This window comes from Pagrus pagrus, assembly GCF_965226575.1.
Source record: "Pagrus pagrus genome assembly, chromosome: 12".
Lineage (NCBI taxonomy): Eukaryota > Metazoa > Chordata > Actinopteri > Spariformes > Sparidae > Pagrus > Pagrus pagrus.
The window spans coordinates 6,269,645-6,823,469 of NC_140196.1; the positions used below are offsets into that span (position 1 = coordinate 6,269,645).

Here is a 553,825-nt window from a genome sequence, read left to right on the forward strand (position 1 = left end):
ATCGCATTCACGCTTATAGTTACACTTTTTTTCATCACAGCCTAAGTTGTAATTCACTTTTGCATTCATGCGTACACCAGCTCAGTCACACAACCGGCAACAATGGTGGGCCACCAGCATAGGGGCGGGGAAAACCCATTGCACTGCGGTTCAAGCGAACGTTGCAACGACCTCAAACACTCTCCACTCTCAGCCCCTCAAACCTCCTCCAGCTGTCGCGCTCTGAGACCAAGCTGTACTTTCTCTTTCCACCCACGCCTAGTAAACAACAGTTTGTTTCATAACCTTTTTTTTTTTTTAATCACACATCATGTATTAGCTCCACCAAATGATGGAAACACACTAACTGAAAGCCTCCAAGGCTTTCCCCCCCCTGGCCAGCATGAAGCCCACCATGTCACACCTTCACAGAGAAGGGAGATGGAACATGGCGGCCACTAGAAAAGGGGGAATTAGTGAACTCTGTGAGTCAACGGTGGTCTGGAGAGCAAGCTTATATTGTAGACTTATGATATAAGTCAATTTGTGTTGGTGTTTGCATTTCATTTAGTGGTTTTATGTCTCATGAGAATGCCATTTAAAGGTTGTTTGTGGTTAGAGAGCAGCTCTGACTGAATTTGACCTAATAACTGTTATATAAAGAGTTTAAATATGTTTTTGAATCTTCAATTTTTCCTAGATATTTATCCAGCATCATTTAATATACCATATACATCACTGTTATATACTGGCTTAGACAAAGTAACTAAGTGGGTCCTCAGAGTTACTGCAGGGGGGCCGCAAACTAACCTAACCAGACACCAATCATAACAGCTAACTATAATTGAAACATATTGGCCAGTTATCTGTATCATTACTGCAAGTGTACAGATACTCTTGTTTGCTGCATTGGACCGTTTAGTAATTTACAGAGACAGACTCTGAAATGCTCACAAACCACGGGAGCAATTGCAGGGGGTGAGGCTAACGTGGCTAACATTATCCATGCTACAAGTCCTGCGGACATTACATTATTGTAGGCCTGTGCAGTTTAATATGCAACAATGTCTTTTACTATATATATATATGTATATATATATATATATATATACATATAGTAGGATGTCCCTGCTTGTTCTCTCTACCAGCTAAGGGGTCCTTGGACTGAAACATGTTTAAGTTTCCTGGTTTAACCTATATTTAGTATTTAACAGTTACGGTGTAAAATGGGATTACAGTGTTTACAAAGATACTTTCTGACTTGAAATTATCAGATGCAGAGCAACTTACTTCACATGTATCTATTTCAAGGATAACTTCAAGAATATTGCTCTGGGCAGTGGTGGAATACAACATTTATATAGTAAAGAAGTACTGTACTTGAAAACAAATGTTAGGTAAGCTATACTTGAGTTTATCCATTTCCTGCTTCACTAGATTTTGGGGAAAATGTTGCCCTTTTCATTCCACTGCCTTTATTTGACAGCGACTTTATGAATACACATTTTATGTAGAAATCATATGATGGACTTTTTAAAATAAACTTCCCAATAGTATCTAAAATAGTTAAAAGTAGCCCCACATCAATAACAGTAAACTATAAGATGTAATAGGAGACATTATTCTATTTTTAGATATTTTAAGTGCATATTGCTGATAATACTCACATACTTTTGGTAATATTCTCTCCAACTTTTACTTTAGTGAAGGCTCTGAATTCTTCCTCCACCACTGGCTTTGTGCTCACCTTCTTATAATCCTCCTAAAAAATTTTGGACGCTCTTCAAATAAAAAAAATCTCTTCCATCTTTCACTCTACTAAGAATAGACTCAGTTTTGTTACCATGGTGAATATCTGTGTTTCGCAGTCTTTTATGTGGACATGAAACACATAAAGAGATGAGATAAGAAGAGGGTACTTCTACATGCTGAGACACAGACTGTAGTTTCTCTCCGCACACGGACTCCGGCAGTATTCTGCTCTGCAACTCATAATCATTCAAACTTAGCCGTAATATGTGATTATTTTTTTTATTAATATCACCAAATATCATTGTGACATGAAAGCAACATATTATTAAAATCTCGACATTCATACAAAATAGCAAATAGCAAATTATATTTCATATAATGAAAAAATATACATAAAAAATGTGATAGATATCATGTAACTTCACTAGAACGAGGTAAGACATTTGCAGAAAATGTGTATAATACAAAAAAAAAACATTCAAAGTCTGTGGAGCTCAGAGAAAGTGAGCACTTAATTTGAGTATCCATAGTGCTGTCTTTTTGCATGCAGATGGATACTGTCTCAGCGACGGTGTAAGATACGCTGGAGATGCCACTTCTTTCCGTCCAGGAAGGCCATGCTGGTCTTTGTCCACAAATTGTTGGGGTCAGCGCAGATTCTCTTGTCTTTCAGCGTGGTAAATCTGTTGAAAAACATCGACAGATTCAGTAACATGTTGTGACAGTTTTGAAGGGAAGATGATTAATCAAAACTCAAAAAAGATCATGGTATCATAGTCTGCACTTACTGAAGTGTTACTATCAAAAGATCTATCTATTAAAACGTCATCAGAAACAAGAAGAGACACAAGAGAGAGACAAAAAAAAGAGACAATGAACAGATTGAATGACTTACACCACTGCGTGTATCGGGCATTGTGGTCGACGTTGTTCGTAGTAATCCTTCAGACTGTCACGGTGGATTTGAGTATTTGAGACGGCTCGACAACAACTGCCTATCCCACCTTTGAACAAAGACACAAGGGTCCGTTACTATCATCATTTTCTCCACAATCCAACATGCAATAATCCATACTATAGGTAAAGTATTACATAAATGACCAAACCACACACACATAAAAAAAATGACCTCTTACCATAAGATGAGACTGTTGACACCATGATGGCTACAAGGAGGAGGGAGACAAAGGCGAGACTCGTCATTGTGTGTCTGTGGCTCAAACAGATATGTGTTAGTCTGCACTGCAACACCTTTATAGCCCCGCCACATCAGTAGGCACATTCATTTAGGCCACCTGCAGAGCAATGCTGCACCCACAGATACGCACACGGCTGGAAACATAGTACATATTTCCTTCCTACATAGTTCAGCAGTGCAGTCCGGGCCCCTCCACTCACTCATCAGCGGTGGTCTGAGGGTGTCAGAACATGTTCCACTGCAGGCGGATGTGGTCTTTGCATGTAGTATGATAGTTTTTACAATTGAAATTATGGAAAATACCCGTAATAGCCGTACGTGTGATACCAGGGTGTCAAACATGTGACCTTGATCATCATAGTCAGTAAAATATTGTTATCAGTCAGTGAAACATTATTTCAAAACGGCACTTTTCTACCAGTTTTCCAGGCAGCTCTTATTATTTGGATGACTAAAGAGCCAGGTTCTTCATTTGTTAGGTTTCATACAAATAAAAAGAGATAACTGACTGATGACAGACTCAACAGAACCTGGAAACCTTGTGAATCTCAAAAGAAGATGCACATACGCTGCAAAGTTCACGGTTCATTCCTGCACTATGTGTATTCTCACTTTCTAAAACAGTAGCTTTCTACTGTTAGGGTTTTTGAGGTGAGTTGAGGCGCACGTATTACTGCAACCACAGTGCATGCAGGGGGAAAGGAGATACCCTTCTATCGTTCTCAGGCAAAGGTTACACAGACAACGAGATGCATACATACACCAAAACATGTTGCTCTGCTACACTACGAGGCACATGGTTTGTTCTCACGTGTTCTTTCATGCAAGAGGGGAAGCATGGCAGCACAGACGCTTGTTTTGAAAGTTTTGACTTGTCCCCAGTTGTTCGTTCATGGCTGCCTTCAGTTGTTCAAGTAGGCTAATTGAGAGATACAGTAACGGTTAAATACTGTAAGAGTTGTCTTGATACTTGTGTGCTCATGTGGTCTACAGTTATGGCTAAGCAACTAGGTCACACAAATCCCCATCCCCAAAGTAACGCCCCCTTCGGTTTTCCTTCATGGGACATTATATCAGAAAAACTTTACAATAATTTTCCATGTCAATGAAGTGGCAGTTGATCATAAAACTGCTGAACAGTCACCAAAACCCATAATTTAAACCTTGTAAAGACAGTCCTGCAGCTCACAAAACTGATGAACTCTCCTTTTTAAATAACTGCAGTCGTCAATACACCAGATTTATTGTGATTTTCATCTTTTTACTACCTTTTCTGTGCCAAGTTGGCGGCCGTGTTAAGCGAGACAATGTAGTTTGCTGTAACTGAGCGGTTTAACACAAAGCTAGATGGTATTTTACTTTATTTATGACAAACTGTGACTTTCTGGACTTGATAATTAGATTAGATTAGATTAGATAGACTTTATTTATCCCACAACGGGGAAATTCACTTGTTACAACAGCTCAAGATGCAACAAGAACAGGAAAAAGAGTCAGACAAATACGCATGAAGTTAAATAAATAAATAAAAAAAAAGATATTTACAAAAAAGTGAGTGGAAAGTGATTGGTCATGTAGTGTCTGATGGCTCCTTCTTAGACAGTGGGTGTAAGAGTCTGCGGCTGAAAGAGCCACTCAAAGCTTCCACAGTCTGGTGCAGGGGGTGAGACTGGAATATAATGTATGTATGTAACGTATTGTTTAAACTGACAAACATCATACGTGTAGTTCACGGCACAATTCAAGCGGGTTCAAAAAAATATTTGTCTCTCTCCATTCACTAATATAAAGTTTTCCGAAATAAGGTCCCATGAGGTCCCCACCTGAAGGAGTCTCTCCATAGCTCTCAGGTATTGGAAAGATACAGTAACAGTTAAATAAGAGACGTATGGGGCTTTGTCCTCCCTGCAGCGGTCCAGGATTCAGGTCTGACCTGTGGACATTCGCTGCAATCACCTCGAACTGACCAATCAGGAGGCCCAACCTGTTTCCACCTACTTAACCACACACACAGTACACACACACACAAACATAAGAACCATTAAATTAACCAATTAACTCCATATTTATCAGTAAACTAATGTCTGTAACTATTAATATTACATTGAATGGGTGCAGTTGTCCTCAAAGTCCGACAGAGGGCGCTGCCACGTTCAAGGACGTCCGTCAGCAGCGAGGAAGGAAGCATTCAAGATGGCCGCAAGCCAGCTAGCTGGCTAGCTAAAAGAAAGGTAAAAGTTGATATTTTATTTGACATTTGACGTCAGAATTAACCAGGACCAACTTTATTTTGTGTCAGGATACTGTGGCTCATCGTGTGTTTTCTAAACCAAAACCAAATGTATCGTGTTGTATTGATAAATGATTATCTGGTGAGTATTAGTTCAATGCTAATGTTAGCTAGCTAGGTGGTAAAGTTTTACTTCCAGAGCAACGTTGTAATTTCATCATAGCCATATTTTATAGTAGTTCCTGCTGCTTTAATTTTGTTATTAAACCTAATGTTCAGCCTAGCCTACATTAAAAATAGACAAAGGCTGTACTGACTGTATATTCTGCCTTGATATGTACTCCAGGTTGTTGTTGTGGTCAGACTGTGAGAGCCTGGGAGATGTTGACCACCACTACATGATGGAGGACCACACGGACACAACACCATGGAGTCTTCACTTGATGTCAGGCAAGTTTTAAGGGAATTAAATTACCCTGAATTATCTACACTTAGGCTGTGAAATATGTTAAAGCACAACAGGATTTAAACTACCTGGTTTCTTCTAGTTTGGAGCTCTGAAGACTTTGACTAAAGGGAGCGCTTTGTGTAATTGTAATGCCTCAATGTTTTTATTTTATTGAAGAAAATGTATAGTGAGGCTATGAGGGGTTATTTCAGTTGAGGTACTTTCCTGTGACTGTCACAAGAGACATAGGGATACTATTTTTTTCCAGTACCAGCTGTGTTTTTTTGTGCTCCCACATAGTACCACAGTCTCCAGAAATAAATTAATAGATGTTGTTGTTGTAAACATACAGTACACAAGCCTTGTTTTATTTTTATTTTCGTAGAAATCTGAAATTTTATGTCCCCAAGGTTGTGTCAATGTTTCCCTGCATTATTGATGATGGCATTGAATATTGACATTTTTCAAGGTATTATATCAAGTTAGAAATTCCTGTATCCTGACAACACTACCACACCGACATGTGTTCATTGTTTCCTGACAAGTACGTCTAGTGGCCGTGAGAGTTGTTGAGTCTTGTCTGCCATGAACAAACTGAAAGTATGTGGCTCCATCGCCACAAAATCTACGAGAACATTGTCATCTCCTGACCATCAGAGCAATAATTTCCTTTTCTTAAAAAGGCTACAATTCATAATTTTCTAAATCATATGTATCAGCTGACAATGTGAAAACAATTTGACAATGTGAAAGAAGGTGTTTGTTGTGAAAAAACCTTAAAAACAGCAAACAGAGAAAGTTAGTGACCATTTGGTGAAAGCTTTAGTGGAGCATTAAGCGGCTAAAGAGCCTGATACTTCCTTCAGGAGTCTGTGAAGAGACTCCAACTGAATGTTAATGTTGTTCTGTAACTGCTGGATGTGGAAATAAACAAAAGTTTGAAGGCACTTACACAAGAACAGAAAAGACTCATAGGTGATGACAAACATTGTGTCATTTAATTTTGAGTAGTTGCTGACTTCTTTTTGTACATAAGTTTGTGTATTTGTATTTTTACAAAGTAGTTTGTTTGTTTTACTCACATTTGTTTCCTTAATAAGTAGTACGTCACCAGTTTGTACTTTGACAGCACAGAGGGGCTCACTTTCACTTTTGTGAATGAGTCTCTATTTCTAATTCAAATGAGACAAAGGGATAGAAATGACTAATATAGTATAATATTAATATCTTAGGTGGATTATCAGTCAAGAGAGCTACTTCTGCGGCAAAATAAGATGAACACAAAACTAAAATGAGGAATTCAACTCTGCTGCAGCCACCATGTCTTTGAAGAAGTTATCTTACACTCGATAAAGACTGATGGAGCTGCTCTGTTGAGTTTGAAATAACAACGTGAGTGGTATTTTTAATGGATCCATTATGTTTAGTTGACTCTATCCTGTCCCTCTGCGACGACAGTTTGTTATTATGACTTACTGATATATGCTTCAGTTGTGCCGCAGAGTGCTGAGGTCTGCAGGCCGATGATTCACTTTAAGATTGTTCTACCGAGTGTTGTACTATATTGTTTTATCATTTGGCAGTCGGCTGAAGCCCATAAAGATAATGACATGAGAGAAGTCGTGACCCGGCACAGCAAGCTGCCAGTATTGTTGAATCTGATCTTTACACATTGACAGACATTACAGTACTAATCTGACTTAATCTGTTAGATTAAAAGCCTTGAGGCAAAATAACAATTTGTGAATGAGGTCCCTAAAAAAGGAGAACTTTCTTTTTCATTCACCACGCAGTGGTGTGCATACCCTGTTGTGCAATTTTATCATCATTTTAGTGAAGCTAATCACACTGTTCATGCTTCCTTCCTCATTTTGAGGATCACTTCTGCTTCTCACTGACAAGGAATTTTAATCAAGAACACCAAATCCGGTAAATGCCCGATATCAGCTGACACTGCCAACAGTCTACTGTATGAAGCTGTATGTTTTGAGATGCATCAGTGCAAATGTTTTCTATATATGCAACTTTATAGGCACCCATCTCGTATACTTGCTCAACTGCAAACTTGTAAAGTTTTGGGGCTGCATCTTGCAAAAGTTTTGACACTGGCGCTAAACCAATCTGTCCACAGACAGACGGACATATAAACTCCTGACAAAATACTCAAAATGGCACACGCAGACTCAAAAACTGAAACGTTACCAGCCCGAAACTGTCACGGCTGATTAAAAGAATCAACTTTTGTAAGTGCAACTTTTGAAATGGTGAGAAATAAACGGAGACTACACAGGTGAGGAAGGTGAAGAACTGCAGAGGAGAGGTCAAAGTCAATATTCTGAAGCCTTCTTGTTTGTAGATCGTTGATAAGGATTGTTGATTGATGGCAATAAGATTTCCTCACCAGGTGCTGAGATTTATGGATGAAGACTACTTTTCAGCAGACTAAACGATATCTAAACATAACTAACCTGCTCGCCTTTATTCTAACTTGCTCAAAATCTAAATTATTAGTCCCTTTGGACTAAACCATGCAGTGAGTCATCAGCAGATCTTACCCTTTGACATGGCAGACAAGCCCTTCCACCCCTGCAACTCCTTCTGCATGGTTTTTCTCATGAATATTATTTTGGCATCAGCAGAGCATATTGAGAAAAGTCTGAGATCACAAGTTCTGCTTTTTGGAAGGCCTGTTTTTTGATGTATTGCAATAAGACTTGAGGGTGGGAAATGAGCTAATTCAATCCACAGGTTCTCAGCCTTTGGCTGTCATTTATCACTGTGCATTAACTTCAGAAAATATGTTTTATATCATTCATTGAAAACACAGAAATGATCAGGAGTGGTTCTGCTAACCCTGGCTAGTTAACTATACACTGTTTGGCTACATACCATTGAGGTGAATACTGTGCCAGAAACTTGTAGGTCCAATAATGCAATTCCTACTGGTCATGAAAAGAGATCTACAACAGTCAGAGATGACTTACTGATGCTTTAAGAAAATTAGTTTAAATAAAATAAAATTAATATATTAATATGAAACATTCAAAATGGATGAATGATTATTTAAAGCAAGTTAAAGCCTGACAGAGCAAATTCATTTGCTTTTTGAATCACCTCATGTCCTGTGGGACTAACTAGATAACTTTTTTTTAAAGCTAAAGTAAGTAAGTTAAAGTAAACTGATGTTAAGAAAAAAACAACCTCCCCATGCAGTTTGTATTAAATCAGATACTCAGTATATCAAGACATACATTTCTACTTGCAAAGTAATTTTCGATTTCTTATATTTTCTGAATAGTCTGAATCATAAAGGTCCCCTCAAACAAGTTGAGACTTGTAACTGCAGTGAAGGAGCATGCAAGGCCATATGACCAAATTTGGGTGGAGGATGCTTGGAAATTTGCGGTGGAAACCCTCAGAGTCTCTTTCCTTCCCCTTTTCTTGGCCCTGCAGTGACCGTTGAGAGCCAGCACCAGAGAAAGAGGAGGGATGAAGGAGAAAGATGACACATTGGGTAGAGTGACCGGCACATGATGCTGCTATTGCATTATTGCTGAAATCAGCAGGATTTATACCAAAATGCCAGTCTACCACAGAGCTAACGCTTGTGGTGGCTGTGGCTAAGGATGTGGAGCAGTTGTCCAGTAATCAGAGGGTCAGTGTTTCGATCCCTGGCTCCGGCTGCTAGGGTGGGGCCGATGGACGATGGCATCTTCAATCGCCTATGGCCGCCAGTCATTGACTTCTGAGCCCTTACATCGTAACACTGTGATTTAAAAGGCCCCCCACCAGAGAGCAGAAAACAGTAGTGTGTCCCCGAGCTGTTGTTTGTTGCTGCTCAATGCGCTAAAGTTATGTCTCCATGTCCTATTTATTATCTTCTTAATAAACCAGCTCAGTTTGGCAAACCCAAAACAGTTACATTGTTGGCAGCTGTGTTTCTTTCCTGCGGGCTGTTGTTAGTGTGTTTCTCTCAATCATACTATTATTATTTGCATTTCTTAGCATAGCTTCCTCAGTATAGCTAGCCAGCTAACTTTGTTTCACTCTCTTGAGGCTGAACACAACTTAATTACATACATATGGTGCGGGGACAAAGACACTTTTAAACCCAGCAAGAGGGTGTATGTTTGGGGTGACCGGAGACAGTTTTCTCTGCTGGGTTCTGTGTGTCAGAGCAGCATTGGGACACAGCAGTGACTACAGTGGTGTGCTGATGAGCAACTACTTCGCTATCTAAAATTCAGAAACACTCAAGCAATGCGATGTTTCACTGAGGATATCGTCAAATGCCAACTCTGTAGACTTCGCTGAACCCTACCGGCTGCATGTCGTGTGTCCTTCAGCAAGATACTGAACCCAAATCGCAGCCAATGGCTGTTCCATTGATGTGGGAGTGGATAATGTTGATCGCTAAGTTGAGCTTAGTTTGTTAAGTTAAACAGCTGGTGCTCTATTTTCCAGTCAGATGCCATTAAAACCCTTGCAGAAGAACAAGATGATGTGATCAAACTAGTGCCAGTCGTACCTCAGACGTTGTATTGATCTGAGTCCACACAAATCTGAGGTTTCTCTTCAGTTGAGCAGAAGCTTCAATGGATGTTTGTCTCATGCCTCATGTACTTAATGATTTATTTATATTTTTAAGAATTTAAGAATAGTAAACATAGAATAAATCTGCTGAAAATCTTTTATATTATTTGTCGATTTTTGTCGATTTGTCGGATTTATTAGTTTGCTGTTTGTGAATTAGTGTATTTAACTGTTCGTCACTTGTTACTAACTGATAAAGTCATTGAAAAAGTTCTAAAAGTGAATCCCTATGATGCAACCTCTGCAAATGTCTTAGTCAGCTAAGTCAATGTAATGATGAAATCACAAAAAAAGGAAATGGAAGATTTACAGTCTCGCCCAACTGCGTCCTTCACCCCACCTCGATACACTCACACACTCGTTAGAAAGCCCGGAGACGATTCATCCGGTCGGTTTTTCTCGGTTCCTCTTTTATTTGTATAAAATCAAGAGGTCTGGTCAGAAGAGATCATTCGTCTCCATCTGCCAGATCAAACTATCATCTTCTGCAAAGACCCTCTGGAACATCTCACGCAGTAACCATGCAGCTGTGCATCAGAAGACTGGCATGCCTGGCTCTCCTCGTCGGGGTTCTCGCAATGGCCGCAACGGCTACTGGTAAGATCCCGCAGCATAGGAACTTATAGCTTGCCACGCACATTTGAAAGGTTAATTCTGTTTATTTAGATTTGATGTAAGAAACGAAAAAGATCTATGCTTATAACAGCCAATTCTTGTTTCCCTGCAAAACAGATATTAAGGTCGCCAGTTGCTGCACTGAGGTCAGCATCGTGAACGTCACGGCTCCCATCTTGGGCTACAGGATCCAGAGGAGGAACCTCCCATGTGTCCGCGCTGTCATGTAAGAATCACCTCCTTGTTTTGTTAAACACACAGCAATTGTCCAAAATTTTGTACAGTTGAAAAAATAGGTTCTTGATGAAAATTTTGTTTGAGTTTGTGACTGATCTTTTCTGTTTTTCCACACAGTTTTGAGACCACAGAGGGAGAGATCTGCAGCCACTGGAGACAGGACTGGGTGTTTGAAAAGATCAAGGAGCTAGAGTGAGTAGGCCTTTGTCATATCACTTGGTCTCTAGTATTGACAGTTTGACGCATGATGTATCACAGATTCTCTGGGAGAGCACAAACTGTTTTTCTAACGGTCATGTCTTCTTTGTGTGTTTTACAGGCAGGCCCGCAAAGCAAAGAAGAGCTCTACTGCTGCTCCCTCCACTCAAACCTCACGCTCTTAGAAAGCACTCCTCACCACCATGAAGATCTATAGCTGACTGTCTTGTAGTAATTTAAACTATTTAAAATGCTTTAAAGTGCTTTCAAATGTAAATCTGTGATATTTATTATTTATTGGCAGCGATATTTATTTCTCTTTCTATTTTGCTGATAACTTCCTGTCTGTGTTAAGTTAAAATAAGGCTTAATGGAGATAAAGGACACAGAAAGTGTCCTTCATGTCTGTTGTTTGCTTGAAACAAAATAAATGTTCTTGTCCTCTATGCACATGTGTTGTTGTTGTTATTGGAAATCAAAGGTAGCTGTGCTTATCAAGTGTCCATCAGGACCACATGATGTAGCTGACAGAGGCCCAGTTTTTACAGATCGATTCTGCCATCTAGTGGGGCCGTGAAATCACTTCAGGACAGTTTGGGTGAGAGGAGCATGTCACCCTGTGTGACTGGAGCACGAAACCCCTTGTGGTGCTAATATGAAATAGAACGAGAGACTGCCTCCCTGTCAACCCTGTCATGCATTTGCATGAGCTGAGGGGAGCAGGACAGCTCATTGAAAAGTTTTCAGACACCTTCCAGCAGATGTGTTGACAGCATCCTTGTCTAAGTATACGTCACGCCACTAAAACATACACCATGCAGAGCCACAGTCTACTCAGTTTGCACACACTGTGGACCCTGTGCATTTTAATAATGTTAACATGTAGTTTTGGAGAAGAAATTCAAACTCAGAATTTTAATCTTTACAATATTAATGAGGTAATAATACAAACTCAAGAAATATTTTTTTTTTTCCCAGAAATGAATAAACAAGCTGTTCTCAGAGGAAAGGTGGCAGGGTCCGCCACATATAAACAAAGTAACTGTATGAAACTGTGTTGTCCTTTAAGGTCAGTTTGTTTATTCAGTCATGAAACAAATTTGTCTATTTAGTTTGTTTAGGCATAAACAACAATTCAATGAAGATTTTCTCTTCTGATTAAAATTTCTTCCCAAAACTACCAACGAGTATCCCACGATGAGGAACAGGGTCAAGAGCAGAAACACAGGTTATTCCACTTTATTTAACTCAAGCAAAAATGTATCCATGTGCAACATGGATTATTATTGTTACATGTTAGATGAAAATATGTGATGAGTTAGTATGGTTCAAGGACAAATCACTTTTTATTCACTGTTAAAAATGTATTTTAACTGTAAGTTGCTGTGGCTACATCGACTATCACATGACTCTTAAATAAGACAGTGTTGTAGTTTGATATAAAAAACTTGGACAACAATATTGGAGTTTGTAAGCCATTTATTGGTTTATGAGAAATGCTATTGGCACATATAAGCACATAAACTTGATTAAACGGAAGATTATTACCAGTGAATAAAACATCATAGACTGAATATGTTCGCATAAACATTTGCTAAGTGGCTAAGCACATAATCTACATCAATTTTCTCAAAGCTGTTCCTCTAAAGTTCCCCCTAAGTCATGATTAAATGGAGTATCAGGGCCAAAACTGCATATTTTTAAGCAAGTCAAAGTAATTAGCATTTTCTTGCCTTCTCAGAGATAATATCCCCAACATGACTGGATTATAGTAGGTTCAATTTCTCTCAAACATTTGCTCAAATTAGCATTTTTTTTCAGAAATGATTTAGTTTTAAATCTCTGAGGCCGCAGCCTGTTTTTTTTCACTAATAGAAACTCTCGGTGCTGTTTGGGAAGGTCTCTGTGGTGGTGAAGAAAGATCCACTTCCATCACTGAACGGTGGGTTCACGGTTTTCTTCATCTGAGCTTCACCTGCTGCAGGGCCGGCCTTGGACATTTTCTTCAGTTTTGAACTACAAAGACGAGAGATGTTTTTTTTACTCACAATGCCCCCAAAACAAACTACAAACCTGTTCACACACAGAGCTTGGCCTGATTTTAAGCTCCACGTTGAAACCGAAACTGGTTGGTATTTAAAAAAGTGAGTGGGAGTCTCGTACCTGAGTAAGTCCAGGATATTTCTCACCCACTCATCCTTGCGAGTCGCACATATCTGAGTCTTCGCGACCGTGTAGAAACTGCAGTAGTAAGACAAGTTATCATTATCATCACACACACACACAGAGAATATTATATTGTAGGTCAGCGAATGATGTGTAGCAGTACAACCCTGATTACAATAATGTGGGATGCTGCGTAAATACAATAAAATGTGATAATTAGGTTATCTTTTTTGACTTATTGGTCAACAGTACAAAGACTATATATTTAATGTTTTACGTCATCAGCTACACATGTCAATCAAGTTGGGAAAGGGGCAACACAAGACTGGGAAAGTTGTGAAATAATAAAAAAACACCTGTTTCAAATATTCCACAGGTAAACAGATCCACTAGGTGATAGTATCATGATTGGGTACACGTGATTCATTTGTGAAACACGTGATTGTATAAAGGATAATACTACATGGGCTCCTGAACACTTGTAAAAGTGATTGAATTCTCATTTTTTATTTTTATTTTTCGTTACACCAGTAGAAACATTGTAAAAAGTTAGTCTGGAGCCCTGCGTTTGATACCAAGCCCTATTGCGTAATCGGATATTGCCAATCTTAAACACGAGACAGCTTGCATACAAATAATTTATTAACATAATTCATGGAGATGTGGAGAAGACCAATCAGCTGCCTGTTTAGAGTCATGAAAATCAGAAAGTCCTGACAGCAAAGTGTCGTGGTGGACCGGATCGAACGGCTTGTTTTTAATTATGGCAAGAAATTCAGCAGCAACAAACATGTTTTCCACTAAACAATGCAGTGACTTTTGAATTTTGGAATAAATTAAATTAATGAAATCACTTCTTGAACCATTCATGAACCCTCTCATAAAGGTTTTACGTGCTCTGACAGTGATTCAGATATCATAGTGTGATCGGGGCTGGCAGGGTTGAAGTCGGAGAGAGTCTTACATGATCGCGTCGATGCGGCAGTGTTCTCTGCTGGATTGTTCTCTGTAGCCTTTGATGCGCTGGAAGGGTATTGGCTTCCTATTGTATGTCGTACAACAGGCTCTGCCATAGCTGGAACCTGCCGTGTGCTCACACAAACACACAAAATGAATTAACTCATCCTCATGTAGTATCTAATGTATAATAATGTTCTTAACGAGCAGTCAGATGTGATGAAATACACTTACGGGCAGTTGAAGCTGGACTGAGCAGAGCCAGTATGAAGCAGAGGAGAACGGCCACACTCATCACTCTGATGGGAGTCATGTTGACAGCGCGACGATCCAGCGGCGAACTTTCTTTATACATCACCTCTGCACATATATATACCTTTGGTTCAACTCGTGTTTTTTGTAACCTGTGGCTCGTAAATTGAGGACAGGAAGCCCAATATTGCATCATGGCAGCCAGTAGTTGCAGACGTTTGCACTTTGAAATTAACCCTCCTCTGTGCCAACACCTACAGTACATATCTTTATGTGGGTTTGTTTGAGTGTCACTGTGGAACTGATGCATCAGGTTCATATTGTCTCCTTGGACTCTCATCTATATTTATGCTCTCTGGGTTAATAATCATGCTGTGAAGCTCTTCGTATACAGCCCAGCCGATTCTAATCATCACACATTCTTCGCTTCGCTTAGATTTCTCCAAAGCTTCACTAAATTGCTTCATATTTAGCTCTCAGTGCATATGCATGCATAATTACAATTACATTGAATTTGTTACACTAAACATTGCCCTCATAGGTTTTCCAGTGTTGACAGAGGTGACTGTAATATCCATTGTCATAATTTGACATTATAGCTTAAAGCTGGGGTCGGGGTGTTTTACATAATCAGCAATCTTGAGATTGTTTTGTGGTGAGAACTGATGGAGTCTGAGAGGCTTGTCAAAACCCCCCCACCTCGTTAGTATGACCTATTTAAAGTCTGCAGAAAGCTGACAACTCCGAATCTAGCTCAGCTGACCTAGATAGGCGCAACATCTTCAAGTTGTAAACGCACGATAGCGTAGTGAACATCTAAAAAAAATACGTGTACGAGCTGTAAATGACTCAAAATCGGCACCTTGTGCGCCGTTAAATACAGCGAAAGCAACGTTCATGAATGAATTCATGGCTGCTGTACGGTCGCCATGGGGTTTCTGTTACACTGCATACAGTGTGTGATTGCATCTTGCCAGGCAACACGCAAAACTAAACTGATTTTTCTCGCAAGCTGTTCAGAGTGACTGATTCCTGAAGGAGACGTCTATTTTTGTTGCCCTTTCTACAAGCAAATCAAGCGTGCGAAGGTCGGTAACAGAGTAGGGCCGCTATAGCTGACGGGGGAGTCGGCGTGTGTTGCTCAAGGGCACTTCAGGAACGCAGATGAACGCTGTCAGAGCATGGAGGCCGTGCTGCCAGTGGAGTGAGTCTCCACCACATGAGCTGTAGCTGTGATTAATTGTCGTGTACACTGTAAGTCAGTAATTAGTTGAATTGTCATCTCCAGCGCCCTCAGACATAAACTGAAATGACTCAACCTCGTAGTAACTTTTCTCCCTTCAACTGAATGCAATGTTTGAGTACACAGTCGCCCATTAGAAGTAATTAGACAGCAAATATTTGAGCTGAATTGACAATTTACTCCTACTATTGTGTCTATAATGAGTAGACTGTACGTCTTTCTGTGAGAATAGCTCATAATGAAACACACCCTGGTGCCTTTAATACGTTCTTGTGCTGTTAGGATACTTGTCTCAAGTCTATTAAGCTCAGTAGTTTCTCTTCTGTATTGTTTGTGTCTGTTATCTCCTTGTCTGGTCGAGGAAGCCTGAATTAGTTTTGACTGTCTTGAGCTTTGTCATTTCGTGGGAGCTTCAAAGATCATGACTCATTATGCTCTCGTGATGACTTGCCCAACTTACGCCCTCCTTGAAACCTCCTCAGTCCTCCCACTGCGCAGTCAGGCCCACTCACATCTTAATTTAGCACATCACACAAACTCATGCCACGTTTGATGATGTCCAAGAGCAGTTTTTGCTGCCTTCGCCCATTGGGGGGCAGTGTTGCTATGGGCCGCTGATGGATGTCAAGCACAGACATGATAAATGGATGTGAAGTGAGTGTCCCACACAACCCGATTGTCCGTTATGACAACAAAAGGGGGTTGCTTGTCATATGTGAAAAGCAAATCAGCCTTTTTCTTCCCTCTGTAGAGTAAGATGGTTTTAGCACTGATGTAGTAACAATAACTATAACAGTACAAAAGGGATACTTTGGGAGAAACCTAAACATCCTCCCCCAGAGGGAAATCTATTCAAGATAAATCACATCATAAACACAGCGTGTGATAAAGTTTTCACATGTTCAGTAGTCAGTTTATCTCCTGGCTTCTAATTCATCCTCGTTTTATGTGTTTGTGTGGCCAGACTGCTGATAAAGGGAAAGGTAACAGGATAAACTGGACAACTGTCCGTTTGACAGCCTAATCCCTGCTAATCCTCCATAAAACACAGACTCTTATCATCAGTCTGTCTTCCTCAGTGAAACACACACAAACACACTCTCCTGTGAGACTACAGCGCTACTTCAAATGGTTATTCTTACTTTTTATTTCCTGTGTGTTTGTTTTTATCGCACAGTAAATCATTCTAGAGCTGAAACGATCAGTCAATTAATCGTTTTGATAATCTGTAATCGTTTAAGTAATCTTTTCATGTAAGGGTTCACCGATATATCAGCAGAGGTGGGGAAAGTACACACATTAGTAGTACAGATACAAGACTCCGGTAAAAGTAGGAGTACTTATTCAACTTCTTTACTCAAGTTAAAAAAAGAAACTGCAGGCTCTGAAATTAAAGTAAGTATTAAAGTAAAAAGTGCTGAGGGACATTTCTACCGGCCACTTCTGTGCAAAGTTAACTGGACCTCACATCATATTAATAAAATTCAAAGAGGGAATGTCTTGCTGCTCAGGATCTGTCTGTAGGCTACGTTATATGCACTGATCGGTTGAAATCAGTCTTGTGATGTTTGGAAATTACCCATAATTTCCCTCAGATGCATTAAAACTAAAGCAATGAGCCTGTTGTTAGGAGTAGAAAAGTACAGATGGTTGTGTTTAAATGTAGGGAGGAAGGGTAAAAAGTTGTAGTACAGATACCTAAGAAATGAGTATTTGTACTTTGTTACTCCTCGCTTCTCTATATCGGCCAAAATCCACCATGTGAAAGAAGATAGAGCTCTTTTAAAGACGATGTAATAATGGGCTGAAGAAGACTTGCTGCTTTTTTTGTTTAATGTCACTGTTAAATAAATAATTCTTGGACTGTTGGTCCAAACAAGCAATTTGAAAATGTCATCTCAGAAAATAATTGGCAGATTAATGGTGAAAATAGTCATTAGTTTCATCCCTGAATCATTAATTCCAAAAAATGTCCGACAATAATGAATACCTAAAAAATACATTTTCACAAGTTACCAAAGAGGCAGATCGGGTTGATTATGCGGAGATATTTAGTCGACAATGCTTTGAAAAAAAGAGAAAAGCATCAAATCCTCAGCTCTGAGAAGCCAGACAATGACTTAGCAAGTGATGTTTTTTTTTCTTTTTTGGCCACTTTGGGCAGTCTAACAAGCTGTAAACACAACACTGACAAATTATCACCTTATCAACTGGATTGGGTAATGCGTTAGCAAACACTGGCCTATTACACATCTAGCAGACACGAAGCCTCATTAGCATTCCTCCTAAAACGCTCCCCAGAGCTGAGGGGAAACAGAATCGGTGATGATTCTCTGTTGGTTCGCCACTACGAGCGACTCCTTTCACATCACTGTCATTTGACCTATTGTTAATATAAACATTTGTGCGAATCCCTTATTAAAAAAGTCATAGTTTAATGTTCTGTTTAGTGATTAATCAGCTAATTGTCTAAGCATTACTTCACGAGAAACTCCTTACAGCCTCTCCGGCTTTGTCTCTGATCTTTACTGAAGCTGCTGCTTCATGATCAAAGACAAACATGCATTTTGATCACACTTCCTTATTATGCTGTTATTTTGCCGATTGCAACGTTTTGGCCAGTGCGTTTGCTCGAGGGTGAGTGTGAAGCAGACTTTTCCTCCTCCTGGGCCCCCCTCTCCTCCCTCTTTTTGGACTCATACTGGTGGACGGAGGGCAAGAAAAAAGAGGGAAGGGGAGGGGAGAGGAGGGTGAGGGTATAGAGAGGGGGTCACCATTGAGATGTCCACCCACACAAGACCCCCTCTGGTCACCTGCGTGGGTTTGGGCCAAAAGAAAGGCGAGGATGCGCGCACAAACACACACACACACATAACCGCACACACACAAAGAACAAAAAACGACAGCTTTCTAACCCCAAATGTCAAATGTGGCAAAGGAGCTCGGAGTAAAAGTGGTTCAAATTAGCAAGAAACTTCCTCAAAACTACAGGAAAGGGTCATTGTCAGTATCCTTAAAAGCTCTGCACAACAGAGGAGAGTTTAGGCAGCGAGGGAGGCAGCAGAGAGAGGAAAAAGCTCTCAGAGCACTTGGCTGTGGCGTGATCTTCAAAAAAAAAAAAGAAAAAGCCTAGTTTATCATAATTAGCATTGTTCCAGACTGTCAAACCCGTGAGGCATGGAAAACAATGCTCTCTTCAATATTTTATTGGGGAGTTATGCTAAATTACTTGATGTATAATTATGTGAGCCGGGCAGATTCTGTCCTCACCGTCTCCTCCTACATCCCATCTGCCCTGTGTGTCCAGAGTGTGGGTGACTGAAGTAGCTGCGGGGGGGATGAGGAATTATTGTGGAAAAATTATAAGAAAACTTGTGATGTAACAGTCTGAGTTGCACTTCTGCCGTTCAGGCCGACACCGTAACATCCACGGCCTCGGAGAGAAACGAGCGGTAGAAGAAGAAAAGAGGGGAAAATATAGAATTAAAGGACCTCTGTGACATTAGGAAGCGCCCCGAGGCATTTCAGTCTGGCAGAGCTTAGTCCTGGCTACAGAGACTCCCGAGGATACAGTGAGCCAGAGGAGGTGTGGAGAACAGAGGGGAAGAGCGCCGGAGTGGTAGAAAAGAGGAGTATTTTTAGGGTGGTCTGTTATCTGCAGAGACGAGGGCGTGTGGTATCACAGCCGGGTCACATCGCTGAGGGGGGAAACAGCACGGGCTCTCCGCCGAGACGGCAGATAAGGAGGAACAGAACAATGAGAGTTCTCTCTGTCTCTCAGACACACAACCGAGCGAGTCCACGAGAAAGACACACTAACCACATCCACAGGAAGACGTGCTGCAGCTTCACTCTCACACATCCTCTCACAGATACTCAGGGACCCGCAGACATGTTGATAGATCAAATCAGGACGGAGCCTCCACAGGTGACCTGAGAGAAACTTACTGCACTTTTGACTGACAGAAAACGTTATCGTCGGATCTCTTTAATCAGCTGTTTATCTCTGTTCCCCGTCCCTCGCCGTCTCTTTCTATCTCTCCTCTATTGTCGCCCTCTGACGATGTAAATGCCAGCAGAACAGATGGATGGAGAGAACATCTCATCACTCTGACACCGTGTTTATGCAATCGCACACAAACACGCCACACAAACACACACACATATACGCTCTGAAAGCAAGATGCTGATGGAGATTTCCTCAATCATCAAAGTGAGCACATGATGCACAAACACACAAGGACACGGACACACACACACACACTTTTGGTGTTTTGGTGTTTTTGATGAAACCTTCTGTTCGCTTCTTCCTTTGTTTATACTGAACGCATAAACACACGAACATCCACACACAGGCACACATGAGTTGTAGTAATTCGTCAGACTAGCAGCTGTTACGAAGAGAACCGGGTACTAACGAAAACGCCTTGGACATGCTAATGACGCTTTGTCGACCCGTGGAGCTAAACGAAACACACTCACACTCACGCGGTACAGATTTAGAAAATCTGACTATTATCTGTCGTATAACCCAGAGAATATCAGTCTCGTCACATGAATATTAAATGGTTTTAGCTCCCAGTGCGATATAAGCACTCTGTGTAGGACTGCAAGCCAAATGAAACCCTAACTCGCTCCAGGAATATCTTAGCCAGGCTTTGAGGGAAGATCCTTTTTCAACACCCAACACCGCCAACCTCCCCCCCCCATTTCACCACCGCCACCCACCCACCCAATCAAATCCTCACTGGCAGTGCGCTGCTCCTCATCTCTCTTCTCTGCTTCTTTTGTTCATCTCTCTCAGCCGCCCACGCACCTACCGTCCCTCGGGCTTTTCTCTTTGCACTCCCGCACACATGCAGGCATTTACATTTGGCTACTTCGTATGTACTTTGCTTCATTTCTTCCCGTCCGTTCCATTTTCTTCACCGTTATTAGACACTTGGAGATGCTGTATGTGTAATGAAGGCAGGTTCACGTGTGCGCACATACAAATTAAAACAGACCCAGGGCCTATTTTTGGTGCTTTACAATACAGATGTGTGGGCAGCGGCCATCTGGAGCCCCAAAGGGAACAAAAAGTAAGTGTGTGTGTGTGTGTAGATGTGTGTTTGTGTTGTGTAGGGCTGTGGGCCAAACTTAAAGTAGGGTTTGAAGCTGGGGGCCCGTTGTGGAAACCCCCCTCCGGAGAGCTGGGACTCTCAGGGGAGAGTGGGAAAAACATCCCGACGGTCATCAATCAAAACTTCTGTGACACAAATGACCAGAAACAACGGAGCGTTCTCCATCCGTGTCACCGTGTCACCTCCGCCCCACAGCCATGTCCCACCCACCTGCCCTATAGGCCCTCGCCGTACGCCGCCCGACGCGATTGGCCCGCCGGTCCCAGGGCGAAATCGTGATCCCATCTCGGCTAATTGGGTCTTTGTGATTGCGCAGTCTGTCGTGGCGCTGTGGGAGAATGAAACGTGAAAACGGTATTATGGTGGATGGGGGAAGAGTGGCAGGTCGAAGCGGGGAGATCGTTTTTTGGCGTCTCAAAGCGCCAGATGCTCTTCCTGGGCCCATTATGATGCCTTACAGGGGATCGAGATGGTTTCGACGTAGCAACTGTGAAGACACAAAGCGAGATGGAGACCGGCCGAGAGTGGAGGCTCACATGAGCACATACATGCAAATGCAGGCGCAGAACATACAGTTCCCTACTTAAAGCCTTGAAATCAGCCAAACACTTGCTATGCGGTGCACCGTGTTGGTCAGTTTTCAACAAAGGTTATGAGACCTCATCTTTGTCCATGTTAAATAAGCACTCAAGAAAGTGGAGCACATCTCTGTTTCACCCTTTGTGCAATATATGTGCAACATATCAGGGAAAACCCCTCCGGATCAATGTAAATGAAAGTATTTATGTCTTCAAGCTGCGCCTCCATCCAGAGTGATTGTTCACAGAGTCTTTGAGAGACGGGAGAGTGTAGGAGGACGGGTCATGAGCCTGCTCTTTGTTTGCTCCAACACGCTTCTGCACGAGGCCTTTTTCTGTATAACCGCCTCACTAATAAAGAATAAATCTGTTCCCAATTTCTTTATTGCATCCAGCTTATCGATGAAAAACGATAAAAGTGTCGTGGACAGATGGCGGGGGAGTGATTGAAGCTCCTTATGCTCATCTTATCATCCTTAAAAATATCCAACAGCCTCTTTTACAAAGATCCCTGAGCATTCATTGGGTTTCTCCTCCTTCCTCCAGCATCCATCGACAGGTGGCGCTGTAGTCACACTCTTCGGTGTTGTGCTCCTCAGGACAAAGAGCCTCCAACAAACCTCAGATACCAAACAAATCCGAGCAGTTCAGCCCCGTTATCAGGAATATTGTGACACATTGATGTTTTGGTATTCATGTGACAGGCTGTGGCCATTGATGATGTGACGTTTAATGACCACCATGCCTGCTGGCAGCCTTCAGGGTTATCGCTGCTAAATGTCACCTCTGACGTGCAGCAGCGGCTATCTGGAGGAGTTGTGCATGTGTTAACTTTATCTTCTGTCATTTATTTGGATTATGGTTTCTTAGTGAGGTTGTGGACTCAAAAAAAAGCAGAAACGTCATCATTATTTTATTCATTTAAAGTTATTGCAGTCAGAGTGCTGTTACTTATCCGCCTCCCGTGTTTTAATCCCTTGAGCCCACAGATACATCTACCAAATTACATCCACTGTTCTTAAATCCACGTCAGTGTCGCGCTTTTTCACTTTTTCGGGATAAACGCACCGTGGAGATGAAACGCTGACGCTCGGTGTGGACCACAGTACTGTCATGTCATTTGGCTCATGTCATTTGAATTACCATTAAGGGAAGCGTCTGAGTGTGAGAGACCGCCCCAGCATCCGCTGCTGCATCCAACTCGCTTTCACACTTGGGTTCATTCACACACACTTTTCCCACCGGGATGGAGCGGCTTCAGCCAGCGCGCAGAGCCAACGGGGAGCACACACGCTTTCACGCGGCACACATGGCTGCAAATCTGAGGCGAATATTTTCCACGTTCGTCTGGATACTAACACTCGTCTCAAGTTCCAGGACCAGGATTTATCCTCCAAACGAAGGTGAGTGCGGAGGGTTGAATCGTCCGAGCTGCGAGACGCGTTCAGGGTTTTTCTTTTTTTTTTTTCCCCTCCGCTCCGGCGCGGCTGGGAGACACCGCTGCGTGCGCTCCGTGCGCGTCCTAGGATGGTTTAAGAGAGCAGGGCGAATGTGCATGAAACTGACAGAAAAGTTGGATTTTTCTGTGAGTGGGGAAATTTCACAGTTGGTATTTCTGGTGGAGTTGTGCATCCGCCACCATCAGAGGAGTTCACCTGCATGTTCCACCTGTCCAGTGCTGTCACGGAAATCTTGAAATTCTTGGATATTTCCTCATGATGTGTCGAGCAAACAGACTTACCTTTGTATTTTAAGTTAAACCTGCAGACGCGTACTTTTCCTGTTGTTTTTGTACGCATACATGAGGTTTAATGCCATTAAATCAATGCTAGAATTTCGGTTTTTGTATAAACTCTCTATTAGATGTGATATTATTCAAGTAATTATTGTACTGCAGCAGATCATGTGAGAAAAAACATCCTCCTGATTTCATATTCGTCCAAAGCTCAGTGGGCATTTATTTAGTGGTGAATTTGTGCTGTTAAGTCTTCCAAGTAGGAAAAATGTAACTCATTTCTCTGTGCAAGATGATTTATATCATGAGGCACTGTAGGCTGTTTGCCCTTAAAACCACCTGCGTGTGTGCGTGTGTTTATGTGTGCATTTTAGTGACCCTGCTGGATACCAGGACAGTGCCAGGAGAGCTGAAATGGGCAGCCAGTCCTTCAGAGGGAGGGGTGAGTGGGAGCTCTTCTTCTTCTTCTTCCTCGTCTTCCTCTTTACAGACACACTGTTTACAACCTGTTCTCTCTCTTGCTCTTTTCGAAAACACACACACTCTACAGTACCTCTCACTTAAACACACACGCTTGCTCACTCTCGGTCTGGAAACTGTAAAGAAAATCATCCCACAGATTTTTGAAATGTGCTGTTGTTTCGCCGATGCCTAAGAAGTGCTAATATGAGATTGCTGGCGCCGCGTTTGGCACACGGGAAGGCATAAACCAGCTTGGTGGTGGGTGTCATTTTTAAGGGATTCTTACTACCATGCAGTTGCCAGAATGAATCCTGAAAATATATATTTTATATCATCGTTTTGTACTTTTTGTTGCTGGTACATCGCGATCTGCCATCTATGTGCCCTTCCTCTTCCTCTCTCTCTCTCTCTCTTTCTCCCTCCTGCTCAGTCTCTTTCTCCCTCTTCTTTGTTGGTTTAAGAGTTATTGGTGAACTTGACTCTTATTTCTTTAGTCACCATGCTCTCATTCTCTCACATGCTGCCCTGATTGACGGGGTCCTGGTCTGCACGCACTGAGCTTTTGATTACAGGCAACCCCCCCCCCACCTTCCGCATCAGCTACACACACACACACACACACACACACACACACACACACACACACACACACACACAAAAAGCACCATCTCTGTATGGTTGGGGCAAGTGTAAAGCTTTTTTTCCTCTGACAGCTGTGATTTCTGTATGCTGACAAAGACTCTAAAAGAGACCAGACAGGCAGGCATCATACCCCATGACAGCCTTTTTTGTTGTTGTTTTTTTTTACACATCCTGCAAAGACACACACGTATGTAACATGCAACAACACACAAACGCACACACAAAGACGTGACCGTGTGCTCATGCGCTCCGCTCATGCGTACAAGCTCTTCTACTCACATACATGAACATAAAGGAGAGTCGGATGGATGATGGATTTTTAAGGCCGATACCGCTGTTGATATTTGCGAATAATAATTTTTTTTTTAAAAACTTCACTGCCAAAACATTTAAAATAGACAAATCAATATAACAAAAATAACAATTAAGAGAAATTAAGAAAAGTTTAGATCAAACGCACATGAAAATGAAGCCGATGTCACATTTAGTTCACTGCAGTTTCTTTTTCCCACATTTGCCAACAGATACACCAGTAATCATTCATCAATACGTCTGTGATAAGCCAGCGTCGGCCAATAAGATCAGCTCTGATGACATATCGATCAGGCTCAATTAGACACACACAGACCCCCCTCCACCCCCAACACACACACACACACACTCTCAGTCTCTCCCTTTCTTTTTCTCTCTTTCGACACGCCGCGTTTAGTGTGTATACGGCTCTCACCAGAGCAGATTATTATTCAGTGGCAATAAAAAGCCAATTTGGAGTTGGGAGGCTCAGCGGTCATTTGAAGGGGTCACAGTACAAGGCAAATAGTCGGCTCTATTGAGATGGATGGTGCAGTGAAGGTTGAGCCCGCTCCGCTTGTATGGAAATGCGCCTGTAAAAACCTTGGAGTCGCAACAAATCTGAACCACTGTCCACGGCAGAATATTGATGCGAGAATGAATGTTTGCCGTTGTGGCTTTCAAACGACAGGCGTGAATTAGAGGAGAGGCGCCCAAGCATCTGAAATGTATTTGATCTTGATTTTTCTGTATTTATGAGGGGGCAAAGATTTCCTCAAGTGGATAGAAGATCTAGATAATTCTCCACGGTGAGCACATCCTGCTGAAGCTTGTGTCTATGAGGCCTAAAGATTGGAGTTTACTGAAGTTTAGAGTTAAACTTTATGTTATGCCATCGGTTTGAGTCCATGCCAGTAAAGTGAGCAACTTTCAGAGACTTTAACCTCCCTGTATCATCATCACACAAAAAGTTTTGGATTACATTATCGCTTGCAGCTGCCAACAGGGACTGTTTTTAAACCCTTGAGTGTTGGTGCGTTTAAGTACTCGTCAGAAACTCTTGAGATCTGAAACTTGAGAGTCAACAACCTTTATATAAAAGACGCCTCCACGTTCACATTTTCCTTTTCACAACATCTGTGTGTATTTGTTTGTCTCTCAGGTTCATTTTTTCTGACATCTCTTAAAAACACTGCTACTTGGCAGCGACTTTCAGATTTCAAAGTTTGCTGTATTAGAAAAAGTTTTGACCCGACAATTTAGTGAGCAAAAAGTTAACATATAATGTTCACTGATTAATGATAATCTTAATGGGGCGACTTTTTCTACAAATTGATTTACATACTGTTGGCATAGAGCCAGTGTTTGCTTTGTCCGCTCTGGGCTACTGTAGCGAAATGGTGGTTGTTAGTTTATATTTGCGGACTCCGTTCCAACTAAAGTTAGCTGCTGTTACTCCCTGTTAGAAGAGATAAGAAACTCGAGGACGTGCATAAAGTCACATCCTTTGGACTGTCGCTGAAAATCTGACCCAAGTCCTTCATAAAAAAAAAAAAAACACAGTCCAGCTGCATTAAACAACTTTAAAAAAACAAATCATCCACAGACTTGTATGGACAACAGAGAGAGACGGGGAAGGTCTCATTTTTCTTGTCACGGTACAATCCACTCAAATGTGACCAAGAAAAAAGTGATCAATACATGTAATTGTCACATAGAGCCCCTTTAAGATTATACACTTGTATTATATTCCATTTATCCCAAGAGATCCAATTAAATCCTGCACACTGGACCATTAAATATGCAGAGTTTGTTAAGAAGTTGTGTGTTTGTTCGCAGTGGGAGGAGGTGAGTATTATGGATGAGAAGAACATCCCCATCAGAACATACCAGGTGTGCAACGTCTTAGAGCCCAATCAAAACAACTGGCTGAGGACGGACTGGATCCCTCGGTCCGGCGCTCAGCGGGTCTACGTTGAAGTCAAGTTCACCCTGAGAGACTGTAACAGCCTGCCAGGGGTCACCGGCACCTGCAAGGTACAAGGAACATCCTCATAATGTCACGACAGAACATAATGCTCATTGTTTTGTTTAAATTAGACGACAACAAGGATTTTTCGACAAAGGCATAATTTCTTTAACGTGTTAACTTTGAGGATAATTACTTAATGGACAGACTGCTGCTAATGGAGCTTTATTATATATTACAGCTGCTGGTTATTCAAGCACAAACCCCCCTTTGACTCATTATCATATTAAGAGAAAAGATGAGCGCCGATGATGATAAATAGACGCCTCAGTCTGACTTTTTTTTTTTTCCCCCATCCCTTTTGTCTTGCAGGAGACATTCAATCTGTACTACCACGAATCAAACGAAGACAGAGAGAGCTACATCAAAGAGAGCAGCTTCATTAAGGTGGACACTGTGGCAGCAGACGAGAGCTTCACCCAGGTAACACTAAACAACTGAGTCAGGCTTTGAGTTCTTTATCCTTCCTCCTCCGCTCCCTTTAATTTGCTCTTGTCTTGAAAATAAAACCCCCTGCGGCACTTAGCTGTGATTTTTTCCTTTTTTGTTTTTTTTACAAGCACTTTTATCTCAGATGTCCATTCTGCCGTCCCAGGAATGTTGCCAGCGTGCTGCTGCTTAGTCTTTACGAAAATTACTTGTGATTTTAGCGTTGTAGGCATTACAGCTTATTTTACCTTTGCAATCGATAGAAGTCGATCTGGGTGAGAGCCAAGTGCTGAAAATGTGAAGATCAGCCATGGTTCAGTAGCAACTCCCACTTTAAGTTGAACAGGCAAATTGAATTAATAAGGGCTGACGCAGTCAACTGCACGTTTTCTTTAATGTAGCTTATTTGTCTTTCCAACCAGGTGGACGTAGGCGACCGCATCATGAAACTGAACACCGAGGTGCGAGATGTAAAAGTCACGACCCGGAAAGGTTTCTACCTGGCTTTCCAGGACGTCGGCGCCTGCATCGCTTTGGTTTCCGTCAGAGTTTTCTACAAAACCTGCCCGCTCACCGTCCGCAACCTGGCAACTTTTCCCGACACTGTCACCGGAGCTGATACGTCTTCCTTAGTGGAGGTCAGGGGCTCTTGTGTCAACCAATCAGAAGAGAGAGAGGAGCCTAAAATGTACTGCGGTGCCGATGGAGAGTGGTTGGTTCCTATTGGTGGATGTCTGTGTAGCCCAGGATATCAAGAGAAGAGTGGCACGTGTAAAGGTAAGCGACGCGGGGTGCACCAGAGATACTGTATCTTAATTAGTTGTTGTTTTGTTTTTGTGGCAGTCTGACTCATCTGTATTGGACTCACACTGTAAGCTCTGTGTTCCCCTTGTGTTGCCACTTCTGAGTCCCATGTCTCTGTGAGTAACAATCACCAGTGCTCTTGTTAACACTAATTCACTTCACTGTTTTCCATCATATTCGCTAATGATGGAACGCGACGAGAGATATTTGGTTTGTGTGTAGTAATTAACACCTGTTTGGTTGTTCTGTGGGTTGTTGTAATTATTTTTAAGGATTTTGTTTGGAGTTGTCACGATCTTAAAGGGGAGAGTGCATTATGATCCACAGCGCCTCAACTAATTAATGTCTGTGAATGTTTGCAGAATTATAATGAGTTGTATCAGAAGTCTCTTATGGGTTTGAAATAAGTTGGCAGTACAAGACTATGTTTCAGATTACAATGAAAACAATCCCCCTTTTTTAATGGTTAAAATTAGCTACATATTTTTAAGTTTTTCTGCTTTTAATAGTCAAACATTTTTGAAGGGGATCAGTATTTCGATTTTTGGTTGCGTAACGCCAAAATCTCAACATTCACAGCCGAATAAAAATCGCAAAATATACGTGGGCGGCCTGCCCAAGCAAACTATATGTGTGGGAAACACTGCGGTTATCGGCCAATAATGAAATTATAGCCGATAAACTTATACTTATTACAGCTATGGACTGTTAAATCATCCACCTCTGCCTTTCTTACCCTGAGGTTTTAAAACACAAAATGTTGAATTATTCGTTATCGTATTAGTATCCAGCATAAAAAGTAGTTCATTATCAGTTATCTTGTGCCTCTAGATCAATTCAAGATGTTAGGGAATCCATTTTGCTTTACTGCAAAGACTTAGATGATAAGATTGACACCACATCTGTCCGTTCAGTATGAATATGGAACCAGGAGATAGATTCCTTAGCACAGAGACTGGAAACAGTTCACTGACCAGCATCTCTGAAGCTCATTAATAAACCTGCTCTGTCTTATTGATGCTGCACATGTTGCCTGGCAACCTTACAGTGAAGACAAGACTCCCGAGAGTTATTGCACTCGGTCAAGAGTCCGACACACTTCACAAAACCATAATGTGTAATTTTTACACTGTGTCTCTGTATTGATTGAACACAAAAAAGATGTAACGTGTTTATGAGAGAGCTTTAGAGATGACGGGGGGTGGACGAGCTAGCTGTTAGCCCCTGCGTCCAGTCTTTGTGCTTAGCAACACTAGCTGTAGTCTCATTTTTAACAGACAGTCATGAGAATGGTATCGATCGTCTCATCTAACTCTCTCGCAAGGCAGCAAATAGGCTTGTTTCCCAAGATGCCAAACTATTCCTGTAAAATATTCATCTGTGCCGGTTGTAGGAGATTGCAGGAACAATCATTAAATTTTTAGTAGAAGAACTGGAAGGCATCTTGCTCGGGAGTCTGTATTTTCCACTTTTGAAAAGTAATCCCCAATAACGGCGTTCACATTATATCACTGAGTGCGGATGTACTGTTATGTCGTGAAACTTTAATAACCTCGATCAGTTTATACTGTATCTTTAAATAAATCCAAGATGTAAACAGTTTTTTATAAGTCGTGCAGTATCAGTAGAAGCTCACAGGTCTCAGTGTGAGGTGTGCTGACATAACAACAGCCATCTGGACAAAAATGTCTTCCTATCACTTACAAATCTGGTCTGAACTTTACAGTAACGAATGTGCAAGCTGTTCACACCTCTCCCCAACATACATGTGGCGTGGATGACGTGTCATGTTTGACTGTTGTGATAGTGAAGGCTACTAAATGTGCGCGCTTGTGTGAGAAAAGTGGGGTGAGAGGGGGACAACAGACTTGGTGGAGACATTTTTACAACATGGCCTCACTCCCCCTATTCAGTCACATATGCAACAGACACACAACATGTTCGCTCACACACACACACACACACACACACACGCACTCACGCAGATGGACAGAGACCAAAAGAGAAAAGGGGAGAGCGATTCACTGATCTGCTCCCTCAGTTTTATTTATGAAGCCTATCCCAGCAGGCTAATTGTATAACAAACAGACTCATAATTCAAAGAGAAAAGAAGACAGGCTGAGAGAGAAAGACAGAGAGACAGACATAAAGAGAGCGATGCAGTCGGTGCCAGTTGGCGATAAAGAGTGAAAAAAAACTTGACTTTTTTTTTTATTCTCTTGCAATAAGAAGAGCAGCGGCCAAATATCTCCGTGTGACAAATGTTCTCTCAAACCTCCACCCTGCTTGCCCCGTTTGTTCTCGGTGAAAAGAGGAGGAGGTGTGCGGGGTGGTCCCTGAGGCCTGAAAGATGTTTCTCCTCAACTAGATTTAGGAGGGGACCCTTGACTCTGTTGAACCTTTAGCAGATGTGAAGTGCCATCTATCTATCTGCTGCTCTCTTCTCTGTCTCCCTCGCTCTCGCTGCCTGTCAGCGCCGTTGGCCGGGCTCAGCTGCCTCAGTGGAAATCTATCAAAGTCCGGGTGAATACCGAACGCCGCTCTGCGAAAAAACTCTGACCCTGCAGTATTGGATAGACGCCTTAACGCTTCTCCCATCTTAAGTTTGAAATTCGCAAGGAGAAAGGGAGGGGGGAGGGGCCGAGCGGGATGGAGATAGATAGACTTGAGAGGAGATTTAGATGACCTGGCTCTCCTCTCGTCAGTGGACCTTCTCGACTCGCGTGCCTTCACTCAGTCAGTGTAAGAGACAAAGACAGACAGACAGAAACTGAGTGATTATATACAGTAGATTGAGCAGAGACACCTGTCATTACAACTCGGTTCATATTGAACAATGTAGAAAACAACAACAACTTATATCCGTACTTTACGCACCAATACTGTTGTAGCTTAAAGGAATTGTTCAACATTTTGGGTAATGAGCTTCTTCGCTCTCTTCCCAAGATTTAGATTAAAACGAGGAAGTCAGTGCTTCCGGGCTAAGAAGTAGTCGCACACATAACCCTCCGCATAACAGCAACTTGTTGTTCCTTCACTTGGTTTTGGTATGTGTTAAACAAATGACATATAACATGTTTAGTTTTGAGTTTTTGAGGTGCTGGTTGGCAGATTGTTTTTCCCCCTGGACAGAGCCAGGCTAGCTGTTTCCCCCCATCTCCATGTAACTCTTGGCTAGAAAGCGAGTACGAGTATTTCCCAAAATGTCAAACTGTTCCTTTATGTTCATCTTTGAAATACTTAAAATTATAACAAAATAAGTCCGAAGCTTCTTGGTGAAAAACCCAAAAATTGTGTAGTCGCACAACCATGCAAGTAATTAATAAGAAAATGACTTGCCAGATTAATTGTTGCTGTCATTTTTCCAGGAGAAATGTCAAAAATGTGCTGGTTCCATCTTCTTAAATGTGAACATTTGCTGCTTCTCTTCATCATTTATGACAAAGTAGAGGAAACAAAGAGTCTTTGGGTTTTGGACAGCTGGTTTAGCAAAGGAAGCAATTTGAAGACAACAGATTAGGCTCAGGTTAACTGTGATGAGTAGACCGAATGATTAAGTGATTAATCAGGAAAATAAAAAGCAAAAAGCTGCATATCATATATCTGAGTTACACAGATGGTTTAATTGAGAATGTCGTCTTTTTTTAATTAAATAAGGTTTAATAGTTTTACATTTCGAAAGGGGAAAAGCCCTCTCGACACGCACAGTTTGCTTCTGTGTTAATATTTTTTACTGTCTGCCTCACACTTTGGCTTTTCTAATGCACTTTAGCATTCCCAAAAGCTTCTGTTGAATTGAACTTAAACAAGAGTAGACTTAGCTAAAGCGGGGAAATGTGAAAAGTTCATTCTCAGTCTTGACACAGAGTAATGAGCATGGAGAGGATGAGAGGAGAAGCTCTGGAGAGGAAGAAGGGATTAGATGTTGAATGGGCCGAGAGGGGGATTGAAAGAAGGCCACTGACAGCAGAAGGCATCAATACAGAGCCGCCCCTCCCCCCGCTGGGGGTCCGTCATCGGGTGCAAAGGGGACGAGTAGAGAAACACAAGAGAGAGGGAACTCCCCCTCTTTTCTAAACCCCTGGTTAAGACCGAGGTCATGACTGAGCCCGATGAAGACGTCAAAAACTCTGACTGACAGCCGCACACACGCACACACACCGATACAGAGAGTAGCTGCAGAGTGCAGGGTCATGACCGAGGTAGATGGAGACGTCAAAAGTTTGACAGCTGCGATCCGTCTGGGAGGATCGGAAGCGAGGGAAGAGAGACAACAGAGAGAATTCGAAATGCGAACGGACAGAGAGGCGTAATGAAAGCGGAGCCTTCTGCTTTTTGTTTCGCTCTTCTCTCCGCTGGCCTCCTTTTTCTCTGTCGTCTGATTCTGCCTCAATCCTGCTCACTGCCTGGGAGGGTTGGAATGTTTCTGTGTGTGTGTGTGTGTGTGTGTGTGTGTGTGTGTGTGTGTGTGTGTGTGTTTCTGTGCGTCCAGAGAGATTTCATGCCTGTGCTTCTCTCCAGCGCACCTGCAGTGTCTCGTCAACAGCAGAAAGCGTTTTGGACGAGAGTGATGAAAAGACTGAGAAGAGAGAGAAAGACAGCCAGAGTGAAAGAGAGATGACAGAAAGAAAGAGTGAGCGGATGATAGAAAGAGTGCGTAATCGCTGTATTCAGTCCCTCTAATTATTGCATCGCGTTTTCTGGACTCTGGACATGTTGGACTGCTGATGTAGTGTGTGTGTGTGTGTCTGCATATATGTGTGTGTGTGTGTGTGCGCTGTATCTCTGATTTTCTGCCTGACAAAGCCCTCCCTCCCATATACTCGCAGTTTGGAGGACTGCCCGGGAATGCCTAGAGAAGAGTGTGGTGGGGCAAACAGAGAGGGAGGAGAAGTGTGTGTGTTTGTGTGTGTGTGTGTGTGTGTGCGTGTGTTGTGTGTGTGCATGTATATGGCAGGTGACAAAGCCTGTAAAGGAATGGCAGGAGTGATTGTGTGAAGCAAGCCAAACTCAGGTGGGGGGAATGGTTTGCATTCCACCATCACAATCAAAGAGTGTGTTATTTTCTGATTGTGTGTGTGTGTGTGTGTGTGTGTGTGTGTGTGTTTGTGTGTGTGTGTGTGTGCTATTGTCTCCGTCTCCCAGGTTGTTCTTAATGTAGAGGAGGTTTGCCAGCTCCACCAGTCCGTCTGTAGCTCCCTGGCACTGGAACAAGCTCCCGCTCTCCCTCTCCGTCTCTCCGTCTTGCTCTCATTATCCCTCCTTTCTCTTCCCTAACTCTTCTCCCTGATCCACGGTCAGGGGTGTGTGTGTGGGGGGGGTGTTGCTGCTGCTGCTGCTGCTGCTGGTGGCAGGGGGTTCGGGTGGGGAGGGGGGTTGATCTGAGTGCGATGGGGAGGAGGGTTATTGTTGTAGAGCCCCTTTCACATGCTAATGTTCGGGCAGGCGCGCACACAAACACGAATCCACACACATTTTCTCTTTAAAGCACCACTTTTTTGTGAGTATTTAAATTTAGACAAACGTAAAGCTGCGGCTTCCACTGAGCACATTCCTACAGTTTCTAAATGCAAAGTGATGTGAGGAGCTAGTGCCGGCGTAAGAAAAGAGATGAATTAGATAGCAAGCTCTGCAGGAATGTGAGTTTTCCCTGTCCTTTCAATGAAGACATACAGTAGGGAAACAGATAAGAATCGCATCTTATCTCCTGCCGGTCTGTGGGTTTTAATTAACAGGGCACGACCCCTGTGATTAATAGTGTCCCGCCCTCTCGCGTGACAGTCTATCAATCCGTCCATCCATCCGTCAATCCGTCCCTCCCTCCCCTCCATCCATCACCGAGACAGGTGTCAGACTGGAGCGGTCGGGGGTACTTCCTCCGTCCACACCCCTCTGCTGGGCAGGAACAAGGGATGATGACAGATAACACGGGGTCAAGGAGAACACACACACACACCCACACACATACAGTGCGCCGACGAGGCTCTTAGTTGGATTTGCGCTGAGCTGCATTTGCATATTAGGTAGCAGAAGAATGCGTATGCAAATGCCGACAATGCTGATAGTAATCAAAGGGCACCTTCCCCTCCGCTTCTTCTTCTCCCTCCTCTTCCCTCGCTCCCTTTTTTGTCTCTCTTCACCTCTTTATCTCTCTTTATCGCTGCTTGTCTGTTTTTTTTTTCTCTCTCTCACTTTTCTGCCCCAGCCTCCCCGTCCTTTACAATCTCGTCACTTTCTCCCACTTGTCTCAAACAGCTGATTGCAGTCTATTCACTTCCGCTGCTAACAAGCTAAACGCGAACATGCTCATAAGAGACGTATCTAAACGAGCATTCGTCTTATCTTATCAGCGTTGTGTGTACGTTAGCGTCCCCTTTCAGGTTACTGGTCGAGCTCAGGCTCTGCGCGGGCCCTCGGTAGCGCAGGGTTAATGTCGGGTTAATGACACCCTCATGAGCTCTTATTCCAGGTCAGCAGCGCTCACCCCCTCCTGTCGAGTCCGCCGCTAAAAAAGACACAAAAGACTGCAGACAACAGAGAGAATAGAGACATGAGAGGGTACTGAAGGAAGTTTATGGCTTCAGATACTGGCTCCTTTTCTTTCTCTTCCTCCTCTGTGTTGGAGACAGGGATAGAGGATTTGGTGGGACAGAGACAAAGGCCTGTGTTACCCCCTGGCAGAGCCTTGTTCAGCCCTATAATCAAGTCCTTAGCAGGTCAAATACTTTCTATCTTCCTCCCTGTAATTCCCTCTCTTTCCCATCCATGGCTTACATCGATGATTAAAAACAAAGGAATGCGCATCACAGCAGGCGAGATAATACTTTTATTTTATCTCGGATTTGATGATATCAGCTGACACATTACGATGACTCATTCACTAGATGAAAGCCAACCTCATCGGCTGTAAATGTGTTTATGGATTTACAGATTTCGAAATGCACAGTTTTCAGCTTTGTTTGCGTGCCACTCGGTATCGATATCGAGCCATAAACGCGGCTTCAAAGCTCGCCCGGCAGGTTGACACTTGGAGAGGAGAGGGATATACGGAGATACAGCAGGAGCGAGAGAGCTATCAGAGACACAGAGCCAGATAAGTAGAGGTCGAGGAGGAAGTGAGCAGGGAGCGAATGAGGGAGGTTGTGAAAAATGTGAAAGGGAGGGCAAATGAGTGTGTGAAAGAGCAACTCTACGGAGGCTCACGCAGATGGGGCAGGATGGTCGGTGTGAGTAGATTACAGAGGAGACTTCCTCCCTCTCATCTACTGATGAGAGTGTCATAAAGCACCCTGACACACTCGAGCACACACACACACATACGCACACACATCATTCCCACATTCCTATCCACTCCCACTGGGATGTCTTCATCTCCCTTGGAAATGTGAAGGGGTTGGAAAAAGGGGGGAGAACCGGGAAGAGATGGTGGGATTGAGGAAGGAGAATGAATAGGGTGTGATGATGAAAAAGAAGGTGTTGAAAAAATGATTGCCACTAGAAACAAACGGAGGGTTTCCTCCTGAAATTAAAGGGAGAAAAAAAATGGCAGTAACCAGCCACGCTTTGCCATCTCTTTTGCTTCACCAGTGGATGTCAAGCAGTATAATTATGCACTCATTTATTGTATTGTTACTCTGTCAATGCATGAATTCCTTGGTATACAGAGAGAAGATTTCTCTCCCTTCACTCCCCCTCTGTCTCTCTCTCAGCCTCACTCGTTCTCTGTTTCTCCTCTTTCATATATTTAAATGTCAATTATATTTGTGTGGGCTGCCGGCACTGTGGAGTTTTGATGTATTCAGTTCTGGTGTTTCTGGTTTCTGTGTGTGTGTGTGTTTGTGAGTGGGAGCTCATCACTTAGTGTTCTGTTAGGTGTTTCTTTTCTTTGCTCATCAAAATCAAAGATAAAAGAAGTCAGAGTGCCCCTCCCCTTCACGCTATATCTATTTCTCCCCGGAGATGTGTCTTTACAGTTGTTTATCTTTGGGTTGAAACGCAGCCCATGTGTTGATTAACTTGTTGTCTGGGCCGTCTGAGCTGTCAATACGGAGGACAACAAAGAGTGTATCAAGGGTCGGGGGTCAGCTGGCCTCGAGTCGATGCTGATTGCACTGCTCGCAACCTACTTAAACTGCTTTAAACTCACTAATAACATGGTTCTTTTAAAGTTATCTTGTGTTTGTTCAATTTTGTGAGTATTTTGAACCAGCGTTTTATCTGTAGGATAACCTGACACTGGAAACCTGCACCGTCACCTGTGTGATCGTGCACTTTAGGGCTGCAACTAACAATTTACTTTTTATTCTTGATGAATCCGCGGATTATTATCTTGCTTCATGGATTATCACAATTTCCCTGAGCCCATGTTGATGTATTCAAATTGCTTATTCTGTGCAACCAACAGAAAACTACTAAAGTTAACTTCTTCATTATATCAGTACAGGCCCCAAAAATTGAGTATCGGTGGGGCTCTATTTACTACTGCAGAAGAAAAAGAAAACCAGAAAATATTTACATTTTATGAGCTGAAACTAAAGATTTTTGGCAATTTTTACTGTAAAAATTAATCAAACAATGGATCAATTAGCTCAATAGTTTCTCACTGATTTTCTCTCAGTTAAGCGAACATAATGCGCATGAAATACAAGTATAACCTTCACCTGTGCATCAAAACATTGCTATCTAGCACCAGTAGTGGTAAAAAAAAACCTCACAGAACACCTTTAAACAAGCACGGTGTGAAGAAGTGCTTTTTAGTTTCTAGCGTAAGCTTTGTGTCAGTGTGACCGTTTTTTATTGACATTTTCTGACGCTGGCGTACCTGACTGAGCATTGTTCTTTATTGGCATTTTATTTATTGGACCTTGTCTTCCTTCTTTTTGTCCCTGTTCCTCCGCAGCCTGCTCTGCTGGTTTTTACAAGGCCAAGTCCTCAGATGCAGGATGCTCCAAGTGTCCTCCGCACAGCCACTCGCTCAGAGACGGGGCGACTGTCTGCGACTGCCACTCCGGATTCTTCCACGCTGACAGCGACCCTCCCTCCATGGCCTGTACCCGTAAGACCGCACACACGCATACACACACACGTACTAGTAAGACAATACATAAGTGAACGCAGACGATATTTGTGTGCATTGCTTGCAAATAAAAGCAAAAAAGACACTTATTGTCTCCCTACCTCTCTATCTCTACCAAACAGAGGGAGACACAAACTTGTCTGAATGCCACCCCTGTTTCATGATCCCATTACTTATGACTAAGCCACCATCTACATCCTGTCTGGGAGTGATAACTAAAGACATTGAGAAGTGAATAAATGTCCTCTCTCTCTCTCTCCCTCTCTCGCTCTCTCTCGCTCCCTCCCTCTCTGAGTTGGTTCTGTGTGACAGACTTCGAGACCTCGGTCTGTGTGTCATAAACTTAATTATGCCTATATACGGCACATGGTTTCCTTGGCCTGGGAAAAATGAAAACACGCACGCACACACACATACGCACACACACATACATACTCTGTCTGTCAGACACGCGCACACAAAAAAGAAATACCGCAGAAGAAAACATCCAGCCCATCAAAAACATCTCTGAACAGTATGGTTTTCAGTCTGGTGCCAGATGTCTACATTTCAGCTCGTGCCAGCCGCTCAAAGCGACCCCCTCCCCCATAAACCCCGTATGCTTCCACTTCCATTATGTGCTGTATATAATGTAAGCTTGGTTATCCCTGTCTCTTCCCCAGAGCCGCCGTCAGCTCCACAGCAGCTCATCTCTGTGGTGAACGAGACCTCGGTGGTCTTGGAGTGGTCCCCCCCTCGTCGCCTCGGAGGACGAAGCGACACCAGCTACAGTCTGGAGTGTCTCATTTGTCAATCGGGGAGCCACAGTCAGACAGGAGGCAAAGCCCCCCCGAGGAATCGCAGCATCTCCCAGCCTGAGGCTCAGCACAGTGGTCTTGGGATGCAGTCAGACCAGGGGATTGTGGGATCTGAAGTCCAATCAGGGAGAGGTGTCTTCCAGAGCAGGCCAGCGCCGGGAGATTACCCGAGACTCAGCTCAAGCTCCAGCTCTCAGCTCTGCCTGCCCTGTGGCTCTGATGTGCTCTTCTCTCCGGGCCAGACGGGCCTGAAGACCACCAGGGTGGTGGTGAGCGAGCTGCGGGCCCACACACACTACACCTTCATCGTGCACGCGCGCAACGGGGTCTCCCAGGCCAGCGGTGCAGCAGGGGCGGCCCAGAGTGTGTCTGTCACCGTCACCACCAACCAAGCCGGTGAGAAGACGTGTCTGAGTGTGATGAATGTGCTTCACTGTTGCAGCAACACAAAATGTGCTTATGGATGTTGTCAGTAAGTGGGTCAGCACAATGCAAACTGCTGTTCACTGCACGTGGGCCCACAGGGGAGCAAGGCCTCATGGGTAATGTTCAAAACCATGGAAGCATGATACTGTATGAACAAGCTCTGCATGAAGCTCCATACTTGCACGCTGAGGCTTGTTCCCACCCTAAACACTTCAGGGCTGAAAAACGGCGATCTGTGATGTGGTTTTTCTTCCAGAATCAGCGAGTAATACATATTCTTCACCACAATACTCTCTGTATATATTTTTGATGCACCTTAAAGGGGCACTACGTATACAATATTAATGAGGTAATGATACAAACTCAGAAATATGTATTTTTTTCCATAAGTGAATAAACAAGCTGTTCTCAGAGGAAAATAAGGTCCAGAACACTGTTTGAAGCCAGAAAGGTGGCAGGGTCCACCACATATAAACAAAGTAAAACAGTAGGAAACCGTGTTGTCCTTTAAGGTCAGTTTGTTTATTCAGGCGTGAAAACGAAAAGAGTTTGTTTAGGCATCTTTCTCTTCTGATTAAAATTTCTCTCCCCAAAACTACAGCGTGCACCTTTAAGATGCTTTCAGATAATCCACATGAGCCATGTGTTGGTTTTTGAAAGATATTTCAGAGAATCGTTAAAATTTGATGAAGAAAAATGGACTAAATTAGATTTGAAAACCAGCTCTGCATTAAAGAGATCTGTGATACATTTGCATTACATCTGACGTGCAGTTGAAATTGATTAGCGCAGCTTTTCCGGAGCATAAAAGAGATGACCACATTATGGTATAATACTGTGTAACAAGACTGTATATTGGAAACACGCTCCAGATGCGACGTTTACATGAAGGTACAACAGAGTTTAATAGAAGAAAACTGAAGTTGATCAGTTATGCAAGGGCTCATCCATCATCGAACAGGCAGAGACAACAGTCCCTCCGCTAACAACGGCGTCAACACAATGAAACGCAGCTACACGACATTTTTCTTGCTTTCTCTCAACTACTATCACTGTCATAGCTGCCATAGTTATTACTCTGTCCTCCTACACCTAACGACAGCTGAATTAATTATAGGGGTGTGTTCAAGAGGATGTCAGAAAGCATTGTGGGAAAATGTAAATCACTTTCTTAAATACAAATGGACCGAGCTGGCTGAGGGGAAAGCAGCAAGCGACGTAGTAAATTACAACACTACATGGAGAAATTGTTGACACATAACAGCGCGAGTGTATCTAAGGGTGGGATTTTCCTCGTGTCAGCTTTTTGACCACGGAAGTGTTCGAAAAATCACCCAGATTTTATGGCGTGTTTCATTTTAGTTGTGAAGGTGTCAGCTGGTGTGTGGCGCTCCTCACACATGCTCCCCATTAGTTTTTCGGCGCTCGCTTTTCTTTTTTTTTTTTCCTTTTCCGCACGCTGTTACATCTCGACTGTCGTTGCTTTAAGTCTTTGCTGTGGCATTTAGGAAACGGCACACCTGCTTAGTTCCGGGTGCCCCGGGGAAATAAGTTAGCCGTGTGTGCACAGCATGAGAGCTGTCTGGAATGTGTCAGGTCCAGCCTGCACCACCATATGGCCCTATATCATATTATGAACAGCCACAAAGGAGGACAAACACCATAAAGGGCTGGGAAAAGTAAGGATGTAAGAGGAGAGAGAGCGGAGAATGAGGCGTGTCTCTGTGGAGTGGGAAGGAATGAGATGTAGGTCGGTTCTCAGGTGCACTGGGTCAATGGGATTGTTGACAAACACGCATCATAGATACCGTTCAAGTTGTGTGCAGGGCTGGAAAACTAATATACTGTAGATGTTATCTCAGTGGCAGCATCAGAGAATACACAAAGTTATACTATTGTCACTGAATTATCTCTCCCCATCTCTCCTCTCAGCTCCCTCTCCGGTGTCGTACATCCAAGCCACCGATGTCACCAGGCACAGTCTGTCGTTGGCGTGGCAACAGCCGGATCGACCCAACGGGGTCATCCTGGAATACGAGGTCAAGTTCTATGAAAAGGTGAGCCGCCCGCAGGTTAATGCAGCTCAGGCTGCTGTCTGGAATGTCAATAAATTGGCACGCTGTTTGTGTTTCACTGATGGCGGAGATGGATTTGCAGTCAGGCGCTGAAACGCGGCCCCTCTTTTTGTCCCGTCTAATCAGGATCAGCGAGAGAGGTCCTACCGCATAATGAGGACCTTCTCTCGGAGCGTCGATGTCACGGGCCTCAACCCCCTCACTGTGTACGTGTTCCATGTGCGTGCTCGCACGGCGGCCGGGTACGGAGAGTTCAGCACCCCGTTCGAATTCTCCACCAATTCAGGTATTGTGGCGATAACCTTCAGTGGTTTTTCGACGATGTGTTGAAGTTTTGTGACGCAGCTCACAACTTTTGTGGTCGGTGACATTTGTGTCCTTCTCTGTTAGATCCCTTCCCTCTGATTGGAGAAGGAGTAAACTCAGCCTTCCTGCTGCTGTCTGTCAGCGGGGTTGGAGTTTTACTGCTGATATCTGCAGCTGTTTTCATCATTAGCCGCAGGTAAACACACACACAGACACACACACAGACACACACACAAGCATCCATACAGGCAGGCACATCTATAGGCTTGTTAGGTTGGCCAGAAGTTTCCCGTCAGCACATCACTGACGTCAGTGTGTGTGTGCCGCCTCTACCTTAACTACTGCTTTTTTGAGCTTCCCCAGTCCACACAAACAACACACACACACCTCCCCTGCTATTGTGTGGATAAATAATGTGTGTGTGTTACCTGGAGCTTTTAAAGGGGATTAGAGTGGAGACAGTGATAATCCCTTTGTCCCTGACTTGTCATTACTGTCTCTTCAGCGGCACAGCTTGTGTGTCAGCTTCCGCCGGCGCGTGCACTCACACGCGCACACACGCACACACAGAAACACAAGCACGCGCGAGTGCCCACACTCACACACACCTGCTCACACACAAAAGGTGTTTTTGACAGTTTCTTTGTTTAATGGAAAACACCTTTTATCTTTCACTACCTGAGGCATCGCCCCTCCTCCCTCTCTCCCTTAAACGCTTTCATCTGCTCGCTCTGTCTTCCCTGCAGCCTCTCTGTTCTCATTGTCATCGCCTTCCATTGCGGCAAAATCCTGAAAAACCCGATGAATGCGCGGCGCTACTGGGAGGAAAATAAACAAATTTAAAAACAATATGACGCGTATACCCCTTTGTCTGTCCTCTCAACTGTAGAAAAAAGATCTCGACAAAAAACACGCGAGAAGTGAAAAGAAACGGTTACAGACGCGCTCTGACAGGCCGCCATGTCTCTGTCTTAAATGTCCATCATCTCTTTTGTGTCATCAGGAGGAGTAAATACAGTAAAACAAAGCAGGACTCAGAGGAGGAGAAACATCTTAACCCAGGTACTGCACACACACAAACACAAACACACACAAGCACACACACACACACACACACACACACACACACACACAGTTTTACTGTACTGTTCCAAAAAAGGCAGAGAGACAGATGGATGCTCAGTTCTCTTCTCTTCAGTCCACCTGCACACATCATACACACATACTGCCAAAGACATTTACATAACATATGCAGCAGTTACACAACTCATACTTCTCACCCTCCTCTGCATCCCTCCCTCTCCTCCCTCGTTTCCTGTCCTCTCCTCCTCCTCCTCCTCCTCCTCCTCCTCCATTTGCAGGAGTCAAAATCTACGTGGACCCGTTCACCTACGAAGACCCCGATCAGGCCATCCACGAGTTTGCCAAGGAGATTGATGTTAGCAGTATTCACATTGAGAGAGTTATTGGCATGGGTAGGCTTGGCATTAATGCTCTCACACACACACACACACACACACTTACCCACACACACATGCTTACTTGGCGCTGACGCTGCTGTTTGCTCGATGTGTGTAGGAGAGTTTGGGGAGGTGTGCAGTGGTCGGCTGCGCGCTCAGGGAAAGAGGGAGATCTACGTGGCCATCAAGAGTCTGAAGGCGGGTTACTCTGACAAGCAGAGGCGGGACTTCCTGTCCGAGGCGTCCATCATGGGACAGTTCGACCATCCGAACATCATCAGGCTGGAGGGCGTCGTCACAAGATGTGAGTTGTGGACAGAATCTGAAAGCTCTCAGTCGTAGTGTTCGGGTTGTTTGCATGCTCAGAGTGAACCTCATATCTCTGCCTGTGTAGGTAAGCCACTGATGATCATCACAGAATACATGGAAAACGGATCCCTGGATGCTTTTCTTCGGGTACATGTGTTTCATTTTCTTATTCATAATGAAAAAAAACGTAAATCTAGTTTTGATTAGCAGTAAATCACATATAAAATGCTCTGACTCCACGTTAACCTGCTCCTCTTCAACATCTCAGAAACATGACGGCCAGTTCACAGTGATCCAGCTGGTTGGCATGCTGCGCGGCGTCGCCTCAGGCATGAAGTACCTGTCGGACATGAGCTACGTCCACAGAGACCTGGCAGCTCGAAACATCCTGGTCAACAGCAACCTGGTCTGCAAGGTGTCCGACTTTGGCCTGAGTCGGGTCCTGGAGGACGACCCAGAGGCTGCCTACACTACGAGGGTAAGACACACTCCCACAGAAGTCATTTATAAACACAAGCACATGATGTGAAAACACAATCTGCTGTTTGCTTCTCTCCTGATTCCAAATTCATTATTGCTCATTACTTTAATTAAACATCCGCAGCCTGTTCGAAAAATACATTTATAGACTTTTCACAGGCTTCAATCAAAGAATAAACATTTTGAAAAACGCAAAACAATTTCTCCCTTCGGATAAAGCAATCAAACATCTTTCACTTCCCCCAAAATGACTGTTTTAGGAGGCCACTGGGACTTATCTTTCCCCCGGAGGGAAGATCCCCATCAGATGGACGGCTCCAGAGGCCATATCCTACAGGAAGTTCACCACGGCCAGTGACGTGTGGAGTTACGGAATCGTCATGTGGGAGGTGGTTTCATACGGAGAGAGACCCTACTGGGACATGAACAACCAGGACGTGAGTCATTTTTATTTCATCTCACCTGTGAGTTGAGTTGCCTCAGAGACAAAAGCTCATTTCTGAAACCCTTTGCATATTTAAAGTAAATGTCAAATCAAAATACTGGATCACCTTCATTATCATTATGTAATGCAGTCAAGGTATGAATGATTTAGATCCAGAATATGGATGACTCTAGCACTGACTACCAAGAGTTCCTCATGGGCTGTTTTTTGTAAACCTCCAGTTTAACCATATTATCTTAAAGTAAACACAAAGGTGACCCACATTGTTTTCCATTGCTGTGTGTTTACAGGAGGTCAAAGAAGAAAGTAGCTCTTTAAGATCTAATGAATGTTTACGGTTTGAGTAATAACTTGAAGATTCGCCTTCACTTTCTTTTCCAAATAAGGTGTTTAAATGATAAAGTCAAAGCGGGGATTTTCTTAAAAGCTGTGATTACTCAAGTCGACGCCCCAAAGCACCAACATACATTCAAAACAGATTCTTATTCTCCACCTATCAGGTTTTAGCCATGTTAGTAACTAAAATGTTATCGTAACTGTCAGAGAAGATGCTAAAAAATATTTCCACTCGAGCTTCTTCTCTCTAAACGACTGTTCATCCACCGATCACCGACATCAACATCTGTGCGCTGTGAGAAATTCAAGTTAAACTTTAGCTTCCAGCTTAAATTGACGCCATTTCAGCAGACGGATGAAAGAAAAAGGCAACACTTCTTCGGGGTAATTTAAGACGGGACTTTTGGATGGAAAATAAACCATCCTCTGTGTGACGTACTGAATCCTGACCTGCTGCATTTGGCCTCTGTGCCAGTCAAAAAAAATGTAAATTTTGCCTTTAAATCATCTGCAGAAAGGGCGCTAAGCCAAGACTTTGTTCAGCAGTCAGAGGAGGTTTTATTGAAGTAAATATTTAGACTTCATTAAAAAAAGACAAGGAATTGCAGCTTAGTGTTATCCCTCCGCCAAGCACACACTATATATAAATTAAGGGCCACTTTAGTTGTTCTGAACCGTTTTCGAGATCTGAGACAAAAATCCTATTTCAGAGCAAATTTGCAATCACTTTGCTATCAAAGCTCGTTAAGTTTGAGTGGGTCAAGGAGCCGTGCTGGCATATGGATATTTTCAAACATGATTGATTTCATCTGCAGCTCTGATGTAGTCTGAGAAAACTTTCCCGAGGAGCCGCTCTCCGGGCACTTTATCCATCTTATTTACTTTCTCTTCTTTTTCAGAGGAAATTAGGACACGCTGAGCAGTTTTTTTAGAAACACTGTGATCAACCTGACCATTCTCACAACCAAATATAATCAAAGCATCTTTAAAACTCATATTTCAGTGTAACTCCTGAACCATGACCCAATTCCATAGTACATACTAAGGCAGGTTTTGAGTACACAGTATTTTCATGTCAGAAAAAAGTTGACTGATTTGTCCAGATCTTGCAGCAGAGGCTGTGACGCATAGCTCACGAAGAAGCCTCTTGGATGAGAGGTGAAACGTCTTCAAGATATTGAAACAAGTCCAGTTGCCTACGATACAGACGACTGAATCTCCACCAACACGTCAATAAATTAATGTTTTCTTCAGTGTCAAAGTATTCCAGTGATAATTTTCTGTACATCCATGAGTGAACAACATGAAAACATAAACTGCTAATAGCTAACTTAGCATGCTTTAATGGTGCTTATTTCCCAAACTGTCAACAAATACAGGTTAAAAATGGGACTTAAGCTGTAGCCAATAGTGAGTTTATGACTTACTGACTGTGAGGATATTATATTTCTTCTTTACACCCAAAGAACCTATAAAAGCTTCCTAGTTTACAACCTACAAATTATGGCAACTGTAGTTTCAAGACTGGGAATGTGATTATTCCTCAAACACAGGTGAGACAAAGAATAATAACAGCAGTTTCAAAATCCATGAATATTAACTATTTTCATGTTGTAATATAATATTCCTGTCTGACAGGACTATGGCTCTGTTGTGTCTGAGTGGGGGGGCGCGCAGTGTCAGACTTTGAAAGCCCCTGACGAACAGTATTGTCCCACAGTATAATGCACAAAGGAAATAGAGGAGCTGCTCACAGCTGCAAAAAATTGAAATAAATTGCAGATGGTGGCGAGACAGCTCTGGAAAGATCTTGGAAAACAACAAAAAAGTAATAAATCTTCGGCAGAAAAGGTTTTTCTTCCTTTTTGTGAAATTTAATTGGCAGTGGCGCTTCAAAGCGGCAGTTTGATTGATGTCCGCTGGCACACACATTTCATCATTTCCTGTACAGAACTGTAATGGACATTGATTTATTTTATTCTAGCTGCAGACAGGATATACTGTGGCATTAAGTATACTAGAATACTATTAGTATACAGTATGGAAATGGGGCAAACACTGATATCGCTGTGTAATTGTCTACTTCTTCTTGTGTTATATTGTTTAGTGCGTTATTAGTGGCACAGTGAGTGCTAAACAAAGGAGGCTGGACTTGCTTGAGGTTCTTGCAGACGTTTTACCTTTCATCTTAAAGGCGTCTTCAGTTCTTACGGACTGGTGGGGAGTCCTTGGCAATTTATTCTTTGCTAACGACCCCACAGAGTCGTTAATGACCCCACAGAGAATAAATTGCCTGGGACTCCCGACCAGTCTGTAAGAACTGATATGGCTTTTTCACAGGCATCACTGAAGCATTTCTGCCTGGATCCAGGTTTTTGGATCAAGACTGTTAAAAAAATAAAATCCTCCACCTCTGTCCTTCCTTCAGGTGATTAAAGCCATCGAAGAGGGCTACCGTCTACCTGCTCCAATGGACTGTCCTGTGGTGCTGCACCAGTTAATGTTGGATTGCTGGGAGAGAGACCGAGCAGAGAGACCCACCTTCAGCCAGATACTCAACATGCTGGATAAACTCATTCGTAACCCAGGGACTCTGCGCCGCACAGGAGGGGAGAGGTACATGCAAATACAGGAACAGTGCTTCACAATCGCAGACTAATGCATGAATATCATTTTAATAAAGCCAAACACGTGCATTCATGCTGTACTCACACCCACACCTACATTCTCCCAGCCAGATTATTAAGCCTCCATTGCACAGTTTCCCTTTAATTATGATTTCACACTCCAATTTCACCACCAACCTGCCTCCTCTCACCGTCTCTCATGTTTTTTTACAGACCCACAGCCACCATGCTGGAGTCAGGGGTGGCGTCAGAGGTGTGCGTGTCGGTCGTACCGGAGGTGTGTGTGCCCGAGTGGTCGGTGTGTGTGTGGCTGCAGTCCATCGGGCTGGAGAGGTACAGAGACACTCTGGCGGCGGCAGGATACACCAGCCTCGACAGCCTCCTGGCTCTCACACACCAGTAAGTGCACCTACGTGTGAAAATGGATGAAAGTGAGAGTCACTTTCACTCATCACGTTTATTAGTGCAAAAAAACACGAGCTGCACAAACAGAACATGTCTCTGCTTCGGTGGAAATCTGACACATGAGAAAGGATCCAAACACCGACTGTATTTTGTGGTGTTATAGTAGCAAAAACATAATTATTTGCACACATAAAAGAGAGCTGGATAAGCTGTGTTTCCATAAAACGTTTGTATCTGGCACCCTGAAGGGTTTAGTATGCTTAAGGTATTGCCAGAAGGTTTTAACTTGTTATAAAACAGCCTCAGTTTAATACTAATGCCTCTGTATGACTCTATATAAGCAAATGGAGCAATGACAGATGACTATAGTAGAATCTGCGGGCCAGGCATCATCTTCCAAGCTTGACTTATACGGCTCAGGAGATGTTACAGTATGATCATGAATAAACTCTGCGGCTACTCAACGCTCGAGGAGAACGTCTGTTTGAGTGACAGCTATCCCTACATGCTAGTGGTGCTGATCTTGCTAGTACGGCAGTCTGGTTGCGATAGTAGTGAGTTACCTACGACTACAAACCACAACCCCGTTCTCATGTTGAGAGAGAACGTTGACAGTTAGACAGGAAGAAACACTGACTGGAGTGGAGCTTTAAGTACAGTGTCAAGAGTAAATCATACATATATTTACATGTATTCAGCATTTGTCTGATTAAAGGAATAACTGTTGTTTTATTTTATCCACTTGATGATAAAATAAACAGATTTAAAATTGCACTACTTTGTCTCTGATGCAGAATGCAAAGTAAAATATTCTCCTCCAAAATGAAGTAGAGTGGAAGTTTAAAGTAGCTGAAAAAAGAAATAGTCATGTGTACAAGTACCTTAAAATTGTACTTAAGTGTAGTACTTGAGAAAATGTTCTTCATTACATCTCATCACTGGATCTAGGTGTGTAACGGTAACTAAAAATTTACTTTGCTTCACCATCGTTGTATCAGTTATAAATCTTACATTATCTCAACATCATGTATCCTGCAAACAGCTGTTCAAAAAGTAAAACAGCATTAGAAATTTCTTCCAAAACAAAAGCACGTGCTGCCCAGATGAAGATCTTGGCGGTGGTATACTGCTTTTGTCCACAGGGGGCGCCAGAATCAACAGAAGATAAAAGTTCCCTGTAGCAGCTTTAAACAAACTAGTTCATGTGAAGAACAAGTGAATGAAGAACAGCGCTGTGAAAACAACGTCTGCTTACCTTCTCACCTCTGCATACCTGACTGATTGCCGCGTGTGAAAGGAGGAGGATTAAGACTCTGATCCGATAAGCACACTGAAACTCTTACAAGATGTCAGTCTATGCCTTAAAGCACTTGTACTATGTAATTACACAAACATGTTGGTGTACTCTAATCGCCCCATTTAGTGAGTAATGTCAGCTGGTTTCTATTTTGTCAAACAGTGAAATACTCCTTTAATTACAGGACAACTCTAGTGTTGTTTCATCTTTTTATTTTCTTTGTACAATTCTTCTTAAGACCCCAAAACCAGCGACGAGTTTATCAAACTAAATGGTTTTGTCTGATGTAGTCACAGAGCTCTTTTGTCTTCCGCAATCTGTTAAAGACAGTAAAGAATCGCACCAGCGCATGAGTGGCATATCACTTAATTGCAATGAATGCGGTCCCTGCTGCATTTTGGTGTCACTGAGCATGCTCGGGGATGTGGTTTCTTGTTGCTTTGCTTTTGCTCTTTTAAGTGTTTTTAATAGTTCTGAATGACAGTGGAGCTCTGTGGCACAAAGACACAAACTATAACAGGCTTTGGCTGCACAGACAGCTTGATAACAATGGTTATAGCTCCACTGGTAGACACAGTTGGCTATTAATTGTCAGGTTGGTGGTTAAATGTGGCCCTGAGCCCTAAAATAGCTATTTGTCTTGGGGATTAGAGTCTCTTTGGATGAAAATGTCTGCCATTTTTTTCCTGAAATCGGTGCTGATAAAAAGGATAATCCCCTCCAGATTCATGCTTTGAATACATGTTGTTTCTCTCCGTGTGTGAACATACATGTTTGTGTCTGCGCCCACAGGGAGATGGACAGACTCGGAGTAATCACACCATCACACCAGGACATACTAATTGCCAGTGCGCAGCAAGAAATGCTGTCTCAAATGCAGCACATGCAACACACAATGGTTCCAGTCTGAGCCGGAGGACGGATACAAACCCAGAAGAATTTTCATTTACCTCATCCATGCACTTTAGAGGGACTCTTCACCGGTGGGAATACGACGAGTGGAGCGAAAGTGAAAGTACGGAGTGAAAAGAGGAGAAAAGCAGCACTTTTTGTGAACTTCCACACTGTGGAGTTTTCTGAAAAACCACGATGCGGACGTGGTTGCAGATAGCATTAAGCTACGGCGAGCTCAGACTGAAGCCTCATCCTCTTACCCCCCGTTCTACTTTTCATTATTTTATTATCTGTTTCGTGAAGGCTGACATGTTAAGGCTGTGCATAAGCAGAATGGCTTTCAACTTTTTTCCTTTTTTTCGCTGCTTCGGGCTTGACTTGAACAAAAATGTGTTTTGCGTTTTGCTCGTGTGTATGCGTGCGTGTTTGCCCGCGGGCGCGTGTATGTATGTGTGTGTGTGTGTGTGTGTGTGTGTGTGTGTGTGTGTGTGTGTGGCGAGTGCGTTGACTGAACGTGAAATCTGTCAAGACGTCAGCTATCTCTGAATATTCTGAATATGCAACGTTACCCGAGTGAGTGAGTGAGCGAGTGAAAGAGACGAGCCGGACAGAATGTATCACTACGAGCTCTTACCTGTTTCACACTAACAAACTGTATGATTTGCTGTTTTTTTTTTATTATTATTGTTCTTTTTTTATTTTGTAATTGTACAAATTATTGTTTTTGTCGATTTTAGACATGTAGAGTAGAATGTCATCCATCTGTGTCAGTCGTTTGTGTCCCTCGTTTGTTGCTGAGAATTAGCTACACGAAGCATTTTGTTTATTTATGGTCTTTTTTTTTTTTTTAAATCTAGTTTGTACATTGTAAAATAGAAACACTGAGGAAATATTGTAATGATTGCCATATTGCATTGCAATAAATCCCAAAACTCGTCCCATCTCTGTAGGTTTTAATCTCGTTTAACTCAAACTTTTGCAGTCGCAGTGTGTTTAATGTAAAGTTTATGTTGTAATGTAGACAGAGAGTCCAGTGTGGCCTCGAGCATTTTCATATTTATGATGTCTGAGTCTGGCAGAAGAAGAAAGTGTCCTCTGAGAGTTGAGACTTAGTCAGAGGTGCCTGTAACAAGGAAAACAAGTCCAGAAGAACACCAAGCTGAAATGCTGCTGGTGTCATCACACTGTGTTGAGAAAGAGAGGACAGAAACACAGAGAGAGAAGAAGAAGAAGAAGAAGAAGAAGAAGAAGAAGAGAAGAACTGAGAGCTTGAATTAAAAGGAGAGAAAATTAAGAGTGGGCTGTCACCATGAGCGTCTGTGTGGCATCATGTTTTTTGCCAGCTAAATTGGGCTGAGTTTGCAGCGCATACTTGCCGAATCAGCAAACATCTGTCTCCCACTACACTACCACACACCCATACATACACACACACACACACACACACACACACACACTCACCAGGGAGTTGATTGGAGAAACCTTTTGATACATAAAGGAAGAGAAGATGTGATCTGGATCCTGGCAAAAAAATGTCAATGTTTTTCCAGCCTAATGAGAGCTGCCTGCACACACACACACACGCACACACACACACACACACACACACCACCCCCTGCCTCACTCCTAATACATCCAAATCACACACAGCAAACAAAATGCTGATGGTGGTTAATGAGGCAGATGCCTCTGAGTAAGAGACAGAGAGAGGAGGAGAGACGGAGGGGGAGTCGGTTCGGCTCGGCTCGGGGCGATGAAACGGGCCGCTTCTGCCAAATAATGAGACACTGACGACACGTTGAGCAGGTAGCGTTTTGTGATGATGCATCACACGCTGAGCCTGAAAGTAAGAGAAAGCATCTGTTTGTGTGGAAAAACAACTGTGAGCAAGAGGTGGATAAACTCACTATGAACTGTCTCAGACCGCAGAACAGACGACAGTCGGTCTGTCCGCTACTTCTTATTTTTTGTCAGGTGAAACTGCTCCTTTTATTTTTCATAATCTGAGATATCGGAGGAAAGAAACACTTTGCACAAGAAGTCAATCAATTATCAAGTCCACAATGGAAATGAGTTATTTTTCATTTACAGCATTTAAAGATGAGCGAAGCACAAATCCACTGAAAGTCCTCAAATTGGTGTGAGGCAGGAGTGCAAGTTTTTCTGCCATTTTTTGTCAACAATCAAATGGATTTTTTTTTTTTAAAGATAATCAATTATCTCTTTGAATGGAGACCGATAAATATGTGACATCAAAACATTTTATTTTGTCAGGTGTAGCCACGTGTTGACAGTTCCCACAGCAGAGTTTGTATTTCCACCTCTAACAGAAAAAACATCTGTAGGCCTTTTCTTACCACTATATAGTTGTTAGTTATTAAGGGGTTAATGATACTAAAACCCAGACTTTTTTTTTTTTTTTTTTTTTTTTGGCTAAATGTTTCGAAAAGTTCTGATGTTAACACAAGCTTAAGATATTTTCACGTCTTGTGCTACAACACGAAACATTTCAGTAAATACCCCACGTTTGAATTAAAAAGTGTTTAGGTGTCTTGGAAACGGCGGTTGCTAACAAGTGGCTAAATGAGATTAGCACACAGAAGCGAAGGCGAATGCAAAGATTCATCTCCTCACTCGTCGTCTTTAGTTGCAAACTATTCTTACTCTAATTTGCGACTTATAGATCGATTGATTGATGGTAGTTCGTTCATGGCCTAATGTTAGCTGATGTAGTTGGTCACCAGGATGGCCGAGTGAATAAGGTGTTGGACTTAGGATCCAATGGGCAAATACCTGCATGGGTTCAATCCCTAGTCCTGCTAAACTAGTTCCTTTATGTGTCAAGAGCTGTTGTGTTACCAGGACTATAAAGTTATTGGTCCCAAAACCAAAAGCAATCCATACAGTAGGTGTTTGCTTTTGGCCGGTATGTGGCCCGCTATTATATTTCAGTTTTGGGCCTCCAAGGGGAAAAGTTAAGGCACCGCTGCTCCAGCGTTTCCATCAAGTCGCAAACCAAGTTCACGTTGACTTTGGTTCATGATCGATTCTCTTCAAACCTGCTGTTAATACCCTCAGCCTCACCTCGTCTGTGCTTGTGATGCTAATTAGCAAAAGTTAGCATGCTAAAACACTAAAAATAAGATGGTGACCTGTGCATGTCAGCGTTTTCATTGTGACGGGTTAGCATGCCTACGTTAGCGTTTAGCTCAGCACAGCCTCACAGAGCTGCTAGCATGGCTTCACACTCCTGAAAAGCTTTTCCATTTTGCTGCCGCAGTGTTCCAAACTGTGCTGAAAGGGATCGATCGGAGGGACATAAAGGACACCGTTTAGGGGCTGAATCCGCATCGCACCGATGGTAGAGTGAGCAGTAGTAATTTTAACCTTAAAAGACACTCTTGTTGTCTGGAGGAGGGCAGATCAAATTGAATCTTTCTGTCTCCGCGTCTCAGTGGGAGGCGACTGTGGGTTTTTGTCCCCAGATTAGGGCGGGTATGGAGCTTGCTAATCCTGCCCCGCTCCTCCATGTGGGAGTGGCAGTGGGGTGTCTTTGCTGCGCGGCCAGCCGTAATGTAATGGGTGTGAGATTGGGCTTTACACACGGGCACGCTCGCTCACGCACAGCCGGAGACGCACAACACAAAGTCTAGATTTGTTTCAGGATTAAAGGCATCACCTCAATGACTGACATAATGCCACAGGCATTCCCACGGTAACCCTGATGAGGTCGTCTGTGCGTGTGTGTGTGTGTGTGTGTGGCTGTGTGGGTGTGGGTGTGTGTGTGTGAGCTGTATTTCTGGATGCTGCTGATGAGAAATACATTGAGAGAAGAAGCAGAAAGAGCACAGGGAAATGTGAGGACACACACACACACACACGCTCGGTCCCACTAGAGAAGCAGCTGCCCAAGTTGGCAGGCCATGTCCCTCTCATTATGCTGGCCAGTCACTCGTGTCCTGGATCTCTCTCCCCTGCTGCTGCTGCTGCTGCTGGACAGGTACCATCTGACACACATTAGCCTGCTATTAATGACTTCTGCCGCAGCCATTATCACACACTTAGGGAGAAACATCCCCAGGGTGCCGTTTTTGCTTCGACATGCGTTCTGTATCCAAAATCATCCAATTTTCTCTGCAAGCAAAGCAAAGCAAAGCAAAGCAGTGTGTGTCTGGTGAAAAACCAAGACTCTCCAGGATCGCCCCTTTTTCTTGTTTTGTCACGACCTCCAGTTAAGTCCAGGATGTCCGTGAGTTTCTCTCAGAGGTGACGCTGAAGGAATGTGGGGTGTGGCTAGCGGACCTCCCACATCAGACTCATTGTTTACCCGTGATCCTAAAGGGAATACCACCGCGATTAACATTAATCCTACAAGTCTGTGCACAAATAACACAAACACCGCCTCGGGATCTCCCATCACATCAACAGCAGGTGTTCCACGCCTTTCCTCTCGCAGTGCGGTTCAGTGTTCGGCCCAGGTGGATCGACCGGGTACATAGATAATATTACTTCTAACCGTCGTGGTGCACAGGAATATGTGCTCTGTCTTAAAGGTGCACTCTGTAGTTTTGGGAAGACATTTTATAATTAAAGGACAACACAGTTTCATGCTGTTTTACTTGTTTTACCACCTTTCTAGCTTCAAACAGTGTTCTGGGACCTTATTTTCCTCTGAGAACAGCTTGTTTAATTATTAATGTTTTACTTCCTCATTAATATTGTAAATACTAAAATTCTGACTTTGAATTTCTCCTTCCAAAACTACATAATGCCCCTTTAACAGGTTATTCCAGTCAGTAACTCACGTACAGTTTGAAGGTTGGAGTGAGAATCCTGTCATCCGAGGGGAAATTTATGAATACGACATCTCAAATCACATATTTCCACTTCAAACTTAAAAACTAAAAAGAGATGCCACAGATTTAAGTACAAAAAAATCAAAGTCGTACTTGGCTTACTGTGGTGGTCTGAAAGACGCAGATCTCTGTGCCAGAAAGTGTGCGCAGCCAAGGTGTCCTTCATGAGGACAGTGAATCCCAAACTGCTAATTAAGAGCTGAAAATTTGGGTTTTTATAAATGCCATATGGAGAGCAAAGAACATACAGTACAATGATAACAGAATAATGGCTCTCAGCAGGAACAAGTGCAACAGAAACTACTTGAACAGAGATTTAACATCTCTTCAAGAAGGCGCTCAGTAGATTGTAACTTTTGGCTAACTTGCATGTAACAAAATTAACTTTTTATTATGTGAAGATTTGTATTTCTGGTAATGTTCTGATTTTAATCGGTAATAGGATCCTTATAAGTCCTCAAAACATGTGTATTAAGACTTTATATAAGTGTTAAAGGTGCGATATGTAGGAATGCACTTTAAAACTGTTTTTTTCTTATGTAAAAGTTTGATTTTAGTGGCTTTTGCCTTTAAGACAGGAGCAGAAGGCTGCAGTCAGACCCGGGCCACCGCAGTCAGCACCTGATGAATGTCTCTTTCTTTTCCTCTGTCCACTCTAACTCCTCAGAGGAAAATCTGCCTCTTTAGCTGCTAAAAGCTCCACCATGTTCACCTTGAACTGTTACTGTATACTGTTTGGTGATGAGCAGGTAGCACAGAGTGGGTAGATACAGCTTTCATGAAGGAAACAGACGCCTGCGGTGGCTGGAAACACCAGAAACACAGCTAAGTTGTGGGTCGTACAACCAAAACAGCTAAAGACGCTAAAATGCTTCATGTAACTGAGGGGAACTGCACAGTTGGGTCATTAATCTCTGTAGGTTCATCACTATGGGCGACACCTTTTATATTAGGTAGTCATTCGACAGGTTGTTAATAGCATAAGGCTTGAACCTAACGGCGTCCCTTCGTCACGGGGAAGATACAATATGTATACAGAGATCTTCCCTGGAGCACCTCTGGGATGAGAGGGAATTTTTTTATGTACGAGTACGCTCAGCAAATGACAAACTGAACCAAGTGCTGGCTACAACGGAGCACGTATTCGCATGCTATTACTATAGCGATAGTCAAGATAGCCAAGTACCACTGGCAGCCACTCAGCGTGAGACCTACATAAAATATTTAACATTAAAATCTAAATTGATCCAGTAAACTCACCATCGATGGAGGACGTGCCCTATTTTATCTTTGATAAAGCTACACAGTGAACTAACCCGCCTTAAAATCTGCAGGAGGAGAGCTAGTTAGCTGTTGGTAGCAGAGTCCTAGGGAACAAACAGCTACAGCGCTAATATCTTACGGCTAACGGAGATAAGAGAGTTAAGTGCACAGCAGGACTGAGAGTGTCTGGTCAGAGTAACATGAAGCCTTAAAGCCTTGGTTGCATTTTTGACACAACAAAACGTGCCGCGTTCATACATCCAGCACTCGATATCTTCTAGTCACCTTAAGGATTGTGGTGTTGACAACCTCCTGACCTGTTTTTGGATGTAAAGATCACATGTTGACCTACAGTAGGAGTCATTTTTATAGAAATCGAATGTATCCCTGTGCTGTGTGGTTGGTTCGGTCATTATCAGAGAGCATCACTGACTCAGAGTCAGTGTACTACGCAGGCAGAAATACCATTACTGGTGTTTGGACCGAAACTCAATCCCCTCCCACTGTGTGTGCATGCATGTGCTGCTGTGTGTTTTGTGCATTCATCCATGTCATCCAATTTCAATATTTAGTTGAACCTGCATCGCTCCGCAGGCCTCCAGGTTTGATAAACCTCCACAAAATCACCAGGCTGCATTTATTTTCCAGCCCACCATAAAGAAGTTAATGAAAGCCCCCCCCCCCCCCCCCCCCCACGAGCCGGAGAGAGACAGATTGAAAAGAGATGGGTGGAGGGGAAAGACGGCAGCGAGCGGGCAGGGAAAGTTTTGTCCTTCATCAGCCCTCCATCCCTCTATCCCTCCATCTCATTAAGGATGGATAGATGATCAATAGGAGAGAGGCAGTAGAAGGGGATTAGGATTAGAAATCGATGGCTTTGTTTTCTTCAGCCTGCCAAAGATAAACACTGCCTTAAGACACTGACGAACGCAACACAGAGACTTTCGTGGCTTTTCATCCGTGTGTGAGAGGGCACCACATTCCCTGTGTGTGGACGGACATACATCTGTTAGCAGCTTCTCACGCTGAGTTAAAAGAGACACTTCGATCTCCTCACGAGATTGAGGGAAGGGGGGGATGGGCTCCGGTCCAAGTAATCTTCTCCTGCGAAACCAGATCTGGTTCATATTCTGCAGATTTTTCACTCTTTACATTGCAACGGTTGAAACACACACGTCGAGCTGAGCGTGGGCGAATCCAACTTGTGCCGCAGATCAGAGGTCAGCTGCCGGCTCACACCGCGTCACCGCTTCAAGACTCTCGGAGAATATCTGCAGATGACTGATGAGGAGGTAGTATCATAACACACCCGCTGCGAAGAGAAGTGATGCTCCTTAAAACCTGAGTGGGCTGCAAGGAGTGAGGCAAGGCATTCTGGGTAGGTGAGGCTTCAACTCCCACACAAGGATTCAAAAACGTACCCCCTCCCCGCCACCCCCCGCTTTGATCTCTCTTTCTCTTCTTTTGACGCGCACACACACACACACACACACACACACACACACACACACACACACACGCTGGCCCTGTTTGTTGTGCCTTTCGCCCCTCTCTCCTTTGAAGGAACAAAGACATTTGTTTATGTTTCCTGCAGATGAAAGCTCGGCGTTGCCACGGCTGATTTCACCTCAGGTGCACATGCCGCCGCTCCATAATTCATCTGTAAGTTCATGAAATCTTTTTATAAACAAGAACTAAGAACCGCGTCTTTATGGTCATTTGTGTACACAGCTTCCTCACTTCATGCTAAGCTGTGTGTTTTTTGTGTTTTTCAATGATAATCAGGATGATACTGTTCAAAGTCACAGGTGTCTGAAGCCTCTCCCAGCGTGCACTTGGGCGGGAAGCCGCGGGAGGAGCAGAAGCAAACTGACATGAAAAAGACATTCACATCCATTATAGTCTTCAATCACTGTGACATGCATGAGTTTGGACCGTCGGAGCAAACCAGAACAGCCAAAAGTGGACGCTGGGAGAACAACCAGCTCGATGCCACCATGATCACTGCAAGAACGATCACTACAACGACAACTACGACAATAAACGTGAGCGTTAAAACACTGACGATTGATAGAGTTCTACAAATTGTGTTGCAAAGCACGAGCTGTGTACTTGCATAGGAAAATGGATTTCGGTGACCTGTTGCTGCCGTACGTTGATGCATCAAAACAAACTTAAAAGGATATGGTTTTATGAAATTCTTCAGAGATCAGAGGAGTGAGGAAAATCCAGCACTCTATGAGTTATTGTCTTTTGAATACAGATGTTATCCTTTGTATGAGTCAACATCAGATATCTGGGGGATCGTCAAAGAGGACAACATTAAAGACAAAACGCACGTCAGAGACCCATCAGCGGCAGAGATGGTTTGGTAGCATGTCTCAGGTGAAAAGATGTTGTTTTATGTGTAATTTGCAGCCTGATGTAAATTATATAAGAGTTTAATGAGATGTTTAAATAACCAAGAAAGAATTACTAGAGTCGACCGTCTAAAATGTGCCAGCAATTAGCATAAAAGAGTAGTAGGCTAGTCTAGTCAGAAACCAATATCATAAGTCTCCCAAATCAATCTAATTGATGGCCCTCAGATGGATTTTGATTGGCTGTCAGCTTTTCTATCGTTCATCAGATCAATCTGAAATTGATCATATAGCCATCGTTTGCCACTGTCATCGTTGTAGCTGTGGTGAGGACACAATTTTTGAAAACTATATCTTTTTAGTTATTACCTCTGACGAGGAGGTTATGTTTTCACCTTTGTTGGTTTGTCAGCAGGATTACATAAAAACTACTGAACAGATTTCTACAAAACTTGGGCGGAGGATTGGTCTCGTCTCAAAATAGACCCCATAAACTTTTGGTCAGGAACAGATCCCACAAGTTTCTTCACTTTCTTTAACATTGTTGATGCGGATCCAAATAAAACAACATCATCGTAATGAAGTAACACGTCAACTAGAAAAGCTACGGAAGCCCTGAGGGGCTCCTTTCTAAAATATTTCATATTTCATGTGTGAAACAGAGTGAAAAAGAAAATTTTTCATGGGTGAAAATTTTTTTCATGTGTCGAGCTGAGTAGAAAAACTTTTTTTTTCTCAAGTGAATTTCTTTTTTCCAGTGAAACAATTTAAAAAATAAATAAATATAAAATAAAACATTTTTTTTTAAAAACAATTTTTTTCGGGGAAAACATTTCTTTGAAAAAAAAAAAAATCCGGGAAAAAAAATTTTCTTTGAAAAATTTTTTTTTGGAAAACATTTTAAAAACAAAATTGAATTTCTTTTTCACGGGTGAAAACATTTATTTTTTTATGGGTGAATTTCCCTTTAACATGTGTCGAGCCCAATGAAATTTTTTTCTTTTTACGGGTGAATTTCTTTTTTTCATTTGTTGAGCCCAGTGAAAACGGGTGAAATTTTTTTTTTTTCACAGGTGAATTTTTTCTCCGGTGAGCTGAAGCTGAAATTTTTTTCATGTGTCCAGCCGAGTGAAAAAAATGTTTTTCAACGGTGAAAATGTTCCTTTTTCATCTGTTGAGAGGAGTAAAAGAAAACATTCACTCATGAACATTTTTTTTCCCATGTGTGTGAAACCCACTGAAAAATATATTTTTCTAGAGGAGCTAAGGCTCAATTTTTCACGGGTGAAAAAGGGCCGGATTCTTTGGTAACTAACTGATTCAGTAATCATAATTGATGGTAGAAATCCAAGATTAAATCAAAAAGCATTAAAGAATGAATAGCCTACTGTTCATGTTTCACCAAATACGATTTTAGTTTTCATGTAGTTTGTGTGTGAAATCCCTGCAGTGGACACAACTGTGCTGTCAGGCGCAGACCGCGCACTGGAGACAGCGCACATACACTGTCTTCTCCAGTCAGCTCATCTGTATCATCCTCACTACCTGCGTATATAGATTGAAAGAAAAAAAAAAATTTAACTTGGCTCGACTCATGAAGAAAAAAAATTTCATCCGTAAAAAAAAAAAAAATTCACTCAGCCCGACACATGAAAAAAAAAATTTCATCCGTGGAAAAAAAAAAAAATCACTCGGCGCGACACATGAAAAAATGAAATAAAATTTCACATGAAAAAAAAAATTCACTGTTTCAAACATTGGGAAAAAATTTCTCCCTTGCCCCTCAGGGCTTCCATATAAAGCAGAGTGGGTTATAGACGTCTGTGGCACAGTGGAATATGCTACTGTACATCAAAATTTTCATGTGATTAGTTAACATGAAATGTCAGGAAACATTTTAGACTATATACTAATATACTTTACCATATTGTTTAATATTTCTTCGCCTTAATTAATCAGTTGCACGACTGGACTGCTGAAGGAAAATCCTCCTGACCGAATGTCAGGGAGAAAGAAGTGAAGAGGCAGGAAAGGAGCAAAGGGATTAGGTGTGTGTGTGTGTGTGTGTGTGTGTGTGTGTGTGTGTGTGTGTGTGTGTGTGATCAGAGGTAGGAGAAAGGACAAAAAGAGAGGGGAAACCAAGAGAGAGGGACAATTTCATTCCAGGACAATGTGGAAGGTTGGCTGTTGATCCTTGTCCATCACACATTCCATCATGGCCGACATGGCTGACTTGTCACCCTGAGTGACATTCGTAACTCGGAGCTTACACATAAAACACACACACACTAACACACACACAGACACACACACACACACCAATACATGTGCATGGACTCCAGGAATGCAGTGGACACAGTCAGCGCATGTTTTCTCTCACTTGATTGCACAAATTTGACTTTTCCTGTTTCCATGTGTGTATGCAGTCGTATATATATATATAGAGGCAGTGTGTGTTACTGCACATAGCGAGCCAAGATCTCAATGGGCTGTTTTGATTGAAGCCATATTGATCCCTGTCTGTTTTATTCCAGTGTATTTTTAGCAGCAAAGCCTGTGCAGATAAATAAAACAGCCCTCCCTGGTGAAGCGGTCGACACTTCATACCATTATGATTGTGTGCGTTAAAAAAGCCAGTGTGAGTCTCCTCCTTTTACGGTCCATCAACAACACAATAAAATGAATTATGGCCCGTGGACTGCTCGTTTACTGGAATGCGTCTTTGTGCAATTTAATTTTGCAAACAACTACGAGCGATGAATTTTACACTGCATGAGAAACTGCACAAGATGTGGCAGGACTGAGGACTATACTTTCTGAGACTGTGCTGCCATCTAGTGGGCTGATTATGCAAATAACATTTTTACAACCAACAGATTCACTCCTTTTCAGCTGGTTTGTCATTTAAAGGGGCTCTATGTAACAATGTTGTAGCAATTAACATGGATCAAAGGAGCCATATGCACGAATTTCAGTTTAAAAACATTCAAAAATTGCGTGAAATTACAGACAGAATGTGAAGAAATAAGACATCATGTTGAACACCTCTGAAGTGTTAACTCTGGTGATATGCTGCCCCCTATTTGTTTGGATTATTAGTTCAGAAGGTGGCCAATTCTTACATGTTGCATCTTTAATCACTTTTTTATGAGTCTTATGTGATCAGATTATGATATGACAGGCAAAAATGAGACCTTCCCCGTCTCTCTAGGTTGATTTGTTTAAGTTGTATAACCCTGCAGGACTGTGGATTTCTTTGTAAAGGACTCTGGTCAGATTTCGGGCAACAGTCTGGACTTCATCTCAGAGCAACAGCAGCTAACGAGTCTAATAAACAAACGACCGGCTTCCAGCACAACACAGAAGTTCCAGCCTCCTTAACAAAACTATTAAAAATCCACCAAAATCATTTTTTTTTTACACAATATAATCTTTATTTTCTTTTACACAGTGATCAGCTACAAACACTGTTGCCTACAAACAGGCAGGTTAGCTTCAGCAGACTCAAATAATACAGTAATATGTTACAGCAGTGCTTATCGACACATAATGGAAGAAGGATTTCTTTTCTCACTAAACTGTATAGAAAATTGAGGTTATTTAAGTTGAGCTCTGTTTTGCTTGATTGGGTAATTTATGCAGTGTCGTCGAAGACTTGGGTTCCTATGTTTCATTTTTCTCACACAGCCAACATGCTCATAGCTGGTTCAGGCTTTCACCGCCCACAACAACAAATGGAAGTTTCACCTTTGGACAATTTGACGGACAGGCGGGAGAGAAACATCGTACACTTACATGTCTCCCAGTCACACACCGATACGCATGCAAACACGTGCACAGACAGAGACATAAGGGCACGTACTGACTTACATGCATGTGTTTAAGCACAAACACACACAATTTATCTACAATTTACAAAAGATATATGTTTTTCATTCGTTTCTCTTCATCTCTCGGTTCTAAATCCTGAAAAGGTGTAAATACATGGTTGCTATATTGTTTTAATTCTGCTTTTGTTTTGTTTTTCACTCAATAAAATGCTCTGTATGTTTATATCTATGTTTATAGTTGTTTTTTTCAAATATTACACGTGACCGAAATATCAAAAACAGTTATGAAAATGAGTTTGTCGATAAGGCATTTTGAACACAACCATTCACTGTCTGATCAAAGTTTCTTAAGTGGACCACCACACAGAACATAACAAAACGAGACCCGATGACAAAATAACAAAAACACGTACGATTTCATAAGACTGCAGCCACGTGTACGTCGGTAAAGTGCTAAAAATAAACGTATGTACAGCTTTGACATGACCCTAGTGAAAAATAAACGCGTGAATAATCTCTGAGGAGGTTGTAGAAGCATTAGTCAAAAAGAGAAATCAATAATCAGGATGTCGGTATTGCATAGGCGGAGCTGGCACACTGCAGCGTGACTCATGAACGCCAAAACCCTAAAAACAGCAGGGAGGAGCACTGCAATGATACCAGCCACCAGGATCCTTCACAGTGCTGATCAGCTGATTGTGATTTAAGTTTATTTCACAGATTGTCCAGGAATTGATCCTTTAAGAGTTTTTTTTTTTTCTTGCATAATATTTTGACAGTTGCATGTCTGTAGGTTTGTTTTGAATGTATGCACGATTGTATTGTTCTACATTTGAATGCTTCTTTTATTTTCATTCCTCTAGTCTCCGTTGGCAAAGCAAGCTCCCACATGCAGTTTGGGCGACCAGCGTTAACTCTCGGTGTCCTGTTGGCTTTGTTATCAAAACCTCACAGCTTCTGTATGTGGAGACAGCATCTGGCTCCACTCGTCACAGCTGTCTCCACTGTGAGTTACTGAAAGAGCAGAGAGAAAGGAGAGAATGGTGAAAAAATACTGTATATGCTCATCTCTGTTCTGTGAGTTCATGATCAGTAATGAATGAACTGTACACTCACTGTCTCACTCTCCCCGTCGGAGCCCCTTCTGGACCCTGAGCTGCAGTGCAGAGGAGAGTACACCCAGCTCCGGTCGTCCTGATTCTGCTGTAATCGCACACGGCCAGCAGAGGGCAGCAGCGGGAGAGAGGAGACGAGGAGAAGATTAGAGAGGAGTTGGGGAAAGACACATTTATAAATATGTTCCTCTGACGCTGGAGAGTTTAAAGCGGTGCAATTTTGCATGTTGGGAACAAGATGAACCTCTCAACTGCACACCCTGTGCTCACGGTCTGGTCAGAGCACCATCTGCTTTTTGCATGTTTTAAAGCATCACTTGTTCTGTGTGGAGATGTGTCTGAATCTGAAGTTTCATTTGGTGAAAAAAATACATTTTAAAGGGTCTCAGTTAAAACGTTCTCGATGTTCTGACTAAGGTTGGTGGCATTTCACTTTAAAACTTAATGCATGATATTAAATATTTGTGACAAGTGAAAAATCGTGTTGATAACTTTTTTTCCCCAATATATCTTATTTTTAAAGGTGTTGCAGCGGACACATGCATCAACAGTCAACATCAACAGTATAAAAATCTAAGTATTTTAAAGGGACTATATGTAAGAATTTTGGTTTAAAACATTACACAATTAATCTTCACAGAATATTAACAGAATATGAAGAAATAACAGCTTTAACATTTGTGTTTCAGTGGCACATTCTTACATAGAGCACCTTTAAATCTCAGGAAAAGTAAAAACACTAACATTTTCAACTACATCAGATGTAGATCAGAAATACTTTTATCCAGATTTTAATTATATTTTTCTTTTACATATTAACGCTGACACAAAAAGATACTAACATATGTAATTTTGACCAAGGCTTTGGCGGGACACCACCTAGTGTTTGGGACATTGTGCTCTACTAAATAGATAAAAATGGCTTCCAAATATCTGTCCAGTGTCGCCAACATCATGCATGAAATGGTTAAAGACCCTGAAAGAATACTTTCTGTACCAGCTTCTTATTATGACAGATGGGAACCTCATTAACACACAATTTCCTGTCACAGCCTGAAGAGTTTTGATTGTTTCACCTCACAGATTTCTGTGTGGTTTGAAGTGGGCGGGACAAAATCGAAAACAGGTGATGTCACAAACTTCTGCACTTATCCGAGTTTATTCAAATCTGAACCGAACTCTGACGAGAGCTGTAGATTGTGTGCTGTCAAACCCATTTGATCAAACCACATTTAGGAGCTTTAAAATGTCCCGTGTGCAGCTTTAATGGACAGGTGGTTTCCAACATCAGAGAGGGTATTTCAGTCTAGTCGAGCCCCGACAACACTAATCAGCCCGTCAGCTCCGCTGTGCTACCTGAGTGCTACAGGGCAGAGTGACACTTAAGGGATCACTAGAAGCGCAAATATAAGCTACAATCAACTAACTGCAGGATCCTTCAACATCAATTAGTGTATGCTTGTAACATGTTATATAAAGATGCATGCTCCATTTAAATGCACATGGCCCTTCAGAAGCTGCAGTTATGAATATGCAAAGCCTTTTTCTGCAGACTTTAACACTAAATAAGTCATGTGAAGAAAACACTGTGGCTTCATTTGTAAGAACTTCTGAAGATCCATAAGCAGCTGTGTTTGTTACCAGCACTGCGATGGAACAAATGACTCTAACTACTGTGGTGGTGACTTACATTGTAACTCGAGCTAGAGTTTAGCTTACGGCGGCCAAGAACTGGAGAGTACACCCAATATCTGCCATCTGCATACTGATGGATGGACACACACACACACACGCAGATGAACACACAGATGTATAAAACGTGGACTGAATGAATTATTATACAACGGAGGAGGAAGATGAGGTGATATGAGAGAAAGGAAAGGAAAGTGGAAAATGGAGAATGAACTCTACAACATAAACTGTGCATGACATTAACAGAATGCATGAATGCAGATTGACAGATATGAATACATCATGCTGTGCAAGAAAGACTACCCCGTACTAGCGTTGTGCTGATGCATTCGAAAGCATGAACTATGACCAGTGGCAGCCTCGTGCTTTGGAAAAAAAGCAGTTCGGACAGCGAGAGCAACCCCAGAGTACGTGCATACTGCAACAGACACACCCTCCCCCTCACCATCATAACTCTATCACGCTGTCCTGACTGGGCCACTGCAAGAGACCCAGCAGATTAAAGAAAAAACAGATAAAGAAAAATGATCATTAAAATCATTTCTAACAAAACAAAGCACCGACACGTGATAAAGGTGACTTACAAAGTAGATGTCAGACACCGGCACCTCCCCGTCCAGTGAGTTGTGGCTGCTGGACACTGACAGCTGATTGCATGATGCACGTGGCGCCTGCCGAGGCACCTGAGGGCTCGGAGGCTGGGAGGAGGGAGGGGTCGTGGGGAGATGGTGAGTGGAGGAGGCGCGAGGAGATGCAGGGCAGATGGGAGTGAATGCTGACGCAGGAGGGAGGGTGGAGGTGTTTCGAGCTGAAGTGAGAAGTGTGGACGGTGCAGCCGAACGTGGGACAGGAGAAGAAAGAGTGGAAGACTGAGCAGGTGCAGGAGAGGTGAGAGGTTTGGTGGAAGGACGGATGGATGAAGAGAGTGTGGAGGATGAGTGGCCGGGTGATTGAGCAGCGGAGGAGGGAGATGCAAATGAAGAAGGAAGAGTGGAGGAGGACGGATATGGAGAGGATGGACTAACAGAGGGAAGGGTGGATGGAGGGATGACATGGGGCTGATGATCAGGTGACAGGTGGCTCGGGGAGGTCATCTCTGTCATCTGTGTGAGCTCCGTGCTCTTTGGGATTTTACTGTATGGAAACACAGAACACTGTTAAAATACTGTCACACAGGCGGCTGTGGACATCGTGCTGTCCAGGTGTGTACCTGAGCTCCACCTCCACTGTTATTGTGTCCTGCTTTTCCCCATGAACCTCAACTTTCTGTGACCTGAAAGTACACAAGACGATTAGGGGAATATTGTCTTAACAGATACATAATCGCATGTTCAGACAACCATTCTCACCTGGCCACACTCGGGGAAAGCATTTGTCTCCTGTAGCGCGGGTGCTCGGGTGTATCGAAAGGCGTGGTGGGTAAGGAGTTGTTGGAGGAGAGCGTGGTCGCGATAGAGGCTGTGGTAGCATCTTCAAAGGAAGGAGGAGTGCAGGGTGGCTCTCTCCCTAAATGCATAATTAACCGAGAAAGAAGACAAAGAAAGACACAATGAAATATATGCAAGAGATAAAAATAGACTACAAAAACAAGAATTAATTGGTTTAAATTAGGCATAATCAAATTAAATATGAGGATGTCCTTCAAAGCGGCTGTTCGAGCAAACTGCCTTACAACATTATACACCAGCCAATTAGACGAGGCCTGTACTCAGTAAACAGTAAACAACCTTATGCTTTTCTGAAGTATTTTGCACATGAATATTAGGACTGCAACTAATGATTATCTTTATTATCGATCTTTAAATCGCATCTTTTGTCTAACAAACAGTCTGAAACCCCAAAACTCTTCATTTACTGCCAGAAAGGACAAAGAAAAGTAGCTAATCTTTACGTTTAAGTTTGACAAGACATGACTGAAATGATTAATATTAATATTCTCTCGATCAACTAATCAATTAATTTACTTGTCATTGCAGCTTTAATATATATCTAGTCATGATGTGTTTTACTTTTACTTTACTTCTTTTGCTTTTGCTCCTAAACTGCTGCTCCGCTTCCATTCCTCCACAGGGATCAATAAAGGCTAACTTCATTTCAATTAGAGAGAAAATGGAGCTCTTAGCTGCAAACAGTTGAAGCTAATAGTGCGCAAAATTCAGAGACACAATGTAACAAGGGAGAACCAGAACTCAGCAGCTCACCCTTTGTTTTTCTTCTATTCTATTCAAGCAGAATTAGTATATTTCATGGTCACTTTCTCACTAATTGACAAGGACAGCTTGCTTTCATAAACACTAACAGAGGCTACGGGTCAAACAATCCTACACTGCTGTGTTTAGGTGTTTGGTCTTGACCGTCCCATTTCACTTGGGATGTAAAACGACCTTTGTGACCTGGGTGTAACATGTCATGACTCTATATAACTGTATATAACTACCGTTGTCCTCCAGCATGGGGAAACTGCGAGCTCCTCGCAGATTCTCCAGGTTGTCCTGGTTCTCCTGCCTCTCATCACTCACTGAGGGACGATGCCCAACTGAACCAGTTCCAGCACTGGACTTGGACAGGAGAGGCCCTCGTCCTCTCTTAGACGGAGATGATCGCAATGCTGTGAACGCAGGGGATAGTAGACATGCACTCTCCTTCTGTGACTGCATTACTGGCATTGTGTCGTTAAACATAATTAACTAAAGGAGCACGTGGCTCATGCACAGTTGTAAACTCACAGCAGCTCTTCTTGAAGACGATGGTGCTACAGAATTTGTAGAACCTGTCAGCATAGAAATTAGGTCTGTGAACTGACACAGTGTCCTGCAGGGAGAGGACAGAGACAGAGACAAGGCAGTTTTAATGATCTTGCCCTTGTCATGCACAATGGAAATCGTAAATGACGGACCAGATAAAAATGAAAATGACCAGAAATAAAAATGTGATATGGTTTAGTGAGATCTGTTTTAAGATACAGACTGTTACATCATAGTTATGTAAAAGCCACTCACCCCGTCATGGATGAGGGACTTCCAAGAGTGCTCCAGTTTCTTGATCATTCTGTCCGACAACACAATTAAATTATTTAGTTAAACCCATTCGCCGACTTACTGTTGTTACCTGGCAACTCATGCCTGAACCAGTGGCTACTGTCCCACTTGCAATGTAGATTTCATGTTATGCACCACACACATTGGCAGACAACAGCTGTTATGTGTCTCCTGCATTTGTATTTATTTATAGACAGTATGACATGTCTGGGATTGCTTTTTCTTCATGATCTCTCTCCATCTTTTAATATTCCTCGCAGACACATAATGCCGGGATTACTGTGAGACTAAAAGTAATCATTTCCTGTCTTTGAAAGCAGAGAAATGTCCGGTGAAAGGCAGACTGAAATGACAAGTGCAACCTTTACATAGCTCAGACTAAGAAGGGAGTAGAGGTTTGAGGTTTAACTATCAAGTTTACTTCTAGTGATCAGTACCTCACTACAACAATACTTTTCTATGTTATCTTTTAAAATTAAAAGCACACTAGTGATGATTAGAGCTGAAGGAGGATGTTTGAACTTGTGCACCTCCACAAAAAGATTGCTATGAGAGAGAACAGATGCTGTCATATTAACACATTTAACCTGGGATGTTTTTGTTGCCTACCTGTAGGACTGCAGGATGTCGATGATCCCGATGAACAGCAGGAGGCGCTCTCCTTTCCCACCCACAGCTGGGATACCACCCATACTACACACAGAGAGGAGAACACCACCATCATTTGTGAATATAATGTGATGGTAAGAGGAGACAGATAAAAATGGTGACTTACGTGTCGTCGTGGTCCAGCGTGTCCCTGCATGTGGAGCCTCCCTGTATAGACTCCATGGCAGTGGAGTACCAGGCTTTCTGAGCAGCACGCCTCTTTTCATCCCCGCCTCCACCTCCTCCTCCTCCTCCTCCTCCTCCTCCTCCACCTCCTGCAGGCGAGCCCTGAGACTGACGCTCTCGCTCTGCTTGGGTCTTGTTGTGGACCCCCAACAGCAGACTGTAGTCCATGATCTTGAAACTTTCCAGAACCTGACGTGAAACACATACATGCCTCGTCAAATCATTCACCAGCTCCTGAGAAACTATACAACATTTTTATGTATTATGTTGATGTTAAAGCCTGCCGAGGCATGGCGACAAATATTTTTCTGTTTCTGAGAAAACAGTTCAATAGTTCATGTGTGGTAAGTCTTTTCTCTCTTACCAGACAGTCTCTCTGTAGCGTTTTGACCAGAGCGCTGTATGTGTCCTGGTCCAGAGTGAGGCCCTCAGGAACATCGTTTAGAAAGTCCAGGTCTTTAAAGGTGGGTTTGGACTTCTCTCTTTCCTTCTTGGACGCTCGCCTCTTGTATGTGGAGCCCTTCAGATCGAACTTGAGGTGCATGCGTACAGAGCGTGGTAAAATATTGTTCATCACAACGACTCGGATGTTCTTGCCCCCACACTGGACGCAGTAGAGGCCGAAAAACTTTGGCAGCAGTGTCCGGGGGTTCTGGTTCAAGTTCTGGAAGGTGGTGTTCATTGAGCAGACAAAAGAAAGAGACAGGAAGAATGAAAGATTTAAGGTACATTATTGTGTCTATGTGTTTTGGCCTCAGTGCCATGCACCTGCCAGGTGGCGTGACCCATCCACAGGCCTCAGCCCATTCTTGTGTGTCTCTGCTTTGTTCATGCTTAGCCTGTTAAAAAGTACTTAGCCCGGGTCTCGCTCAGGTACAACCTCCCTGCTTAGATCGATTACAAAGCCGCCTGCTGGCGTCATTGCTGACCGAGGCCAACCCCGGGGGGCAGGACAAAGAGGATAAAGATGACTAGAAGTTTCAGCTGCTGTGATGCTCTTAAGCCAGCACTCATGTACACAAACAGCCAATGTCTGAATAAAATCACTATTAGACAAGATATGAAAAGGTCATTTAGTAGAAATTAAAAATTTGCTGTACCTGACCCACATTTTTCTTTTTCTATTTGTATTCTTCATATTAGTACACAAGTGTCAGTATGTAATATAATGGAAAATGGCTATAAAACGGATTCTAATGAGGGAGGAGCTCAGTTTAACTCACCATATAATATCCAGGAAGGAGTTTCTGTAGAAACTCAGCCTCTTTGTGTTGAACAGTTTTGACTATGAACTCGTCATCGCGGGTCACGTAGAATATGGAGCCACTCGCTCCTGGATTTGTCAACTCGATCATCGGCTCGTTACACAGTGAATACTAGACGGAGAGGAGACACAGAGGAACAAACTAAAGATTCAAATGTAACCTCGGGTCTGACAGTCTGACCCACGATCTCTCTACTGTTTCAATATACAGCCACAGAAGCAGACTTTATTTATTGTTGAACTCATGTTTTACGAGTGTGTAATTAACACTTTGTGGGTACTGCAGGGCTGCTGGATCCAAAAGAGCTTTCAAACAGTCAGCCAAAAGACTAATATATCTACCCACTCACACGGCAGTGCTCATCAGCAGCAAAAAAGGACATTTGTTATTAAGTGCAAGTGTGTATACTCTACTGAGTACAAAAAGGCAGGGAGTGAGTGGGAAGCATTCAGATGTAGAGGAGTTTAAATGGTGCATTATGACATTTTCTCTTTAATGTAGCATTAGTAAGTGCAGTGAAGTTACTAACTTAACTGTGACCTTCACCCACTTGTGCTAAATACTGTGTGCACTATGAGGAATTGTGTGAAACTGAGGTGAATCTTATTAAACATAAACACTCCAATAGCATCAACTGGATTAAATTTATACTGAATATCTAACAGTGAGGTGAAGGCATTGAGACTTTCTTAAAAAAAATGTAATCAGTTCGACTGTAGACTCAAATTGAAAAGTAAGAAAAAGTACCCATTGCTTTTAGTTAATTCGCCTGACAAAGTAATTGAATTTTCTGGTGCTCTGACCTCTACTCCTCCACCACCCACACAAACGCATGCAGACACAAACTACGCCCTGACTTTCTGCCACCACTACTTGAGTTTAAAAAAGAAAGCATTAGTCTGCTAATCTCCCTCTGGCACAGGTAGAATGTGAGCTTCAACGTGCAGCTGAGAGCACCCGTGTGTTCCCGCATGTGTGTGTGTGCATGAGTGCTCCTCACATGCAAATTACATGAGGCAATGTGCAATTTTTTTTGGTGTTTGTTTGTGATCACAGTGTATTTATTTATTTGTGTAGGCTTTTAATGTTCATCTTCAGAGCAGTAGAGGTCTGAAGGGACGGGGGGCACGCTTTCTTTGATAAATCCATCAAACATCAAACAAACCTATATTTAAAAAATGTTGGGTCGCGCAGTGTTACTACACTGGTATCAGTTATGGAATGTAACTAAATATGTTTACTCAAATTAGAGGCACTTGTACTTTATTTGAGCATTTCCATTTTCGGCTACTTGATACTTCCTCTCCACTACATTTCATTTGGAGTTACTTCGCAAATTGAATGCTGCAGAGCCAAAGCATTGCATTTTTTAAATAACATATTTGGCCAGCAAATGGTTTAAAAAAAATAAATAAATAAATAAAAACAGATTCTGATAATCAGAAAAATGATGATTATCAGATCTATTAAACAGCCAGGTCAATAATTGGTCGACCCAGTGTATACAGTGTATACATACATTCAAATATGTATATGTATAATTTATGTTTAATTGTGCTTTATTACAACTACATTACATTTATTGGCAGAAAATTACTTTTGATACTTAAGTTAAGAAAATTATGAACGAAATATACTTATAGTCCTAATAGTTATATAATATAATAAATAAATAAAACAAAATATATATATATATATATATATATATATATATATAAAATAAAACTAATATACATATACTGCCTCAGTATGGCTCTAGTCCAACTATATAATAGGTATTATGAACTGGCTGGTGTTGACCAGTTCAGTATTCAGTATACAACTTAAGAGTAGGGTCCTAACAGTTAGTTAGAAAGGACTTCTTAAGCAAGAAGTGATGTGTGATGTGTAACTGCTTGTTTTTCTGTTGATGCTGTATGCAACAGCAAACATGTCACTTTATAAGATATTTAAATATTGTCAGTGCATTACCGATCATCAGAGAACATCAGAGAACATCAGAGAACATCATCTCTCACCAGGTAGTCATCTGGTCGGATCCCAAACAGCTCTCGGAAGTAGCGAAAGGCCACAGGGGCGTAGGTTTTAAACCTAAAGTCTGGGTAGTGGTGGGCTGGTGTGAGGTTGCTGCCTTCGCTGTTTGGAGTGAGAGAGGACAAACAGGAAGAGCGGTGGAAATAAAGATTATATTAGGAAAGTGCGACACACATGTGCACATGAACAACAACAACAAACACTCATACAAACACACCTGGGGAAGAAGATGCTCTCCACCACATAGAAGTCCTGCATCAGCACATCTCTCTCAGGCTTGGAGCTGAGGTTGCCAACAGTATATCCAATACCCAGCTGGATGGCCCCTTGCAAGGCAGAGGAGGTGGTCTGGAGGCGGAGAACGGAGAGAAGAACAACAGAGTAAGGTGTGGGTGGGAAATAGTTGGTGAAATCGTGATGCAGAAAAACCTACAGACAGTGTTAAACACAAAAAACAAAGACAAACGGGGAGGCAGATAGAGAGGAAAAAGAGCTCACTTTCTTGTATGTTGTCTCTCCAGAGGCATCTACCCTCCTGTGGCCGATCTTTTTCTCGTGGGCAGGGCCCACTCCGAACGGAGACGGCATCTGTCACAAGGGGAAAAAAGGGAAATGCATATTTTATATAGGTACTGCTCTATTGTGTATTGTCCATCAGAGGTTTAATGAATTAAATTGTGCAGCAAACAAATACAGATGAGAGAAGGGAAGGAAAAGAAGATGGCAACATAGACAGGTGTATAGTGTGAAGTGGCCTCTCACCTCTGTTATCTGAGCCTTCCTGGCTGAATCTGTGGGCAGAGACAGGGAGAGAAGATGCAGGAGAGAACAGGTTAAGAAGTGTCCTCATCGGTACATTATTTAGTGTGATTTAGCATTTAATGATTTAGCAGTGAAGGCCATCTTTGGCATCACACTCACACTGGGGTTGATTATTGTTACCCAGGTAAATTTAAGCCATCGTAAGGGCTTCATTATTTCAGTTTTGATTTCTTTCATCGGGCGTACATTTTAATTATTTTTTAAAATGTACTTAACATTTATAAAGTGGAAAAAACAACTTTCCCACCCCAGTGTTACCAAGTACCAAGTTACCAAGTGGTATTACTGTTGGCGCCGCTGTTGCAAAAACAACAGGATCGCCTTCTGTTGTCCTCGGAGTAGCAACTACCAACAACAGAGGACGAAACACGAGTTTACTCGTTTACTAATTTGGTCTATAACGGACACGTAAAATTAGGTAGAAATGGAGCCAGGCTGCAAGTCTGATTGGATCTCCAGTCTTCTTGGGAGATTTCATGCCCGCTGGCAAAATTGCCGAGTGAAAGCGAGGTTACTAGGGAATCAATCTAAATCCTGATGGTGTCATTACTCTATGGCTATTACATTGTGCAATTGTGCAAAGTTAAAACTAAAAACTTAAAAGTAAAAATGTACGATCAAGCAAATATGTTAAAGAAATGTTAACATATGCAACTCCATGACAACTGGAAAGAACATAATCTGCGGAAAAAGCTTGTGTAATACGATTGAAAGCTCCAGAACAGCTACCATGGACCTGATTATTTTAAACTAACTCAGCTACTTTCATATTAATTCAGTCATCAGTCTTGTTCCAAATAAATTGGTGGTCAACTCACCAGCAGAAGCGTTCAGTGCCTACAGGTTACCAACTGTCTGATAATCCAGAAAACCTGACATTCAGCAGTCAGACCACTGCAGAGAGCAGCCACCGTTTTCTATTCCTGGATCAGTGAGATTTGCACCGAGAAGGTAAAAACTCTATTGGATTGACTTCCTCTCTAATCTCAGTGTCGCCATTGGCTGACGTCTCCAGATCACATCGCCAACCAATCACACACGAGGATTTAGGAAGAATCTTTCCCACTGACATGAAGGACGCTACTGGACTGTGTCCATATGTGTCTGTGGTTAAACAAGGAAAAAGAGCGTTGTGTAAAGAGACAGATCGTTGTACTTGACATTACTATGAACTACTTGGCTTGTCATCGAGCTAAATGTCATGCGAGGGTAAGGATTAAGGAAGTCCAGCTGACAGAGCGTGGATAATGAATCTTTAAGCCATATTAAAGAACAACATACACTGTAGCAGAGTTTGCCGTCACTAAGGCACAACCAAAGACAAAAACAGTTGAGCTACAACATAATGACTTCGTGCTGGTGGGTCAGTAGATACAAACAAAATGCAAGAATCTGAATTCAACCAAAATGCATTATTATATGATTACGTTTCATGACGAGAGTATGGTAGTTTGACACTACTCTGACTCTGTAGCTGCTTTACAGTGACAACTGCCTCAATGACAAGACTTAAGAGTCTACAGCTACACTAGCGGCACTGTGAGGCTGCAATGAGGCACAGCAACACTTCCAGATAATTCTACCATCAGCATGCAGAAGTGCTCATATGGTGACAATGTTTAACCATGTTCACCATCTTAGTTTAGCATGTTAGCAGGTTAACATTTAGTAACTAACACTAAACACAAAGTAAAGGTGAGGCTGATGGGAAATGTCATTAAAGCATTGGAACTAATGATGGCTCTGAATGAAAAGTAAGGGGAGGCAAAATATCAATACTCACATCGCTTCCTCTTGCGAAACGATTATCGATACACTGGCGCCAAATATTGATATCTTTAGTGAAACATGTAGGTGCTCTAAACAAATTCACCTCACTGCTTCAGAAGTTCTTGTGATGCAAACTTATGTAAACTTCACTTATACAGATTGATAATAGTTTTGCAAGCCATGGTTGTTTCTTTCCTTTTTTAACTGTCCAGCCGTTTGTCAGTTTATGGCTATTTTCATATAAATGAAATGATGTCAGTGTGTGTGTTGAAGAGGCACAAAGCTAAGACTTTATGCACTTTTTATACATTATTTCATCTCAGTTCATATCAAATTCTGCGATGGTGCACAGAAAAAATGCGTAATTCCTACACTTTGTGTTACTGTTGGCAATGTATCGTGATTCGTATATTCATTTGTAAGTAGACAATAATACAAAGCCAAATTGCTTTCATGGACGGTCTGCCCCTTCACAGTGCAGCACGTGATACATGCTCAGCAATGACTCTGAGAGGAGGGAAAATCTCTGGAGTTTTAACACGAGTCTTATTAAAGCTGTGGAATATTAAATCACAGATCTCTGCTCACTACAGCTTAGCCTTTCTCTTACCCTCAGGCGTGCATAAACTACAGGAAATTAACTTCTTTTTAAAATGCAAAAATGTGAAATTATCGGTTATCTTATCAGTATCGACCATGAGAAGTCGGTGGTTATACAGTTATTGGTATTTGGTCTGAACCAAAGTGGTGGACCGACTGACAGGACGGACAGAGCGATGTCAACATACATGGTGTACCTAACTTCATCATTTAGAAACACCCAATAATATGTTTACACTTAAATTCTTGACACATCAGTAAATGTGTAAGGCATGGAATAAAATATGTAAGGAAGAAAAATTAAATCACAGGATTAAAATCAAAACACATGCAACAAGACCAAACTAGTTGCACCATGGAGCCCTGGGTGGTGTATGGACGGTAATATAGCATGACTAACATATCAAAATGTGAAAGAGAATATTTTGAAGAATGTAAAGAATGTTTTTTTTTGGAACAAGCTGAACAAAAGGACGTGGACAAACTGGACTAGAAAACTTAAAAATAAAAATAATGTTTTTAAAAAAAGATAGCAACAATCGCCCCACAAGAAACACAACATCTTGCAGTGACAGGACACACACATGGCTGGCCACACCTGTAACCTGCAGATTAACGCCGCATCAAAGCCTGTCGGGCAGAACAATGAGAAGGAGTATCTGCACACACAAAGAGTCTCTGTGGGATTAGGGTCAGGCTAGAATAACACTGCTTGCCACTGAGCTGCAAGCAACAAACAAGTCAAAGTCATTGTTGCGTTTCTGATTGCCACTACCTATGTTAGAAACAGGCTTCCTGTGAGACGGTTTATTTTGTTTTTAAGGAAATGCACATTTACTGTAAACGTAGATATTCTTGCAATAAAACATTTTGTATCACTGTTAAGAGAGGCGTGCCTTAAGGCCTGTGTGTGTGTGTGAGTGTGTGTCATATTAAGAGGATTAGATCTCTCCCTTAGCTGACAAAGTGGCGGCCTGTTGCTGTGACATTAATGTGACACTCAACGCAGGAGTAGATTTTTATGCCCCAAGGCTCGCTGCCCACGAGTGTAATCTGCTGGACTTGATAATCATCAGCGCGCAAACATCCTGTGTACCAACTGCGTATAAATCATCATGCACATGCGAAAGACAACTTGTCCAACCTGCCACACTGATAGTGACCACATGTGCCTTCATTTTCTAACATTTGCACATAAATATCACAAAGACGTGTCATCCACGTGCGGTCGTACTGTATCTGCAGCTGTGACATACACAGCAATGCTTGGGATTGATAGCCACGGGGATTAGTGTGTGGTTTATGCTATAATTCCATATCAGATTATGTAAAGCACTCTTCGGATTTAGCCTGGAAGAGGAAGAGAGAGGTTGGTAAGAATGGTGAAGACTGTACTGACTGCTGCTGTGTGTGTATCATTCAGGTAAAGATGTGGCCAGCATTCATTCACAGCAGCTGGTCAGGTGACCAGGTCCAGTGGGAACACATCCCTGATGTGGACCTGGTGCTGGTGCCAGCCTGCAGTGAGTCACTGACACTATGAGCCATTAACAGAGCAGCAGTCACTTGAATCTTGACACTGTTATCTAACCGAGCAATGTATTATTCATTTCCACAGCTAAGGTTCCTCGAGCTACAATTTTTTTGTGGCTCAAGTGGAAAATCTCCTTTATTTTCTTAAGTCAGTGTGACTGCTAGCCACATTCACATATGACGGATGCTGCTGCCCACTTAATGTCCAACTTCTACCTCCAGTGCACCTGCTGCCGCCGGAAGATGAGTCTGAACGACCACAAAATGAAGATGCTAGCTGATAATTTGTCCAAAAAAAAAACAAAAAACTACCATTATCCTAACTGCAAGACATACGTACCGCTGTCATCCAGGTCCAGCTGTAGGCAGTGGCCAGCGGCGGCTTCCTCACTCGTCCTCCCGTCATCCCCGGTTTCCGCAGTCCCCCAGTCCATCTCCCGGACGGTTCCTGACGACGACGCGCAGCCGTGTCCTCACTGAGAACAAGATGAAACGCTCTCGAAACGGACTGAAAACCCTGTCATTTCACCTTCCTCGACGTTTACCTGTAGATTTACACACTACATGACTCCGTGGATGTGTATTTGTCGCTGTAAACAGGAGTAAACGTAGCGTCACGTCCAGAGCAACCGATGCTGATCATCTCCGCCGCTGCTGTGCGTCAACGTCCGCACGCAACTCAACGGCTGGTGCGCGTGCCGCTACAGCAGCTCACAGGCTGTTTAACCAAAAAATGAACAGATCATGTTCTGTAGTCTATATGTTATATATGATGACACTTTTATCTTATTATATTATTATATTAACATGTAGAGATCATATGTTCTGTAGTCTATATGTTATATATGATGACACTTTTATCTTATTATATTATTATATTAACATGTGGAGATCATATGTTCTGTAGTCTGTTATATATGATAACAACACTGTTATCTTATTTATCTTATATTAACATGTAGAGATCATATGTTCTGTAGTCTATATGTTATATATGATAACACTTTTATCTAATTATATTAGTATATTAACATGTAGAGATCATGTTCTGTAGTCTATATGTTATATATGATGACACTTTTATCTTATTATATTATATTAACATGTAGAGATCATATATACTGTAGTCTATATGTTATATATGATAACAACACTTTTATCTTATTATATTATTATATTAACATGTGGAGATCATATGTTCTGTAGTCTATATGTTATATATGATAACACTTTTATCTTATATTATTATATTAACATGTAGAGATCATATGTTCTGTAGTCTATATGTTATATATGATAACACTTTTATCTTATTATATTATATTAACATGTAGAGATCATATGTTCTGTAGTCTATATGTTATATATGATAACACTTTTATCTTATTATATCAACATGTAGAGATAATTTGTTCTGTAGTCTATATGTTATATATGATAACTTTTATCTTATTATATCAACATGTAGAGATCATATATACTGTAGTCTATGTTATATAAAACGACACTTTTATCTTATTTATCTTATTATATTAACATGTAGTCTGTTATATATGATAGCGACACTTTTATCTTATTATACATTATCTTATATATTAGAGGAGAAAAATCTTAAACATATAAACAAACTTTGCTCAAAGGAAAACACAATTTCGTACTGTTGTGCTGTGTTTATGTTGGCATGACCCTTTCTAGTGTCAAACAATTATCTGGGACTCTCAAAGACTATTGTCTATATGTAAATGTATCTATTACAGTTTGTATTTTTACCTTATTAATGTGGTAGATATTAACTTTGAATTGTTTTGTTTGTTTTTTCTTGCAAAAGCTACATATTGCACCTTTAAGTGTGTCTTATTTTCCATCCATTTTCTCTTTTCCTGGTGCATGTAGTTACATGAAGTAACTTTCCAAAGTGCAGCAGTAAGATGAAGTCATTTACAGCCTACATCTACATGGAAACACTTTTGTACATGGCATTTTCAAGTTCAGTTGGTACACTTTGCTGCTAGCACAACATTGTCTCTTTTGGTCGGTGCACACACCACAGCTGACCATAAAATATGAAATTTGTTTACAGGCAGGAATACCATTCAACATATGTGGGATGAGAGTCTCCAATAATACATACATTTATCATTTACTTTGGTTTGATTTAATAAAACCAGTTCTCTTGAGGAAATGTCTATATTCCCTGTTACTAGATAGTCATTTCCAGGAAAACTTCTGGGAAGTTGTTGGGATATTAAGGACCTGTGAACTTAAAGTTGAGTATTACCACCTTACCAATATTAACTCTGTGTTTAACAATTTGTAATTTAAATCCTTGCATTAGTTATAAAATAGATATAATTATGTTATTTAAACAAATGCATACAAAAAAAACAGACCCCTAACAAAGTGAAAAAAAAGATCACTCACATTAGATTTGAACAGGTGCATGTTAATTGACAACTGAATATCCAAGACAGCATTTATTTTCCAGGTTTATCACATGATAAGTCATGAGTTACAGACACAACAACGTGCCCTTCAACTAGTCAAGTGCAAATAATACAGTCAGTAGTTTAACAGAAATCTGTGAGTATATGGCATTATGTATGTCCGGACATAAAACTATCATTGACACATGAATAAATTTGTCACTTAACATTCAGAAGACGGTGTTTGTAGGAAAAGGAATGACTGTTTTCGGTCTGTACTACGATGTGAACGATGGCTGGTGAACGTCCTCTCATGTGGTCTCATGGGTTTGGTGTGTGGGGGTCTGGAGGTTAGCTGCACGCTGAGATCATCAGGCCTGTCCTCCCCAATGTTGAGTTTACAGACAGGCCGTCACTGGTCCAGACACACACACACACCAATACCCTGACAGTCCGTGTGAGAGGTCAGGAGTCAAACAAACACATATGATACTATTATTACAGGTAGTCGGGCAGGTCCTTCGCCACCACCTGCAAAAACAAAGAAGTAAATATTTAACTACGACAGAGACGGTGAATGGCTACATTTCAGCACCATGGACAGAGAAGAACTGTTCCCTACAAAGCTCAATGCAACATGGATAAAAAAAACAAACATCATATACACATTTTGCAACATGCACAGAAAAATTAAAAGCACAGCGAGAGCCACTTACCCTGGGATCGTCTGTTGGGGCATATCTCTTCACCACTTCTCCCTCTCTGTTAATCAGAAACTGTTGAGGAAGAACGCAATAACCTATTACAACATCGTGTCATTTTTAATTGTTGAGAAAAGAAAATTAACCACATTTTTACTGAAGATACGCATTTTGAAAAAGGGACAGAGTCAAGTATAGCAAATTACCTTTGTAAAGTTCCATTTGATTGCACTGTGGAAAGAGAGAGAGAGATTAAAACTATTACAACACAAGGCAAGGCAAACTAATTGGTCGTTACCAGAGCTTGAAAACGAGCTGATATTTTCTATCAGGTGTGTTGCAGCAGGGAACCATAAAAAAAAAATGCAGGGCAGGGGTCATTAGGACTGGAAAACACTGCTATAGAGTGTACAGGTGACAACATTGTCAATAGCATAGAATTAAGTATTTATAGCATATAGTTAAGAGATTATAGCTCCCAGACAAAACACACAGAAGGGCGAGACTGAGACAAAGGCATAATGACAATTACATCTGCTATGTCACGTGACATGGATTTATCAAAACGGCATAGCACAGTTAGACTGCTGATAATTCAGAGCCCTGGTCATAGATTCTAACATGCACAAACCTCAGAGCTTCCTGCTTTCCATTTGAATTCTCAGTACAAATTACTTTTGTTTACACAAAAACACCAGCTCGGTCTGCTGTTGTAATGACACAACCACGATAACATAATCCTGTTAAGCATTTGTGAAATGTGTCACAACCTCGTCCAAAGTGAAAAGCAGCGGAATTAAGTAATAGAAACTGAACAGGAAGTGTAAGAAACACAGCGTTCCCATTCCAAGGTTCATGTTCTTTTAGTTTTGGCTACCATTGCCTTCAGTTCTGGCTACATTTAAAAAAAAACAAATAAGTAGCTGAGACATGGGAGACATGGCAGCTCTCAGCTTTACAAAGTCACCACACAGAGGTAAAACTGGTGAGGAAGAGTTAACACTCACAGCCATAACTATTAATGAAAACAAGTCTGTAATCTTTGGAACTGTGTGGTGTCTCCTGCAGGATGACATGAAATAAATACACAGCCAACACAAACTTCTCACACATAACTGCATGTCACAATAAGGGAGCATGTTTCCTAAGAAATGGGACCTAACACATAGTGCTGATTAGTAACAATATTGTAACTAGCAACTCAAAGAAAAATCACATCTCCGTGTTAAATTCATGTTCCACTTTTGTTGCTCCTTCGCTGTGTACAGTGTCACGAGACTTTTTGCTGAGTAAACAGAAAGACAGGGAAAATGACTCACTTTCCCATGAACCCTTTGCCTTTCGGCTGTGCCTTCATCCACTTCCACAGAGGGTGAGCGTTGTCGCCATTCACATCAATCTTACTAAAGAGATCAAACTCGGCATTGAAACCTTTGGCGAACTCTTTAATCTGTTCATCTGTCCCCGGCTCCTAGATCAAACAAACAAAAAAGAAAAGTTAGAAATAGGAAGCAGATTGTATTCTCTGTGGTTGGTTGCTTAGTTACAGAAAATACTATGAATGAGGCAGAGATATGTGTCGTCTCTTCACAGAATCCTCCTATATGATGCGATTTTTATTAAATCATTGTCACCGCCCATTATTGTCTCTCTTTTCAATGACTGCATTTCAATGTCTGTCTCATCCATTAAAAAAACAAAACACTCACAATATTCATTACATATAAAAGTAAACGAAAACAAACAAAAGCTGTGCTGTCTTCAGTTTCTCCATTATTACCTGTCCTCCAAACTGGTTGCAGGGGAAGGCAATGATGCGTAAACCATTCTTAGCTTGGGAGGCGTGCATCTCCGCTAGCTGAGTGTAGTTTACGCTGGTCTTTCCTCATTTAGAGGCGACATTTACAATGATGCAAACGTACCCTCTGCAAGGACAGAAACAGAACAAAGGAGAGGTTAAACTGAGAAAACATTTCTACTAAATACTGATGATGTGTGTGGTCTAAACACGACAACTGCAAGACATATTTTTGTCTCTCAAACACTATAAAAGTCATGACTACTAGGGGTGTAAATCTGAAGTTTCGCCACAATACGATATTATATTGATTCTTTATAACCATACAATATTTGCTGATATCACAAAGTCTGCCACAATACGATTTTTATTCGATAAAGGGGCCTGCGATCGATATAAGACGATATCATATGCCCATTTAGCTCAATTCACAAAAAGCAACTAAAATATGCTTTGAAAATTTTACAAATTTGACAAAACTCTTTGGAAATATTATTTATCAATGGTTCCAGACATTTAAATGGAAAACAATCTGTTCTTTTTAATAAAAAGAAGCGTTGTTTAGAAAGGAGGTGCACATGGATGAAAACAGTGACACAGACATGCCATGGCAACTTCAAAATAAAGGCGTATCTTAAAGTTGCCGGGGATATGAATCGATGTTTTCACTTTGCGTAGATGCTATTGGACTGTTGGTCACTGAATCGATATATATCGATCCGGATCGATGTATCATTACACCCCTAATTACTACCAAGCTTTAATTAGAGCATAAGGATACATTATATCTTACCTGTATTTCTCAAAAGACGTCTCATTGCCATCAATGTCTTTGGCAGAAAACTCGTATATGGACTTGGCACTCTGCCAGTCTGCCACCTGAGCACACTGCATAGAGATGAAGAATGGAAACTGTATGAGTGTGTCTGTGATTGTGTAAGACAGCTGGAGTAAGAAGGTTGTCAGGGCTAAAGTCCATGAAAGAAGAGCAAAGGGCAAAAGTGAGCTCAAGACTAAGACAACAAGAAGATGAATCAGAGAGGGCGGAGCAAAGACCAGGAAGAGAAACTGTGATTTAATGCTCTTTGGCACGGTCATCATTCATATATGCACCTGAACGGGTTTAGGCTGAACACCATCATTAGTCACCTGGTTATATGTCTGTTACAGGAAGTAAATACACCTACAAGACCTGATTGAATCCTTGTAGTATCCCCGCACGCCATCAGAATGGGGAACTAAAGTGATGGCACACAAACCGCAGGGCCTCTTCCTGGTCTGATGTAAATTTTCCATCAGCTGGTTTGTACATTACCACCGCAGATGATTAGCAACTTTAACAGCATCTTCATCCATTTAACGACGCTAACGCTACAAGCACAGCAAGCTAGGAACACCAGTCTCGCGTTGATAACAGAGAAACCGAGACGTTTGAGTTAAATTGACGTGACTGAGTCTGGTCGGAGGGGTAAACCGTTAATTAAAATCGTTTCACTGATGTCTACATGCTAACATTACGCCTCGGACACCTCGATACACGAAGCTAGCGTTCGTGCTGCTCAAACGTCGGACCTATTTGTCGGTTACACCGCATTTAAAAATAGAGATCCTATATTTGACCTACATATCAGTTCAGCGTTCAGCTCAGCAGCGGGTACGGAAACGTTTGACCACGGCCCAACTTAAGAAACAGACAAACAGCACCGTGCTCCGGTACTTACCATACTTCTCGTGACTCCTCTGCTGCCGACCAGACCTAACAACAGTGCCGTCCGTCCGAGCCACATGTCGGCTGCGGTGACGATGTTTGCTGCCTCTGATTGGCTTACTATTTTATTGTACCCGAGCTCTAGCCAATCACACTCCTCATGCCTATACTTAACCAATCAGAGGCAGAGTAGGGCGGGTCATATCATTTGAGCCCTGTACTTTTCATTTACAGTTCTTTTAAATGTGTTTTTATTTCTTTAACCAAATACATTTGAGCGTTTGTAATTAAGCTTTAGATTTCAGCATTTAAGTCTGATTTTTTTGTACCACCAGGGGCAATGGAAACAAATTCATGGAGGCCCCTTTCAGCAAACAGTTGCTTATCTACACATCCAGAAGTCACAGAGCACCATTATCATTCATTTGTTATCTGTTTTTGGTTTCTAGCAACTCCTGGGTGTAAAGGTTTTGAAAGGCAGTCAACGGGTCTAGCTCTGTGTGACACTGATAGAGTAGTACCAGAGATATCAACTTTTTTATTCCACATGTTTTTCTTCACAATGCGACTTAGTTGCTGAGTGTCATCACTGGAGGCACTTTATCAGGTTGCATGCAGCTTCATCTGGAGCCACAAAAGGCTTTATACTGTTTTATTTAATTAGGAATGAATAGCGTTAACATCACGAAGGGCAATAAATTGATTTGTGGCACAATTTTAAATAACATACTTTTTTTTTTATCTTAGAGCTTGTAGGAAGATATCAAGTATTTTCAAGTTAAAAGGCTCCAGTCCAAGTGAAGTCACGAGTCATTGGTGTTAAATTTGTGACTTGACTTTGACTCGAGTCCAAGTCATGTCACTCGAGTCCACACCTCTGATACATATGCAGTAGTACCCCCCATGACTGTAAACACAATTTAATGTGTGACATTGGTGGAGTTACACTTTAAGGACTACTAGGCCTAATTAATTAAAAAACGTTCTGTACTGGGGGTGTGCCAAAGTGAAGAAACCATACTGTAGAGTTACTGTACTCCAAATCTGCCTCTCAGCAGTTACTGTGGCACAAATTGAATTGCTATCAAAGTGGCTTTTTGTTCATGAGCAGCTGAAATTAGTTATCAAAGCTGCAGTTGTGTCCCTCCTGCAACAGAGGGCACTATCTAACTGCAGGAAAGATTGATGAGCAGAGTTCCTAACGTTCATGTCTTTGGATGCAACATGATACTTATGAGTAAAAGGACGGATTTTAGACACATGTGGTTCCAGATTCTGTGACAACTGAAGGCAGTTTTATTGTCACAAAGTCAAATATGCAGTATACTGCACACCATAACTCCTTATCTGAAATATGACAAGTCTAAGAGGGATTAGCTGATCAATGCATCTTGTTTGGCTCGTAATTACCAAGTTCTGTGTGATGGTTCTGTTTGTTGTTGAGTTATTTGTGGAGCAATTTCTAAGAGAAGACAGATTTGATTTATTAATTTCGTTTATTTTCATGTCATGCACACAAATTGCCCAACCCTTGTGGGTTTAAGAGACACCAAAAGTACAGCGGACTATTGTTCCATTATATTTCATTTCATGACAAGATTACAGGTTAAAAAAGAGAGAAAAGATATTCTGCCTCCTTTTCTAAGATTGGCAAACCAAATCTGCTACAGAAAAGTTCCCTACCTGAAGCAAAACTCAAGTTTTTTATCCAGCCGAAAAGAAATCAGCATAAAGACTTTTTAATAAAAAGTAGACAGGACAGCAATACAAAAAATTAAACCTCAACAAACAAAGTCGGAGTAGCATTAAACCTGCTGGACTCTTGGGCTTATGGTAATGCTCCTGAACGTAGCTGAGCACATAGAGTGGGGATTTTTGTCTTTGGTTTACATTGTAATAAACACAAGGCTCTACACTGTAGTTATTCTTTATGAGACAATAATATCCATCCATAATTTCTGCTTATACCACATATCAACAGACCATTTTTCGTTATCCATGAGAAACTTTTAGCTCATAATCTCATGAATATCACAAAGTACCCTGTTCTGGATAATGAATGGCAGATCATTCAGACAGCATAACTGTAACCATGCACGATGTCCCAATTAACTATCTTTCAAGTGACTCTCTGATCAGACATCTTCACAAGTCTATTCTTGAACCGAAGCATTTGACATTAATGTGTGAGATAAGAGACATGTGCCTGTCGGAGGGCCATAAAATTAAACCAGTCTGGAGGATTTGGACAAATTTAATCAAAACTATATCATCTTTTGTCTTTTCACTGCAGTTAAATTAGGCCAAGGACATATTCCTTTTCACGTCCTTCTTCTGGGCCATTGCTTTGAAATAGACTCCAGAGATCTGACGTCAGACTGGTGCCACAATTAAAGTCCCCATGAAACAGCAGTTTGGTCTTTAATTGGATGTATTCCCTGCTGGAATTGGATAGTGGAGGGGATATAACACACAAAGGAGTCACTTAAACATATCAACCAACTGGTTATCAGCTGGAGAGAGAGGTTAATGCTTTATTAATGGTGTTTTTTTATTTGTCCTTTAAATTCTGCATTAAGGCAGGCTTATGTGTTCAAAGGATGATTACTGAAAATGTCAATTTTCATTTCAGGGGAAGCTGAATTATCCAAAGTTAAATACATAATGCATTCCGTAGCCGCTTATTGCTAATGGTTTATTAACAGCATTTTAATTTATTTCTCGAATTTGGCATCTCAGATTTAGTCAGTGATCTAACTATAAAGTCCTTGTGCATAGCTTGTCACAACTGGGATGGAAAATTAATCTATGATATTAAGAAACATTTTTAAAAAAGGAACCCAAAAAAAAGAATAATTTGCTCAATCAGGTCTTACGGTAAGCAGATTGGTTACATAATATCAGACCCTCATATCATGGAAGACTTTTGTGACATATCTTAAAGAGGTCATATTATGCCATTTTTCAGGTTCATACTTTTATTTGGGGGTCCTAGTAGAATAGATTTACATACTTTAATTTTCAAAAAACACATTATTTTTCTCATATGGTGCATTGCTGCAGCATCCCTTTTCACACTGTGTCTTGAACGCTCCATTTTAGCTACAGAGTGAGACATCTCGCCTCTGTTCAAGCTTTGGTGAGAGTTTTTCATGCAAATTACTTGACAGGCAGGATGTAGCCAATCAGAGGCAGATTAGGGCGGGTCATGCTGAGCAAGGTAGTGTGATCTAAAATAACGCCGCTACAGCAGTAGCAGTAGCAGCTGAATGTCTGCTGACTGACTGGAGTGTATATATTTTACAATAGATGTATAAAAATATATATTTATATAATGGCTGTTACAAAGTGACGCACATAAGTTACAGTAAAGGCTCAACTCGAAACCAGGTGTTCAGGCAGTGCAGGAGCAGTGTTTTCTGTGGGAGAGAGTCACTACTTTTGGCGTGGACTTTGGGCTTTTTCATTTTGCAGACCTTTAACATGCACAAAAATGCTACATAACACAATAAAGGAAAGGCAAAAACCCAAAAAGCATAATATGACTTCTTTAACCTGTTCTTGTCCCTGGAAATTGTATGTAAAATTATCCAAAAATGCCTATCCCAGTAGCCCAATGTAAATTCAAAGTTGTTGTTGAACCATCTGGAGTACAGGCATGGTTTTGGGCTTTTCTGAAAAGCTATGAGCTGATTTTTTTCCAAAGCTGCCAGAAGCTCTGTAAGTGCTTCTGGCATTAATGTGTAGGAGTTTGGACACACTGAATTATTTATTTTTCTCGCCTGAATTTTTTTTATGCAAAAATAAGCCTGCAGATGACCTGTAACTACGCCTATTATCTGGAAAACATAATGGGTTCACAGCAGATAGTCTTACATGGTCCAAGCTCAAATTTAATCACAATACCACAGAAAATGGACACTCAACACATGTTTTTCAAAGGAAATATTCAAGCGCTTATTAAAAAGCCAAAAAAAAGCCATTTGGTGACCTCAAAATACAAGTAACAGGGGTAAAAACTCGTTATAATTATTTTTTTCCTTGTTTAAACTAACTTTCTGCATATAAAATAGACAAAAACAAGTGCTTAGGTGGAAGAACAGCCTATTCAAAGAGCGAAACGCAGAACACTACACAAACTTTCATCACTTCCAAGTCTAGGGCTTTAAAAACTGCAATAAACTATATATTACTGGGTCTGAAATCTCATTGGTTACATGATGCATCAGTCATCCGGAGGCTGGCATGTAAGTGGAGAGAGAAGAAAGCTAGCTGTGTTTGTATTGTTCGGTGAACTAGCTGAAGAGCCCGTGAGTCCGGCTAGTTTCCCTTTCTGAAACAATATCATAATGTGGTATCTTTTAAATAGCTGTTGTCTTAACAAACTGTAAAGTTGTATGCTGATATGGCAGTGTGACGTCTCCTTTACACAAAAGGCACACGAGTGGAGTAACTCAAGCTACATTACTGATCAATTGTTCTCAGTGACCTATGTGCGATGAGATGATGACATGGACTAATAACGTTTTTCATGTCATGAGACCCCGTCGTTAGGTTAATAAGAAGTGATTCGACCACTCTGTCTTGCCGTTCTGCACTGTCTGTAACGAGGGCAAACGCCCGCCCGGGATAATTAAAGGGCTGCTGCCTGCAAACTCACTTTTAGTGGAAACAGTGGGACGTCTGGCCTAGAACACACACACACATGCAAACTGGCATGCACCAGTGAGCGTGTTTGCTTGACGTGGAGGTCATGTCTTCAGAGGAGGAGGATTTTAATTAGAGTTTTGACAAAACACAGAATCTGCCACAGGTTTCCACCTGAAACATCAGTTCAAAGCTCCTAATTAAACACCTCACATCCAGCCAATTAAAACTCGTATCAAAGGGCTTCTACTGTAAAATACATCAGTGCAACTGGTGTGTGTGTCTGTAGAGAGGTAGGGGGTAGACGATGTAATTAGTTGCTGCTCTGCCTGTACTGTCTGTGCATAGGAAATAATACAGGCTTTTTTTTTCCTACTTAGATCAACAGAAATAGTTTATTGTTTAATAACCTCGCATGAACCGCGCTGAACAACTGTTCACTCATCAATAATACATTATGGAGCTGAGAAGATGTGCATGTAATTCATCACGTGAGGCCGGAGAAATACCCTGGAAATATTCACACCTGTTGATCACGCACACGCACACAAATGCACACAGGCACAAATGCAGCTTTAATTAAAACGATGAGGATAATAAGGTCACACGATGACATTTCAAACTGCTGCAGGACGCATGTATGTCGTCCTAACAACTGGCTTCATATCGCTCGGAAACTTAGTGGGAAAAAAAAGAATCTGCAGCTTACTGGTTGTTATTTAATGAACTACTCTACTACATCCGAGCAGAGCAGTGCTGGGCAGCAGGCCAACCGCTGTTATAGGTCAGATATTCAAACATCGCTTTATGGATGCCGAATGTGAAACTGGAACAAAACTAGAACACGTTGTTGCTAAATAATGATCGAACACATTCAGCATAAGTTTAAAGACCACAGTTTTCCCGATGCTCACGTAATAAGCAAACACACACAAGATTGAGTGTATATTCTTATTCCATCCAAACACAGCTGGCTTAAATGAAAGTCTACATAACTGCATCTGATCTATATCACTGAAAAAATAACCACACATATAGCATCCGATAATGAATGTTAGACAGCAGATAGCAGCTTTATTGTCGTCTCCTCTTTCTTCATCAAAGAGTTTTGCTTGGTCATACACCAGACAGCCAGTTAACCACGTCTAAATGATGAGAAATGGTATTTGTGAAAAAGCGGGCTGTAATGAATAGAAAGAGATGGAAAACACAGAAAAACAAACATGTCTCATATTAAAAGAAGGAAAAAAAACAGTTGCCTAGAAACAACCTCTGCTGAACCTGACTCCCCCAACCAGCACCAGCACCAACCCCCACCACACACACACACACACACACATGCACACACATGCAGAGCTATGTGCACCATGGGAGATAAGATCAGATGCTTCAGGAAAAGTTAGGGTTATTTCTCACTGTTCCTAAGCAACAAGTTGCTGTTTTCCTTTCCTTCGCTGCATGTCTGTCGGCTCCGCTGGAGATTAATAGTCAGAGGCAGAAATTAAATCGGCCACAAAAGTTCAGCTGCTTCTTCAAAGTTTGTTTTATTGTTTCAAAGCAGAGTTAAAATTGGCACTTCACTTCAGCTGGACCACCGGCTGTTCACAAATATATGATTTTCCTTTATTTCAGGACAACTACGCTTTGTCCCGCATGTTATTATGTTTGAGTGGCACATGATTTGAGACGCCGATCACCTGCAGAGTGAGTAAATGTTCAGGTTTTTACGTTAGAGTTGTTGAAAGTGACTTAGGAACTAAGATTTCTAACTAAAGCAATCAATACTTTTAAGAAAAACTGTCAGTACATTTTTAAAATGATAAATGTCACCTGGAGTGATGGCAATAAGAGATGCAATGACGGGAGCCCACCTGATGTTTGCTATCGAAGGCACACAGCTGGTCTTGTAATTGCTCTCCAGGTATTCATATTGCTCTCAAAATCAAATTACACACTGATCTAAGCACCTTCACTACATTCTTGAATGTTTTGGACTATGTAACAAAAGGAGTGTAATGGAAACAGATGGCAACCTATATTTGCATTGGCAGAGACTCTTTTACATTTAACCCTCACACTCTGAGGGGCTTGGTTGGCAAGGCAACAGATTCTGCAGTCTGTTTCCCATGACTGCGTCTCAATAGTCCAGATCAGCCTCCTTATCCCTCCATCTTCCTCCAGTGAACACAGGTTTAAAGCTTCAGCGTTACGCTGACAGGGAGTGGGCAGCCCGACTCACTACATCCTACACCCACATCTCTCAAATGCATCCCAGAAATAAATTAGTTGCCACTGACTGACCTGTTGGTAACAATCTGAGCCTGAAATGTTTGGAGCTTAGTTAGAAACCTCAACGAGGTTCGAGTAAACATGATATTTCCAAATATGTTGTTTCATAACCACTTATTTGAAATACTCAGTGGGGTGAAAATGCACTGCAAGCTTTTCTTACACAAGATAAATTGTATGGTCAAAGAAATCCAGTGTCATAACATGGCTATTTTCCTCAGCTCATGAAAATGTGGTGTTTTTAGAGATATATCGTCAGTGTTGTGCATGAATGCTCTACAAAAAAAATAAAAAATGAAGCGTATTCATTGAACATGCTCATATTTTTGGCAAACGGTGAATCTTCTTACATCTAGTGAATGTGAGCTTCCTGCAAGAGTTAACCAAGTCCCAGCCCAGTAAACCTGCTCTGTTTTAAGGCTCTACACTGAGTCTTTGCCGTACTGAGCATTTATAGATGTGGTATCTGGTATGTTACCAGATACCACTGGTATCTGGTAACCAGATACCAGATACTGGTATCTGTGTTGCTGGTGGTGGTGATACAGCAGATTGCCAACTGTACTTTGTACTGTGCAGCGCGCTGGTATGAAGGGACTGCAACAGGTGAAGAGGGTGGTGTGTTTACTGGGGAAAGAACAGGTCACTATCCCCTAAATTAGCATAAGCCCCAGAGGGTAAGTTGGAAAATGCGATGCTACCAAGCGGACCAATAGCAGTCGCTGCGATGTGCAGTTACATTTCTGGGGGCACAGGCTGTGGCGTAAGGCATGCACCTAGGTAGAGGCTATGTCATACCTACAGTGTAGATTCAACGCAGAAGCACTCTTGAAAACGTTCTTGAAAAGACCTGCCTTATTCTTCCTATGATTAGTTGACACGTCATTCTGGGCAAAAAGCTTTCCAGCGATATTCAGTATGTTGGATATGACATATATTCAATTTATGATTGTATGATAAATAATATATCATGGTAATAAATACCAACTGCCAGGTACAAATAGAGGGAAGAATATAGTGCAGAATTCATTGATCTGGCATCAGGTGATATATCTACTATTTTAAAATTGCACACATCTCACGACAGATGATGCAAAAACTTCCTGTCAAGACCTTTTCTGAGATAACAATTGAACCAAACTGTGGAGTAAATGAAGAGAGATCAGCTTTATCAGGGTCAGAATGCAAAAAAAACAAAAAAAATCCATCGATTCACTTTGTTGTGATGTCAGATCTTTGTGCAAGAACAGTACAGAACTTAAAGAAGTAGAAGAAGTGAATCTGTGCTACGTGGCAGACGGGCACATAAAAAAGACACTCAGCAACAGCATGCCTGCAGTTGGCACAAAGAGTAAGAAACTCTCAAGTGTCAGACGAAAGATTTTGTGGTCTGATGAAACAAGAACTGAACTCTTCAGCTGTAATTGAAAGTGCCACAGTATGTCTGGAAGAAAGCCGGCACAGCTCATTAACCATTTAACATGATCCTGGGAAGACGCTGGTGTTGAGCAGCGGGGACTTGGACACTTGAATAAGAGGAAAAACATAAATGGAAATACATATGAGAAAAATATTGAGGAGAGAGCACTTTGTTGTCCAACAGGATCCTGAGCACAGCCAGCTCTACACAGAAATGTTGTTTCTTTAGTCCTTGCCAGCATTTAGAAACTCTGAGTGCTTAAGAACACACTTCAGCAGCCTTTAATCACTGCTGACCACTTTCCAAACCATGCAGTCGAGGTTCAGCTCTTTGAAAGCATGTTTCCTAAGTCTCAGGCATCGTATTTCCATTCATTTCCATACGATGTGAAAATCACAATCAGGTGTCAAGACTTAACAACCTGCTTCAGTGCTGTAGGCCATTGCAGTGAACATCGAGTCTGCATGAATGTGCTTCAAAGTGAATTTGTCACTGTGTTGTAGCTCCCGTGCCTATAATATATTGAAAAGCCTGCAGTGTGATTTCTTATAGCAATAATCTAACTTCCACAAAGGTTGATGCAGACTTGATTTTCTTGATGTTGTTGTACTGTGAGTGCTAAATCAGTGTTATGTACCTTTGTATGACAAAAATAACTTGTTTGCTTTCTTGTTGAGAGTTAAATGAGAAAATCAGTGCCGCCCTCACGTCAAGTGAGTGCAAGAGGAGACTTTTGGGCCATGGTGGAGGTATATTCTAGTTTATATTTAAATTTAAAGTAAAAAAAAAAACAGTCTAGCAGCTGGCGTACATTTGGTTGCACGTTACTTGCACCTGAGCGACAGGTGTGGCATTTCTGGCCACCGCGGTAACAGATAACATTTCGCAAAGTCTATAGCCTCTTATTAACTGTTACGTGATAATACAGAGCCATCTGACAGTACGGTGAAATGTCAAGTGCCTTTTTTAAGATCTTTAGCTGTGTGTAAAAGCCTCTCCGTGATCCTGCAGAGGTTTGTGACTACATTTAAGGCGGCAGTAGCTGCTCTGCTATGGGACAAGCCAAATGAGCTGGATTTGATGTCATCACCTTCTGCAACGTTTAAATCAGGCTGATCATTCTGAATCTCACCCGACTGGCAGATCCATGCACAGGCTCCGCTATTCGCATTCACAAAATGGCATCAATATTGGAGCAAGCTGCAGCAGAATAGTCGCTCTGCTACTGCTCGTTATAGGAAATTGACTTCAAGGAACGGAGGCTGCATCTATTTCCTAAACGTTAATGAACAGATGAATATAGCTCAAAGGTTTTGTCTTCTGAGGATATTCGGTATTTATGGTTGGAGGAGAGAAGAGGACATGAGTCATGCCAGATAAACAATGATGAAAGTGCCTCAGTTGGAAATGTACTTTTCATGTAATTTCTAGGTTATTTAGACGCGTGATGTGCTGCTGGCTATCGCAGCACTGCTCCTCTGCTCTAGACGTGCTTTCAAAAGGGAGGACGAGTGGATCGGCAATATCACAAAGGGCAGAGAAGGAGACCTGTGTTCACCTGCTGCCTCGCAGCGAGACCGGCCGCTGCAGCTGTCTTTAAAAAGACGCCTCTCTCTTTCGTGTCTAATATTTTGTCTTTTTATTGCCACTTGTCTTGACTGTTTTTTAAACTCTTCGTCTGAATCTGCCTTTTCTTCTTCCTCCCCTTCCCTACTTTCTCACTTTGCGGCCCACACCCTGCTGTATTTCCTGCCTGTCTGTCAAGCAAATTAGTTGACTTTCCTCAGTAGTGATTTCTCCTCGCCTGCCGAGAAGTCACACATACAAGTGCAAAAAACACACGCACAAAGAAGCGCTTAATTAGCCTTTGTGCGTGGAACTGCCGCCACAGCCCAGGTGTGTTTTTCATAATATACCACCCTGTGATAATGTGCTACAACACTGTGAGCTCCTCTTATGTTTCCTTCTCTTTTATGAATTATAAAAAGCTTGTGTACACAGCATGTATCTGTGGCAGTACTGTCTTTTCTCCATTGGCTGCTTCCATTCAACCTGCAGACAAACAACACAGTATTATGTAACGTGCTTAAGATTGTTTAAAATGATATTATAGATAGAGAAGAGGTGTTACTTACCTTTTGTTCTGAATATAGTCTGTTTCCTCCGTATAGACGTTGATGACATATTGGGAAAGTGGGGGAGAGTAATCTCAGTAAATTCCACCTCTAGTCACCCTCACAAGACCTTTCTAGATGTTTCTACAGGGATTAAATCGGTAAATATCAAAAAGACCCCTGATGCCTTTTCAGCATACAACCACCCACAGGGTTCAAGTTGTAGTTTGAGCTTTGTGTGTGTGTGTGTGTGTGTGTGTGTGTGTGTGTGTGTGTGTGTGTGTGTGTGTGTGTGTGTGTGTGTGTTGTGTGTGTGTGTGTTTGTGTTATGCTCGGGGCAGAGATAGATGAACGTATAATAGCCAAACAGGGGTCATTACTTCATTACGTGGTCCAAGGCCCAGAAAGCCGTTAATGAACATTGGGATCTCGCTGTCCTTCGTCGTCCTGATTTCAGCATACTTGGATCAGAAATCTACAGATTAACGGTAGCTGAAACTTTTTCTAAGTTTCTCAGACAGAATCTACCTGAACAAACTCGAGCTCATAGCGCGTTCAGTCCAGCGCCGAACACAATTGCCAGAAATTGATTTACCCTCAGTTCACTGGTTCACTGGCTCCCACATAACTTGAACCCTGACCAGCCGTGACTTTTATCATTTTGTGATTTAGAGGTCCAGAGTCAGATTTTTAATGTGCTCATTATAACAGGAAGATAAAGACAGAAAAAGCTTGAAAGGTAAAGATAGAAACAGTCCACGTGTTATAATGCAGAGGTAGATAACAGTAAGTAACAAAACCTGCATACTTATTAATACAACCAGGTGTTTTACTCTTCCTTTTAAGAGCACTGAGATCAGGGTTTCAAGGTCAAAGTTTCTTTCTGTTGTTTGGACAGTAGCCAGGCTGCTAGGGGTAGTCATGTTGCTAACACGAGGGGCTTTAAAGGGGCAGTATGTAGTTTTGTAGAAGAAATTCAAACTCAGAATTTTGATATTTACAACGCAATACAACTCATAAATATTTATTTTTTCCATAACAAGCTGTTATCAGAGGAAAATAAGGTCCCCAGAACACTGTTTGAAGCTAGAAAAGGTGGCAGGGTCCGCCACATATAAACAAAGTAAAACAGTATAAATTGTGCTGTCCTTTAAGGTCAGTTTGTTTACTCACTTTAGTCAGGCATGAAAACAAAGAGTTTGTTTACGTAGTTTGTTCAGGCATAAAGAAGAAACCATTCCCCAAAACTACATAGTGCACCTTTAAGCAGTGTTGGCAGAGGGACAGCTGCAGGTTGCCATGTGATGGAAAACGAATATCACAAAAAAAACTTTTAACTCTCACAGTGGCTACAAATCAAGATTATTGTTATATTAATATTATAATTGTTACGACTCTTGAGTTGCTCTCATGGCACTCGTATGTAGATGCATTTTCCTCTTGACACATTTAAAGGTGAAATAACCACCGTACACATACTCTACCTGTACTTGAGTAAAGATCTGTTCTCTAGCACTTTGCTGCGGCGGCATCATTATAATTAAGGACAAAGCAATCACAATAAACTCATGCCTTTATTATGATTTAATTAGAAAGACGTTTCTTTGACTTCAAGCAGCTCCAGGTTCGAATGAAATGAGGACAACGGCGGAAGCTGTGAGACCTGAGACGCAAGTAATCACTCACTCCTGTGGAAGCATAACCAAGTGGGGAGGCATGTGTTTGCTACGTGCTATAAATAAAAAGTTGATTGAAGGGATAATTGTTTGACGGAGAGTCTCGTCAGAGCGAACAAACAGAAGTACAAGTGGATACGTTAAAACAGGCCTTCTGCTGCGTCGTCAGACGTAGAAATGTTTTGATAAAATACATTTTCTTCATTTTTCTGTCAGTTGACTTGATATAAAAGACTCCTGTGGACGGATGGAGCACTTTGACAGGTGGAGATGACAGGTCTGAACAGACACAGTAGATACGGTGCATGGATGGAAATGTGATCTTCCTCTCTTTTCCCCTCAGTTTCAGTTCAGTAGGCTTTATATGGCCATGACATTTCCTTGTTGCTTTAGCAACAGAGAAAAAATTTGTCTCCCGCCCTTCTTCTTCTCCTTCTTCATCTCGGGGGTTAAATATCCCTATATATTTCCCTTTTTGATAGCGCTGCATATGCATGAAGGCATGTGTGAAAAGCAACACGTACTTCACTTAAAAGAACATATGTATTTGATGAAGCATCTTTTTTTGTAAATTGGCACCGAGGGAGCTACGTGGGTGGTTGTCAGCATTTAAGTCCACCCTTTATTGGCTCATAACACTGATCATTTGCATAACAACAAGAACGAGACAATAACAGGTCCTTTGAATCACGAACTGGAATTTCAAAGCTCTCAAACTGCAATAAATAGTTAATTATAATTCTACAGAACCTGTAAAATGACATACAATGTGTGGGTTTAAATGATAATCCATTCAAATCTTTTAATCATTATAATGACACCCAAGTTTGCTGGCACCTGTATCCAGAGAGCTCAGGGCTGGTGCATCTCCAACTGTAGTTTGTGGGAGTGTTAACAACATAAATAAACCCGGGCCATGTGGCGTTAAAGTGTGGCCTGTTATTGTCTCACCACCTTCCTCCATATCATTTCTAACACCACGCACCACTAGCCTGCCGCTGGGTGAGCCAAGAAGTATAGCGGGCAAAGAAAGCAGCAAGGACTCTGAACTTTTATTTAACAAGATAGCAGGGGCCATGCTGATCACGTCCACCGAGCGTGTAGGCTTGTTTTCAAGTCACAAACAATGGCTCTGCCACTGTGATTCATGTGCGACCGAGAACACATTTTATGTGAATGAGTCAGTGCATGTAACAAGGCAGCGAGCCATAAATACAACCTAACAATCAAAGCCAGACACTTGGTTTAAGATTTGTCAAGTATGTGCAGCTTTTTTCTTGACATTACCGTCCTCCGAAGCGTTTCATCTCTGTTGACACGTCAAGCTCATCTTCAAAAAAGACAGGTGTCACATTTCCAGCCGTTGCATCACACAAGCTGCACCGAGACGTCCGCTCTGTGCTTTGGCAGGGGCACGTCAAGTAAGTCGGTTCAGAGGGTTTTTCACTTCAGACAAAAGCGAATCTTTCAATACGACGACTCCCAAAGGTGAGAGGATGAAATAATGTTCGAACTTCAACAACTAACCGAGTCCACTCTCTCAACTGCTGCTATTTCTGCCCGTCAAGCTTTCTGTTCTCGCTCCGCACGTAACATGTTGCGCAGTTAATGGTGAGCTACCGCTCCAGAGTCATAGTTATCTAAATACAAAATGAGACAAAAGCTGGCTTCACATTTTAATTATAGTTATGGTGACAAAAATGTGAGTAGTTACTGAGGTGCGAGTAAGGAACAAATCAGGAACGACTCGGCAGTTAATGAATCGTTAATGAGTAATGAACTGTGATCTGATGACTATATAGTAGATAATGATGAATTACTGAAGAACATTAATGAATGATTAGATAATGATTAGTTCATAAATATCTGTGAATCAACACACTAGCCACTTTCTTCACGAGTTGTTCCTGATTAATTATCTACTACCCGCTGATTGGCTCGAACTAGTGATGACTCATCAGTTACTGATTCATTAGTCACTGTTTTTTGTGTACCTTCAAGTAAAGTGAAACATAATACTGAGTTATTACCCAACAGACTCATTAAATACTAATTACTGAATCATTTGTTACTATATTTACGCCTCTTCAAGTAGGTTTGACTCCATTGTTGAATAAACGACTTAACTGTTTATTAAGTAGATAGTAGTTAAACTTGTAACATGTAATGGGTAGATGGGTTCCCTATCAAAACAAACACACAAGACTGCTGCAGAGAGCGTATGGTCTGTAATTTGTGCGGCACGAAGGTGTTTACAAATCTCATTTTGTTATGCAACCCTGTGTTGTACGATGACGAATAAACTACCTCGTACCTTGTGTAGGATTTTGAATGCAGGAGAACACTGTTGTGTTTGCAGGCAACCTTTACTTAAGAAAACACACCACACCACCTCTTCAACATGTGGAGACAGTTTGAGAGGACTGCCGTCACACGCCTTGTTATGACTGCTAAGGTATTATTAGACGACGGCTGTTTGGGGGAGGTGTTTGGTGAATAGGCAGCAATTAGCGTTTCTCTATAGAGTACAGTGAAATTTGTGTGTGTTTTATGATTTGCAATATTTTGTACCATAAAGATGGATATAATAATGATATTTCTTATCAACTAAATCAAATCTGACCAGAATTAACTTCTAAAACTCAGAACACAAAGACAGGCACAGTGCACATGATCTATTATTCAGCAAAACGTTGCTTTGCATCTCACCAGATTATCTTTTCAAACTGTTTTGATCATTGTTCTTGCTGTGAAACCTCTAAATTTTCACTGAGGCATTTGTTAAATGGTCTGCAGGTGATGACAATGTCTGTCTACATAAAAAAAAGAGGACATTTAATTTGCTGCTGGAAAGTAATCTCAGGCTTTAAATAACAGCATGCCATGGTAAAGTCATTTTAACCGGACAGCGTCTGTGGTCATGACTCTTTTCTGTCCCGCCACCAATTATGGATTTTGAGCGCTCTGGAGAGCAGTGCTGCGTGTCTGCTGCCCTGCTGTTACCTTTTTCCTTCTACAATAAATACCAGCAATCATTCACATTTTCATGGTGAAGCAGGGCAATGAGTCATCCACATGTTGCCCTTATGAAAGGCCGGTGGAAGCGTTGCTCAGGACGAACTGAGAGACTATATAAAGGAGCCTGAAGGGTCGTCGTTTCATTTAACTCCTCCTATTAGCAGGGTACTTCAGTCCCCACCATTTCCTTCATATCCCCTTGGGCTCTGTGTTGACATTGAGAAACCAATTCAGAAGCAGCAGGATGTTTTTTTTTGCTACAAAGAAGGAATTAAAAATAGACTACATACCCAATAAAATATCTATTTTTTTGTCCCTTTGACGTCGTCTGTGTCTGCTAAACTCTGTGTGATCACAAACATATTTTTTTACTTCATGTTATTTTCTCTGCAGATAGAAGTGGAGGTCAAACTGTCCTCGTCCTTTCAGAGATGATATGACAAGAAGAGACGTTCAGTAGTTTCAAGAAGTATTGACATTTGTTGATTGTGGAACTAATCACGCTCCACTTGTCCCTGATCCAATCAGCGTCTGCCATGATTCACCCATCGATTTGTTTGATTTGGCGATGAACCCGGGCTGTTTTGTTTATCTTCCTGTCAGAAATATACAGCGCGCCATTTGGTCGTCCCATCTTTTCTCTCTGTCTGTTGGAGAGACGCTGTTCATGGCCGGCATATTGTGTGAGGATCCATCATGCTGCCGTTGTTGACAGATCTGACTGTCACACACTTGTCAAAATGCCAAGCAGTCACAAGGGACGGCGGGAACACGCTCGCAGAGTGCATACGCGCGAATGCAGGCGGGGGAGATCTGAAGTGATTTTGTCTCGTCTGTCAAACACAACTTGTTGATGGAAAAAGAAGCTCCAATCAAATAAAAATCATATTTTTCTTTTTAAGATAACTGAGTGACAGAGGAGGGAAACCTGTAAGAAAACAGTAACTTATTCCCAAATGATGTTAGTGTGGCTGTTTTTTTGAACTGCCTGATTTGATTTGTACAGTCTTGTAATATTTCTCAAGCTGAGGCACTCTGGTTGCCAAGGGGTTAAGGTGCCAACCACAGACCACAACATCCTCCATTCGCTCTCGCTCTCTCTACCTTGACTTCCATCTACTTCTAACTGTCCAATAAAGGCACACACAAAAAAAGCCTCCCACAACCTCATCTCTCCAACCTTTTTGGGACATTCGGTCTGATAAACCAAAATAAACACCATCTGCTTTCTTTTGCCCAGAGACAACAGATGTACATGAGCTGTTAGCGAACTCTGGGGCAATTATTTTTAATTGTGGGCTGTCCCTGTGAAAATAAACAATAAGAATAAAAAAATATATAAAGGCAGAGGGCTCAGTTTCTGGAGGCCAGTAAGTTGATACAATGATCTTTCAGGGAGGAAAGTGAATAAACGAGTACCGCTGTTACAAAACTGGAATTTATTTTAATGATGAGACGTTACAGCCAGAAGCTAAAATCAAATCCACAATATCCAAAATGTTTGTGTGTTCACGGACGATCTATTGCAGAAAAAGAATAATGGATCATGCTTATTTATTATAAGATATTATTTCTAAGATGTTTTCAAGTTTTATAAAAAAAAGTTATTTCACATTACAACAGGATATTTTCATGAAATACAAACTTACAAATGTGTAAAGTTACTGACAACAATATCAGGAAAGTACAAGATATATTTACGTTATTTAATCACATTATCGAATTCTCATGTGTGAAAATAAACAATAAAAATGAAAAATAAAATGCAGAGTGGTCAGTTGGTTGACACAATGATTTTTCTGTAGAGGTAATGAATGAACAGTTACTACTGATGTGAAGTTATAACAATATAAGTTACCATGTTATAACATAATACTGTACATTTCACACAGGATTGATAGTAAATTGATTCTTGTTATAACAATATACAATATGTTATAACATGAAATATTTTATGTTGACATTATAACAAGATATATACAATTGTGTCTTAACAAGAAAAGTTTCTTGTCCTGATAACATGAAAATATTTTTGTCATAATGTGAGAAAACAAACTTTATTTATCACTTTATTGCATCATACTGTTCCTTTTTTCCATTTTCTGGCATGGCAGCAGTTTGCCTCCACACATGTGCGATATGGCCCCTTCATAATTATAATTAAACAAATTAATATTAAGTTGCATATCAAACATTATAACACTTAACAGCTGTAAACATCCAAAACATTGTGAAAAGACGCTTGATAAATGTTCTCTGAATATAGTTTATTGACTAAACGTTGCTGCTGCTGATGATTGTGTTCGACGATGTGCATCTTACTTCGCCATTTGACAGACAGTCACATGAGAGCACGTTTGCTTGTGTGTCAGATAAAACATCACAGGTGTTTTACACATGACTCCTGAAATGTCACTCGGCGTGTGGCAGACTCGATACGAGTGATCTAATAAGATGCTATCGGCGTATGATATTGCATAAATAGAGAACAGGTGGTGGTGTGTTTGCTGGCGTGTTTGGTAAAAATGTTTATGGATATATGATCCGTGGAGGATTAATGCTGAGCTGTAAATGATGCATAATGTTCCTCAGTCAGCTCTGAATGATTTAGTTACCACATCATATGTGAAATTAATGAGAACTGAAGCCTTAAAGCAACTCTGGGTTAGTGTTTGTGTTTCTGTCAGTCAATGAAGGCATTTAAAACCTTTTTAAACTAATTTTGATTTCTTTAAAAGGGATTTTGTCTGCTATGAACGTGGGTTGGGAATTGTTTAGCGTTGTAATTGTTTGTATCAAATAACCTTTAAAGGGTCAGAATTTGCACCTCGCAGGTTTCCTTCAGTTCTTTTATTCGTTTTATGAGCAGCGAGCAATTGAATGGTAATGAGGGGAATAAGCTGCTGCTGGAAGCTGTGCCATCAGAGGCTTTTATTAACTGAGAACATCTGCTTTATGTGCTGACTGTGCTGTGAGCTCACAGTGAGACATAAAATCAAACGCTCCTGTTTGTGTTTATTTTCGTTGTTTCTTGTTGTCTTCTCCTGTAGGCTATTACTCCCAACTGTTTTACAGATGGTCCAGGTCCACTCCTCACTTTGTAAATACTCCATCTTGTGCCGTCTTCACCCCCTCGCCATCTGGTTCCCCTTTTTTTTCCTTCTGTTTACTTGAGCAATGAAGACTCACGGCTTCTGGTCTGTTGGTCTGTATGTTTGACGATCCACAAACAAATTTACCACCATAACTCCGAAGACCGACGATGAAGCCACACAGAATCCACTCTGTCGTTAGTGTTCTTAGTGTTTGTTTACCTCGGTGCCCGGTGGCCCCAAACCAGATGGGTCGGTTGTCTCCGAGCCATAAAGAGGATATCAGCACGGCAGCAGAATGAGCCTCGTGCCAAACAACACTGTGTATTCTCTGCTCACTCAGACACTTGCAAGGTTTACTGTTACATCCTTCACACGTGCAGCATCACCTTACCTGAGGCAGGAATAAAGCAGAGCACATTACACACCAGGGCTGCACAATTAATCAAAATATTATTAAAATCGCAATACGGCCGAGTCGCAAGAAGCTGCAATTTTACAAATCTGACTCTCCAGATGTAAGAAAACATGTTTGTTTGGTAAGGACCCTGTCAAATGTCACATCATTGTGACTTTTCTTCAGTGAGAATGAAAATATGTGACATGAAAACGATCATTCTCACTAATTGTGAATCATATCGCCATTGTGTCGTCTGTCAAAATAATCGCAATGGGATTTATTTCACTGTTTCCTCATTGTGCAGCCCTTTGACACATTAATATTCATTTACAAAAAACAACACATGTATGTGTTAAAGGTATCTGCTGGGCAGAGAGTATGGGAGCTCTTAGTTTAAAGCAACATTATGTAGAAATTCACATTTCATGCATCAATACGAATCTCAGGTTTCTGTAACAAGTTGTCAGATGTAACGTAACATTGTGCAACATGTACTAACTGTCTTGAAAACGTACGTGTTGAAGTAAACATGCATTTTTTAACGCCGACCCCGGTCATTTCTCACAAAACATCCCTAAAATCCTTTGAATATAATTGTTTTCTCCTGTGCAGAGCAGTGTGGATCCTCAGTGTAGCGTATTATTCATCAGGATGTTCTTAATTTTGTGCTGAATATTGAAGAGCAGGGATGTAAAGTGTTTGGACTGTTTCCAAAGTCAATCTGATCCCTGTGTCTCAACATGACTCAGCTCACTACCATCCTCTCATCTCCACCTTAGAGGACGCAGTGACTCACACACAGAGCTATTAACTTCATCACGGGCTGTTATCTGCAATTAATTCATACAGAAATAATTCACACTGTAGAATGGACTGAATGAGTTGTAGTCCAGAAATGAAACATTACTAGTTTCCGCTCAAACGAGAGAAAAAAGGAGGACTGTGTTTTGAATATCATATTTATATTTCTGAAACAGATTTACAGGATTAGCCAATGAATTTTGGTTGGGTGAGTACCAGCTGTTCAGAGATGAGCCAGATATGTTAAGTGTGTTTTAGTGGTTCATAAAAAAAATAAAAATCTGGAATGGAAATGTTCTATAATACACGACAGGAGCACGATAATATAATGGCAGTAATCCCCGTGACATTTCGTCTGACATTTAGTCCAAGTTTTCAGTTTCTCAGAGAAGAATTCAACCACCTACAGTGGCGATGCAAGTGATGAGTACAGAAATCAATAGTTTCTTTGGCTCCCATTATACTCCTGGCACATACTGTACCAAAAAAATAGATCTAAAATGAACAGATGGGACTGCTATTTTCTCTGTGATGCAGGATCAATTTTTACCTATAGCCCATGATAATGACAGCAGGGAACATTGGTGAATGAGCCCTAATGAAGGCGATGCTGCTGAAATGCGTAGGCAGACGTTTTCAGCCTATTGTGCCCGCTGTCCTGTTTATAGACAACCTCTGCTCTAATATGACAAAACCAAGAAAACAGCAGCACTTTGACTTCATAGACAATTTCTTTTATTTGTCATATTTCTGCCAGTAATCTCAGAGGATGATGAGTACAGTCATTCTAGACGAGTATATTGAAATTTGAAAAAAAAAAAAATATATCAAAAGGCAATATCACTCAGATAATAGATGGAGCCTCGCTGTTGTTTATTGAGGCAATGAGTATTTTTAGATGGAGATGTAGGTTCGGAAAATCATAGCAACACCGTTCAACCACTCAGTGTGTCTCTAAGTCAAATTTAATACCACAAAAAAAACAACAACATAGAGACAGATTTTTATTTGAGCCACCCACATGGAGGAAATATTAAGAGACATGACAAACTGGAAAGTACAAAAAATCAACCTTGCTGAGGAGCAAATGACCACACCCATGAGAATTAATATATTCTTATAATAATATACATTTTAACAATTTAATACGCTTTATCATGAAGCTGACACTAGTCTATAGATTAGAGAGAGAGTATTTAGCGCTATAATATTGTATAAAATTTAGATTTTATAGAAAACTGCATAAACTCTACTATTTAGTGTATTAGAGAATGTTACAGGGGACTGGACTGAGAGAAAAAGGCATGTGTGTGTGACGGCACCATGGATTGATCAATACCCAACACAGTTAGGCTACCGATATTTTAACAAACCTCAGTCAGATAAAGGATCAATAAGTCAATAACCCCGCTGCTTTCTCGCTGCTATTTGGGAATTGAGGGGGGGATGACAGGTCAACAAGGGTCATGGATTGTGGTCGTTTCGCTAACAAGATGGAGATGGATGGCAACCGCCCGTATACTCACTCAAATCACCTACTGACCAAAAGTCTACTAACAATGTGAAACCAACAGATATTAAATCACTAAACTCTATTGTCCCCCTATAATGGTTTTTCTTTCAGTGCATTGTTTTGGTTATTATTATTATATTAGGTGGTGATATATCAGTACTATTTAAGGCTTCATATATGTAATAGTTAAAGAGGTCATATCATGCTAATTTTCAGGTTCATACTTTTATTTGGCGGTCCTAGTAGAACAGGTTTACATAGTTTAATTTTCAAAAAACATATTATTTTTCTCATATGGTGCATTGCTGCAGCATCTCTTTTCACGCTGTGTCTTGAACACTACGTTTTAGCTACAGAGTGAGACGTCTCACCTCTGTTCAAGCTCAAGCGGGTCATGCTGAGCAAGGTAGTGTGATCTAAAATAGCGCTGCTACAGCAGTAGCAGCTGTATGTCTGACCAAGTGAATATATTTTATAATAAATATATATAAAAATATATATTTATATAACGCCTGTTACATAGTGACGCACATAAGTTACAGAAGGAAAGGCTCAACACACAAACCAGGTGTTTCCAGCTGTGCAGGAGCAGTGTTTTCTGTGGGAGAGAGTGACTCCCTTTGGCGTGGACCCAAAAAGCACAATAGGACCTCTTTAAAGCAGCATTATGCAGAAATCATTCACACCTACCCTCTCACTGAAGTTACATGGTGCAGAAACAAGTGATGGGCTGTTATTTTGAGGTTAGAAAGTTACATAATGTTAAATTAAAATAGATAAAAGAAGCAGCAAACTTAATTCAGTGTCATCATTGAACACAGTGTTATGACAAACTGTCAAATGACACAATGTTGTTCATTTTATCCAGACCTCACCCGTCACTCGTGCAGCCGGTAGCATGGCACAGTTTATTATTCCGCTTCATGACACAACGATCCTGCATTTCTACATTACATAATCCTTATTTCATGTTCGTCGTGTCAGCATTGTGTAAAAACTCAACACAAATAAACACAATAAACAGACAACCTATGAACGTGTCTGCACACACGCATGCACGCGCAAACACCGCACAGTTAGCCAGCATGGTTATGTGACTGTCAGCTTTAATTGGACCAAAGCTGATGTGTTCTGTGTATAATGAGGCAGTCCACACTTATCTGATTCTTCACACCCTCTCCAACACAACCTACGGGATCGAACTCACCATTTCTTGCTCCAATTAAGTCTCTGCTATATCGGCTATCTACAGTACCTACAGTAACTACAATCGACACTCAGCCATGCACATCACTTCATCTGACCGACAGCTCACTCTTTAATCACTGAGCTATTTCAGCTTCAAACGTTCGTCTCTGCAGTTCCTACCAGCCACATGTTGACTCGATTCTCAGCTCTACCTGCTCCAACTTGTTGCTCGCTGCTTCAGCCGTGGTTTAGATTGGCTTTCTGTGTAGGGAGTATAACAAATATTGGATATATAGCTGTGGGAATTGGTATAGACATAAATGGTGGCTAGAGGATGAGTCCTGATAACTTTGAAGATCCCCTGAGTAACATATCTCAACAGTTATTGGATGGATTCCCAGAAAATGAGGTACTCGCGCTCACGTCCCCCGCCTCAAGATTTGTAATCACTTCAGTGACTTTTCATCTGGATACATCATCACGTCAAAATTTAAATGTGTCTAATAAGCCCTAGCAAAACTAGTAGTGACAGTCTCAGCAGACTCGGCTGTACTTACAAATGTTAGCATGCTAACATGCTCAAATAAGATGCTGAACATGGTAAGTGCTGCACCTGCTAAACATTAACAAACAACGCACATTAATGCAATTAAATTGGCATGTTCATATGCTGATGTTAGCATTTAGTTTAAAGCACGGAGCTCTATTGTTTAAAGCCATTGTCAGAGTTTTCTGTAAGCCTACCTCAGCGTTTTGTCCAATATTTTACAGTTTTAACCCCACAGCCCTTTTCACTTGGAGGGTTCCTAACTGAGAAAATTGATCCGGAGAAGTCAAAGCCGTGATTTAAGCCAGTCGAGGGGAACTTTTCCTCCCTGTTCATACCTCAGAGAAGTGAATGTGGTGAAGGTTCGTGAAGAACGGCTGACTATCCGTCAACATTCAGCACATTTATCGCAGTGATCTGAGAGGAACTGAAGGATGTGAGTTTTACTTCAAGATATCATAAATATACGCTAATGCTTTATAAGTTTAAAAAAAAATAGAAATTAAAATGTAACACGCATGCAGTAAATGTATGAATAGACGCACACTTGTATATTATTTTTTAAACATGTACCTTTTCACTCTGCTTTTTTCCGCCCCAGCGGCCTCTACTTTTGCTGTATATAGACTTTTAGTGTCATTACAGTCAATGTACATAGAAGCAAAATAAAGCATTTCTCTAATAATCACTTAGTAATTGACTGGTCGAACGTCTAAATGGATGGTAGTCCAGTGGATGAATCATGCCGCTGATGTACAAATCTAATGGCTCATCACTAATCTATAATTGACTACAATCTATTTTAAGAAAAAAAAAGAATGAATAGATCTCATCTGCATAAGTACTTGTACTAAGTACTAGCATGCTTATTTAGGTCTGCAGAATCGTCACTGGCAGCAATTACAGCTGAAAGTCTATCGTACGTACGTGTCTTTCAGGTTCACACACCTCAAACTCGATGAGATGAGCTGTGGCACATCAGTCAATTGGTATTTTCCGGTTTCTCCAATATTAATGTGTATTTCTGTCTGTAATTAGTAAAGTAAGTGTTACTTTCCAGTGAAAGTAGTCAGCTTTGGATAAAGTTTCTTGCAGTTATTTTCGAAAACCACTCCCTGAGCAGCACTCTCAGTGAAACTCGCCTGATTAAGTAAGGTTAAAGGAAAATGCTTTAATTGGATTGCTTTTTATTCTCCTGAAAATGAGAGACAAACAACTCAACCAAAAGGGCAATAAAATGGAAATAAAAGTGAACAGTACTGTCAGATACATGGATTGCTTGTTAAAGACCGAGACAACGCGTGGCACGAAATCTCTGTTGGATATGTAGTTAGAGGCACCTGGGGACCGTGCACCTTCATACAGAGCTCGTGTGCATCCAGCCAAGCAGAGCAGACTCTAACCGCAAGTCAGAAAAAGCATGAAAATACCAAAATATCATAGAGTTTAGAGCCAGACAAAAAGTAGCTAATCCATGTGTGATAATAAACAAGTCTTAATGAACATATAAAGTTATGTGCAGACAAACAATTAGTGTGTTTCTCAGCAGTTCCTTTCATCCAATCACCAGCATCGCCACCGGTGTCTCGACTCCATCAGCTGGGTATCCTATTGAAAATTATACAGATGGGTCCTTTAATGAGTCTTTTATTTGACAGTAGTAGTGCAGCGCTAGTTCAAAACTGTTCAACACAGACTAGCCGACAATGTAAGTGTCATGGTTTTGGTTTTTGGTTTAGTTGTTGTGTGTATGTGTCCTGTTGTCCACTTCCTGTCTTTGTCTCTTTTCTGTGAGCACCTGTGTTTCATTTGTTAATCATCCCTATGTATTTAAGCCTGTTTTCCCCTCACACTCTCTTTATTTATAGTGTTTTTATACTCTTTTAAGTCTTGTCTGATTATTTCATCTTGTTAAGCACAATGTGACATTGTAAAGACAGGTGCTACATAAATAAAGTTATTATAATCTATTATTTCCAGCAACTGATCCTATAAAATGGCCTCAAATGTGTGGTCCGTTTTTTAAGAAGCCCTGCAGAATACTGATTGCTCCAAATGACTCCTACGAGATGGCTGCTCATAACATGACAGATCCACCTCCATGTTTAACACCTGGCAAAAGACACTGTGGGTTGAAGCATTCTTTGGCTTTCTCAGACGTTGTTATCACTTAACTTTGCTCAGGTTTCATGTCCTCACACGACATTGTGCTTTCTTTTTGAACTGGCATTGCATTAAAATGAATGGAAAGGCTGTTCTGTTAGGAAAGTGTTACGGATGTGTGCTGTGTCTTATCAGGATTTTTCTTCTTTTTTTTCTTTTTAGACTTCCCCCGTTACCACATTATGTAATTTGGCAGTTTTTGTGCTTAAATCTGCCATCCAGGCACATCATTATTTGGCTGCGTTGTGTTGTTTTAAAAACTTTTAAAAAATTGCGACTGTCAGGTCTTAGTGCAGCTCAAAGTGATGATCATCATAATATTTTCTCAAAATATTAGGTAACACTTTATCCCCCTATTAAGCATTTATTGGTAGTAAACCATGATTTAAAGAAGGCATATTCTGCTCATTTTCAGGTTACTACTAGAATAGGTTAACATGCTTTAATGCTCAAAAAACACATCAGTTTTCTCATACTGTCCATACTCCTCTGTTTTCGCTCCTGTCTCTTTAAGGCTCCTCCCCCTGAATTCCCAGCCTGCTCTGATTGGTCAGCTCACAAACGCCTGAGCCAGCATCGTAAACAACAGCAGAGCAGCTGTGCAAAATCAATTCTTACAAGCCAAACTAGTCACTAGGCATAAATTATGCAAATGTGTGACATTGTGACATAGAGTGATGTCACAAAGTCACGGGACTACTGACGAGGCGTTTCAGGAGCAGTGTTTTCTGTGGGAGAGAGGAGCTTCTGTTGGTGCGTACTTTGACCTTTAAGCATAATTCGACAAAAAGCATAAAAGGTCTCCTTTAATAATTTATAACGCACTACAATGTAGCTGGAAGCAGATATAAGCACAACAGTTTTAACTTCTATACAGACATATTTCATATTACAACAATCATGTCTTACTATATACAGCATCCTCCACTTATGGGAGCCCACAGGAGAAGTTATAGTTGCTGACAAGTACACCAGTGAACACATATACCTGCTCATAGTTACATTCCATCACTGACCGCACAACACCTCATTTGCTCTTGCTGCTCTGAGGTGGGCCGGGGGACGGTTCCAGTGACTGGGTCCAACACTACATCAGGCAGCATCACCGCAGGTCTTTGTCAGAGTTTTGGGTAAAGCAACCAGCGGAGAGTCTCTACGAGGGGCACATCCCAGCAATACATCAAAGTCAGCGACACAGCCAGGAGAGGATTAATGGATAAACGCCAGGATGTAAGAAACTATCAGAAAAAGTGCTGGAAGCAAGTGTGGGGACTTGACAACAGGCTCTTCTAAAAACTTCAAGCTGTGATGATTTATAGGCTGCTCTGATGCAGCACTAAAAAAGTTTGAAGGCAAAAATCAATGTGATAAAACTTCTGTTTCTCTGTCGTGGTGTGTTTACTTGATTTGACCACCGCATGTACACAATCATCTCAACTTTCTCACGGCTAAATGAGTGGAGCCTGAGGATGTCAACACCACATGTTGTCACTCCACATCATCACCAGATTCCCAACAGGAAGTCCAATTAAGGACGTCTGTATTAAAGGCAGAGAGGAACTGTGTGACAACAATGCATGAGAGGGTGGATCTCACGTGTACGCTCAGTGAAATCCCTGTGTCACTCTCTTTAAGAAAAATCAATGAGCTGTGAGATAATGTGCAACACTTTGTGGCTGATGAAGCAACAGCCTTTAAATTAGACTGCCCCCACCCGCAGGGAAGGGTTTTATGGTAAATATCATGGGAGGCTTCCACAACCTTCTCATTGGCTCAGAAGTCGGAGACCCCCGTCATATAAAGCGGGAGTACCTCATGTAGCTGCCTTTAAACCGCTGGCAGGCGTTTTGGAATCACGCTTGGACTTGAGCTGAACGGGAAAATACCTTTTTACGCACGGAGCGCTTGGAGAGGCTGCGGACGAGAGCGCGCCGGCGATCAATTTTGTCGAAGGAAAAAGGGAAAAGAGTTCCACGACCAACAGGTTTGTTTATGTTCTGGTGTTACATGTGCACTTAATGGGGCTTTGTTCGGGGCGGAAAAGTTATTTAGACTCGCCTTTCAACGTGTTTCAAGGATTGGAGTGCGTAATGACAACTCCAACGAGTTAAAGTGATTTTATTTTGAAGAAAAAACGCAGCAGTTTGATTTGTTAAAGACGCTGAGTTTGTGTGAGGTGATACGAATCTCAACAGCGCTCGTTTAGAGAGGAGAATTAGGCTATAAGGTTATTTATTTTATTTTTTGATGTCACTTTGTTTGCACAGTGATTTCACATTTAATTTGAAAATCTATTTCCGGACACTTCAGACACTCTTTTAATGTTGAATTGTGTGAGAATTGTGTCTTCTTGGCTTGTAGCCTTCATTGCTCTCCTTCACTAATTGGTTCAAGAGATCTGGTGGACGACAGTGACACACATGTAGTCTTATTATTTTATTATTCAGGGAAAATGTTTAGTAAACCTCAACAAAGAGATGTGATCCTGTTCACATGTCTGTTTGTTTGCTCTCTCCTCCTCACGCATCACTTTCCTGTTAACAGAGAAACTGTGAGCTGAGGCGTCTGAGTGGGCATGTGGCTCCTGGAGAAGCTCCGTAGCTCTGTGGAGAGCAGTGGGACAAAATCCCAGCCCCCGCAGACAACAGAGGCCATTCCCGTCTCTGTTTACGCCAACGTCCTCACTCCGGACAAGATCCCAGATTTCTTCATCCCCCCGAAACTGATCTGCTGCCCTCCAGAGGAGTCCCTCACCCCTGAGCCTCAGCACCTCTCTACGCTGCGACCCTCCTCCTCTGACCACGCCATCTGCAGCCAGAGCCCCAGAGCACGGAGCAGCAAGAACCCCTGCAGCCCTCGCCTCTTCTCACGCATGGTGGGAGACACCCGCAACCTCCAGAAGTCGGCCAACCGTCACATCATCCAGATAGAGAGCGCCGACGAGCCAGCATCTGCGGACAGGGTCAGCCCTGATGTCAACACCAACGCAGACCCACAGTCACAGACTGCAATGTCTCTGCCCTACGTCCCCAAGGCTCAGACCTCCTACGGGTTCTCCACCCTGGTGGAGTCTCCTCACACCCGACGCAAGGAGAGCCTCTTCCACAGCGACCCCAACAGCCCTTTCACCTCGCCCAACTCCCAGAGGCGCTCCCAAGGGGGGACTCTCCTGGCTCCAGCGGACCCCAACCCCTACCGCTACTTCAGCGGCGGAGAGAGCGACACCTGCTCCTCAGCGGACTCATCCCCATTTAACTCCCCTCTCCTCTCCCGCTCTGCTTCCCTCCTACGCTCCATCACACAGCAGACACAGGCCAAGGTGACAGCTGTTTCTTACTTTAACCGTCGACTACTTTGATAATCACTTAATCGTCACAAGAAAAAAGTCTCTGATTCCAGCCTCTCAGATGTGAATGTTTCCTGGTTTCTTTACTCTGTGACAGTAAACAGAATAACTGACCAAGCAACCAATCGATTAATCGAGAGAATGATCAACAGATGTTGTTGTTAATGAATTGTTCATGGGTTTTTCTTCTTCCTGTATGTTTACCCGGTGCTTTTTCTCTCCCCCTGAAGGTGTCTCGTGCCAAGCGCACCCTGGCACGCCACAGCTCTCTCTCCACCGATGACTGCAGCTCAGCAGACAACAGCCCCAACATGCAGCGCCGCCGCAACCGCTGCCCCCCGTCCCCTGCCTTCAGAGGGTGTAAAAGCAGCGGCTCGCGGGGAGCAGCTTCGGACGTCCTGCAGCGTGAGCACACCATCAACCTCCACAAGGGGGGGACACTGAGGCTGAGCACTCACTACGACCCGGAGGCGGCCCGGCTGAGGGTGCGCGTGCTGGCGGCCGAGGCCCTTTACGACAGGCAGACGGACCTTAAGAGCATCAACTGCTGCGTGGCGCTCTACCTGAAACCTGGCAAGCAGCAGAAACAGAGGAGCACCATCATCAAGAACAGCAGGAACCCAGTGTTCAACGAGGACTTCTTTTTCGACGCGCTGCCCAAGGCGCAGGTGAAGAGTCTGGCCATGAAGATAAAGGTAGTGAACAAAGGGACCAGTCTGAGGAGAGATGTGCTTCTAGGAGAGAGGGAGGTGCTGCTCAGTGAGCTGCTCGCGGGCCTCTAGGGAGCCGCTGTCAAGACCTCGGTGGAAACAAGCAGCTCCACGTCTCCAGGGGCCCTTTTTCTTCTCTGGCTACCTTTCTATCGCACTCCACAGATGTGACGAAGACTGGGCAGGTGAAAGCATGCCGATCACGTCGATAACGAGGGAGCTGTTTCTTGCAAAGAAAGAATATAAAACTGCTCCGTCCCGATCAAACAGATGGAAGTCCGCCGTTATGTACATGCTTACCAGTGTATTAGCAACGTGACCAGTGGAGCTGTTGTGCCTAAATATTGAGGTGTTTCCTTCGGATGTGGCTCAGTGTCATGTCAGCCGCAGTGATGACGCAGTAATAATAGTACATGTGGATTTTTTGCACGTTCCTGTGGTCCTCTGTGTACTAAAGAATTTATATATTTGGGGATTAGATTGTAATTGCTCCTGGATGTACTGTTTATATGACTGTTGTTACATGTGAACATGTGAATAAAAACGTTAAACTCACTGATGCTTTTTTTTTTTCACCCCGCAGCTTCGTCTCAGTGATTGCCTTCTAATATTTCCTTAGGATCAAGCACGAGCCTGAGGAAATGATTACACCCCCCTCACCACCCTCTAGCGTTCCAGTTTTTGTAAACATCTCGGAGGCTGGGCCCTGTGAGGCCGGCGCAGGCTGGGTGTCATTTGCGAGGCTTTTAATCCGGAATCTCTGCACATGATATTGTCTTTGTGTGCAACCAAACTCCCTGTTTAATTTTAGAGACATGTTTACGACACAGCCTCTCCTCCAGAGGGTTCCAAATTGATATTAGGGGCAGCAGGAGGGTTTAATCACGGCTCAATCACTCTCCTGAATCGAAAACTCTCCTACCCTCGTAGTTTATCTGTACAGTGAGGATACAGCTTAATTTTATGTGTTCAATATTTGGATTGAGGCATGAAAACACGTCTGTGCTGAGGGAGTCCAACACATCCCTATAGTCCACACTAATACATCTGTCATGCGTACAGGGGTCATCCTACTAAAGAGCATCATCCAAGTGTGGATATCATGCGCCCTCTACTGGTGAAACATTAGAATGACACTTCACAATCCTTTAGAAATACTGTATTATGTTTTAAGGAGTTAAAGCCAATTTAATTGACTTATGACCTGCTCTTATACACTGGGACTCCAATGAACCCCGATAGGAAAGAAAAACATTTCATTTTAAAAAATGTAAACACTCTGAGAACACTCTCAGGCTTATGGGTGATCTGCAGCCGGCTTCATTTACTGATAAAGGAAACATTCATCTGTGAGCTTAAAGAACTTTTAATTGCTGCAGACTTTGAGAGCAAAGAGATAAAACTGGCTAAGAAAGACCTTGGTAATTCAAATTGTGCAGAAGAGACAAAATAAGGTAATAATCTCTGAATGGAGTGAACCATTAAGTGTTTCTAAACCCCTTTTTTGTTTCCACTGATACAAAAGTCTTTTAAAAAATGTTTCTCAATCAGCGTCTTACTGTTAGTAATGGATTCCTATGTGAAAACACATTTTCTGCCCAAGTTAAAACAGTTTTGGTTATTTCACAACAAAAGTATAATCAAAACCTGATGATAGTTTGTGGATCATAGATATGAACGAGTTCAAAAGCCAAACAGCAGTAATTTTATCACGAGATACTTTGAGCTTGTTCCTGTGAGGTTTTATGTTTTTAGAAGAATTTCAGCCATCAGGGCAGCTGGCTTTGTGGCATTAAGGGAGGTGATGGAGAGACTTTGTTAAGGTCCATCTTGAAATGCTACCCAGGCACTTTAAATTGAATAATCATTCATTTTAAGTAACAGTTACTTGCTCTGTTTGACAAGAAACGCAAGCAGGGACTATCACACAGTCCATCACATTATAATTCTGGCACGGTAGTCTGACGTGTCCTGATTTTCCTTGTAAACTACTCAAAGTTTTAATTGTATTAAAAGTAACTATGGTACATTCTCGAAAAAAAAAAAAAAAGCAGAGACAATGTGTTGATGTGTTTGTTCAATTATGATTTTTGTGTCCTTTCCATCTTTCGGTTTAATAACAAAGAAGCGAAAATTCAGATCTTTGTGATTGTTGCCAAGCCGAGGTGTCATGTCATTACACAAATATTCAAATCCCCCAGAAGTCAACTAGTATTCATTTTTTATAACATATTCTGATCCTACTTCACAGCTCAACTCTCATCAACAGCTGCAGAGTCCTGCACGCCACACTGCATTTATAAATATGAAAGTAGGTAGATGATTTTTCAAAGAGTGGCGAGGATACACATGGAGAAATCTAAATAGCCTATGTTATAATGCAAGTTATAATATAAGTTCTTATCAATGTTAGGTTATGTACAACTTTACAGTGTGTACGTCGATATTCAAGTCACCTTTCTGGTCATCATTTCTGGAATGTGATGATATTAAGATTAGTGCACCTACAGTTTAATACCACATTGTTCTTACTGTGTAGATGTTTGTTTGATCTGTTTTAATCACAGAGAGATATGATATTTATCTGGTAGGTAATGTCTGCAAAGGAGCTACAAAGCGCCACAAGGACAACTTGTTATTTCTCTGTAAGGGAATCATCTATATCTAATTTTATTTTCATTTTATTTACAGAATTTGCAATCAAACTATACCTATACTAAATACGATACACCCCCTCCCTATAATAACACAAATATATTTAAAAAATTCAAATAAAAAATCTTTTACTGACTCAAAATGAAGTTGTGTTGCTGTCCCATAAACTCGTATTATTATTATATTCCTGGACAAACTGGGAAAGTGACGTGTATCTGCTTCTGACATGTTACTTGTTGGAAGTCTCCTGTTTCAGGGGGTGTGTTCGGTTTGTGAGCCGGGAATCAGCTGGCACTGCCCGTCCAAGTGAGCTGGTGGGAACAACCGTAACAAGCGAACCCATCAGCTGGTGGGACCTTTAAACTCGCACGCATCGTGGGAAATGTAGTTCTTTAACGCCAAAGAAACCCTCCCGCTCTCGCAACTGGGAATTCGGTCAGAACTACGTCACCCACAATGCCTCGCTGCCATCGTAAACACAGACCTGTCAAACAACACAAACGCCATCTTGACAGCACCCTCAAAATGGCAGAAAGATGTGAGCTAGAAACCGAGTCCGAACCGAGACTCCTGCCCGGTGCCGTTTAAAAACAGACCCGAGAGTTCGTCCAGAAACGAGTGGTAATGGGGTTGGCGTCCAGCGCGGCAGCTCAGAGCCTGTAAAATGGATATAACCACGGCGGTTTTCAACGCGGCCAGAGATGGTAAGCTGAAACTTATCCAGAAGTTGCTGAGCAACAAAACTCCAGAGGAGCTGGAGGCTTTAGCCGAGGAGAAGACGCAGGGAGGCACGCCTCTGCTCATAGCCTCCAGGTACGGACACTTAGAGGTAGTAGATTACCTCCTTGAACACTGTAAAGCGAATGTCGAACTCGGGGGGGCGGTTAACTTTGACGGCGAGACCATCGAGGGGGCTCCGCCGCTGTGGGCGGCGTCGGCGGCCGGTCACCTCCCCGTGGTGAAGACGCTTCTCAAACACGGTGCCTCAGTCAACAACGCAACGCTAACTAACTCAACGCCGCTCCGGGCTGCCTGCTTTGACGGCCACCTGGAGATCGTCCGCTACCTGGTGGAGCACAGCGCCGACATGGAGGTCGCCAACCGCCACGGCCACACCTGCCTCATGATCTCCTGTTACAAGGGCCACAAGGAGATCGCCAAGTTCCTCCTGGACCGCGGTGCTGATGTCAACCGCAAGAGCGTGAAAGGAAACACCGCCCTCCACGACTGCGCTGAGTCAGGCAGCCTGGACATCATGAAGATGCTGCTCAAGTGCAACGCTCGCATGGAGAGGGATGGGTACGGGATGACTCCGCTGCTCGCTGCGAGTGTAACAGGTCACACCAACATCGTGGAGTACCTCGCCCACCAGCCCCGCACCTCCAGAGAGGAGCGCATTGATGCGCTTGAACTCCTTGGGGCGACTTTTGTGGACAAAAAGCGGGATCTCCTTGGGGCGATGAGGTACTGGAGAAGGGCCATGGAGCTGAGGCAACCAGGGGACAAAACCGGATCTCTGGCCAAGCCTCCACCTGGTCCCCCCATCCCTGCCTACGGCTGTGCACAGGAGGTGAACACTGCAGAGGAGCTGGAGGCTTTGATCACAGACCCAGATGAAATGAGGATGCAGGCCTTGTTAGTTCGAGAGCGCATCCTGGGGCCGTCCCACCCAGACACCTCTTATTACATCCGCTACAGGGGAGCTGTGTACGCTGACTCGGGCAACTTTGAGCGCTGCATCAGCCTGTGGAAATATGCTTTAGACATGCAGCAGAGCAACCTGGACCCTCTCAGTCCCATGACAGCCTCCAGTTTCTTGTCTTTTGCAGAGCTCTTCTCTTTTGTTCTCCAAGACCGGGCCAAAGGCACCTTGTCGACGCGCATCACCTTCCACGACCTGATGACTGTGCTGGGGAAAAGTGTGAGGGAGGTGGAGAGAGCGGTGGCGCAGAGGGACAACCCACCGGAAGCACCTCAGTTCACCAAAGCCCTCTCCATCATCCTGCACCTCATCTTCCTGCTGGAGAAGCTGGAGTGCTGCCCCGAGCAGGAGCATCAGAAGAAGCACACAGTGTACCGCCTGCTGAAGCTCAACCCTCGAGGTCGCAGTGGCTTCACCCCTCTCCACATGGCCGTAGACAAGGAAACCACGTCTGTGGGCCGCTACCCTGTGGGCCGCTTCCCCTCCCAGGCGGTGGCAGCGCTGCTCCTTGAGTGCGGCGCTGACGTCGACTCACGTGACTGCGAGAACAACACGCCGCTGCACATCGCCGCCAACAACGGCTGTCCGGAGATTATGGCGCTACTTATGAAGGCCGGGGCTCACTTTGACGCTAAAAACGCACAGAGGAAGACGGCCTACGAGCTGCTGGACGAGCAGAGCAGCGGACACCCGGCCCTCTACCCGCTCAACTACGTCACCCTTCAGTGCCTGGCGGCGCGTGCAATAGAGAAGCACAGACTGCCCTACAGGGGACTGATCTCTGAGGAGATGGAGGCTTTCATTGAGCTGCACTGACTTCCACTTCTGTCCCCTGATGAGGCACCCCTGCACTACTCTTCCTGTTGTCCCCCATACCTTACTACGACCTGCCACTGACTTCCTCCTCCACGCCATTCTCCTTCATCATTGTCTCCTTTTTGACCTCCGCTTCGCTCCTGTCAGACCAAACCATAGCAATAAACATCCAGCCACGGGGCTTAAATCTCTGGCTGATATCTGGTCAGTTATCGCTCGACTTCTGACATGAAGTCACGTAGACTTTCAAAGTGATTGTTGGTTCCTATTGCTATTTAAAGCTGGGTGAAACATCCAACTTAATATAGGCTTTAATGCATTTTCCCCCTTTTTTGTCCCAGTAAAAAGGAGATTTATGACACGATGGCGTTTGTGTGTGTGTTTGGTGGCTGGACTGTACAGAAGATGGGTTTTAGCATTACTGATAGGAAGCTTCTGAACAAACTAGCCAGAAAACATGCATGGAAATGAAGAGTGAATATTGTAGCTCACTTGCAGATTCATTCAGAAAAGGATGTGTTTGAACAAACTTTGCTCGCTGGCAGTTTTCTTTGCCTGGTTCTGCCTGTTCACACATAACCATTCTCTGTATGGGAAGGTGTTGATTTTACTGTGCCAAATGTCAGCCATCGAGCCGTGTCCTGTTACAGACTGTAAACTGGTGGCAAAATGAAAAGCAACTAACTTAACTTTAATTATAAGGAGAGGTGAAAACCTAAAGGTGATACATGAAGCTTCCAGTTCCAGAAGATATTTGATGTGACTTGATTTGACAGCTTTATAACACTGAGGATGAGGATCCTCTTTAGGTATCCTCTGGTGAAAAGAGCAGGTGCCATTGTTTGGCTAACACTCCCCAGTTCTCCACACAGACGTTTCTAACCTATGCAGTTTATGATATTCCAATTAGAGGCCATCAATTCACTACATGAACATATTTTTCATGGGATTATTCTTCCATTTTACATGCTTATCCTAACAGGATATTGACCACAGACCAGAGACTGCTTCGCTGACAATGAATTGGCATCTCGAGAATGTTTTCTTAAGATATCTGCCTATGTCCAAATGAATAGTTTCAAACTGGAGCTTAAAGTGTGCCTACATACCTCTTCTTCTGTGTAATGTTAACAAAACCAGAGATATTTAATTCGCTGTCAGAGAAGCAGTATCAGAAACAGAACATTTAGTGACGATAACAGAGCTTAAGCCCTCCGGTTAGTCTCCATTAGAAAAGTCTGTTCAAGATCTTGTGTCAATTCTGTTTTCGGAGTGAATTTTCCCTTTAACCTCAGATGCAGCTCACAGAAATGGAAACGGACTGCTCCATTCCTGCATCTTAGTCTTATTTTTAATGGTCTCTCTTTTGTTCATCTTGTGTCATCATGAATGTTTTATTTGTTTGTCTGTGCGAAGCACCACCAAGTCGAATGCACACTGAGAGGCTCTAAATCAGAAATAGACAAACTTACATTCAGGCTATTTGAACAGTCGCTGCCTTTCTCTTTCTCAACTGATTCGTTTAACTGATGATAACTCGAGAACAAAAGTGTGTTGGAGATACTTGAATAAAATTCAGTGTCACAACATAACCTGTGTGGAAAAGCTTTCTTTGAAACTGTTTTTTAGATATGGAAACTGAACATTAAGCATCTAAAATTTGGAAATTGATTATCTCCCTTTCCCTGCTCTGATTCGTCGCTGGTTCTTTAGCTTAAGTGCTGTTTGCATTTGCATTAAGAGCATCATCATACATAATTAGATGGATTTTAATGCTCAGGATAGCAGCACATAAAAGCTCTGCAATCCCATCAAGGCAGCCAGATCCATAAAATTGTCTGATTTAGAAAGTGGAAGACAAAGTAATTTACATTGTGTGAGATAGAAGAATATTAAAAAACAATCAGTGCCCATTTATAATCAGCTCTTTATACTAAACATGTGCTCTCCACTGCTCCGCTCACATAAACCTGAGGACACTGAAATAATGCATAACAGAAACTTGATCTTTCTCAGTCCTGCTCTCTTAAAGTATAAATAGAGCGCAATTAACGTCACTGCTGCAGGGCAGCGGTAGAGACAGGGCACTTACCCTGCTAATTTTAGGGATCTTTTGCCCTAGCTTCAACTCTGAAAATGGGAATACTGTAATGCTATACAGTCAGGCAGGTCACAGTGTGACTGGCGGAGACAGTACACAGACAACAGAGACGGCATTATTCTGACAGGAAACAGAAACAGTATGAGCTCATTTATTTTAAAGATAAGTCAGCTCAGACTGAAATATAAATTATCTGCTGTTGATACTGTGAATGTGACAGGTGTCATGTTGGTACAGTCAGCAGAGAAACACCAGCTGGTGAAGAGGGGTTCAAATCCCCCGGGCAAAACGCTCCCCCCCCGTTAAATGAGATCATAGATCCAAGAGATCGCTTTAGCTGACCTGACCTCTGACCTTTCTGTAAAGGGTGTCTGGTGATGTGGTAACCATTATGTTTAGCCGCAATATATTGACAATGAAGGCTCGACCTATGATGTCAAGAGGTCAAAGACAGCTCCAGGGACAAAGAGAAAACGTCTCCTGCACTGCCTGTAGAGAAAGAGTAATAAGAAGTACATCCTCCTCATTATAAAGTTTTTCTTTGTGCTAAATTCATCTTGCTTTTTGTGTCATAAAGTTAAAATAATTTTCGGGAGCATATCTTCCTGCCAGAGACACAATGACATACCTGATCCTGTATTCAAAAAAACCCTTTTTGTGTTCATTTTAAGTGTATGCACCATCACATAATAGTGAGCTCCCACTAGATGTCACTAGCAACAAAGAAAATCAATCAGAGCGGCACCCTTTGTCCCCTCAAGACCACGCTAAAGACTCAGAAACTGTAGCTTCCAATTACCATCACAAGTGGTGGCAGTTGGTTAATTTTGCTGTCAAGCGGTCTTTTTGTCAGGGAGCGAGCGAGAGAGAATGAGTTGTTGAGAGTGACTTTTTACCAAGCCATTAGGCCAGGGCTGAGTATTCATTTGTAATGCATCTGGATGGACAAAATAATACAGGCCGGGCCAGAGTTGCTGACGCCGTTTGTAGAGCGCTGAGCGTGTGGTCAGCGGAAGACGCAAGACAGCACGAAGAAAGCCTCGTTCACACAGTCCTGAAGCGTCACGCCAACCTCCAGAGCCACAGCCTAACACCTCACACTCTGCCCTCGTGGCGCTTGTTTTTGTCACATTGTGTGACCTAAATAAGACCAAATCGTATAAAACAAAGGACTGTGTCGCCTCTGAATGTATTTTTTGGAATCAATGGGGCTTTTCTTATAATTTTTACAGTTTTTTTTTTCAATTTCATTTTTAATGATTGATTGATTATTGGCGTAATTAGTGGGTCGATGTGCGTATTAACAGTAATTGTACTGGAACAGGATCTTTCTGTGGTATACGATTCATAATAGGTGACATCTGCACATAAGAAAAGGTCAGTTTTCCCTGGTATTTTACACTTTGTTAGTATTGTACAGTAAAGGTCAGGTATGGATAATTGCTACCCAGTTGTCCTCGGTTGGAGAGTTTTCCATCAGCTATTTTCATGTCATTTTCTCTTGCTAACAGCCCAAATTTGTATCAAGGATTTGGCCATATAATGTGACAAATGAGTAATCTGTTAATTGTCTCTTTAATCACTTGTCAATATGCTTAAATTAGGGCTGCACAATTAATCAAAATGCAATATACAAATGTGTGACAAAACAGCCTTATTAAGAAGTTATCCAGATGTGACAAAACGTATTGGTTTGGTAGAGACCCCAACATAATCGTCATCATCACCAAATCATTATGATTTTTTCTTTTTTTTCACACATTCCATAGTTTAGTAAATAAACATCTCTGCACTCTTTTATATAACTCATATAGCAACATGTGCAATTCATGGATTATAGACATGTGAATACATAAAGAACATGAAACCCAGGGAAAAAACATCCAACCAAACAACAAGAAAATACAAATACTAAACATTTTTAGAAAATGAATTCTTAACTCATCGTTTTTGACATTGCTGATATCCATGGTCACCATCCATCCATCATCTTCCTCTTATCCAGGGTCAGATAACGTTTGCAGCAGACTTAGCAAAGTATTCTAGACGTCTTTCTCCCCAGCAACGCTTTCCAACTCTTGCTGGAGGATCTCAAGGTCCCATGGTGACCTTATATCCACAGAAGTATCCATTTTCAGCTTCATATCATTTATTTTTTCTGTGATGTCAAAATTATCATTAATTGTGAATAATGTCAAAATCAGATTATCTTGCAAAATAATCTCAATTAGATTTTTTTTAAAACTTCTATTATCATTAAAATTAATGGACATACATTAGAAAGATTAACTACGATGCTTAATATCAGAAAAACAATAACAGTTTTGATGTCTAGTATTGAGTTGCAGAGACATCTACTGAAGTTAGCATACTAACTAACAAGCTGCTGCTAATTCTCCTGAAAATAAGACCAACACTTCACCTTTGCTCCGAGCGCCCAGTCTGGACCACTAGCTGCACGGCTAACTGAACTAACGAGCTAACAGCAGCTACAGTTTAAAACATTTTTAAAAAAATCAGCAAATCAGTAATCAGAATAACAACGGCAGTTTTGACGTTGTTTCAAAAAAGACGTCTGTATTGAGTTGCATAAATATCCACTTCCCATCTGGACCGCTAGCTGCACGGCTAACTGAGCTAACTAGCCTACAGCAGCTACGGTTAACGGTTCTTTGTTCACATTCCACCTTTGACTCCTCACATCTATTGTCCTCAACTACAGCTACCTTATCTCTATTTTTGGGTCACCCACCTCCTGTCGTGTCATGAATATGCTCTAATAAAGTCCCACAGTGAGCCCGGTCTCCCTGCTCCAGAGAATTACAGAGGGTCCAGCTATAATTTAGTGAGGGAGTTCTGCTCTGTAGGAGCTGTCACGGAGCTCTGACCCTGTATCCCTGCCAGCAGCTATAATTAGACACTATATTAGGGGAATCTACGGGGTTTCAAGGTGCTTATCTTCATTTTAGCCCCTGAGGAGCACTGTGGAGAAAATCAGCCACCGCTACACAAGAGCAAACCTTTTCTCAGCAGCCACCTCTCTGCAGCAGTCAGCGATCCAGCCGGAGCAGCAGGAGGAGGTGTGTGTGTGTGTGTGTGTGTGGGTTGGTGATGGGGGTAATAGGGGGTGATGGGGGATACGGTTGCTATTGGAGACCTTGCCTGCATCACGTCATGTGTTAAGGAGGGGGAGGGGGGAGGGGGAGGGCTCCGGTGTGTGTTAGAGAGAGAGAGAGAGGGAGAGAGAGCTGGGAGGGGGAGGAGAGGAGAGGGAAGGAGGAGGGCATTAAGGAAGAAGGCAGGGAGTATCAATGACATCAACCAGCAGTATCTGAGGCCGCCCGACCAGCAATGCTCTCCCGACAAAAGGGCTGAGGAGCAGCCGTGACCCGCTGCGTTCCCGAGAGCTTCGGTCGACAGCCGGACAGGGCGGTGCGGTGCGGTGCGGTGCGTTGCGGTGGGTGGGGGAAGAAAACGCCGGCGATGCGTGCATGCGTCCCGCTCCACAAAGGCAGACCTTTCTCTGAGTGGAGCTCTGCTGCCACTGGATTACATTCATCCCCGCTGTTTCCGAGGAAGCTTCCAGCTGCAAATCCACCCACATGAATCAGGCAGACAGTACAGAAGACGGAGCACTTCCTACCAAGGTAACCAAGCGTCCTTTTATACAGTAATGTTTGCAGCCGTGCACCCCACCCAGACGCGTGCACTTGTCGAATAGCCTCCTTTTATTTTTTTTTTAATAGAGGGGAACTAATGAAATCTCACCTTCTGCTGCCGGAGGGTGAGATCTCACCGTTCACCCCTTCATCTCAACATCTCAAGGGCCGGGAGGCTCCTGTGCGCCTCTCTCATCTGAGCATCACTTGAGACTTTGTTCCGAGCGTTTGGGTGAGGATCAGACCGCGGGGCTGTGCAGAACCAGGCTGGTTGGCAACAGCGCTGCCAGTGAGTGAGTGCGCGTCCTCCTCCTCCCCCACCACCACCCACCATCCCCTCTTCATCCCTCCTCCCTGCTTTTTGTTGGCTGGGCAGCATGAGGGACCGGGGCAGACTGGCAGAGCCTTTGTTCCTCATCCACTCTCATTTAAAGTGGCTTTTTTGTGATGGCCCTTTACAGCAGCCCTCCAGGTGGAGAAGACTTGAAAAAAAAAAATAAGAGAGAGAGAAGAAAGATGAAAAAAGCACCTGCATCCTGTAGATTTGTGAAGGATGTTTAGGAAAAAAAAAAAAGAGGAAGTCCTTCAGTGATTTCAGTGATGCCACAGCAAAGTAGAAATCCATTTATGTTGTGTTTTGAGGAGGCTACCGGGCATGTCATACATTCATATGCACTGTTATGTTAGAGGGGTATTAGTTGGTGTGGAAGGCACCAGGTGCCAAAGCGGATGGACTTATTTATAACAAGACTGTTTTCTAGACAATAGACTGGCTGCTGCATCTGCTGCTCTCAGGCATTACTTAAAACAAGCCCATCTGCACATATAGGTTTTGTTGTCCACAGACCTCTCCTATGTCTATAATTATACGCAGCAGGATTTTGATGTTAACGCAGCCACTCAAGCGCGCAGCCAGAGTGTAATTTAACGATACATGGATTCATCCTGACACATTTTCCGAGGGGCTATTGCTTGTTTGGGATTTAATCATGTGCACTCCAAATGCCTGTTTAGGTTCTCTGTGTTTCCGCTGTGTGGCCCTGCGTAAAACTGGAAAATCAGCACTGTCGTGGTGAATCCGAGGGAGGTCTTCCTCCTCGCGCACAGATGGGGGAAAATTTTCCCTGGGGCACCGTGCGTTTGCTGGTTATTGTTCCAGACCATTTCCACATCCCTAATTATTTTAATCAGTCATTTTTACACATGGATTCCTCTCTTTAGAAGATTTTTTTTTTCCCCTTTTCCCTTCACTGGCTTTCAGCTCCACTGAAGGGGGTGGCAGAAATAACACAAGCCACATACTTTCATGGAAAGGGGCCAGAGATCTGGATATTTACATTATTGTGACAGGGAAAAGTCATTATGCCGGAGCAGAATAATTCAACTGGCAAATTTCGTCTGTCTGTCTCAGATCAAATACGACTGAGCCAAGAGACGCTCGGCCCCACAGGTATTCATCCAGGCACTGTCAGGAGCAGCAGCTTATGAAATCAGTGATGGCATGTTCTCCCTTAAATAGCATTTCACAAGGGTTCAACCATAGGCCTCAGTGGTTTCCTGCTCTTTCCAAGCAGATACCAGTGTAAGATCCATCCAGACTCGAATATGCCGGATGACATGCGCTCCCAGTGGAGCAGCTTTGGTTTCACGTCAAAGGCCTCATTGAAGTCTTATTCCCAGATTCTCGCTGCAGCTTTACCCTAACTGCTCCGCTTGTCTTCTTTCCTCCCCTGTGTTACATGTTACATGTCCATGGATTTTTGTCAGGACTCTCCATTAGCTTTTGTTGGCCCGTGTCAGGCTGGCAGGAAGGAGGAACATCAAGGCGCGCAACTTTGATGCCGGGGAGCGTAGCCACCTGTATTACAAGCAGACAGAAACTTTGTTGTTGTCTCGGCATTGATATTAATTGACCTTTTCAGAGCCTTTCCCGAACAGTAAGCTTTTGTCTGCTCCGCTTCTCTTGTTGTTTATTCAGGGAGCTGCTGGAAACAAAGCGTGCAGCATGCAGAATGAACCCATGAGGGGCTGGCCAACACTGTGGAAATTATAAGAACAATATACTAAGAAGGGTGGCTTTCTGATGTTAGAATATATATCTCCTTCATAACAAGAGAGCTTTAATCTAAACCTTGTGGGGAAATATTCAAACTGATGTCAAGTCAGTTTAACAAAGCAGAAGAGCCACAGAGGAGTCAGAAAATGAATAATGTTTATTTATTAACTGAACCTTAGTCTAAGCAGGGATCCTCCTCATATACATTATCTCCATTAGGGCAATAAATCCGCATTATTGTTTATGCTCTCATACAAAATATGATCAGGCACTTTTATTGTTTAACAAAATTCTGGTGGCTAAAATGAAGAATTGTGAGCCAATTCTGCTTAAAGATGTTAAAAAGGAGGCGTTTAAGTTCTTGTTTTTCACGTCTGATTGTTTTATGTGTGCTCTTACTGTGTTCACATCAGCCAAACAATCATGTATATTGATTTTTGAAAAAAAAAAAATACTCTTAATCTCTCAGATTGATCGTGAGTCAGATGGGCATGGGATGAAGATTTCATGTCACGATTATCCTGTCCTATCCTTATTGTGATTCACCATGTTATCCAAATATTATAAAACCTTTAAAATAAAATCAAAGATTACACTTTTTTTTGTTCGTCAAATACAATAAATCAAAGAATCTTTAATAAGTCATCATAAGTCATAAGCTCTTCCTGCACAAATAATGGATAAAGAAATCTCCCTGTTGTTTATTTAGTTTGGTATCTGTTGTATTTACACACATCCGATTTAACGTTTTCTTTCGTGGGTGATACAATGAGCAAGATGAGCCTTCAGCCATGGTGACAGGCTCAGGCAATTCAAAATAAATCAGGACAAACCAACAGAAGTGCACGTCAGCGAGCTACACGGCCTTTTCAAGTCATTCATGTGAGGAAATTCACGATTATACCAATAATAACATTCATGAGGATCAACTTATTGTGTTTTATTATCACCATCCAAGATAAAAAACAAGATTAAATCGTGCCATTCCTACAGGCAGTATACAACAATCACATATTGTGAGTTCATATTGTGCCACAAGTAATTTTCACATCAGATGATTAAAAAGTCAACTCAATTTAATGAACCTGTGCATCATCACATATCAGTTTAACACGTGCGATTCACAATTTTCCATTTCCACTCAGGCTTCTCAATGAATCAAATTATTATCCAAAACATGGCCAAGTGCAGTGTCCAACATTTTTTTTTGATAAAGGTAAAATGTGTGAAAAAAAACAGCTTCATGATGAAATGTTGTTGTGCTGTGGAGAAGCCCTGGCCTCCACATCCTGTTCTCCAGATGTAAGAGAACATGTTTGTTTGGTTCAGGCCTCAACACATTAACACCTTTTGTGATTTGGATGAAAACTGTGGACCGAAAGTAATCATTCCTCCAAACTTGAATCATATTGCAATCATAAATCAAAATAAAAGCATACCCTGCAGCCCCACTTACCACTGAATCGCAATCAGTGTTAAATACAGACCGCGGACGACAGAATATCTGTGCAAATATAATATATTATATCAACTGGATGCAACTGAACAAAAACAGTCTTTTCATTCCGAGATGCAGTAGCTGAATGCTCACTAATAATGATTAATTATAGTAAATAACCGTAAAAATGATTTAAAAAATACCACACTCCATTGTCATCCAGCTGTAGCACCCATGTTTGTTTAAGATTATAAATTTGAACTTGTTTGTCGTCCCCCCTGAGCTGCACGTGAGATAAGTAGACAGGTTTTTTTCTATTTATGTTGAAATAAACACACGCGCCATGTCCTTGCTGTGCAAAGATGCCTCTCAATCTGTTGTTGAGGGTCTCTAATGCGAGCCAGACCCGTAATTATCAACCGTTTGCGAGTCATGTGCGTCACGTGCGTGCGTGTGTGTCTCCACCGTGTGTCGGTGCTGCCCGTGTGTGCATATGAGTGAAGGCTAAGAGATGGGTTGTGACTTGACTGATGCCCTTCTCCAGATGAATCAGAGATTCTGATGTGTCAGCAGGGATGAATAATGCACACCCCTTCACAACCTCTCCTCTTCCTCCCTTCTCCACCTCTTGTCTTCGGTCGTTCGCCTCCCTTTTCATCACAGCTGCCACATCTGAAGACATCTTCACCTTCCTCTTCACCCCTCCCCCCCTCTTCCTCTCCTCCCCTTATGCAAAGGAGGGCATCATATCCCCCCGCCGCCGCTGCTGCTGCTGCTGCCGCCGCCGCTGCCTCGCTGTCCTCTGGTCAACCCTTCTCTCTGTTTCAACAGCTCACTCCTTCTTTCTTCTTCTCCTCCGCAATGAGATTTGGCAGTTATCTTTTCCAGCCCAAGTTCTTTCTTTTGCAAGAAGTTCCCGCACGCTGCATGACAACAGGCACGATTTTCTTTGTGTCCCGCTGACATTTTTGCGCTGAAAATGGCTAAATGTGTTGATGCACACAGCTCATTATCCAATCATGGGTGGAGGGGAGTGCAGCCATTGACTCGATTTGACAGTTACATCCCTGACTGACAGGAGTCATTAGGAGGGTAGGGCTGACTGACAAGATGGCTGACAAAGCAGGAGACAAACTGCCTAATCAGAACTTGGAGAAAGAGTGGGCACCGTCCGCTTTGAAGTGTACAGTAAGCCGCCAGTAAATGTTCAAACGGCAGAATATTCGATGCACCTTGCTTCAAGCGCTTGACAAGTCCTCAAGAGTATTTTCAAGTCATGGAGGGGAAAATCTCCTCTGAGCATGCAGAGAGGGGTGGATACGTTTATCTGGGCTGGATGAGGGCTAAAATATATCCTGCAAACATTAAATAATATGATTTTCGGTTGGGTTTTGATTCATGTGGTAGGATGAAGCCTCATGAAAGCCTAAACAGAAAAATTAAATCTGTGTTTGTCATGTAATAGCTTTTCTTACTCATCAGTTCAGAGCCATTATATCACTATTAAGTGAGATGTCTGCACAGACCCACCCCCCGACCACAGTCTGTTCAATCCGCTGCCATCCGGCAAAAGATACAGAAGTATCGCCGCCGTGCCATCATGCTTCCTCAATTCATCCATCGCACTCAACTGTTCTTTTGTAACGCACTGGGACTTAATAAACACAGTTTCCTTTTACAACCCTAGTGTTGTTGAGTGGTACATTAATTTTATTACTACTTTATTGTATTGTTAAGATGCAAAATGGTACAGAGATCCCAAGTTGTCTTAGTTTACTGACTTCCCAACGTAAAGTGTCACTCTACCTGCCGTGCTCAGATTCTGAAAAATAATTATTCATGTAATTGTTAATAAACAACATTTACAAAACATTTTATCTCACAAAACATAAAACGGCATCAACATGATTATAATTTTTACATTTTTTCTTTTTCTTCTGCTCAGAACATCTGGTGGGCCAAATTAAATCTGATGGCGGGCCAACTTTGGCCCACAGGCCCTATTTAGGGCAACCCTGCTGTAGCCTAAAGCCAGACTTTAAATAGCCCATGAATTTATCAATTTGTACCATTAAAACACAATATTGCATTGAAGACGAATCTGTTCTTCATCTGCTGTGTTTCCGATCATAGCTCATGTTTCATTGTTTACGTTATCCGAGGAAGATCCACGTAGAAGAGCCATCTAGCAGGATGAATCAGACGGTCCGCTGACTTTTCTTTTCGAACTTTTGAAAAGATTGACACTTGTGGGTTTGAGTGAAATGCCTCAGCAAACATTGGACAGAGTGCCATGAAATTTGGTACAGACGTTCATGTCCTCCTCGGGATGAGTTGTAACAACTTTGTTGATCTCTCGGCTTTTCTTCTGGCACCGCTAAGACTTGTGGTTTCGAGGAAAAATGTCTCAACTGTTGGATGAACTGCCATGAAGTTCGGTATCGACGTTTCTTGTCTGCATCAGGGTGAATTGTACTCACTGACTTTCTGGTGAACTGCCATCATCGGGTCAAAATGTCCGGGTTTTTGACCAAATACCTTCAAAACTATACCATTCTCATCAGTGCTTATTAGCAAATGTTAGCTTATATGTTAAACCACGATGTTGAACATTGTAAAGAGACATCAGCTCGTTAGCAGTCTCACAGAGCTGCTAGCTTTGCTTTATTCTCTTAGTCTAGTTTCAAAATGTCTTATCAGAGTACTTCTACATTACTATACAGTTAACATTTTGAAATTTCCTTGCGAAATAGCCCTGGCAGTCTGCAACCATCTATCCAAGTCAAGTGCGTCCTGTTGTAGTCAGCTCCACATATCCAAGAATAGAAAAAGATTTTGGCATGCCTCCATTTGCCAGTTAGTGAAAGAACATCTTTATTGCATCAGAGAGACAGCTCCGCTCCACTAAAAGACCTTTACAATGCAGGATGGGAAAGGGACAACGTCCAGGAAACTGTTCCTTCATCACAACTCACAGTCAGAAAACTTAAAAGCCAGAAAAGTCGACTCGCTCGAGGATCCGGAGGAACACTCTGCAGCCTGTGGTATGTGTTTGTGTGAGCGTGTGGAGGTGCAGGTTGTGGTAGCGGGGACTGGTTGACGTGGCCTTGCATTTGTTTGTGGCATTTCATGATTACTCCGTCTCCACATTGCTGAAGGATGCCAGGGTGGATAAAGTATTTGTTTGACGGAGGTGAAAATAATGGCTAGTCGTTGGTGGAAAGCATCCGTGCGCAAGTCTGTTACCCTTGACAAGCATTTCATCTCGTCACTTACGGAGACACAAACAGACACACACACACACACACAGCAATGAGACGGAGGACAAATGCAGTTTTTCTACACCATTACTCCGGTTTTCAATTCTATTCACAACTTTATCGTCCCTCAAGGAGAAATTCATTTGGCGTCACAAATCTCATCTCCATCAGGAAGTCATGCGATGGCTGGTTAGTGACAGAACTGCTGAGGCCGGTCGCCTGTGCAGCACGTAAATAGGATTTGTTCGCAAGCAGCCCCAGAAATGTATTTCCATTTAGTCGTAATTTCTTTAGGTTAATAGTCTTGTAAGTTGTCTGTAATCTGGCAACATGTGTGTGCTATGAATAGACCGTCGAAGACCAAAACAGTGAGGAGTGTGAAATGTACCGTTAACGTTCTCGAGATGATCTCAGTGTTGTTGCAGAACAGTTGTGAGATAATGAGCTCTCAGTGGACGACTTCGTCATGTGACCAATCCGTACAGGTGATACCATGGCAGCGCTAATACACAGGAGAGCGCTGCATCATGGGCAAACACAGTGTGTCTCCAGGAAATTAACAGGCGCCTCCCGAAGGCACCGGAGATATTTTGCATAAGAAAAGAATGAATTAAGGGGTTGCTTCAAGATTGCAGCACACGAGTGGAGGACAGAAAGCGCGCGGTGCACACCAGTGCTTGCGAAGCCTGTGTGATGGTATTTTAAGTGTCTGTTCTCTGCTTGCAAAATATTAATTCGATAAATCAATAGAAGGATGTATCCACTTGGAGGCCGTCCGCAGAGAGCACATTAATGACATCCCCGTTGCGTAATACCATAAGAATGATCAGTCAATATGAGGTTATTAAAACAGAGCGCTGTGTCTTCAAGGTTGCCGTTATCACTCTCAACAAGCCCTTAAAAATCTGCTTTACAGAGCCCCGACTTTTGTCTCCTGACTGATGTGGAGGTTTTGCTAAACAGCTGAAACAGGGGAGGGGAAAAATGGCTGGCATGTCTCATTAATGAAGGGGCCCATTTAAATACGATGATGGCCGGGGTGATGACAATGACGTCCAGGAAGATGAAGGTGTTCTCTGTTGTCAGGGAGCCTCAGTCCTGCTCCGGGAGAAGCTCATTAATTGGCTGCGGTGCGTCTTCGATGACACGGGTCTTTACTGCGAGCGTGTGCGTGTGTGTGTGGCGCTCGATGGACTTTTAATCATTCATTTTTATTGAGAAATGATGGTGAAGCTTTGAGGCATAGCAGCCATGAATGCTTGATAGACAGACAGACAGACAGACAGACACTGCATTAAGTGCTGCTTTAACAAACGATGGAAAAAAAGCTGATCACACCTTTTTTAATCCTCTTATCTCCACATACAGTGCCATGAGCGATGCATTATCATTACTGAATTATTAAGCGCTGCACTAAATTATGAATAAAGCAACTAATGACAAACTGAACCATTAATTAACCCAAAAATAACTAAACTTATCCCACTGATGATTCATTCAAAAGTGCATTTATCAACACTGATTTAGATGCCGCCGTGTGGCTCATATATGAGTTGAGGATTGCGCCCTGTGATTGGATAATTTACACAGAGCTTCTCCCCTCATATGTCGGAGCTGTTTAACAATTAGGGATGTACATGCAGGTGCATAACTATGTGGACATCAGTATGTATATACAGTTCTCTCTCCCGCTAGGATAAGAGTCTGTGCCAGCCTCAGATATGCTAATTGGACAGTGAGTTGACAAGGACTCAACCATCAGCCTGCGTAATGAGCCGCTGCACAGAGGATCGGCTGCCTCTGAAGAGCAAGAAAGAGAGAGAGAGGCAGAGAAATTATGAGACATGTTTGGGTCTTTGCGAGCTCCGTGTTGTCGTTTCAGTCGAGTGAACGTTGCGTAGGCGTCTGTGTGTGTGGACATCTTGTTGCTCGGCAAACTTTCACCTGTCGGGTGAGACGGTATCCGCAAAATGTCAATTTTTTGGCACCGGGAAAAGAGCAGCTGTGTTTCAGCTGGATGACATTGCATTTTTGGCATTACCCTAAGGGGCTTGAAAGAGGTTTATGAGCCTAAGGGGGTTGAAAAATTGAGTCAGCTCATGGAGGAGCAAGTAATCCTTCAACTTATTTGAAAGCATGAAAATTGTGGAAATTGAAGCTGTGAGGTTTTTTCACCCAACGGTGTGACGCATTGCTCCATTTTTAAACCCCGTATGGGATATGGCACATGTTAAGGCGTATAGATTGTGGGCACATTCACACCGACTCTTGACTTTCTCACCCATGTTCAAAAAAAATATAAATATAAAGCACTAAAGTCTGCTGTTGTCACAACTGAGAATCAGGGCTGTTTGGACCTATACTGGCAAAGCAATAACTTAAAAGATTTGATAGTATTTATAGTGTTCTAATGCTTTATTAAAAATCCTTTCAGAAAATTAGTTTTTACCTTTGAGACAGTCTTTTGTGAAAGCATAAGCAGTCGGTGGATGAAAGTAGCACCTCAGAAAACAGGTGGCGCTGCACTAGAGATTAATTAAAGAACCATTAGTTGTTGAAATAAAGGTGAGAGAACAATGTGCTGCAATTTGGCGCAGTTTAAAAAATATTGTATTACATGATATTTTGTTAATGTACTTATGTCATAATGATCCTTCTCACAGGAAATGTTCGATTTATTCCTCATCCCAGCAGCACTAACTGTAAGTTTCACTGATCCCCTCCGATAATCTGCCCTATATGTACTTTTATACCATTTGGTAATACGTTTCCTGCCTCGCAGCAGCCAGTCCATCTGTTGCCGGGCTCATCCGAGGCCGATGCATCCATTACTAGATGCCTCTTCGGAGCTGTTTTGGTTCGTCTGACCTTGGAGCCCCTTTAAGATGGGTGGGCGTGCATTTGCCGCTCTATTGTCGGGCTACGGCAGCTTTGCTATGTCCTAGACATGCAGAGATTGAGGTCACAGAGAAACTTTGTTTGGTTATTTTAGCACACAGGGATTGAGGAAGGAGAAGGCTTCAGTCACGCTTCTCTCTCCACTCCCCTCCTTTTGTTCTTCAATCACGAATCCATGTGTGGTGTCTCGGCTATGAAATGGGGTTGTGCTGAACAAAAAAAAACTGAAGTACACGCCAAAATCTTTTAATAGGGAACAGAATCTAACAGCTGAAATGGCCTGAAATAATGGTGTGTAATCCTGTCAGCGTGCTGCTGACGTCTATGGATGTTCTTCGCTCCTTGTTACTATTAAAGGTGCGCTGTGTAAGATTTTTAGTTGAAAACATTGAAAACATTTCAAACTAGAAGACGTCATGACATCCACGTATTGTATTGCAGAGTTAGCATGCGAGCCAGTGAGCCCCGACCTGTCCGGTCCAAAGCTCCTGTGCTGGCAGTGTAAACACCAACACTCCCCTGGAGCTCTGAGCTCAAAGTCCAGACTGCTAGATGCACGGCAAACCGAGCTAACTTTCTAACAGCAGCTGCAGTTAGCAGCACATAGCGGTTACTCTGGTGGCATGCTGCCCCCTTTTTGTATATGAATGTGAATTAGACAGCTGGCCGAATCTTACATATTGCACCTTTAAACGGTCAGAAGTTGCTGCAAATGTGACTAAAACGAAGAATGTTTAAGTGTAGAGTTGAGGTAATTGTACACAATTACGTTGGTTTAAGTTTTCCATTCTACCGTCTTTAAACGCTTAGCGCACGTGTCCTCTACCTCAGTTAGCTGCAGGTGATCAGTTAATTAAATTGTGGCCTCGAGCAAAGCTCACACTCCCTGCCAGAGAGGATGTGGGTGGATATCATTATTTTTTTTTTTTTTTAATTCATTTTTCTCACGATCCCAAGAAAGCTATTTTTATGATATCTTTATTTCATAATAATGAGAAAATCCTGCTGGTTTTTCTGAAGATCACGTACTGTATGAACGTATGAAAGGAAGAACTCCCACCGGACGAGTTGAAAGGACTCAAACAGAGAACGCAGCTGAATACCTACATATGTTCTCAACAAAGGGGGAGAAGGAACAGATGTGAACATAGATCGATATGGAAATCCTTCAATTGAAAGAAATTACCAAATTCAAGTTCTCACCTACCACCTGCTGTCCATTTAAGGGGAGACAGGACAGTTTTTAAAACTTCACCGGTTGATACTCATAGTTAGAAAACTGATGTTCGTACTACAAGTTTTCTGATATTTTATTTCTGAATATGCTAATTATGTTATTTGATTAAATATGCACTCGGTTGCATTGTATAGAGTAGAAATCTGGACCTGGGGCACCTGGGGGACCTGGGGGGCTTTTTAATTTTCTCCACCCCGGCCCCTAAAACATCCTGAGTCCGCCACTGTAACTAAACAAAGTAGACCAGTGCATTACTTATGGCGTTTTAACCTGTAGGTCCTCCCCTTAATCCAGAAAAGAAGAACAAATATTTCTTAAAAAAGGATTAATTAATAAGGTGTCATCAAACCATTATTCTATTTTCTCTTTTCTGTTCAACATGACTCCTTTATTGCAATGCAGAGCTGGCAAAGACTGCAGCATAGAGATTAATGCACAATGAGCCAACAGATGAAACAGTACAAAGAACAAATAATACCACTGAAAAAGCCTCAGAGGTTAAAAACAGACACATCAAAGAATGGAGACATGCATTATTTCTCAGGAAAATACACCTAATGTTTGCTTCAATCATTTGATTTTCGATTAAGCTACTTTTTTTTAGGTTAATTAATGATTTAGTGGATAATTAGTACATTCACCCTTAGCTTTGTTTTAGCAATAACCAATTAAAAATAAGAAATTAAAATCATAATTTACCACAGACCAGACTGATGTCTTTTTTTAGTCAAACCCCTTAAAAATACTGAATTTAAAATGACAAGAAGTGAAAAAAAATTAGTCAGATTCAACACGTAAAATAATCAGGATAAATAAACGATCGTAACGTTCAGACTCCACGTCAGTGACGGTGTTTTCTGATCCGATCGATTGAGTTTCAGCAGCACGCTGCCTGTTCATGAAGACACAACGCCTGATAGATAATTACAAATATGGGCTTTCCTTCCGTACCCACGGGTTTGGAGTGGGCTCGCTGTTTCCATGACTCATATTCCCTCTCGCCGCTGTGATTTTCAAACTCAAGCGCCAACATTGTTCGTAGCTTCAGACCGGCGACGGAGAATTGTTGCTCCTGGATGGGAATGTCGTCGCGATTTGTCAATACCACCCTTAATAACCCTGTTTTGTGTCGTGTGGGGCGACCGCATTCCCGACTCCAGCATCCTGCTGCATTAGGACAGACTGATAGAGACTTCAGCTGAGGCACCCGAGTCTCAGGATTCATTGATATTCAGGGCAAAGAATCTCCGTATTTGAGTGACAGGTGTGTTTTCTTGTTAGAGAGGAGCCTCAGATAGTTTATTTCCACAGCTAAAAATGTAACCAGGGTGGTGCAGCTCATGCCTGCAGTAAGCCGTGCTTCATCCTGTGCCTCTGATCCTCCTGAATGTGTGTGTGTGTGTGTGTGTGTGTGTGTGTGTGTGTGTGTGTGTGTGTGCTCATGCATGTGTGTCTGCATATTTGTGTGTCTGTGGGCTGTGTGTTTAAGAGAGAGAGAAGGGAAGTGTGAGAGAGTGAGTGCCAATCTCCCCCATGATGCTTTGCCATCTGCCATGTTTGTGTTTGTTTGTGTGTGTGTGTGTGTGTGTGTGTGTTCGTATGTGTGTGTGTGTGTAGCCCTGTGAGTGTTATGTGCCCACGGGGTCCGGGGGTCAGAGGAAACGTGAGGTAATATCAGTCCCAACCCCTCCTTCGTAAAAAAAAAAAAAAGTTTCCATGACAAAACTTTTCCTCGCCAAAGCCGGCGAACAAAGCCATGCATAATTCAAGATGAGGTTATTTTCACGCTGAAAAATATAAGTGTACCCTACAAATTCAGAGTCAATGGGAGAAAAAAAAAATGCGAAAGAGGACAAATGACGGTGGATGTAATATTGTTATTCACCCCTGAAAAGCGTTGTGGTGCATTGCGCAGGGATGGATTTCTTTTTTTTTCTTCCTCCCGTCGTGTTCCCCCCTTAAAATATAAATGAAAAAGAAAGTTTTATGATCTCTTTTTTTCTGCTGAACCAGGTTCCCCCAAGCGTCACAACACATACGCAGCATTTGCTCACAGCGCTGGATCCGAATTAAAGAAAGAGAGCGAGAGAGGGAGGGAGATAAAAAAAAAAAAAGAAAAGAAAAACACATAGCGTCCTATCAGGTGTGCCATCTCCCAGCTAGCAATGGGTGCCGCAGGAAACAGATCTGGTCTTTCTATGGAGCGCTCCTAGCTGGTTGTCATGGAGACAGGCCTTGTGAGACCATCTCAACCCACTTGTGGTGAAAGGCATCATGGGTAAGGGGTAAAAGGGGGAGGAGGTGAGAAAAACAAAACATGTCATCTTCCCGGGGCCCCGACGGAGCAGGGGCAGGTTGGATGCCACCTAAACAATGTTATTTCATCAGCCTGATGGAGCACAATAACCGGTGTACATTTCACCACCTGAGCTATGGTGTCATTATCTGCTCTCCCGCAATAAACAGCACATGTATCCCCATCAATCTATCTGCCTGGCTGACCATCTGTGTTGTCGCGCTGAAAAGGTAATCAGACCAACCTCCTGCTGTCTTCTCCGCGGATGCTGAGCCAGATGATCAGGGAGAGCAGGTTGTCTGTATCAGTGAGGGGGCTGTACAGACTGTAGGTAGGCCTGAGTCATGAGAATATTCACGCTCACAATGCTCACACCTTTTAATTCTGCCTCTGCGACAGGCCGCTATCTACCCGTCCAGAGAGGAAGGGTGTTTTTTTTCTTCGAAAACCCGTTTAAATACCATCATCACAAGCGCAGACATGCCCCGGTCCGCCGCTGCGTCCCCGTGTATCCGTTTTTGGCTCGCTCCCTCGACATTCACAGCTGTAGGATGCTCTAAGCCCCTTTGTTTGAACTGTGTCAATGGACCAACAACAGCTGGAGCAGCCGGTGCAGGGGCAGCTGCGGAGAGGAAGAGGATTTCGGATACGAGCGGGGTTAGAGTGCGTATAGAAAAGAGAAGCAGATGAATGATAGGGGCGCCGGGGAGGAGATGGCGCCAAGAGAGGAGAGGTTAACTAGGGAGGCGAGGAGGATGGAGGGTGTGGGGGGATGAAAGTAGAAGAAGAGATTTCAGGAATACGCCGACTAATACAGGAGTGAGACGAGGGTAAGATTAAGGATTAGGTGGAGGGTGAGCGACTGCGGCGGAGGTGGAGGAGAGAGGGCTTTGTCAGCAGGTGAGAGACAACAGGGAGGGGTGGATGAACTGAGAGTGATAGATAGGGTTAGACCGAGGTCAGGGAGAGATATGAAGGGCCCCGGCAAATCCTACCACACAGGACAGAGGAGGCCAGACGCTGCAACATACGAGGAGCACCTAATGTTGCAGCGGCCGCGTGGCTCCACGCAGAGCAGTATTCCTAGTTAGATTAACGGCAGCAAATTGAGTTTCCGTAAGAGGAGAATTTACTTAACATGCTGCCAATGGTGCCTGAATGAGCCCTGATCTGATTTCTCTTATCGCATTGTTCAATTGAAAAGGGGACGCTGAAAGCTTTTCTATTCGACGTCTATTACGCGGCGTCAGATAGGACGAGGGCAGAGCGGCGCGAAAAAAAAAAGCACACACAAAAAAAAAAAAAAAAGCGGGGCCCTGTATCAGATAGACAGCCATGTTTTCAGATGAGCTATTTATAGCGTAGGAACTGGCAGACAGTAATGTGTTTGAGCAGGTCATTAGCTCAATAAGTGGTTGGAGGAGTCTTTGAATATGTAACTCACCAGAAATGCCTCTTTCGTTTAGTAAAGGCGGTTAAGGGTCGGCCCTAATCTCTGCCTCTCCGTTTCTGCCCTTGTAATGGGTGGTGTCAGGGTGAAGGCTTGCTTATGGGGTGTGCATATTTAAGTGCCGATCACAATGTGGCCCTTCACCTGTGAGGAACATTTTACCTCTCCCCTGGAGCATATATGTTATCCCGCGCTGGTACTTGAAGCGTACGCGTGGTGATATATGTCAGGTTAACAAAGGCTCCTTTCTCATTTAGCCTCCCCACCTGCGTCCTGACACATCGGGGAGGGCCGGGAGCTCGATTGGACTGTAGGAGATATTGACTCTCAGGCCGAGGAGCTTCTGCTGCAGCTTGTCTAAATCTCTGTAAAGCAGACGGGGCCGAATTATGTCCAGACTTCCAGATGTGCGCGTGTGTTTGTGTGCGGAAAGAGAGCAAATAAAATACTCCCGGAGATCCCCCACCCCCCACCCCCAAGGCTACGGATTAACAAGAGGGGGGACATCTATTAAAGCAGCCGTTCCTGATACATTTGCTGTTATTGAATTTTCCTGCATTCCTACTGACCCTTCAATCCTCTTTGTTTAAGTGTTTTCCATTACTGTGGCACACTCCGGGTGTATTATTGCATTAACACTTTTATGTGCCACCAGAACAGTAAAATACTGAGCGCTAAGAAGGAATTAGGCCAGAGCTAAAGTGAAATGAAATTATTAGGGCGTCTGAGAGGGGGGAAAAAAAACTCCTAAAAATGTATCATTGCAGCTCATTTCACGGCTCACTAGAAAAGGAGACTTATTAATACAGAAGCAGTACGCCGAAAACTATTTTCGGTCTGTTTCTTGTCTTAGTTGTTGAGCAGTGGCTCTATTGTTCTGGTATTAGTTCAGTCAGCGCTGGCCTGCCTGAGCTGTTAATCCCAAGTCAGAAGTGCTCTGGCGAAATCAAAAGACCTAATCCTGCATTAGCATGAATTTGTCTTTAATTTTCTTCATGAGGATGTTCTCTCTACATCTGCATGAATTATTGTATGCTTTTCCCTCTCCCCTCATGGCGCGCTGACATTTCCGCCGTCGCTCTAAATGCAGAACGATGAATCACAGATTGAGGAAATATGGCTTTCGTTCGACTCAGCTGACCTTCATGTTTTCTTGGTGTGTGTCTGCAGAGTGCCTACCCCTGTTGAGTGAAGCCCGACTCGAATCTCCGTCGTCTCCGACCAAACCCACGGTGGTGCCATGCCTCTGCCCAGGACGGTTGGAGGTCTAGCCCAGCCCAGGAGGCCTATCCTGGGGCTCCGCCTTAGCTCCTCTCCCCTGTGTCTGCTGCTGCCCCTCGTTATCCTGCTAACCAGCCCTTTGAGCAGCGTGTGTGGACCGCCAGGTATGACTATCTGTCTGTCTGTCTGTCTGTCTATCTACCTAGATATCTAGCTAGCTAGCATTACTTAGCTGTCTGGCTAGCTGTTAAAAGTTTATTTTGAATCTATCTATCTGGCTGGAGGACTGCCTAGCTACCTAGCTCGCTAGCATTACCTAGCTATCTGGCTAGGTGTGAAAAGCTAATTTTCAACCACGTTTTCTACATTGATAATGTACTTTTCAATATATTCGAACCACAAATGCCGGAGTTTCTCTTCATCAATTAATTCAATTCAAATAAAATAAAACTTTATTGGCGTAGCTAGCTAGTTATCTATCTGGCTGCCTGCTATCTTTCTAGCAGTACCTAGCTGTCCGGCGTGGTGTTGAAAAGCTAATTTTCAACCACGTTTTGTACATTGATAATGTACTTTTCAATATATTTGAACCACAAATGTTAGAGTTTATTTCAATTTGTCTATATATCAATTCAATTCAAATCCAAATAAGCTTTATTGGTGTAGCTAACAGTTAGCTAGCGTTACCTAGCTGGATAGATAGCTTATTTTCAACCACACTTTGTACAGTGAGAGTATCTGTCTGTCTGTCAGTCATCTAGATATAGCTCCCTGGCTATACCTTTCTTTCTCCTTCTGTCTCTCACTTGAATGACAGCTGAGATATTGTCAGCAGTAAATGTGATATACAAAGGTGTGAATATATGTGTGTGTGTGTGTATGCTCGTCCTTGTGTGCATGTGCGTGTGCGCGCCTGTTAGTACATCATCTATGGACTGTGGCGTTGTTAATGTGTTTTGATAAGCCGGGAGGTCCCATCAGCATGTTCCTCATCATCTCCTTGATTACAACATTTCCACAGATTTTATGCCTCTGTGATCCACACACATACACCCACACACACACTCACACTCTCTCTCACACACACACAGACACGCTCAGACACACACACAGCTGTCACTGCTCTGAAAATATAACCAAGCTGATTTTTTGGAAAGCGAATACAGGCTAAAGATGCAGATAGATCTTCTCAGGAAATGGAAAATCTACTCAAAAGTATTTTCTATTTTCCATTTGTATAACCAGTATGAGGCCGCGATCCTTTGATAGGACCAACGTCACAACAGAAATATTTTTATATCCACTGAAGAGCGAGAATTACACAACACACAGCATTCGGTTGAAATGTTGTGGGATTGAAGCTCTCTGCCTTCGGACCACCTACAGCGCATCCACTGAGTTTTAACAGGATGTAGTGCACAGCTTGTAAATTAGACTGAAGAAGTGTATTTAAAGGTTTGAAATTGAACCGCCTCCAAACAATTAAACCAAAAATGTTCACTAATTGTAAACAGGGAAGTTTATTCTTAACTGTTGATTGATTTGTGCTCACAACAAATGGGAACGTCTCAGATTGCAGGTGTTTGGCTAAAGTTGGCTGCAAAGTCACACAGAACTCTTAATTACCCAAAGGTAATTACTTATTTGTGAACACAGCAGGGTCACCCTAACAAGGAAAACCACTTTTTCATAAAGACTCCTACGAACAAGAATTCAAATGTAGTTTAAAATCACTTAACTTGTGAAGGAAAATGATGAATTAATCAGATAAAAGGTAACATTCAGTCCTATCAGGGAGATTTGTTTATCTGCCCTGCATGTCTCAAATTGCATCCTCCTTTTTTTGCTAATGACACTTTTCCATTACTGTTTTGAATTTTTATGCAAAACACGTTTAACATCTCCCCTCACAGAACATGATCCACCTTTAACTTTCAAACAAAATAATGCAAATGAAGTCAGTAATAACATACAAATATTTCCCTCCTGCAACTGCACGGCACACTCTCTCATCGTCTTTGTATCGCAGAACCATTTTTTGCTGCACACATTTGTCTTTGAGAGGCAAACAGACTTGACAGCAAAGACACACAAACAGGAAGGGATGCATTATTAAAAGTGGCTCAAAGGCTTGTCAGACCACAGCTGGTTGCACTTAATACTGTTGAGAAATGTTTCTTTAAGGCAGTGGGCAGCGCAACATTTTACCAGGAGGAACAATATTTTCCCGAAAGGAACATTTTTAAAAGGCCAAATTTAACTTTCTTGGTAATAGTGCGACTTGAAGCGGACTCACCTCAGCATACCTTTTTTGTTCACATGACGTGCCGACTACATTATTAGGCTTTACCTGCCGGTCCCAGGCATATCTCGGCACAGCAGTAGTCAGTCAGTCAGTCAGTCAGTCAGATGATTGCAGGTTACAAAGGTGTTTCATTAAAATCCGACCAGTGGTAGATCAATGGCAGACCCGCCTGGGCCAGTGCAGCAGAGTGAAACCTGCGATTAAAGAGACAGAGCTCCTCATTAGTCTCTCATTTTCCAGACAGGTTTCTCGAACCATCCCATCATAACAAGTCTCTGTTGAGTGCAAATCCGTCCGGAGCCAGTGCCTTGCAGGGCTTTTCCCTGGCTTTCACAAGAGGCTTAAGTAGTAACATCGCCAGTGGGGTCGGTTTTGCACGAGGATTGGTGTTGAAGCGCATTTAAGAAAACACAGTTTTGGACTCAACATAAAGCCACTGAAACCCATGTAGAGGCCCCTAAGAAGCAAGAAGAAAATCATTTATAATCCCATAGCCAGGAGAAGATCGTTCCTCAGCCATGTCATTTTTTGGACTTCTGAACATCCACGTACTCATATTGTTGGCAGGGTAAAAGGGCAATTTGCTCAACGCTCTGTGTGTGCCTTTTTTGAGAGCCTAACAGGCAGGAAATATCCTGCTCTTCAGACTCAAAATGGTGGGCATAAATTTTGCTCTGATTGACTATACTGAACCAGCTTTTTGCTTCTTCCTGTTGAGGATTATGGCAAGCATAAAATGAAACCACTTTATTCCTGACATTCAGAGCGGTTCTTTCAGAGGCACAACACAGTGCGGCAGGCGCAGGAGCAGTCTTTTGACATGCCATTATTTCAGTTACTGTCAAGGCATTGTAGTGAAACTGGAAAGCGCCCTGTGTGGCTGTTAGCCAGCAAAGTTAGCAGAAGTGAGAAGTCGTGCAAACAGTTCTTCAGAAACTGGTAGCGATCTTTTGATATGCAGGTTTTCTTCTGTTCCTGCTCCATCACCTCAGTTTTATTCAGGCCTATATAGCCCAATATCACAGTTTACCTCAAGGGGCTTTACAATCTTTACATTATACATTATACCTTTGATTCAAATGAGAGAAAAAAACATGTTTTAACAGAAAAGAAATGAAAGAATCGTCAAGAGGAACAACATATGCTGCTAACTGTCTCCTCTCTGGACAGACACGCCGTAGATGTCGTTTTGTTCTGAGCAGATTCGCATCAGAACATCATGCTCTGTCTTCAGAGCAGAAGTGAATCAACACAGTAGGACCTCACCCACCCAGACTCAGGGGAAGTGGGAGGAGGGATCCAGGTTGCTATGGTAAGGGTCATCCTGACTTCACCCTGATGGATAGCACTGAGGAGGAGTTAAGCTGGGCGCCATGGCAACAGGCCACAGACAGATAGCACGGGGTGGGTGGGTGCATGAAGTTGTTTGATTGATCTGACTCAGCCACAGCGGAAAAATATAGGTTCAGTACTGTTGGCTCAATATCAGACTTGGGAAATTGCTATTTTCTTACAGAGGGCAGCCGCTGCATTTGCGAGTCGCACATCACACCAGCTCTGATTGTTCTCCCCTCCCCCCCCCCCCTCGAGGCCAACGCTGGAAAATTAACACAACTAATGTCGGTGGATTCATTGCGTTCGTTAACATCGACAGAATCTGCGAGTGCAAAGCCTTTATAGGAGAGTGCAGGCACAAAATGACACCTCTGGTATTAATACACTTAAACCAATTACATGCTGTGAATTTGCAGCCAACACTTCTCCTACCTGTGAAACACTCTTGTGTCATGACAGCCTGTGCTGCCTGCAGTACCAGGGTAGCCTGCCCTGGAGGAAGCAGGGAAAAAGACAGAGACAGACAGAGAGAGAGAGAGAGAGATGTTCCTCTGAAGCCCAACCCCATCTTTTATTTATGACCCACAGGAAGTCCTTCAGCACGTCCTCTAGATGATACCCAGGAAGTAAGCACAACACACAGCCGTCAGAGGCACAAGACGGCCCGACCAGTCGCTGACAGCCAAACGGGGCGTGGTCAGCGGGGGGTTGTTGCTGGTTGCGGAGTCACTTTGATGTCCTCTGGGTGAAACTATCAATTTTCATGTTTGTGCTCTTTATTTATGAACTCCCCTCCCTCCCCCCCCCCCCCCCTCTTTTTCCGTCTCTCAGCTCCCCCAAAGTTCACCAAGATTCCCACGGACCAGATCGGAGTGTCAGGGGGTGTTGCATCATTTGTTTGCCAGGCCAGTGGCAGTCCCAAGCCTGTCGTCTACTGGAACAAGAAGGGCAAGAAGGTCAACTCCCAGCGTATCGAGGTGGTTGTCACAGTGCTCAATGGTTACCTCCTACTGTAGCAGCATGAGAAGTACAAAGCCATAAAGATCTGTTAATATTTGAACGTATACGATATAATATACTTACTAGCTTATGCTGTTTATTGCAATATTTATTCTTGCTAAATTAGATATGGCTTTAGATATAAATTCTGTTTTGGATTTTAGATCTGCTATAACCTTGTTTCTTAAATGAGCAGTTCAGCTATTTGTGAAATTCACTTTTTTCTTTCTTGCTGAGAGTTGCTTAGCTTAGCTTAGAATAAAGAATAAAGACTGGTAGCAGGGAGAAACAGCTAGCCGGATTTTGTCCAAAGGTAACAATAAAATCCACCTACCTGCGTCTTTGGAGCTCAATTACAAGTTATAGTTAATTTGTTTATTCTGTAAGGTTGTTGAAACTGTTTCTTGGCAGTCAGATAAAAGCCAGATATTATGTGTAATTAATAAGTAAATAATAAATATTTTTAAAATTTCGGCCAAGTTAGCTGTTTCCCCCACGCTTTCAGTCTTTATGCTAAGCTAAGCTAATTAACTCCCCGCTTAACTTCAGCATTAAAGCACAGACATGAGGATGGAGTCATTCCTCTCAGCTAATTCTCATCAAGAGAGCTCAAAAGTGTGTTTGCCAAAATGAAAATACACATTGCAACAGGAATTCAGAGCAAACTCGCATGTAAAAAGAAAAATGCAGCACATTGCATAATGATTTATTTTCTATCGAATGCACATACTGCTGTCCCGAAGCTACATGCTGTTCAGCAGGCTTCTCCACAGTGCTCTTAATTCCTGCAGCTCAATCCCTTTAGAGGCCTGATTGTGTATCAGTGCGGTAATATGACCTCATAGTTAGAGATCTCAACCAGAGAACCCACATTCAACCCCCCCCCCCCCCCACATGATTGTAAGTATCTACCCTGCTGAAGTGTCTTTGTGCGAGACACTGAATCCCTCCCAGCTCCAGGAAGGCGAGCTGAGCCTGACCTCGTGGAAGCGAGGGCAAGTAAAACAAAGGAATTTCCTTCAGGAGATCGATAAAGTGTTAAACTCTTGTTATCACATTATTGCTCTAAAAGAAGCCAATGCTAAGTTAATGATAAACAAGACAATAATAATCCATGTGTTTGCTGGGCTGTGGCTGATTTGTCTCGTCCTGTGGCTGTTCAGACCGTAGAGTTTGATGAAGGTGCAGGTGCCGTGCTGAGGATCCAACCGCTCAGAGCACCCCGAGATGAGAACATCTACGAGTGTGTGGCACGCAACAGTGAAGGAGAGGTGTCCGTCACTGCAAAGCTGGCCATTATCAGAGGTGAGTCACACAAAAAACGCACACACACACACCTATCTCCATCCTTTTCCGCTTGAGTGGTGCTTTCCTCTCACGTGCATACACCTGATTTCAGCCGTCGTCCCCAGTTCCCTGTGCTGTCAGTAGTCGATGTGACAATAGAGCCATGCCACACCCTGCCTCCACAGCAGGCTGCAGTCAACTGTTCTTTTTATAGTCCCTCTCGAGTGCGACCGAGCGTGATCTGGCCGCAGACAGGGCCAGCTAGCGTGCAAGCTGAAGGGTGTTTTAGCATCCCAGTTTGCTGTAATCACTGCGCTTCCCAGCTACAGGGTGTTAATCTAATGTACCCTGCCTCCTTGGAGGGAAACGTATCTAATGTGCTGCTCCAACATGCGATGAAGTAAAGTTGCAGCATGTGGCTGCGAGCCTGGGATCTGGGAGCTGGCCGTTCGCCCAGCACAGCAGGAAAGGACGAAGGAATAGAGGGATGGCTGCACGGGCTGTTACTACATGAAGAAAAATCAGGGGATTAGGCCTCCGTTTGGCAGACAACCTATTTCTGCCAGGGGACATTGAGGAAGAGGAGGAACGAGGGAGGAAGAGGTGGAGGGGGGAGGTGAGAAGGAGTGCGATGGAGGGCGAGTAGGTGGGGATGACTTGATAACACAACAGGATGGCGTGAAACAATAGAGACGAAATGTCAGAGGAGTAGTGGAGGGGGTGTAGAAGTGGAGGAGATGGATGAGGATTGTGGAGTTGGCAGGGCTGTGTGGTAAGCAGAAGGCTGGTAGCCCAGGGAATAGACTCCTGTCCATCTGTTCCCCGGCCCATCATCTCTGCACACACAGCCCCAATCTAAAGCACATTACCACATAAAGTACACCTCGAGGGCGAGCCTCGCAGCGTGTGTGGCCGCCTGTGCCCGTCCCGGTTTGTGTAAACTTTTCTCTTACCGAGATCTGTGTGCTATGACGTCCCCTGTTCCCTCTGTGACAATAGAATCAGCTTTCTTTGATTCTTCCTAATCTGCTGATGTGCTCTGTGCCGTAAATAGAAAACAGGACCTTGATGAATGAAACAGCATTCGACCCAAAGCACCAACCAGACTCAGAGCTGTTAGTAGCATAATAATTTCATTTCTCAAACACTGGATAAGGATGCAGAGACGGGTTGCCACTGAGCATGATGGGTAATGTGATATATACTGGTTAGGCAGTATGGAAGATTTTCTTTATGGTGTTGGATGTCCCTTTAATATCGCTGGGTGTGTTACGTTACCACGGGCCATGTTGCAAATCAATGAGCGGGACGGTTTTATGGCAATTTTATGGATTTTCATTAGATTTTAAGATCAGTATCATTAAACTATCTCAATATTTTAGTCATTTAATTCACTGGCTTTGCCAAACAACATACATTACTTTCTGAGCAATTTCTATAGATTTTCCAGAAACATTACTTTATCACACTATATATATAATGATCCGTGATAGAGGATTTTGTCTATATTACCTATTGATTCCTATTTAAGCGTTTTCTAAGATATCCTCAGAGATACATGAGTGTCCTTGAAAATTTAACAAAGTTTATATTCTGGCTACAAATTTCAGTGATTTCAGCTTTTGTTTCTGAGAAGTCATGTTTCTTTCTTTCCACTTGGCATGACTAATGCTTCTAAATATTACAAAACCCATAAGCCTCAGCAGCAATCGCTCTGGAGGAGAAGCCAGTCAGAGGTGCGAATTTAAGCGTTGCCAATTCAGAAACACTTTATCATCACAATTGGGGAAAAAATAAACAAAATGCACTTATTGTCACACAATTTAATCGAAACTGGTCCAGAATTTAAAAGTTAACTGTAAAGTAAATAAACTCCTAAAACTTAAGCCTTAACTCTAGTTTAGTTTCTGTTTGCTTACCTTGCGAGGCAGCTGGATCTCGGCTCAGGCTCCAAGCTACGTGTTCGTGGCCGAACCACAGTGGTTTGGTTCCGACCAATCAGCATTGGTGAGATTTGGATGAGACGACAGCGAAGAGCCGACTGCTCATTCAGCGGCTTCCTAAGCGGTTAGCTAGATGCTGTTATAGCATCGGTCATATCAGAACTTGAAGGTATATTTCATTGAAAGAAGAGCAAAGGCCAGCACCAAAAGTTCATATCATATGGTTAGTTGATCTGATCGGTTGAAATGAGCCTGGGATAGATGGTTCTTCCAATCACCTGCTAAGTATTTTGAAGAAGTGCCGGCCATTTTCCAAACAGTTACCAAGGACGCCTTCTCAGACGGTTCTGTATGACAAACTAAACTAAATTCAATACTGAGATTTGGATGTTCATCACCAAGAAGCTTACAGTTGACTTCTCTCTACTTACATTATGATTTTTCTATAAAAAGACTGATGACTTTCTTTTTTTTCATCAAACAACCATCTGTCCCCATCTGCCCGCTGCGGGCCTTCAGACATGCAGCCATGCGGCCGTGGAGCGCCACGCCGCGGGGCGCTCTATCTGGACAGCCCAGTTGGGAACATAAGGGAAGCGGGCAGCGCTTCACGGCGCAAACGCCTCCCGGCGGTATGCCCCTTGGTGACGCAATAACTTTTTGTGCGGATTAATTTTTGAAAATTCATTGGCCAACGAAGCGATAAGACTCAACTGCCTTGACCAATGGTTAAACACTTACTCAGTCACGGACAAATGCATTTGTAGGGCCGGCTCTACTTTCCCAGTCCAGCCAAAAAGTATTACTCATTACTTCTGACTATTTAACAGTATGTCTTCAAAGCCACACACCCCTGCAGATGACTCTACAGTATGCTGAGTGATATTCTGTAAGATAGATCATGTCAGAAAGCACAAAAGTTGGCAAAAAATACGTTTGGGTCGGTCTTTTTCGCAACGCTTCGTTGGAGAAAACGTCCACCAGCCACTGGAGTAGAAAGGATGCTTTCCATTACTGACAGAACCACTGAAAAGTCTTTTCATCCCCTGATGTGTTTCATCTCATCATTTTGTCTAATGGTTGACCGACACTAATAGCAGTGTTGTACAGTGCGAGGGGCCTGTGGTTGGCCACAGGATATGGGCTGCAGCTCCAGCCTGCCTAATGGATGGAGACGTAGTAGGTTATGGTCGGGGGGAGATCATTCTTTTTGTGCCTTCAACATCATCATCACCGACAGCCTTCCCATCACATTACCTGCTCCTCTTCCTCCTCTGACTCTATCTTTATACACTTGACTCCGGCAGCCTTTTCTCTCCGGCCCACAGCGATGTCCGTTTCTAATTTCTTCTCTCTTGTTTTATTCATTCTTTCATTTTCTCTGCCATCTATTCTGCCTGACCCTCACTGTCTATCCGGACTCTGTCTCCTCTCCTCCCTTTGCATTTTTACAGGCTCTCTGCTTCTCACCCCCTCCTCACCCGCCCCATCCCTTTTCCAGCCCAACTGCTCTTTTCTATGGACACTGCAGTTGTGTTGTTCCGCCTTCAGGAGATGTGAATATCTGCAGCTCTGCATGTTTGAAAACCTCTGGTGGGCGAGATATTCTCATCACTGCAACTCTGTATATATGTGCGCGCTTGTACGTATGTGTGTGTGCATGCACAACCCATCATCACGATTGTGTATGTGGGTGAATACATGCACATGGATTTCTTTGTTTAGGGGTGTGTGCATGTGCATGTCTGTGTGTGTAGGGCTGGTTTGTGCAGAGTAATCCTGATTATACTCACCTGCCAGTGTCCCATTTTAGGAGAAAGGGAGGCAAGGGATGGGGGAGGAAGAGGGTGAGAGCGAGAGAGAGAGAGAGAGGAGGGGGAGGAGAGATGTTCTGCCACCACGGCAAACACCCTTCAAATGAACAACAGAGTCAGATCAGTGATTCCCCCCAGGCGTCTGCTGCATTGGCAGGCCGGCGGCTCAAGCAGCATTTCGGTCTGAAAACAACTGAGAGTATCAACTCACCCTGCAAGAGGATTACACTCCTTGAGTGGAGAACCGGCTCTTTCGTCATATATATACCACTGTCATCTTCACTGTCTCTATTCCCTTCTTCCTTTTTTCTTTTCCATGCAGTCTTTTCTTCATGCATGTTTGTACGTAACACACTGTTATGTGTCATCATCGTGTTTAGTCTCCGGCTGCTCGATCTGTGAGGGAAGTCAGGCCGGTGGGGACACATGTGGGTTTTTTTTGGCGGGATTGATCTACGATGCTAAGTCCGAGTCTGCATTGTATTGTGATCTATTATCATAAAGGTCCATTAGCATTTAAAGTGCTCCCCTTCAGCCCTCCTGCAGTCTATGGGAGTCAAAGCATTACAGCCTCTGAAGACTGCTGAGCGCTGGCAGATTAATCCTGAATCAGGCTCCCCGAGATCGGCTTTTATTCAGGCTTCTTTCATGCACATGGCCGTTCCCCGCTGAAATGAACTGAAAGATGAATAGGCAACCTGTTTCTTAACCGGGACAAATGATGATTTTCTGTCAGAGAGCGAGTGTTTGTGTGCGTGCATTGCTGTGTTTGGGTGGCTGACGGAAATACAAAGAGAGACAGGAAGAGAAAACCTGGATTCATGTTTGTTTGTTTGCATCATATGCATTGTGTGTTTGACTTTGTGTGTGTGCCTGTATCTCCTAGTATTAGTGTGTGTGTGTGTGTGTGTGTGTGTGTGTGTGTGTGTGTGTGTGTGTGTGTGTGTGTGTGTGTGTGTGTGTGTGTGTGTGTGTGTGTGTGTGTGTGTGTGTGTGTGCTTTCGCGCGGGTGCATGAATTGCATATTTGCCCAGATTCGTTTGGCTCCACCGACTAGTTTTGGGCACAGGGCCTGATTGCCCTTCTGCAAACATAACCAGGCCAAAATTTACGCTCTCAACCTCTTGATACACACAAATACACACAAACACAAAGCTCCAGGGAACAATGCTGGTCGGTCAGTGCCAATGTTCCCCCCAAACGCTGTTGACACACGCAGTGTTTATGCACACATGGCGCATTTTTCCATAGGCTGTCTTATCAATTTAACCAGGAGATGAAGAATAAGCGGTACTTTTGCGCAGCAGTGTTTGTGTTTGATAAATGATTCATTTGGTGAAAAGTGTGATCAAGGCCATGCCCGCAGTATCTATTTCAAGCAGCCGCTGACTCATCCAGGAGCCGGGCTGAATACCTGTAGCTCTCTATTCTCCTCTCCAGTGAACTGTACTTCGGTGTCCAGTACGGCTCTGAGTCTGCTGCTCTGTCTGTACCTGCAGAACAGAAGGTGTCTGTCTGCCTCTGTCTGTATATATCTGGAATATATTATCACCGGTTAGATGTTTGCATTCATTTACAGTAAAATAACGCCGCATGTAGAGGAGAGGACGAGAAAGGTGTGAGGATTTCAGATAACAACTAATAGATTAATCAAGGAAACGATCCGACAGATTAATCAACTATGAAACAAATGGTTAGTTACAGCCTCGGCCATGCTACTAAGAATAACAAGCAATTTGGGGACATCACCTTGGTCCCAGTGATTTTTCACTATTTTGTCTCTTTGTATTTACAAATTAAACAATTGACCGAATAGATTAAGACATTAATCTTATTAAGACTTATTTCCATGGTGGATGTTTATGTCCAGGTTCCTGTGTGCAACATGCTAAGAGCTGCAACAATTTAGCATTTAATCAATTAGTTGTCAACTATTCATTAATTTGCAGCTATTTTGATAATCGATTAATCAGTTTAAGCACATTTTTAAGAAAAAAAGTAATTTCTTTGATTCCAGATTCTTTAATGTGAATATTTTCTGGTGTGCTCCTCTATGATAGGAAACTGAATGTGTTTGGGTTGTTGACAAAAGATCAACCTTTTTCTCCATTTTCTGTCATTTTATAGACCAAATGATTAAAAGAGTAGTCAAAAAAATAATTGACAGATTAATCGACAATGAAAAATAATTGTAAGATTCAGCCTCAGCCACTACGAATAACAAACAAATGAACTAAGATGATGTCGAAGCACAAAAGCTAAAACATCTGCTGATTTTCAGCTGTACATGTGAGCTGACACTCTGGTCCCAGAGACTTTCACTGCTCACTGTTTTTGTTTCTATTTATAAACCGAACCATGAACAGAACAAAGGACATTCATCTTGATAACGATCAGTTATTTTTCAACTTCCATCCTCTCATATGTTGAAAATAGCCTCCTTATTAATTTGTTAATTAAACATCTTTGGGGTTTTTAACAGTTGGTCACTTGTCAGATACATCACCGCGGGCTCTTGGGATTCGTGACGGCCATTTTTTCCCCCCAATTATTAAGACATTTTATGGACTATTAGTTTCCGCCATGAACAACAAAAACATTAATTTTATATTTCTTTAGAATAAATTTGTTTTCCTACAGCGAGGCGATATCTAAATCAGCTCATGTCTCTGCCTGGTTCCCCCTCTCCTCTCCAGCTTCAGTCCAAGGTCCACCTACACTCTCTATCTGCAGCATTGATAAAGACCTGACTGGAATACAGAGTCCGACCCCCTACAAACACACACACACAGGATTAGACACACACACACGTACAAGCACACGCCCCGAGCCCGCTGCAGTGGCGTGCTCTAATTAACAGCCAGGGAGTCCATGTAGTTGCAGCCGGCGGGGTGATAAAAAGACCATCTGAACCCTCTCAGGAGAGGGGTGGGGTTGGGGGAGGGCAGAGGGGGAGCAGATGTAAGCCTACCATATTCCTCGCCTCGGGGGAGCTCGCCTCCTGACCTCCCCATCGATCCCCACCCCCTTCCGTTCTCTTCCTCCATTTTTCGTCAATGGCCGTACCAGTGGTCTCCATTCAGATGGATCATTAGCATTGATCAGTCGTGGACGGTGGAAGGGGAGGTAGTTGGAGGCAGGAGGGAGGGTGAGAGGGGGGGTAGTCAAAGTGGTCCCCTCCCTCCACTTTGGGGTCCCCGTTGGCTGATATCAGAAGGTTGATATGAGCCCTTAACGCCCACCTGCGCTCTAACCGCAGACTCAACGTCGCCGCCACCTCCGAGCTTTGATTCGCTCTCCTGTCTTTTGTGGCATTTTCTCGTCTCCTTCCTCATCTCAAACGCGCCATCAGCGGCGGCGGCTTGACATTCCAATCTGACGACTGTGGTAAAGAGGGGAAGAAGAGAGCGATAGATCCTATCTCCACTCAGCCTCTCATCCCCGGCGCAGAGCGCGTGGAAACAGATGGTACACGTCTGTCATGCGGTTAGGTAGCAGGGGGCCCGGAGGAGGAGAGCAGCGCAGGAAAAGACACACAGACAGTTGACGTGGCCACGCTCTGCGTCTCGGACTGTGTTTGGCTCCAGATTTTGTCAGCGCTGCCCGGTTTGAGCGAGCTAACTTTTAGGGGGGATTTGTTGTGCTTTGACAATCAAGAGTCTCCTGTGGGTTTGATTTATTAGCCGCGGAAATTGCCATCATGATAATTGCTTTGCTGCTGTAGGAAAAGGAGAATATATAATTATAGTCCCAGGTATGGAGGAGGTGTCGGTGTGTATGTGCGAGAGAGATGGAGTGGTTAAAAGGGTAAGGAGAGGAGGAAGCAGGAAGCCTGATGGATGCTTGATTACGTGTCTGGCCATCTGGACTGTTGTCACCGAGCTGCTTAATCCCATTCACCAGTGAAAGTGTGTGAAAGTGTTTGTGTGTGTGTGAAATGGAAAGCAACTGCTTTTCTGCGTGCACAGGCCCTCATTTTCCTGGATGTGTGTGTGTGTGTGTGTGTGTGCATTATTCCACATGTCGCACAAATCTGCGAAGATGCTAATAAGAACATCCCTATAGAAACAAATATGTACACGCGCACAAACAACACACACTTATCCACTGCCCCCCCCACCCCAGCGTAATCAGACATATCCAGACACATCCCAGATCGGCCTCTCTAATCGTTGGTACATTTTAACAATTACTGCTAACAAGTCCTTATTACCCCCAGTGCCCTGCCCCTCCTCTTGATCCCAGCTTCTAATTGCTGCTGCTGTTTCTGAGCAGCTCTCTGCATAGTTATTAGACAGGAATCATTACCACCACGGAGCCACACCACGGAAAACTCACAGTTCACTGCCACTGCCACCAAACACCTGTGTTTCGAGGTTAAGAGTGTACTGCATGTGTGTACGCGTGGCTGTGTTTATCGTGTGTGTGTGTGTCGGCACTTAAGTAACTCCTGCTGACTGGGCGGTATGTTTATACTCCTGTAGAAGCGACCTGTCACACGCACACACACACACGCACACACACACACGAAACCATAGATGTGTTTCTGCCCGCCTACCAGATCACCTGATGACAAGCTAGCTGTAGGAACGAACACATGGCTTTGATGAGGATGGGTATAGTGGCTCTGCTGTCCTCGCCAGTATCTCTACTCTCAAGCGTCTGCAGATGTTAAAGGCGGAGGAACAGTGGCTCTCACATCACTGTCTGTGTGTGAGCGAGAGGGAAAGTAAGGAATGAATGCATGGCAGGGCTGACTCTGCCTCTGTGCAGGCAGATAAACCAGTCGCTTGTGTTTAGAAAAACTGCAGATCAACTGCCCCGAAAAATAAGGAGTGCACACAATTGTTCATTATTGTCCCGATGGATTTGCTCCAGAATAAAGTATGAGCAAGCCTCACATCATCTAAACCACTCTGATCCCCAACCCCCAGCCCTCTGTCTCTCCTCATCGCTTTATCTTTATCTCTTTATAGCCGTGCTAGCAGCGTGGATGGCAGTGCGAGTCTGTCAGTCAGTTGGACGGTCAGCGGTCCACAGCTTTGGTCCAGAATAAATTTGAACAGAAAACCTTGTACGTACATTCATGTTTCCCTGGCGATGAATCCCGATGACGTTGAGGTTGACATTTGTGGCTTTGAGTGAAATATCTTGACAACTGTTTGATGTATTGCCATGAAATCCAGTCCAGATATTCATATTCCTTCTCTGGATCATTTGTTATAATGTAGGTGATCACTTAAAGATATAATGTGTCACATTTCAACATTAAAGTGTCTAAAATGACGACGCCTTTGGTAAACGTTTTGTTGAGTCGTGTATGGATGCTGCGTTCCACTTACCTGCTGGGAATGACATCATATCCAAGATGGCTGTTTTCCAGTACAACAAGTTGGGATGTTGCTATGGTGGTTGTTTAACAATGAAGACAACATCTCCCACGATCCCACACTACTTTACGACATCATCAAACTCCATCTCTGTTTTCATTGTTCTGATCGAGACCCTTACTGGTAGAAATTACATACTGTGCATACCTGCAAAGCTAACGGCATCCCATCAGTTTCAGCTGTTCCAGCATGCTACCTAGCAAATGTTAGCATGCTAGAACGCTAAATTAAGATGGTAAACATTACATCTGCTGAGCATATGCATCTTAGCGTTTTGTCGTGAGCATGTTAACACACGCTAATGTTAGCATTTAGCTCAAAGTATAGCTGTGCCTACAAGCCACACAGCCACCAGCATAGCTTTAGGCTCTTAGACTTGTCTCAAAGGGCCACTTTTGACTTTCGAATGCTGCTAGCATCTGTAAATCCTGAATCCTTTCTTTCTTTGTGTGTCTGCTTCCAGAGGACCTGTTGCCATTTGGTTTCCCCAGTATAGACATGGGTCCCCAGCTGAAGGTGGTGGAGCGGACAAGGACGGCCACCATGCTGTGTGCAGCCAGCGGCATCCCCGACCCAGAGATCTCCTGGTTCAAAGACTTCCTGCCCATTGACCCCAGCTCCAGCCAGGGTCGCATCAAACAGCTCCGATCAGGTGAGATGGCCGAGTTATTGTCAGATTATTTCATTTGAAAATGAGTAAACAAACAGGGCATCTAAAGCTTAGCATCGCTATCAGGTAAAATCCCTGTTGCTCTAAATTTGGTGATTATCATGTTTTAATTAGGATTGAGGGATTACATGCTCCTCTCTGAGTTTATCTGCATCCTTTGGGGGGGTAAAACCTTTTTAAAGCCAAATTCATAAAAGGCTAATTGTGCCATCCTTAAGCCAAGGCAGAAAAATGCTGCTTTTATTAACATTTGGGAGAAAAGATTATAAAAAGACAACACTTTAAGGGCACAAATGTCCTTCCATTGTGGAGCGTAAAGGTCAAAAACCATGTGCGCATGTGATTTGAAAAAAACAAAAGGTCTCGTATACTTATCACAAGTGGGCTGAAAAAGTTCACACAATTATAAAGTAAATCCACTTTGAAATATAAACTTAATCTAATAATCAATCTACCCCAAAACAACCATGAGTCTCTTTTTGTCAGATCTCAAAATCAATAGCAACAGAATATGGGAGTTTCTGCACATTACTGATGATCCTCTTATCATCTGACCCGCCCCGTCTAAAATTGTGTGAAATGAGCTCAGTGTCTTCAAATCTGAATGTAAGATCACTTTGCCAGAGTCATTAGCAAGGACGAGTAGGAGGGAAGTTTTCCACGCTGCTAGGAGAGAGGAATGTGTGTGTGTGTGTGTGTGTGTGTGTGTGTGTGTGTGCAGACAGATCGAGCGGTGAATGCAGAAGGATCACATCTTGCGCTTAAGACAGTTTGTTCAGCTTTGTTTATGCTCTTCTGTATAGATGATACAGTGTCTCCTGGAGTAGGCAGACGCGTATTTTTCTCAGCGCGTTCTCACTCGGTCGTCCTCAGGGGGAGTGAAAGTGATGGTGAGGCGAAACCATTTTGTTGTTGCTTCATCCATATTCTCTGTGCTCCTCCGTCCTGCCAGCGCGGATAGCTCCCCGCTGTCAGCCAATATCCTTCACTGATCGCTACTGCCCCCCCGTCAACCCTGTGTCTGTGTCTCCATTTGCAGCGTTTGCCTTGATGCTGTTTGAACTAATCAAACTTCAGGAGTCTCACACTTACACATTATCTTTAGTCACTTACTGTTGCTACTGAATTGACAATACCGTGTGGATTTGATCAGGAATAGCTGGCTAGATGCTTATTGCAGAAACACATGAAAGGCTCTTAAACATACCATAACATTATGCAAAGCTACATTCATCCCAGGCAAAGGAGGACAAATAAATGAAGAGGCAAAATTGAAATGTAAGATTTGGCTGATGCTTTCTGTATTGAAGCAACAGAGGTTAGATTTATTCTTTATTGTTTGTAATTTCACTTTTACAGAGGAAAAGCTTTCAGGATAACGACTTATTGTTTGGCAAATATAATGATATTACGGGTAAAGGGTTTGGCCCGGCTTCCTGGAATGTTCTCAAATCCAATAAAGAGCAGGACAGAGTCGCTAACGTTAGCCCAAACTCTGATACAGTAGCGTCAGTGTTTGGCTCTCACACAGCGGGGTAATACCATGCAGTCCTAAATGGGGCTTTTTTTTTCCTGACAAAATAAGATAACACATTAGCTAATGACGTGCTCCATGGTCTTGGAATTAACAGTGCATTAGTGTTACTCTTGGTAGTAAGCTGATGACTTGAGCCTGACAACCATGCTAATGTTAAGCACACTGTTTTAATCAGTTCTTTATGATTTTGCTCTGAAAACGAAGCCCTTAAAACTCTCACGTACAGTGTGCGGAGAAATCCGAAGCTTGTCAGGCCTGCAATGCGCCGGTGTGAAACAGTGGATGTTGTGATATACACGGTACCTGAAGTGTAATTGCCTCTGTGTAAAATACTCCGCAGTGGGTGTGGGAGGAATTTGGTGTAGGACCAGATTCACTGCTGCATGGAGGCAGGTGAGACAATAGATCTACTTAAAAACCAAAAAAAGCCTTTTGCAGTCCATTGGAAACATGAGAAGGATGCCAGAGGCGGCGGCGTAGTGATTGTTTATAGATCCCTAATTACGATAAACACTATGCAAATGTTTTTCTATTCACTGCTTATAATTTATGAAAAAGCGTTGGTGGCCTTGCAGCTACAAAATAACAAAGAAACTCCCTCACAACGCTCCATGCATCTCTAAAACAATAGTTTTTGTTTACTATTTTCCCTCTTAGTAGTTTCTCATTGGTGCGCAGAGCAACGAACACTTATTATGGTGGCCTTAAAATTGTAAATAATTTAAGTATCTATCATAACAAGTTGCACTTCATCGCTCCGAGGCTCGTTTTGTCCCCTGTACGCTGTCACGCGGAGACATGACACTGATTCACCGGTACAGAGCGTTAGGCCACATATCACATCAATGAAACAGTAGCAAGACAAATGGCTCTGTGAGATTCACCGCTGGGTTTAATAGGATTTCAAATCACCAGAAGCATCACAAAGCCGAACAACAAAATGCACTGTATAATGAACCGAACACTGCAGCGAAATGACTTGGAGGAAATCAATTACACCTGAGCTAGGCACAAAATAGCACGGAGATGTGTTATGGATGAAACACTCCTTTAAGATCTGTTTAATGGGGGCGCCTTCCAAGCAATGCCTCTGATTTAGTGGACGGCTGCCAGCTCTCGTTGGAGCGAAGCCAGGGATCTGTTTTGGGCCACAAACAGTGTTTTCTCTCCGTCTTTTCCTTTTCTTTCTCTGATGGGTGTTGGAAATATTTTTATGGCCCATATGGGTCAGGATGAAAAATGATATCGGGAATGACTTCACTCGAAATCCCACAAACGACGACTCTTAGCCGTTTCACAGCACACAATTATCCATCATCTGCAGGTAACTGTCCAAATGGTGGCCGTTGACAGTCATGAGCGCCACGCGTGCACACCTAAAGCCCGCATGCACGCGCCATCGGCTTCCTGAGGGGAGAAACATATGGCGCAGTATAGAGCTGAACTTCTCCTGACATCTTTATACCTCAACCAAGGCATCCATCTATTTTTCCACACCATCTGCTGCACCGGTTTAGATGTACGTGAGGAGAACGGTGACAAGCTATCTGCCCATCGCTGACATTTGGGACCGAGATCTGGAGAGTTTACTTGAGCACTTAAGAGCCTTCGTAGACCTACGCTCTAACAGATGGCATGCAATATGGACCCTGAGGTTGACTGCTGGGTAATGGATGGACCTGTCTTGGCCAAGAACTGTGATCTGATCAAAGGTTGTGCTTATGCTAACGGTCACATTTTGGGTCACTTTTACTTAAAGAGTAGAGGAAAACATAAAGACTCAGTTTAATTCTTTTAAATCCGCTGCACAGTACACCTGAAATACTGAGTTTTTTCACATGACAGGCATCCTTCAAAATCAGTTGTAACCATCTTTTATTAAAGGCAGCTTCTCTCATGAGAACTGACTCAAAATGTGGCCTGTGCATAATTAAATATCTTTGCCATGGAGGTTATTTTTGATCCTGTTTGTTTGCCTGTCTGTTAGTCGGCAGGATGTCTTGAAAAACAGATTTTTAATGAAATTTGGTGGGATATTAGGCCATTGGCCAAAAAAATTAATGATCTATTTTGGGTAAAAATCCAGATTTAAAAAAAAAATGCAATTTAGAAAAACCCCTTCACGGATCATGTTTCAGAAAATGTTGAGTTAGTTAGTTAGTTACTAAGCGACACAGTGCTTTACAATAAAAACATATAGTAAACACAATAAAACACAAAACTTAAGATGTGAACAAGATTAAAAAATGTAAAAATAACAATAAATATTGTAAGTTAGAAAAAGCCGTACAGTAAAAGTGACTTTTTAAGAAGAGGATGCTGAGATTGCCTACAAGAAATCAATATATAGCAGCAACTTATTACTATTATTTTAGCTTTTAAAACCAGGAGACAACACTTGACATGTCACCACTTAATATGACATCCAAACTCTCAGAAGGTTTACAGTCTGACATCACCATCACCTACTGGATCCCAACAGTTTATTATTAAAGCGGCTCTACGTAACAGTTTGTAGTAATTTACACGTATTAATCACTTATTTATCGGCCATATCTGAGACTCTTCCCTTCCTTCTCTCTCTGTTGCCTTCACAATCCTGTGGACTGTTTGTGAAAGTTGTTCGGTGCTGCTGGACTGTGGATTTCTTTGTGCGGGACTTGCATCACATTTTCCGTGACAGTCCAAAGGATGTGTTTTTACGCACATCCTGGAGTTCCTCATCTCGGTGCCTCTCTGAGGACAGAGAGCAGCAGTAGCTCACGTTGGCGTAGAAATGAAGTCTGCTGACATCAAACCACAAACACAACACAGAAAGCTCCACAGAGCCCCTTTAACCCGCGTTGAGTGATTGTGTAAAAATAGCGTCCGCCTGTGCTGATTGTTGTCCGGTCCAGTTAAAAGTTAATGTCTCACCTCGCGGGAGAGTCCAGGTGATCTGTTTGACCTACATGTTCTGGCAGAGCTATCAGGTTAGCGGTATCTGCTGTCATCTGATCGGCTCATTCTTCTGCCCGGCGGACGTAATACACCGTCCATGATTTCACAGCAGCTCAATTTACTGAAGTCACATCTCATCCCGGGTCCGTCAGCAGCTCACCAACAAACTGCTTCCCCCTTCCTCTTATCCGTTATGTTTCACTTTCTCTTTTTGTCCTGCCTTTCCATCCCGACTGTCATTAGGTTTGTCTGCTGCCAGCTATCCGTCCACACCATGTGTTTATGTATATACAGCATGTGGTAATCTTCTATGAGCATAAATACTGGACGTGTAACAGCACGTTTTGCATAAAAGAAGATTTCAATTGCCTATTTCAAAATTTGTGCTGATGGTTAGCCATATGAGCTGCTTCCAGCTGTCAGATGAGTTCTTGTTTGCAGAGCTCCACCTGTCCAGCTCCATCGCTCCTCCGCTCCGTCTTTTCTCTCGCTTCTCCTTCTGCCTCCGCCGCTTTCTGGAGACGAGGCTCGGCTCGTAGAGCAGATAATTTATTCCTGTTTATCTCCCAACTCTGCCCTGTACCGCAGGGAAATGAGAGATGGAAAAAACAGAGAGAAAGAGGAGGGCACGATGCTGTTTTTCTTTCATGTAATGCAGAAGACGGAAGCAAATGGATGACAGCTCCAGCTAGCAGGGCCTCAGCTCACTCAACATGCTCGAACACACAAAGCACACACTTGCGTCCCGGCCGTGTGAGTGTAACGAGTCAAAGTTTGCTTCCTCAGAGCCTCCGAAAACATGTTGTTTCAACTTCTGCATGTGTTGACCAGCTATTGTGTAGTTTGGAGACTCATACACAGTAATACACAAACTGTTGTGTTACACTCTGTGGACCTTTTAGTGCTTAACTGGCCGGGTTTTTAAGATTTAATTACTAAAAGCTTTCTTCACCATTAGAATAACACGGTGGAAAGGAACCAGCCAGTACATTAACTCAAGCAGAAGGTTTCATTTTTAAGTACTTTTGCTGTCCTTTAGAAAAGGGCGGGAATACATATTATATATATTATTTTCATTCGATCAGTCGATTTAATCAGATGGTCTGTGAAATGACAGAAAACTGATTTCTCCGGATTCCAGGGTGACATTTTCTTAAATTTGGTTTTGCCTGACGCACAAAAGCACAGATGTTGAGTTTACAGCGATATGACAAAGAGAAACAGAGACAACCTGAGATTGTTCGACGTGTTTTTCTTAAAAAAAATTACATAGGAAATTGGCTTTTTGTGCGTTTTGGCGCCCCCCACTGTCATACAAACCAATCCCAGGTCTGTAACAGCTTGTCAGACGTAATGTAGCTGCTAACTGCGAACAAACCTCATTACGTCATAACAATGATATGTGTTGAAAACTTGTATGTTGAAGTAAACGTGTGTAACGCTGTGATCCTGCCCTCTCACTGAGGTTACACAGTGCAGAAACAAGTGATGAGGGGCGGAGTGGCTGAGACAGAGACACCATTTGATGATCTGAAATGATTTTCAAGCTGCTATTTTAAGGTTTAAAGGTCACATAATGTTGATTTAAGTGGTTAATCGATTGTCAAAACGGTTTACTTTTGTAATATTGCAAATTTCCCCATTGTGGGACTAATAAAGGATTATCTTATCTTAATTTATCTTATATTATCTTAAATATCTCCATTTTGTGTCATTGTTCTTCTACTCTACTGGATGCTACTACTTTATAAACATTAATCACAGCTATAGTTTCTGCATAAATTCAGATTTTACTATAGATCATGAGACCATCTTATAAAACAGGATGCATCGTTATAGATTTAATTACCCAACAATATATTAAGTATCACCTAGTTATCCCTGCAAAACAAGTATGATTTAGGCAAAAAGAACTACCGCTGCTAGCTTATTTTGTTTTTATGTGTTTTCTGTTGTCTATTTGTTGTTGTTGTTTATTGCTTAGTAAGAAGCTCTCATGCAGATGGTTCAATGCGCTGAGGTTTTGAGGCATTCTTTCCTCAGACTTCTGCTGCCACCTTAAGTATATTTGTGCTCACATCAATAATGTTTTTTGTGTATAATTTGGGTGAAATGACGCCTCAGCCAGCAATAAATGCTCCAAGCATATTAATGTATGATGAATAATAATGCAGTTTGGGAATATTTGGAGGAACCATTCTGTCTCACTTTAACTTGTGATTTATTGAACATTTTTCTGATAATGCTTCTGCACTTTCTGTCATTTTAAAAGATATTTACCTGTAATTCAGCAATTTTATCCTGTGGTATTACCACTAATACTCAACTCGGCTTCCACTGCCGTGTGTGTGTATGTGTGTGTGAAAACATTAAGATTATCAGGCAGAGCACACTATATCTTCTGTTTCTCTATATATATCCATACATCTCCTACAAGCCGGATCCTTTTTATCAGCCTCCCAGAAGATCTGATACTAAATGTTGTGCTTTGTGTCTGTGTCTGTGTGTGTGAGCCCAATGCGTGCTTATCTACACACCTATGTGTGTGTGTGTGTGTGTGTGTGTGTGTGTCATGTGCGTTTTGAGTTGTGTCTTTTTCCTCTCCTCCTGCAGCAGAGAGTGTAATCCATGGTTTTGTGCATCCTCCTCAGGCTTCATGTCAAAGTCAGTTTCAGATGAGATGAATGTGACAGAGCAGGCTGAAAGAGCAAAAAAAAAAAAAAAAAATTCTGTGCTGGTAATTCAAAAGGCCGGTAGCAAAAAAAAAAAAAAGAAGAAAATGTAAAAAGCAGTAAGAATAGCACTGTGTGAAACAAAAGAAACAAAAGAATACCTGACGTGCTCTGTGTGTAATTATAGCACATTTAGGGGAGACACTGTTTACCACGTCGGGATCAGGGCAGGAGAATAAAAATTGAGGAGTAAAAGACACAAGTTGAGGAGTTAAAGAGCATCGTCGGCTTCTTGCCGTGGGGTAAGGCTGTGTAGCTGCTGCCAGTTAACTGCCAAGATAGAAACAGGCTTTCTTCACAGCAGCAGTGAGCCAGCTGTAGGAGAGGAATCACTCGCTAGACAACAAAAGCTCCTTTAACTGTCGTCTAAGTTTATAAAAAGTCATTTTGAGGCTTGTTTTTCAGCTCCAAACTTTATGGAAGAACTTTCAGATTTGAATTCGTCGCCGCTTCTGTTCGCTTCATAGGGAAAGAGGGAGGGGAATACAACTGCTGGTGTTTGAGAGCACGAGCCATTCAGATGGCGCCTCACAGAGATAATAGCAAAGCTGTTTTTATTGGATGGTGAAGCAATAGAGGAGAAGATACCTGAGGGTCAAAATACACCAGCAACAGACCATGGCAGGACAAACATCTCTGGAAGAAAAGTACAGAGGATGCAAAGCGAAGCAGACAGCAGCGGAAACATTTTCTGCAAACTCCACTAAACATCTTTGTTCCTTTCTCTTTGCGTCTCCGTCCGTCCTGCAGGAGCGCTGCAGATCGAGAACAGCGAGGAAACGGACCAAGGGAAGTACGAGTGTGTGGCCACCAACTCTCAAGGCGTGCGCTACTCCTCCCCTGCCAACCTATACGTGCGAGGTAGGACGTGAACACAGAACGCACGTGCACACGCACACAACAAACACAAAGACAAACACGCAGAAATCCCAACAGTTAAGGTGCTCTTGGTTTAAATACAGCTATTTATTTTCCATAACTGTTCTCTAAAACGAGTATTACTAACCCATCCATTGTCTACAATATATGTTGATCCTGTTGTTTGGTATTTCTCACAACCACCCTTAACAAGTCCACCTTAAACCTTGGTGCGAGCCCCCGCAGCAGAATACAAATGAAACGTGACGTTGGGGGACACACCTCGGTTTAACTGCATGGAAACATCACTGATCTGTCTACTAAAATGGTTTCTGTACAAGAGGCAGATTAAGAGGAAAATGTTGCACAAAAAGAAAAAAAAAATGCACAGATTTGATTTGAAGATTTGAATGAAATTGGAAGTGAAACAGTCGATTCTTAAATTTTGTTAACGGCATCATTTGGCACCCATGTATCACTGGCTTATGGCTGAAAGACCACGACCAATGTTCACATTTACAAGTTCTAGTTTCTGTGTTGAGTGCGATTTTTCGGAGAAGTGTGTGCGTGCGATGTGCGAGTGCTGGTGAGAGGTGTGTGTGTGTGCGTGTGTGTGTGTGTGTGTGTGTGTGTGTGTGTGTGTGTGTGTGTGTGTGTGTGTGTGTGTGCGTGTGATGCGGTGGGATGAGTGGCTTTGCGCTGGCCGTTTTTATTCTCTCTGTGTTTCCCCGTTCTCTCTCTCCCCCCCCCTCACGTCATTGTGTTCTGCATCAACCCCCTTCCATCCCTCAGAGCTGCGAGAAGGTTGGTGTGCTCTTTCTTTTCTTTTGTTACTCCTTTGTTTCAGAAAGCTTCACTTATTGAAACAGAGAGAAACAAAAAAGGAAAAAAAAAAAACAAAAAAAAAAACATTCAAAGGAACGGCGAGGTAGATTTGATGTGAAGTGATTTTCTTTTCCAAAATGAAGAGAGTTGATTTCTCTAAAGCTGCTACGATGATGAAGTGGTCTGCCTACGCAGCAGAGTGCATTGACTGCATTGTGAGGCCTTGTGTGCAGAACCCTTGGTATTGCCTTCACTCCCCGATCAATGTTTTCTGCATGGTATGATCTTGTTGTCATGGAGACCCAAGAATTGGAAGATTAAAAAAGAGGCGATGTTTGCATGGAAGGAGTGAGAGAGAAAGAGAAAGGAGCACCGCTTGCATGTGTGTTGACTGACGGACTGACACGAGAGCATGGCACAGTGTGTGTTCACGCCTATTGATATGCTCGGGTTGTGATATTATTGAACTTGCTGCCTTGTCATGTCCCGCTACTGCTGCCTCTTCTCCCTTTTGTTGTCATCATGTGTAACGTTTGTGTCTCAGCTCCCATGTCATCCTCTCCAGTCCTGCACTTGTTGCACCGAGTGGAAAATGTTGCACTGGCGGTCATGCTTGTACATGCCCTTCTGCGCTGAAGTCATACGTGTTGTGCAGGTTTGTCGGAGAGAAGCATCTTTAGTTTGCCTGATTCACGACATGAACTCAAAATGGCAGGAGATCCAAAATGTCACCGGGGGTGGAAAGAAATAAAGCACTGTGTACTGTGCTTCAAGGTCTAGTGTGTAGGGTTTAGTGGCGACTATTGGCAGAAATTAAATATAATATTGATGTTGATGTTCTTTTTAGTGTATAAATAATAAATGAGAACTATTGTGTCTTTGTTGCCTCACAATGGTCCATTTATATCTAAAGGTTGCAGGTCCTCTCCATGTTTCTACAGTAGCCCAGAGCGGACAAACCAAACACTGGCTCTAGAACTGGCCTTTCCCAGTTTTTGCGTTTTCAGCGACCACCGATCTGCAACTCGTTTTGAAGGCCAGTCTGAAGTGAGGGGTACTCAGTTGGTTGCAATCTACAGCCTCACCATTAGATGCCTTTAAATCCTGTACACTGGACCTTTTAGTACACATTTAAGGTATTTTTACTTTATTTGAGAATAATATTTAGAGGGAAATATTATATTTTTATTCCTTTATATTTATTTAACCCCTAAAGTTTACTAAAATTTCGATGTTAAATGCAAAGTATAAGATGATGCCTTGTTACATATATATAAAATAGTTAAAATTAGCTCCACCTCGACTGATTGCAACAGTGAAGACACTTTATAAATGCATCAGTAATAATTACACAATAATAAGATCAGTAACAGTAAACTGAAACACTCACAAGGTGCTACTTCTACTATTTATGTTCTGTCTCTTACAGATTAAAGTTTAAAATATCCACTGTAGCTCATTAGCTACCTTTAGCATATAAAAGCTAGATTTTGCTAGATCACTAAGCCAGTTCACTGATTTTATGACTCTTTTCTACTTTTGCTACTTGTATTCTGTACTTTAGCATTCAGCATTATCCTTTAATTTCCACTTGTAGCAGAAATTCATCATTTTTCTGATAATAATTACATCCTTTGACGTCAGTGCAGGGCCTTTACTCGTGATTGAGTATATTTAGTAAAAAGTCTGAACACTGAACCATCAATAGGCCTGGTATTTACAGGAATAGCAATATGCCCACTTGACAGTAGTAGCCCGTGCTGTATCTCTCTGGCTGTTGCTATCTTGGCCAAACACTCTGATACGCCTCTACTGACTGACATTTGAAATTAATCATATCCATTCACATTTTTAGATATCGAGGGGGATATTAATGATTCCCTCTTACTACAGTGCTTAATGAAAGCCGTGTCCTTGAGACAGACGGGATGGTGCTGCGTAAATGTCAGCTCGGTGACGGTGCTGAGCGGGCATATAGCAGCGCAGAGATACAGCGGTAATCCTTATAGCTGTGCCAAGGTCCCCCCAGCCTGTAGCCTCCAGACTCCCTGCAGAGGACGGGACTAATGATAGCTCCCGCTAATAAAGATTGAAGCTCCTGGCTCTCAAAAAACTTTATGGAAAATGGAGGGGAATCATGTGGCCCGGCTCGATTAACTTTAAGCTAAAGGCTCTGTGAGCATGTGAAGGATTATCCCTTGTTATGAGCTCACTTTATTGTAAAGTGCTCGGCTGTGTCTCCGCCGTGGATTCTTCTGTCCTTTGTCTCTGGTCCTGACTGATATATGTTCACACTACTTAGAGTGCTGAGTTCATGTGTCCGATCACTAAACGATCATCCCCTTTAGTCTTCACCTTCATCCTGTCGCTGCTCACGTTACCAAACTAATCCATATGCTTAATTAATCGTCTTTTTTTTGCCATATTAATACATGCAAAATAACTGAGTGAATGAAGCCGACAGTGTTGTGTCCTGCTGCATTGCACCTGCTTTGTCTGTCTTGTGCATGTAGCTGTCATGGATGCAGTCTGTCTGTCTGTCTGACTGTCTGTCTGTCTGTCTGTCAGTCTGTCAGCATGCTCATATGAGGAGATGCCTGCCTAATCATGTCTGTTTTCTAACAGATCTACCTGTTTTTGTCTCTTTGTCTCTTTCGTGTCTTCAACTTCTGTATCCAATTCTGGGTATCTTCCATTTTTTTCTTTTTTTTTTTTCTAAAAAAAAAAAATGCTTTGCACATTATCTGTTCTTCATGAAATGAGAGTGACGTCACGGCAACTTTTTTTTTTTTGTCCTTTTCTTTTTAATTTGTTGAACTCATGCAAAAATGTTAACTTCTATCCAATTGTCTCTACATTCTTTGAGTAGGGGGGATGTGGCCCGTGAAGATCCCAAGTAATGATGTTACACATTAAGGAGTGGAGGTTGTGCAGTAAATTTACCCATATTTATTTATTTACTTATCTTTTATTTATACATTTACTTTGTATTTATTTTATTTTTCATGTATTTTATATATATTTATATAAATATATTAGAATTACAGCTGGATTTCCAAGTCATCTAAAGAAAACTCTGATTGTTTTGTTACTGTAGGGTTTTTACAGTAAGTTTTTGGGAACCTACGTTAAATTTGTAGTTAACTGAACTTTAGTTAATAGTTATTTGACTGTTAAGAAACAATGAAAAGCTTAATAAACCATTTATTAAGCAATTAAGGCTCATAAACAACAAGTGTTTGATTACAGTAAGTGTTAAATAGCTCTATATTACACCGGTCATTACTGTTATAGAGTGTTTGCTCAGTCAGCCATGTCTCTCCTCCGCCTGCTCATGCAGAAAAAGAGAAAATAACTTTTCTGTGTAGATGAACTACACAGTATTATATAACCCTTCACAAAGTATTATAAACATTCGCCGCCACTTAACAATATACTATTGGTTAAAGGTGCAATACGTAAGAATTTACCACTTGGTGAACTCACACTCCAAACAAACAGGGGCAGCACATCGCCAGAGAAGCTAACTGCTGCTACCTGTATTCTGCTCACGGCTGTAGCTACTGTTAGCTTGTTAGCCCAGCAAACCCTGCAGCTAGCCGGAGAGTTAGTGTTTGACATGATGTCAAAACTGTTGTTTCCTCATATTTGGTTGATAATTGTTGTTTATTTCAGAATGTTTTTTTACATATTGCACCTTTAATAAATGGTTTATAAAGCATGTTTCTGTTCATTAACAGTCAGATAACTACTAACTAATGTTGAATTAACTTTGCATTTGCCATTTATTAACGATGGGTATTAGAAAGTGTTAGCAACCTTTTTTTATTTGACTCTATTTTAATTTGTGTTGCTCCTTACGTTCCTGTTTTCTTTAACGCACATAGTTTCCTGTAGTGTTGAGTTGAGTTGAGTTTATCGACAATGTTTCTGCTCTCTGTCTGCCCTCCCTTTCATTCTCTCCTCCCATGCAGAGATGTTTGTCCGTTCCTCTCTCTTTCTGTTTCCTGTCTTTGTGACCCTGGGGTATCCTCTTCTTCTTCTCTGTTCCTCCAACATCCGATCTCTTTTTTTCTTTTTGTCTTACTTTTGAAGCACCTACTTTCTGAATGGGCCTGACTCTGGTATATAGCCGTGTTTTTAAAATAGATCCATGTGTTTTCTTCTTCCTCGCTCCTCTTTTCTTCCCCCCTTTTTCCCTCCTTCCCCCCGAAACCCTCTTCTAACCCTCTCTTTATCTCCACTCCCTGTCTTTTCCCGTCCTCTCCCTCCCCCTCCTTTTTTCTCTTCTTCTTCTTCTTCTGCATTCTGTCTGCACCCTGATGTGTAGGAGCGACAGACACATGTACATAAGTTTACTAACTTATAAACATGCACATACTACCTCACATATCTCTCTTTTTTGCTCGCACTCGTTCTCTCCCGTTCTGCCTCTTTCATGCTGTCTTGGTGTTTTTTACTTAATGTGTCCAATGATCACTCTGTAATTGCCACAACACCTTAGTAGAACCCCTCGATCCACTCCTGTCCACATTTCCAACTCATTTGATTACACACTGTATCAGTTATGAATCCTATGTATTGTACAGTATCTTGTTGTACAATGTGGCTGTCCTTTGCTACATTGCCTGTCATTGTCTTGAAGAGAAGCAGAGCTGCCTCTCTCTCTCTCTCTCTCTCTCTCTTTCTCTCTCTCTGGCTATGTCTCTCTCTCTCTCTCTCTACCACTTCCTCTATCCCTCTACCTGTCTTGTCTCGCTTCCTCTCCGTCTGCCTCTCTGTCTTCAGTTCTTCGTTCTCTTCTTTGTGTTCCTCCACCATTTTTATCCCTCTTGAGTCGCCCAGGCATGCGAGTGACCTATGAGTTCAGTCTCTCGATGCATCTCTCGTTAATAAATAGTCAACCAAAAGCTCTGACAGATGCAGTATTGGATATAACTTGCCACTTTAGTTGTTCTTCTCATGGGGACACGGGTAGCAGGCAGGGCCTATTGATCGGCCCCGCTATGATGCATACACTCTCTCTAAAACGAGCCCATCTAGAGGCACAAGCACCTCGAGGCACAGAAATCTGAATGAAGTAAAGTTTCGCACTGAAGTTTCTTGTAAAGTTTAACGTGTTTAGTCATTGTTAAAGGGGGGGGGGGGGTTGTATTTATACAACTAAAATCAAAAGACCTAAATCACTTATTCTTCATGTTTAATGATAATAAATGATTTTAAGAAGAGAAACTGACTATAGGTGTCATGTCCTGGTTGAAATGATACTCAAGAGTTTGTCACTTTATTATTTTGAGTAGGCAGCTCACTCTGATTGGTTGAGCTCAACACAAGATTTGTGTCTTTCTGTTTGAATCATCAGTACCATAAAGTAATTGGGACTAAACTTGAAATATCCCTTTTGTAATTTTCTGTAAAAACCCTGAAGTTCATTCTCCCCCTTCCTGTTACCTCTCCTCTCTCTTCTTCTTCTTCTTTCTTTTTATCTCTCTCGCCCTCACTTTCTCTCTCAATCTCGACCTTGCTTTCTGCCTCGCTCTTCCTCTTCCTCCTCCTCCTCCTCTCTCTCTCTTTCTCTCTGATTCTCCCTCACTCCTTCCCCCCCTCCTCCTTCTTTTTCTCCACCTTTCTTCTCCTCGCTCCCTTCCCCACTTTTTCTCCTCCCCTCACCTTACCCCTTATCCCCCCACCTCTCCTCTCTACCCCCGGCTCTCCTCCTTTCCCAGTGCGCCGCGTGCCCCCTCGTTTCTCCATCCTCCCCTCCAACCACGAGATCATGCCGGGAGGGAGCGTCAATATCACCTGCGTGGCCGTGGGTTCGCCCATGCCCTACGTCAAGTGGATGCTGGGCACCGAGGACCTGACGCCCGAGGACGAGATGCCGATCGGACGGAACGTGCTGGAGCTCAACGGTGTCCGGGAGTCTGCCAACTACACCTGTGTGGCCATGAGCAGCCTGGGCATCATCGAGGCCATCGCTCAGGTCTTAGTGAAGAGTAAGAGATTCTCTAATTACAAGATTAATCATTTTGGCTGTTGGAGAGAGAGAAGCGGGTGGAGAGCGCCTCTATTGTTGCTTTATATGAGGATAGATTTCTGTATTTCCATGTTTTTGATATAATTCAATTTCCAGAATGTTAATTTTAGATTTAAAGCAATTTTCCCCTGTACTTCACCTTTTATAGCACGTATTTAAAGTATGATTGAGGCATATTCATCATCATGAGTTTATCATTGACACATGACAGTGTGGAAGGTCATTTAATATATCCCTTATTGTAGGAGGCTTTGGTCAAATAAAGCTACCTAATTAATGTAGTGTACTCTAATATCCTCAAAATTTTAATTAGATTAGATGAGATTCAGCCTAATTGTAATTGCACGCAGTGAGTACTATGACAACCAAAAGCAGTTTTTACTAGATACTGCAGACGGACACAAAGGGCACACAGATATATATTAATGAGAGGTGACTGATCTTTTAATTAAAGTGGCAACAACTTTCCCCCCCAGTGTTACCAAGTGGTATTATTGTTTGTGCCGCTGTTGCAAAGACAACTGAGTCATTTCTGTTTTCCTTTCTACTTAAATAAAAGTACAAGTATTAGCATCAAAATGTACTTGAAGTATCAGAGGTAAAAATATCCATTATGCAGAATGGCCCATTTAAGAATAATGCATTTTATGGATAAAGATTATTGATGCATTAATGTGTTCAGCACTTTCCTGCAAAGCTGAAGCTGGCAAAGGCAGTTCAAGCGCTTCAGAAAGTGAGTCTGCTGGGAAGACTTAATCTATAATGATACACCATAATTTATTTTTGGATTATATTTTGTATCAATAAATAAACCTGCAAAGTAATTAGTGATTAAAGTGGTAAAATAAATATAGTGGATTAAAAAGTACAATATTTGTGTCTGACTCATGGAATAGAAGGGCAACGTAGTAGAAAAGTACCCGAGTAATGTACTTCTGTGTGCAATTTGTTTGAATAAATGCAGTCGCAATATGTCATTAATGCAACAGTAATAGGTACAGAGTGAACTGAGTTATCAATAATATAAACCAAACAATATCTCTTCTCCCCTCTCTTTAATCTCCAGCTTTGCCAAAGCCTCCGGGAACACCCATTGTCACCGAGACCACCGCCACCAGTGTGACCATCACCTGGGACTCCGGCAACCCGGACCCCGTCTCCTACTACATCATCCAATACCGAGCCAAAGGGCCGGACAGCAAGTTTGAAACAGTGGACAGCATCACCACCACCCGCTACAGCATCGGGGGCCTTTACCCCAACACCGAGTACGAAATCAGAGTGTCAGCCTTCAATAGCATCGGCCAGGGGCCGTCTTCTACCCGGGTGGAGGCCCGTACAGGAGAGCAGGCTCCGGCCAGCCCTCCCCGAAACGTCCAGGCCCACATTATTTCACAGAACACAGTGATGGTCCGCTGGGAGGAGCCGGAGGAGCCCAATGGACAGGTGGGATGAGGACTGAAACAGCTCTTTGTGATCTTTTTTTCGGCAGAGGAAAACATGCCGTTTGTTCTCGTTGTGGGTGTTCTTTTCTTCCAGACAAATTGTTCCAAACATGCTGGTAATTGTCTGCTGCGAAGCCAGTCTGTTCTTTATAATGTGTTGAATAAGACAAAAGTCGTTAAAGACAGTGTTTGGTGTGACAGCCCGCAGAGCCTACATCCAGATTTTCAGATTTTTTTTTCCCATAATCCAAAACTAAAACATATAAAACGCTTACACCCTCGGGCATCTCTCAGCTCGAGTCTGCAAGTAATAAAGTAACGTTCAGCACATATAGTCATTCAGCCCCTAAATTTTTAGTTTTTACTATAATTCAACATAATCTTTACTTATTTTTTATTTTTCACATTAATGGGAACATATAAAGTGACTGATTGAGTAAAGATGAACACTATTGTCTTTTAAAACTGAAGGATATTGTTCCAAAATTATTAAGAAAGCCGTACATTTTTACGGTGTATATATCTAACACAGAACAAGTACAAGATGGTGTGGAGTGTGTGTGCCCCACACATTTGACATAACGTTTAACTTGAACTTATTATCAACTGACAACGTTTCAAAGTTGCACAAAAGCTCGGACGAGGTTAAAACGATAAAGCTTTAATAAAATTCACCGCTGGGAGTTTCATTCCAGCGTGCAGGTTCGTGTCCTTTTGCAGGGATTGTGTCTTGCTGGAGATTTCCCTCCTGTAACTCCCTCGCTACTTTCCCCACCCTCTAAAGAAAGAAAAGGTAATTGGACTGTCCTCTCTAAGTTAAGAGCACTGCCTCTTGAGGCCTATTTTTCCTTTTCTGGCCTACCTAACCGTGCGGTAGGTTCATAAAAGTACACGACTGAATTGAGTGCATATGGGGATTATAGATATTAAAGAGTAATAACAGGAGAGGTGGTAGAGGTGGAGGGTGAGGGCGATGGCACGGCAGCAGGATTACACTCTGAACTGCCCATAAACAAACCCCCATAGGAGGAGGTATAGCGATTATATCTTAAGCATTACAGTATGAGTGTGTGAGACAGTTTTTATTTGAACTCTTCTGAGATTTATCAATCAAGTGAACAACGACGTGAGGTCGTCACCTTGTGACAACGACCTCCAACAACGGCGAACAAACGAATCCACGCGACCATCTGGATTTAAAACTCGTTCACAGAGATGATGACCTTTGCTGTAATGAAGTTGTGTTGAAAGATGGTATTATGGATTACCATGGATTGTGTTTAAAACCCGGCCCTGTGTTGTAGGTGAAAGGTTACCGTGTGTACTACACCATGGATCCGTCCCGGCCCATGAACGAGTGGCAGATCCACAACGTCCAGGACAGCGTGATCACCACCATCCAGAACCTGGTGACCTCGGAGACCTACACCATCCAGGTCCTGGCCTTCACCTCTGTGGGGGACGGACCCTTCTCGGACCCGGTCCATGTGAAAGTCATGCCTGGAGGTCAGTGTGTGTTTTGTGTGGCTGTGAATGTGAATGTGCATCAACATAATCATTAGTTTGTATAAGCTATCGCATTTATCTCGCATGCCGGTGCATAAATAACATCTCAGTAACGGTCTTCATTTATTCATGTGCAGGAGAGAAGTGGTTGTTCGCGCGGCTGTGTGCATGCAGCCGAGTTCAAATGACTCATTATTTGTGTGTGCGCATGTATACAAACTGTTAAGTAGCTTATTTGAGTGACTTGCGTGAAGTTTGTTAGGCAATCCACTGTGAAATGCTTTTGCGAATAAGCCTGACCTGTCAGGAAATATGACTGCTTTAAAATGAATGAATTCCACCTGCCGGGACGGAGCTGTGCATACTTCTGAAAAGGAAACAGGGATTAAGAGCCAAACATGTCCCTCGTACCTCGCCACTGCTCATGTCGCTGTGACAGCTGCTGTCGGAGGTTTTATGAGAAGGGAGGGACGTAGAGGTGATTACTCTGATGGCATTACTGGTTTAAATTCTCGTGTAGCTCCGGCTACTGCTACGCCATGAGGTGTCCCTAAAAAGCCTTTCATTTCCCAGGACGTAAGAGGAATAACAATATATAAAAACTGCACAACAATGCAAGGGTTTGGGCATTTATGGGTCAGTTGGTTCCAGATTCCTTCTTACTTCCACTATGACTTCAAACCACCTTTTCTGTGACCTTAACTGTGTTTACATGGACAATATTTCTTAAGATAACATAAGATTGTGTAAGATAAGTTGTACCTCTTTTGATTATTGATTAGGAGAAATTCAGTTTGGCACTGCAGCGCGAAGGAACAAACAGTGTGCAAACAATAGTTTCAGCACGAGAGCAGGAACTGACTGAGAGAAACATAAAATAGAGAATAAAATCAAAATATACTCAAATAAATAAGATAATACTCCACATGGATCCGTGTGCATCTTCGATTTGAACAACTAAACTTTTTACAGTTTAATAAAGTGATCTGATTAGACGTGTGCCTACATTCATGCAAATGCTTTTAATATGCTGTAACTAACTTCTTTGACACGCTCAAAGTGGTGTCGCCTTCTGTGAAGCGTCTAATCTACCAGAAATATAACAGAACAACTTTAATCAGAAAATTAATAAGCAGGAAAGAAAGACCGAACTATTACAGCTAAAGTAACAAAAACAAACATCCGTGGCAGTGACTTAATTATAATCTCACACTAGCAAACAAAACTCTGCCAGTGGTTTAATCAGATTTGATTGACATGAGCATTACGCCGCCAACATAATTCCCATTCCCTTATTAGGGATATCATTAACGATAATACACTTTATTTCAAGAGCACTTTTCCAAGAACAATTACAGTAAAACCAACAAAACCTGCGACACAGAAAGAAAGAGCGTAACTCTCTGAAGTAGTGAGGTGACCAGGAGGGAGAAACATAACACTGCTAACATTATCAGACTTTCTTTAAAGGATTAAATGCAGAAATTAAAATGAAGGATTAAGGGTGTTAACGATTAATCATTACTGGATTAAAACGCTGTTAAGACCAACAGAGATGCCCACAAATACATCAAAAAGTGACGTGTTATTAATTGCACATACTTACTTATGAAATATATCAAAATTAAACACAAATTACTGGTATGAGAGAATGTATTTAGAATAAAAGCAATTTGTTACTGTTCATTTGTGCTGAGGAAGTAAACATACACATTTAGATGAGACGGAGACCTGGCTGACTGTCTGTGCGTGTCCTCCTCAGTCCCGGGCCAACCAGGCAAGTTTAAAGTTGGCAGAGTGACAGACACCAGCATCGAGCTGACCTGGGAACCTGCTTACACCAAGGAGGGCATCGTCAACTATGAGCTGCTCTACAAACCTGTCAAGTTCGGCAGCTTGGTGAGACCTCTTACTCTTTTTTTTTTTAATATAAATCTGTCTGCTGAGTAGATTTCCTAACCAGACAGAGGGGATGAGAGGACGGATAAAAGAGGAAGTTAAAAAGATTAACCCAGGCGTCCGGTGACAGTCCTCATCTCTTTTTCTCTCCGACTCTGCTTTAATGTCTTCTTTTCACTCCCCTCTCGTCCTGTCCTCTGCTCCCCTTTCTTCTCTCTCTCGCAGGAGAAGCTGACCTTCGGGCCGAGAAACTCTTACACAGTCGAGGGTCTGAAAGCCAACACTGAGTACTCCTTCTCCCTGGCCGCCATCTCAACCAAAGGCATCGGAGCTTTTACCAACGAGCTGGTGCAGAGGACGTCACAAGCCAGTACGTCTCCATCTTCACACACACAGAGAGACGCCCATAAATGTTAATTAAACAATGTTTTTATGTGTGAGTGTTGTACACATGTTTTATTCAAATATTTTGTCCTCTACACACGCAGCTTGTAGCGCTTTGTCCTCAGCTCCTGACCTGGTGAAACCCGGGAAGCATCTTCACATCTATCTCATTTATCAACCCATCTGTCCAACACCCCCTCCCATCCATCCATCTACGTTTGACTGTGCCTTTCTTTCCTCCGCTCGGCCTCTCGCTTTCTTACACAGCCAAAGCATCATGACAGATGGAGATGGAGCACCGATTAATGTCTCGCTCTTCCTTTTCTTCACCCTCCTTTCACTTTTTCCACTCTATCAGTGTCTAATGTCTTTGAAAGGGCGAAACTGTCTGCCACTTACTGGCTAGCAGCCAGTGGCGAGGAGCATTAAAGGATGGTGGCTGGCCCGCTGTGTTGACAGGTAAGTGCCGGTCAGTCTGTATTTTATCCAACTCTGAACTTGGATTCTTTCCCTCGTCGCCTTTTTTCTCGTTTCTTTTTCCTTCACAAGCGGCGATAGAGTCGAAAAAGCTCATATCGAGTCATTTCATGTCTTTCCTTCAAGAAGGAATAGAAAAGAAAATGGGGAGAAAACTGAGAAAATGGCGCGAGGGAAAGAATTAATAAAGTAGTCGAGATCGAGAAAAGAGCCCCAAGTCCTGCGGATCATGGCGCCGTGACATTTCAGTGGTAAGTTTTTGTAATTTACAGACGCAAAAGGTTCATATTGACCCCTTTTCTACCATGATGGCTCTGGTTCTGGAAGCGGTGAACCGATTTGTTTTTTGGTCGAAAAGCTCTCAACTGTACAAATGAAATGCACAGAACCGGTTCCATGTTGGTGTAAACGGGGTATCAGTGTATTAATAACCAGATTATTTTCAGACCCGACTGTGCTAAACATTTTTAGCTTGTCTGCTATTCTCTCTTTACCTTCAAAAAGAAAGAGACACCAAGGTGGTACATCGGAGGAGGTGGCAGAAGACGAGAGGGGGGGGTTCAGGAAAGGGAAGGTGCCAGATAAGCAGACTATTTCATGCAGCAGATTTCATTTCCCAGGGAGGTTATGTGTGCTTTGTTATCGCCAAGCTTTGGTGCACATCTAGATTGTCCCCCGAGGCCAACAGAACAGTGGCTGTACGGCTGAGTGGATAGATACTTGAACCTGTCAGCTATGACTATTACACTCCCACACATACACACATGCTATACACTCCCGAGCTCATGCACGCCTCAGCTGGGCTCGCCACTGTGTCTGTGTATTTGTGCGTGTGTGTGTATGTGCTGTTTAAGGAACATTTTATAGGGTGAGTGATAACAGTTCAGAAATCTGTGGTGATGAAGTCGATGTTTGGCTTTCTGTCCTCGTGTTTGTTACAGTAAATATCCCAGCCTGCTTCTGATTCAATTCTCGTCTACGATTCATCACTCTAGCCTGACTTTCAATATCCGTCTGAGTGCCTTTCTCTCCCGGGCTCCCTGTTTTTTTTTGGTTGGTTTTTTTTTTGGTTGTTTTTTTTAACCCTCCTCCTAAATCCTCTCTGCGCTGTGTGAGATCTGTTTTAGTTTGTTTGTTTCTTCCCTCTGTGAAGACCTTCCCCTAGTCCGCAGTGGAAAGTCTCAGACCACTCTATTATCCCAAGGACTCAAGGATTATGCCACCATGGGGGCTGCTGTTCTGAAATGTGTATATTTGTCCGTGCTCCTGTACATCCCTGCTTCAGTGAGAAATACTTTTATCTGTGTCTCATTCATAAATCTGGATCCTTTTATGCCACGAGCCACGGCCAAAGGATAAGATGTAATCGTTGGTTATTAGATGCACGTTCTCCTTGGGTGTAATTAAGTTGTCCACTCAGGGTCGATACTCTCGTCTCTGGTTTATTTCATTAGGCTGTAAGCCCAACATTATGCTTTTACATTATGTGGTCACCCCCCGCTTTGTATGCCAGAGTTATGTTTGTCTCTTTCAGTTCAGTTTACCTCAGTTTCTTATTGTTTCCTCTTGATCCTTATCTTCTATCCTTCTTGCTTTTTCAACCCCCAATCTCTCGGGTCTCTCCTAAACTCTTTGCCAATTGCCCCTCTTGCCCCTTGTCCAATCAGAGCCCTCCGCTCCACCCGAGGGTGTGTCCTGCGAGAGTGCCAGCTCCACCTCGCTGAGAGTTAGTTGGAGGCCCCCTCCAGTGGAGGGCCAGAATGGCGAGTTGGCAGGTTATGAGCTGAGATACCAGAGAGTTTCTGGGGCAGGAGGCGGAGGTCAGGGCCAGGAGGTGCAGGGGCTGCCTATCCCGGCCCAGCAGGGGCAGTCAGTGGTAGAGGGGCTGGAGAAATGGAGCTGGTACAACATCAGCATGGCAGCCTACACTGCAGAGGGAACTGGACCCGAGAGCCTGCCCGCGCTCTGCAGAACTGATGAGGACGGTAAGAGTGAGGGCCGTAGATCAGACCTAATCAGTATTGATTGTTCAGCTGATTATTTACTGGCTAGACTGTTGGTCACTTAATTACTTCTGCATTTGTGTTTATGTGTGTGTGTGTGTGTGTGTGTGTGTGCGTGTGCGTGTGCGTGCGCTCAGTTCCCGGTACACCCCCTCGTCAGGTCGATGTCCAGCCGCTGAACTCCTCTGCGCTCCGGGTCACATGGCGGTCGGTGTTGCCACGGTTACGGCAAGGCCAGATCCGTGGCTACCAGGTGCACTTCAACCGCGCGGAGAGCGGTGAATCACGAAACCTTCCCCGGATCAAAGACCTCCTATTGGACGAGTCCCAGGTGACGTCACGGCTGAATATTTAAATGATTCAATGAAGGCCGTTTATTTTTTCATTAAACGTCGTCGCTCTTCCCTTTTGTCCTTTGACTCACTCTCATCTGTCTCGGCTGCCTGCGGGGTGTGTCTCGTCTCCGGGATAAGATGGAGGAGGATGACTCGACTCAATATGTGAGTGCAGACTACCCATCCTCTTCTCATTACAAATGAGTGCACTATTAATACATACACAGAGACGGTCATAAAATCCTCATTTAGCCACTGAAATGTAATTTATTGATAAATTCCTGCTGATGCATAACCAAAAAGAAAGGTAATGAAGAGATCCGTTTGTTCGCAGTAATGTGATGTGTCACCGTTTTGTGTTTTCCTCCGCAGGAGATGATCCTGGGAGCTCTGAAAGCAGAGACCTTGTACTCCATCTCAGTGGCGGCATACACCACCAAAGGGGATGGAGCGCACAGCAAAGCCAAGCTGGTGCAGACCCTGGGGATTGGTAAGCATATGCCACGTATACAGTTCAGTGCACTGGATTTAGTAACATACTCAAGAATTGATCTAACAGTAAGCTGCACCAGGAGCAGGCAGTAAATAAACAGCCGAATCAATTCTAATTCTTGTACAAGATCTGCATGATATATGTTTTTATATATGTATTGCCATTGATTTTCTGCTGCCTACGCTGTCGTTTGCAGTGCCTGGCCCCCCCTCTCTTTGGGTGCGTCCAGGATCGGGTCCGTCAGTGGTGGTGCGGTGGGCTCCTCCGCTGGAGTGCTCTGAGTCAGGCTCCGATAGCCCGGGGCCCCCGCTGCAAATTCTGGGCTACCGCCTACAGTTTGGCCTGAAGAATACGTCTTTAGACAACACGGTGGACTTCACCAATCGGGAGAAAAACTTCACCGTCAGAAACCTCTCCCCGGGCTCCTCCTACGTCTTTGTCCTCTCCGCGAAGAGCCGAGCAGGCTACGGAGATTTAGTGCAGCAAGAAATAACAGTTCCCATGTTCCCACCCTCGGGATACCCCAAAATATCTGACTTTGTTAACGCCACCTGCTGCTCCCTCCAGTTCTCCTGGCTGCCCCCTGCCCCAGACGAGTGCAACGGTGTCATCACAGAGTACACCGTAGCTTACAAAGAGGCTACAAGCCCCAAACCCTCTGCTGACCCTGCTGGCCCTGCTGGCCCTTCATCCTTACCAGCCCCCCCTTCTCTCCCATGGCTGATCACAGTACCAGCGCGTGAATCCAGCTACACCATCCTGGGCCTCAATCACAGCACAGCCTACGAGGTGCAGCTCAGAGCCCACAACAAGGCAGGGCCAGGCCCCTTCAGCCCACCTGTGGGGAGCCGAACCCTGGCCTTTGAAACAGGTAGGGCTGGCCTCAGGCCTCAGGAACAACCCTTCACCTTGTAAGCACTGGTGCAGCTTCACATCTCCCCTTAATGTGGATTTCACTCCGATACACTAAACTAAACCAAGTGTGGGCCAGTTCTTACAGGTTGGCCTTTTACCCGTGCACCTCAGAGAGGCCAAGAACTGCAAAGTCCAGGGGAACACGACTACTCCCCCCAATCTTCTCCACTCACTCACTTATACCTTCATCACCTACCCTTCACCACCAGTGGGAGCAGGCTGAATGTTAATGGATGTTTGCCTCGAGAGCACTGCTTATCACAAACCCTCAGGTAAAAGTCAATACAGGGCTGAGTATACAGTATCTAACACACAAGGTAAGTGTTCAGTCTGAGTTCAAGTGAGTGTGGCGTCTGCTGCTGTATCTGCAGGTAAGCTTTTTTATCTGATAGACCTCCACTTTCACCTTTTTCCGAAAGCCTTTGCTGACATGCTGAATTCTGAGTCTAACAAACACGACCTAACACTCTGAGAATGTGGCATGTCACATTCCTGCAGCCGCTCTGTCTGATACTTGTACTTACTTACTCTCGCCATCCACTCTCCTCATCACCCGCCCATCCTCCTAACCGTCATGACTTCTTCCCCCAGTAACAGATCTGACTGACGTGTGCTACGTTTTTACAGGCGTTGCAGTGAGAAAGCAGAGGAGCCGCCGATCCGAATACGGCTTCACCACGCGTGACTGTGTTTTTTGTTTGTTTGCTTCCCAGATGTGCCGAGGAACTTTTCAGTCAACCTGGCCACTAAGACCAGCGTTCTTCTGACGTGGGAGTTCCCAGAGAGCAGCAACCCCTACCGCTTTACTGTACGTACACGTGTAGCAACATATGCCTAGTCTGGTCAGTCCTTGAGATAATTTATAACATAACACAGCATATTATGTTGTCCCCAGATGCTTCCAATTATAATACCTCACATTATCATGAGTTTATGTATTTTTAGTATGCATGGCCCCGGTATGACTTTTACACCCCACTGTGGACGCTTTGAACTTTGAGCACCCTCTGATCCATCTGTGGGATGTTTGCCTTTTGTGGTGTAAGAGCCATTTACAAAATAGAAAAATAGTTATAATAATTTATCTTTTACTCTATTTGATTTGCTAAGGATAAGCAGCTCCATGGTTTTATCACAGCATGCTTAATTAAAACCAGTTAAGACTGCTGTCAGCTCTGGCTTCTGATTGGTTAAAAGGTATAATATGCTGTCCTAGCATTATGTATATATATTTTTTTATCCCGTTTTTGAGGCTGACAGTTTTCAGTAAACAGTTGCAAAGAGTTTTGTTGTTAACTAAATGCTTTGACTCTACCAATGAAGTGGGCATTGTTGGGAAAAAGACGGAGCCACACTAACATTTCATGGAATAATGCCTTGAAAAGTTACCTGAAAATGTTTTTTTTAACTATATATAACAAAGTCCAACCAGCACCTTTGAGCTTACTAATTAACATGATGTAACTTTAACCCATTTTCTGCAAACGTGTTAGTTTGTGAGCTTTTGAGGTGCAGAAAGGCAGATTGTGTAACTCTTGGACAGAGCTAGGCTAGCTGTTGCTCCTTGTTTCCAGTCTATATGCTAAGTTAACTGGCTGATGGTGGTTCAGATATTTGAGAGGTGTCAGGCTTCTCACCTAAAGGAACCTCTCACATGCCTGTATGCTAAATTTTAGGCTAGCACCAGCAGCCGGCTAATTTAGCTTAGCATTGAGACTGGAAACAAGGAGCAACAGCTAACCTGGCTCTGTCCAAAGTTAACAAGATCAGCTTACCGGCACAACTTTTTTGGGAAATATGATAAACTTTTTCTGTCGATGTGTCAATTGGGGTAATTGCCAAGTAAAAAATTCCTTCATTGATTTGTTTTTTTATTAATTCGGCTCAACTCCAGCGAGAAAATAAATAAACTGACTCACTTTCTATGACTGAAAAGGAGCAAGGGAGGAAAAACATCAAACCGTACCTGCCCTCACTAACCCTCTCCCGTCCTCCAGGTGGAGTACAACCGACAGAAGATGGAGGTGGACGCTCGTCTGAGAAAGGCAGTCATCCCGAACCTTCAGCCCGACACCAGCTACGACTTTAAGATCACTGCCCCGGAGGGCAACATGGGAGGCCTTCGCCACCGCATCTCCGCCAAGACCTCCCCGCCAATCACCATCCGCCGCCCTGAGATCGACCACGCCCGCGACACCGAGACCACAGTCACCATCATCCTGCCGTCTCTGGAAACTCGCAGTCCTGTCAAGTGAGATTGAAGTTTCAGACGTTGGTAGTGTTTGAGATAGTCCAGATGTGGGGAGTGATGATAGCCTGCCTGATAAGATGGCGGAGACAGTGTTTAGTGCAACAAGTAGGCGAGGAAAACGTGAAAATAGCTTGAGACAGGTTTGCTGTTGTACCAGTGGTGTTATGCCGTTTGTCCTCCTCTGCTCCCTCAGGAATGTTTATGTTGTTGTGGTTCCGCTGAGGAGAGCCCGCGGCGTCATCAGACACCTCAAGAGCCCAGATGAAATGGACCTAGAGGAGGTGAGAACCACAACAATGACAGCAGCCACTGATGTCTGTGCCTGGAAGGAGGGAAAGACCTATAAACACACACACACTGCTAAGAACTCCTGGCAAAGCTTACCCTTTATAATTCAATATCAGTGTTTAAACATTAGTCACAGATATTGGAAGGACTCAGTTTTCTTGTCCGTGTTTTCTCCTCCCTCCGTCTCTCAGCTGTTAAAAGACATCAGTCAAAGGCAGAGGGATTCTCGTCAGCAGAAGCAGGTGGACTTGCGCCGTGCTTACATCACAGCCCGTTTCACACCTGCCACCCTGCCAGCCTTCTTCACCCTGGGGGACCAGCTGGACTACGGCGGCTTCGAGAACCGAGCTCTAGACCCAGGGCAGGAGTACGTCTTCTTCATCCTGGCGGAGCTCAACTCCACGACCGGGGTAAAACAGCCGCCGTGTCACATCTCCTTTATAACCACTCCCTCCTTCCACCGCTGCCTGCGTTTCTCTCCTTGCAGGCTGTCACTATACATTGTAATCAATAAGGCCTCGCTGCTAAAACAATAAAATGCACGCCAGTCAAAGTGGTGTAAGCAAAAGGCAATAACCTTCACGTACTTCCATCACCACCGATAATAAAGAGTGAGTGTGCCTACTGTGGCAGTGGAAACGATATTGCCCCGTGCGCTGCTTGTATATGTGCATTCGAATTGGAATAGACTTAAATATACAACAGGATAGATTTTTATTTTTATTAGATTTTATAGGGTGCACTTTCAGCTCCGGGGGATTGTCTTTAGAAGTCCCTCAGAGCAAATAAAAAGGCATTATAAAAACACATTAAATGCAAGTGAGCTTTGTTACATTCTTTATATGATGCTTTTTAATGCTGCGTAATATTTTGTCCACTGAGATGAAACAAATTACTGAGAAATACCAAAACACACACGTCTCCTCCATAAAAAGTCATACTGCTACAGCTGAAATGATTTAATCTGTTATCTCTAAAGATGTCCAGTTTCCTTTAGGGGTTTCCTAAACATGTGCCTGCGTGTTTGTTTACAGAAAATGTACGTGGCCAGCCCCTACACCGACCCCGTCATTGCCCCAGATTCAGACCCCCAGCCCCTGGACGCAGGCGATGGCCTGATCTGGGTGGTCGGACCCGTCTTGGCCGTGGTCTTCATCATCTGCATCGTCATCGCTATCCTCCTCTACAAAAAGTGAGTGGGACGGATACATTCTGTGACACGAAATGCCAAAAACCATGAGACAGATAGCTGATCAGCTGAGATTATGACTTTTTAACGTCAGTAAATCAACTGAAAAAAGAACGCACCAGTCTGTCGCTCACGCCCTTATTCATCATCACTGTCTTAGTCTTTAAAATGGAGGGGAGAACAAACTATCTAATGCTGAGGTTACACAGACAATACTTGTTAATACTCTTTTAATTAAATGTTAGTTTTGGTCTCTCGTGATTTGTTGACAGTAAGAAATCATTTCCAGCTCTGTTCCTTAAGTTCCTCTCCATCCTGCTACACTCTGCCAGCGGCTCCCACTGATATTTCCCAAACCGGGCCTGTTTAATCTCCCGCTATCCCCCCACAAAATGCTCAACTTTCAGTCCGATATTCATCAAATTTGTTCCAATTTAGAAGTTTGTGCTCCCCTCAGACAGCCATGGAGCGGCCCGGCCCAGCTGTAAGACCGTGATATCTGCTGCAAACCATCAAGCTTTTGAATACTAATGCAAAATATTGATTCCCCTCTCTAACAATGTGTCTGTTTCCTTCCTTTTCTTTCCTCTAATTATTCCTTCCTCGCTCTTGGTTCACTGGAAGCAGCAAACCTGACAGGTGAGATTAAACCAATGTCAAGCACTTTGTTCGCTTTAACCCGCAGCAATTACACAACACCAGATGCTGCACGGAGAACTTGTACAAAGCTCTAAAACAGCATATCTGTTAATGCGCTATTTACTCGATTCAAGTAGCAATGCTAATGACGTGTCAGCAGTGAGTCGTCTGGTTTTCTCTCACCGCTTGTTTGCATGTGTTAATTGCTCTTTTGACTCACTGGTGTGTGAGCAGCAAACGCAAGGACTCCGAGCCTGGCACCAAGAGCCTTTTGAGCAACGCGGAGATGATGGCCCATCACCCGACCGACCCCGTGGAGATGAGACGCATCAACTTCCAGACTCCCGGTACGAAGCATGTACCCACACACACCCAAACACAGGCTCTCTATTTGCATAATAAAGTATACTTCCGATTGCTCATCTTTGGATAATGAAATATTCATGCGACCAATTATAACTTCGGTGAGATTATGCAGACAAGATTGTGAAAAGCACTCCTCCGCATCACAACCAACGGCCACAATCAAAATGGCCGCCACCCAGGTAGCACAGTCAGTGCTTAGTCACGGCTGAGTCACGACGGTGTGACAAAATCTGATCATCTCCGCTCGCCCACGGTCCACATGCCAGGCAGCGCGGAACAGACAGGAGCGACAGAAACCTCGCCGCTCTCATATGTTCCAGATTCAGATTTAATGGTCAAAATGATACATCAGAAGGCGAGCGGTGGGGTAACTGTGATCGTTTATGAAGGAATCGACTCTGTCTTAGCAGGAATAACCAACCAAAACCCCACTGTGAAGTAACTACACGGACTCTGACGCTCCCCGCCCCCCTGCCGAGTGAGATCTAACAACACAGCCGCTTTGGTAGTGGAACCAAGCCGATAATGGTTCGCTTTCAATTCTTCTTCCCATTAAATTAACAACATCCTAATAACACGCATGGCCTGGAGGAATTCAATCACTGTTCTCGCCGCATTTTCATGCTCATAGCTGCCTAACAGTTGTTGAAAAGGTGGCAAATGTGTCGCCAGGGAGAGAGGTTCAGTCTAACCTGCCAGGATGTATAAAATTCAAACGATATTTTATTAAATCCATAGATGAAGGTGTGAATTCTCCTTTTCGCTTCGTTCCTGGGAAGCAAAGTGAAACCCACAGAATAAAGCGCCTCGGCTCTTCTATTCTATCTTTTCTTACTCTCATGTGGCTGCAACCTTGAAGCTCCCACCTCACCCACTTCTTCTCCCCTGAGATTTGTGCTTTTGAAATGCTCGGCAGAGATTAAATTTGTTTCCAACAAAACCGGCTGATGCTATCCGAGGTCATTTTGGTCGTGACAGGAGCGTTTTGTCGTGATTACCTGTGGGCGCTGCGGTGCCAGGCTGAAGGAGAAAGTAAACGTTGATATGAGCCTGTTTTTTATAGCTGGAGCAGCAGAACGACTTAAGCGCTCTGCATAGTGCATCGACGTGCATCACAATAAGAGAAAACGCCGAAACACACTCTGACTTTGGCATTAAATGGATTGTATGCATCACTTTGATTCATTGTTGTAGCTATTTGCCTTTCGAATTGACAAAGGAGCGATATCGCCTCTCGTTTCTCGCTCCAGCTGTGAAAAGAAACGACTGCAGGAAGCATAGGTTGCTTCCTGTGTGTGTGCGTGTGTGTGCGTGTGTGTGTCTGTACGTGCGTGTGTGCACAGCCCTCCTAATTAGTGCTCTGTCTGTGTTTGTTTTCTCTGAGTCGTTGCTCCTCTGATCACAGAGAAAGCAATTTATCAAAGAAAAACAATTTACAAACAACCAACACTCGCCTCACTTTGTCTTCACACATGGATCAAAATTGATTTTCTGCCTCACTGGGTTCCTTAATGATATGTGATGTCCTCTGATTGGATAATTATCTTCACGTCTTTGCATATGAGCGACGCTGACCCGCAGTGATTTAGGTTATTCGGCTGAAGTCGCGTGCCACCTCTGACCCCCCCTCGTTGTCACGCAGGAATGATGAGCCATCCTCCCATCCCCATCAGCGAGCTGGCTGAGCACATCGAGCTGCTGAAAGCCAACGACAACCTGAGACTCTCCCAGGAGTACGAGGTGAGAAACACATTATTATTATTCCATACGAGTAAATAGATGACATCCTCATTGTTTACAGATGTTAAGCCAGTTAAGGCTCATAAAGCAGATCTTATTTAACATTTGTATCTCTGTGTGCAGACTATATGTTCATGATTTATTCAGCGCTGCAATTTAACGCGCAACTTCTCTGCATTACGGAGCACTCTCTTTCCATTATCCTCAAATGCGCTGCTAAATACGCCTCCGCACACTGTTAACGCACGTGTGTGTGTGTGTGTGTGTGTGTTTGCTGCTTTTTTTTCCAGTCCATCGATCCCAGTCAGCAGTTCACCTGGGAGCATTCAAACCTGGAGGTCAACAAGCCCAAAAACCGCTACGCTAACGTCATAGCGTACGACCACACCAGGGTCATCCTGGCGCCGATCGAAGGTGAGGATCAGCAAGTTCAAGAAGATGTTTATGTGGTAAAAGGAGAGTCTGAGCATGTGTGTGTGTTCAGGGGGTTGAACACAAAGACGGTGTGTGTTTACGTTTCACGTGTGTGTGGGTGTGTTGGTGGGGGGGCTGCATGATGGATGAAAACTGAAAGTGCAAGCAGCGCTCATGCCTGGCTGTGTGCAGCGGCATGGGACTGACAAACAGCACGGGTGCATTCAAGTGCAGCCGGCGCTCCTCCAGAACAAGAAGGGGGAGAATGGGTTTGATCTGGAGCTCATGAATTCACGCCGACAGAGTCTTGTTTGTTTGCTGTCGTCCGCGAGTCATCAGCTGGAAGCCGCCGCCGCCAGAAACAACACAGTTCGTTAGGCTGTTTGATGTCATACGTGGAGGTTAATTCATTATGTCGCTTATGCAGATTGCAGTTTAGGGAGAGCCTCACTCGTGTCTCGCTCACAGGTATCCTGGGGAGCGACTACATCAACGCCAACTACATTGATGGCTACAGGAAGCAGAATGCTTACATCGCTACCCAGGGGCCGCTGGCAGAGACGTTCGGGGACTTCTGGAGGATGGTGTGGGAGCAGCGGGCCGCCTCTGTCGTCATGATGACGCGCCTGGAGGAGAAGTCACGGGTAGGATGCCGGTTCACCCACTGACCCACAGGTTTCGTTCTCTACGGCAGGCACTGGTTTTTTAAATGTTTTTCGAGTCGTGATCCTCCAGATAAGTCAGGAAGATGTTCACGACCCCTCTACCCCACCGCTGGCTCAGGCGTGTGTGAGTTGACCAATCAGAGCAAAGGGGCCTTAAAGAGACAGGAACGAAAACAGAGCGTTTCAGACGGAGGGGGGAATACAGAGCTGCTGCAGCACTGGACAGTATGAGGAAAATGATTTGGTTTTTTTGCACTAAAACATGTAAAACTATTCTAGTAGTAACACAAAATAGAATTATGAATCTGAAAATGAGCATAATGTCTCCTTGAAATCAAATTATGTTGCTGGTGCAGGCGATGTAATGTGAAAACTATTCCCCAGTCTAAATTATGTTATTTTATTTTGTCTCTACAACCATCTGGCGACCCCTAGAAATTAACCAACCAATGCCTTAAGGGACCTATTTCCTATCATTAAGTAAAGTGATGACCCCGGACTAAGTGATGTCTTTTATGGACATTTCATTTCATATTCAGTGCAAAACAATAACAGCCGAGAACTGATAATCTGTTCAATAAACCCAAATACTGAACGCAATAACTGCAGGACGTTTGTGTTTACAGTGAGCAGATTATTTCCTGTGAATAATGAGATGAATTTTCCTGTTTGTATTACGTCATCTTTTAAAGTCTTAACAATCGCTCATACTTAATAGGCTTCTGCATTCGATCGTCCAATGCAACACAATTTTGAATGCTTGTTGTCCACACTGAATCCACTATTCACCATTGGTGACTCAAGTAAAGGATGGATGAATTTGCTGAAATAGCCTATCTTCCTACGTTTACACTTTAAAACAGAAAACACACATTTTATTCTGTCATTTTTAGATGTTTCTCCGCTGCACATGACAGGCGGTATAGGCGACAACAACAACCAGAAATGGTGTGTTTTCTTTCCAGAGACTTTCAAACTCCCTCCAGCCAGCTGATACCCTATTCAGGTTTTTGAAGTAAGATGAGACCGTATTGTATCGATCACTTCTCATTTCAACTACATGAATAATCCGCTGCCTGTCCATGTTGCACTTTCAAGACGAGCGACAGGACTGAAAATAGAAACAGGGCCTCAGGCTCAAAATGACAGTCCAATCTGAATCAAAGAAATCAAGCTGATTTTGTTGGTGACACTCGCTTGCATCACATTCAGTTAGGACACGGTGTTAAAATCAAGAAGGCCTGAAGCTTCGACGACCCCTAGTAGGGGTTGGGAACCAGTGATCTAATAATGTTACATAACAATATATGCCTTAGTTTAGCTGTAATTTATAGCTCTGCTGTGACAGTTATAGTATTGATGATGATGATGCTTTTCCCTGTAGATAAAGTGTGACCAGTACTGGCCAAGTCGTGGCACAGAGACCTACGGCATGATCCAGGTCAGCCTGCTGGACACAATGGAGCTGGCTACTTTCTGTGTTCGCACCTTTTCCCTGCATAAGGTAAATTATCTCGCTCTATTTTCCTCTCTTCCACCCCTCGACTCACCACTCGGCCCTCTCCCTCTCATTAGTTACTGTCACATCCACCGGGACCTGCTTTGATCTGTCGAGTTTACAGTCAGGAGCCAGGACCAACCGGAGTGATCATGAATTTCCACCGTCGCTCGATGAGCAGCGCAGGTGGACACGCGGAGGAGAATAGATTAGTCTGGGGCTTCACGTAGTGTTCAAACCAGGCCAGGCTCCCTGTGTCAGGCGCTGAGATTTGATTACCGTTGGAAGCAGAGCACTTTCTTATAGCACAGGGCTAATCTAAGACCGCCAGACTAGCGTGTCACTGTGGCCTACTTACAAACACAGAAAACTAGGCCAACTGTAGCTTCCAAGTGTAGCATCGCTTCTCCAAATTTTTGTTGATGTGTTGGGAGAAGTCAAGATAGGAGATCCGGCGTAATGCACATGAAATATTCAGCAATGTTAGTACTCTTTTGGTCAGAATCTAGGAATATTTGGTGCATTTTCCTGTAATAAATACAGGGTTTGTTGCATTCGTCACTATAAAAGCCTCTCTCTGTGTGAAGAAAGCGTGCCGTGGCTTGTGTGACTGGCAGTAATTAGGATGCAGTCACAATTAATGGAGTCGCGTCAGAGAAGCTGCACTCAAACAAATCGACAAACGTGTCACTTCCCTTTGACTACCTAATAGGTTTTGTCTTGTAACATTTAATAATGCAGCAGGGACACGGCGCACACATGCACACGTACAAACAATAATCTCCTGTCTTGTCACATCAGAGTGGCAACAGCGAACGGAGAGAAGTGCGTCAGTTCCAGTTTACAGCCTGGCCGGATCACGGCGTGCCGGAGTATCCCACCCCCTTCCTCAACTTCCTCCGCAGGGTCAAAGCCTGCAACCCTCCGGACGCCGGACCTATCATCGCTCACTGCAGGTACAGTACACGCAGCCAAGTTTATCTTAAAAGGGGTTGTTTGAGACTTTGGGGATTTGCCTTCTTGCCAGGAGTTATACCTATTTTTCACAGCTAGACTAGTTTTGACCAAAGGGTGCATATCACATCGTATTTGTTATATCTGCTCCATGGATGTGTTGGAAGCTGATCGTTTAGTTTATGTTGGCGGACTCCATCCCTAAACTAATCTTAGATACTGTTGCTCTCTGTTAGTCAAGCGGAGAACTCGGCACTCGAGACTGGCATAAAGTCACATCCTTTGGATGCTGGTAGTTTGGCTGGTTGTAGTAACTTCTTGCAGTCTCCATTTGTTGGCCGACTCCACGAAGTCTCCACGTCCAAACAAGAAATGGTCCAGCACATACAGTATGTGGAAGCAGAAAAGGGTCATCAATATTTGGAGCTTCTGAAATGATGTTCACAAATAATTTCACAGCCTGACTTTATAATGGCTGACTTTACTGAATGGTCAGTGGGCAACGTGTTGATTGGCCGATCAGATAAGGTGTAAAATCAGGGTCAAAATATGTGCTTGTAACTCTTTAGCTTTTGGCTTTTAGCTTTTAACTTCAGTGTTGCATACACAGATACACAGTTGAAAATATTCCTGCATAAGTTGTGATCACACATACAACATAAACTATTTCTACAGCTGCGAATCGTTGCCACACGTTGAATTTAATCGGTTTATTTATCAATTTATTTTATTTCTTCTTTTGCAATTTTTCACATTCAGATACAGGAATTCATTTTCCCACCTCCACACAAACAAACAAACAAACAACTGCAATTAAATGTGCAAACCCGTTTCACAAGCTCAAAATATTAATGACCCTTATTTGCCTCCATACACAAACTGACGCCCCTGGATAATCCTAACTTGTTCTTTTTGCATTATGGATATTAACGAGTCAGCTTTCGAGGAGCTGCAGGGTGGATTTATAAATGTTTTAATCTTTTGTTTCTAGTCTTTATGCTAAGCTAAACTAACTGACTGCTGGCTACAGCTTCATATATGATGCACAGACCTGGAGGTGGTGACAGTCTTCTTATTAAACTCTCTTCAAGAAAGTAAACAAGGCTGTTTCCCCAAATCTTGAATAATTCAATAATTCAACATTATGTAACTTTCTTTTTTTTTTTACCTGAAAATAGCAGCTTCAACATCATGTTGATGGTACAGTGTCTTGTAATAGGGTGAATGGTTTCTCTGTCACGTGTTTCTGCACAGCGTTACACACGTTTACTTCAAGATACAAGTTTTCAACACACAAAAAATGCAGATTTCTACATAACATTGCTTCAAAATAAAATCCTCCCTAACATCCGAACCATTTGTCTCCCTCCGTCAGTGCTGGTGTCGGTCGCACCGGCTGCTTCATCGTCATCGACGCCATGCTGGAACGCATTCGACACGAGCGCACCGTGGACATCTACGGTCACGTGACGCTGATGCGCTCACAGAGGAACTACATGGTGCAGACGGAGGACCAGTACAGCTTCATCCACGAGGCCCTGCTGGAGGCTGTGGCCTGCGGGAACACCGAGGTGGCCGCCAGGAGTCTGTACTCGTACATGCAGAAGCTGTCCAAGGTGGAGAGCGGGGAGCACGTCACCGGCATGGAGCTGGAGTTTAAGGTAGGGGGGAGGGCCGGAGTCGATGTGCTGTCCGACGTACAACAGTGCTTCTGACAGTTTAGTTTGTGGCTCCTTGAAGTGAAGTCGTGTCTACTTATCACAGGAAGAAATGATGGAATGTAACTATGTACATTTACTCCAGCGAGTATGAGTTGTGAGCTGTTCAACACGAGATTGTTTCTCTCTTCTAAAATGGCTCCCTTGAATAACATTAGGAGGCCTGAAGATTTAAACGTGCCCATGAAGAAAAACATAAAAAATTAAAGAAAAGCCCACAAAAATTAACAGTACAGCTAATTAACAAAATAAACCAAGAAAAATTAATCCTATCATCTCACAACCCCTCAGATTTATTTTGCGAACCCCCCCCAAGCTAGAAACAACGAGAGTCTAGAATAGAGCAGCCTTGTACGTTAGCTGCAGACAAATAATCCTGAATAATCCCTCAGTCTTACATATAAAATCTATTTTTTAATTTATTTATTTTTTATGATTATATACTTTATTTATACATTTTTCTCTCGCCATCCATTCAGCGACTGGCTAATACCAAAGCCCACACGTCCCGGTTTGTCACAGCCAACCTGCCTTGCAACAAATTCAAGAACCGACTGGTGAACATCATGCCCTATGAAACCACCCGCGTCTGCCTCCAGCCAATCAGAGGCCTGGAGGGCTCCGACTACATCAACGCCAGCTACATAGACGGATACAGGTATGTTTTCCTCCCGTAAACGCTAATATGACCCGACCTCCTCGTCCTCTTATGACGGCTTGACGAGTGAATGGATCGGATAGGTTTTCACCACAGTGCTCTCACCTGTCACGTCCTGTCAGATCTGTCCTTACTGTATACATGTTCCTGCCATTTGTCTCGCTGCACGGCACTCGCTCCGGTCCCCGCAACCCAGCCCACCCCCACCCCCATCGGAGGGGACGCACGCTGAATCGCTTCTGATGATTCAGGCATTCAGAGTGTTTGTACACACATGTTTTGACTGTTCCTCTTCTTGCTTGAGGCCTGACCCCCTTTTCAGTCTGATGTTTGACAGAGGAAGAAACAGGGAGGAGGAGGTGGCGGCTTCTTAATGTGTGCGTGTGTGTGTGTGTGTGTGTGTGTGTGTGTGTGTGTGTGTGTGTGTAGGCAGCAGAGAGGCTACATTGCCACCCAGGGTCCACTGGCGGAGACTACTGAGGACTTCTGGAGGATGCTGTGGGAACACAACTCCACTATAGTGGTCATGCTCACTAAACTGAGAGAGATGGGACGGGTAGGGACAAATTATATAAACACACACGAGTGATACAAATAATAGCAAATTTCCGCCTTGTACACAATGTTATCAATTCCTTTTCTTTTGTCTGTTTGTGCTCTATCAGGAGAAGTGTCACCAGTACTGGCCCGCTGAGCGCTCTGCCAGGTACCAATACTTCGTGGTCGACCCCATGGCTGAGTACAACATGCCTCAGTACATCCTCCGGGAGTTCAAAGTTACGGACGCCAGGGTGGGTCGACGCCGTCCGTGTGTTTAAAGGCTTGTCCTCTTGTTGTATGTTGTATTCAAACAGCAGTGTAACATCACACTCCTTGACTTTTCGTGCTCTATTCCCGATCCGTCGGCGCTGTCAGAAGGCAGCTGTGCAAAGCATGTCCTATCGACCTGCGGTGTGTGTCGGTCAGCGTGTGTTTTGTGCGTGAATGTGTGCGCCACAACAGGTTTGCATCTATCGACAAGCAGCCCTAAATTACTCATTCAACTGGGCCGTCTCCAGAATACCTTGACAGACATTACGTGTGTGTGTATGTGTGTGTGTGCACCTCTTCTTGTGCACATATGTGCCAGTTACAGATAGCTCCAGTCAGGCCTGTCCCGGGCTGACGCCACATTGACAGCTGCTGTATTGATCTCCATTAAAGGGGAGTCAGAGAGGCTGTGCAGAAGAGAAAAGATGTAATTGCCTACTGAGTGGCTGACAATAGCAAGACACACTGACGTTACAGCCTGAAGTTAACCACAGCCGCTGATCCGGGGTCAGATAACAGTAATCATTAGATGGAGGGGAGGATGTTGCCTGGCAGACTCTCACCCCTCGGTCAATACAGCAAGACGAAGCTCTTTTTGAAAATCATCACCTCACGTAAACAGTAACTACACATTTCCCATCGTTTCCTCGCTCCTTCAGGACGGCCAATCGCGGACAGTGCGTCAGTTCCAGTTCACCGATTGGCCAGAGCAAGGCGTGCCCAAATCCGGGGAGGGCTTCATCGATTTCATCGGCCAGGTGCACAAAACCAAGGAGCAGTTCGGCCAGGATGGACCAATCAGCGTTCACTGCAGGTGAGCGTCTCAGCAGCTCATGATGGAGCTGTTCATTGCTAATTACAGCAGCTACAAGGAACTTTCTTCTTCGTGTTGATTCTGGCGGCCCCTGTGGACAAAGCGAACCAGAGAGTCTCCTCAACACTAAAAAAAGTTGAAATTTTATGACTCTTCCGAACAGGAAAAGTTTGAATCTGACCCGGTGCAGCCATTAAGAACTATTATAACTCTGAAGAAATAGCCAGTCTATTCGCTGATGGTCTTGTTTGCTAACGTAGGACATATTTAAGGATCAGTATTAAATTTAGAGTGTTTCATAACCAGTTAAAAGTTCCTTGTAGTCCATTTAAAAGTACATTTATTTGCATATTTGCCAGATCTTAGCTCATTGTTGTCCCCGCTGCGGCCCACTGTAAACTCTGGTTCATTGTTCCCCTTCGCGGCTGCAGTGCTGGCGTGGGGCGGACAGGTGTCTTCATCACTCTGAGTATTGTCCTGGAGAGGATGCGCTACGAAGGGGCGGTGGACATCTTCCAGACTGTCAAAATGCTGCGCACACAGAGACCAGCCATGGTGCAGACTGAGGTAAACACTGAACAGCAGGCGGGACTAATTGATTCATTAAGCACAGCAGATACAGCACAGTGTGCTCCTGCTTAAGGCTATATTTTTTATGTTTTTATCGTCTATATTTGACTGATCGTAAATATTTTAAACTGCTTGATTTCCTTAAAGGGACAGTTCGTCCAAAAATCAGAGATACATATTTTCCCTCTTTCCTGTAGTGCTATTTATCCACCAAGATTGTTTTGGTGTGCGTTGCAGCGTTTTGTAGAGATGTCTGCAACTCCAGATCACAGATCAGCCAAAGGAGGACGTTATTAACGATAACATCCCGTCTTGTAACGAGCACACGGCACAAGCCTCTCGTCCATGAGTAGAGGATCGCTTCCTTCTGCTCAGTGATACAGCTGGTAGAAAGAAAATGGCTCCTAACTGATGACACAAACACCATAAACATCTAACCAGGTCATGATTTCTGGAAAGAGACATTGCTGCTGAGTTTTCTCAGATACATTTTGTTGGTTGTTTGAGCACCACAAGCGATCTAGAGACATTACATTAATGAGACCTCTACAGCAGATATCTCCAAAAGGTGGCAACTCACACCAAAACAATCTAGATGAATAATAGCACCACAGGTAAGAGGAAACCAACTGATTTATGCGCTGAGAGGCAGAAAACAAACACAGTACCACCTAAAACCTTCCAGAATATGTAGCTTTAACTTCTGTTTTTTGGGAGATGACAATAGTTTTCATCACACGAGATATTTGGCCATTTATATGATCCAATTTCTTTTCCACCTTTTATATTTCATGTGCTCTTTTCATTGTGCATTCCTCAATATCATTATTTCTATGTGACAATTGAATGTTTAAAAAATTAGACTGTATCTGCGTGAGCTGCTCAATTCAACATTTTTATTGATTTTCGTCTCCATCCTCTGTTTCCCGCCCAGGACGAGTACCAGTTCTGCTACCAGGCTGCTCTGGAGTACCTGGGTAGCTTTGACCACTATGCAACGTAAGTGAAGAGACGACCATCCATCCATCTTTCTGCTTCGAGGTCCACGAACAAAAAAAACCAACAAGCGAAAAACAAGAGAAAGACGGCCAGAAACAACGAGAACATTGAACCTTTATTCTTTTTTCCGGGAGCGAGACTCAAAGATGAATTCAACACCGACGACGACGACGACAACGACGACAACAACAAGGACAAAAAGCGACAACAACAACAAAAACAAGCAAGAAGAAATCTGTGTCTAACAGCAGCCACACTCATCAGGAGGAGCTGGTGGGTGTGGAGACTGTCCATGTGTAATCCATATAACTTACCTCAGTGTTCCAGTGTGAAGGACGTATAATACATGTGTGTTGTGGTCAGCTATCTCCAATATGAACCAGTGAAATACAAACGGCTTCTGAACAGGAATTATGATACTATATGTGTATAAAAAAAACAAAAAGAAAAAAAAACACAAAGAGCCTGGATATTTGCTGCACCCTAAATGGGCTTTTTATCCTCAACTTTGTATCTATTGGTTTGGTGTACTAAAGGGGTTACAAAGTGCAAAAGGTGAACATTTCTATGTGTCCGTGAGTCTGCTTCGAAGGTGTCTCCTGCTGCCACAGGTAGTCCTGATTCTAGTTTTAAAGCAGACGACTAGGTTACGCCTCAGCGCGGACTCATCACCACCGAGGACTGTTGGAGAAGCTTTGTGGATGCTCATTTACCCGACGCACAGTGCCAAGAGAAACCACACAGCGTGAACCGCGGCCTACGAGCGGAGCCAGCATAACATAGAGTCAGACCAGAGACCCTTTTAAAACGCACTGGCCGAGGATCAGTTCACGCTCCCCGATCGCGTCCTCCTCGCTGTGTAACAGCTGGCCTCTGAACAGTGATTAGAGCCCGTCATATCCTCAACTGGGCTGAGATTTGTAGTCCAGTGCATTCTTCAGTCGACAAAGCTTGCTTGCTATTTGCTGTGGTCCGTGTTCATCCTCCAGCTCAGCTCCTCTCGATGTCAGCCCCATTGTGTCAGTTCAGCAGTGGCTTATTGAAAGAGATTGCTAATGACCGAATTCTTTCGCAGCTCTCAGCCCATTTTCTGCCGTTACTTTTTGTGTGTTTTTACTGTACGTCTTTGCCTTACGCCGACTTGTTTCTTGTGTTTTTAACATGCTGCTTAATGTTCACGCGTTGTGTGCTAAACTTTTATTGTCATACAGTATCTTAAACTGAGGATGAAAGCTGTTTCCTGACCATCTTCCTCCTCTGAAGCTTACCTACTTGAATTGCACCACTTTGCAGTTAAATCACTTTGATATTTTACTGTTTAAAGGCACTGAAAGGTGACGAGAGAAATCCCAGAAACATCCGGCGCGAGTGGTGAATTTCCACTTTCAGCAGTCCTCTCCCCCCTCCTCCTCACCCAGACCGTCCCACCTCCGTATGAATTTCTCTCCGTTCCTGAGTCACACTGTACAGAAGCATCCCAACCCAACCGAACGACGTCCCCCTTCCTCCGTCTCCTCCAGTACAACCGCACAAGCCCTCGATATCGATATATATCTTTTCTTGATTTGACATATAATCATAATTGGTCCCCCATGTGGTGATTTGAAGAGCACAGCGATGTTCCAGTGTATCAGACATCTCGGGCGGTCTCACCTGATTTTTTGTACATACTGTCTATCATTGGAGTCCTATACAGTACAGTTACATACGTCTGAGCACAAGATATAACGTGGGATTGGATGTGATGTAGTTCTTATCGTCGCAACAAAAAAAAAGCCTTATTGTTATCGTTCACTTTGTCATATTTATTTCGTATGATTTTTTTAAGATATTTATTATTCTATTTTGTTACTTTTTACGTACGTTTTTCATTTATTTATTTGGGATATCTAGCAAACTATAACCAATAAGATGTTGTTTACTTGTTTCTTTGGCGAGCCAACGTTAAAGTATGATATTGTCGCTGTTTGTTTTGTTTTTTAATTTTATTTTGAATGGTCAGTTTTGGTGCTTTTTTATTTGCTTTATTATTATAAAGTATGCCCTCTGTGTAGGGTGCTATTTGATACTGATTACTGATGTCCGACTAGATAGCTAGAGATGTACATTAGAGGCAGACCTAGTTTAAGTTTACATCGATGCCCTCTCCCTCACGTCGACCTCCCTGTGCGATCGTCAGCAGCAGAGGTATGATCCACCCCGCCGTGATAGGTTCAAGGGCATCAGAGAAATTAGATATATAGAGCAGACTTGCGGGTGAAAACCTCAGACAAGCTGTTGGTATTTAGTTTGCTGGAAAGCACATGGTAGCAAGTGTATTTTTGACAGAGAACGGGTGAGGAATCACCCCCCGCTACACACACAAACACACACGCACACACACACTCAAAAAAGCTATTGTTTAAAAACCTGAAATTATTCTGATATGAAATTTATGTGTGGTCCAGAAGTCTTGACAGTGTGTGACATATATGAAATATGTTATTCCTTGGATTTCTAATGATTATTGTGTCAAGAGAAATATAAGAGGCACACACATGAAACATAATATGAAATGTGTCGAGGGCCAGCTCTAATGACGCCATCCCCCTCACATATGTACCTGTTCTTTCCTTTCAAACCATGGATGTAGATATTGTATCTTGACTTTGTATTAAAAGCAGGATGATTGGATATACAGCACAACGAGCTGCTTGATTCTTGTGGCTTTTTTTGTTTTGTTTTGTTTGTTTGTTACTCACTCCTCGTCCACTAGATGGGACCAAAGTGGCTCTTAAATGTCTGTCACTGCACCTGCTGTCACAAAATGACACATAATTGATTCAACTTTGACCTTCTTGTCTGCCACCAGATGCACAGAGCATCTCCAGTCTTGCAGCTGGTTTTCAAGATGAAATTCAGTTCTGCTTCAACGTCCGCTTTCACAGGACGGAGATGTGGTATTGACGCAGTGTGGCGGTACTGGCTGTAAATTGCTTACATGCCAGCCCAACCTACATAAAAATATAAACAAAAAACATGTAAAACTAGGGGAAGGCCCAATGTCCACTACTACAATAAACCAATAAATTATTTCGCTATAATAAATAAATGTGCTCCTACAAGCCCCAGGAAGATAAAATGGTAAACTGAAGGCGTAAAGGGGCTGTAGGGTTTTAAGGGGTTCCCTCAAGAAAGATGTGGACAGCGAAGAAAACAAAATAGGGCTTAAATAGACCAGAGTTTCTGGCTGACAATCTTGGTAATTCACGGAGCGATTCAAAATGGGTCAGGGACAGATTCAGACTGAGGGGGAGAGCCACTGCTGTGCCATTTCCAATCAGGGTGTCGTCACACCCTGATTGGCTGGGAGGGAAACTCCCCAAGTAAAGCTGCTTCCACTCCTCAATCAACAGTCAGTCTCCCAACCTGCGCACAGGTGATCTGAATCCCCTGCAATCAGCCATGAGGAAAATCAGCCCAAACTAAGAAAAATACCAAGTCAAACAATTGGACTGCTACAGCAGGAGATGCAAAAGGATTCAAAAACTCTGCACTGACAAGTAGAATACCTCCACCAAGGTCCAACAGTCCCATTTAATCCAATATCAAACTCGATAGCCGTGCATCAAGATTAATTTTAACCATAATTGAAGCTCACCAGATCTAAGATTCATAGACTCAGAGATACCAGCCACCTTAATACACCTGGTTGTTTTCATAACTGTGCATTATTCCCTGAGGAATTAATGAAAGTGCTGGAAAAATGCTCGATCTCGCAATGTTGAATACAGTGAGAGAAAACATCCTGGATCCGTCCCTTTTATCTGGATCTGCACCAAAAGTTAATAGGATCAGTTCTGGGCTGAGATCCATCATCCATCCGAGTTCAGTGGAAATCTGTTGGGTTGTTTTTGTGTAATCCTGCTGAAAAACCAACCAACAAACAAACAAACAAACAAACACACACGGGCGAAAACAAATAATATTCTTCCTGGAGAATAAAAAAAATATGCAAAAGATTTTTGGTTTAGTCTGCTTACATTTGACAAGATTATACGGCTGTTATGAGGCGTATTTGTTTGGTATGCAGGCATTTCTATAGTTAGTGCCATGTCTGATAAATTGTTTCCCAGTCATAATGACGACGTGGATGTTGGAGACCTACTCCACTAACTCCAATACGACCTGAACTACAGCATCAAAGCCGACAAGACATATAAATTAGCTACCTTTAGCATTTAACCACTTCCTAGCCGACATACATGTGTGATAGTGTTACACGATACCCTAGGAAAAGCATAAATTATTCTCAAATATCAGCGCACGTCCTGGACACATTTATTTAAGCCTACAAGTGAACACACAGTCATACAATAATGTAAGCGAGGAGCTAAGAAGTTATCAAATGTGTTGTTTTACCTTGAAGTATGGCCTTTCTTTTACTACGCATTATCTTTTCAGGAAGTGGTGAAATGATAATGATTTGTCACATTCACCTCGTTTTATCGACTTCATTGGAGCGTCCCACCCTGAGCGTGACGTCAGAGTAAAATGGCCGCCGTGTGAATATGGTCGCTGGTTAGATTAGTGGACAGGAAGTAGCTGTTTGAAGGTAGGCTAGGCTAACACAACCAGCTAATTAGCCACCACAACAACCTCATTTTTGCCCTTCAGCTTTTGGTCTGATAAAATAAATCAGTATGTATTAATTCATGAGTTTTGTAGGTAATTTTTCTTTAAACCTTTCTAGGGAAATGAACATATGAGTACAGGAACGAGGAAGGAATTATTTTCCGTTTGTCTACCGTTTCCTTGAACCATTAACATTCTTGAGGCTGCTCGAGTTGCGCTCACGACCAGGAGATAAAGAGGAATGTTGCTCCTTATGTCAGATGGGTGATCACAGTGTTTATTTTGAGCACGGCAGTACACACACCCTTATATGACAAGATAAAGTCAGACGTAATAATGAAACTCAGCACAGCTCTGCACGTGTTCAGTGCTTTGCCTGTGTAAAGTTCACATACAGAGACATCGTCCTCACCGTTTCTCAATCCGTCTGTTGGTGTGAAGGACGGCTGCCGCCTGAACGGTAGCCTGCTGTGTCCCTTACCACTGAAGACAGATTGTGATTGGCTCATCCTTTAACCGGCTACTTCCCCGAAAACCTCTCAGAAAGCCAGCCAGCCCATTGGTCTGTAAAGTTTTCTAGTAATAAGAGGAAAAAAGAAATAAAGAAGAAAAACGGGATGTGAGGAATGAATTGTTCTGTCCATCCACTGAACGTTTGAGATGTGTTGAGACCAGCCTGGTAACTTTACACCTCCAGCCGTCATTAGAGGGTTCATTCACAATGAACCGATCTCACTCACTTGTATAAGGAAGCGTTAGTTATTAATGCAGGTTGCTGTGTTCTCACCACACGCGAAGTTAAGTCAAGCGTGACCCTGAACTGCTGCTGCTCCGAACAAACAATAGATCCTGTTTATCTGCTGCGAGATCAGAATGTACATTGTGAGAAGTTACTGTAAATTCACCCACACAGTAACTCTGCAGCTCGGTTTAATCATTTAACCCAGCCTGTCCCTGTACAGTTATATTGACTACTTATACTTATCAATACATAAATGAATATGCCATTAAATGCAACAAAATAATATTGAAAATAAATGTTAAGTATCTGTATTAATGCATACACGTATAAAAAGTGAAATAAATTCACATTTCTGTTTTTATTTATTTGATTTGATTTTGGCAGTTTCAGTGCTCCACACAGCAGTAACTTACAAACCACTGTCCTTTATTTTGGTGAAAATGCTAAACACATTATCCATTGGCAACACGGACGACTTTTAAATCTCCTATTTCAAATCAGAATACATGAACAGAGTCAAACACAGAATTGTGAGCTGCTCACGGAGACAACGCTGGAGGAGATGTGAGGAGGGAGCGTGAACATCTGGACTGACACCAATCATGCGACCACCTGTGGTGTGACGGTGCGAGCAGCTGGATGTGAAAGTTGCCGAAGCCGAGTGGTTTCCACAACTTCGAAACAAAAAGAGACTGACGCTGATGCTTCTGTACTGCGTAGTGTGGTTCTGCTGGAGGAACACATACAGTGATCGCAAAGCATTATGTAGAGAAAGTGTAATATTTTATTTTACTAAACTAAAGGACCAAAATGATTAGATTTGGTGATACATTCAGTCTGTTTGTGGGCTTTAACACAAGCGATCACTCTGTTTCTTCTGTATATCCTCCAGCTGAACCAAACTGTAACAGCCACATTGTTTTCCAAAGGATTCAAAAGTTGCATTTGTCACATGCTTAAATAATATGCGCAGTAAAATGAAGAGTGGTGTACACATGAGGCTGTGCTAAAAGACTTGTGTGCAGCAGTGTAATTAAAAATGTCTATATATAACGATACATATCCATTGTGAATATCTGAAGTGGTTTCAGTACTAGTTTTCTGCAGTATGGATGCAGCAGTATCGGCTTGTATGTCCAAAGGCTACTCGACAAACGCACCGCTGCAGTGCCCACATACAGTACGCCTACTCTGCTGACTGGAGTCAGAGGTACATGCAAGGTGCAATATGTAAGAACTGTAGTTTAAAAACATTCAAAACTAAACAAAAACTGTTCAGCAGAATGTGAAGAAATAGCAGTTTTGTCATTATGACATCTTTGTGTTGCATTGGAGGAGATATCTACTTATATTAGCTCGCCACTAGCCTTGGTCTGTCCGGGTCAAAGGTCCTGAGCTCCATGGTGGGACCGTTAGCATCATTATTATCATTATTAAATCATGCATAAAGCAATGTCAGCATGGGCTTACAAGACAGCGTTCATACTGTATAAGCATGCATACACATGAAAAGTGAAGCAGCTTTGACAGTCAGATCTTCAGATCTTCGTCGTCTGTGCCGGAGAAGTCAAACGCTGATAAAATAGTTCCTGTGATCCGGCTGTTGAGACAAATATTTGATCATCTGAGTTCTGTCGAGCCATTTCGTGGAAAATGCTCTCTGAAATCATCAAAGCCTGTGCAGAAAACTACAAAAGGAGAATGAGACTCACTTCTCTTAAATCACACAGCTCACACAATCTGTCGTCCTCCTCCTCAGGATTGTAAGCTGTTGATGTCTGAGTGGAAGAGACTCACAGTTCCCTCTCTATATATATGACCTTGTGTCTCTGATAAATCAACTGTATTTCATAATATTTTTCTCTTATTGTATTTCTGTTTGACAGGTAGCGTGATGATCGTGTCACAACACACCACTGTGCATGTACACAAGTCATAATAAGTCATTAGCAAAGTAAGTAACACCGATTTCCGGCTCAATATCAGGCAGAAAAACACGCTTTTCTTCTCCAGTTGTAATTTTTTATTATGTCTTTTAGAAATGTAAATATTTTTATTAAAAACTGTCGTGTCATGATATCTATCTGTCCTGCACCAGTCAGTCTGATGGCTATCTGTGAGGGCTGGGCAGGTTACCCAGCAGGAGACACGTCTCAAACACCTGACCGCTGCATACCTGTGTCATACTTTTGTGTGTGTGTGTGTGTGTGTGTGTGAACCGTTGCCATGAGGAGCAGAAGCTGTGCAGAGCGTGTGGCCTTCCCACCTGCCTGCCATCACCCATTGGTTCAGTTTGACGGCAGACTCCCTCCTCTCACACCTGATTGGCTGATTCAACAATAACAAGCCAATCCTAAATCCTTTGTTATTTTGTCGCCTGCCTCTGAGTAACCGCAGGAGATCAAGAATCACACACAAGTTGTTTCACCCTGTGGCATAGTGTCACTCTGCATGTATGACAGTGTGTGAGTCCTTGTGTGTGCATGTGTGTGAGCTGGAAGTGCTTATTTTCCATGATGAACATGAAAAGCAGGAGATTCTCACTTGACAGCGCTGTGTGAGTATAAATACCTTCCTTCCTCTGCTCCTCTCACATCTTTCATCATGTTTAGCTCAAATTAAACAACACTGATCATCTTTCACAGCTGAGCAACAGGTGTGATTGATGAAGCCCCTTTAAGCACCAGGTGCGCACACAGTCTTTGTTGCGTCACCGGTGTTTTGTAGCTTGCCGGTTTACAAAAGTGAAACTATTCTCCAGAGGATACCTGCTGCTGTTGCCCAGAGACTGCAGACTAACCACAGGGTCTAATGGGCTGACAGTTAGGCCGAGCAAGGGGAGGAAATCAATACAGCCGGTACTCGAGGAGGTTTCTCAAGGAGTTTAAAGCCAGATTAACCTTTTTGCCCTCACATATAGGAACTGCTCAAACAGACAGAGATATTAGATTATATTCACTTCTTTTACCTCGTTGCTCTTCAGTCCACGGTGTTGTTAGCGCTGCAGGTTAAAGGTGCACTCTGTAGTACTGTGGAAGAAATTTCAATCGGGAGAGAAAGATCCTCATTGGCTGATTATTTTATGCCCGAACAAACTAAATAAACAAACTGTCTGTGTTTTCATGACTGAATAAACAAACGGACGACACAGCTGCCACCTATCTAGTTTCAAACAGCATTCTGGGTTCTTGCCCCCTTTTTAGAAGATACTTTTGTTTTGTTCCTTTACGTAACGAGTTATTTGTGTCTGTGAATGAACCGGCTTATCTTTGTGGGAAATCTGACGTCCACCGATGAAAACAATGAAAGAGAAGATTGTTGCCAACAACCACAATCCAACACATTGTTTTCTCAGTTTCTTGACTTCGTTGTCGTTATATCCGTCTCACCTGTGTGCGTCATACAAAAAAAACCTGATCGTGAGTGTGACGTTTCTCTCCTGCTTTCTCGGGGCAGCTCTCTGGAGGGAACTGGACCTCTCGGAGGAAAAAGAGGCAGCAGGTTCAGTCATAAGAAATCAAGAAAGAGTAAGAGTTTGGACGAGGCCCGACTGGAGATCCAGGAGCTGAATCACAGCCTCAACTCCAACATGCCCCTCAGGTGATTTAAACTTGAGCCTAGACAAAGACCTGATAACAGTCTTATCTCGTCCGTCTCAGTGTGGTTCATTTATCCTGTTTGTGTCCTCAGGAGGCAGACCATCGCAGAGGAGAACCTTGAGCGATCAGACGGGCTCGTCAACAGTCATGTAAGTCCTGTTTCCTGTTCCCTGCAGACGTGTTTTAGCACATTTTCTTAGCAGCACAGGGGAAATTAAGTCAACTGTGATCAATATTTTTTAATAATAAGGCACCAAATGTTAAAATACAAAGCTGCAGATCATTATCACTTATTCTACATTGCATTGTTTAGCTGTCTGGCTAGTGACAGTGTTGTTTTCGACCACAGCGGGCAGCTTTTTTCAGTGAAAAATCTCTAACAACTCTGAACACTACCTGCTGAGCACCAAACACCAGACAGACACAGTTAGCAGCTAGTTTTCAACATTCAACAGCTGAAGAGCCAGATATTTAACTCAGGAGCTGGTGGTGGAGAACAAAAACAGAGGCAAAAGAGAGTAAATGTTGGCCAAAAAGAGTTATTGCAGGTTTGAAGGTGAAATACGTCAGAATTTTAGTTGAAAACATTAAAAAAAAGTAACAAAAAATATCAACACAATGTGAAGCAATAACAGCTTTGACATTTTGTATATTGTAACAGAAATATATACTGAAGTTAGCATGCTAACCAGCTAGCCCGGCCCGTACAGGTTCAAAGCTCCTGTGCCAACGGCGTCAACAACAATACTTCCCCATGAAGTCAACAGGTGGCTGTTTCTCACATATTGCATCAAGTGTTGTTTTTCAGACAACAGACAGCGAACCTGTTTCTTGTGTGCCACAAATAAAACGTCACTCGTCATACCGCTGAGTATTGTGTGAACACTTGAGTATTTTCTCCCTGCAGAGCTTCCTGAAGCACAACAAAACTTTCCACAAACTGTTCCAAGAGATTCCTGAGGCGGAGAACCTGACACAGAGTGAGTGGAGCTCCGGTCCACAGTCTGTTACTTATTCGCTGATATTGATTATGGAGATGACATCACACATTGTGGCCTTTTTTATTCTCTGTTTGATTAAGTGCTGCCTTTTTATTGTTGTGGTCTGTAGGAGCTGAAACACGTCACGGGCGAGATGACTTTGCTTTTTCTTTTATTACCTCACAACCTCAAATTATGCCTGTTGTGTGTCTGTGTGTCGACCTCTGTTGCAGCGTTCACCTGTGCCCTGCAGAAGGAGGTTCTCTATCATGGGAAACTCTTTGTGTCCGAGCATCACGTGTGTTTCCACTCGTCTGTGCTGCTCAAAGACACCAAGGTGACACACTTAGGCTGGTGAAGCCTAATTCACACTGGTGATATTAAACTTGGAGGTTCTTCACGTTGGTTATCCATGTGCAGGCCTCATTGTGATTACATGACTGTAATGTTCTCCTGAAGGCTTTGAAGGAATCAAAATCAAAAGTATGTTGTCAACACATTGCAGGTGGTGATTCCTGCGTCCAGCGTCATGGAGGTGAAGAAACATAACTCGGCTTTGTCCATGATGTCTATTCAAACTGCTGACGGAGAGAAGGTCAGACGAATTCTTTTCATTCGCTATTTATTTATCTGATTTATTATTTTAGATGTCAGGAAATGTCAAGAAAGGAGATATTTTTACACATTTTCCTCATTGAACTGAAAAATACCACTTTTTTTCCCCTTTTTTTAAAAAATACAACGACACACCTTCTGAATCCAAGGGCCCCAACCTGTCCTGCATGAAGAAGAATCATGTGGACCTTAATTGAATAAGACTTTATTTTTAAACATGGCAGAACAATAGTTAGCCTAGCATTAGCGCTTTCACTGCTGCCCCTTGCATGCAAACTTACAGCGCCTTTTTAAACAGTCAATTTAGTAGTAGTGAGTTTTCACCTCCCAGTCTGAAGCCTGCTGCTCTAACCCTTAGGACACCACTGCCCCTAATTAAATATTGACTCAGTGTGTTCATTGGTTTTAGTGTTAACCACTAATCAATGAAAAGAAAGATGAGAACTGAGTCAAGAAGAAGAGGAAGGGAAATTACAGGAATTGAAACTTCCTGCAGTGAAAGGAGCAGACTCTCAAAGCAAATTAACTTCAGCGCCGAGCGTGCAGGATCAACCTCTTTCTTTTCTCTCTTCTAGCACTCTTTTGTGTCTCTGAGGAACCGTGAGATGTGTTACAAACTCCTCGAAACCGTCTGCTCACACGCACAGGTAGCTCATTCACCAATCCACGTGCGAATAACGAGATCATTGATCAAACGGCCGTTTGCAGCTTCAAACTCGTGTTTCTTCTGTGTGTTTTGTCTGAAACAGGGCGTGAGCAGCCCTCACCTCTCCTCTGCAGAGAACGAGGCTGATCACGACCTGGTAGGTTTCGTCATCGAACTCAACCAAAGCAGGAATTTCAGTCATGTTGCTATAGTCGAGATGATAAGGGCGCACGATACGCAGCCACAGACTTTAACCTGAAATGTGTCCTTGTCAGCAGGCCTCGAGTTATTCCAGTTTGGAGGACAGCATAGATCGAGAATCAAGCAGACAGAACAGCATTTGTCTTGATAACGGCTTCCCTCTGACGTCCAGCGAAGGTGAGAAAACGGAGGGAGGAGTGTGTGGTGGTGTGAGCATCACTGGTTAATATTGTGTTGTTTGGATCGTCACCATCAGAACAAGACCACTGAATGCAACAATGTTTATTTGTGTCTTTCCAGGTCCACCAGGATGCAGCTCCACCCGACAAAACAGCCTAATAGATCCGGACACCCTGAGTAAGAGCTCACAAATACACACACATACTGTAATATCTACTTATAGTCTCCCATCAGGCAAAGAGGAGAGTGTCATCATTTGATAACCAGCTGATTTTTGTCTCCACTAGCTGTATCGTGGATTTGGAGGATCGTTGAGAGGGTCACATCGTTCTTCCTCCTCAGAGAAATTAGGAATCTCAGCCTCCTCTTCTACCTTTACATGTTGATGTGAGTATCATTGTTCCTCACAGCTGAGGCTCCATCGTCACTGCTTTAATTACATTCACTCAAGTTATTTACTTAAACGTACTACAAAGAACTTTCAACTGGTTACAAAATTATTGTTCCCAAGCAACTACATCTGTTAGCTGTAGGATCACATGTAACCCAAAGTTTTTCACCATCATCACATTACAGTTATTAATATTACATAGCCACAAAAAGATGCATTACCTCATCACTATACATCCCTCTGTTAAAAAGGAAGAAACATTTCAATTTCACTCGTCTCCAAAACAGATGCAGTGCTTTTGTCCACAGGGGCCGCCAGAATCAACAAAAAATAAAGGCTCCTTGTACCGAATCACCAGAATAAATGACTAAGATGTCAGTGTTGGATGTTCAGATGAAGTTCATGTTTGGGCCTAAAAGACCTGGTTTGGTTGCTACAAACCTGGCTGGAAATGTCTCGAGGTCCCCTTAAAAACATCCAGTGGTGTCATGATTACAATTGTTGAAGTGCAGTGGTCCCTCTTAAAGAAATATCCAGTGGTTTCACACTGACAGGTGTTGAAACATCGTCTTAAACCACCGTCCATGGCTTACCAGCCTTCTTACCATGAAGATACAACCCCAAAACTACAAGGAAAAAAGCAAAAAGCAAAAATGTTCTTTGCCTCAGTTACAACATTACAAAGCTACAAAACTATACTCACACTTTAATGCATCAGTTGTAATAATGCAGTTACTTTTGACCGGAGCTGTAGGCTTTAACTCCTGGATTTTTACTGGTAATGGAGTACTTTTATGTCTCAGATCTCAGTAGTAAACATGGATGTTAAACAAGCGTGATGGAGTTTGATTTTGTAAGTTCAGACATTCAAAGAGCACTTAAAGGCCCTATAACACAGTTTGTCTGCTTTTTGTCGAATTCTTCCATGAAACTTTCGGTATGTTGTCTTTCTGGACGGACTGGAATCCATCAAGGAAATAAAATAATCTAATCCTCGAGTTGTGGAAACATCACACAATGTTCTCTCAGGCTCAACACTGATGCAATTTACTGATATCTTATTGTTAGGACTGTACAGTTTGTACTGATCTGAAACCATCTGCTAAGCTTTCGATTTGTTCTGTGCAATACTTTCACTTTGTGAGTGAAAGTATGTGAGTGAAGAGTGCATTGTAGTGGGCGAGTGTAAAAGCCAAAGTGTTTATCGTGTGTCTTGTAGGATGGTGGTGCTGCTGCTGGCGTCGGGGTACATCGGCCTGAGGATCGTGGCTCTGGAGGCACAGCTGGACTCTCTGGGAGCGCTGACTGAGCTGTCTCTACGCCACAAAGAGTGAGTGGACACACAAACAAAAGGAAAGGTCAAGGAAAAGGACACCGAAACGGAAGTGTAACCGCGTCAAGATGTCTCAAACCAGTTTTAGGTGACTTTTAAAACCATTACTTGCAGATTAGATTAGACGTGGGAGTAGTTCTGCAGGTTCATGACGGCAGCGCAGACAAAAGATAAGTGATCACATTCCAGCGGCGTCACACCCAGTTTAAACGTCGACGTGTTGAGATGATGCCCCGGTTTGTACGACAGTGTGGCAGCACTACTTAAATAGATCTGGCTAACTCTGGAAGCTACCACGAGTCCACGAGAAGTTCAACTACAGCACAGCTGCCAGGAAGAGAAATATAGTTTAATTAAAGCCAAGAGACAAAAACTACACGGTTAAAGAAAATGATAGATTTGGCCTTTCATTGCTCAAAATTGTTTCACTACACAAAAAAATGGCACAAAAGTAATAACTACTTGAATCACGATGGGAATGTGAACGTAGATGAGCCACAAGCCGAGCTACTGCAAGATGCAGTTAAACTCAGCCAGTGGGGACCGAGCTGCCATGAAAGCAGTAAAATCACACATCTGTGGGGGTTGCTAGTAAATCACCAACGACCATTATTTTAATCACAATTTAATGCACGTTTCCATGTCATGGATATCACTTACATGAATGATATGAACAAGCTAAAAGAAAATAAGTAGGTACAGTAGTAGCTCCGAACGAAAACCCAACATAGCTGCGAGTATAACTTGAACTCTGGTTAAACTACCAGTGTAATTTGATTACGTGTTGTTTAGTATGTGAGGGTACTGGCTGCCAGCCCAACCTACATAAAAATATAACCAAAAAACGTGTAAAACTAGGGGAATGTCCACAACTTCAATAAACAAATGCCTCTTCCCGCTATAATAAATCAATGTGCTCTTACAAGCCCCAGGAAGATAAAGTGGTAAACTGAAGGTGTCTGGGTTTTAAAGTGTTCCCCAAATAAACAAAGTTCCCTCAAGAAAGATGTGGAAGAGTTTCTGGCTGGTGATCTGAGGGGGAATGAGCTTCTTGGTATGTCAGGGAGTGATTCAGACTGAGGATGAGAGCCACCGGTGCGCCATTTCCCACCTCTCTTAAGCCTTTCAAGCTGCTTCCACTCCTCAAACAAGAGTCAGTCTCCCCACCTGTGCACAGGTGATCTGAATCCCCTGCGATCAGTCATGAGGAAAATCAGCCCAAACAAAGAAAAATAGCAAGTCAAACAACTGGACTGCTACAAGTGCTAACCCTAACCCATGCTGCTTCTCCTTCTTCTGCAGGTTCCAGGAAACGTAGCGAGTGGCAGGACGCTGTGACAAACAAATCCTTGTAGGAACTCTCTGCGCCGCTTTATTAAGATTCTGCTCTTCATTGATCTCTGTCTAGACACACTCCCAAAAGCATCTTAGCTGCGAGACTCAGCCCATTTGACATGCGATGCACCTTCAGTGAATCATTCTGTCCAAAGCGATGTACAACATTGTGCACTAACAAGTTGACTCACAGTAGAAAATAAGCCTCCTGCATTAACACCCTGTCTGCAGAGGATGCAGGTCAGCAGTAAGATGCTTTTGGGATGTCTGAACAGGCCTCACGCGGTGAACTACATTGGATGACTGGCTGTGTTGGCAGCGATGCACAAGGACAATATTCCTGCGAGGAGTGCGCTGGTTTTTCTGCTGACGGATCAAAAACTGACACGAAGATCTCCTGCACTGAGCCATATGGAGGCGGCCTGCTGAAGCCATGTTTATTTCCTGGCCGGTGAACAGCTGAGCTCAGCGAGCAGAGGCTGCTGGAGTCCCTGCCATTTTGGATCAACACAACCAGTAACAGTGAGAACACAACCGAGCCGAGCTTGACAAAGAAGCTCTTTGTCGTTGCTTGAGGTTAAGTCATCTGTATGTTATGAAATGAGGGCTCGCATTCAGTTAAGTTCACTGCTGGAGGAGTCGCGTCAGACTTTTAATGACAGCAATCAGCCAGCAGAGGGCAGGACTGCTACACGAGGCACCAAGGCAGGATTTCACTGAGTTCTCTCTCCAGGCACTGAAATGTCTCAAAATATAAAATGTTATGTAACTTTTGCTGCTTCCTGTTTGTCAAATCAACCCTGTTTATAGACACTGGAGAGTCTGTGACAGCCATGATTGATTTGCATGACTTGAAACCATTTTTAAAGATCAGCCAAACATGGGAAGTCATCATCTACTCACCCTCATGCTAATGGATAACAGGGTGAAGTTTCATAGTTGTAACAACTTGAGCAGATAGGTACTTCTTGCAGAATGTAAAATAAACAAACCCATAATAAATAAAGTGGCTCCATACAGTTCGCCCAGTGTAATCCAAGTCTCCGGAAGCGCCGTGATCCCAGATGGATTTGAAAAAGGCGTTATTTACACCCTAGACGCGGGGTTGAACTTGTGCACCCACTTCAGACGGGGTGCAGGCTTGTTCAGTTTAATGCTTTTAGCTTATCAACTACTGTGGAGATTTTAGCTTTAGAGGTTCGATATGTAATTATTTTAGTTAAAAACATTCAAAACTTAACTAAAACATCAAAAGAACTAAAGAAACAACAGTGTTAAAAAGTCTTAATGTGTTGCAGAGATATCTTTGTAAGTTAATATGCTAACCAGCTAGCTCTGGCTCGGCCGGTCTCTGAAAATGGAGAGGGGATGTCTGATAGTAAAGCTCAGGAGTCGGAGTCAGCTCAGGACCACTAGCTTCATGACCAACTGAGCAGCAGGTGTAAACAGTGTTTTTTCAAATCAATTTGGGATCTTGGAGCTTCCTGAGACTTGGATTATGCCGGATGAGCTGTATGTTATGGAGTCATTTTACCTTTTCTCAGTTTTTAACATATTAAAGCCCTAACTCGGCATGGGGGCGAGTAGATAATGACTGGATTTTAATTTTTGGGTGAACTTAATGACTAAACATCTGGAGAGTTGTGTGTATACATTAAAATGTACAATAAATAATGTGGTTTTAAAAACCCTGTGGTGATACATAAGTGATTGTATGATTATTTATATTATTCAAAACACCAATGTAACTGGTGTAACAAGTCATGTCATCCAAATATTATATCTTGAGTGTTTATGTACATATAAATATTGCAATTTTTGTATCACTACCACATCTTGTACCCATTCTTATTAACATATGCACTGTATAAATGTACAATGACTGTAAAATTGTATAATATTATAAAAACAATACATTCAGTTTCACATTTTTGTACATAAGTGATCTTTTTTTTTAATTATTTTGTTGTCCATAAAAAGGTCAAGATTCAGTCCCATGAATTAATTTCATTACATCATATTCTCAGTTCAAAAAAGCAACATAAAATTACAAATCATAATACAAAGAATAGAATAGGTAAGTACAGTAACCATATAAACAGCCCACTAATATTGTCTAGCCCCCTCCCACCCGCCTAGCCACCCTCCCGCCCACCACTGCCCCGCTCAAACTCTAGCACGAAACTCATAACAATACATCAGTTAGTATCAGCAATAAAAAAATTCAAATAAACGTCCCGGTTGTTTTTTTTTTTTCTTTAAAAAGCGCTTCAATGTTCCGATGCCATGAGTTCAGCTTTACCCTCACATAGAATACATAATAGAGATAACATCCCACCCCGTCACTTGCTCTGCAAAACACAATAGACATGCATACAGTTTTCACTGTTCGACCCTCCCCTCCCACCCCCATCAATAAACATTCAGGGCCAGAGGATACAATATACGTCAACCATAGTGGTGCATCAATAAAACGGCAAGTCTCCACCCCGTTTCTTGAACCCCATGAATGAAAAGGTGGATCCAGTGGTTTCCCTGATAAACACGACCTGTCCAGGAGAAACTGAGGCCTACTTCTACTTCTCAGAGAGAGGCGATATTTCTCTCTAATTCTTCTGACAGCTCAGATCCCTGGCTCAAGATGGTAACAGATTTCCATTATTTAAATATCAGAGACACGAAGCGCAGCATGAGAATGGAAAGATTCCCTGTTCGAAAGAGATGACAGAGAGCGAGTGGCGTTTTTAAGTAAACTTTCCACTGCTTACCGAGACCCACTAGTACTCCCAAAAATGGAGTGATCAGATCAGTGCTAGTTCAGAACATGTTCCCTTAAAAAAAAAAAAACACAAAAAAAAACGCAGCTACTATCACTGAAACTGACGGGTCTCCGATGCAGCAGACGCCTTGTGTAGATCTGAAATGTGGCGATAGCGACGCCACAGTTCTTGTCCGTTTTCAGGACTACACGCGGAGCCTACCGATTCAAACGCGATGTTAGTATCCCTAATGCTGGCCTGTAGAAGACAGTCAATAATAATGAAGACACACAAACTTACATTTTATACCCTTATTACACTTTGGATGCTTTGTACAATAGTGCTGAACTTAAGACCTGCTTTTGTCATGCTTGATCTGATATATATAAATGTGTAAAGATACTGTATCCTACAGTACATGTATTACGCGTGTATGCATGTGTATGTTGTGTTTCAATGTGTGTGTGTGTAATGATGTGCAAAGGTGTGTGTGGTGGAACCTGCACCACACAAACAGTGAGAGGCTCAAATATGGCTTGTGTCAGACATGAAGCGTGCTGCCACCCATAAGAGAGCTCCTGTACATTTTTAGGGCCACAGAGGTTAAACAGAGCAAGTAGGCATGATGTGCCGTCCGGGCGCCCGATCTGAATCACACTGTTAGTCACAACGACGACGACACATGGTTCTGAGACAAATAATCCATGGCCCTACACTACGTCAAAAAACACGTTCGGATTAATTACATCGAGACGAAAACGACGAAAAACACAAATGTGCTGAGGGTGAATGAGAACAGCGGGCTGACCGAGCCTGGTAATGAGTCCTACTGCAACAACACTGGGTAAACAAACTGTGCTGTAAGACTACAAGTAATCGATATTACACAAAAGATGTTCCGACTATTCTGAATAAACCAGACATGATCCTCATTAGTTTGGTGAACCAAGCAGCTACTTTGTCTCCTTACAACCTTTAGAACCAGAACATCGAGCTCCAAAAAGGGGTCCGTTCCCCAGAAGAGACAAATTATTCACAGACCTCGTCAACAGCTGCACTTCAGACTCGAATGTTCAGTTTGACACTCAGGAAACGCACTTCTTTGCTTTCTTGCTTAGTGTTCAATCAGAAGAATGATGCTGCTTTCATGTCTGCGCAGTCATTAAGGAGCTAGAGCTAGCTTAGCTTAGCATAAAGACTGGAAACAGAGGGAAACAGCTAGCCTGACTCTGTGCAAAGGTAACAAAATCCACCTGAAAGAGTGTTTAGAGCAGCAACGGTCAATCGATTACCGATTAGTGTGAAAATGACGTGTTGTGGTTTTGCAGATAGGTTCGTAACTCTCAGCAGGAAAGCAAATAAGTGTGTTTCAAAATGTCAAACTATTCCTTTAAATCTGACTTATTCCTGCTGTTGCCAAGTCAAAGCGGTCCACCTTTAAACATCAAATATCAGTAAATACAGCAGGGATACAACCATGTCACGGGAGCCAACAGATCGAGTGTGACATGGAAATTACCGTGTAAACCTGCACTCCTACAGCTGTTCTATGGCTGCCAAAGAAATGACCACGTGAACAGAGACGCTCTCAGTGTGGCTCTCGAAGACCTGTTCCCATTTCAACCACACCATCATTCTCCATCACAAATATGTACGACTGGATGGGAAAAAGCGGGGGAAATCTAAATAACTTCCCCTGTTCTGTGGACAGTAAAAACGCTAAAGCTATATAGCACAGCCAGGAAATGAAGTGGAAGCCGGCCATTCTGCGATCTTATCAGAGTCGAAAAAAATGAAGGGAAAGTATGAGACACCCGACAGCCGTACGAGCCATGACAGTATTCCAGACTAGTCCTCGTGTATCCGCCGTAACCGACACCGAAAGGAAAGTAGATGGACCCCCAAAACCACACAAGTAAAGTAGGTTAGTGTTAGCTGGACAACAACTTGGGAAATGCCCTGGCAGTCAGATGGATGTCCATTAACAGGTAAACAGGGAGTGTAGGAGGTGGAGGAGGGGTGTAGGGGCACATGCTTGACCAGCGTTTGTCCACTGGTGAGAGAACCGGTCAAGCTGTGGAGGTATTCTTCATACATACACGCATAATCAAAGAAAACAAAACAAAAAAAACATCAATATTGATAAGTCTCCGTAAGCCTCCTCCACTTGCAGCTGTCCAAGTCATCAGGATGTCCTTCATTTGTTTCAGCAATGCCCCGCTCACACACACACTAACACACACTCACTCACACACACAAACATGTGCACGCATTACTCAGGTGTCACAGCTCCGTGGAGATATGAGTACACGCTCGTACATTCACTAACATGGCATACTTAAAAACTACATCTGTGTGCCTTTTAGGACAAAACACGTCTCTACTTCTTAATTAATTCATGTGAGTGACACATTTTAAAACTATAATTCATAACATTCTCCATGTTTAAAAAAAAAAAAAAAAAAAACAGATCTGTGAAGTTGTTGTTTTTAGTGTTTCACCGCGCTCCGCCGCACAGATGGGCGCGGCTAATGATGTGTTAAAAACCGTTTTCACCTTTAAAACAGGAAGTTATCTCAACAAAGGTGTTGTTGAAAAGTAACCTAAAAGGTGTGCTGCTTCAAAGACACACAGATGTGACGAAAATCACACATCCATTATAAGTCAGTTTCTCACCCGTACTTTTGTATCATGCTGACGTCCTCACCGACTCACACATACGCACGCACACCGTCCCATTCATACAAAACGCAGAGAGGCTGATGTTTGTTTCTCAGGCGTGCTGTGCAGCCAGGTCCTGGTTGATGAAGCGCCGTAGCCTCTCCAGGTACTGACTGTAAAGCTCAATGTCGTTGTGACCGGCTCCCTCCACCCAGAGGGGCTCCACGGCCTTGGGGCAGCGCTCAAACAGGGCGAGGCCGTGAGAGAAGTCGATCACCTCGTCCTCTGTACCGTGGATGATGAGCACTGGAGACGGGATCTTTGACACTTTCTCAATGCTGGAAAAAGAAATGACGGCAGGCTATTAATGCACAAATCGGGTTACACCAGGTCATTTTTCCATCTGTATCGACCAACAATGACAATGTGCATTTCAGTCAGCATGTTTCAGATACATTTCAGTGATTTCAGGGTGTCTAGAGTATCGTATACCTAAAGTTAATGGTTTTAAGACCTTTTCAAGATCATTTTTAACCAATTTAAGTCAGATTTTTTTTCTTCTTTTTTTAATTATTACTATTCAAGCAAATTAGGTAAGTATTACGGTATGTAGTATATATATATATATATATATATATATATATATATATATGATCCCATTAAGACGTAGGTTTTGTTTAGGTTAATCTACATTTTGCCAACAGTACACTTATAAAGTAAAAAGACAGTATTAAAGATTTGTAACATTAGAACTGTGGATGGAGCTTAACAAAAATAAATTAAAAGGTGGATAAATAGACTAGACGCTCATCGTCCGGCAAAATGCAGCAGAACTTTTAAAGCAAGGAGGGGAACTGGAGCACACTGATAAATTTGCAATCTTTAATTGTGCAAACAACGTCGTATAAAATCAATTGTGCAGACAACAATTAAAGCCTGCAAATGTATCAGTGTGCTCCGTCCTCCTCCTTTCTTGGAAACTATACACCTAAAATCCGTCTTATGAGTATCAACCACCCCTGTTGGGCGTAACGATGGCTGTAAAAGGTTTTGTCCTTTGACAAAGAACAGCGGATGCAGTCAGTTTTTCTTCATTACAAAGGATTCAAATCAGGATCGTTTTCATGGCTCCGCGTCCAAATACTAATTATCATTGTTAAATCAAAAACATGGCTTCATACACTACAGTGCATTATAGGAATAAATCATGAAATCCCAATGTTTTCAGAAGTTTTAAATAACCAGCATATGCAATACAAATAGTAATTTTTTCACATCTGCAAAACACAAAAATATGAACTACAGGGAGAGTAGTTGTTGCCAAGGTAACAACCACTGGGGATCCAAATATAAAATAAACAATAAAATCTTGTAAACTCATTAAATGATACGCAACACTGCACACAGAGGTCTAATATAACCAGAGATATTAAGAGGAGAAATAATTCGACCAAAATTACATGAATCTCTAATACTGTCCAGCCGCATTCATTTACTATGCAGTTTTCTCAGACGTGACTCCATAGGAACAACAGTTAGACGTGTCACACTGATCCCATTAAATGTAACAGAGGCTCAGGATTCACAAATGTTTCGGCTTTGGAACATTTTGGCCAACAGGAGAGGAGTCGATAATAGCACAGGAGTGGTTTGACATTTCCAGACTTCCTTCTTCAACAGTGATAATTTGTCACCGTTCGGGTTTCATGTAAATTCAAGTAACAACAACCACGGCTCTGTTCTTTTTACAGAAACCTTTCGAGTTTACAGCGGTGCGAGTGTTCGATACCAAAAAAAAATAGTTTTAGAATGAAATGTCACTTTAGGATATTATAGTGAAAACACAGGAAAATAACACTAAAATACGCTCTCTGTGCAGAAACTTACTTAGGGAAGGCATCAAAGCAGTAGGTTTTCTTAGTGTCGGGGAAGGCCACTCTCATGCCAGAGGTGAGAGGAGAGTGGAGGACCACAGCGGCGCACTCAAACCGTGATGCCAAGTCCACAGTGGGCACTGTGCCGATGCTCTGTCCGTACAGGATGATATTCTCAGGGCTGATGCCGTACCTGAGACGTCACACATACAGATTTTAGCACAGAATATCAGAATTATTCTGCAAATAAACAAAATGCAAAAGGACTGATGTGAAGTGTGTGTACTTCTGTATGCAGATTAACATGGTTTGGTAAGCCTTCCAGTCCAACAAAGGGGAACAGGTATCGTTGTGTTTCGTTATCATATCAACAATAGACGGTTTGAATGAGAACATCATAAGCGAAGAGCATCATGCCTCACCTGCCCAGGACTGCAAAGCCCCCAAAAAATGTGACATGTAACAATTATTACCAGCCATTTTTAATACCAATACAGCATATAACCCTACCTGTGTAAAGACTACTTTAAACACAGATTCATTGAGTAAATAATCCATAAAAGTTTGTTTTCTTCAGCCAGAGTGTTTCAGTGGCCTCAAAGTTCCTCTGCATCGCCACCTGGGAATGTAAGTTTCTGCTAACATTAGGCTCATTTACCAAGCTGGCAGCAGATAAACGACAGGATTATTTTTCAGAATTATAAATGCTGCGACTTCCTGCTGAGCACAGCGTGCGACAGCCAATCACCAGCCTGTTTGATACAGAGCCATTGTTTAGCTTTGATTTGACTGGCTGATGGTCACAGAGATTAGTATCGTGGTCAGCAGTAACAAATTTTGTGTATAACTGAGCCAACCAAATGCCGTCCTCACAAAACGTTATTGGCCAGTTATGTGAGTGACTCTCACTGATTTATCCACCAAAATCACTTGAATTGGCATTTGGTGTTCATTTTTGGACCCTATCAGAACAGAAAGGGACAGTTTGTGCCTGCTTACCGGGAGCGCAGGGCGTGCCAGGCAGCATCAATGTCAGCATAAAGGTTCTTCTCAGAGGGCTTGCCGGTGCTAACACCGTAGCCTGAGTAATCATAGGAAAAGATGTTGCAGTTGATGCGTGTGCCTAAGCCGATATAGAAGCTGCTCATCTGGCCCAGGTCTACTGCATTGCCATGGGAAAACAACACTGTGAACCTGAGAGACAAAGGAGGAAGAGGAAAGAAGGAAGTTAGGAAGCAGGCTGAGGTTAGGCAGGGACACTGCTGTACTGGGAGTTGATGGAAAAACACGGGATATAACTGTGTGACTAAGAAAAGTGTTTGTATTTGGTTCCATCAGAAGACAGACAAGCCGCCCCATTTAAAGCAACAGCAAAACACAAAGAAGGGGTCGCTGTGTGCGTCTCACCTGGCATTGGGGGCACAGCGGATGTACATGCATCCCACCCTGTTCCCTCGGCTGGATCTGGTCAGGAACACATCCGTCACATCCAGCTCTCGCTGTGAATATTGGAACTCCGCTCTCTCTGTGAGATGAAGCTTCCACCTGCCTTCAGCCCCAGTGCTAGTGCTAGTGCTGCTGCTACCACCACCACCACTACCACCACCTCCTCCTCCTCCTCCTCCTCCTCCCCCTCCACCTCCACCGCCGCCTCCACCACCTCCACCTCCTCCACCTCCTCCTCCGCCTCCTCCTCCACCTCCTCGGTCACTTCCACTACTAGTGCCGAGCCGGGAACGCAGTCCTGGGGCTCCGATAGAAGGCACAGAAGCCCCAGAGGTGGGTCCAGCAGCAGTTCCAGTTCCAGCTCCAGAACCTGGATCTGGGTCAGGGAGAAGGGCGTAGGTGGGCTCTGGAGGGAGGAAAGCCAGTTTGGCTGCAATGCGGCTGGGGCATGGGGGGCAGCAGAACAGGCAGCATAGCTCTCGTATGGACAGACCGTTCATCTTCTGGTGAAAAAAACAAACAAACATGGCAGATGGAGTAATTAGGTGGCAGGAAAACAGAATAACAAGAGCCTTTAACCTTGATTTTCAACAGGGCCTGTGCCTCCACTGTTGCCAGAACATGTCACATTTTATCAAAAATATAATATTCAGTTTATCAAGCCTCAGGGAAAATGAACAGCGGCACTTCAACACAGCCACAAGCCACAAATTAAACCAATGAGGCAAATGTTTAGATCGTCATCTAGTGACTTCATTGATCGAAAGATGTGATGCGTCAGGATCTCCGGGTTCAGCAGGTGATTCACTGTCCCATCACATCCTATGTTCACTTTGCAATTACTAACCAATGACTATAACTCTTTTTTTCAAGCTAGTAACAGCAGAGATAGACGGTGCTTACAACCTCCATCCATTAACCGATTTCCAGGTGCAAACCCTGCACGTTTATCCCGATATGAACTTACCTGGATTCAGAGATCCGTGGGTCTTGAAATGAACTGGCACACAACGGTGCCAAGGCTTCCTGCTCTGGTCACTTAGCCAGCTGGATCTTTATTAAAAAAAAAGAAATGAGAACACATCAAAATGGCTTGACATCATGTGGCAACATAATGTACGTGAAAACATATAGTCACAAAGGCATGATCTCTTCAGTTGACCTGGTCTTTTTTATGTACTGTAGCTCTCTGAGGCTTTAATGTGCTAATATAAAGTGACATGACAAATATTAACAATCATCATATTAACCAAATTACACAGAAACTGGCCATAGGGTAGTATAGTATAACAGTGACCTGAGATGACAGCTATGAGGAAGATATAACTGACTTGCAGCTAAAAGACAACACTGACTCATTAAATGGGTTCAGGCGACAGCTGTTGTTGTTGTCATCATTTTACAGCTCCTGTGACCAACCAGCGCTTATTAGGGCGAAAGTTACATGCATTTATCCATGAACCCGGGCTGCTACAATCTCACATCGGGATTAAAGTGACTCAGATGCCCCTAATGTGATCGTGGACACTGGTGACTAATTAAAACACCCCCTCAGCACAGACACAGACAGCGACAGGGGAGCGACTGATATGCTAATGGTAGCTACATGGTTAACAACGATATTAACCTCTACCGTTAGCCAGTGATGTGGGCACAAACCCGGAGCAGTACGCTGACGGTGCATACACACAACTGGGAAGGTAGACAAGCAACACGTCGCCGCTATTATTAGACACCCACCCGCCGGAGCAGGTTAACGCCAGCGGACAGTCAAAATATCACCACTTACCGTTAGCAAGGCAAAGCTGCTAGCGGCGGCGGCTAGCTCGCTACCTCGCTAGCCTCAAAGCTAGCTACTTACCGATTCACAGTAGGTTGGCAGGCAGGCTGGTGTGCCCCTCTTTGTACGCAGAAGCAGCACACGACTCCGAAAATCCTGCTTTTGTCTTGACATGGATGGTTTTACTCAAGCGTACTGACAGCTGTCGGTGGCTAGCTAGCTGAAATTCATGGCAACCAGATATTTTTTTTTTTTTTTCTACTACTGTCCGACTAAACCCGGAAGTGACGTCAGGGCCTATTCCATTTCAAAACTTTATTATAATGTGTCTTCATCTGATTTATCATCAAGGTGTTTGGTCTTTAAACTCGTTTAAACATCATTTAAACCTTGTATCTGTAAAAACAATATGTATTTAACAACATAACAGTTAATATTGAAGGTAAAATAGGCTTTTCTGGTTTTATTACACATTTGTTAGGATTCTGTCATAAAACACAACATTTAAAAATATTCATAAACCCCACAAACAAAAGAAAGTTTTAGAAAAATATCAACAATAAAAAAAGAGTCAATCCAACATGGGGAACTTGATGATAGAAAAATAAAATGATCTGTACAGAATGTAGCACAAATAATGTGTTTTAGGTTTAATAATGTGTGTTTTATATTCACTCCAGCCTAAATGTTAAATTAACAGATAATTTACTACAATATAAAATATTAAGGATGTTTATTGTCACTCCGGTTGTAGTAGTACACTGGTGTAAAATTATTATGCTTAGAGACTCCACCACAGTAAGGGTGAAGAGTAAACTATTAAATGAAATGTATATAAGAAATAATACAAATAATAAAGAAAGAAAAACAAAAACAGAGTATACAGAATAACAATATGAGCAGGGATAAAGGGCATGTGTATAAACTGTATCTGTCTATACATGTATGTACATGAGGCCGTGCAAAGACAATAATTACTAACATAATGTAAATAGCAATAAAGCAGAAGGTATAAGAAAACAATAAAAGTGATCAAAGTGTGCTGATTCTTTGGTGAAGGTGCAGCAGCGATGGTGGCAGTAAGGTGCACGATGTCGCAGTAAGTACAGTAATAAGAATATTAAGTTGTAAAGTCCTGCATTCAAAATCTTACTGGATTAAAAGTACAAAAGTATTATAAATAAAATATAATTGTATAAAAAGTTAAGGTCCTCATTATGCTGCAGAACAGCCCCTTTCAGTGTTTTATTATCAAAGATTTTACATTTCATTGTTTGAATAATACTACTAATGTATTATCATCTAAACAGCACTTAATATTATAGCCGGGCCAGTGGGAGTCCACTTTAATCACTTCCTTTATTGTTGGACGGTCTCTACAATACCACTCTGATAATGAATCGTATTTAGAAACGGTTCGTTATTCAAATACAAAGTTTCATCTTTATGTGATTGTAATTAAGTGGACCAGAGTAAAAAGTGCAATATTTGCCTCTCAGATGTTTTGGTAAAGTCCGGGCAAGCATGAAAAATAAAAATAAATATCATTCAAGTGTAAAAATGATACTCAAGAACAGTGTTGTATCTGTATCTATATGAGGAATTCATTTAAAAGCAACACCAACACCAGCAGAGCTGCATCGATTTGTCAATTAATTAATAATTCAATAGAAAGAAAATCAATCACCAACATATTTGACAATTGATTTTTCATTTCAGGCATTTTTTAAGCAAAACTGTTAAACATTTGCTGGTTCCAGCTTCTTAAATGTGAAGATTTGCTCCTTTTTTTCATCATTTATGATAGTAAATGAAGAGTATTTGAGTTTTGGACATTTTTCACATTTCTTATACATTTTATAGACCAAACTATAATCAATTACAACTAAATGGCAGATTAATCAATAATGAAAATAATCTAGTTGCAGCCTTAAACACCAGTTTGACTGATACTCCCCAGAGTGCACAAAAAACATGGTTTCTCCAAAAGAGTGCAGACGTGTTTCTTTATCTTTAAACAAAAATCTATCTGTATTCTGTTTGAAGATGATACAGTATATTCTGCTACACACTGTAACTGTGATAAAGTCTCATTCATTTTTATTTATTTATTTATTTATTTACTGCAGAATGTTGCCTGGGTTAATATCACTGCACTCTGCATCTTTTATATTTTAGGGCCTTTTAACTTACAACTTTCCTGAACAGCAAACACGTATTTCAGTAATGGCTTGGCATAATGGCTCGTGTGATGTGTGTGTGTGTGTGTGTGTGTGTGTGTGTGTGTGTGTGAGAGAGAGAGAGAGAGAGAGAGAGAGACAGAGACAGAGAGAGAGAGAGAGAGAGAGAGAGAGAGAGAGCTCCTCCATTCATCATTGATCCACTGCAGGACTGTGTTTCAGGGGGTGTGAATTATGGGCCCCTGCTGTCACTGTGACTGCTCCGCGTCGGACATTTCACCTCGCCACTGTAAATTCAAAAAGGGGATTACATTCTGCTGACTGCTCATTTCACAGCTGAAGCTTGACCAGGCGCAGACAACTGGCCGGTTCCCCCCTCTCTCTCTGACAGACACGAGACTTAATACAGTCCGCATTTGCAGGATTTGGGATCATTTTTTATTTTTTTCATCTTCTTTTCTTTTCTTTTTTTTCTGCAAGGCTCTGAACAAGGCTACGGATCCTGGATCACACAGAGCCTCCTTAGGTTGCCTTTTTTTTTTTTACGCATCCACACTACGGACTCTTCCTCTCCGGCGGAAGAGAGAGGGAGAGAAAAGAAAAAAGGAAAGAGAAAAAAAAAACGCGTTTTGTAGTTGGCTGGGCGGTTTTGGACGCGCTCGGTAAACGGTGATGCTCCGGCGGCGACGCGCAGGAACCGTAGAGGGGAAGAGACAGGTGAGGTGCGGCTGAGGAGCTGCTGTTATTTCAGAAGAGAGACAGAGAGAGAGAGAGAGAGAGAGAGAGAGAGAGAGAGGAGCTCTGGATACCGAGAGCCGTGCGATCCATCACCCCCTTTTCTCCACAGAGAGGAAGAAGAGCGAGCGGAGAGGGCGAGCTGGCGACTGGCACCTGCGTCCGCCTCCCTACCTGGCCATCTGGTGCGGTGAGTGTGCCAAATGGTGGGATTGAGAGATGGATATGTGCGATGGGGCAGACTGGGGGGGTTGGATGGGATGAACAGGTACATGCAGCATGTGCGCAATTTTTTTTTTTTTTTTTTTTTTTCTTATCACCGCCACCAAAAGCGATGCTGCATTAGATCCTTGAGCCCGGTGGATGTGCGTTTCTGGCATCGCCCCGGACCTTTGTGTCTGCCGCCTGCAAGTTTGATGTGTTTTTCTAACATGCGTGTCATGCGCATATCTTTGTTGCATATCATTGTTCTTTCACGTGTTGCATAGAGGCTGATTCTCCCAGTGATGTCTCAGCAGAAAGGAGCTCACTATACTTACAACGCTGCACTGCTAAAAAAAAGAAAGAAAAAAGAGAAAAGGGGGACGAGCACAAAAGCCTGGTGCGAAAATTCTCATTTAGATCACGACCCCGATCACAGGTCGGGATTTAAATCAGCTTTTCACGTGTGATATTGGATCGTGTGGAGTCGTGCTGTGTTATTAAATGTTTGCTGAAGGGTTTCAGGCTGGAGGAAAGGTCACATGTGATGATTTGGGAGCCCATAAAGTCAATTGATTATGTCATTACAGGAGTGGCTTGATGGATGCACTGAGCACACCGTATCCCTGCTGTTTAAAGGAGCACTCTGTAGTTTTTTGTGGGAGTCATTTTGAATTTATTTTTTTTTATGCCTAAACAAACTGAATACACAAACTGAATAAACAAACTGACCTTAAAGGAGAACACAATTTCTGTTTTACTTTGTTTACATGTGGCGGACCCTGCCACCTTACAGTGTTCTGGGGACCTCATCCTCTCTCTCTTGTTTATTCAGTCATGTAAGAAAAAATGTCTGAGTCTGTGCCATCGCCTCATTAATGTTTGAATTTTTATTTTTACTTTCATTCCCAAAGATGACTGATCAAACCTGGAGGAGTGAGACCTCTTAAGTACAGTATATCCTTTTGTCTTGCACACTTGCGATTACTTGTCACCTAAACTGCCCACACTCTCAACCTCCACGGCCCAAGTTAAATGCTCACTCACTGCCGTCCCGGCTCGTACTGAAGGGCTTTTCTTATATGTAATTTATTGTTTACAACTTCATCCTTCACACTAAAAGCTATCGAGTCCCACAGAAGGACTATAACGGCTCCCAGCTGCTGCTGTTTGTGTTTCTGCGCGAGTTGAAAGGCAAAAAAGAGATGGCTGGAGACAAAAACAAATAAAACAGAAAGAGGACGAGGAGGAGGAGGAGGAGGGAGAGGAGGGAGAGGAGGGAGAGATGGGAACCCAGACAGACAGACAGATTGGGGGTACAAAGGATAAAGTGTGGCGGATAGAAATCTCGCCGTGATGTAAAAAGGCAGAGGAAGAGATGATGGAGCAGGGAGCTCGCAGAGTGAACGAGCGTTGAGGGAGAGGGGCTGCAGACAGCAGTCTGAGCGGGTGTGAATGGTCCCCCTGTTATCCCTGCTGCCCACACAGACAGCCACACAGCAGCCGTGTGAGCAGGTGCTAACCCCGCAGCACAGCAACCGCAGGGAACAACAGGTGCAGCCACTGTTTCCTTCAGCGTCCCTTTGGACGAGAGTCTAACACCCGCCCGTCCCGAACATACAGCACTACCCAAAGCCTTCTCACACCAAAACACCCACAGCCAAATGGATACTTCAGTCTACATTTAGGAAAAATAGCACGCAGAGGCCGGGCTTGAGTGATTCAATTAGAAAATTAATTACGCCGCAAACAAAGTTGCAACCACTTTCGGAGGAAAAGAGGCAGAGAGGGCCTCAGGTAAAAGCAATCTATGAGAGCCTCGGGGTGAGACAACTGCCCACAGGGACATTTAATGAGCTCTATTGATCACACAGGACCCTATTCAATCACACATGCTAAGCCGCAAACAGGGGCGTCTTAAACACGGGGGAAAAAAATGAGATTGGATTGCAGCGTTACACAGCCTACCCACAAAGAGAGTGAATCGACGGCAGATTAGCGTGTTGGGGGTTGCTAAGGAGCACGTTTCCAGAAATGTGTAGAATGACTGTGAGATGTTGCGCGCTCGTCTTTGTGCGTGTTAAATAGAGTGAGGAGAAACAGACAGAAGATGTTGGAAGGAGAGAGAGATGTTACCTAACAGCTTCTCTGTTCCTATCGCCAAGAGAATACGTCAAGCGTTCGGCGACAAATTGCCTCTCTTTACCTCTGGTGCACAGAGAGGAACACTGACTGACTCACACACTCCTGGTTTTTTAGCACTGTGGGGCCTCGAAGCTGCCACCGAACCTGCAGTCTTCTCTCTTTCTACTTCATATCAGACGCTGGATTGATTTGCTTCTTTCGTCCGGGACGCTGTGTTTCATTCAAACTCAGAACTTTAATATTTACAATATTAACGAGGTAACAACACAAACTCAGAAATATCCATGAATGAATACACAAGCTGTTCTCCAGGTCCCCAGAACACTGTTTGAAGCCAGAGAGGTGGCAGGGTCCGCCACATATAAACAAAGTAAAACAGGATGAAGTTGATGCTTTTCTTCGAATTTTCTTTGAATCGCTGCAGATTTCCTTCTCCTCACACCGTCTGGAGACACCTCCCACTCACTGCTCGGCTTCTGTATGAAGGAATGTTAACGTACGCTCTTTAAGTGTTTAGATGAACTTCAAGTAACTTCATAAACTCGCTGCATTAACTCCCATGTGCACCTTGTGCGTCAGCGAGAAGACGGGCTTATTCTCTAATCTGATCACAGAGTAAAGAGAAGTTATGATTACTGTTAAGAGATTTGAAGGAATGCTTTTCCTCAACAGCAGCCAGTCGCAGTATATTTTGAAGTCCCAGTTTCACGCAGAGCGCGGTGTTTATCTGGTTTTGGGGTTTTGGTGGGAGCCTTTACAACAATATCAACACTTGAAAAGGGTGTTGAAGTCTGTGGACCTCAGGGCTATAAGATCAGAAGGGATCTGGGCGGGCAGGCATCTGCTGGGGTGAACTATTCCAGCAGGGTCCTCAGAGTGAGGACCTCAGGGAGTCATTGTGCAGGATTATGAGGGCCAGAGGGTCAGGAGTCATGCAGGCATACTTTCTGTGCTTGTCAGAAGCGAGCTCTTATCCCGAGACAGGTATTTAAAATAAACTCCCTTATGCAAAACATTCCCTGTGCTCATGTGAGAGGCTTTCAGGAGCCTAACTGGGCTTTCTCAGACAAGTCCTTCCAGATGTTTGAGAGGGAAAGGATCAACATAATAGGTACCACACAAGCCGAGGAGCTTCACCTGTGGCAAACCCTGCTGTAAGATTGTCCGTGGTGTCATAAACTGTACCGCACAAGATAAATGATGTCCAGGTGGCCGAGGTGGCTGCACCAGGTGGATTTGGTTGCCACACGTAGTGTGTAATAATACCCTGCAGTTGTTTTCGATGTAAGAATCCCCCGTATACTTTACAGTGGCCATGCATCTACAGTTTTATGACTCCCTGTCTTCGCTGATTCCTCCCCTGAGGGGCTGCGTCTTCTTTATGAATCCCTGTGTGCATTGTGTGGCCGCTGCAGACACGCTAACATGTGTGTTCAGTGTATTGTTCTGTCCGCTGTATCAGTTTAACATCATCTCTGACACTCCCTCAGGGTCGTAGCACTTCATAGCATGTTTAGGTGTTTATTTGTTTAAGTGAGGGTGACACTTTTTAATAACCATCTTTAATAAATCGTACATTTATAGTTAATTAAAGTTTAGGTAATAGTAGGGCTGGGCGATATGGCCTTAAAACCATATCAAAATATTGTATCCTGGCACATGATATATATCTCCAGGATGACTTTTTGGACCAAATACCTTAATATCGATATTGTGACACATTATAAGGATGACTACTGTAATTCATTTCATTAAATATTTATCAGTAATGGGTCACTTGACTGTAATGCAGCCTTTAAAACACACGACATATCACGATATCCAAAAAAGACGTTCACAATAACAGGATACATCGTATGTATCGCACAGCCCTGGTTAACAGTTATTTATAATTCAGTTATATTCAGTTAACAGGTATAATTCTTCATCACAGCAATCATATATTATTACATCAATGTTTATAATACGTTATAAACATTAGTACAATGTATGTTAGTGCCTGTTAGAGATAATCTTTTTTTTTTACTTGCAGGTGTTGTTGAACATTCAGCCACTAAATGTCTCCACCATCTCCCTCCTTGCATTACATTCATGTTACAACACTGCTGTTGTTCCAATCATCTGCCTCCTCAGGTGGTTGCCATTTTGTTGCTAACGTTAGCTAGCTCACATCAGGGCGGTACAGTATGCTGGGGCGGCTGTAGCTCAGGAGGTAGAGCGGATCATCCAGTAATATGAAGGTCGCTCGTTGGAGTCCCCGGCTCCCCCGGCTGCGTGTCGAAGAAACATACTGAACCCCAAATTGCTCCTGATGAGCAGTTGGCACCTTGCATGGCCATCAGAGTATGAATGTGTGTGTGAACGGGTGAATGTGACAAGTATCGTAAAGCACTTGAGCGGTCAGTAGACTGTAGAAATGCAGGTCCATTTACTCAACCATTTTTTCCACAAACTGGCAACTACCAAGACTGTTGATCGCTGTTGAAACACAGATACCACATGATCCCAACGCTGTCGTACTACTGACTCACAAACCTTGTTAGAAGCTGTCAGGATTCATGAAACAATCATTCTGGACCCGACAAACTGCACCTTTTCTACACGCTCTGTGGAAAGAAATGTTTTTATCAATATGACCTTTAAAGCAAACAGTGACTTGTAACCAGCTGTATCTGCCTATAGCACAGAGATTACAATACTTTACTTAAGGCAATGGCTAATTACAGTAACTTATAATCACATTATAATGCAGTAAAATAGTGTTTATAGTGTGTTAAAAATAGTCATAATGTATTACAACTTACCACACTATGATCCGTGCACAAATAGTGAGTGACCAGCAGCGATGAAGAATCGATACTTGGCCGTGTGAGTCGACATAAAATGCTTTATAATGTACGATTGTTGTTATGAAGCATTATGAATATTTATTAGTTGCTTATAAGTATAGGCACACTATAATCCATCATGAGTATGTTTTAATGCTTGATAGGCGTCATAATGCGGTTTATCAGAATTTTTAGATTCCTTACATCAGTAAAGGCATCTGCCCAAAGAATCGTGGGAATCGATCCGGCCATAGTTTGATCATATACAAGGGCTTCATAGAAAGTGTTACCAAATGCTTTTTAAGCCATTTATTAATCATCTGTTCATTGTAAAGTTGCCTCTGATGTGTATAAACCTTGGCATTGCTAAGGAAATTGTTTATAAAGTGTGTCATTATTTGCTAACAGTTAAATAACTTAATTTCAGTTTAATTAACTATAAATCTTGTCTCCCAAATGAACCTCTCTCTCTGCGTTCGCATGCAGCTGCTCCTCCCGTATAACTGCCTGGCAATTTTGGATGTGAGCGATATCGCAGCTGTTTCAACTTAAAAAGATAAAGGTAGTCTAATCTCTCGCCGTCTGTTTTCTCATTTACATTGCAAAATTGCAGAGTGAGAAAATGATCCGTCCACTTCACGCTTTCGCTGAGGCACTCGCGCACATCTGCGTGCACACACGAGGACACGCGAAACAAAAAAAGCAAATAAGAAAGTAACCTTTACTCAAATGCCATCGCTGGGGCTCTTGACTTTTTACTTCTTTGCACAGAATGAATGGAGGTATATACTTTTCTCGGGCTCTTGCTCTGTCTTCTTTTATTTTTCTGCTTTTGTTGTCCAACAAATTCAGCGAAGACCCACGCCAACGGCAGGCTTTAGTTATGGCAGCTTAGCCACAGGGATTTGGAGGACTTTTTTATTGGGAGATAAAGGCGCATCCGAGTCCTTTGTCTCCCAGCTACTCTAGATGGTTTTGTAGCCTGATGAAGCTTTGTTGTGGCTAATCTTTCTCCTTCCTTCATCCTGTCCTCTTCCTCACACCCATCCCTCCTTTTGCAACAAACACAACTTTTCTCTTTTAATTACGTCTTTTCATCTGGGGCCCGGGCACAACTGAGAGGAGAGGAGCAGAAAACACAATCACACCTGCGAGGAGGGGCGAAGGCTCTCAGGGGAGGGGGTTTTTGTCGCTGCGTTTGGGTGTTTACGCCGCTGTGTGCGCGTGCACGTGTGCACACGTCAATCCACGAGCAGGTTCTTTGGCATTTTGATGTCTGTTGTGTGTGGACCACCTATTGTGAGCTGTGATCCTCTTAGTGGGCTTCTGCCAAAAGAGCTATATTTACCCTTACCGGTGATCACAGCGCACAAAGAACAACACGACGAGAATATGAGCTACCTTTCAGCCTCCTTCTACGCCAGCATAAGAGAAGCCACTAAAAGCGTATGAGATATATGGTAATGGCTGCCACGTTGAGACATTAGCACAGCCTGTTTAGCATAGTCATTGTTGAAGTAGAGAAATGAGAGGCAGGGAGATGTTTGGGGCTGTGGTCAGTAAAAACATAGAAAGCAAAGAAACCAGAAATATAACAAAAGAAAAGGCTGATATCACAACGTGTTTATGGGGAAGAAAACACCAATTTCTGCTGTGTATTATAAAATCACAATGGTTCGCTTTAAGCAGAAGAAAAGACGCTCCCCAGAGACGGATGTCATGGACTTCCTTTCACAGTAAAGAGCCAAAACAGCCTCTAAAACAGGTCAGATTCACAGATGAAAAACCGGTGCGACTGTTGTGTAATTATCTTCATCTTCATCGGAGTGTGCGTGCGCTCGACTCTGTGCTCATAGCGTGTGTCTGAGTGCGTGCACTGCATACTCATGTGCTCGCCTCCAGCTCGGAGCTGTGCAGTGAATGTATATGTGCTTACTGCAGTCAAACTCTGGTTAGTAACGTTTGCCCTTGCTGCAGCTTTGTACAGCACCGTGATCGTGCATGTGTGTGTGTGTGTGTGTGTGTTGTTTTCATGTCTCAGTGCAGCACCAGTTCTGTCGCCCACATATTTTGTCATTTGCAAGTGTTTGATTGCTTTGCACCTGTATTTCTGAGGCTGCGTGTTTATCCCGCTGTATGTACATGTCCATTATCCATAAGCTGATAACTTACTGCGTCCGTATAGGCTACTGTGTGTCTGTCACTAGCAGCAATTTGGCTTTAGGCAGAAGGCCTGATTGGGGAAGAAGTCTGAGGGGAGATGGAGCTCTCTCTGGCTAGACTCCAGCTCTGTCCATCCTATTTTAATTACCTATGGCACTCTCCCAGGGGAATATCTCCCTTCTCTCTCTGCCTCTGTATCTTCTCTCTTCTCTCTCTTCACTCCCATCTTCTCTTTTCATCTCTCTCTCTCTTCTTTCTGTCTTTTTATTCCCCTTTCGTACGTGCACACATAACCTAACAGGCAGCACGCAGCCTGCGTCAAAAAGGCCTATGCAGAGGTAACCTTTGCATTAGCATATAAATGACCCTGTAGATTGAATAGTATTTTGGGATATTTAACAGCAAAAGACAGATTCCCTTAACTCTGATTAGACCTGCTCTTATGAGACAGGCAGCCACTTGAGGGAATATCGCCTCCACCTCGATAAGATAAAGACTTGACACAGTGATGCCGCTGCTGAGGTGAGCATGATTGTGTGTGTGCGTGCATGAATGCACGAGCGAGTATGTGCCAAAATCACATTTGCTCTTCCTTGTGTTTGCATGTGACCAGATCTGGCTATCTGAACAGAAATCTGTGTGTTCGTTTCTCTTCAGTCGGACCTGTTTGACACCATGTGGTTGGACCAACGCTGCAACCTGTTCTGGGACATTTTTTAATACCACTAATAATTATTCCCACGGCAACCATTTTGAATTTGAATCAAGCTCTGACGCTCCCAGCCGGCAATACTGGCACATATGCAATTCATAATATCACATCATTACTGCAACGTGAGGGAAATGTCTACCAACTGGGCCGGTCAGCTAACCTTTAAAAAGTACAATGACTATTAAATTAAAGGTGACCTATGATACTTTTTCATTTTTTTCTTTCCTTCCATGTTCTGTGTAGGTTCTTGTGCATGTAAAAGATCGTGAAAGTTTAAAAGACCAAAGCTGGACCAACAGAAGCTCCTCTCTCCTACAGAAAACACTGCTCCTGAAACGCCTCGTCAGTAGTCCCGCCTTTAAGTCAGTGACTTTGTGACATCACACTACGTCAACATGTCATGCCAAGTGGCTGCTCTGTTGTTGTTAGCGGTGCTGGCTCAGTCTTGTGTGAGCTGACCAATCAGAGCAGACTGGGTATTCGGGAGGAGGGGCCTTAAAGAGAAAGGAGCTAAAACAGAGCGTCTCGGCACAGGACGGTGCAGCAAAAAAATGCGTATTTTGAGAATTAGAGCATGTCAATGTATTCTAGTAGTAATCCAGTATAAAATTATGAACCTGAAAATGATCATAATCTGTTTTAAACGTTTAAGGAAGTATGCTCATTCATTTTCCAGCAGAGTCAGATGAGAAACTGATACCACCTCATGTTTGTATGTTAATATGAAGCTTCAGCCATTAGTGAGTTAGCTTTGTTTAGCACAAAGACAGGAAGCGCAGGGAACAGTTAGCATGGCTCTGCCAAAAGGTTAAAAAATAACCCACCTAACACCTCTGAAACTCACTAATCAACACGTCACGTCTTGTCTGTTTAAAAGCTGAAGTGTAAAAACGTGAACGCTCAGGTTTTACAGGGGTTGTGTGCTGAACCATTTCATTGGCTGGGAGTTGTTGCCAGTCAACCAGCAGGAACTCCAGGAAGTCACTGCTCTAAGTCAAGAAACAGTCTGGTACATAACCTTGAGTCGTCATTTTTACACTTTACTTTTTCTGCCAGGTGGATTATTTTTTTTTAATCTTCAGAGCTCATCCAGCTGTTTCTCTCTGCTGACATTCCTGTGACCAGGGCAGGCACCATAAGGTTGTATTTTGCCTTCCAGATGACAACAAAATGTTTAATTTATGTTGTTCTCATTTTTTCTATGAGGTAAAATGCTCTTTAAATATGTAGGTTGCCTAATTATTAATGTTTCATAATCTGAGCATGGCAGGCAGAGTGGCACTTTGCACAGGAAGTCATTCAATCATGGTAACATGGGATCCTATAGCACCATTCAGCATCTTCACATTACAATACAATACAATACAATATGTGTTTGCTTCTAGTTAGTTTCAGTTTCGGCCCTCCAAGTCAAAAATATTGGACACTGCTGCTCAACACTAATCAAAGCTAACTGGCTGCTGGCAGTAGCTTCATATTTAATGAACAGATAGAGAGTGGTATCAATCTTCTCATTTAACTCTATAACACTGTCAGTGCTAAATACTGGTATTCTGGTTGCCCAGCTATTACACTGATCTTAAAATTTGAGCTTTTACCCCTCTGGATTATTAAGATCCATGTGTTAGTCGTACATTTTCAATCAAACGGCCATCAAACCAGAAAGCAGCGTGAAAGTGCTAATATTTCTCCAGAATCTCTTTACTGCAGTGAGTGAGAGTATTCCCAACTTGTATCCTAAAATAGAAACGCAGCACATATTTAATTTCTAATTTCACTTTTTCAGCCAATCGTCTTACAGTTTCTTCAAAAAAAACAAAAAAAGGGATGTGACACCACGGAACAATTCCCGAATCCAGGCTTCAAAACATCCCTGCAGGTGTCGTCACAGATGCTCTGTTCATTTTGATGCTGTGTGTTTCAGTGTGTTATCTGTGAAACGCGTGAAAATATTTAGTCTTTCTGCACTTATTTTGTGTGAAATGCACCTTGGTACGTAAAAGCCTATAGCTGGATTGTACTCTCTTCACGGCAGAGTTTCAGAGTGTGAAGTAGATTTGATAGGAGTGATGTGGGTATCACATCGATCGGATGCTTTAACTTCTGAGCTCTCAGCAACTTTGTGTTAAAGCTCGAGGCGAGAGAATAACATCTGTTACTGATGCATCTCCTGCTGTTGTTGATGGGCCAGCTATTGTGTGGAGTCATATAATGTTTGTCTGAACTTCACTGCGTTGATGTTATCAGGAACCAGCGACGTACCACAGTCAGAAAAACACTGTGAAATCTCCGACGGATACGTTTTGTCAACGCCCTTTCCGTTTGCAGTGGAAATCTCTTTTAAGTCTATTAACGAAGCTGTAGGGTGGAGAGCTGAAGTGTGAAGGTGACCCACTTCTCCCAGTTTAGCCCGTGTCTGTGTTTCTACCCGCAGGCCGTCTTACTTTATTCCGGGCTTTAACCTGCATACTCTCCTCAAGGAGCAAATGGAACGAGGATGTAAAGGATTCTGTTCGGGCCGAGTCTTCGTGCTGACATATAATTTATTTTTTCACACTTTTGAATCCATCTTTCTTGATCCTTCTTTGTGTTTATTGTAACCTGCCGTAATTAGAGGCGGTCTCGCAGCTTTCATACACAACAAGCTCTTAAATACTTCCTTTTCGTGGCAGCGCCGCTCACCTTTATGCCCTTTAAAGTTGTTCTTTTTAATGTTTTTACATAAACAAGGAGCAATGACCGTCCAGCTGGCTCATTCAGCCTGAAATATTACATCTTGGAAGGGGAAACCCCATGAAAAAAAAACAGAAAGGCTTGGCAGCGAGCATCTTTTTCCAAGTGAAGGTGTAATAATGAATGCATGGTTGTGTTTTCAATGAATATCCTCCATTGTCGACCTATCGATTTCAAATGAGCTGCACTGCCGGTGTGTGTGTGTGTGTGGATAATGTGGAGACAAAATGCTTGCAGCTCCCCCATCCCCCTCCTCGCTGAGATAGAGGGGACCCCCACCTCTCCATATCGGTGTCCACGTTTGTGCAGGCTCATATGATCATGAATTCATGATTAAGCACCGGTGTGTGTATGCCGGTGTGAGTGTTTACGCTCACACGTATGTGCTCATGTGTATGTTTAGAGGGCGAAACCCTCCCTCCTCGCTTTCTTTTTTTTTTTTTTACATCTACTGCAATACAACATCTCTGCCTAGTTTTGCTATTGGTTGCTACGGTAACAAAGGCACAGAGTGGAGTGGCTGCAGCAGCTGAAGAGAGAGCGAGAGAGCGAGAGAGCGAGAGACAGAGGGAGAAAACACAGAGAGAGAGAGATTTTTGTTGCCCGTGGACCCAATCACAACAACAGAGTTCAGATACAGTGACGAGCTGAATGTCAACGCCACAGAGAGACGCTTTTGGATTCACACACGTGCATACACACACATATCAAAGCATTAATTAATGGCTGTGGTGGTGTGGTCGGGTGCAGCACGGGTCAGGGCTCAAGCAGCCCGACATCAGTGCTTGCAGCAGCAGCAGCAGCAGCAGCAGTGAGGCTGGGTTTGGTTGGCTGTGGACCTGCGCCTACAGACAGACAGCTTAAGCTTTTTTGTTTTGTTGTTATTCCTTCCTCATGGTCAGTGAACGCTCCTCACTGCGTGGAGGGGATGGTGCTTCTTATTCTGTCTCTGTGTGGCAGCATGCGAGCGCATCGATCTCGCTCAGCAGCTTTAATAGTTGAGATGCCCTGTGCAAATATGAGCACGTCCAGCACACACCAAAGGCCACAGAGGCGTTTTAGGACGGGATCATGGGTAAATATTAGAAAGATAATCTTTACACAGATATATTTCATGTTGCTTGTTGACACGCTCTCTGGGGTTGTGTAGACGCTCCCAGCGTGCCTCTTGCCCCCTGCGAGTCCCGTCCAATGAGACGAGGCAGGTGAGCACAAGGCGAAGACTTTATGAAATGGAGCTCAGTCCCAGCTGATGAGGACTAAAACATATGGACGGACCGATAAGAGGAGAAATCAGGTGATTATGCTTCTTCAGATGACCTGCTGATTGGTTAATGATGTGAGTGTTAGCAGGTGATTTGCTAATGGGCTCGCCTGATGAGGGTAGATTACACCGTGTGGCTTGTCGCCATCATTACATGCATCCCATGATAACCGTGTCAGTGTCACACCATTTAATCCTATCACGCCAACATGATCTGACACAAATAGCATAACAGCCCTTTCTTCTTTCCACACGACTCGTCTCTCTTCCCTTGATTTGCTGATACTCATTCTGTCACCAGCGGTCTGTTTTTTATATCTTGATGAGCTGGAAGGCTGTAGCAGGCAGTTTTTTCTCTTTTTTTGTTTTTTTTTTGTCTGCTGCTCAAACCCTCTCTGTCTTTCATCCTTCATCTCTCTCTTCTGTCTTTCGGCTCAGCGGGGGAAAAAAAATCAGAAACCTTGATAAACGAATGTCAAAGCTGTGCCCCGGACCTCTTTTTATAGCCCAGAGCGGTAAAAATACTGCCCTTGTCATGGCGCTGGCTAGCAGCAGAGCTCTAATATGCCGGCCTTGGCCAAGATCTGATGGTTTATCTTAGGGATCAATAACCTTAATCAATACACACTCTAATGAGGAGGCTCCATCAATGATTGGCCGCAGGGTTTTGGTATGTAGCGTGTGCAGGTTGCTTTAAAGAGGAAGGAAAGGGGGATGTCCAGTGTTGAACCCCAGGCTTTTTGGTCCCTTTTCTCTCTTTACTTGCAGGCTCTCAGCAGAGTTATTGCATGTATGACGACACAGCTGGCCAGTGTTATTTTTGTCATTTAACCTTTATCTATAACGTGCAGAGTGGCCCAATGAGAGCAGTTACTCTGTTTTTCATGGGTACCATATGTATATAGGACAATAAAAGCAAAAAAAACCCCTAACATTTATATTAGTATAAGTAATACATACATATTGGGCTTGGGGCAATTTTAGTTATTATTGAATATCGCGATATATGCATCATTTTTCCACAATATCGAAAATCGAACTTCTTTTAAGGCATCTTCAGGCTTTTATTTTCAAAGTGAGCACTGGAGCGTGGAGCAGTCGTGGCAGCTTTGGCAGATTACTACAGGTGAATTGGTGGGATGTAGCAGCATGCACGCAGCATTTTAACATTAAATGCAATATTTCAGGTTCAAAGCGGGAGACAGAGGAGAGCCAAGGGATTGAAATGAGGCGACATCTTGTGTGTTCGCTTGGCTTGACATGCGAGCGAGCGAGCGATGATCATATCATCTATTGCATTATTTAGGCGGGACAATATCGTGATATAAAGTGTTGGATACTTGGGTCTTAAGCTGAGTAAAAGGGATGTCCAGCCTTGCAAGCAGGCTTTTATACAAGTGTTTATATAAGTGTGGAGCGTACGATTTAAAAGCCAGTGTCCGTAGTGGTGGTTTTCGGGGACTAAATCATCTCGGTACCTTAGTGCGACGCTTACTTGATCTATAATTAAGTAGGTGTGTAATATACCCAGGTAGTTGGCCGAGGAGGGCTTTCTTCTCACTGCCAACTTTCTCTGAAAGTAAACAACGACGCTTTCTAAAGCCAGAATAAGTTGGGATGCTTAAAAATGCAATCAGTTGTTGTTGCTTAGGAAAACTTGAAACTGTGATGATTTTCAGGGAAGTTCTGACTCACAGGGAACATCGTTTTGCTATAATTTCAAAGCCTAGTTATGAAATTATGATGATCTCAGAAAGTGTGAGTCACACATACTGTATATAAATGGATGGAGGGGAGCGTCAGTGTTTCAGGAATATACAAAGCAACTGAAGGGACATATTGAGCCTTAGAAATGTCAAACATCTATTAGATAGTGATGGAAAAAGTTCGTATGAAAATGGATTTCGACACTGACGATTATTTCTGACTTACTACTGACTCCCACAGCAGCTTTTTAAGTCTATTTTTGTGGAGTTTTGGCAATTTGCCATCGAAGTACAGACAGAAAATATAACTGGATTACTTTGTACTGCAGAAAAATTAAAAATGTGATTATTTTAAGGCAAATTCTGAGATACCATAGACGTTCTCCTATCATTCCCAAGCAGACTTATAGACATTTATCACACACAGGGCATCAGCATTAATGATAGTTAGGGGCTGAGTTATGAGTGACGAGGCAAACTGCGTCTGTCAGTGGCAGCGGGTTAATGTGAAAAGCTGGTCTGTAACCACATGAGCCTAATCTCACTGTAACACACGTTTCATTTAATTCCATCCATCCATCCTTCAGTCCGGACGCAAGAAGACAGAATTTCATTTCGGGTTTAAGCATCAAATTTGGATCCCTCTCATGAAACGGCTGTAATGAAATGAGGCTGACCCTAAACCTCTAAACCTGGCTCAATCAGTTCTAGTTCAGGGAATCCCAATGGAGACTCAGACCAAAACAAGCCTTTCCGCCTCCCCTTCAGGGCTCCTCCGATGCTTCTGATGAGGAGAGGGCTTAAAGATGTCAAACCTGCAATCTCTGAGCTAGAATTTCATTTGAAGTGGCCCCTGGTGTATAGTATGTAGCCCACACCGCCTCACTGATGTCTTCAAACAGCACGTCAGTCAAACGCATGCACGGTCTGAAGTGTTGGCAACACGGGCGAATGTGCTTATGGATGTACGAGTGTGCGCCCGTACACCTGGATGCATTTGTGTGCTTCAAACGTGCAGTCGTCATCACCTTAGCAACTACATCCACCTCCCTACCTGGGAGCTCTATCTTTGAAAACAGTCGCAGGGTTTTTGTCCAGGAACAGACAGGCCGAGAGATGTAAAGAAAGAGAAATGAAGGGAGGAGGTGGGTGATGGAGGGAGAGAGACAGAGGATGAAAGGAAGTAAGCGGGGGTTGGGGGAAACATGGTATTCAGCTTGATTTGATGGGAACGGCAGCGCACATCTTTTTCCTTCAATTTCTGACCCGTCTTTTCATTTGTGCTTCATCACACTCCGCGTTTTCCAGGATTTCAGCGGCGCTCGCAGCAAAACCAAGACAAAAAAAACCCCAGAGTACTCCGCCCTTTTTCATTCTCCTCATTTGTCTCGTCTTGCTCTTTAAATCTTCTCTTCTTTTTCAAAGTCTTCTCACATCAAAGACCGCTCGCTCTGCCAAGCTGTGAGGCTGAGCCACAGGCGTTTTGAGTAAATGCACAGAAAAGCTTCTACATTTAAACATGTGTTTGATGGTGTGGCTGCCACAATTTATGACTGGTAGTAACTTATGTGCAGCAGTGTTATTCCGCTGTCCTGGTTTTATAGGCGAGAGAGATGCTGATGTACAGCATGTGGGCTTGTTTTTGACTGTTTGACCCCTTTATCTTGGTTTTTAGTCGTGCAGTTGGTCGGTCAGTCCGTCACTTTGGTCCAGACTACAATGTTTCAGCAACTGCTGTTACATTTTGTACCATTCATGGTCACCAGAGGACAAATCCTGCACTTCAGTGATCCCCTGACTTTCCCTGTTATGCCACCATCATGTCAAAATGTGTATTAGTCCAATACTTTGACCAAATACACCTCAAAAGTTAACCCCAAAACATCAACTTTAAAGAGGCTCTGTGAAATGTCTGTGCTGCGCTGGAAGTGCTGGAAGCCGGTCATTAGTTTTGTTAGCGGACTCCATTTCCAAACGAACATTAGCCACTGTTACTCTTCTGTGAGCGGAGGCATCAGAGCGAGGCACTGACGAACGTGCTTTGGATTGTCACCAAAAAATTCGACCCTTCTTTTCCAAAGAAATCCAGCTTTAAAACAACTCCAGCAAATCATCCGCAGGCTTGTAAAGGCGACCGAGAGAGACGGGGAAGGTCTAATTTTTCACGTCACGTTACAAGCCGTTCACATATGGCCAATAAAAAAGGGATTAATACATGTAAATTGCCACAAATTGTTACATTAAGCCCCTTGAAAATGTTTCATTTAATTTTATGACACAAGTTTAATGTAAAGGGTCACATTTCATGCAAAATTCTTCCATCATGTTGAGTCAGCGTGTACAAATTAAATACATAAAGTTGAGGGGGACTTCAGCATAATCACAATGTGTTTATTCAAGTGTTTATTATTCAAGTATACATAAATCTAATGCATTTAAAATGGGTTTTTCTGTCTCTTGTAATAAATCACACATGGCGGGCGCTATGTAATTCATCCACACTGACTTCACACTCAACATCCTGAGATGCTGAAAATGGTAAACGGGACACCTGCTCAACATCAGCACGTTTACATTGTGAGCTAGTTAGCATGCTGACGGTAGCATATAGCTCCAAGCACGGCTGTGTCTGAGTACAGCTTCACGCCACTGGCATGGCTGTAGGCTCTTAGTCTTGTTTTGTGTGTGTGTGTGTGTGTGTGTGTGTGTGTGTGTGTGTGTGCGTGCGCATATCTTGCACAGAATGACCCTTTTGTGGCCTTTTAGCTTTTTAAAGACCAAGATCTGCTCCCTTCCTTTGATTTAGGGGATTCTTGACTTCTGACCTTTAAGAAAGACATTGTCCAGCTTGCCCGAGTCACTCCCTTCATCTCTTCCTTTTCCACTGTCACTCTCTGATACACAAAGACCAGCTACTTCTCTCTTCGCCACTAATTACCAGTAATATAGCCTCCATATGTCGGCACAGAAGCGCATTCAGTGAAAGGAACATTACCACCCCGAAGTGGCTTTGTAATCCTGCGAATGTTTTGTCTCTCGGTGCGTTTTATGGCTGTGAGAATCTCCTTCGATTCAGACTGTTTGACAATGGAGTGACATTTGTGACAATAGATCCCCATTACACCTCTGAGCAGACAATGGGAACACATTAGCTCCCTGCTGAAGACAGGTTGCTGACAGCAGTCACCCTGCAGCACTCGTGACCCCGTCCACACTCACACACACACACACACAGACCTGTTGAATCTCTGTCAAAATGTCAATACACGCACACACATGAAAAAAATATTGAGTGCACAACAATGAAATTTTTCCTCCCCCCTCCCTCCCTCTCTTTCTGTTAACAGTGCATGTGTGTTGCTGCCATGGGGACCGTGGCTCCTCCCCTCGCATTTCTCCTCCTGCTGCTTCAACTGGCTGATGGCTCATTCCCCGAGGAACCCAGTCCTCTCAGCTACGTCCCCGTAGAGGGTATGTTTCCTTCCCGCTGTGTGTGTGTGTGTGTGTGTGTGCAGCATTGATGAATGACTCCGTGGTAGATGTGGAAATCAGGGGTCAAGGGCCAGAGCCTTGGTGTGGAACTGCTTTAAAGCTACCCAGGCATACAGATAAATTCAAAGAGACTCCACTCCGTCCCTCAGTGGCGGCGTAGAAGATTACTAAACATGAGGGAGAAAGATATAGAGACGGAGAGACAGGAAGACAGAGAAAGAAATGATGGTTATGGATGTTGAGAGGTGCAGGAAGATGAAAAAGTGGTCGACAATTAGATTGGATGGGGTGATACAGATGACAAGAGAGAAGGCTGAGGGGTGGAGGAGAGAAGGGGAGGAGACAGGTGGAGATGGATCGCTACGTCCTCCCTCCCTCCCCTGCAGTCAAGGACAATGAGACGTTTTCCCAATCTGTCTCCCTATGATGAGGGCTCCCCGTGGAGACCCTCCTCCTCCTCCTCTCGGAAACTTTCTCAGAGTCGGATACCGGCGCTTTCTCTCCGCACCTCGCCCGTACAATCTCATTTATCTGAAATTTAGGAAAGGGGAGGGAGGCGATGGTCTTTTGCACGGAACAATAATGATTGCACGCAGTTTTTCTCATTACGGAGCTGCATGCATCAACAAAAGCATAAAAAGAAATAACACTAAGAGGATAAAAGTGTTTCGGTGTGTAACTGCTACACCATTCGTCTCTGCCCATTATCTTTGTTTTCCTAAACAAAAACATCAAGGATGACTGAAGACACTATTAAAGTGAAGGTTAGAGAATCTGTTTTACCGCCCGCCTGAGCTCTCTGGGTAAATATACTGTATTCGGGAAGAGTAGTCTCTCTGTCATCAACTGTCAGGGCATCCTTGAGCAAGGCACTTCATTTCTCGCCTGTTTCAGTTTCTCTGTCTGTTGTGTTCGTGTCAGTTGTGCGGAGGTATCCGGTGTTCCTGGGCAGAGCTCATCGTTCAGCTCAGAGACAGGAGCTGCACATCCAGACGGTCCTCCAAGTCAACCGCACGCTCTACATAGGAGCCAGGTAACCAACGGCAACCGCCTCCAACCGTGTGTTACTGACGCTCTCGCATTAATATCCTTTCACTTCCATTTGATGCCGCGGCTTCCATCTGCTGTCACTCTGCAGAGGACATTCAGTTTCTTGTTAAATGTCAAGTGAGAGCTGTTTGTTCGCATTATTTTCGTGCATATATAGAAATTGAGAATTGCTTTTCACACCAGCAGTAGTCTAATACTGGTCCCCGGAGACGACTCCGGTGCTGCAGGAAACATATTTGCCTCCCTGATGACAGCTGAAGTGCTCACTTACGTAGTTTACGTCAAAACTCTTGTGTGATACATATAATGTGGATAATAATGTCAATAAAAGGCTCATATACATCCTAATGAATGTGTACAGCCGCCACGTGAAGAGAGGCAAAGAACCTAGACTACTGTTCCTCATGCAGAAATAGAGTAGAGAGCAAACCTCCGCCAAGTCCCTTGTAATTCAATCAAGTCTAATCCAATTTCATCAAGATTCATGCATTATTTAAGGAAATTGTTGAAAAACGTCTCACAGTTCCTGCAGTGCTTCCCGAAATGTAGTTTAATTTAACTCGGAAATTCATTTTCTGTAAAGGTTATTAAAAGTATGATGGTAATACAGTATATGCAAATATTTTGTTGAAGTGAAAAAGGAATTAACAACTCCTAACAAATCCAAAAGGGCAAGTTATTAATGAACAACTTTGGCCACGTCAACGACTGCAGGTCAGGTGTTTTGAGTTGATGTTGAGCCAACCTGGGCGAGACCTCTTGATTCGTGACAGAGACAAGGACTTACCTCCTCATCCTACTGCCGTATAGGGTTAACATAATAAACTGTACATTACCAGCACCCTATAGACCAGAAAAGAGATATTCATAAACATTTGTTTGTTTATTATTGAACTTGTCCATCACATACCTGAAGGAAACTCTGTCCTGGAATCCGTCCCTTTACGTGAGACCCATCCTGCATCCAAGTTTCGTGGAAATCCGCTCCCTAGTTTTTTGGATCGCACAAATAAATAATATAACCGACCTAATTTAGATTAAACATTTCCAACTGTTTGAATTTTTTTGCCTGTTTGACTAGAACAGATTTTAAAAACACAAACAGGTGGCAGAAAAGCTGCGCCGATGACGGGTTTTTTTTATTTTTTCCCTCAGGCAACAACAACAACAAGAGTACTCTCATTCAACCGTTTATGAAGCAGGCCACTGTTTTGTGCTACACAGATCATCAGATTTGTGCCAAATGAGTTTTAATGTCAGCTGCTGTAACTCTGATAGCACTCACTTACTGAAATAAGATGTTTTGTAAATCAGTTTTATTTGGAAATTAATTAAAGGAAACACACAAAAATGAATACCTTATGAATACACTAATATTGGCACTGATTTGTTGTGTTGCGTGTCTCGCAGAGATGACTTGTACAGAGTGGAGCTGGATAACATGGCGGGTGATGAGATGTTCTACAGCAAGGTAAGACTCGTTTTCTTGCACACACACAAAACCAAAGATGCACTTAAAACCAATAACGCCACACGCACACACACACTCGTATCAAATATATCCTGACTGTGGCTCGTTCCTTCGGCAGAAACGGACGTGGGAATCCAATAAAAACGACATCCGAGTGTGCAGGATGAAGGGCAAACACGAGGTACAGTGCTCATGCACAAACGCTCTGACTTTGAGAACCACTCTCACATGCTTCAACACTATCTACGCTATCACACGCATGGACAGACACAACAGCTGTTGGAGAAACCTTATTTCCTCTGGGTGCACCTGCATACGGTATTTACACAAATTTGATCTTGTTGATACAGAATCAGCATCACTTAATCACGCTCGCTCGGTGAAACGTTACCTGGGCCCGAAAAAAGATGTCCACAGAGCATGAAAGCCATCTTCTCGCACACCTGCATTGTGCCGGTTTTCTTCATATAACTGGTTTGTAGCCTGTGGGGACGAATTATGTGTGTGTGTACAGAGTGATAGTTGACAGTTTTCTGAGATACGAAGGGAATGTGATCAAAAAAAGAAAGCATTTTGATGGGACGTTCGTTTGATTGACAGGGTTTACCCTAAAATCCTAAAAATATAAGCTTTATTGTATAAATGCAGCAGTGCCGCCGGCAGAATCCAATGTGGGTGGAACTGGCGGAGAAAGAAGAAGAGGCAACACAGGATGGGAAACATTATAGAGCAAACTGAGCAGAGAGAGTGACACAGCCTCAGGAAAGGAAACAGTAATTGAAATCAGTTGAAGAAGGGAGCTATAGGTGGGGATGGGATGTGTGTGGGCGGAGGAGGACTGGGGAAGGACGACAGCAGAGAAAGAGGTGAGAAGACAACAAAAGGAGAAGATGTGTTGCATCAGAGAACACAGACGAAGGAAGAGAAATATGTAGGGGCACTGAGAGGGATTAAAGCTGAGATTTATGTTAGAAAGCAGACAGGTGGAGGAAGAACGGCCCAAGGTGAAGAGGTGGCGAGAGCATGAGAGGAAGGAGACAAAAAGACAGAAAGATGATAAATTATCGTGCTACTGATGCAACGGTGAATCATCTGACATAATGGTTAACAGACCGGTCCTAATGCTCTTCGGTGTCATAGCATCTATAGGTAAGTGTGCAGAATCACTTAGCTGAAGTTATTGCAGTCCAAGAATAGCCCCTTTTTTCACAGCAGACATTTTGAAATGTCATACGAAGGAAGGCACAGGTGGAAATAATGACATTAGCGATGGAGCCAGTAACCTGAGCCAGAAATACCTGGAAATTAACTGGAACTACTATTCTGTTATACTCTAAATATACTACATTGTAAATAGTTTTTGGGAAATACTCTCATATGCTTCCTGGCCTACAGTTAGAAAAGAGAATTGATACCACGCTCACGTCTGTGCAGGAACTAGCTGACGCCGGCAGCTGTGAGGTTATTTAGCTTAAAGGCTGAGAACAGCTAACCCGGCTCTGCCTATCGACACTTCTAAAACTCACTCGCCTCAGTAACGTGTTATATCTTGTTAGTTCAATCAAATTAACAAATATGATGCATAAAGTGTTAATTAGTGAGCTTTCAGAAGTGCTGCTTGGCTAGCCGTTTCCCTCCGTTTCCAGTCTTTGTGCTAACCGTGCTCACTAGCTGCCAGCTCCATATTTAGCATACAAACATTAAACTGGTATCAGTGTTTCTCATCTCGTGCCAGTCAGCCGGGATCACCTGGAACTGAACTGAATGAAATGTATCAATTATTAATAGCTTTTGGGAAATACTCTCTTTCATGCCGAGGGATAGAAAAGGAAATTGATACCACCCTTGCATCTGTACGTTAGCTTAGCGACTGAAAACAGCTCACCTGGCTCTAGGCCACCTATCATCACCTCCAACACTTTCTAATTAACATGTGATAACTTTGCATAAGCACATGACATATATTTATATTAACTGGTGAGCGCTGCTTGGCATATTTTATTACTTTTGGAAGGAGCCGAGCCAGCCAACACTTAAACTTTACTAATTAACACACTCGCCTATATCGTGCTTGATTAATCAAATAAACAAATTAAATATAATGTGTTTATTAGTGCGCTTTAAAAGTACAGTATGTTATGTTACTTTTGGATGGATCCAGGCTAGCAGTTTCCCCCCTTTTTTCCAGTCTTTGTGCTAAGCTAAGCTAAGCTAACTGGCTGCTGGCCCCGACAACAAATTTAGCAAACAATCATGAAAGTAGCATCGATCTTTCTCATCTAACTCTAATTACAAAAGGAAAGCAGCAAATTTCCAAAGTCAAACTATTTCTTAGCTACCTAACTGTGCTTTTCCTGCTATATCAGGACATCATTGACGTTACATCCATCGTTTTCTTCCCAATGACATCCCATAATGTGTAAAATGTTGCAGCAAAGGAACCGAGGGTCTGAACAATGTCATCAAGTGGTGGCAGCTTTACATTTCAGCTCAATCAACAGCCTCCGCTTTGAAGACAGCTATAAAGTCCTGTTGTTCTTCCAGATGGAGTGTGGTCGAGGGTGTTATTTTCTCTAAGGATTGTTTTAAGCTGCATTTTTCATACTTCACACTGGCAGTCTTATCCCTCCGACTGGTAGTTTTGAGCTTAGCTTTGGATCATAACCGCCCTTTTAACATCGCCCTGCACCTTGTGATTTTCTCCTTCTCTTAAATCTTTTCCTCTCTTGTGTTTGTGTGCTTTTTTGTTTTGTTTTTTCAGGGAGAGTGCCGTAATTTCATCAAGGTTCTGCTCAGCCAGCACGGTGGTCTGTTTGTATGTGGAACAAACGCCTTCAACCCGCTCTGTGCCAACTACACTGTTAGTATCCATCTATCCGTCGGTCTGGTCCTTCTCTGTGTATCTGCCAGTTTATTTATCTATATACATTTTTTTGTTCTCGTTGCAGAGAGACACTCTAGAAATGGTGGGAGAGCCTGTCAGCGGGATGGCACGCTGCCCATATGATCCTCGCCACGCCAACGTGGCTTTATTTGCAGGTACTGTATCGTGTAATGGAGAATTCGCGGCGTCTAGCAGACACCAGACTCAAGTTTACAGCTCCAGAAACCGAAACATCTGTGCCCTTGTGTTTACCTTTACAGATGATTTATAGTCAGACCTCTCGCTGCGTTTCTTGTTTGGTTTTAATCTTCCTGACCTTGTGCTATCTCTCCATCTGTATCTTCCCTCGTCTACTTAATCTCCTCCTTTGCTCTTTCCGTGCATCTCTCTTCAGATGGAAGTCTCTTTACCGGCACTGTGACAGACTTCCTGGCCATCGACGCCGTGATCTATCGCAGCCTCGGCGACAGCCCCGCCCTCCGCACAGTCAAACACGACTCCAAATGGTTCAGAGGTACTTTCGAGAGACAGACGTATAAATGACCCTCCCGGAGCCAGACACCTTTTATAGACGATCCAGAAGCAAACAACATAAGCTGTTACCGCTATCTTCAGTAATTCACTTAAAGGAAATGAAGTAGCTGTCTCTGCATGAGGTGAATAAGATGATTTCGAGCTGCTAAATAATAAAAAAGCTACATTCTGGGAAACCAAACGTGATGAGGCCTACATTTGAGAGATTAATTATAAGTGGAGCACGCTCAGACAGAGTGATGTATTGAGGTTAGTCGGACTCCACAGATCGAGGGTTTTAACGAGCCTTCGATTGAACAGTTCCCCGCCACTTTTTTTTTTCCGTGGAGAACAAAACAAGTCGGGGGCAGGTCAAAGCTGGAACAGCGCTGGATGAATAAATGATAAATACTTTGGATCTTCTTGTCCATGATGATAAATTAAACAAGACATGAATGTTTAATGAGCGAGGCCGGCGGACAGCAGCGGTCCATGTTGATGTGACTGTTATTACGGCGCCGTGTCGGGGACTGTGGAGCGTTGCGTTTGGCCCGAGGCACTTTGCCGCCGCTGCGCTGTTTGTGTGTGTACTTGTCTAATAGTGTTTTTCTCATATTATTTTTCAGAGCCGTACTTTGTGAGCTCCATGGAGTGGGGGCCTCATATTTATTTCTTCTTCAGAGAGATGGCCATGGAGTTTCATCACCTAGAGAAGGTGCTTTCTCCTTTCTTCTTTCTTTCTTCTTTTACTCCTATCATCCCTCCGTTTTCCTAAACTAACTCGTTGTGTTAAAGGTGATGGTGTCCCGTGTGGCTCGTGTGTGCAAAGCAGACCTGGGCGGCTCTCAGCGCGTCCTCGAGAAACAGTGGACCACGTTCCTGAAGGCGAGGCTCAACTGCTCCGTCCCGGGAGATTCGCACTTTTACTTCAACCTCTTACACGCCACGAGCGACATCATCCACATGCAGGGGCGAGACGTCATCCTCGGTCTCTTCTCCACGCCACCAAACAGGTAACGAGACGCACGCAACGCGGACGCACAAAGAAGCGCAAGTGCTATTTTTGTCTCGTCAACTGTCTTCTTCTCTGTGTCTCCGCCAGCATCCCCGGCTCTGCGGTGTGTGTGTTTGACATGCAGCAGCTCGCTCATGTCTTCGAGGGTCGGTTTAAAGAGCAGAAATCCCCCGAGTCTATTTGGACTCCTGTACCGGACGAAGCGGTGCCTAAACCGAGGTATTGTTATGCAAAGTGTACGTGAGCAGAACTTGCTGCAGTGCTGCTGTCCTGAGCATCCGTCTCACATATACAGTAGTCTACTTACTCCCTCTGCTATAAGCGCCAACTGCCAATCACACAGCAACTTCACTACTATTCAGCAAATTTTCTAATACGGCCTCCAGCAGCCGCAAAAAAAGAGACTCCTCTGGCTCGTTACTTCTTCCTCTCCCCGGACTTCTATCTGTCTCGTCTTCAACCCTCACTTTCTGTCTCTCGTTCCTGCAGACCAGGGGGATGTGCAGTGCAGGGATCCAGATTTAGCACCTCTACCACGCTGCCGGACGAGGTGCTGAACTTTGTGAAGACCCACCCACTGATGGATGAGACCGTTCCACTCCTGGGGCACAGACCCTGGGTGGTCAAGACTATGGGACGGTACGCGTATTGACTCGGTTGTTTAACAGCGCCCGTGCAGGAACAAGCGTTTTCACTATCTATCTAATGGACGTATCCGCCTCTCTAGGTACCAGCTGACAGCCATGGTGGTGGACACGGAAGCCGGCCCCCATAAGAACCGCACAGTGTTGTTCCTGGGCTCGACGCGAGGAACCATCCTCAAGTTTCTGATGGTTCCCAGTGGAGACTCTGTCTCCCTCAGCAGCGTGTTTCTGGAGGAGGTGGAAGGATTCAACCCAGAGAAGTGAGTAGGAGTCAACAAATATGGCACGATCTAATATCGTTTGTGTTGGTGTTGTTCCTACGACATCATAATTAATTTTGCTCGAGGGCCGTCGCTGCAACTGAAAAGTCACGTTTTTGTAACATGGTGGCTCAGTAATTTGGGAAAAAGACAAGAACAATACCAACATGGGAGATGTTAGCTGTAGAAGCATGTTTTTATTGTTGTGAAAGGGTCTAGTTTGACCTAAACCATGATGTTTCCCTAAACCTAACAACGTAGTTTTGTTTCCTAAACCTAACCAAGTGTTTTGTTTGTTTGATCCCAACTAGGGAGGCCCCCTTTGCTCTAACTGCGCCTATACAGTGTTCGTACTCGGCCTTCATTTTGATCTCAACCAAACACCTGTAAAGTTTCATGACTGTATTTGCTCTTAAACCCACTAACATCTGGTTTTAGTGTTCAATGTGAATGTATATTATCGGGATTTCCTCCAGGGTCAGTTGACTCTGCAGTAGTCATGGGTATTTAATGTCTCTGACACAATGCTATGACGTGTTGAAGTCAAGGCTTCTGGCTTGTTAGTATCTTTCCATCCATCTCTGTCAGTCAGCGCTGAGTTTGAAAGAGAGACTGAAGTTAAAGATAAGAAAAAAAGTAACCAATGTTTGTGGCGTCCATACGGTCTGAGCCTAGTCAGCTGTAGAGAAAGCAGCGAGATGTCTCGCTCCTTGCCACAGCAATGTGTCTGATTCAGAATATTATTGATGAAGACTTGATGAAAACAAGTGTAACGTCTTCTGGATGTAGTCTGAGGAGGTATATGACCTGCTGCTTTCTACTGTTTCCTGTCCTTACAGCACACCAGGCTGAAAAAAACAGAGAGGCAAACTCTTCCACCGGCGATGTGAACAGAGTTAATTGCCAATTATTAGCTGGTTAACCCGTGTTTAAAAAACCTGCGTATACACGCTTATTTCAGTGTAACACACACACACACACACACACAGACTCGGAAGGTGAAAGCATTACCAGGCGTAATTAACTTATAATGTAAATAATAAGTCAATTAAGTCTAAAGATAACGAGTCAACAATATAATAATAAGTGACATGTTATACAAACCCCGCTGCCTCCACGCTTCGTTTGGACTTTGTTGCTTTTTGCTCAGTTTCAGTGATGGTCCCGGAGCAACAGTAATTATGATGTTGTAAAAACAACACCGACACGGCGGTCTCAGATAAACCGACGTTTGTCCTTGATCTCCAGTAAATTATATATTTTGACTTGTCACTCAGGGCAGATCAGGTCTCATGTTGTTTGCCTCCATTTGAGATCTGAAGTGCTTTTCAGCCAAGAGCTGTCTTCAATTACACTTACTTTAAATATTTGATTTTCACCTTTTCGAAGTGCAGCTTGGAGTAAAAGCCTGCTCAGTTATTTATTTGGCCTTATCCATTACAGTTATATTCACATACAATATTAAAGACTGTTAACTGTTGACTTTAACTGTTTCAAATGATCAAAAATAATGAAAAATTACTTAAAAAGATTTAAAGTGATAAACATACCGTGTGTTTTATGTGATCAGCAGTCAAAAAAACAAAATATATTCAGTTAACTCTCATTTATAGCAAAGAAAAGGATCAAATGTGCACATTTTACAGGCTGGAACTAGAGAATATTTGGCATTTAAGCTTGAGAAATGAACGAAATCGCTGCCTGCTGACTGACTTATTGATTGACCAACTAAACATTTCCGCTCTATTTGACTCAATGATGAAAATAAGCACCTTGTTTGTTGCTGGATTGATCAGAATGTATTCAAACTGTTCCTGTTTTGATGTCATCCAGTCTTTTTATTCAATCATTGTGTTACTCTAGGGTTTATTTTTCCTCAACCACACAGCTCTGGCTCTGGGGCAAGGCCTAGATGAAACTCTAGTGTATGGATTTTGTTACCATTCCTATGAGAGCTCTTGAAGTACCAACAGATGAGGCCTTTAACCCTGTCGCAGATTGACGTGAGGCCAAAAAGAGTACACTGACCCGCCTCTGCTGGCTCCTGTCTTCACACACTTGCGTCTCTCCGTCTCCAGGTGTGGCGAGGACTCTCCTCAGGCTCGTCAGCTCTTGTCTCTGTCGCTGGACCGGTCCAGCCACACTCTGCTGCTGGCCTTCCCCTCCTGTCTGGTCCGAGTGCCCACATCGCGCTGCCACCTGCACTCACGCTGCATGAAGTAAGAGACACGGACGCACTCACCTGTTTTTTGTCTTGATGAGGATTTTTCTTCCCCTCACTGGTTCTTTGGCTGACAATTAGACCAGTTTAAATCTGGTTGTGGCCACTAGCCAGGGTACGGCTTACTGGCCAACTTTTGATTTGTTTTTGGCTTTCTCACTCTGTAACTGCAGTCATCCCAATAAGATTTGCAAATCTGTTTTTGTTTCAATGAGCAGGGGGAGAATTGCGTGTCTGTTTGTTAATCCACAGCTTGCTTGTTTGGTTTAATATTTATTTTGGGAGATTTTGCTTCCCTGGGAAATACTATTTAACTTGACACAAGAGGCTTCAAGATTGTGATTTATTATGAATACCAAGAAGGCATTTGTTTATTACTGCACATATGGGACGGATCTTTTGAAGCTGAACGCTACACTGTGAACAAGATTCCCACAGCAGCCATATATCACACTTGGATACAACAAGTAGCAACTTGATACATACTTCTTCATATATGAAGATGGATGCCAGACGAGGATTTAACATTTCACAGGTTTCCCACATATTACATTTCATTTTCACAAAAAATTCCAAGTCCATAGTGACAATACTTTATATTCAGGGTTATAATGGACCGATACACCTAACTACTGTAGGCACCTTATTAGCCAGCGAGACAGTAAGCTAGCTAATATCCCTGCTAAATTCATAGCTCTTGTTCCCAGGTTTAATAGCTGACATTCTCAGTTTAACTGCTGAAACACATCATATATAAACCATTGGCTGCTAAACCTTACTACTGTAGGTACCTTGTTAGCCTGCAAGAGTAAGCTAACTAGCTTCATTGCTAAATTAATAGTTTAATAGATAATTTTCTCTACGTTTTACTGCAACACATTACAAAAAAAATTACGTCTATAGGGACAGAATTGAAGTTTTTAGGGTTATAATGGTCTGCTATACCCAACTGTTGTAGCTACCGTGTTAGCCCTTTTAGATTCATAGCACTTGTTCCCAGGTTTAATAGCTGACTTTCTCAAAGTTTTATTGCTAAAATGCATCACAAAGTCCACAGAGACATAGAGTATTTCATATTAAGGTTTATAATGGGTCGCTATACCTACATACCTTATTAGACAGCACTTCCCTGCTAAACTCATAGTTGTAAACTCACTGCCTATATTCATAGGTGACATTCTCAAATTGTTTACTGCTTAAATGGATCACAAATAAATCAAGTCCATAGAGACGTGCAACATTTAATATTTTGGGTTATAACGGGCCGATATACCTGACTACTGTAGGTCCCTTGGCAGCACGACAGTAAGCTTGCTAACTTCCAATCTAAAGTCGTGGTTATAGAAACTTGTTCCCAAGTTTCACAGCTGACTTTCTCTAAGTTTTTCTTTGGGAAATGGTAAAAAATTGCTGCTGTGAGAATCAGGTCAGCATTTCTTAACTTTACATTTCCATTGGTGTGTGTGTGTGTGTGTGTGTGTGCAGGAGTTGTCTTGCCTCCAGGGACCCATACTGTGGCTGGACCAGAGGCAGCACCTGCTCCTTCCTTAGACCAGGCACACGGTGAGGAAAACACTCACAGAGACAAACACCAGCCTGTGACAGTTTCATACCTCTGCAGTCTGCAGACCTGCTCGCTCAAAAACTCGGGACGAGCCTCTGTATGCGGAGAAAGTTTCATTTGATGAAGTTGCAACATCTGTATATATAAAGGTGTGGTACACAGGACTAGGAGTAGTAGACATAGTAGCTCAGTTGTTGAAATCAAACTCAGGGCAAATACAAATAGAGAAGAAAATGATAGTAAATACATATAAAAATGGCTAAACGACCACACTCTAGCTACTTAAAAGAAGCTGTTTTCATATAAACAAACTCAAGTCATTGGTATCCTTGAGCAATAGACTGAACTCACTACTCATATACCTATATATAATAAACAATCTAAATTAACTATGGTTACATCACGCAAATCTGGAGTATCTGCACTGAAACGTATTATATTTGTACCAATGAACGGACTTTCCTCTGTCTGTTCAGTTAGTTTAGTTTAGTTATGGAGTTTAAGCAAAACTTTAAAATAATTTCATACATTTTAAATGTAGTACCTGAAAAATGTATATGGTTATGTAAAGTGTCATATTGTTTTTATCTTGTTTACCTATTTATTTTATTTTGTAAGCTAATTAAGCCGGTGAAGATGTGTGGGTGTATTGTGTTTGATTTAGCATAATTTGCTGTTGGCTGTTTAATATTTCATTTGATAATAATTTCAAAAGAACGGCCATTAGTATCTTCTAAGTATTCAGTAAGTACTAAAAAATTAGCATCTGTATTAAACTCACACATTCGCCGTAGTATCACAATCCCTGCTTGCAGCTCCCATCACCACCTGTACGGTCACATGGCTCTGTGACCCTGACCTCTGACCTCACTGACGAGTGGCAAGCAAGAAAAAATCAATATGGGGATCAATAAAGTATACCATTACACTGGATGACACATCAATAAGTGCCATATTAATTTAATTGATTACTATCAACCAACAAATGTCCTTATTTATAAGCAATTTGCAGTGAAAATGTGAACATGTTCATATGAAAAGCCAATTTTTTTACATTAATTAGACTTCAAAACATCCATCACACAGAGAGGAGAGCACATAACTGTATATTGTGGATTAAGGACAGTAATAACATGTTTCCTGCTGTTGATCTGTGATCTCTGTGTGACTGCAGGCTGCCTTTTCAACAAGATGTGGAGTATGGAAACACCACCTCCCATCTAGGAGATTGTGATGGTAGGTTGCAGCACTATGACATGGATGCTTCTGGCTGTGTGCGGTGAACTGAGGGCAGGCTCCGCCTAGTGGCTCAATCTCTCATTACACCTGTCTGCTCGTCACCGAACATTTTGTTCTGAAGAAGCCCCTCTGACACTGCCAAGCATGATTTGTACCAATTTCTGTAAATTTAGCTCATTTTAATTATCCGGGCTGTAACGTGGTTTCCTCCCCAGCTCAGAAAGATTGATTCAACCTTGGTAATAGCAACTGAATGTTTTGTCAGGCCTGAATCAAGTGGGAGTGGAACTGGGATTTTGGTTTCAGCCTCATTTCCTACAGGTCAAAACGCTCCCAGTGTGAGACAGTTTAATTACGGAGGATGTGATGCATCCGGTAGACAATACCACCAGACTGCATGATAGGAACTGCAACATCCTCCGAGTTACGAGGCTTTGTTCTCTCCGAGCTGAACATTTGAGGGAGGAATGACCGAGGGTAGCCAGCGAGCAAGCTGGAAATAGCTTAGCATAAAATACTGATGTCACTTCTGTTGAGAGGCTCAGGTGTCAGCGCAGCAGCGCCAGGCAGGACCTCTTTGAACCTTGCTCTGAAATTCACAAAGTCAGTGGAAACAAATTTTTCTCTCCAGCAGATTCTTTCTGAGCCGTTCCCCCTGTTTGAGGCCACTCAGAAAATCAGTTTGGCTGACGCTGAATTTCCAAAGAGCGACAGAAAAAGGAGTGCTGGTATACGGCACTCCAGTTTTTATCCCGCTCTTAGAAACTGATAGCAGTAGAAGCCGGCGATGCCAGGCTGCAGACCTGACAGACTCGGGGTGGTGAAAGCGCAGCAGAGGCCCGAGCCAGAGACAGGCATGTGCTGCTGTGTCTGCAGATGGGAGTGATTAGAGCTGGGTGGAAACACTGAGGTAATGGCATGCTGCGAGGAGAGACTTTTCTTACCAGGCTGCAGGAATGGAAAGTGTGAGGAGAGAAGAGGAGGAAAGGAGAGTCGGCCGCTGTGGTCTGAGCTGTGCTGATGACAAGTGCAGGCCTCTCTGAACCTGGAGCCTGTGGAGCCTCAAGGCCAGACTGGAGAGAAGCTCCTCTTAAACATTATCGTCGAACACGATGATCGGCAATCACGACTGTTATCGTAGTTGTTGATTTATTATCATACGTTATATCTTGTGAGGGGTAAAGTAGAAGTAGCAGAATGGCACTATATGTGATAATAATCATCATTTTAAACTGCACCCTGTGGACAGACACTGGTAAGATGTCCGTTGTGCTGTGATACTAAATGTCATCTTCATAATTGTCTCTCTTAATCTTCAGGAATTCTGCAGCAGAGTTTGCTGATTGAACCAGAGAGCTTGGTCTCCCTCAACCTGCTCGTGGCGTCTGCCGTCTCTGCGTTCACCATCGGCGCGGCGCTCTCCGGCCTCGCCGTCTGCTGGATCATGGCCCACAAGCCGACCAACCGTCGCCATGCCAACACCACCCAGTCCGCCATCCAGCGGCGGGAGAGAGGCCTGCTGAGTAACGGCGGCGGGATGGGAGGCTCCGTGCTCAGCGTGACGCGGCAGGGAGGAGGGGAGCGCCCCTGCACTCAGAGCGGGGAGACCCTGTTTGTCATGCCTAATGGCTGGGTGAAGTCTGGAGAGCTCGACCCGGGTTTCCTCCCCACCCCGGAGCACACACCCCAGCAGAAACGCAGAGGCCTCCGACTGTCTGACTCCAACTCCGGTGGGTGGGACACCAGCCAGACGTACCTCGGGGGAGGCTCCGTGGGTCTGGGTTCACCCTGCCGCATACCCCCCTCAGTCTATCTGACCACCAGACTCTTCCAGCAGGGGGGAGGCGGGAGACACGGCTGTGAGGGCCGGGGGAACGACACGCCACGCCAGCACTATGTCTGCCTGAGCAAGCAAGAAAAAGGAATGAAGGGGACGCCCAAGGCCCCTCTCAGGAAGTCTGCAGGAGAGTATGTTTACCCCATGACCCCCCAGGACTCCCCTGAGCGCCGGAGGGTGGTCTCAGCACCCAGCGCCCCCATGGAGTACGGCGAGCCACTGCCTTTGCGCTGGCCAGCCCCGGAAGGATACATCCTCAGCAGCCACGGCATGGTGCCCGTCCCCATGCCTCCACCCTCCATGCCCGCTCCCAGTGGCCAATCTTACGTGTCCCAGCAACACACCCCCGGGCTGACCAGGGCTCTGCTGAGAGGGGCCCTGGAGCGAGGGGAGCTGGGCGAGCTGGTGGATCTCAGCCAGCTGATGAGTAAGAAGAACTGCAGTGACAGGACTCAGACTGGCCAATGACTCTGGAGGAAATGAAGGAGACGGGAGCTTTTCCATGTTTGTTTACACAGGTCTCTCTTTTCTCTTTCCTCCTGATTCTGCCCACTCCCCCCCTCTCCCTTCCCTTCTCCTCACCCCTCCATCTTTATTTGTCATTCAGCCCCTCTGATCTCCTCTGTCAGTCCCTCAGGCAAACTCCCACTTTCACCCCACGATGAGTCTCTCCTTATGACTGGCTGCTGGCTCTGCCACTCATATCCCGGCTCACACTAATTGGTCAGATGGACTGAGGTTGTTGCTGTGTCTGCATTGCAGAGTTGCCTCTCCCTCCTGCTACTGAGCGGCAGCAGGAAGAGGGAGGAGAGAGGATGGAGGGGGCAGACAGAAAGAAAAGAAATAAAGAAAGGAAGAAAGAAAGAAAGACAAGGAGGGAGGAAGGAGGGAGCGGAGAGGTTGTGGACGGAGACGTAGATGGACATGGCTCTTAGAGGCTGCCTTCTCTGCGCAGATTAACTGAGGCTGCGGAGACAGTCGAACACTGCTGCAGGAGTGGGATGCTTCTCCCCTCTTGGATAACATTAACAAGACTGCCACCCATCTGTTCTCCACTATATTACCTGTTGGTCTGATTGCCAACAAGGTACTTGAAGTGAAATTGCAAATTTTGAACAGCATAAAAGTATGTGTCCCTGTAGGTGACTCATCAGACAAGTCGTTCTGACTATAAACACAAATCTAAAGGACGACGAGGAAACACAAAACCCTTCTCTCTCTCCTCTTTTCCTCTCTCTACGGTGGATGCACACATGTTTCTGTACAGTTGACGGAGGGTATTTAGTATTCTGTGTGTACGAGAAGCGTGTGCCAAATGCCTCTAACCTGTCTCATAGGGATATGGGACCATAACTCACGTCTTCAGAGAGCAGAGTGCAGGACTGAAATGTCAGCACTATTTCTGCCAGCCGCATGCTCTCTGTAATGACGGCATCCAAAGCCGTCCATCGCTCTCTATTCGTCTGCCTCCTTACGCTCCATGTGCTCTTTAGTGACCAATAACTCCACGTGGACGTCTGCAGCAGAGCACTGGACCGACACTGCAGGACAGACCGAAAGAAGAAATGAATGTTTTACAAAAAAAGGCACTGCAATATATGAGGAACACCTTGTCCTTCACTGTCACCTTAGGGTGTCCCCATACACACACACACACACACATTCATTAATGCTGCATTATAGAACACAGTCTGGTTTTTATTGGGCAAAATTCCCCCTTAAGCCAACAGTGGGTCAAGGTCCCGCAGACGTGATACAGAGCAAAGTGGCAGTTACAGCGGTGATGATTTAAAACTCTGGTTCAGCTCATAGCCAGTAGGGCTAATGGAAATGTTCCCAGCAGGCAAATGGGACTATATATTCAGCCCATCAAAGTGTCCGCTGCCGTGAAGCGCTCGGCGTTTAGATCAACACAACATGGTTTTGAGTGTGTTAGCGAGGAGGTGGAAGTGATAAAAAAGAGACAAGATAAAGAAGACAAGGAAGACCCGGTGAAATGAGGTTGCAACGACAACGACGACAACAAGTGTGGAAAGAAGTGAGCAGACGACTTGATTTTTTGCTCTCAGTCGCAGTCAGGAGACGACACATGAATGCTGGTTTGCGCTGACCTTGTAGTGAGCAGCAATATATGGTTTATCTGTACATAGTAAACTTTAATTTAGATAAAAATGATAATGTAAGACAAACACACACAAAAAAAAATGATGTCAGGCACTAGCTTGCGAACAAAAATAAACATTTATCATGCCATTATAACTATTAGTGTATGAAAAATCTGTTTTCATATCAACCTGCTCCAAGACACTAAACATCACCAGTGTCTTTTCTTTTTTAAACATCTGTGTGCCAAAACCAAGTCATGAATGATTTCCTGATGCCTGATGATTACTGAAGCAAAAAAACAACAACAACAACGACGGAGAGAAAACTTGTTTCAAAGTGCCATGACCACCATTTCAGTCAGCGGCGCGCCTCACGCGCTGCGGCGACGGACAACTCACTTCTTGCAGTACACTTGTGACATGTATGCCTTCGACACAACTTGCTGAATGTTTCATTTTTTTTACTTACGTGTCGGCTTGTACTGTTGATTTTTTCGTTTCGTTTCCAGCTCCCGACAGTGTTTGAGGGTCTGTTTATAAACTCCTTTGACGCGACACGCCATGCTTATATACTGTAAATATGTAAGAATGAATACAGACACTTGGTCATGCCCCTTCATGATTATACTGTAATGTATTCACTGATGCCATGACATGAACTGTGTTCTCATATGTAGTAATAATGGTTTAAAGGCAGCTCATAAGCAAACCTTCAAACGGACTGCGACGCTACGAGAGGGGACACTGTGGATCATTTCCTGTCCTGATTCTGGACGCTGCGTCTTGTTTTTGTAGTCCAGTGATCATCCGTCTGTCATCGCCAACCAACTGCCATACTTGAGGATCTTGAAGCTACTTGTCAGCCTCCTGAGTGAATGAATGTACTCATTCTTCTTTTTGTTTTATACTCATTATACCGTGCAGTAATAAGGAAAAGCACAAAGACTTTTCTCTCTTTCTTTTTTTCTGTTGCATTTTTGAAAAGGAGCTGTTCTGTATCATTTGTGAATAGTGTAAATAGTCATCCTGAAGGTATAGTGTATCAGTTTGGTTTCCGGGGGGGAGGGAGGGGGATGGCGGGGTGGGATCATTCATGCTCTTCTGAGGCAGGACTGTGTTTGAAATGTGAGGTTTCTTTTTCTTTTCTTTTTCTTTTTCTCCTTTCTCGGTGACGATGCTGTGAATAAGATGTATGTACAGTATTTACGTGACTTTGGCTGACTGCTGAGCTCAGCAGATTCCTGTTATTAGAGTAGAGTCGCAGGCCCCGATCTCAGCCAGAACTGAGCCTTCTCATTTGACTGATGCCTGCTGAGTTTTTTTTTTTTTTTTTTTTTTTTGCAGTTGCTAAGACACTGCTGTTATAATATCCATCAATCTTTGGAGTACTGCTATTAAATGGCATTATATAATTGACTGCTAATGTTGTCGCGTGTGGTTCTCAATGCACTCATTCACATGAATGCACGTACCCGCTCACATGCACACAGACACACACATTTACAACTCTACGGCGTCGCTGCACTCTGCATAATGGTTATTGCAGTTTATTTTCCGTAAATGAGACATATTTATCATCAGAGTGACAGCTTGAAACTTCACAAGCACCCCTCTAGCAGAAAGGCAGCAGATGATCTTTCAAAGCATTCGCCTTTCTCGCCACAAGAGGGAGCTGGACACTGGCATTCATTCATCTGGAGCCTGTGTGAGAGGGCTTGAACTCCCATGGGTGCCCGGGCATTAACTGGACAGCGTCTGTCTCAGCTCGATACCGACTGTAGTTTTGTCCAGAGGTGTCTGGTGCAAAGATGAGAATAAGCCTCGTGCTCCTGCTTTGATATAATGCTTTGAACATCACACACAGAGCAATAAGGTCAACAAAAGGTTGAGCTAGACGACAGTTATTTATACACACACACCCATCGACAGCTGCAGAGTCCATACAGCTACTTGATGATTTAGGCCAAGCCACATTTTGTTCTGCCGCTTTGAAGCAACATTATGTAACTTTTTTTTTTTTTTTACCTTAAATTAACAGCTTCAGAAACATGTTGGTGGTATTTAAGACAGTGGTGTCTCACAAATCGCACGAAACAAGACATATTTAACAATTCTGTAAAATTAAATACCACTATTAACAGATCAGCTGTGAAATTTAACAACTGGGGACTGAGGAGTCACAGGGAACCGTTTTTTACATTAACATCTTATATAAGCTAAAAAAAATCCAGCCAATGTCAAATAATATTCATTGCAAACAATCAGCTACCTCTAGATGCAGTACCGTAGGCAACTGGACTTGTTTCAGTTTCTTGAAGACGTTTCACCTCTCGTCCGAGAGGCTTCTTCACTTCTAACTAACCAGAGGGGAGTTGCAGGCTTTTTAAACTGTGTGGGTGTGTTAACCGGCCTTCATGTGTGAAACGACACATGTGGCCCTAACGACTGTGTCCTTAACGACTCAGTGAGAACACACCCACACAAAGTCAGCCAACTCCTCCAGTTAGTCAGAAGTGAAGAAGCCTCTTGGATGAGAGGTGAAAAGTCCAGCTGCCTACAATGCAGCGCTTAGATTTACCATGACCTGGGTGACTGAGAACCTTCATCAACATCAAGATCTAGCCTACAATTCCCATAATGCAACTGCCTCCTAAATGTCACACATTCAGTTTGTAATGCAGGTTAGTTTCCAGAGTGGGTTTGCACGTTTCAGTTTAGTTAAATAATTAGAAGATGTTTTGTTTTAGTTTTAGTTTTTTAGTGTCAGAATACATTTTAGTTTTTTATTATAAAATGGGGGGATTTGACAGGGGTAAGATTTAGGAGGTTAAGAATAGGTACAATATAAATACACACAAACGGCACTTTTTGAGGGCGATTGACTCAAAGTCATGTCGACACGACATCCCAGTCTCATAAACATATGCACCAAAGCCTCCTAATGCTTGTTATGTTGATAAAATTGACCAAAAGTAAACCTAAAGACATTTCCTGTATATTTAAAGTTAAAAAATGCACAATATCAAATGATTTTTCACACCTTGTTTTAGTTTTTAGTTTATTTGTGACTAAAGCTACATTATGTAGAAACCTACATTAGTTTCCACAGTTGCAGTGCAACACCACTGTCGTAAATACGAATCCCAGGTCTGCAACAATTTGTAGGTGCTAACTATAAACAAAACTCATGACATTATGACAATGTTATGTGTTGAAAACTTGAAGTAAACGTGTGTAACGCTGTGATCCTACCCTCTCACTGAGGTTACAAATGATGGGGGGGACCCCTTAACCAGTATCATTTGTTTATACTGTGTAGGCTAAAATAATGGCACACAAATGCTGTTTTCAGAGACGGAGGAATTTATTTTGCTCCCATTGACTCATGAATAAAAACGTGTCAACAAAAAGTAATAGCTGATAGAATCAAAGCAGCAGTTTGTGGAAGCGATCCATTCAGCCGCAAGTAAAAATTTATGTGCAGATAACATTTCACGGTTTCTCTGCCAATCAGGAGGAACACGGGTGTAATAGTTGACAAGGAAGCCAATATGGATCGGTGTGTAGCAGACGATGAACACAATCATGTTTGCTGTGACTATGCTGATGGTTCTTTTAGATTCCACTGACTTGTTATCCAACTTTTTCAGAATACTGATGATCTGACTGGAACAGAACACAACGATCAACAGTGGAACAACGAAGCCCAGAAGTACCAGAACTAAGACAAATTCAAATTTAAGAGGGAGATTTTTACATCTTTCATAACAAGTCCAGAGCTTCTCAGGGCTGTTATCACCTCCGAATATACAACACATTGTCAAAATTAGTCCCCAAAGGACCAAACACACAGCAAAAGCCGTCTGTTTCTTCTTCCTCCACGATCTGGTCTGTATTGGGAACCTTATAGCCAGGTAGCGCTGGACACTGATGGCCACTGTGGTCATGATGCTGGAGTACATGTTGATGTAATGTGTCATTATAAGGACAGTACACAAGTAAGTCTTTGGCAGGCAGATGAAGGCATCAACGACCCTAAAGGGAATGAAGAGGACGAGGGCAAAATCAGATATAGCCAGGTTGAACATGTAGACGTGGGTGTCTGTCCAGCAGTCCCGTTTAGCAATGAAGGCACGCAGGGCGGCAGCATTGACGAGGAATCCCAGGAGAAACAGAAGACCGTAACCAACACCCTGAAGCGGTTCCTTTATGCAAGTATCGTTGATGATGTAGGTGATGTTGGAGGTGTTGCACATGCTTGTCTGTAAGAAGTGGCCATGAGTCAGAGTGAAAATCATCAGCATGTTAGTTTCGACAAAGGAGCAAACACTGAGATACAACTCCAAACCGCTAGTTAAACCGCGAGTTATAAAACTACACACAAACATATTGTTAGTGGCTATTCAATACAGCATGGAGGATCTCACTTTATTAAAGGACAGGGTCACAATTTTTCAAGCCTGCCTCAAAGGTCCCATATTATGCTCACTATCAGGTACATAATATTTAGGCTGTCTGCTAGAAAAACATGCTACAATGTTAGAAATAATAATGATAGTGACAAATTCTGAACCACCTCGATTCACCTTCTGTCTGCACGCCTGTGTTAGCTCCTGTCTATATAAGGCCCCCCTCCCCAAACTCTGCTCTGATTGGTCAGCGCTCACTAGCCTCACAACTGTGACACCACAACCTTACAGATGTCCTGGCAGTAGGTTTGAAGATGCAATCTCTGAATACAGGCTTTCACAGTATTTATTTAGCACCTTTTAGTGGTCTGTGCATCGATATAGTTATAATGACACATCCAATCCCAAATGTCTCTGTTCTAGGATCGATTTTCGTATTAAAAGATCGATATCTAAGCTCAGTAATTTGGGGGAAATGTGTATTTTAAAATCAACAGGGACACAGCAGAAAGTAAGCAAACTAAATAATGCCCAGTTGACAGGAACTACTTCCCTTTCTGCCTGTCATGAGAAAACTGCAGTTCTATAAATGTGACAGACCTTATTAAGCAACAAAATATGATGAAGTTATGCAGTTGGAGAAGAAAGTTGCTGCTAGGGCAAGACAGACTTTAATCAGAGTCGTTTGGGACTGACAGGTGTTATCCAGGTACAAAGACAGAAAGAGGGCATAGCTAATGCTGACTATTATCACTGCTACTGACGTGGAAAGTGATCCACGTCCGATTTGTTTCAGTTTGTGAGCTGATGTTCAAACCACAAGAGTTCCCTGCATTCTTAAAACTACTGGATTTTATTAAGCTTTGGTACAAAGTATTGGTATCAGCGATACCAGCCTGCTTTTTCCTTATTGTATTGGTATTGGGTCGGAAAAGAAATTGGTGGTATCACACATTCCTAGCACCTAGACCTGCTTTATAATCAGAAAATGATTATGGAGAATCGAAATCTCACTTTCTAAAATATGGTTTCATTAAAATAATATTCACATGAAAGTTTTCCACTTTCCTCACTACGTGCTTTTAGCATAAGGCTAATTTGAGTGTATCTCAATATGCAATGTAGAAATACCCACAAGATATCTGAAGAAATACAAGTTTTGACACCATGTCAAAGACTATCTACTAAAGTCAGCATGCCAACCAGCTTGCCCTGGGCATGAAAACCTCTGTCTCCCTATGGTCCACAGCTCCCCAGGTGGTCCGGCTAGCTGCATGGCTAGTTGAGCTAACATTAGCTACAGTCATGGATGCATAAAAAAGGAATACAGTCAGCAGTTACTCTGGTGATACGCTGCCCATATCGGGGTCTGAGTCTGAATACAAGGTGACCAATTCTTGCATATTGCACCTTTAAATAGAGTTTAATCAAATCTTTAATTGTTTATTACACAGTTCTGTGTAGTTTTCTATGTTGGAAGGCAACATACAGTAGCTGCGCATAGAGAAAAAAATAGACCAGCCATGTTAAAATAAAGGCGCGCATCATGATGTGGTCTTAGTAACAGCTTCAGTTGTGTCCTTGCTCCAAGTTTGTATCTTCCAAAAGTACAGTCTTTTTGTACAAAAGCCTCCCTTTGTGTATCCCTTCTTCTACAGCTCAGCAAGGAAACACTGGTCAGAACTGTAACGTCATAAAATACCACTTTGATTTTGCTAAGTTAGTCTGCCGAGGCCTCCCCATCTCTTACACTGGAAACCAGTTAAGAAAGCTGACTTCATAACAACCAAAATGGGTTCAGTGCACAAAATGAGCAACGAGTATTGTTTTAAGACTAGACTTGAAAAAATGTGAACCTGTCCTTTACTTTCAAAAGTCCACTGTAGCTCTGTAAATCTATTAGTACATGTAAAATTGATTTAAAAAGTAGCAGATGTAGTTTTATTGTTTACTCATTATACATTAAAAAAGTTATGTCTAAAGAACAGACGAACATGCTGGCTCACCTAAATCTCAGTCTTTCTATTTTCAGAAACAGTAAAATAAACCCAGACTGAATCACTTCTTATTTCTTGATAACATCTATAAATACATACAGTTAAAACACAACTTACCAACGTCATGCTGTTCACCTGTGTGTAGATCTTAATTTGGTGTAAATCTTAGACAATAGATTATTGTTCAAGGCAGCAGCAGCGGCAGCAGCAGCAGCACTCGCGTGTCTCCTACAAACAGGTTAGCGTGATAATTTTTCTGCTCGATTTGCATCATTTCCTCTCTTCTTGGTAAATATGTCTGACAGTGTGGCTCAAAAGTTTCACAGCAACTGGGCCAGAAGAGGAGCAGCACACCACAGACACAGTTCCTCCTCAGAGTTTCATTTCAGCTTGAATTTCACGTAAACGTGCTGGAGACGCATGTATGCATGCAGATAGGCATCTAAAAATGTATGCAAACTGTTGAGAACTGAAACTGCAGCTTTGCACTACTTGTGATGGCCATGATGCACAAAGTAAGACATGTTTAAACACCCACACCCTGACAGCCATTAGCTTCTTGTTTGCCATTTTCAGCCACCACATTTTTGAGTCTAAAAATCAGCCACCGAAGTCTGGCTTTGTCGATGCCGCTCTCGACCTCCTGTTCTCACCACTGCGATAATGTGATCTTGTTTTTTTCTCTTCAACACTATGCTAGAACACATCGCTTTGCAAAACACTTTTTGTAAAAGTGTGTTTACGGGTCTTGCGGGGTACTACTGCACATGTGAAACAAATAGTTTAAAGCCTTTTGTGGCTCCAGAGGAAGCTGCATTCATCTGATAAATTGCCTCCAGTGATGTAACTCAGTGGCTAAGTTGCACCGTGGGTAATATACTGTAGGCATCAGGTTTTTGAAAAAGAAGAAGAATGTGTGGAACAAAAAAGGTGATATCTCTGGTTCTGCTCTATTGGTTGTGATCATTTATTTTTAAACAAATGTTAGACCAGCGGACTGCTTTTTATAACCTAATGCCTACATTACCCACATTGCAACTTACAGTAGCCACCGAGTGACATCACTGGAGGCAGTTTATCAGATTACATGCAGCTTCCTCTGGAGCTTCATACTACTTTTTTCACATATGCAACAGTACAAGCCCTGTCAACACACTTTAATGAGTCAAATTGGTGGAGTTACCCTTTAAAAACTCAAATAGTCAAATGTGTGATAAAAATGTTGAAGTCTTTTACAAAGCAATGTTTTCTAGCAGAGTGTTGAAGAGGTCACATTATCACAAGAGGTGAGAACAGGAGGTCAAGAGCAGCATCTACAAAGCCAGAGTGGGAGAGGAAATTGCTAAATAAATCTTCGTGTTGTGCAATAGATGTGACTTGAGAGCGCAACCCCTTCACTCTACAAACAGCTAGACTGTAAAGAGAAATGGCTCAATGAGTTTGTATTTTTCGTTTTTCTTTGATAGCTGAAAGGATTAAACGACACATTTCAACCAAAAGCAGCCTGACTTGAAGGTAAGGGGAGATCTTTTGCCTGGAAAACGTGTGTCATTGTGTACACCCTGATTAGGGAAAAATGTTTCTCTCACAAATGATTTTCCATTGTCACACATCAATCGACCGGCAAAAATAGCCTGCAATTTCTCTCCAGCTTGTCAGCAACTGACAGTTCCAATAAAACAGCCACAGGCCTCCGTTTATAAAATCCTCTGTTTACAAAAGAAGTTTCTGGATTCAATGAGGAATCAAGACATCTGCAGGCCTTTCACTACCTTCATGCAGATCAGGCCAGACGATTATTGGTCAACATGTCCTCGTCAAATCAGACAGACAGGGGGGGAGAGGAGCCTGGACACAGGCCGGCCTGGCCCGCTTAATGGGCATTTAATTAGAAATGGAGCCGCACAAGGTTTCACAGGACCACTATGTGTCAGTTTGCATCGCTCTTGTTGTTATGTTTTGCTTTGTTTTTCCTTACGGTAACTACGTCTCCATGCGCTTGTTTGTCTCCTGAGGTCTGATTCATTTGTTTGTGGCAGAGGGTTTGTGTTGGCCGGAGTGACTAAGCCGCCGAGTGTCACGTGACATGACTGAAATCCTGAACATCGACTGAACACAAAGTCACAATCACTCCACTTTTGAATATACCCTGTAAAGTTGATGATGTGAACCTGTCCTTTAATTTTCAAAAGTCCACTGTAGTGCTGTCATTATATTAGTACATGTAAAACTGATTTAAAAAGCAGCAGATGTAGTTTTAGTGTTTAAAAAAGTTATGTCCAAAGAACAGACGAACATGCGGGCTCAACTAAATCTCAGTCTTTCTGTATTCAGAAACAACAGTAAAATAAACAGAATGAATCACTTCTTATTTCTTGATAACATCTATAAATATGTACGGTTAAAACACAACTTGCCAAATGAGCTGTTCACCTGTGTGTAAATCTTAATTTAGCTTTGCTTTGTTTTCCTTTACAGTAACTACGTCTCTATGCGCTTGTTTGTCTCCTGAGGTCTGATTTTATTTGTTTGTGGCAGAGGGTGTGTGTTGGCCCGAAGCGACTAAACCGCCAAGTGTCACGTGGCATGACTGAAATCCTGAACATCGACTGAACACAAAGTCAAAATCACCCCACTTTTGAATATAGCCCGTACCCTGTAAAGTTGATGAGTTTCTGCTTCTGACAACGTTTGAATGAATCGGGAGGAAATGAGTTAGATGATGCAACATTTCCTGAAATTGCTTTTCCCAACCGATCATGAACGTTGACCAGATTTGAACGAGATTACACAGATGAGTCATCGGCTGCATCATAATCTTTTATACAGCTCCAGCGCTGTGCTTATATTTGAGTACTCAAGTACAGATAATGATGGGCAAAGGAGTTTGTAGGACATAGGCCTTCAGCTCGGGCAGATGAGGTCATGGTTGTAAATAAAGGAGAAAAAAAACGAGTTGTTTTGAAAATGAAAAGAACATCGAAAAGTTTTCCTGATTGCAGCTCAAGGCAACAAAGCGCACAATGGTTGTCTGTGTTGTGACCTTATGTGAGTAAAAGAGAAGGCCAGCTTTGTTTGAGAGGAAGAGAGGAACTGTTTTGGTGACACAGATTTATTCTTACTTTTCATGGCGCTCAGATAATCAAGGGGTTACTCAGGAGGCTGTCAGGTGAGCAAAGTGCAGAGATAAGAGGCACATCAGCCTATTCAGTTTGTCACTGACGACGAGGACTTCAGCAAAATGCAGAACTGAGAGTTTATTCAATTCAACAAGGGAAAGAAAAAAGTTGACGGAAACAAACTCAGTGAACGACTCAGGGCCTTTTAAAGAGAAAAGGAAGGGGGGGGGAGTGGAAATCTGAAAATGTGATCTGGAAAAAGGAAAAAGTTTTGGAGCGGCTGAGGGGAACAGTTGAGAATACACGACACAAAAACAGATGACGGAGCAGAAAGGTTTGCAGTATGAAGGTGCCCTTTTACTTGTTGTTTCATGTAGTTAAATCTATTTTTAGTGGCTACAGTTTGGTTTCGGGGAAAGCTTGGCGTGCCCCCTCAAGCCGAAAGAGCCGGGCCGCTCCGTTAGACTGCGACCTCCGCGCTGAAATGTGGACTATTTGAAGCCAGAGGGGGAAACAATCATCCAATCAGAGGAGAGACTGAGGGTTAGGTTTGGTGTTTAAATGAACAAAGGCCATTATTGTGAGATTGACCAGGCGATGCAATGGCTTCATTGTGAGAACTACATATAACTAAAGGGTAACTCCACCAATTTAATGCATTAAAGTGTGTTTACATATGTGAAAAACAGAAGTATGAAGCCTTTTGTGCCTCCAGAGGAAGCTGCAATCTGATTAATTGCCTCCAGGGATGTCACTCAAGTTGCATTGTGGGTAATGTAGGCGCCAGGTTTTGAAATGGAAGAAGAATAAAGAAAGTATTTATTTGTTGTTGTCCATAATGATGCTACTTTTTTCACTCTCACTCCCCGAGACTTTTAAACACACTTTAAGGCCTAGAATTGGTGGATGCAGTATGTTTACCTGTATAGACTCAATCACCATTTGTGGTGGTGCTGGCACCTTTAAAGGTGCTGTTTGTAAGAAAAGGAGATTTTTCTTACAAACAGCATCATTAAGACAGCATCATTGTCTTGTTTACAAATAGCAAACCACCAATCCTGCACAGTATGCCATTATTCCTATTTACACAAAAGTTTTCTACAACAAGAAGCCTGATCAAGCACGGAAAATTGTCAGACTACATCCAGTTTATTAGGAATTACAAACTGTATTTGTGCAGTTATTGCATTTCTTAGCGACGCTCTGATTTCATTAAAAGCTGCTTTACGCTTCAAAGATGTTACTCTCTGGAAAATAAAGGCAGAAATCCAATATCGCACAGGATATGAAGGGGTTTCATATTTCGGATTGCTGTCTGTTGTTATCATTAATTTGTTTTAAATCCCTTTGGGCTTATCCTGTTTTCACAGAGATATTTCCCAGATCTACCCCAATCTGGTATATCACTGTGGATATATTTGTCTGCAACCCTCGGCCGATCTTGACTCTCGCCTTCCCCCCCCTGCCTGTCTCTCCCTTTGCCACTTGGCTTTCTCTCTTTTCCTGCCTCCCTGCGTTCATTCCTGTCTGTCTGGTACTGTTTGAAAGTGCCCTTTACACGTCAGTAGTGCAGCACAGCGGTGGATGGGTGAGGAAGGGCGTGTGTGTGTGTGTGTGTGTGTGTGTGTGTGTGTGTTGGTGGAAGGGGGGGGGGGGTTTCCATCGCTCTAACTAGGTCAGTGAAGACACACCCCTCTCTCCCCTCGCCGTGCCCCTGCTCACCCCCCTCCTGTCTCTCCCTTTTCCTCTTCTCCCTCCTGCTGTGACGCAATGCAGACTTTCTGCACAGTCCTCCTGTTTCTCCATTATTACCTCCTGAGTCTGAAACACACCGCACGACAACACAAACTTCCACTTCACGCATGAGAGTCTTCTGCACTTAACATACAGCAAAAGCTGCACAAAGCACTTCTATAGAAGCACGGTCAAGTTTGATGAATCAGCTGCACCGCATGGATCCGTTCAGCGGCCAGAGTTTGAAATGATTTGACCCAACTTTTTTGTTGTGATGACGGATTGCACGACGGGTTACATAATGTTTGTATGGGTTGTCAATCTGTGATCAGTTGTGAAACACGGAGGGTCGGTCAACCAGAGGCATCAGAAAGTGTGTCACTGTTACTGTGCTTTTGCTTTGGAAACACACAGTCTTATTTAACAAAAAAAAAAAAAAAAAAAACTCCTCTATTGTGCTGCTGTGTGCGTAAGAGACGACAGAAAACAATCACTGCATTCATCTGCAGCTTTTGAACCCCATAAAAAACACTTGACTTGTGTCTCGTCATGTGTTTGTGCAGTCTGTCGACAATATGGACTGAAAATCATTAAAAATGCACGCCAAAGAGCAAAGTCCAAGTATTACATAAGCCCGCCGTGTTGCTCCACAATCCCAACGCTAGATGTCTCTGTTCCCTCTGGCCGTGCTGTGATGACTCATCTGGGCGGTTATATATGAACTGAATTACAAAAATCTCACCCATGCCAGGGTTTCGAATGCAAACAGTGTTTGTCACAGTAAACAACAATGTTGGGTGAGATACGTTGACGCACCGTGCATTGTACGTGTTAGACAGATGGATTTAGAGAGAAAGAGGCCAAAGACTGGGCGGTGGATGTGAAAAACCTGTTTGGAAACCAGACAAAAGAGTTATATTTAGCTGATGTCATGCATAATTATGAGCAGATGATGTCAAATGATGATTATTTGAGAAAATGTAAAGGATTAAACCTTAAAAAAGAGCTCTTGCTTGAAAATTTAAAAATAGGAAAAGAGGATGTAAGGGAAATATAGGAAGGATAAGGAAGATTGTACACAGTAGACCGTGGAGGAAGCACCATGAGGCGAGGCGGAAGCAGGAATAATCACAGTTGAGGAACATGTGAAGGACACCGGAATAACTTTTTCCACCTCGCTGTGCACGCCGGCCTTCTTCACCCCCGATAGAAACATCACAGTTTTGTCTGTGTCCATGTGTGAGCCCATGTGTGATCCCATGTGTGTGTCCATGTGCATTCACACCCACTCGGGTGTAACTGGGTCAAGCTCACATGGCAAAGCACGCCGATTCACACTGGAGATAGACACAGTTGCCGGGGCGCATATTTGCATTTGCATCAGATTTATGTGTTCGTGTTGCCACGGACAAAAGCAGTTTTGTTTCTTCCACAAGCCCAGTCACTCATCTGTGATTATGGCTAGAGTCTCATGACTGTCTTTTGTGTTTTATAACGTATTAGATGTTCAGTATAGAATGCATCAGCAGCTCAGAGGCTCTCCCTCTATTCAAGTGTCTCTGGGTGTGGATGTTGAGTCTGGAACAAAAGAGAGAGATGAGTGGAGACGGTGAGCGAGATATTTGTGGATGATTGTGTTTGTCAAGACAAGTCTGGACACACTGTAGAGATTTAAACATTGGTGCAACTCTATGTGTGTGTGTGTGTGTGTGTCAGCATGCCTCTTACACACTCACACAACCACGAGGAAACATTTCCAGGCTGAATTAAGCAACGTGTTGGAGGGATACGTGGAGGTTTAGAGAAGTGGTCTCCTGGTCGGAGGGTTGCTAGTTTGATTCATGTGACTGTTTGTACAGAGGAAACAGAGGAGAACAAATCTTCCTCTGTTCAGCGCTCTTGAACCGACGCTGAACGTTCAGGTGCATTCATAGTAAAATGCTGCGGCTCCGCTGTGCAAACAGGAGGAGTCGGTGGCAGTAATTGTGTTTGCAGAAAGCAGCTTGGCTGAGATGAATATTTGATACATTATAATTAAAGTGAGGTGGTCTGTAAACACTGGTGTGGAGCTGTTCAAGTAGAGGAGTCAAACATGAACTTAAAGGGGCAGTTCAACCCAATGTCAAAAATACATAGGCCTATTTTAAATCTAACCTGTAGCTACCTGTAGATACTTATCCATCTAGGTTGGGTTGGTGAGTTTTGGAGATATCTGCCATAGAGACATGACACGGTCACTCAAGATAAATCACAGAGCTCAATGTGAGCAGTTTGATGCCGGAACTAATTTTTTTTCCTATCGAACTCTGCCCACCAATCGTATTTCAATGCAGAAGGAAGCGTGCATCTGCTCATGGATGCCAAAACGCTTGTGACAGCGCAGGACTGAACATTAAACAAATAATTTCACCCAAAAATGAAAATTCAGTCATTATATACTGACCCCCATCTTGATGGAAAGTCAGATAAAGTTTCAAAGTCCACAAAATATATATATATATGATATGGAAAGAAAAAGAGTTTTTCAAATGTACTTTTTGCACAGAAATGTACAGAATCACAGGTAAGAGATAAAATGTAATTTTTTCTTTGTTTTGTGGTGAAGCGTCCCTCACAAGGCCCAGAAAATAACACTAAACCGTGATGATTAAATAAGCTAATAAGTTTTAAAACATATTTAGTTGTTATTTATTAAGACTTAAACTCATCTTATCTCCTACATCAGGTTTGTGCAGGTTTGGTTTTGATTGACAGCAACCAAACAATCCACCAACTGTCATTAGATCTAAATCAAATGCTGCTGCATATCATTGGTCGCTGGTAGTATGAGTATGAGTCCCGCCTGCCTCGAACCACTGAGAAGAAAGATAATGCTGAAAATCCTCCTGTCACTCAGTAAGAAACGTTTTAAGAAGAAAACATTTTCAGGGCCTCTAATTCTCAGTGGTCAGGGCGTGGGCTGAGGTTAAAAAATATACATGAAAACAATATATTATTAATATGTTATGATGTCGAAATGATCAGCATTTGAAAAAGCTCCTCCCGTATAAGCTGCATCCAGTTTTCACTGTTGCTCGACCTCCTATACAGGTGTTGATGATCTCCGATGTTCTGTGATAAATGACATAACACCTGTATCTAGACACTTCACAATAGCTCATTCTCAGCAGTGTAATTGAGTGTAAGGCAGGCCAAGGACACTGCAGTAATATATGTCTGTGCTCCTCCTGTAATGCCTGTGAGATGGGGGAGCGTGAGCGCCGGCTGAGATGAATCTGCACCTAATGACCTGTGATTGAACTCGTTCTGCTGCCTTTATCAAACTCCAGAGTTGTAAAATGAAACTGATAAGGAGCAACCGAGGGGCGAAAGAAGAAACATATGTGCTCGAGTGAGGCGCGGTAACAGGAGCCGGGAAGATAAACAGAAACGGGTGAATGAAAAATAGGAAAGTTGGAGAAGGAGATGGGACGAGAATGTAAAGAAGAGTCGAGCAGAGGAGTCGACTGTGACTATCTGACACAGTGACCCAGTGACGCAGCAAAGCTCGCAGCTCACAGATTATGGCGGGAGGGGAGGGGAGGGGAGGGAGAGAGGGATTAGCGGTAACTCCAGAGAGGAGAAAACAGGGAGATTAACTGAATGAGGGAGCGAGGGATTACAGGAGCCAGAAATAATCCCAGCAGAACTGAGTCCAGTACATGTGTGTGCGCGCGCTTGTTGCCTCTTCGTGGTTTGCGACTTACAAATTAGTCCAAATTAGGAAGTGAAGGACACGGCGTGGTGTATGTTATCTACAGTACATGTAGCTCAAATTACCCCAGTTCCCTTATGCATGCATGCGAGCGATTTACAATACTGCGTGTGAGAAGATGGACTGGAATGTAAGGAGTCGGTGCTGCGAAGGCAGAGAGATTGGCCACGGGGCCCCACTGAAACCATGTGCAGCCAATCAGTTACAGTTGGTCCCTCATCCCTACAAAGACTCTTTGATGTGAGCGAGGCCTTTAAATTCAACCCTGGGGAGTCACAAGGCTGCACTGGCTTTGATCTGAGTCAGGAGAAACCTTCTGCTTTTCCTTCTGCACAGCAACAAAACGTCGGCTTGTCTGACGGTGAAAGCGCTGGTGACAGCAACAAGCATCACTCTTAACCTACTTTGGGTGCACCTCCCATCTTATATTTTCTGTCATCTCTTCTTTTAATTTTCCCTCTCAAAAATTCCCTCTTGTGCCGTGTGTTTTATCTCCCAGAGCCTAAAATACCCCTGGCAGGTGTGAGCTGTAAATACATAATGATGCCTCTCTGCTGACAGATCGCTCCTGCCCGTCGCAGCCTCCACAGGGCTGTCACTTTAAAACGACTGACTTGCTTTGGCCTTGAAACAGCTCAAGGCAAAGTGGACATGGGCTGTTTCACCTGTCTGTGCTTGTTGTCGCACAATATCCGTCCGTTTATGTATGATTCTTCCCCCATCTGCTCGATCATCCTGTTATGCTGCCGTTGCTGGCAACCTCCCAAAATCCTCTCCAGCTTCTCCCGGCACTAAGCTCTCCTCCTTCTTCTTCTCCCTTCTCCTTCCTCACCTCTATCATCAGGCAACAAAATGTCTGCCACATACGAGCCAATGCCGAAGCCCTCCTCCTCCTCCTCCTCCTCCTCCCACTCCCTCTCTCTTTCTCTCTTTCTCCCTTCCTCTGCTGTCTAACCATAGAGCTGCACAGCGGTTACGTAAGACCGGAGGTCAAAGTGTCACTGCCGTTGTCAGGGGAGACATAGAACAGAGGGGCTTTAGAGGAGATTGTGCACAAGGGGGGGAAGAGAGACGGAGGGAAAAACAGCGCACACACAAACGGCTGGGAGGAAAGATTGTGCAGAAAAGGCGAGTAAAATAAGGATTTGAACATGTGTGCATGAATAAAAACATCAAGACGCTGGAGCACATTTCACCAGGGCTGTGACGGGGAAGTGTATAAATATACAAAAAAAAAAAAAAAAAAAGATGAGCTGTTATGAAATACAAGGAAGAGGGAAAGGGGTTCGGGAGAGAAAAAAACAAAAGAATGTGAGCGCCTGTGTCTCTGCGTGGGTGAGAGGCAGAAAAGGAATCTGTGATTGGTGCTCTGTGCCCGACTGCTCCACTAACCTAGTTTGAGTAATCTCTGCCTTCATGCTGTTTCATAACACTCCTGCCAGAGCATTGCATCATAAGGCCACCCGCTACAGCGACCCCCCCCCTCCCTCCACCGCCACCACCACAGCACCCACCCACCTCTTCATCACAGTCACACACGTTACATCAGAACCAAACAGCACAAAGTGTCCGAAGAAAATGATTCAGGCGAGCACAAAAAAAAAAAACAAACAACACATTTGCTGCCGTCGTGCGTGAATATCACATGAGATGCAAATAAGTCAAATGCATGAGACGTTCGCAGGAGTGTTCATGTGACATGTTCCTGCGCATCCAGCGCAGAAATATGAAGTTGAAACAGGAACCAGACTGCTGTGAATCACGAAATGTTTGACGAGGTCACTGGGTGTAAACTCAGAGTTGCTCCACAGAGGACAAATTGAATGGCGGTGAGCAATCGTTGGGAGAGGAGCCAGGGATTTTTTTTTTTTTGTTTTGTTTTTATGATACTCAATGAACACAGCTTAGCAACAAAGCTCATTTCAAAACAACAGCTCAGATGAATACACTCATGAGTACTCATACTCTCGAAGTCGCTGCATGCAGCAGCTCCACACTGTAATCACATCTTTTTTTTTCTTATTACTTTTGGAACAGAGGTGTTAATTTTCATATATATCACAAGCGTTATTAAAGGTGGCAGCTGATTATAAAGTGAAACAGTGGCGTTCTACAGTTAAGAAACACAATCTTACCTCCACCAAGGAGGTTAGGTTTGTGTCTGTTAGTTGGTTTGTCAGCCGGTTTACACAAAAACTAATGAACGGATTTCAAAGAAACTTGGATGGAGGACGGGTCTCAGGCCAGAATAGACCCGAATGACTTCTGGTGGAGATCTGGATAAAAGCGACAGGTCCAGGAAGTTCTCCTCATGTTGCGAGATACGATACAATACGATATGATGTACTTTATCGTCCCCTCAGGAACTCGTGTTGCTGCATTGGACAGTTTTCAACAACGACCAACATTAAATTACAACATACTTACATTGTATCTACATGCAAGTGCCAATAAAAGACAAACAAACCACATATTGAATGACTTTGCACAACATATTGCACCTGGGAACTTATTGCACTCTTGAGCAGTATTGCACAAAACAACACATTGCATTGTACAGTAGCATTGCACAAGTATTGCATGAGAGAAACAGCATATTGTTGACACTGACAAAAGATCGATGCTATTTAACTGTTCTGGAGGTTATTTGGCCATTTTGTTATTAAGTCACTTATTAAGTGTTAATAAGTAATTTATTACTCCATGCAGACAGTAATATTGCAACGTAATATATTTCTTTAAAATGAAGCTAACTAGTAATATGTAATATATTGCATTTCGAAAGTAACTTGCCCCACACTGGCTCTTAATGCATGGATCTTGATGAACAAAATCAGCCGTATTTGGGTGGCTGAGCAGGTGAATTTGCTTAACAAATAGGATTAATTGATAGTTAATGTCATAAAGGTGTAAAGAAACAGGAAAACAGTCACAAATAATAAGCTGGAATCAGAGAATTTGGACTTCTTTCTCTTAAAAAGTCAATAAAAGTGATTGGATCGATGCAGCTCATTTCTCCTCTCTGGATTCTGCTACTTTCTCTGCAACACTTTTCAGGCTTTTATTGGAAGCAGATGTTCACATTACATCTGCGCGACATGTCCTTAAAAACCCACATCTCGATACTTTTCAGCTATGTTTTGAAATCCCTTCAGAAGCTCTTCGTGAATGCAATGCAATATCATGATATTTGCTACCAAATACCTCGATATGGATATTGCAACAATATCGATGCCTATCGGTATTTTCACAACATATTAGAAAAGTTAGATTTATGATTACAGATCAGTGTTAATGACTAGGAAAAGCTTTTCAAAAGGGAAAAGACAACACTTTTACTTTAACAGGATGTGCCGATGTCCAAAATCTCAGATGACTGACCAGCCGTTGTTGCATAATGTCATGTTGGCTCTCTGGCAGAAGTGTTTGAAAGCTTCTGGCTGCGTATCACTTAACAACACCTAATTAGACAGGTATGAATCACACACTGTTACTGTATCTGGAGTAAATGATATGAAATCAGGCAGGAAGCGGAGGGTTTGTTGTATAGCAGAACTTATTCTGGGTCTAATTAAATTCTTATTATCTCCTGGAAATGATGATGATCTTAATAATAACGTCTCCCTGCGGGAAGAAAAAACTGAGCGCTGCTAAATTACTCTCTCATCCACCTTAAAACTCGCTCCCGACCGCGCGCCCCCGCGAGTGCTGCGAGAGGAGCTGACGGCAGTGAGATCATGGGAGAGTCCACGCTCGGAGAAAGTAGGTTAGCAGGGTAGACTGAGAGGAAAGCAAACGGAGAGTCAGAGCAGAGGGGGGGTTGCCGAACACCTCTCGTTCACCGTGGGACTATTCTGTCAGGAAGAAGAAGAAGAAGAAAAAAAAAAAGTTCAGCCGAACCTTTTCTGCGAGACGATGCGATCCAAAGCGACTTTCTTCACTCTTTTATTTCGCTTGGACTTGATCGAGCGATAGAGGAGAGGAGTTTCGGTTAGTTTTCTCCCCTTCTTGTATGTTGGTCGTGCTTTTTCTTTTTTTAACGAGAGCTGTCTGCAGCCGGGACGAAGTTAATATTTACAGATCCGGCTCACTGCGCTTCTTTTTATTATCATTCTTATTCTCCTTCATCCTGTCACCTACATTAAACCACATGTAGCCGAGTTTCTTATCGTCCAGCCTTCACAAAGAAAAACATCAAAATGAGAGGTGAGTTGATTTTATTTTTTTTAATGTCACAATAAATGCGGGTTTGAACTTGGTTTGAAGGATCACACTGTATGTGTGTGGGGGGGGGTATTGGTACGACCACATGTGTGCGCACGGGGGTCGGACCTGTTATCCTCCCAGTGCGCACTAATCCCTCATGACTGGATTATCCGTGCACAGATCCAGAGGCTGCATGCTCCACACTGAAGTTCAGCAATGCAATGATCAGGGGGAAAAAAGCTCCTCAAACATGAGAATGTGCTGAACCAGATAAATGATGCTTTTTTCTTTTTAATCACCGCTCAGGTCTTGTTTATGTTGGACTCGGTCCTCAGTTGGACACATGCGTGGTTACGCAGTATGGCTCGTAACTGTGCCAAATGGGTCTGTTTTCTCAAAGAAATGTGAGTCATTTGTCTCAGCAGGGAGTCCTTCTGTAAATTTTGTCTGGGGATCCATGTTAAGAGTTATGCAATGAGGAGAGGGAGGGGCCACGAGAGGAGGCTGTTGTTAACCAAAACCAGAATTATGTAATCGAGATTATCAGGTTTCGGATCAGGTGAATCCAGAACTGCAATGTTGGACCTTTTTTAAAATACATTTGCTTCAAAGATCAGATAGTTTATGATTATATTTTTCTGGCATTTATTGTAAAATAATCAAATTTCTTAATTTCCACTTTTTTGAAAAATAAAGCCGTCCTGCTGATTCTTGCAAACTTTTAGTCGCAGTAGCTATTTTTTCCACTTTGCAGAATGAATTGTTGGCGTAGTTGTGATGTTGTTGTGATGTGATGGCTGTGCCAGCATGGCCGACAGTGTGAGAGGAAGAGGGGCCTGGCTGTTCCACTGACCTGGTTATGTCACCCAACATTATACAGCGCACGCAGCGGAGGGAGGAGGGGCGGCTGTGGGAAGCGCCGTGCCGCCGGGCCGTGCAGCGCCATGTGCGGTTACAGGCGCGCAGTGTCGCCCGGCCTTCAACGTGTCTCTCCCTGACACAGGCTGAGCTTGAACTTGGGGGGCTGGGGGAAGGAGGAGGAGGGGGGGGCAGATGATTATTAACATGGAAGGTTGGTTTAAAACAGCAACATAACATCTGAATGTTTCAATCAAAATAGGCCAGTGATTAAATGAAAAAAAAAAAATGTTTATTAGCATTTTCATGCAGATCACAATTTAAATCATCCTGGTCTTAATAAGAATAATGACCTAATGTTTGGTTCTGTTCTTCTGTTGCATTTCTGGATTTTTATCTTTGAGCTTCAAATCTTTTCTTGTGCAGGACATGAGATAAGGCTGCAAGGGGCTTTTTTGAGGGGGAGGAAAGAGATGATTTTTTGCACTCAAAAGGGTGAGGGAGGGAGGGAGGCGAGGGGAGGAAGAAGCAGAGGGGGCCTCTGGTGGAGGGAGGTTCCACTTCTGGCAGGATATCCAAATGTAAACAAACTGCGGCCCACTCTTAGCTCACTGCGCTGCCTCCAAATGTAGGTTAGTCGCCCAACCTGCCGCTCCCTCGCTGGTAAAGCATGTCAGCGGTTTTATTCCAGTTCCAACGTGCATCTGCATTAGCAGTCGTCCTACTCTTAAAAAATTGTTTAGTCACCGCAGCGAGCTCTGGCACGGTGACAGACTTTTTAAAGGGGCTGGTCGTGTTGTCTGGAGCTCCGACACGCAGATTGTATTTATCGCAGTGAAATACTTGTAAGATTCATGACAGCCAGCAGAAGAGGCCTATGGAAATTCTTCGCTCTGTTGTAATCCCCCCTCTGTGGGCCCCTAGCTTAGCCTCCACTGGTATTTGCATCTTTTAAAATAGAGCCTCTTGATTTGAATGCAGCAACAGCCACACAGCCTGATTGTACGTATACATGACATTTTGATTTTGGCCTCATCTGTTTCGTTGAGAGTAAAGTGCGGTGAGAGCTGTATGTTAGAGAACGGGGATGCGTGCTACAAGGTGATAAGTGGCGTGAAAAACATGTTTTCATGTCAGTGAACGTATCTGGGTTTCCTTGGGTTTACCTCTGCAGGCCTTGAGGCTTTTGCAAGCTCCTCGTCTCACAGAAACACAGTAACGGGGAGAACGCTCCCGCACTCTAACGCGATTTGAAAGGAGGAAGGACGACCACGGTGGGTTATTGTGATACAGCTCAGTGCTGTGCAGTAAGCCCACACCCGGCAGTGTGAAAGCATGACACAACAGTCACTTCAGCTTGATACCAATATGTATAGAGCTCAGGTATAAGGCCCTCCACCCTCTATTGTGTGTGTCTCCTCATTCTGTCAGTCGTATGAAGAGGTCAGGGAAAGAATCAGCAGCTCCTGTACAGCCTTTAGTCAATCTGTGGCTCAAGGGCATCTGGCAGTGTGCATATTATTGAAATTTGCATAATAAGAAAACAAGAACATTGTGTGCGCGCATGAAAAGAGGTTGTTACATTATGAAATCGAGAAGTGATCGGTGTGAGCATGTCTGCACGTACTCCGAGCATGTGGAGGGTCAAAATACAGCTTTTATTTTTTTTCTTTATCAAATTACTGACACACTGACACACTGAACAAAAGGCTAATTCAGTAGGTGTGTAAAACGATCAGATAACATTGTTACACACACACACACACACACACACTGATAAACGACTTTCAAAGTGTCAGTTCCCAGTTTTATTTTGTGCAAAGGCTTGGGTGTGCCTTGCTAATATGCAAACACCAGTCTGTGTTTGCCTTTTTGCACAAGTTCCCCATATTTGTTGCATTTTTGTGTGACTTGGTTAATGTGTTGTGCACGCAGCCTTCATGCATCATGTTAGCAAATAGGCAGGATTGGTATTGATGCTCTCAGAATGCTGTCTCTCCCTGGAGAGCGAAAGGTCAGATGTCTGAGACCTGTGTTTCAGCACAGGTCAACACTGATATTCAGGATTAAAGGTTAAACATTGCTTTGACATCAGTGTGGCGACTGCTGCTGTCTCTCCATCAGCTTTCTTAGACAGTTCAATCTGTCATGTCGGTTAAGTAAGCTTTTTTTTTTCTCTGAGTGGCTTCACCTAATAACTGTGTTGTGTTGGAGAAGAAATAATGATTATTCAGTCAATCAATAGGTAGATAGGAAGGAAATGATTCAGCAACTATTGTTCAAGTCACTTTTGTGTTTTCGGACAGTTAGTCCAAAGTTGGAATATGTCAGCTTTAGCTCCAGAACATTATGAAGGGCATTTCTTCGCCATTTTGTGAACGAATAATTGATTAATCCAGAAAATAATGGATACGATTGGATGAATCCATCTGTAAATCTTTCTGTACCATCTGTTTGTCATTCAACGTCCCGTCATTCACCAGCTTACGGACAAAACAGTCTCATTACATAAGATAACATGAAGGAGATGTTAGGGCGACAACTAAAGACTACGTTCGTGATCAATTTAACTGCTAGTCAAAAAAGAAAGAGCTTTTTTTAATCCAATTAACAGTCAAAAACCCAAAGACTCTTCAATTACTGTCATAAATGACAAAGAAAAGCAGAAAACCTTCACATTTAAGAAGCAGGAACCAGCAAACGTTTGACATTTTTGCTTGAAAAGTGTCAAAATTGTCAGCGATTCATTTTCTTTTGACTGACATATCTATTGGATATTGGAGATGGATATTTGCCTGTGTCTGGGTTGTGCCCATATATCTGCAGAGAGTCAGAGGAGAGGAGTGAGAAGGCATGTATGTGTGTGGTTGTAGCAACAGGGGTGGGTGGCTGGGCATCTGTGTAATTCTGGCTCTCAGCACAGGACGAGAATAGAAACAGGTTGAAGCAGAGGCTCAATGTCAAACACCGGCGAGAGGGGTGCCCGCTGAATGGCTGACATTCAAGTTCACAGTTAGTCTGCGTTGTCTGGACTGTAGCCAGGTACAGTATGGGCAATTACAGTTAGAAATCGAATATGGTTTCTCATTAATAAAACAGCGCAGAGATCGATAATTGTGTAGAAATCAGTCCACACAGAAGCAGAGTTCAGTGAAGTCTGTCTTGGGCGTGAACTGATCTGACTTTGTTTTGTTTTTTGAGGCCCGCCGCCTCTGTAGGTTAATTTCAGTGTTATGTCACTAGCCGGTTTTACTGATGCAAGCTACGAGCCTTTAGGGAAATGTTTCAGAGGGAAGTGTGAGCATTGTTCAGCTCCACCTTAAAACTGGTCTGCGGAGAGCAGGGAGCGCGCATGCCTCCCTCCTCCCTCTCCCCCTGCAGTGGGAAAGTGTGTCAGTAGGACAGAATGTCCACATGGGCTGACAGGCTACAGCGTTCGAGCGACCGATGACTCAGCCAATACCGAGGAGGCTGCGAACGCCGCTCGGCCAGTGGGAGAGACGGAGTCTGAGGAGGGCGGGTTGTTGGTGTTGCTAGAGTGAGCCTGCTGAATGAGTGTTGTGAGGAATGCTCACAGACGAGAGTTATATAACTGCGAGCCGAGGGAGGGGTGGAGGGGGAACCTGAGAGAAAGAGAGGAAGGGAAGGAGGGAGGGAGAAGGAGGAGGGAGATATTTTTCCATTGCATGCCTGCAGCTGCCCTGATCAGTTGGAGTATTTTAGTCAACTGTTTTAGAGAAGAGACAGCCGACTGTGTCATTACAGGGGAAAAGAAGTGGAAAGTTGTGTTTTCCAGTACCTAAGAGTGCAACAATCCCTCCTCAATCACACAGTCGACCTAAGTAGTTTTCCATACACCGTCCACACAAGCAGTTCGTGAGATTTTTGTACAAAGGATCGTATAGACAGCAAAGTATCTAATGATATAGCTGCTGTATGTTGTTTATCTCCACGGTCAAGAAAGAAGGAGTCTCTTTGTGGCTGAGGCATGTGATTCCCTATCTGTTTGTGTACTCTGTTCCCTCATGGGGGCCACACGCAGGGTGCAGACACACAGTTCAAGGCAACTTATCTTCTCCTCTATAGTATGTGCTTACTGTAGGACAGTTTCTCTTATTGTAATAGGTCTTTATCTTTCATTGTTAGGTGCAAAGTACAGGACTTCTCGGATTAGTTTCGTGTTAATGATTTCTTAACAATAATAATAAACAATGATATATTGCTTTTGAGTCAAACAAAACAAAGGGAAGTGCAGCGGTTATAAAGAATCATAAAAGATAGAAGATATGAGATCAATAAAAGACAAAACATGGAAGTAATAAGTTGTTTTTTGTGGGTATTAAAGACTTCAAAATCTGAATCTCAAGGGCTCCCGAGGAAGGACAGTGTGAGGTGTAATATAAGATCACAATGAAACAGACAAAGCCACACAGCTGCATTTCATATCAGCTGGAGGCAGGAGATGGCCTTCTTCTAAAAGAGCTCAGAGTAGACAGCCGTCTCACTGTGACGAGATAAAAAGGCATGGACGACCTTTTCAAGGTCTACAGAAGATACAAAAGACCTAATTCTGGCCGAGAAAACAACATGATAACACAACATGAATGAGCAGCGAAGGGGAGAGAAAGACATCATGCCTGCCCTGAAATATGGCTGCGTTGTACTATAGTGATGGAGAAGCTTTTGTGTCATTAAGCAGGAATACGTGCAATTGTGAAGTGTAATTGTGCCATTTTGTAAGGTTGAAGTGGAACCAACTGTTTAGCTGTATATCATTAGCATATCATTGGACATTGCTAATAAGCTCATACACAATATGCTCAAAGAGGCTGAGGAGAAAGATGCTTTTCCAAATACAACATGAAAAACTTCCCTGTAAATCTCAAAATCTAACCAAGTTTATTTGTTTAACTTCTATCAAGACACAATAATCTAGAAAGTAGCATTTCACTGAGATATAGGAAACTTATTTTTAGACAATTCTCACTTGTTCTTTTGCCCGTTTTCTTTCTTTGTCACCCTTTTTTAACTTATATTTATTTTCCCCAGTGTTGAACTCGTGAGATAGTGTAGAGCTGTACAGAGCACAGACGTCTTTACAGTGTCTTGGACTTTGTTTTCAGTCGGTGTAAAAGCATTCTACGCTGGTGCTGAGTTTATGGCAAAGTTTGTTATGATTGGACGGATGTTTAATGTTATTTTAGCTTGTGTAAGTGTTTAGATAACAGTTTTTGGCAACAGCCCCTAGTATGACTCAAAAAGGGGTCAAACAAGCCAAAGATGCAACTGCCGCACTTCACTAAGCCGATCGAGCTCAGCCTCTACGTAAATTCGATTATGCGGCGGCAATATTCTGACCTCTCTCGTCTTTTTTTTCTTGTGTCTTGCAGCTCAGATCGAGGTCATCCCCTGTAAGATCTGCGGGGACAAGTCCTCAGGAATCCACTATGGAGTCATCACCTGCGAAGGCTGCAAGGTGAGGAGGGAAAACACAGAGTAAAACCAGGCGCTCTAAACTTAACTCCAACCAAACTGTTCAAATGTGCGTGTTGTTGACAGCGTTTGTTTGTGTGTTTGTGTCTAGGGTTTCTTCCGTCGCAGCCAGCAGAACAATGCTATGTACTCATGTTCCCGCCAGAGGAACTGTCTGATCGACCGAACCAACCGGAACCGCTGCCAGCACTGCCGCCTACAGAAGTGTCTGGCCCTGGGCATGAGCAGAGATGGTAAACACACAAAGAACACACTGTGCTATCTTTACGCGTTACCTTTAACCATGAAAGTCAGCAGTAAATTTATCACAACTGACTTTTATTCAACTTAAATCTGTCACATAAAAAGGGAAAAGGTCAGTAGATGTGTTTCTCTGGTGAATCCCAGTGCGTCTGTTCCTTTAATTTAAAGCTGATACCAGGAGAATTTGAAACCCCTGAGCTGTAAGGTTTCACATCAGCTGTCACCCTCTTCAGCAGGGTGCAAGGAGAAAACAAATACAGTAAACAGACTTAAGAGGGGACGAGCTGTCATCGAGCAGACTGGATATAGGGACTGGAACATACAGTTCTTATGGATAAGGTGGAAGAAGTGGGCCAGAAATATCTTACAATTAGATTTAGATTATAGCTTTGGAGAACAAGTGTGAAAATGATTGTTTCAGTAAAAATCTCTGCAATGGGGGGAAAAATTAATCAAAATATTTATATATTGCACCAATATTCATTTTAAATCAAAAATAAATCTTTTTCCTCTTACCTGTAGTGCTTTTTATCCATCTAGATTGTTTTGTATTTTTAATGTTGAGGTGAACTGTCCCTTTAAGTATTCACAATTCTCTGTAAGATGTCTGTGAATTGTTTTATTTGTCGCCTAATCATGACATTTTCTTTCTGCAGCCGTCAAGTTCGGTCGCATGTCCAAGAAGCAGCGCGACAGCCTCTACGCTGAGGTCCAAAAACACCAAAAGTCCCAGGAGTGTGTGGGCTCCGGAGGAGGCGGCTCCACCACCCTGTCCTTACCCAAGGAAGACGGCATCTGTGGCGGTGGCGGGGAGGACATGGAGGAAGGTCTGAGCCGGTCCTACAGCACCGGCGGCTCCAGCTCCACCCTCAGCGACCTGGACGACATCGCGGCGCTGCCTGACCTGTTTGACCTGCCACTGACCCCCGAGGAGGCCAGCGAGTACTGCAGCCTGGATCTGCTCGGCGGAGGAGGAGCCAGCGCCGGCAACACCTCCAACTCGTCGTCCTCTTCTTCCACTTCCTCATCCTTGTCCAATCAGAATTCCCCGCAGCAGACTGCACTAGACGGGGTGGACGGCAACGGGATCCAGCTCATGCATACACACTCTCACACACATCCGCTGCTGGGACACATACATGCACTGCTGGACCAACTGCCTGATGACTGCTCAATAACAGACCTCGGTGAGAACTGATGATCATAATTAACAAATGATTTCTTTGCTCATTTACTCATTACCTACGCAAACACTGAGTGGAAACTATCGATTCAAAGACAGGCTTGAAAACAAGGACAAAGAAAGGCATGATGGTGTAGCGGTATTTATAGAGGTGAGGAAGCACAGGCATTTTTTTAGAGAAGTGTCTACAGAGACCTGGAGGAAGAATACATTTGTATTTTATTTTACGGTTGGAGGCTTTGAATGGGACTCTGGGGACGTTTTAAGGAAACAATGAGTAAATATTGTGACTGGAGGATATTATGAGTGCAGGAAGTGTCCTCACGTCTGCAGAGATCAGATGAGTAGATAAGCCACTGGCACTCAGTTTTGTCGAGGGCAGAAGTGGCAGCGGAGTGCTTCAAAGCATCTGGTTATTCAAGGTCACGCTGTCATAATGTGGACACATAAACAAGATCGCTGTTGCACTCTGCTACACTCTCTCTGTGTCAACCTAAGCGACAGAAACACTCATGTTTACGTGTATATGCTTGTTTGTTTTTACAGAGCGCATCACTCAGAGTATTGTCAAGTCTCACTTGGAGACGTGTCAGTACAGCGCTGAAGACATGAAGAGATTCACCTGGATTCAATACACACCTGAGGAAACACGCACTTTTCAAAACAAGGTACGTACTAGATCAGAATAACAGGTCAGCATCATAAAATCAGACCTCAAAAGAATGTGCTGAATTATGCTGAAGTGACGTCAGTGGATTTATTAATGTAACATGTTGTCTGTTTCACTCTTTCAGTCAGCTGAGTGGATGTGGCAGCAGTGCGCACACCACATCACCAATGCCATTCAGTACGTGGTGGAGTTTGCCAAACGCATTGCTGGCTTCATGGACCTTTGCCAGAATGATCAGATTATACTGCTGAAAGCAGGTCAGTGCCCAGTCTAAAAATACACACCTCTCAAATATTTCATGCACAGTGTGAAACTCTTCTTAAGTAAACAGAACCTGAAACTTGCTAACTTTAGTTCCTTCCTGTTTTTTTTGTCTCCAACTCTCTATCTTTGCCTTGTTTACTCTCCGTTGATGTGTTTGAATAAATGGCACACCCCTGGTTCGAACATAACAAAATCTGTTATCCATCCCACAAATATATATCCATATCTGCATAAATATATGTATATATGTGACATAAAACGCATTTATTCGACTATGCATTTACTTTTTGTAAATCTTTTGAACTTTTCAAAAAAATCTTTGTGGATATTCATGCTATCCTGTTGATTTTTAAACTGTTCAAAAATGTCTTATATCTGCTGTGCGCCAATCTGGGTCAAAATTATTTACATTTTTGTTGTGTTGTTTTGTGCATGTTGGAGTATCTTTGCCCCCCTCTGTCCACCCCTCTCCCTTCCTCTTCTTTCCCCATCTTCCCATTTCTATGCCTCTATCTGTGGCTACCCTTTCAGGCTGCCTGGAAGTCCTGCTGATACGTATGTGCCGAGCCTTCAACGTCAACAACAGCACCATTTTCTTCAATGGAAAGTTTGCCCCGGCTCACTTCTTCAAAGCACTTGGTGAGGATCAGACGAGAATGTAGATGAGAAGTAATTGAAAGTCTGCCGCTGGATGTTGATTTCCACTTTCTGAAGCATGGTCTTGCCTGTTAAACACATCGTAACAGTGCTAACACAGCAGTAAACATTGCCCACGTTGTGTCAAGTAAAAAGATATATTATGTCAGTCAGTACAACTTTATTTCTCTGTGAAAGACTGAGATCCTGTGACAGTCATTTTACTTTAGGAATATTAAAGTCTTCAAGCTACTATTTTTTGAGTAGTAGTTAATAACTAATAATTATTCATTGATCCATTTCCTGTGTGTTTACAGGTTGTGACGACCTGGTCAGTGCAGTGTTTGACCTGGGAAAAGGACTCTGCCGCCTGCAGCTGTCTGACGAAGAGATGGCTCTGTTCAGCGCTGCCGTCCTTCTATCTCCTGGTGATTATTTTGTTTTTCCTCCTCTTTCTATTTGTCTGTCTGTCTGACATCATTGCTTAAATGATGCTGAACATGTTTAGTTAAAAGCAGCGAAACTTTTTTTTTATTTTACTGGAGAGATCTGAAAGTATACAATCGTAGGAAAAACATCAGGCTGACTCTCGGGGAAATGACGTATAAATGATGTGTGAGACAAAAAAAACAGCATCTTGGATTTGAATATTCACATAGACATTTGAATAACCCTAAAGCTATTTAAAAAAAATACAAGGCTTCCTTCATTATATTCTGGACAGGTGTTTGCTTCAGAGTCGAGTGCACATTTTTATACTTTCGTACAAATTAAATTAGAAAATAAGAGAAAATAATTAGGAGACAGACACTCCTGCCTGTTGGCTGTTTTCATGTCTTTGTCACATGCTTCACGACTGTCACAAGCAATATGTTAAAGAGATGTCAGCTAATGTTATCTTTATACCCATATATTATATTTTCTAGTTTCAAAGGTTCTTTTAGTCAAAAATATACTTTAGGGTTTACTCAACCTCTTCCAACAATGGGATCAGTATAAGACACATGAAAAATGTGTGTCTTGGTTGCTAATGCTGCAATCAGTTGCAAGTTGAGAGTCGATATTTCCGAGCCTGTAGTCCCAATTTAGGATCTAAATGCATTCCAGTGCATCTGCTTGGGAAAAACATGGACGCCTGCAGCAAACTGAACTTCACAAGCAGCTGATTGAACAGATTAGCACACTAAAAGAGATGAGAGGTGTAGTTTCATGCTGTATGCTTGCAAAGATTTCTATCAACTGCAAAATACATAAAAATGGCAACTACAAAGATGTTAAAGCACATTTCACAATATAAACACTGCAGGAAGTAAAAAATGATGGAAAGGTGAAAGGTAGTTGTTCACTGTGTGTGCTGTGATACTGCTGTGTTGCCATGTGTGTTGATGTTGGCTCACCTTAGAGCTATTTAAGGAGAAACAAGACTGTGTGTTAAGAGGTGATGTTTTTCTGTCCTGACAGATCGACCCTGGCTAACAGAAGGCCAAAAGGTTCAGAAACTGCAGGAGAAAGTCTACCTGGCTCTGCAGCACAGTCTACATAAGAGCGGCGCTTCTGATGAGAAACTGGACAAGGTAAAGACAAGCCACCAGGACTCTTCTCAAACAAATACACGCATAAAGATTCACATGCATAACCTTACCCTTCAACATCTTCTGTCCCTGCAGATGGTGTCCAAGCTGCCCACAATGAAGTCTATCTGTAACCTCCACATCGACAAGCTAGAGTTTTTCCGTCTGGTCCACCCAGAGACCGCCTACAGTTTCCCACCACTGTACCGGGAAGTGTTTGGCAGCGAGATGTCTCTGCCGGACTCCAGCGACAGCTAGACGGATAGATAGATAGACGAAAATGAGAGATATGAAGAGAGTGTATAAAGAGGTAGGGAAGCAAAAGGAGAGACAGAGTAGGATAGAGATGTTGAAGTTCAACAACCAGCAGTTAAAGAGACAATCCAGGACTTTAAATACTCGTCTCCCATGATCCCAAAGTAGTCCTCCACTTTCCCAGCAGGCAAAAGCACCTTACACTACAGACCACACATGCTCATGGTCCTCTGCACATTGTAGCATCAACAACAAGCGATTGGGCGCCGTAAGAATAACACAGCGGCCCACTAAGCACAGGACGGCTCTGAGCTCTAACACTTGTTGAACATCCGATCCACTGTGGATCGCCCAACCAGTTATGAATGTACCTCATCGATAAGCACCAGTGCACAAGTCAGAACCTTACAGTGAATGTAAAACCCTGCCACCAGGCAGAAGTTTAGACGTAGTATTTGAATGATCAACAGGTCTCACTATTAATACAGTTCTCGGTCAACATTTCTCTCTATATTAATACATCTCAGTATGATACGCATGGGTACTCATACAGACAATACCTTTGTACTGACCATCACTTAGGGACCAAGATCATGACTCATATTCTCCGATAAATGAAAAGATTAACACAGACTCACATCTTAGGCTTAATCAGCTGAGAATCAGTCTCACGCACATGTAGACAGTGTTCGGTGCTGCCTCTTTGCAGGCTCTTGTAATGCAATGAGAAACCTCAGTCCCACACACCCCTTTCCTTGTAAATGCCACTTAGAGACAGGACAAGATGAAATTATCTTTAATTTATATACACATTTATAAACAAATATTTTAAATAAGAATGTAAATAGATGAATATATAAGTATATGGAGAGAGTTAGAATGTGTGTGAGAGAGAGAGAAAGAGAGCGAGGGAGAGAAGAGTGGATAGTAAGATGTGGAGAGAGGGCGGAGAAAAAAGATGGATACTTCGACGAAGGCGGATCTTTTTCTGGACTATTTCCTCTCTTGACGGTACTCTCAGGTTTCCGTGGCAACAAGCCCCTCTTGCTCCCTGACGGCACGACCGAACCCAGCTGGGTTAGGTGCGGTCATCACGCAAGCGACGGGGTTGGACACTTGTTGCAGATGCAACACAGCAGGGGAGGCAGCGTACCCGAACAAAGGCGAGGTGACATTGCCTTTGTCCTGCATTTAAACTGAAAGCTTTCAGACTGTGCTGCTGCTGCCTTCCCCCCTCCCCGCCTAAAGAGACAAGAGGACACTAAAGAGAAGCGAAATCAAGGCAAAAGATGACTTCATGAACTGTAAAATAAAAGGGGATACACATACAGGGTCCCCCACCTGTTTCTAACCAGCAGTCAGTAAAATAGGTGTGGTATATTTGTCTTTCACTCATAATGTTTCAGTTGGCCGGAACGACGACGATCCATAATATGTATCATAAACCCTCCTCGCTGGTTGGAGCAACTGTATTATTTTGTACATTTGCTGTTCCTCTCCTTTAGCCCTGAACCCAACACTTGTCTGAAGCACTTATACTTTCCTCTTTCTCACTGGGCACTAGTCTAAGGCCACACAGAGCTACCAGCTGCCCCCCTGAGTTGGGCCTAAATGCCAGTAAGACGTCATAGTTTTCAACCCGTTTAATTATCTTTGTTTTGTTTCTCGTTCGCATCTTTCATGTGCATACATAACCTGTTGTTATAGCATTGAGAGGATGATGATGAAATGATGATGATGATGTCTTACCTGGGGTGCTGTGAAGTTTCTGAGCAGAGTCCGAGGATCTGCCGCCTGCCGCTCAGGGAGCTAGCTGTGATCTCTTGTCCCTTTATTTCCAGTGTCGTCTTTTAGCCTTGTGCTCCTCACACACCTTTGCACCTAAGATGAGACCCATAACAATAATCACTGTGGACGTAAGTTCTATTTTTGTGAATGTTACTCACAAAGTGTCAAAGCCCTTCCTGTTTGTCCTAATATTGTAACATTTAAAATCTTACGAGACATAGGAATTTAAAAAAAAAACATAAATAAATCACTTAGAGTTCAAGATGAATTTCATTATTGGGGTTTAATGTTTCTTTTGCTGTGATTTTCATTTATTTGTCAGTCTTTTATCCACCTTTTTTCTTTACGTGTCTCCACTTCTGTCTTGTAAAGTCAGTGATCTATTTTTTTTTTTTTTTCTATTGAGGAAAGATTAGGAAAAGTACAAACACAAAAGAATAGTTTGTCTCCCTTCTCTTTCCCTGTATGACAAAATGTACAAGAGGTATATTACTAGTCCAAGAGTAACTGAGTCACACAGCGCGATATACATTGTTGTCCGATGGGATACATTATATGTGGTTTTAAGAATGTAATAAATGGTTTCTTTTTCTTTTGAGAAGTTTCGTTGAGTCTTATTTAAACTTGGAAGTTGGTTTTCGTGTCCTTATGAACGAATGAATGAATATTTTATCCCTTGTGGAATTATTCAGATACAGTAACTTACAGCAAATCATCATCTAGGAGCACAAACCATCAGCATCTGAACACACCCACCTCAATGGACCTCCCCCAAGTAAAGATAGTACAGATATACAAACACAAACACACAGGCATATTGGTGACTGATCAGTCTCTAAAAATCACAGATCATTGATATTATAATCTTGCAAATATAAAAGGCCAATTACCACTCTAATGTTTTGAATCACAGACTAGCATTTGTGTTGTGTGCCCACTGTATCCCTTCCATGCAATTAACCTAGAACTGCAATGGATATTAAATCGACGGAAAAATAATAATTTGGTAACAATTTTGAATGACTTATTATCTCATCAGTCAAAAAACCTAACCAATCCCTGTTTGCAGCTTCTCCAATATAAATCAAATATCTGTGTAACTTTTAAATTTGAGTGTGAAAAGTTCCTTCTTCATCTTGGAAACAACAAGTATCACCCAAAGGTCTACTGGCGGGGCTTTCAACCACCTCTCAAGGACTTGCCCAGGAGATGGATCTTGCTTGGACCGAGGAGCTTGTGTTAAGACTTCACCTTTGGCTACCTCGTGTGGCCTGCCCTCCTCCTCCAGGTCACCGTGGTGGAGAGGAGGTCGTGTGGCCCGGGCACCATGTCCTCCTGGATCCACACACTTTACATATGTTATGTAATTTGTATCAGATCAGTATCATGCAACTTGTAAACTGTGATTTTGTTGTTCTGGTCTGTACATGCGACATCTACTGCATGTCTGTCCGTCCTGGGAGAGGCTCTTCCTGTGGGTTTCTTCCATCTTTTTCATTTTCCCCATTAAAAGTTGTTTTTTTCCCCCATTATGGCAAGTTTTTCCTCACTCGAATCGAGGATCCAAGAACAGAGGGTGTCGTTGTACAGATTGTAAAGCCCACTGAGGCAATGTGATTGTGATTTTGGGCTACATAAATAAAATGGATGTGATTTGATTTGATGGAATCAATCAGTAGTTTATCATAGTAAACCAAATAATTGGTTATAAGCCAAAATGAGGCAGCAGCAGTTGTGTTTAATGGAGGTTAATGGATTTTTTTGTGTGTGTGTGCCAGCTAAAGTCAGCAATTTATTCATTGTGACATTTTGCTGAGAAAGAAGGATGTTTGGATGCATGAATAATGTGTGTGTGTGTGTGTGTGTGTGTGTGTGCTCTGACCCACTTTATCCAGCAGGATGGAGCCTCCCACATGAAGCTGAGTCCAGGAAACTGTGGTTGCCTAGCAAGTTTCACATCTACGGTGAAAAGTTTGAAGACGCGTTTGTCCGGCTTGCTGTGAAGTGCAAAACCCACAACAACTACTTCCCAACTATTTTTTCCCCCATCGAGGTCCAGGTGGTAACGCTGACGGTGCAAGATGTCCGTCGCAGGATTAAAGAAGCAGTTTTACAAAGCGAGTCAGGTAAAACGCACGACTGTGTTTTTCTTCTCTGTCGCGTTAGCCGGTTAGCTTAGCTGGCTAACTTAGCTAAGTCTGTACTTTTTATTTGCGTGTTTACGCTAGCTTCGTGCTAGCTCAGTGGAAAACTTTTATGGGTAATGATAAAAACGCGCGGTCTAGGTTAAATACTAACGTATGTGAAGTGTTTAAACTTGTTTTTTTAATAAAGTATACGACCAACGTTAACTGTACTGTCATTAAAGTCACCAACTGTCAACTGTGTGTTGTGGCTCGCAGGTAACAACAACGTTCACCCCCTAACGTCAAATTAGCTAATGCTAATCAAGAGCGTTAGCAGGTTAACGTAACTTTGTTAACTAACGTTAGCTTGGCTGCTGGAGCACTAACTTTCCTTTAGGTTCATTAAGTAGTCGGGAGGTTAACGTGACTTGTTAAGTTTTGTGTCTACGTGGAGTGTGATAGCCTTTGAGTTGAACACGATCGACGCTAATTTGTCGACACAGAAATGAGGCATTGACAGGATGAGTTTCTGGTGTGAAGGAGATACTGTATGTATGTTGTGGGCGGTGTTTGGTTTCGTTGTGTTTGTTGGCACGATAAACAGCAGGTAGATTCATTGCTCAAGGACTATAACCCCCGTGCTAGAGTGACGTTTGTCTTTGTTATCTTTAACATGATGGATTACACAATATAACATAACGCACGACACATGTTTGTGCCCATGGATCATAAAAATAGTAATTTCTCAGCTTTGAATATCAACTATGTTTTCAACTATGAGCATCTCCATTAAAGAAAAGTCACTTGAAAAGAACATATTTTCTCTTATATAAAGGATCCATAATGTGAAACAGGTGCTGAGATTGTGATTTTTCTCAACAACCTCTCACAAAATGTCCACAGTGCTATCTGACTGGTAAATTGTCACAATTGATAACCTATAAACACAACAACAACAAAATCTGAATCTGAAAAGTAGCAGAAAATGGAAATACTCAAGTAAAGTACCTCAAAAATCGCACTTAAGAACAATACTTGAGTAAATTGTAGTTTATTAAGTTTATTTCCTCACTGGTTGTTTGAAGTTTTGACACAAAGAGTTTAATTTTTACTGAATCTGTCCCAGTTATCGGTTTTCAGTCTCCTTGATTTCTAATAATTGGTATTGGGACTGAAAAAGCCATATCGGTTGAACCTAAGAAGCATTTATGGGAAAACTTAAAGCACAAATTTAAGCTGAAACCAGATTGATCCAGAAGTTTTGAGAGACATGTCAATTATTCAAACAAATGCAAGTGTTTAGCAAGTATTTTTTTGTGATTCAAAAATTCAAATAGCACTCATTTGTCTTAAAGGTTAAACCCCTCAGCACAAACATGAAGCTCAACAAGACATGCAAAACGGCCTGCAAAACCAGTGGTCTGAGTTTTGTTGACACCGGTCTCACTTCTTGCTTTGGTAAATGGGTGTGTATTGGAATCCTAGTAATGTGAATACTCTGCCCAAACCACCTTGTTAAGTAAACCAGTATATTAAGTCAGAACATTGACAATACATCAATTGTAACAAACCAGAAGTCTTATCTTCTGTAAGCTTTTGCAAAACTTGAGCAGTGCAGGTGGATTTCTAATACCACGGTATAGTGGTACGGGCCAACAACCACTGAGAAAGCCTAAACTATTGGGACATAGTGTATAGCTAGTAAAATATATGTCCTATATTTAACATCCTCTATAAGACCAGCAAGTGATACAACATGACATTCAGGCTTTGAAAAGGCGTGGAGGAGGGTAATCACTGTCGTGGGGTGGTTGCCTTCCAAGGTCCACATCATACTGTCATAAAATACACTTGATTAAATCAATGATTGAACATTAACAGGTGAAGTGAATGTCATTGACCATCTCGTAACAATGCAGTGATCAAGGATTGAAACTAATGATTATTTTCATTGTCAATGAATCTATCGACTATTTTCTTGATTCATCGTTTAGTTGTTTAGTCTTTGAAATGTCAGATAATGTTAAAAATGACTGATCAGGTTCTCCCAAAGCCTAAGATGACTTCCTGAAATGTCTTGCTTTGTCTACAGCCCAAAAACATTCAGGTTACTGTCACAAGGAAGAATATTGACATTTAACTTTTTATTAAAAAATATTCATACTAAAGTGAAGATAAGACTTTATTGATCCATCCCTGGGGAAATTCACTTGTTACAGCAGCTCAAGAGTTGTAAGTACAGGGGGAAAATACAATGACTACTTGACCTGTATTACCCAACCCCAGATTGATTGGATTCTGATCTGGGGAGACTGGAGGCCAGTTTAACCCATTGGGCTCTCTGTTGTGTTGTGCGATGCTGAGCAGGTCTTGCGGTGTGGTTGGTCTGAAACAGTGTTTAGGTGGCTGGTAGGTGTCCAGTAATATCCACACGTATGCCAGGACCCATCACCAACCTTATGAACCTCACCTGTCAGTGGTTTTAATGTTGCCACTGATGAGGCTGATACTGTGCACATGGTGTTTGTTATTGTGGACCCACTGTTTCATTTTAGCCCACATTTTGTCCACATTGACCAAAACAACTCAATCCAAGACCCCCAACTCCACCTCCACAGAGAATCTGAAACTTGTGTTAAATCTTTTAACCATTTTAAGTTACAAAATGTAAAGATAATGTGAAGCTAAATATCATATAAGTACAACTAAAACTCAAGTTTTTCTGGATAGATTACATGCTGTAGTCAGACTGGGATGGGCAGGTCATGGAGGACAAAAAACTGGTGATGCCAGATGGAGTGCTGGAAGAGTGTTGGTGTTCTGATTTCACACATCTACTTGCCACAACTTCACATCTGGTACCAAGAGATTCATTAATTGCAATTTGAAACGGTGTGTGTATTCAACTTTGTAATTCTAAACATGTGGGGCAGAGTTGTTTCCCAGTAACCAGTTGGCAGTCTGTGCTTCAGGCCTGTTCAGAGCCACCAAATGTTTCCCACAGAGTAACTTTGCCAGTCCTGTGTATTACATAAATTAGTGAGATTGATTGATCCATCTGGTCATAGAGTTATGTGCGGTGTGGTGCAGACAGCTGCACTGAGTTACACACACAGACACACAATGAGTCTCTGTTTGGCCTGCCAGCCAACTGCACAGGACTTTAGAGTTTGTTACTGTGGATGAGAAATGGTGAATGTATGTGCCGTGTGTGAGGATATGAAAAAGTGAGCGAGAGCAAGATGAAGTTAGCATGTGTATTTAGTAAAAGTATCCATGCAGTGGCTCTACTGTAGGAAACTGCAATGAATGTGCTGACCTGATGGAAAAAAGGAAAACTCTCAGTATATTTCCTGATGGAATCGAGACTCTCAGCAGAGAGGAAAGTCCAGTTTTCACTCCTTCACACAGACTTGAGGAGGTTCCTCCACTAACGGAAAACATTGGCATGTCTTGGAATTTGAAAATTGTTTTAACAAGGCCCAGAGAAAACAGAACAGTGTGGTCGTGAGCGTCTGATCCAAGCTTATTTGACAACAGGTTCTGTTGTTGAGCAAGCCTCTGATCCCCTATCAGCTCCAGAAATGTTGTTCTGTAGTTGACCCATCTGGAGGTGTGCAAGTGGAGAGCGCTTAACAAAAATATTCACAATATTATCGATACATTTTTTTATCATTACACAGGACTCAGTCATTTATTTTCTCTCAAGATCATGTGTACATTTTCTCGGAGCGAAAAATCTTATAAGCAATCATCCACGAGAGACCAGGGAATACACTGACTAAGGTCGGCTTCATTGCTGTGATTACTCTGTGTTCACAGATGGTGAGTGAGAAGGTTGGAGGAGCAGAGGGAACCAAACTAGATGAAGACTTCAAGGACCTCGAGAGGGTAACATACATACATTTTAAGAAAAAATCTATACAGAAAATGTGGAACATCAATATGTCCTTTTGGTTTACTGAAAGGATACACACATGTTCATGTATCATTTTTTGTTTCTCTCTAACCTGTACCGCCAGAGAGCAGATGTTACCAGCAAAGCAGTGGTGGAAATCATCAATAAAACATCAGAGTACCTCCAACCCAACCCGGCAACGAGAGCCAAGCTTTCCATGCTCAACACAGTGTCCAAAATCCGTGGGCAGGGGAATAGTCCGGGCTACCCCCAGCCTGAGGGCCTGCTGGGAGAGTGCATGCTTAAGTATGGACACGAAATGGGCTCTGACAACAACTTTGGTAAGAACAGTGTTGAACAGTTAAAGAATAAGATACTGGGTGGAAGAGATGTATGCTTGGAGACCATGAAAAGAGCAAAATATACAGTAATAGGAGAGTGTGTGTGATTGTATTTGGGTGCCGGTGAATCTAACCTTCCCTAAAGTTTAGCCAATGATTATTAACATTCCTCACAATGTCCCACACTCCCTAATGCTACTTTTTTGAATGTGCTCGACTCTTCAGGTGCGGCTCTACTAGACTTCGGGGATACAATGAAGAGGATGTCAGAGGTCAAGGACTCTCTGGATATTGATGTGAAGCAGAACTTTCTTGACCCGCTGCAGGCAGTCGCTGAGAAGGACATCAAAGACATTCAGGTAGAATCAGAGAGGTGGTATGCTTCTGCATGTACAGGCCAGGCATTGACTAATGAGCTCTGCTTTCTGTGAGTCGGTGTTAATAGAATAAGAATTATTTAAAGTCCAGATGCATGGTAGTGGAATAACATGCAAATTGTTTCAATCTCAAAACAATCATAAATAAGTAAAATGACGTATTTGTGTAATATGATCTGAAACATCATCCCCTTTTCATCCCCTCAGCACCACCTGAAGAAGCTGGAGGGTCGCCGTCTGGACTACGATTATAAAAAGAAACGTCAAGGCAAAATCCCAGACGAAGAGATCAGGCAGTCCCTGGAGAAGTTCCACGAGTCTTTAGAGATGGCAGAAGGCTCCATGCACAACCTGCTGGAGACAGACGTGAGTAGCCTGTAGACTAAACTCGATTCACTTTGCGTTGCAGATGGCACGCTAAACTCTGCTGGTCTTGTTTTGTTAATAAAACGCGTTTATAAAGACGTGTCGGTTCCAATTTTACCTCCTGTTGATTGACAACTGCTGTGTTACCTTGAGTGGGAACAGAACCTTGAATTCGATCGAGAGCTATAGTGTTATTTTTCTGTTTTATTCAAACATGTAGTTGTCTTTTATTTCTCAGAATCCATCTTGTTGGACTGCTGTAAGAATGAAACCATGCACAAATCCTGTTGGCAGTGAAGTAGGCTGAGTGATGTCAGCATGTTCAAAGTCAAAGATGATATAATTGACTACAATAGGCTTAAAGTAATAAATAAGCAATCTGATTCAGTCAGTGCCAGTGGAAATACTACATCACCTGATTATGTGTGCACACAAGGTAGACGTTTTTATAATCCTGTCTAGTTTTCTTTATGGAGCCAAGATGTATCAATACTTTAGTACTTGCAAATTTTGGGGAAGATGTGAAAATGTCATGCTTGTCAGGACATGTTTGCTGTGCCTAGGCTGTGAGATGCAAGTCCAGCAATATAAGTTTTCAGTATAGCGACAAGGGAAATTGTTATAATACAATCTGATACAATTTTGTGATTTAATTAAAGGAAATGTAGCCAAAGCAGATAGAGCTGAATTAATGGTCTATTAATGCAACAAACTTATTTTTTTTCCCTTCAGAACTAGTCAGACCCAGACAAACATCTGACCCCAGTTAAACACCATTATAGCTGTATGAAGCATCGTAGCTAAACAAACTAAAAGAATCTTGTTAATCTGCCTTAGAAAAACTGATAATATGGTTTCTGGCTTGTATATCTGTTTCTGCATGCATTGGAAATGCATTTTGCTTGCTGTTCACAGCTTCTCAGCTAGTAAGCCACATGTTGCTTCTTCAAGAACAGTATGTCTTTTTTTTTTTTTTTACACAGTGACTTGCGGTAGTGTGAGCTTGTCAAACCCGTTCTGTTTGGTATTTACCGTTTTTGTAGCTGCCATATGTGATGCGTCAGAGCTGTTTGAGTTAAGTCATTGTGACAAACAATACTGATGTAATGGTGAGAGACAGAAATGCAAACGGTTAACTCATAGAGAATGCTCTGAAGGACCTCTGCTGTTTGGTCTCATTCTAAAATAATTTTTGTTTGTATGTGTGCGTAGGTGGAGCAGGTGAGTCAGCTGTCTTCTTTTGTGGAGTCTCTGGTGGACTACCACAAACAGGCCGCGCAGATCCTGGAGGAGCTTTCTGAAACACTGAAACAAAGGTCAGTGCTGTGACTATTTGTGGAAGATGGCATGCCTTTTGTGTGTTAAGGCTGTGTCCTCTCATTCTGGCTCATGACGATGGACGATTCAGCTGCACCATTGTTTTTTGTTACCCGAGTACGAATGTCAAGGCAAAGCTAATGATGAGAACAAATCACTTAGTTTTACACCAAAATGGACTTTGATAAGTATCTTTGGTTTTGAAGGCACAGATAATATTGTAATCTGTTTTTTCCTTTTTATTATTTATCTTTTTTTATAATTTACTTATAGCTGTAGCTATTTGATTATAGACCCTCCATGTCTTTCTTCAGCCTGCCTGTGTTTGTATTGGTAAATCCCTTACTTACATCTTCTGTTCTGAATCTGTGTGCAGGGTAGCTGAAGCTCAGTCTCGTCCGAGGCGTGAATTCACACCCAAACCCAGGCCGGTTTATGACATTGGAGAGGTAGAAAACTCAAACGGAGGATACTCGCAAGCTGCAACGAACCCTCCAGCTTACTCTGCCGGTAAACTCTCATATGTATATTTTGAGATAGCTGTGTGAGTGCGTGCAAGGCCAACTCCCAAGAAGGCATGTGTGCTAGTCAATCTCATTCTCAAGACTGATGTGTCTTTCCTTGTGCGACATCACCCAGCCCCAGTACAATATCCAGCTCCATCCTTCCAAAGAGCCTCCATCAAGAGCAGACGGCGTGAGTGAGATGGATGAAGATAACGTGTCACTTACACAGAACTAGAAAATGTCACTACTTTCACTCACTCTGTCGCACATCTGTGCAGGGAGAGTTGCATGCATGTCCGTGTGATGGTAAAGTATTTGACTAACACTGTTAAATGGTGTCTGTCAGGTTCCCAGAACAAGACGGGGCTTGTCGGGGTGTGAGTTTAACTCTGTCTGATGAAGGCTGCAGATATATAGAATTGTCAGCAAACCAGTGACTGTGGAGTTTTAATCAAAGTTGTCAACCAGGGGCCTCATTACTTAAAATTGTCCTAACTACTTGTCCTATCATAAGTTTCAAAAGGCTAATACCATTGCTAGCCACCAGTAGGCTAACATCAATGTTAGCTTCTGTAACAGGCTACATTGATGTTAGCTTCTCCAGCAGTAATTTCTTTCCTAATTACAGTTAGAAAGCATGTTTCTATATTACCAAAAAGTCTAAATGTCTTCCTGGACTGAGAGGAGATAGGACTTCATGCTTAGGAGGTGTCTGTAGTGAAGCCCCAGACCGTAAGTCTTAACACACAATACTTCATGAAACTGCAGTCATGGTTTTCTGAATTGTATGTATCTCACAGCCAGTAATGAGCATCGACTGATGAATCTTCTGAACCTCAAGAAAAAAAATCATTCCCTGCCACATAATCCATTTTACAGATGCATTATTATTCAACTCTTGAGTCAAACACAAGAGAAATTCAATATGAAAATTCTTGAGCCTTAAACCTGACCATGATCATCATAGTTGGAATAAAAAAAGCTTCATTATGTAAAATGTCAGCACATTGATTTTGATCTTGAACTTCAGAAAGAGCTTCCATTGCCACACTGATGACTAATTTAAACAACGTGTCCTGTTTTATTGACTTTCCTTTTACGGTCTAGTCCAGAGTCGTGTCGGAAAACATGCTGGTGACGCACTTTCTCTGATGATGTTCTTTTAAAATGTACTAATCTTGTCAGAGGGAAACTGTCCAGTAATCTTTTTACAAAATGACAGTATTTGTTCTTCCTCCCTCCTCCACCTCTCCACTGTTTTGTGTCTTCTTACAGCTGAGCCTTGCTGTAAAGCCCTCTATGACTTTGAGCCAGAGAACGAAGGCGAGCTGGGCTTCCACGAGGGCGACATCATCACCTTGGTTAGTCGAATCGATGAAAACTGGCTTGAGGGAAGCATTCGAGGCAGAACAGGATATTTCCCCAACAACTATGTTGAAGAGGTGGTGCCTCTGCCATGAAAACAGCCAGGAAATAGAGGGGCAGCAAGATGGAGAGGAAGAACATGGGGAATGATGGAGGATTATCTCTCAGTAATCGCAAGATATCTTTTCTTTATTGTAATTTAAGGGTAAACATCTCAAGACAGGGACCTACTTTTTGTATCTAGTAGTTATGTGAGTAAAGAGCTTTTTTTTTTTTTTATTCTGTCAGATTATGTCAAGGTTTAATGGATTTTTGGTTTAATGGACCCGGGGAAGTTTAATCAGAAAAATGATGGCTTAATATTTGGGTGCATTTACCATATTGTGAGTCCTCACATTCATTCTCTATGCACCTGTGCACTTTGTACACTACACCTCCATCACCGGGACTGATGAAGAAAGACCAAGAGAGTGTGTCATCTGTAATGACACGTCCAGCAGTATGCTCAAACACTAAGAAGTGCAACTAACTTCATTCGTAACCTATTTTATACTCACAAGAGGACATTTCTTGTTCTATGTACTGTTCATAGTGGTACTGCACACATGCATGTATACACATACTTGCCTGTAAGCGCTCTTCTACACTCCCAGTTTTACTCCTGTGCCTTCAGTTTTCAGTACTGTTTTCCTCATGGACTAGAGTCAACATGGAGGAAGGGCTGCCTTTCATCAATGTTTGATACTATCCTCCACTGCCATCTGGTGGTACTTGAGATCATTCTGAGTCATTAATTTAAGTGGTACTCTCATGAGGTCTCTTTTATCTCTTAACAAAATCCCTGTTATGTGGCTCGTCTTATGTTTTAGCGTAGAAACTGTGAGGCAGTTTAACTGATATTAGCTATGTTTATTCAAGACAAAAAAGTTGTTTAATAGTTGTTTTCCAAAGAGCTACAGGCGCCCATAAATATGCTTAATATTCTAATCTTTATCACACTTAATTGTTATGAAATTGTCAACGGTTTGATTTACTTGCAGCACTTTCTCATTGCACTCCACTCTCTTAGTGCTGATGCCAAAGAAAGGTTGCACAAATTCCCAGATTGGACAAGCCTGCTGTTTGACATTAAGACTAAATGTTTTCCAATGCTACGAAATGAAGTATTTTAGAGATTATATGCAAACATCTGGTTTTGCCTCTTTATTTGCTTCATACTTTAAAGATGAAAAGCAGACGTTTGTTCCCATCTCTGTGTAACCGACAACAATGTAACATGATTGACCCCCCACCCCAAACATTTTGCAGCACCACACCAAAGCCATAGGCTTACATCCTTTCGGCTCCTCTATTTTCTCAGGCTCTATTGATATTGCTGGCAGTGTCACTCACAATGTTTTGTGGGCTCTTACCCGACTGTTTGTCAATGAATTTTTAGCCTGCGATTTGTTGTCTCCACATAGCAGTGGGGTGAGCTTGGTTTTTGTCCTCTAACCTCCAATTTGGAGCATGGAAATTAATCTGATGTGCGACTGGGCGTGTTTGTACCTGCCTCAGTTTTCAAGCTGAAACTGTGCACCAGACCTGACAGAAAACGCAACCTCCAAACTATTGTGTACAGAATTTACTAATAATGAGGAAGGCCTGTGCACAATAGCTGGTTTCAGTTTCAATTAAGCCTATTACAATCTGACTATGAACTGTGAGGGCTGGTGCTGCTCACTCAAATGCCAACTTTCTCCTCTTGTCATGATCCCCTTGTTAGACCGCCCCGCGCCCCACTCATCCCTCCCGTATCTGTTTAAACTGGGAGTGGAACAGACAGGTCTTTTGAGCAGGGAAGGGCGCACAGCAGTGGATTATGCCCTCCCTCCCCCCACTGGTCTTTATTCACCACCTGCCCCTGTACCCCTGCCCCCTTTCTCATTATCTGCCCCTTCCCAGTCCCATGGTGCCTCTGGAGCTCAGTCTCCTGGTCCATCCCCTGGAATAATCTCCTCATTGTTATCGTAGTATGTGCCTCTTAAATGGTGTTTTGCCTGTTATTCATGTTATGTATTAGGGCCAGGGGCTATGGCCGTGCTGGGTAATAACTGGATGGTTCAGGTGTGGGTTTACATGCCTCATTACACTAAATCAAAGTTTGAGAGGGGGGGGTAAAGCAGGGTCAGGGGTTCAGGTTGAGCTATTATGCAGCATGTATAATATTGATGATGAATAATGTCGTGGAACAAAAGGGCTAAGATCAATTTTTGTGAGCTGCTGCTGCTGTCACAGCTGAAACAGTTGTCCGAACGCTGCGGCTGACATTTATTACTACACTACGTTCTGTGATGGTTCCTTAAGCATCCATACCTATAAGTGTCTAGACTTTGCAATAATGATGAATGAAGTATTATCAGACTTTAAAGCTTTATTTTATTGTGACCAATGTTAATGGATTTTCTGTGTTAAAATGTAATCGCTTTGCATGTGTCTTCGCTGCAGCTTCTGTGTCTTCTGCAATGCCTTATTTTTGTGTAACTGTGACACCGCGGGGAGACTAAAAGTGGGATTATCCTGGATTATCTTTAGGATATATGGATTACCTCTATACAAAGTGTAATCATATGTGTATCGTGTATTTTATATTTTTGTTACTGTGTAAAGGGGATGCTGTTTGTTTCTCTTCTTCAAAATAAATATTGAATAATTGGGCTCCCAGAGTGTCTTTACAACTGAATTGATGTTTTTTAGGATTTGTACGCTGATGCAGAAAATATCATAGGATTATCTTCTTCTTTTATTTACACCAGATCTTATTTAAATCCATGTAATTACATTCTCACACATTCTCTATATTTTGATCATTCAATTTTAAAATCATCACATCCACACGTCTGCATGATCCCCCAGACACAGCCGGCTACACCAGCCAGCTGTTGGATTATTGCCACGGCGCTATCTCATCGGGGAAGGCGTGTCACTCCCCGAATTACTCAGCGCCCCTTTGTCCTCGGTCGGTGCCCAGCCAGCGACACTCATGGCGGCTGCACCCGTCAGGCAGCGCTCCGGGTCGGTGGGACCCCGGGCGCAGCTCCCGCCCTGCTACTACGAAGGATACCTGGAGAAGCGAGGGCCGAAAGAAAAGGTAGGCTCTGCGGATCAAGTGCCATGTTGTTTCTGATGCATGCTGTGGTCAGTAGCTGTGTGTGTATATATAAATGTGTGTGTACACCGCACACCGGCTGATCTCCCCATTCCCAGAGAGCTGTCAACTTCCTTATTGTGTTAGCATGGGCGAGGCGAGCCTGTGCACTGCTGCTGGATCGCTTCACATAGCGGATCACAGATGTGTTGTGTTGGTAAAAGTGTGGTCTGATCAGGGAGGCATGCAACAATTTATGAACGAATCGCGACGTGTGAAGCGTGCAAACCTGACTGCTGTCAAAACACTGTCATTTAAATCACAGCACAGGGAGGATTAAAGCGGCTGTGCTCCTTATCTAAGACATCTGTGTGACATACATCCATCATTTTACATCACTGACTCAGAAATACTTGTTCTGACAGTCTGATCAATGAGCTGCATCCCCCCCCCCAATATCTCCAGTATAAAGTTGCATACAGTAAAATTGGGAATATCCCTCAATAGTTGTGTTGCATTGTTGTTTTAATGTACATATAAGGTGACAAAGACCGGTACTGACCCTCCCCCAGGCTCAACCCTTCCTCATTAGGCTCATTTTAATGCAATATAGACGTGTAATGTGAGCCCGGCTCAGGTGCAGGGGATTGCACTGATCCATGGCCACAGACTGACAGCAGCTGTGGCCCACCATCTATCCATCTCTTGGGACAGGAAACGTGGAAGTCATAAAAAAAGGCAAATAGCCATTAGACAGATGTGTGTTTTGTGTGTGTGACAGGCATCCAGGCGGCTGTGGACCTGTCTGTGCGGGAATTCGTTGTATTTCTTCAATAATGCCAAGGATGCCCATGTAAGTTCAAGACCAAGTAGGCCTACCTTTTTGATTTTTTTTGTTGTGCGTCACAGTGCGTTTAAACATGCGTGTGTGTGTGTTACAGTACGTGGAGAAGCTGGACCTCGGTGGGTTTGTGTCCCTGAAGGACGACTGCAGCCGGGACAGAAACCTGGAGGCAGCCAGACTCATCCTGCGCATGAAGGATGGAGAGACCAAGCTCACAGTAATGCCCCCCAACACACACACACAAAATTAAAATTAAAACTTCATGCATGATTTAAAGAGCTGTTGTCTTTTCCAGGCGCCTAACTTGGAATCAAGGGAGCTGTGGAAAGGGTTCCTCTACTCTGTTGTAGATGTAAATATTCATCTTTTGCACACATGCATCCCCTTTACCAATCTGTCTCTCTCTTATGCCGTCTTGTAAATATTCTTCTCTCTTGTGTCATCACAGCTGAATGTCCCGTCCTGTCTCACGCTGCTGCCGGGCCAGCTCCAGATGCTGAAGGAGGTGGTGGACAAAGAGAGGTCCAGGAGGAGAACTCGCACTCCCACGCGTGCTCCTCCCTCGCCCCTCTCTGTGCCTTTAGTGGGAGAGATCCCACCGTGAGTCCCCCTCATATGCGTGTTAGTTAGAGGATGCACTGTAGCACCTTGAGTGTGTGTGCATGACTAATAGTGTGTGTGTGTGTGTGTGTCATGCAGGTGTTTTCGCCCAGTGTCTCGAACAGAGGCTGAAGTCCTCTTGGAGAGGCACCCAGACTGTGGCAACATGTTGCTCCGTCCCGGCAGAGACGGGTGCTCACTGGCTGTCACAACTCGGCAGGACCTCAACGGGTAAACACCTGCCGAACATCTGCACAGGACAGCTGCAGATCTCACAGTCAGACACAACATTCACCGCAAGCTGTTTCTGTTCCTCTCTCTTGCTCCAGGTCGGTGTTCAGACATTACCGTGTGACTCAGAGGGACCAAGGTGGTTACGTCATTGATGTAGAAAATCCTGTAAGTGTGTAATACTTGCCGAACAATTCTTATTATAGATTATTTACATATTTATTCACAATTTTCAATGTTGTATCATGAATGTGTTTTTACAGGAGAACCCTCGGGTAACTTTTGTCACTGATACAGATACTTTTATTCATGGTTATCTGCTGATGTATCTGATACCAGCGCCTCTCTTTCAGCAGATTTATTATCTGTGTGTCATCAGAATCGTTTTAATGTAGGTAACATGAGGGCAGGGATTAATGTGGCACTGACACACCACAGCTTGAATTAACAGATGTAACTGCCTGCAAACACAAAATTCACATTATTAACTAAATATGGATCAACCACATCATGACTGATACCCTATCTGGTTAAAGGAGACATATCATGCTCATTTTCAGGTTCATAATATTATTTTGGGTTACTACTAGAATAGGTTTACATGCTTTAGTGCTCAAACAACACATCAATTCTCTCATATTGTGCAGTGGTGCAGAGCTGTACTCCCCCTCCGTCTGAAATGCTGTTTTAGCTCCTGTCTCTTTAAGGCCCCTCCTCCTGAATACCCAGTCTGCTCTGATTGGTCAGGTCACACATGCCTGATCCAGTGGTGCTAACAACAAAATCAATGCAAAATCAAGTCTCATGTGCCAAACTAGCTGCAAATTGTGTAAATGTGTGACTCACTGATGTAGTGTGATGTCACAAAGTCACAGAAAAAAAACAAAAAAGCATAATCAGTCTCCTTTAGTAGTAGAGTTGCGGATACAAAACCGACATGTTGGATGGATGCATCCTGGTCATGGGGTTAATTATTAAGAAATATAGAAAACACAGATTTGTTATGTTGGAAATCAAATATTTGATGCTGTCAGATAAAGGTTTTCAGGATTTGTTGAGACATGGCAACAACTCAGCCCACAGAGGATTGTGTAAACATTTGAAGAGGAAATACAGAACATGAAAAGCTTTCCGCATATGATAAAGCAGGTTTCCTTTTCCAGATCCCCTGTGCTGACCTTCACGAGGTCATCGACGCTCTGGTAGAGAAGACAGCAGGAACTCTGCAGCCTTTCCTCCTGGAGGAGCCGTACGAGGAGAATATCAGTGAGGCAGCCATGCAGCACAAACATACTTTAAGGATCCTTTTGTTGTCTCGTTATGCTTTTTTTTTTTTTTGCAGTGAGGCTGAACTCTCTTTGTGTTATCAGCATACGTTTCGGCCAACGATGAGAACGGAGAGAGGATCCTCCACACTGCCCCCTCCAGCCCCCTGCCAAGGGCCCCCGCCCTGCCTCCAAAACAAGGTTTGTATCTGCCGCACAAACCCCATGCAGACGGCAGCAAACAGGCCGTGATAATGATCCCTGCTTTCCTTCTGGTGCAGATCGTTGGCCCAGCAGCCCCCTGTCGAGGTCTCCCGCCCCTGACCGCCGTATCCTGACTTCACCAGTGCCGGCCTCGCCCACCAACCCGATGAGACGACTCATCCTCTCTCCCTCACCTCTCGCACAGAGTGAGTAGACAGTTAATCATGATTTATTACCAGTTATGGTTCAACTCAGTGGGTCCGTCCCGATACCCACACTTGCAGTCTTTAGTCAGCAGAAGGGCCCGATAAGCAGGTGAAGAGCTCACTGGGACACTCTAGATTAATAAGGACATGGCTTCACTTCACTCCCGCAAATTAAAAATACTATACATGGCACAATCAAGCACAGATGATTTGTTGGAACAAAGACATCAAATTAACCATCGGATGACAGTAAAAGACAACACATTCAGGGACTGAGAGGAGTATGTACAGTCTCAATGCTCTGCCTGTCTCTTTAAGGCCATCTCCCAAAAAGCTCAGTCGGCTCTGATTTGTCAGCTGTCACAGGCCTGAGCAGGCAATCACCTACTGTTTTTCTACATCACCTCTGCCGATGTTTTTGCAACCACAGCCTCGCTGGGCGCGTGGCTGAGGGCGGTGACTGTATGGTTGTGACATCATAAACTTACGGGAGTCTGACGGCTAGTTTGAAGGCACAGCTTCGAAATACGTGCTGTGTGCATTTCTCTGCGGATTAAGCATTTTGATACTCTCACAGTTCTTATATAGCCCACAGACCTGCTTTAAAATCAAAAAGACATTTAAATCGTACTTTCTACAATATGGGACCTTTAATACAAGATCCTGTAATATATTATTCTCATCAGTCCCATCAAGAAGAGCAGATTGCTAATATTATGTGATTTGTGGAGATTCTGCCACAGCTTCGTAGACCTGAATAATAACACTGAATTCAACATCCAACTTAAACTTCTTCATTTCTGCGACAGCTGGAATGATGTCAACGACTGTGACAAATTGTTGGATTCACTTGGCTCTGAAGTGCGCATCAAGTGGTGTTTTGACTTGTCTACTTCTTGCTCACATGTGAACACACACTCAAGCTCAAGGCGGTAAGCATTGTTAATTGAGATGAACCTTGACCCATTGAGTTTTCTTCTGTCTCCCCGCAGCACTCAACGAGGAGCTCAAAGTGAAGCTGGAGAAGAGACGAGCCAGTCAGGAGTGACCTGCCCATGAAGGAGCGACGTCCTGTCACAGCAAACTCGATCTTCAGTGCCAAACCCCTTCTCACCGCAGCTATGTATTCATCCTGTGCCTTCTAGGTGGAAGACAAGGGACTACAAATACCGCCACTTTCTCAAAGGGAGATACAAAATGCTCTGGGTCTGATTCTTATTGGTCTTTGCTGCATGGCTGATGATAAAAGACTGGCTGGTAAACACTGGATTTGGGTCATAAAACCACATTAAATGCTGCCTGCCTTGGTTGGGGTAACACTCCACCAGTGCTTTGTCCAGTTGCATAACGCTGTTTACAAACTGAGCAAAAATATAGAGACACAAAAAATCATTTTCCTTCAGCATAAAGTCCGCAAAAACACTGAATCAATATGACAGATCTTTCTGGCGACGTGCCGGACCACCAGCTGAGCCTGATGTTTACGTCTGAGGCCCCCGAGCTGCTGACGACACCGCTGCGACACTGGAGACTGAGAACAAACAAACACAGACTCGCAAGATTAACACTGGAACAACAAACTCTGACCTGAGACCTCAGATACTTTATCAGCTCTGAACTTGAAATAAGCTCAACATGAGCTTGAACATGAGACAAAAATCAGATGAAACTGAAAACTGCACAAATCTCTGCCTGCTGCTCCTGAGTGCTGTTTGTGATTGATAAGCAACCTTTGATGTATCGTCGATTCGGTGACACTGTTGTGACTCATGTAGGACTCAACTCTAACTGTACTGTCGGTGCTTATTTGAAAGTGTTTCCTTATTCTCTGCTGTAGTGTTCGTGTGGGTGCTATGACTCACCAGTGCTCAGACCTGCCTGGAAACTCCTGGTGATTTCTGTTCCTCTTCAAGAAAATCAATCTGCTGTGTTCACATGTGAGGGCGCCCCCTGGTGGATCGTCTGTCGTCTAGAGGGGCAGATTATTTGCAGCAACACAGTCTTCGGGGCGTTGACACAAACGCTTGGCGTATACCAGCCCTTTTATGTTGCAGACGAAACCTGGCAAAGACTTTTGGCTTCATCACAGTATTACACCACGCCCTACCTCTAATAACAAAATTATAATTTATTACAGATCTCAAGGTGTTTAAAAAAAGAACAAGTATTTCTGGACGGGGAACTCATTTATTAGACATTTCTGTCAACTGGCCAGTCCTTGCAGATGTGGAGTGTCTGAGTACTAGTGGCAAACTGTGATCAAGTGTCTTCTTACAATGAACAGTTTCTCGTATGTTTGTACATGACGTGTTGTGTCTACTTGATCAATATCAAAGAATAGTGTTTGTTAGATGACAAGGGCATTAAATTGTTTTTGCATGGATGTGATTTGTCCTTGTTGTGAGTTGATAGCTTGTGCTTTCTCAAAAGTGCACCGTTCTCTCTAAGTGTCAGGTTCTTAGGATCCAGTCATTGATTGATGATCGATCAGATTGAATGAGGACATTAGATAATGTTGCAATTAATCAATAATAGGATTGTTGGAGAGGATGCCAGACAATCTGTCCTGTCTTTTCAGATGATAATCAAGTATTGTTAATGATGTTGACCACGGAAAGATGGAAGAAAAGAGAAAATACGCTTTGGTTTACAAATGTCTAAGTGTGTTTGTTTACAGTTTAACATGGTGGTCAGTGTGTTTTTAATCATCAATGATCTCACACACCTCAGTAAATACGTTAATTAGAAAACGGTTGTTTCTTCAAGTTAAAAAAAGAAAAATAAGATGATTTCATTATTTTAATTGAATTCTGCAACAATTAAAAGTGTTTTTTTAAAGTATGATTGCCGACTACTTAATGGAAACTATCCAATTTCAGATGTAAGTACCAATGAATTCAGAAGGAATAGGGGGCAGCATATTGCTAGAGTACCTGCTAACTGCTGCTAACTGTAACAGCAGTTAGCTAGCTGTGCAGCTTGCAGGGGAGGTGTTGGTGTTTACATCTCTAGCGGAGAAGCTTTGGCCCCAACCAGCACTGGAGTTTTGGGGCAAATGCCGACACTGATATCAGGGAGTAAAAAAAAATCTGATATCAGTATGTGTGCTGATATTCTTGTATGCAACTTTATTGTCCAAAATCACATCAGTGCACTGAAACAATAAACCTCAAAGGGAATTTAATAATTCAAACATCTTTTTCTGCATTATGTTTTTATGTAAAAAAAAAATAAAAAAATTCATACTGGCACAAATTGGACAACAAATACGCCGATACCAATATATCTGATCAGCCAATGATATCACCCGACCGATATATCAGTCAGGCTCTAACATAGATTGAATGTGCAATGTGTACAAATAGGGGGCAGCGTATCACCAGAGTAACCGCTAACTGCTTGTCACTGTAACTACCAAGAGCTAGTCAGCTCAGATAGATAGATCTTGAAAGATCGAGATGATTCACATTTCGTCAATCATTTTAATTAATTTTAAAAATGTTTTCACTAAAATTCTTACATATTGCACCTTTAAAAGCAAACAAAAAAACATTAAATGTGTCAATAATGTAAACTGGAGTGAACATATTTGCAGTTTAATTTAATTCAATACGTTTTTGCTGATATTTTGTTGATGTTTTTATTTTAATTGTTGGTAATGTTGATGAGGCAGTTTTTTTTTTGCTTTTGTTGTATTTTTGCTGCACACTGAGCCATAAAACTGTGGAAAAAATAACAGAAACACACACAAAAAAGTATTTTATCTATTTTGTAAAAGCATAATTAGTTAAAAAGTTACACATTATATTAAAGTGCAGGTGCAACATGAGTATTTGACACGATGACAGTATGAGAACAATGGAAACATTCATAAAATGCAGCACAATTCCCACAACACAGCGCTGGGAAACGTTACTCCATCACTCCTGTTTCAACATGTTGCTTAAAGTTAAAAAAAAAAAATCCCATGAACACACCCTGCAGCTGCTTTTATAATCTACCTTACCCTGAATCAGCTGAGCTCATCTCAGACATGTAATCAGTTATGAGAACAATGAAACCTGAATCAGATCACAGATCAGCTCCTCCCGGCGCCTTCACGACCGTTTGAAAAAAAAAAAAAAAAGAGAAACCTGCGGGGCCAACCGGAGCAGCAGCCGGCCATTCAGACCCCTCTCACCGCTGGGAGCCTCTCCACAATAACGAGGGGACCGCTGTGACTTTGAGGGGACCTGGATAGAGACAGAAAACAGCCTCTGAGCTGCTGGAGGACCGTTTTTTTTTTTTGTTGCTGTGTTTTTGTGTGTTTTGTTCCCACCGGTGGACCTGTAACGTCTCACACGGACAGCCCTGAAGGAAGTTGTAAGTTAAGCTAGCGCGAATCAAAGTTTCATGTCAGCAGACGGCCGCTAGCTACGAGCGAGGGGGGCGTTTCACCGCACTTCTCAATCGTTTAATAATACTACGAGTTAGCTTTACAACCGACGTGTTTGTTAATGGAGAATTAGTGGTGTAGAAATCACGCTTAAACAGGTGTTTGGAGTGTTTTTTTAATGGAAGTCTCCGCAGTCTTGGGCGTGTCGGTGAGCAGGTAAGTGATTAACGTCTGACGGTTGACTCACTTCACATCCTGCACTTTGCTACTACGTTTGTTCCTTCGGGGGGGAAATTGAGCTTAAAAGCTTAATTTAATGTTGTCGTACAAGTTAAATTGAACATATCCTCGTCTGAATTAACTTAAACAACTAACCAGCTTGCTCTCCAAGCTGCATTATTAACCAAACAACTGATTTCAGACTAGCTTTAATGCTTGTGCACGTAATGTGTTTTAATGGGCTCAAGCGCTGATGTGTTATGTGTTAAACTCAACTTATATGTGTTATGTTTTCATATACCATCAACCTGCCAGGGACAGCCGTCATTGTCTGGAGTAGTGGTTGTCTCATCTTACTTGTTTGTGCTTATGTGTTGTGTGTTTTTTAATGCCATCGAGCTGCCAGGGACCGCAGTTGAACATTACATTTACATGATGGACTTTGGTGCTCTAGGTAATGAATGTGCATTGTCCCTTTAAGTAAAATAAACACACAAGTATGAAATCCAAGTGCACTGTGACTGTGTGCAGATGAGTGTTGAGTGAAGACTGGTTTGGGCCCCAGGGACAAATATGTGAAACATCTTATCACAGCTGCATTCTCTGACATGCCGCAGCCCATCAGGAAAACACAGCACACCTCTCTTGGGCAAGTGCAGTACACACCCACTGTGCACATTGTGGATGAAAGCACAGAAAAACAACAGCTGTTACTGTTACAGCAAGGTGATTAGGAGAAAAGCAAGCCAGGCTACGGTGGTACAAGTGGTAATTGTGAGTCAAACCACCGTGTTTCCTGCTCTTTTGCAACAGAGTTGCTGCAAGAGCCGCTCTCTCATCTGCACCAGTTTTTGGCACTCGGTGCGGATCTCTCATTGTGTGCTTGTGTTTGGTGCTGCAGGAGAGCTGAAGTTGACATCCCTGCACCCCGCTGAATGCCTTTCATGGCCCTGCATTAACATCACTATGGCAGTGACAGAATTACTGCCGCGCTGACTTTAGCTCACTCTAGCCTTTTCTCGCCGTTCCTCTACTCCTTTCTTTGTTTTTCACACTTTGTTTTAAATGTTTCTCCTCACACATCACACTTTTTCTTTTCTTTTTTGTTGTTTGTTTTTTTTGTTTTGTATTTTTCAATACATATTTAAAGCTTCTATTCTGTCAGGTCTCACGTCTGGTGAATTGATTGTGATATCCATACAACCTTGTCTCTTTCAGCCCTCCTTGCCTTTGTTTCTTTGGACTGTGCCATCCATCTCATCATGGACAGCCTGCTGAGCGGGGCCAGTAAAGGGGCCAGTGCCCTTCAGTCAGCACAGACCTCTTCACGTCATAGATGCCACTTGCTGTCTCTGTTCCTGTATGACTGACTGTTTCAGAAACAATAAAGCTTAAATTCCTCTTAGCCTGAACAAAAGAGCCATGCATCCGCTGCTGTCCCTCGCTGTCTTTTGGCTGCTGCCCCTGGCCTTGACGCTTGAAGAAGACTCACCGCTCGACTGCACCCCCCGTCGATCCGTGCCCTATCGCGGTGAGTGTTTCTATCTGTCTTGTGTAACCTTAAGGTGTTGGCTTATATGGTTTAAGTTTGGCCTGACTTATTGGGAAACGGGGTTTAATCACTGGTGGTTGTGGTGGAGTTCATCAGTCATATTCTGTCTCCAGGTGACAACGCTCAGAGGTTTCATGAGGAGGGAGTGTTCAACTACTCCACCATGCTTTTGAGAGAAGATCTGGACCTGCTCGTGCTTGGTGCCAGGGAGGCAGTGTACGCACTTGACCTCAAAGACATCTCCAAGAAACTTACTTCAGTAAGAACACCTTTGTAAACACTGCAGTTAAGGCCAGTCCCACTTTGGAACAGCGCCCATGAATTGTTGGGCTTAGTCAACTTTTATTTCTTATCAGAGCTTTCATGACCTAGGGCTAAGAACATTTTAAGAACAGACTTGTGTAACATGCCAGGTTCTTCTGCTCTAATTAGAGCCTTACAGGCAGCACTTGCCATGAACTGTTGTGGAGTAAGTCCTGCCTGAGAGACAAACAAGCTTTGCAAAAAGTCTTAATTTTTTATGACAGTATACACTGTTACTACAAAGTCACTCAACACATACTGAAATCCAACCAGTGTTACTGAAAGTTATTCATGATTTCAGCAGTTATACCTAATTAAGTTACATTTGCAACGCATTCTCTTCAACAATATCGCCCTAACCTTGTCTCCTTAATTAAGTGTATACATGGTTAGAAGTGTTGCTTTGGCTGGCCCAGAAGCCGACGTGTGCAATTAGTTGACTAATCGATAAAATGTTGCTACCCTCACAAGTTCGCACCAGAAATTTTAGTTGGTTAAATGTATTATTATTATTTTCTAAATGTAAACAATTAAATAACATATTGACTGAATTGAATTTGCGCTGAAATTTCATGTCTTCCATGACAAATGTTGCTTTATAAAAATAGGCACCCGTTACTGATGTTAACAACTATTGTCAACTTTTGCATCTATGATGCAATGTAAACAATATGTAACCTTATAAGTAAGTTCAAACTTTTGTTTAAATGTCGAGGATATGAGTCATTTGGAAAATCCCTAGTGATTGCCACATATTGCATAATGTCCCCGGTTCGATTCCCTATGTTTCCTGTCTCTCTCTACACTGTCAGCTGTCATATAATTGCATGAAAAATGCCACAAAGAGTGTTGTAATTATCCATTTCTCCAACAGAAAAACGTTTCTAAACTTTCCGACGAAAATTGTTTTTTCGCTCTTTTAGGTTAAATGGGAAGTGACCCCAAAGCAACAAGGTGAATGTAGAAACAAGGGAAAAGATCCTGAGGTGGGTCCCTTTTCAGCTTTTTCCTTTTAAAATGTATTGCATGTTGAGCACATGTAGTCATTGCTTTTGAAATGCATTTACAGATGGACTGTAAGAACTACATCAGGATCCTGCACAAGACGGGGGACGACAGGATGTATGTGTGTGGAACCAACGCTTTTGATCCTGAGTGTGATTATATGGTGAGGGAAAATTCAGCTGCTTATCTCAATTCATATTCCACACTGAATAAATTGATACAGTGTTTGTAAAATGATTCAACGATGTTGGTCTGTGCAGTCCTATGCAGATGGAAAGCTGACTCTTGAGAATAAAAGAGAGGATGGCAAAGGGAAGTGTCCATTTGATCCTTTCCAGAGATACGCCTCCATCATGTTCGGTAAGGAGCGGTTATAGAACAGATAAGAAAGTGAGGAGGATCAGTCGAAATAGCTGAATGTTTTCATTTGTATCTCTGTGTCTGCTGTCATGTCTTGCCAGAAAACAACCTGTACTCAGCCACTTCAATGAACTTCCTGGGCTCTGAGCCTGTCCTGATGCGCAGCGGTCCTGTGTCCATTCGTACTGAGTTCAAGAGCTCCTGGCTTAATGGTAAGAAGGGATCGTGTGTAATCTGTTTTTTGCACGGTGCTACGTTCACATTACTGTTTCACCTTGACGGCAGCTGACTTAAAATTGATGTGTCTTCTTTTTATGCCAGAGCCCAACTTTGTTTCCATGGCTCAGATGCCAGAGGGTGAGAAGAGCGCAATAGGAGATGATGACAAGGTTTACCTGTTCTTTAGTGAAACAGCTGTGGAGTGCGACTGCTACAACAAACTGGTGGTCTCCCGAGTGGCACGCGTCTGCAAGGTGAAAGAGTTTATCACAAACAACAATAACACATAAATGGCACTTCCTCAGTTACTGCATGTTCGTTCAGCCCTTTCCTTTGCTTGATTGTGCATCCCGTATGTCTTTGTGTTTTTCCACTTGTCATTGTGGCTTGATGGTGTCTTTCTGTGCCCAAAGGGGGATCTGGGAGGTCTGAGGACCTTGCAGAAGAAATGGACATCCTTCCTGAAGGCCAGAATGGACTGCCCAGTGCTCGAGTCTCAGCTGCCGTACATTATCCAGGACACCTACCGCTGGTGTGACCCCCAGCAGCCCTGGAAGGACTGCTTGTTCTACGCTGTCTTCACTCCGCAGTCGTACGTTTGGAATAAAAAACGTGTTTGTGTTAGAGGCAGGAGGGTCTCGTTCTCTTTAATTGTCTCTGGCACGCTGCTTGGCTCACATTTTCTGTGTGTGTGTGTGTTTCAGGGACACATCAGACCTGTCTGCAGTGTGTGCGTATCGCGTGTCTGACATCAGCAGAGTGTTTGCGGAGGGGAAGTACAAGACACCAGTCACCGTAGAAACCTCTTTTGTTAAGTGGGTGATGTATAGCGGAGATGTCCCCGTCCCTCGGCCCGGAGCTGTGAGTGTGCTCACTATTCAACGTGTGTGTGCGTGTGTTAGAAACAAAGACAAAACTCCAAAGGCAACTCTTTTTTTAACGAGTGGCCTAGCAGGAAGCTGATTCCTTTTGTCCCCTGACTCCGTTGTTTCTCTCTTTTCTCTTTCCTTCCCCCGCCAGTGTATAGACAATGAGGCTCGTAAAGAGGGCATAAATCAGACTCTGGGCCTCCCAGATCGGACCCTTCAATTTATCAAAGATAGGCCCCTCATGGACCAAGTGATTCAGCCAATAGGAGAGAAGCCTCTACTGGTGCGGAGGGGAGCTACATTCACACGTATCGTGGTCAACCAAGTGCAGGCAGCAGATGGAGAGAAGTACCAAGTGATGTTCGTAGGCACAGGTTTGTTTTATCAGGGCAGCACACTGCCACTTCCTGTTTGTGTCACATTGCTGCTTTTGCTTACCAGACAACATCAGTGGTGAGCAGTAGACCACAAGTGTCTGCGTCTAAACACGGCATGTTTTTATACAAAAAGAGGAAGGCACGCTGCTGAAGGCTGTAAACTACGCTGGAGAGATGTTCATCATCGAGGAAGTTCAACTCTTCCAGCATCCAGAGCCGATCAAGATTCTGAAATTCTCTAATGCAACGGTAATTTAAAACTCCAACGTATCTATGTTCACTATATATCAGGGTAAAGACCACATGAGTGTCATTGCTCTTTTTTGTGTGTGATGGATCCATTGTGTACAGGGTCAACTCTATGCAGGCTCAGACTCTGGAGCAGCACAGATACCACTAGCCACCTGTGAGAGGTCCTCATCCTGTATGGACTGTGTGCTAGCCAGAGACCCGTACTGTGGCTGGGACAAAGTTGCTGGGAAATGTACTCTTCTCTCTAGTTCACAAGGGTAGGCAGCTGTCCTGACATGTTGAGCATAGCACGTTGTGTTGATATCTGTTGTACCCAAACTTGTTTGGACTTGGTTCAAAATTATTCTATCTTCTGCTTTAGAAAACTAATCCAAAGTGTGAAAGAAGGAGATGCCTCTCTCTGCCCGGATGCTGGTGAGTTAGTGCACACTATTTCTACATCATACTTCAAAGAACCATGATTGAGGTTGATAGTAGGTTGTCCAAAATGAAAATGCATCTGATGCGTCTCTGTTTTGTCTTCAGATCCTGTTAAGCCCTTGAATAGGTCCATCTGGCCTATGGGAAACCTAAAGCTCGATTGTCCTTCGCCTTCCAACATGGCAGAACTTACCTGGGAGCGGGACGGCAGCCGTCTGACCCCTGCGGCTCGCCTTCAGTTTCTCCGAGACGGACTGCTTATCCTGAACGCCTCACACTCCGACGCTGGACAATACCGCTGTCTGTCTGTGGAGCACTCCAAAGGTAGCAAGTACACGACCGCTGTGGTGGAGTACCAGATTAGTATACATCCAGCAGGCTCTGGCAATGGGAAAGCGATTCTTCCCCAGGCTCAGACAGACGGTCCATCCGTGGCTGGACTGCAGGCTGCAATAGGACTACTTGTTGTTTCTCTTCTTGCCCTTTTGGCCTGGAACTTTTACAAAGGCCACCTACCACTGCCCTGGAGCTGTGGAAGGAAGAACGGAGAACAGTCCGTTGACCAGGAGGGTCCGAACTCTGCTGTGACCTACCAACAAGCACCGAGGTCTGCACTGGCAGAAGACAAGCCTCTGGTGGTGGGAAGAGACAATGGCACCAGTAACAACAACCACAGCGGAGGGGAGGCGGCATTCGGCGCTCCAGAGGAGAACAATGCCCCAGAAGTTAATCTTCAGTTTATTGATGACGAATCAGAAATTTGAAAAAAAGACTATCCCATTACTATTACCAGTTTCCCATTCAGCGCAGTTGAAATGTGAGAAATGAAAGGGAATGTCCCAAACCTCCCGTTTCGAGGCAGAACTACTGGATTCATCAGTTCAGCTTAATATTTGAGTAGAAATCTCAACAGCGTTTACAAAAAGTGGTTGAAACTTTGTTTCGAGAATATGAACTGTTGAACACACCAAAAGATTCTCATAGACTTTGTTCTGCAAGTATGAGACACACTTGAATTCCTGCACCACTTTTTTCTTTGTTTTAGTACAATTGTTTGTACATTTAAGTGTATTTTAGTTGAGGGATGCATGATATGTTCGGCTGATGCTGGGAAATTTATGTTATCAGCTGTTTAACTGCTCTAATGAATTTATAGCTGTTAAATAGAGGTGATAAAACAAAGCCAAACATCTTTAATTGATGTGACAAGTGCAGCATCTACACACTCTCCTGTACCTGGGTAGAGCCACGCAGTGTAGACGTAAAGCCGAACATGTTGTCACCGGTGTGGACCTTTTCTTTTCGGTTTCAGAGAAAGACGACACGATTGCAGCGTGCAGTACATGTTCTGCAGTTTTAACACGACGAATCTGATTAGAGCTGTGGAATATTAATTCATCCTTCTTTGCTCATTAGATCTCAGCCCTTCTTACCCTCAGGTGTGCATAAACTCAAGGTGAGGAATTACTTTTTAAAATACAGGAATTGTAAATTGTTGATTATCAGAATCCATATGGTGCATCCTTTTTTTGTTTTCTACTAATTGTCTTAAATCTCATTTTAGACCGATATGATTTCACACGGAATGTACAGTAAATGAAATTGAGCCATTTCACTTCTAACCACTAGCTTTTATTGTATTAAACCTCGTCTACCTGATCGCTGTGTTGTTCCAGTGGAGCCACATAGCTAACGGGGTTTACCACTTTTCTGCAAGACTGGACTAGCAGAGAATGTAAAGTACAGATGTGGACGTTAGCTGCAGATTTGAATCATCTCTTTGTATGACTGTTCCATTTTTTTAAACTAATGTCTCTCTCTGCTGACTGACGAGTATTAAATGTTGAATGTTTGACTTCTGTATCTCAAAGTACATGTTTTACATCGGAGTTCACAACAGAAACAAGTGGCAGCTTACAACGATTAAAAAGTGGGAAAAAAACCTTTAATGTGTAATTTTCAGACATTACAATTTACTTTTTCAGCGAACAGTACAGAGTCAATTGGAGATTTAACAAACTGCTTTACGTATGAGAGCAGCTAAAAAAAATACAACAAATCACATTGACTGCACGGCCTATATAATATACAGTGACTGGGCTCTTGGTCCATCTTGTTATATGGCCTCTATCTCCTGTAGCGGTACCTCTTGAAGTGGAACCACAGCTGGAAGATCCCGTTGGCGAACTGACAGCGGAAGCCGTGTCGGTGCGAGTACTCCCACTCCCTGTTCACGATCTTAAAGGCAATGTCCTCATACGGGGGGCCTGCGTGGAACCTTAAAATCCCAAAGTCCTTGTTGTCAGGACTGGGCTCGAGGAAGTACTGCGGGGTGGAGCGTTTGTCGATCAGGTCCGGGTAGAAGATGTTGAACTTGTAACCTTGGACGATCTTGGGCGGAGGGTTGTCGAAGTCATAATGCGTCTGATTGTACTTGTTCCACTCGAAGCCTGTGTGGACCCTGTTGAAGAAGCGGGGTTTTCTGGGACGGTACTTGTCCGCCCACAGGTACATCTTCCCTGTGACGGGAAACTCCACGCTGAACTGGGCCTCGTCGGTGCCCATGCCCTCTCTGGCTCGACGTATGAAGGCGTCTTCAGCGCTCTCGTTGGCATCACCTGATACAGAAGGCAAAGAAGCAACAGTGAGTGTCTTGGTGAGAAATATACATCACACATTTGTAAATAAACACATTTTGTACATCGAAGACTACTGAGAATTCACTGCAAATCCTTTAGTCTCGTACCGGTGACTTGTAGCTGTCGTCGTGCTAACTGCAGCCTGTGCGTGTCCTCCTCCACTGTAATTGTGTGCGAGTCCAGCGGCAGCTCGGAGGACGTGAGCAGCGAGGGGCTGTAGCGACCGGAGTCGTACTCCGCCTGGCTCTGCTGGATCAAGTCCTCCTCTGTCAGCACGGCCTCCACCACCTCGCCCTTTTCCTCTTCATCCTTGTCACCCTTTTCTCCTCCGTCCTCATCTTGGTTTCCCGCTCTGGATGTTGAAGGTTCGGCGTCGTCTTCGTCCTCTTCTGTTTCTCCGCTCTTGTTTCTTGTGGAGGATGAAGACTGGCCCGGCTCCTCTGTGGTTGACGTACCTGGTTGCTCTTCTCTCTCCCTGATGGTACAAAAAAAGGAAGTATTTTACATATATTTGAGTTACTGATGCACATCCTTACTGAAGTGAGAATTGATAGTGTGAAGTGAAAGTTGAACCTCAGGTTACTGCCACTAATGATATGCATATCAACTGACTGAGCCAACTTTTTCAGGATGTGTGCGGTTACTAGGTAACTTACACTTCTTCGTCGCTCCTTGGCTCCTCTTTGATGATGGGGAACAAAGGTTCACTTTCCACCCCCTGTTCCTGTTTCAGCTTAAACAGCTTCTGACGCAGCACATCCTGGTGTCGCTCTCTCAACCTGGGACAGAAAATTGTGGTTTTACACAAACACATTTCAAACATCTATCCAGACAAATTGCGATCCATCTGTTCCATTAAGTTTTACTGTAGATTCATGTTGAGAACATGCATTTAAATCAGGCACGTACATTACTACAATACAGGTTCCTCCATTCGTACCTTGCTCTGGCCATGTAGACTCTGACTTGCTGCAGCAGACTCTCCCAGTAACCAATATCGAGGTTGGACCCTCCGGCCCGAATCTTCGTCTCGATGTTCAGGTGCAGCGCCTGCAGCTGGCTGTATGTCTTCCCTTTGAACACAATCTGTACGTCTGTACTCACGGCTGTGTTGATGCCCTCACGACGATCACCTGAGAATCAAAAAGATTGCATTGAACATAAAGGGGGAATAAATGGGGTTGAGTGCAGCTTCCTGTTGCACACACATTTGTCATTCACACAGACAAAAACAAAGAGAAACCATGTATTGAACTGCAGCATTTGTTTCACAGAAAAATGATGTACCTGGTCCTTTCCCAGAGGCCTCCAGTTTCCTCAGTTTGCTGATCTCGTCCTCGGTGATGGTCGTCATGTCTCTCCAGAAGTCCACGTTCTTCCCTTGCTCCAACTCCATGTACACCTGCCAGCACAACAACACCCATTCAGTTAATAACTGAAGATCACTTTGAGAAAATTAGATGTGAAGCAAGTGTTAGCACGTGGCCTCTGTCATGTTTGGGGTCAATCTGCACGAGATAAACACCAGTTTACATGTTGGGGCTGGGAAATTATTCAAGATTAATATGATTAGATTAATAAGATTATATATGACATTTTACATCGACACATATTATTCACAGGTTTCACATTCAAGTCAAATTGAACCTGTCAGAGCATGAAATCTTAACATTTTGGGACTTGGCGCCCCTCTGTGTCAGAAAAAGACAATGACGGATTTGAACATTACCATGTTTAGTGTGAGTTCACAGTTACTGGAAATATTACAAGAGTAAAACAACGCTGCAGTTTTCTTACTTGTTATTGCATTTTGAGCTACAACAATTAGACAATCAGTCGATTCATTGATTGGTCAATTGAAAAAAAATTAGTAGCCAACTGTTTTGATAATCACGTACTTGTTTAGGTCATTTTTTCAAGCAAAAATGTCAAATATTTGCTGGTTCCAGCTTCTTAAATGTAGGGATCTGCTGCTTTTCTTTGTCATTTATGATAATAAGTTTACTTAATCAAGAATGAAAACAATAGTCAGTTGCATCCCTAATTACATTACTACATCCTGTGTAACATAATCACACCTTAATGTCCTCCAGCAGGTCATCCATGTCGGTGACTGTCAGCCCGTTGAGAAAGGTGTAAGGCTCGTGCATCTCCACAGCGAGATCGTCATCTTCTGCACTGATGTACTTCGCCAGCAGGTCAATAGGTTTAGCACGACCATCACGGATTCTAATCTTAGACCTGGACACACAGCACAGTATTGTCGGACAGCTGTAGGAGTGGATCTTTACTGGAAACCAAATAAATCCTCGTCTTTGACACGAGGAGAGGAGGCTGGTTAATTGCTGATGCACACACTCACCTGAGTTTGGCCTGATGTAGATGGAAGTTGTCTTCCTGTTCAGCCCAGGTCTTAAAATGCTCCGCTTCCTTCTCCCTCTGCAGCATCTCCAGCTCCGTCTCTCTCATGGCCTTTTCTCGCTCCCTCTCCAGACGCAGCTGTTTTACCTTGATACACAAAGTTAATATGATAAATGGAAAGGCCGTGACTCAAAACAATCCAACGTTATACTTAACGCTCATTCAGTTCATACCTTCTGCAGCTCTCTGCGGTTCTCCTCCTGGATACATTTGTTCCGTTCTTTAAGATCTTTTTCTCCAAGATGGCCGATGCCTTTCACATCCAACGCCTGAAAAAGCACACACAAACACGAATCTAGGATGAGTTACAATATTCAAAGCCAAGTTATGGGACTACAAACACATTTTGGACATGCTTGACTGTTAAACAACGCTCTCTGACTCACCTTCTGCCATTTGAATGTGCCCAATAAGTTGTTGTCACCGAAGGGATTGTCTGCGTTGGTGTAACCCATGTACTCCTCACTCCATCCCATTTTCTCTCTCCTTTTCTTCTCCTTTGCTTCCTTCTTCGCCAGTCGTCTGGCCCTCTTCTCCTCAGGTGTCTCCAGAGCTTTCAACATATCCTTCTGTTTTTTCTTGTCCTCCTTTTCTTTGGCTACACTGACCTCACCACGACACCCCGAGCTATCATATGACTCCTGTGAACTGGAGCGACGCCTCCCTCTGTCTCTGACGGCACTCTCTCTGCTTCTGGCACCCCTCCCTTCCTCCCTGTCTTCGCTCCTCTTCCTTGGCTCTCGGCTTTTGTCTCCTTTTCTGTCCCTGTCTCTGCTGTTGCTCTTCCGCCTCTCTCTGTCTCTGTCTCGCTCCCTCTTCTGTCTGTCTCTGTCAGGACTTCTCTGTCTCCTCCCTTCTCTGTCGCTACTTCCATCACGGGAGTCAGAGCTGTGATGGGACCTTCCCCTTCTCCCCTCTCGAGATGTTCCTGCCCGGTTCTCCGTTTCCTTTCTCCTCCTCCTCACTCTGGAATCATCTGAATCAGAGCTGAGATAGACAAAGATCGACAGAGATATGATTTACTACAATTTTGGTCAAGAATGGGCAAACAACCAGAGACTCAAGGTATTCTATACTCTTCAGCAAGCTTGAAAGTAAATACCTGCAGACTGTAATAGGGAACATGAAAACTGGGTCCTTGTCTACAGTGGAAGCAGTATGATGCCCCTCTCTGAGACTGTGCCAACACTACTGATACTCCTCTCCTGGAAATCCGATGCCAAAGACCCATTCTGGTATTTGATTTTTATCTGTATTTTACAATCTGGGCACGAGACTGGCGTATCCCGTCACTTGCCCAATGCTAGCATCGAATAACTGTGCAGCCCTAGTTTCAAGGTAACTGTGCTATGAAAATTGATGGTTATCATACCTTGTACAGTTGCTTAGCAACAATATTAAATTATCCCGTGTAAGATAAGATAAGATGTCCCTTTATTGATCACCCTTGGGAGAAATTAGTGTGTGTTATTACAAATACTTATAGTTGCCACTTTTCCATCAAGGTTGAATAATATTGTGATTTTTTAATGAGGAGTTGTGGATTATATTAATGTTAAAGCATCATTATGTAGAAATTGGCATTTTGTGTGATTTGGCGCCCTCCACAGTTAATGGGTGGCACACCGCTGTCCCTAATACAATCCCAGGTCTATAACAGTTTGTCAGACGTAATGTAGGTGCTAACTACAAACAAAACTCATTACATTATAACAATGTTATCTGTTGAAGTAAACATGTAATAACGCTGTGATCCTACCTCCTCACTGAAGTTACATAGTGCACACAAAGGTGATGGAGACAGAGACACCATTTACCCCATTACAAGACACTGTACCGTCAACATTATTTTAAAGCTGATATTTTAAGGTATCAGATATCGATTAAACAGTGGGACACGTGGGCTCAGGTTTATCTTAATCGTCAGACTGACAGTTAAATTCACAGATTAACAGCTTGTTGTTGTAACGTCTTATTCATCCAGTCGTCACACAGCCGACGTAAAACTTGTAAAGCGTTAAACACGTTGAACACCAACCAGCTCGAATCAGCCAGCAAAGACAGTTACCTTGATGATCGACCTCTGCTGCCGGGTCGCTGTGGTCCTCGTCTCCTGTCGCCCTCGGAGCCGCTCCTGGAACCTGGACGGTCCCTGTGCTGAGGCCGACGTGGGCCAGGAGAGCCATCGCTGGAGTCCCCGCTGCCAGACCGTCCTCCTCGTCCACGGGCGGGTCTTTTCTTGTCCGCAGACCGACTGCGGCCTCTCTTCTCCTCCGGGGAACGAGACTTGCTCACTCTGGACCTGTTCTGCCGATCCCGGCTGCGACTTCTGGACTTAGAGCGGTTCCGGCGTCGTGATTTCGAACTCATCACGAACTTTCTGTCGTTGCGGGGTCCGAAGTGCCCTCTGTCGCGTAAATAAGACGTAACAAAGAAAACCGTTTGCCGTCCTCACAGTGTAAAATTAATTTAAAAAACGTAAATGAATTAAATATATATCAATATCAGCCTGAAACACCCACCCTTATCAACACCACTGCGTTACACGGTCCAGTTTTAAAATTAACTGATCGTTCAGGCAGAAGAAAGACAGTTTTCAGGACTTTCTACAAAATGGCGCACATTCTAGACGTCACAAGCACATCTTGAGAAAAAAATAAAGTACACATAAATACCCTTTGTTCAACTGTAGTTCTAATAGTACATATTACTATCTGAATTAAATTAACTTCATAAATATGTGTTGTTGAGTTCAAATGATTTCAGAATGAAAATAGGTCACGGCTGCTCTTCAGAAACACAAACAACATTCGTGTTTTCGTGACGTCAGACAACTGGCGAATGTAGTCGCCTTAATTCCGTCTTGAACAAAATATTTAAAAACTAACCATCAAAACTTAACAAACGTCCCTTGTTAGCTGTTTGACCGTGCAACCAAGTCTTTTTATCCGTTATTGCGTGGCTTCGTGGTTGCTTTCAAGGTTAAAAATAATGTTTACGGGAGAACACTGGACTACAAATCCCAGGCGACACAGGGCGCCATCGCCTGTGTTGAGGGGAGAGGGGACTCCTTTGACAACATTCTTCTTTGCCCAGGCTCCTGTTAGGGCGATATCTATAACATTTCTGACTATTATCGTAGGAGTTTCTGTTTGCTAGCATTTCAAATCAGTAGTTGGGTTTTCTTTTCTAATCTGGCTCTCGTATGGAAGTAGAAAGTATTCGTGCCGCGGTAAACTCGGCTTCGGCTGGTCGGGAAGGTAGAGCTTGTTAGCTAGCTTACTTTAGCCAGCAGCTACCAGTAGATTACGGGTTATATCCGCGGCTGCCCTGCCAGGTAGATCAACTAAAGCCCGAGGTGCTGCTCAGCCACTATGGTTTGGTGTGTTCACCAGTTTCTGAGCACTGACATCGGTAAATAATCCTGCATATTTGGGGACAAATCAACGCAACCTTTGTTTGGTTTGTGCGCAGCCGGGCTGGTTTGGCCTGTTTCATTGTCTCCGAGCATCGAAAACACTCCAAGTTATTTTTCGGTGTCAGTTGGGTGTTTGGCTAGTTAGTCAGCTGTCGGCTCCAGGTAATCTTTGAAAGCTAACCCGGTCCAGTATGGCGCAACACGACCACTCTCATGTAGCCAGCTCACAGAAAGCCCTCATGTTGGAGATGAAGAGCCTTCAGGAGCAGCCTGTCGAGGGCTTCAAAATAACACTGGTGGACGAGGCTGACATGTACAACTGGGAAGTGGCCATCTTCGGACCCCCAAACACTCACTATGAAGGGGGGTATTTCAAGGTAAGAAAAGAACAGGATACAACTTAAACTGACAGTTCATTAAAACATCAGCACAATAAAATGAATGACAGTAAAACAATACACCTGATACCTGTAAAGTTGCGTGCCTACTTTAAAGGGGCACTGTGTAGTTTTGGAGAAGAAAATCAAACTGATCAAATCAAATTTTAATATTTACAATATTAATGAGGCAATATTACAAACTCAGAAATATATTTTTTTTCCTTAAGTGAATAAACAAGCTGTTCTCAGAGGAAAATAAGGTCCCAGAACACTGTTTGAAGGTAGAAAGGTGGCAGGGTCCGCCACATATAAACAAAAGTAAAACAGACATCGTGTTGTCCTTTTTACTGCTCTACTTTTATGATCACACCATATAAAATTAATAATCTAGCTTTTTTGTAAAAAATATTGTACACCATTCAACATAATGTAGTCAACACAGTGCACAGCTACATGTAAAGACCTGTTTTTTTGCCCCAGGCTCGGATCAAGTTCCCTATAGACTACCCATACTCCCCACCAGCCTTCCGGTTCCTCACCAAGATGTGGCACCCTAACATCTATGAGGTGAAGTATCGCACCCTACATCTATTTTATAATATGAAATATATAATTCTATATTATTAAATATATTTTATTTTAAAGTTTGTTTGTATAGGGACAAGTAAGTAGCATAAACTGATGCCACACACCACAGCACGTTTGGTAGAAGCCAATTTGCAAGCTCATCTGTAGATGGGTCTTCAAAATGGGTAAAACTCAACAACAAATACACAAGAGACAGTTGGAACACAAACTCAACTGTTAATACCACAAGAAAAAAACACACAAACTGTTTTACAATACACACATTATAAACGGTAATACAAAATAACACCTTTTCATTCAGTTGTCGCAAAATTGTATTTGATAATAAATCTTTCTGTGGTTTTCTGAAGCATTACGTGGTAAAATGATTGTATTTCCTCTGTTTTCAGAATGGAGATGTGTGTATTTCTATATTGCACCCTCCAGTGGACGACCCGCAGAGTGGAGAGCTGCCTTCAGAGAGATGGAATCCCACCCAGAATGTCCGGTTAGTGCTCTCCCTCATTATCTCTCCTGATATGTCTCTCTTCTCTGGGTGCCTCCCTTCCTTGTAGTCTCACAAACATTTTTCTTTGGTGGATTCACCTCAGAAGCTCCCAGAAGCTATCATTGAATTAACATCTGGGTAAACGACACCAAATTTGTAATGTGATCTGGTTTTTGCCGAGGCTGTCATCAGGCACCTCCATTAATATGCTGTAGACAAACAGAATGTGTGGGTATTACCAATAAGTGTAAAAAGTTAAATATTTCCTTTTTAAACAGGGTTAGGGTTAGATTTCTTTATTTGGATTTGCATCAGAGCAACCATTTCTTCCAAATAATTTATTAAGTCATAATTTATTAAGCGCCTCCACATCAAGAAATTCTCCACCACTGCTAAAAATAAAAAGCTCAACCTTAACTGAACCCACTTAATACTCGGCCACAAACAAAATGAGGTCAACCTTTATAGATAATGTTGTAAGAGGAAGTACAATATTTGTTGCATTCTCATATAGAGCAACTTATAAAATATGGATATGTTTGCATTTTTATATGACCAAAATGATCAAGGCTTTGTTTTGTTCAATTTATAATTTGTGTATCTATGAAAATGAATCACATAGGTGACAATTCTGCTCTTATTTCTTCCAGCCTTGTTTTGTAAGAAGGAAAAACCCTTTTTCACTGCAGTCTTTTTGATTTAAGAGCACAAGCGCGGGTGAAACTAATGACTTTGACGATGGCTGCTTTCCACATAGGTTATGGATGCCTAATTAATGTTATTAATCACACTTGTGCTTTGCTCAAAATCTCTGCTGTGGAAAAAATGTCTATTGCAATTAAACTTTCCACTCACAGTGTGCAACAGTTCCTAATGTCGCCTGTGATGTTAGTAAACTCTACATTTGATACAATTGTCATTTTTTGCTCAAAAAAACAGAAAGGCAAACTCTACTTGCTCTGGGAAAAGAAAGAGTCAATCGCCTGTTTTTTGTGGATTGACCTGCAGTTAAAAAACCTGCATATAAGCGCTAATCTTGGTCTAAATATGTTTTTTTTGTGTTTTCCTCCCAGGACCATTTTGCTGAGTGTGATCTCACTGCTGAATGAACCCAACACCTTCTCTCCTGCGAATGTGGACGCCTCTGTCATGTACCGCAAATGGAGGGACAGCAAGGGCAAGGACCGAGAATACGTGGAGATCATCAGGTAAACAGTCGCACTGACAGGTCGTCACCCACAAAACTTTGACCAAAGTTTCAATCTCGACTCATCATGTAACATCTTCCCTCAGGAAACAAGTGTTGGCCACCAAGGCGGAAGCCGAGCGCGACGGCGTGAAGGTGCCCACCACACTGGCCGAATACTGTGTCCGCACACGTGCCCCGGCCCCCGACGAAGGCTCCGACCTCTTCTATGACTACTACTATGACGAAGACGATGTGGAAGACGGGGACGGCGACTGCTGCTACGATGAGGATGACTCAGGCAACGAGGAGTCATGACATGCTTCTCAACAGCGCCCTCAATCTAGCTGACATATGCTTCCACCTTTTTCTGTCTGGGTTGCCAGAAATTCTAGGTCGACAACGATGAAAGATTTGAAGCTTCCCACTTCTAAACCAATGAAAAGAGCTGTTTTTTCCTGAGCCTCCGAATTCCTTTTTTCGCAGGCATAAACCGATGCACCGTTGTGGAAGGGTCAGACCTGGAAAGATTTGCACCAGCACAAAAGTCACCAGTTTCTTCAACAGTTTTCATTATCACCTTAAACCTTACATTGAGAGTATAACTTAAACTATTACTTCATCCTACTGAGTTATTGTACAGTAAATGGTATTGTGGGGTTAATACCACTGTTAACGATAGCAACATTTGCACTGGTGCAAACACTTCCAAACTTTGCTCAGCGTTTCTCTCGCATATCCTTATTTCCCTAATTGTAACTGGGTGTCGCTCACCAACGGTCCGTCCCAGTGACCGACAGAAGACTGAGGACTTCAAGAAGCCTGTTTGTGTTGAACAGTCTACTGAAAATACGTTGAATCAGACATTTTCAAGTTTCACAGTCCGTCTCGCTTCAAAACGGACGAGATGTCACGAGACGATGTTTTCAGAGTTCTTGTGCATGCCAGAACATCATCGGAAGCTTTCTGTCTCTTTTACTGGTGGACTGTTTACCTACATTATGATCTGTTTTCAGCACGCCGATAAGAAAGACTGGTCCCGAAAGAGATCCCAGAGAACTTTTTATCTGGACGACCGCCTGGCAAGCTGAGTCATCGGGTCAAATGTGAACTTTTTTGGTAACATGAAATTGATCTTTGCTGTGTTTCTTCTGATTACCGTTGGATGTGTTTCTGTCTTTTTGAGTGTGGGGGTTGTGTTATTTGAAGTAGCTCAGATTTAAGAGTCGTGTAGGAAGTTTTTCGGGGAGGTGGGCAGAAGTAATTAAAGATCAGATTTGTATCTCTCCTCAGGTTTTCTCTTTTAGAGGCCTGACGGAGCCAAAGAGCTAAAAAGGTGTAAAAGAAAGCCCAAAACATTATATGACTGTGTTGTACTCTTCTGTTTGATTGCTCTCTTGTGAGCTTTGTTTTTCTTTTTTGTCTCTTTCTTTGGTTAGACATTATGCCTGCAATCTTTGCTTGAGAATGATTTATGTGATGAGATTATTAGGTTTAATTGGCAAACAAAAACAAAAAAGCTTCTGTAGGACAAGTGTCTGTCGAAAGGTGTTGTTGCAGTATCAGTCAGGATTCTCAAAGTTGAGATGAGAGAGAACAAGGCCGCCGTGTTTTGATTTTCATTTTCTATTCCTTGTGTCAGCGGAGAGTGGACGGGTTTTGATATAACCTTTAGAGTGCATGGGTATCCTCTTTGTGTATTTTTTGCATCAGCAATATTGATTGTTTTCATTTACTCAAATTGGCACTTCATACTGAATTTCTCAGGATAATGAATTACATAAACAAAACAATTAAGACAAGCAACCGTTTTCCTCTTTTAGGTGGTCTTCAGAGTTGGTTTACAGCTTTAACAGGAACCGTAACTGATATGCACATGTAGCTGTATGAATGGTCACCGTATTATTCTCTTCACTCATCTTTTATTTTTTATTTTCGGCTATTTAAAAACTGAAAAATAAAGATTTATTGGCTCACTCGTGTTGTTTTTTTATTTTATTTTTGGTCTTCCTTCTTTGCTACACTTTATATACAGCTCATGCTACATGTGTGTTGGTGCAGGTTTGTTCTTCTCCATTTTGAGCTACCTCAATGCACTTTACATTAGTAGATGTACCTAAGTTCTTCAACTGGCCACTAGATGGTACCATTGCGCCGTCAGGCTTTCTTCAAGGCAATTAGAAACTCAAAATATTAAATATCTGCAAATACAGTCTTGCACAGAAGGTAATACATTTTCGATGTGTGTTTGAGTCATACTAGGGTTAACTTTGCCCCACAAACGCTCTGTGAAATCCAGCAAAAATAACGTTAATGTGGGAAATGTTATCAGAAATTAACAAATGTTTGTTTTTCAACACCCTACAGTTTGCTGGGGACCGTTTGCCTCTCGTGTAGGTCTACATCTATGTGAAAACTCGACATTTATTCATCCAAACAAAGAATATTGAGGAGATTTGGTACAATGCTATTTTCCTCTGTTTTTGAATGCAACATACTCCGTCGCGCAAAGATGACGTCAGTTTAACAACACATTTAAAAAAAACCCTGGGAGCTCACTGAGTGTTACAATACAGGAGCAGCTTTCTGACCCAAAACGATAAACAAAACAAAAAAAACACGACGACAACAACAATGTCTGTGAATTATGCAGCCGGACTCTCGCCGTACGCAGACAAAGGTGTCTGCGGACTTCCAGAGGTAAAAGATAAGCTAGCTTAGCTGCTGTGGGCTAAGTTGTTAGCTTCAGATCGACTGTTAGCAGGTGAACCGAGGATGGTTGGATCATGTTCGGTCGTTAGGATGAAAGAAAAGAGTTGAAATGCCTCAATGTATGAATACACAATTGCAAGTGAAAAGTTTTAACTGTACTGAAGAAGACGTACAGATTGTTAGCAAGCAACAGAAACCACTGAAGTCACTGTTAACGTTATTAGTCTCAGTAAGTGTATTTGTTGTTAACTCGTTAGTACGGAGGTTAGCTGGTCCAGGTGGCGATTAAGGAGGATAAAGGGCAGATAAAGGAGAGAGGCAAAGGGCCAATAAAAATAATATGACTCCTAAAGATACAGCATATAATGAAAAGGTACCAGTGCATCCAAACTGTACACTGATGGAGAAAATGTACTTTACTTTACAAGTCACCCTCTCTGCTAGAGCTTTGTTATAAACTTTACATTTCTGTCCCCATAGATTTTCTTTTGTGAACATGTTTTTCATTCACAAGCTGCATAACTGTCATATTACACAAATGTATGGTCTTTTTTTGGCTTCGGTTGTTCAGGCTGTGTGGGAGGATCTCTTGGTGCACGGCTGTCATCACACATTACTTTTAATTCTCTGAGACCATGTCACTCACCTGTGTAGATAAAATGCTGCATGAAAACATCCCTTCATCACTCCCAATATTTTTGATATTTAGGTACCATTTACCAGTGCATCTGTGTTAAACCTGATGTTTTCTGTTCTGTGGTAGACGTTTAATAGTCCTGAGGAGCTAAAGGCGAAGGTGGAGACCCTCGCTCAGCTGATAAAAGAATCTGAGAACTTGGTCGTCCACTCCGGAGCAGGAATCAGTACAGCATCCGGCATCCCAGACTTCAGGTGAGGCACAAACAAGTAAAGCTCTTTCCTCCGATCAACCGTTTTGACGAACACGCTGTTTTTCTCTCTCAACCAAGGCGACACTGACCTCTTGCAGTTTCTGCATGGAGTTGTATAAACCTACAACCTACTGTAAATCTAGGCCAGAAATGATCATTAAGCTTTAATAACTTCTATTTTCTATTTGTGGTAACGTGGATCTCTGTGCGCAGCCTCCTGATTTCTCTTGTAGTGCCACTGTATGAGCAGATGAGGGTGGTACTTGCCTTGTATTAGTATTGGTCACATCCAGCAGCTCTTTTAAAGCAGTAACACAATCTGAAATAAATCTCGTCTCATTTTGTTTTCTTCAATCAGTGTGAGAATTTCCTTTGTTACTGTACAAACACATATTTTACCCTAACAGCTGAGGAAGACCTTAATTGAATTCATTCTGCTGTGAATTCATATGAACATGTCTGGAGATTAAATCTCTGGAAACCTGACTTAATGAATATTTGATTTCTCTGCCTGTCAGTCAGGTGAGGTCGACCTTGAACGGCAAAATATCAATAAAACCAAGGTTTTATCTACACATCAGACCCAATAACACAAATTATAATCCCACTGCTGCACCACAAACAGACTCACATGCTCCAGCTGAGAGAAAGCGAGTCAGCCCCTCAGATTGATGTTATCGACGTCAAGCACACGCCTCTCTGTTAATGCTGCTGTGTCTTTGAACTGGTCTTGGCTGAGCAGGCAATGAATCACATTGATGGTGAGAGATGGGACAGTTCAAGTGCAGATAGACGGATGAGACTGGTGCGCAGGCGTTTTTAGGATTCACGGAATACGTGTCCTCATCCGATGCATAAAGATAAGTGGCGTGTCCTCGAAGTAACTTGGCAACCGTGAGGATGATGGATGGCACCAGTGCTGACTGCGCTCATCCCTCATTTAGACACCCACAACTGACGGGTTAATCAAAGAAGTGTGAACAGAAAAATCTCAGATTGAACAACAGATATTTAGTTTGAAAACCTGTCACTGTACGCAAATATCTCTGTCTGATAAGCCTGTTGAAATATCTGTATATGCTCATATTTTAATATAACTTTCCCACTTTTCTTTGTAGATTTTAGTTGTGGAGATTGTTCCTTATTTTCAGTCGACTCAGCCTCGCAGCATTTGACAGCATGTTGTCAGTTTGCGTCACAGTTTTTGCAGAAATCTTCCCATCAGATTGTTTATATTCAACCGTGAACGAAATCCACACACCAGTTTGACAAGTAGTCCACCCGCTGCATCACAACCTGCCCGGTCCTGATTACAGCTGCTATCAGCCTGTTCATCGCTGTGTTCTCTTTCAGGGGTCCAAAGGGTGTGTGGACATTAGAAGAAAAGGGCGAGTCACCTCACTTTGAAACGACATTTGAAAATGCCCGGCCCAGCTTGACTCACATGGCCCTCCTGGGACTGCAGAGAGCCGGGTACCTCAAGTATCTCATCAGCCAGAACGTGGACGGCCTGCATGTCCGATCAGGCTTCCCCAGGTAACTCTTTCCTGGCTTCTGCAGATGTACGATATCAACATACACACATCAGGCTCTTTATACACTCAGTGGCTAACCCACATCACAGTTATTGGTAGACATGAAGGAAAACTTCTGTGGAAAATCCGACCTGAGTCCTTCACGAAGAAATCCACAGTCAAGCAGCATTAAACAACTTTACAAATCATCCACAGGCTCGTATAGGCACCCGAGATAGACGGGGACGGTCTCATTTTTCACATGACGATACAATCTTCTCACGTGTGGCCAAAAAAAAAGTGATTTATACGTGTAAATTGCTACAAATTGTTACATAGAGCCGATTCAACAACTTCTCAGGGAAATATTTGGCTCTTCTGCTAAATGCTGCTCTATATTCACCAGCTAGTTGCTGACTTTGTGCCTTTTGGCTCTGAGCAGATAGCCTGTCGCCCGTTTACCAGAGGGTTTTTTTCTTGAAAAAGGCTGCTGATAGAAACAAAGTCGATGAAATCCTCGAGGGTAAACCTAAATATTAGAGACCCTTAAACCAAAACAATGAACTGAAAGATGCTAAAAAGCTCCACAGAGTGGAGTCAGGAGATTATTCTCTGTGGGTTTGTCACTTCGAGGGTCCACCTTCACATCGCATGTACTCAGCTGACGCATAGTTAATATAAAATTATTCACAGTGCAGCAGCCTTCCTCCCATTTCACAAAATGATCCAAGTGTAGATGAAAATGTTCTCCGTGTGCTAACGCTGAGAACATTTTGGGGACATCACTGTGCTCGGAGCGAAGCGGGTGGAGTGGAGAGACGAGGGAATGACAAGTGAGAAGTGGACGTGAGACACTTGCTTAAAGGAAAAAGGGACCTTGTTCAGAAAATGCAGGGAATTCCTTATTTAGGATGAAACAACAGAATGATACCTCATTGTGTTTCATCATTTCTTGTATTTTACAAACGTACAGAATTGTGGGCTGTGTGACACCAATTTGTCCCGTGTCGAGTTGTGATCTGTTTCTCCGTATTCAGCAGTGTCAGAAATGAGGCGCTCAAATACGTTTTGAATAACGCTCAGTGTAATGGGAAACGTTTGGTCTGACTAACCCAGGGCCAAGAATCCAATTTTTTATTCACTGCAGACGTCCCGCCTTTACGCATATTGGAAGACTTGTTTTCCCTGGAAGCCATTTCTTCGCTCTCCCTCCACTTTAAAAAAAAAAAATGAATTTTTAGACGAGGGTAGACCGCGAAGTGGTAGTTCTCTGAGGAAATCACTGAGAGAGCAGACGAACGGGTTAAGTAAACTGGTTGGTATTAATCTGCACATATGCCCGATGGAGCGCCGACGTGAATATGGACTCCGAATACTTATCAGAGCGTGAGTCACAAAGATCCAACTGAGAAAAAAGTTTTGTAGAAGACTCTCAACATTAACTTCAAGGACAATGATCTAAGTGAATATCGTCTGTGTGATCTTACTGCCTGTGTGAACTCTTCTCCCTCTTGCTCTATTAGGGATTTGTTATCAGAGCTTCATGGAAACATGTTTGTGGAGGAGTGTGAGAAGTGTGGCAGGTATGTGCCCACACACACACACACACACACACACACTCACGCATACAAATACCGATTGATCACCAGCGTTTTCATCTTGTAACTTTGAACATTCCCGTCTTGACAAGCTGCTGTCTTTCACTGACTTTCACTTTGAGGCCATTTTATTACGTACACTTGTTCTGTAGTACAAACATCAAATCACGCTGCTGCAACACGATATATTCTGCCAGATAATTATAAAAAACAATCTGAATCTGCAAAGTAACTAGTAGCTAAAGTTGATCAGATTCATCAGATGAATGTAGAGGAGTGTATTTCTCCAAAATGTAGTGGTGTGGATGTATAAAGTAGCAGGAAATGGAAATACTCAAGTAAAGTACCTCAAATACTAAATAAGTTTATTACATGAGAAAATTGTAGTTAATTACCCTCAATTGCTGGTTATTCTACATTTTTATTTTGACTAATTACAGCAAATGTACATCAGCAATCAGCATCGTCCCTAAAATAAACCATATCTGTCAATCTCCAGTTCACCTGACATTAGTGTACACAGTGTCTCAGGAGCTGGCTTCCTCCTGCAGTTTCTACAGAGAGCGAAAAATGATTGAAACTACTTACAGACCTCTTGCAGTTCAAAGGGAGGCCAAAAGGACACAGGGGTAATAGCTCAAACGTGCAGAGGGCCGTCTCTGAACGCTCTGTTGTTGATGCCCTGCAGCAGAACCCACGCTGGGTTCCTCTCCTTTTTGGATTATAACAGAAGGATGAAGGTTAGCGAGTCACGGAAATCTGTGATTTCTTTTGTAACAGCGTGAGTCAGAAATTGGGTAATAAAAATAAAAAGCAGAATTGAAACACAGATGCTTTGTGTCAAAGGGAAAAGCAACTGGTGTAAAAAATGTTGAGTGGTCTTCTGCACACAAGGGGCAGCTTTTATATACCAGCTGTGGGTTCTGTACTTTTGTCCCCAGCAGAACAATAGGCCCTTTCTCAGAGCGTCCATTATCTCTGATAATGACAGTGACTCCATTTTACTGCAGTGACCCACACAGACTGAAGAGCTCATCCAAGTAGATTACCTTTGGGATGAAGTAGAACAGAGGCATACATGTATTTTTAACAACTTTGCAGCAGGTACATGAATCACTGATAACTCCAAAGAGATGATGTCTTAAAGAAATCAGATGTGTTTTCCGGTTTATCTAATAAAGTGGCCTCAGAGTCTATATTATCATGTTTTGAGCAAATGTTCCCTTTTAATTATAACACAACTAAAAGTGATCTGGTTGCATGGAGACGTAATCAGTAGGCGTCTTGGTTTTCCAGGCAGTACGTGAGAGAAAAAGTGATCGGTGTGATGGGGCTGAAACCGACAGGACGGTACTGCGACGTGCTACGATCCCGAGGACTCAGAGCATGCAGGTAAACGCACGCTTTCACAGTATTTTGAAATAATGTACCCTGATCCATTTATTGGTGTGACTGTGTATTCTTTCCTTTTAACAGAGGAAAGCTGATGAGCACTATACTGGACTGGGAGGATGCTCTTCCTGACCGAGACCTGAACAAAGCAGATGAAGCCAGCAGGTGAGATGGGCAAACATTGCAGCAGTTTGTGCGTCATACTTTTTTTTTTTAGTTTGGATTCAGCACGTGTCTTGACTTCTCGCAGAAGTCAGGCATAAAACACGCCCTGGGAGCTGAAAACTCTGGATAACAGTCTGCTGTAATGTCTCCATTTGCCTCTTGTGCTACAAAAGTTTCTATTAAGCTTCTATTGTGCGTCAACATAACAGCAACATGAATTGGATGTTCTGTAAGTGACCCATAAAAGATGCATAATCACAATCTCAATCACAAAGAGGAGATGTAGAGCCGTGACCACTGAACTGAGTTATTTGTTCGAAGCAGGTCGATGTCATGATGTAGGTTTTGATTTTACACTGCAGTCTGGATTTCAGCCATCGCAGCACTACAGGGTTGTGTCATGCGTCGATTCTTTCTTTTCTCATTCTTTCATTTACTTCCTCATATGGCGAGCAGAGCTGGAGTTGCATCCAAATAACCTCTATGTCACCGTTTCTCATGAATGCGAGGCTGCTGGTGTTGAATCGCTGTGTTTACACTTGTTCATTCATTACGAAGGGATGCAGCGAGCAGATTATTTGAAGTGGAGATGGATTTGCTTGATGTGTTTTACTGCAAAGCAGCAGATAACAGTTTGTGCGTCTCGTGTATAAACACTCCAGCTGAGTGACAGTTTCTCTTAAGAAAATCAAAATAAATCTTCAGTGATTTGAAAAAGCAGCAGGCCATTTAACACTGCTTCTTCATCTCACCATCTGGATGAAAAATATTCCCTTTGTTGAAGATGATCAACTATGTATATATGTGTATAAATATAATAGCGGTGCTGTAGCAAACCCTTAAGAAATCTCAGCTGTCAACAGTAATAAATCCTCCTTGATAACAGACTAAAAGACGTCATCACCAGCAGTCGAACACCTATGAATTATATATTATATATATCATCTATGACACATTTCTCTTCTGTTTGCACCCAGGCGAGCAGACCTGGCACTGACGCTCGGCACCTCCATGCAGATCAAACCCAGCGGAGACCTTCCGCTCCTCACCAAGCGCAAAGGAGGGAAAGTGGCCATCGTCAACCTGCAGCCCACAAAACACGTGAGTTTTCATTAACACGCCACCACCTGATACACTTGTTTATAAAATCCAAAAACAAATTAAGGGTGGTTAAACGATGCTGCTTGCTGCTCTGTCCAAGATGTGTTTTGTTCACCGCTGTAATTTTCCTTCCAACAGGACAAACATGCGCACCTGCGTATCCATGGCTACGTGGACGAGGTCATGAAACAGCTAATGGAGTTGCTGGGATTGGAAATACCAAAGTGGGAGGGTCCGACCGTCTGCGATAGCTCCACATCTGACTCCACCACCGATGTCAAACCACCACGAGGAGTTAAGGCAAAGGTGAAGAAGGAGGAGAGGAAAAGAGAAGCGGCTGCACTAACAGACGATGTGAGCGTCAAGGAGGAGACGGGGTCAGTAAAGAGGGAGAGATCAGACTCCTCAGTTGAGTTAAAGGGAGAGAAATAGTCTCAGGTATTATTTTTTCCACCACACAAAACCCGTCCAGAAATAAAACTGACACCAGAGGGACACACAGGGGAGAAGAAGGGGAAGTTCTTCTCATCTTCAGCCCTCAAAGACTCTTCTTGTACTGTCGCTGTTTTCCTAAATCCCAGATCTCTTTCAGCCGCTGAACTGTTGTGTTAAACTGACTCCTGAGCTGAAAGTGAGCCTCTCGAAGCAGAAATTAGATATAAAATTGCGTTTAGGGTAAGAAGACGTCACAACGTTAGGTGGATGTTTTTAATTTCTGAACTTGGAGTACAAACGAGATGAGATCTGGAGCACACGGTTATATTTAAGCTTTTAATAAGGTGTATAAAGTCACTGCACCTTATTAAAAAGCTTTATTAATAACAGGGTGCTCCAGATCTCATCTCTAGAGATAAGACGAGGGATTCGGAGAATATGGAGTCAGCATCTCCAGGTTGGTTCAACCAGCAGCCTTGTAAAATTCAGGGGAACATTATAGATTATTCTTATTCTTAAGAGTGTTTCTTAAATGAACGGTTCTCTCGGAGCTCATTGTCAATCATTTCAGTACAAAGCAATGGTTTTCTTTTTTATCCTCAACAATTGCAAATGCAAATGATCTCAAACCGTCAAACTGCTTCTCTCATTGAACCCAAGATTACTCTTCCTCTGGCGAGATTTCTAATTGCTCCTATTTTTGTGCAATAATGGAGCACCTGCTGCTGATTGGCTGTAAAAGGATTGTAATCACACACTGAACGTTTCTAGGAAAAAGGTTTTTATCGCAGGAAAAAGCGTTGCACTCTGTACTTTTCTGTCTTTTTTATATGTTTGTTTTGGTAATAAACGCAACACTCTCCTGCTGGAACATCTCGTGTACGTGCTCTGTAATTGGACGTTTCAGACAGAGACGGAGTGTTTTTGTACATTTGAGATGATGGTTTGAATCTGTGTGTATCCCCATTAACATCCTTGTGGTCAACATCTATATGATGCCGTTCTCTTGAATTGTCATTGTGATATAACATGATAATCAAACCTACTTTGAGTCAATGGAAACAGGACCAAAGAACCTCCTCAACCCAAATATTCAATCCGATGCTCCGACTGTACACACAGGTGTCACAGGTGTTAGTACTTGATTACCGCAGCAGACATTGTGCTGTGTGTGTGATGTTAAATGTGCCTCATCCATTAAGGCACTTTGTCTCTTTTAGCTGTACAAGCATATTATATAACAGCCAGTAAACACAGCAGCTGTAACTCAAACACATGCGACAGCTTCCTGCTCTCGTCATTACACAGTCCTCATTACCGCTGTTCCAGTCTTCGACTACACATCCATTTGTTTTTTATTGTTTGCTCTGTAGTGCTTGTTAAGAGTCTGAACCACTAGGCTCAAGTGTGTTTGAGAGACTCATGAGAGAGACGCAGAGCAGTTTTACTTTTTCGTTTAAATGCTAATTGTCTGCGCTAATTGAAATGAAATGAGGAAATTCATTCTCAGGGTGCACACAAAGGACAAGGGGAGCGAATGCAGCCATTTTATTGAAGTCGTTTTCCTGTCCAAGAAACCTGTCGGGGGAATTTGTGATCATGTTTGATTGTCTGTAGAAGAGATCTGTTAACGGAGAAAATGATTAAAGTAACATTACATCGGCTCATACAGATTCTCATATCATCATGTCCTCCAACAAGAGAGCATCAGACAACATGTGTAATTCTTGGCCAGTGTCGTCCATTAGCTCATTATTATTAAGACACCCAGAGTCTGCTAACAGAAGTACACCAGGTGTGAAGGTAAGTAGGTAACCAGATCAATGCACAAATGAGACATTCTTGTGGGAGAGAATCAAACATGATCACACATTTCTCCCACAGAAAGTAAAGAGAGAAGGAAGGATCTCACGTTGGTGCCAGACTGGCTGCATTGAAGCCTATGGGCTATCATATGGGCACCGTATCATCTCTTAGGCCAGTGATACCTGACCTTTTAGGCTTACGACCCCTTAAAATAAAACAGAGCAGCATCAAATGATTTCCAATCATTACAACAGGTAAGTAACACCTGACAGACTCTTCCTTCGACCTTGGTCAGATAATCTCTGTGAGAGTCCTGCTGGCTGTGAAGGCAGACCTCTCAGTGCAGCACGAACATACATAAGTTAGTGCTTCATGTCAGGATGGCCGTAAGCAGCCAGGCAGTGACGGAATGCCTGGAGAGAAGAAGAGGACTGTGCATCAAAGATTTGTGCTCCGATGACGCCAGAATCAAACTTCTCAGTTGTAATTCAAAGTGTTACTTCTGGAGGAGAGCGGGCGCAGCTCATTAAGCATTTAACATGAGACCTGCTGTGAAGTACCGTGGTAGCGGCTCCATGCTGTGTCGGAGACTTTAACTGGAAGTTACTGGGACACTTTAAAGGAGTCTGAAAACAATGAATGGAGCTAATGAGGCCAGAGCATGGCTGCATAAGAAGGAACTAATTCCCAGAATCAGAAACCAGACCCTCATTAAAGAAATGTGTGCAATGGCATGAAGGCTGTTTACAGATGCTCCCCATTCAGCTCGAGCGAGTCTGAGGGAGACGGCTGACGCTGTAATCACTGTCAAAAGAGTTGCAGAGCTGAGAGAGGAAGAGACTGAAAACAGAAAATACATTTGAACTCTTTTAAATACTTAAAATCTCAACTTGCACCACTAATGATGATAAAGAAAACATTTTCTGCAGACAGATCTTTACAAAAGGCCTCCTCTTATCTTTGTTCAATATTGCTTTCCCCGAGTTGGCTCTTTAATTTTGCTTCGGAGAATAAAAATGTCATCCTATCCTTTCGGATGAGGCCAGTGATACCAGGCTCAAGGCTCAAGGTCCAAACTCACAAGAAATTAGATGAATTCAGAAAGTAATCATGAGCTAGAAGAGACCAGACAACCCTTAGGGTTATCTTGCAATTCCCTTGTAAGTGTGAAATAAAATGTTGAAATGTCATGAAAATGACTCCGAATTGAGCTGTTACCGCTAAGTGGAGCACAGTTTGAGCCTTCTCTTTGTCCAGACTACAGCCATCACTCTCTGACCCCGGGGCAGAGAAACTCACTTCCCGCCTGGAGTCCGTGTGTCTCACAAGCTACAACATCATTCAGATTCGTCACCACATTTCTTGATGGAGATGAATCTCCTGAGAGAGTCGTGTTTTTGTTCCTCCGGCCTCAACATAAAACTTAATGTTATTTAATTGAATTTAATTATCTTAAATTGCCGGCAGTAAATGTATTAGATCAAAGGTCAATGCAGACAATTACGCGTATCAATCAAAGACCAAGACCATGAAAAAAAAAAGATTTTTAAATAATGAGTGCAAGCGAATCACTCATCTGGAGATGTGGACCTGCGGCTGCGAGGTAATTGGTTCAGTCCCTCGACCGGCAGAATGAATCTGTGGGGGGAAAAAATGAACCAGGAACGCTTGACCTTCTCACCACAGCTGAGGTGTCCTTAAACAACAAGGCCTTTAATCCTCATTCCTCCAGTGGAGCCGCTCAGGCACCAACAGATCAGACTGGTTGTCATGAGCAGCCTTCATGTGTGACAATCATTCTGGTGTAATTCAGCGTGGAAAAGTGGAAAAATTCACAGTATATGTCAGCTTACGTTAGCAAGATACACTTCTAAAGACATCATTTTAGCTGACAAACATCAGCTAGAAATGTGAAGCCTGCTTTTGTTTACTTCTGTGAGGAATTGAAGACCTAGTGATTCAAAAATGACGTACATACACTGCACGTGCACTGCAAACTACAACTGTAGCAATGTTAAGATTGTTGTAATGGAATAGCTGATAAAAGCTAACTGCCAGCACCACGCCGTCGCTCGTCATCCCCGTCCTCTCCTTGCTTCGCTCTTGTTTTGGATCTAGCTTTCTCCACCTGGCGTTTTTCCTTAGTGTATTTGCATTTTTGTCCAATATTATGTTCCTCGATAGCCTAGAAGAGGCAGCAGTTTCTGTACAGGAGTTCTGGGACCCTAGTTTTTTCACCACTGCATCGCCTACCTATTAATTAAAGAGCTGACGTTAGCTACTGTAGTGGCAAATAAGAAACTGGGTCACGATCATGCATGTGAATAGATTTTGGTGCATCCCTTGCAGTCCCAGCTGTGCTCTAATATTGAGCTTGAGGCTGATAAAAGACCAATGTTTGATGCACCATTTTATAATGACAATGTTGAAATAAATGAGCAACAGGTGCCGCCACAGCTCACCCAAGGCCACAGAAAGGAAGGGGCCTGGGCAAGACATTTGCAGGTTCTTAAGAGCACATCCAAGAATGAGAATAATAAGTGACAAGCCCAGGATGATCACAAAGGTAAAAGGATGGTCCAGCGGGGCGTGGGGACCCTGGAGCACGGGTATAAATCGGCGAGAGATCTCAGTTGCCCCGGGGTAGCTCAAAACACCTTTTGGACTGAAGACCTGCTACTTCGCCTCTGATTTTTTGGACAACCTTGAGCGTACAATTTAAGAGTCAGGTAGTGAGTTAATTGGAAAGATAAGAAAAGTAGTCTCCCGCTACACTATCTGAGGAGTGAACCAGCCTTCAGAGCATGTACAGATTGCCTCGTGGCTTGCTTTTGTAAATCACGTTAAGTCAAGGTCCTTAATTCCCATTTAATTCTGATGATAAATACATGTATAGTCCGGTCCGTACATCCCTGCATCTATAAATAACCACTCTCTTGTATTTAAGAACTGGCTTTTCGTCAGCGGTTGCATTCAAGCTGTTTTTCCAAACAGCTTTGCTTTCCGTATTATAACAATACATCATGAGCTCGCTGTGTGCTCGGCATATTGCCTCCAACTGTGACTCACTTCGACCCATTTCTATGCCTTTATGTGTAAATCTATATATCATTCATGCTCATGTCATCCGTGAAGGAAAACATCTTGAGCCTGTTTTAGTTTTAAACCGGTGATCCGGTTAAACAAACTAAATAAACAAACTCTCTCTGTTCTCATGACTGAACAAACAAACTGATCTTAAAGGACAACACACTTCATACTGTTTAACTTTGTTTATATGTGGCGGACCCTGCCACCTTTCTAGCTTCAAACAGTGTGACCTTATTTTCCTCTGAGAACAGCTTGTTTATTCAGTGATGGAAAAAATAAATATTTCTGAGTTCGTATTGTTACCTCACTAATATTGTAAATATTAAAATTCTGAGTTTGAATTTCTTCTCCAGAACTACATAATGCCCCTTTAACGAAACTGTAGCGTGATTTTGGCGAACTCAACTACTTGTCTTATATAAACTAATTGTTGTGTGGTTGTTTGATTTGTGTCTGTCAGCTACATTCAATCAGCAGTATCCTCAGTGGAAATGCTTGTTTCTTACTTATTGTTTTACCATTAATTAAGTGTAAATAATCTTAATCTTAATTAACCTGTGTTGACTGTTTAGCTCACACTAAATGTTACTTGTTATCAGACACTTGCATCATTTTTACATTGTTTTGTAACGTTACCCTTTAAAACCTTTTAGAAAGCAGTGTTTGGGTCAAATCGTGAAAGGCTAAAGTAAAGTTTTGGGGGGGCCTCTACCACTTTAAGTACATGCTCCTTGTTTTTATGCCATTTTTGTAGCTTCCTTCCCAAAGGTTGCAGCTCAGACACGTCCTGACAGAAAAATAAGAAGAAAGTAAGAAAATACCAAATATATCATTCATGCTCATCTCATCCTTGAAGGAAAACATCTTGAACCTGTAATAGCTTCAAATCGGTGTTAAATCCATACTGGCCCTATGGACGTATAGGGCTGACACTCCTCAAGCGGTTTTCATCCCTGTCCTTGAAAATGAAAAGCCGGGCATGTGAGATTGCGTCCTGCTGAATGTCGCGTGTTTTTGATGAAACGGCCCCGAAATGGAAAAGGATTCTTCACTCTGGGCGTGACTGGGCATACTGTAACTGCTCTGTCTGTTGGACAGAGCTGGATGATAAAACAGTAAAGAGATGAAGAAAGGGGAAGGCAAAGATTGAATCAGAGGAAACGATAACAGATGTCAACAAGACAAGAAGACTGGCATCAATCACACTTCACAGTTTTGATTGTCTGCCATCCACAGCTGGAAGACGACCTGCTTGCTTTTCAGAGCCTCCCATGCAGAGACCTGATGGATAAATCCATGATTCTGATTGGAGGAGTAATAACTACCAGAGTCGCACACAATGGAGGGACTGTCGTGGTGTGTGTGTGTGTGTGTGTGTGTGTGTGTGGTATTTGCATGTCAGGCCCTATCTGCGGCCAGCTGACGATGGCTATCAATGTTCAAACTTTAAAGGTTGCAAAAGGGTAAAAACGTGCAGCAGCTTTTGTGCGGCTGACTCATTTTCCTCGTCTTCCTCCCTTTGCGACTGCAGACGAGATTAACTTCCCAGAGACGTCACCGAACTCTTTTGTCCTCTCGTTTTATTTAATGTCACATTACATACGTGTAATCACGATCACAGCGGTACAGCAAGGCAGACACCGAGAGACATCAAACACCGAGTGCCGAACACCCTGGAGTTCAGTTTGACTGCTTATGATGAGGGAGATTCTAGTTTCCTCGCTGAGTGAGCAACAATAACACATAGAAATATTAAACACATCCATCTGACTGACTTAATAGTCCTCATGATTGCCCGTGTGGGTGTTTGAGCATGATTTTGCATGATGTGCTGGGGTAAAAAGCCCAGTGTAACTCAGTGCTGACTCATTTTTTCATGATAAAGCTAGAACACAACTTTCAGGTTAGGCTGTAACAGGTGAGTCAACTAAAGTGTGCGTGTCCAGTTTGAAGGCTGATAGATTTTGGAGGTATGACGGTGTCAGGAACCCTGTTAGAAAATGGCACCAAAGAAAATATGGCACAGTAGACCCATAACGGAGAATTATCCTTAGTATTACAGGAAAAGTTTGACATTTTGGGAATATACGCTTTCTTGCCAAGAGTTGAGATGATCAATCTCATGTCTGTATGTTAAATATGAAGCTGGACCCCCATTGGTTCATAGACTGCTATTATGAGTCATCTATTTTGATCATAAATTACAAAATGAACATCAGGATCAGTTAAAGAAGACCTGAAAACAGAAATTGAGACCATAAACGGATTAGGGAGTGAGAAGAAGGGTCATTTTCTCATAGACTTCTATATAATAAGACTCATTTTTGTAACCAGTACAGTCAGCCATTAGAAACAATGCAGGTTTAAGGCACCTCCGTGTCGGCTTCAATTTCCGGACCCAGCAGCTCCTTCCACTATTTATACTCTGTGTGAGCTGTAGCTAGCAGCTGGCTAATTTAGCATAGCACAAAGACTGGAAGCAGCTGGTCTGGATCTGTTTAAAGGAAACAAGATCTGTCTACACGCACCTTCAAAGTTCACTAGTGAACAACATCTGTACAAAAACCAACCCGCAAACAGCTGAGAGCCAAGAAAAACAGCTTTGTTACATGTTTTAATAGGCAGATTTAAAGGTGCAATATGTAACAGTTGGTCACCTGTTGAATTAATACTCAAAAGCAATTAATACTCAAAAAGCTAACAGCGGGGGACTGACTTCACGTCCAAGTTACACACCCGTGCCATGCTGAAGCACACCTCTTTCAACCGTGCCAGCGCCAAACGAACTGGACTTTGGGAAGTCAAACATGCTCGTGCACGGTACGGATTGCCTGGTGTGAGTGGGCCCTCGGACCGGGATGGTCCAGGGCTAGCTTATAAACATGCTAAACATGCTTTGCCACAATATGAGACATCATAATGTTAAAACTGCCATTCCTTCACATTCTGTTGATAATTTTAGTTAAGTTTTGAATGTTGTCAACTAAAATTCTTACATATTGCACCTTTAAATACCTTTGGATGGAGCCAGGCTAACCATTTCCCAGTTTCCCGCCATTGTGCTAAGCTAAGCTAACCTGCTGCTGGCTGTAGTTTCATATTTAGGGTACACCACAAGAGTGGTGTCAATCTTCTCATCTCACTCTCAGCAGGAGAGTGATTACTTTTTCCCAGAAAGTCAAACGTTTCCTTCTCCAGAGTAGATCACATATCGATTTCTTTGTGGATCATAACCAGGCTGGGTGGCGCCTCCTCCACCCTCCTCCCTCTCACAGCCAGCGTGAGAACATTGTGGAGGGAGTGAGACACCCTCAGCAGGAGCGCCTTCAGTCCGGCTCTGTACTCCTTTCGGATCAGGCAGTAGAGAACTGGGTTGAGGCAGCTGTTGGCATGAGCCAAGCACACAGTCAGGGGGAAGGCGTAGGCCTGGGTGTTGTAGAAGGCTTTACTGAAGGGCACCAAGTCAAATTTGATGAGCACCCCCCACAGGGTGAGGGCCTGGTTGGGCAGCCAGCAGATGAAAAAGGACAGGACCACGATGGTGACAGAGCGGGTGAGTTTGGAGTGGCGGCGGTGGCGTCCTCTCACAGACTCTGACGTCTCTGTGACACTGCCGCTGACCATGCTGCCGACGATGCGGCGGCTCAGGATGAACCTCAGGAGGAGGAGGTAGCACACGGAGATGACGATCAAGGGAACTACAAATCCCAGGAGGACTTTCTGTGTTTGATAGAGTCCAAGCAGGACTTGAGGATCCCAGTGGTCTGAATCGGAGTTGGGGAAGCGCACTAAGCACAGCTCGTCATCTGTAGACACCTGTAAACAACAACAACTGCATGAGAGGAAGCCTACAAGAGACGGAGCATGTGGTGTAAGCAGGGACGGTAGATCAGCCTCACCTGGACTGTGGTGGAGTAGAAAGCATGAGGCAGTGTAGCCACCAGTGACACCACCCAAATGGCCAAACTGGCCCATTTAGCTCGAGCGGCGGCGATCCTCGGGCTTTCCATCTTCAGTGAGGTCACCAGGGAGCGGTAGCGGGTCACGCTCATGGCGGTGAGGAAGAAGACGCTGGCGTACATGTTCATAGTGGTGACCGAGCTCACGATCTTGCACATGACCCGGCCAAAGGGCCAGCGGAAGTCCATCACCGTGTCCACGGCCCAGAAGGGCAAGGTGAGGACGAACTGTAGGTCGGTCAGGGCGAGGCTCATCACGAAGCAGTCGATGGAAGAGTGGTGGTGGCCCCGGCGGCGGGAGTGGAGCAGGAAGAGGGCCAGGAGGTTACCCACAAGCCCCAGAACACACACCACCGAGTAGACAAGGGCGATGAGAACTCGCACCTGTCGAAGACATGCACGCAGCAACATTTTTAAATCTGTGAATGACAGTAGTCTGATGTAGCTGCAGGTGGGTGAAGACTGAGTGAAGGGCAGCAGATATGGCCCCTCAGGGTACATTTACTCAAGTACTGTGCTTACAATTTTCAGGTATTCACACTTTACTTAAGTCTTTTCTTTTCAGGCCACTTTCTACTGTCACCCCACCACATTTCAGAGGGAAATATTGTACTTTGTACTCCACTACAATTATAAAATGAGCTCCACCTTACCCAGCTACAACAGTTAAATCCTGCTCATTACATTAATGTATGAGTAAAAATGTTTTTTTTCTGCATTGAGTACTTTTACTTTTTAATACTTTCAGATTTGACTTTTTACTTCTGTTACATTTTAAATGCAGGACTTTTACTTGTAACAAAGTATTTTACCACCTAATTTGTAGCCTTACTTAATCTGAGGATCACTGTTCAGAAAGAAAGAAAGAAAGAGAGGAAGGAAGAAGGAAAGATGAGGAAAGGAAAGGAAAGGAAAGGAGAGTGAGAGGAAGGAAGGGAGGAAGGAAGGAAGGAAGAAAGAAAGAAAAATGAGGAAAGGAAGGGAGAGAGAGAGAAAGGAAGGAAGGAAGGAGGGAAGGGAGGAAAGAAAGAAAGAAAGAAGAAGGGAGGAGAGAGGGAGAGGAAGGAAGGAAGGAAGGTAGAAAGACAGTGAGAAAGAAAGAAAGAAAGAAAGAAAGATGAGGAAAGGAAGGGGAGAGTGAGAGAGAGAGAGAAGAAGAAGGAAGGAAAGAAGGAAAGAGAGAGGGAGGGAGGGAGGAGGAAGGAAGAGAGAGAGAGAGAGAGAGAGAGAGAGGAAGGGAGGAAGGCAGGCAGCCTGGCTGCACCCCTGATGAACCTACTGCCAGGTTGGCGCTGTCCCCGTGCAGGTCCAGTGAGGACTCCTTGGAGAGGATGTGCAGCCAGCAGTTGAGTGAGAGGTTAAACGCAGCCAGGTTGGACGCGGCTCCTGTCGGACTGACAAGTTTGAAGATTTCGCGTTCATCCTCTTCTCCTCCGCACACACTGAGGGCGGTCAGGGGTCCGGAGGCGCTGCTGTTGCTCTGCATGATGCTGCAGAGGTCCAAAAAAAGGCGACTTTCTCCTAAAAACTACCCCCCACCCCGACGGACTGAGGGCGCGCAGGTGTGGATGCAGAAATCCCCATCGTCCTCGCCCCGTTTGTTCAAAGTGTCAGCAGGAGCGCAGAGTTGCGTGATTCATCCAACGGATTACAAACTTAAAACTTAAACGCCTTCAGCTCTTACAAGCCGGAAAATAATAATAAGTGACAGGAAAAAGCTGATTAATCCGCGTCAGTTTATTTAGGCGGCTGACATCTGTGGTGATGCAGCCGCCTGCTCCGTCAGAGATGTGACAGCATCCTCAAAACTTGAGGCTTTTATACCGGCTGAGACTCTCCTGCACCGCTGGGTGGCGCACTGTCTGTACAGGTCTGACTATTATAGCAGGCACAGGGCATGAATGAAGCTCCACTGGGTGCAGTTAGACTTTCAATTTTCATTCAAAAACAGAGTCAGATTATTTTAAAGGTTTCAATCTGAGCGGTGCCTGATGATTCATGGAGTAAACAAAGAGGGAAAGGCTTGTTTTGTGTTGTGTGGTGAGGAAATTAATGACTTGTCTGACACTTTGCAGAAGAATCAATGTTCCTGCACAAAAAACAAACCCAAAAAAAAAACAATCAAATTAAAACTGTGTCGCAGAGTCAACCTTCTAAAGTCTGTCGTCACTCACAGATACAGGATTTCTATATTAGCCACTAAGCTTGCTTTTCATTATTTCCTTTCCCCCCCTGTTTGATGGACCCAGCCAATCATAGCCTCCAGCGTCAGGTCCCAAATATCACCTTTAATATTCACATGATGTGAGGGAGGGTAAATTATACATGATGGTATTTTCAGAAAGGTTTCCTTATCAACACACACACGAGGGTTTATTCACACGCATCCGAAGCGATGCACATCAGAGGAATGATGAATTAGATTTCAAACAGCCCTCAGTCTTTGCGAGGGAGCCAGAGAGAGATGTGTTCGTGTGTGTGCATGTGTGTTTGATTTGCATTTCTTATAGGTCACTGTTGGTACTCGCACAATGCATCACTTTGGCCGGCTGTTTGTGCGTTAGCGAGAAAGGAAGGTGGAGATGAAGGCCAGAAGAGGAGAAATTCATGCTTTTTTCAGTCGTTTGTTTTTTTCTCTCAGCAGTCTAGACTGGACTTGTTCAACAAAACAAAGTCCGGCATCCTGTTAAGCACCTGCAGTGCCTCGCCAGCTCGCAACCCAGTGGCAATAAATGATTGACCCTCTCCTTTAAAAGATGCTGCATCAAGGTCATCAGGGTGAAAGTTATAAATTGCCTCGACTGGATCTTAAAGGAAAAGTTCACCCTAGATAGAAAATTCAGTCGTTTTCTACTCATCCTCAAGTTTTTGTTGTCCAGAATACATTTTCCGGAGCTTCACAGCAAAACAGCGGTGCAGCATTCTCCAAAACAACTGAAGTAGATGGGGACTTGTTTTAAAACATTAATAAACAACCAAAGATGGAAACATAAAGTGTCTCCATACAGCTCATCTGGCTTGAGCTAAGTCTTTGATCCCCAGAGGTCCCAAATTGATGTGAAAAGATGTTATTTACAACATTTTTCAAGCTGAAATCTTCACCATAGCTGCTGTAAATAACATCATTTCAAATCAATTTAGGACACGGGTCTTCTGGAGACTTGGATTACGCCAGACAAGCTACATGGAGCCATTTTATGTGGGTTTTTTTGGTTGTTTTTCTCCGTTTTTAAACAAGTCCCCATCTACTTCAGTTGTTTAGGTGAATGCTGCAACACTGTTTTGCTGCGAAGCTCCAGAATTTATTTTATTTTTGTCTACGAATCTTCACCCAACTTTCCATCAGCATGGTAACAAGCTAGGTAATTACTGAATTTTCATTTTCGGGTGAACATTTCCTTTATAGTCCAGTCGAGGCAATTTGTTGTCATCCCTGATTCTTTGTCTGGTTTGATGAGCAGTCACGAACAACTTCAGATGAAAACAGCACTACTTTGTTGGCAATTTTCTTTTTTTTTTCCTCTGATAATACTGAGCTGAGTGGAAATGCAGATGGGGTCCGTCCCTGACGAGCTCTGTGAAGACGCTCGTTTGCATTCTTGTTAAACCTCTCCAGGACCATTAGAGATGTCTAATTTCATTTTCATCTGTTTGTTTTTGTCTTTCTCGGCACTCAGGAAACAAAGGGACGGGGGGATGTTGTCGTCGAGCGTGTCGGAGCGTCTCGCAGACAAAAGTGATTTGAATTCACACCCCAAACGTCTCCCTCCTCGTTGCTGCCATGCTTAAAAATAGCACCAGTGAAATAAGACTCGTCATACAAGTTATGATCTTATCAGAAAAGTGTGGGGTAAAATATGGGCTTCATGCATTTCTACAGCGCTTTTCCAGTCTACTGACCGCTCAAAGCACTTTACAACATTTGCCACATTCACACACACAATGATACACTGATGGCGGAGGCTGCCATGCAGGGTGCCAACTGCTCATCAGGAGCAATTTTGGGGGTTCGGTATGTTGCTCCGGGATACTTCGACATGCTCTACCTCCTGAGCTACAGCCGCTACAGTCAAAAGAAAGACATATTTTTTATATATCTTATTATATCTCAAACATCCTCCACATCCATAAAGTTATCAGTAAAGCCCTGACTACATACAAGCACTTAAAAGGAATAGTAATGATTTTTGCAAACATCTCTTTCTCCTCAGCTTGCAATAACATCTGAAAATCAAGCTTGTTTTGTCCTTGAACTGCTCTCACCGTCAGGTAGCAGATACTCAGAGTTTCTACCTACGTCTGTACCTCCCTGTGCTGCGCACAGCAGTCAGGTCTATAATTTATTTCTGGCTCCCCAGTGTGGATAGTGTACCTTTGGTTTCGGGTGTGCAGAAATCATTTGGAATTTAAAGTGTAAAGTGTTGTCTGTGTTTGTCGCAGCGTGAACAAACGGCACTCAGAGAGAATTGTTAGTTGTAAATGAAACCTTTCTGCAGATGCAGCCGCAGCCTGGATTTTATCAATACTGAGGTCAAACCCTTAAAGTTTCCCAACAGAACCAGACATGCATAAAACATTTCTGAAACTCTGTAGACTTTTTTCAGAACATTCAACAAAATCACAAAGTGCTAAATTCCTTTCATTTTATTCAAATGTATTTAGTTTTTAGAAATGCTGGCTCTAGTGATGGCAGTGTTGGTTGTTTATTTGACCCACCACTGTGGTCCTGACTCAAATAGCTCAGCAACTTTTGGATGGATTGACTTGAAAATGTGGTTCAGACGTTCATGATCCCCAGAGGATGAAGCCCTCTAACATCTGTGATCACCAGACTTTTCCTCCTGTGCCATCAGGTTGTGGCTGTGGTTTGAAATCTCTCAACATCTGTTGGATGGATTATGTAATGTGGTCCTCTGATGATGCATGCTGCAATAAGTTGAGCGATGCCTTGATTTTTAATTTAGAGAAACCATCAAATTTAGCCAAAAATGTAAATTTGACCAATATTTTTAGTTTATGACTAAATACCTGCTAAACTGATGACATCCCCACAGCCTCAGCTGTATCTTCAGTGAAGTGAACAACATTATAGCTGCTAAAGAGCATGTTAGCATGCTGACGTTAGCATGTAGCTCAAAGCTCTGCTGCCTACTTACCGCCTCACAGAGCTGCGAGCATCGCAGCAGATTGATCTTGTTTGCCTATCAAAATTAAACTAAAATGATATCAAAATCAGCTTTGAAAAGCCAAACAAAACATATATATATAATGCACATGTAAGTCTTATACATGTCATATTTTGAATAAGAATATATGAGTTGGAGACCTTGTGACTTTTCCTCGAGCCTCACCCTGAAGTTGACATTTGTGGTTTGGAGTAAAGTATCAACTATTGGAGGACTGGTGTGAACACACCATCACGTTTCCCTCGGGATGCACAGCAGTTACTTTGCTGATTCAATGACTTTTGTTGACATCAGTCAGCTGTTGTACTCCAGCTGTGTTTACTGCTGAATAACATATGTTAGCATGCTCACACGCTAAACAAAAACTGTGAACATGGTGTCACTGTGAGCGTGTCGTGTCCTCAGAACGGCCCCACAGAGCTGCAGATTCATCTTTTTTGCCTTTCAAATTTAATCCAAGAAATAAATGACCATAATCATGTTCGATTATTTTTTTCTTTCTTATCAAGGACATGATGTCTTTGTCCTCAGTGTTAGCTACGGCCCTGTCTGCAAACTGCTTTCCAGTAAAATTTCAACACATGCAGAATGTATGCAAATGTGGGGCCGACCTCAGGTGAGTTCAATCTATCAGAGTGAGCGGATACAAAAATGATCCACACTCACCTTGACAGTGCCCTCAGTCTTTGGCTGGGAAGGCACTGGACTAATAAAATATAGTACACTGCTCAGTAAACTACCGGACGAGATGGATGGATATAGAAAGCAACATACAACGTTTACAAATCAAAATATACATATAATGAAATTACTAAACTGACACTTGGTCTGGGGGAAATGTTTTAAAGAATATAATATGGAGGGAGAGATGAGCATATTAATTTCAAGCTGGGAATCAGTGGTGTTGGATTCAGACAAAGGTGATAAAGGTATAAAAGCAGTGTGCAAACTTATCCAGGAGGAAAAAAATATAATAATGTGGAGGGAATTTGAATCAGAATATGTCTTGTGATACATGATCAAAGACAACTGTGAAAAAAAAACCCAGAAATGTCTCAGAAAGGAAATGCAGTGACAGATATTCTGACTGAAGCCAAAACAAAGCAAAGAGGAAACTCTTTTCAAACTATACCAGGGTCTGCAGAGGCAGAGAGGGAGTAATACCGGATATATCAAAGCAAAATTGGGGAAAAGAACTAGACACAGAAAGATCACAGGAAGATTGGCGGAGAGCGAACACAATATTCATCCACGAGCTCAAAGAAGTCGAGAGAGTTTCGGTTGGAGAAAAAAAAAACAGCAGTGCAGGGTCCAAAAAATCACAAATTGTGAGGGGAAATATCATCAGCTTCAGGAAAGATTTAGAGATGTATATGATGTTAAAGTCCTGAGAATGTATGTATCCAGGGATAAGCTTTGATTTAACAGTAATCCACTTTGGACTTTACTATTTTACTTTATTGACACTGGAAACATTTGCCAACTCGCTGCCGTCAGTGCCATTGTAGTTAGCATTTCTGTTGACCCCACTTGAAAAAGGCACGCAACAAAAACAAATAATGAGCCAATAATTATATTTCAACAAAATAATAACAGACTTTCGCTGTCAAATTGAGATATGAACTCTGATGGCCACTGTCCCTCGTTGACAGCTGGCTCTAAAGTAAAAGTTTTTAATTGAAGTGAGAAGTCATTCAGGAACTTTTGCTGACTCCTGCCTAATTATAATTTCTTTTTTGGGAAGCGAGCCGGACACATGGCGTTGCTGAAATAAACAAATCCCTTCTGGTGTCTCCAAAATGCACTGGAGTTAACTTTTTTTTAATTCTCTTCACTTCGCCAGTTTTGCACTGAACTGTTACAAAATGCAACTCAAAACTTATTTTAATACAGTTTTCAATATATACATTAAAAGTTAACAATAACACACAGCAATGAATATACATTTGTGTCTCTTACAGATCATATCTCGCAGCGGTACATCAGCAGTGTAATACATGCTCCCGCAGGTCCCTGAGGCTCTGTACACAACATCTGTTTGGCTGACCTCCTCAGCGACCTCTATCTGAGTGAGCGTATTTCTGGTCGAAAAAAAAAAATGCTTTAATAACTTGCTGTTTGTGTGTTGGAGCGGATGACAAACACACCATAACACCTCACTCGGTCCTCGCCTCAGTCTCTGCAGTGCGAAATGCTGGAAAGCAATCAAACCGCTCATTTGGATGCTGCGCTTGCAAGCAACCTGCGCTCATTTGCTACATCTTTCCTCCTGGGGGCCCCCCGAGGAGATCAGTGATTGTCTCGGTGCCTCTCATCCTGTATGTGGGAGAATGGTAAGTCTACCGTGGGGAGATCGTGGGCCTGGGTCAGAGCTTCTTCATCAGGCTGCACAGGTCCTCGTATCCCGTGGAGAAGAAGGCACGAGGGGGGACGTCTTGCACTTCATCCAGCGAGAGCAGGGAGCGCGACGGCACTGAGGGGGGGAGGAAACATGGTTCAGAGGTGTCGGCGTGTGTTTGTGCGATACAGACCGACTTAGAGGATGTGTGAGTGTGTCGACAAACCTTTGGTCTGCGTGTACTCCGCCTGGCTGAGCTGGCTGTACGGGTCTGGCTGAAGATTTGAGGAAATGAGCAGAGAGAAGGAGAGGAGCAAAACCTGGACGGGGAAAAAAACAGGCCAAGCACAGAAGACAGAGGACAAGAGGGGAGAAGAAGAAAAGGAGTTAACAGGCATAACCTACTTACAACTTTGCACAAAAGATGAGCTGCGGGTGGTATTCAAACCTTTGACTCAATTCAAATATTAAAGGGGCACTACGTAGGTTTGGAGAACAAATCCATCCTCAGACTTTTGATATTTACAATATTAATGAGGTCAGAAATATTTATTTTTTTCCATAACTGAGTAAACAAGCTGTTCTCAGAGGAAAACAAGGTCCCCAGAACACTGTTTGAAGCTAGACCGGTGGCAGGGTCCGCCACATACAAACAAAGCAAAACAGTATAAAACTGTGGCATCATTTAAGGTCAGTTTGTTTATTAAGTTTGTTCAAATCAGTCAGTGAAGATCTTAAAACTACATTGTGCACCTTTAAAAGGTAAACACAGCAGCGCCGCAGAGGCAGTTAATTTTAAAAATGCACTCAGGCGCTGACCTGCATCTATCATTTAGTCGTTACAGTTGATGCCGTCTGAGCAAACTCTCAGCGGTTTAAATTAAAGTGATGCCTTATATTTTCTCACCAGGATGCAGGTCCCTCGGTGTGTTGTTTTTCCAGAGCTGTTAGGAAGGAGAGCCTGAAGCCGGTTCAGCTGCTCCAACAGAGCGCTGCGATACAAAAAACAGAGAAAAGGATGAAACAGACTGTCAAACTGAGGGCCACAGGTTCCTAAAAACATAGACATCATGTTTTCGGCGTCTGTAAAAACAGCAAAAAATAAGAGCGTGTACACAAAACCTTCTTCCCACATCACAGTCATCACAACAGCGTGACGAGACGGCAGGGCGAAGAATCAAAGTCAGAGAACGCTGTGTGAAGTTTTTAAATTGGATTGAATTCTTGTGATTTTACCCCGAGTCTCCTCCGTCCTGATTTTAAACAAGTAGAATTTTTCCGAACGAGGTTGTCAGAGGAAGGGGCCCCGGGGACAAAATCAATCATCGCGATCAATGAAACTCTCTTGAGACACGATCCAACACACGACAAAGGCACAAAAGAGAGAACGAGACGTGACTCATGCAAACAATTTCAGCCGAACATAAACAAGTCCAAGAGCGAGATGAAGCGGCGAAGATTAAAACGAGACATTAAAAATACAGGGTACCGCTTGAAAGGGGAATTTTGGATGAGTTCCTGTGTTTGAGATTTAATGCCCACAAATGAGTCCAAAACAGGATTTATACAGATTTGGATCGGGGGGGGGGTAGTGAATGATACAACAAAAGTATCGATCCTCCCCTGAAGCTAGGATCAAGACTCAAAGCAAGACTTTGGAAATCTTCATACGGTGGTGCACGGGGCATTAATAAGAGCGATACCTTTATTCATTGAAATAGTTTGAGGGTGGTGTCTTTTCTCGGCCTTTTCCAAGATCAATAGTGTAAGGAATCGATTAAGAAGTGTGTTTATTTGCACTGCAGTCGTTAGCATGTCCAGCTAACTACCTACAGTGGTAACTAAGCAGTACATCATCTACATCATGCTGGGGTTACGCTAGTGTGCCAACTTCCTCCCTCACTCTCTGACCTATCATCTCATTATGGCAACTAATGAGCATTCGATGCCATTGACAGGTGAAACGCCATTTACGTTTCAGATTTCTCTGGGTAAGAACATTGTTGGAAACATATGGGATAATGTACAGTAAGTGTTAGCAGGGGTTTGGGGAAATTGTATTGACCTACACCCACTGAGTTCTGTCATTTATGTACAAAATACAACCTTTTATTGGTGGTAAAAAAAAAAGGACTTTATTATGGCTCAAACCACTGAGACCCACCCCACATGAATGGCTACAGTGTTCATTTTAGATGAGTGCTGCACTGACTTATTTGGCATCTGTTTCTTTTAAAGGTGCAGTATGTAGTTTTGTAATATGATTTATAATTTGTATTTTCCTCACTGTGAATAGCCCTCGTTTCCCTAAAGGAAGGAGCGTGTATAGTTCAAACGTGTATAAAGAAAAATGCAAGTAAGAAAAAAAAGTAATAAATAGATCAATCATCAGTGAAAATAATCTTAAGATGCAGCACTTGTTGGCGTTTGTGATGACTCACCTGTTGGTCTCCTCCAGCTGCTGGATCTTTCTCTGCAGCTCGAGGTTGTTCGTGCTACATGCAGACATCCTACAGAGAGAGAGAGGAGTAATTAAGGAAGAAGGAGGGTATGAAATAACTCTGCGTTGTGATGCCGCATTGTCTCCCGTTCGTTTCTCTCTTTGCCAATATCCGTCCGCTGAGTGTTATCTCGCACCCCATTCTGTCATCCAGCATCTCCACCATCACCCCACCCCTCCGCTGTCTCTGTCGTTCCTTTCAGTCCCTTTGAGTCATCCTCCATCACGGCCCTCCGACTGAGCTGAACCACGACTGATAATGACTCCCCGTTGACACGCTCGCAGCTGACTTAATTACCAAACAAATGCTGACTCTCCTCTCTGCTAACGATCTTGCCCCACCATGAAACTTTCGCTGTCCAGGCCTCACGCTTGACTGTCGAAGGCACACTGTTTGATTTTTAAAGGTCCCATTCAATAATTAGGGATTTTCTAAAAAGTTTGGGGTGTTTACATGCACAAAGGTTTGTTTGGCTCTGCTGTAAGCACACAATCAATTCTGCATTAATTTTTGACAGAGTGTGGGACCAGACAAATATGTTTAAAATATGTGTATTGATGGAAAACACTGTGGTTCTTGGTTTATAGATTAACACACACTGGGCACAGCTGGTCCATCTTTGAACTCCAAACTTTCTGCTCTCACTTCGGTCATGAATCAATGATGGCAAGTTTTGGAGACCAGTGGAACAAGGAGAGTTATCTGAAGCTCGGCATCAGCAAAAAAACCCAAGCACATCCTACAGATGCTGCAGGAAAAGTTGATGAACAATGTAGCTGGAGGAGTCTGACACAGAGAGTCCTGTCGGGTGAATTTGCTGCAATGCCGTTTTTTTTGGGGGAGAATCAAACTACAAGCTTTACTCCGCATCGCTTGCGGAGGTGTGATGAGGCAGAACAGCCAGTGTGGGGGAGGCGGGCAGGATTAACAAAATTTAGTGACAAAAGCTGGCAGTGGTGCAGGGCTCATTCTGCACAGCCTGGAGGTAGCACAGAGGAGGAGGACGACTAAACTGAGCTCCACTTTGGCCCAAACCTCCAGCCTCTCCATTATGAGATGCTGCATCTTCAGCCTCCGCTTAAACTCCCCCAACACTCCAGCTGCAACACAAAGCGGATAAGCTGCTCTTTAGTGCCACCGGCTATCACGCTATACAGTGTTTCTGTCCGACTGACCTCGAATCAGACAAAGAAAGCTGAATTGTTTCGGTACAATTTACTGATTGTGCTGCAAACGTTCACAGTGTGAGGCTGTTCATTCATTACACGGCGGTCCTTAGACGCCTATTTTCATTAGTTTGAATATATATGACTGTGACTGAATTATCTGTTTGTATGTTGAAGGTCACAATTCTCAATATGTTCTGTTTGCAATCTGGATTACATATCTAAGAATTTCTCTAGAAAATAGAAAAAAAGACAAGCAAAAGTAGTGATACTCCCACCCACAGCGGATGTACTTTGTATTTAGTGCTAATTAGAAAACGTTTGCATGCTCAAATACTAAACTGAGATGTGTTAACATTTAGCTCAAAGCACCGTTGTGCCTAAATGTGGAGTCACAGTGGGAGTCACAGATCAGATTGGTTATAAACTCTTTTTAGCAACCATGTGTGCATGTCGACAGCAACCTCGTGGGCTGAAAAACGAAGCCAACGCCGACGTGCCAAAAACTGGGGTACCTCGAACATCCGCTTGGGGCTAGCTCCAAAAAATGAGTCAATCTCTCTAAGATCCGATGTTAAAATGCTCAACTTTACAACAGAAATAAACATGTTTACAGCCTGGGACAGAGAACGGTTTTGGTCTCTGCGGCAAATTCCCTGTACCGAGGTTGGATTATTATACAACTCACTCGTTTAAATTAAATTAAGAGTAAAAGTTAAGCCTAATTGTTGGTGTTTCAGATCAACAAGTGACCCTGTTAGCGATAACAGGAGACAGCCGTGGACAGAGCCCCGAGCTTCTGGAGGAACAAACACCGAGGAGACGAGGAGAGCAAAGACTTTTGTTTTAAAAGTGGATTTATCTTCACTCTCCTTTCTCAACCTCTGCAGCAGCGAGCTGAAATCTACTGTTATGTGCTTTGATTCTTTTGTACTCGACTGCTGAATGGGGAGGAAATGTACTTTACTTTGTGAACGTATGAAGAAGAGATGTGGGGGAAAAAGACACTGGAGGATAACGGACAGAACCGGCGTCTCTGGTGAGTGCTGACTTTAGTCTGAGGCTAAACTGAACACAAACACCGACACCCTCGATGCCTGCTGCTGCTCACTCTGTCACGGCTGACGAGCAGTAAAGTATTCTGGTAGTTTGGGGTGAAAATTCAAACTTGCATAAATAGTGATCCTGATAGTTTGTTAGCCTTAGCTAGCTTGGTAGCTTCTAGCGAGGTGGGCTGCTTGTGTAACTAACCAGGCTCGCTTCAGCTCAGCCACTTTGTCTTATTTTTGATTTGCCAGGAGTTAGATTGAGTCAAGACAGTCAGTCAGCTGCATGTGTTGGCTATTTGTGAGTGTCTGGCCCCCTTTGGTCACACTCATGATTGATTTTACTCATAATAATCTCGTAGTTGTTTCATTTAATATCTTAATAATCTGACATGGTTATTGCTTATGTCCTAGAAAGAGGTCTTTATGGCTAGTAATACTCTAATCCACCTTTTTTCAGCCATCTTCTCATGTGGAAGTGTCTGACTGTGTTATTTCTGTGGTATTTTGCCACCGAATCCCCTCAGATATCAGTTAACTTTGTGTCGAGCTCTGTGAAGCCTTATTCTCTTGATAAAACGTTCTGGTCCTTCTTGGTTTGGCCAGCCGTGACAGCTCCCACAACTCAGCTCTTTGTCTCTTTTTTATCCCAAACAAAACACTTCTGTTGCTGCGAACTTCCTGCGAGCCTGAGAAGCTTTTTCAGACCTGATAAACACCAGATATCAGCAAGTGAAAAGGCTTTTTATACCAACGATATGAAATCATAAAATGGATGTTTACTTCCTTGAAAATGTTCGCAGTCCATCCACGCAACAGTTTATTAAAGTTAATTAAGTGTACGAGAAAACATGGGGGGCTTCAGAGCAAAACAAATGACTGCAGATAAAAGTCTGATTTTAGAGATAACGTGGTGTTGAGCGAGGATGCTGAGCTCTTACCTTCCCTCCAGACTATCAACGTATTCCCTCCTCTTCTTCCGACTTTCTTGAGCCGAGTTCTTGTTGCGGATTTTCCGCCGGATCTTCTTCAAAACCCTTTCTTCAAACTTGTCAGGGAGATGAAACACACGGGAGGGAAAAAGAAGAGGGTAAGTGAGGAAAAAGGGGTCGAACGGGGTGGTGTGGGGGGGTTACAACTGGGATATGTGTGACAGAGAGAGTGTGTGAAGACATGTGAGTGTGTGTCTGTACCTTTGACAGAGGCAGTTTGCTGGGTAAGTTCACCCCTTCTTTAGCCAGAAGTTTCTTCTCATCCTCATTAAGTACAAGCTCCTGCCGGGAATGCTGGGGGCTCTGCTTGGCCTGTGAAGCAGATGGACAGAATATTCCCGTTAAAGCAGTTTACCCAGAAAAGCCACTGGAGTGGACCAGTTCATAAAATTCTGTTTGTTCGATCCGAAGGGTGCTCGCTTTGCCCGAGGCAGGTTGCCTCAGAAGGTCTCTTGGTAAATTATACAGAGAAGCAGTAGAGCGCACCCTCAGATCACACTGTATTTATTCAGGACACTGAGGCCGACTCCTTTCTATTTAATACCCTCTATTAGTTAGAAAGCTTCTTCTCAGAAATATTCAGCTCTCCTTACTGTCTGTCCGAGGTTGGATAGCAGCAGGTCCTTCACTGTGAGAGTCTGAGCAGAGGACAGAGGGGACGTCTGCTTCGTAGTGAGGTAGTATGCGATGCCAAACTGCTCTTGGAGATCGGAGGAGTCCCAGCCTGCAGAGTGAGTCAGTAAAACAGCAGGCGATGATTCACAAAACTGCCTCCAAGCTCCATTTCAGCAAGAACAGAACATGTTAAGGTTGCTGCCTATGTCTTAAAAGATGGAGTACATAAAAATTATCAAATGTCTGTCTGACATGGTTTTGTTTTTTGGTATGTTTACCTATTTAAAATCCTCACCTTGAGACTGAATTACAGTGACGTCACGCTAACAACAGCTAACAGTCACTTCCAGGTAGACAACTGGCGGTTTGCTTGCATTGTGGAGATAAGTGATCTGACAACCTTGTTAATTTAACTTTTCTTACAAATAGCACCATTTAACTGCTGAACACGCCTCTTAAAATCAGATTTTCAACTAATACAGAGAAAATTTACACTTGAGTTTTGTTATTTCCTGTTTTATTTTGAAGTTCTGTCCTCACGTGTCACTTTTCATTTCCTCTCTTTGTGTGATTTCCCGCCCATTTTTACTGTGTTCACCTGTGTCCTATTAGTTAATCAGCCCTTGTGTTTATAGTCCCCCGTGGTATGTTTCTGGCTTTTCTTCCCCCCGTCTGCTCATGTCATTCCTGGTTTGTACTTTGCTTTTTGGTTGTACTTTTTTTGGCTTTCGTGTCTGATCTTTGTCAAAGATCCTACTTTGTTCAGTAATCGTCTGCCTGCGTCTTGCGTTCTGGTCCCGTTCTACACAGTGAAGCTCAGACATTCAACGGCAGGAGCAAGAAGACAAAGACATTTTTGACTGGAGGTGGACTTCAAAGTGGACTTTTGTTACTGCTGCACCCTGCTGTTCTTTAGAAAACACTACAAAATATAGGTCACACCTCTCTCTGTGTGTTAGGTGTCTTTCTTTCTGTTGCAGGTATAGTTTTCTCAGTCAATTTCAGTATTTTTAGCACTTAGGGGGTCAACAATCAACGAGAAAAAGGGACCGTTATTCAAAAAGCTGCCCCCGAAAAAGATAATTTCTTCATGTGATAAACGGCGACTGCACAAGCTTTTATCCTACAAATGCGCAGAAATTGGGAAATCCAATTATTTGCTCTTTGAAAGCCGTAATCAGCAGCTGTCATTATTCTGCAACAGAAAGTACAAATGGATCTCACACTGAGGTCCTCTGTCAATTTCCCTAGTTCACATATAGTTTTCTAGCAAGCTTTCACATTATAATTCCCCTTTTTACTTTAAATCTGACCTTACCGAGATCTATGGAAACATAAGGTTTCTCTTCATCTGGCGGTGGATGGTTCTCCAGGGGCGGAGGCTGAGGGACAGACTTTGTGTCGAAGGCTGGATAAGCAGTGCAGTAGGTTGGGTGGTGTCTCTCTGTGGGATCTGTCGGCGGGTCCTCGTTGATGCCGCTGTCGGTGGTGCAGGGTGACCACAGGGGGGACGTCGCAGCCGAGGACGAGGTGCTCCCACCCAGCAGGGCGTCCAGGAAGTCATCGGCAGTACTTCTCTCAGGGCTTAGGGTCTGTAGGGAACGTATACATCACCTCTTCATCTAATCAGATAATCATATTCGGACACACGAGCGCGGACAGGAACATTAACACAGAGCTCATTTGTCTCGGTCGTACAGGAGAGCACGACGAAACTGTAAATGAGCAAATGTATCTCCTCAGATTCAGCTCAGTAACTGTTGACCCCTCGTTGAGAAAACAGGACAGATTTATCAGTGAGATTCAGTGAAACCTGCGGGTGAGATAATGTGGCGCCACAGTACTCACGTCATGAATCGTGATACTCCACGGCTGGTTGCTGTGAGAAAAGGGGGTTTCATCTGAGCTCCTGAGCAGGAGGTCAGTGAGGTCCATCACCTGGAATAAAGACAACTACTCTGAGCGATGGGTTTAAAAGTCAAGGTGCTCCTCTGTTTCTTTGAGTAATATGACTCAGATCTTAAGTTGGAGTGTTGAAAACGTACTCAGTCCCACAATGACCTTAAGAAAGACTTAAAATCAATGCACTTTAATCTCATTTAACTCAATCTCAATCATTCTCTCACTCGCAAATCAAAACGAAAACAGCGCGTCTTACCTTGTCTGTCGTCAGTGACATAAATCCAACTTTAAAGCAGCAGCTGATGAAAGTACGGTGAAACTATTCACCAGGAGTGAAAAAACCCAGATCAATACGTTCCTTGGTTTGAGGTCTGCGAGAACGTCTCAGTCTGTTACGAGGGACAAAGTTGAAATGCCATATCAGACTAATGTTTTCCCTGAACCCTGCTCATCACCGTCCAATCAAGTGTTCAGCAGACAGATAACAGGGCCAATCAGCTCAAAAGGAAAAGACTCACTGACGGATAATTACTAGAAGTTGCTCACAGATAGCCTGCAGTGACCTTTGATGTCATCCTGACATGTCAGGACTGATTCCCTGAGTGGTTTCACATTCATTTTTTGTTGATTTTGAGCTCTTTTTTTAAAATTTCTTATTGCTTTCAAAGGGGAGAGTCACGCTTTTAACTTCATCTGTCAGCGTCAGTAGAAAGCTCGAGTTTATTTGAATTGATTTTGAGCCTTCTCACTGCTCCTTCCTCCACTTGTCAGCTCAGCTACGCTGGAAATCAAACCCAATGCATATATTTCAATATATTATGAATATCCGTCATACAAACATGCGTACATCGCCTGAAGTCAAGTTTTTCCTCTTTTACTGAACTGAGATTTTAGCTTTTATTCAATTTGTGTACGTCATTTAAACACGACGTAAAGTAAATAAACTTGGTTTCTTTCCACAATCATCTCAGGTTTGGTTGAAATAAAACACATACATACACATTTATACAGTATAATATATATATATATATATATATATATATATATATATATATATATATATATACATACATTAAAAAGCTAAGAGAACAATGGGTGTGGCCTCATGTGGGCTAGCAGGTTAGCATGCTAACTTCAGTAAACATCTCCTCAACACATTATATATACATCTTTGACATAACGTTCCTTTTTATAATGTTAATTTTTTGACTGTTGCAGAAATGCAGTGCCTGAGTACAGCCTCACAGAAGTCCATTTATTCTTTTATGAGTTACTGGTAAATTTTACTTCCTCAGACTTCTAGAAATGACACACAGGTATGAATTTACTTTGTGGTTCATCCGCTCACATCTGCTAATGAGGAGTCGCAAGCAGACATGGCTTTTTTAAAAAAGGGAAACAAGGAACTTTCACACTTCTGACTGAGTCTGACAAACTTTCACAACACTCGCTCCGAATCCAATCTTGAGTTTCTCAAAATTGGTCAAAGTGGACTTTGAAGGGAAAACTTTTTCTGTGTCTGAACAATGAAACACTCGCTGCGGTGCAGTTTCCATCTTTTTACCAAAGCTGAACAATAACAAAACTTCTCTTGCTTACCTGTGTGCAGAGCGACCTTGCCGAGCCTCACCGTTTGATATCTTTATTGCCACAATTAGGAGCATTGCTTTCGTTCTATTTCGAAGCATACTTGCCATAAAGCGTTGGGATTATGTAATTTGTCCCACAGTTACACAAGACGTATCTTATCATTATCACAGTGGGGAAGAGATTCTTTCAGTGGCAGGGCTATTATAGTCCACTTCAGCACAGAACAAGCAGAATCAACAGTCTGTCCTCAAGTTTCCACAATGAATACCATCAACACAATCCTTTCATCACAGCCTCCACTTCGAGTATTGTGCGTTACACCTCAGAGGAGAAAGACTCATGTGGATCCGGTCGCTCAAATAATTGAAAGCCATTTTCTTTTCTCTTCAGATGATTTTTTTTTTGGACATATTCATCTTCGTCAGACGGTTCAAAGCCGGCAGAGATGTGATTTATTTCTTTTGATTATCTTTTTCTTTGTTAGTTTTCTTTTCTCTGGGACGTTGTTGCCTTTACTAAACTGTTCAAAAATGAAAAAGTCTCAAACTTGGCAGGGACATTATGAAAGAAAAGGAGGCTCTCCTGACTCAAAGGTGCCAGGTCAGAATCAGAGAGAAGCTTTTAATGATGCACAGCTGAGACATTAGATCCATTTTTATTTTTTTCTTTATCAGATGGACCCACTTGTTAGTCCTCTTCTGATCAGGCACAGCACTAAATGTGAATAAATCAAAACTCTCTGTCTCTGTGGAGACAGACATCAATTTTTAAGCTCATGGGCTTTTCAGAGTCTCATTACGTGATGAAATATACAAGAATTTCTGACATTCGCCCTCATATATGAAGTTATAGTATGTCAGAGAAAGGTTCAAGGTTATTTAAATGAATACTAGTGGCGCCTTGGTGAGTTATAGTTTCACTGATTCATGAAGGACCAGGCGTGATGGATTCATTTTTATTTCATAAAGGGAAAATAATTCATCCAGCGTGGCCCCTGTATGAACCCCGTCTGATCACTATCCTTCACTCTTTCAAGCACTTGCCTCGTATGTATTTGTTGCATTAAAATAAGAGTATCTGCAGCATGCCCAGTGTTATCAGTACTGTAATAAGCCCTAATGGCGCTGCTATCTTTATTGTTGTTCCAGCTACAGATTAGAGAGTTTCAAAGTACACGCAGATATGATCAGATCAGGACATTTTTAAGCACATCTCTGGATACCAAGAATAGGCTGCAGCTCATAGATAATTGCTGTGTTATTGCACACTGTCACTCAATATTATCGTGTCCGCTTGGACGCATGTAACTGAAGGTCAAGAAGTGCTACATCGTCTCGTCTGTATGTTTAGGATTTGGAAAGGATATATCCGACACCCCTGCAAGTGATTCACCAAGTAACTGAGATGTACCGTGAAATCAAGCTGCCGAATTCTCCTTCACTGACTTTATTATACCTGCACATACAGTATGAGTGCAACTCGAGTCCACCGAAAATGATCTCACAGTCCAACACAGTCCCATTTCCTTGACAAGGGGTTTGAAATTGAAAAGGCACATGTTGAAAATACCAGGTGGAGCTGTGAAAAGGGAGCTGCTGGGTCAAGAAAGGCCAAAAGCTACTGAGGTGCACTCAGCTTTACTTGTTTATCAGATCAATAGGGCGGATAAGAGAAACAGAGAGCTTATAGATACGGCGTTATCACTCCACCAGGCGTGACATGAGTGTTGGGTGGCTCTAATCTGCAGCTCAGTGATAACTGATGAGCTCGAAATGATTAATTGCCTGCAGCTCGTGGAAATCCCCAGTGTGTCACCAGCAAGAGAAATGAAAGCAACCCTGAGTGGAGAGAAGTTGTTTACTCAGGTTTGGAGCACTTCTTGAACGGTAAATCCCATAATTCAGCAAAATGAAACGATGATTAAACACATGGCGACACAATATGGTAGCAGCTGAGCACCTGTTTTCATTTTCTGTTATTCTTTACGTGAAATAATCATCCCTCCTGGAGTTTGTTTGTTAAAGACTGTATGATGGCAGGCTAACGCTCTGACATGAGTTTGGCCAAACATTGAAAGATAATGACCATTTATAATAATAATTTGGGTAGTTGTAATTAGTTACTTTCCCCCATTTAAGTGATACTGTCTGTTTTTTTTGGTATTTGTACTTTTATGAGTGACTGTTGAGTAGTCATGGGTTGGGGATCCCACTGTAAGATCTAGTTTTTTTTATAATATTTATGTCAATATATATAACAATTACCGCTGTTGTCCCTAACTGTTGTCCCTGACCTCACATAAGGACTTGTGCAGAATATAAAAATGCAACTGGGAATTCTTTCAGCCATTAAGGTTTCTGGTCAGATTATCTTAAAGAGCTCGGCCTGTAATGAATTCATTAATCATTTCAAATTAAAATTCAGGTCAGTTCCTGCAGCGTTCCTCAGAGAAGGTGTGCAAAACATACCATCAGTGTTCAGCCAATATTTTAAATCAAGCCCAATATATAGTGTTGTACTACATCATAATACATAAAGTTTTGGTTGATTTTTAAAAGTCTTATTTTGTCCTTCTTCTGTTAAATGTAGAAGCCAATTCAATGCACTTCTAAATCATTTTGTGATGAATAAAAGCAACAGATTTCTCCTCTTTTGGCATTTACAAAAGCTTTTTTTGAGCGGCGGCGCGACAGTCAACATCTTTCCATCAAGAAGACACCAGCTGCTCGAAAGACATAGGAAATGTCACGCCATAAAACAGGGTCTATATTTAACGTGAAGTCATCTGTGCTCACTTAAGGAGACTTAAGTGACTGCAGACATCTGGAAAGAGACTTTATTTGCACCGAGCATGACTGTTTTTTTTTTAGCAGATCAGCCCCACTGTTAGAGACACGACACAGTGCACGGTGCTCTCAGTATCAGTTGACATGAGCATGGATTTATTGTGTTTGTGGCTCTTATTAGAAAACTTTATTATCTTATCTCCCTTGTGTTCAAAAAGACCGTAGAGTCGATAAACTTCTTCTTCTCCTTCTCCAAATTTTAATTCAGTTTGTGTGTTCTCACTGACATTTGGAGACAATAAAAAAAGACGGTACCTCGCTCTTACAAGTCGTACTTTCCAGGAGGTTGTAATAAGTTGGTTTCAGTTTAAAACATAGAAATTTCACAGCAATAAATAAGCATTAACTTCATGTTTGGGGTTGCCAGGTCATAAAAAAAACTGTGTGGTAGAAATCCATCAAAATCATTCTCAATTTTTATGACATACTCTTTCTGAATTCCTCCCTCAGCCTTGTCTGTTTTTCTTGTTCAGCACTACAATAAAACAACATGTCAGGTCCACATCTGCTCTCATGGGGGCCCATTATATGCCCATTATGTTACATTCATGAAAAATGTATTTGTCGGTGCACGAGTGTATTTCTGTGTTGGATTGAGTCCACTGGGGTGACAGGAAACATCCCATTTCCTTCAGTATAATGAAGTGTGTGCATTTTCACACGGACACGCTCACAAAAGCACAGATACACAACGCCTGATGTGCACAACTGCTCCTCGGTCCATTCTCATTTCAGATTCTCTCATTGTTTTGTGCCCTCAGCTGGTGAAGGGCTGCTACAACATCCTGAAACAGATCAGCTCCTGTCCACCAACAAAGATCTCTTCTATAAGACACAATAAAACACAGGGGAAATGTTGCAAATACGACCAAATAACATTAAAACTGTCTGCATTTTAACAGATTTCTCCTACCAAGGAATTTTACGGGAACATTTTCTCGATTTGAATAAAATTCATGGGTGTAGGCGAATATCTCCTGTCCCTCTAAGATAATTCAAGTTAATATATTTCAGTCCAAATGAAATCTACACATTTCAGCCATTCAGGTCAAACCAATTAAATGAATTCATACCATTCAAATAAATCCGACTTAAGTTTAGTTCAATCCAGGGAAGAAACAAGGAAGATTTTTCAAGTCAAGTTTAAGAGCAAGGCTCAGTGGCTCTCTTCTGCCACCTCCTGCCAAACTCATGTACTTTCCCCCTGCTTTGACCCAGGGATGCTCCATAACAGCAGAGGCTCACCTGGTGCATCAGGTGTTTAGGGGGAGGCTTACTCTGTGCCTGAGGTTAGTAAGAGGCTCTCACCCTCTGCAGATTTCTTAGGGTGATACAGGTGGGATCACCTGAGGCTCCTAATGATGACTATTAATTAAAAGTATCAGTACTTCAATGCAATAACACTCCAAGTATAGAAGCAATACCCACATTATTACAGTTTAATATGCAGGGGGCCCATGTAAAGATACTCTTTACAGGGCAAACATTTCCACCAGACTTCATTCAACAATATGCCAATTTTAACTTCTCTTGCTGATTGACAGCCCTGCACACCTGCTGCAACACCAATGTTGATCCTTCATCAACTAATGTAGACAGTTAGCCAAATCGGCGCCATATGACAGTTGATATTTTATCTAGAAAAAAAGATAATCTGAAAACAAAATTCACGACTCTCTGCTACTCGCCCTGTGTATTCTCAGGGGCGCAATCACCTAAAATCGACTAGTTTCTGAATGTAGTTTGGTGCAACCTTCTCACACATGAAAAATATCCCAAATGCGTCACGAGAATGTAAATTATGAGCATATAAACTGTTAAACAAAAAAAGCTTTTGTTTTCCTGAGTCACAGCGGTCAAACTTCAGCCCAATTCAATTAACTTAAACTGAAAATATTTCCAATATCGTGTATTAGGCTACATGAGTGAATTAACTTGAACTTGGCCTGTTTTTAACCCTCGGACAGCCTGTGCGCCGCTGATAAACACTCAGTCCCAGCAGAGTTATGCAGCGGGCACTCATCCACGTCCCTGTCAGATGACACCGGCCTGGTTGAGGAGCAGCGCCCCCTGCTGCTGCAGCCTCCTTCCTGCACCACCACACGACGGCAGCGGCAGCAGCAGCAGCAGCAGCTCCTCCTGTGACCACCGGGACTGCCTGTCCTCAAAGGCAGTGTTTGCAGCAATAAACCCTTCGCGAGTGGAGACCAACGACCTGCGGACAAGATGGTGAGTGTCAACTTGGCTTCATATAAGTGTGTTGCTCCATCTTAGACGTGTAGCAGGTGACAACCCGACAGCTCCGCCTCGTCAATAACCTTCATGTATAGACACTTCTCGGCTCACTGAGCGGAGCTGTCAGGTGTGTGTGTTGTGTGTGTGTGTGTGTGAGGTGGATGCAGACGCTCGGTGGTGTTACATGGCCACATGAAGCGCGCGTGTGCGCTCGGGGAGGACATACGCAGTAAGCCGGCTGGTAAAGCTGCAGGGCTGTGGCCTGGACCGCACGGCCCGGCCCGGCCCGGCCCGGCCCGCTCTGCTCCGCTCTGCCTCCACTGTGACGTTCATATTAAAGCCTTTAATATCGAGCTGCCTCTGTCGCATACGACTGCAGAAACACAGTGTTAACGCACAGCTGAGGTCCCGCACAGACTCTGTTACCGCTAGATTGTAGGTTTAGATCCGACTCTAATAGACTGCGTCATATGCATGGATGTGAGAGGTGATATAATATGTTGTAATATGTATATGTAAGCCCACAGCTGTGCGTCACCTGCACGGAAAAGCTGCATTGCTTTTCATTTTTGTGCGTATATCATGCTGGATGGTGATTTATAACGGCTTATAATTCATTATTAGAAGCTCTGGTTGTCACCTGGCTTCCTAAATTTGATGTTGTTCTACTTGTTATGTAAGCTGAGGGACTTTAACGTGTTATAAATAGTGTTAGATCCTTATTTTTCCCATGGTAACAAGTGAAGTTATACTGCTGAGGCACACACAGGCAGTACAGTGAAAATGGCTACCACACTATGGGGCGAAAATCACCTAAAATGCCTTCATCACTTGTGTCTGATTTGTGTTCTCAGAGGATTTCCAGCCTGAAATTTTACTTAAACTAAGTTAAATAATAAAAATAAGTTCAGGCTTAGTGCTTCCTGATGGTCTAAATTAAGAAATGACTTATTCTGTGTACATTTCACCTTAAAATCAAATGTTAAAGGGGGTTTTAAGGTGTGAAATGAAGAGATTCGTGTTCCCTCCTGGTTGTGAAATGGACCATTCAGCTGCAGCATGTGAGTGGTGACTCAGTAAATCCTGATCTTGTTTGCTTGGTTAGAACCAGACGGTTAAGTCTTCACACTCCGTCCTCCCAGTCAGCCTGATGGATTCAGTTTCCAACATGTCTTTCTTTTTATAACTCTACTTGGAATGACATCTGGTAGTGGTCACAAATAAATAGATGCATATGATGAATAAAATGAACCTGTGCCGGTTGTGAAAATGGATGAGTGTAACCTCCCTCCCCCTCCCTTCGACCCCTAACCCACCAGGTGAACTTCACTGTGGATCAGATCCGGGCCATCATGGACAAGAAGTCCAACATCAGGAACATGTCCGTGATTGCCCACGTGGATCATGGCAAGTCCACGCTGACTGACTCGCTGGTGTCCAAAGCGGGGATCATTGCTTCGTCCCGTGCCGGAGAGACCCGCTTCACAGACACGCGCAAAGACGAGCAGGAGCGCTGCATCACCATCAAATCCACGTATGTGGTGCAGGGGAGTGGGTTTAGACAAAGCAACATATAAAAGGTCGCAAAAACTTGGGTATTTCTCTGTTACAGTAAATATTCATAACTACATAAGCAACACATATGAGGAAAGACACTTATTTAGCAATTATTTTATATTATAAGAGTTTAACCCTCAAAAAATTGGCTAGTCAGCTTCTACAACATGAGTGTAGTTACACCAGATAGATTGACAACATAAGGAGACAATCCAAATGTTTCTAAATCCTGATCGGTGCACTGAAATGAGAGTGATATTTTTTCCAATGAAGCTCTGCCAATGTCAACAAGCACAACAAGCTCAGACAAAATCTGACTGGGTTCAAGTCGTTGCGTTGCGTGCACGACGATGAGACTTTAAACGTTTAACATGGAGATAAAGTTCTCATGTCAGTATGAATACGTGTCGGAGTCAAACTTTACAGTTAATAAAGAAAATAAAAAACATTTGCCCAGTAGTATCAGGGGGGTCTGTAACAGGAGCAGACTGATTATGAGCCTGGCTGATTATCAGATTCAATATTCAGCGTTGGTAGAGCGTGCGCTCCGTGCACAGAGGTCGTGTCCTCGCCACAGCAGCCCAGGGTTTTAATCCGACCTGTGGCCCCTTGCTGCATGTTATCCCCCTCCTCTCTCTCATCCTGTTTCCTGTCTATCTTTGGCTGTACTAACAAAATAAAGCCCTGAAAAAGGCCAAAAATAATAATATTTTTCAAATGTGCCACTGATGCAGCCGCCTCTCTGTCTGTAGTCACAGTCACAAAATGATCATTCTCACTAATTAATGTATTAACATGTATTTAAATTATTTAAATGAATTGCTGCAAATGTAAATTCCAAATATCCGTTAAGGATTAATGATGAGTATCGATTTATCTGTAGTTTGTATCACAACATCATTACTGATATGAAATACTAACATGTCTTAAACTGTGTCTGGTCTGACAGTATTATGTTTCATCACTTTCTAAAAGGCTGCTGGCAGATTCATAGTCGCAGTATTTGCTTTGATTGTCGGTTGTTAGTAGAATAATAGCTCTGATTTAATTAAAACAATCTCAACAATACATTTATAAAAGGCCAAACTCATCTCTCTACCTGGACTTATTCTGCTTATTCTTACCGGCCACCTGTTTTTCAGAATCACTGTGACTTTTGAGTTCCTTCGTTTCGATTTCTCGTCCAAAGATATGTAGTTGAAAAATCTACTCTGATGGTTCTTCATGATTCCTGGTAAACGCAACAGCACAAACATCGAAATGCATCATTAATTGTGTACTTTAATCATTCCAGTCGAGCCGGTTTGCATCAGCTGAACTTGGATGATCTCTGCATGACTCAGCGTGTCTGCTCTATTTCTGGCTCAGTGGAATCCAATATTGTCAGTTCAGACATGTACTCAGCTCATTTAAATCAGCTTTATCGATCCATCCTTTCTTTTACATGTATTTTAATGATAAAGTGGTACAGTGAACATGTCTCCAGCCTTCTCCTGTTACCTCTCTGTCGTTCAGGGCCATCTCTATGTACTACGAGCTCGAAGAAAACGACCTGGCGTTTATCAAGCAGTGTAAAGATGGAAGCGGCTTCCTCATCAACCTGATTGATTCCCCAGGTCACGTTGACTTCTCGTCTGAGGTCACCGCTGCCCTCAGGGTCACTGATGGAGCCCTGGTGGTGGTGGACTGTGTCTCAGGTAATAATGTATCCCACACACACACACACACATGCTCGCTTTATGCCCAGGCTCACCTGGTTGTTTTCTCTGACAGGTGTGTGCGTGCAGACCGAGACCGTGCTGCGGCAGGCCATCGCTGAGCGCATCAAGCCGGTGCTGATGATGAACAAGATGGACCGCGCCCTACTCGAGCTTCAGCTGCAGACGGACGAGCTCTACTCGACTTTCCAACGCATCGTGGAGAACGTCAACGTCATTATCTCCACCTATGGAGAGGATGAGGGTGGACCCATGGGGAACATCATGGTGAGGGAGAGACTCAGGCAGCGCTCAGCAGCGCTCCAGACTAACTTCTTAAACCCGTCCAGAAAAACTGTTTTACTCCCAAAATCAAAATGTTGCTCTTTTGCTTTTTTATCATCATCTGTTGCTCTTTAAAAGTATTGGCATGTACTTAGCAAGTACTTTGACACAAAGACATGCTAAGCTAGGCGAGAAATGTTACTCTTCTTTTTATTTCCCTCAGATTGATCCCGTCATCGGTACAGTCGGGTTTGGCTCTGGCCTCCATGGCTGGGCTTTCACCTTGAAGCAGTTCGCTGAGATGTATGTGGCTAAATTCACCAAAGGAGAGTGTAAGCTGGGACCAGCGGAGCGGTGTAAGAAAGTGGAGGACATGATGAAGAAGCTGTGGGGAGACAGGTAAACATGACGCCATATCCAGACAAATATGCTTCACAAAATATAAAAGATAAACTTAAAAAGAGGCTGAAAAGCAGCGACACCCGGTGTCTCTGCTACCTGTAACCACAGCCAACAGTTATGTCACCTGTAAAGACCGCACCCTTGAGTACACCTCTACACCGCTGCAGTAAAAAAAAAAAAACATTTCTAGCACACACCACAAAGTTTTCATGATTGTAACCAGTCATTTCAGTGCCATGATGTTTTGCAATAATTTGTTTGACACAGATATTTTGACCCAAACGCCGGCAAGTTCAGTAAGACTGCCACTGGTCCCAACGGCGAGAAGCTTCCCCGCACCTTCTGCCAGCTCGTTCTGGATCCTATCTTCAAGGTAAATGGAGAAAAAAAGTGACCTCAGCCTACCATTTGTATGATACTTTCAGGGCTGGAGTTTGAGTACTTTTCCCTCTCTCACCATCCTTCAAGGTGTTTGACGCCATCATGAACTTCAAAAAGGACGAGACAGCCAAACTCATCGATAAGCTTGGAGTCAAACTGGACTCGGAGGACAAGGAGAAAGAGGGGAAGCCCCTGCTGAAGGCTGTGATGCGACGCTGGCTGCCTGCCGGAGAGGCCCTGCTCCAGATGATCACCATCCACCTGCCCTCCCCCGTCACTGCACAGAGATACCGCTGTGAGCTGCTTTACGAAGGGCCGGGAGACGACGAGGCCGCCATGGGTCAGTGGAACGTTTTCAAAGCACGTCTCTGGAGAAGACGTGGAGCATTTTGATGATGATGTAGCATAAAATAATTAGCTTTATTTGGGCTGTGCTATATTCAGGTCTCACCGTCTCTCTGCCGTCTTCTCAGGTATTAAGAACTGCGACTCTAAGGCTCCTCTGATGATGTACATTTCCAAGATGGTCCCAACCAGCGACAAAGGTCGTTTCTATGCTTTTGGTCGTGTGTTCTCTGGCAGCGTGTCCACTGGGCTGAAGGTGCGCATCATGGGGCCAAACTTCACCCCTGGCAAGAAGGAGGATCTCTACATCAAACCCATCCAGAGGTGAGGTGGTTATGAAAAATAAACAGTGCACAGTGGCCTGAGATGATAGTAGAACGAAGAACATGTGCTCTAAATTCACGTTTCTCTTCTTGCAGGACCATTCTGATGATGGGCCGGTATGTGGAGCCTATCGATGATGTCCCATGTGGCAACATCGTGGGTCTCGTTGGAGTAGACCAGTTCCTTGTTAAGACAGGGACCATTACCACCTATGATCAAGTAGGGTATTGCTTTTTTTTTGCAGTTCAGTTACTGATGTACTAAACAATCGATGATGTACGGAAGCCCAGAGAGGAAAGTGAATCTGTGAAAAATATAAATACATAAATAAATAAATAAGGCAGGTGATTTTTTCCAATTTACATTTTCTTTCGCCAGAATGAAAAAAATTGAAGAACAAAGAAAGAAAAACTTGTTCTTTAGTCACACGCAGGGAAAAAAAGCAATTTAGATCACACAGAAAACTGAAATTGACTGTTTTCTTTCTTTCTCATTGGCCTCTCAGGGCCTCCGTACTAATGAGTTACTTATACCCCTCTACCTGTTACAACAGCACAAACAGAACAAGTCTTCAAGCTTGGTGTCTCTGTCCGCAGGCCCACAACATGAGGGTGATGAAGTTCAGCGTGAGCCCCGTGGTCAGAGTTGCCGTGGAGGCCAAGAACCCCGCCGACCTGCCCAAGCTGGTGGAGGGACTGAAGCGTCTGGCCAAGTCCGACCCCATGGTGCAGTGCATCATTGAGGAGTCCGGGGAGCACATCATCGCTGGAGCCGGAGAGCTGCACCTGGAGATCTGCCTGAAGGACCTGGAGGAGGATCACGCCTGCATTCCACTGAAGGTGACGAGACATCAGGATTTATTTACATGAGCCTTTTTACCTTTATTATATTCCTTCTTTCTTCATCTCTTTCCAGAAATCAGACCCAGTCGTGTCTTACAGAGAGACAGTGATGGAAGAATCAGACCAGATGTGTCTGTCCAAGTCCCCCAACAAGCACAATCGTCTCTTCATGAAGTCCCGTCCGTTCCCCGACGGCCTGGCTGAAGACATCGAGAAAGGGGACGTCACCGCTCGACAGGAGCTCAAGGCGCGTGCGCGTTACCTCGCCGAGAAGTATGAATGGGAGGTGACAGAGGCCAGGAAGATCTGGTGCTTCGGTCCAGACGGAACCGGGGCCAACCTGCTGATAGACATGACAAAGGGGGTCCAGTATCTCAACGAGATCAAGGACAGCGTGGTGGCCGGTTTCCAGTGGGCGACTAAAGAGGTGAGCAGCAGTTAACCTCTGTGTAATCATTGTTCAGATGTTTGTGATATTATACACCGTGTGTACTTGTATACTCCTGATAATTATCCTCCAGTCTCTGTCTTCGTCCTGCAGGGTGCTCTATGTGAGGAGAACATGCGCGCAATTCGTTTTGACATTCATGACGTGACACTGCACGCAGACGCCATCCACCGTGGTGGAGGACAGATTATTCCCACAGCTCGTAGGGTCCTGTACGCCTGCCAGCTCACTGCTCAGCCACGACTCATGGAGCCTGTATACCTGGTGGAGATCCAGGTGTGTGTGGAGGAAAAGCTGCACTAGGAAAAGAAAATGTCACCATTTTAATTGCCACATGAAGAAATAGCTACAGTTTCGCGTATTTACAAAATGTTATTCGATTGGTCTTCGATAAGTGTACCATTTGTGATTTTATTATCTCCGTGTCACTTTACTCATCGTCAGTGTTGTGCTTGTCAACTCTCTGTCTGACTGCTGTTCCCTTTTTTCCTGTGCAGTGCCCAGAGCAGGTGGTCGGTGGGATCTACGGTGTGTTGAACAGGAAGCGAGGTCATGTGTTTGAGGAAACCCATGTGCCGGGCACTCCCATGTTTGTGGTGAAAGCCTACCTACCTGTCAACGAGTCCTTCGGTGGGTTTTGTGTGACAAATATTGCACGAATCCTATAGGTTTTCCTCAGTTTCACCTAAATGTAATGCTTTTCGATGCAACAGTATGTTTGATTTGAGAATAATTCGCTTGATGTATTTATCTGGTCTTGGTTCGTCATTTAAGAGGAGCGATCATGTGGGTAGACTTGGATGAAGTCCTGCTCCTTGGATGGTCCAAATTCTTCTTCTGCCTTCAGTTTATTTATGGATTTTCACATTGTAACACACACACAAAAAAACATGGAAGCTACAAAAGACAGTTGTATTCGCCAACTAGAATGGCAGTAGAGAGCATACCTTCACCAAGCCCCAACAGTCCCCCTTTATCTGCATTCACTCATAGACTAGCCACCTAAATATGGCAGCTTTTTTTCATAGAGATCCATATAGTATTTCCTGAGAAATCAACAAAAATGTCCAATGTTAAAGAGAGTGAGAAAAAAATTCCAGGATCCGTCACTTTATCTGGAACCAAACCCAAAAGTTAACAGGACAGAGGCACATCCTCCATCCATGTTTCGCGGGAATTTGTTCTGTAGTTTTTGTGCAATCCTGCTGACAAAGCAACCAGACAACACATCGACAAGGGTGAAAACATAACCTCCTTGGCAGGGTAGTAATATCTAATATTTTTACCATATCTAGGTCATCCTACTTGGATAGAAACTAAAAACTGATATGCAATGTGAATTATTTGTTTTGTTGTTGTGGGTGTTGGGGGGCTTTTCCCTGTCGGCAGCTCAATTTTTGGTCACCACATGAATGCCCTGTAATCCCGATCTAATGTAGATCACGTTAGGATCAGGATCACAGGGGAGTAGACATTTATTTCCTTATTCTTTGTCCCCTCCAGGCTTCACAGCTGACCTGCGCAGCAACACTGGAGGCCAGGCCTTTCCTCAGTGTGTGTTTGACCACTGGCAGATTCTCCAGGGAGACCCCACTGACCCCGCCAGTAGACCCTTCCAGATTGTCGGTGATATTAGGAAACGCAAAGGTCTGAAAGAGGGCATCCCTGCCCTTGACAACTACTTGGACAAACTGTAAACACTGACCCCCGGATTATAAAAATACCAAATCAACTCTAAACCCTACCCCGTGGGCACTTTAAAATCTTTGCACAGGCTTACAGATACATCGCACAATTTGTTTTGACTGGAGCAGAAACAAAGCTTAGGCTTTTGTTGTAGGCTAGTGGAAGCAGCAATGCTTTTTTCATTTCACGGCTACAGTACACCAAGTGCCTAGGGCGAGGGTTTTGGGGAACAATTGGATCAAAGCAGTCGTATCTCTCGTTTCTTCTATTCCTTCACATCATCCCCTCCCCCCTCCTTCTCATCTGCCAGGATGGGCCTGTACAGTGCACTGTGATACTGCTGCAATAATGCATATTGTAAATGGATCGAGGTCAGATAAAACAATTGAAACCACCAATAAAGTGTTACAGAAATCAAAATCCCTGGATTGGAACTTTGTTCAGTGGATGAAATTAATAAAAATGTTCAACTCATGATGAAAATGTGACTGTTATTTACCCAGTGGGCGGAAAGTTTTTAAGTCTCTTCTGTTGTTTTAAGTTTTTTTAAATTTATTATTATTTAAACGTACTACAGAGAGTTTTTAACTGGTTATGAAACCGTCTCAATTCAATTGTGGTTCCTGTATAAGACCCAGAAAAGCAAATGAGACCCATCAGGGAGAAGATTAGCTGAAGAGTTATTCTTAACGCCTGTCACAAGGTCAGATTCTAACTTTTTTCGAGGTTGGATAAATCAAATTCAACCATTTCTTATGAAGTGCTGTGGATGAATTGAGGGGTCTTGTAGCTTGAGGAAATAATCTTCTCTGTAGTTTGGTGGTACGGTGCATGGTAAGGCAAAAAATGTGCACGTACCAGTCTTAGTTGTGTCAAGATCCTGCCGACAGTGCCAATGTTGATGAATTCTTGTTCATCTGATCAACCCTGGTGAGGAAGGAGACTCAGGAGACGTGATGCCTTATGTTGAAGTATTTGATGGAGCTCAATCGAGGAGAACAGGCTGAACAGTACATGTAGGAAGACGATGTAATGCCACGCATGTTCTGAAGGACACTTCCTGGTCTGTGTCTATATAACCCTAACGAAGAATTTCCATATTAGGCTATTCCTGAACCACAAATACATTATACATTATCTACACTCAGTGGAAATGTGCTTACCTAAGCCACATAATAATTGATGGGAGCATAGGGAATTTGGTCCATTGTAGAGCCAGCACCTCTTATAGTTACGGCTAGATGCTAGAAGAATAGTAATGTGCGTAGGAGACTGCTTACCTTATCGCTACCGCTACAACCGTTCCTCCTCTCCTCTACGGATAAGATATGGTTTAGGGAGGGGACGAGGAACCTCTGCATGCAGAGTCGACCATTTTATGACTATGAACTTATGAGGCTTAATGTATGGAAATTCCTTTAGTTTACTTTAACCATCATCATTTTAGTTATTAATGTTGCACAGCCAGGTTGCTTCTAAAAAATATGCACATGCCAGACAGATCTTTACCACAGGAGGCGATGGTGCTCATATCCATATTTTCCACAAGGTCCATCAGAAGCAATAAAAAATTAAAGTCCCTTGTAGCTGCTTTAATTAATGATTAATGTTCTTCTTCATTTTTCAGTAAGTGATCTCTGTCTTATACTGTACTTACCGGACAGACATAAGAGTGTGTCGACCTTCTCCAAAGCCAAGCGTCACTCCTGAGGGGGGTAAAAATGAGCAAACAGCCACAGTACATTTTCCTCACTCTTTAATCAATAGTTATTTCAAGTTACATATATAATGTTAATAAATGCCACTTTAATATACGACCCTTTAAACGTCCGCACCAAGAGGGAAAGCTCTTCCGCCCATACTTTTTAAAACAAAGCTCAAAAGAATCATATCTGAAGAGTTAGTGTGCATTCATAGAACAACCAAATGAACATATGCAAGGCCGAAGAAGTGCAAGGTTTCTTGGGTATAGGCAACTACCAAGCAAGGACACAAGAAATTGCAGATTGTACTGTATGTAGAAACCCGGAAAATTGCTTACCATAACCATGTTGATAAGATTAATATGAAGTTTGGTTCAAATTCGCCAAGAGTTCAGAAAGCTGATGAGGTCTACGGGGAGCTATGGAAGTTACAGCTGATGTGGGATTCAGTGAAATGCTGGTCTGTACTGAACGATGACGAGGAACTTGTCTTGGCAAATCTGATTAACTGTACATTCATACAGTTGTGACTCTCCTTTGCACTAATGCTGCGGAGAACAGGAAGGGGGAATTGTACAGCTTAAGTAGAATTCAGTGTCAAGCCTTATGCCGTCAATCCACACCAGTGACATCGATACTGTGAATAATCTGAGAGGCTCCTCCCTCCCTCTCCTTCCCCTGTGGAGTCGGTTACAGTCATGTCTGATTCAGAGGCTGGCATCACTACAACACAAGGCGATTAAAGGAAGCCGCTGAAAAAGAGAGAGACAGCATCTCAAATGACAAGCTACGCCCCATGTAGTGACCTACATCACTTTTACGGCTATTTGACCTCCCGGGTCAACGGTAGTGCACTATATGGAGATAACAGTATGATGTCTGAGAGATCAGTCCCCAGTGCGGCTGCTGAGGTGTGGCCCCGCGCTGGCGTCAAGTTGTCACATTTGATGGTTGATCGTTGCTACGTTGTTGAAGGTGACTATGTGTAGAAGATGACCTCAGGAATCTGTCCGTCCTCTACTGAAGTGCCGTTGTTGTTGCCCGCTGCGTAGCAGAAGGTGAAACACGTCTTTGTGCCAGTGGATGATGACTCGTGTGTTACCTTTCGCATTCCTTTAGTACCATAATGAGAGTCTGGACCCTGAAAGACAAACGGAGAGGGTGAACACACTGCCGGAGCCAAAACTGCAGAGTGAGAGATTAGATATTATTTATATTCTTTGAGAGTTAATTGAAAACATTGAGAATTTTGTCAGGCTGTGTAAAACTGCCACCATTTCTCATTGTTCTGTGACATCTATAGATCTTCATACAGCTTTGTAAAAGTAAAACTCAAGCACTTCACAATTATATACAGGTCGATCTCCTTTCTGTGGCTCCTCTCCAAAACCATTTCTTAATCATTTTTTGTTTGCCTTCCAGTTGTCATTTGATAGACAGGTATGTTGCTTAAGCAATAGCAAAATCCACCATTTCTCCAGTAGTTGATTAACAGGTACAAAAGTAAGCTAGCTATCTTCGTGTCAGTCAATCTGGCTCCATTCAAGACAAACAAACATGATTGTTTCATTTTAAATATTAAACTAGAATTACGACATTGCGTTGTATGCCTCAGCATGCCAGTAAAGCTGGCGCTGATTAATGGCCAGAGCATTTTTTGCAGAATATTATAACGTCTCAGTGCAGTTGACTTTTGGATATAAAATGTTATAACTTCATCCTTTTATCCTATTAGATATTATTATTTGTGTAAAATCTTTGGTCAAAAATGTGTTTTGTGATGCACAGTGATCTTGACTTTTGACCACCAAAATCTAGACAGTTTATCCTCGAGTCCAAGTGGACATTTGTGCCAAATTTGAAGAAACTCCTCAAGGCGTTCAGATCAGATCAGAGCATTAGATATTGCACTCACGAGAAGGGAACCAACTGATGGATGTACGGACAACCCTAAAAAAATAATGGCTCAGGCCACAGCTATCACTAGTGTGGAGGCATAAAAACAAGCATTTTTAAAGGATTATATTTGAATTCAAGTGTATTCCTAACGTTGAAAACTGTTCAAATTTAGCATTAATCGAACCTTCAAGATTTTGTAGAAACCCTCCAATAAAATGTACAACTTTACTTTGACTGAAATGCACTCCCAAACAGCGTGGGGCTGCATGTGTATCTGGTTTTATAACCAACACATCACTGACCTTCAGTGTAGCGCAGGCAGTGTAGTTGACGTTGGGTAATATCTCCACTGGTTCTTTGAACATGACTCTGAAGGTGTTGGCTGACCCATCGCAGCTGAAGCCTGTATCATTCTGGCCCAGCACCGTGTTACTGTCTGTGTGAATGATCTGTGTCGAGAAGCCAAAATATGTTATACAACAAGCCGACAACATATGATGGAACCAGACAGAATTTCTGAAGGGCTCTGGTTCACACCTGTATGTTAACTTGGTAGTCTGTGGGTCCGTGTATAGAGCCGTAGAGACCGAACCCGACCACGAATATCCTTCTGTTTACTGAGAACCTGTGAAGAAAAACACACAATGGGAATATGTCAGGAAGTGTGACTGTGTGGAGGTGTACATACATTATGTGGTAATAGACACCTCTTTCACAACAGACATTTTTACATTTCACAACAGGAAAAGCACAGCTGTAACTAATAACCTTAACAATGGTTCAGTCTCACTAAGCCATGCCAGTGAGCCAGCATACCGAATACTGGGCCTGGAACAGAGCCATCGCTAATGTTAGTAGTTACACCTGTGCTCAGGGTTTCTTTCTAGTAATAAAAAAACTTTTTGCCGGGAAAGTCTATTCATGTCCAGTCGTCATGTCAGGTGAAAAAAATTCCCTCTTAGCACAATTTGAATTGTATCAAAGTAGGCCAGAATTAAATGTCCAGATATCCTTAAATGTAAATAAAGAATCCTATTTTTTTTTTATTATTTATATGTAGGCTAGACGAGCCAATGCAATCAACAAACAACCATTACATTTGTTTCACTGTTGTGTCTCTGATAAAGTGCACTCTCAGATTGAATGCCATTTTCTTATTCGGGTTAAGCTGGACTTTCACCGACTACACAGTAATATTCTTAGATAACAAAAAATCACAGTCCACTTTTAGTTAATTATTAAATAATTGATTTGGTTAATTAATGTGCCTCGAGTCGATTCTGGAAAAATAGTAAGGCTGTAGTTACACTTTTAAAATGCTCAGCTCCTCACTCACCGTATACGGTCACTTGTCCCGCTGTAACCCCAGCGGCTCTCCACCTGTCCGAAGCGGGTGATGCTGCACTCCTTCCCGCGGAGACAGCAGCGAGGCCGGTCAATGAAGTCTACACGAGGCTTTGGGTTTACTGTGAAGTGGAGGAAGAGACTCACCACCTCCCTGTCCGTCAGAATACTGGACTGGGCTGGACCTGAAGGGACGATGACGAGACCCAGGGAGAAAGATCAGAGCCTGAAGTGCATGGTGTGTGTTTTTCAGGAGAAAGGAGATCAAGAGCAGAAACAAAAAACAACCATGACAGTAAAGCTACAGTGTAGGTTTGTCTGTTTACCTGCAGCAAACTCCTCAATGGTCATGAGAGGGAAGCGGATGAGTGTGAGAGCTTTGCCCAGGACTTTGCGCTTGTTTTCTGGTGTGGGCTGCAGCTGCTGCCTGTGAGCCTCCGCCTCTGCCCAACGCACCGAGGCGCCAAACAAACGCACCTCCCTCACCCCGAGAGTATCCCTCTCCAACACTGCCACCAATGTATCTACAGGAAGCAGAGATGAGAAAATCAGTCAGTTTGGCTATTATTCATAAATAAATATAACGACGACAACGTTCACAAGGCCACATTACCCAAATCTATGTCTGTAAAGCCTTCAGCGGCGAGAGCGTCTCCAGTGTTCTTATCAATGTTTTCTAGACAGAGGCTGGCGAGCTGAGGCTCATCGAACAACCGTGCCTGAAACGAAGAATACACACATTAAAAAACACATTCTTACTACATGGACTGGTTAGAAATTCGATATTGTCGACTGCAATTAACAGAATGACAATTCAATAAGAAGTGTATGATCCACGAGTATGACTGGATCGAAAACCTTCGACCAAATTATAATCGTGGCGCCAAATATCATAAAGCAAAATCAACAAACGGTGCGGTCAGACTTTACTTATTCTTTTATAAGAGAGCCTCTGATTAAATATGAGCATAAACAAATTATATAAATTGAACAAACCTTACAATTTCAGCTCTGTTACACATTATACTTGCAGTTTTTGCACACTTAAAAATGTCAGGCAGCAAAACTAGGAGTTGTAAGAAGCTGGACAGATGCATATTTAGAAACAGGCAGTACAATCAGTCCTACACATCAAATCGCATACAAAAACTGATCAACATTCGTAGTGGGTGAACGCAGACCTGTGTGAGCAGCATGAAAGCGTTGTCTGCTCTCAGGTTCTTCTTGAGGAACTCCACACAGTGAGCCTCCAGGGCCGGCACTGCATACTTCTTAGCTGTGTATAGTGTGGTCATCACTGTCTCAGGCCCGATCTGGACCTCATCAGAGTACAGAAACCTGCAGGAAGACATCAAAATATTTATATATATATTTTAACATAATTTAGAGGTGATGCATTGGCATGTAATTTAATGTTGCATTGTTTCAGCTGCAAATTCTTGCTATATCACCAAGCTGGCATGTTGTTGTGAAGTAAAAAAAAACACGCCCACAAGACATGCAAATCAGTTTAAATGGCAGGCTCCCTCTCTCCTTGTCACACACACACACACACACACACACACAGCTTACTTCAGCAGGGCCAGAAAAGCAGCTGGTTCCACATCAGGAAGCTCGATTTCCGTTGAGGTCGTCGCCATCCCACCGTTGAACATGGCATCAAACACTGCGCTCCCCACCGCCAGAACAAACCTGTCAACAGTTAACACAGGTGAAGTCTTTTCGCTTCGCAGATTCAGAGTTAGCTAGCTGATGTTTTGAATGCGCCCCAAAACTTACCTGTGCGCAGGTATCCTCTGAACCCCCATGCCTTTGCCCACTAGAAAATGAACGTCACTGAGCACTTCATTGTTGAAGAGGAAAGCAAACCTCTCCTTCACGGTGCTCTTCGTCGCCTGCCAGTTGTACACTGGCTCCCGGTACACCAGCACGGACGCAGCTGCCGGAGTGGCGGTCGGTGCCGACTGGGACGCGTTTGACGCTGCGGTGGATGCCATGTTGGACGCCGGGGTGGACATGGCTCCCGCTGCCGCAGCACCTGCCGCAGCGGACTGCTGCAGGGAGTTCTGCGCAGTCGGCTGGGCTCCGGTCGAAACACCGTTGCTGTCTCCGCCGCCAGGCCCCAGCTGCGGGTTGGGACGCCTCGCTGCTCCCTGTGCTCCGCCGCCCGCACCGACCGCTCCGCCGTTGGACGCTGGCATGGAGAACACGCTGTTACTGGGCTGGCTGTTTCCCAAAGGACCCGGGCCGGAGAAATTAAGGCAAGGAGGCCTGCCGCTGTTGTCTCCAGCAGCCATCTTGAACCTAGTGTAGGCGTAAACAACGCACTTCATCGCATTGTGTATTTCTTGTAGTCTCGCGGTCGTAGCGGCCGTTTGCTGCCCCCTGGCGGCTATTATGGGTACTACAACAAGCTCTCCATCTGCACAAGAGGCACATTTTCCTCTCAAAATACTGTTTAATCAATAACAAGCAGGCTGCCAGACGTCTGTTCATCAGTGGTTATTACTGAAATGCCAACTTTCTATGGTAAAAGCCAATCATTTGCTTTGGTAGTCCCTGTTTCAAAGATTGTCCATGGAGGTCAGTTTAACAAACCTGCCCTTATGAACCTTAGATGTTTAATATTTGTCATAACAATTACAGTGAATGATTTTGTGTTCGCTTTTTGTTGCTAAAATGTGTAAAATGAAAATCATAGAATGTTAATAGATAAAATTCCCACATGTCCATTCATAGTTCCCCTAAATTTCAACAGACATTAGCCACAACTGGTCAATGTACAGGAGATCTCTGACCAAACATGCCACCAATAATTATCCAGTATTACAGTCATCATTAATACTGACTGTAAATGATTTCCAAATAAAATACTCTCTCCTGCTGTTAAAAAAAAGCCATTACTACAATAAAATAGGATCTGATGAAGAAGACAAGTCTAAGTTAGAATAATACTAGTCAAAATTAGTCAGGGATATTGGGATATTTTAGTGTTGTTTCATTCTGTAACATATCTGAATTTTTATTTTGTGTTTTGTAAATATTTTTGGTCCTCAAAAATAATTGCTACTTGCCCAATTTTATTTGACTTTGATTGCATATCCATGCACACGCATGCACCCATATCCCAGTATAGCGCCCGGCTAACTTGAATGGGGATAAATCATTTAACCGTGCGGCTCTTCTAGACTTTCCAAATGTTATAGGACCGAATGGCTCAAATTATGATAGTGAAATTAGTCATTTCACATCACATTGTTGTTTTTTCTCTTCTGTTACAACTGTTTCCGGTGCATTCGTGTTGTGAAACATGACGTCAGTGACGTTTTCGACGTAACGCCTCAGATAAAAACTGGCTGCCTTTCCTGCGGGAAGTGGGAATGGGCTCAATATGTGATTTTTAGCAGGACCCGCGTTTAAAAAACCCACTAATTTTGGTGGAAAAGCCGCAAAATTGATACACACCTGGGATTTGTACGTAGGACAGTGGTGTTGCCAGATTGCACAAAATGCCAATTTCTACAGAACGTTGCTTTAAGAGTAAACTTAATTTTTCCAGAATGACACCAGTGCACTGAAACAGGAAACTTACAAACCCTGTATTACTTTCTGTCTTATAATCTCTTTATATATATTGCATATTTGCGCATATACGCTGCAGATAAAGCTGAGCTCTTCCATCCTTTCAAACATCATGAAGCAAACACATGATATCATCATCACAGAGTGCTGTGTAGGTTTTTAAAACAATATATATATAGATTTTAAATGTTGTTTACAAGGCAGGGTGTATTACAGCAGGTGCATGATATAAAAGAAACACAGGAAACTAATGTCTTGATAATAATGAATGAATCATAACAGGGCAGTATTGTCCCCCCCCCTCCTCTCTCTCCCCCCCCTCTCTGCCTGCTACTCATCAACCGTGACGTCAGGGCGGCGCGGTGTGGCGCGGGGGAACTGTCCTCGCGCGGAGGGTGCTGCTGCTGCTGCTGCTGAAACAAGATGGCTGTGCGCGCAGGAGGAGCAGCGGCGGTGGAGAGCTGAGCAGCAATGCAGAGGAGGCAGAAGAGGGGGGCGAGGAATCCACTCCTGTGTGTGTCTTGTCCTGTCAGAAGAGCAACAGCCCCGCAGAGAGACAGAGACGACGCGCTCCTGAGATGATGCTGCCGCGTTTCCGGTACCATTTAGGCTAACGGTTCGGCGGTTTGAGTGTGTGTTTCTCTTCTTTTTCTTCTTTCTTTTTTTGTAACCAAAGAGACAAACGGACCTGACCAAACAAATCACGGAGCACTCAGCAGAGGACAGCCGGGGACGCTCACGCCGCTATCAGAGATGTCCCTGCTGTGTGTGGGAGGTAAGAGAGGACGTTAACGGGGCATTTAAACCGCTCGTGTGTGGTGTTAATGAAGTAGCACTTCGGCTCGGAGCTGAACTGCACCAGTTGTCTGACAGAGCCTGCGGGCTATCAACCCCCGTAGAAAAAGTGTGTGTAGCCCGGGCAGAGCCGGCGGAGGGTTTGTGCTGAGCAGTCATTAAATCAACCCAGCAGCTCTACACACAGTGGGGGATGCCGCTGTGATACTTTTTTTTGTGTGTGTGTGTGTGTAGCTGTGTGACATGTTTGTTAAAATTGTACATTTGCATGAATGAGTTCCCTGACAGCTAAGAGCATTGTTGTCGTGACTGTTAACATCCATGAGGCTGAATGAGTTTCTATAAATGTCTACATGGAGGAGGATGTTTCCTCCCCTGGCAGGTACTGTTGCGGTTTCTTTCTCTCTCTCTGTGTGTGTGTGTGTGTATATGTGTGTGTGTGTCATCCACTCTGTTCATTCATGCGTGGGCAGTCAGAGGAGGACGAGGAAAAGCCCCTGCCTGCCGCTGCCGCTGCCGCACCGCTCTGCCGCACCGCTCCGCCGCCTCCGCGCTGCCGCTCTGCTGTAGTCGTGAGGGAATACTCGCAGTGGAGAGGTGCTCGTCACTCCTCAAACGTTTTCCCTGAAGCGATGCGTCACCTCCTCCTACCAGATTTCCTGAAAGCACCTGATGCTGCTGACACTGTTGCCTTCTCAGGGGCGATGAATAAGCATCTGCTGCGATTGCTCACAAAGTAACACCAGCTTCCAGCTTCGCATCCAGGAACGCAGTATATATCTATAACGATAATAATCAGGGGGGAACGCAGCCCGAGCTAAGACAGGGAGGACCCCCCTTGTGGTCTTGCATCGGACAGATGAGGGGGTTTGAATCAGCATAATTGCATAAGCAGCTTTCTCGGGATTGTGATTGTGTTGCGTTAACTCGAACTGGAAGGAAACAGGAATCACAATTGTCAAGGTTTTGCTGTGGAGTTTGTCCTCGAATGACCTGATTTTAAGCAGAGGAGGACTAAAGTATGATTATAATCTCACTATTGAACCTGTCATTCAGGAATCTGAGCTGCAGCTAATGATGGTTGTTGGTCTGTAAGATGTCAAAAAATGATGTAAAACATCTCAATTAGAGCTGCACAGTGTTGTTTCAGCATGGACATCTCAATGTGCGCATGTGCAATAGTCTCGTCGCAGAGTTTGCAATGTCAAGTAGGCTTTCATAGTTCTCATTTTCCATGACTAATCTACTAGAGAAGTCTTTCTAACGTTACATAATTCAGGCCAATTTAAGGGCTCTTGGGAGTTTGTTGCTCGTATGCACAGCGAACCATATTTATTCTTGATCGATTTATCAAGCAAAGCAGAGCTGACATTGGTTGTTTGATGAAAATGCACTCACTACACAATCACCCCAGTCATTCTTGAGTGATTAATCTCTATTCAAACACAGCTATTCAAGTTATGTAAAGGAAAATTCCTGCAGAAAACGTATATATTGCAATAACAGTTCTTTTCAATATCATGCATCCCTAATTGGTCGATTAGTCGATCCAAACTAAATTGATTGGCAACTACTTCGATAATTGATTTGTTATTTTTTAAGCACCAGTGCCAGCTTTTCGGACCGTTTATTGGACATAACAACACATTTGAAGATGCCACCTTGTTTAAGGATAATGTGATGGTCGTTTTTGAATTTCCTGACAAGCAGAAAATAATTGTCAGATCATTCAATAATGATAATAATCATTAGTTGCAGCCCTCACAATGAATTAGATGAACCACAGAATATTTTTCATGTTTGCTTTAAATTATAGGCTGTACTGAAAAGATTGTCGTTTGTCGTAGATGGAATGATGGCAACTTCAGTTACGAAACGAAAGTGACAGAGGCTTCAAAGTCACCTTTAATACGTCACGCCCATTATGGATGCCAGCCCACCTCATCCCGTCCCACCAGGTCCACCCACTGACTGTCCTGCTCTGAGTCAGTCCCGGGTGTCGTTAAGACCCCGAGCTTTATTCATTCATAAACACTGGCTGCGGCTGTCAGTGTCGTAGACTACGAGACTTGGCAGAGGGCCCTCTTTCTGTTCCTGTTACATCATTCATGCTTACCTGACTGGAGCTATTTCTGGCCTCGACAGCACTTCAAGCCTCTTGAATAGGCAGCATTTCTTTGGAGCATCTGCCTACAAAGCAGAATTCAGACACGGATACAGATTAACTCTGAGAAACTTGGCTTCTTTCTCCTGCAGATATTTCACATATACTTTCAAGTCCAGTTTTCTCCCCGCTGATTTGGACACTAAAATCTGAGAGTGTAATGTCTCTGTCAGCAGTTGGGAGGAATCGTGCAGATCTGCATGTATATATAAATGATCCTTCAGAAAAAGGCAGTGCTGTCTATCTGAATCATGTCAGCCATCGTTTTGTCACTGGATGGCTGAACTCAGCTCACCCGCTCCCTATTTTACATTCCCTGACAGTTCAAGTTGAAGGGTTTGCTTGATTCCCTGTCGACTCTCTGTTTTCTTGGCAATCGGCTTAGCTCCCATAACTCAGAGTCTGCTGTGTCAGAGGTACTTCCTGAATGAAGTATCTGCTCAAAAAAAGGGCTTGCACAAAATTTACTGTTGGGCCTCACAGATTATGCAGCGCATCCTCTGATTAAAGAATAAAAAACCCAAGCACCCTTTGATTTGTTATGTCCTTTAAGTCGTTTAATCAGATGTTGATAGATAGTTATGTCTTTGACCTCGTTTTCTGAATCTAGGCTACTCACCCATAACCTACATTTCAGCCAATTGATTTAATATTATAGCCCCCCTCCACCGGCTTATTGTTTATGAGTTATAGGTACTTACATGTACAGTATTTGTATGTGTATGTTTGTATGTGTGTGTCGGGGCTCGTCCTGTCTGCCTAGATACATGCAGTTGTGACAAAATACTGTTTGTGGGGCTTGTGGACATTTCTCATCATAAGTCACCCTGTCAGAGAGATTTATGACTGTGTGCTATTATTAAGCTTCAGCTTTCCACTGTCGAAAATCCAATTCCTTTTTTATTGATCCTCCTCATGAACTGATATATTTCCAGCGCGGTTTTAGTGTTGGCACTAAAACACAGCAAGAGGTAGGCTCTGATGTGGTCCACCCAAACAATGTAAAGGACTGTTGAGGACATAGTTTGTTTGTTTTTGTTTTTGTTGTCTTCTCTGCATTGAGGGTGTTTCATTTTCTTTTATCATTTACAGAAAATTGGACTGGAAAAACTTAATTTAAGATGCAAACTCACAGATATACGGTACAACAGGATGAGATTTCAAAGTGCAGTAGCCATCTCAGAAAATATCACAGTTTCATGGTATCATAGTATATGGCAATGCCAAATTATTAGAATAATTAAAGGAGAAGTTCACCCAAATATGAAAACGCAGTTATTGTTTACTGACCCTGATGCCGATGGAAAGTTGCAGCTTTCTACTAAACAACCGAAGTAGTTGGGGACATCAACTGCAAAAAAAGACATCAGCATGACAGTGAATAGTTAATAGTTATTTTTGGGTGAAACTATCCTTTAATATCAGTTGACGCGTAATGACAGACCTTAAACTTGATATAAACTTTAAATATTATTTTTTAATAACACAAACATGATTGAAATCAAAACTGTAGATAAGCAGATGTCCTGTACATGGTATAAAAATCATCAATTTTCATACCACGTTATACCTTGAAAATTATATATCGCTGCAATCCGAGTAGGGCTGCGACCAACAATCATTTTTATTATTGATTAATCTGCTGATTATAAAATGTCAAAACATTTGTGAGAAATACCCAAAGTGATGTCTTCAGACAGCATCTTTAGTCCAGCCAATAGTCCAATTCTCAAAGACTCTGCATTTACTATCGTAAATGACAAAGAAAAGCGAATCCCTCCATTAAACATTTAATCGATTATCAAAATAGTTAATTTCGATCGACTAATTGGATAATGGACTAAGCGTTGCCGCTCTGGTATGTTGCACTCGACATTAGGTTTGCTGAGGTGTGAATGGAAGCAGAGATTAATATTTATTATCATTGCTGCAGGTGTATGTGAGTGAGTCACTGCAGTTGAGTGAGAGTGTGTGCTGATGTAACAGCATGGCACTTAAGCTGCAGATTTAGCTTGAGTGTGTGTGTGTGTGTGTGTGTGTGTGTGTGTTGCATAAAAGAAATATGAAGTAAAAGCAGTGAGAAATAGAAACAAAAAAGTGCCTTGCTGACTCAGGGCAATTTCCCATCAACTTTTCATTTTGGGGTGGTTACTATGGCGACCGGTTCTGGTGTGGATGGTGATATTTTGAGATAAGCCGTGAATTGTCGCGTTTCTCAAGCTGGGCGATAAAGGGGCCGGTTTCGGCTATGTAGCGCGTTGAGCTTGCGTTTGCACTTTATTAATATAAACCTGAGTGTATAGTGACGTGTGCTCACCTGCAGTGTGAGTGTGGGGAGCGTCTGATGCATGTGTGTGTTGGGTAGAGAGCAGCATTAAATATGTATGTGTGAGTTACGTCAAAGCTGCTGAAAAGGTGCTGCAGAGAGAGAGAGCTGAGGCTTTAACTGTACGCTGAAAAATCCTCCGACACAAATGTTTGATAGAGGTGGGAACTTTGAATGCTGTTACAATAAAGACCTTCCTGGAGTTAACAGACATAATTAGGCTCCTGCATGTAGATGTGTTTAATCTTCAAATTCAGAAAAATGAAATGGTTTCATGTAGGGTTGAAACTAACCATTATGTTCTTCAGTGAATAATCTGCTGATTATTTTCACTAGGGATGCACGATATATACTGATAAATTATCAGCCCAATATTGTGAAATGTATATTATTGGTGATTTATCTGTACGGCTGGAATTCAAGCTGATGAACAGAGCTGATAATGATACAGTAGGTGGCTGTTTGCACCTCGAAAGTTGGTTTGTGATGCACCAAAAAATGATGATGAAATAAAGAGAAGAAGAAGAAGAAGCTGGGTAGAGCCCCTGTAGATCTACGGTTGCAAATTTCAACACATTCATAAGAGAGGAAGGAAAAACTTTTTGAGTTCTGACACAACAAATCTTACTACAGCTATGAAGCTAAGTCATTCATGGCTCACCACATCTAAGCCTTTCTTGCCCAAAGGTTTGCATAAACTATGAGTTATGAACTTCTTCACAAAAATGGGAAATTATCAGTCAGACCACGAGAAGCAGGTAACTATCAGTTATCTGTATCTGCTGAGAAAAAAATCTTGTCATACATCCCTAATTTTCATGATTAATGAATAAATCATGTAGGCTACAATAAATCAAAACAAAATTGTGAAAATGCTCATTATGAAAAACAGCAACTCCTCAGATTTAAGAAGCTAGAACCAGAAAATGTTTGACTGTTTTCTTGAGCAATGCTGAAAATGATTAATTGTTTAAAGAGCAATACAGGATTTTCTGGAACAGATTACATACATTAACACAAATTTCTGGCAATGATCCCTCGAATGTGATTATCAGAAACTTGAGACAAAAATAGGAATGTAATGGAGGCAGTTTAACAATGAACTTTATTGACCAAAATCACATCAGTGCACTGAAACTTCACTGGAAATCCAATAATGATACATTAAACAAGCATTTTTTTCTATATTATGGTTCTGCTAAAAAAAGAAAAACACAGTGTTTTCATATTGGACCTGATCAGGTGGGCTCTAACAAAACAATTGGCAATCAATTTTCTGCAGATTGGCTAATCAGTTCATCCAGTAATCGTTCCAGATCTAGTTTTATACTTGATATATATATATATATATATATAAATATATATATATGTGCTTTGGCCATCTGTTTAACCTTTCCTCTGTGGTTCTTCTTTTACTGTACTTTCTGTTTCTAAATCCCACGCTGATGAAGAGCAGCGGGAAAGCAGCCCATGTTTTCCGAGCGCTGTTTTTTGCCACCACACTCGGCGCCAACATGTCTCGACCTTATGGCAAAAAAGGCTGAGCACCGTCCAAATCTGCATAGTTGCATTTTCAGTTTCAGTATATGCTCTGCCAGGTAGCGATTCTTGGTCCACAAGGTGTTTTTACAGTAATTTCCACAAATTCATATCTTGTGTGTTTTATCTAAATTCACAGGCTGCGTTTTAATTGATCATGAGCATCCCTTTTTCTGCCTGTTCACTGTGTAAAAGCCAGAAATGAGGATGCAGGAGCATTCAGAAGTGAAAACAGATGGCGTTTCTGTGTGTGACTTTGTCCCTCTCTGTGTTTCTACAGTGAAGAAAGCCAAGCTGGATGGACCCCAAGGTAAGACCTGGGATCCTGGAAATAGAAAGATCACACAGGAGGGAGGGACTCGCTGTTATGTGACATAGATGTTGAGGCTGACTGCGGACACATTACATGCCGCAGCCGTGGATGGAGAGAATATAACATCTTTATCCTAATTATATTCTAGTGCTGAGGTGTTTCATGTCTTTCCTCATCTCTCTCTCTCCTCAACAGAGAAGTTCAACACTTATGTGACTCTGAAGGTACAAAATGTGAAGAGTACAACCATTGCTGTCAGGGGCAACCTGCCCAGCTGGGAGCAAGACTTCATGTTGTGAGTCCTTCATCATCTTCAGACAAAACTCTCCTCTCTTCTCCGTCTGTACCTCTCTCGCTGTCTCCTCTGCTTTCATCCTCTTCATCTACTCTCCACTTCAGCTGCTTGAGTGCTTTCTTTTTTCATCACTCGCTTTCTATCAGCCTCTTTTTTCACTCCTCCATCCCAAGTGCCCTTTATCCCTGTATTGTTTCGCATAGCTCTTCCTCTACGCATCCGCACATCCGCCTCCAACAACTGCCTCATCCTCTTTTTCATCTGCTCTCCCTCGACACCTCTGCCCCCTCTCATCCTCCTTCTCAACCTTGGCTCCCTCCCAGCCCCTCTCTCCTCTCCTCTGTCACTTCTTCTCAACGCAGCTCCTTGATCTTCATCTACTCAGCCCCTCCTCCTCCTCCTCCTCCGCCTCCTCCTCTCCCTATTTCTACCTTACTTACCCCCACATATTCACTCTCCTCCTCCTATCTCTGCTCTAGGCGTCATTAGTAACATTTCCCACTCAATTAGTTTGTTTGAGCTTGTACTTCAGTAAATATTGGCACTATAACATTATACAACACAGAGCATTCGACTCGCAGGGAGATCCGGTGTGGCAGCATATGGGCGATGAATGGCGAGAGTCATTTCGCATGTGGGATGCAGCAGGGCAGGCTGAGTGCGGAGTCCTGATGTTCGGAGGCGTTGAGCATTGTGCTGGGGTTGCATCAGTGAAGCTGTGTTATGTAATGTTTGGGCTGCAGAGAGAGCCTCCTCATCCCCTCCTTCAAACTAGCGTTAAACGACCGTGCCCCCTCAGTCACAGCCATGAATCAAACAGGCACGTTTCTTAAAAGGAGTCACCACTGAGACGGGAAATCCAGTCCCCCCTATTTCTTAATTAAAGTTCCCACTTTCTCCCTCCAGGCATGCGATACAATCACCTCCTCCACTGCCTTCATCATCTCCTCCCTCCCTTTATTCATCCATCCATCCCTCGCTCTCTCTCTCTTTCTTTTTTTTTCTTTCTGTCCTGCTTCCTGCTGTCTTGTAAATGTTTTATGCTAGATCCTCACAGGCTTTCTCCCACAGAGACGTGTCTTATATTTGTCACGGTGAAGCCCACAAGTAATTACCGTGCATCTTATGTGTGTTTGAGTCTTTAAACAGTGGCGGAAGAAGCACTCAGACCCTTAACTTAATACAGTCAAACTCCTACCTAAAGGGACAGTTCGCCAAAATTAGGTGTTCAGTCATTATCTACTCGTCTTCATGCTGATGGAAGTTGCTGGATGAAGTTTTGTCAACCACAAAACAGCACAACGGCGCTGCAGCAATTATCTCAACTACAACAACAACTAAAATAGTCAAATCAGTTTGGGACCTCAGGGCTTCTTGACATGCTGTATTTTAAAACAATCCACTTCGGCTGTTAAGAAAAACTCTGCTACGCTATTTTGCTGTGAAGCTACAGAAATGTTTTGTAGACTATAAAACTTCACCTGACTTTCCAGTCCATGACTTTATGTGACTGGTTCCCACTTAAATAGATCATCAGGTAAAGGGGGGAGAATCACAGTTACTTCATACAGGTGTGTTAAATTAGAAGGATGGATTTCAGCTACATTAAAGTTTATTTATGTAACCGTATTTATACATTTATGTTTATTATGTTTAATGTGACTTAGAGAAATAGCTTCATATTTGTATTAGAACAAGTAGTGGTGTGCTTTCGATGAGCCTGAGTAAATACATGGGTCTGAAATAAAGTTTCATGTAACTGAAATCCAGCCAACTTTTGCACATCCGCATGAAATAAATGTGAATTAACACTCCTTACCTGGAACAGGAATTCATTAAACATCCGGCAATAATTCATACATTAAATCATCATGAGTCATTCGTTAGTTAAGAGAATAATAAGAAAAAATAAATAAGAAGTACAATATTTCTTTATGAAATGTCGTTGAGTAGAAGTATAAAATAGTGAATTATATTAGTTGAGTGAATTTACTTAGTTACTTTGCACAACTGTGTTTAAATGTATTTCATTAATAAGTTAGTTTAGTTCTCCTGATTTTGAACGTCCCTGTCTCTGTTTCTCTTTCCATCCAGCGAGATTAACCGCCTGGACCTGGGTCTGACAGTAGAGGTGTGGAACAAAGGGTTAATCTGGGACACAATGGTGGGCACTGTGTGGATTCCCCTCCGTAGCATCCGACAGTCAAATGAGGTTTGCCAACAACCGCCGCCACCACCACTTGAGAAATACTGTTGAACACTCTGTACTCAGATATACTTAAGGGACTCGCTCACTCAGGGTTTGACTTGTTTTCGTACAGCGTGTTGTTTGTGTGTCAGCTGCTGAATGTCTTTCTGTACGCAGGAGGGTCCAGGGGAGTGGCTCACACTGGACTCTCAGGTCATCATGACGGATAACGAGATCTGTGGCACCAAAGATCCCACTCTCCACCTGGTGCTGCTCGACACTCGCTTCGAACTGCCTCTCGGTGAGGAATCAATAACCGTGACGTCAAAATAAGAAACTGTCAATGGGTGAGGGGAGATGAGAATATGAAACTATTGGAAATTATCAACGCTCGAGGGAAGGAGGAGATGACTTATATAAATGACGTCTGTGTCACAGGAAACAGTGATATATGAGGACCAATAATCCCTCTGACTAATTGATTAACCTGACCTATTTTTCCCTGATATGTGTTCAAGGCTGCCCGTACGTTTATGTGTCAGGGAGAGTGTTTGTGTCCTTTCCATCTCAGTGATCAAGCTTCCTCTTAGCATTGATTAGGTGTCATTTTCATACTGTTTCTCCTCCCTCCAGTCAATATTGTACACCTGACTCCTTAGTTTGTGGACCTGACCTATTTATAGCTGTAGGGCTCTAAGTGAAAAGGCCAATGTTCAATGTCACTGTGCTCTGCAGTTCTACACACGAAGCTCAAACAATCACATCTGGGTCAAATAAAATGTTGCAACTGGGTTATTTTAGCTTACATCGTGGTCTCACAATAAGTTTTGTGGATAACTATTTCAACGGTCTATGACGCTGGACCTCCATTGGGGTTGTTGTTGTCACCTGATTTTGTCTGGCTTGTTGTTTTCAGATATCCCTGAGGATGAGGCACGATACTGGGCCAAAAAACTGGAGCAGCTCAACGCCATGAGGGACCAAGATGTAAGCTGTCACCCCGTTTGATTTAATAGCCCGGCTAGGGATGCACCGATTGGGAAAGTCTGTGCAGATACAGACGTTAAAAATAACAATTTGGCTACAAGCTGATGCTGATGTTTTTTTAATTGTTAATGTGAATTGATTTAACATCCAATTATTTTAATTGTAACTATTTGATATAACTGTATTTGCATTTTATTTTCAATTATTCTAATTTTCTATTAAATTATCTACCATACTTGCTACATGTTTTTACCAGCCACTTGTGTGACGGCCTTTTCTTTGTCAGTATATCTCATTGTTCTTGTTTTCTTTTCTCCATTTCTTAGATTTGTTTGGACTCAGTATCATTGTTAAAAAGGGTCACCCCTCAATGATCTCTGAGTATAAATACATGTTGGTAGATTGATGACAGTCTCTTTCAAAGAGCACAAATTCTATCATATAAATCTAAGAAACAAGTTTCAATGTAACAATCTTTAACATAAAAAGCATATATAGCATGGATGTCATGAGCCAGTAGCTCATGAATGTGCCACTGCAGAATCGATGCAACACAGCAGATAAACATCGACCACTGCTATCAGTGAATGTCATCTCATTCCTCAATAGGCCAGCAGCCATCAACAAGGTGAATATTGGCCGATACCAATGTTCAGCCAATAAATCGTTGCATCCCTTACCCCAGCATATCCTCATGTGATCAATTGTGGGAATAACTATATCGCAGATAATTCATAAATCCAGCAATGAAAGTTTTTCCTGTGTCTGACTCTAGTATTCCTACCAGGAGGAGCAGGAGCGCCCTCTCCGTGTACCAGGGACACAGTGCTGTAAGTGACCAATCACTGTTTTTACAAACCAGCCATTTGTTTGTGTTGAACAAGAGAATAATGTGCTTAGCTGTTGGGATGTAATTAGATTGCTTTAGCTCAGCCTGTGTATTATGTGTGTAACCACACATGGGTTGGTGTGTGTTAGAGGGGAAAAAGGCCCGGATGGCTGCACTGTAAAGGATCGATAGTGGTGTCAGATGTCTGGAGGCGAGCTCCTCCAGGATGCTGCTGCGCTTCGACTATTGGCCCAGTCTGGTGATTCTGCTGAGGCAGCTGTCTGCTGCAGGTGGAAAGACTTGGAGGCTCAGCACTCCCTCTGCTCTCTCTTTCCATTCAGCAGCTCCATCTGGAAACTTTGAAGTGTTAATGCTGTGAAATCATGTTTATGTTTAGACACCAATGTAATTCATAATCAATACTGATACCCTCCTGTTTGTATTGCAGGTAACTGGAGTCTATGGGGAGAACAACAAAGTAAGTATACATACTGTACATACAGTGCAGTCTATAAGTATCTGGAGAGTCTCAATTGTTTTATTGTTTTGATTCTGGTTCTGCAGTTCATCACATTTGAACAGAACCAGGAAGGTAGAGGGTAAAATTCGGACTTTCAGATTAAATTTGAGGGTGTTTGCATACATAGTGCCAGTGTAGGACTTGTATATAGGCAGCTGAATGTACATGAGATGAGCTATGACTCCCACTGTTCACCTTCAAACACCCTTAAAGCTGAATGTCAGGAATTTAAAGGGCCAGTAAGTTATTTCTGCCACAGAGGTCCCTCTAACAAAACAGAACAGAAGATGTAAGTAGTGGGATCATGGGATGTTGTGTTTATTGTCAAACAAACACACTGATGAGGTAATATTTTAAAGTTTTTTTCTCGTTACGTTTAGTCCCATTCGTTGACTTCCTTCCTCTCTGACTCACTTCTGGTAGTTATAGCGACAAGCAACCAAATGAAAACCACCATCTGGATTTGAACTTGACTCAATGTATACAAAGTTATAGTCGTTTATAGCCATATCACTATTTCGTGATACTTTTCTGCACTGTTAGCTCCATTTTATTGTCCATTTTTGTTCCTTACATGCATACGGAGCCCTTTCAAAATAAACGTTTCTCTCGTTTTAACAGGACACAACAAAATAAGAACAAAATACAAAGGCAAACTCATGCATTAGGGTCCTTTACACAGATAGTTTTTTTTGCATTTGCCAAGGTTTACGCCCTCTCTGTGATTTTTGCCACCAACCTCCTAACAATGAAGTTAAATTAAATCCCATTTGTGGTGCTCACAGCATTAAAAAAATGACATTTAAAAAATGAAACGGCGACATCGCTCTCCAGAAAGCAATGTACTTGTTACTCGAGATAATGAACAGACCTCATTGACAACAACTTAATTTGTTGCAGTAATTTAGGTGAACAGACCCTTAAACATCAATCATGGTCATGGTTAAATCCAATGCGCTGCAGTACAGAGCCGCAATAATGAAAAACATGTCCCTGTGCAATTACTTGTGGACTGGACTGTCAATATTACGCATTGATATTTATATATACAGTACATACGTTGGATATATGCAAAGAAGACAAATAACAAAACTGTGTCTCTTTCGTGTCTACTGCTTTCTTTCTTGCTGTGATTAGCAGATGGTCTTATATGGGCGTCTATCAGACTCGCTGCAGCGATTCATCCCATCTCTCTTCACTCAGAGCAAAAAGGAAAGAGCAGGGGGGTAATGATAGATGGCGAGCCGATGAAGTGAGCGAGAGAGAGGGAGGAAGGGAGACACGTGAGGACACGGTTGAAGTGAGAAACAAAGTTCGATGCCTTTAATTAGTGTTTACACGCCCAGACAGATGAACATGGTGGTGTAAGTGGCGCAGCGGCCGCCTACGTCAGAGCCCCAGAGTCGATGATGGATAGTGATGAATGATTAATAGATACCAGTTTCGCTTTTGACTGATTCAGCACCGTTAAAGTCTCTCATCACTTCCCTGCAGGATGTTAATCTCTGATCTATGCACACCACAGAAAAATAAAGCGTCTCTTTAACGAGCACGAATGGATTTATGTTCGGTTACGATGATGAGAAGGAGAAGGAGGCCGCTGAGGTTCATCATGTGCTTCATGTATGGATGCACTCCGAATGACCTGGGTCTGAGTCTGATAGGGGTTCAGTAGTGGGAGGCTGTCATCTCCTCTATATTATCTGTAATTAACATAGCGCTAAAAGATTGGTTCAACGCCGATTAGAGCTCCTTATCTCTGAGCCACATGGCAAGTTGTAGATTTGGATCATCCCTTTCATGCTATTTTTGCTTTCTCATGCTTTTATTTTATAAAAATCAAGAACTTCTTCTTCTCTTGTGTTACTGTTCTCAATCAGGACACCATCAAAAGGACAAATTCATTTTTTTTCCTTTCCATGTGTAGATGAAGACCCAGACAGTGCTGTGGACGACAGGGACAGCGACTATCGCAGTGAAACCAGTAATAGCATCCCCCCTCCCTACTACAGCACGTCCCAGCCAAACGCCTCTGTCCACCAGTATCCCATCAGCCACCAGCACCGCAGCTCCAGAAGCTTCTCTTACCCACGCTCTGGCAACAGCCACGACCTCGACTACCAACATCAGAGGACTGTCAGGTGTGTGCCTGCTCCAGTGTAATTAGAAAGTAATGATTGTTGTCATTATTGATTCATTTTTTTATTCGCTCCCCACTGAATTTGTGAAACATGCCCTCAGAGTTTCCCCGTGCACAAGGTGATTTCAAATCGCTTTTGTATCCAACCAGCAGTCCAACTTTCATTCAGTTCGTGATGATTTATCACAGAGTAACACAGCAAATTCTCACATTTAAGCTGGAAGCAATGAATGTTGGCACTTTTGCACCTTTTTAAAAATGAAAACTTAAAATCATTAACAATTAAATTCACTACAGCTAAATTCAAAACAGTCAGAGGATTTGCCACTTTTATTTACCTACTAATGATGATGTTAGCTAACTTTTAGCATTCAGCAGTTTGCCATAATTGCTACCTGTGGCCACAAATGGTGCTGTTAAGCTTTTAACTTAACTCTACATCGCCTTTGCATGACTTTGACATCTCCCCCACTGAGCTACATTGTGCTCTACACATTTTGCTATAAATTGATCAGTGTAGAAGTTTGAAAGTTAAAGTTAGAATAGTTTGCAACTAGAGTCTGCCTGTAAAGACAGACTAGTGTTAAGTGAGTCTCTGTATTCGACATGATGATGTTTAATGTCCCTAACAAAGTCTATAGTCTCTGTAGTCTCATTTAGCCACCTTTTTAAAGACACGTAAATGCTTTAATATCCACGTTAGGGGTGTTTACTGACTCGTATCTTAAGCTTGTGTGAAACCACAGACCTTATTTCAGACATCTAACCGAAACCCCATTCAAAAAAACCCAATGACTTTGAGACGATGAAACCACAAGTGCAAAACTGTAACTTTTTGGGGGGTGTAGGACTCTCTCAGCACTCTTTGTATGCCACGGTAGTAAAACCACAGTTGTTATTCATAATATTAACAATGGCCTGAACGATGAAGTGTCCCAGTAAGCTGTGACAGTGAACCAGCCTACACAATACCAAGACCCTTCAGCCATCATTAGGTTCATTAGTCACGTGTGCATTTGCTTCTGACATGTCAAAACATCTCCAGTGAAAAACGTGAATGAATCAAAGTCCTGTTTGTCTTTCAGATTTGTTTACATTGCTGCTTCATTTCTCTGTTTTTATTGACATATTTCTCACTGACCGGGAATGAAACCATGCATCTCTTACATCTTGCTTTATGAATTATTCAACCGGCAATCTAATGGTCAATACTGCACATAAGATTAGCTGCTGGTGTGAGTGTATTGGACAGGGCAACCTCTCTTCACCCCCGCCCATTCTTCTTCATCTCCTCCTTCTCAGCTCTCTACACTCCCTCTCTCCCTGCACTCCACCACTCCCTTCCTGTCTTCACTATCTCCCTCTCTCCCTCATTCATCCTGCTTCCCTCTCTGTGCCTCTATTCTGGTTTTAATAGCCCCATTCATCACAGAGTATAAATACTTTTTCCCTGTTTGTTGCATTTCTGAATGCTTGTTCTTTTCCCTTTGTCAGCTTTCTGGAGGCCTCTCACCTTTCTGTTCAGCTCTATTTCTTGCTGCTTGTCTGGTACTCTTGTATTTCATCGATTAGCCATCAGCATTATTCCTGGCCACCCTGAGACATGTAGAAAAGGTTTTAAGTGGGGCTGCCCGAAAGAGTACAAAGCGTACAGGCCATAAAGTGCTCTAATATGATGCTATGTAAGCATTTTTGTGATTATGCTTCATAAAGGGAGGGTGAACCATTCATTATACACATGTACACGTGAGTGTCTCTATGTTCATTATAAAACTGTATCCTTGTTAAATACTTTAACAATCAGTCTCGCCTGGGAAACTGGTCTTGCAACTTAACTCTGTTTCTATTTTCACTTCTCTCCTCCTCCCTCCAGTCCCTCGGGGAGCTATGCCTCCTCTGCAGAGTTGAGTCGGTGCAGCAGTCAGCTGAGCGAGGAGGACTATGGCGGCGAGTACGGAGAGAGGGACCCTTACGACGAGAACGACTCCTACCACTCCTGCCACTCCTCGGTCAGCTACAGTAAAGGCTCTCCAGACTGGGACCCCGATGAGACCCAGGGGGCGTACAGCGATGAGGGCGGCTACAGCAAAGATGGAGGAGAGGAGGCAGCTCTGTATGAGGAGGATGATGGAGGACTGTATGAGGGAGAAGAGGAAGGCCTCTACGAGGATGAGGAGATGATGTATGATGATGAGGATTTGTATAATTTGGATGGGACCCTCAGTGAGGACATGGAGCCTCCATTCACACCCACCCCAACATCAACAGCCCCCGCAGGTTTAGATGTGCCCAGCTCCAGACCTCCTCTAGAGAAACAGCCCTCTTTACACCAACAGCAGCCTCCTACTCAACCCCCTAACCAAACATCCAACCAGTCTCATCCTCCTGGCACGGCCCCATCAGCACAACCACCTCCTGGTCAACCAACAGCCCAACCACCTAAACAAGCCCAGCCCCAAACACAGCCCCAGCCCCAGGCAGCCCCGTCTGCCACTTCCTTCTTCTCTATGGCCAAACCTTTAACAGCTGCAGTCACAGGTTTGGCCTCTACTTTCCTGTCTTCTGTCCCCACCGCACAGCCTGCCCAGTCTCACCCTCCAGCCTCAGCCGTATCTCAACAGCAGCAGTCTGCTGCAGCCAATGCTATGCCTCCGTCCCACCCAGCCACCATGGCTAACGCAGCCTCCCAGCCACCATCCACTGCCATGGGCCCTTCCTCCCAACAGACCCCCTCCTCCGGGCAGCCTCAATCCCATCTCAACGGCCCTGCCACAGAGAAGTCAGCAGCCCCCGAGGACCAGGCTCTCCAGCTAGAAGAAGAGCCATGGCTAGAAGAGGAAACGATGATGGAGAAGGAGGCCAGGACGCCCCCGGCTCAGCAAGAGGAGGAGTTCCCCATGGAGGAGACAGAGGAGCATTTTGAAGAGAGCAGGCCGCCAACGCCAGAAGAGGAAACGGAGATGCTGCCTGAGAGGTAGGAGTGAAATGGAGTCAGATCGATGAACTTAAAATAGATTAGAAGTGTTTGAACAACAATCCTAGAAATGTATCAGCTGAAGAATGAAACACTGTTGTTTGCTGTTTTAGTCCTCCAGTCATAGAGGAGCCCAAGGAGCCAGTGGACCCAGCAGTCAGAGCCAAAGAAAACTGGCTAAGGCTCTACAATAAAGTCTTAGAACAGCTGCGGGAGGTAAGATCACAAGTTCATCCCAAATCTGGTTTTAAATTCCAGTCCAGTCCTCCACTACAGTCCAGTTGGAGTCCCAGAGCTGGAGGCCGGATTCAACTCCACCCTGTAATCCAAAAGATATACCGGAGTTCAAGAGACTCTAAAAGTGTCTACCAGGTCTTTGAAATATGTATGTGCAGTGCATTATTTATGTGCAAAGACAGGGTACATGCAGCAAGTTCTTCAGTTCTATTTTAATGGTGCTTTTTGCTAGACACCAGAAAGCAGCCTTAATGTGTTTCATATTCTATGATTGCTTCGTTTTGGTTTTCTGAAAGTAAAAACACCGATGGCTCCACAGACAGCACACGTTTTATTTTAGTTTGGGTGCAGCACCACACCACTCCTTGACAAAACTGCTTGATTTGATTATGCACATTAAGTTTTGCTTGACCAGTTTTCACTTGCATATTTTGCTCACATGTTATGTTGCTGTTCATTACGTTTGAATTCAGTTGTGCAGAGAATTAATCACTTGCTTCGATGTTTATGTTGATGTGTGTCGCGTTGCGTTTTTTTTTTTTTGTACATTTGGCTTCCTTTCGTTTGTCTTTTTTTTTTGTTTGTTTGTGCCGACCCACTTTGTTTTCTTTCCAGTTTCATGTCATTGCCATAGTGACACTCGCATGCACTTTGCTCGGCCATCATTGGAGCATGCTGACAGGTAGGTACAACCTGATTGGTAGCTTGAGAGATAAAAGGAAATGCGTGCAACTGATGTCTTGAGGCACCTTCACTCCACTCATTCATCGTCATAGCAATCTGAACTTTTTTGTTGTAAGAGCTGTCTGATTATAAGCATCAGATTCTCCAAAAACATATTTGATTTAGTAATTTACGCAAGGTGTTTTCTGCATAGTTACATAACCAGTTTATGTTTTCTATATTGACAGAATAAGGATAACATTTCCTGAATAATTGAAGAAATCTGCCAAGACATATGATCCATATACAAGTATAATAACTAGCTTTATTTCCCAGTTGTACAAATCTTGTAAACCCTTGGAAGATTTTTAAGTAAGGCATCACTGACCCAACCACCAATGCAATAACACAAACGTGGAATGGGATTTAAGTTGTGAACAGCCCAATATAGCAGTTTCATGGTCAGATAATTAAAGTGCAGCGTTCCTACAGTATATGAATGCTAGAAAAGGCTACAGGGATAAACTTTAGATTGTTTCCTCTTCTGACGTTCCTTCTTTGTCTCCCTCAGGCCCGAGGAGAAACCTCCAGCTCGCTGTGGTTCGGTAAAGGAGGGTGAGTGTCTGTAATGTGCTGTCCCTTACATGTACCACATTATATATCACACCGTGTCTTAGTCAAGCTAATGCAATAACTCCAGAATTTAAACTCAATTTAAATTATCCTCAGATCACCGTAGAAACCTGCCACCACTGCTTTAGATTGAAAATGCCCTTCTTTAGTCCGGGAATCCTCCGTTCCTTTTCATTCTGATCCACAGTCTTATTCAGCTCATGGCATTTGGCCAGTGAGTATTGAACAGCGGTGGGCTGCCCTGACTTAGCTGGCAGGTCATTTGTAGATGAGGCAAACCTCAGAGTGGAACTGAGGCTGCATACTGAACAAGTGCTACGTTAGCCAAATTGAAACCCAGCAATTATAGCCAGGTGTGTGGAGTGTGATTGTCGCTGTTTGAGACGAGGCAGCCTGCGTAATTAAACTCTCTAGAAAAAGTCCTTGACTGGAGTAGCATTAGAAACAATGACAGAGGGAATTATATCTGCCCCCAAGTAAGACATAGAAAGATATTGGTTGCACTTCCTGGTAAGGGTTAATGAATTATGGGTGCATGAGAAAGCATGAATTCATTCATGTCTTCTTCATATGCAAGCCCAAATCCAGCTAGTCCCGTTTGGACAAAAATGGAAAAATGATGTCCGGGTTCAGTTCCAGTCTGGTCACGTCACCGCTTTCAAGTTCTTTTACTGTAAAAATAAATGAAAAAAATAGTGTAAAAATAAATAAATATCATAGAAAAATAAGTGATGAAAGTGGCCCTTTAAATAAAGGCAGCCCTTCTGTATATTTCGAAATTATAATTTTGACTCCATTTCAATTATTGAGTTAGGAAAAGAAAAAGAAAACATGTATTAATAATGCATAAGCAACAAATGGTTGGCACATACGATTTCACTATAATGCCACTAGTAATCATATGTTACACATCAGCGTTAAAAAGGATGAAGTCACCAGTTTATATGAAGAGCGTGATAATGAAGAAGTAGTGCTTAGTTAATCTTGATTACAACACGTGTGTACTGCTGTGACTGATCGTGTGAACATCATAAATCACTGGGTGAAATACCTTAGTAGTTGCATTAATTAAGTCATGCATGAGATCCTGTGAATTCTTGTACACTCCTGATAGTTCGTGAAGTAAAAGAGAATTAATTCATGCTTTTTCATACATGCATTACATGATACTTAATGTACCCTTATAGGGCTGCATAATTAATCAAAATAGAATCGGGATCGTAATAAGGCCAACAGCATAATATAGATTGCCGAAGCTGCAGTTTTTTGATATAGGGAAAATGTGTTACATTATGTGTTATTTTTTCAGCTATTGTAAATATTGATGCACATGTTTATACGAATGTATAACGGTCCATACTTTCCTTATTCAGAATGGGAGGTGCACTCTACAGTATTGACAGCATGCCTGACCTGCGCAAGAGGAAAGCCATTCCTCTTGTCAGAGATCTGGTGAGAAACAAACACGGACACACGTGCAATCATAATATACAACAACTTTGTGATGTGCTCTTGAACCATTATGGTTTGTAGTTAGTGTTTCTAACTCTGAAAACATCTAAATATTATTGCATTATTATTTATTCTGTAATCCAAAGTGAAAATGCTCATTATGGTAACTCATGCTGATTTGCTGATAAATCAAATGCTTGCAAATCTGTGGTGTTAATCTAACTACAGTCATTAATCAATACAGTACACTGTTCCCTGATAGAGGTTAGGGCGTAGCTGTCATTGCAGCTCACATACTCACACTCAATGAATTACAAACACAGCTTGTTGTTTGAAATTCCTAAAATAACCTCACATGTTTGTCTCTTTCCTCTCCTGTTTAATCTCTGCCTGGTCTCATCAGGCAATGGTAAGTACTATTTTAGCCCTTAAAGAAACATAAATCTGAATTTCATTGTTTAGTTCACATTCAAACAAACACTTTTCATTCGCCCTCTTGTTCTCAGTCTCTAGTTCAGAACTCCCGTAAGGCTGGAATCACCTCCGCCATGGCGTCCACCACCCTCGGCAATGAAGAGCTGGTGGGTTTCTTCACCTCCGTTCAGTATCTTCTGACCTTTAATCACTGCTGGTGTCACACTGACATGTCTCATCTCCATGTGTTTGCAGAAAAGTCACGTTTATAAAAAGACCCTGCAGGCTCTGATCTACCCCATCTCCTCCACCACGCCACACAACTTTGAGGTGTGGACGGCCACCACCCCCACCTACTGCTACGAATGCGAGGGGCTGCTTTGGGGTATCGCCCGGCAAGGCATGCGCTGCTCCGAGTGTGGCGTCAAATGCCACGACAAGTGTCAGGATCTGCTCAATGCTGACTGTCTGCAGAGTAAGGAATCGCTGAGTCATCACATGCACAAAAAACCCACTTTTAAGCTTCTGCATCTATTTTTATTTTAGTACACAGGAGTCCACACAAACCTCTTTTAGCTCCTCCTCTGTATCCTTCTGCCCGATTGACATCCCATTATTCTTGTCCTCTATCCACTCTCACATTCTCCTCCCTCTTCCTTTCCAATTTATCTCCTGAGTAATGTGCTGTCATACCCCTGCCTCTCTCCTCTCTCTCTTTCTTCCTTCCTCCCATAGCCTTTGCATCCACACTGCTTTGTCTAATTCTGCTCCACAAGGGGTGACTTTTCCAATTCCCATTCTGATTTTGGAGTCAATCTACGCAATGCATAATTCATCGCTCTGCTGTCTCCAAAGAGTCTTATAAGATCTTGACGCCAAAGACATCTGTTGGTCTTTTACTCTCCAACTGTTTCCTTTTTCCTGACCACAGCTGTGGCTAAGTGGATCCAGTTTCCACCATAATATTGGGAGGTTTGGGGTTTGATCCCTGGCAGGGAAATGACTTTCAAAATTGATCTGATGCTATCTTAACTCGGCCCTTAGCTTTAATGACATGTATTGGAGAGAAGCAGAAGATGAGCTACTAGACTTTAGCATAAACACATATTTTTTAGGGGTTTGTGTTTGTCTTGAATATAATTTACACTAAAAACTGTTCTTCCTACGTCCCTCTCTTCATTCATCCGTCTCATCAGGAGCTGCAGAGAAGAGCTCCAAGCACGGGGCGGAGGACCGAACCCAGAACATCATCATGGTCCTGAAGGACCGCATGAAGATCAGAGAGAGGAACAAACCAGAAATCTTTGAGCAAATCCAGGAAGTGTTCGGCCTCGACAAAACTGGGCACGGCACGCAGATGAAACAAATCAAGCAGAGCGTGTTAGATGGGACTTCCAAATGGTCGGCAAAGATCAGCATCACGGGTGAGTAAAAAGTTTTTTCTTTTTTACTTATTGAAGGTGTCATATGTTGTACAGATCAAACAGCACACTGAAGTAAATGTGTGATTTGTGAATTTGGCTTATATAAATAAAACTGACATGCTGTTGATAATATACCGTATGTTTGTGGTATAAATGTAATGGTTCTTGGCAAAAATGCAGCTGTTTTCTTTTGCTGCTGTTGATAAAAAAATAATAAATAACTGACAAATATCATTTTTATTATTATTTATATATTCTTTAGACAGCTGTGTAGGTCTTTGTTGAAATGTCTCTATGTCTCTTCCTCAGTGGTTTGTGCTCAGGGCCTGCAGGCGAAGGACAAAACAGGCTCCAGTGATCCTTATGTAACTGTTCAAGTTGGGAAGACCAAGAAGAGAACGAAGACCATCTACGGCAACCTCAACCCTGTCTGGGAAGAAAACTTCCACTTGTGAGTACAGTGGAAACTCATCTATAACAATTGAAACTGCTAATGTAATGACTAACTTACGATAATATGTCAGCAAAAATGAATTTGCGAACCCTATTTTTATGTTTTTGGATCATAAATACTCACAATACTTCACAATTCTGCCTCATCCAGTGAATGCCACAACTCATCAGACCGCATCAAGGTGCGCGTGTGGGACGAGGATGACGACATCAAGTCACGCGTGAAACAGAGGTTCAAACGCGAGAGCGACGACTTCCTGGGTCAAACCATCATCGAAGTCCGGACTCTGAGCGGCGAGATGGACGTTTGGTACAACCTGGGTGAGTTTTCAAGATAAGAGAAGAGAAGATGGTGAATTAGAGACGGATGAGAGGAGCAGCAAGTCGCGCAGAGATAACAGAACAAGAAACAGATAATTGAAGCGCTTGTCTCTCGTAGATGGAACAGATTTCAGCCGAATAAGGAGGCATGTATATCTTACTTTCATTCGACAGACAAGAGAACTGATAAGTCTGCTGTGTCGGGAGCCATCCGGATGCACATAAGTGTGGAGATCAAAGGAGAGGAGACGGTCGCTCCTTACCATGTCCAGTACACCTGTCTGCATGAGGTCAGTCCGAGGGGACGTCTGGTGGGAATCTTCCAACTGTTCTTGTGATTATTTGCACATGAAATGTAACATTAAATATGCAAGAGCAACCGGCTATTCAGAGTTTATTAGTTCCAGTCAATTTAATTCTGGGGTTCACATTAACACAATCAATCACCTTGTAAATTCTCTGTTTCTGCCTTTCTACCCCGGGAAATGTGCCACCTTTATATAAGAAAAAATAGTTGCGAACGTTGGGATTTTTGTAACGATTTAACAGTTGAAGTCATTAGTGATTGTCTGGAATTATTGAGCCATTTTCACCAAGATAGGGGGATATGACTTTCTAATATGAGACTGTCCTAGCGAATAAGAAGATCCTTAAATTGGACATGCAATTTGGATCGTTGAGTAAGTAGCTTTCATAGTTTGCCCTGTGATTGTGAACATTTTGAGCACTGTGTGTCTGTATCTGCCAGCGGGCCATCACAAAAAATGTATGCATACTAATATGTTATTTCCACGACAGGAGAGACTTGCAGAGACTTGCATGCATTCCTAGTTTTCAACATTGTTCTTTACATGTATCACAGACAGAAGTAGAAAAGGTTTGTTGTGTTGGTTTACATCATTCAAAATTCAATCAGCTTCAACGTGTCTAAAACTGAAGACATAACACTATGACATATGTTGACATAAACCAAACATTTCTGTCTTTGAGAAGAAAACAGATCATTTTAAAGTCATATCATAAATATTTGCGCAGTCAAACACATGAGCGTGTTGCTTTGTGTTACCTCAAAGTTTCCCATATGACGTAATTAAAGGCTATTATAGGCTAAAGACTACATGTATTTGATATGTATTCATGTTTTTAACAATTTACTTTTACTTCTCAAGCTAACACTGATAATAATTATAATAGCCTAAGGCACAAAAACATCTGTACCTGTCCTTTGTCTTTGTCCAGCATCTGTTCCAGTACACAACTGAGGAGCAGAACGGCGGCGTCGTGAAGATCCCCGATGCCAAAGGGGATGACGCCTGGAAGGTGTACTTTGAAGAGACGGCTCAGGAGATAGTGGACGAGTTTGCCATGAGATACGGAGTCGAGTCCATCTACCAGGCCATGACGTCAGTCCCTCATCCATTACTCTGAATGTTTGACTTTTAAAGTTAAATAGGAAAGATTAAATTTGACTTCACTTACCAACACACTTAGATAATAAGTATAGTTTATTATTTGTTTCAATACACGAGTGTCAGGAGCAAGTAAATCCAATAAATGTCTTCTTTTTGCCACTTCCAACCAACAGCCACTTTGCCTGCTTGTCATCTAAGTACATGTGCCCCGGAGTGCCAGCTGTGATGAGCACCCTGCTCGCCAACATCAACGCTTACTACGCCCACACCACCCAGTCCTCCAACAATGTTTCTGCCTCGGACAGATTTGCTGCATCAAACTTTGGCGTGAGTCCCTGATGAATATTTCTCCCTTCATCATATGTGTGACTCTGTACTAGAGGGGGTCTCATATTATAACTGAAGATTGCTTTTAAAAACTCCTTAGAAAGGACTAGCTGTTGTTCCCTCTGTGGCTGTAGATGACACTGTGGTTCTGCCTACTTCTCCAAACATCCAATCAGCTGAGCCTTATCAGATCTGACCTCGGGTTTCTTTACTCGGATGGTAACCGGTTATCTTTTCAGCTGTGGTGAGTTTCTGAGTGGTTTGTTCTGTTTGTGTGTCTTTTCCTGTGCAGAAGGAGAGGTTTGTCAAACTGCTGGATCAGCTGCACAACTCCCTGAGGATCGACCTGTCCATGTACCGGGTACTGACCGCTTCTCCTAATCATAACGAATACAAAACAATCTGTGTGTACATGTATTGGCATGCCTCTCTTCTGTTCTGGGCCTGAGATGAAAATGATTTTGTCTTGATATGTTCACTGCTGATATTTCCTTTATCTCACTACCTGAAGAAAGAGAAACTATTTAAACGAAAGTGAACATTTTGTGCTGTTTGTAATCTTTGCTTGTGAACGTACTTTCAGAACAACTTCCCAGCCAGCAGCCCTGAAAGACTACAAGACCTCAAGTCCACAGTTGATCTCTTGACGAGCATCACATTCTTCAGGATGAAGGTAAAAAAATTATTTTCTTTTCTTTTCTTTTCTTTTCTTTTTATTACCTCTTTTTAGCAGATTTAGCAGCCATTTTAACCCGAGCTTTGCCCCAGAAGTGCTCTAAAGACATCACATAAACTTCTAACCGTGTTTTGAGTCAGTTTGGGCTGAACCAGATGTGAAAGTCGGGATATTTTGCACCGAAAATGCAGGAGCTCACACCACAACACTGTTACTCGGTCCACATCACCAGAAGTCCCCTCCGACCATGCTGTGGTCAACATTTGATTAGTTTGATTCAACGGAGGTAAACTGTTGATGTACGTCTTTCATTATTTCAGCCTGAATTTTCCTCTCTTGTTATTTATGTGGTAGCGATTTCAAAATCCTCGTCCCTATGGAAAACAACCTCCGAGCTAGCAATCTACACACTGCAATCGACAAGTTACTCTAACCTGGTTGTCTCCCCACGAACAAAACAAGCTCTATTTTTCAGGGGATCTGTCATTGCATCCTGGGCTTAGCACTGCCCCAGATCTCCTAGAGCAGAATGATAATGAAGCTGGACGTTTCTCAAACAGTGACACAGTGTGGAGGGTTTTTTTTGGCAAGACTAAAATGTAATTACCTTTAGGGGGCAGATCATGGTTGGATCATGGCTGCTTCATTATCATGGTTATAATAAAAACCATGTGGTTATTAGGTTCTGGAAAGATCTAGCGTTGACTGGGAAACAAGTTTCACAACTTGTCTTCACAGTAGCACTCAACTCTAAAATAAACACAATTTTCCAATACTTTCTGTAAAGTAGCCTCGGGCATAAACTTAACATTAACCTATCCAAACTGAAGCTATTACCATGAAACTGTGTGTGTGTGTGTGTCAGGGTGTTAATGTATTTTGGTACAGTTTGTGCCGCTCAGTGAGTTTATGGTTAAATTCCCACTGAGATAACCACCTGCTGAGACTGCGCGTGTGTGTGTATCTTTGAGGCGAATTGGATTCAACCATGTTTTTTGTAACATTTGTTTTCAGGTCCAGGAGCTGCAGAGTCCCCCCAGGGCGAGCCAGGTGGTGAAGGACTGCGTGAAAGCCTGTCTGAACTCCACCTACGAGTACATTTTCAACAACTGCCATGACCTCTACAACAGGGAATATCAGACAGACCCTGTAAGTCTGTGTGTGTGTTTGCAGATGATGCAATTAAGAGTCTTATTGCTCTCACTACAAAGAGATTCTCGATGAACACAGCTGCTAAGATGTGAGCTCATTATCTCTTTGTGTCTTCAGTCGAAGGCAGTCCCTCCGGATGAGCAGGGTCCCAGCATCAAGAACCTCGACTTCTGGTCCAAACTCATCACCCTCATCGTCTCCATCATAGAGGAGGACAAGAACTCCTACACTCCTTGCCTTAATCAGTGAGTCTCTGGTCATACATGCATGCAAACACTCCTGATTTTTCGTGGGAGTCGCCCCTTTCTTAACCCTTTCTCTCGCTGTGCTCTGGACAATGTTGTTATTTTTTGTGACATAAATTGTAGAAGTTGACTTTTGATTGCTTTTTTGCACATTTTTTGGTACATTTTGTTGGAGGAGGAGTCGTGGGTGGAGGAGGAGAGGCAGTTCAGACTTCAAGGGCAGAGAAACTTTATAAGATAACAGCCCTATGGGATTTGTTTAAAGGTAAAATAAATACCTAAAGCAATAGAATATGAGGATGGAAGTGTCAGAGAAAGAAGAGAAACAGAAACAGACTAAAAGACAAACAAACAGCCTTTGTTTGTTTTGAAGCCACAGGGTGTGTCCTGTCAGTTCTGAGCTGGAAAATAACAGACGTGTGTTCACAATATCTAAGCACATCAAACTGTAAAAAAAACAAAAGCATCCAACAACAATATCCTTCTGTATTATAATGCTGTGTATGTTTGCACCTGTGATGTGCACTGACAGCAAACATGAAGCCTGTATGTATATAGACAGGTAATCCCTGTACATGAACCACTTTGGTTGTTGGATGCCACTTTTTAAAACTGTTAAATTAATACTTATGATATCTAAATATATAAACTTAAAATGTTTAGTACTTCTCTGTTGCATTTTTCTGTGTCTGCTAAAAATATACAGATGTAACATTGATGGAGTTAAATAAAAATGAGGCTGGGTTATGTCGTTAAATAATAGAGTACCATTACCGGAGCTGGATTTAACGCAGAGCGCTGCCTTTTTACAGGTTTCCCCAGGAACTGAACGTGGGCAAGATCAGTGCCGAGGTCATGTGGAATATGTTTGCACAAGATATGAAATACGCCATGGAGGGTAGGTGTTTCACCGTGTGTTGTTGGGATGGGCCGTGTCATGTGTTGAAGTGCGACTTTCCTCATTTTTTTCTTTCTCTTTTGATATTCAGAGCATGAGAAGAACCGCCTGTGTAAAAGCGCGGATTATATGAACTTGCACTTCAAGGTCAAGTGGCTCTATAACGAGTACTGCAAGGAGCTCACCACTTTCCAGAAGCACGTTCCTGAATATCCAGCGTAAGTATCATATAAGCAGCATCCAGGCCTTCCCTTGTACATTTACCGCTGTGGTGCAGAGACTCATGTTCTCTCTCCTCCGTCCTTCTTCTGCAGTTGGTTTGAACCATTTGTCATCATGTGGCTGGACGAGAATGAAGAAGTGTCCCGAGATTTTCTACATGGAGCCCTGGAGAGGGACAAAAAAGACGGGGTAACTGCTCTCATCTGTATTCATCACTGGAAAATGTTTACAAGCAAGCTAATGGGCGTTGTCACAAAAGAAACAATGTTTTCTCTGTTGTTAAACTAACTCTCGGAGCGGAAGGAAAGGAAATAAGCACATTTCCCAAATCGTCGAGCTAGTCCTTCAACGAATGATGTCAGTTTTCTTTAACAAAGCGTGCAGAAGAAAAAGAAAAGACACTGGCGGTCATGTGACACTAAAGTTTCACTTCAATACAACAATTCAATTCTGCTGAGGCTGTAATAAAATACGGTATGAAAGTTTAAATCTGACCTCCTACCTGCAGCATCCTCAAATCCAAGAAAATTATTCATGCATTTCTCATGCAAATTCAAGCAATTCACATCATCTCCCCTGACTCAGCACATTTCAGGCTGAGAAGAGCAAGTTGAAGGCCTCAAGGCAATCAATAATGACTCAATACCACAGGCAAAAAAGTACGTACACACACACACACACATACCACGCGGTGTCTCATACTCTCGCTCACACCTAAACATCCACGCAGCAGGAGGGTCGATACAAAGCAGCTGAAGATTCTCCCGGCTCATATGTCAGGAATCCTTTGGGTCCAATTACTGTCGCCAGAGGCAGCTTCTGCATCCCTGTGTCAGCAAAAAAGTGGTCCCCACTCACAGTCACATACCATCACAGTATTCGCTAATGGCCGGGCTGTTAATGAGGGCCCTGCTCCCCATCATAACCGTGTGATCGGCTCCATGGCGCTCATCCAAGCGCTTTCAGAGGAATCACTTCGCAAATAATTGCAGTTACACGCAACTGAAGCGGGGTCAGTTTCATTGTCTTTGATACGTAACGCCGCTGTCGCCGGGGGAATCAAACCCGTCACTTTCGGTGTTAGTCAGATCACTGTGCTGTAGCATCAGCACCGCCGCAGAGCAGCTTCTCATGCTTTTTCCCCCTCTGGTTGTTTCTCTCTTCAGTTCCAGGTCACATCAGAGCACGCTTTGTTCTCCTGCTCCGTGGTGGACGTGTTCTCCCAGCTCAATCAGAGCTTTGAAATCATCCGCAAACTGGAGTGTCCCGACCCTCAGATCGTGGGCAACTACATGAAGAGATTCGCCAAGGTGACTTTCACCTGCCAGCGCTCTCTTTACCTGAGTGTGATTAAGTTCTCGCTGTAACTGTGCACTCATTCCTTTATTTTGTTTTGTTTCTCTCAGACAATCGGCAACGTCCTGCTGTCTTACGCTGACATCATCGCAAAGGACTTTCCAAACCATGTCAAGAAGGAGAAAGTGGTAGGTGTTTGTTCCAAGATGGAAATTTCTATCAGTGGAACAAACAGCAGCGCTCGGATAAATGGTTTAATCTGAGCACCATCGAGACTTGGTTTTAAGATGTACGCAGTTTGGTGTATGTGGTCAGGTTGATTAGTTCCAGCATAATAAACCGCTCTTCATTGTAATAGCCGTGGCCAGGTTGCAGTGTCTCAAAGTGAATTGGGGCTGTGTAATTAGCTGAATGTGGTGGGCTGAGCTCCCACAGAGGCCAGGAGCCCCCAGAGGAGCAGTAATTACTGAAAACTCCTGCTTCTCCTGCCTCACATCACCAGGAGTGTTTTCGCCAAAGAAGCAATAAAAAAAGTTAGAAGGACTAACCTTGATTGATTACAATAAAACGCTGGGAGCAGACAGGAAAGGGAGAGAGAAGTGTGTGTGTAATGATTTTTCTCTGTCTCCCCTCAGCCATGTATCATCATCAATAACATCCAGCAGCTCAGAGTTCAGCTGGAGAAGATGTTTGAGGCCATGGGAGGAAAAGATGTGAGTGTCCATACATGCAGTTATTGTTATGATTACCCAAACACAACATGGCTCCTGTGTTCATCCCGTTTTGTCTTCATCCAGCTCAACCTGGAGGCTAGCGACTTCCTCAAGGAGCTGCAGAACAAACTCAACAGCGTCATGGACGACCTCAGCCGCATTTTCGCTGTCAGGTGGGCGTCTGTTTGATACCTGTGTGGGATTAAGAAGTGCTGCGACCTTCTCTGCAGCTGAGTTCAGGGCCTGTTTTTATGTTGTTCTTTTTTATGTGGTGATGTAGTTTCCAGCCCCAGATCGAGGACAACGTGAGGCAGATGGGAGACATCCTAGCCCAGGTCAAAGGGCAGACTGTGCCGGCCAACGGCAGTGTGGTCCAGGAGGCCGACAACGTCCTGCAGCCCATCATGGACTTCCTGGACAGCAAGTAAGTGCGGCTGGGTGTCAAACATCAGCGCTGTTTAGGATTTGAAATGTGTCTCAAAAATTCTGGAAAAAAATATTTTCCTCAAACTAAACGACTGAAGAAGATTTTGTTTTGATATTAAAACTCAAGTATCGCTGGGACACTTGTAATAAAACACTTATTATAAACTAGACTGTTTATACATTTATGAATGAACTCAAACACTCAAGTTATGGAACAAAACAGTGCTCTTCATCATCATCAGCCTGACGAAAAGCAGTTTTTTGCTCGAGACGTCTCTACGTTGGTGCATTAAATAAATAGATGCTGCCGCTCTGCAGTGTGCTCGACTTTTTCTTTGTTTCATTTTTTGCTCACTTTGAACTCAGCACCTTTTCTTCTTCTGGTTTGGCTGTGCGTGCATACTCCTATTTTTATCATTTCAAACGCTGAAGTTACCACGGCCCCAACAGACACACACACACACTCACTATAAATAAATGAAAATGTGTGTTTTGCCTCCATGTTGAGGGATTGTGTGTTTTTCTTTCAGCCTGTCGCTGTTTGCCAAGATCTGTGAGAAGACAGTCCTGAAGAGAGTGCTGAAGGAGCTGTGGAAACTAGTGATGAACACGATGGAAAAAACAATTGTGCTTCCCACACTCACTGACCAGACGGTATGTGATTAAAAAACAACATTCAGTCCTCTTTTCCTCACCTTTTTTCTTCTTCTCTGCTTCTGAATTTCATTGCTTTTCATTGCTGGGTGCCACTGTGATTGTACATTAACCCATCTGTCCTGCCGTTACTCCATTCTCTCTCCCTTTCCTTCCTCTTTTAGGTTATTGTAAGTATGTGTGTGTTTGTGCGTGTGTTTGCGTGAGTGTGTAGCCTTTGTCAGCATGAAGAAACACTCTATTTTTAACAGGAGCCTCAACACCACCATCTGTAGCCTTTGTCGTTCTTTTTTTTAAACAATTCGTTCTTCTTCTCTGTGGATATCAGTGCATCAAAACATGATTGAAACGGCAGCACGGTGCACCAGAGGCAACATTACCTGCCCATGAGTCCCTGTAATACTGACTGTCTGTACACCAAAGCACCTGAACCTTCTCTGTCTACCAAGATGACACTTGTTATTTGTGAATGTTTAATTGAAACATATATAAATGAGGACAGAACTCTCTCCCCCCTCACTCTTCAAACTTCTTGTATCTGCAGCTGTCTGTCTCACTGAACTCACCCCTCACTCTGCAGACACCTCTCAAACACCGCTCTTTCCTCCCCTCCGCACCGTTCTCACTCGTCTGTGCGTCTCTCCACAACAGGGCACTCAGATGATCTTCAACGCTGCTAAGGAGCTGGGCCAGCTGTCCAAACTCAAGGTGATGAAAACGGCAATAAAAAGCCAGACAGAGTAAATGTATTTCAGATGTAAGCAACAACAGTAGTAACTGTGGTGTAGGCTGACTCCTTTGTTTGATCTGTCCTGCAGGAGCACATGGGAAGAGAGGAGGCCAAAGCTTTGACTCCAAAACAGTGTGCAGTCATAGAGCTGGCACTGGACACTATTAAGGTATTTTATGATGTGTTACACAAGCAGAAGCTGACAGTAAATAGGTGTTCTTGATTCTTACTTTTATAAAAATTTACAGTACTCTGTGTTTCTTCCATGGTTTGTGTAGGATAAAGTCTAATTCAAAGTTTGGTATGTGTTAAATTTCAGAATGATTAATCAAATAAAAACTATTTATTAATAGTGCGGTGCTGAGGATGAATTGAAAAGTCTCACAGCCAGAGGAAAGAAACTGCTCTTTAGTCTGGTGGTACATTACGACACTAAAACAAAGTTTACTTCGTTTCTCCTTTGTCATTTTTTGTCCAAAGAGGCCGCCAGCATCAACAAAAGCTGAACGTTTCTTGTAGTAACTTTAAATATATGCATAAATGTCCAGAACACCCTGAATATGTATTTGTATCGGACTTTTTCTTCCCACTAATCTGAAAGAAGAGAAGAGCTTGAAATCCAAAACTTAACCACTGCATGTAAAAATGATGTCATCACCTGATACATCTCCCCTTAAATATTCTTCTGAATTTTTTCTGATCAAAACATTCAAATTTGGACATCTTAAACATCAATAGAATCAAAATGTTATAGTTTTAATACTTAACAGCACTCAGCTGATACTGCAACTGCCTGTTTGGTGAACATCAGTGCAGGTTTAGAGGTTCAGACCATCACACCGCTGCTCTGTAGCTCCAAAGCTGATGAGGTTGTTCCGCTCTACTAAACAGTTTTGTCACAAATCGTCCACTTCGAGCTCTCTGTGTCCTTCCGTCTGTCTGTGCCTCCGCCCGCCTTCTACTATAAGCACATGTCATGTCTCATCTGTTCACGCAGCAATACTTCCACGCCGGCGGTGTGGGCCTGAAGAAAACCTTCTTGGAAAAGAGTCCAGACCTGCAGTCTCTGCGCTACGCCCTGTCTCTGTACACGCAGGCCACAGACAAGCTCATCAGGAAGTTTGTCCTCTCGCAGAGCGCTCAGGGTACGACTTCAGACGGCAAACACACAAATACACACACACACAAACACTGTCGCACAGCGGGTTCAAACAATTTCACACAAAAATGCTTTCAGTTACCCTCAAAGAGCTCCACTGCTTTTTCTTACTGTAACGTCGGCTTATGGAATTAAATGGGATTATGAGATTAAACAGAATAACTCGCTTACAGTGTTGGAAGAAAATGTTTAATTCATTCCTTCAGTGAAGTACAGTGGCAACACCAAAACTACAATTTGCATTTACTGCTTTTATTTATATACAATATGATGCTAAAGACCCACAGATGGATTTAAGATGAGCAGAAAAGGGGAATTATAGAAACTTCCATGTCAAGGACATCATTGTTACCGAGGTCTTTAAACCATCAGCTCCAGCTCTTTAGTCTTTATTTGCAGCATTTGAAAAGTTGTATGGATGCTTTGTTTGCCATCTTCTGACGCTGACTCTCCTCTGTCTCCTCTCAGTCCACGGAGGAAAAGGCATCAGGTGCACGGCCAACGAAGACACGCCACCGGAGAAACGTACGTGTCAGCAGTGTTATGTAAAATCTGCATGTCCCCCCGAGCAACCCGCAGCGGCTCAGACATCTGTGTGATCAAACTGTCATCAACCACAGATAACCCGAGACAGCAAGCAGCGTTAGCCCCTCGGCACAGCCCCGACTCTCTCTCTTTCTACTTGTTTTTCCTCCTTTTGGCTTCCTGTTTGAACTCTTTTTCTGTCAGTTAATTGAGAAAAGGCACGACTTTTGCAGAGGACCGCTTGCGGTAGATGAAGCTTGTTACATATGTAGAGTGCATGCAGAAATTCAAACAGCTGACCAGGTGAAAACAGCAGCGACTTGAGATCAAGGAGAGCGTAGGATGTGCAAGACACGATGAAAGAGGGAGAGAAAGGAGCTTTTCCAAGGAAACTTGTGTTGCGGTTTGTTTGTTTTTTCAGTTTCGTCTCCTTTTTTTTATTTTTCCCTTCAGCGTCAAGAGAGTGTTAAGAACGAATTACCAGCCATTGCTGCATTACAGTTTGCTGTTTGCTCAGCATTAGAGCTGGCACAAAATCTGCTCTACCCAGCCAAGCCCTGCTCATCTGATTATCACAGAGAACCTGTGTGTGTGTCTGTGTGTGTGTGCATCTGTGTGTGTGTGTAGTTTGTGCATGTTTATATTTAGTTCACAATCTGCTGATGCATCCCATTTTCTTCAAGTCATATATCTCAGCTGTGCTACATTATGGCCATCCAGAGCCAAATGGGCAAACAAACACAATGGACCACTTACTGTGTGTGTCTGTACAGCGTCCGGAGTGGATGCGGTCGGCGAGGTGGTCATGTGCGTGGACATCCTGCCCCAGCCTAATGGAGAACACAAGATCAATGTGAAAGGTGAGAAAGCAGAACAGACTGTCCCATTTCTGTGATACCTCTCAGTTATTAGTCTGTACTTCTCGTCTCTTCCCGCTTTAACTCAACCTACTTTGATCCTCCAGTGGTGGCTGCTAATGACCTGAAATGGAAAGCGCAGGGCTTCAGGCCTTTCGTCGAAGTCTACATCATCGGTCCTCACCTCAGTGACAAGAAGAGGAAATTTGCCACAAAGTCCAAGAACAACACCTGGTCGCCCAAATTCGCCGAAAGCGTCCAGTAGTGAGTGTTCGCCATTTCTGCTGCTGATTGATTTCTCTTTCTTTCAGCTTCCTGTTCAGTTAAATCTATGCTATTGCTTTGGTAACTGGCTGGACGGGACAACACACGACAGACAAAATACCTTAAATAAATACAGAGAAGACAATAAGATAAAAACAACACATATGAATTTGAAAAGCTGCAGGCTGCAACTTAATTTTGCTAGTCCAGACGGCTGGGACTGGTTAAGTGGTCGACTTAAACGCACAATGTAAAGTTTTATTTGTCTCTAGGGGGTCTCTCTATCAAAGCAATAAAAACAAAAGACAAAAGAAGGCTCATTTATGCCCATTTAGATGGCCGTCTGTCTCTATTCGTATGAAATTAATTCACAGAGCAAACAGAGCAGTAACACCGGAAATTGAGAGGAGCAATGTAGCCAGTAGTTTGAGAAAGACAACAGAAATGTTGTCAGAGGAGGTAACGTATTAAAGTTTTATTCACGTTATGTTCGGGACGTCCTTCCTCACTCTGTGACGAATCATCTGGCGTTTACTCAGAAGTTATAGCGACAGGCAAACAAATGACACGTTACCTTGATTAAAATAGTTGTTTTTAGACATTTTACAGTGGAAATCTAACATATTATATCTTTAAATGCACCAGAAGAGTTTAAATTGCTCAATTCTTGAATGCGTGAACTAAATCATGGATGCAATTCTGTCTTGTTTCAGCTCCTTGGGCACCGAGGTCGGTCCAGAGAGCTACGAGCTGCAGGTGTGTGTGAAGGACTACTGCTTCGCCAGAGAGGACCGCACCGTGGGCATGGGCGTGCTGCAGGTGAAGGACATAGCCAGCAAGGGCAGCGTCACCTGCTGGATGCCGCTGGGCCGACGCGTCCACATGGACGAGACAGGCCTGACGGTGCTGCGCATCCTCTCCCAGCGCAACAACGACGACGTGGCGAAAGAGTTCGTCAAGCTCAAGTCAGACCAGCGCTCGGCCGAGGAGGGCCGCAGCTGAGGGGGGACACAGTGTGTGATAGACGTAGTATTATGCACACATATAGTACTCACACCTTCATAGATAGACAACCATGTGCAATACACAAGCACACTCATGAAAACGCTCTATTGTACATATATCTGCATACATTATGCAACATTTACATCGCAATGTTATCAATGCAAACATGGAGGAATATGTTTATAAAGATCATATTTAATTTTGAAATATTTCCACAGCTCTCCTCTCTCAGTTTAGGGTTAGCCTCACGTTAGCAGCACTCGTCAGTCGTTCACTCAGTCTTTCCTAAAAACACATCACACCTTTTATACGCTGTACACGTGATAGAAAAAACAGCGCAGAACAACGAAAACCATGTGAATAGCTCAAGAACGACCACTTTGCACTTTTGCTTCTCTGTGTCTTCAGGAGAGCAGTCCTTGCCTAGCTATGCTCTGTCCCTCCGTCCGTCCGTCCGTCCTCTTCGTTGTCCGCTTGCCTGCCTGACTGTGTGTCGTTCTTCCAGTCCGTCATACTCTCCCGTTGTTTGCTCTGCGTAGTCCCCCCCCTCCCCCCCACACGGTGTGATGTGTTGTGTTCAGGTGGAGTTCAGGCACAGATCTAAGATCAGCTTCCTATTTGCCCCAAAAATCCCAAATAAAGAAGAAAAACACACAACAAACTGACCTTAGATCAGTCTCCAGGGGCGACATCACCGCTAGTCTGTCCTGTAAATGTACGAACGTCCTGCATGTTGACCCCAGGAACACTGTGATTCACTCCCCCTCCCACATAAAAAGATGGGTGCCTCCAGTATTTTACCTGTGTGAGCATGGTGCATATATAACCCCTCGTACAATAAGGTTTTTATAATAATCATGACCTGACTAACCTAAAAAAAACACACCAACGGTGGAGAGACGCTGAGCCTGATGTGTGATGTGTTGATAGAAGCGAAAGTTGTGGCGTTTTTTTGTTTTTTCTTTCTTTTTTTGTTACATTTTCTGCTTCACGTCACAACAAACCGGAGCAATACCCCAGTGTCGAACACATCCACACCCCTAGAGTGCACATTAACTCCTAAAAGAAAAAAAAAAAAGGGCTACGGGATCAGTGGACTGGGATGTCAGTTTACGCACTAATACATGCCGTCCACGCTTCTGTTGGCAAAGTGACCCGCGAGGTTTCAAACCCCGCGTGCCCCCTCGTCGTCCACCTGCTCGGCCACACACTCAAGAAAGTCTGGAGGAACCACAGGAAGCCTGAAGGACTCACCCCGACCTCCCTCCCTCCTGCACACGTTATCCAAACCCATCTCTTTAAGGCAATAGTGGTTTTTATGAAGAACGAGCCCTATGTGAACACTGCTGTGTCTTTTGTTATTGTGTGCGTGCATGTGTGTGTGAAGGTTGTGAGCGTGTGCAAAAAAAAATAAAAAATGGGCTCTGAGATTGTGAGCAATATACTGTACCTACATACCCCAAAATGTAATGCGCTGTCAATATAACCACAGCAAAACTGCAATATCCAGATCCGAGGAATGGGAAACTTATGATTCTTTCTTGTGTTTGTATGTAAATCGCTGAGATATTTTTTATTTACGGAGTCATAAAAATCCCCATTCCTCTTGGAAAAGCTTTTTCTCACACATTTTTTGAATAAGAGAGAAGGAAACGTGTTTTGCCTTTAGCAGGACCAAATTTGCACGAAGCGGATCTCAAGTTTGTTTGTTTTGTTGTTTTTTTATTAACAAAGAAAGAAGCCATCAGAGTCACCGCCAAGCGTTTATGTTCCAGTATTAGTTTCAGTCTCGTCATGTGCGTAAAAATGAACCTCTTTACACACTCGCAGTCCTCGCTCGTCTTGTGGTGTCTTCTGTGAAATGATGTCGGTGACAGTGAGTGAAGCCGCTGTGAAACCGTGTGGAGCTGCACCAGATGTCACTGCTGGCCTGTCACATGTTGTCTTTACTGAAACATTTCTTACCAAAAAAACAAAGCTTCTGAATGTTATTCAGCCTCAGCAGAGCCTTCTTCCTGCGGTCAAAGGGATAGCTTGGGGACACCAAGTCATGCCTTTTTTTTTTAATTTGGGCGTCCAAATTCCCCTGAAATAAAACCGATCATGGGTTCAATCATGCTTGATTTGCGGGTGAACTAGCCCCTTTTTTTTTTAAAAAAAGGAGCTTTTCCGCCACATTGACCGCTCAGTGCAGTTACATCGTTTGTGTTGTCGAAGTAATCCCAGGACTCGAGACAAAAGCAACAACAACAAAATAATGAGCAGTTTGGGGCTCGTTGGTTTGCCTGCTTCGTGTATGTACGCACACAAACACCTACTGCTGCACACACACATACACGCACCACACACACACACACACACACACATCCACACCGACCTCTGCTCAAGCACAAAAGGGCACATGTAAGATGACACACATGCATGCATGCACGCCGACACAACTCTGTGGAGACCAATGACGCCCACCCTGTGAATAGAATCAACTTACAATTGCATGATGGGAAACTTTATCGTGCCAGCACGTGTCTCTTTGATGTTCCTCTTTTTGTTTTCACTGTTTGTTTTTGTTTTTAATTTAATTGAAGCTCTGTAATGATAAGTCATCAATGTTTTTTGTTTTATAAAAGGCTTGTGAATACGTCATCTGTAACCAATATGAATGTAGTGTGAACACAGAACTCGCATGAGAGAATTATTTTCTACTGAGGATGTTTCTAATTTGTTTCTTATCATTATCGATCGTTCTTTAATGAGGATGAAGTGGAAACTGGAATGCAGCCTGATTGTGATCTGCTTCCTATTAAAAGGACATTTGTGTCACAATCTAAACGGCTGTTTTTATTATTCCTGCTGTGATTCGTTACATCTTAAAATAAAATAAAATCCAGCGATGTCACTCATTGCATTGTGGGTAATGTAGGCGGCATGGAATGAAAAAGGTGATATCTCTGGTTCTGCTGTATCGATTTATACCATTTGTTTTTAAACATTATGAATTCAAATGTGTTATCAGTGCCAGACTGCTTTCCAAAACATGGTGCCTACATTACCCACAGTGCACTTCAGCCACTGAGTGACATCACTGGAGGCAATTCACATAGTAGTATTACTCCCAAACACTTTAAGTTGGTGTAGTGACCCTTTAGTAGTATCAAGAGCACAGGTTAAAGTAAATTATACATATATTTGTGTGTGTGTGTGTGTGTGTGTGTGTGTGTGCCATTATGAGTCGACTTATTTGATACTCAGCATTTATATTTTATTTTTTAATCCAAGATCAAATATATAAACTAAATGTGGCCTTCCCTGGCTTTAGTAGGTAACTAGTAACTTAATTATCACCTAAACGTAGTGGAGTAAATGTACTTTATTGTCCTCCATAATGTCGTGGAGTGCAAGTGTAAAGTAGCAAAAACTGAAAAGTTCAAGTACATTAAAACTACTTCAGTGCAGCAAGTACAAGCACTCATAAATATTCATAATGTTTACAACAACAGTCATCACCCGTTATGACACCATGTCTGAAATGTATTTAAAACACACTTATGTGTTATAGTGTGCTGATATTTATAAGCAACCATAATTATTATATTATTATAATATATTATTATAGTTTATAATGACGTACATGATCTGATCACAAACCGGCCAATGAAAACCTGACATACGGACACAAACAACAACTCTGCAGCAGGACCAGGTTCATGGAGATGACCAGGACCAGTGACCAGAACCAGTGAGCAGAACAGAGCAGGAGATGAGAGTAATGTAGACGGAGGACTTGGAGAAACAGACACAACTGCAGAACTGATCATGTATTGAACATCAATGGCTAAACAGTAACTAATACTCTGAGTAGTGTTTCAGTACAAACAAAAACGCTGTAAAATGTATTTTTTAACATCTCCTAACATACCATGACTGGATTACTCCAATGTAATCCATTACATTAATGTCTATAGTGCATGACTTTTCAACAAGTTCTGAAAAAGTTGCACGTTTTAATTTATTCACTCCTGACCAGTGTTGGACCAGATGCTGTTTCCCCTCTCATGACGACAGCAGGGTGATGTATTGACACAAAACCTTCAGTTGGAACAATCAGCTTCCACTTCAGTGAGCCCAGTCTGCTCTCCGTGACCTCTGACCTCTCTGGGTTGAGGGGTGGGGGTGTATCACCCACCACCACTTTGCACAAGTTGAACCAGATGTTTTTGTTCCTCCTCAACAGAACTAGTGTTCAAGTCAGTCTTCATTAAATAATCAGACATTTTCTCTTTCGTACGGCATCAGATACGTTACACTTTAGATAATCATAATGTTTTAAAGGTTCAGCTCCTTTCTTTGACACTTTTTATCTTTTCTTTTGTATTCCAGCTGAAATGAACCGTCTGTTATACTTCTCATTTTGGGGGCTGCAATTGATTATTTTCATTATTGATAAATCGGCCGATTATTTTCTCCATCAAACATTTGGATTATAAAATGTCAGACCTTTACCACAATGTAAGATGAGGAGAGGCAGCAAACCCTTACACTTGATTAGCTTTTGCTTTATAAATAATTATTGTTGCCAATTAATTTGCTGTCGATTGAAGAATCATTTAATTTCAGTTGACAAGATGCCAAAAAACAAAAAGAAAAATGAGTAACTTCCACTAGAATTTCCTAAAAAATCCAAACTAACATCCTTAATTTACTTGTTTTGTCAGACCAGCACATTATAACCTCCAGGCAGTTCATTCATAACGACATAAAAACAGAGAAAAGCAGCCGATCCTCAAATTGTAGAAGCTTTAAATGGCCTGAAAGAGGCACTTTTGCTTGATAACTAGAATTAAAATGGTTTTTCACTATCGTTTCAGCTCTGCCTCTGACAACATAACGCATGTCGTCTTAAACCGAACCAAAATCTATCTAAATGTGAGCCCCAGGAACATCCCAGCGTGCTATGAATCCTCTGAAGCTTTAACTGTCTGGTCTCAGATTCACAAACATGTCTGATCTGCAGATTTCACGCCCCTGCTGCAGGTGTGTCTGTGCTGCCACCATGTGGCGAGCGAGCAGCTCTTTGTCTGCAATCACGTTTTCCCCCCTGCACAGAAATAAAGACACAACACACCAGTTCTTCTTTTACAGTAAAAAAATGAAACCAAAAACAAGACTTTATTAAAGAAGCATAAAAAATAAAACTCTTGATACATTTCTCATAACCGTCAAGTCAGCTCAAATTATATGATTATACAATTTTCCCGGCTCACGGTTAAAAGGTCCATAAACTTTCAAATAAAATATATTTCAATTTTAAAATTTCTTCAATAATTTTCTCATTTTGTTATAAATTGCCTATATGTAGTACACAGGAAATAAGGAAAATAAAAAAAAATGGAAAATAAAAATAAATTTGAAGTAATAAAAAGGGTCACATTATTGTCTGGGATATTTAGGTAAGCAAATAAATTGTAAAAAATAAAATGTGTAAAAAGTTTTTTTTTTATCTTAAAAATTATTAGCTAATGCCAGGTGGCTTGAAGACATGCAGATGGTTAACTTACAAATAATGATACATGTTCTTTAGAAACTACACTTATCTTCAATTAAGTCATTTTGCTTTTGAAAACAAGATCCCAATGATTGTATTCAGGGTATATACACACACACAGGTCAGGCCCGAAGCCTCGTTTGCTGACGTTTTACATTTTGGTTCTGCATACAAAGAGAATTAAAGCAAAAAATAGGAGAGCGGAGGCTTGAGGGGTGTCTGTCACCCCTTACTGGCGTGGCTCTCTTCGCACCCACCCCCCCTCTAATCACAAAAAAGGTCAGAGGTCACTGGCTAGCATGCCTCAGGAAACCCTGTTTTCAAACCTTTAGGAAGGAAATGGGGGAGGGGGACACGTTCGGCTAAAAAAAATAAAAATCAGCAGTCGATCTGAAAAAATTTGTACCTTTTTTTTTTTTTTTAAACAATTAAACTACTGTACATTAGACCCTAACATTCTCTCATTGGCCAGAAACATCCCGGTGCAACATCCGAGGATTTACATTAGACTCATCTGGCGAACACGACACGTTTTAATTCCTCGAACACGTCGACTTGGGACAGTTTAAAGAAGGGCTTTAAAGATCGGCCTCAACAGACTCACACAACAGTCACGGCTGATCTGTTCATTCAGACACACACGCAGCCCTGCATCTGTTCAGAGTGTTGCACGAGACGAAAACAATGCGTCGACGTTTGACACCGGGGCCCGACCAAGGAGGAGGACGGGCCGCCCGTCTTCACCACAATGAGAACAGGGTGGTCGTGTCTACAGCGCTCTGGAGAACTAAACGAGGCCTCCCCACTGCCGACTGTTCATCACCGCGTTTCAGTAGGGAGATGCACCAAAGCACCATGGGATAGTCCTCGCAAAGACTACCTCTTTAGCTCCTGGACAGGTTTTTTCCTATACGTGTGGACACATGAATTAGTGCACTGCTGCGCTCAACCAGGACAGCGACTTATTGGATTCCTCTGTGGAGCTACTGCCCTCGTCACCTCAGTAACAAACCAACAGTCAGACAGCAAATAACATGAAACTGGCTGGAGCACCAAAGCACAGCAGCAACCGCCCATTGACTCAAGTAGAGTTACCCTTTTTTTTCCCCCCCTCGATATTAAAAACGGCACAATCTGCGACTACCTGGGGGAGGACACACTGCGACTGCAACGCCCCGACGAACAGGATCCACATGTGATGACTGTGTAGGGACAATTAGAAAAGAATCGTTAACGAACACAAGCAAAACATTCTGCAGCTGCTGGGATTTGAACACAAACAGTGTCTGGAAGCCCTGGATGACCTAGCTACTAGCTGCCATAAAGGATAAGTTGATTTTCTACCTACTTTTGTGAGCCTGAAAAAATGTGATCGTGTGTCTGTGCAGTCAAGAGGAAGCCCTTTGAGAATTAGCTGTGTCGTTTAGACTCCTGTCGTCATGGCTTTGTCTCATTCTATGAGCTGATTCCATGTATGTTCGAAAAGGGGGCCACTAATCGCGCAGACATCGCCCAAATCATACGAACAGTATTAACACTATCGGAGGCAGTTACTGCAAACTCACACTGAATTTTTAAAAAACAACACAAACACAAAACAGGATGCAACCGCCTCAATCAGGAGTCACTCAGTAATGCTAGGAAACATAGGACAAATCTCAAAAAACGACTAACCATTTAGTGCACTACATTTAGCCAGCGGTGTATGGGTGTGACAGTGTGTCATCAGAGAGTGCCATACAGCTTTGCTGCGAGAGTGGGGTGGAAGACCGAAACTACCAAAACATAAACAGTAAGAGGTGTTTCTTTCCTTCTTTCTTTTTTTGTTCTTCCTTTTTAGAGGGACCGCGAGTCGAGCCCCTTGTTATTGTTTCTTGTGGGAGGAGCAGACGTTTCTCCTGAACCTTATTGGACAAAAAAACATTCACGTGTGGCGTCAGAAAAGCCCTATCTCTTCCTAGAGTTTGACAGTCGAGAGTCAAAAAAACTAGTAGAAAACGCTCAATGAGCCGATCTAAGTGTAACAGACGAGAGAGGGTGTGAGGGGAGGGGGGGAAATGTCCTGGTGTGGATGGATCAGAGTATCGCCTTCCCCGCGAGACTGTGAGTGAAGTGAAGGGGAGGGGAGGGGCGGCAGGACAGGAAACCTTCTCATGATCATGCTGATGTAACAAACAGCATGAGTGGGCATTGATCTCACACACACACACACATACACTCGCTCGCACACACACACACGAGAAAGAGAGAGATGTAAAGGGATTGTCAGGCTGCCCAAACGTACAGAAACTGACCTCAGACACATTCCTACAGGATTTCTCACTTAATACAGGACAATTCATGTGAATCAATGCAGACGCCACATTTGAAATGTGGGCCCGACTCATCAGAATTCATCCGACACGTTATTGAATTTGATCGAGAATTAAGAGACGTCTATTAATAGCGTTCATTTGGCATCACTGATGGCTAATTTTGTTTTTTTTGTGTGGCAACGAGAAACAGGAATTCATCCTTCAGAGGTCCCTCGGGTGTGTTGTTTCCGCTCGGTGCCCGACTACATGCCGACCTTTAAAAAAGTTCCACGCTTACAGAAAAATAGCAACCCCGCCCCGTCGTGTCACAAACAACAGCATGAGTGAGAGCAGAGGAGAGAGAGGGCGAGGGGTTTGTTGGAACAGTTCTGTCAAGAACATTAAAATAAGGAGTAGAAAAGTGCAGGCCTCATTGACAGCTTCATCGAAAAATATCTGTTAAGTACAAAAGTGTCAAAAGGAAAGGCTGTGAGAGAGAAAGCAGGCAGAGATCTGAAGAAGCCAGAATGAAGAAATGTCGAGACAGACCGGCAGGCCAGCAGTGCAGGCTGCTCCGGCTCAAAATGAAGGCCTGAAGAGAGATAAGACACTAGTTTCCTTCCATAAGTTCACCACCGAGAGACTGTCTGAGCCCAAAGGTCTGCAGACCAGTTTCAATTAACTTCACTCTGAAAATAAGTCATTATTATTATTGTTATTATTCATCTTGACAGTTATCAGCAATAAATCAACATCCGTATAGTATCATCATCTCTATTAATGCATTTATTATGGTCCATCATGTGTGTGTGAAGGTTATTAGTGTGAATCCTTCCATCATCTCCTCCACAGCTGGTGCCCCACTCCAGTCCTCTTCCTGCCCCCCTCATATTTACCCCACCCCCACCCCCAAACCCCTGCCAGAGCATTAGGAGAAGATGCGGATGCACTGTGTGGTGGGGGTGTGGCAGACGGGGCACTCTGGCTCGGCTGACTGGCAGATTTGCCCGGCGCACTCCATGCAGAACAGGTTGTGGCCACAAGGCACCAGGGCTGCTGTCACCTCGCTCTCGTAACACACAAAGCAGTCCCTGTTGATCCCGGGGCCGACGCCGACCAGACCCGCGACCCCGGGGCCGGTGCTGCCTTTCAGTCGGCTCAGCATCCCGGAGCTGAGGCCCACGCCGCTGCCGCCTCCTTCGGAGTCAGTGGGTGAACCGCCGGGCAGGGAGGAGGCCGAGCAGGAGGAGTAGCCGGTGGACGAGCCGCCGGAGCTGGAGCTGGACGCTCCGGAGAAGGAGCCCCCTCCTGCGCTGCCGGACTGCAGCCAGGACAGAGTGCTCAGGGGGTCGCTCTGGGCACGACGGGCTAATGGATGATCTAGGGGGCCCACGCCTGTGTCCTGAGGCAGAGTTGGAGACAATCGTGGAGTGATGGCACCGCCGCTGAGGCCGCTGCTGTTGCGACGTAGAGGCTGCTGCTGGGAGGAGCCAGCCGTCTTATTGCCTGCCCCGCCGTTAACGAAAGGTGCCCAGATGTTGGAGGCGCTGAACTCAAAGCCCAGTTCCTCTGAAGAGGGCAGCCCTGGGGTGGAGTCGCCCCCAAAAGAGAATCCTCCTCCAGCACTGCTGGAGCTTGTGCTAAAAGGGCTAGTGGGGCTGCCTCCATCGTTGGCCTTGCGGGTGGCGTTGAAGTTTTCTGAGCTCATGCCGCCGTTGTGCGTGTGATAGGCGACTGAGGAGGACATCTTCCGGCCGGAGGAGTGGTGCATGGACATGGGAATGGCAGGAGGTGGGGAGGGTGGAGGAGGAGGGGGTGCAGAGTGGTGGCCGGTAGCCCTGGACCACAGAGACGCCCCCAGCCCCCCACTCAGGGCACCGAGACCTTCTAGACTGACATCAGTGCCGTTGGAGTGGAAGTCATTGTCTCCCTGCAGGTCAACAAAGGTTCCAGTCCGCAGGGTGATGTGGGTCTCGATCTCCTCTCTCGCCCGGTCAACGTTCTCCGGCATGCCGGTCACCTCGAACACCGGGTCTTTCTCTCGACTGGGTGTCACGATGTAGGTGTGAGTCTGCTGCTGGATGCGCTTGATAGTTGCTCCCTTTGGTCCAACAACTAAACCGACTACTCTGTAGGGCACCCTCACCTGGATCAGTGATGAGAGAAATATTTTAATGTCTGAAATCTTTATCTCAAACTACAGTTACATTTAAACCTAATATCCATTTATCTCTTTGTGAGCAGGCAGAGTGAAACAAAGCAGCATAATGACAAAGGTTTCTGTACCTGTATGGTGGTCTGTCCGGGTAAGTGTGGTGGTCCGGGCAGAGAGCCGCCGCCGCTGCCGCCTCCTCCTCCTCCTCCTCCTGCTCCAGGAGCTCCAGCTTTGCAGCGGGATGCCCTGATCATGGAGAAATGCTCCGCCGCGGAGACTATCTCACGTTTGGCCATCTCCACGTCCTCCCTGCGTCCCGTCACGATGAACACTGGCTCCTCGCCTCTGACTGGAGTCTTTATGTAGGTGTTTGTTTTGGCACGCAAGGCCTTGATCTTACAACCTGGGAGAGGCACAAACACATAAACATGAGATTATGCTTTTATAAACTTATAACTTTTATAACAATCACACAGAGAAGTTTGGTTACGTTAGGATCAACTGGTCGAATGAGAACAGCCCTTATACAGTTAGAAGTTTATAAAGTACACCTTGTTAAGACTAATGCAGCCGTCCTACAATACATCCTGTCTTTGTGAAAGTTATATTGTTGAAATGAAGTTGTTCATTTAACTGTGTGGGTGGTTTGCGTGCTGCAGTTTGTGGTGCTGTTGTGTCTCATATTTAGCTGCCCTAATTCAGGGGCGACCTGACTTTTCCTCTTGAAGGCCCAAAACTGAAACTTAAAGGTGGGCCACCGGCCAAAAGCAAAACACCTATTGCATTTTAAAGATGCAAAATGGTACGAGGACCCCAAGTACCCACAACGGACTGACTTCATCTGCAAAGTGTCCCTCTGCCTGCCATCCTCTGATGTCAAATTACTAACAAGAGGATTTTTACCTCACAAAAAACTAGTATAGAAAGCTTAACAAAAAAAAATAGAAACATGTGGGAGGGCCGAGTACAACCCACACTGATTGATACAAATGAGGTGGACAAAATATTAGAAACACCTCTCAGTGTGGTGAAGTGCAACAGCACCACAAAACCTCAAAAATGGTCATATAGTTGAATTAACAGCTTAAACAATGACTGAACTTGGGTTGCAGCAACTGTTTAAGGTATACTGTGGTATGAAAGTTGCTGATTATCATACTGTGTATATTTGCTGATATATGATATTGAATTTTTGTAATTAAAATGAATAATATTTCAAGCCTCTGTCAGGATATATTATATGAAATTATAATAAAATGTTTGTAACCCTCTTATTCCTTGAAGGGACACTACATATCATAGGCCTTTTATTATCATAAGGCATTAATTTAAACTACAGCAGGTGTATCTCAGCTAAGATGTAATCAGCTGAAAACAGTTTTGCATCTGTAGATTAATATTGAATCTACATCCCCAAAAAAATCATTAAAAATCTCAGTTTCAGTGGCCACTTTACGCATCGCGGTGCTCTTAACGCAGCTCAACATCACACCGGAGGAGCAGCAGGTATGCGGGATGAACACGAGGAGCCTGTCTGCCCAAACATTGAGTCAATATCTGCTGCACTGCTTGTGTCAACTCATGCTCCTCCAGCAGCAGCAGCATCCAGCCCCTGTTTCTTTAAATATGGACGCTCGCTCCTCGGCGACCAATCGGGCGCACAGAGTGTGATGTCATCCTGGGAAGCAGAAAGCATGGCTTTTTCAAACAAAGGGAACAATGCCGTAACGCTACCGCGGCTGCGACGGCCAGAGCAAACCCCACAACACCCCCGGTGCGTTTAAAAGTCGAAGACATATGTCGACGGGAACAAAGAGGGGGGAAAAATAAAAAAAAAAACGCGTGGATTAAAAGCGGCTCAGACGCGAGAGAGAGAGAGAGAGAGAGAGAGAGAGCCGAGCGGCAGCGGCAGACAGGAGCTGGGTGCAGGGCGTAACACCGCCCAGTCCCGTGTTTGTGCGCCTGCTTTGCCCTCCCGTTTCAGCCTCAACGATCTGCCCAGGAAAGACGCTAATAATCAACAATAAACACCCCCGCGAGTTTAAGAAACGCGAGGTCGGTGTTCAGCGCTGCCGCTTGAGATCCGCAGCGCAGAAAAGCGGCGTATTTCGGCACATTTCCTTTGTTTGGTGCAGGCTGCTAGACATGTCCAGACTCCCGACAATCTGCCGCTTTGTCTGACCCTCTCCCACCCCTCCCCCTCCCTCCCTCCTGCTCATCAACCACCCTCCACACTCACTCTTGTCAAAGGCATTGTCTAAATACTGATAATGAAATAAATTATGTACAGAAAAAGGGATGTATGGTTTTTTTTTACCCGCATTATTTTGTCATTTAAAAAGCCAGAGGAGCAGCAGGCTGTAAAAAAAGTTCAGAGACCCTCCTCCCTGTCTCAGCCACCCAAACAAAGAGCCAGCAGGCTGCATGCTGCCTGAACATCACGTCCACAAACATGGACACTTCAATTTATTCCTCAATAATAATAATAATAATAATAATAAACAGCAACTCAAAAGAGGCTTCTTACCTTGTCTCCCCACTATCTCGGCCACATGTTCAGAGCTGGGCACAGGCACACATTCAGTCATGTTGACACTTCTCTTCCTGTTGCAGAGGACGGAGCTTTGTTCCCCGTGGAGCATGGGGTGCGAGCCGGCCATGTGGTACCCGCCCGAGCCGTAGTACTCCGGGGATGGAGAGCAGGACGTGGGCGAGTCCCGGGACCCGTTGGGATGCTCCAGCATCTGTAGGTCCACGTAGCCACCTCCGCCGACACCGTTGCAGCCTTCGGAGCCGGGACCCTGGTTCCCGTCCAGGCTGTCGACCAGCCCGCCGCCTCCGCCGACACCACCGCCGCCGCCGCCCCCACAGTCCACCTTCTCCAGGGCCATGAGTGACAGCTGGTCCAGGGCGAAGCGGAGCGCCTCTTGGTGGTCCTCTTCCCGCGACTCCTGGTCTGTCTCCCGGGGCAGACCGACCCCGTTGTGCTGGCTGCTGATCACCACGTCGTGGTCCATAATCTCGGGGTGGAATAAAGGGCTAGGCATAGTCCCTCCGTGGATCTCACATCAGATCACGGATGCCTTGTTTTGTTGTTTGGGAGTGAGCTTCACCCTCTCTTCTGGAAGAAAAAATGGAGAAAAACGAGGGGGGAAAAAAAGATATAAAGTCAAGTGTTTGTTTACGATTAAAAACACACACACATACACACAACGAGGCTGGAGCTGTGCAACCGTGGGGCAGCAGATCACCAACAACCAGCAGCACACATGAGGAGTGTTGATTTGGGCGCCTTGCTTTGTCTGTTGTTGCTCCTCGTCTGACAACCGGAGACATCCAGGAGGAGGCTTGTTGTGTCGGGATCAAGCATGCCCGCCTCAACGCCGGCGAACAAAGTGTTTCCCGGCGCGTACGTGGAAAACCACAGCGACACTTAGCACCGGGGTGGGGGGGTGGGTGGGGGACACTTATACACGCCGGCAGATTCACAAAAACGTAGATTAAAAAGCAGCTAAACGAGCTGTTGTTAGCTTCAACCGCCGAGCTAACAGGCTAGTCCCACACAGTCGGCACTCAGTCACGTTGTCGACCCCTTTGTTTGGGAGCAGCGCAGCTAGCTTGGTTAGCCCCCCTGTTCTGACAGTCGGGAACTTGGTGCTCATTCACAAAAGGCAGCCCGTGTTGTTGTTGTTGTTTTACGAAAATTAAACAAGCGCGAAACCCGCGAGGACTTACTTTATCTCGCCTTTCTGTCGACGGTACTCCTTCTGTTCGCCTGTCGCCCAGTTCTTGAGGGGGGGAGAAAGATGAGAAGCAGCAGCAGCAGCAGCAGCAGCAGCCAGGAGGAGGAGGAGGAGGAGACCTGTGCTGTGCAACGCTAGGAGCTAGCGGGCTAGCTAACTAGCACGCTAAATGGGGGGCGTTGGAAGGGAAGAAGAAAAAAAAAAAAACGTCTAAAAAACGAAAAGAGGGCACTGTTGTTTTTTTTCCTTTCTCTGTCTGGAGAGTCAAAGCATAGTCCTGGGAGTGTCACCGGGTCTTCATGGGTGTCGTTTCGCCAAAGGGGTAGACCGTAGCTGAAATCCAAGGTTAGCAGTTACCTTTTTTTTTTTTTGAGTTTTTCTTTTAAAAAAACAAAAAGACAGTGATTCTCGGCTCTCTCTCTCTCTCTCTCTCCCTCTCTCTGCTTGCTGCCTGACCCCGCTCGGTTCGCCGCCTTTGTCTCGCCAGGCGCACGCCGCTCCGTCTCCCGCACACGGCACTGACGTCACCCGCGACACAACAATGGGTTCAAAGGCCACATGCAGCAAGAGGAGAGCATCAACGCAGAGCCGCCACCGCTGCTACCGCTGCTGTCACTGCCATTGTGTCTGTCAGTCTGCAGGGCACTGTTTTATCTTCCCCCCCCACACACACTCTCTCTCTTTAATGCATGTTGTTGCATCCTCGCTGCATTGGTACATGTTGTTTTTTGTTTTTTTGTGGTCATGGTTGGGTGTGTTCATCATGGCTACCAATGAGGTGTTTTTGGGTGGTCCAACAGCGTTGAAGGATGCTCATGCAGTGTGTGTGTGTGTGTGTGTGTCTGCGTTTATTTGTGCTTTCTAGGTAATAAAAACAAATTGCACAATGAACGGATTCATGGAGGAACTGTGGGTTCATGTAAACATGTTTTTTGACATATTTAAAGCATCACATTTTTTTTTTTTTGCACTAGAAATTAAAGGGTATGTTCATGTTTGTTTTCTTCAGTTTTATCTTAAAACAAAGAGCACATGGTCATATGGATGCTGAAGGAGTTAATGATCCCCTCTGTGGGCTTCCTTGCTGAACTGGGGTGAAAGGATACTGATGCAAAGAGGTGAATGAACCCAATTAAATTTTATTTATATTGCCTCAGTGGGCTTTACAATCTGTAGCGTATGATACACTCCTGAGCGTGCTTCCTGCTGAAGCCTCTTATTGGCTTTGGTTCAACCGGGACAGTAGATTTTGGAAGAGAAATCAACACAATATACATTCGAGCACGAGAGTATCGTTTCTATTTAGATGTGAAAATCATTTAATCGTCGTTTAAAAAAGAAAATACCTGAACCTTGATCGCATTTCATGGCTTCAAGACTAATTTTTCACACTGGTTCATACAATAACACATTTTAACTTAATTACTTAACACATTATGTAAATGAATGTCGACAGGAAGGTGGAAATAAAGGTTTCTTTTAATTTTAAAATTGAAATTGAAAAAGTTGTTAAAAAAAATAAACCTTTAAATCTCAGGCGCACTAGTCCTAGATCGATGTCCACCTTCAACAACCTCCTAAATGTTCACATGACAATGACAAAATAAACGACAACACAATAAACAACACCGATCATAAAAGAGTTGCATTTATTTGACAGTGACACAGTGGTACGGAGACAAATAATGAGACTTGTAATGAGGTACAGTACATCTTGTTCTGAGGTACATCAGCGTTGTTATTGTATTTTCTGGAGGGTATGCACTTTTTTTTCTGTTACTGTCTGAACTCAAATGAAGTTGGCAAAAAAAAAAAAAAAAATACTAATCATTTTGTCAATACAAAACACCATGACTTGAACTTTAAATCGATGTAAACTGAGGTTATTATGAGAAACAGCACTAAATGTTGAAATGTAAAAACCTTTTAAATCAAAACAAGCTAATTCTTAATATTCACAGCCACGAGAGCAGCTGTGTTCATGTAAACATACTGCAAACTTCCTATGCTCCAAACATAAACACACTACCTACAGTGCCAGAGTAAAATATAAAAGAGCAACAATGTTCTTGTAGAATAGTTAAAAAGAAATACACTTAAAGAGGTTCTCAACATCACACACACACACTTATCAGTCACAGACATTAGGTTTGTGTTTTAAACTTTGAGCTTGAACAGCTGTTAACTAAATGTAACACTGTGTTGTATAGAGCACCATCTGTAACTGCCATACATTAGTAGAGGTAAACATGAACTGAAACTCAAAGCACCGTTGCAGGAATAAACTGTCACATATAAAAATAAAAATAAAGAAAAACAGTCTTTGTTTTAGGTTAATGAACTCTGCAGAACGTCTGCATTTATGAACTATTTCGGTTAAAACTGTGTAAAAAATAACCATGGTGCCAGTTGTGTGAAAAATCAAAACGAGTTTACCAGCAAACTTCATGTCAAACAAGCCTGTGGGAGAGATGAGAGAGAGAGGGAGGGACGTGTTACATGTGAAGTGTACGACAATCGACAGAAAGAGATTCAACATCACTGGGAAGTTGTTTTTTTTTACCTTGGCTATAATTCCTCCTTCTCCACCTGCTCAACCTTCTCTGCTTTGCTGACTTCTGCGTCTTCGGTGGCGTCCTCTATATGAGCCAACATGTCAGCCGTAAGGGCTTCCTCCAGACGCCTCCTCACATTCTGCACCAGGTCCTCCTGCTTCCTGATGGACACACGAGGAGAAAATAAAAGGTTACACCACTGAAAACAACTTTAATATAGCAAAGACTTGATCACGACGGAAATAATTTTGTTTCAACATCCCCTGCTGCTGGTTGGGATTGTGCTGTGTGGGCTTGATATTTACACCCTCTATCCGTCTTTGCGGCTGCCAGAGGAACCGGTTGAAGGAGCTGACTGCAGCAACAGCCCGATCTTGAGCACCTGGGCCCGGTGCTCTGGGGTATAAACGTCTGATCCTCCTTGCCAGCACCTGTGCGCTTCAGTTTTGTTTAACTACCGTTTGCTACACCTACACCATCTACATACCTCATCTTGCAGTTTATTGTTTAGTTTCCTATGTTTATTATTATAAAAAAATATGAACATCTGCACTCCACATCCTTGCCTGTTTTTGTTGTGGCATATTTGCCGGGTTATGAGATGTGTCTGCTCTGGGCTACTGTAGAAAGACGGCTGTCCATATAAAAGGCTCATTCTCAAGTTTCAGGTGATTATACACATGAAGTTATGAATATTATATTTCTATTTCTGCCAATGTGTCCTCCTAAATCCTACACACTGGACCCTGCAGTCTGTTTGTTGAAGTGTCCTTGGGCAAGATACTGAACCCCAAATGGCTCCCGGTGTTTCTTCCATCGGTGTGTGAGTGAGTGTGAACGGTTAGAAAGTCAAGCCTGAATGTGTGTGAATGGGTGATACCGACTAGTGTTGTGAAGCGCTTTGACGGGTCAGTTAGACCAGAAAAGCGCTTTATAAATGCAGTCCATTTACCAATTACCATAGAATCCCTGTGTTGAAGACAATAGCAACTTTCTCTTAACAAATACTAGAACAATATATATATATATATAAAACACATACATGCTGTAGGAGCAGTGACAAGAACACTGATCTAGCTTTGTGGCTATTCAAGCTCGATGCTCCTTCTCAGGAAACTTAGACATTAAAAAGGGGCACTATGTAGTTTTGGAGAAGAAATTCAAACTCAGAATTTTAATATTTACAATATTAATGAGGTGAAAAACAAACTCATAAATATTTATTTTTTCCATAACTGAATAAACAAGCTGTTCTCAGAGGAAAATAAGGTCCCCAGAATCAGTCAGTGAAGATCTTTCTCTTCTGATTAAGACTACAGAGTGCACCTTTAACCCCACACTACATGTAAAATGTGGTTGTGTAATAATGTTTTCCCTTGAACATGTGACACCACCTTCTTTCCAGGTGTATTTGTCACAATGCAACTGCACCGTAACAGTTTATTTGATTCACAATGAACACATTCAAAAGAGTCCTGTATCTGACATCTGCTCAGAAGATGATCGTTGATGATAATGACGAACCCTACGGTCAGGAAGCTCCAGCTGCGCGGACATTTTACCTGATGTCTTCATCAGTCACTACGAAGGCTTTGCACAGAGGTTGTGATGTGTTGAGCCAGACTCCAGGGTTCTTCTCCACTGCAGCTGTGAGCTGTCCGGTGACAGGAGCGGGGCTGGTGTGCAGGGCGCTGGCGATGGCAGAAAGCAGCGTTTTATCTGAACTCGCAGGCCCAACACCTACGCAGAGGACGACAAGGAGGCACAAGTGAAGCGTCTGAAAAAATTACAGCTTTGAAGTTATTTAAAGTTGCGATATCTTTTGGTTAGCCTCACCCTGTAAGCCTTTAGGCAGATCCATAGTTTTCACCAGCTCCTCCGCGATATCAAAGGCATTTAACCCGCTCAACTTCCTCTCCCAGAACAGCTGCAGATTGAAGCAGACCAAAACCAGAATTACCACCTTGTGGCTGTACGCCTCAGCCAGCCAGCCAGCCAAGTTGCAGTTAACACCCATGTCAATCAATCAGTCTTTCTTTGTATGGCGCCAATTCACAAGGAAAGTCATCTCATGACACTTTCCAAACTGAGCAGGTCCAAACCATACTCCTTGATTCATTTATTTACAGACAACATTTGACAGTGGTGAGAAGAAACTGTCTTGTCTGTCCAGACTCACATATGTAGTGAAGACTTTGACGAGATTCAATAAAAAAGGGATTTTAAAATGTTTTCCCAGTGAGTCATTTCCAGTGAAATATGCAGTTTTAACTTAAATCATATGGTCATAAAGGAATACAGAAGACTGACGGAGAGCTTCATCACACGTTGCAACGACGATCACCTGAAGCTCACGATCATCAAAATCAATGAGCTTGTGTTTGACTCCTGCTTCAGTTTATTAAGAGAAACAAAAACAGTCAAATCCCCCTTGTGTGTTCACACGTTTGGACAATAAACTACTTGCAGGAACAGAAGTTTCCTTTCGCTCACTGGCTGTCCGTTACCATCAGTGAAGTGGTGACGTTATTGCTTCCTGAAAACAACAGAAGGTGTAGAGAAAATGTAAAGATGTGTTCTCCCCTCTGACTTACTTGTTTGGGTTGGTCCACAGCCTTCTGCGGGTCCGTCTTCACCTTGTTGTTGGGATGATTTGTCACCTTGGTCACTGGTTGTTTGAAGATGGATGCCGTCTGTCGAACTGGTAGTGTTGTGTTTAAATCAGGCTTGGACTTCAAGAGAGACAACAACGAGACTTAATAGGGAAATATTCTGATTATAAAAATATAAAACCTTTTTAGATCATGACTTCATGAAGTTACTGTACACATAAATAGTTGTATGACTGCTTTACTGTTTCTATTGTGCCAAACAGTTGCCCTTATGTAATTCTTTGGAGTGTGAAGGGACGATGTGAAAATTACAATAAACTGGATTATCATGATTCAAGAATAGTTTGAAGGAGGAAATCTCTCCTTGAGATGAACAGCAGAGATAAAAGACTGTAACTATGTCAGTTTTATAAGGCACTAAATATTCCTTCCCAGCGCTGTCACCAGTCAATCATAAAACAGCGTCTGTGGGAGAGGTTTACCAACAAAAGAACAAAGCCGTCTCTGGCAACTCTTCAGTAGCTTCAGGGTTTCAAGCCCAGATTTAGAAATGAAGGTGCGACTAAAAGGCCTTTGACAGTAAACATGTACACACATACATTATGTTACTGAGTTATCATAATATACATGAGCTCGATCATTTATCCGGACCTTGGTATCACCCGTTGTGTTTACATTAGTTGTCATCAAGATTTAGCCAATATGATGTCAGAATACACAGCAAGTTATTTTTTATAGGACCTTGGGTGCCGTCAGTCTGCACCACCACCAGACTTCCTCTTGAGAAATGAATGATTGTCTAACCCCTGTGCCAAATTTTCATTTTCATTGTTCCAAGTTTCATTTTGGCTAACAGGGCCTGAGAGTCCATTTTATTCATTGTTTTGTTTTATTTATGTTTAATTTTTTCAGGATATTTTAATTCATCTTTCACGTTCCAATTACAATGTCAGAATATTAGGAAATACACGTCAAAGGGTGTACTCGTATCATTACGCTGTTGTATTATCATCACATCGATGGAGGTCTCAGAATGACAATAATATCGTTCACCACAATTGTTTTGGGAGTATTATATCATCCGACAAAAGCAGTCACTGCCACAGGCCTGCACTAAAGACAACTATTAAAAGTTTAGTATGAATCATAGTAATTCATGAAGGACTGATTACAGACACGTCTACTGTTGCCCAGGCATTTATCAGCTGCAGCTTTATGGCAGCGTGGCAAAGAAAGCCTCTGTTAAAAAAGTCTTGTGACACATCAAAGAGTGTTAGCCAAAAGCACGTGGGAGACTCTGAAACAAAGAGGAAGACATTTGTACGGCCTGATAAGAACATAACTGAGCTTTTAGGTCGTAGTAATTATGCTAAACACTGTGTGCGTGTGTCCTGAAGTCTATAAATCAGTGCAGAACTTAATTAATCATGATTTTGTGGCAGGATGTCATTTAACTGACATGTAAGAATGAAGAAAAACTACAGTATCAAGATGTACAAACTGTAGCCGACACATACCTATTCAAATAAAGTCAAGGCTGTAAAAAAATTAATTTCAATTACATGAAAAAGTCCAAGGAAGGTGAATATGTTCGATTGTTCTACTAATTTCATAGCATCCAGAGATAACTAAAAGGACACAATGAACACTTGTGTTGGGGTTTTCCCTTTCAGATTATCCTGCAGAGTCACAAATGCCTCATAAATACCAAACACTCACCCTGATTTGATGGTTGGTGTCATAGAGATGCTTGTGCCTGCTGCGCTGCACTTTGGTCATGAGCGACCGTCCTGCGATGGCCTGGCTGGGATTCACATTTGTGTGAAGGCTGCTGCCCAGACTGCGGACTATCTGCGGCTTGTTGAAGATACGCTTAACAGGTAACGTTACACTAGAAAGAAAGACGGACAACACATCATCAGCACACAATGGACCTCTTCAATATTCAAGCAATTATGGCTTTGGACATCTTTACATGGCTTCTTGAACTAAATGGACCTCTTCATAGGCTGTAGTGGTTTTCAGAGGACACCCGACTGCATCCAAGTTCACCGATTATAATCGACTTTGCGCTTGTTTTGCTGTCAAGTAGCTCACAAACATTTGTAGTCCCTGTTGCATTTTTTGGAGCTTGTTTCTCAAGTGTAGTTGCTTCTTTGGGCTTAATCCCATTTCTCCTTTCTCTCCTGTTAATAAAGCGAAAAGGCCCAGTTTGTCCTGTTGCGGGTCTCAATCAGCACACAACCCTGTTGCTTCTGCCGGTCCCCGTCCCTCATACACAAAACCAACAAGGGTGAAATTTAAAATCTAAAAAGCGCATTTTTTTGAGCTACCCAACAATACCAAGGACACAGTGGGCAAAAAATGCGAGAAACTATTACAAAGAGAGGAAGAAATGGACTGTATCAAAAGACTATACTTGACCTCAAGTGTGGGATGAATTAAAAGCACTCTGCTGATACTGTAAGTTAAGTGTGCAGTTATAATGCACTACTTAATATAGTAAGTGCAGTTTTATCATTGAAATACCTGAGAGTAGGTTATATTACTTCATGTACCCAAGTACATTTACTCAAGTACAATACTCTTTTACATGTGGGAGGCAAATATTGTACTTTTAACTCCATTACACTTATTTGATAACTTTAGTTACTTTGCAGATTGCATCATCAGAGCCAAAGTGCTGCATTTTTTAGATTAAATTATTTTATCAGAAACTGATAATCAGAAAAACGCTGCATAATGGATCCAATAATCAGTCAGGCCAACAAACGGTCGATCCACAGTAGACAGTATATGTCTGCATGTAAGTATATGTAAAAGTTGAGTTTACTTTCGATACTTAAAGGTGCATTTGTAGTTTTGAGGAAGAAGAGAAAGATCACACAATTTCATACAGTTTTACTTTGTTTATATGTGGCGGACCCTGACACCTTTCTAGCTTCAAACAGCTTGTTTATACAGCTTGTCACACAGTGCTCCCTTTAAAGTGCATTTAACATTTACTTGAATTTATTCAACTACTAGTCAAGTGTGACTTTTGTGTAACAACACTGACTGTTCAATGATACACTCGGCAGTGTCTCCATGGTCATTTATTAATTTATTCACTCCTTGTTGGCCGGTTTGTTTTGTTCAAGTTCCTTAGATTTCAAAAGAAAAACATAAAATTACAAAGTCTAGTGTGTTTTAAATGCAAATACATTCTGGTATACTGTATACAGAGTATAAATTAACCAGGTGGCCTCTCTCCTCATGTGAAGTTGCCTGTTTGGGGTTTTTTAAGAGCCATGAGTCGCTTCTTTTGGGCTTGTTTCTCTCACAAGACCTGGCAACACTGCTCAAAAGGTGCCGAAACAGGACAGGTGTGATGACAGGGGAGTCAGGAGATGTACACCCGCCCACGTCATCGTTACAAGGAGGTGCAGTCAGCTAAAGTGAGTGAAAGTAGGTAAGGTTGTTGTGAAGGTTTGTGGGAGGAGGAGCAGCTTCGTAACACAAACGACTCGCTGTCTTTTCAGGCACCAACGTGTGGAGAGTAATTACCTAAGCAGTCATTTAAGGGTCCTGCAGGCGGATAAATGAGTGTTAAGCAACAGCATCTTCTTCGTGTCGGGGTCTTAACAAGCTTAACGTGCTTCAGCTGAGATTTTACACCGTATTTACAGCGCTGCTGTAACTGTGCCTCGGCCCAACGCACCGCAAGTCAAGCGTGTGTAAACAATGAAACTTAGCTAGCTAATCAAGCTAGCAGCGCCGTTCACGTCCGTGTAGCAGCAACCAGCGTCATTAGCGCCGCTGTTTAAAGCTGCAAGTTTCCCCGCGTGGCGTACTTAAAACTATCTGAAGTCCACGTGTGAGCTAACGTAACGAAAGTTGAGATAACCACGGCGTGTTCATTAGCTAAGCGCCGCTCTCAGATGCAAAACAGTCGCATGCATGCGTGCATTTCCTGCAGAGAAACTTTCATTTTTCAACTCCTTCGGACTCGTTAAACGTTTAAAAGTCCCACCTTTTTCTCTCCATGGTCCCGGTCGGTTAGCTTCGCTCGCTCTTGGTGGTGGCTTACGGAGGATGAGAAGCCAGCTAGCTGCCTGTTAATGCTGTCATAATAATTGTCCGAGGCTGGTTTGTTATCGATCCCCGCTGTCTGTCGGCTGTCTCCCGTCAGGAGCCTCCGCCGCCGCAGATCACTCCGCCGGACTCCAGACAATCGTGAGCGAAAAACACGTCCATCCGCCACGCTCGCGTTAACTAGTCCGAACAGGATGACGTGGTCTGCGGTCCAAACTCGCGCTGCCGCGGCTGGAAAGTAACTAAAGTCATATAATAATAAGTGGTTCGAGTCAATTTGGTGAGTTAAAGCAAAGATATCATAATATATAATAATTATAAGATTAAAAAAGTCAACATTTATCTCATGTGTTTACAATCCTGACTTTTTATCTCATAATTATCACTCTGTATCTCCTAATTTCGACCTTTTATCTGATAATTATGACTTTTACCTCATAAATTTAGTTTTTTTATTGATAAATGTAACTTTCTATCCCATAAGTTCAATTCATATCCCAATCTTAATACTTTTTATCCCATAATTTCAGCGTTATGTGTCATAATTGACTTTATATGTCATAATTATGATTTTTTCACATAATTTCATATTTTTTCGGCTTTAAATTATATAAATGGGCTTAAACATAAAATGTACAAGTAAATTATAGCCTACATATATTCACATGTATGTATATATACTGTACACTTTGGAACGACCGATTATTGGATGTGATATTCAGCATTTTACTGATTAATCTGTTTTCTATTTCTATTTATTGCACATCAAATAAATTAAAAACTCACTGCTTTGGCTCTGATGCAGGATGCAATCTGCAAAGTAACTAGTGACTAAAGTTAAGAATAAATATATTATATTAAAAAGTACAATATCTGTCTCAAATGTAGTGGAGTAGAAGTATAAAGTATTCTTAACCAAAAAATTTATTAAATCAAAATGAGTACATGATGAGTACTTTTACTAGTTATTCTTAGTACATTTTGCCGATTATATCTCTTCACTTTTTATAATTGTATTCCTGGATTTTATCTGGTTGAAGGTGTCCCTTTTACATTATTGTAAACAACTTTTACTTCTACAACAGCAACAAGTGTGTGATTTATAATAAATCTGTAACTCCACAGCAACATTTACCTTCTTCACATAGAAATATCTTAAAAAAACAGATACACAATCCAAGAAAGATAGCCTCACCGTGTAAAATTAAATGCTTTTTAATTATAAACAATGTTTGGCTGCTTTTAAGGGTTTTTTATATCACTGATGTTGGTTAACTCAAATATAAAACAGCCTATCATTTTTTATTAATAAAAATTAATAAAAAATATTTAGAGATGTAGAATGTAAAAACAAGAGGTGTATCTCATGCAGCCAGTGTAGTTACATGATACCAACATGATTTTGAGTCAATTGATCACATGACCTGGGAGCTATTGAGCTAAAATGCTAATATTTGCATATTATCATCAACTTGTGACATACCAATAAATCAGAGCCACATTTCAGTAATCTGACACCAAGAAAACTGTAGCAGAACTCCACTGATGGGGCTGCATCAGGAATTTAAAATCATTGCAAGTGAAATAACTGCACACAACCACAACATGGGACAAATCTCACATACTTTACTTGTTCCCCAAACAACATAACATGACAGATTTATCCATTTGTGATTCAGGTTTGATCCACAAAACACAGGAGACTGAAGATTCAAATAAATATCTGACCCCAAACTAAGAAGGAAAAAGAAAACAAAAGTCTGTGTATCATCTGTTTTCCATTCACTTGTTCAGTGGTTGAGGAACGTTGAAATGCCATCTCCAGGTTGCAATTAATAAGGATGATGGTGGCGAACAGTTCAGTGTTGACTTGAGCTGCAGGATGAAGAAGACACTTTACAGTGACCTGGCATGGAACTGGGCTGGAGCGCACGGTACCAGCGGCAGCGGTTCTTGTTCAATGTTGAAGTCTTAGTGTTAATAAACAGCAGCGACCTGACGGGGAAAACGAAGCCATTAGGTTGTAGAGTAGAAACAGTTCTGTTATGTTGTCTAGCATGAGCCTTTCACGTCAACACACATTTGTCAATAATTGATTGTTTTTTTATTTTCACAAAGGTCACATATCCTGATCCAACACTGTTCGCAGACACCATCACTGCTAAGTTTCTGTGCCAAATAACTAAGCTGCAGAGTGGTCGAAAGGTTTTTAAAGGCATCCCAGTCTCATTCGAGGCTGCAACCCGTGGTCTTAAAATAGGCGACTGTCCTGGATTCAGGTCTCCTGACACCTGAACTACCTGGCATTTTGTCTCTGAACCACTTATTCTCTCATCAGTGCCCGCTGTGTGCCATCACCACCACCGTCAGGCTTCATCATTGAAATGGTGTTGATGAAACTATATTGATAACTCTTGTCTGACATAAAAATTGTCCAAAAAAGTGTTTCCTCTGCTAAAAAGGTTAGTTTGCATTTCCCAGATCAGGATGTCTCATGATGTGGAGATGAAGGGTATCACACCATCAGTTAAAATGAAATCTTTATGTTTCTTTACATTTAGATTAATTTCTGTGTTACTTGTGCTTTAACTGTACAATCTGCTCTGAAAATTAACATTTGCAGTTGTCTTCTGCACAAACAAATCAATCCCTGTGCCTGTAGTGATGTCCTCAGTTACTTCAGAATCAAATGCACATGTTAAATGAAATAAACAAATATTGCTACGATGTGCGTTTAATAGTTTTTGTACAACAATGCAGTTGCAGATGGAGGCAAAAGCTGATCTGAAGCTGTGGCTCTACAGATAACGCTGTACTTGATAACAGCATTAATTTCTGAAACAAGGTCAAACCTCTACCCAGTACTGCCTGTGGTCTGTGGATGTCCCCGTTTCCATTAGTTAGACAGCCTGTAAGTGAACGCTGCTCTTTGATATGATTTTACTGACAGTGAGGCCACTATATTAAGTAAGAAAGACAAACGATCGCGTTGAATGTGAAAACACCCAAAATAGATTTTCTTCCTCGTGGGAGGACCAGGTGTGAATGGTAAAAATGACCGCCTTACCACAATTACACAGTAACCTTTACTGCTGCCGGTAGACTGTGGTGTGCATTTAAAAGTCATGTTCCAACTAAATTTGCCACAGTTGGAAAAATAATGCATAAATCAAACAAAGTTATCACTGGAGTATTAGAACAAGCACCATTTTGATTTGTTATGATCTCATTTTTGCTGTCTTGATTATTAGAAATATTTGCATTTCGAATAAAGCCAATATCACAACATATGCAAAATATATGTGTGGACAGATGTAAAGCAAGTCTACAGCTAATTTAGGTGTTGTACATTTGTGCAACAGTGAGCAGCATCTGGTTCATGTATACAGTGTTTGCAGGAATAATGATGTTAAATGTGACTACTGTGCCAGAAACAACAAATAATGTGATGATGCTTTAACTGTCTTTACTCATCAAGTGCTTACTTCTACTCGTCTTTCTTGAATTTGCCGTTGACGTAGGGCACATAATCCAAAAACAATTGCCAGTCTGTGAAGTGGATCACAGCTACACCTCCCACTGTGCCCCATACTGCCAAGGTTGGGACCCTGTGGAGCAGAGAGCATTGTCAGGATTTGTTGTAGTGTAAACACCAATAATAACAATGATCAGACATCATTTCAAAATAACAATTGTTATTCTCATTTTAGGACACAAATGCTGACTCTATCAGAGGTCAAGCTGTTATTGTTGTGTGAGTTTTATGTTGTTCTGTAGCTGGAAAATCATTATTTGTGTAATAAATGTCGACACGAAACATCAGTTAATACCAGTTAGCTCGTCAGACGACGTAAGTCTCAAGGTACATTAATTTTGACATTATCCCAGACTCTTACAGACTGAATGGTTAATGAAATAGTTATCTTTCTGACTTATCTATAACGAAAACAACAGCTGCAGTCCTTCAAGAGAAATCAGTCAGCTAGCTAGCTAGCTAGCAGCTAGCTGCTCAAATTAAACGTATTCACACTGGGAAATAAAGGTATGAAATTCACATTGGTACTATGTGATCAGGGGGAATACAACAGTCGTTTAGGAAAATGTGATGCTTAATTCAAAATGGTCATTTTAAGCAACTTCAGCCTACGTTTAGCTGACAGGTAGCTAAAGTCAGCATGTCCACACAGCAATGACCTCGGCTAGGCTAACAGCTAATGTTAGCTAAGGACACATCGAGATTGTTAGTTAATGTTTGACTTTACTTCTGCTTCCCCACGACTTGTACGATAAAGAAAAACATCTTACCATGACTTGGCAATGGCAATATACTTCTGGCCGATTATTTTGCTGATCATTGTTGCTGTAAAGTCCTCCAAACAGAGGACGCGCCGCTTTAAAGGCTGAATAGGACTTCCGCTTTTGCTTTTCTAACTACGCGTAGAGCGTCAGGGTACTTCCGGTTACTATAACAAATAAAAGTGCTTCTTCTTCTTCGTCGAATCAATTCCGGTAGGCTTTACACAGGTGTAACACTGCCCTCTACCGTCACCAAGGAGTCATTTCAGTTATAAAACAAACTGTTCCCAGCTTCAGTCTCTCCCAAAAATCCAAAAAGATTGAACTGACTGTACTTTCTGCCTTTGACGATGATTTTAAAAATTAAAGCTCCGAAGAAATAAAACATAAATACAACTAAGTAGCAGTTCACAGTGTCATTACCTACTGAGTTGTCTCGGTCTAACAAAGATGTCATAGTTTATCTATTATGCCTTTGTTATTACTCAGTGTATATTACATTGTTGTAGTTTATTCAAACTACCTCATACTCATTAATACACTACCCTGTAATTGGGTACAAAAACTCAATTTCACAATAAAATATTAAGATCAACCACTGCACTACTTTGCATTGCAGGAAGGTAATCATTTGTGTGTTTAAATAAAGACACTGGATAAACGTGGGGTTTTTGTTATTAAAAATGGCACATTTATTGCTACATTACTGTTATATACACAACAGTTCTCAATATCTACTTTATATATAAAAAATAGGAAACAGGAGGCACTTTGAGGACATAGCCTACATAGATGTTGTCCCCAAACATGATTGAAGACAGAGAGATCTGTAGCAGGTCATCTGTTGTGGAGGACAGAAAGGGTCTGTTAACAAAGAATATCAGGTGCATCTTTTGATACTTTTCATGTGAAGAAATAAAAGTCTTCAGTAGTGACCTTCTATGTCACAACAACACCAGGTTCTTCTGCAGAAAGGCTAGAGTAGCTGACAAAGAAAATGTTTCGGGGCTAGTCCATAGGGCAAGATCTGTGACCAAATGACAGGTAAACCAAATACTGTCACATACCAGAATCAGCTTACAGTGATCAAGCTGATGAGGACATATCATACAGCTGTACATACATATCAATGCACATGCCAGTCAAGGACGAAATTATATTTAACATAATCAGTTCAGAAGAGATGAGAAATTTTAAGTACAATTTTCTGAGTCAGAGCTGTAGACCAGGATATTAGTCATCTTACATTTAATGACACGCAGACACTGAAGCGTTCAGCGTCAATGAGTGTATTTCTTCATTTAGATGCTGTCAGATGTTACTGAAGTATATATGTTTTGATATATCTGTATTATAAAAAGGTAAAACCTAAAAATCCTCAAATGCAACATCATCCACCATGTAGCAGAGAAGTATTCAGGCACTGGTGAGTAACCATTATCAAAACTCCCAAAGTCAGGAAAATGACTAAGGCCACCCTTTTTGATTCATTTTATGCTTCACATCAGAATGAAAGAGTGAGTAATGTTGCAGATTGTGCAGACCGCCCCTGCTGCCACTTCCAAACTCATCAACAAGCTCACCAGAGAGCTGGATGTCAGGGAGAGGAGAAGGGGGGTGTGCTGAAGAAAAACATTGAATTCATTTTAAAGAGAAACTGTCGCAAATACCAGAAACATCCAATTACAACTGGCCTGACAGGTTTGTTTTGAAATGGGCATTCAAAAGCAACAAAAGAGCAATATCACAACATGTGATGATGTTACAGCCAGATAATCTTGTCTTGTCTAACATTTCTAAGCACCTGGCACAAAAGAAAAAAACACCTCACTTTGTTCCTGGAATCTAAACTGAGAGTCGTCTTACATTTAAACAATGTAAACAAACGAAAGAAAGAAAGAAAGAAAAAGCATTCCAAATGATAAAAACAAAACTCATACGACTATCTTACAAAGTATAAAATAAAATAAAAAAAATGATAAATCAATTCTACAAAAGGAAGATCCTTACAACAGGCTTTGCAAATTGTTCAAAAGGGGGGGAAAAAAACACCAAAAATGCTCAACACAGAGCAACAACCACAACAAGTCAGTCAATGGCGATTGAGTAAATTCTCCACAAGATAGCAGTAACACTCATGATCCCTTTCAATACTCAGTTTTTCAAAATGTCTTTTACCACAATACAAATTGCTCTGAGACTTGTGTTAAGTGAGTTCACCGTGCTGGAACAGTGTCTTAAGGTATGATTCGACTGTCAGGCTGATGTGACGCTGGCTGTATTCGAGTGGCTGAGACTGAAGGATGCGACATCTGTACGCTCGAGTCCGCCGGCAGCCTCACTGAGGGAAGGTCGGGATTTCAACATCGCTGTGGATCCTGGATACGCATCGAGTCTTTGCTCGTGTTTGTGTGGCTGGTTGGGTCTCTCTCCGGCAGTCTTTTTACTCCGCTTGCATGGCCGTGACAATAACACATGTAGAGGAGATAAGACTCGGGGATCCACAGTCAAAAATAAACAAAAAAAAACAACCCACTGCACGTGTGAGTCGGCGACTGTGGCACCTTTACAGCCAAAGCAAGAAATTTAAAAAATACAACCAGAGTTACCAGCATATCAGAAAGAGAAGGAGGCTCTCTGATTGACCAGTCAGAGGGCGGATGTCTCCAAACCTACATCTGTAATTCAGTCATCACGAGAGGACGCAGACGGCTGTTTTTATCTTAATCAAACAATTTGCATTCGGCCTCTTGCAGGCTTAAACAGGTTTGTTCAATCATAAGATATAAACCTGGCTGTCCCTCTTTGCTTGTGAAGAATGTAAGACCTCCTTTTCAGATGGGAATGCCAATAATTATCCAACAATACAATTCCTAACTCTGCTCACGTGAGCAAAATTGATCCAAAAAGTTTTATTTGATCCAAAAAGTTTTTTGCTCCCAACGTGTAAAGCAACTTTTCAAAATGTCTTACAAAAACACACGAGGACGTCCTCATGTCCAATTTCCACTGTCTCCAAAACAGCGTCCTCGGTTTCTAAGTATTGTCACGTAAAGATTAATAAATGTTTCCTCTTTCTGTGAGAGTGTGCTTGTTACTTTTGTATTCATCGTCAGGAATGTGGCCACCTGCCTTGTCAGTAATGAGGTGTGTGTGCGTGTGTGCTTTCCCAAAGTTGATTAACACACACTGAGATGCATGACAATGATAGATTAAGGCCACGTGTTCTATGGGCTGTACAGGAACTGCAACAGAAAAGGAGAGGAATGAATTAGTATCCACGAAACAAGCTGAAAATACAAATTCATTACATTTTTCTGAATTTCCATTTCATCGTTGATCAGACTGGGATGGTGCACAGTGTCTTAGCTCAACTGTGGTACAGCTAAGTAACATCTGTAGTCCATGGCAAGAGACAGATAACTATTCACAGCAACACAACATTATTTAACAGATTTCATGAGATTACATTGTTTATATTTTCTTCCAGGCATCCCAAACTCCACTGTACAGACTCTGTAGACTAACCTGAGAATTACATATGTCCATCTCCTCCCATTCCGGGGTGACCCCCACCGAGCTGCATCTGGGGGTCAACACCTGAAACTTTTTCCTCCTCTCTCCTCTTGAGGCAGGCGGCCTTTGGATTCAAATTACGCTCTTCGGGGGGGAAAAAAAGGACACATCCATAGATTAAAAAGGGTCAGGAAGGAAGTGTTTAATAATGCTTCGCCCTCAGTAAAACTTTTAAAGGCATTAAAGAGTTTTGAACATACAAAAGGTCAAAAATAGACGAGGGGAAAGCAAGGGAAAGCAGGAAAATGAAAAGTAGGATGAGCATTTGGCAGAAAAGCAGGGACATACTTCCTCTATACCTCCCTTTCTTCTCCTTTTTTCCTCATTTCTCAAAGTGATATCAGCAAATAGCAAACAGAAAGCCAAGGTGGATGCGTCACAGCAGGTGAGAACAAAAATTAAAGAAGAGACTTCCTGGCGACGTTTATCCAGCTATGATAAGAGGCGGTTGGTTGTCTACATGGATCAGACCTTCCTGTATTGGCTGACCTACCTCGCACCTGCTTCTCCAGGCCCAGTATGACCTGGACAGCCTGCTGCAGGATGATAAGCTTGGTCTGGGCCTTGTCGCTCTGCAGGTGGACCTGACACATCCTGCCCAGCTCTCTGAAGGCTTCGTTAATGTCGCGCACGCGCACCCTCTCCCTAGCGTTGTTAGCCAGTCGGCGCTCACGCTCCCTCTGCTCCTTCTCCTCGGTGGTCAGGTTCTCGTCAGTCACCGAGACAACGCTGCAGCCAGGAGGAGAAGTGTGGGGGGGTTGGAGGGGCTGGTTAGCAAACCCAAATCACAACCCTCACTGAACCTAGGCTAGATGCTCTCACCAATACTCCAGTTGGGAGTTTAACTTCCTTGTTCTGTTACTGGATATATTTAATCTTTTATGTATGTCTATGTCTCATGGTAACTTCAAGCTATTTGCCCAAGAAGATCCCAGTGGAGTGGGGCTGTGTTGCAGGAGAGTGAGCGGAAGGGTTTTTTTTTTTTGTTAAACTGAATGGATATTTAGTCAATCAGTCACAACTTCAAGTGTTGTGGGTTGAGGAAGCGCGACACTAAATGATTTCAAGCCAAGAACATATATATTGGAGATCAAGATACGTCAAAATCTAATAAATCTGTCCTGAAGTCCGGCCGCCCAACATTTTTTTACGGTCATTGGGGTCCAGGATGGAAGTCGTCGGGGATATGGTGACTGTCCAGCAGAATGAGAGAAGTAATGAGGAGGAAGAGAGAGAGAAAGGGAGAGAGAAGAAGCAACACCCTCTGCCGACATAGAAAGAGCCACAGAGAAAAAAAAAAAAATAAAGCCAAGAGAAGAGACTGAGGGCATCGTGTTAAATACATCAGCAGGAGATGTATTTATCTGAATGTGAGGAAGAAGAGGCCACTGTTGTTATCTGTAAAAAGAAAATGAACGAAGACGGGGAGTAAATGGAGAGATGGAGAGGCTTGTTTCAGGTACAGGGTGGTTAAAGAAGGAGGTTAGAGGCTGGGGCATGCAGCAGAGAGACACTGCAGACAGGTTAATACGCATGATGGCAGACAGCCCTGTTTTCATGCTGGGGTGCCAGTGAGCAGACAGGTATGCTGTGACTAGAAGACATCACAATGCTGAAATATCTTATTTGAAATTAAAATGACTTCGTAGTTTAATAAAAGCACAATGAGGCAACAGTGGAAAAAGTAAGTGAGAGGACACAAAAAGATGTGTTAATCCAGTCAAAGAGTGAGGTGGAGAGACACGTAAGCATTTTCACAGACAGCCGACTGTAAGACAGTGCAACACATACTGCATCAGAACAAACAGCGGTCCTGTATGTGTTACCAGAAAACCTCAGAGGATGAACTGGAGAATGGTCTTAAAAACAGTCACACAGCTTCATTTCCTTATCCAGGGTCGTCACTTTGTTCATTTTTACTGATGGACTGCATCAAGTGTAATACTAAGCAGGGATAATTTCTTTACACCATGAGTGGAATAAACTACCATGTGATTTTGAAAAGATTTTAAAAGGGCTAGCGGGACATGCCAGGAGCTGGGAGGTGAAGCTGTGTGGGAGTTTTATTTTGTAAAAGAGGCCCTTCCCCTCCTCTTCCTTCCTCCCTGGACACCCACTGACCTCGAACTTGCTGCTCCAGGTTGAGTATAACGTTAACGGCCTGTTGCAGTATGATCAATTTGGTCTGCTGTTTCTCATTGCTCAGATGGAGCTGAACCATGCGGCCCAGCTCCTTAAAAGCCTCGTTGATGTCCCGCACACGTAGCCGCTCGCGGGTGTTGTTTGCCAACCTCCGCACTTTCTCCCGCTGAACCTTAATCTCCACTGGCAGATCTTCATCGTCTTCCCCATCATCCAGACTAGTGAAGAGCCAATTGCAAATGAGGAGGGAAGGAAACAACAGTATGGGTATAGTTCACTGAAAATTATGGTGTGAAATAAATTTTCCTAACAATGTTAACATCACATGGAAAGGAGTAACTCAATGACAATTACATACACTGCTACAAAAGGTGTAGATGTGTCACAGAAGGGTTTGCTCCCAACAATTTCTTGGCTTATTAAAGCCGAATGAGCTTAAATCAGGAACTTAAAGTAACTCCTGTTTCCACGAGCATCACTGGTTCCAAGAAAAGATTTATGATTGGAAAGATTAAATTTAGGGTGACCTAAGACTTTTCGGGGGCCTACCAAGGCAACAGGCACAGCTCCACAAATCTTATCATCTTTGGAGGTGCGTCTGACTTAAAGGTTTCAGAGTAAAAGGAAAAGGACTGCTCTGACCTCAATCATTTTGTTTTCTAATTCAGTAAAAGCTGATTTAAGAATTTGAATAAAAGTTAATGCATTGTCACTCAACTTCATGTGATTATAGGGGGAAGTTGCTAGCTAGTTACCATGATTGGCATTAATTAATTACAACCTGTCTATTGTTGAATACAATTTAAGTAAAGACTAAGAGCCATATCTAGAAAGTTTGAGAGACTTTTCCTGACACATATTATACTTAAACCACTGCAGCATTGTATGCCATGTAAGCTCATGCAATGATCTATAAGTATAAATGTTATGTGGAAAAAACAATCAAAGGTTTTAGACACCTTGTTCCAAGACGGGGCTTCACGTCTTTTTTCTCATCCTCTGACCTGTCAGTGATGGAGCAGTTCTCGTCATCCTCCTTGTCCTCTCGTTTGATATCGGCGCCGCTGGAACGACTCAGGCTACCAGACAGGCCTGCTAAAAGAGTACCGAAAGATACTGAGTGAGACAAAAAAAGAGTCAGAAAATATTACTTAACAGTCAAGTGATGAAAAAATATTAGTACCCTTTCTGACATGAAATATAAACAGATTGCAAAGCACCAAGAAGTCTCACCGGTAGGCTGTGAGCCTGGCTGGGCAGATGCAGAGCCGTGGTGACCATGCAAAGGTCCTCCACTAGAGGGCAGACCAGAGTCCTCATGGTGGCCGGACATCTTCAGGACAACAATTTAAACATGATCAGTGTTTCAGTTATATTGTAAGAAGATGCAGAAACAGGTGTACCACTCTCACGGTTTACTTCAGTTTTAAATATCAAATATCAATTTTATTCATTCAGTCATGGATAGATTTTCTGTGCTGATATTCATTAATCTCACCAGTCCTGGCAGGCGACTGGCCAGTCCAAGTGCTGCGCTGGTGAAGGCTGGAGGTAAACCTAAGCCAGACGAGAGCAGATTGTGCATTTCAGCCAGGCCTGGTACTCCTTGTCCGCTGGCATGACGCTGTAGAACGTTGATGGCTTCGTCCAGATGGTCCTCCATTTTACTCGCCTACAGAGAATGAAGAACAGCGGACGATGAGACTGCAGAAATATGCGTGTAAGCTGCCTGTAAATACCTCTGTGATCTACTTCAACAATCTTATGTTGCATGCCTCACATTGAAGAGAATAAAATAGACACGTTGACTCACCATGGACTGAATTCCACCATCAAAGTTGGGTGAAGGTGTGGCCTGGCCAGAGGACCGAGTCCACTGGGATGCAGAGCCTAGAGAAAAGAAGATCACAGGGAACATTTGTTCACTGTATCAGCCGGATGTATGCTCTAAACCGATATGAACATTTTAACACACAGGGAATGCTCAACACTCAGTAGTGGATGTTTGTTGATACCCTATATTAAATTTTTTGGCTTCCCACCACCCACACTCCAGAAATGTGAGGGCTGGGTTGTTCAATGAGAAACACTCCTGGAAATGAGCTCTTCATGTCTTACTATTAAACACTACGGAGCAGATGATTGATGCAACCGGGGCTTGAGCTTGTGCCTACTTTCCTGACGTATTTTTGAAGCAAATTCTGGTTAAACACTATATGTGATGCACACTCATTTAAAGACAGTAGAGTTTACGCAAACATTTTGCTGTTTTAAGCCAACCACATGCAGGAAAAATGATGTCCTTCAACATCCTGAAAGCTTCTGTTCTTCTATAAATGATGCTTATGTGAGAGAAACACTGGGTGAAAAACATGCTTTTTGATACATTTTTAAAGATGTGAAACCGACGTGAAGGGGATATGAAACAAATGTAAATACAGTAGATATGTAACGTATTTGTCAGCAATGCTTTGTATGAATCAAATGCACAATTTCAAGTGAGGTAGTTCCTCATTTATTTTTTTCTGTGGGATCAGGATTATCTCCTCTATTTCCTCTCGTCTCACGTCGTGCCAGCAGCAGTATTTGATGGATGAAGTTTGTGATGAGCTCATGTGTGAACTCAGCAGAGACAAATGGGGAAGTGACCCCACCCTCTTTTTATTTTTACTGTATTTTCCCTTCCTCTCTCATGAGTTATATTTGGATAGTTGGTGTGTGTGTGTGTGTGTGAGAGAGAGTTTGTGTATGAGTGTGCCTGAAAGATCAAGTGAAGGGTTAGGGTTTACTTCAGGGTTAACCCTAACCCATGAGTTAAATGGAAGAAATTTTAATAAAAAAATATAGACATAATACCAACAGAAGCACCCTTTCAATCTTGGACAGATTGCAGTAAATAGGTGAGACGTTTCTTACAACTAGCTTACTGCTAAATTAGATGACCTACATGTCAAGATAGTATTGCGTGCCAAACTTATCTCCGTTCTATGTTTGTTCAGTGCCTGCACAAGAAAAAGGTCTGGGTGAACTCAATGACACAGGTGAGAGAAGGAAAAAACTATTTGGGTCATTTCAATTTTACAAACCATTCAAATTCAGACATTAGATATTATGTATAAGTTTTCAGATTGGCAGCCAAGATGATCACTTGTAAGTTTCTAACTTAAATTGGTAATTGAGAGTATTAACAGCAGAGTCCAGTGGATGGCAAGATAAATGCAACTCTTTATACGGTCATCCATGTGATGTATTTAAAGTTATATATATCACAATAGCATTGATTCATATCATGATGAAATATTTGAACATGAGGAAGTCAAGATCCCTTAATACACAACAATTCTGACATAATGTTTTACTTCCACTTTTGACCCAATAGATGGAGCTACACTGTCACCAAGAACCATTCAGGCTTATTCTGAAAATGTATCATCCCCTTACACAACAGGAAAGAACCTATGTTGAACAAACAAAAACCACAAAACAGTCAGTTGACCTTGAAGCCTCCGGAAATAAAAGAAGAAAAAAAAAGACTTGAGCTACTCCCTCACCTGATACAGCCTGCGGAGAGCCAGAGGGAGTAGATGGGGATGGAGGGAAGGTATTACTGTTTGGATCTGAAGGATAGATCTGGACAAACGAGATTTGTTTTTAAATAACAGCTTAATCTTTTACAAATATTATGCTATAGAAAGATGATTATATAGAACATTTTGGGTATTGTGCTACTACTTACAGATGCCAGGGCTTTTCCAATCTCATCACCTGAACTTCCAGGTACTGCTCCACGATTGGCTTTTGGGGAAGAAAAAAAAGCATTTCAATAAGATCCTATGCGCAATAATACATTTTCTATGTTACAATGTTGAATGAAATCATAAAGAGCAAACACAAAGAAAAGAGCACTCAATAAAAGGGTTACCCATAACGGTGTCGGTGCCAGCGATAGGGGGTGTGTGGCTGGGGACTCCAAAGCTGCTGGAGCCAGAGTGGAGGCCAGCGGGATGAGCCCCGCTCACTTCACTGCCATGCAGGGGGTAGTTTTGGGGGGAGAGGGGCAGGGGCTGCCGTTTCTTAGAAGCAAAGACACCACATGATTTAAATGCACAGCCAGAAAAAAAAAAGCCTCAATGATGCATTAGTCAAAAAGTGTCAAAGACCTCATTATGCCTTCATAGAAAAACAAGTCCAAAGTGTGAAGGCACAGCTCACCAGTCTGTCTTGAGGGTTGATGGCAGTGAAGGGACCATGCTGGCTCAGATGGGGGGAGTTGCCCAGCATGGCAGAATAACCGGGCTGAACCATCGACCTAGCAGAGCCCCATGGATCGGAGGGCGGGTGGAGGCCTTCTGTCAGGGGGCATCCAGCAGAGGGGGTGAGGTGGGGGCGAGGGGTAACCAGCCACAGGAGATGACGAGGAGACAATGAAGGCCACATATGAGACATGTCACATTACTGTGATGACTTCATTCAACTGTGATGCACTATTCAGCACCCATGCACCACAGGGTGTTCACTGGCATACAGCTACAGCACCTAGCTTCATATGGACCTCCATGAGCACAATATGGGGAACTAACTTCACAACGATACTGGCTATCAAAGAATATTCCAGGCAATTTTTATCAATGTTGGTGTGTGACGCATTTACTCGTATGTCTCAGTCAGGCTGATCTTTTCAGTCCAACAGAATGAACATGAGGAGGCTCTCAAGGCAAACTCACTGACCTTGCATGTAGAATGGAGGTGGGTAGACGTTTCCTGCCTTTGAGGCCGGGTAGCCCGCATTGTCCCTGTTAAAGTCCTCTCCCGAGGCTGGTGCATAAACCTACAGAGGGAAAAAGGAGTGAAACTGCTCAGTTATTGCTTGTAAACATACCACATGGTGTATGTAACTTGTGGCATAAATTATACGCAGTACATACTACGGCCCCCTTTCCATGACAACAGTTAAACTGACAAGTTTTTCCTTTGCGTTTTTTAAGAAAAAGTTCCGCTTTCATACACCAAAGTTGTAATAAATGATCCTCGTGCACTCAGATCTGTAAAAAACGATTGAAAACGCTGCAGTATGTAGGCCAGGCCAGTAGTTGGCAGTACAACTTTGCAATTAAACACCACAGAGTAACACCACGCGCCTGCTAAAAAACGTTTTCTTCTGCAGAGCGATGAGCCATCACGTCACAGTTATGGTGCAGCAAATCTACACTTTTCCGTAATAAAGTCAGGAGAGTTGGCAGCACAAATAAAGCTTGATAGTCTGCCATTGTTCTTGTTGTCCTATTTGCGCATGGCTATCAGGCTGAAAACATAATTGACATTCATGAAGCAGGGCCTTGTCGTCTGTTTTCACAGGATTTGCTTCTTGCCAGTGCGCACGACGAAGGTAAGGGTGGCGTTTTTAAAAGATTACACACAGGAACCCGGTTTCAAGCCACCAAAACGCTGTTGTCATGTGAACGAACGGCCTAAATGCAACAAAAGCTTCCCGTTTTATGCAAAAACCATTGTCGTGTAAACAGACCCTGAATGTGGCATGTTTCTTTCGAGATACTCTTTCGAACATTTGCTGGGGACAATAGTACTAGGACCTCAGTAACATTTAAAAAAGAAGATGTGTTTATTAAATACCTGAATAAACACAGCTCTTAACAGTACGTGCTTTGTCTGGGCTACAGTCAACTTTTAGTATCTGGTTTTATTACTTAATCCAATAAACAGGCTGTTGCAACATTTCTGCAGACTGGAGCACTGAGCATCATGTATTGAATGTGCAATGTCAGTGATTTTATTGGGCTCAGCCTCCCTTTTCTGTAGAGCTTTTATATAGTACCCTGTTAAACACAAACCGCCTGAAAATGCTTTACAGATACATAATTCACACTCTTTACCACAGTGAGACGTGGCCACACAACGGGAGATGCAGTTGGATTTGGTGCATGGCATAATGGATATAAAGGAAACAGTGTTCTGAACCACCGTATCATTCTCAATCAAGACTATTCTAGACGCAAAGCAAGTATCAAACTGTGTCTGCAAAACTCAAATCCAAATGGACTGAAGTTTTCTTCTGTAATTTGATTAAACAGAGAGAAAAAGGAGAGGAAAAAGAGGGGAGAGGAGAAGAGGGAACGGAGAGATGCACTCCTAATTACTGAACCATCTGCCGAATCCTGGATGGCAGCCAACTCCACTGGCAGCTGGGATAGAGGGATGGGGGAGGGAGAGAGGGAGAAAGGGGAGGGAGGCGGCGGGAAGGAGAGGGAGGAGGCGTGTGGGTGTGGGGTAGAAAGGAGGAGGGGGGAAGGAAGAAACAGAGAAGAGGAGGAAATAGGGTGCCCAGAGAGCGAGAATGGGAGGGAAAAAAACGAGGTGGAGTAAGAACCATCAAACCCCAGTATGAATTCCCTTCAGTGATCTAACGAGTATACTTGGCAGAGGGGAAGAAATGTGGCCGTAAAGTAAAGGGCCCACAAATACAACACACTATAAATACATGCTGCAAATGAGCGACTGGGTGAATGAGTGGCTTCCCCCCCCCACCTTTTTTTCATTTTTTTTTCCAACTTCGGCGGTGCAGATACACAGCTGTAAGAGCTGGAAGTCCTGTATTGCAGCTATTCTGCTGCTTTGCGAGCCAAGGAGAGGCTTAAGATGCCAAATGGAATGTGAAAACGGGTCGTAAAACACAAAAACATGGGCTCCCATGGACCGACTGTGAGGGCTGAGATACAGTTCAGGGCGTCAACGTTTCTGGATGCTAACACTCACCGAGGAGGGCAGGCCAGGGGGCACCTTCCTGATCTTTTTTGGCTGCGATTCTGAGAGAAGGAAGACAGAGTGAAATCGAATAAGCATGCTAACACACACAAAATGTTAACTTATTGTGGAATACAAGCACCAATGAAGGGATTCATTTATGCAGCCCCCTTCCTTCTGAAGTCCTGCTGAACCAATCTATCCATCTGTCTTGTGACTACTCATTAATGCCTAATCAAAAGGTATTTTAGTCTGATGTTATTCAGTGACTTTCCTCGTTGAGATCTCACAGCGGTTTCAGTCTCTAACTAAGAAGAAGTGAGATTTCTCAAACACTTAAAAAAAACCTCAGCAGGAGAAGTGATGATATACGCAGACCTAAATATAAACCAGAACAAAGGAAACTTTTTCTGAAATGAAATCTGTGACAAATGTGTTCAACACTATGCTTGAAATGATCCTTTAAAATCTTACCAATGGGGTCCTGTGCAGGTCTCCTGCGAGGGTTGTTTCCCTCATAAGAGGAGTAAAACTGGGAGTTGGACTTCAGGCCAGACGGAGAGATGGCATTGGGACTGGGCATGGGTATCTCGCTGGGCATAAAGCCCTGCTAAAGACAATATAAAAGAAAGCAGTGATTATGGAAGTCAAATCAGAAAGATGCATGAAAAAAGAACTGACTGAGGGACAGGATTTCTCCAAAAGAGCATGGCTGCCTTTCTGACTGATTTACCTGTGCTGCAAATGACGAGTATGGCACTCGCTCAGCCTTCCCTGGTAGGAGAAAGGAATATAAAAATCAGGTCATGATCGTGTTTATGTCAATATTAAATCACAATCTGGCCATTCCCCTTTCTCCATTTGGGTGCCTCCCATCTGCTGTGTGAGTGTATATGATGATGTATGGTATTTATGGCTCTGGACAGCAAAACAACAACAAATTGGCCCATTATAAATGGTTCAGGGGCAATTGTGCCCAACCTCTGTCCCCTCCCCTGACAGTTAAACAGAGGAGAGCTATAGGCTACCGTGGTCCCGAGGGAGAGCCTTGTTTGTGCATGGGTGCCCTTTACATCCCCCCAACCCCCTCCTGCCCTGAACACACAAACTGCAACACACAAACGAACCCCTCCTCCACATCCTCCCCGATCACTCGCTCCCTTTACCCATTGCTACCTAAGCATAAATATGGTTTACCCTAAAGTGGTACATTAGTGTTCGAACCTGTGAGCAGCTGCTCTCTAACAACAGAGACAACAAACAACTCATTGTTTTGGTTGAGTCACACAGTCAATTGATATAAACTTGTGTTGTTTTAATCAGTCCTTTTATTAGAAACACAGGCCAGAACTCCCTTGATTCTCTTTGGTCTGTAACAGAAACATTTAGTTTACACATTCTTACCAACAATCCCTGGTCCAAATATGGGGCCAGAGGCAATGCCCTCTTGCTCACTGTAAAGGCCTTCTTCTCCATAACCCTGAGGGAAAGACAGCAGAGGCATTAAGGGATATAAAAATACAAAATAAAAATGGAAATGGAAAAAATTCCATTACTAACAACCCCTTTCACACCAAATCAATTGAAAGGAAACCCTTGTGTGTTCATGTGCATTGGTCAATGAGGATTAACTCAGTCACCCTGTGGCAGGGCTTGGGTTTTAGATGAAAGGCTGGAAAATGGGATTCCTCAGCCGATACAGTATTACTAGAAATACAAAAACCACTTATACCAATATTTCTCATTTTGGTGTCATGACAGACAGTTTTTGTGTGCGTACGGAAATGATGTGTGAGTGTGGACAGACTGATATGTCAGAAAGGTCTGGTCATGGGCAGCCCTACAGACTGAAAAAAAACGTGTGCCAAAGAGCTGCACAATTAATTAATTAGTTGGCAACTACTGAATAAATTGTCTCTGATTCAAGCTTCTTAATGGCCATATTTTCTGGCTTCTTAGAAGGTCATCTTGGGTTTTTGGAAAATACAGAGACATTTTCACAATTTTTCGACATCTCATACAGCAAAACATTAATCGATTAATCAAGAAAATAATCCATAATTTAACCTTAGTGGAAATGCTGTAATTCAGGGAAAACAAAACAAAAAGCAAAAACATTAATTGTCATTTTCTTTTTCCCAGTTTCAGAGGATTTGTTCAAATTTGTTCAACATTTGGATAGGAATTTGGCTAATGACTTCCTTCATCCCAAAGTTAGCTTGTGGGCATGATGTCGCTTTGCAGCTGACTCTCAGATGCCTTTGCTGTTGTTTGAAGATCATGTTGTTTAAAGATCATGTGTGAAATATCTCTTCATGTGTGTAATCCATCTTGATTTCCTGTCAACTCCAAAAATCTGCAGCTGATCTTAGCAGTCAGGTGTGTTAAACTAAGGGTCTGGAACCAGGTCACAAATAGCAGTTTATTCAAGCTCAATAGCATGACGTCTACATGGTCAAATTCAGTGTAGTAAGTGAAGATAAACCGTACCCTTCCCTGGTTGAAAGATGGACTGTTCTGTTGTCCTGGCCCCCATTGATTGGACCCACTCCTCTCATCTATACCTGGAAGACAAAGAACTGGGTTAGGCCTATCAACCACTATAAGGCAGTCACATTCTTCACAGGGATTAACGCTTAGGCTTTGCAAAACTAAGTCTAACTTCAGAGAATGATGAAGTTGACCTGCTTTGATACAGGTTTTTCAAGCTGCTCGAAGTAACCTTCATTGAAGAGCTTCACTTCACAGCTCACACAGAGACAGCATAGTGACAGCGCTGTCACATAGTGTGGATATGAGCTGTAGGAAGTTTGAATAATTAACACCCAGTATGAGGCTCCCAGAATCATCCTCGACATTCTTCATTCTCCCACTCCACTCCTTTACATTTTCCATGGCAACAGTCATTCATCCCCCATTCATTCTCTCACATTTGGCCCACACCTTCACCTTAACACAGACGCAAGGTCTCAGTCTTACATAGTTGACACACTTTATCCAAGGCCGGCGCACACCAGCTTTCAGAGAGGTGAATGTGTTCGAAAGGAGTGATTTTAAAGATTGGTGAAGCAGAAATTCCTGCCCGTCCCCTTTCTCTCAATCTCCTCTCGTACTGCAACACAGCATCTCTGGGGGAAAGCTGAAGCTTAATTGTGTGCTGATTTGCATAATTGTGCATATTAATGAAGCTCAGCTCTATGAATATTCATATTTTTGTTTTGTTGTCTAATTAAAAAGCGGAGAGGGGAGAGGGGAGGGGGGTAGAGGCGGTCTAGAATCATGACAGGATCAGCAGTAGAACAGAATGATGGGTCCACAGCGCTGAGAGCTGCTAGATTGCCGTGACAACTGTGATCTATACGCACGACACCAGCAGAATAAGAGATGAAGGAGACAATGTCTTGTCCCCTCTCTATGGCTGACAGTCACTCTGCACGTCAATCAAAGACGATAAAGAAAATGCATGAACCATTTGTTTCCGCAATAAGTCGTCAGCACCCAAGGTACAGACAAGAAAAGCTCCGAATCAATATTTAGTGCTTGCGACTGCGTTACACTGCTGTTGAGATGTGGATTACGAGTAGGATTTTAAGGGTGAAGCTGTTCATAGGCAGCATATTCAAGGAGCCTATTTTACTAACTCTGTTATTCATAGTTAATTGAAAATAAGCCAGTTACCGTCGCAAACAAACAGTACTGCCATATTAAATGAACGTTTTTTATGTGAGTGGAACAGGCTTTAATTTGGGTGAATACAGTATCAAAGCGCATCAGAAAACTTAAAAATAAAGAAAATTCAACGCTAAATAGCAAGATACAAACGTGTGGTTTCCCCATATTTTGCAGGACTGTGCTAGAAGGCACTAAAAAAAGAAATGTCACCATTTATTCCACAAATGGCATGATATAAAAAGAGACAAAACCAACTCCACAACCCCTTTTGTATGACAATCAAAGGCTGTATAAAAAACTGACTGTAGCGTCTGGGAAGTCTGAGGCATTTCCGTATTGGGGTGACTCCACTGGATGAAAAAAAAATGTCTGATTGTTTGGAAGTCAATGAGAAATTGACCCTACTTCCAACTTGATTCATTACCTCAGTCAGCAGTTTCCTATTGCGATTATGGTCTCAATAGCTTCTGTAATAAAGTATGATGTTCGTTTTGTAAAGTATGGTCTCATTTAGAGAAAAACAGACAATAAAGCAGGGTGTGCTTTAGGCCGCCTACCTACCAGCAGTGACCAGTAATGTCTTGTTCGGTGTTCAGTTGTTCTAAAAGACAGTCTGAGAGGTTGGCTCCTCATTTTTTCCAGAGGAAGCCAAAATCGCATATCATTTCGTATTTCAGTTAACATGAACTACAGATACATCTAGCTAACACAGTTAGCTGGCTAGTGCTAGCGTTAGCCGGTAACTTAGCATTTGCAAAGTATCCTAGGGTTCTCCCTCAGATCCACCCTTCGCTCTCCCGTGCTCAACTCTCTCATCCAAACACAATCACTTTTTGCTTTTTGGTGACGTCAGGGTGGCTACGTCCACTTCCATTATAAGAGCAGCTCTTTCCAGGCACTAAAGAGTAGGCTTAACAGGTGTTGTGTATGAATTAGGAAACAAATCTAATGGAATCAGTGAATCGTGTGGAGGAAATAATGGGAGGATGAATGTTAATATTTACACCTGAAGGAATAGCAATATGGGATTAATGTTTTTGACATGGGAGAGCGAGCCTAGGATGAACTAGGCCCATTGTAGAGTAAATAGTGAGATTAGACAGGGGTATCTATCATTCTGGTCAGTGTATCACATACACTGTGTATGTAACATGCCAACACAGTGATGTTACCTGCTGTCGCCAACTTAACAGCTTTTTGTGACTTTTAAGACTCCTTTTATGTCCTTATTTCACATTGATTGGTAGAGAGGAGGCCTTTCAGTTGACTAGATTGAAATAAATAACTGCCTTCAAAGTATTCATGTGAAGGAATACTGTAAAGGAAATGTCACAGTTCACTTGTTCTGCTCACTGCAGTCTATCTTATCAATGTGGTCCAGGAAAACACCACTTCTTGTTTTCTCCTTTGAATTCCAAGCTGTGTCTAAGTTGTTTTTTTTTTGTGTGTGATCCTTGTTGTGGTGAGATAAAGGTCTTCTTAATATGCTTGAAATGTAAATAATTAAAACAGTCATCATTATCTTTAAACATAAAACAGACCTCAAAATGTGACCCTTTGAGCAAAATGTTGTGGTTTATTAATCTAATTGTCCCATTTAACACAAAAGAATGTGCTCACGAGGATGACAGACTCCATAGTTAAACACCTGCATTAGATCTGTTTAAAAAAGCACATGTTTAAACATTTATGTCTTTACAACATTGAAAAAACAACAGAAAACAGGCCAGTAGCCACTTAGCCATTTGCCCTAGTACCCCTTCCTATAATGAAAGGATTATAAAATCATTATCATGTGTTTTAAACATGAAACACAAAGAGCACAATGTTTTCTTCTCAAAACTGGGGTTGGATGAGTTTGTTTCCTCTTCCTCACTATCTCAGTAGTGGGTTTTCTTGATTCAGACTTATTTTGGTCTAGTTACTGTTTGCATCTGTGTTGCTTTTTCTTTCACCACATTTTGCTTTCCTCTTACTCACACACATTAACGTTTTTGTCTCTGCCCTCTCGGCCTGTGTGGTTACACAGTTGTGGGGAGAAACTGGGAACACTGGAACAGATACAACAGATCGCACTGCTGTTATGGCAAGAATCATCATGTAGAGTGGGCAGTCGGACAATTTTACATCGTGATTGACCCTAAAGGCATCTACAATCTACTTTTCAGGTGAATCAGAGATTGTGGTATTCAATGTCCTCCTACTTCTGTTTCCAAACTTTGCATAACCTCATTGACTTGCGACACAAACTTACCAATTAAGTGATATAGCCAACAACACAGCTATATTGATTAAAATGTGGCTCTCCTTTGGAAGATAGTTTGTAAATCATGCAACATGAGTTGTGTTGTAGCAAGCAACATGGGGGATGAGGAGATTGTGTAAAAAAGGATTTGTCTTGAAAAATCGTTCCGTTTTAATAGTTCAAAAGAAGTAATTCATAGGCGATTTCATTTCTAGCTATAGTCTAGGGAGAAAACTAAGAAAACCGTTTGTATCATGAATCATGATTATAATTAAATACCACCACTATTAGATTTCTACAGAGATATGAGCTTAAATCAAATTCTGACTGATAAATAAATTACACAGACTCTTGTCTCATATTTACAGAATGATTTCCATTAGTGCCAAACCTTGAGGAAACCATGAGTAGTTTACTACTCAGACAGACTTACAGGACTAGAAAGGGGAAAAAAATGAAAGAAAAGGGTGAGTAACATCAGACAAATTCTCTGGTGAACCCCAATGCACTTCTCCTCCCAGCATGCAACGCCCCTTTAAGCATTGCTAGTCTATAATTACACAGGAAGAGATACTGGGAACAGACAGCCAGCCTGAGTCATAGGCTTCATGAGCAAAACTCCAGCACATACATTGACCAAACTTGCAGACATGTCTTGGTTTTTACAGGCACACTGCCCCAGGCACCTATAACTGAGTGTGCCTTTTTGTCTACACACACCTTCTTCCTTCCCTTGGCAAAGTGAGTCACGCAGACACAAAGCATGATGTCAGATCAAATCTCAAGAGAGTGAACATTGTTAATGAAATACTGAACAATGTACAATAACACACGGCTGGCTGTTTTAACCTGTGAGTCACCGGAGACTTCTCAAACACAAGTGTGCTCTCACACACTAACAAAAACAGCTTTAAATGCCCCAGTTCTGTCACAGCGTGAACTTACATAAATTTCAACAGCAATAAGTCCCAGAAATTCCACTTTCAAACAGAAAATCTACGTGTCAGTTTATTTTTTGCGATTCACTCACACATCTGTTTGGAAATGAAACATTTCATGCAAATTTGAACTCCTCCTCTTCTGCATTTCAGCCCTTACCAAACTTTAAAAATACATTTTAGGATTCTCAGTTTCCAAAGACCAAAAAATGAAAGTGCACTGACAATTACTCTAACTGACGAGCGAAAGGGACTGAACAGGCACATACTGTAGCACCAGAGCAGAGATATTATCATCACTGAAGGCTCTAAGAGGGAGGTTCCCCATAGCCACACATGTTAAACCTCCACATATCCCAAACCTTAACCATACTGGGGAAAAAACTATTTAACCGACTCTATAAGGAAAACACGTGGCAGCTGCTCCACAAAAAGCAGGGCTACAGTTTTACCAAGTCAGGTTCTTTGAAACTATCACTCAGCAGTAAGTAACCAGATTAACAGAATATTACAACTTTAGTACATATAGGCAGACATGAATCATTGTGGAGGTGCCCTTTTCTCTGAAAATTATCTTTTACCCACATATGCCACTTTACATCTCTGACCTATCCCAGTTAATGCAAAAGCAAAAGGTTTGGTCATATGCTAGATGGAATAGTTTAAAGTTTAACATTTTGGGAAATAGGCTTTCTCTGAGAGTGAGAAGATTTGTAGACACACAGAAATGAACACAACAGAATTAGAAAGTCACGTGCCATTTCTTGTCAAACAATAGTTTATCCATCTGGCTAGCACCTCTGTGCAGTGTCTCTGGATATAGCATGGTATCTGCTACTCATCGGCTGCTAACAGCTACCAATTCTAACTACAGCACCAAAACAGCGCCGTGAAGAGACGGGTAACTATGATGAGGAAGCACTCTGCTGTAGACAGAGCAGACAGTAGTTGTCAGTTCAGTTTATGATTTGCTAAACGATACTCTCCTCGTCCCAAGCACATTTTCTGTCGTCCCTGACAGGGGAATGATGGGATAGCATTAGTCTCAAGCCCGGCAGTGGCATTTTAGCAGCGTGAAGAGAAGCTGTCTCGTGTGTTTATCTCACTAGCTCTTCTGATCGGCTTGTATTTAGATAACCCACCAAACAAACAAGAACGAATATTGACCGATGACGATCGGTGGCACCCTTAGTTTGTAGGCTGGCCATATTCCCCACCATCCAGTTAGCTTGATGCTAACCTAAGCTAATTTCTTCCTGACTCCAGCTTAGTAAATACCATACAGACATAATGGGGTAAAAACTATCAAGCATCCAAAGTACATGTAGGCAATATATCTATATTATATTGTTATATTGTGATATGGCATAAGTGTTGCCTTTTCCTGGTTTCAAAGGCTGCATTATGGCTGCATTACAGTACATTGATGTAATTTTCTGAACTTATCAGACTGTTCTACTTGTTCCAATATTGCCTTTACCTACTTAGTCATTGTGCTTATATTTAGCAATCACTAAAAAATTGTCACAATATCGAGGTATATAGTCAAAATGATGTGATGTTTGATTTTTATATCCAGTCCTAGCATTTATGAAGTCTATTTGAGGAGATTTCAAAATATAAAGATACATACATGCTGCAATAAAGCCTTGAAAACACGCAAATTATCATTGTTTTGCCAAAGTATGGCTAAATATCCTGGTGCTATACCCATTTTCATGGATCACTATGGAAAACCACAGTAAATAACATGAACTAAAGCAGACCACAGTAGCTTTTATTCATAAGGAAGGAAAAAACATTTTTACAGCCAGCAAGGGCCAGTGTTTGATACTCAAAGGACAAATTTTGGGGGGAGTATACTTTCAAGGATGAGGGACAATACCATGAGCAGCAGTTGGATTGATAACATCAATGTTTCTCTATTGTAAGCACACACCTTGCCGTGACAAAAGAACATGTAAGTGGCCCTCAAGTGAATAGAAGAAATAGAGCCCCCTATACCCCACCCTGTCACTGCTTGCCTTGTCTTTCATCTTAGCTTCAATATCCTGTTTCATTTTCATTGCCAGCAGATAGACCTACTGCACTTCTAGAGACACAAGGGTGCTTGTAGCGCAAGAAGATATACTATCGCAGGAATAGAGATGGGTATGTTGACATTTTTACAAGCTTACCACCTTTTGTGTCACAGCAATGCAAAAGGGACCAGGAACACCAAAAAACTAAAGCAAACAGTCTGCTTAGAGTATCTGATGATGTTCAGGGTGTAGATGGATAATATCTCCAGGTGACAATGACTTATGTGAAGACAAAAAGTAGGGTGCAAAGATTGCAAGACAAGGGAATACACTTTGTCAAAAGGTAAGCAGAGCACAGAGACTAATTAGGCTGTTACCATAAACCCCCACCCTCTGCCTTTGTACTTAAGTGATTGAATGGCAACAGCTGAGAAGGTGAGGGACGGGACACCTGCAGGGCGAGGGTGAGGAAATGTAGAGGAGATGACGCCTAATCTACATAACATAAAATAACCTGGCAATCTTTTCTTAGGTTCCTTACAATAATCTGTGATCTGAAACACAATTCATGAGAAAAAAGTGGAGAAAGGGAACAATCCCTTTTCTGTTACCATTCAAAACAACATGAATGAATGGGGGTTGAGTAGTAGGACAACAAGAAGCTCTAAAAGCCCATTACTGCCCTCCTTAACTGTCGGTGAGCTGTACTAAGGAGCATTTCACACCAATAAGGACATTTCAGCAATAGCTTTAGGTGAGAGGAAGGAAGAGAAAGTTACAATTTCTTTTCTTAATCAAAAGAATCAGATCCATTATTCATTTTTAGAGGTAAGGGAACAGAAAAATCTGTTAATTCTGATTCGTAAATGACAGCCAGAGAGACAAAGTAAAGCAGAGACAAAATAGAGGTGAAAGTACGTCAAAAACAAAAAAGACAGAAAAAATTGAAAGAAATTAGTAAATAATTTGTTTTTGTCTTACCAGATCCTCCAAACTGACTGCTGCCGAGAGTAGTCGGCCGATTTTTGCCATTTGAAACTGGAGGCTCAAACATCTGAAATGAGAGAAAGGAGACTGAGCTATATGCTCTTCTCTTGTGCAAACCTTGATTAGGTTGTCATTTTAACTATCCTATCTAGCCAACAGCTACAATGGGCAAGAAACAATCTGGCCAATTCACATTTACACACATGTTACAACTGTTCAGGACTAATTAAGAAAGTTAGAAGTAATTTGTCGTTCTGGGAGCACAGAACAAACTGTACAGGATGCATATTTGACAAATTTAAGCAATCTTCAGAGATCTTACCGCGCTAAAATCCAGCAAGTCGTTGAGCTCCTTGTCTGTTTCCACTGCAGCCATTCTCTGCTGCCGTTCACTTGGCCCTTTCAGTGTCAGCAAGCGACTACAAGCAGAGGTAAGGAGAACATGAGTATACAGTATTTTACCCATTTCTAAGATGGTTGACTATTCTGAGCAGTAAAGGTACACAGAAGCTCTCTACAAAATGTAATCAAAACGGAGGGAAGATGAGATGAGTTTGGAGAGAAATGTTGATATATAAACAGCTTTATGCATTCACTGTGTATATCAATCAGCGGGAATAGCCCACCTAAAATGGAGTAAATTGAATGACATAAGTGCAGCCCTTGAAAGTGATATTTTCCTATTCAGTTCACAAATAAGATCTTATTTATATTATCTTATCGGTTATGACAACATGTTTGATCACCAGCTGCTGAGATATAAGGACATAACACGATGAGCACACAAAGGGAAAACACACATGCAAACAGATAGGTTTGAAAGTCCAATTTAACAAACCACTGACACAGTTACTCAAACTGTGCGCTAAACACCCAGTGGACGTAGTATAAGTAATTCAGGTATAAATTGACCTATTGTGCTTATGGTAGATGTCCACATGAGCATGTACATAATGAAGCAAACAACCAAGTGTCATCCTTTTCACTATAAGTGGTTCAAATCAAGTTGAACTGGAGACTTGTTTAAACCGGTCAGAGTGCCTGTGTTGTTGCCTCTTCCACTGTCGAGTTGTGTCCCCACATCTCAACAATAAAGCTGGTAGATAAGATGCTGTCACAACCAATAGCAAAAGCTATCAGAGTAAGACTGAGAATGTAACAGTCATTTAAAGCATAAACACAACTCCAGACAATGTCTAGACTTGTATCACAATGTCAATCCACTATCAACTTCTCCCAGCTTTACACAGTAAATAATGATTCAGGTAGATCACTCAAAAGCATTCACTTTGGTTATGAGAGTAAGAACAGCCAATTCAACAACACTGTGGGAAACGTGACAACTAGGACACAGGTACTCTTTCTACGAATGAGGTAACCAGTCTAGAAGCACATTCTTGGAAGACCATCAGAGTATTACCAACGTAATGAAAACAGTTTTTAAAACAGAATTTCCCTGGTAGCCCACATCTGACATAGGTGGCCACGCTTCAGCCACAGGCCACACTGCACTCGCTGTTAGCCAGGCCCTGGACTCCGGCAGCTTCCTCTACATCAAAAACCAACCATCTCTAACAGCTCTTTGAAAAACTCAGATAAATAACACGGCATGCAGGATGCTCACATAGGCAGTGTACTGTATAACCAGCCTGTATCAAAGCAAATGCAGGCCACGTGTGTGTAAAACATCTAAATAACTATATTTTTTACGTGCGTTGGAGGAACAAGCACGGACACTTTGCAGTAGAAAGGGTCTGCAGAGTGATGCCATCTAGTTAGTCAGTTAGTTATATTGATGGTTTACGCTAATGCAGTTTGTCTGAGTTTGGAATAGTTGTCACTATCTTAAAATGTAGCTTAAAAGTGTTTTAGGATGTTTTACAAAACACCTGCTGATGTCAATACAACATAATTAATGTATTATGAGTACAAGTCATATTATCTGAAATGCTGGTGCATCAACTACTTTCACTGCCAAATTGCATGCAATGGCCAAAATGAAATCATTGAGAAGCTGTGATGCTAAATGACAACACTGAGTGCATAGATCTGTCACCATCGCTAACATAGAGCCACTTTAAAGCAACACAATGTAACTAAAAATAACAGCTTCAATATAATTTTAATGGTACACTGAGTTGTGATAGAGAGAATGGCGCCTCTGTCGTTCCGACGCCTGTTCTTGCACTACGCAGCTTGGGTTGAGTGGATATGACCACCTGCGAGAAGTGTTTAAAATGCTATAAGATGTGCTAAGATGAAGCTAGGTCGGTATTCTCACTATGGTAATCATGACCGAGGTGAAGAGAGAAGATGACGATAAGTGGGAGGCTAAGAAAAGAAAAAGAGAAAGTGACCGAGCAAAAGGCCAGACAGGAGTAAATCTCAGACTGGCTTTTAGTCGATGGCGAGGGCTTTGCGAAATAAATGGCTGAAAAAATCCAAACTTTGTACACCGTTAGCAATTCATGAATTATACTTTCTGACAAAGCAAACTAATACAGGGTTGCAAAATGTCTATATTGTGCTAACATTAGCTGTAGTGATCTGTCTCATGGCTTATAGAAAAACGACAATACAACAGCAGAGTGTTCATCCCTACCAATGTTATTTATGAAAGACTGTAACGTTGGCTTCAACTTTATCAGTGTCATCTCTGTCTCATGAAGTTTTGTGGTTTTCCTACATGCTAAATGACATCTAACCTCAGGTTTGTCTCAGGCGTGCAGGCAGATAAATAAACTCATCTCACACTGAAAAATGTGGTCAGTCCTAATCATTCTCAAGCCAAGTAAGCCTCAATAGTTTTCTAACCTTGCAATCTCAGCTAGCTTGAGATAAACACTGTCCAATGTATATTATGTGGCCTATATCATGTTGCCACCAACAATTGATTAAATTACACACATACTCCACATCCAAACACTTACCAAACAATGTACATGGGCTGAATATAAGCAGCTAGCAGTATTTGAGCCAATCAGAACTATTTGTCTTTTTTAATGTTAGTGTTCATCTCCAAAGGCACAATATATAAAACTCGGTCCACATGGTTCTTTGGAACTGGCAAAGATGATGTCAGAAGCCAAATACTTCACCGAATGCACCTGCAGAGCTGCTCATGAAGGGGTGTGTCAGGGTGCAATTTATATTTACAACAGTGTTGTACAAGTGAATTGCACTTCAAAACTGTAGGGGTGCTAAAAAAATACCAGTTCTTGCATTATAGTGCTTTCAACACTACAAACTAAAACTTCAAAAATGTCTATAAGACTGAATTAACAATTCTGACAGTCAACAAAAGCTGGCTCCTATGCACTACTCCAAATTTATATAATCTATTGGATTGTCAATTGTTTTGTTTTGTTGAAATACAGAACGTTTTCAGGGTATCTTGAATAATTTAAACAACGCAGGGCGGGTCAAGGTTTATTCATGACCTCAAGTACATCTGTAAGATACTAAAATGATTCCACTTCTACCACTTGAATAACTCCCATTCAGGACGTGACTGAAGATTCGCTTTCAGTCTTAAATAACATACAAGAAACAGGAAAGGCTGATTAGTTTCAGTTATTTGAGCTATTCAACTACAAAGGCCTCACCTATTGCATCAAAATGCATCCATCTATGTGTATCGTTGTATACCATTTCCAGTGATATTCCTGGAGCAGTTGTGAGTAATGTCACTGCTTTTTTTGTGAACAAGTCCTATAATGACAAAGGCAACACCAGGAATCAAAATAACAACTGTATCTGACTCTGAAGGAATGAACAGATGCAGCCATTACATTTGGTAATAATAAGTAAGTAAGTCCAACGGGGAAAAAAGCAATGTAAATAGTGGTACAATGTGTAATAATCACAAAATAAAAGAGTAACGACTAATGACAGATGTGTTAGTACATGAGAACAAGCCAAATATTCTGAAACTACCTAATCTAATAACTTCAGCCTCTCATGGCCTGAGGTCAAAATGGGGGATAAGTGCTTTAGCCCCTCCTAATAAATGGAAGTTGTGTCTTGAGCACCCCCACCTCCAGGCCTGACCATTTGGCGAAAAGTTTTATGGCAGAAATAACCACACAACATCGCATACCTTGCTTTAAAAAACAGGGGAGAGACAATCTGGTATCAATAAACTGGAGTTTTCCGGGTTCATCTGTAGATTAAAACCCTGCGGGGTGTTTAAAAGGACTTACAAACCTGTTGCCTGCCCCTCACGTCGAGCAGGAGAATGGGACACCGATGAAAACAAAGACTCGGGCCACCAAAGTTTCAGTTTAGTCGTCAAAACGCAGAAAATGGGAATAAAAATCACATTTTTAAAATAATAATCGTTCAAAAATGTGTTTTATAACATGCAAGATTGTCGTGAATAAGCCTTAAATGCATTCTTGATGCATGTTACAGTGGTGGTGTGCTGTTGGTAGCTAGGTCGAAAAGTGGACGGGGGTGGAAAAAAAAGAAATACCGTAGAGACTTATATTAAAAAAAAAAGTTAGCATTGCATTATTTTGTGGTTTATACGTACGAGTACGATGCCAGGCTGCATTAGGGGTGACTCTAACATCTTGGTAACATTAGGAGGAGATCGCAATTTTAGCCACAAGCAGGAATGTTATAGTTAGCTTAAACAAACCAACAACGGCTGTCCGTGTTAACGACTCACGGCTAACGTTCGCGTACAAAAACCGACGTACTAGTACCACAGATAGCTAAACCCCGGGGGGAGCTAACTCGGCTGGTAATATGCTAATGCACTGTAACGTTATAGCCCAGTCAAGTGAACAAAGGAGTCTTTTCCACCGCACATAAGCTAGTAATACCGAGTAGTAACACAACGAGCCCGGTCAAGCCGAAGGCACGAAAAACGCGAGACCCCGCTTTTCCCGGCTGTGGCACTCGGTACAACTTGAAAAAAAAAAACCCGATGCGCTTTAAACTTGATCATTACTCCGCTTAAACAACGTGGCGGACAACTTCTGTGTGCTCGATGTGAATGTGCGTGTGTCCACATATTTACCTGGGTTCAATTATGTGGCATCCAACAGGGAGAAATCAACGGCTGGAGTAGAGAGAAAAAACAAAGTTGGGGATAGGATCCTTCCCCCCGTGGTCCGGACTGTGGGCTTGATGAAAATGAGGAAAGACAATATGAAGCACTCCTCCGCCGCCGTCGTCTCGTTCTTGTCCTCGTCACGAAAGTAAAAAAAAAAACATACACGTCGCTAACGCAAAACCATAACTCTTGTCTCGGCCCGTTTCCTTATTGTTAGAGAAATTGTAACCATTTCATTTTCCAAGTAGACATTTTAACAGCCTCCACATTGTCGGTTCACTCCGAGTATCACTCCGCGGCACAGCCTACGGGAGGACATGGACGCTGAAAACATCAACGGCGTCCAATCTTGAACGAACGACACGAAACCACCAAACGAAGCAGGGGGGGTTTTTCCACGGGTTTTGTATTTACGCGGCGATTATCTAAAAATAACGCAAACGTGGCTGCGAATGAGATTTTTTTTTTTTAAAAAAGGGCAAGAGTTAGTGCCGAATCGCGGTGGATCTATGTCGGCTGGCGGATGAGGACAGCGGAAAGCCCAGCAGATTACACCAGCAGAGGATGGAATGATAATATCAGAGGGAGGACCAATTGGATGCAACGGACGTGTGATTGGCACGCGGGTCGCCCAAATATGTTTCATCATCGCCCTTTAGGGCAGTCTCACTGTGCCTACGGCTTGCCTGCACTTTAGTTTAGCTCTGGATCCGTGCCGTGCTCCGAAAAATGTCAGTGTGTGTGTGTGTGAGAGAGAAGGAGAGGAAAAACGAGATGGGAGTTCAAGCTCAGTGATGCCAAACATGGTTAATATTGTAACAAAGCTTCTCTCGAGGTGGATTGTGTTTGACCATGTCTGTCAAATCCATGGCCGAAAAACAAAACAAAACAAAAAAAAACCCCACCAGATTGTGGGGTGACCTTGCTGTGAATTACTCCCTGAAAAAAAAATTACACTCATTTTGCAGTATTAAAGGTGCACTATCTAGTTTTGGAGAAGAGATTCAAACTCAGTAATAATAATAATAATAAAAAGTCTTCCTTATCTGAACAAAACAAGCTGTTCTCGGAGGAAAATATAATATATAAACAAAGTAAAACAGTAAGAAATTGTGTTGTCCTTTAAGGTCAGTTTGTTTATTCATTTTATTCAGTTGTGAAAACTAAGAGTTTGTTTATTTAGTTTGTTTAGCCATAAAAAAAATTTTTTTTAAATCAGTCAATGAATATCTTTCTCTTCACAGTGCACCGTCACATAAACACATTCACAATGCCATCTTTGTTCGTTTTTAGTTTAGTCTCAATTTAAGGGAGAAAATATCTTAACTGTAGTAAATAACTAACCCTATGTGTATAATCATATGTCTTGCAGTATCAGCTATTATCATGTTTTTATGTCCAGTGTGAGATAGCAACCAACTGAACACCCCTCGTCTCACCCTCTCCAATGGTGACAGCTAAAAAAACACGAGAAACGTAAAAGGCCCTCTCTAGAACCAGGGTTTGGTTTGTCTTTCCTAGGCCTCTGTAGAAACATGGCAGACTCTGTGGAAGAGGACAGTGTTGTATATAGAAATATATATAAAAATATAAAAATATAGAGAAGGCTCATTCTAAGGTAACAAAAATACAACAATTCTCAGTTAGAAAATGTGACTATGAACACTATCTTTCATTTCGGTCAATAGATCCCTCCAAATCCTACACACTGGACCTTTTAAAGGAATAGATCCCCTAAAAATATTTATATCTAGCACGGCAGCTTATATGTATGATAGGCCTATGTGAAATCTTGCCATATATAATGACATATTCACAATTTGTCCAATAGTTTTGGCCTAGTTTTAGTTTAAAGGTGCATTGTGTAAGAATTTGCCACCTCAAATTCATAATCAAAACAAATCGGGAGGAACCTCTCACCAAAGTAACCACTAACTGCTGCTTACTGTAGCGGCCCATAGGTAGTTAGCTCAGTTAGACGTGCAGCTAGCGGCTAGCTAGCTTCAAACTTGCACCCTGGGGACCAGGAGAGTGTTTGTGTTAACACTGCTAGCAGAGGGGCTTGGGACTTTGATGGGCCCAGGCCTAGCCAGTTAGCATGCTAACTTCAGTAGATATCTCTGGAACACAATACATAGACATCATAACGTCACAACTGCTATGTGACTCACATTCTGTTGACAATTTTTCTACAAAAAATCCTACATAAAGCCCCTTTAATGTTGAGCAAGAGGAGAGAAAAAAACCCAAAGCAGTAGCATGCAGAGTTCAAACTATGTGAATGCATGAGTGAGCTTTTATCTGTATGTAGCAGAGGGAAAGAAAGTGGTCGAAAACAAGTAATGGTGCAGCTACTTCCTTTTGTCAAACCAGAATCTAAAGACTTGAGTTCACAGCATGACCCAGTATCTAACTCTCGAGAAGGGCCTGGCCTGGCTGCTGTTTTTCATGAGCTCTACCTTGGTGGTTATGTAAACAAGGCTCCAGTTAATGTGAGTTTGTTTTTGAGACTTTCTAAAGAAAACCTCAACTGGTTTGAGGGGAAAAAACCTAAATACCATCTGTTGCTGGCCTTTACGAGAAAACTCTGCCATCCACTTTTGTGGTTCGCAAACACACACACACACACACGCACACACACACACACACACACACACACACACACACACACACACACACACACACACACACACACACACACACACAAGATCTCAGCATGCATTGCACACATGCAACTCCACCACAAACCTGTGTGCTATTATTAACAAGATGACTAAAGTCTGGTTGTCATGTCCTTTAAGAACTTAATAAAAGTCTAAAAATCTACAGGCACAGTCAGTGCATGCTGTGCATTGTTAAAGGCAGTTTCAGTTAAATACAACTCAGCTCTACATTTTTGTTACAAGGAGCATCCAGTCAGTGTGAGCAGATCAACCTCATTATGACAAAACTGGTCTCATGTCACAGATTCACTAGCGGCGCTCCTGCAGTACACCTGGGTAAAGAAGGCGAATGTATTTGCCATGGAAGTGATCGTATCACAGCTCTACACGAAAACATCAAACAATGTTTGGTTTGTTGCCTTTTTAAAAAGTAGGACGAAAGGCATGGAGGCAACACAACATCAAGGTTGTACGATAAGGCGCACAAAAAAAAAAAAGTCTATATTTAGAGTGGAACTCTATTTTTCTAACCCCCCAAAGTGTGTACCCTGCTCTCCACCCCCTCTTTCCTGGGCTCTCTTCTTCTTCTTCTTCTAGACGAGCACTATATGTATAGCTTTGTAAATGGGTTACCCCCATGCAGCCACCCACGCATCAGGTACAGTATGAAAACCTGGGGCATCCTGTTATGACTTCTGGTTTCCTGTTTCCTGTGAAAAATACAGCCCCCCTCTCTCACACAAACACTCATGAACTCCACCGCTCATCTCACACCAAACAGACCAGGCCTGGGATCAGCTGCTGCAACGCCACATTCTACATCTATTGGTCCGAGTGTTTGTGCATACGATCCTGGCTTAACCTTCGTGCTGTTAATGATATGGTCTCTTTTTTAGATTATTCCTAATATTCCTCTTTCTGACATGGCTGTGGTCAGTGTTCAGCCCCGTGAAATATACTGCATCACTGTGACAGAGTCGTTATGCTATAAGGTGACAAGAACAGATGTTTTCCCCCCATTCTTGCCAACGTTTAATTTGTTTTTATTCCTTGTATACATATCCTCATTTCACATGCCAAGGAGGAAGATGTACAAGTGTCGAGGGACCACTGAAACAGCAATAACAGCAGTGTGTGCTCACGTGTGAACTGTAGGCCCCCTCCGTCTGACAAAAAAAAATATGAAAATAACACAGTTTGTGACGCGCAGCATGCCGCCGCCACACACACACACGGAAACCTGCCAGTATACCTGAGCATCTCTCACAACAGGGGTCAGCCACATCACTCTTAATGAGCAGAAATCTCTCTACCTTCCTGCGGTGGCTCTAGCCTGCCATGCTGAATGCTCAGTGACGGTGTGCACGGTTAATTGTCTTGGCACAAACTCATAGCCCTGTTTTTCTTCTCTTTTATGCTGCGCTCAAACAGAATTTTAACATGCTGGCTTTTGTGCCTTTTTCATGCGATTGTTGTTTTTTAAATATCAGCTCTGGATGGGCGTTGTCATCTAATGCCCGTCTATCGTTCAGTGATGTCTTCTGTTCAATACCTCCTTTACATTCTACCGACCACTCACGCACTTTTGCATGTTTTTTGCAAAAAAAAGCACAATGCCACCCTGTTCTTTTTCCTAATTTTTAGCTCATCATCCCCTCCTCCTTTCTTGCAGATTTGAATTCATTAGCAATCAAAGAGCCACTGACAAACGCCCAATCTTAATTACCCTCTCATTTGCATATTTGCATATTAATGACTGCAGACTTTGCTGTTTTTCTGCTGCAGCAGTCCCCCTCCCATCAACATTGCTCAGACTTTGCCTCCCCACATGCTGCAACACTACGTCTTTCTCCGAGCTCAAGGCCTCACACTTTTCAGCCTGAAGTTGACAGACAGTCAAGGGAGGACATTTCATTATCACTCCACACATGAGCCAAACAGATGAATCATTGTGCTTGTAATCTACAGGGAGGACTCGAGTGTTTCACCAGGGGCTTTAATTCAACGCACTGCTCTCGCTTTTAGTCAGTATACGCATGAGTTCAGTTGTTCGCAGCAGTATGTACACAATACACCCACAGCACAAAGTACATTTTGATATTTCTGTTTGGTAGCATGCTTTAGTTTGTATTTGTACCATAAGTCCATAAGTGCATTGCAGGTGTTATACTCCCCCCTTCTGGTGAAATGAGACAGTTAAGTGATATTTTGGCAAATAAAGACATCATGTTCCAGTGTTAAAATACATACAGTAAACTGACAATCATGACTTTATAAAGACATACCTCCTCATGATTTCATCATAAAAAAATATCTATATCTTGAGACAGTAACTGAAAAGATGATTTACAGTAATGAAACCAAACATAAAGGAGTGAAATGCCCTAATCCTGCCTCAACACAGGATGCACTCCCATTGCAAAACCCTGTATTGTTCACATAACAGCGAATACAAAGAAATAACAGTACTCAGTGAGTCGCAATGCAGCTTTCCCAAGACACAAAGCAGTCTTGTTCCAGCAGGTACCGTCCAGGGATTTCCACTGTAGCTAATCTGAAGCTGATGGTACCAGAACAAGCTGCTTTAAATTAATATCATACAGAGGGAGCAGTGAGTGCATTTAAGGTTGCAACTTTTTTATTATTTTTGGCTTTGACATGAGGGTCATGCTAAAATGTTTTGAACATTGTGCTTCACCTCAAGACATCTCAAAATTTGTAGAAATCAGTCAACAGAATGCATCCCCTCCCAAAACAAAAAAACAAACAAAAAAAACTTTCCTCAACTCAATCATCTCTTGCTAACAGACGAACATAATCCAACCTGTTAACTAAAATAAACTTATTCTAACATTTCTCAATGTGCTTGCATAACACATAAAAAAGAAAGTATGCACGTATCTGCCTGTACACATGTACAGTTGCTTAACCATGATTGTAATAACTGGGATTGACACTCGTGCTGTAAGCTTCCGAACACCTCTGAGAAATTCAGACAACAAAACTGAAAGACAGAATCGAAAGACGTGTTATTAAATTCCACACCTATTGTATATTTTCATTTTCTTTTTAAGGGATTTGTTTCCAGGTTTAATACAGTAATGTGTAGTCTGTATGACAGCAGGATGATAGGTCAGGCCGAACAAAAGCCTAATGGCTTTTAAAATACGCATTTATAATTGTATCCCAATGTAGCAGCCATCTTGAACTGAACTTAAAGGGGCATTATGGAGTTTTGGAGAAGAAATTCAAACTCAGAATTTTAACATTTACAATATTAATGAGGTAATAATTCAAACACAGAAATATTCTTTTTTCCCATAACTGAATAAACAAGCTGTTCTCAGAGGAATATAAGGTCCCAGAACACTGTTTGAAGCTAGAACGGTGGCAGGGTCCGCCACATATACACAAAGTAAAACAGTATGAAATTGTTTTGTCCTTTAAGGTCAGATTGTTTATTCAGTTATGAAAATGAAGAGTTTGTTTATTTAGTTTGTTTTGGCATAAAAAAAAAAAAATCATTTAATGAAGATCTTTCTCTCTGAATAAAATGTCTTCCCCAAAACTGCATAGTGCACCTTTAACACAAATTAGGTGATGACCAAAGTTCTCCACATTTCCAACAAACATTCAGAAATTGATTTAAGAGGCTAAATGTATTAGCTACCAGAATCCCCGTGGACTGACTTTACACAAAAGGTGCAAACTGAAGATACAGTATCTTTACTAGCATGTGATCCTGTTTTACATGTCAGTAGAGTGCCTTTGTTAGATGGAGACTTCAGAGGTTCACCTGAGGGTGGATGTGGCAAACAAGGTGTGTATGTTTAGGCAGCAGCTTCTCCATGTTTTTACATGTACATACTGTGTGTGTGTGTGTGTGTGTGTGTGTGTGTGTGTGTGTGTGTAAAGAGCGTGTGTTCAGTCTGCAGCGCGTGTGGGAGTTCTAGGTTGGTTCATCCCCATGGTTTTACAAAGCCAGCCGGCGAAGTCTACCTCCTCCACCTCAGACCGCTTGATGTACGTGTGGCTCTGCAAACAAAACATTAAAAAACTAAATCATTTATATGAACAACTTCACATTATGTATGAGTATACTGTAACTCAGTGTGACAGATTGAAGTGACTAAAGATTTTGGTTCAGCTGAAGATTTTCTACAAAAACTATTTTTGTGGTCTCGACCTTCAACCTGTCAGATATTTCATGTGTTTCTAGTGCAAATAGGCCCAAAGAGAATAGTGTGAGCTGAACTTAAGCCGTAGTCCAAGTGCAGACACTCACCGTCAACATTTTCAAGTCAGCCCTGTCTGCTGGATTTTTGATGAGACTGGAAAAAACGGAACAAGGAGGAGTCACAAAACACTGGATTACATAATTATGATAACTTCTGAGAGTTAAGTACACACAACAAATATTATATGTGTGTGAAAAGGATAATGGAGTAAAATGTCATCTCACCACTTCGTTACAAAGTCCTGAAAATCAGAGGTGAAGATGCCATGTGGTAGTTTGGGAGGGGGCTAAAAAAGAGAGGAAAGTTTAATGAGCATCTGATCATAGCAGGGAAGGTTCAGCTTCCTGATTTTGCAAGGATGACACTAAATACTGAATGTTGTTGTTCTTTGGACAACTTCTTAAGATTCCTACCTCGTTTACTATGTAGTCAAGAAGTTCAAAGATGGCCATTGCGGGTCCGTGACCTGGAAAAGGAGCCAAGGTTAATGTGTTTTATATTAAATATTTCAGGCAAGACTGTTAAATACACACTCCTTCTATCAGCTTAAACTGAGGAGCTGCAACAGATTCCTGCACATGGAAGATTGTTCTTATTTTGCCATAAATTATATCACAACGGCAGATTTATACATTTGCACGTACAATGTATGATACTATATATTTGTATGCTTTTACTTTCACAATGTTCAACCAACAGGAAAAGATGAATCAAAACCTAAAATTAAATAAAATCTGTCTCAGAGGAATCTCGAACAACAACCACTACTTACATTAGATTGCATTATAACTCATGCTGCAACCTAGAGTGTCTTGAATACAAAAGTTGACAGATCACAAAATGTTGAACTGTGTGTTGCTCACCGCTAACAGGTCTACCTGTTGATCTGGGTCTGGGTGAGGTGCTGTGTGCCTCTCTCTCACTACCATCCAAGATGGGACGTCCAAATATGGCCTCCAGTTCTTTGGCGTCTGGGGGAGGGATGGGGAAGCGTCCGATTGACAGCTCTACCAGGGACAAGCCCATACTCCACACATCTGACTGCACAGAATAGTGGGTTCCCTGCAGTCTCTCAGGCTGCACAGCAAACATAAACAACAACCAGCTATTAACAGAAAATTCATTGTTTTATGTTTACATTGAGGCACTGGTTGAAGTTAGGTTGGATAATAATTTAATGGAGATTTGAGGTCTATACGATACAATGAAGAATGGGAGGGCCAACTTACTGACATATAGGACCTTGTACCAACAAAGGAATTGGCCATAGAGTCTATGAGCTGCCCGCTCACACCGAAGTCACACAACTTGATCTCCCCACGTGAGTTCACCAGTATGTTTGAAGGCTTCACATCTGGGGGTCAAAAGGATATCCTGAAAACATCTGTAACAACATGCTGTCAAAATGAGCTCTCTTTACCAAACCACTGTACTCACTACAGCCCTTAAACTATCATAAAGGGTAACACGTGCATGAAAACGTTAATTCACATGTTTTTGTTGCTGCGGAGCATTAGGGCACACAGATGAAACTCCACTTGTGAAATACGAGAATCAGGATTGAACAAGTACCTCTATGCATGATTTGGTGCTTTTCTCTGAGATAGGCAAGGCCTCTCAAAACCTGTTTCAAAAAGATGAGGAAATTACACAAGACAATAACTGTATTGACTTGTCAGAAACAAGCATGAAATACATCCCGGCCCATGCTATCCACTGTTTAGTTTGAGCTCATGACAGTCAAGATCTTTAAGCCTTGATGAAACTGTTTCATCTAAACAGAACAATTTAAACAAACCATTGTATCATTAATGCCAATAATAATAATAATAATAATAATAATAATAATAATAATATGATATCACATGCAGTATATAAGAGAAATATACACTTACAGCAATGCTGACTTTGCCCAGAATGTCTTCTGGGATCCTCTTGGCTTCTTTTAAAACCTGATCCAAAGATCCACCATCCTGCAAAATAAAATGACACAACAATGACTACAACATGTCATAATATAGACTGCTAAAAGCATATCCAAGATCGTGTTTTCCCTTGATTGCAATGTGCACCGAGTACATTTACTAAAGGAGTACAGTGGTTCACTACTGTGATCCACCTTATTCCTCAGCCCCCATGATACCTTGCGTGAAATTTGAGACGCTATTCCTCCTCCATTGCTTAACCCACTTAGCTAATGCTTTGAAAGTATTTTTACCATGTAATCCAAAACAAGGTAATTTAAATTTACAAGAAATAAATTGGCAGATGCTGTTCAACATTCTTTACTTCAGAAAAAACAAAACAAAACTACATTATGCTGCTGCGTATAGAAAGGCCAAAGAAGATAATTTCCTTAATACAGTTACTACCTTAACTGGTCCCCAACACACATTCAGTCTGCCTTCTTTAATTTTCTCACCATGTGCTCCATACAGATGCTGATCTCTCCGTCGCTGTAAAATGCTCCATAGAAGCCCACGATGTAGGGAGAGTTACACTCGTGCAGCACCTGAAGCTCCCGGATTATCTGGTTTCTGATGGCAGGTTTAATTTCAAGATGAATGAGCTGAAGAGAAAAGAACATTTTTTTGTGATACCACCAATAGGCAGAGGATCAACATGTTGAAATCCCACTTTGATCACATTAATCTCATTCATCTAACTAAGTGCATCTGTAGCTGACCTTTCTGGCCATGATAATTCCTGAAGGTTTGTGGCACTCCTTATTGACAACTCCTCCGTTGCCTGCGCCCAGCTCACAGATGCGATGAAAGTCATCGTCTCTCATCTCGCCCACCTTGGCCTTCTGGGTCAGGAAGGCTTCTAACCTCTTCTTCTGTTGTTCATCCAGGTCCAACTCCTCCAGTATTCTCTTAAGTGCTTCTAAATTGGCCCTGAGAATATGGACACAGAACAGGAATAGAGCATCTACCAGATGACACAAATGGCCGACATATTTACCGTTTAAACGGCATAATGAGGATATTGACGTGGTTCATGGATGAACTTACTCAGATGCAACATCAGAGTTGGTGGAGGTGGATAGCCCATCGCCAGAAGGAGCAATATTTAAGGGCATCGGTCTCTTTTTAGGAGCCATGCTGACTTGTGAGTAAACTATGAGCTTTGTGATACTTTTCTCTGAGCTACAATGATTACTCACTAAGCTTAACACCTCTCCACTAGAAGGTTTCTGACTGGGAACTGACTGACAAGGCACAATAATGTTATGTGTAGTTTTGTTTCCTTAGCCAATATTCTGAGGTTAAATAGCAAACTATCTTGTAGATGCTATCTGGATTAACATTAAAGATCGATTAACCTCACGTTTCCTGTCAGTTAACCCGAGTTTGTTAGCTGTCTGTTATAAGGTATAGTTAGCACAGTTTGGGTTGATCAGGGCCCAGACTCTGCTTAAACGACCCCTCTGTGATTCACAACTCAATGAGCAAAACTGCAAATTAGCAAAAACAAAAAAAGAGTGGGGCTGTGTGACGCTAACGTTAGCTAGATGGCTAATGTAAAGTTACCGTTAGCCAACTAGATTAGTTGTTTGAACAGCTGAGACGTAACGGTGTATAAACTGGTTAGCACGATAACTGGCAATACCGTCACTGCACTAACGTGAAATAAGTGACTTGTAAATTCACATACGCTGAACTAACCAACTAACTAACTAACTAACTACAACGTAACGGCAAACAGAATGTTTTCAAAACCAGAGCCATCACTAGCAACACTTCACGTTAGCTAGCTAGCTAACTTCATCTGCCTACTGTTGCCTGTCGGTAGCCGTTACCACATATAACGCTAGCTGACTTTACAAACACTTCCGGTGCTGTTGCCCTCCCAGTTGTTCAAGCTACAAGCACCAGCCGAATAAGGCTGCAGTGGCTGTTAGTTTATCCTTGCCACGTCTTTCCGATGGCACTGGCAGGTGTGTGGTTGCTGCAGACGGACACCGGGTCCCAGAACTAAATCAGCAGCAGCAGCGGCAGAGGTGGGGCAGTACAGGGGCCCAGCAACACTCGTACGCTCGCGATATTTCCAGTGTTGACAGTCAGCTGTGAACGGGATTATGTAATGACCCTTGACACCCCACTTTCATGACATGCCCATTGGTCAACCAGTGTTGGTATGCTATAATAATAATAATAATAATAATAATAATGATAATATCTGTGTCAATTATTTTTTGTTTATTCAGCAATATATTTTTATGAATTATCCAATTCACAACAAAAGTTATCTCATCTTCTCATTTCAAGTGGAGGAGGTCTAGACCATACTCTTTATTCATTTTTTATTTTTTTAAGGGACCCAACATTTTCCTCCATGAGCAAACACGTGGCATTAGTGGCAAGAATAAACAGCCCATTTGAAATATCATTCTAGCCATTATCATTCATGTACACTGGTCAAAACAATCACATTTTACAATATTAAGAAATCCTTTAAATAACCCTTCATCATCCCCCATGGCCTAACCTAAGGCCTAAGGTTTTTCATACATACTGGTAACAAACAGGATCAAAAACATTCAGTACAACAATAAAAGTGTGTCTTTATCACAGTTAGAAATCTTTTCAAGTTGACATAAATGTAAATAATAAAGATAAGCTCTGAGGCTCTCTCTCCTAAACAACATTAATGTCTTGCCAACTCATCAGAAGACACAGAAACACAGTTTATGTGTTTTAAAAGCTTTGTCTTTTGATCGAAAGACTCTTGCTGTCTGATGTTCTGTCAGCAGGGGGCGCTCTTGTTCCTTCTTTACAGTCTTCAGTTGTGTCTGACTGGGCAGCAGCTACTTTCTTTGGACAGCAGCAGAAGCAGCTTCAAGATACAAAGAGACACAGAGAGAGATGAAAGAGAGAGAGACGAACTGTTGAAATGCACATTATCACAAACAAAGAGATAAAGCTGTCATGCAATTAACTCTACAACATGTTTGCCTCTCTGCTGTACAGATTTCTGATCAACACTATTTGTTTGTCAGTGAAAATGCAGCTCCAGACCTGCTCTTCATGCAGTAACAGTAGTAATAAAGTCACAAGATTTTGTTGTCTCAGTTTGTTGTCTAATACTTAGAAGACTTTTACTTCCATTGTGTTCGTCAACACGTTCACACACAGTGACGTACCTTCTGATGGGTTTAGCCTGGCTGATGAGGTCAGGAAGTTTGCAGTTTCTGGTGTCTGGCAGCAACATGCTCACAGCAGCAGCCATGAGGCAGACTGTACCAAAAATAATGTACGGCAGGACCTTGCTGTACACACCTGCAAACAGAATGAAGGCCACTTTAAATAGACTTGACACTGATCTGTTCATTTCAATGGGTTCATCACCTTTAATACATTAGTTAGGCAAAACCTATTAACTTGTGCTTATTACAAGGACCTTCATATGAAATATTGTCAAAAACACTTGCCTATGTAGATCACGTACGGACACATGATGGCACCTATGAATGCAGCTGTGGTGGTGATCCCTAAGCCCATGTTCCTGACCACAGTGGGCATCAGCTCAGTGAAGAACACAAAGAGGAAGATGTAAGCACCAGTTGAGCCCATCCTTCCCACCAAGGCGAACACCTGGAGCATGACAGGCATGTCTGAGAAAAACAAATGTGATAGTTAAACAAGGCATGGACAATTGTACAAAATCACTGTGTCTTCTTCTCCTTTCAGATATTCCTGATTCACTCAGTGTTGTACTGATTCAGACCTTCAGGAACCAGCTGGATGATCAAGAGCATGATGCCACAGAGGATCAACATGCAGAAGAGGAGAGTGGGTCGAGGTGCACGGTTGACCAGCAGCCCAGTGGCTGCATAAACTGCAATGTCAATGGTTGCTGAAATGAAGCAGTTGAGGTAGACGTTTCCATTCAGGTTACTGGTGTTGAGAGAGAGACCATAATAGACCATGGCGGTAGACATCCTGCAGAAATACAGAATCAACACTGCATGAAGAGGGAAGACAGTGTGCTGAAGTAATATTTTGATCATAAATAATTTTTTAAAGGTGCGATATTGTTCCCAATGTTACTATAAAATGTATTTATTCAAGTCACTTTGAAGAAGCTGCAGTTGATATTTTATGTGGTTTAATTATTGAAAGAGCAAAGTCGACTAACAGCCGACAACAAATAAATCAAAGTTATTAAAGGGTAACTTTGGTATCTTTAACCTGGACCCTGTTTTCATTTCTTGTGTCTAGGTGACTAATGGGGACAACATTTTTTGAAACTGGTCCACTATTGAACAAGACTGCTGCAGCCAGCAGCTGTGACATGGGCTGCAACTTCTGCAATGTAATTCCTGCAGGAAATATTTTACCGTCAAAGTACGTCCACTTAAACTTCTTCATTTGGCCACTGACTGTCATGGTTTGAGTTATTTCCTGTTTTATTTTGAAGTTCTCTCCTCTCCTTCCACCCATTTCCTGTTCACCTGGGTGTTACAGTATATTTAGGAAATCTACCAACAGAGAAAATAAACACATTACCATATGAAAACACCTAGAATTGTAATATTCCTCATGTTGGGGGTGCGTATCAGGTCCATATAAGTGTGCGTTCTCTCTCCTTCACCTTTATCTCTCTGTATTTGACAAATATGAAAAGAAACAGAAGAGTCACACCTGGTTATCACAGATTGGGCCATATTTTATACTGCAGCTCAACAGCTTCCACAGCATGAGGAGTGAAAATGGAATAAATACCATTAGCTCCAAGCACTGGTCAACCCTGAATATAACCTCAGGCACGGGGACTCTGTTGATTTTGGCAGCATTACGTATGACGAGTTCAGCCTCCTCAACCCGACCTTTCTGCAAGAGCCAACGTGGAGACTCAGGAAGGACCCTGAAGAGAAGAGAGAGAGAGAGAGAGAGAGAGAGAGAGAGAGAGAGAGAGAGAGAGAGAGAGAGAGAGGAGTTCATTTAAAATGAAAAAATGTGCATTTTACAACATAGGTGCTGAACAAACACATTAGCAAGCCATTTGAAAAAAGTTAAAAGCTTCAAGGGGATATATTTGCATCTGTTAATGCATGTACTGTAACATTTCATACAATCAGAAATCGAAACATGTAAACTTTGCAGAGAATATGAACAAAGTGTGTGGACTGAGATCAGTGTCTGAGTCTAAAGAGAAGCATAAACAGGGGGAAAGCAGACAGACACTCATTAACACTGAGAACTGGTCTAAACCAGCCCAGTCTGGTTGTCTTGGTTCAGGCACAGAGGTACATTCTTATTATTATCCAGCTCTGCAATGACCTGCAGTCAACTTACATATCTGCATCTGCAGTTGAGTCACAAACTGACCTGAGTAGAAATTCTCCATCACCTTTGAATTGAATATGACTGAATTTTTTGGTTTTGACAAACTGATTTCATGTGTTTAAGATTAAGATTAAGATGCTCCTTTATTGATCTCCCTTGGGAGAAGTCCATAGGTAACACAGCAGTAGAAAGGGAAATAAATAGCAGCACAAGAGTAAGTCTCAAACAAGACAGACAATAATAGAGAGATGTTGGAAAGAATAAAATAACAGAATAAAAAATATAATAAACTATTAGAATAAAGGTAAACATAATATATACAGTAACTGTCCTTGTATGTACATGCGTGTGCAATATATAATCTGATCGCTGATGGTATGAAAGAGCCCCCCAAGCGCTTTGAGGCACGTGGTTGGATGAGTCTGTGGCTGAACGTGCTCTTGAGTTGCCTCAGCTCGGCGTAGAGAGGGTGAGAGGGATTGTCCATTATAGCTTCCAACTTTCCTCTCATCCTCCTCTCTGTCACCGCCTCCACGCTGTCCAGTTTCCCCACCACAGAGCTGGCTTTCCTCACCACAGTGTGCTGAGGGTGAATTGAGGAGTCTCACAGCCTAAAGGAAGAAGCTGAACGATAGATAGATAGATAGATAGATAGATAGATAGATAGATAGATAGATAGATAGCCCCTTTCATCCGATCACTTACCACCACATTGGAATATATATCAATCCGGGGATGGCAGAAGCTACCAGCAGCATCCTCCAGCCTCGTATGAAGTATGCAAAGAGCGGCAACAAGGCGTAGCCAATGCCGAAACATACACCTTGGGCTAGCAGACCGAATTTTATCCTGGCAGACTGGCCCAACATCTCAGACCCTGATGAAGAAGAGGACCACAAGCATGGCATTAAGATGAGGGAGAACATGAACGTATAGATAAAACTGCCTGCAGCCATATTGGGTTCACTGGTTCAGGAAGATGTTGGAGTTGAGATAGAGGTAGGGACTCTTTTGAGACCAATAGAAGTGGATGTGCTGCCTGTCTCACCCAGTATGAGTGATGTGCCATAGTTGGAGACCTGGCCAAGTCCTTTTAGACAGTTCAGTACACAGAACATGACCCAACTGACGGAGGCGGCCTGGATTAAGGCAGTGACTGACTGTAAGATCATAGTGAAAAAAAACACTGGCTTTCTGCCAAACCTACAAGGTGATGCACAGAAACATGACATTAACAGACCATGGGTGATCTTTAAGTACACATCCTCACACTGATAACATTTGGCTTTTGTTATGTGATCAGTCAGTTCTTCTCTTCTTTGTCTTTCTGTCAATCCTGCAGATTTTCTTACTGTTGTTTGATTTGGCTGCTAGAACAACAGATGTCAGTGAACACCATTATTTATGAGTAAAACAACAAGTCAAAATATATTAACAAAATCAGAGCTGAAACAATACATCAATTAATTAGTTGATAAACAGAAAATTCTTCAGCGACTTCAGTGGTTTTAAAAATGTATGAGTTAGAGCAAAAAGGGTAAGTTTGATTATGATTTGATTTGATGATAAACTGAAGGGTTAAGTGCTCCTTTATGTGTTAATGAGATGATCCTTCTTCAGTCACAAAGCTCAAAACAGGCAGTTTTTCTGACACCATTAAAAGCTGATTTTAAAAAAATCATAATCTACATATATGTGGTTCTCACAGGACAGCAACACTGCAAACATGATGTCATAGAGTATGATGTGTTACTAGATTGAACCCCACAGTATAAAAAGCACATTTATATCTGCAGCATAAATAGGTAGTGATGTTAATTCAATTATGATGAACATTTTCCTTTGTCAGAATGAGTACTTGTACTTTTGATACCTGGAGTGAATTTCACTGATAATGCTTTCATACTTTCACACAAGATGGTTTTCAATTAAAGACTTTTCACACTGTGGTATCGACACTTCTACTTAAGGATCTGCACACATCCTCCACCACTGCTTACCGGTCTGAGAACGGACCGCTGATGAAGGATCCAATCATGACTCCTACAAAGTATAAGGAGGTGGAAAAAGGGACCTTCCATGCATGTTCACACACCAGATCCCACTGTGATTACCAGGAGAGAAGACCGTCATTCAGGTGACAGCCGGACAACTTCCACAGAAATCTGACATTAAAGTGAAATCTGAATGAAACTAAAGTCAAAGAAGGGAGAGTTTCACCTCAGACACAATAGTGGAGCTGTATATCTCAGTGCTGAACACCCATCCATCCACACATTGCTCTGTGTCATTGCTGAGTCCAGCTGTCTCCGTCCAGCTTCCGTTCAGTTTGTACCGGGAACAGCTGTCAGGTCCAATCCAGCTGCGCTGCTCCACATCTGTGCCGTTGCGCGTGGAGTTGATGGACACTTTGCAGTGATACTCTGGTGTACCCGAAACGAAAACCACGATCACTCCCATGTATCCACTCGGAATTGCAGCTAAACTGAGCAGAACAATTATTAAAATTTGAAAAAGTCCGTAGTCGCCCAGAAAAGACGTAAGTTCATCGAAGTCTTTTACTTTTGCATCCGACATGATGACTGACTGCTGGTGCGCAAACTAAATCCACACCAGGAGGCTGTGTCGGATGAGCTTGTGGTTAGCACATCTATATTTCTGTAGGTACACCAGCACAGGTCACTTGTTGAACCGGTTGCAAATGTGTGCTTGAATACTGTCTCAGCAAAGTAGCCCGAGGTGCACTGCATATATGACAAGCCTAACTGTGTAGGGTTCACAGATAAATATTTGGTTGAATAAAAGGTGTGGTCACCTGACATGAGTATTGGAAACTGGTTTCAACAGACAAGTCATCTTTTTCAGAGGTACATTTTCTTCTCATGCACAACCAGCAGGCCTTTTGGTGCCCTAGTCGACACACACACACACACACACACACACACACACACACACACACACACACACACACACACACACACACACACACACACACACACACACACACACACACACACACACACACTTTTAATGAAGTTAAAGGTATGAATACCTTTTCCGACACTGAAGAGGACGCTGCACTGACCTACATTCCCTTGATATTCTGTCTAACATTATCTATAATAACACACCTGACTCCATCCACAGCCCCAAATCATAAGACCCCAAAAAGGGGTCTATAAAATGTGAGTGTGTTAACAGATTATTAACTAACACAGACTAAAGACTCTGACACTCCATGGACGCGTTGAAACACAAATGATTTACATCCTGGTACACCAAAACAACACAACGATCAAAACACCATTTTACCTGAAGGCACTGTGCACTGCTGCAGGAATGAACCGGTTCATACCGGTCACACTGACAGTTGTTGACTCCCGGCAGTTACCAAACAGCTTGGTTACTTACTTTGAGTGACGGAATGTAACTAAGTACATTTACTCAAGTACTGTACTTAAGTACAATGTTGAAGTAGTTCGGGTTGAGTTTTTCCATTTTCTGCTACTTTATACTTCCACTCCACTACATTTTGGAGGCAACAAATCTGATAACTTTAGTTACTTTAAAGAATAAATGCTAAATCAGAGCTGGAGTAACTCATTTTTTAAATAAATCATTTTATTGGCAAGCAGATTTGTAAAAATCCTGATAATCAGATAAAATGTTGAATGTTACGTGTGTGTGTGGAAATATGTACAATTTATTTTTACTTGTACTTTTGGTACTCAAGTACATTTAATATCAGTAATTTCACTTTTACCAAACTAATGTTATGACATGATATCTTTACCTTTACTCAAGTATGACTTGGGCACTTTATACAACACTGCTTACTTCACTCAATTAATATCAGCTCAGGGTTTTCATGTCTGTCACTTCTGCCCAGCTGACGTCAGGGAGGGAAACATCTATTTCATTGTGTAGCTGCCAAACATACACATCTAGTGCATACGCAGGTTATGAAGCTGCCAGCAGTACATGTTAGTAATGTGTGAAGAGCAATAAAGTATTACGTAGCTAAACTTAACACTGTAAATCAGAGGCTAGCTTGTTTGCATTTTAAAAGCATCACAAAACATGAAGGTGCGGTCAAGTGGAGTGTTGATGTTGTTCCTGAGCAGCTGCCAGTTTACCCTCCACAGTCAAGACAGGTAGCTAACACACCACAACCATGGATGTATGTAGGTTTCAAACTCCTAGTCAAGGCTCTTGCCTTTCAGATGGAAACAGTCCTGCATTCAATTACTGTAGCTCAGCAGAGCAAACTGTTTTTCAGGCTGTAACTCCTTTCATAACCTGCCATTTGATATAATTTCATTCATAATTCAAGCAATGCAATTTAACCCCCAGCCTTTGTTCAAGCAATGCAGTGTAGTTGGACCCAGGAGCAGACAAGGCAGGGAATACAGTAGTAAAAAAAAAACAAAAAAAAAAAACACGACTCTTCACAGGGAGTATGCAGGTCTGAGTAGTGACAGGCTCTGGCTGGAGAATCTGCCGGAGGGGAGGTACCTCACGGTGGCGCTGGTGGATAGTGTCCAGATACACTGAGGAATCCAGCTGCTGGAGAAGAGACATGCGATTTCCATCTATACCACTCTGAAGCATGTCAGTTCAGACAATTTTTGTGGTCTCTGTGTCTGATAACACCCTGCTAAGTTGTCATCATTCAACTTATTGTGGTGGGGTATACTCCCCTGGTACAGAGAAGGGTGTAATGCTGGTGAATGCAGCCTTGAAGCAACTGCCCCCAACAAATTCCCTAATCAGGGCCAAGCTATAAGGCACCTGTGTGCCATTGTTCGACCTGTTCACCCGCACAACAACATTTATTCAAATATTTCTTGGGGTTGCAAGTCCCCAGGTGGTGTTGTCCGGCTTGTCCGGCTTCCCCCTGAAGGGACAGGCAAAAACAATTGCAGAATGCAAACTAAATGTAAAGATGCAGGCAAAACACAAAACTACCTGTTACCTGCAGGTGAACCTGAAAAAAGGGGAAACTAAAATTAGCTAGGCTCACTGCAAGTTAAAATACATTTGAAATACAAAGCCAACTCACCACTTATGGCACCAGACATAAACATAGAAAGCACTCTGATAAGGGGCAAACAGGGATTCCTCACATGGACAGGTCAAACAAAGACAGTCCACTTTAATACACATGTCAGGTGGGAAGATGCATTAAAAATGTTTTTTTCCAGCATACCTGGGACACCAAACACAGCCAGCTCCAGCAGGAGGCAGAGGTCGAACAATGGCACACAGGTGCCTCATAGCTTGGCCCTGATTAGGGAATTTGCTGGGGGAGGAGTTGATTCAAGGCTGCATTCACCAGCACTACACCTTGCTCTGTACCAGGGGAGTGCCACCACAAAAGCAGACCTCCACCTGACGACCTCAGAGGTCTGGATGGTTCATAACGTAGCAGCAGATCAGAAATGTATTTTGGCCCGAAATCATTCAGTGCTTTATAAACCAACAGCAGGATTTTGAAAGCTATTCTTTGACTGACAGGAAGCCAGAGTAAAGCTCTAAGAACTGGAGTGATGTGCAACCAGTTCTGCAAGTTACCTGTGCAGGTTTGTTACACGTACAAATAAGTGTGCCAAATGTGCTAACATACCTGGTTTATCTACCAGCTCATCCGACACAGCCTCCTGGTGTGGATTTAATTTGCGCACCAGCAGTCAGTCATCATGTCGGATGCAAAAGTGAAAGACTTTGATGAACTTACGTCTTTTCTGGGCGACTACGGACTTTTTCAAATTTTGATAATTGTTCTGCTCAGTTTAGCTGCAATTCCAACTGGATACATGGGAGTGATCGTGGTTTTCGTTTCGGACACACCAGAGTATCACTGCAAAGAGTCCATCAACTCCAGGCGCAACGGCACAGATGTGGAGCAACGCAGCTGGATCGGACCTGACAGCTTTTCCCGGTACAAACTGAACGGAAGCTGGACGGAGACAACTGGACTCAGCAATGACACAGAGCAATGTGTGGATGGATGGGTGTTCAGCACTGAGATATACAGCTCCACTATTGTGTCTGAGGTGAAACTCTCCCTTCTTTGACTTTAGTTTCATTCAGATTTCACTTTAATGTCAGATTTCTGTGGAAGTTGTCCGGCTGTCACCTGAATGACGGTCTTCTCTCCTGTTAATGACAGTGGGATCTGGTGTGTGAACATGCATGGAAGGTCCCTTTTTCCACCTCCTCATTCTTTGTAGGAGTCATGATTGGATCCTTCATCAGCGGTCCGTTCTCAGACCGGTAAGCAGTGGTGGAGGATGTGTGCAGATCCTTAAGTAGAAGTGTCGATACCACAGTGTGAAAAGTCTTTAATTGAAAACCTTTCTTGTGTGAAAGTATGAAAGCATTATCAGTGAAATTCACTTCAAGTGTCAAAAGTACAAGTACTCATTCTGACAAAGGAAAATGTTCTCTGTCATTGTTTTTCTATTATAATTGAATTAATATCACTGCATATTTATGCTGCAGATATAAATGTGCTTTTTATACTGTGGGGTTCAATCTAGTAATACATCATACTCTATGACATCATGTTTGCAGTGTTGCTGTCCTGTGAGAACCACATATATGTAGATTATGATTTTTTTAAAATCAGCTTTTAATGGTGTCAGAAAAACTGCCTGTTTTGAGCTTTGTGACTGAAGAAGGATCATTTCATTAACACATAAAGGAGCACTTAACCCTTCAGTTTATCATCAAATCAAATCAAAATCAAAATCAAACTTACCAAATTTGGTAATACACAGCTTTCACTGAACAGAGAGTATGAAAAAATGTCATCGAAAAAGCAGGTTCCTCATTGCCTTCCTCACTCATAAATAAAATCACAGCTTCACTCATTTACCCGTCAAATACTTTGGATAAGCCCTTTTTGCTCTAACTCTCTAAATTTTGCTGTTTAACAACTAATCAATTAATTGATGTATTGTTTTAGCTCTGATTTTGTTAATATATTTTTACTTGTTTTTTTACTCATGAATAATGGTGTTCACTGACGTCTGTTGTTCTGCAGGATTGACGGAAAGACAAAGAAGAGAAGAACTGACTGATCACATAACAAAAGCTAAATGTTATCGGGTTGACGATGTGTGCTTAAAGATCACCCATGGTCTGTTAATTTCATGTTTCTGTGCATCACCTTGCAGGTTTGGCAGAAAGCCAGTGTTTTTTTTCACTATGATCTTACAGTCAGTCACTGCCTTAATCCAGGCCGCCTCCGTTAGTTGGGTCATGTTCTGTGTCCTCAACTGTCTAAAAGGACTTGGCCAGACCAACTACTCCACATCACTCATACTGGGTGAGACAGGCAGCACATCCACTTCTATTGGTCTCAAAAGAGTCCCTACCTCTATCTCAACTCCAACATCTTACTGAACCAGTGAATTCAATATGGCTGCAGACAGTTTGATCTATACGTTCATGTTCTCCCTCATCTTAATGCCATGCTTGTGGTCCTCTTCTTCATCAGGGTCTGAGATGTTGGGTCAGTCTGCCAGGATAAAATTCGGTCTGCTAGCCCAAGGTGTATGTTATGGCATTGGCTACGCCTTGTTGCCGCTCTTTGCCTACTTCATACGAGGCTGGAGGATGCTGCTGGTAGCTTCTGCCATCCCCGGATTGATATATATTCCAATGTGGTGGTAAGTGATTGGCTGATAAGGGCTATTGATCAGTGGTCCATGTCACATATCAGAGTCATTTTATGCCAAACCCTCTTCTATTTAAGTTGTTACTGGAAGCCCTGGTAGATAAAATGAGAACCATTGCTTCCTGTGGTAAAGATCTTGATCTGGCTAGCATGTGCATGTGCAATGGATTTTTAACACTTTTTTCTTTTTTAAAACACAGCAGTTTGCAGGATGCATAGCGACGAGGTAATGTATCTATTTGAGGCTAAAAGGGAGAAAAGAAATAGCAAACAAAAAGCCACAGACTCAACCAAAGATGTATAGAAAACTAAAGATAAATAATGGCCCATCTTTACCACATTTACATGGTGCAAGGTACACGATTAGTTCAGTTATAATTTTACAACACCAGGGTTTTCAAGTTTGAGTCCCTTTATGCTACATCACAAAAACAACAACAACAAAAAAGCAAACTATATTAATGAGTTGAGTGTTGATGAATTGAGGAGTCTCACAGCCTGAGGGAAAGACGCTGATCTGCAGTCTGATGGTACGGCAGCGGATACTCTGTCGATTGGACCACTTTGTGACCTTGGCAGCACCCTATCAGCAAAACCAAAGAAGTCTGTGTATGTCTGAAAGAGCCTGGTGCTGGTGGCATACTCTGGATAACACAATCATCACATAGTGCCACGAGCACAAAGCTGATATGTTCACCAAACACACCCAGCTGTGACACCCAACGTCAAAAAGATACCAAACGCCTGAAAGATTTTGTTTCATGACAAATGATAATTGCAAGGAGTGGCAGAGCAGCAAGGTTTTGATAATGTGCCCATGTTTTGTTGATACTAATGTAGGCTATGTTTTCCTCATTATATATTAGTTGAAAAATTATATTAGGATTAGCCAAGAGGGCAATTGTCCATTCTGAGAGTCAGTGTATCACTCAACTGCAGATGCAGATATGTAAGTTGACTGCAGGTCATTGCAGAGGTGGATAATAATAAGAATGTACTTCTGTGTCTATGCCAAGACAACCAGACTGGGCTTGTTGTTTAAATCAGTTCTCAGTGTAAATGAGTATCTGTCTTTGTGTACTCAGACCTGGATCATAAACTGGTCTGTATGCCTCCCCCTGTTTATGCTTCTCTTTAAAATCAGACACTGATCTCAGTCCTGACACTTTGTTCATATTCTCTGCAAAGTTTACATGTTTTGATTTCTGATTGTATGAAATGATTACAGTACATGCATTAACAGATGCAAATATATCCCCTTGAACCTTTTAACTTTTTTCAAATGGCTTTCTAATGTCTGTGTTGTAAAATGCACATTTTTTCATTTTAAATGAACTTCCATCTCTCTCTTTCTGCTCAGGGTCATTCCTGAGTCTCCACGTTGGCTTTTGCAGAAAGGTCAGGTTGAGGAGGCTGAACTTGTCATACGTAATGCTGCCAAAAGGAACAGAGTCCCCGTGCCTGAGGTTATATTCAGGGCTGGCGAGTGCTTGGAGCTAATGGTATTTATTCCATTTTCACTCCTCATGCTGTGGAACTTGTTGAGCTGCAGTATAAAATATGACCCACACCAGGTGTGACTGTTCTGTTTTTTTTCATATTTGTCGAATACAGAAAGATAAAGGTGGAGAGGAGAGGACGCACACTTATATGGACCTGATACGCACTGCCAACATGAGGAATATCACAATTCTAGGTGTTTTCACATGGTAATGTATTTATTTTCTCTGTTGGTAGATATCCTGAATATAGCTGTGAATAAAATTGAATCCATTCCAAAGTAATTCCATTATATTACTTTATAAATATACATTTATATCCATCCATCCATCCATCCATCCATCCATTTTCTTCCGCTTATCCGGGACCGGGTCGCGGGGGCAGCTGTCTGAACAGGGACACCCAGACTTCCCTCTCCCTGGATACTTCCTCCAGCTCCTCCGGGAGGATCCCAAGGCATTCCCAGGCCAGCCGGGCGACATAGTCACTCTTGCGTGTCCTGGGTCTTCCTCGGGGTCTCCTCCCCCCGGTGGGGCATGCCTGGAACACCTCCCGAGGGGGGCGTCCAGGGGGCATCCGATACAGATGCCCGAGCCACCTCAGCTGGCTCCTCTCGATGTGGCGGAGCAGCGGCTCTACTCCGAGCTCCTCCCGCGTGGCGGAGCTCCTCACCATATCTCTAAGGGAGCGCCCGCCACCCTGCGAAGGAAACTCATTTCGGCCGCTTGTATCCGGGATCTTATTCTTTCGGTCACGACCCAAAGTTCGTGGCCATAGGTGAGGGTAGGAACGTAGATTGACCGGTAAATCGAGAGCCTCGCCTTACGGCTCAGCTCTCTCTTCACTACGACAGACCAATACAACGACCGCATAACTGCGGCCGCCGCAGCGATCCACCTGTCAATCTCACGCTCCGTCCTTCCCTCACTCGTGAACAAGACCCCAAGATACTTGAACTCCTCCACTTGAGGCAGGAACTCTCCCCCAGAGCCGGAGGGAGCAAGCCACCTTTTTTTCGGTCGAGAACCATGGCCTCGGACTTGGAGGTGCTGATTCTCATCCCAGCTGCTTCACACTCGGCTGCAAACCGCTCCAGGACATGCTGGAGTTCCCGGCTCGAAGGAGCCAACAAGACAACATCGTCCGCAAAAAGCAGGGATGAAATCCTTTGGCTCCCGAACCAGATCCCCTCCGGCCCTTGACTGCGCCTAGAAATTCTGTCCATAAAAATAATGAACAGAACCGGTGACAAAGGGCAGCCCTGCCGGAGTCCAACATGCACTGGAAACAGGTCTGACTTACTGCCGGCAATGCGAACCAGACTCCTGCTCCGGTCGTACAGTGACCGTACAGCCCTTAGCAGAGGGCCCCGGTGTTCCACCTCGGATTCCTCCTGAATCCGAGGTTCGACTATCGGCCGGAATTCTCCTCTCCAGTACCCTGGAATAGACTTTACCAGGGAGGCTGAGGAGTGTGATCCCCGATAATTGGAACACAGCCTCCGGTCCCCCTTTTTGAATAGGGGGACCACCACCCCGGTCTTCCAGTCCAGAGGCACTGTCCCCGACTGCCACACGATGTTGCAGAGACGTGTCAGCCAAGACAGCCCCACAACATCCAGAGACTTGAGGTACTCAGGGTGGCTCTCATCCACCCCCGATGCTTTGCCACTGGGCAGCTTCCGAACTACCTCAGTGACTTCAGCTTGGGTGATGCATGGATCAACCTCCGAGTCCCCAGCCTCTGCTTCCTCTATGGAAGGCATGTCAGTGGGATTGAGGAGATCCTCGAAGTATTCCTTCCACCGCTCCTCCATGGCCTCCCCGAACCTTTCCCAGACCCGAACCTTTGCTTCCGCAACCGCCCGCGCTGCAGCACGCTTGGCCTGCCGGTAGCCGTCAGTTGCCTCAGGAGTCCCCCGAGCCAACCAGGCTTGATAGGACTCCTTCTTCAGCTTGACAGCATCCCTTACTTTTGGTGTCCACCACCGAGTTAGGGGATTGCCGCCACGACAGGCACCAGAGACCTTACGGCCACAGCTTCGAACAGCTGCGTCAACAATGGAAGCGGAGAACAAAGTCCATTCGGACTCAATGTCCCCAGCCTCCCTCGGGATCTGGTCAAAGCTCTCCCGGAGGTGGGAGTTGAAGACCTCCCCGACAGAGGGTTCCACCAGATGTTCCCAGCAGACCCTCACAATACATTTAGGTCTGCCAAGTCTGTCCAGCTTCCTCCCCTGCCAGCGGATCCAACTCACCACCAGGTGGTGATCAGTTGACAGCTCTCTTCACCCGAATGTCCAAGACATACGGCCTGAGGTCAGATGACGCGACCACAAAGTCGATCATTGACCTCCAGCCTAGGGTGTCCTGGTGCCACGTGCACTGATGGACACCCTTATGCCTGAACATGGTGTTCGTTATGGACAAACTGTGACTAGCACAGAAGTCCAACAACAGAACACCGCTCGGGTTCAGATCGGGGAGGCCGTTCCTCCCAATCACACCCCTCCAGGTAACACTGTCGCCGCCCACGTGAGCATTGAAGTCCCCCAGTAGAACGATGGAGTCCCCAGTTGGAGCACTCTCCAGTACTCCTCCCAGGGACCCCAAGAAGGCCGGGTACTCTGCACTGCCGTTTGGCCCGTAGGCCGAAACGACAGTGAGAGACCTATCCCCGACCCGAAGGCGCAGGGAAACGACCCTCTCGTTCACCGGGGAAAACTCCAACACATGGCGGCTGAGCTGGGGAGCTATGAGCAAGCCCACACCAGCTCGTCGCCTCTTACCACGGGCAACTCCACAGAGTAGAAGAGAGTCCAGCCCCTCTCAAGGAGTTGGGTTCCAGAGCCCAGACTGTGCGTGGAGGCGAGCCCAACTATCTCTAGTCGGTAGCGCTCAACCTCCCGCACTAGCTCAGGCTCTTTACCCCCCAGCCAGGTGACATTCCATGTCCCCATGGCTAGAGTCACCGTCCAGGGATTGGGTCGCCGGGGCACCCGCCCAGAACAGCCACCCAAATCCCACCACACCTGCCCCTTATGGACCATCCTGCGGGTGGTGGGCCTACGGGAGGGCGGGCCCACGTTGCTCCTTCGGGCTGTGCCCGGCTGGGTGCCGTGGGCAAAGACCCGGCCACCAGGCGCTCGCCTGCGAGCCCCAGCCCCAGGCCTGGCTCCAGGGTGGGGCCCCGGTAATGCCAATCCGGGCGACATAACATCCTTGATTTGTTCTCTCTCATAAGGGGCTTTAGAACCGCTCTTAGTCTGACCTGTCACCTAGGACCTGTTTGCCTTGGGAGACCCTACCAGGGGCATTAAGCCCAGGACAACATAGCTCAAATACATTTATATTTGTTGAATAAAACCTCATCACTCTGATTGTCAGATCATGACCAAAACCATCTTGGTTCATCTTGTCCTCTCACCAACTCTGGTTGAAAGGACAAGAGGAAATTTTGAGAAAGGAGTGAAAGAGAAGGCGGACATCAGTGAAGTATCGGGAATAAACAAAATGGGACCCAAATGTAAGACAGGCAGGCAGCTAACTGAACAAATAGCACAAAAAAATAGAACAAAAAAGTCCAAAGTCCAAATTCAAACAATACAAAACCAAAAGTCCAAATGCAAGAAACACAAGGCAGGTGGCAAAAAACAAAAGAAGCAGGCAGAGGCAAATTTAGGAATTAAGCAGTACAAAAAATACGAAAACAAAAAAGGTTACAAACTGAAGAAGCACTGGGAACATGAGGAACACTAGGAACATGAGGAGCCTGATGAACACAAGGAACACAAGGAAACACAGGACTGATGTTGGGAAACAATAAAGGAACTCAGGAGACGCATGACAAATATAGACAGTGGGCAAGGAGCAAGACAAAAACACAGGTTTAAACAGACAGGGAATAGTTAACAAACTGTCTGCTTTGCCCCTCAGTCCTGCCTCCTGGTCAGGTCAGGACTGAGAGGCAGGGCCAAAGGACATACCAGGTCGGGGAGGCGACCCAGAAGCTGAGCAGAGTAGCCAAGGCGGGTTAGAGGCCGGCAGCAGAGGCAGAACCCCTCTGGAGGCCAGCAACATAGCTTGAACTCAGGACAGGAATCTGGCAGCTTGGGTGCAGCACCAGAGACCAGTAGCTGGAGGCCAGAAAAGGAGGAGTCTAGCTGTGGGTCAGCAGGGGTGGATGACTAATGACATGGGGCTGGCGTTGGCTGGACTGCCAACCGAAGACCAGGACTGGCCGGGCTTAGGCCGACTCAGGAAGAGGCTCAGGACAAGACAGAGGGAGACGTGTCGAGGACCGACCCAGAATCAGACATGTCGTCAGAAAGAGGAGAGGCGTCTTTAATGCAACACATCCTCATACTGACTCCCAGAATGATATAACTCAGTGCTCTCAAAACAACATGACTGTTACAGGTTAGGTTTAGACTACAGAACTACTTGGTTTGGTTTAGGCACTAAAAGTACTTGTATAGATTTAAGAACAGATCATGGTTTGGGTTAAAAGAAGCATATTTTACCATGTAACTTTAGTTACCTAAGTAGTTATGTTGGACCCACAATAATATCGTTCCCATAAGTCACTTTGACACAAAAGCATGAGAAAATAGGGACCAGGTTAAAGTCCAAGTTGCACCTTTAATTGTGCAGTGTTGATTCTGTGTTTCTGCAGGATGTCTACTGCCATGATCTATTTTGGTCTCTCTCTCAACACCAGTAACCTGAATGGAAACATCTTCCTCAACTGCTTCATTTCAGCAGCCATTGACATTGCAGTTTATGCAGCCACTGGGCTGCTGGTCAACCGTGCACCTCGACCCACTCTCCTCTTCTGCATGCTGATCCTCTGTGGCATCATGCTCTTGATCATCCAGATGGTTCCTGAAGGTCTGAATCAGTACAACATTGACTGAATCAGGAATATCTGAAAGGAGAAGAAGACACAGTGATTTTGTACAATTGTCCATGCCTTGTTTAAGAATCACATTTGTTTTTCTCAGACATGCCTGTCATGCTCCAGGTGTTCGCCTTGGTGGGAAGGATGGGCTCAACTGGTGCTTACATCTTCCTCTTTGTGTTCTTCACTGAGCTGATGCCCACTGTGGTCAGGAACATGGGCTTAGGGGTCACCAACACAGCTGCATTCATAGGCTCCATCATGTGTCCGTACGTGATCTACATTGGCAAGTGTTTTTGACAATATTTCGTATTAAGGTCCTTGTAATAAGCACAAGGTAATAGGTTTGTCTAACTTACATATTGGTAAGGTGATGAACCCATGGAAATGAACAGATCGGTGACAAGTCTAATTAAAGTGGCCTTCATTCTGTTTGCAGGTGTGTACAGCAAGGTCCTGCCGTACATTATTTTTGGTACAGTCTGCCTCATGGCTGCTGCTGTGAGCATGTTGCTGCCAGACACCAGAAACTGCAAACTTCCTGACCTCATCAGCCAGGCTAAACCCATCAGAAGGTATGTCACTGTGTGTGAACAAACACAATGGAAGTTAAAGACTTCTAAGTATTAGACAACAAACTGAGACAACAAATCTTGTGACTATGTTACTACTGTTACTGTAAAATATAAAAATATAAACAAAAAAAACATGTGAAACTAGGGGAATTCCCAGTGTCCGCTACTTGGACAATAAACCAACAAACAAATACCTCCTACAAGCCCCAGGGAAATAAAATGGTAAACTGAAGGTGTAAGGGGGCTTGAGTTTTACGGGGTTCCCAAATAAACAAAGTTTCCTCCCTAGAAAGATGTGGGCAGCCAAGAAAACCCAATAGGGGCCTAAACAGACCAGAGTTTCTGGCTGGCGATCTACACGGAATGAGGTCCTCAATGGGTCAGGGACAGATTCAGACTGAATCCCCTGCAATCAGTCATGAGGGATTTTGGAAAATCAGCCCAAAACAAAGAAAAATAGCAAGTCTCAAACAATCGGACTGCTACAACTGCATGAAGAGCAGGTCTGGAGCTACATTTTCACTGATAAACAAATAGTGTTGATCAGAAATCTGTACAGCAGAGAGGCAAACATGTTGTAGAGTTAACTGCATGACAGCTTCATCTCTTTGTTTGTGATAATGTGCATTTCAACAATTCGTTTCTCTCTGTTTCATCTCTCTCTGTGTCTCTTTGTATCTTAAAGCTGCTTCTGCTGCTGTCCAAAGAAAACAGCTGCTGCCCAGTCAGACACAACTGAAGACTGTAAAGAAGGAACAAGAGCGCCCCCTGCTGACAGAACATCAGACAGCAAGAGTCTATCGATCAAAAGACAAAGCCTTTAAAACACATAAACTGTGTTTCTGTCTTCTGATGAGTTGGCAAGACATTAATGTTGTTTAGGAGAGGGAGCCTCAGAGCTTCTCTGGTCTGTTCACATTCATGTTCATTATTTACATTTATGTCAACTTGAAAAGATTTCATTATAAAGAGGTAGCTGGGATACAATTTTTGAAAACACTATATTTTGTTGACTAATAAGCAGATTTGTTATTGTTGTAATGATTATCATTTGTCCTGTTTGTTACCAGCATGTATAAAAAAAACTCTCTTGATGACAGATCAGGCCTCGGGCCATGATCAATTGTTATTTAAAGGATTCCTTAACATGGTGAGTTTTCATGTTTTCATTAGTTTTCATGCACCTTTGCACTGACTTGGATAACAAGACATTTCCATACATGCCATGAGTGCCTTGTATGATAAAACAATTTATACAGTAAAAGAAACATGAACTTACACAATTTTGTCCAATGTATACATATATCATATACTGTATATCCCTGTATTTTAGTAAGTAACTATACTAAGTACCAGTAGGAACCTGTATTGTATATTTACTTATTCATACAATAAAATTACACAGTAATTTGTGAAAAAATAAAAGGTAAATATGAGGAAATTACACTGTAAATCGTGGGCTGTGAAATGCCACCAAAGGTATGATAACTACGTGTTGATCAGGGTCCACAGGATTATAACACAGGATGCAATGAATATAAGTTTTGCAAATTCCCTGACAAATGTGGAATTAATCAAATTAATACAATCAATTGATATGCAGTGACACTGAAACGTTTAGGGTCTGGAGCCCCGGCAATGTTTTTTCTTGCCTTGGTTAGTTGATAATCTAGCTGTGGACAGACACCACCTGAGGGAACAAGAGGCAGGCGCCAAACTATCATTATCATCATGAATCCCACAAATGACTGTGTTGAGTAATCAACTATTTGGAACAACATGTATGAAGTCCAAGACCATTATATATTACATCAAAGCACAGAGTCTACAACACATTAGTGTCACACGCTCGCCCTCTGCTGGCCAGGACGCTCAGCTGTGGCTGATGCTTGGCCTCCTGCCTTTCCAGGTGAAAGCGGTCTGGCTGATTATGAACCAATAGGAGGGGGTGAGGGCACTAGGCTCTGGCTCTCTCTCCATTCCACCTTCCATCCAGAGATGCAGTCAGTCAGCCTGGAGGCTGGCTGTGGTATTATGTTTTTATGTTTATCTGATGGGTGCCATAGTCTAGTTTTTGTGGCTTTATTTCAGTTAGGTTTAGTTGTTTCTTTGTGTTAGGGTAGAGGGTTAATGCCCAGCTCTGACGGCCCTGGTAGGCTGGTCTGGGAGACTGCCCTTCGTTTGTTTGTTTTATTTATTGTTTAGGTTTTTTTTCACTTTGTTTGGTTACTGTTCATTTAATGAATTCATCTTCATTTAAACTGCAACTTGACTTGGGTATTTGTGATTAGACCTCATGAGCAAACACGTTGCAACAGTGGTGAGAAAAAAATTCTTTTTTGTATTTTGTATTTGTATTTGTATTTTTGCCAGTTATATTATGGAGCCGTGTGACTACCAAGGGGCCCCAAGAGTGATTTTTTTTGTGTGTGTGTGTGTGTGTGTGTGTGTGTGTGTGTGTGTGTGTGTGTGTGTGTGTGTGTGTGTGTGTGTGTGTGTGTGTGTGTGTGTGTGTGTGTGTGTGTGTGTGTGTGTGTGTGTGTGTGTGTGTGTGTGTGTGTGTGTGTGCCTTTGCCTTTTCCAGCCAATTTAAACTGTCATTCCAGCCATTATTGATTCAGCAAACTGAACTCTCCTTTCACTGTAAATATGGTTCTATAAAACAAGACACTCGTGGCATGTGTGGAAATTTATTGTTCAGGTCAGTGCAACAGTGACAATCTTACAGCCCACATCTGAAACACGTCCAGTTGCCTACGATAGAGCACTTAAGTCTGCTTATTAGTCAACAAAATATAGTGGTCTGAAAAATGTATCCCAGCTACCTCTTTATAATGAAATCTTTTCAAGTTGACATAAATGTGTCAACTCATCAGAAGACACAGAAACAGTTTGTGTTTTAAAGCCTTTGTCTTTTGATCGATAGACTCTTGCTGTCTGATGTTCTGTCAGCAGGGGGCGCTCTTGTTCCTTTCTTTACAGTCTTCACTTGTGTCTGACCGGGCAGCAGCTGTTTCCTTTGGACAGCAGCAGAAGCAGCTTCAAGATACAAAGAGACACAGAGAGAGATGAAAGAGAGAGAGACGAACTGTTGAAATGCACATTATCACAAACAAAGAGATAAAGCCGTCATGCAGTTAACTCTACAACATGTTTGCCTCTCTGCTGTACAGATTTCTAATCAACACTTTGTTTATCAGTGAAAATGCAGCTCCAGACCTGCTCTTGATGCAGTAACAGTAGTAATAGAGTGACAAGATTTCGTTGTCTCAGTTTGTTGTCTAATACTTAGAAGTCTTGTACTTCCTTTGTGTTTGTCAACACGTTCACACACAGTGACGTACCTTCTGATGGGTTTAGCCTGGCTGATGAGGTCAGGAAGTTTGCAGTTTCTGGTGTCTGGCAGCAACATGCTCACAGCAGCAGCCATGAGGCAGACTGTACCAAAAATAATGTACGGCAGGACCTTGCTGTGCACACCTGCAAACAGAATGAAGGCCACTTTGATTAGACTTGTCACCGATCTGTTCATTTCCATGGGTTCATCACCTTTAATACGTTAGTTAGGCAAACCTATTACCTTGTGCTTATTACAAGGACCTTAATACGAAATATTGTCAAAAACACTTGCCAATGTAGATCACGTAGGGACACATGATGGAGCCTATGAATGCAGCTGTGTTGGTGACCCCTAAGCCCATGTTCCTGACCACAGTGGGCATCAGCTCAGTGAAGAACACATAGAGGAAGGAGTAAGCACCAGTCACGCCCATCCTTCCCACCAAGGTGAACACCTGGAGCATGACAGGCATGTCTGAGAAAAACAAATGTGTTAGTGCCATTTGTAGCGGAATAACTGTGTATTTTGTTTTGTTAAGAATAAGTGACTCCACAGTTTCTTTGCACCATGCTTAATTAGGATTAGCAATTACTGCAGTCAGCCCTGGCCTCTGATAGGCCGCACAGTCAACAGGCTTGCCTGTGCTTGTTAGATTTTTTAGTTGAAGCTGTGGAGCCTTGAGGGCACACTAGTTTTTAACCGTGCTTTGAACCACCGTAATTTTCCATTTATTGTGCTCAACATGCGCTTTTGTATGACAGAAGAAAGTTTCAGTAAACAGTAAAACGAAGAACCTGGTCTACGGAGTTTTATTGAAGCACGAGTCAACTCTATGCTTGGACTCTATGGCTTAAGTGGGCATCTTTGAAGAAAAAACGGAGCCATATAAAAAAATGTAATACTGTAGTTAAACAAGGCATGGACAATTTTACAATCAGTGTCTTCTTCTCCTTTCAGATATTCCTGATTCACTCAGTGTTGTACTGATTCAGACCTTCAGGAACCAGCTGGATGATCAAGAACATGATGCCACAGAGGATCAACATGCAGAAGAGGAGAGTGGGTCGAGGTGCACGGTTGATCAGCAGCCACGTGGCTACAGTCACCACAATGTCAATGGCTGCTGAAATGAAGCAGTTGAGGTAGACGTTTCCATTCAGGTTACTGATGTTGAGAGAGAGACCATAATAGACCATGGCGGTAGACATCCTGCAGAAATACAGAATCAACACGGCATGAAGAGGGAAGACAGTGTGCTGAAATAATATTTTGATCACAAAAATGATTTTTTAAAAGTGCGATATTGTTCCCAATGTTACTATAAAATGTATTTATTCAAGTCACTTTGAAGAAGCTGCAGTTGAAATTTTATGTGGTTTAATTATTGAAAGTGGACTAACAGTCGACAATAAATAAATCAAAGTTATTAAAGGGTAACTTTGGTATCTTTAACCTGGACCCTGTTTTCATTTTTTGTGTCTAGGTGATTAATGGGGACAACATTTTTTGAAACTGGTCCACTATTGAACAAGACTGCTGCAGCCAGCAGCTGTGACAGTGGCTGCAACTTCTGCAATGTAATTCCTGCAGGAAATATTTTACTGTCAAAGTACGTCCACTTAAACTTCTTCATTTGGCCACTGACTGTCATGGTTTGTGCCTCTTGAAAAGAAAGATGACTATGATGTCAGGCTGTTACTTACTGTAAGTGTCTGGAAGACATAAAGGCCTGGATGGCAATGAACTTTTTAAAATTCAATGACAAAAAGACGGAAGTGATGGTTTTTGGTGGCGCATTTTTTTCTCCTTGTTTTAATTTCTAATTTTCATTGCTTTTTATTGTGTGGCTATTATTATTTTATTATTTTTACTCATGTTTTATGTCTTTCAATTTATTTTTGTATTTTTATGTAATTTTGGGCCTTTCTTCTGTACAGCACTTTGGTCAACTTTGGTTGTGTAAAAGTGCTTAACAAATGAAGTTGGACTGGATTGGATTGGATTTCCTGTTTTATTTTGAAGTTCTCTTCTCAAGTGTCATGTTTTGATTTTCACCTTCTACCTTTGTCTCTTTTCCACCCATTTCCTGTTCACCTGGGTGTTACAGTATATTCAGGAAATCTACCAACATAGAAAATAAATACATTACCATATGAAAACACCTAGAATTGTAATATTCCTCAGGTTGGGGGTGCGTATAAGGTCCATATAAGTGTGCGTCCTCTCTCCTTCACCTTTATCTCTCTGTATTCAACAAATGTGAAAAGAAACAGAACAGTCACACCTGGTTATCAGAGTTTGGGCCATATTTTATACTGTATCTCAACAGCTTCCACAGCATGAGGAGTGAAAATGGAATAAATACCATTAGCTCCAAGTACTCGCCAGCCCTGAATATAACCTCAGGCACGGGGACTCTGTTCTTTTTGGCAGCATTACGTATGACAAGTTCAGCCTCCTCAACCCGACCTTTCTGCAAGAGCCAACATGGAGACTCAGGAAGGACCCTGAAGAGAAACAGAGAAGTTCATTTAAAGTTAAAAATATGCATTTTACAACACGGACGTTGAACAAGCACGTTAGAAAGCAAATTGGAAAAAAGTTAAAAGCTTCAAGGGGATATATTTGCATCTGTTAATGCATGTACTGTAATCATTCGTACAATCGGAAATCGAAACATGTAAACTTTGCAGAGAATATGAACAAAGTGTCAGGACTGAGATCAGTGTCTGATTCCAAAGAGAAGCATAAACAGGGGGAAAGCAGACAGACACTCAATTACACTGAGAACTGGTCTAAACCAGCACAGTACAGTCACACCCATGAAGGTGACTAGAATACTGCCCACTCGGGGCTTCAGTACCACACTTTGCAGTTGGATATTGGACTTCCTCACAAGCAGACTGCAGACAGTTCGGAGTCACAACTCCTCTACCTTAGTGCTCAACACCGGAGCCCCGAGGACTGTGTGCTCAGCCCCCTCATGTTCACAGTGTAAAACCTTGACTGCACTCCCAGACATTGAGAGAACTCTATTGTGAAGCACACACAATACATAGACATCTTTGACATAACGCCAACACTGTTATTTCTTCACACTCTGTTGGTAATGTTAGTATATTCTTTTTAATGTCTTAAATGTCTTAAAATTCTGAGTGTTATTTTTAATAGCAGACTGCTGAGGGTGAACTGAGGAGTCTCACTGCCTAAACGAAGAAGCTGAACATTACTCATCACTATGCATCCTGCAAACTACTTTGATTAAAACAAAAAAAAAGTGTTAAAGATGCATTGCCTCTTTCTTTCACTCACAAAACAAATACACATGCTAGCCAGATAAAGATCTTCATGACAGGAGGTGGTGGTTCTCATATTGTCAACAGGGGCTGCCCGAACAAAATAACAGTTCCTTGAAGAAGCTTTGACTCTGGTATGTTACATGGACCACTGATCAATAGCCCTTATCAGCCGATCACTTACCACCACATTGGAATATATATCAATCCGGGGATGGCAGAAGCTACCAGCAGCATCCTCCAGCCTCGTATGAAGTAGGCAAAGAGCGGCAACAAGGCGTAGCCAATGCCGGTACAAAGACCTTGGGCTAGCAGACCGAATTTTATCCTGGCAGACTGACCCAACATCTCAGACCCTGATGAAGAAGAGGACCACAAGCATGGCATTAAGATGAGGGAGAACATGAACGTATAGATCAAACTGTCTGCAGCCATATTGAATTCATTGGTTCAGGAACATGTTGGAATTGAGATAGAGGTAGGGACTCTTTTGAGACCAATAGAAGTGGATGTGCTGCTTGTCTCACCCAGTATGAGTGATGTGGAATAGTTGGAGATATGGCCAAGTCCTTTTAGACAGTTGAGGACACAGAACATGACCCAACTGGCGGAGGCGGCCTGGATTAAGGCAGTGACTGACTGTAAGATCATAGTGAAAAAAAACACTGGCTTTCTGCCAAACCTGCAAGGTGATGCACAGAAACATGACATTAACAGACCATGAGTGATCTTTAAGTACACATCCTCACACTGATAACATTTGTCTTTCATTATGTGATCAGTCAGTTCTTCTCTTCTTTGTCTTTCCGTCAATCCTGCAGATTGTCTTACTGTTGTTTGATTTGGCTGCTAGAACAACAGATGTCAGTGAATTATTCATGAGTAAAACAACAAGTAAAAATATATTAACAAATTCAGAGCTGAAACAATACATCAATTAATCAATTAGTTGATGGCAGATAGAAGCAGTACATCACTGTTCAAAAGGTGTCATTTCCTGCTGCCACTAGGGGGCACTACGACTGTAACATAACATTGGCATGTAGATGTTTTCAGGGCAGGACTTTAAACGTATTAAGTTTGGGGCGGACTCGAGCATGTACAAGCGAGTTACAGCAACTTCTTATTTCGAGGGGAATCGTCGAATTTCGTGGCACTGCTTCAGTCGCGCCATTCAACTGAAGTTCAAGCTTCTGATATCTTTCATTTATTTTTTTCACGTCTTTCAGGTTAAAGGTGCTACTTGTGAGAAAAGTGGATTTTTGAGTCTCATTCTCCAACCTGTCAAAAACTGACACTTTGGGAATGTAGGACGGGTCAGCTGCCACCCTAAAGCGTCAGTTTTTGCTGTAGGAGGAGTTTGCAGGGGCTGCAGTGAAAAGTACAGGAAAATGTCATTTCCTGTTGCCACTAGGTGAGGATATGACCCTCCACCACTGCTTACCTGTCTGAGAATGGACCGCTGATGAAGGATCCAATCATGACTCCTACAAAGAATGAGGAGGTGGAAAAAGGGACCTTCCATGCATGTTCACACACCAGATCCCACTGTCATTACCAGGAGAGAAGACCGTCATTCAGATGACAGCAGGACAACTTCCACAGAAATCTGACATTAAAGTGAAATCTGAATGAAACTAAAGTCAAAGAAGGGAGAGTTTCACCTCAGACACAATAGTGGAGCTGTATATCTCAGTGCTGAACACCCATCCATCCACACATTGCTCTGTGTCATTGCTGAGTCCAGCTTCCTCCGTCCAGCTTCCGTTCTGTTTGTACCGGGAACAGCTGTCAGGTCCGATCCAGCTGCGCTGCTCCACATCTGTGCCGTTGCGCCTGGAGTTGATGGACTCTTTGCAGTGATACTCTGGTGTATCCGAAACAAAAACCACGATCACTCCCATGTATCCAGTTGGAATTGCAGCTAAACTGAGCAGAACAATTATCAAAATTTGAAAATGTCCGTAGTCGCCCAGAAAAGACGTAAGTTCATCAAAGTCTTTCACTTTTGCATCTGACATGATGACTGACTGCTGGTGCGCAAACTAAATCCACACCAGGAGACTGTGTCGGATGAGCTGGTGGTTAGCACATCTATATTTCTGTAGGTACACCAGCACAGGTCACTTGTTGAACCGGTTGCAAATGTGTGCTTGAATACTGTCTCAGCAAAGTAGCCCGAGGTGCACTGCATATATGACAAGCCTAACTGTGTAGGGTTCACAGATAAATATTTGGTTGAATAAAAGGTGTGGTCACCTGACATGAGTATTGGAAACTGGTTTCAACAGACAAGTCATCTTTGATACATTTGAGTATGATTAAACTTCACAGAAAATAAAGGAATGGCACATTCATCATTTTAAAAGTAGGCCCACTCTGGCCCGGCCACGCAGCCTGATTACAGCCTTTATTATCATGTTTGAATTCATTCATTAAAAGGGGGAAAAAACCCCCTACATGCAATCAAACACATTATTTATATGGGCCGCTAAAACATACTGTCGAAAATCATGAAGGAGCCAACAACGCATATGGACATGGACCTGTCAGAGGTACATTTCTCATGCACAACCAGCAGGCCTTTTGGTGCCCTAGTCGACACACACACACACACACACACACACACACACACACACACACACGTACTTTTAATGAAGTTAAAGGTACCTTTTCCGACACTGAAGAGGACGCTGCACTGACCTACATTCCCTGGATATTCTGTCTAACATTATCTATAATAACACACCTGACTCCATCCACAGCTCTAATCATAGGTAAGACCCCAAAAAGGGGTCTATAAAATGTGACTGTGTTAACAGATTATTTTTTTGTATTTTTTTATTTTTATTTTTTTTATTTTTTTATTTTTTTTTATTTTTATTTTTTAACATTTTTATTGAACAATTTCAGTGTACAAAAATACAAGGTATACAATAACACACAGCACATAGGTGACAAACAGTAAATAAAAAAGACAGTACAAATATATATATCTATATAAAATAATAATAATAAATAAATAGTTCAAGCAGGGGTTTCAGGAAAAAACTTTTCATAATGACTCAGTAAGGTATTACTTTTTTTGTTATTTAACAAAATCAGGGATTTGAGCAAAGAGCTCAGTTCCAGGAGAAAAGGAGCAAATCTAGGTAACGATTTTGCAAACTTTTGTTTGTGAATGAAACATTTTGCATATAGAATAACAAAGTTCATCAAGTGTTCAAGAGCATTGTCTTTTGGGTTAACATAGTAGCAAATAACATCTTTAAGGGTAAGAGTGTAGACAGAATTGGCAGCATCAAAAAAGTGAGATTCAAGATCACTCCAAAACCTTTTAGATATATCACAATAAAAAAACAAATGTGAAATTGTTTCCGTATTATGATTACAAAAAGTACAGGAATCATCAACATCTATAAATTTAGCAATAATACTACTAACTGGGTATATCTTATGCAATATTTTAAAATGCACTTCTTTAGCTTTGTTAGATATGCAATATTTGTGGGGTAGAAGCCAAGCTTTTCTCCAATTTATGTTCTCTATTTGGGATCTCCAGTAAAACTTGCCTCTAGGCACAACTCTGTTCATTCTTTGAAAACACTGGCGAATATGTTTATTATTACACTTTCTATCTGTTAGTTCTACTCCACTCAACATCAGTACAGGTTGCCTTGTTTTATAGTCACTGTAAGTCAAATGGCTTTTTATAAGTTGAATTAACTCTATTGGTATAGCACGAGTTACAGATATAAATTCTCTGGAGGGAACAGGAAAACTGTGTACAGACATAAAACGTTCATAAGACAAAATATTACCAGCATTATCAAAAAGATCGAGGATATGGATGATACCTCTTTCAAACCATTCTGGCAAGAATAATGATTTGTTTCTTATAAGAATATTGCTATTGTTCCAGAGAAAAGCTTTGTGGGGTGAGAAATTGTGGACAAAAGCCAGCTTCCACGCTAGAAGGGTTTGTTGATGAAATTTTGATAGTTTGAATGGTAATCTATTAGGTAAATAATTACATTTTAAAAGAAAGGAAAGACCTCCAATTTTATTAAAGATGTGGTTTGGGATGAAGAACCAGATAGAGTCAGGGTTTCTGAGACACTTTCTCAACCAGTTAACCTTAAAGGTATTGACAGTGTCACTAAAATCTAGGACTTCAAGACCTCCTTCTGCCTTACTGTTGGAGAGTACACATTTCTTAAGTTTATGCGATTTATTTTTCCAGATGAAATCTAAGAAAATTTTATTGATTTGTGTGGTTGTTGGTTCACTTACAAATAGGGACAATGCTGGATATACGAAGCGAGACAAGCCTTCTGCTTTGGAGAGAAGAACTCTACCTAGGACAGACAAGTCCCTTTGAAGCCAAAGGTTAAAAATAGATTTGGTCTTTTTTAGTCTGTTTGAGAAATTTAAATGTTGCCTAGCTGTAAGATCTTTAGTTATGAATATTCCTAAATATTTGATAGAAGTCTTTACTGGGATATTTTCAATAGTAGAATCACTGAAATCATGCAAAGACAAAATTTCACATTTGGACATATTAAGTCTTAGACCTGAGGCGTTAGAAAATTGGTTAATTATAGTTATAGCATTAGAGAGTTGATTCTTGTCTTTTAGAAAAAGTGTAGTGTCATCTGCCAGTTGGGAGATTTTTAATTCTCTGCCAAAAATTGAGATACCCTCAAATTTCTCATTATTTACTATATTGATTGACAATAATTCAGTGACTAAAAGAAATAAAAAGGGAGATATAGGGCAGCCTTGTCGGACACCTCTGTTAATTTGAAATCTCTTAGACGTGTTCAAATTGATTATCACAGAGCTGTTAATGTCTTTATAGAACATACTGACTATATCAATAAAGTTATTTCCAAAACCGAAAACTTTGAGGGACTGAAAAAGAAAGTTGTGTTCAATCGTATCAAAGGCCTTGTATGTTAACAGATTATTAACTAACACAGGCTAAAGCGGTTGTTGACAGTTGTTGACACTGACAGTCAACAACTGTCAGTGTGACCGGTTCATACCGGTCACACTGACAGTTGTTGACTCCTGGCAGTTACCAAACAGCTTGGTTACTTACTTTGAGTGACGGAATGTAACTAAGTACATTTACTCAAGTACTGTACTTAAGTACAATGTTGAAGTAGTTTTCCATTTTCTGCTACTTTATACTTCCACTCCACTACATTATGGAGGCAACAATTGTACTCTAATCTGATAACTTTAGTTACTTCAATGAATAAATGCTAAATCAGAGCTGGAGTAACTCATTTTTTAAATAATTCATTTTATTGGCAAGCAGATTTTTAAATATTGATTCTGATAATCAGACACCTGTCTGTGTAAATATATGTTGTGACCGCCCACACCTCCCAGTTTCCTGTGTTGCTCTGTGGCAGTCATGGTGGGTTGTCAGACCAACGGCTTGCTGCCCTAACCCTAACTGCCCCCAACAAATTCCCTAATCAGGGCCAAGCTAGAAGGCATCTGTGTGCCATTGTTCTGCCTCTGCTTCCTGCTCTCCGTCTCTGCTATGGCTGGCAGTGTTTGGTGTCCCAGTGCCTGTCCATGTGAGGAATCCCTGATTAGGGAATTTGTTGGGGGCTGCATTCACCAGCACTACACCTTGCTCTGTACCAGGGGAGTGCCACCACAAAAGCAGACCTCCACCTGACGACCTCAGAGGTGTGGATGGTTCATAACGTAGCAGCAGATCAGAAATGTATTTTGGCCGGAAACCATTCAGTGCTTTATAAACCAACAGCAGAATTTTGAAATCTATTCTTTGACTGACAGGAAGCCAGAGTAAAGCTCTAAGAACTGGAGTGATGTGCAACCAGTTCTGCAAGTTACCTGTACAGGTTTGTTACGTACAAATAAGTGTGCCAAATGTGCTAACATACCTGGTTTATCTACCAGCTCATTCGACACAGCCTCCTGGTGTGGATTTAATTTGCGCACCAGCAGTCAGTCATCATGTCGGACGCAAAAGTGAAAGACTTTGATGAACTTACGTCTTTTCTGGGCGACTACGGACTTTTTCAAATTTTGATAATTGTTCTGCTCAGTTTAGCTGCAATTCCAACTGGATACATGGGAGTGATCGTGGTTTTTGTTTCGGATACACCAGAGTATCACTGCAAAGAGTCCATCAACTCCAGGCGCAACGGCACAGATGTGGAGCAACGCAGCTGGATCGGACCTGACAGCTGTTCCCGATACAAACTGAACGGAAGCTGGACGGAGACAACTGGACTCAGCAATGACACAGAGCAATGTGTGGATGGATGGGTGTTCAGCACTGAGATATACAGCTCCACTATTGTGTCTGAGGTGAAACTCTCCCTTCTTTGACTTTAGTTTCATTTAGATTTCACTTTAATGTCAGATTTCTGTGGAAGTTGTCCTGCTGTCACCTGAATGACGGTCTTCTCTCCTGGTAATCACAGTGGGATCTGGTGTGCGAACATGCATGGAAGGTCCCTTTTTCCACCTCCTTATACTTTGTAGGAGTCATGATTGGATCCTTCATCAGCGGTCCGTTCTCAGACCGGTAAACAGTGGTGGAGGATGTGTGCAGATCCTTAAGTAGAAGTGTCGATACCACAGTGTGAAAAGTCTTTAATTGAAAACCATCTTGTGTGAAAGTATGAAAGCATTATCAGTGAAATTCACTTCAAGTGTCAAAAGTACAAGTACTCATTCTGACGGAAAATGTTCTCTGTCATTGTTTTTCTATTATAATTGAATTAATATCACTGCATATTTATGCTGCAGATATAAATGTGCTTTTTATACTGTGGGGTTCAATCTAGTTATACATCATACTCTATGACATCATGTTTGCAGTATTGCTGTCCTGTGAGAACCACATATATGTAGATTATGATTTTTTTTAAATCAGCTTTTAATGGTGTCAGAAAAACTGCCTGTTTTGAGCTTTGTGACTGAAGAAGGATCATTTCATTAACACATAAAGGAGCACTTAACCCTTCAGTTTATCATAAAATCAAATGAAAATCAAACTTACGGGTAGAGTATGAAAAAATGTCATCTGAAAAGCAACTAGTTCCTCATTGCTTTCTTCAGTCATAAATAAAATCACAGCTTCACTCATTTACCCGTCAAGTACTTTAGATAAGCCCTTTTTGCTCTAACTCTCTAAACTTTTGTTTAACAACTAATCAATTAAATGATGTATTGTTTTAGCTCTGATTTTGTTAATATATTTTTACTTGTTGTTTTACTCATGAATAATGGTGTTCACTGACATCTGTTGTTCTAGCAGCCAAATCAAACAACAGTAAGAAAATCTGCAGGATTGACAGAAAGACAAAGAAGAGAAGAACTGACTGATCACATAATGAAAGCCAAATGTTATCAGTGTAAAGATGTGCACTTAAAGATCACCCATGGTCTGTTAATTTCATGTTTCTGTGCATCACCTTGCAGGTTTGGCAGAAAGCCAGTGTTTTTTTTCACTATGATCTTACAGTCAGTCACTGCCTTAATCCAGGCCACCTCCGTCAGTTGGGTCATGTTCTGTGTCCTCAACTGTCTAAAAGGAATTGGCCATACCAACTATGGCACATCACTCATACTGGGTGAGACAGGCAGCACATCCACTTCTATTGGTCTCAAAAGAGTCCCTACCTCTATCTCAACTCCAACATCTTCCTGAACCAGTGAATTCAATGTGGCTGCAGACAGTTTGATCTATACGTTCATGTTCTCCCTCATCTTAATGCCATGCTTGTGGTCCTCTTCTTCATCAGGGTCTGAGATGTTGGGCCAGTCTGCCAGGATAAAATTCGGTCTGCTAGCCCAAGGTGTATGTTACGGCATTGGCTACGCCTTGTTGCCGCTCTTTGCATACTTCATACGAGGCTGGAGGATGCTGCTGGTAGCTTCTGCCATCCCCGGATTGATATATATTCCAATGTGGTGGTAAGTGATCGGCTGATAAGGGCTATTGATCAGTGGTCCATATCACATATCAGAGTCATTTTATGCCAAACCCTCTTCTATTTAAGTTGTTACTGGAAGCCCTGGTAGATAAAATGAGAATCATCGATTCCTGTGGTAAAGATCTTGATCTGGCTAGCATGTGCATGTGCAATGGATTTTCAACACTTTTTTCTTTTTTAAAACACAGCAGTTTGCAGGATGCATAGCAATGAGGTAATGTATCTATTTGAGGCTAAAAGGGAGAAAAGAAATAGCAAACAAAGTCACAGACTCAACCAAAGATGTATAGAAAACTAAAGATAAATAATGGCCCATCTTTACCACATTTACATGGTGCAAGGTACACATTTAGTTCAGTTATAATTTTACAACACCAGGGTTTTAAACAAGTTTCAAGTTTGAGTCCCTTTATGCTACATCACAAAAACAACAACAACAAAAAAACAATAAAAATATATATATTAATGAGTTGAGTGTTGATGAGTTGAGGAGTCTCACAGCCTGAGGGAAAGACGCTGCTCTGCAGTCTGATGGTATGGCAGCGGGTACTCTGTGCAGACACCTCACTGATATCACAGTAGATGGGTACGGATGACTTTCTGGGCAGCTGCTGCAGAGCCTTCCTGTCCTACCTGTCACACGAACCATGCTAGTTTGTGATGTTTCCAGTCAGGATACTTTATATTACGCCTCTGTAAAAATCGCCATCAGCCCTAGTGATCAGCCCTTAATCCACCCCAGTACAGACTCAAAGTCAGATATTAATTTTAATATATTTTTGACATCGCTACTGTCTGGAGAACACAGTATATGTGAAACAAGCAGGCATAACACATTCAAGAAGGTGTTCATGTGATGTTGGAGAGAGACATACTATTACTATGTACGCAATCATCACATGGTGTTGTGAGCACAAAGCTGATACAGTATGTTCACCAAACACACCCAGCTGTGACACCCAACGTCAAAGATACCAAATGCCTGAAAGATTGTTTCATGACAAACCATAATTGCAAGGAGTGGCAGAGCAGCAAGGTTTTGATAATGTGCCCATGTTTTGTTTATACTAATGTAGGCTATGTTTTCCTCATTTTATATTAGCTGATAAATTATCACTCAACTGCAGATGCAGATATATAAGTTGACTGCAGGTCATTGCAGAGGTGGATAATAATAACAATGTACTTCTGTGTCTGTGCCAAGACAACCAGACTGGACTGGTTGTTTAAACCAGTTCTCAGTGTAAATGAGTATCTGTCTGCCTTCCCCCTGTTTATGCTTTTCTTAAGAATCAGACACTGATCTCAGTCCTGACACTTTGTTCATATTCTCTGCAAAGTTTACACGTTTCGATTTCTGATTGTATGAAATGAGTACATGCATTAACAGATGCAAATATATCCCCTTCTAGCTTTTAACTTTTTTCAAATGGTTTTCTAACGTCAACAATTAATGTTATTCCACGCGTTGTAAAATGCAAATTTTTTCATTTTGAATAACTTCTCTCTCTCTCTCTCTCTCTCTCTCTCTCTTCAGGGTCATTCCTGAGTCTCCACGTTGGCTCTTGCAGAAAGGTCGGGTTGAGGAGGCTGAACTTGTCATACGTAATGCTGCCAAAAAGAACAGAGTCCCCGTGCCTGAGGTTATATTCAGGGCTGGCGAGTGCTTGGAGCTAATGGTATTTATTCCATTTTCACTCCTCGTGCTGTGGAAGCTGTTGAGCTGCAGTATAAAATATGGCCCAAACTCTGATAACCAGGTGTGACTGTTCTGTTTCTTTTCATATGTCTTATACAGAAAGATAAAGGTGAAGAGGAGAGGACGCACACTTATATGGACCTGATACGCACCGCCAACATGAGGAATATTACAATTCTAGGTGTTTTCATATGGTAATGTGTTTATTTCTCTTTTGCTAGATTTCCTGAATATCGTTGCGAATTAAATGTAATCCATCCCAAAGTAATTCCACTATATTACCTTATTACTACTATAAATATACACTTGTGTTTGAGGAATAAAACCTCATCACTCTGATTGTCAGATTATGACCAAAACAATCTTGGTTCATCTTCTTCTGAATATTTTGACCCTGGGAACCAAATGCAAAACTACTTGGTTAGGTTTAGGCACTAAAAGTACTTGTATAGATTTAGGAATAGATCATGGTTTGGTTAAAAGAAGCATATGTTACCTATGTAACTTAAGTTACCTAATTTGTTATGTTGCTCAATACTGAACAAGTTTCAAAAAAATATCGTCCCCCATTAGTCACAAAAGCATGAAAAAAAAGGGACCAGGTTAAAGATACCAAAGTTACCCTTTAATAACTTGGATTTATTTGTTACAGGTACAAGTTTTAATAATTAAACCACATAAAACTTAAACTTCAGCTTCTTCAAAGTGACTTGGATGAATTGTGGCAGCATAATATATTAAAATTTGGAACAATATTGCACCTTTAAAGTTTAAAATAATTTTGAGAGCAAAGTATTATTTCAGCACACTCTTCATGCAGTGTTGATTCTGTATTTCTGCAGGATGTCCGTTACCATGGTCTATTATGGTCTCTCTCTCAACACCAGTAACCTGAATGGAAACATCTACCTCAACTGCTTCATATCAGCAACCATTGACATTGCAGTTTATGCAGCCACTGGGCTGCTGGTCAACCATGCACCTCGACCCACTCTCCTCTTCTGCATGTTGATCTTCTGTGGCATCATGCTCTTGATCATCCAGCTGGTTCCTGAAGGTCTGAATCAGTACAACACTGAGTGAATCAGGAATATCTGAAAGGAGAAGAAGACACAGTGATTTTGTACAATTGTCCATGCCTTGTTTAAGAATCACATTTGTTTTTCTCAGACATGCCTGTCATGCTCCAGGTGTTCTCCTTGGTGGGAAGGATGGGCTCAACTGGTGCTTACATCTTCCTCTTTGTGTTCTTCACTGAGCTGATGCCCACTGTGGTCAGGAACATGGGCTTAGGGATCACCACCACAGCTGCACGCATAGGTGCCATCATGTGTCCCTATGTGATCTACATAGGCAAGTGTTTTTGACAATATTTTGTATTAAGGTCCTTGTAATAAGCGTAAGTTGATATGTTTGCCTAACTAATATATTAAAGGTGATGAACCCACGGAAATGAACAGATCGGTGACAAGTCTAATTAAAGTGGCCTTCATTCTGTTTGCAGGTGTGTACAGCAAGGTCCTGCCGTACATTATTTTTGGTACAGTCTGCCTCATGGCTGCTGCTGTGAGCATATTGCTGCCAGACACCAGAAACTGCAAACTTCCTGACCTCATCAGCCAGGCTAAACCCATCAGAAGGTATGTCACTGTGTGTGAACGTGTTGACGACCACAAAGGAAGTAAAAGAGTTCAACAACAGACTGAGGCAACAAAATCTTATGACTTTATTACTACTGTTACTGCATCAAGAGCAGGTCTGGAGCTGCATTTTCACTGATAAACAAAGTGTTGATTAGAAATCTGTACAGCAGAGAGGCAAACATGTTGTAGAGTTAACTGCATGACAGCTTTATCTCTTTGTTTGTGATAATGTGCATTTCAACAGTTCGTCTCTCTCTCTCTTTCATCTTTCTCTGTGACTCTTTGTATCTTGAAGCTGCTTCTGCTGCTGTCCAAAGAAAACAGCTGCTGCCCAGTCAGACACAACTGAAGACTGTAAAGAAAGGAACAAGAGCGCCCCCTGCTGACAGAACATCAGTCAGCAAGAGCCTATCGATCAAAAGACAAAGCCTTTATATCACATAAACTGTGTATCTGTGTCTTCTGATGAGTTGACAAGACATAAATGTTGTTTAGGAGAGAGAGCCTCAGAGCTTCTCTGGTCTGTTCACATTTATGTTTATTATTAACATTTACGTCAACTTGAAAAGATTTAATTAGAGGAGCTAAGAATAAGAGGTAGCTGGGATACATTTTTCAGACCACTATATTTTGTTGACTAATAAGCAGACTTAAGTGCTGTATCGTAGGCTGGACGTATTTCAGATGGGGGCTGTAAGATGTGACATTATTTTTTCATGCACTGTTGCACTGACTCGAACAATAAATTTCCACACATGCCACGAGTGTCTTGTTTTATAGAACCATATTTACAGTGAACGGAGAGTTCAGTTTGCCAAAACAATAATGGCTGGAATGACAATGTAAACTGGCTGGAAAAGGCAATTTTTTCTCACCACTGTTGCAACGTGTTTGCTCATGGGGGGAAATGTTATGAGCCCAAGAGGTACACCAAAAGAGGTCTAACACAAATAACCAAATCAAGTTGTAGTTTAGATGAAGATGAATTTATTAAATGAACAGTAACCCAACAGAGGGAAAAAACCTAAACAAACAAACAAACAAACAAACAAACAAACAAACAATAAATCAAACAAACAAAAAACAAAGTGATGGGCCGGCCAAAATAAACAAAAGGGCAGCCTCCCAGACCAACCCACCAGGGCCGTCAGAGCTGGGGACTAATCCTCTACCCTAACACAAAGAAACGACTAAACCTAACTGAAATAAAGCCACAAAAACTAGACTGTGGCACCCACCAGATAAACATAAAAACATAATACCACAGCCAGCCTCTAGGCTGAATGACTGCATCTCTGGATGGAAGGTGGAATGGAGAGAGAGCCAGAGCCTAGTGCCCTTGCCCCTCCCCCCCTATTGGTTCATAATCAGCCAGACTGCTTTCACCTGGAAAGGCAGGAGGCCAAGCATCAGCCACAGCTGAGCGTCCTGGCCAGCAGAGGGCAAGCATATGACACTAATGTGTTGTAGACTCTATGCTTTAAATTAATATATAATGGTCTTGGACTTCATACATGTTGTTCCAAATAGTTTGTTACTCAACACAGTCACTCGTTGGATTCATGATGATAATGATAGTTTAGCGCCTGCCTCTTGTACCCTCAGGTGGTGTCTGTCCACAGCTAGATTATCAACTAACCAAGGCAAGAAAAAACATTGCCAGGGCTCCAGACCCTAAACTTTCCAGTGTCACTGCATATCAATCGATTTTGTTCATTTGATTAATTCCACATTTGTCAGGGAATTTGCAAAACTTATATTCATTACATCCTGTGTTATACTCCTGTGGCCCCTGAATTAAAATGTAGTTATCATATTTCACAGCACACAACTTACAGTGTAATTTCCTCATATTTACCTTTTAGTTTTGCACAACTCACTGTGTAATTTTGTTGTGTGAATAAGTAAGTACACTTCCTTGCACGGGAATTCTTATGTTGTGCACGCCCCACACGGGGCACCATTATATCATACATACCTCATACGGGGCACCATTATGGTGTGCTCACTTCACACAAGGCACCATTTTGTAGCATTCCATGCAACATTAAAAGGGAGTTTTGGGTTAAAGGTCAATAATAATAATGAATAATTATCAGCGATAATTATGAATTATGATTAGTAATTAGATCACCTCAGGGCACCACCCTTGCAGAAGGAAAAAGATAGCCAATTCACCAAATCAGTCTCAGAAAAGGTGTACTAAATTGTTTGTAACTCTGATCAATAATTAACTTAATAACTACAACCAAAATTACCATAACAGCTGTAATGGTCGAAGGATTTTGGAGTTCTTGACAGAGTAGAGATTGGCAACATTCAATATTACAATATAATACAATTACAATATAAAATGGACAGCAGGAAGGTTCAAAAAGTATTTTTTTTAACACAAAGATGAAAACACACTAACATGTACTATATACAGGTGTTTGTGTGTGTGTGTGTGTGTGTGTGTTTGTGTGTGTGTTTGTGTGTGTGACGTGGTGCCAGGTTATGGAAGATGGATGCAATGAAAGACCCTGAGTCTGTGTGAAGTATAATTCAAGTAAAATCAAATTAGCCAACTAGGAAAGCATACTACCAATAACCTGACCTGAGATCACAATAACACCCAAACAGTGAACAAACACGTGGATTGGACACGTGTGCATTTCATCAACCAGAGTTAATAGTCCTGTGCTTACCCGTGCTATGCTATGCTATGTAAGCCCAGTTCAACGTTGCCAGTCTTTGAAGAACAGGTGCTGGTGGTTCACTGACTGATGAGCCAAGTGAGGAGAAGTTCTTTGGGCCTGTTGGAAATGTAGCTTGCAGCTCTCAGCAGCTGTTAGGCCCAGAAGAATCCAGGAGAAGAGAACTTGAGGGCAGGCAGCCCCGTGGGGAGAGAGGTGGAGAAGAGAGGGAACAAAGGAAGGAGCTGGAGTTTTGACTATTTGGTCACCCTGACCAATAGTAGCTCAAAGCTGAATTTGCACCTAGATGTGAAGACTGGGGAATTCTGGGAAAGTGAGTTCAGTTCAGAGCCCATTTTGAAATCCACAGTGAACAACTTCATCCGTGGGTCCCTACATTACAAACAGGACAAATGATAATCATTACAACAATAACAAGACTGCTTAATAGTCAACGAAATATAGTGGTTTGAAAAATGTATCCCAGCTACCTCTTTATAATTAAATCTTTTCAAGTTGACAAAAATGTAAATAATAAACATAAATGTGAAAAAGACCAGAGAAGCTCTGAGGCTCTCTCTCCTAAACAAGATTAATATCTTGCCAACTCATCAGAAGACAGAAACACAGTTTATGTGTTTTAAAGGCTTTGTCTTTTGATCGATACACTCTTGCTGTCTGATGTTCTGTCAGCAGGGGGCGCTCTTGTTCCTTTCTTTACAGTCTTCAGTTGGATCTGACTGGGCAGCAGCTGTTTTCTTTGGACAGCAGCAGGAGCAGCTTCAAGATACAAAGAGACACAGAGAGATGAAAGAGAGAGAGACAAACTGTTGAAATGCACATTATCACAAACAAAGAGATAAAGCTGTCATGCAGTTAACTCTACAACATGTTTGCCTCTTCGCTGTACAGATTTCTGATCAGCACTATTTGTTTATCAGTGAAAATGCAGCTCCAGACCTGCTCTTCATGCAGTAACAGTAGTAATAAAGTCACAAGATTTCATTGCCTCAGTTTGTTGTCCAATACTTAGGAGACTATTACTTCCTTTGTGGTCGTCAACACGTTCATGCACACGGTGACATACCTTCTGATGGGTTTAGCCTGGCTGATAAGGTCAGGAAGTTTGCAGTTTCTGGTGTCTGGCAGCAACATGCTCACAGCAGCAGCCATGAGGCAGACTGTACCAAAAATAATGTACGGCAGGACCTTGCTGTACACACCTGCAAACAGAAGGATAAAACGAAGCATGCTCACTTTTAGAACAAGTAACACGTGTAGTGTCACACATATGATCAGAGAAAACATGAAGTTAAACTAAAATTGAAAAGACCTTTTCCAAAGCACATATTTTAACTTGTCTAAAACAGGTGTAATGACTACACGATTAACTAATGCATTGTAACAGAGCCCTCGTTCATGTTGTTAGCATCATGTCTCATGTCCCTTACAATGAAATTGGGAAATGTAAGGAAATAAAAGTTGTCTGATGCCAGCAGGCTATCAAGGTAGAGATTAGCAAAATTTATTCCAAAAGCAAAATGACATCTGAAAGAAGACAACTGTGTCCTCTGAGTTTGACAAAATATTTTGTCTTTCAAAAGGGGCCATGACAGAAAAGATTAGAAAATTAGTGGGTAAGATTAAAACCAGAATCCTTGATAATGTGGGCAGTTGTTGGCGTAACTCTGAGACCCAAGCCTTGTCCTATGATATTTTATATTGTATTACTAACCTATTATAAATGTAACCAGGAGCCTGACCCTGCGGTGCCTTAAGGCAACATTATGTAACTATTTTACATCAAAATAACAGCTTCAAAATTATTTTAATGTTGTATTAGTTAATGACTTGTAATAGGGAGAATTGTGTCTCTTGCTGTGTTAACATGACCACTAATATTCCACTAATAATCAGAATAGACCAGCCCCCATCATCTTCGATCCACATCAATCTATCACAAAACTGCTGGTCCAGGACTTTGATCGCTCCCCCAGATGATGTATGACTCCAGCGACCTTCTAGGGAAGCGCCTTTGGAGGCATAATAGGTCCTGGCTGAACACTTTTGGTCACCATTCATTAGCCACTACCTGCCCAGCCTCCAGGAGAGAGGAGAGTCTTAAGTTGAGGATGAACAGCAAGACACTGGGGGTAGATCAAGTGATTTCTATATAGACCCACAGCTTCCTCGAGCCCTCTGGGCAGCTGGAAAAGTGACAAATACTTTCCCTAGAGTTTGCTTTTGTAAAATTGTTGCTATGCCACAAGATGCGCTAGCTTCAATACCAAATGAACGCATGATTAGCTAATGATAATAACCTCTCTAAATAAATTTATTGGAGTTGTTTTATCAGATTTTGTTTAAAGATTTATAGTTAAGATCGCAAATGTATTTTGTAAGAATTCAGTTTTTAGATTTTTTTCAGAACCACATAGCTTCATTGTTCTAACCTTCCCACATTGGAATGTAAAGGATCATCTCAAACCCAATTCTTTCTCTGGCCAGAATCATTTTCTCCATCGTTGTCCAACCAATATCAGTGCATCCCTGAGGTTCCCATCCTCATACATTCTGTGTAGTATTACAAAAACATTTTCTTTTAACTTAACTTACACATATTATTTAATTGTTAAACCTTTACTAATAATTTTTGTTCCTTTATCAGGATTAATACTTACTTTATTTTGCATTTATTAGCAGTTATTCATGACCTCAGTAAAAGTTAATTATGTTTTTTGCAGCTACCTTATCTAAAGCAAGAACAATGTCTTATTAACGTCATAAATGTATTATCACCTTTATTATGTTAGCTACCTTTTTGACTAACAAGGACCTTAAAACGAAATGTTATCAAAAACACTTGCCCATGTAGATCACGTAGGGACACATGATGGCACCTATGCGTGCAGCTGTGGTGGTGATCCCTAAGCCCATGTTCCTGACCACAGTGGGCATCAGTTCAGTGAAGAACACAAAGAGGAAGATGTAAGCACTAGTTGAGCCCATCCTTCCCACCAAGGCGAACACCTGGAGCATGACAGGCATGTCTGAGAAAAACAAATGTGATACTTAAACCATGCATGGACAATTTTACAAAAGCATTGTGTCTTCTTCTCCTTTCAGATATTCCTGATTCAGTCAGTGTTGTACTGATTCACACCTTCAGGAACCAGCTGGATGATCAAGAGCATGATGCCACTGAAGGTCAACATGCAGAAGAGGAGAGTGGGTCGAGGCGCACGGTTGATCAGCAGCCACGTGGCTACATAAACTGCAATGTCAATGGTCGCTGAAATGAAGCAGTTGAGGTAGGTGTTTCCATTCAGGTCACTGGTGTTGAGAGAGAGACCAAGGAAGACCATGGAGGTAGACATCCTGCAGAAATACAGAATCAACACTGCATGAAGAGAGAATAAATAATACTTTGATCTCAAGTCAATTTCACTTTAAAAGGTGCAATATTGTTCACAATTTTACTATAAAATGCTGACACAATTTATCCAAGTCACTTTGAAGAAGCTGCAGTTTGAATTTTATAGGGTTTAATTATTAAAAGTGCAACTTAGACTAACAGCCGATAGCAAAGAAATCAACCATTTTAAAGGGTAACAACCTTGACCCTGTTTTCATGTTTTTGTGTCTTAAAAGAATAGCGGGGACAATATTTTTTTAAAATGGTCCATTATTGAGCAAGACTGCTGCAGGCTGCAGCAAACTTCTTCATTTGGCCATTAACAGGCTCTGATTGTTTTTCTGACTGCTGGATTTAACTGGACAGGTCTCTGTGACTTTGTGTGTGCAACAGGTTCTTTTCATCTTCTATGTGGCTTCATCTCCCAACAAAGGCGTTTCAGAAGTGGAGAGTCATGGCTGGTTGATACTGTTGCCTTGCTTAGATTGTGTTTACTTCATCATCATATTTCTTTTGATTCGTGTGCCTCTGCCATGGGTGAGCAGGCTATCTAGTTAAATGGTTTTGTTAGTTGTCTGTTTTAAGTGTGTTTTTTGTCAATATTTTTGACTTTTTTATCGTAGATTCCGAGTCTTCACAGGGTGTTTTATTTTGAAAATTGTCCGGATGCTCTATGCCATTCCAGTGCCTGACTTCCTGCCTGTCTTGATCTTCTCTGTGCAGCTTGACATGTCTGCTGTCTGCTTCCCACAGAGCAGAGTGGAGAGCTGCTTCAGGGACACTTCGGAAACATGCCTTGGAACGTCTCCTGGACCCAGCATTGTCTAAAATGGCTGCAATGAGCTCTGGCAGCCGTGTTGTGCCTGGAACACAATGCAAAGGTGTGTGATCTTGGAAGCGTCTCCCATTATGAAAAGGGTCAGTACAGAGATAGACCTTTTTGCCTTAGAATAATAATATTTTTTAGACCACTTGCCATTGCTACCAGACTACATTATTCCAAACTTAGGTATGAGGAAGTGTAGCATTTAACACACCTCAATCAAACTCAACTGAAAAACAAAACTCACTAAAACCATCTTGCTTAGTCCAAGATCCAGTAATTACCAACTCTGGTTTTGTGTGAAACAAACCTTTAAATGGCCACTTTAGACATGAAAAATAATAATAATCAAATAATCAAACCTCATCTTTGATTGGTATTGACTGTCTGCTTTAATGGCTATGGACGTCAACATCAAACGGACTGTATGTAACACTTACAGTCATGCTATGCAGGGTCGAGGTGAAGTCTGAAGTGAGTCTTAAGTCTTTTGCGGAAGATGGCGAGTGACTCTGCTGTCCTGACATTGGTTGGGAGTTCGCTCCACCACTGAGGCACCAGAACAGAGAAAAGTTGTGACTTCACTGAGCGACCTTTGTTTGCTCTCAGCGATGGCGGTACCAGTCGGCCAGCTGATGTAGTGGAGCGTGCGCTGGGGCGGTGTGGTCTGACCAGTGTTGGGAGGTAGATGGGTGCAGTTCCATTGAAGGTCTTGGGTAGATTGAAAACAAGGTGCATTGCAGCGTTCTGGATACGCTGCAACAGTTATGGCGCAGAGGCTTTGAGTCCAGCCAAGAGCGAGTTGCAGTAGTCCAGGCAGGAGATGTATAGTGCTTGGACCAGGAGTTGCATTGTGTCCTTTGTGAGGAAAGACCGGATCCTGTGGACGTTGTAGAGGGCAAATCTGCAGGATCGGTCCACAGCAGTGATGTTGGGGGTGCAGGATAGCTTGTCGTTGAGTATCAGTCTGTATTTCATGCAATTACTGCTTTTATAAATCTACATTTTTTTCATGTATTTCTATTTCATTTTATTTGTGCATATACGTTGGGGAAACGTATAATGAGCTGCATTTCCTTTTGCCATAATGTGCAACGCAACGCATTACAATGCAGAAAATGCATTGACCATGGGGACAACAAGTCCTCCCGGAGTTGTGCCTTTTTTCATTACTTTTGGTTACAATAACTTCGTGCACAGTGGAAATAAGTGAACAGCTACATGAAAGGTGTGTGGCACCAGGATAAATGATGCAACGACGAATTTCATCAGGCATCTCAAAATGCACCCAGACAGGTCAGTCACTTGCTAATGTGAAAGAGACATTAAACTTAGCATATATCATCACAGGTAACAAGCTAACCATCGCAAAGTGTTGTGCTAATGCTGGTAACAGGCAGATTGCATCTTTATAGTTGGCCATATGATGTGACAGATTTAGGTTATTTTTTCACCAGGTCCGAGGGCAAGAGGGATGTGTTAAGTAGCAGAAGATTAGACTATATGATGTCCTAAGTTGGAGACCCAATGTAAGTTCTGGATGTAAACAAATTAAGCTAGCTCCATCAAAGCATACGTGATATTTTTCAGTTCACATCCACTCTTGGCTGCCCGCATTTTATTTCATGCCTTGAAACGTCTCCTTCAGATTGCATTGTAGTAGACCCCATGAATTATCCTACAACTGATTTTGATACTGTACTGTATGGATGGTAGCTACAGGACATGCTTTGAATTCATAAGATTTAACAATACAGTGTTAGGGACAGATCAGATGGCCAGAGACTTGAGACTTGACTTGGACTTGCCCCTCAGAGACTTGAGACTTGATTCGGACTTCCGAAAAACTGACTTGTGAACATCTCTGGCTTGTGGTGGTGGGCAGTTGTCCAAGTGGAGATGTCTGCCAGACAATGCAAGATATGCCTTGCAACGTGGGAGTCGGAGGATGGGGGAAAAGAGAGGAACAGTCGCCTGCATAACAGTGATAAGATAATCCATGTGATGTGATTGCAGAGCCTAGGGTTTGTTTTTTTTTGCCAAAAGTTTTTATTCATTTGCCATTATGTTCTTCACATTTCTTACAAAACTCATGTTCAAGGTAAAGAAAATTCCATTGTTCTAACACTTTCCAAGCCTGAGGGTTAGGGTTGTTCATTTAAGATTTACGTTTGATTTCTAATGTGTGACAATACTGCCATCTACCGATAATGTATGGTTAATTGTTCTATATTATTAAGTATCTTGACTAAGTAACAAGGACATATCTTATCAAAATTAGTAAAGGAAATGTTGAAGCAATTCCATTTATTTAGCAGTAGAGTTAGGAATTATTTACTCTTTGTTTAACAGTAGTTTTTTTTCTTGGTTCATAAACTTCTAGTTTCACATATTGCTTATTTTGTATAATTGATGTGTTTTCAGCACGCAAAACTCAGTGTTTTAATAATTTACAATTTTGTTAAATATTCACGTTTGAAAATCACTGGATTAGTATTTAGTCAGTTAATAAAACTTTTCATTTAGACCCAGTTGTTGTTCTGTGTATTCCTTTGGAGTGGAAAACGGAGATCAATTTAATTGAGAAGTCACACCTTTGACTGATAACTTGATCAGATTATCAATAGTCTAGATTATTGATCTGCCCCCCAAAAACGAGTGCAAAATCATCAACCAGAATAAATTGTATACACAACTTTATCCAGGAAAGTTACAGAGAAAAATAAAATACATTACCATATGAAAACACCTAGAACTGTAATATTCCTCATGTTGGGGGTGCGTATCAGGTCCATGTAAGTGTGCGCCCTCTCCTCTTCACCTTTATCTTTCTGTATTAGACACATGAAAAGAAACAGAACAGTCACACCTGGTTATCACAGCATTCACAGCTTCCACAGCATGAGGAGTGAAAATGGAATAAATACCATTAGCTCCAAGCACTCGCCAGACCCGAATATAACCTCAGGCACGGGGACTCTGTTCCTTTTGGCAGCATTACGTATGACAAGTTCAGCCTCCTCAACCCGACCTTTCTGCAAGAGCCAACGTGGAGACTCAGGAATGACCCTGAGGAGAAAGAGAGAGAGACACGGGAAGTTTGTTCAAAATGAAAATATATATTGTTAAACACAGGCAGTAAAAAACAGTAAATGTTGATGTTAGACAGCCATTTTAAAAAACAGTTCATGCTTCAAAACAATATATTTGCATCTGTTAATGTGTGGACTATAATCATTCTGTACAATCTGAAATGAGATCAGTATTTGGTTTGGAGCTGAACAGTAAGAATGGGAGAAGACAGACAAACCGGTTTACGATCCAGTTGAAACAGTTGATTACATGAAGACAGATATTCATTTACGCTGAGAGCTTCTTTCTTTTACTCGATTTCATAATAAATGCCCTTGCTAGTCAGATCAAGATCTGTAAGACAAGAGGTGGTGGTTTTCATGTTGTCCACAGGGACTGCTTTTCTGGTTGTCTGATACGGCGGTTGTGAGCTGTAGTTTCAGTGGTAAACACACCAACCTCATTGACCTCCAGAGCCGCTCTACACTGCAAAAGTGTCTCTTGGCTTGAGTGAACTAGAGCAGACAGACAAGCAGTCTGCAGGGTGGGCTGCCAACAGGCTGCCCTGCCGCTGCTCCTGTTTGCTCTACTTATGAGAGACACTGCACTTGTAACAAAGAGTTTGGAGTGATTACTGGGACAACTACGGGTCACAATCCACCCTATCAGCTCCGCTGATGGCTGATTGTTTTACAAACCAACCGCAAGAAAAACACAAGCACAACCCATTAACACCAGAGTACTGTAAGAAAATGAGTGCTGATAGAGAGAAAATACTGAATAAAAAAGGGCAGGTCAGCTCCCTGGTACGGCATTGTTTTCATTTATTTGTGTATCTTTATTTGTGTGTTTGTCATTGTTGTGTTAACAGAAGAATTATTGCACGTGTGCCTTGAAAAACTGGTTAAAATCTAAATAATTTATTTGCCTGGACTTTAAAAATTATGAAAAATAGGACAGGTCATTAAAATGATCGATAATTGTTGATATCAACCAATATCAAACTTGATGGACTTCTCAGTCAGGCCTACACTGAAATGTGACATGTTACAGACCTCTGAGCAATAACCTTCATCAGCCAGTGACTTACCACCACATTGGAATATATATCAATCCGGGGATGGCAGAAGCTACCAGCAGCATCCTCCAGCCTCGTATGAAGTAGGCAAAGAGTGGCAACAAGGCGTAGCCAATGCCGGTACAAAGACCTTGGGCTAGCAGACCGAATTTTATCCTGGCAGACTGACCCAACATCTCAGACCCTGATGAAGAAGAGGACCACAAGCATGGCATTAAGATGAGGGAGAACATGAACGTATAGATCAAACTGTCTGCAGCCATATTGAATTCATTGGTTCAGGAAGATGTTGGAGTCCAGATAAAGATAGGGACTCTTTTGAGACCAATAAGTGGATGTGCTGCCTGTCTCACCCAGTATGGTTGATGTGGAATAGTTGGTCTGGCCAATTCCTTTTAGACAGTTGAGGACACAGAACATGACCCAACTGACGGAGGCGGCCTGGATTAAGGCAGTGACTGACTGTAAGACCATAGTGAAAAAAAACACTGGCTTTCTGCCAAACCTGCAAGGTGATGCACAGAAACATGACATTAACAGACCATGGGTGATCTTTAAGTACACATCCTCACACTGATAACATTTGGCTTTTGTTATTATGAGTGAAGCTGTAATTGTACAGTATTTATGAGTGAAGAAAGCAATGAGAAATTAGTTGCTTTTCAGATGACATTTTTTCATACTCTTTCTGTTCAGTGAAAGCCATCTATTTCCAAATTTGGTAAGTTTGATTTCGATTTAATTTGATGATAAACTAGGGTTAAGTGCTCCTTTATGGGTTAATGAAATGATCCTTCTTCAGTCACAAAGATGAAAACAGGAAGCTTTGCTAACACCATTAAAAGCTGATTTTCTTTCTTTCTTTTTTTTATTTTTATTTTCTTTACATATATGTGGTTCTCACAGGACAGCAACACTGAACACAGTATAACAAGCACATTTATATCAGAATGAGTACTTGTGCATTTGACACCTGAAGTGAATAATGCTTTCATACTTTCACAAAAGAAAGGTTTTCAATTAAAGACTTTCACAGTGTGGTATCGACACTTCTACTTAAGGATCTGCACACATCCTCCACCACTGCTTACCGGTCTGAGAACGGACCGCTGACGAAGGATCCAATCATGACTCCTACAAAGAATGAGGAGGTGGAAAAAGGGACCTTCCATGCATGTTCACACACCAGATCCCACTGTCATTACCAGGAGAGAAGACCGTCATTCAGGTGACAGCAGGACAACTTCCACAGAAATCTGACATTAAAGTGAAATCTGAATGAAACTAAAGTCAAAGAAGGGAGAGTTTCACCTCAGACACAATAGTGGAGCTGTATATCTCAGTGCTGAACACCCATCCATCCACACATTGCTCTGTGTCATTGCTGAGTCCAGCTGTCTCCGTCCAGCTTCCGTTCAGTTTGTATCGGGAACAGCTGTCAGGTCCGATCCAGCTGCGCTGCTCCACATCTGTGCCGTTGCGCGTGGAGTTGATGGACTCTTTGCAGTGATACTCTGGTGTATCCGAAACGAAAACCACGATCACTCCCATGTATCTACTTGGAATTGCAGGTAAACTGAGCAGTACAATTATCAAAACTTGAAAAAGTCCGCAGTCGCCCAGAAAAGACGTAAGTTCATCAAAGTCTTTCATTTCTGCATCCGACATGGTGACTGACTGCTGGTGCGCAAACTAAATCCACACCAGGAGGCTGTGTCGGATGAGCTGGTGGTTAAAACGCGAGTGAAACAAGTCCTGTTTGACTGGATGTCAAAGCTATTATGAGGGCGTTGTTTGATGAAGAGCCAACGTTTGTCCTCATGTCATTTAACAGACAAATGATTCTCTCACATTCACAATGTCTAATGTTTGCACGTAATGTGCGACGTGCAGTGAAAACGTGTTTCATCGGATCAACTTTTGCGCACATTACAGGACCATGGACAGAGAGCGGTCTAATTATAATTAGTCATTTGTTAAAACTGCACAGAAATAAAGGAATGCATTGAACTACACATGGCCTACAGTAGTGCTTCATCACAACTCACTTCTTAAACAAACAAGAAGAATTAATAAAGTGTTAAATATTACCAACGATGGATGTCAGCTGAATGTGCTGGTACTTGACCTGCAGCTGTAGTATACAAACATACAACATGTATACACTGTTACACCACTATGTCAAGTCCTTTGTGTCACTCGACCGCATAGAAAGTGTCACTGATTTGATGAAGAGCTACATTTAATTACTGACAAGGTGCAACAAACATACAACAATATTACTATTAGGTAGGCTACTTATTACTACTACTACTTATCATCAATCATAATAAAAGTGATAATAAGAATATGATGATAATAATTATAAGATGAATGATAATGACAACTTAGCAGGGTATTATCAATTACACAGAGACACCAAATAATGTCTGAACTGACAAGCTTCAGAGAGTAATCCAAATAATCACAATGCAAACAATTTAGGTAGCTGACAGTTACTATAGGGCTGCGAGAACAAAAAACATGGCTGCCATTCCTTTAATTTCCAGTTAATTATGCAATATTTTAAGATAAGTATTACATTAAAATGTGTTTTGATGACATTTTTAGCGAGAAATATGCACTTTATTTTCATAATCCTCGCTCAGTAAATGCATGTGGTCTTTAGTTTGTTAGTTTTTAGGAATATTATCGCCGGTTTCACCAGAACATTGAGGTGCTGTCACTATGATATTGTTGCTCTGGTGGTTGCTATAGACGTTGCTACGGCGGAAACCACGGCTTGCACGTTGTTTGTATTGTTTTTTGCTTTGTGTAGTTTTCTGGGCTGTTTTATTATTTGTGTACTTTTATTTTTTAAATTTTTTTTAATTGCATCGCCAATTTTAAATTTCTACATTTCAATCTACCACTATGTGGCACTTGGTCAATTTATATTCATATATATATATATATATATATATATATATATATATATATATATATATATATATATATATAAAGATATATATATATTGTGTGACTAGATCTTTTTGTGACCTTAATTATAACCATGCACCAAAAAAAACTACAACTTCCGGTCCTGAGTGCTAACAAGAAGCATGGCGCGGCTAAAGGGAATTGTAGTTTTTATAGGTATTACTGTTTTTCCTACAATTGGAAGTTGTAAAAACTGAATTGAGAGTACAGTGGGGAGTTTAAGGGGATGCTAAAAACATTTGTGCAATCAGATTTGAAATATGTAGTCGTTAAATGGGTGAAAATCAATTTTAACCTTAATTTATGAAGATTTGACAGCGCCCCCATTTGTTGACTGTGCTGAGGTCGAGAGCTCTTTATAACAGTTGGTCCCACATATGTGGCCCTTCTTATTGCTGAGTTATAAGCTGTTAAACATGCACCCAGGTCAAGGTTCAAAGGTCAGTATTTCAAGAGAACACTTCCGGGTAGCGGGGTCCTCCGGTCCGCCCAAAGGACTGACGAGAAACATTTAGAAACACCTTTTAATGTGATACCTATTTTAAACTATTGCACTTTTCACTGGAAGTAAAAGTAATGGCAGCCATGTTTTTTGTTCTCGGAGCCAGAAAGTTGACGGTCACGTGACGCGGACGCAGGCAATAGAAAGGACCACAAAAAAAAACAAAAACAGTAGACGTCTCACAGTTTGAGAGGCGTTATTGTGAAACTACTACATTTTGCCCTGTGGACCAACACAGCCGTTATTTTGTCTCCCGGGGTGTAACTCATTTGTGAGTCGGCTGTGTTATTTCAACGTGTCCATGGAGGGCAGAGTCTTTAGTTTGTGTTGGTTAATAATCTGTTAACACAGTCACAAAATGTGTGTGTGTGTGTGTGTGTCGACTAGGGCACTTGTGAATGTGAGTGAATTATTTGTCTGTTAACTGACACGTCATGGGACAAACGTTGGCTCTTCATCACACAACGTCCTGATAATTGTTTATCAGTAAAAGCTTGTTTCACTCGCGGCTTGACCACCAGCTCATCCGACACAGCCTCCTGGTGTGGGTTTAGTTTGACCAGCAGTCAGTCATCATGTCGGATTCAAAAGTGAAAGACTTCGATGAACTTACGTCTTTTCTGGGCGACTACGGACTTTTTCAAATTTTAATTATTGTCCTGCTCAGTTTAGCTGCAATTCCGAGTGGATACATGGGAGTGATCGTGGTTTTTGTTTCGGATACACCAGAGTATCACTGCAAAGAGTCCATCAACTCCACGCGCAACGGTGCAGATGTGGAGCAGCGCAGCTGGATCGGACCTGACAGCTGTTCCCGGTACAAACTGAACGGAAGCTGGACGGAGACAACTGGACTCAGCAATGACACAGAGCAATGTGTGGATGGATGGGTGTTCAGCACTGAGATATACAGCTCCACTATTGTGTCTGAGGTGAAACTCTCCCTTCTTTGACTTAAGTTTCATTCAGATTTCACTTTAATGTCAGATTTCTGTGGAAGTTGTCCTGCTGTCACCTGAATGACGGTCTTCTCTCCTGGTAATCGCAGTGGGATCTGGTGTGTGAACATGCATGGAAGGTCCCTTTTTCCACCTCCTTATACTTTGTGGGAGTTTTGATTGGATCCTTCGTCAGCGGTCCGTTCTCAGACAGGTAAGCAGTGGCGGAGGATCATATCCTCACCTAGTGGCAACAGGAAACGACATTTTCCTGTACTTTTCACTGCAGCCCCTGCGGCTATTTTAACAGAAATGCATGAAATTCAGTACACATATCTATCGCACCTACATCTACCAAAAAGTGTCTTGGTGCCACAAGCTCAACAAAACAGGAAGTCAGATATTTTGAATTTTGGTACTCATTTTTGGCGACTTGCACATGTTTTTTTTGGTTTTACAAACTCCTCCTGCAGCTTTAAAGGTGCTATTTGTGAGAAAAGTTGATTTTTGAGTCTCATTCTCCAGCTGACGCTTTGGGATGGCAGCTGACCCGTCCTACATTCCCAAAGCGTCAGTTTTTGACAAGTTGGAGAATGAGACTCAAAACTCACAAATAGCACCTTTAACCTGAAAGACTGGGAAAAAAATCAAAGCTCAAAATTCCCCTCGAAATAAGAAGTTGCTGTAACTCGCTTGTACATGCTCGAGTCCGCCCCAAACTTAATACGTTTAAAGTCCTGCCCTGAAAACATCTACATACCAATGTTATGTTACAGTCGTAGTGCCCCCTAGTGGCAGCAGGAAATGACACCTTTTGAACAGTGATGTACTGCTTCTAGCTGGATGACAACATCTGCCATCAACTAATTGATTAATTGATGTATTGTTTCAGCTCTGAATTTGTTAATATATTTTTACTTGTTGTTTTTACTCATGAATAATGGTGTTCACTGACGTCTGTTGTTCTAGCAGCCAAATCAAACAACAGTAAGAAAATCTGCAGGATTGACGGAAAGACAAAGAAGAGAAGAACTGACTGATCACATAATGAAAGACAAATGTTATCAGTGTGAGGATGTGTACTTAAAGATCACCCATGGTCTGTTAATGTCATGTTTCTGTGCATCACCTTGCAGGTTTGGCAGAAAGCCAGTGTTTTTTTTCACTATGATCTTACAGTCAGTCACTGCCTTAATCCAGGCCGCCTCCGCCAGTTGGGTCATGTTCTGTGTCCTCAACTGTCTAAAAGGACTTGGCCAGGTCTCCAACTATGGCACATCACTCATACTGGGTGAGACAGGCAGCACATCCACTTCTATTGGTCTCAAAAGAGTCCCTACCTCTATCTCAACTCCAACATCTTCCTGAACCAGTGAATTCAATGTGGCTGCAGACAGTTTGATCAATACGTTCATGTTCTCCCTCATCTTAATGCCATGCTTGTGGTCCTCTTCTTCATCAGGGTCTGAGATGTTGGGCCAGTCTGCCAGGATAAAATTCAGTCTGCTAGCCCAAGGCCTATGTTACGGCATTGGCTACGCCTTGTTGCCGCTCTTTGCCTACTTCATACGAGGCTGGAGGATGCTGCTGGTAGCTTCTGCCATCCCCGGATTGATATACATTCCAATGTGGTGGTAAGTGATCGGCTGATAAGGGCTATTGATCAGTGGTCCATGTCACATATCAGAGTCATTTTATGCCAAATCCTCTTCTGTTTAAAGCTTCTTAAAGGAACTGTTATGTTTTGTTCTGGCAGCCCCTGTTGACAATATGAGAACCACCATCTCCTGTCATGAAGATCTTGATCTGGCTAGCATGTGTATTTGTTTTTTGAGTGAAAGAAAGAGGCAATGCATTTCCATTAACACCTTTTAATTCTTTTTTAATCACAGTAGTTTTGCATGTTCAGCTTCTTCCTTTGGGCTGTGAGACTCCTCAGGTCACCCTCAGCAGTTGTGTTCCAGTCGCCTTCATGGGTTTGACTGTACTCAATGCTGAGCTGAAGTCAACAAACACAATTCTGATGTCGCAAACATTTTAGCGAACACATTAAATCAGTTTGTCAACACCAAAGTTCAGTCGTAATCAATTTAAAGGTGATGAAGAATTTCTACTCAGGTCAGTTTGTGACTCAACTGCAGATGCAGATATGTAAGTTGACTGCAGGTCATTGCAGAGCTGGATAATAATAAGAATGTACCTCTGTGTCTGAACCAAGACAACCAGACTTGGCTGGTTTAGACCAGTTCTCAGTGTTAATGAGTGTCTGTCTGCTTTCCCCCTGTTTATGCTTCTCTTTAGACTCAGACACTGATCTCAGTCCACACACTTTGTTCATATTCTCTGCAAAGTTTACATGTTTCGATTTCTAATTGTATGAAATGTTACAGTACATGCATTAACAGATGCAAATATATCCCCTTGAAGCTTTTTTCAAGTGGCTTTCTAACGTCAACATTTAATGTTGTTCAACGCCTGTATTGGAAAATGCAAATTTTTAAATTTTAATGAACTCCTCTCTCTCTCTCTCTCTCTCTCTCTCTCTCTCTCTCTCTCTCTCTTTCTCTTCAGGGTCCTTCCTGAGTCTCCACGTTGGCTCTTGCAGAAAGGTCGGGTTGAGGAGGCTGAACTCGTCATACGTAATGCTGCCAAAATGAACAGAGTCCCCGTTCCTGAGGTTATATTCAGGGCTGGCGAGTGCTTGGAGCTAATGGTATTTATTCCATTTTCACTCCTCATGCTGTGGAAGCTGTTGAGCTGCAGTATAAAATATGGCCCAATCTGTGATAACCAGGTGTGACTCTTCTGTTTCTTTTCATATTTGTCAAATACAGAGAGATAAAGGTGGAGAAGAGAGGACGCACACTTATATGGACCTGATACGGACCCCCAACATGAGGAATATTACAATTCTAGGTGTTTTCATATGGTAATGTATTTATTTTCTATGTTGGTAGATTTCCTGAATATACTGTAACACCCAGGTGAACAGGAAATGGGTGGAAAAGAGACAAAGGTAGAAGCTGAAAATCAAAACATGACACATGAGGAGAGAACTTCAAAATAAAACAGGAAATAACTCAAACCATGACAGTCAGTGGCCAGATGAAGAAGTTTAAGTGGACGTACTTTGAGGGAACAATATTGCCTGTAGTTGCAGCCCATGTCACAGCAGCTGGCTGCAGCAGTCTTGTTCAATAGTGGACCAGTTTCAAAAACCTCATTAGTCACCTAGACACAAAAAATGAAAATAGGGCCCAGGCTAAAGATACCAAAGTTATCCTTTAATAACTTTAATTAAACCACATACAATTTAAACTGCAGCTTCTTCAAAGTGACTTGAATAAATACATTTTATAGTAACATTGGGAACAATATCGCACCTTTAAAAAGTAATTTTTGTGATCAAAATATTATTTCAGCACACTGTCTTCCCTCTTCATGCCGTGTTGATTCTGTATTTCTGCAGGATGTCCACCGCCATGGTCTATTTTGGTCTCTCTCTCAACACCAGTAACCTGAATGGAAACGTCTACCTCAACTGCTTCATTTCAGCATCCATTGACATTGTGGTGACTGTAGCCACGTGGCTGCTGATCAACCGTGCACCTCGACCCACTCTCCTCTTCTGCATGTTGATCCTCTGTGGCATCATGCTCTTGATCATCCAGCTGGTTCCTGAAGGTCTGAATCAGTACAACACTGACTGAATCAGGGATATCTGAAAGGAGTAGAAGACACTGATTGTAAAATTGTCCTTGCCTTGTTTAACTATCACATTTGTTTTTCTCAGACATGCCTGTCATGCTCCAGGTGTTCGTTTTGGTGGGAAGGATGGGCGTGACTGGTGCTTACGTCTTCCTCTTTGTGTTTGTCACTGAGCTGATGCCCACTGTGGTCAGGAACATGGGCTTAGGGATCACCACCACAGCCGCATTCATAGGTGCCATCATGTGTCCCTACGTGATCTACATTGGCAAGTGTTTTTGACAATATTTCGTATTAAGGTCCTTGTAATAAGCACAAGTTAATAGGTTTGCCTAACTAACGTATTAAAGGTGATGAACCCATGGAAATGAACAGATCGGTGACAAGTCTAATCAAAGTGGCCTTCATTCTGTTTGCAGGTGTGTACAGCAAGGTCCTGCCGTACATTATTTTTGGTACAGTCTGCCTCATGGCTGCTGCTGTGAGCATGTTGCTGCCAGACACCAGAAACAGCAAACTTCCTGACCTCATCAGCCAGGCTAAACCCATCAGAAGGTATGTCACCGCGTGTGAACGTGTTGACAAACACAAAGGAAGTAAAAGACTTCCAAGTATTAGACAACAAACTGAGACAACGAAATCTTGTTACTTTATTACTACTGTTACTGCATCAAGAGCAGGTCTGGAGCTGCATTTTCACTGACAAACAAATAGTGTTGATCAGAAATCTGTACAGCAGAGAGGCAAACATGTTGTAGAATTAACTGCATGACAGCTTCATCTCTTTGTTTGTGATAATGTGCATTTCAACAGTTCGTCTCTCTCTCTTTCATCTCTCTCTGTGTCTCTTTGTATCTTGAAGCTGCTTCTGCTGCTGTCCAAAGAAAACAGCTGCTGCCCGGTCAGACACAACTGAAGACTGTAAAGAAAGGAACAAGAGCGCCCCCTGCTGACAGAACATCAGTCAGCAAGAGCCTATCGCTCAAAAGACAAAGCCTTTAAAACACAAACTGTGTTTCTGTCTTCTGATGAGTTGGCAAGACATTAATGTTGTTTAGGAGAGAGAGCCTCAGAGCTTCTCTGGTTTGTTCACATTCATGTTTATTATTCACATTTATGTCAACCTTGAAAAGATTTCATTATAAAGAAGTAGCTGGGATACAATTTTTAAAAACACTATATTTTGTTGACTAATAAAACAGACTCAAATGCTGTAGCCTAGGCAACTGGACGTGTTTCAGATGTGGGCTGTAAGATTGTCACTGTTGCACTGACCTGAACAATAAATTTCCACACATGCCACGAGTGTCTTGTTTTGTAGAACCATATTTACAGTGAAAGGAGAGTTCAGTTTGCTGAAACAATAATGGCTGGAATGACAGTTTAAATTGGCTGGAAAAGGCAAAGGCACACACACACACACACACACACACACACACACACACACACACAAAAAAAAATCACTCTTGGGGCCCCTTGGTAGTCACACGGCTCCATAATATAACTGGCAAAAATACAAGAATTTCATGCCTCGGCCTACAATAGGAAAATGGTTGAATCTGGTGGAATACAGTAAAAATGTCAAATATCACTACTTTTCTTCAAAATGAAATGCTGACATTAGATAATGCATGGTTTTATACTGTAATGGCAGTGAGATTAAAACATGTGGTTTGAATGGCAGTCAATGGGGCATTTTTGGCCACGAAGGTGTCCAGAGGGAGTATTTGACACTAAATAAAAAATACTAATGCAATGAAATCAATTTTGCTGCTAATCTTTGACATATCCAAGACTCTAATCACCACCAAAGCCCCATCTCCCTACTATTTATTTTATGGAAAATCATTTTTTGTGTTTTTTTGTAACAAAAAATGAAATAATTCAAATAATTAAACTGGCATTTAAGGGGTTAAAATCCTGAAAACTATTGAATGTTTGGTAGTTTTGAATAAGGGGGAAGTTATTTAAGTGATTTATGAAAAAAAAAGTAGAAAAAAATATTGACGTATGATGATTTTGTAGCAGTTTTTCTGAGCGTGTACATTTTTGCCACGAAGGTGTCATAAGGGTGCAAAATTTGAGGAGGGCACAAGGGTTAAACAAACAAGAGGAATTAATAAAGTGTTAAATATTACCAACGATGGATGTCAGCTGAATGTGCTGGTACTTGACCTGCAGCTGTAGTATACAAACATACAACACCTATACACTGTTACACCACTATGTCAAGTCCTTTGTGTCACTTGTACAGTACAGTACTTGAGTAAATGTACTTAGTTACATTCTGCCACTCAAAGTAAGTGTGACCGGTATGAACCGGTTCATTCCTGCAGCAGTGCACAGTGCCTTCAGGTAAAATGGTGTTTTGATTGTGCTGTTGTTTTGGTGTACCAGGATGTAGATCATTTGTGTTTCGGCTGTGGTATTTCAACGCGTCCATGGAGTGTCAGAGTCTTTAGTTTGTGTCAGTTAATAATCTGTCAACACAGTCACATTTTATAGGCCCCTTTTGGGGTCTCACCTCCCCATATGGAACAAAACAAGTCTGACCTAGTTTAAGGATATGATTAGGGTTGTGGATGGTTGGTGTTGTTATTATGGATAATGTTAGACCGAATATCCAGGGAATGTAGGTCAGTGCAGCGTCCTCTTCAGTGGACGCTGAAGTGAATTGCCGGAATTTATTTGTTTGGAGAAGCTGCTGAAGGAGCGTAAGAAAGGGTCTAATAAGTATGAAGGGATTGAAGAGTTGAAAAGACTATATTAATAGTTGGAAAAGTGGGAGATGAAATGCATTGGTTCACTAAAGGCTGAGAGCTAAAGTTGAACAAAGGCTGGGAGCTAAATTGCATTGCTTGAATTATGAATGAAATTATATCAAATAACAGGTTATGAAAGAAGTTACAGCCTGAAAAACAGTTTGATCAGCTGAGCTACAGTAATTAAATGCAGGATTGTCTCCACCTGAAAGGCAAGAGCCTTGACTAGGAGTTTGAAACCTACATACATCCATGGTTGTGGTGTGTTAGCTATCTGACTTGACTGTGGAGGGTAAACTGGCAGCTGCTCAGGAACAACAGCTTCACTTCAACGCCCCACTTGACTGCACTGCACCTTCATGTTTTGTGGTGCTTGTTAGATGCAAACTAGCTTGTCTCTGATTTACGGTGTTGTTTATAAGTTTAGCTACGTAATACTTTATTGCTTCACATATAACTCCTAACATGTACTGCTGACAGCTCCATAACCTGCGTATGCAGTAGATGTCTATGTTTGGTAGCAACACAATGAAATAGATGTTTCCCTCCTTCACGTCAGCTGGGCAGAAGTGACAGACATGAAAACCCTGAGCTGATATGTTGCGGCTTCCAACACAAACCTTTTAGCCGCTGAGAGTATAAGGTTATGATGACAGATACGCTGAGATCCAAATATGCTTTTGGTGCATTTATTGTGAACAAACAGCACAGAGCTATCACAGCGCAGCAAAGATGGATGAATGGAAAACGAGACCAACGAATTAAACAGATAAAAAGGGTAATGAATGAGAAGCGGTCAACAAAAATTACGGCTACCACCCAACCCTGACTCTCTCTCATCTGTGTCACCGGTGAGTGCACACCTTTACGCACGCACACTTCTGCACGCACACACGCCTACTCCCACGTGAACCACCCCCTCTGCAACACACACATACTCAAGCACACCGTGCTCCTCATCTTCAACCTGTATGTCTCTTACGTGATCTTAACTGAGTGAAGTAAGCAGTGTTGTATAAAGTGCCCAAGTCATACTTGAGTAAAAGTAAAGATATCATGTCATAACATTAGTTTGGTAAAAGTGAAATTACTGATATTAAATGTACTTAAGTACCAAAAGTACAAGTAATTTGTACATATATTTGCTATATTTATTTACTCTGATGCAGCATTTATTTTCTAAAGAAACTCAAGTAAGTAACCTAAACATTGTACTTAAGTACAGCACTTGAGTAAATGTACTAGTTACATTCTGCCACTCAAAGTAAGTAACCAAGCTGTTTGGTAACTGCCGGGAGTCAACAACTGTCAGTGTGACCCGTATGACCCGGTTCATTCCTGGTGCAGGTTCATTCCTGCAGCAGTGCACAGTGCCTTCAGGTAAATAGTGTTTTGATTGTTTTGGTGTTTTGGTGTACCAGGATGTAAATCATTTGTGTGTCGGCCGTGGTATTTCAACGTGTCCATGGAGTGTCAGAGTCTTTAGTTTGTGTTAGTTAATAATCTGTTAACACAGTCACATTTTATAGACCTCTCCTGTGTGTGCGTGTGTGTGTTGTTAGTTCAGCAACTCATAATTTGCAGTTGAAGAGCGGTTTGTTTTCCAAGTTAAAACAGGCAGAAGACATAAAAGAAAGATGGAGGAAAACAACTGTGAGAATGAATTAATAAACAGAGTTAGACTGGGGATGCAACCAACCACAAGATGGTGCAACACAGCACCAAATAGTCGGTGATGTGCTGTTATGAAAGGTACAACAGCATGTTTATATAGATAGATAAAATGGTCAAGTGTGTCTTATATTCAAAGGTTGTGATGAACGCTGTGGTGGAATAAGTACTCAGAAACTTTATTTATAGGAAAATCAATACCACAATTAAAAAAAATACTTAAAGTAAACGTCCTGCATTAAAAATGACACATATGTAAAGCTGCAAAATATATAGAATCAAATATCAACATATCAACACTGAAAGTAATCATTCTGAAAAAAGAAAATTGGCCCCTGTGACTGATATATTAACACATACAAAATTATTATATTGTTAATACTAATGCACAGGGGCAGAAGAAGTATTACAATCATTTAATTGAGTAAAAATAGCTCTAATAAAGTATAGAAATACTCCATTACAAGTAAAAACACTGCATTCAAAAATGTACTCAAGTAAAAAGTACAGAAGTATGAGCAACACAATGTGCTTAAAGTATAAATATTAAAATGACTCGTAATGCAGAGTGTTATACTATTCATTATTATAGTTGATGTGTTGATATGTAATTGATTATCAGTACTTTGATGTTGTAGTTGTTCAAGGTGGAGCTAATTTGAATTGCTTCCTGTAGCTTCTGTAGTTTAGTTTGTAACAATGCATCATATTTTATAAACTGATCGTGCAGTTTTGTAGGTGCAATCCAATTTAAAAGGTAAGCTGCAAAATAAATTATGAAAGCATGATCATTTTGTGAAATACAAAGTAGCATAAATAAAAGAAATAAAAATTGTACTACAGTACTTGAGTAAATGTAATTAAATGCATTGAATCACTGGATAATTGTGTTTTATTTACACGACAGAAGAAAAGACAGATCTTTTGATCATGTCTTGCAGTTTGCATGAAATCACATTGGGATTGTTTGCTGTATGTGGTCGGACACGATGCCACAGCCCTGCCTGGAAAAATGTTCAGCTTAACCAAGTCGAGTGACGTCACGTCACCGCTCACAGGCAGAGTGACCGCTCGCCTCCTGAACGCCACACCTAGCCTTTCTTCGGCCAGTGCCGTTACCGTGGCAACGCCTCTGTGGCCAGCAGCGTAGCAGTGCCCTCTGACCCCCAGGAGAGTTGACCTTTGGCCTGAGGGTCATCAAACGGGGTCAGGAGGTCAGCTCTTGCTGGAAGACAGTAAAAGCACTTCACTGATTGGCTATCATTTGCCCTTTCCATACCCTCATCTATGTAATTGGCGTATTGACCAACTGGCCCTTTGTACATTGTTAGCAGCACCTTATCCAGTTTACATAGGACAAAGTGTCGGAGGCTGGTGTATGAAATGTTTATACACCTTTTTGTAAAGGTGTGTGTGTGTGTGTGTGTGTGAAGCAGTCATGGGTGTAGATTTAGGGAGGGATGCAGGGGACACATCCCTCTCAATATTTAGGACGTGCATTTGTCCACCCCCAAGAAGAACATGAAAGAAGCATAGGACTTTTATTTTGACAATCCACTAGATCGCAACTCTTAGGTGCAACAATGCACCTGGTAAAGTAGGTGGTGGCGGTATGACCTCAACAGCAGTATGACCATTTTAGATTTGATGACATTTCTGTTACATAAATCATACATTGATGCCGAAAAGGCACAAAATTGGTGCATAAACATCCTTCTGAATGCAGGTAATTCAGTGTTCGATGCCCAAATTTCATTGCTTCTGACCCCTATATCACCCACGGAATAAAATCCTTTACCCTTGACATGAAATGATAGAAACATCACCCAGTTTCTTCATCTTGCTGCCTCTGAGTCATAGACAAAGTAAGTTACCTGATGGAGGACTTCCGAGATTCAACTTCGGTTGAATTCGGCTGGGCAGCCACAGACAACTAGCCAAGCAAGCTGCTGTAGGGTGGATGATAGGGAGACCCCTCTGTCCATTTTCTCCCCTCCCTCCTGATGATGTATGCCTCCCAGGCCCATCACTTGTCAATATCTCTACATTAATTTGAGAGACTGCATGGCAGCGGGGACGCCGGGGGTGGGGGAGGTGCTCTCTGAGCAGGTAGAAGGGAGGAATGCGGGGGGAGCAGTGGCACATGGGAGACAAGGACATAAGAAGGAGAGAGCCATGCAGCTGGAGGAGGAGAAACGAGAGGAAGACGAGGAAATTAAAGTGGAATGAGGAATGGCAGAGCTGAGTGTGGCTGAGAGAGAGGACTGGACAAAGAGGCTTGTGTTTTGGCCATTAGGCACTCTTCTACATGGCTTCGCTCAAATATCAAAAAAGCTCTCCATTTGTCCAAATGAGCCCTGAAGTCAGCAGGATCTGTAATGATAATGGCTGTTTGAGAGCTGAGCCCCAATGCAAGAGAAATCCATCATTCTCCGCCTTCAAATCTCCGAGCCTCCGCAAAGAGAAATCGGAGCACGGCGGTGATTCATGGCAGGAAAAGTGCCGAGTTTTTATTTTGATGCAGACACATCACGCACCGGCACCCAGTCCTTTAACCCCACCTGCTGTAGTGAAAGACTTCCGGTATATGGGAGCTGACAATAAAAATGATGGCTTGTTCAATAACCATCCTCTTCTCTATTACCCTGACATCCGTCCTTTGGGGTCTGTGGTATTTTCCAGGACCGAGTGACCCTTCACCTCTCCCCGCTAAACTCTGACCCCCACCCTGCGAGGTCCGGATTACACCGGGGAGCGACAAACCTTGTAACACCATGACCTCTTCCCTAGTGACACATATAACAAAGACACCTGCACAGATGTTATTATAGTTAACTTAGGGCTCGGCCATATATCTATATTATATTGTCATCGTGATATATAGCTTTAGATTTTGGATATCGTTATATAAGTGTTGTCTTTTCTTGTTTTTAAAGGCTGCATTACAGTAAAGTCACCGAACTGACCAGACCGCTCTACCTAACCATTATATCCACATTACTGTAAATATTCAGAGTTTAAAAATATCTAATTATTCTTATTTTAAGGCCATATCATCCAGCCCTTTAAGCTGCTGTAAGCATTTTTTGTCCTGTTTAGAAACAGAACAACTGAGTCCAGAGAGGTTGGGGTTGTTTTGCTTTTGTCAGAGAGCAGGATCCTCCTGTTCTGCTACCTACACCTGCAACGACAGAACAGGGAAAGCGACCAGTTCCAGTGCTCCCGGTGATGCATGGTGCTACCAAATTGGCGAAGCAATGAGAAAACGCTTGAAGAAAAAGGAAGAGGCAAATAGAGCTGGGTCGAAAAAAAGCCCAAAACAAACAAAAAACAGGAGTCGTAGAAGTGTGGTGACGTAGAGAGAAGGGAGGGGAACTGCAAAACAGAGACGTTCAACGTTTCAACTTTGCCCCTTCCAGGTGTTTCCCCAGTCGTATTACTGTCGGCACCGCTGTTGCAAAGACGTTAGCAACATGGCAGCCTGGCTACTGACCAAAGCAAAAAACAACCGTATTAATCCAAATTTGACCTAGAAACCGTGAAATCAGTGCTATGAAAGGGCAAAGTCAAACACCTGGTTATATTAACAAGTTGGCAAGTTTTGTTATTTACTGATCTAGTGGAAAGAATGCCGGTTTTGAACGTCTCATGTCCAGGTACAGGTAGTAAGGATGATCACATATCAATATGGTTGTGCTCTCCATCAAGTGAATGCTTTTGTTGCGGTTTCTGTCCCTCTTCGCCTCCCTCAGCAGGCTTCTTTCTCTTTTGCAGTGTAGAGTTTCCACAGTTATTGCAGCGGATCCACTGTTACCTGGGGATAGTGACCAGGGTAAATAATGCCTCTTCCTGTTTTGGCTGCACAACGGCAAACACGCTGTGAAGGTGAGGTTTATAAGGAACCGATCTATACGTGGATGGTGTCATTTTTCTACAGCCGTTACACTTCACAATCAGTTTTTACTTCAGAATGACAAGTAGAAGCAAATGAGTTTCCTACTGACAGTTTAGATAAAAACTAGACTTTAGTGTGTATTCATAAAACCAACTCAAATAAAATGAAAATATACAGGAGATGGCCGAATGTGTCAAGCATGAGGAGGCATGAGTGCACGTGTTTATTGACCCTGGGATATCTTCATGACTGTGCCTTCACAAAGTGTTGTGTTTGTATTGTAATTCTTAGTCTGAACTTAAATTTAAAATAATGCTCCTGACAAATTTCCTCATTATTATCATAAACTACAACTAGTACTGAACCTTAAAATATACAAAACTTTAATACCACCTGCACACAGATATGCTCTCTCTCTTAAAGAGTTTTCTCTCAGCATTCATTTTTCAGTCTCGTTGTTGCCGAGGCTCGAGGGTCCGGATTGCTAATAGTCATGTTTGTCATCATCTCATTATTTCCACAAGATCTTATATCATTTTGCTGCTTAATGCTCCAAACTCAGAATATTGGATGTTGGATGTGGAAAACATTTGTCTTCCTGCAGCCTCCAAAAATTCACAGAAAACTAGGTGGAGACTGGCGGCTTTTTGTTTCTTTCCCTGCTTCTGTCTGCGTTTTAAATGTGTCACCTGTTTCTAATAGACTCGTTGCAGAACATTTTTAAAAGGCTTCGGGGTTGAGTATCGAGTGAGGCTTGCTTCAGTGAATATTTCAGCCTAGAGGAATTCTTTGAAGTAATGGTCTGCTAAGTAACTTCACTGCATTGAGCTCAATAGTTCCTCCACACTACTCACAGAAATGATTTTTTTCTTTTGCATGCAGCCGTGGTTGAAGAATCGTCTGTACCACGCTTATTTGAGAGGGAGAAATATTACAGGTATGTTTGTGTTTGTGTGTGTGATCTCGTGTGTGTGTGTGTGTGTGTGTGTGTGTGTGTGTGTAGCAGGAAGGATTTCCAGATTTTCCAGCTCTCCTGCAATCTAATGGGTTATTTGTCATCTGCAGAGTAAAGGATTTTTAAAAGTCAAGCCAGGACCGACTCCCTCCCTATCCTTTCTCTCACCCTCCCTCTCTTTCCCACTACCCCCCTGACACTCGCAATGGGAGATCGATAGGTTATTGATCAACTCTCTCTATCGCCAACCCACCAGACTAATCACCTTAACACCAGCCCAACTCTCTCCTCTCCTCTCCTCTCCTCTCTCTCTCTCTCTCTTCCCTTCCCTCTCATCCTCCTCCTCTTCTTCTTCTTCTTCTTCCTCTCCTTCCTTGTTGTTCTCTGTTTCGTGCTCTATTTCACACTCATCCGCAGAGTAAACGCCGTCTTTTTCTGCGTTTTGGAGCTCGAAGCCAGCTTGATGAGTGTTTTCCCCTCTGAAGTAAACACACACACACAAACACAAACACAAACACACACACACAACCTTTAGATGAACATTAAATGCTCAGCCTCGTATCTCCTTTTCGGATCGCCAAACAGAATCGGCTGTGCTTTAGATAAAACAAGAACATTTACAGTTGTGGCCGGTGCTCTTCATCCATCTCTCATTTCTCCCACTCCTCCTCTCTCTCTCTCTCTCCTCTCTCTCTCTCTCAGTCTGTCTTTGTTCGAGGGCAAAATCGATGGAGTGTATGAAACCAGCATATTTCTCTGCCTCCTGCTGTAGGAGACCTGAGGGAAACAGACATGGAGAGGCTGGTTTAAAGTAAATCTGTACATTTTCACTTGTCTTTTTTTCATTATTTTTGTGTGGTTGTAGTCAATTTCTAAAGCATCTGAAGCTTTAAACACCGAACATTTCGTAAAAAAAACCCCAAATCCTACATATTTTCATGCAGAAGTTAGAAAAGCCGAGCTGACAGAGGCTGATTTGTGCTTTTCATTCTCTCTATTTATCTTGAAGGACAGCAGGCTGTACAACACATAACTCGACACACAGATAAAAATCACCCTTTTTTGTGCATTAACTAGTTTCCATTTGGTTTCCACTCAGAGCAGGAAACCACTCTGTGCAGACACAGAAACAACAAAGTCCAGAGAGGTCAGCGTCGTTTTCGTTTTTTTGTTTTTCGATCCAGGGTTCCGACCGAATGATGTCCAATGATGTCCCTTTTGGGTACGGGCAGCATAAGGTCTTCCAGCTGACTGTATGCCTCTGTATGGTGGAGATAAGAGTTTCCCTTATAAGCCTCAAACTGCACCTGAGTGATGCGATGTAAAGCGGATAATCCCTGCAGGAGGAGTGAAGGGACTCGTGACCTTTGGGTATAAAACGGTTGAAGACGACGCTGGTCTCCATATTAAAGCAACACAGTGCAACTTTTAAAGTCACTCTGGTGAAAGTAGCTGATTCTTGAGTTTCTTTCGAAATGCTTTAGGTTAACGCTTCAGGTCCGACGCCAAAGTGCCAATTTGGTGATTGATTTTGATTGGTATTTGGACGATCTGGGCACGAGACTGGCGGACCCCGCCACTCGTCCAATGTTAGCTTGGATCGACTCCAGCGCCCTGCGACCCTGCGAAGGACGAGCGGTTGCAGGAATGGATGGATTGATGGAAAAAGGGGACTCAACCATCAACTAGCTTTCGGCAGGAAGTTACATACTGCGGCTTTAAGCGGCTGAAGATAAAGGGCTATTTCACAATTTTTTAAATCCCCTCCTAGCTTTGAAAACATACTGTATATTCTCCCAAACTTTATTTACAGACGCACACTCAACTGCAGAAACAACATGGCAGTGCTTTACACACACACACACACACACACACACACACACACACACACACACACACACACACACACACACACACACACACATCACAGGAGAATTGATTGACTTTTCTGTCTCAATACATCTCTCCTTCTGTTACTTAGCAACCGGTGCCTGAGAGGATATGGATGCTGGAGAAGTTGTACTCCGGTGCATTTTCAGCTGATAAAGAGATATGATTAATGAAAACGTCACCGTCAGAATGCTGAAAAATATGACTCAGACATAAGAGAGGAAAATCGGCCTTCTCGATCTCGTTGTTGTCTCGCTGTAAACTGTAAACTCTCGACTTAAACGCTGAGGGAAGGTTTTAATCAATGACGGGAATATCCTAGTTTTGTATTTAAGTGTCGAGCAGGTAGATTAAAATGTTGAGTTGTTTAAATCAACATGGTTTTTGCACCTTAACATGTGTTAACAAATTGCTTTACCTGAATTTAACAAGCTTTACACGTATTGTTATTCTTGCATGATCACAAGCTGCTGAGAGTTAAAGAGACTGTATGTAAATTCCCTCATTATATGATAAAGTCTGGATTTTAATGACGGTAACTTGCATTATTTCATATTTAAAAAAAAATAAAAAAAAGACACACACACTGCATCCCTCCATCGAAAACTCAATACGGTTAACTGCAACAGAAGCAGGGCGGAGAATCCAGACTACGGCGATGTAAATGTTCAGTACCACACTCACATCTGTATATTTTAGGCATCAGATTTTATACAAAAACACTCCAGATTTAACTGCTTTTTTTCCAAATGATGGGCTCGCTGCCGTAAAACAAAGATTTTCAATGAGGCTGATTCGTCTTTTAAAACACAAACCTTCTCATAATGACTCTGCGAGAGCTGAATTTCACTTTAACTCCACTGTATTCTGAAAATAATCCCACGCTGTCAGCAGCGTATTCAATATTTAGAGCAGAAAAAATAATTATTACAAAAAGAAATGAGGCAGACAACAGCCTGCTTTCTTCAGCAGAAGATTTAACGCTCAACAAATAAAAAAGGAACTGATTATTAAAAAAAATATAGATATATTGAGGTCACAAAAGCCAATATAGAGAAATATAAAAGGTAATAATTCTTTATCTGTTTTTGAATAATGTGTTTAAAAGCAACGTTCAGTCAATGTGCAGAAAATGATTTTTCTTCGTCCTCATCCTGTAAATGTCTTCGTTGAGATCTCTGACAGATGAGACTTTTTTTTAGCTGCATGTGACTTAATCCCACAGAGAGAGAGAACAAAACTGTAATCAATATTTTTTTATTTTTTACAATTTTTTTTACTTTAAACACTGAATCAATCCTATATGTTATGTTAGCTGTGCAGCAGATTAGCAGATAAGACGTGTTGGTACTCTGCAGTCTCCTCTAATGATGCATGCAGAGCACTTCAGCAGAAACCTCATGAATGTTTTTTATTGTTTGTTTTCTTCCTGCTCTGTTCCGGTCCCTCTTCCACTTTTGTTTTTTAACCTGTATCTCACAACTCATCAGTCTTTTCTCTCAGATGAATAATGACATTTTGCTGACAGGGTGAATTATGTAGAAATACTGAAAAAAAATCACAAACATCTGCATGATGGATGGATGAAAAAAACAAAAAACTGCCTTGTCATTCTGCAGAGATTCAAGTAAATACACATAGAAGGAAATGTGCAGGCAGTGTTGTGTTTCTGCGTGTAACACTCAAATCTACATCTCATATTTATAATCTATATTTTATATTTACACGTGTGTGTGTTATCATGAATCCAAGCAGGGATTTAAAAGGTCCAAACCAGCTGAATGAGGCAGAAACAGAGTCTGCAGAAATATTAATAAACCCAAAATAACACGTTCAGATGAGATTTTTGTCTCTGTAGAATTTTCTCATTTTTTTAAAGATAAATTAAATAAATATCATATTGTTTGTTTTCCTCCTCATCATCGAAATCACGTCTCTCCTGTAACGTAAGGAGCTAAATTAGAGGCCGACACCGACCTCATTATTATTGAGAGTTTTAACGGCGCTCTGCTCGATAGATAATAAAACAACACGGCTGACATTTAGTATTTTTAACCAACATTTTCCTGCCGCGTGCTACAGGTCAGTTCCTGACCGCTGGGACGAGCTCGCACAAACGCCTCCGTGTTTAGCAAACTGCGCCGAGTGAGATTGAAGTGATCGATGATCAATATATCGAACGCGGGCGATCAATTTCTGAACTTTAAGGGAGGGGAAACGGCTTAACCGTGGAGCTTCATGGTTCACAGAAATAATTCACAGTTATGGTTTTCTTCCGGTTGTTTTAATGTGCACGCTGCCTCATGTTAGGATCATTGTCGACCCCCTCGCGCCCTTAAAAATGTGTATGTGCGATAAAAAATCTGGTGAATTAATCTGAAACATCTGCAGGAAAAACATCTGGATCAGTCTGTTTACTCTGGGGTCGTAGGACAGAAGGCCTGTGTGTGTGTGTGTGTGTGTGTGTGTGTGTGTGTGTGTGTGTGTGTGTGTTCTCTGTTTTAATTCCTAAAAAATTAACAAGCTCTGACTATTGAACTACATTTGAAAATGATGATGTAATTTATTTTCTGGTTTGTTTCAGATTTTAAAATAAACGAAAAATCGAAAAAAACAAATCTTTTAGAGGCTTTTGGGGACAATTAATTTATCTAAAGTGTTTATACTACAAATTAATTCGGAGTTTTGACTTTAGGCCTGTAGGTTGTAATACTGGCCTATATATATTTTATATATATTTTTAAAAAGCTTCATTTATTTTTAATTTAGATGATCATTGTTTCAGTGAATTAAAGGCAGAATCTGCCTTTTTTACCGTGAATATTAGACTACAATATTAGAAACAATTAATGTTTAATGAACAAACGTAACAATACGGATTATATTAACTATAAATATCTTAATTTCTTTATTTTCAATTGCGCATTTCTTAATTTTTGTCCTGTTCCGCAAACTGAATCTCTGAACAAGCTAAAAAAAAAAAAAAATATTAAAATTAAAATTAAAAAGACTGTTGAAACCCCGAACTGGAGCAGCTGTTTCAAAACGCTTCTCAAATTTCCTTACACACGGTTC

The 553,825-nt window shown here is 42.6% G+C and overlaps 36 protein-coding genes and 1 long non-coding RNA gene across 57 annotated transcripts; 19 read left to right on the forward strand and 18 right to left on the reverse strand.

Annotated features, from left to right (window-relative positions):
* Positions 1-1,994: 1,994 nt before the first annotated feature.
* Positions 1,995-3,003, reverse strand: LOC311266691 (monocyte chemotactic protein 1B-like). Its single transcript, XM_084369191.1, has 3 exons — positions 2,868-3,003; positions 2,627-2,735; positions 1,995-2,414 (listed from the first exon to the last, which is right to left on the reverse strand). Exons 1-3 carry the CDS (start codon positions 2,932-2,934, stop codon positions 2,294-2,296), a joined length of 297 nt encoding a protein of 98 aa, XP_084225317.1. The 5' UTR covers positions 2,935-3,003; the 3' UTR covers positions 1,995-2,293.
* A 2,051-nt stretch (positions 3,004-5,054) lies between these two features.
* LOC311265912 (uncharacterized protein) lies at positions 5,055-11,700 on the forward strand. Of its 3 annotated transcripts, none has more exons than XM_084368032.1 (6): positions 5,055-5,160; positions 5,506-5,609; positions 10,670-10,797; positions 10,933-11,041; positions 11,170-11,244; positions 11,372-11,700. In XM_084368032.1, exons 2-6 carry the CDS (start codon positions 5,587-5,589, stop codon positions 11,433-11,435), a joined length of 399 nt encoding a protein of 132 aa, XP_084224158.1. In that variant the 5' UTR covers positions 5,055-5,160; positions 5,506-5,586; the 3' UTR covers positions 11,436-11,700. The 3 variants fall into 3 exon arrangements, with proteins under 3 accessions (XP_084224158.1, XP_084224156.1, XP_084224157.1); XM_084368030.1 differs by lacking the exon at positions 5,055-5,160 and adding an exon at positions 5,227-5,301 and having other exon boundaries at positions 5,506-5,604; positions 10,631-10,797; XM_084368031.1 differs by lacking the exon at positions 5,055-5,160 and adding an exon at positions 5,227-5,301 and having other exon boundaries at positions 5,506-5,604.
* Positions 11,701-11,799: 99 nt separating this feature from the next.
* LOC311265911 (uncharacterized protein) lies at positions 11,800-42,253 on the reverse strand. The gene is made up of 4 exons (XM_084368029.1): positions 42,184-42,253; positions 14,608-14,733; positions 14,381-14,498; positions 11,800-13,491 (listed from the first exon to the last, which is right to left on the reverse strand). Exons 2-4 carry the CDS (start codon positions 14,726-14,728, stop codon positions 13,119-13,121), a joined length of 612 nt encoding a protein of 203 aa, XP_084224155.1. The 5' UTR covers positions 14,729-14,733; positions 42,184-42,253; the 3' UTR covers positions 11,800-13,118.
* LOC311265909 (ephrin type-A receptor 4-A-like) lies at positions 21,215-49,835 on the forward strand. The gene is made up of 19 exons (XM_084368026.1): positions 21,215-22,972; positions 23,679-23,746; positions 26,539-26,736; positions 27,041-27,151; positions 27,580-27,934; positions 36,861-37,016; positions 37,700-38,230; positions 40,193-40,317; positions 40,462-40,621; positions 40,726-40,837; positions 41,645-41,703; positions 42,003-42,116; positions 42,220-42,405; positions 42,496-42,557; positions 42,679-42,888; positions 43,151-43,327; positions 46,100-46,287; positions 46,512-46,697; positions 48,793-49,835. Exons 1-19 carry the CDS (start codon positions 22,816-22,818, stop codon positions 48,908-48,910), a joined length of 3,273 nt encoding a protein of 1,090 aa, XP_084224152.1. The 5' UTR covers positions 21,215-22,815; the 3' UTR covers positions 48,911-49,835.
* Positions 49,836-61,312: 11,477 nt separating this feature from the next.
* LOC311266941 (phosphatidylinositol 4-phosphate 5-kinase type-1 gamma-like) lies at positions 61,313-76,572 on the reverse strand. Of its 3 annotated transcripts, none has more exons than XM_084369636.1 (18): positions 76,247-76,572; positions 71,944-71,972; positions 71,680-71,769; positions 71,399-71,529; positions 71,166-71,283; positions 69,106-69,258; positions 68,247-68,546; positions 67,824-68,071; positions 67,658-67,741; positions 67,010-67,058; positions 66,737-66,821; positions 66,448-66,618; positions 65,360-65,516; positions 65,221-65,283; positions 64,595-65,144; positions 64,009-64,083; positions 62,320-62,403; positions 61,313-62,217 (listed from the first exon to the last, which is right to left on the reverse strand). In XM_084369636.1, the coding sequence occupies exons 1-18, from the start codon at positions 76,338-76,340 to the stop codon at positions 62,215-62,217; spliced, it is 2,484 nt and encodes an 827-aa protein (XP_084225762.1). In that variant the 5' UTR covers positions 76,341-76,572; the 3' UTR covers positions 61,313-62,214. The 3 variants fall into 3 exon arrangements, with proteins under 3 accessions (XP_084225762.1, XP_084225761.1, XP_084225763.1); XM_084369635.1 differs by having other exon boundaries at positions 62,320-62,406; XM_084369637.1 differs by lacking the exon at positions 64,009-64,083 and having other exon boundaries at positions 62,320-62,406.
* Positions 76,573-78,365: 1,793 nt separating this feature from the next.
* Positions 78,366-82,643, reverse strand: LOC311266686 (phospholipid hydroperoxide glutathione peroxidase-like). Its single transcript, XM_084369182.1, has 7 exons — positions 82,550-82,643; positions 81,622-81,716; positions 80,811-80,955; positions 80,350-80,501; positions 79,237-79,261; positions 79,046-79,105; positions 78,366-78,860 (listed from the first exon to the last, which is right to left on the reverse strand). The coding sequence occupies exons 1-7, from the start codon at positions 82,613-82,615 to the stop codon at positions 78,828-78,830; spliced, it is 576 nt and encodes a 191-aa protein (XP_084225308.1). The 5' UTR covers positions 82,616-82,643; the 3' UTR covers positions 78,366-78,827.
* Positions 82,644-108,966: 26,323 nt separating this feature from the next.
* On the forward strand, positions 108,967-112,015 carry LOC311266381 (C2 calcium-dependent domain-containing protein 4C-like). Its single transcript, XM_084368728.1, has 3 exons — positions 108,967-109,388; positions 109,949-110,723; positions 110,981-112,015. The coding sequence occupies exons 2-3, from the start codon at positions 109,980-109,982 to the stop codon at positions 111,530-111,532; spliced, it is 1,296 nt and encodes a 431-aa protein (XP_084224854.1). The 5' UTR covers positions 108,967-109,388; positions 109,949-109,979; the 3' UTR covers positions 111,533-112,015.
* A 2,547-nt stretch (positions 112,016-114,562) lies between these two features.
* Positions 114,563-118,225, forward strand: fem1a (fem-1 homolog a). Its single transcript, XM_084369986.1, has one exon. It carries the CDS (start codon positions 114,780-114,782, stop codon positions 116,631-116,633), a length of 1,854 nt encoding a protein of 617 aa, XP_084226112.1. The 5' UTR covers positions 114,563-114,779; the 3' UTR covers positions 116,634-118,225.
* A 3,789-nt stretch (positions 118,226-122,014) lies between these two features.
* On the forward strand, positions 122,015-196,639 carry LOC311266647 (receptor-type tyrosine-protein phosphatase S-like). The gene is made up of 35 exons (XM_084369093.1): positions 122,015-122,381; positions 138,199-138,413; positions 142,721-142,866; positions 144,052-144,193; positions 153,786-153,974; positions 161,952-162,062; positions 168,611-168,880; positions 169,988-170,367; positions 171,671-171,872; positions 173,635-173,771; positions 173,997-174,141; positions 176,300-176,617; positions 176,773-176,966; positions 177,109-177,135; positions 177,343-177,460; positions 177,660-178,334; positions 179,092-179,186; positions 180,376-180,629; positions 180,823-180,910; positions 181,109-181,327; positions 181,952-182,109; positions 182,734-182,745; positions 182,980-183,092; positions 184,754-184,851; positions 185,142-185,265; positions 185,734-185,909; positions 187,315-187,434; positions 188,230-188,384; positions 189,758-190,043; positions 190,580-190,758; positions 191,188-191,314; positions 191,424-191,549; positions 192,228-192,382; positions 192,814-192,949; positions 193,887-196,639. The coding sequence occupies exons 2-35, from the start codon at positions 138,269-138,271 to the stop codon at positions 193,953-193,955; spliced, it is 5,889 nt and encodes a 1,962-aa protein (XP_084225219.1). The 5' UTR covers positions 122,015-122,381; positions 138,199-138,268; the 3' UTR covers positions 193,956-196,639.
* Positions 196,640-201,700: 5,061 nt separating this feature from the next.
* LOC311266157 (GRAM domain-containing protein 2A-like) lies at positions 201,701-210,513 on the forward strand. 3 transcript variants are annotated; one of them, XM_084368360.1, is made up of 13 exons: positions 201,701-201,864; positions 202,764-202,907; positions 202,998-203,055; positions 203,814-203,886; positions 204,120-204,223; positions 204,392-204,481; positions 205,077-205,148; positions 205,251-205,304; positions 205,423-205,525; positions 205,649-205,705; positions 205,816-205,915; positions 207,139-207,249; positions 208,555-210,513. In XM_084368360.1, exons 1-13 carry the CDS (start codon positions 201,791-201,793, stop codon positions 208,568-208,570), a joined length of 1,056 nt encoding a protein of 351 aa, XP_084224486.1. In that variant the 5' UTR covers positions 201,701-201,790; the 3' UTR covers positions 208,571-210,513. The 3 variants fall into 3 exon arrangements, with proteins under 3 accessions (XP_084224486.1, XP_084224487.1, XP_084224488.1); XM_084368361.1 differs by having other exon boundaries at positions 205,426-205,525; XM_084368362.1 differs by lacking the exon at positions 201,701-201,864 and adding an exon at positions 202,030-202,165.
* Positions 210,514-211,029: 516 nt separating this feature from the next.
* LOC311266331 (alpha/beta hydrolase domain-containing protein 17A-like) lies at positions 211,030-219,357 on the reverse strand. The gene is made up of 6 exons (XM_084368654.1): positions 219,189-219,357; positions 218,295-218,380; positions 217,289-217,830; positions 216,881-217,075; positions 215,895-216,074; positions 211,030-214,345 (listed from the first exon to the last, which is right to left on the reverse strand). The coding sequence occupies exons 3-6, from the start codon at positions 217,825-217,827 to the stop codon at positions 214,120-214,122; spliced, it is 1,140 nt and encodes a 379-aa protein (XP_084224780.1). The 5' UTR covers positions 217,828-217,830; positions 218,295-218,380; positions 219,189-219,357; the 3' UTR covers positions 211,030-214,119.
* Positions 219,358-221,498: 2,141 nt separating this feature from the next.
* LOC311266670 (semaphorin-6B-like) lies at positions 221,499-256,375 on the forward strand. Its single transcript, XM_084369162.1, has 18 exons — positions 221,499-222,004; positions 222,135-222,212; positions 239,122-239,245; positions 240,188-240,299; positions 241,727-241,787; positions 241,906-241,968; positions 244,549-244,647; positions 244,736-244,826; positions 245,066-245,185; positions 245,811-245,899; positions 245,980-246,197; positions 246,287-246,418; positions 246,689-246,838; positions 246,927-247,103; positions 249,182-249,322; positions 250,810-250,887; positions 252,063-252,124; positions 253,447-256,375. The coding sequence occupies exons 1-18, from the start codon at positions 221,960-221,962 to the stop codon at positions 254,430-254,432; spliced, it is 2,826 nt and encodes a 941-aa protein (XP_084225288.1). The 5' UTR covers positions 221,499-221,959; the 3' UTR covers positions 254,433-256,375.
* Positions 256,376-259,452: 3,077 nt separating this feature from the next.
* On the reverse strand, positions 259,453-262,780 carry LOC311267170 (G-protein coupled receptor 35; the record flags this gene model as incomplete). The annotated part of the gene is made up of 2 exons (XM_084370061.1): positions 262,593-262,780; positions 259,453-260,331 (listed from the first exon to the last, which is right to left on the reverse strand). The coding sequence occupies exons 1-2, from the start codon at positions 262,599-262,601 to the stop codon at positions 259,453-259,455; spliced, it is 888 nt and encodes a 295-aa protein (XP_084226187.1). The 5' UTR covers positions 262,602-262,780.
* Positions 262,781-274,813: 12,033 nt separating this feature from the next.
* LOC311267169 (nuclear receptor ROR-beta-like) lies at positions 274,814-288,850 on the forward strand. Its single transcript, XM_084370060.1, has 10 exons — positions 274,814-275,288; positions 281,537-281,622; positions 281,731-281,872; positions 282,539-283,069; positions 283,612-283,733; positions 283,860-283,992; positions 284,531-284,638; positions 284,953-285,063; positions 286,097-286,209; positions 286,303-288,850. The coding sequence occupies exons 1-10, from the start codon at positions 275,282-275,284 to the stop codon at positions 286,462-286,464; spliced, it is 1,515 nt and encodes a 504-aa protein (XP_084226186.1). The 5' UTR covers positions 274,814-275,281; the 3' UTR covers positions 286,465-288,850.
* A 1,291-nt stretch (positions 288,851-290,141) lies between these two features.
* LOC311266797 (endophilin-A2-like) lies at positions 290,142-301,242 on the forward strand. 2 transcript variants are annotated; one of them, XM_084369344.1, is made up of 9 exons: positions 290,142-290,375; positions 294,198-294,266; positions 294,398-294,614; positions 294,840-294,973; positions 295,199-295,357; positions 296,570-296,673; positions 297,051-297,184; positions 297,314-297,370; positions 298,456-301,242. In XM_084369344.1, the coding sequence occupies exons 1-9, from the start codon at positions 290,331-290,333 to the stop codon at positions 298,638-298,640; spliced, it is 1,104 nt and encodes a 367-aa protein (XP_084225470.1). In that variant the 5' UTR covers positions 290,142-290,330; the 3' UTR covers positions 298,641-301,242. The 2 variants fall into 2 exon arrangements, with proteins under 2 accessions (XP_084225470.1, XP_084225471.1); XM_084369345.1 differs by lacking the exon at positions 297,314-297,370 and having other exon boundaries at positions 290,146-290,375.
* A 124-nt stretch (positions 301,243-301,366) lies between these two features.
* On the forward strand, positions 301,367-307,405 carry stap2a (signal transducing adaptor family member 2a). Its single transcript, XM_084369346.1, has 11 exons — positions 301,367-301,675; positions 302,454-302,525; positions 302,614-302,733; positions 302,812-302,868; positions 302,965-303,116; positions 303,216-303,347; positions 303,446-303,515; positions 304,511-304,613; positions 304,718-304,813; positions 304,894-305,022; positions 306,015-307,405. Exons 1-11 carry the CDS (start codon positions 301,568-301,570, stop codon positions 306,068-306,070), a joined length of 1,095 nt encoding a protein of 364 aa, XP_084225472.1. The 5' UTR covers positions 301,367-301,567; the 3' UTR covers positions 306,071-307,405.
* Positions 307,406-309,152: 1,747 nt separating this feature from the next.
* Positions 309,153-316,828, forward strand: LOC311266790 (semaphorin-4E-like). Of its 2 annotated transcripts, none has more exons than XM_084369324.1 (15): positions 309,153-309,613; positions 310,835-311,147; positions 311,282-311,427; positions 312,395-312,457; positions 312,541-312,639; positions 312,737-312,836; positions 312,938-313,048; positions 313,158-313,309; positions 313,469-313,647; positions 313,760-313,916; positions 314,076-314,298; positions 314,435-314,550; positions 314,653-314,810; positions 314,915-314,967; positions 315,079-316,828. In XM_084369324.1, exons 2-15 carry the CDS (start codon positions 311,039-311,041, stop codon positions 315,735-315,737), a joined length of 2,325 nt encoding a protein of 774 aa, XP_084225450.1. In that variant the 5' UTR covers positions 309,153-309,613; positions 310,835-311,038; the 3' UTR covers positions 315,738-316,828. The 2 variants fall into 2 exon arrangements, with proteins under 2 accessions (XP_084225450.1, XP_084225451.1); XM_084369325.1 differs by having other exon boundaries at positions 309,153-309,384.
* A 68-nt stretch (positions 316,829-316,896) lies between these two features.
* On the reverse strand, positions 316,897-322,450 carry cactin. The gene is made up of 10 exons (XM_084369322.1): positions 322,102-322,450; positions 320,420-321,020; positions 320,207-320,302; positions 319,975-320,120; positions 319,691-319,853; positions 318,900-319,014; positions 318,553-318,745; positions 318,269-318,391; positions 317,720-318,087; positions 316,897-317,591 (listed from the first exon to the last, which is right to left on the reverse strand). The coding sequence occupies exons 1-10, from the start codon at positions 322,401-322,403 to the stop codon at positions 317,101-317,103; spliced, it is 2,598 nt and encodes an 865-aa protein (XP_084225448.1). The 5' UTR covers positions 322,404-322,450; the 3' UTR covers positions 316,897-317,100.
* A 619-nt stretch (positions 322,451-323,069) lies between these two features.
* Positions 323,070-328,068, forward strand: cdc34b (cell division cycle 34 homolog b). The gene is made up of 5 exons (XM_084369351.1): positions 323,070-323,828; positions 324,312-324,398; positions 324,809-324,906; positions 325,980-326,114; positions 326,200-328,068. The coding sequence occupies exons 1-5, from the start codon at positions 323,643-323,645 to the stop codon at positions 326,408-326,410; spliced, it is 717 nt and encodes a 238-aa protein (XP_084225477.1). The 5' UTR covers positions 323,070-323,642; the 3' UTR covers positions 326,411-328,068.
* Positions 328,069-328,633: 565 nt separating this feature from the next.
* On the forward strand, positions 328,634-336,835 carry sirt6 (sirtuin 6). Its single transcript, XM_084369348.1, has 8 exons — positions 328,634-328,792; positions 329,568-329,695; positions 331,048-331,230; positions 332,732-332,791; positions 334,103-334,198; positions 334,283-334,363; positions 335,341-335,464; positions 335,603-336,835. Exons 1-8 carry the CDS (start codon positions 328,727-328,729, stop codon positions 335,894-335,896), a joined length of 1,032 nt encoding a protein of 343 aa, XP_084225474.1. The 5' UTR covers positions 328,634-328,726; the 3' UTR covers positions 335,897-336,835.
* Positions 336,836-342,358: 5,523 nt separating this feature from the next.
* LOC311266795 (relaxin-3 receptor 1-like) lies at positions 342,359-346,521 on the reverse strand. Its single transcript, XM_084369341.1, has 3 exons — positions 346,034-346,521; positions 344,695-345,138; positions 342,359-344,611 (listed from the first exon to the last, which is right to left on the reverse strand). Exons 1-3 carry the CDS (start codon positions 346,238-346,240, stop codon positions 344,000-344,002), a joined length of 1,263 nt encoding a protein of 420 aa, XP_084225467.1. The 5' UTR covers positions 346,241-346,521; the 3' UTR covers positions 342,359-343,999.
* Positions 346,522-351,806: 5,285 nt separating this feature from the next.
* LOC311266799 (cyclic AMP-responsive element-binding protein 3-like protein 3-A) lies at positions 351,807-360,844 on the reverse strand. The gene is made up of 10 exons (XM_084369347.1): positions 360,757-360,844; positions 360,447-360,536; positions 359,917-360,190; positions 358,577-358,707; positions 358,185-358,295; positions 357,933-358,039; positions 354,720-354,788; positions 353,186-353,270; positions 352,505-352,598; positions 351,807-352,413 (listed from the first exon to the last, which is right to left on the reverse strand). Exons 1-10 carry the CDS (start codon positions 360,775-360,777, stop codon positions 352,307-352,309), a joined length of 1,089 nt encoding a protein of 362 aa, XP_084225473.1. The 5' UTR covers positions 360,778-360,844; the 3' UTR covers positions 351,807-352,306.
* A 6,174-nt stretch (positions 360,845-367,018) lies between these two features.
* On the forward strand, positions 367,019-375,612 carry LOC311266789 (elongation factor 2b). The gene is made up of 14 exons (XM_084369323.1): positions 367,019-367,165; positions 368,491-368,705; positions 370,244-370,425; positions 370,502-370,713; positions 370,934-371,109; positions 371,380-371,485; positions 371,581-371,833; positions 371,967-372,162; positions 372,258-372,381; positions 372,759-373,001; positions 373,078-373,431; positions 373,546-373,728; positions 373,950-374,082; positions 374,956-375,612. The coding sequence occupies exons 1-14, from the start codon at positions 367,163-367,165 to the stop codon at positions 375,147-375,149; spliced, it is 2,574 nt and encodes an 857-aa protein (XP_084225449.1). The 5' UTR covers positions 367,019-367,162; the 3' UTR covers positions 375,150-375,612.
* A 1,265-nt stretch (positions 375,613-376,877) lies between these two features.
* Positions 376,878-382,417, reverse strand: btbd2b (BTB (POZ) domain containing 2b; the record flags this gene model as incomplete). The annotated part of the gene is made up of 9 exons (XM_084369339.1): positions 376,878-377,982; positions 379,043-379,189; positions 379,278-379,365; positions 380,077-380,269; positions 380,411-380,608; positions 380,698-380,803; positions 381,266-381,422; positions 381,657-381,776; positions 381,864-382,417. The coding sequence occupies 9 exons, from the start codon at positions 382,415-382,417 to the stop codon at positions 377,821-377,823; spliced, it is 1,725 nt and encodes a 574-aa protein (XP_084225465.1). The 3' UTR covers positions 376,878-377,820.
* A 1,610-nt stretch (positions 382,418-384,027) lies between these two features.
* On the forward strand, positions 384,028-404,250 carry LOC311266033 (uncharacterized protein; the record flags this gene model as incomplete). Its single annotated transcript, XM_084368218.1, has 15 exons — positions 384,028-384,441; positions 390,771-390,800; positions 390,999-391,098; positions 393,193-393,310; positions 393,464-393,587; positions 394,203-394,273; positions 395,049-395,103; positions 395,551-395,580; positions 397,550-397,763; positions 399,636-400,736; positions 400,850-400,952; positions 402,208-402,251; positions 403,643-403,721; positions 404,125-404,134; positions 404,228-404,250. Exons 1-15 carry the CDS (start codon positions 384,420-384,422, stop codon positions 404,248-404,250), a joined length of 2,124 nt encoding a protein of 707 aa, XP_084224344.1. The 5' UTR covers positions 384,028-384,419.
* LOC311266787 (protein unc-13 homolog A-like) lies at positions 404,233-421,723 on the forward strand. Its single transcript, XM_084369321.1, has 28 exons — positions 404,233-404,302; positions 404,391-404,610; positions 405,332-405,559; positions 405,869-406,010; positions 406,164-406,333; positions 406,508-406,623; positions 407,573-407,736; positions 407,919-408,072; positions 408,365-408,433; positions 408,656-408,745; positions 409,763-409,897; positions 410,018-410,145; positions 410,958-411,043; positions 411,135-411,261; positions 411,358-411,454; positions 412,432-412,575; positions 412,672-412,749; positions 413,197-413,274; positions 413,359-413,447; positions 413,555-413,698; positions 414,231-414,354; positions 415,006-415,062; positions 415,173-415,253; positions 416,082-416,229; positions 416,712-416,768; positions 417,542-417,628; positions 417,733-417,889; positions 418,603-421,723. The coding sequence occupies exons 1-28, from the start codon at positions 404,270-404,272 to the stop codon at positions 418,889-418,891; spliced, it is 3,492 nt and encodes a 1,163-aa protein (XP_084225447.1). The 5' UTR covers positions 404,233-404,269; the 3' UTR covers positions 418,892-421,723.
* Positions 421,724-427,501: 5,778 nt separating this feature from the next.
* LOC311266791 (RNA-binding protein MEX3B) lies at positions 427,502-433,122 on the reverse strand. Of its 5 annotated transcripts, none has more exons than XM_084369328.1 (4): positions 432,621-433,122; positions 431,413-432,003; positions 429,017-429,288; positions 427,502-428,876 (listed from the first exon to the last, which is right to left on the reverse strand). In XM_084369328.1, the coding sequence occupies exons 2-4, from the start codon at positions 431,930-431,932 to the stop codon at positions 427,659-427,661; spliced, it is 2,010 nt and encodes a 669-aa protein (XP_084225454.1). In that variant the 5' UTR covers positions 431,933-432,003; positions 432,621-433,122; the 3' UTR covers positions 427,502-427,658. The 5 variants fall into 5 exon arrangements, with proteins under 5 accessions (XP_084225454.1, XP_084225452.1, XP_084225455.1 ...); XM_084369326.1 differs by having other exon boundaries at positions 431,413-432,006; XM_084369329.1 differs by lacking the exon at positions 432,621-433,122 and adding an exon at positions 432,183-432,576 and having other exon boundaries at positions 431,413-432,006.
* A 1,138-nt stretch (positions 433,123-434,260) lies between these two features.
* LOC311266802 (methyl-CpG-binding domain protein 3-like) lies at positions 434,261-441,984 on the reverse strand. Its single transcript, XM_084369350.1, has 7 exons — positions 441,808-441,984; positions 439,515-439,686; positions 437,778-437,915; positions 437,020-437,110; positions 436,746-436,923; positions 435,192-435,344; positions 434,261-435,088 (listed from the first exon to the last, which is right to left on the reverse strand). Exons 1-6 carry the CDS (start codon positions 441,819-441,821, stop codon positions 435,197-435,199), a joined length of 741 nt encoding a protein of 246 aa, XP_084225476.1. The 5' UTR covers positions 441,822-441,984; the 3' UTR covers positions 434,261-435,088; positions 435,192-435,196.
* Positions 441,985-447,396: 5,412 nt separating this feature from the next.
* Positions 447,397-474,084, reverse strand: LOC311266792 (transcription factor E2-alpha-like). Of its 8 annotated transcripts, none has more exons than XM_084369332.1 (20): positions 473,532-474,084; positions 468,828-468,924; positions 468,500-468,572; positions 461,133-461,206; positions 460,047-460,122; positions 459,376-459,416; positions 459,117-459,252; positions 458,655-458,704; positions 456,612-456,711; positions 456,096-456,232; positions 455,806-455,956; positions 455,620-455,678; positions 455,435-455,513; positions 453,697-453,773; positions 453,382-453,555; positions 453,117-453,216; positions 452,843-452,999; positions 450,235-450,470; positions 449,694-449,825; positions 447,397-449,410 (listed from the first exon to the last, which is right to left on the reverse strand). In XM_084369332.1, the coding sequence occupies exons 2-19, from the start codon at positions 468,879-468,881 to the stop codon at positions 449,701-449,703; spliced, it is 1,899 nt and encodes a 632-aa protein (XP_084225458.1). In that variant the 5' UTR covers positions 468,882-468,924; positions 473,532-474,084; the 3' UTR covers positions 447,397-449,410; positions 449,694-449,700. The 8 variants fall into 8 exon arrangements, with proteins under 8 accessions (XP_084225458.1, XP_084225462.1, XP_084225460.1 ...); XM_084369336.1 differs by having other exon boundaries at positions 452,888-452,999; positions 473,532-474,083; XM_084369334.1 differs by lacking the exon at positions 450,235-450,470 and adding an exon at positions 451,863-452,101 and having other exon boundaries at positions 452,843-452,975; positions 473,532-474,080.
* Positions 474,085-478,850: 4,766 nt separating this feature from the next.
* Positions 478,851-484,504, reverse strand: map2k2b (mitogen-activated protein kinase kinase 2b). 2 transcript variants are annotated; one of them, XM_084369343.1, is made up of 11 exons: positions 483,483-484,504; positions 483,155-483,365; positions 482,891-483,037; positions 482,364-482,441; positions 482,041-482,092; positions 481,698-481,822; positions 481,347-481,545; positions 480,882-480,934; positions 480,693-480,754; positions 480,516-480,561; positions 478,851-480,265 (listed from the first exon to the last, which is right to left on the reverse strand). In XM_084369343.1, exons 1-11 carry the CDS (start codon positions 483,569-483,571, stop codon positions 480,155-480,157), a joined length of 1,173 nt encoding a protein of 390 aa, XP_084225469.1. In that variant the 5' UTR covers positions 483,572-484,504; the 3' UTR covers positions 478,851-480,154. The 2 variants fall into 2 exon arrangements, with proteins under 2 accessions (XP_084225469.1, XP_084225468.1); XM_084369342.1 differs by having other exon boundaries at positions 481,332-481,545.
* A 147-nt stretch (positions 484,505-484,651) lies between these two features.
* Positions 484,652-490,337, reverse strand: LOC311266794 (solute carrier family 22 member 4-like; the record flags this gene model as incomplete). Its single annotated transcript, XM_084369340.1, has 10 exons — positions 484,652-485,307; positions 485,615-485,750; positions 485,903-486,085; positions 486,199-486,413; positions 486,981-487,075; positions 487,197-487,338; positions 488,466-488,637; positions 488,809-488,963; positions 489,761-489,864; positions 489,981-490,337. 10 exons carry the CDS (start codon positions 490,335-490,337, stop codon positions 485,169-485,171), a joined length of 1,698 nt encoding a protein of 565 aa, XP_084225466.1. The 3' UTR covers positions 484,652-485,168.
* Positions 490,338-491,375: 1,038 nt separating this feature from the next.
* Positions 491,376-492,894, reverse strand: LOC311266804. The gene is made up of 3 exons (XR_014623771.1): positions 492,823-492,894; positions 492,729-492,747; positions 491,376-492,326 (listed from the first exon to the last, which is right to left on the reverse strand). It is a non-coding gene; the product is annotated as an uncharacterized lncRNA (long non-coding RNA).
* Positions 492,895-493,459: 565 nt separating this feature from the next.
* On the forward strand, positions 493,460-503,471 carry LOC311267085 (organic cation/carnitine transporter 2-like; the record flags this gene model as incomplete). Its single annotated transcript, XM_084369929.1, has 10 exons — positions 493,460-493,816; positions 493,933-494,036; positions 494,942-495,093; positions 495,265-495,436; positions 496,805-496,946; positions 497,059-497,153; positions 501,619-501,833; positions 501,947-502,129; positions 502,283-502,418; positions 503,104-503,471. 10 exons carry the CDS (start codon positions 493,460-493,462, stop codon positions 503,240-503,242), a joined length of 1,695 nt encoding a protein of 564 aa, XP_084226055.1. The 3' UTR covers positions 503,243-503,471.
* Positions 503,472-505,003: 1,532 nt separating this feature from the next.
* On the reverse strand, positions 505,004-511,075 carry LOC311267088 (solute carrier family 22 member 4-like; the record flags this gene model as incomplete). Its single annotated transcript, XM_084369932.1, has 10 exons — positions 505,004-505,457; positions 505,763-505,888; positions 506,046-506,232; positions 506,753-506,967; positions 507,908-508,002; positions 508,124-508,265; positions 509,239-509,410; positions 509,582-509,736; positions 510,499-510,602; positions 510,719-511,075. The coding sequence occupies 10 exons, from the start codon at positions 511,073-511,075 to the stop codon at positions 505,367-505,369; spliced, it is 1,644 nt and encodes a 547-aa protein (XP_084226058.1). The 3' UTR covers positions 505,004-505,366.
* A 3,979-nt stretch (positions 511,076-515,054) lies between these two features.
* Positions 515,055-520,994, forward strand: LOC311266034 (organic cation/carnitine transporter 2-like; the record flags this gene model as incomplete). The annotated part of the gene is made up of 10 exons (XM_084368219.1): positions 515,055-515,411; positions 515,528-515,631; positions 516,531-516,682; positions 516,854-517,025; positions 518,583-518,724; positions 518,844-518,938; positions 519,587-519,801; positions 519,915-520,097; positions 520,249-520,384; positions 520,683-520,994. The coding sequence occupies 10 exons, from the start codon at positions 515,055-515,057 to the stop codon at positions 520,771-520,773; spliced, it is 1,647 nt and encodes a 548-aa protein (XP_084224345.1). The 3' UTR covers positions 520,774-520,994.
* Positions 520,995-524,091: 3,097 nt separating this feature from the next.
* LOC311266035 (solute carrier family 22 member 4-like) lies at positions 524,092-533,118 on the reverse strand (the record flags this gene model as incomplete). The annotated part of the gene is made up of 9 exons (XM_084368220.1): positions 524,092-524,285; positions 525,930-526,112; positions 526,226-526,440; positions 530,037-530,131; positions 530,228-530,369; positions 531,463-531,634; positions 531,804-531,955; positions 532,542-532,645; positions 532,762-533,118. The coding sequence occupies 9 exons, from the start codon at positions 533,116-533,118 to the stop codon at positions 524,092-524,094; spliced, it is 1,614 nt and encodes a 537-aa protein (XP_084224346.1).
* Positions 533,119-534,915: 1,797 nt separating this feature from the next.
* On the forward strand, positions 534,916-540,879 carry LOC311267086 (organic cation/carnitine transporter 2-like). Its single transcript, XM_084369930.1, has 10 exons — positions 534,916-535,863; positions 535,980-536,083; positions 537,006-537,160; positions 537,332-537,503; positions 538,441-538,582; positions 538,704-538,798; positions 539,339-539,553; positions 539,663-539,845; positions 539,997-540,132; positions 540,440-540,879. The coding sequence occupies exons 1-10, from the start codon at positions 535,507-535,509 to the stop codon at positions 540,528-540,530; spliced, it is 1,650 nt and encodes a 549-aa protein (XP_084226056.1). The 5' UTR covers positions 534,916-535,506; the 3' UTR covers positions 540,531-540,879.
* Positions 540,880-553,825: the final 12,946 nt, after the last annotated feature.

Bases quoted from the DNA above. Each gene is read 5' to 3' on its own strand.
- LOC311266789 (XM_084369323.1), top strand. The intron at 370,426-370,501 runs GTAATAATGTAT...TTTCTCTGACAG, and splicing joins GGTGGTGGACTGTGTCTCAG to GTGTGTGCGTGCAGACCGAG. The intron at 373,432-373,545 runs GTGAGCAGCAGT...TTCGTCCTGCAG, and splicing joins TCCAGTGGGCGACTAAAGAG to GGTGCTCTATGTGAGGAGAA.
- LOC311266790 (XM_084369324.1), top strand. From the start codon at position 311,039: ATGCATCCGCTGCTGTCCCTCGCTGTCTTTTGGCTGCTGCCCCTGGCC. The intron at 311,148-311,281 runs GTGAGTGTTTCT...TTCTGTCTCCAG, and splicing joins TCGATCCGTGCCCTATCGCG to GTGACAACGCTCAGAGGTTT. The intron at 313,917-314,075 runs GTGAGTGTGCTC...TTCCCCCGCCAG, and splicing joins CCGTCCCTCGGCCCGGAGCT to TGTATAGACAATGAGGCTCG.
- cdc34b (XM_084369351.1), top strand. From the start codon at position 323,643: ATGGCGCAACACGACCACTCTCATGTAGCCAGCTCACAGAAAGCCCTC. The intron at 323,829-324,311 runs GTAAGAAAAGAA...TTTTTGCCCCAG, and splicing joins ATGAAGGGGGGTATTTCAAG to GCTCGGATCAAGTTCCCTAT. The intron at 324,907-325,979 runs GTTAGTGCTCTC...TTTTCCTCCCAG, and splicing joins AATCCCACCCAGAATGTCCG to GACCATTTTGCTGAGTGTGA.
- LOC311267169 (XM_084370060.1), top strand. The intron at 281,623-281,730 runs GTGAGGAGGGAA...GTTTGTGTCTAG, and splicing joins TCACCTGCGAAGGCTGCAAG to GGTTTCTTCCGTCGCAGCCA. The intron at 283,070-283,611 runs GTGAGAACTGAT...TTGTTTTTACAG, and splicing joins CTGCTCAATAACAGACCTCG to AGCGCATCACTCAGAGTATT.
- stap2a (XM_084369346.1), top strand. From the start codon at position 301,568: ATGGCGGCTGCACCCGTCAGGCAGCGCTCCGGGTCGGTGGGACCCCGG. The intron at 301,676-302,453 runs GTAGGCTCTGCG...TGTGTGTGACAG, and splicing joins AGCGAGGGCCGAAAGAAAAG to GCATCCAGGCGGCTGTGGAC. The intron at 304,614-304,717 runs GTGAGGCAGCCA...TTGTGTTATCAG, and splicing joins GCCGTACGAGGAGAATATCA to CATACGTTTCGGCCAACGAT.
- sirt6 (XM_084369348.1), top strand. From the start codon at position 328,727: ATGTCTGTGAATTATGCAGCCGGACTCTCGCCGTACGCAGACAAAGGT. The intron at 328,793-329,567 runs GTAAAAGATAAG...GTTCTGTGGTAG, and splicing joins GTGTCTGCGGACTTCCAGAG to ACGTTTAATAGTCCTGAGGA. The intron at 329,696-331,047 runs GTGAGGCACAAA...GTTCTCTTTCAG, and splicing joins TCCGGCATCCCAGACTTCAG to GGGTCCAAAGGGTGTGTGGA.
- LOC311266941 (XM_084369635.1), bottom strand. From the start codon at position 76,340: ATGGACTGGGGGACTGCGGAAACCGGGGATGACGGGAGGACGAGTGAG. The intron at 71,530-71,679 runs GTGAGCTCTTTT...CTCCGCCTCCAG, and splicing joins GAGAGACAACATACAAGAAA to ACCACCTCCTCTGCCTTGCA. The intron at 67,742-67,823 runs GTAAGTCACCAT...CTCTGTGTGTAG, and splicing joins ACGCTGGACCACGACGACAC to TATGGGTGGTATCCCAGCTG.
- LOC311266647 (XM_084369093.1), top strand. From the start codon at position 138,269: ATGCCTCTGCCCAGGACGGTTGGAGGTCTAGCCCAGCCCAGGAGGCCT. The intron at 173,772-173,996 runs GTGAGACCTCTT...TCTCTCTCGCAG, and splicing joins CTGTCAAGTTCGGCAGCTTG to GAGAAGCTGACCTTCGGGCC. The intron at 180,911-181,108 runs GTGAGAACCACA...TCCGTCTCTCAG, and splicing joins ATGAAATGGACCTAGAGGAG to CTGTTAAAAGACATCAGTCA.
- LOC311266331 (XM_084368654.1), bottom strand. From the start codon at position 217,827: ATGAACGGTCTGTCCATACGAGAGCTATGCTGCCTGTTCTGCTGCCCC. The intron at 217,076-217,288 runs GTGAGACGCACA...TTTGTCTCTCAG, and splicing joins CGCTGTGCCCCCAATGCCAG to GTTCACAGTGTTGTTTTCCC. The intron at 216,075-216,880 runs GTAAGCAGGCAC...GTGACGTCTCAG, and splicing joins TGGCACGCCCTGCGCTCCCG to GTACGGCATCAGCCCTGAGA.
- LOC311265912 (XM_084368030.1), top strand. The intron at 5,605-10,630 runs GTCAGGCAAGTT...TATAAAATCAAG, and splicing joins CCATGGAGTCTTCACTTGAT to AGGTCTGGTCAGAAGAGATC. The intron at 10,798-10,932 runs GTAAGATCCCGC...CCTGCAAAACAG, and splicing joins AATGGCCGCAACGGCTACTG to ATATTAAGGTCGCCAGTTGC.
- LOC311266799 (XM_084369347.1), bottom strand. From the start codon at position 360,777: ATGTCACTGACGACAGACAAG. The intron at 360,537-360,756 runs GTAAGACGCGCT...TCTTTATTCCAG, and splicing joins TGTCACTGACGACAGACAAG to GTGATGGACCTCACTGACCT. The intron at 358,040-358,184 runs GTACAGACACAC...CTCCCTGACAAG, and splicing joins GCAAACTGCCTCTGTCAAAG to TTTGAAGAAAGGGTTTTGAA.
- LOC311267086 (XM_084369930.1), top strand. From the start codon at position 535,507: ATGTCGGATTCAAAAGTGAAAGACTTCGATGAACTTACGTCTTTTCTG. The intron at 536,084-537,005 runs GTAAGCAGTGGC...ATCACCTTGCAG, and splicing joins AGCGGTCCGTTCTCAGACAG to GTTTGGCAGAAAGCCAGTGT. The intron at 537,504-538,440 runs GTAAGTGATCGG...CTTTCTCTTCAG, and splicing joins ATATACATTCCAATGTGGTG to GGTCCTTCCTGAGTCTCCAC.
- LOC311266157 (XM_084368360.1), top strand. From the start codon at position 201,791: ATGTGTGTGAGCTGGAAGTGCTTATTTTCCATGATGAACATGAAAAGC. The intron at 201,865-202,763 runs GTGAGTATAAAT...TTCTCGGGGCAG, and splicing joins TTCTCACTTGACAGCGCTGT to CTCTCTGGAGGGAACTGGAC. The intron at 205,149-205,250 runs GTAGCTCATTCA...TGTCTGAAACAG, and splicing joins CCGTCTGCTCACACGCACAG to GGCGTGAGCAGCCCTCACCT.
- LOC311265911 (XM_084368029.1), bottom strand. From the start codon at position 14,728: ATGTATAAAGAAAGTTCGCCGCTGGATCGTCGCGCTGTCAACATGACT. The intron at 14,499-14,607 runs GTAAGTGTATTT...AGCACACGGCAG, and splicing joins CAGTCCAGCTTCAACTGCCC to GTTCCAGCTATGGCAGAGCC. The intron at 13,492-14,380 runs GTAAGACTCTCT...TTACTACTGCAG, and splicing joins TGCCGCATCGACGCGATCAT to TTTCTACACGGTCGCGAAGA.
- LOC311266802 (XM_084369350.1), bottom strand. The intron at 437,916-439,514 runs GTGAGTGTTTGG...TCTCTCTTGAAG, and splicing joins ACACCAACCATCAAATCAGG to TCCAAGCCTGATTTAAACAC. The intron at 435,345-436,745 runs GTAAAATGTCCG...TGTGTCCATCAG, and splicing joins GTGACTGATGAAGACATCAG to GAAGCAGGAGGACCTGGTGC.
- fem1a (XM_084369986.1), top strand. From the start codon at position 114,780: ATGGATATAACCACGGCGGTTTTCAACGCGGCCAGAGATGGTAAGCTG.
- LOC311266791 (XM_084369328.1), bottom strand. From the start codon at position 431,932: ATGCCTAGCCCTTTATTCCACCCCGAGATTATGGACCACGACGTGGTG. The intron at 429,289-431,412 runs GTAAGAAGCCTC...TGCCTCTCCCAG, and splicing joins CGAGATAGTGGGGAGACAAG to GTTGTAAGATCAAGGCCTTG. The intron at 428,877-429,016 runs GTACAGAAACCT...TCACTGATCCAG, and splicing joins CCGGACAGACCACCATACAG to GTGAGGGTGCCCTACAGAGT.
- LOC311265909 (XM_084368026.1), top strand. From the start codon at position 22,816: ATGGAGCGGCTTCAGCCAGCGCGCAGAGCCAACGGGGAGCACACACGC. The intron at 27,152-27,579 runs GTAACACTAAAC...CTTTCCAACCAG, and splicing joins CAGACGAGAGCTTCACCCAG to GTGGACGTAGGCGACCGCAT. The intron at 42,558-42,678 runs GTACATGTGTTT...TCAACATCTCAG, and splicing joins CCCTGGATGCTTTTCTTCGG to AAACATGACGGCCAGTTCAC.
- LOC311266381 (XM_084368728.1), top strand. From the start codon at position 109,980: ATGTGGCTCCTGGAGAAGCTCCGTAGCTCTGTGGAGAGCAGTGGGACA. The intron at 110,724-110,980 runs GTGACAGCTGTT...CTCCCCCTGAAG, and splicing joins CACAGCAGACACAGGCCAAG to GTGTCTCGTGCCAAGCGCAC.
- LOC311266670 (XM_084369162.1), top strand. From the start codon at position 221,960: ATGCTCCGGCGGCGACGCGCAGGAACCGTAGAGGGGAAGAGACAG. The intron at 245,900-245,979 runs GTGCTTTCTCCT...GTTGTGTTAAAG, and splicing joins AGTTTCATCACCTAGAGAAG to GTGATGGTGTCCCGTGTGGC. The intron at 247,104-249,181 runs GTGAGTAGGAGT...CTCCGTCTCCAG, and splicing joins GAAGGATTCAACCCAGAGAA to GTGTGGCGAGGACTCTCCTC.
- map2k2b (XM_084369342.1), bottom strand. From the start codon at position 483,571: ATGGCTCCTAAAAAGAGACCGATGCCCTTAAATATTGCTCCTTCTGGC. The intron at 481,823-482,040 runs GTACTTGTTCAA...TTTGACCCCCAG, and splicing joins GCACCAAATCATGCATAGAG to ATGTGAAGCCTTCAAACATA. The intron at 480,562-480,692 runs GTGAGATGACAT...CGTTTTTTCCAG, and splicing joins CAGGACTTTGTAACGAAGTG to TCTCATCAAAAATCCAGCAG.
- LOC311266797 (XM_084369344.1), top strand. From the start codon at position 290,331: ATGTCCGTCGCAGGATTAAAGAAGCAGTTTTACAAAGCGAGTCAG. The intron at 294,615-294,839 runs GTAAGAACAGTG...TCGACTCTTCAG, and splicing joins GGGCTCTGACAACAACTTTG to GTGCGGCTCTACTAGACTTC. The intron at 297,185-297,313 runs GTAAACTCTCAT...GACATCACCCAG, and splicing joins CCCTCCAGCTTACTCTGCCG to CCCCAGTACAATATCCAGCT.
- LOC311266787 (XM_084369321.1), top strand. From the start codon at position 404,270: ATGGCGTCCACCACCCTCGGCAATGAAGAGCTG. The intron at 408,434-408,655 runs GTACTGACCGCT...ACGTACTTTCAG, and splicing joins TCGACCTGTCCATGTACCGG to AACAACTTCCCAGCCAGCAG. The intron at 412,576-412,671 runs GTGACTTTCACC...TGTTTCTCTCAG, and splicing joins ACATGAAGAGATTCGCCAAG to ACAATCGGCAACGTCCTGCT.
- cactin (XM_084369322.1), bottom strand. From the start codon at position 322,403: ATGAGTTCGAAATCACGACGCCGGAACCGCTCTAAGTCCAGAAGTCGC. The intron at 319,854-319,974 runs GTGAGTGTGTGC...CTGTGTGTCCAG, and splicing joins CTACATCAGGCCAAACTCAG to GTCTAAGATTAGAATCCGTG. The intron at 319,015-319,690 runs GTGTGATTATGT...TTGTGCTGGCAG, and splicing joins ACCTGCTGGAGGACATTAAG to GTGTACATGGAGTTGGAGCA.
- LOC311266691 (XM_084369191.1), bottom strand. From the start codon at position 2,934: ATGACGAGTCTCGCCTTTGTCTCCCTCCTCCTTGTAGCCATCATGGTG. The intron at 2,736-2,867 runs GTAAGAGGTCAT...CTTTGTTCAAAG, and splicing joins GTCAACAGTCTCATCTTATG to GTGGGATAGGCAGTTGTTGT. The intron at 2,415-2,626 runs GTAAGTCATTCA...GTTTTTCAACAG, and splicing joins TGCCCGATACACGCAGTGGT to ATTTACCACGCTGAAAGACA.
- LOC311266795 (XM_084369341.1), bottom strand. From the start codon at position 346,240: ATGCAGAGCAACAGCAGCGCCTCCGGACCCCTGACCGCCCTCAGTGTG. The intron at 345,139-346,033 runs GTAGGTTCATCA...TGTCTTCGACAG, and splicing joins GGGACAGCGCCAACCTGGCA to GTGCGAGTTCTCATCGCCCT. The intron at 344,612-344,694 runs GTGAGGCTGATC...TGTTGTTTACAG, and splicing joins TCTACTCCACCACAGTCCAG to GTGTCTACAGATGACGAGCT.
- LOC311266792 (XM_084369331.1), bottom strand. From the start codon at position 468,881: ATGGCTGCAGTGGAAACAGACAAGGAGCTCAACGACTTGCTGGATTTT. The intron at 455,679-455,805 runs GTAACCCTTTTA...CTTCCCCAAAAG, and splicing joins TGGCACCGACACCGTTATGG to CCAATCGTGGAGCAGTACCT. The intron at 455,514-455,619 runs GTAAGTAGTAGC...TCGTTTGTCCAG, and splicing joins TTGGAAAAGCCCTGGCATCT to ATCTATCCTTCAGATCCAAA.